Consider the following 576716-nt stretch of genomic DNA (forward strand, 5'->3'; position numbering starts at 1 on the left):
TCAACCCTTGGAATTTAAGCTGAAAGTCTGCACTTCAAATTCATTTGGATTGTTTTGTTTTAATTTTATTCTGGTAGCATAAAAAGCCAAAAGTATGAAAATTGTGCCGGTGTCCAAATATATATAGATATACAGTTGTGCTCATAAGTTTACATACACTGGCAGAATTTTTGATTTCTTGGCCATTTTTCAGAGAATATGAATGATAACATAAAAACTTTTCTTTCACTCGTGGTTGGTGTTTGACTGAAGCCATTTATTATCAATCAACTGTGTTTAATCTTTGTATATCATCATGACAACAGAAACTACCCAAATGACCCTGATCAAAAGTTTACATACCCTGGTGATTTTGGCCTTACAACATGCACACAAGTTGACACAAAGGGGTATGATTGGCTATTAAAGGTAGCCATCCTCACCTGTGATCTGTTTGCTTGTAATTAGTGTGTGTATAAAAGGTAAAATGAGTTTCTGGACTCCTGACAGACCCTTGCATCTTTCATCCAGTGCTGCACTGACGTTTCTGGATTCTAAATCATGTGGAAAGCAAAAGAATTGTCAAAGGATCTGCGGGAAAAGGTAATTGAACTGCATAAAACAGGAAAGGGATATAAAAAGATATCCAAGAAATTGAGAATGCCAATCAGCAGTGTTCAAACTCTAATCAAGAAGTGGAAAATGAGGGGTTCTGTTGAAACCAAACCACGGTCACAAACCACGATCAGGTAGACCAACTAAAATTTCAGCCACAACTGCCAGGAAAATTGTTCGGGATGCAAAGAAAAACTCACAAATAAATAACAGGTGAAATACAGGACTCTCTGAATACATGTGGTGTGGCTATTTCAAGATGCACAATAAGTCGGCACTTGAAGAAGGTTAGGCTGCATGGTCGAGTCGCCAGAAGAAAGCCATTACTACGCAAATGCCAAAGGTATCCCGCTTACAATACGCCAAACAGCACAGAGACAAACCTCAAACCTTCTGGCACAAAGTCATTTGGAGTGATGAGACCAAAATGTATCTTTTTGGCCACAACCATAAATGCTACATTTGGAGAGGAGTCAACAAGGCCTATGATGAAAGGTACACCATTCCTACTGTGAAACACGGAGGTGGATTGCTGATGTTTTGGGGATGTGTGAGTTACAAAGGCACAGGAAATTTGGTCATAATTGATGGCAAGATGAATGCGGTATGTCATCAAAAAATACTGAAGGAAAATTTGCATTCATCAGCCTGGAAGCTGCGCATGGGACGTACTTGGACATTCCAACATGACAATGATCCTAAACACAAGGCCAAGTCGACCTGTCATTGGCTACAGCAGAATAAAGTGAAGGTTTTGGAGTGGCCATCTCAGTCTCCTGACCTCAATATCCATGAGCCACTCTGGGGAGATCTCAAACTTGCAGTTCATGCAAGACAGCCCAAGAATTTACAGGAACTGGAGAGTTTTTGCCAGGAATAATGGGCAAATTTACCATCTGAGAAGATAAAGAGCCTCATCCACAAATACCACCAAAGACTTCAAGCTGTCATTGATGTTAAAGGGGGCAATATACGGTATTAGGAACTGGGGTATGTAAACTTTTGATCAGGGTCATTTGGGTAGTTTCTGTTGTCATGATGATATAAAAAGATTAAACACAGTTGATTGATAATAAATGGCTTCAGCCAAACACTAACCATGAGTAAAAGAAATGTTTTTGTGTTATCACGGTTACGAGATCTACACCCGAGTTGGTAGCTCTATCATTTATGGGGTAGGGAATTCTGACAGTTGTACTCTAACCCCTACCTGGTTTGTTTCCAAAATCATTTTACAGTCTCCAAGTTGCAAACATTCAAATTTTGAACGACTCGTACTTACGAACGGATGGAGAAACAGGAAGTGAGAGGGAATTTACCCCTAGGAAGGGAAACTCACTCCTGTTAAGAGTTAACATGGGAAAAAGGTGTCTCCACTGAAGCTTTATCACCAATCCTTGTTTGACAACCCAAAATATTCAAAATCCAATTGTCACAGGAATAGAAAGCAAAAGGTGTAATCTTCTGAACTGGGGCAGACAGGAAACAAACATTACAGGGGTGTTAACCCTTTTCTATGCTATCCAAAAAAAGGTAAAAATTATTTTTTTCAGCTGGAGTTACACTTACAAAATGTACCTGTTCCAACTTACATACCAATTCAACTCAAGAACAAACTTACAGGACCTATCTAGTTTGTAACTCAGGGACTGCCTGTATTTGTAGTTTGGCTAGTTTAACAAAGCAAAACTTTTCAAGTATGTGACAAATTTTGGACATTTTTTGAAAACGAATGACCAAATAAAGGCCCCATATGTGCTAGCAAAAAAAATGCATTTTCTATCTTTTTCTTTCTTTCAGCTCTATACATCTTTCCTCTTTTTACCCCTTCCCCCTCTTTCACTTGACCTGGGAGTTTGCTAACAGTTTACCAGCTCCTTTCTACAACGTTTAGCTTGTTTCCCAGGCCTGCATCATGCTCTTCCCCCTAGGGGGCATACCTACGCTAGGCCCCTCGGTGACTACCACGTTGACCCAATTCCCAGTAGCCGGCCAAGAGATAGATGCCGGTGGATGGGGGGGGGGGGGATCTCCCTAGCTATGTCCTCTGGGCTTACTGATATTTTTTATGCTATAGTGCCTTCCACCGTTGGGGTCCAAACGATGGTCTATCTCCTCTCCACGATCTCCTACACTGTCATGTTGGTGATGATTGCTTGATTTTAGAATCGCTGTTTGTACTATGGTATTGGACCGTTGTTACTTTTTCATACCTTACTGTTGCCTATTGTTCATACCCTACTGTATGCCTTCCTGTTTTCCTAAATAAAAAAAATGCATTTGGTGTGCAAAGTGTTACAAAAGTTACTGTTGCGCAAACTGATGCAAACTAAAACCTCAAAATTTGGTCTCCCCATTAAGGTTTTGCTCACCCCTCAGGGAGACTTGAAATGGTTAAAGGGGATTTTGTATTTCCCTTGTTCAAGCAGTTTGTACAAAGCTTAAATGGCAGTGCTTTTTCACGCAGCCCTTCTCCCCAGTTGTAATGATTCTTTAGGGCCATCAATACGAAAGAACAAATAAGTCAGATGCAGCGTGAATAGAAAGTGTAGACTCAGAACTCTTTCTGCCCATCAGCATAAGCTTGGCTGGGTAGAGAGATTGCTAATTGACTGGTGTGAACTCGCTCCTTCCCCCTAACTACATCTGGAGCATTGTGTGTAGGTGTTCGCTCAAGATCTAAAATCCATCAATAAAACTACACAGTCATTTCATGAAGTGCCCGCATTCATACAATACAAATAGAAGAAAACCAATATTGCACCACAGAATTCTTTGGATGTTATTTTAAAAAATATAAATGGTAATATTTATTTTAAAAAAACTTTCCTGAAGTCAAACTATAGAAGCATCTCCAGGTGAAAACCTGTACTCTATTATGTATAATTAACCTGTTACTATACGCATAAGGCCCCTTTCAATCGGCCTTTCCGATCAGGTCCGCCTGTCAGTTTTATCAGGTGGACCTGATCGGATGCTTCATGCATCCCTATGGGGCAGCCGATGTCAGCCGCTGCTATCCGATCCGATCCTGTCCGTGAAATCCAGATGGATGGTAACCCTATTTTCCATCTGTCTGGAGGATCGGATGAAAAAGGACAGGCAGTCCTTTTTCATCCAATCTCCCATAGAGGAGAGCGGGACTCTGACGGGTCCATCTCTGCACAGTGAGGTCATCTGCCTGCTCAGCGTGGGGATCGGCGGATCGAACCCCGCTGACAAAACAGTCTCCGCCGGGCAGGAAAGCCCGTGTCAAAGCACCCTTAGGGTAAGGTATAGGTCCATTTTAAAGTGGTATTAACCACTTCCCGCAAACTCACGTAGCTCTACGTCAGCTGCAAGAAGTGCTTGCACCAGGGTGATGCCTGCAGCTAGAGGCATCATCCTGGTACCATTTTTTTTGACCCGGCGGTCGGCTTTCAGGTGGTAACAGCCGATGAGGATCAGGAGCCGCTCGGTAGTTACCCCAGCGAGCAGAAGGGGACACCCCCCCCCCCTCCCGCCGCCTTCTGCGGCTCTGCCCAGGGCTCCCGTCCCACCGGGAAACCCGAGCCACCAGCCGGCACCTCGGCTTCGATCAGGTCTCCGATGACGTAACCCAGAGGCGGCGTCCATGACGTCACATCCGGCTTACTCGGCTGCTAAAGGCGCCGGATTTAAAAAGTGAATGTATTCAAAAATGCAGTTTTTGGCATTTTGAATACATGGAAGTGTAGTGGAGGGGTTTGGGGTCTTTTAGACCCCCCCCCCAATCCCTCCATAAAGAGTACGTGTCACTGCCTATTGCTGTCACAAGGGATGTTTACATTGCTTGTGACAGCAATAAAAGTGATCAGATTTTTTTTTTTTTTTAAAAAACCTGTGCTAATTTAAAAAAAAAAAACAAATAAAATAAATAGGAAAAAAATAAAAAAAATTTTAACTTCCCCTGTCGCCGTGAGCTCGCGTACGAAAGAAAACCTATACAGAAGTTGCGCTGCAAATGAAATCGCTGTTCAAACCACGCATGTGAGGTATCGCCGCGATCGCCAGAGTGAGAGCAATAATTAAAAAAAAAAGCTGCACTCTAAACTGGTAACTGTTAAAAATTTTTAAAGCGTCGCCTATGGAGATTTTTATTGACTGTAATTTGTCACCATTCTGAGGGTGTGCGCAATTTTAAACCATAACATGTTAGGTATCTATTTACTCGGCGTGACATCATCTTTCACAATATACAAAATGGGATAACTTTACTGTTTAGTTTTTTTTTTTAAATGCAGTGAAATTTATCTTTTCCCAAAAAATGGCGTTTAAAAGACCGCTGCGCAAATACCGCATGAAAAAAAATATTGCGACTACCATTTTATTCTCCAGAGTCTTTGCTAAAAAAAAATATATATATATAATGTTTGGGGTTTCTAAGTAATTTTCTAGCAAAAAATACAGATTTTAACTTGTAAACAACAAGTGTCAGAAATGGGCTCGGTCCAGAAGCGGTTAAACTCTCATTTTTAAACGTAAAGTTTTTATGACAGAAGAGACCCCTGCCTGTCAGCTGTCATCTACACTGAGCCGTGCATGTGCAGCCCAGTGCATATTTATGGCATCCGATCTGTGCTGCGGTGATGCGACTCCTGTGTTCATCCACAGGAGTGATGTCATTGTGGCCTTACCATTTAAGTGGCTGAAGAGATGGAACCTGGAAGAAGACAGAGTTAAGATGGAAGCACCCGGGACCAGTGGGAGAGAGACTGCACAGCACTGGAGGGCTTCATCTAACATGTAATTCTGCATATGGTGCATACTAGCACATTATTAATTTATTAATATTAATTAGTTTTAAAAGGGAAAGTTCACCTTTTCAGAAAAATTAAAAGGTGAACTAAGACTGTACACCAGGGGTCTCCAAGCTTTAAAACAAAAAGGGCCAGTTTGCTGTCCTTCAGACTTTGGGGGGGGGGGGGGGGAGCAACTGTGGCCAGTGGCAGTAGAAGGGGTCCAGGCATCAGTGGGAGTAAATGGTGCCCCATCTTTAACATTAGGGGCAGGGATAGTGCCCCATTTTTGGTGTCAGCAGAAGGAATAGTGTCTCATATCAGTGGGAGGAATAGTGCCCCAAGGGCCGAATAAAGGCAAGCAAAGGGCCACAGTTTTGACATTACTGGCCTCCCCCACCCCCAGCCCCCAATGTACTTGCCTCAGTGGGAAAAGCACGGTCACTGCCCATACAGCCAGTGTAGCGGTCGGGGGACTTGAAATCAACGCTCTTCTCCCCCTTTTCTCTGTAGCACTTCTGGAACAGATCACAGCAACTTCTGTGCCAGCATTGACCAATCAGAATACACTCACTGCAGAGGCACTAACAGCTCATAACCCACAGAGGTAAGTACAGCGGGGACCGGGGATGGGGAGGGTGTACAGTGTTAGTTCACCTTTTCAATTTTTCTGAAATTTTGAATTTACACTTTAAAGTGTTACTAAACCCAGGAGCCTGCATTCATATCTCTGGTCTCCCACAGTACACAGAATATGGGAATGCAATTATTTTAGTAAAGATGAACTGCTTAATACCTTTACTCATCAGCAGTATATAGCAGTCATGTGACTATCAGTGTCTGGTTAAAGCTTGTAGGAGGAGTTTTCATTCTACTCTGATTGTCCTATGAGGCTGCTTGGCTCCTGACCCTCTATCTGGACAGTGCCGATTGGCCCTGTGCCGATCACAATGCAACCTCTAGTAACACTCTAAAAAACTCTCTAGCAATACACACCAAACTGAGCATGTGCAGAGTGTCTCTAAGGCTCTGTACTATCAGGAGATGGATTGGGGACAGTGGAAGAAGGGGAGGATCAGAGAAGACAGGATCAAACCACCTTTTTACACAATGCAGAGGATTAACCCCTTAGGTTCCACAGTGACTATAACAAACATGCTTTACTGCAAAAAAAACACAAATTTTACTGTTGTGGGTTTAGTAACACTAAGGATTCATTCCTGGCTGTACTTGGCCATAATCTGCGTATTTCTGTAGTGGGTACGACCAGGTGTTTCTCGTTAGCCACAGCCACTCAGCCTCTACAAATCAATACCAGGTTGAGAGGCTCAACAGCTATCCGCATTTAATTGCATATGGATTACCTCTGATTAGGGACATATGAGCAAACCTGAACACAAACAAACTGCGTAAAGGACCACAAATCTGTCCCTAGCTGCAGAATCGTTCTTTAAGTGGCACACATTGTCAGCCTGTCATTGATACGCTAATCAGAAACACCTGGCTGTACCCAGCACAGAAATGTGCCCTTAGCTAAACCCTGAACAAGATATAAAAGAGATAAACTAAAGCGTAACTCCACTTTTGTTGAGAAAAAAACATTCCCCTCTGGGTGATCTATGTACATTGCAAGGATTATAACAACCTTTGTTGCAGATTCCTACCTTTTGATATTCTGAAGAAATCCCTGTGTGTTTCTCTGTGCCCATGTGGGAAAGTAAGTGGCCATGTGGGAAAGTAAGTGGTTTCATAATAATCAATCAGCTGTGCACCTGCAGGGCACTGATTAGGAAATCTGCTGGGCCTGCATCCCTTTAGACGTGTTCCTATTGGGAGTATTTTACCAAAAATTATATTTTTTTTGCAGGGGATGCCTGAAATCTGACTTGTATCTTAGTGCAGACTTCTGGGAAAATCAGCGAGCCAATCACACAAGCAGGAAATTATGTTTCTGGGGGCGTTCTGTATACATTCTGTGTATCGAACAGCTCCAGGTAGCCATATTCCATTTTAACCACTTGCCGACCGCCCGCCGCAGATCTACTGCGGCAGGACGGCTCGCTTCGCGAACCGACGTATAGGTACTTTGGTTTGCGGCAGCGATCCTATGGGCGCACGTGTGCCTGCCCCCATTAGGCAGCGGTAAAGCCGATCCACGGCCGCGATTGCCGCCAGGCACCCGTGATCGCTCCCCATGCAAAGAGAACGACGGTCTGCTGTTGTAAACACAGCAGACCGTTGTTCTCTCTGGAATGAACATAGAGTGCCAGTGTTCCTCCTATTTAGGATCACAGGTCTCTGTGTTAATTCCACAAGCCCATCCCCCTCACAGTTAGAAAACACCCCCTAAGCTCACACTTAACCCTTTGATCGCCCCTGGGTTAACCCCTTCCCTGCCAGTGTCATTATTACAGTAACAATGCATATTTTTTGCACTGAATACTGTAGTAATGCCACTGCTCCTCTCAAAAATGTAATTTAGGGGTCCAATCTGTCCGCAACAATGTCGCAGTCCCTCTAAAAATCGCAGATCGCCGCCATTACTAGTCTTTCCCCTAGTTTGTAGGCACCATAACTTTTGCGCAAACCAATCAAAATACGCCTATTGGGATTTTTTTTTTTACCAAAAATATGTAGCAGAATACAAATTGGCCTAAAATGATGAAAAAATAAAAATTTTTAATTTTTTTTATTGGGAATGTTATATAGAAGAATGTGAAAAATCTTGTTTTTTTTTTTTAAAAGTGTCGCTCTTTTTTTTGTTTATAGCGCAAAAAATAGAAATCGCGGAGGCGATCAAATACCCCCACCGCAACTGTCAGTTAAAGTAATGCAGTGCCGTATTGCAAAAAATGGTCTGGTCATTAAGGGGAGTAAAACCTTCTAGTCCAGAATTGGTTAAGAAAACTACAGTTACAGATTGAAAAGGAAAGGTAATTTATAACAATCAATTTATAACAATTTATAACAATCAATTTTCAATATAGGATTTGTGTCGCAATTGTATACGCTATCTTATTTTTTTCTTTATTTGCTATTTTTTTCCCCCACAAAATTGGAGTTAGGGCTCTTTCACACGGCCGCTCCGATTTCTTTTTCCGCTGCGGCACTTTTTTTTTTTGACGGACACAGGTGACACTTGTGTCATCCGCTCTGTATGTCCGCATCTCATCCGTTTGCGGATGATATACGGACATAATGTATGTCTATGGGGATTGCGGATGTCAATGGATGACACCACTGACATCTGATTTTGTATCCGTTCCGTTTTTTTAACGGAAGAAAAATAGGGTTCTGTTCCGTTCCAAAAAACGGAACAGAACTGAAAGGACACAAATCGGACAAAATCATCCGCTGACATCCGCAATCCCATTGACAAGCATTGTGTCCGTATATCACCCGCAAACGGATGGGGTGATATACGGACATATGGAGCGGCCGTGTGAAAGAGCCCTTACCCTTTCAAGCAAATCACAAAAACCTCATTTAAGTTTCTTTTTTTTTAGTGAAAGCCTCTTTGATTTGGTCAAGGTTTAAGCCTCTTATAATCCCTTTACAGCAAAGCTCAGACTGGGAAGAGCAGAAGCAGCACAAGCCACTAATCATGCTCCTGCAGTGCTCGAGTATTAACAAGGAACATACAGATAGGAGAAAGAAAGAGTGATAGAAAGATGAGCTTATCGGTCTGCTGCTTCTCCTTTCACTGTCAAGTCACAGGCTGGGGTAGGGACAAGACCTGTAAGGGCAACTTAACCACATCATAGAAAAATCTGGTTTTCTGTCCTGCTAAAAATGGGGTGTGCTGTGTGGCAGAGTTGAGTAAATTGTAAAACTGTAAGTACACCGGTTTCCTATTGGGGAGTAATCCCTTCACTTCCTAGCCCACAGCCAATAAAATCCTTTCAAAAAGGAGGGGGAAAAAAAAATTTCCCCATTGGAAGATTTCCCCTCTATTGCTGTTCCCTATAACATCCCAAAACCTGGGACTCTCTTTTACCTTCACCCTTAGCCCTGGTTCACATTGGAATGCGGCTTTGAAATCGAGCAACTTCAAGCGGAGCTCCACCCATAAGTGGAACTTTCGCTTTAAGGCCTCCTGACCTCCTGACATGCCACATTTGGCATGTCTTTTTTTTTTGGGGGGGGGGGGGGGGTGCAGGTACCTAGATTTGACAGGTACCCGCTCCCACTTCCACTCGGGTCGCCTAGGACGGCTCGTGCGGAAGTTCTCCGCTCCCCCTCCCTCCAATCTTCTGGGACTCGTCACAGGTCCCAGAAGATTGCCTGTCCACTCAGGGCTTGCACATGCTATAAGCCGGCATCACTAGTGTGGGCATGCTGTAAAACCGCAAGCTGTCACAGCCAGGTGCCCACACTAGTGATGTCGGCGCTGCTCCCGCCGGCCGCATCGCTGGATCGTGGGACAGGTGAGTGTGTTTATTAAGAGTCAGCAGCTACACTTTTTGCAGCGGACGACTTTTAATAAACACAAAAATGGGTGGAACTCGCCTTTCTCTTGAAACTGCGCGATTTCTAAGCCACATGTCAATGCGACTTCAGGTGTAACTTGGCAGACATGTGTGCGACTTCATGCCGGGATGTCTATGCAAGTTGCACCTAATATCACCAAAAATAGTGCAGGAACTACTTTTTCAAATCAGTGCGGCACCACAAAGTTGGCTTCGCACCAATTTGAACATTTCCAATGGCGGCAATAGGGTGAGACTTGTCATGCGATTCCGACCTGTCAAATCGCATGACAAGTCGCACCGATGTGAACATGGGCTTTGGTGATAACAGTAAACAGGACAAGTAAGTGTGGGGGGGGGGGCAGATTTCAATAAAAACATGACAAGGGTTCTAATCCCTCACCACTCTGTACAAAAGGAAATAAAGTTTTGCCTTTACTGCTACTTGGGGGTGGGGTACTTTAATAGGCAGGATAAAACATTAGCCAGCTTCTAGCCATAATGTATGATTGCCAGGTCCATGTGCACACATCTGCCATGACCCAGACCCATCCATACTTATGTGCAAAAAAACATAACCAAATTTGCAATAATGTACAAATCAATGGCTGACAACCTTTATACCAACAGTTACATGCAAATCAGGCTTCTGACCAGACAGTTGGCGTTCCGTTCAGAACCAGACTGAAGCCATAGTATAAAAGCACCTCCAGGTAAGGTAAGTAAGTGCCATAATACTTACCTTCTTACCATCCAGTTTAGGAATCCATTTTATATGCGGTCATAGCACAGAGTGCTGCTGCATCCAGTTGAGAGTTTAGCCGCATCTGAATGCTTTGACCAGGTGCCTCTAACAACCCATCTGAATGAAAAGTAGATCTAACATAAGATGCAGAAGATGTATATGTATGTAGATGTAAAGTAGATCTAATATACGATGCAGAAGATGTATATGTTACATCAGTGCATGTTATATAGTTAGTCTAGTTGAAAAAAGATAAAAATCCATCAAGTTCAACCAATAAAAAGGGTGAAAAAAATAATTATACAATCCTATACCCACAGTTGATCCAGAGGAAGGCAAAAAAAACCAGCAAAGCATGATCCAATTTGCTCCAGCAAGGGGGAAAAATTCCCTCCTGATCCTCCAAGAGTCAATTGGATATTCCCTGGATCAACTTTACCTATAAATATTAGTACCCATTCATATTATGTACACCTAGAAAAGAATCCAGGCCTTTTTTAAAGCAATCTAGTGAGCTAGCCAGAACCACCTCTTGAAGGAGTCAACTCCACATTTTCACAGCTCTTAGTCCCGGTTCACACTAGGGCGACCTGTGAAGCGACCTGGTCGCCGCAGGTCGCCTCCCATAGGGAAGCTGTGGACCCGTTCCAATAGGAGCGACACAAGTCGCTCTGACTTAGAAAAAGGGTCCGGAGCTTCTTTGGGGCGACCAGGAGGCGACCGCCATAGACTTCAATGTTATGAAGTCCGTGGTGGCCGCTCTGAGGTCGCGGCGCGCTGCTCGCACCGCGACATCGGAGGTTGCGGTGCGAAGTAGCGTCGCCCGTATGTGAACAGGGCCTTACGGTGAAGAAACCTTTCCGTATTTGGAGATTAAATCTCTTTTCCTCCAGACGTAAAGAGTGCCCCCTTGTCCTCTGTGATGAGCTTACAGTGAATAACTTAAAGCGGAGTTCCGGGCACAGAAGTCATTTTTTACTAAACATACCCCCGGGACAGTCAGGGCTAGCACATTCCACAATGGCTAGCCTCTGATCTGTCCCGGTTCGCACTTACCTTTTAGAAGAAATACTTACTTATAAAATTTCTTCCACAGCGTTTCCATCTCTCTTGTGGGCAGCTGAAGCCGGCGCGGTCCTCTTCTGCGTCTTCTTCCGCGTCTTCTTCTCCCAGAATGCGCCGCACCGGCCCCTCTCGTCACTTCCGGCGCGGCGCCGCATTCCTAAACAGCTTCTGGGCATGCCCAGAAGCTGTTTAGCAGGGGAATGCGGCGTCGCCCGGAAGTGACGAGCGGGGCCGGTGCCGGCGCATTGATTCCTGGGAGCGATGACGTTTAGCTCCCAGGAATCATCGCAGCGCAGGAAGTGACGGGGTGAGCCGCGACTCCGAGGGAGGAAGTACCCTGAGGTGAGTATTTACGATCGTCAATTACAAGGTGAGTTTTGAAAAAAAAAAATCTAACTATCCAATTCCTTTTCAGGTTAGGCTGAACTAGCGGACGGGCACAAAAAAAAAATATCGTTTTTGTGCCCGGAACTCTGCTTTAACACCAAATTCAGTATATGGACCCCTTATGTATTTATACATGTTGATCATATCCCCCCTTAATCTCCTCTTCTCAAGAGAGAATTCAGTTCCTCGAATCTTTCCTCATAGCTGAGCTTCTCCATGCCTCTTATCAGTTTGGTTGCCCTTCTCTGCATTTTCTCCAGCTCCCTGATATCCTTTTTGAGAACTGCTGCCCAAAACTGAACTGCATATTCCAGATGAAGTCTTACTAATGATTTGTACAGGGGCAAAATGAGATCTCTCTCTCTGGAGTCCATGCCTCTCCCAATACAAAAAAAGGACTTTGCTTGCTTTGGCATTGCATGTTATTATTAAGCTTAGGATCTACCATAACCCCCAGATCCTCCTTTACCATTGATTCTCCCCTAGTATGTATGATGCATGCATAGTCTTAGCCCCCAAGTGCATAACTTTACATTTATCAACATTAAACCTCATTTGCCACATATTCGCCCAATTCTTGTAAAGTGGAAACATCCTAAAAGGACGTTATTCCACTGCATAGCTTGGTGTCATCTGCAAACACCAAAATGGTACTTCCAATCCCAGACCCAATATCATTTATCAATAGTAAGGCTCCCAACACTGAACCTTGGGGTACACCACTGATAACCTTAGACCATGGGTGTCCAACCTTTTGGCTTCTCTGGGCCACATTGAGTATAGAGAAATTTTCCCGGGCCGCATATAAAATATATACTATAGTTAAGGTATATAAGTAATAAAACGCCGTTGCGCCTTTCCCGTGCCCCCCCCCCCCCACCCCCACACACTAATTTAACACAACTAGAGGATGATCACATGAAATGGAATCAGTATACAGAGGTTTACTTCTGAGAGATAATAAAGGAACACTCTAACCACCATGACCATGTCAGTGATTTGAAGTGGTCATGGTGGTAGGAGTCAGAAACACTGCATATGCTGGGATACTTACAGTTATGTGCTGGGGGATAGTTGCCCCTCTAGCACCTATGACTTAGGCAGACAGAAAATGGCATGTCCTTATTCATACATGTATGAACAAGGACATGACATATTATGATAAAACACAACTAGTTAATAAAAAACATATTGCAACAATTTACACACGCTAATGCACATATCTTTTCTACTTATTTTGCAGACTGCTGGTGGTTACTGCTGACGGGTCCTTCTGGCGGTTACTGCTGGTGGGTAATGCTGGACCCACAGGCCATGGCCCACCCAGCAGGACCAACAGGCCATGGCCCACCCAGCAGGACCAAAAGGCATTGGCCAGCAGGACCAAAAGGCATTGGCCAGCAGGACCCACAGGCCATGGCCAGCAGGACCCACAGGCCATGGCCAGCAGGACCCACAGGCCATGGCCAGCAGGACCCACAGGCCATGGCCAGCTCCCTGCTGGACCCACAGACCATAGCCAGCTCCCAGCAGGACCCGCAGGCCGTGGCCAGCAGGACCCGCAGGCCGTGGCCATCAGGACCCGCAGGCCGTGGCCATCAGGACCCGCAGGCCGTGGCCATCAGGACCCGCAGGCCGTGGCCATCAGGACCCGCAGGCCGTGGCCATCAGGACCCGCAGGCCGTGGCCATCAGGACCCGCAGGCCGTGGCCATCAGGACCCGCAGGCCGTGGCCATCAGGACCCGCAGGCCGTGGCCATCAGGACCCGCAGGCCATGGCCAGCTCCCAGCAGGCCCACAGGCAATGGCCTGCATAGCAGGACCAACAGACAACGGCCAGCTCCCTCCCAGCAGGACCCACAGGCAGTGGCCAGTAGTACCCGCAGGCAGTGGCCAGCTCCCAGCAGGACCCACAAGCAGTGGCCAGTAGTACCCGCAGGCAGTGGCCAGTAGTACCCGCAGGTAGTGGTCAGCTCCCAGCAGAACCAACAGGCAGTGGCCAGTAGGACCCACAGGCAGTGGCCAGTAGTACCTGCAGGCAGTGGTCAGCAACCAGCAGAACCCACAGGCAGTGGCCAGTAGGACCCGCAGGCAGTGGCCAGCTCCCAGCAGAACCCGCAGGCAGTGGCTGGAGCACTATTCCTCCCACTGACACCAATGATGGAGCACTATTCCTCCCACTGACACCAAAGATGGAGCACTATTCCTCCCCCTGACACCAAAGATGGAGCACTATTCCTCCCCCTGACACCAATGATGGGGCACTATTCCTCCCCCTGACACCAATGATGAAGCACTATTCCTCCCACCGACACCAAAGATGAAGCAATATTCCTCCCCCTGACACCAATGATGGGGGCTATTCCTCCCACTGACACAATGATGGGGCTATTCCTCCCACTGACACCAATGATGGAGAACTATTCCTCCCACTGACACCAATGATGGAGCACTATTCATCCCACTGACATCAATGATGGAGCACTATTCCTCCTACTGACACGAATGATAGAGCACTATTCTTTCCACTGACACCAATTATGGGGCATTTTCTACTCCCTCTGGCCACAGTCCATCCTCCTAAAGCCTGAAGGACGGTAAACTTGCCCATTGTTTGGAAAGTTTGGAGACCCCTGGATCTAACCCAAGCTAAAAGTCACTGCCTAGCACAGGGATTGCTATTTCATGATAAAATGTTCAGCTTTCATTTAAACAAAACTATCATTGCATACTGTATTGTGACAAGTCAGGAATTGATTTAACTAGACTTACAATGTTACTGAAACACCCCCTTTAAGAAATGGTCAGGGTATATTTCTAGAAGTATAGTTCTATCCTTCAGCAGCAATAGGGGATTTAGGGACCCAGCTGGGATCTCATGTACATCTGTCATAATCTGTTCCTGTTTTGCACGGCCTTGCTGTGCTGCAGTTGATAAATCTCCCCCCTATTAAAGCACACAACATGCCCTGCAGTATGCCGACTAGTACATAGAATACTGAAACTGCACTTTAACATAGATTTTTTCTTTTTTCTCTATAAAACCTAGCCATCTTTAAACCCCACTGATCAGTCACAAGAACAGTTGGTGGTAGGAGGAAAGGCGAAATCTCAAATGAACAGAGGCAGATGGAAGTCTTATTCATGACAATCTGACGCTATGTTTAAATTTATTTACATGCAAATCTGTCACCTTTCGTCATACTGTAAGGTTAATAGGATGTAACTCAGCACGGCAGATCTGGGGCTCCCATCCGTACACCTAAACGCCCGTATGTCTCAGCACACCGCATCACACAGATTGAAACTACTGAACGTTGAAAACAAAAACGATGAATTTCTGATTTTTTTTTATGCGTTGTGATGTGCATTGGCTGAAACAAATAGGTTATAATACTGCAACACATATCAATGTGCATTAGGTTAAGCAGGGCTCGACAAATCCCAGGCGCCATGGTGTATCCCAGGCTCTGCTTTCCCATCAAAAAGAAAATAGCGATGCTAGGCACCTTGCTCCTGCGCTCAGAATCAGGTTCTCAGGCTGCCTCTATCCCGGAACTCTCACTTGGCATCCACTATGGCTATGCCTTGCTGCCCTCTACGACCAGGGTGGTCGACAAAACACTGTAGACATAAACAAAAAGAAGGGCGCACCAGCCTAGCGCATTATCCTCAGTAGGCTTTTATTAATAAAATATTTAAAAATGGCTACTCACAAACATGCGATATAAACCAGTATATCAATTCCATTGAGCAACATCCGTGTTGTAAAAGTCCAATATCTTGTACAGACGAAAGGCTAACGCATTTCGAGGTAGTGCCTCTTCCTCAGAGCCTAAGGTCCAGGACTAAACCCTTGGTGTATATATATATATATATATATATATATATATATTAGTGGAAAAAAACTTCCACATGACCTTTGAGATTAGGGGAGGAGATACCACCCTTGTGGGCTTGGCTACACAATCAATTATAACCAAACCATAGTACAGACAAGTGTTTGTACAAAACCATAGATCTCTATATATACATGGGTACTGTGCTCCTACCTCAATACCTGTTTGCCCATATCATATATGAAAAATTGCAACAATAATAATGCTAACAAGTACATACCAGACCATATGACCATCCACACATATGCAATCCACATACTGACCCATAACAGTTGATTCATACCCCCCATAATGCTTGCCCATCTGCGGGACCGGCATAGAGAGTGCCGCTGGGTAGAGGGGAGGGATGTGAATGGACACACGTCAGCGCTCCTCCCCTTCACGTTGTCGACCCAGGAAGTGAGGTGTGATGTAATTTCCGGGTCCCCGTTGGCTGTTTCCCCCGGCATTTAAGGCCGGGAAAGAATGAAATGAAGTGCGATGTGCATTTCATTAGATTCCGTGGAGCATAGGGGAGATATGTTGGGTCTTTTAGACTCTTGAGGTCTCATTAAAGAGAACCTGTAACCAAAAAAAAAACCATAGGGGACTTTTTGATGCCTTTGTGATGGGGGAAAACAATTAAATAAAATAAAAAATGTAATTGTAAAAAAATTAAAGTTACACCAAAGCACATACAATCACCCCCCCCCCCCCAAAAAAAAAAAAAATGAGGCCCCCCACACCAAATACACGCACAAATGTAAACGCACGCAACGGGGCGCCTGCACGTTGAAAACTTAGATTACGATACACGTTACATATTGCTGCGCAGGCCAGAACGAGAGCAATAACTCTAGCACTAGACATCCTTCGTAATACTAAACTGAGGACTTACAAAGGGCTTTTAAACCGTCGCCTATGGAAAATATATGGTACTGACATGTTTAAGGTTTGGCATGTTGGGTATATATTTACTTTTATATTTTACCAAAAAATTTAGTAATTATTTTTTGGAAATAAACTCACCTCTTCCTTGTCAAAAATCAGCATCTAACCTTACTCCCTGTTTAGGCAGCCTTGACCACGTGATCTCTGGCTACCAATGAGCATTCTGGGTATTTCTTAGCACTAGAGACTACGTTTATGCCTAGGGTACCAATAAAAAGGCATTTTATTCACCTAATCCCTCCCCGGCAGCCATTTCACAACTCTTCACCTGACACTCCAGCTTGACATCATCACTGTGCTGTACATAGCCTGTGCAGAGAGCAGAACTGTGGGAGGGGCCCAGCAGGTCCCACCCATCACAGGATGCCTGCAGAAAAGTACAGGAGGGGTGGAGACAAGACCAGTCACCCTGCACTAGAAGAAAGAGCAGCAGTGACCGGTCTTTATTACAGGAAGCTCCTGAACAGGGGCAAAGTTTCAAGCTGGATTACTGCACAGATCTGAAACGAATGCCCCGTACACACGTGCAGTTTATCTGAAGACTTTTGTCTTCAGATTTACCTTTTCTATGTAGTGCAAGGGCCTGCCGGATTGCATACAAGTTGAAAGTGTTTAGGTTTGACTTCATATTATATGGTTTTGGTAAGTCTACAGACAAAAGTCTTCAGATAATCTGCACGTGTGTACGGGGTATAATACACAAACCCCCCCCCCCCCCCCCTCCTGGATTCAAGAAAGAATACACATGCCTATTCAGGCAATGTTTGATTATCCCAGAGTTCAGCTTGAAACATCTGTCCCTGGGCAAACATTTGAGACTTGACTCCTTCATGGGGCTGCCCTTTTTTCCCCACAATAAGGGTACATTTTATGGAACATTTTAAAACAAAAGCCTTTAAAGCAGCTTTTCCCAGCCAAGTTTCTGTGGAATCCTAGGGTTGCTCCAGAGATGGGGCTGTTTGACCCCCCATTTAATGGCGTCTACATAGTTTCGGAGCCAAAAACACTTAGCAGAGCCGGCTGTATGACATCAATGATCTTTTTAGCTGACCATTGGGGGGGGGGGGGGGCATTCTGACCACCACTATAAGGGGGCATTCTTCTCACTGGCCTCCAATGTAAGGGGCATTTTCCCCATTGACATCCAATGAATAGGTTTTAGCAGAGGTAACCCGGAGATCTGAAAATTATTTCAAGGGTTCCTCTAGGATAAATAGGTTGAGGAAGGCTGGTTTTACCACCTCCCACCCGGCGTATTGTTAAATGACGGGCGCAAGGTGGCTCTCTCATTCTGGAACGACAACAAATTACATCATCCCACTCTTGCTGCGCTTGGGACACGGCACATCACCGATTTCGGTAAAGAGCCAATGACGAGGCTCTTTACCCATGTGATCAGCTGTGTCCAATGACATGTAAACAAGGAAATGCCAGGCAGCAGTATTTCCTCACAGGGGAGATCTGCACAGATAATCAGGCACTGATCATCAGTGCCATGGTTATTTGCACAGCCCCAACAGTGCCCAGCAGTGATGCCAATCAGTGCCCAGCAGCGCCGCCTATCAGCTCACAGCAGTGAAGAAAAATTACTTATTTACAACATTTTATAACAGAAACTAAGAAACTTATTTTTTTTTTTTTTCAAAATGTAGTCTTTATTTTTTTTTAACCAAAAAAATCAAAAACCCAGTGCTGATTAAATACCACCAAAAGAAAGCTCTGCGTAAAAAAAAAAAAAGGCAAAAATGTTGTTTGGGTACAGCGTTGCATGACCGCGCAAATGTCATTCAAAATGCGACAGCGCTGAAAGCTAAAAATTTACCCCCTTCCTGCCCAAGTCAAAGTGCCCAGGACCTCCTTTGGAAAAAACCCTCGCCCCCGACCATAGCGCTACGGCAAGTAGAAGAGATAAATAAGGAGGACCTGGTTCTCATGGCCCAATACAAGAGGGAACAATATTCTAGGACATGGGATCTATAAAATCTGTTTATCCTATCAGAAGGCATGGCCATGTTTGGAAGATAACACTCACTTTAGGAGTCCAACCGGATAAGCTATTCCGTGAACTACTTCCTTGCTTCCCTAACCTCCCACCCCCCCCTTTTTTTTTTTTCCTCGCCCCTCTTTGTCTCTTCTCTTTCTTTTCTTTTCCCTCGCCTCCTTGGAGGGTCGGCACCCTGCTGCCCCGCCCTCCTCTTTCCAATAATGACAAAACAGTACGGGGTATGGGTTGCTTACACGAGGTATGGCCTGAGCCGGAACATACGTTAAGCCATGTATGTCTTATGCGGAAATCTGCCTTTTTGTGTGGTTGTACCCTCTTCGTGCTTTAATAAAGTTTATATTTGAAAAAAAAAAAAAAAGTGCCCCAGTAGGCAAGTAGTTAAAGCGGAGTTCCGGCCTATTTTGCAACTTTAGTGATTCCTGGAGTGCTCGCTATGCTGATCAACAATTGGGCATTTTCCTTTTTTTTTGGGGGTCCCTTACCTTACCCTTAGGGTATTTTTGATTGTACTTCCTCCTTCTCCCCCCTCTGTGGCCGCGGCCACCGACATCACTTCCGCCTTTGCATTGCATCCTGGGAGCTGTTTGTCGTCACTCCCAGGAGGCTGGAATCAGGAAGAACTCCCAGAACACTCCCTGGAATCAGGAAGAAGGACACAGCAGATTACACTGCGGCTTCAGATGCCCACATCCAAGATGGCTGCGCTCAGACAGCGATTTTAAAAGTAAGATTTTGACTAAAATCCAATACTGTACACCTTGTAAGTATGAGAATAGCGGTTCTGTAAAGGATGGATTATAGGGGCATTTTTAGTTAAAAAAGGTATTTGAGGCTGGAACTCGGCTTTAAGGTATTACTAAACCATACACACAGTATATGAAACAGGGATACAGAGGTAATAAACAAGGAGGACGGTATGACGGATATTGCCTATAGGCACAGAACTGAGGAAAGGATAGAAGAGTGTGTGCTGTGAATGAGAATCTGGAGTGGCGAAGGTAATATATGACCAGGGAAAATAACAGGCTTCCTCGCGGAGATGTGACTCCAGGAAGTGCATAAACCACCCATGATTAGGGGACAATTTGAGTCTGTCTCCTGGGCAAGAAACAGCATTCCAGGCTGAAGATGCAAGTAAGAATTCCTGAAATTCACCTGCATTCAGGCAATAAAGTGACAGTAATAAAACATGATTGATGGTTCAAGAATGAAAATCCTGTTATCTGCATCTGTCCCTGTGTGTATGATCATGGTTTGACAGGTAACACAAGGTCCTTCTCATTATTTCGAAAGGGCCTACTGAAAGAATGTATCTGTCCAATTTCATTTATCAAGCATGCAGCCCATCCGGCGCAGAGATGCAGCCTCGCATATACTTCATCACAACCCCTACCCACTGCGGGATTAAAAACACAACTCCTGGCAAATATTTCAATAAATGAAAACAAAATAAATTACAAAACATTAAATTTCAAGACTAAAAGTTAATTTAATGGTTTCTTTAATAGACACAAATGCCTAAAATAATTTTTAGATTGATTTTCAGCTTGTGTAGATACTTAAAGGATAAGTTCACATTAAAAAAACAAAAAACAAAATGCAGGTAAAAATATATGAATTACATTTTTTTGCTATGGACATGTAAAGCATGCACCCATGATCAGCAGATTGTGGGTTTAATGCTACGGCCCTGCACACTGTCTGTGTATCTGTCTGCCCGTACCTCTGATACAGGCAGGCAGTTATACTCGGACATGAAGCTCAGTGAACTACCAAGGCAGATCAACATCGCACTGATAAGTTGAGAACTACAAGCCGACAGCCTGGACTTGTAGTTTTTCCAATCACAGAACACTGTCAATGGATGACGCGGCTGGATGGAGCCCCACGTTTTTTTAGTTTGTGACAGCTAGCGGGGGGAGAAGTTTCCCCACTAGCTGTCAAAACAGGCAAGTACAGGGGCCGGTGTATTTGTAACATTTTACACTCTGAATATGGGCAGAACATGTTTACTCTAAGTCAGGGGGTCTCCAAACTCTCAACAAAAGGCCAATTTACTGTCCTTCAAACTTTGAGGGGGCTGCACCTGGTGGAAGTGTGAGTAGAAAATGCCCTGGTGTCAACGATAGTACAGAATGCCCCATAATATGTGTCAATGGAAGGAATAGTGTCCATTGGTGGTATTAGGAGAAGGAATAGTGCCCCATCATTGGTGTCAGTGAGGGGAATAGTGCCCCATTGTTGGGGAGAGTGGTAGTAATACTGACCTAATGTTGGTATCAGTGACAGGAATTATGCTGCATTGATGGTGTTGTAGGAATAGTGTCAAAGGGGCCTGAGAAAGGCAGGTTATGGGCCACATCCAGCCCCTGGGCTGCAGTTTGGAGACCACTGCTCTTACTAAACAGTTATATACCACATGTATCTTGATAAATGTTGACATCTGTCTGTGCTTCGTTTCCCTACCAAATAGCACTGGAAACTGCTGGCCTCTTACCAGTGACATCATACAACATGGTATTGCTCAGCCCCCTCCAGCCATCTACATGGCGTCAAACATAGTGCTTTGCATTTATTAAGGAACATGCATTAAAAGGCTTTTTGTTCATACAGTAATTCTAGCAAGAACTTCCACTTTAAGAAAAATCTTTCTATGTTTGGGGCATTGATTGGGCACAACTCGTAATACGGTATATGAGACACAGAGACATTTAGCTCTATGCAGGCAATAAACTCCGTTCCCAAGACCATTCGGGAGCAGCATTAGAACAAATTGTAAAGAGCGCCGCTGAAAGATAGTACAACCTGCGCCTACGCTCCACTGAATTAAAGTTCACCATAAAGGTGAACAGGGGCTGTTATGCACGCATTAACGAGTCCGATTACTGAGCCTCAAGATGTGTCTGTCAAGTCACATCAATTCACCTGCACACATGAGCCCTATGGGGTCAACACGTGCCCAGATCGGGCAGCAGTCTAGCTGTGTGCTGCCTGGACTTAAAGGCATGACTGTCCTTTGTGGGGGGGGGGGGGGGGGGCAGCTTTACAGACATACAGCCATTTCACAGTTAATTGATAGGGTGCACAACTGTAAAAAGTGACAAATCAATGAGGGAAGGCTTTAAATATATTAAATAAAGCTCTAGGCTAGGGGTCTTCAAACTATGGCCCTCCAGTTGTTCAGGAACTACAATTCCCATCATGCCTAGTCATTTATGTGAATGTCAGAGTTTTACAATGCCTCATGGGATGTGTAGTTCTGCAACACCTGGAGGGTCATAGTTTGAGGATGCCTGCTCTAGGCAGTAATCATATTGGTTAATTAAATGTACACAATGGTCCTTATTAATGAACAATGGGAAGTGGTATGAGGGAAATAACATAGCGATGGTGGGGAGAGTTGTACACACCAGAGTTAGGTTTGACCCAATGTTGAAAAGGCCACAATGGCCACTGAGGATGGGGCTGTAGGGTGGACAAGGGCTGTACCCCACAGTCATCTCAGGGCAACAGAACACAAACATTATATCTGATCAGAAAGTACTTGAAAGCTACCACAGGGGTGGGCCGAGTGGCCCATCTTGATCCATTTAGACATCGGTTTCAATAGGCTGGCCATACACAGGGAGATCTTTACCTAGGATTGAGATCTTACATAGTTACATAGTTAGTGAGGTTGAAAAAATACATCAGTCCATCCAGTTCAACCTATGATGTGAGTGTGTGTTTGCTGTTAACCGTACATTGTATACCCCTGTATGTTGTGGTCTTTAAGGTGCCCATCTAATAGTTTTTTGAAACTATCGATGCTCCCTGCTGATACTACTGCTTGTGGAAGGGAATTCCACATCCTTACCGCTCTTACAGTGAAGAACCCCTTACGCATTTTAAGGTTAAACCGCCTTTCCTCTAGTTTTAGTGAGTGGCCACGTGTCTTATTGTATTCCCTTTCTCTGAATAGTTTGTTCCTTATGCTAGGGTCGCCAGTACAGTATTTGTACATTGATATCATATCCCCCCTCAATCGTCTCTTCTCCAGAGAGAATAGGTTCAGTGCTTGTAGTCTTTCCTCATAGCTGATGTCCTCCATTCCCCCAATTATTTTTGTTGCCCTTCTCTGGACTCTTTCCAATTCCAGCACATCCTTCCTGAGGACCGGTGGCCAGAACTGGACAGCATACTCCAGATGTGGCCGGACCAGAGTCTTGTATTGTGGTAGAATAATCTCTTTATTTCTGGAGTGAATCCCCTTTTTTATACAACCCAGTATTCTGTTGGCTTTGCTTGCAGCGGCTTGGCATTGCATGCCACTGCCAAGCCTGTTGTCTACCAGTACCCCCAGGTCCTTTTCCATCCTAGACTCACCCAGAGGTCCCCCCCCCCCAGTGAGTAGCTTGCTTTCTGGTTTCTGGCCCCCAAGTGCATTACCTTACATTTTTCAACATTAAACCTCATCTGCCATGTAGTTGCCCACCCCGTTATTTTGTTCAGGTCTGCTTGTAAGGTTTCCACATCCTGCATAGAAGATATTGGCATGCCTAGTTTAGTATCATCCGCAAATACTGAGATTGTACTAGATATCCCCTCCTCTAGATCATTTATGAATAAATTAAACAGGATTGGTCCCAGGACAGAACCCTGGGGGACCCCACTTTCCACACCCGCCCAATCCGAGTACTCCCCATTAATCACCACCCTCTGTACTCTCCCCTGGAGCCAGTTCTCTATCCAGGTACTCACCTTATGGTCCATACCTACCTTCCTTAGTTTGTACAGTAAGCGTTTGTGGGGAACGGTGTCAAAGGCCTTTGCAAAGTCCAGATACACCACATCCACAGGCTTACCTTTATCTAGGTGGCAGCTCACTTCATCGTAGAAGGTTAATAGTAGATTGGTTTGGCAAGAACGATTTTTCATGAATCCATGCTGATCACTACTAATAATACCATTTTCATTACTAAAGTCTTGTATGTGGTCCCTTAACAGATCTGACTTTACATTACATACTAAACAAGTTCAATGCTAACTGTAATGGTTAATCATATTGTATAGGAAACCGCATACTATTGCTCATTCTTTATGTGTGTTCACATAAAGCTATGCTAACAGTCACAATCAGATGGTACTTGACTGGTGATAGCAAGGCTGGAGTACTAGCCCTTCCTGGAGAAGCTGCTGCTCAATTTTTCCTTCAGTACTATTTATACAACCAAAGCCTAGGTATTATGATATCCATATTAAAAGAAAAATGAATGTGCCAATTGGCTAATTCTCCCTCTTCGGAAGAGATTATGTGACTAAAAGCCCAGGCTTTGGTCATTTGGGGAGTATGTTCTCTAGGACAGGTAAGTATTCCATTACTGCTATTAGACCTCGTTCACACGGGCGGCAAAACAAGCAGTAGATGAGCCTTTATACTACACTTCTGACCACCCACTGGCAATTTTAACTGGCACTTTTTCCACATTTTGTTATGTTACAGCCTTATTCCAAAATTGATTAAATTTATTATTTTTCTCAAAATTCTACAAACAATACCCCATAATGACAATAAGAAAGAAGTATGTTTGAAATCTTTGCAAATTTAATAAAAATAAAAATATTTACAGCTTTTGCCATGACGCCCAAAATTGAGCTCAGGTGCATTCTGTTTTCACTGATCATCCTAGAGATGTTTCTACAACTTGATTTGATACAAACCTGGAGTAAATTCAGTTGATTGGACAGGATTTGGAAATATAGATATAGACACACCTGTCTATATAAGGCCCCACAGTTAACAGTGCATGTCAAAGCACAAACCAAGCCATGAAGTCCATCTGTGGACCTCCAAGACAGGATTGTATAAAGGCAAAGATCTGGGGAAGGGTACAGAAATATTTCTGCAGCATTGAAGGTCCCAATGAGCACAGTGGTCTCCATTATCCATAAATAATAGAAGTTTTGGAACCACCAGGACTTCCTAGAGAGGGCTACCCAGCCAAACTGAGCGATCAGGGGAGAAGGGCCTTAGTCAGGGAGGTAACCAAGAATCTGACGGAGTCCCAGCGTTTCTCTGTGGAGAGAGGAGATCCTCCCAGAAGAACAACCGTCTCTGCAGCTTTCCATCAATCAGACCTGTATGGTAGAGTGGCCAGACTGAAGCCACTCCTCGGTAAAAGGCACATGACAGCCCATTTGGAATTTGCCAAAAAGCACCTGAAGGACTCTAATGCCTCGTACACACGCAACGATTATCGGCCAACCGATCGTCCGACTTTTGTCCAAGTTGTGTTTTGTTGGTTGGAATGTGCCTAGACTGCACACAAATTTTCTCGGCCAACAAAATTCTACTTCAGAAGTGATGTCATGTGTTGGTTTGTTTTCTTTGTGTTTTTTCTTCACTGAGCATGCCCAGACTTGCTCATCAGATTTTTCCCTGTCGAAATCTGTACTGACTGCACGAAAATCGGCCGTTATGTTGACGGCCAACAAAAATGTTATAGTCTGCACACCAGATTTTTTCGGCCAAAAAGTCGGAGTTGGTTGTCGGAAGCATCATACTAACAAGCCGAAAATCAGCAGATCGGACATTGGCCGAAAATTCCCTGCCAATTTTCGACACGTGTGTACGAGGCTTTAGACCATGAGAAACAAAATTCTCTCGTCTGATGAAACAAAGATTGAACTCTTTGGCCTGAATGACAAGTGTCCTGTCTTGAGGAAACCAGGCACCTTTAATCACCTGGCCAATACCATCCCTACATTGAAGCATGGTGGTGGCAGCATCATGCTGTGGGGATGTTTTTCAGCGGCAGGAACTGGGAGACTAGTCAGTATCGAGGGAAAGATGAATGCAGCAATGATGTACAGAGATATCCTTGATGAAAACCTGCTCCAGAGCGCTCTGGACCTCAGTCTAGGGGGAAGGTTCATCTTCCGAAAGGACAACAACCCTAAGCACACATCCAAGATAACAAAGGAGTGGCTACAGAACAACTCTATGAATGTCCTTGAGTGGCCCAGCCAGAGCCCAGACTTTAACCTGATTGAATATCTCTGGTGAGATCTGAAAATGGCTGTGCAACGACGCTCCCCATACAGCCTGATGGAGCTTGAGAGGTCCTGCCATGAAAAACAGGAGAAACTGCCCAAAAATAGGTGTGCCAAGCTTGTAGCATCATACTGAAAAGTACTTGAGGGTGTAATTGGTGCCAAAGGTGCTTCAACAAAGTATTGAGCAAAGGCTGTGAATACTTATGTACATGAGATTTCTTTTGTTTTCTTTATTCTTAATAAATTTGCAAAGATTTTAAACAAACTTCTTTCTTATCGTCATTATGGGGTATTGTTTGTAGAATTTTGAGGAAAATAATGAATTTAATCAATTTTGGAATAAGGCTGTAACATAACAAAATGTGGAAAAAGTAAAAGTAAAGAGCTGTGAATACTTTCCGGATGCACTGTACACTATATTTCCAAAAGTATTGGGTTGCTTGCCTTTACATGCCTATGAACTTTATTGGAATCTCAGCCTTAGTCTGTAGGGTTCAATATTGAGTTGGCCCACCCTTTGCAGCTATAACTCTTCTGGGTAGGCTGTCCACAAGGTTTAGGAGTGTGTCTATGGGAATGTTTGACCATTCTTCCAGATGCACATTTGTTGGATGAGAGGCCTAGCTTGCCGTCTGCGCTCCAATTCATCCCAAAGGTGTTCTATCGGCTTGAGGCCAGTCAAGTTTCTCCACCCCAAACTTGCTCATCCATGTCTTTATGGGCCTTGCTTTGTGCACTGGTCCAAATAATTTGGTGGAGGGGGGGGGGGGGGGATTATGCTGTGTGGTTTGGCTTGGCCCCTTAGTTCCAGCGAAGGGAACTTTTAGACCCCGTTCACACTGGGGCGATCCGACTTGCCAGGGCGACCTCACAGGTCGCGGCGCGCAGGTCGCGGCGCGCAGCTCGCACCGCGACCTCGGAGCGGCCGGCACGGACTTCATAACATTGAAGTCAATGCAGGTCGCTCCAGGTCACCCCAAAGAAGCTCCGGACCCTTTTTCTAAGTCGGAGCGACTTGTGTCGCTCCTATTAGAACGGGTCCACAGCTTCTCTATGGCAGGCGACCTATGGCGACCTGTCAGGCGACCAGGTCGCCCCAGTGTGAACGGGGTCTAAAGGTGTCAGCATACTAAGACATTTTGGACAATTTCATGCTCCCATCTTTGTGGGAACAGTTTGGGGATGGCCCCTTCCTGTTCCAACATGACTGCGCACCATAATATGACTTGAAATATGAGAGGGTGACAACACAGAAACACAACTGTAACACAGGGGCAGAGCACTGTCACCCCATAACAGGAAGTGCCTGAACAAAATCCTTCATGGCAGGGTCACCAAGCATTATTGCACTGCAATAAACAATTCAGATTAAAAAAACAAAAAAAAATAAAAAATAATAATAAAGCAGACTCTTTGAATTTACATTAACACGGTAATTGGTACAAAAATTGAAATTTTGATCATGGCAGAAGCAAACCAAAAATGGTATGCTGTAGGAGTTCATGTCCAGTTTAATAAATATATGATATTTATCCACAGACACATGAAACAATTGACATAGCTGTGACTGTCCAGCTAACTGCTGTGCATTTCCTGTTTAACGCCTCTTCACATTACAAAATTGTACAATGTTGCAATATAACTGAAGCTTTAACCAGTAAATATTGTTATAGCAGAAGTATGTTCTTTCCTTTTACAGGAGGTGTAAATAAATAATACCATGAAAATTACTATATAAAAAATTGTTTAGAAAAAAAAAAAGATAATATTTTTAAAAGTATAAATAGTACAAAAAAAAGTATATATATTTTTTTCCTTCCTTTAACTTAATTCAAGGCACAAAACTTTCAATTACATATATTCCTCCATATCCACAAAGAATATACTGTAAATCGGCCAAAAGCCTTTACAGATTTAGTTCTTACCTTGAAAAAGTAGCAGTGACATCATCACTGTGCTGAACATAGCTAGGGCAGACAGCCAAGTTGTGGGAGGGGCCCAGCAGGAACCACCCACTTTAGGTTGCCTGCAGAAAACTACAGGAGGGGCGGAGACCAGACCAGTCACTCTGCATATGGAGTGAGAACCGGAGTAAGCAGTCTTTAGTACAGGAAGTTCCTGCACAAAGGTAAAGTTTAACACTGGATTACTGCACAGATGTGGAAGAATTACACAGAGCACACATTGTGCCACATGCCACTTGTATTTGGACAATAGTTGCCTTTAACAGCTTATCTAATCCTTATAAGGACTTCTCGGAAATAAATATGATTCCGAAGCAATGGTTTTCTGCACACAGCAGACTTCCTGTCAATGGAAAGCGCTGATCCTCTCAGCCATAATTGGGTGACAATATAGATCAAAAAGTATGCAGTAAGATCCCCCGTGTATTCAAACAGCGTAAAAATAATCACAAGGTGAGCGGATGGAATGGATGCTTTGAAGGGATATTTCTGTGACTATCAGTATTTGATATAAGGCAACATATTATAGACATATACATATTATATTTATCATTATATATATATATATATATATATATATATATATATATATATAAGGCAACGTATTATAGTTGACCTACCAATGTTGGGTTTATATGCATGCCCTCCTTCCCCGAGAAGCCCTCCTAAAGTAAAAGCTTGCTGAGGTTCTACAGGCAACTGCCACTGGTTTTTTCTCACTTCCAGGGTCACTTTGCTGCCCGTAAGCTATACCATGATTAAACATGATTCTCTCAATACTTGAACTGGTAATAAACAGCAGCCAATCAAATGCAATAGAATGTTCAAAATAATAATAATGTCTTTTTTTTCCCCAGCGCAAACTACAACTGTAGGATTCTGGTTAAAAATTAGAATCACAATTTTTTTGCTTAAAATAAAAATCACGATTCTCGGCGTAACATCATTGTTCACATTATACAAAAAAAATGTAAAGTTTAGTTTTTTTTTTAAATTAATTGAAGTGTATTTTTTCCCAAAAAGTTGTGTTTGAAAGACTGCTGCGCAAATACAGTGTGACATAAAATATTGCAACGATCACCATTTTATTCTCTAGGGTCTCTGCTAAAAAAATATATATACTGTTTGGGGGTTCTAAGCAATTTTCCAGCAAAAAATAACAGATTTTACCTTGTAAGCAACAAATGTCAGAAAAAGGTAAGTGGTTAGAATGCACTCACTTACAGACCAAAGTTCATCCCTTTGATCTAAATGAACCAAATGATACAATGTTTCCCTTTATCTCTCAGCAATGCTGTGATAAACTTTTTTTCTTTGACAACTGTGAGCACGGGACGGTTCTGCACTGTTACATGAATCATGGAAATTTTGGATTGTATCGAGATTTTTAATTAATCATGCAACTCTAGCGCAAACTATGAGCTTATTCACACAGTCCAGTAGATAAAAATAGGCGATTTAGCTGTACTTTTTCCCCACAGCCCCCCCTCCCCCCCAACCAACCACCTAAGCCTGTGTTCACATATGTGTGGACCAGTTTGCAGTGCAATTTTAAGCCTGGTGCACTGCAATTTTATTCATGCGGTGCAGGTGAGATTCCGATGCGAATTGTTATGTGTATGAGCGTATAAAGTATGAGATTAGTAATTGTACTTGCACTGCAATGAAAGTTGCACAAGACTCTTTCTAAAAACCTCACTGAGGCCGGCCGCACTTATGTGAACGGGCTCCAAAGGAAAGCCTTTTGTTTCACACGTCATGCGAATCGGTGTGTTTCAAAAATGCATCCGAATTCGCGTATATATGAACCGAAAACTTCCGGCAAAAATTAGACCCCCTGTTGCGTTTGGCGGGCAGTACCGTGCATGTGGTTGCAACACGGCGGTTCAGCCTTTCCAGAGTTAAAACAGGTTGTGAAGAGATGAGATACCACCATGTGTCACTTTTCAGAGGGTGGCAAGGGCTGTCGCCTGGCTGATCGTGACCCAAATCTGTATTCACACAAGCTTTTTGGGGATTTTATTTGCAACTTTTTTGTGTTTTTTCTGCGTTTTTCAGGTGTTTTTTCTGTCATTTTTGTAATAATCAATGGAAAGCTAGTAACTAAGTGAATGAGACAGCTGTTGGGAACAAAAAAACACGCGTTTTTCAACACATTCCAAAGTCTATTGTGGCCAAAAACGAGCGCTAATGCCCCAAAGAGGCTTCTGTATTTTTTTGGATCATCGAGCGGCAGCACAGAATGGGCACAATAGAATAGCATGGAAATCTGGTGTTAGGTGTTGGAAGGCATCTGGAAACACACTTTAAGGCCTCATTCGCACTGACCTTTGGAGGTGAAGACAGAGCCTGGTTTTAAAAGTTCATCATTTTTTAATGCCCAACCCCAGGTGATGGATACAGCTATCCATAGAGGTGAATAGATATAAGGGTTTGTACTAACGCTTTTTTGCACTGGCGTTTACGACGTATTCCCCAAACTAGAAACTAGGGATTGACCGATTATCGGAGGGCCGATATTCACTTTTACCGATATATCGGTATCGGCCCCGGAACTTGCCGATATTAGTGTATGTAAAGTCCCAGCGTCCACTTTATTAGTGTTTTATATAATGTCCAGTGTGTGCTTTTGTAATCTAATAGTGTGAAATACCTTTTTTATATCGGCGCTCATCTGATTCTCCGCTCTGCTGTCTTTTTCCTCTCATAGCTGTCAGAGGAGGATCTCAGCCCCTCCCCTCTGCAGGGTACACAGAAGCGCCAGGTATTAGATTAAAATAGTGTGAAATACCTTTGTTACATCGCCGCACGGCCCTTCTATGACCCCCAGCTGTCAGTGGGGGAGAAGAGGACAGCAGAGCGGGAGATTAGCTGAGCCCGGAGCATCGATGTAACGAATGGTATTTCACACTATTCTAATCTAATACCCAGCGCTTCTGCGTACATTGCAGAGGGGAGGGGCTGAGATCTCTGAGAGCTATGAGAGAAGAAAACAGCAGAGCGGGGAATCAGCTGAGTCCGGAGCAGCGATGTAATGAAGGTATTTCCCACTATTCTATTACAAAAACACACACTGGACATTATATAAAACACTAATAAAGTGGATTTTAGGATTTTAATTACACTAATTTAGGTTCACACCGGAGTCCTGGCAGGCAGGGAGGGAAGGGAAGACCGCACATTACAGCTAAAAGACCTACCCCGAAAATAAGCCCTACTGTGTCTTTTGGTGCCAAAATTAATACAAGGTCTTATTTTCAGGCAAACACGGTAGTGTTCAGTCCACTGTCTTTTGCACTGCAGACAGTGCACTACTGCAGCAGTTTATGTAAATTTTGTTTTGGGAAGCCTTTAGTTATTATTTTCCCAGCACTTTATTTTTCACAGTTGTCTACAGTTGTCTACTCTTCTAGGACTGGTTCGTTCACATGATGTGAAACTGATGTACCTGCAAGTGAAAGCTGCGCGGTTTTCCTATGAGTTTTGGTGTGAAAAACTGGTAGCTAGCACATTATGACCTTACCTTGCAGGGTATGATAAAAAAAGAAAAAAAAATGTCACGCTATTTACAATGTTTTACAGAGTTGATTACAATACAATTACCGTATTTATCGGCATTTAACACGCACTTTTCACCCTGAGTGAAAATAATGTGTGCATGTTTTACGCCGATATTTTCTATTGGGCTGCCTCAAAGGGGAAAGGAGCGCCGCCGGATTACACAGAGAGGGGATCTCCCGATTACGCGGCTGTCGCTGTTATACAAATTCCCGCCTCCTGGACCTGCTCCTATGATAGACAGTACACTGGTCCCATGCCGGGACATGTGACCTCTATCATAGGAGTCAGTCCTATGAGGTGGGACTTCGTATAACAGCGACAGCCGAGTAAGCGGAAGATCCCCTCTCTGTGTAATCCGGCGGCTCTAATCTCCATGCAATGGTGAGGATGCTGATGGACTCTGATCGGGCTGCATTGATGGGCAATGGTGAGGCTGCAGATGGGCACTGATCAGGCTGCATTGATGGGCAATGGTGAGGCTGCAGATGGGTATTGAGTGGGCTGCAGATGGGCACTGATAAGGCTGCATTGATGGACCATTGTGAGGCTGCAAATGGGCAATGGTGAGGCTGCAGATGGGTATTGAGTGGGCTGTATTGATGGGCATTGGTGAGGCTGCAGATGGGCACTGATAAGGCTGCATTGATGGACAATGGTGAGGATGCAGATGGGCACTGATAAGGCTGCAATGATGGGCAGTGGTGAGGATGCAGATGGGCACTGATAAGGCTGCAATGATGGGCAGTGGTGAGGATGCAGATGGGCACTGATCAGGCTGCAGATGGGTATTGAGTGGGCTGCATTGATGGGCACTGATAAGGCTGCATTGATGGACCATGGTGAGGCTGCAGATGGGCACTGATAAGGCTGCAATGATGGGCAATGGTGAGGCTGCAGATGGGTATTGAGTGGGCTGTATTGATGGGCATTGGTGAGGCTGCAGATGGGCACTGATAAGGCTGCATTGATGGACAATGGTGAGGATGCAGATGGGCAGTGGTGAGGATGCAGATGGGCACTGATCAGGCTGCATTGATGGGCAATGGTGAGGCTGCAAATGGGCACTGATCGGGCTTCATTAATGGCCACTGGTGAGGCTGCATTGATGGGCACTGACCTTTATTTTGCTTCAAAGATCTTTATTTAAAATGTAAGTTTTTTTTTCCTGAAACTTCCCTCTTAAAAAAAAAAAAAATATATATATATATATATATATATATATATATATATATATATATATATATATATATATATACCGTATAATCAGGGTATATTTTTAAAACAGTCCATTTTGGTTTTCGGCCAAGTGCATCCTAAATTTTTGGTTTTAGTCCAGAATTTTCATTTCGGTGCACCACTAACAAGAAGAGCCTGCACTGAGGCATTGCGCTGATTTGCGTCAAAGTAGACATAAGGTGTAGTAATGTGTGTTAGCGCACAACGCATGACAAACAGCAGAGGCCAGCACAAGTTTTGCTCCTTATCCGTGCTGAAGACCCTTTGCATGGTCCAGGAAGTGAGAAGAAAAGTTCATGTTAAAACACAATGGAACGCACCACACACGTGCATTTACCTGCGTTCAATGCACACATTGCAGTGTGATCGAACACTTATCAAACCCAAACTTGTAATATACTGCAGCTTACCAATCATTAAATGTGGTGGCTGCATACGTTTTTTTTTTTTTTTTTAAGGCTCGGTTCACATATACGTTTTTAACTGCATCCGATTCGCATTACACGCGAATCGGACTGGCTTTCAATGGAGCCAGTTTACACATATCCGGGGCGGCCACGGCCCATTTCTAAAAAGGGTTCTGTGCGATTTTGGGTCCAGTTTAGGTGCGAATTCAAGTAAGAATTTAAATCTGAATGGCACCTAAACCTGTGAACAAAACCGCACCAGACTGCAAACCCAGCCTAAGGCCCCTCCCCCTCTCCTCATGATCCGGCCAGTAAAACACCTCCTATATTAGAGCATCCCCCACTGGATGAAGGAGCACGGGTGGCACCTTTGGACAGCGGCATCCTCAGTCTGGGGGAAGTGTTAGATGTACTAGCAGATTTAAATACACCAGCAGACTGAAGCCAAACTCAAGCTTACATTTTATAAGCAGTTACAGCAAACAGTTTTTTTCCTTTTGGGATAAAGGTTTTGCATAAATAAATAAAAGCTGATCATTGTAAGCACCCCAGACAATGGTAGATGTTTTGACTCAACAATCTAACTGCTACATCTGCAGGACAGCTTGTTCTGTTGAAAAGCAACAGACTTAGCCCCCATTCACACTACCGCGACTTGTCAGCCTGACAAGTCGCGCTCGGTCGCGGGCCACAGGACCCGGTCTAATAGGAGCGACACAAGTCGCTCCGACTTAGAAAAAGGGTCCTGTACTACTTTGGGGCGACCTGGGAGCAACTTGCATAGACTTTCATTATGTGAAGTCCCTGCAAGTCGCGCCAAAGTCGTGGTGCACGGGACTTCACAAGTCGCCCCCTAAGTAGTACAGAGTCGTGCTGCGCTAGTGTGAATGGGCTCTTACTGGCAGGATCGCCAGGTTAAAATAAACAAAAAGAAAGTCTTAAAAAAAAAAAAAAAGAAAACAAATGCAGCCGTCACATCTAAGAATATGTAGGCTGCAAATGTTTGCTTTTGAGTTCAATACAGTTTTTAAACAGAATTCTATCCACCTTATACCAAATGCCGATCACCTGCCGGAACAGGTACTTAGCCAGAAATTCTGACCCCTTTAAGCAGCAGCTGCAGATCATCGCTCTAAATGCAATCATTGCTATGGTCCCAGGTGCCCCTTCCCTTACCTCTTCGATGGTGTTCACTGTGTTCCTGCAGCTGCCCATCCTGGTGGTGAAGGAGGAGGTGGTAGGTGAGCTGTGGTCCTCCAGAGTCTCCTTTATAAACTCTTCTACGCTGATGAGCTCAGGCATGGTGCTGGTGTGCGTGGAGTGGGGTATGCACTGTCACTGTATGGGGTGGAGTGTGTGTGGGGGGTGCACTGTATGGGGTGTGAGTGTGGTGGAGTGAGGGGTGCACTGAGTGGAGTGAGGTGTATGGGGTGTGAGTGGGGTGCACTGAGTGGAGTGAGGTGCACTGTATAGGGCGTGAGGGGGGGTGCACTGAGTGGAGTGAGGTAAGTGGGGGTGCACTGAGTGGAGTGTGTGTGGAGTGAGGGGTCTGTGGGGGTGCACTGAGTGAGGTGTCTGTGTGGGGGGTGCACTGTATGGGGTGTGTGGTGCTATGATAGTGCTGGGCTCTCAGTGAGTGTACTTCCAGCCTTCCAGTTTGTGCAGTTTTCTTCTCCTTGGAAGTCTCCAGCAGTTCAGGCTGAGCAGTGCGGTGTCAGTGTGCGCTGTGCTGTGTGAATGGCTATGCGGGTGTGTGGATGTCAGCGCTGGATTGCACACCCTCCCGCTGTGCTGCAGCTCCTCTCCTCTCACTGCCAGACTGAATGAAAGGGGGAAGCGGGGACGCGCATGCGCGGAGCCGCACGAGGGGGCTCCTGATGATGAGAGTGGGTAGGATGTGAGAGCAGGAGAGGGAGAGAGAGGAGGATGGATGGGGGTTGGAGAGGAGACAGCAAGAGGATGGGGAAGAGACCTGGTCCTACAGAAACCAAGGAGGAGGAGGAGTGAGGATTGTACATAGGAAGAAGGAAAGCAGCATTTGCAGAAGTAAAAAAATACAAAAATAAATGTTGCTTCCCCTTTTTCTAACTGTAGAGAGGAGACAGTCCCTCTTTCTTCACCAACTGTCCTATTATCCTGCTAGAAACCCCAAATTAGAAATAAATATTCTAATGAAAGGACTGTTATCACCAAATATACTTTGTGGTGATAGAGTTTTTTTTAGGTGTTTTAATAATATAATAATGTATTATTATTAATATTATTATTATTAATATTACTAGTATTATTTTTACTATATATATATATATATATATATATATATATATATATATATATATATATATATATATATATATAATTTTTTTTGTTTTTTCTTATAATATAAATACCGGTAACAATGAAAGAAAATGCATAATATATAATAAAAATAATTACAGTAATAATACTGGTAATAATGATAATAACATTGACAATAATAGTAATATATTAAAACACATAAACAAAACTGATATATATATATATATATATATATATATATATATATATATATATATATATATATATATATATATGATAGATAGAGGTGTGTGTGTGTATGTATATATATATATATATATATATATATATATATATATGATAGATAGAGGTGTGTGTGTGTGTGTGTGTGTGTGTATGTATATATATATATATATATATATATATATATATATATATATCTTCTAGATTGTAAGCTCTAACGAGCAGGGCCCTCTAGTTCCTCTTGTATTGAATTGTATTGTAACTGTGTATTGTCTTCACTCACATTGTAAAGCACTGCGCAAACTGTTGGCGCTATTTAAATCCTATATAATAATATACACAAAATATTATATTAAATATTATTAAAAATAATATTACAAAAATAAAAAGGTAATAGAATTATAATATATTATATATATAATATATATAACAGCATATCTAATAGTATTAGAATATTACAATATACTCATTACATACCTCATACCTGTAACAAATAAAAAAAAAATGTATGTGTGTGTATATATATATATATATATATATATATATATATATGTACATTTTGTTTAATGTATTTTTTTTGTTATAGGTATGAAGTATGTAATGTGTATATATTGTAATATTCTAATACTAATAATTAGATATGTATATATTCTAATTCTATTACCTTTTTGTTTTCGTAATAATATTTAATTTTATATTTAATAATTTTATATTTAAAATATTTAAAAATATTCATTATGTTTTAGTATTTTTTCATTTAAAAAATAATAAATATATATATATATATATATATATATATATAAAGATTTTATTGATAAATATATATTGAATATATTTATATTCTGTGCTCGAGAAACTCCAAAGCATCAATAGGTGTATATTAAAGAATGTGTAAATAAATATATGGAGTATATAATAAATATAAAGTGATCGAAATTCTACAAATAAAGTGCCAAATGCATACATGAATGAATCATTCATCATACATCAATGAATGTGCAAAAATACAAAAAAGTTTCAAATGACTTCAATATTAGTTCAATATGAATGTCCATATATTATCCAACAACCAGTGCAAATGTGCTCAGACTGTGTTGGTGTTCCTTTAATTTCTTTATGGTGAATAAAGTGCTCATCGGTGCCAAGGTGCCACACTCCCCTCTTGCACCCCTTCTCACCAAAAGTAAAGACCCTCTGTTGGGTCAAATGTGGCGAATTCGAGGTGAGTACAGGGTCCTGGGTATCTGGTCAATATTGTCCAAGCAATATGCTCTCTTCAAATGATGGATACTGGTTCCTTAACGGGCTGAGCCCAATTAAAAAGGATAGATGATAGTGACGTTTTATTAATAAAATGTAGGCAGAAAATGAGTAGGATAAAATACAAATGAGTAGGATTAAATAAGTAGTCAAACAAATGGCAAGCTACTTCCTGGAACGCCGTCTTTGCATTCCACCAAGAACCAGGAATTGACGTAAATGGTTAGAGTACACCGGAAGTTGTCAACGCATTTCACCCACCTCCTTGAGGGTCATCAAAGGACATTGTTGGTGCAACTTCCGGTGTACTCTAACCATCTACGTCACTTCCTGGTATACAGTAAATCCAAATACCAGCTGGCCGGCAGAGCGTAAAGAAATGGTTTGCATGGCCCCACCCACCGTCTTAAAACTGAGAAATAAGGCTACATTTACGCAGCCATTTAGCACCAGATAGTTTGCAGTGTTAAGAGGAAAAAACAACGCCTCTGGATGCAGCAACACTGCTATGGCCACTTACAAACTGACCAATTATTAGCGGCCAAAGCTCTGCTGAAATGCCGACCCTGGGTGCAAATTGGCTGCATCCAGGATGAGTCGGAGGTTCTGTTTGGATGAGCAAGAGCCCAACTTTTAAAGAGCTGCTGGAGGATCCTTTGTTTTTGTATTTAAAGCAGGAATCGCCCTTTAAAGCCCGAATTCAAATTTGCACACATAGTTTTTGCCTAAAAGTATCCCTTTTTTAATTTTATGGTACTTATATAGTGCTGTCAATTTACGCAGCCCTTTACATATACAGTATTTTGTACATTCACATCACTCCCTGCCCTCAAGGAGCTTATAGTCTAAGATCCCTAACCCACATTCATACATATACATTAACCTACCAGCATGTCTTTGGAGTGTGGGAGGAAGTACCTGGAGGAAATCCGCACAGAGAACATACAGACTCCATGCAGGTAGTGTTGTGGTTGGTATTTGAACCAGCAACCCTAGTGCTACTAGGTGGAAGTGCTAACCACTTAGCCACTGTGTTGTTAAAGAATGTTGGAAGGCATGCAGAGGGAGGCATGCAGGTAAAATAAAGTCTGTTTATTATACTGATCCTTTGGCCTTAATACTATTGGAGTCTTTGACCTATAACAAGTAAACTGAGGACATCTGACTTTCCTGACCAGTATACTTGTCATAGGTAAAGAATTGAGACCAAAGGACAGGTAACACAACCAACCTGCATTTTACAAATGTCAGAAATTACAGCCTTTGTTTTTCTTACATTATAGGTTTTCTTAAACTGCAGTGGATATCAGTGAGGGAGGTCATCAACCCGGCTTTGGCAGGGGTGCCTGGATCACAAGGCTGGCTGAACAAAATTATAAATCCTGTAGCAGGTAAGACAACTCCTATATATGTATTCCTGCTATGTATATGGCATACTGTGTTTAAAAAATATAGTATTTGACATACTGTAGTACTGTGCTATAAAAATATATATATATACTGTATATACAATGTGTGTGTATATATATATATACACAGTGTATATATATATACACATACACTATATTACCAAAAGTATTGGGGCGCCTGCCTTTACACACACATGAACTTTAATGGTATCCCAGTCTTAGTCCGTAAGGTTCAATATTGAGTTGGTCCACCCTTTCCAGCTATAACAGCTTCAACTCTTCTGGGAAGGCTGTCCACAAGGTTTAGGAGTGTGTCTGTGGAAATATTTGACCATCCTTACAGAAGCGCATTTGTGAGGTCAGACACTGATGTTGGACAAGAAGACCTGGCTCGCAATCTCAGCTCTAATTCATCCCAAAGGTGTTCTATCAGGTTTAGGTCAGGACTCTGTGAAGGCCAGTCAAGCTCCTGCACCCCAAATTCCCTCATCCATGTTTTTATGGACCTTGCTTTGTGCAGTCATGTTGGAACAGGAAGGGACCATCCGCAAACTGTTCCCACAAAGTTGGGAGCATGAAATTGTCCAACATGAAGTGGCGTACCAACAGCCGCCGGACTGCCTCTGCTGCTCACTGACACAGGAGAGCGGAGCAGGAGGCAGTGAGTCTAAAGCAGAACGGGACAAGGAGAATCACCAGCCCTGAATAAACAGTGGGCGCAGCCGGAGGTAACTTTCTAAGTTAATGAGCAGGTGATTGGTTGCTAGGACCCCCCCCTAGCAACGATTCACCTGCTGCTAACTAGCAAAGTTAATTCAGGTAGGTAGGTAGGAGGAGGAGGGGGGGGGGCTTTTGCTGTGTAATGTAAATAGTTCCTTGGGGAGGGGGGGCTGTATAATCTAAAAAGTTCCATAGGAGGGGGAGGCTGCATAATGTAAATGGTTCCTGGGGGGTGGGGCTGTATAATGTAAATGATTCCCTGGGGGAGGGGCTGTATAAAGTAAAGGGTTCCATAGGGGGGCCTGTAGAATCTAAAGGGTTCCATGGGGGGAAGGCTGTATAATGTAAATGGTTCCATGGCGGGGGGCCTGTATAATCTAAAGGGTTCAATGGGGGGGGGGAGGCTGTATATTGTAAAGGGTTCCCGGGGGGGGGGGCTGTATATTGTAAAGGGTTCCCGGGGGGGCTGTATATTGTAAAGGGTTCCATGGGGGGGCTGTATATTGTAAAGGGTTCCATGGGGCTGTATGAATGTACAGGGTTCCATGGGGGGGGCTGTGTGAATTTAAAGGGTTCCATGGGGGGGGGCTGGATAATGTAAATGGTTCCATGGGGGGCGGGGCTGGATAACGTAAATTGTCCCATGGGGGGGACTGTATAATGTAAAGGGTTCCATGGGGGGGCTGTGTGAATGTAAAGGGGTCCATGGAGGGGCTGGATAAAGTAAAGGGGCGCATTGGGGGGCTGTGAATTGTAAAGGGGTCCAGAGGTATGGGGGTTGTGTAATGTGAAGGGGCCCAGAGGTACGTGGGCTGTGTAATGTAAAGGGGTCCAGAGGTATGGGGGCTGTGTATCGTCAAGGGGTCCAGAGGTACGGGGGGCTGTGTATCATAAAGGGGTCCAGAGGTATGGGGGCTGTGTATTGTAAAGGGGCCCAGAGGTACAGAGGCTGTGTAATGTAAAGGGGGTCTTCCTACATTTTACTCAAAGTTATAGCTGCAGTCCTATAGATTTCTATTAGATTGCGTGTTCTTTTTCGGCATTTTCTGAAAGCGCACCAAAAGTCCTGCATGCTGCATCTTTGGCACACTTTCATAAAACATGAAAGTCTTTTTTTTATGGGGGGGAGTGACACCATGGTTTACTGCACCAGGTGACCCCAACCCTAGTGACGCCACTGCCAGTTACATGTTTTTCTGTCTGGTGCCTCAGGTTAGTCTGCTGCGTTTTTGTAGAGGAGGAGGGGGGGAGGGTGCCTGGCTGCCGGTGGGGAGCAGAGGGAGGAGAATTCTTTCAGGTTTCGGCCCGCAGTGCGCAGAGGCCCTACACGTGACTTTACTTGACAATACATCATGGTACGTCACCTGCCGCCTGGGGGGGGGGGGGGTTCCAGATATAGGATTCGCCCTGGGTGCCAAATGCTCTAGGTACGCCCCTGCCAACATGTCTACACATTTTTTTTTTAAAAGCCTGTGGTGTGTTAAACACACTCAGACTAACACCCGGTGCAAAAAAAAGTGCACACACAAAAAGTAAGAACACAAAAAAGTGCACAAGAAGTGCGACTCCGAAGAGGGCGAACCCTGACCCTGATCCCCTGGAGCACGTGACTCTAGACGGAGACTGAAGTACTCACTGGTCCACCTGGCCGAAACCAGGCAGACCCCGTTCTCTGGGAGGACTGCCAAAAAAGCCCACCCCAAGTACTAGGTAGAGCTCCCCCGAAGGGAGACCCCCATGTCTACACATATGCGTGTAAAGGCAGGCGTCCCAATACTTTTGGCAATATAGTGTGTGTGCGAGAGCCTGGATCGCTGCCTGGAGGCACGAGGAAGGCACTGGTGGAGAGAGCCTGGGGGCTTCCTGGAGGCACAGGGAAGGCTCCGGTGGAGAGAGCCTGGGTGCTGCCTGGAGGCATGAGGAAGGCTCTGGCAGAGAGAGCCTGGGTGCTTCCTGGAGGCACAGGGAAGGCTCTGGCAGGGAGAGAGCCTGGGTGCTGCCTGGAGGCACAGGGAAGGCTCTGGCAGGGAGAGAGCCTGGGTGCTGCCTGGAGGCACGAGGAAGGCTCTGGCGGAGAGAGCCTGGGTGCTTCCTGGAGGCACAGGGAAGGCTCTGACAGGGAGCGCCTGGGTGCTGCCTAAAGGCACGAGGAAAGTTCTGAGTGGAACTCACTAGAGTTCTGAGATAAAGTACCAGAGGCTGATTATCCACAAAGCACAAAGAGGCTGAGAAAGCATCAAGAGACATATCCAAAGAAACCCTGCATGACACTGAGTTTTGGTTGCTATTGGAGACAGTGGTTGCTATGAAGATACAGAACATTGGGTACAGGCCTATGGCCCTTATTCTGTATTGCTGTTTTGGATTTTGGAGTCTGTAATCTGCATACTGTCTTAGGGTATCCTGTGCCCTAACCCTCTCTCTCTGCATTTTTTTTTGTGTTGTGAGCAATAAACTTTCCTTGTTTATTTCAAAAGAGATTGGTGTCCATCTTTTCTGCAACCATACTGACCCACCATGCCTAGGAACCAGTGGAGTATTTAGTTTTTGTGCTGCCCTAGGCCTGACTAAACTTGTGCACCCCCTAATTGAAATATGACCCATCCCTTCCTGTAAATCAGGGCACCATATCAGTGCAGCCCCATCGGTGAAGCTTATCAGTGCCGCCTCGTGCCCATCAGTGCAGCCTCATCAGTGCCTATCAGTGCAGCATATCAGTGCTGCCTTATCAGTGCAGCCTTATTAGTGCCCATCAGTGCAGTTTATCAGTACCCACCATTGGCAACTCATAAGTGGCCATCAGAGCAGCATATTAGTGCCCATCAGTGCAGCATATCAGTGCAGCATATCAGTGCAGCATATCAGTGCAGCATATCAGTGCTGCCTTATCAGTGCAGCCCCATCAGTTCTTTTAAGATATTTGGGCTTGTGTTTGCTGCCACTGATTGTAATTTCTGACATTTGTGATATTATTATTATTAATATAAATATTAATTATGTCACTTATTTGTATGACGACTAGGAAATCCAGAGTCATTCTACAAATAAATGATAAAATCAGTGGCAGCAAAAACAAGTCCAAATATCTTATAAGATTGGAGTAATCAGTGACATGTTGGAATAGCACATATGAGGTGTCCAAGAGGGGTCCAAAATATTCTTGCCATCATATACAGTGGGGATCGAAAGTTTGGGCACCCCAGGTAAAAATTTGTATTAATGTGCATAAAGAAGCCAAGGAAAGATGGAAAAATATCCAAAAGGCATCAAATTACAGATTAGACATTTAATAATAATAATAATAATAATAATCATCATAATAATATGTCAACAAAAGTTAGATTTTATTTCCATCATTTACACTTTCAAAATAACAGAAAACAACAAAATGGCGTCTGCAAAAGTTTGGGCACCATGCAGAGTTAATATATTGTACTGCCCCCTTTGGCAAGTATCACAGCTTGTAAACACTTTTTTTAGCCAGCCAAGAGTCTTTCAATTCTTGTTTGAGGTATCTTTGCCCATTCTTCCTTACAAAAATCTTCCAGTTCTTTGATATTTCTGGGCTGTCTGTCACGCACTGCTATTTTAAGGTCTATCCATAGATTTCCAATTATGTTGAGGTCAGGAGATTGTGAAGGCCATGGCAAAACCTTCGGTTTATGCCTCTTGATGTGGATTTCGAGGTGTGTTTAGGATCATTATCCATTTCTAGAAGCCACCCTCTTTAACTTTAGCTTTTTCACAGATGCCATCAAGTTACCATTCAAAATTTGCTGAAATTATATTGAATCCATTTATCCTTCTACTCGTGAGATGTTCCCTGTGCCACTGGCTGCAATACAACCCCAAAGCATGATTGATCCACCCCCATGCTTAACAGTTGGACAGAGGTTCTTTTCATTACATTCTGTGCCCCTTCTTCTTTAAACGTACCTTTGCTCATTCCGGCCAAAAAGTTCAATTTTAACCTCATCGGTCCACAGAACTTGTTTCCAAAATGCATCAGGCTTGTCTATATGTTCATTTGCAAAGTTCAAACGCTGATTTTTGTGGTGAGGACGTAGAAGAGGTTTTCTTCTGATGACTCTTCCATGAAGACCATATTTGTACAAGTATCTCTTTATAGTGGAATAGTGTACCACAACTGTATAATAATTGTATAGTAAATCTATATGATGCAATTCAATATTCTCTCTCAAGGACAAGGATGTTTAAACAAATTAAATTATATTATTGACATGATGCCTGCCATACCTGGGGGCGGAGGGGGGTAGGCAGAGCATTAGGCTGCAGTGCCACACTTATTAGCATTGGTTGTAGTAAGTGTGGTCGGCGGCCTGCGGTCTGTCCGAATGTCCTCACCGGCCGGTATTATCTTACCTACGGGTAGCAATGTGACCGCTTTATGGGGGTGCCTGACTGACTTGCCCCCTGGACCCTGCCCTCCAGCCCAATTCGCCCCATAGTACTGGCACTATACTAAAAGTGTAGGGTAAGCCAGCAGGGACCCTTTTTCATGTGGGAGTCGGGAGGAAGCTGTTTTTTTTTTTTTGCTGCCCCCCCCCCCCCCCTGCAAAGTGCTTCCCTAGGCCTGGGCCTTGTTGGCATAGGCCAAGATACAGTACTGCTAAGAACCAGCACCCTGAGGTGAAATGTCAGCCCTCCCTGATTCCGGGGGTCAGGGGGGGGGGGGGGCAATACAGGCATAAAGAAGCTGAAGGCTGTTGTTTCTATGAATAAAACACAATATATGATGTGGGATTCATTCAGACTGTACGTTGTGTTTTGTCGTGTTTTTAGATCTTTCGCTTCCATATGTTTTGCTAAATTGTCTCATAAATAATTCCGTCATTCATCAGAATAATCACACCACTTATAAAAATAGTCTTCAGACAATGAGCGCAGTGTCATTTTTCATACAGCAGCTGCCTTTCACTTCAGAACCGAATTCTATTTGCTCAGAATGAGAATGTTCCTTAATTCCTTGCAGTGTCTTTGCATCCCTTCCCAGGTGCCAGTCAAGTATTTAAATTTTCCCGTGGCCCACATTCGCTAAATGGCTTTCTGCCATGAAATCTTCCTGGTCTGGCAGACACCAGAGGCCCGGATCAAATCAACATTTGTAAATTGATTCATAATTATCTTGTTGACGTGTGCTCTGAATTTCAGGGCCCGTTTTTATTAAGAAGCTTTTTTCATGATGCTGTCAAGGTGCCAAGAAGGATATGCTGGAAGTCAATGGCTTGGCTCTAGTCTACAGGAACAATCAATGGAGTCTGGGAGTAGGTACAGAATGTATATGACAACTTAAAGATGAACTCCGAGCACAAAAACTTTAAAGCTGAACTCTGGCCAAAAAGCAATTTTTGGCCATTTTCACTGTAAAAATAAATAAACACTGATGTGCGGCCGCTTTCTATTGTATGAACATGTCTGATAGCAGGAACTATGTGCATGTGTAAATATACAAAATGAATGTCAAAACATAGTAATCCAAAGCAGAACAGGTATTAAATGAATTATATTTAAAAAATGAATGTATTTTTTTTTAAATGCATGTAGTGTAAGCACCTTAAAGCGGTATTAAACCCAAAAGCAAACATTTTATTATATTGCTGACTTTAAATTCTTAGATGTGATGGCTGTACTAGTTTTCTTTTTTTTACTTTCTTTCTTCTATTTTCATCTGGTGATCAAGCTAGTAAGTCTGTTGTTTTTTCACAAGTTTAAGCTCTTCAGCAGAATGTATCAGTTTACATGGATGGCACAAACCACTTAACACTGGCAGGGGTTATTATTTATTCATGTAAAACCTTTTATCCCAAAAGGAAAACACTGTTGGCCGTAAATGATTATAAAGTGTGAGCTGGAGTTTGGCTTCAGTTTGTTAGTGTAATTAAATCTGCTAATATATTTTAAGTGGTAAACACTCAATGTTTTTTACCTTCATGCATTCTATGAAACAAAAACGTGTGTATCGCTGCCCCCCCCCAATACTTACCTGAGCCCCATCGTGATCCAGCGATATGCAAAACAGCCTCGGCTCTAGGCTGGCCACATCATCCCTTTAAACCCGAACACATATTAATTACACAGGTTCTGAGGCTAATTTAATGCACATAAGGCACTAAGTGAGTTTAATTACCAACTTAGTCAGCCACAAAACCTGTGTAATTAATTAATGTGTTCGGGTTTAGGGCTCTTTCACACAGGCGGAACGTTCAGATCCGCCTGTCCGTTTTTATGGCAGATCTGAACAGTCCCCCCATGCATCCCTATGGGGCATCTGATGTCATCGGAGACATGTCCGCTGACATCTGATCCGTCAAATCTGGACGGATGGAAACCCTATTTTCCATCCTTCCAGCGGATGGGATCGGATGAGAACGGACCGACGGTCCGTTCCCATCCGATTTCCCCCATAGAGATGCATGGGGAACTGACAGCTGTGTCTCCGCACACAGCGCGGAGACACAGCTATCATCCTCCTGCTCAGCGGGGGATCGGCGGATCGATCCCCCACTGAGAAAAATGGAGTCCGTCCGGACGGAGTGTGTGAAAGAGGCCTTAAAGGGATGAGGTGGAAACCCTACTTGGCCCTCCGGGGACTCTCCCTCCTCACTGACTGAGCTATTGGCTCCCGTTGCTGTCAACCACAGCCAGTGAGCCATTAAGGAGAGAGAGAGAGGCGTGACTCAAGTTACTCCGACTTAAGCCGATCGGCCGTCTTTTGTCCGGTGCTGTCCTGTCCGCTGAAAAGTGCAAAAGACTGCACACGAATTTTGTCCGTCGACTGCAGAAGTGATGTCATGTGATGGTAAACTTTCCCTGTGTTTTTTCTTTTCTGAGCATGCCCAGTCTTGCAAATCTGCTGTCTGTCGGCCGAAATCTGTACTGACTGGCGAACAATCAGCCGTTCTGGTGTCGGCATACAAAAATTTTAATGCCTGCACGACCGGCTGTCGGCTGTCGAAAGCATCATACTAACAAGCCTACAATTGGTCGATCGGTCGTCGGCCGAATCTTTTTGGCCGACAATCGGTATGTGTGTACGGGGCTTTAGAAAAAGGTTCCTGCACTACTTGGGGGCAACTTCAGAGCGACTTGCAATGACTTCTATTAAAGAAGTTGTTTGTAAGCCGCACCAAATTTGTGTTGTATAGGGGGGGCTTCAGAGTCAGGTGACTTTGAAGCCGCCCCAATGTAAACCAAGCCTACCCCAACACTACCCCTCACCTATCCCCAGACTGACTATGCTGATGTCTGCTGTGCCCATTCATCCAGAGTTGTGTCCCACTAATACAGGAGGTGTTACTGGCTAGATCACCAAAGGAAAACAGAGGGGAAAAAGCCAAAGAAAAGAAAACTGATGCAACCATCATATCTAATGATGGGTAAGCTGCAATATAATACATTTTTGGGTTTAATACCCCTTTAATGTGACTTGGTATATCAGCCACTTGCAGTGTCCTTACAGCAGAGCTCAGAGAGAAGGGTAGAGAAACAGCACAAATAGCCAGTCGAATGTGTTGCAGTGCAAGAAGGAGGAGGAGAGAAAAGATTGGCAGAGAGATGAGCATATCAGCATTCAGCTTCTCCTTTGTCCAACCACAGGCTGGTGATATGGAAGAGATCTGTAAGTGAAAGTGAAACTACAGCAAATAAAGCTCAGGTCCACAGTAAAGCCAGGAATGTCTTGTGTGAATGGGCTGTGTTGATCTCGGGATTGGGTGGACAGAAATATAAATTCTTTTAGTGGGTAAAAACACTCCTTTGTACGTTTTCAAAAGTGTTTAGCTGTTAGCTAGGAGTTCTGCTTCAATTCAGAGATCTCTCCATTGCTTTGAAATTTAATTTAAACCCTTTTTACATTTGGTCTCATTCACAGGAGAATTAGAAATGCCACATATAGATGCGTACAGCATATCGTTTTGTATGCATCTGTATACAGCTGTAGCACTGTCCCCATGGGGCTTGCTGTGTGATGACTTCTTGGGCCTCCTCTGATTACCTGCAAACAGTCACTAAGGGAACAGTTCACTCATCCATCCTTACTCCTTGTTGCTCATTGCTCAATATACAGTCCAGGGGTTTCGGTTTTTTGGTATTTATTGTGGAACTTGGATGGGAGAAGGGAATAGTCGGATACTACAACTTGAACTAATGGGAATAGTAGGATACTCCAACTTGAACTAGTGGGAATAGTGGGATACTCCAACTTGAACTAGTGGGAATAGTGGGATACTCCAACTTGAACTAGTGGGAATAGTGGGATACTCCAACTTGTTAATATTCTATGGAGAGGTGAGCTGTGAACAAGATGGGGGAGACCAGTGGATGCGGTGTACCTGTATTTTGCTAAGGTGTTTGATACAGTTCCCCACAAATGCTTAATTTATAAAATAAGGTCTGCAGGCATCGACCACAAGGTTTGCTCTTGGATACGGAAGTGGTTAAAGGGGCGTGTCCAAAGGGTGGTAATTAATAACGCGTGATTAGAATTTGGTGGATGGCACGTATGAACATTAGCGTTCTGTTCATCGATATACACTAGATAAACATGGGTATCAATATTTTACACTCAGTGTTTTTGAAGACTGGGCTAGGGGCATGCTCCCCCCCTCTCCCCCTTTTTTTTTTTTTCTTCTTTTTCTTTGTGGGGTGATTGGGAGCTGATACCATAATGAACTAATATGTGTTGGTATCTATGTGTCCTAATAAATTTCTTTTGTTTTGTCCCAGTTGTTTGTTTTGTATGTACATAAAAATTAATAAAAATTGTCAAATTTAAAAAAAATAACGCATGCTCAGACTGGTCTGGGGTGATGAGTGGGGTCCCCCAAGGCTCAGTCTTGGGACCAATTTTGTTCAATTTATTCATAAATAGCATTGAGGATGGGATCATTAGCTCAACCTCAGATTTTGCAGATGACACAAAATTGGGCAGGGCAATAACTTCACATTGTGTGGCAGAAACCTTACAGAATGACCTGAACAAAATAACAGAGTGGACAAGTACATGGCAAATGAGGTTTAATGTGGAGAAGTGTAAGGTATTGCACTTGGGGACTAAAACCATTAAAGCACAATACACTCTCAGGGGGGAACCTCTGGGGAATCAAAAATGGAGAAAGATCTGGGAGTCCTAATAGAAGATCGACTTAGCAATAGCATGCAATGTCAAGCTGCAGCAGCCAAAGCTGGCAGAATATTAGCATGCATAAGGAAGGAGATGTATTCCAGAGATAAAACTATAATCCTACCATTTTAGAAAACTCTGGTCCGACCGGATCTGGAATATTCTGTCCAGTTCTGATCCCCAGTCCTCAGAAGTGATGTGTTGAAGCTGGAGAGAGTCCAGAGAAGGGCGACAAAACTAATTAGGGGATTAGAGGACCTTAATTATGAAGAGCGCCTACAAGTGCTTGATTTATTCTCCCTAGAGAAGAGACGCCTGAGAGGGGACATGATAGCGATTTACAAATACCTCAACAGTGATCTCAACATAGAAAAAAACGATTCAGTCGCAAGGAATGTATGAGGACACAAGGCCATACAATGCAATTAGAGGAGAAGCGTTTAATCTCAGGCTATGCAGGGGGTTCTTTACAGTAAGGGCTACAAGACAGTGGAATTCTCTACAACAAATGGTAGTAACTGCGGGGAGTATGGCTACATTTAAAAGACTCTTGGATGTATATCTCAAGGATCAAAACACTCAGGGGTATGGGAAATGATTACGGCCACACACACCTACACAGGTTGAACTGGATGGAGTATTGTCTTTATTCAACTACTATGTAACTATGTAACTATGAACTATTCACAGTAGATAAGGACAACTCTCACTTGGCTTCACCAGGTTTTTTGTGGAAGCAGACACACTACTTTTACTATACTGCCACTTGTATGGAAGAATTAGGTCCTCTTGTGCTCTCTAGCAGCAGGCTTGATGCAGCTACATTATCTTCAGGACACTCTCTAGCATCCCCTTGACTGACACCCGTCCACTGACTCTTCTAGCAGATCATCTAGCAGAAGGGATGGCCCTCTCAGAACAGGCCCCACGACACAAATCTGTACTCCCTGTAGGCAGAATCAGATCCTCTCCAGTGTCTCCCTTCCAGTCAGCTCTGCTGGACATCTAGATTCAGCTCCTTCCAGTTAGCTGACTCTCTGGCCCTCAGGTCAACCACCTGAGGCCGGATGGTGGCTTCTACAGAGGAGTGGCAGCTGCCCCCTCCCTCCTGGACCCCGCTCTCCAGCTGAAAGACCCCGAGCACATGTGCCCTTGGCATTTATACAGTATCCCAACATGCACCGAGGCACTTTTCTCTGGCAATCACAAGGGCTGTTCTAAATGCCTGTGCACTCATTTGTCAGGTTCCCTCCCACTATCCAATATGCCTCCCTATTGGACCAGTGTGAAACACTTCAGACAAACTGAGCTGCACCTGAGCACAATGAGCAGACCTCACTAACAGATCCTGCTCTCTGGTAGGCAGAGAACGATATAGATTTGCCTGGCAATCTCTCTAGTAGCAGAAAAGATCCATAACTATACTCTCTCTTCTAGCACCTACCTGGGAGGGTGCTACACAGCATTATTGAAGTCTATAGCCTGGCAGCGTAATGTTGCACGATGTGGCTTTCATACTTTTGTCTGCTTGTGCTTTCATATTTTCAAATTGTTGCATTAAATATAGAGATTTGTAGATTTCACCAGAGGGAGTTCCATGTTGCATTTGGCCTTACTCCAAACTCCCTTGAGCAACCATTTTTGAAATAGGATATTAGCCACACAAGTAATGCAGCTAGACAGTCAGCTGATAAAGGTGTTTCTATAAAAATAGTGCATAGCAGTTTGCCCAGGGAAAGTGCATGTATATTTATGCCCTGTAAATGGGGCAAAAAAATGTTATAACACTATTTCTTGTGAGCAAATGTTTTTAATTGATTTTGAATGAAAATACCAAATTTGGCCATTGGATGGCCCTAAGTATTAAAGAAAATTAAGTCAATGAAAAACATTTATCCATTATAGGAAATCACCTAATGACATTAATTTTCTGCCCTATTCAAACAGAATGAATCTACGTGCACTTTCACTGGGTGAATTGCAATGTTAATTTTGTATAAACCCCCTTCTTAGGCTTGAATTTTGAGTAAAAGTGGAACGGTTATATAGCACTGAAAAGTAGGAAGCAGGGCCTGCCTATGTAATATGGGTGTCCCCATGTAGATATATAATTGCAAACTTTACATGGAAAAAAATTTTTTAAAAACAAAGAGCATGCATTGATACGAGCAAGTACTTCAAATGTGTAAAATGGTGTTAGTAGGGGGTGACGGATGGGGAAAATAGATGCGGTAGATTCATACAGGAACAAGGCTTGCTCCCTCTTGACAAGCTCCAGGAGCTTTTTGGCCGTTTCCCATTAGATGACTTTCACTATAGTCAACTCGACCATGTTATACACAGCCTCCCTCATATATTTGCATACCATCCACCCTTACACCCTTTTGAGAAGCTCTGTATGTTGGCCTCCCTGATCTCTCATTCCATCTCGGCGTTGTATGGGATGCTACTCTCTGGGGAACCTGGAGGAAAGCCTGTTTATATAAGGGAATGAGAGAGAGACCTGCAGAATGAGTTTACAGAATCCCAACTTTATCATCTATACCGTCTCACCCACACTAGTTCTGTGGACACAAAGAAGCAACAGTGTTGCTTTAAGTTATTTACCCATTGGTTTGGAGTTCCTGATAAACTAGCCAGGATATACCCAGCTCTGTCAGATGTTTGCTGGAGGGATTGCGGGCATCGGGGAACTTTCCTGCACATTTGGTGGGAATGCCCCAAGCTTCAACCCTTCTGGCAAGACATCAGGGCCCAAATCAAAGTGGTTTTGGATACTGAAATACCTGATTCTCCAATGTCTGATTCTCCATTGGCGCTCTTACTTCATGTACCCTCCATTCCTCTCAGCCATTATCACAAGTCGGTCCTGCCTCATCTCTTAAATGCGGTGAGATGCCTGATTATCATGTATTGGAAGAAGGCTCAAATACCGTATTGAAATGAATAGATTTGTCCTGTGAATAACAATATGGCGGCGGAGGAGTGGATGGCGACATGCAATAGTCGTCATGATAAATGCTACAGAGTATGGGCTACCTGGATCAATTACACTACTTATTCCCTACTGGGATGTCAAGCTGCCCTGCCATTTCTGCAAAGAAAATAATGGGGTGTTAGGGAGTGTTCGAGACCAGTGCACCCTGTTTCTCTCAGGTCCTCTGAGTGACACTGCACAGGATTGTGTCCTGATGATCTCTCGGGGCACCGATTACCTAACTGAGTGATCACATATTTGCTGTGATGGTTTGTCCCCAAATACCCCTAACAGGTCAAGATTTCAGGGTTTACATCACCTTGCCCCTGTGCTTTAAACAAACATCAATCTCTTGGAATTTGTGACAGCTATTTTATCTAAGGGAAATTCCCAAAACATGGTCTGTTGAGGACTGAGGGAACCCTGAAGATGACTGACGTGGCCACTGGCTCCCGCTTCTGTCAGTCAATCAAAGTCAGTCAGCCAATGAGGAGAGAAAAGGAGCAGGGCAGGGCCGCGCCTCCATGTTTGAATGGACACAGTGAGCTGTGGCTTGGCTCAGATGCCCCCATAGCAAGCTGCTTTCTGTGGGGGCACTCAACAGGAGGGAGGGGCCAGGAGAGCAGAAGGCGGACCCAAAAATAGGAGGTTTGGAGATGCTCTGTGCAAATCCACTGCACAGAGCAGGTAAGTATAACATTTTTGTTATTTTTAACTAAAAAAAAAAAAAAAAAACGGGACTTTAGTATCCCTTTATTTTGAGACACAGACAGGACAGAGTTTTCACCTTTTTTTTAAAAGACTAACTGAGCACCTGTAAAACTGTAAGCACCTGTGTGCTAGCAATTGTAGAAAGATGTTTGTTCTACTGAAACTCGCATTAAATTAGATGAAAAGCCTAACTAAAACTATTCCTAAAAATGTTCCCTCCCCCCCCCTCCTCCTACCTATCCAGCCTAACTTGTTTAAAAATTCATATTTTAAATTCACTCCTGTCATGTGATCCCATCGCTTTACCTTCCCTGTGTCAGTGGGAGGCTGCTGTAGGGGAGAGGAGAGAGCACTGCCAACAAAAATGTAAAAAGCAAAAATTACATTTCTAAAGGGAAAAAAAAATGTGTCAAATCACATTTGAATTGACTGGAGGTTGCAATTGCCAGCACCCAGCTATTGAAAAAAAAAGAAAGAAAAAGCGATGTGGGGTCCCTTCGGTCATTCGGCTCTGGTTAGGGATGCACCGATCCAACTTTTCTAGTCCCGATACCGATACCAACACCGATACACTGGCTTTGTGTATCTGCCTATACCGATACTGATACCGATTCGGAACTACACACATACACAATATGCATGCGGCTGCAGTACAGAGCAAAGCCACTGCTTCCTGTGTATGGCTCCTCCATTCACAGGCGGCGTGCATCTGATATCACTCCGCCTGTGAGCCGGACCTATACAGGAAGTAGCTGCTCCGTGCAGTAAGGGACAGCTGACCCGGGACTCAGCAAAATTGGATCGGCCCGGGGATCGGTTAGTTTTACCGATCCAGTTATTTTGGCAGCATCGGCGCCGATATCCTATCCTAATATCGGATCATCATCTAGGTGCATCCCTAGTTCTGGTATGTATTTTTAAGTGGAACCCCGCACCAGCAGGTTAGGAAGGGGGGGGAAGTGCACCCCCTCCTGGACCCACCCAAAGCACCTTGTCCCCATGTTGATGGGGACAGGAGCCTCATCCACACAACTGTGGCCAGTGGTTGTGGGGGGTCTGCGGGCAGGGGGCTTATCAGAATCTGGAACCCCGTGTCGCCAGGTCAGGAAAGGGGGGTGAGCAAGCGCACCCCCTCCTGGACCTACCCAAAGCACCTTGTCCTCATGTTGATGGGGACAAGAGCCTCATCCCCACAACCGTGGCCAGTGGGGGGTCTTCAGGCAGGGGGCTTAAGAGAATCTGGAACCCTGGCAGCATCTGCGCCGATATCCTAACCTAATATCGGATCGGTGCATCCATAGTTCTGGTATGGATTTTTAAGTGGAACCCCGCACCAGCAGGTCAGGAAAGGGGGGGGGGTAAAGCAAGCAAAAACACCCCCTCCCCTTGTTAGGGACATGTGACAGCTGATGACTCATCAGTTGTTAAGGACGCCACAGCCAGCTTCCTGGCCCCGCTCCTTAACAACCAGCTTATGCTGTGCCCAATCATGACGCAAAATGCACTGCGCAGCGTTCACCCAACTCTAGATGTACAGGCTCAAGGTTTTATACCTTTTATGCATGAAGGTAAAAAAACTTTCTTGTGCAGCAGCCCCCCCAAGATACTTCCCTAAACCCCATTTCAATCCAGCGATGTGTACGAGAGCAGCAGCTCTCCTGAATCTCCTCCTCATTGGCTGAGACAGCAGTTATTGGCCCCCACTACTGTAAATCACAGCCAGTGAGCCAATGAGGAGAGAGGGGAGATGGAGCAGAGCAAATGGGCACACAGAACAGCAGCTCGGGAGCGAGCCTGCTCAGGTGCCCCCATTGCAAGCTGCTTGCTATGGGGGCACTCAGCAGGAGGGAGGGGCAAGGAGCACAGGCGGGGGATCCAGAAAGAGGAGGATCATGGCTGCTCTGTACAAAACCACTGCACAGAGCAGGTAACGATGACATATAACTGGTGTTATAACTGACTACACATGCAGCAGTATGGCAGATGCAATCAAACAGAGACTAAGATGGCAGCTCCTTTGGCTGTAAAGGATAAGAGGGTTTAGTTCCACTTTAACATCCTGCTGGAATGGGCAGTAACATGTTTGCATATATTCTTAAAAAAAAGGAGTTAATAGATACCAAACAGACTTTGAAGGCACCCGCAGGAAGAAATCTATAAAAGCTAGCGTAGTCGTAACCCAAGCCACTATCAGAAGTTACCTTACAGTAACTGCGTGTGCTACAAATTGATCTTTAGAAGTATATATTTTTAAAAATCATTGGGAAAGCTATTTTATTCTCTATACCTGTGAAGCCAGCTTGATGGCTATGGGGAGATTTCACAAAGAGAAGATATCAATGAAATGGATACAAAAATAAGGGTCATCCAACAAGGGTCATTAGGGAGGAAAAGGGTCTCTCGCTAAAACCATTGAAATGTAAGAAATAACATTATAAACTGACATTTTCCCTGACTTTGTGCCTGAATTGCAGAGATAATGAGAAACAAAATTATCAGGGGCTGATGCCATTAGTGCTCTAAGCATTTTCTCTGAAAGCAGAAAATGTGTATTTTCTAAAAATATATATCTGCTATTATATGGTATTTAGAATCTAATATGTAAGGCAGATTTCCTTTTAAAAGGCAGTAATCCAAAATTTAAAGATGACTGATATAAAGAGGCGATACATGGAATTTACTGATTTGAATGCTTAAAGCTCAATTGTAGCAAACACAAAATAGAATTCCCACACAGCACTTCAATGGATATGGCTATTATACACAGATCAGCCATCACATTGAGTATCTTGTTACAATGGCATCTGAAAGTGATTAGGATATATTAGGCAGCAAGTGAACATGTTGTCCCTGAAGTTGATATGTTGAAAGCAGAAAAAATGGGAACTCGTAAGCATTTGAGCAAATTTGACAAGGGCCAAATTGTAATAGCTTGCTGACTGAGTCAGAGCAACTCCAAAGCTGTAGTTCTTATGGGATATTCCCAGTCTGCAATGGTCAGGACCTCCCAAAAGTGACCCAAGGAAGAAAAACTGAACTGGCAACTGGGTTATGGATGGCCAAGGCTCATTGATGCACATGGGGAGCGAAGGCTGGCCCGTGTAGTTCAATCAAATAGAAAAGCTACTGTAGCTCCAATTGCTAAGAAATTTAATTATGTTTCCGATGGAAAGGTGTCAGAACACACAGTGCATTGCAGTTTGTTTTTTATGGGGCTGTGTAGCCATAGACCAGTGAGGGTGCCCATGATGACCCATGTCCTCAGTCAAAAGCCTATACAATGGGCACATAAGCATCAGAATTGGACCAGAGAACAAGGAACAAAGCTGGCCTGGTCTGATTAATTCAAAAATGGTTTGAGGAGAAACACAAAAACAAGTTTGAGGTGTTGACTTGGCCTCTAAATTATCCACATCTCAATCCACTCGAGTATCTGTGGAATGTGCTGGAAAAACGAGTCTGATCCATGGAGGCCCACTTAGCAACTTTTTTTTTTTTTTTTTTTTTTTTGCGGTGGTGCAAAAACCCGTAAGTGAACAAAAAACATGCACGTGAAACACACACACACAAAAAAGTGCACTTAAGGGTGTGCTTTAGTCCACCCCCTGAAGGGGTAGGACTTCGACCCTGATCCCCCGGGGCGCAAGGCTCCTGACAGGGACAAAGGGTTTACATGGTCTGCCTAGACAGAAGGCCCGGCAGACCCCGTTCTTCAGGCCAGCCGAAGCCGACCCCGAATACTAGGTCGAGGGGCTCTCCCGAAGATAGACCCCCCAGAGGCTGGGGAGGAAGGAACCTGAGGGCCACATATCCTCCCCCACCCCCTTTAGGGTAAGCCCGAGGATCCGTGAAAACACCTCACACCCTACAATCCGTGAAAACACACACAAAAGTGAAAGTGACAAAACGTGAGGAAAAATAAATAGAAAATAAAAAAGTGGCCATGCCAAATGTGCAGTGGCCTAGGCCCTGAGGCCTGGTAAGCAAAAATTGCTCCCGGACTTAGCCAAAAGGCCAGGCCCTAAAAGGCGCAGTGCATAAGGGAAGCGTTTGGGACTGTGACCATGTGCCTTTTCACACAGTGGGGCCCCACACCCAAATGCTACTCAGAGCACCCCTAGGGCGACCACTCCCAGGGGGCACAGACACCACGGACCTTGTGCCCTCTCTGCCCCTGCCCAGACAAGGTAGCCCATTCTAATAAGGAGGTAATGGATCCTTCCAGCTTTCTCTTACAGGAGTTACGCTCAGGCGCTCCGGTTTCAGTCCCCGCCGATACTAACCTTCCAGGCCCCCATCACTCCAGCAGGTTTGCATAGCCGCCACCCAACCTTGGTCAGGTCAGATGACAGCACAGAGCCCCCACTGGATCACTGATAAGAACAGATACTACACTTGATTTTAGCCAAAAGGACGAGAAGCAACTTAGCAACTTGCAGTATTTAACCACCTCGCGCCCGCACTATAGCCGAAAGACGGCTACAGCGCGGGCTCTAATTTCCGGGAGGCCATCTTTAAAAGGCCTCCCAGTAACAGGCTCCCCGCGCGCTCCCGCAAGCGCGCATCGGGGAAAATCTGTGTCGGCCGTGTTTCTTGGACACAGCCAATCACAGATTGTGGTGAATGGCCAATCACAGCGGCCATTTACCACGTGATGGGAACGTCCAATGAGAGATGATCTCAAATGTAAACATATGAGATCATCTCTCATTGACAGCTTCTCCCAGAGACCGTGTGAGAAAGAGGAGAGCCGATCAGTGGCTGCTCCTCATAGGGGACACAGAGAAATGTAATCAGGGCACTGATCACCAGTGCCCTGATTACACAAGAGGGAGATACAGTAAAATGCTATCAGTGCCCACAGTGCCCCCCATCAGTGCCCATAGTGCTGCCAGTCAGTGCCCATCAGTGCCTGCTCATCTAGGCACTGATGGACACTGACTAGCAGCACTATGGTCACTGAGTATGGGCACTGATGGTGCTGCCCATCAGTGCTCATCAGTGCCTCCCATCAGTGCTCATCAGTGCCACCCGTCAGTGTCCATCAGTGCCACCCATCAGTGTCCATCAGTGCCACCCATCAGTGCCCATCAGTTCTGCCTCTCAGTGCCCATCAGTGCCGCCCCTCAGTACCCAGTAGTGCCACCTCTCAGTGCTCATCAGTGCCGCCTATCAGTGCCGCCTATCAGTGCCACCTATCAGTGCTCATCAGTGCGGCATATTAGTACCTTCTCATCAGTGCCACCTCATCAGTGCCCATAAGTGCCACCTCATCAGTGCCCATCAGTGCAGCCTATCAGTGCCCATCAGTGCCGCCTCATCAGCGCACATCAGTGAAGGAGAAACATTTATTTTCAAAATTTACTCACAGAAAATAAGAAAAACTTTTTTTTTTTTTTTAATTTTCTGTCTTTTTTCTTTTTTTTTTTGTAAGAAATAAAAAACCCAGCAGTGATTAAATACCACCAAAAGAAAGCTCTATTTGTGTGAAAAAAATGATAAACATGTCATATGGGTGCAGTGTAGCATGACTGCGCAATTGTCATTCAAAGCTTGAGAGCACTGAAAGCTGAAAATTGGCCTGGGCAGGAAGGGGGTGAAAGTGCCCAGTAGGCAAGTGGTTAAAGGATCTGCTTCTGATGGCCTGGTGCCAGATATCCCAGCATGCCTATAGAGGTCTAGTGGAGTCCATGCCTCAACAGGTTAATGGTGGGTGGCCATAATGTTACGGCTGATCATTGTTTGCATTTCAGTACCACAATCCCAAAAATAATACAATATGATACTAAAGAATAGAAATGGTATAAGAGAACAGTATGATAAATTAATACTTGAATGCAATCCCCAATGTGAAAAATCTCACTATGTATTAACATCTTCCCGCCTGCCCATAGCCTATAAATGGCGGACAGGAAGCAGTGCCGATGCAGGCTAACGTACCTTTATGGCAGCCCGCATCAGCGGATCCTGCGCGGCCCGCAGTGTGCGCACCCGGGAGCCTGGCAAACAGCGGATCACATTACCACTGTGTCCGGTTGATCACATGGTGTTTTAGCATGTGATTGCTGTTTCCAATTGCATAGTAAACAATGTAAAGTGAAAGTATTTTTTAATTTATATAACAAAAAATCAAAAACCTAGCGGAGCTTAAATACCATCAAAAGAAAGCTCTATCTGTCTCAAAAAAATGATTCAAATTTAATATGGGTACAGTTTTGCATGACTGAGTAATTGTTGCTCAAAGTGTGACAGCTCTGAAAGCTGAAAAGTGGCCTGGGCAGAAGGGGGTCAAAGTGTCTGGACCTGAAGTGGTTAAAATATAGTGACAACCTTGTCGCCCCCCCCAAACTTCAGTGTGCTTAAAACACCAGCCTCAAGGAAATTGTAGCAGATGTATTTTGGATATAAAAATAGCCTAAACATATACACAAATCAGCAAAAATAGCAGTAATGACATGCAGCACCCAATTATACACTGAGAAAAAAAAATAAGCTAGAATGACAGGGAGTGCAGGAAAACACAGGCTTTAAAATGTCACAGCAAGCTAAAGATAGGGACCTCAGATTAAGAGCAGCGGCCTCTCTTCAGCAGTCCAGCATGCCCCCTGCTGATCATGCTAATGCCTGTGGCTGAATGATGAGTAGTAGTTGTGATGTTGCAGCGGGAGGAGATAGACCACTGCTGTCAAACAGAGGGCAGTGGTTCTAATGGCTCATTCACAGATGAGGTTGGGGGGGGGGGGGTAAAATTCTGCAGCTGACCCATGCTTGTGCTGCCCCCCAATCGCTACCCCATTTGGTTGCAGAGGCAGCAACCAGGGGTGTACACATGCTGCACAGTGATGCTTCGCTTCTTGGCTGTGGCAGAAATTATACCCACTGTTGCTTAAATGAATGGGGCCACTTTGTAAGTGCCCCGTAACCACAGGGCGGTTTCAATGCCTCCAGTCAAATGCTCTCTAAAGAGCAATCCGAACATGGGTTGCTCTTTAGAGAGCAAAGCACATGTCAACAATCCCTTATTGTCAGTGCTGTGGGTAAAAAAGGCTTTTGGGACCTGCAATGGAGCACAATAACATGAATCATTCCCAGAAGATAGTTTAAAATCGACATACTGTATAGTGCACGTTACCAGTACTTAGATGTGTTAAACAATCAGGCAGCTAGCTTTTTTTTTTTTTGATTATTTTCACTTGTGATCCTGGCAGTTACACATTTCCTGTCCTAGGGGAGTGGTGTTGTCATCCTGGGCTGCTATTTTGATATTTTGATTTGGACCATATACATCGCCCACCAGGGGGGCAGACTTGCAACTTTTGGCTCAGGGGGCAAGTACAAACCAGGGGCCCATGGTGCAACAACTGGGCCCCCCTCCCACTCTCCCTCCTCCCAGCCTCCTCCTGACCCCCATTCCAGGCTGAAGTTCCGCTCCAGATACTCTCTACTTACAGTCCGAATCTGGGTTCCCGACCTGGCCAGCAGGGGGCAGTTGGGGGGAGCTGGGACAGCTCGGTCGGGCTGCCTGGGGGAGGAGAGTCTGCAGTGGGGCATGGACCGGCCTCTGCTCAGACACCGTTTACACCATAAACAAAAAACACAAAGAATGGCACACCGACCTACCGCATTATCCTCAATATTGGCTTTATTAATATAACATAAAAATGTCTACTCACAAACGAAGGTGAAAAATAATCATATCAGACTCAATAGCTTGAGTGTCAGGAGTAGTCCACACAATTGTCCATTGTCCTGTTTGGATGACACTGACGCGTTTTGAGGCTACGCCTCTTCCTCAGAACGACGTGCGTTCCACCTAATGCATTTCGTCATTGGCTAGATGTCTTCAGAGGAACGAAACGCGTTAGTAGGAACGCACGTTGTGACGTCACTTGAGCCCGTGGAACGCAAACCGGAAGTGTCGCTTTCCACACCGTAGCTCACAATAGTGACGCCGTTTATCAAATTTTATCCTGATTTTCTTTGGAATTTTATTGCTTTTACTGTTTTTATTCCAATTGGGACTTTGTAAATGGCTCACCTGGATATTGTGCAATAAAACCATTTGGAAAATGGTACTACACTATCCAGACTCTCCTTTCTTTCATAAACATCCCCGACTGGAAGTTGGCGACAGGAGGAGCGTTGCTATAGGAGAAAGCACCCACTTGGAGGGAACGCACCCAGACCCTGGGGGTCACAAAGCTCTGGTGGTCCTAGTGTCGTAAGGCACATAGGGCCCACGCAATCTGGTGAGTATGAAATCTCTCTAATTCTGTCACAGTGGAGCACAAGGATTGACACCAGGGATAGAGTGGAAGATTTAATACAGCAGCACCAAGCACTTTTCACTGTGCACTTTTTATTTATTCACCTGAATATTCACTATCAAGGAGTCACGTCACTTTAAAATAATGAACGTTTTTATATATGAACTTTGACACAATTTTATGAATTTTTGCACCATATATGAATTCGTAAATTAATCTATACTGTATATTTATTTATATTTAAAGTGTACCTATTTATTTTTTTTATATTAATATTTATAATTGATCACTGGGTTATGTATGCACATTTATAAGTCTGATTTTACAGTGTTAAGACCACTGGTTTAAATATTTTTTGGCAAGCGCTATAGGTAATCACATATCAATTGATTACTTCACCCACTTTTGGTAATATAGTGTATATTTCAAGCATATCACTACCCAAAACCTTTTCTTTTGTTTTGTTTATTATCACTGTCTGGTTTAACTGCTGTCCGAAACTCCATTAGAGAGATTTCCCCTCACTTCCTGTCCTGTGGACAACCATTTACCAGACAGGAAGTGAGAGAAAAACTGCAACAAGGAAACAAACAGCAATAAAAAGCTGACATTTGTTCTAGCTAGCATTCTTCTAATTAAAAAAAAAAACATTTTTACTTATGTCTATTTTGCTGTTAGAGAGTTTTTCCCTCACTACCTGTCCTGCGGACAACCTCTTTACCAGACAATAAGTGAAGGATTCTCTCCAACCGAGCCTCCAACTGCAGTAAAACCTGATAGGAATTTGAATTCTTCCCCACTCTATACAAATTAGTAGTGCGATTTCCTGTTCAAATCACATAAGGGTTCCCAAAACAGCATCAAGTGTGAACTGGGCCTTAAGGGATGAATGGGGTGCGAGTTTAATGCGGCGCAGAAATCACACAGAATTTGCTGCAAATTCCACACCGGGCCTAAATGCTAAGTTCACATTGTACATAAACTGGTCCTTGCAGACAAGGGGCCCCGGTAGTTTAAAATTTCATACCTGTGGGACTTTTCTGTTGCCCATGAAGCCTGACTGAAATACTCCCAAGGTTTACATTCGTATGTCCTGGCTTAATTCCATTACACAGCAGGTTTTAGGCATTCAACTTCAGCATCATAGGAGCAAGCGCACTTCCTGAATCAGAAGCAGCGCATGCGCATTGCACTCTCTCTTCCCCTTTGGCAAAAGCGTTGAGCTCAGTCGCTGCTGGGATGGGGGAGTGAGAGCGCACATGTAAGCAGGGGCAGTCTACTTTCTCCACTGTAGGTGGCACTTGTTTGCAGTGGCATTGCAGTTGAAGAGGAAGCCAAGAGGAACATGGTTCCTCTATTATTTCCTGGGTCACTGGGGAAGCTATCTGATTGGATGCTGCCGCCCATGTGCCTCTAGCAGACATTTTGAATCAAGCAGAGCCTATTTAAGGCCTTGGCTCTCAGGCTTGGTACTCTTTTGCGAGTGGGTAGAGTAGGGACAGGTACCCCGTCTGTCAGGGACAGTACTAGCAGCAGAGAAAGGTTCCAGTGTAAGGTTTGCAGCTCTTCTGGACATCTTCTCGCTTGGGCAGGAGACAGCCAGGCTTCATTCCCCCCCCCAACAGGCCGCGTCAGGTCGGCTGAAACCTGCTCTCTACACGCTGCTGGGATTTGTGAGTGTTCCCGGTTGGGCTGTCTTACCTCTGGGTTTATTGTGAACTGACTTTGCCTGACTTCAATACAAGTTCTTATTATTGCACCTGGACTGTGTGTGTTATTGCCGCCCCCCCTCCATGCTGCACCCACCTACACACACTGTGCAATGCTGGGGGTGAGCTGCTGGAATTCGTGAGTGTTCCCGGTTGGGCTGTCTATCCACGGGGTTTATTGTGAACTGACTTTGCCTGACTTGAATACAAGTTCTTATTATTGCACCTGGACTGTGTGTTTGTTTTGCCGCCTCACCATGCTGCACCCACCTACACACACTGCGCAATTCTGGGGGTGAGCGTCCAACTTCTGCCATGTCCTGGAAAAGCTGGGACATAGGAATGTAAACATTGGAAGTATTTTTATCAGGCTTCATGGATGACCGAAAAGGCCTACAGCTATGACATTTACATTGAACAATACGTTTACAACTAGTTCAGTGCACTTTAACCACTTACCGACTGCTCGCCCGCATAGCACTGCGGTCTGCTGGTGAGGGGGCTCTGCAGGCAAATCGATGTACTGGTATGTCACTGAATACTTTTAGGTTTAGGGCAAGCATGCGTGTGATTGTACACAGTGGGAGCCTGTCAGCAAGTCATTGATTCACGACCAGGACCTTCTGATCAGCTGTTTACATTCACAGCCCAGAGCTCTGTGTTGACAATCAACACAAAGCTCTGTACAGAGGGAGCGATCTGTCAGTTTCTCATCCCTGCAAAGCATCATTAGTAAAAAGCAGCATACTTTACACACAGGCACATATTTAACCCTTTCATCGCCCTAGATGTTAACTCCTTCCCAGCCAGTGTCATTAGTACAGTGACCGTGTATATTTTAGCACTGATCACTGTATCATAGTTGGCAACATTTGAAAAAAATTTCCAGGGACACTTTGCAGCACAGCTTTCAATTACTTACCACACCCACTTCCCGAAGCTCCGCCCACTCTGCATAATTAATCTCCGCCTACTTATCAGATTATAGGGTCTACTTCATAAAGAGAGAATTACAGGAATTTGAAAATGGAATTGAAAACTTGAGGCCAAAGTAGCAGAGTTGGAAATATTCTCCCATTCAGCTGCACTACTTGCCTAAAGTTTAAGACCCCGTTCATACAGGGGCGACGCGACTTGCTGGGGCGACCTGTGAAGTCGCGGTGCACAGCGTGCACCACGACCTCGGCGCGACATGCACGGACTTCATATCATTAAAGTCAATGCAAGTCGCCTCCAGGTCACCCCAAAGTAGTACAGGACACTTTTTCTAAGTCGGAGCGACTTGTGTCGCTCCTATTAGAACGGGTCCTGTACTATTCAATGGCGAGCGACCCACCGCGACTTGTCAGGCGACCAAGTCGTCTGAGAAGTCGCGCTAGTGTGAATGGGGACTTAAATTCTCATCACAATTCCCTGCAATTCTAAAGTGTCAGCTTGTCGGAAGGTGCTCTGCCTCCCCCTGCTGGCGGATTTCGGAAAGTGCACCATGCTGACACCCTGCCTCCGGTGACACGTTAAATTTGCGACAGGCGGGAAGAGTGAGCAGGCACCGAGAGAGAGACAACCTGCTTCCAGAACTACAACACATAGCTGGGGTGAGAGCGACACTGCGTGGAACAAAATAAAAAAAAAAAAAAAACAGGGACAATGTAAATTACCCGGGACAGGCTCCTATTTGCCGGGATTGTCCCGTGAAAAACGGGACAGTTGGCAGGTATGCTGTATTAGTGTCACTGGTGATGTCAGTTTCCCCCCCAGCGTCAGTATAAGATTGCCTGCCGCATTATCACAGTCCTAATATAAGAATACTTTTACACTTTTGTGTAGCAAAATCGTGGTAAACATGCATATGCATGTTTACCACGATTTTGCTCTATTTCATATGTGTTTGCTGTGCATTATGGGGTATGTTTTTGGGTTGCCTGCACCTGTGAAAATGGACATGTGACTCAAAAACACACCAAAAATGCAAAAACACAGTGCGTTTTTACAGCAAATTTGTCTCGATTTCCATTCATTTCAATAGGAAGCTGTGTTTTTTTTTTTTTTGCACCAAAGATGCAGCATGCAGGACTTTTCAAAACGCACTGCTTCTGTAACACAATGGTGTAAAAAGTTACATAGGATTTAAAGGGAAACCTTTTTCTTGTGTTTTTCTTGCAAGGAGAAAACGTAGGAAAAACCTATCAGTGTCAAAGGGCTCTCAGTCGTTGATTAGTAGTATAAAAAAAATAAAATAAATTCCAGTATATATACCATAGTTTGTAGGCGCTCCAACTTTCACACAAACCAATCAGTATACACTTAATGGGATTTTTTTTTTTAACAAAAATGTAGCAAAAAAGAAGAAAATTATTCCTTTATTTTGTTTTTAAAAACTCCGGTCTTTTTTTATTTATATCGCAAAAAAAAACAATGGTGATCAAGTATCACCAAAAGAAAGCTCTTTGTCTGAAAAAAAAATTATATAAATTTTGTTTGGGTGCAGTATTGCATGACCAAGCAATCGTCAGTTAAAGCAGCACAGTGCCAAATAGCAAAAAATAAAATGGCCTGGTCACAAAGGGGGCAATATCTTCCATAGCCCCTTGGGCCAGTTTATGTAAATGGTGAACTTAGCCTTTAAGAGATTTGTATGCATGGATCACAGCCGAGAAGGAAAGAAGTTACAGGTGACTGAAGTGTTTGTACAGGGGCATACAAGTGGGGGCAGAAGCTGGCACCGTAGTGCGACATTGAATGGGGACAGATGTGTGTGAGTGTTGCCAGCTTGCAGGAACAGGCAGCGTGAGGCCAGACAGGAGAGAATGGATTAGAATATTGGCAACAAAATTCTCCACTGAAAACATTTGCTGGCGAGAATGAGAAAGGTGAAGACGGTGCAACACAGCGAGCATAAAATTATGAGCTATGAAGGAAAAGTCCAGCCAGCCGTGACCCGACAAGGGACAAATTGAGTCGAATTGTTTACATGTGATATGATTTACAATTATGGCGTAATGAGAGCGCTGACAGCAGCATTACAATGGGCTAAATGTCACACCGTCAAAAAGACGAGGCTTTGGAATCTAAGAAGCTGCAAGGAAATGCAGTCTGAAATGTTTCTGTTACTATTCCAAAAACAGCGCTGTAATCCATTGGAGCCACATTAACCACTTGCTAACCTTCCTATTTTTAGTTTTACTGCTACAGGGCGGCCGCTGTGCGCAGGATCACGTATTTGAACCTGATCTTGCACTTCCGCGTAGGAAGTGCGAATGCGCGCTCCTGGCAGCTCGCTGCCGATGTGATTATACACAGCGGGAGCCGATCGGCAGGTACAGCAGACTCTATATCCGCCAGAACCTGCCGATCATCCTGCAGAGAGGCATAACGGCAGTCTGCCCATATAAACAAGGCAGATCATTGTTCTGTCAGTAGGGAAAGCATGGATCCTGTGTTCCTGCAAAGCAGGGACAAGGATCCTTGTCTTCCCTATACATGTGCAGGTTTGTTTCGTTCTGAATTGAAATTCGGACAAATTTTTTGTGTTATTCGGAAATTCAGATGTATCTGATTTTCTGAATTACATTGGTAAAACTAATGTAGCACCCTCCTAGGTAGGTGCTAGGAAGAAGCATATGGGTGGCCCTGTCTGCATATCAGGGGGGCCTGATCATTTTTTGTTAGACTGTCATGTGCGTCACAGGGTGTCTGTTGAGTCTGGGGAGTCTCCTCACTATGTCCAAGGAGGATTCTTATTGGACAGTGGAGGAAACCTGACCAATAGCACACCAGGGCTTGTATCTATCTCAGAGGGCAGAATTTGCCGCAAAGCATCCTGGGAGAGGATATAAGTCTGAGGGGAGCACATGACGCGGCGTCTTTGGCAGGAAGAAGATTCCCAGGAGGAGGGTGACGGCTGTCTCTCCTCCTGTCAGCGCAAGTGAGAGTGTCCTGGGCGGTCGGCCTAGAGGACGAAGGTTGAGCTGGGCTGCAGAGAGGGATCCAGAGTGCTGTGGACCGAGTGGAGCTGCTGGGCAGAAGTTTCGGGGGAAAACAGTATCGTGAGTACTTGGGACTGCCAAGGGGTCTGCCTAGGAGAGGGGACCACTCCAGAAGGTCAAGGGGATCCAGGAGCCAGCTAACCTGAGGAGAAGGTTTAGAGAAAGGGGGTGAAAGTGTTGAAGCCCTGAAGATAAGTGAGAGAAAGAGGGTGCCGGTGTGGGCCCTGAAGTGTTTAGCAGTGCAGCAGCAGCATACATAGCTACTTCAGCAAGGAGTGCTTAGGGAGCTAAAAACGTTTTTAAGTGAGAAAGCAGTCCAAGGTCAGTTTGGAATTAATGGGCATCAAGCCAGCGTTAACCAGCGTCAACCGGCGTTGACCGGCATTTAGCCAGCGTCAAGTCAGCGTCAAGAAGCATTTTCAGTTGTCCCTAGCATAGCTGAGCCAAAGGAGTATCCCACTCATCCCTTCTCCCATCCAAGTTCTCAAATAAACCTAAAAAACCCAAAGATACTGGACTGATCATTGTCTCAGCACTCACACTGGGAGAAATATGCACAAGGGTACTTTTGTTGCACCCGATCGCCCAGAGGGACCCATATCCAGAATAACAGCTGGGAATCCTGCTACACTAATTTTAAATGAATACAAAATAACTAAACAAAATTTTGGATGAAATTCAAATTAGTCTAGTTTTTCAAATTGAATTCGAATAGTTTTCGAATTCGAATCACTTTCGAATTTCCAAAGAGAATAAAATAGAATAGAAAAAAAGGAATAGAATAGAAAATATCTGTGTGGCATTTCCTAAATGGCTAAATAGGCACTGCCCCCTGTGACGTCATCGACCAGTGCTGCTCCTTAGCAATCAGCTATGTTTTAAAGAGAGGGAAAAAAATAATGCAAAATGAATGAAAACCGAATGCAAAAGCGCATTCAAAAACGTGGGTTTAAAACGCAAAATGTGCCAGAAAACGCATCAAGGGGAGCCCACATATATGTGAACCATTTCCTACACTATACAAAAAAAAAAGACAAAAAGAAAAAAGAGCTTTTGCTTTAGGTATACATTAACTCTTTCGCTGTCAGAGTAGCTTTTGCTTTTTTATTTTTTGTTTACGTTCTAAAAATTATTTTAGTCCTGAAGATTACATAAAACTCCTAAAACATTATATATTTTCTGAAAGCAGACACACAAAATTACCCAATTTTTTGGTAAAATATAAAAGATGAGTAAAAAGATACCTTCAAAGTCAAACCTTAAAACTGCATGCGTTTATTAACCACTTTACCACCGGAGGATTTTGCTGTCTTCCGTCCAGGCCACTTTTTGCGATTCGGCGCTGTGCGACTTTAACTGATAATTTCGCGGTCATGCGATGCCATACCCAAACGAAATTTACGCCCTTTTTTCCCCACAAACAGAGCTTTCTTTTGGTGGTATTTGATCACCTGTGCGATTTTTACTTTTTGCGCTATAAACAAAAAAAGAGTGTTTATTTTGAAAAAATAACAATATTTTTCACATTTTTTTATAAGAAATTCCCCCCCCCCAAAAAATGTAAAAATCTAAATTGTTTTTAAATTTTTGGCCAATCTGCTTTCTGCTACCTATGTTTGGTAAAAAAAAAATCGCAATAAGCGTATTTTGATTGGTTTGCGCAAAAGTTATTGCGTTTACTAACTAAGGGAAAGATTTCTGTCATTTTTGTTTTTTTTTTTTAACGAGTAATGGCGGCGATCTGCGATTTTTTTTTGCGGGACTGCGACATTGCGGCGGACAGATGGGACCCCTAACTGACATTTTTTACACTTTTGGGGGTACCAGTGACATTACTGCAATAATCAGTGCTATATATATGCACTGTTACTGTAAAAATGAAACTGGCAGGGAAGGGGTTAATTTTATTGGAGAGGGAGGGGTTAATGTATGCCTGGTGCTTACTAACGTGTGGGGGGAGGTGACTGAGTGAGCCAGGGACAGATCGGATGTTCAGCTATGCTGAACACTCCGATCTGTCACTCCCTGTCACTTAGGAGATCCGCCCGCTCTGTTTACACAAGCGGGCGGATCTCCAAACTAGATTCCCCGACGATCAGGGAAGAGCGGCGGCGATCGCCGCCGCTCCTCCCCTGGCCCGACTCCCGCTGTGACTGAACACAGCGGGAGCGAGCCTCCGGCGGCGCGCGTGCGCCGCCCACAAGGGGCGGAGTCCAGCGACGTAGGTCTACGTCGCTGGACGATAACGAGCCACATTGCTGCAGTAGCAGCAATGTGAGCGGAGTTCAAGTGGTTAATTGGCAGCAAACTTTTGTACTCTATATTTTCCACAGGCAATATTTTAAAACACCTTACAGGTCATCTGTTTAGAGTTAAACGTGAATAATGAGCCTGGACTTATTGCGTCACTCCAGTATGTATGCAATATGTAACATGTGTAGCACAATTGATGCTTTCATGCGTAGGTGCCCCTGATGTGCATATTTGTGTGTGGGTTTTTTTTTTTGGGGGGGGGGGGGGGGGTTAGGTTTTTTTTCATCACGTATGGGACAAAAAGTCCCCTATGTGATGCATTTTTGGTGACAGGTTTTTTTTTTTTTTTTTCCATTTCATCTTTATTTTCAGAGAATAAAATACAAAACCGAGCCTATTATGCAAACACTTACTCCCCAGTAACCAATATACATAGAAACATGAGCAACCCAACTATTCTACTTGGTCAACCGATAATTGTTTACCTATATTCTGTATTTACATGGAGACTCTGTATGTGTATATGGGCCCACTGCGGGGGTGGTCTGATCCAGGAGGTCACACCAGCCCCGCAGCATGTCCGCACACTTATCGACCCCATGGGGCCTGGTGTTGGGCATTTATATATTTATTGTCTCGTTTTTCCTTTCCTCTCCTCTATAGAACAGAGCCAAAGTTACCTAGATTTACTTCACCTCTTTACAATACCCACCAGGGGTATTGTATATCGACTATACATAATATATTTCTTTACGATCATTCCTTTCCCTTTGGAGGAAATAGTAGATAGAGGGCAAGGAACACACATGTATGTTATGGGTCTGCTCAATTCTAAACCTTTTACTAAAATGTCCTATTCTACTGCATCTCTGCCTCCTCCTGTCTAACTCAACTAACTGCGAGTGACCGATATTTTGTTGATAGAGTAAAATTATTCCATTGTGATCATGTTTTGCGGAAGCAGGCTTCCTGCCTATTTAACGATGCCGTAAGTTCCTCCATTTTCATAATATTATTTACTGCTCTGATCCATTGGCTCACAGTAGGGATATATGGGGATTTCCAATGTGTTGGCAAACACACCCTAGCCGTGTTTAAGAGATGTCTCACCACAGATTTTTGGTATTTACTTTTGGAGAGAGTTGAAATGCAGTAAACAAGCTGCTGGATTGTGATCTATAGGAAGATAAGTAATTTCTCCAATCAGAGTGCCTATATTTTGCCAATATGGGCGTATTAGAGGGCATGTCCAGAATATATGTAAAAGTGTTCCCCTATTTTCTCCACATCCCCAACAAGTAAGGTTTGAGTTCGGGAATATGCAATGTAATTTCTCAGGTGTTCTATACCACCTGGTCAGTATCTTATATCCAGATTCCTCACATTCTTCAAAGAAGGGTTTCTGCAAAATAGAAAATAAAATCTCTCCGTTCTGCAGAGATTGTTATATTTAGATCTCTTTTCAATGCAGCTATGTATGGTGGAATCTAAGATTTCGAGGGCATAATCAATTCTGCATAGATTATAGACAGGCCCCGTCTAATAATTTGACCCGATGCACATAGTTGCTCAAAGGCAATGGGCATATTCACTGTCACTGAATCGAATGGCAGTGACAAAAGTTAGTGTCGTATTTGAATTGCTTGCCATGGCGGAAGAGGTGGTGAGAGCATTAGTTGGATTTCCATTGTGGATTTCCATCCTCCTGAATCCCTAAAATCTTGAATTCTGAACTTATTCACGGATATAAATTGACAAAATTTAGGGCCATAAAGCCCTGGTGGAAATTCTAGGTTTCCAATCACTGGTGACATATTAGATCATGATGAGGTGTTTATTATTTTGGATTTAATCGAGCAAGCAATTTTGTAGGTGGTACCCACAATAGGGTGTACTTTTACTTGATTTGGACATGTATTCCTCAACCAAGGTAGGGCCATAAGGGGGATAGACGTAATAGATTATTCAATGGGTATCCAACTCTTTACTCTTGTCTGATTACACCAGTCTAGAATTCTAGATAAATGTGCAGGTAGTATCGAACTGGATCTGGGAATTCTATACCACTGTATCTCTTTGGGCATAGTAAGCATATCTGCCTTGATCCTAGGTGGGCAATTCACTCATAATAATTGTAGAAACTCACTTTTAATTTGTTTTAAAAAGTTAGTTGGAACTGTCACCGGTAGAGTTTGAAAAAGATTCAGCAGCCGGGGCAGTAAATTCATTTTTACAATACTATTTTTCCCAAACCACGTATGTGTCAAGCTCCGCCATCGCCTCAAGTCACTTTCAATCTTAGTGAGCAACTGTGGAAAGTTATACTGAAACGTGTTTGTTACAGAGCGTGTGAGAGAGATTCCCAAATACTCTAGTCCCTCCGTTGCCCATTTAAATGAGAAACTAGATTCCACTACATCGCGTCTCGCTTCTGGAATTGTAATATTCATTGCCTCTGATTTAGCATGATTAATCTTATAATTCGATAATTGTGAATAACGGTCTACTTCTGTCAGTAAGTTTGGCATTGATATTTCTGGATTGGTAATAAAAAAGAGTAAATCATCTGCAAATGCACCTACTTTATGGGATATCTCCCTAACCTGTATCCCTGTTATATCTGAATTGCCTCTAATATTTCTTAGCAAAGGGCTCTAACGTTAAAATAAAAAGTAGCGGTGAGAGGGGACAGCCCTGGCGGGTGACGTTTGCAGATGTAAAACTGGTAGATAGCGCTCTATTAGCTTTAACTGCAGCCCCTTTGGGTGGTTGTATAGGGCTTCTATCCATTTCATTGCATTTCTCCTGATCCATATATATTGAAGGGTACTCCTCATGAATCTCCAACTCACCCAATCAAATGCCTTCCCAAGTTCCCGGCTTCTGTGGAAAAAAACATTTTAGTAGACTCAAACAGGTGTATAATGTTCAGAGATCTAATAGTATTATCCCTTGCCTCTCTGCCAGGCACAAAGCCTGATTGGTCTATATCAGGGATCCTCAAACTATGGCCCTCCAGCTGTTGCAGAACTACACATCCCATGAGGCTTTGTAAAACTCTGACATTCACAGTCATGACTAGGCATGATGGGAGTTGTAGTTCCTGAACAACTGGAGGTCTGTAGTTTGAAGACCCCTGGTCTATATGGATAATTCTTTCCAAATAGGGGAGGAGTCTTATTGCTATTATCTTTGTAAACAATTTTAGATCTATACAAACAATTCAGCCAAGTGCTCACTCCGAAGGGAAAGACTGGCATGCTGCTCTCCTCAGGCAGGGAACTCCAACATGGGTGCATGAAAGAAAAGAAAAAGGAGGCGCAAACACCTAGTGCATTACCCGTGATTCCCGTTTAAAAAATATTTTAATAAAATGCCAAATGCATACTCACAGACAAGAAGAGTGTTAAAATCGCATTACAAGAATCCACCACACATGGAATGGAACATGTCCTTGTAGATGGGACTGCTAACGCATTTCGGGAGTCAAGCTCCCTTCATCAGAGCTCTGACGAAGGGAGCTTGACTCCTGAAATGTGTACTCCTGAAACACGTTAGATGTCCCATCTACAAGGACATGTTCCATTCCATGTGTGGTGGATTCTTGCAATTCGATTTTAACACTCTTCTTGTCTGTGAGTACGCATTTGGCATTTTATTAAAATATTTTTTAAACGGTGATCACGGGTAATGCACTAGGTGTTTGCGCCTCCTTTTTCTTTTCAATTTTAGATCTATATTTAGTAGAGAGATTGGCCTGTAGTTGGTACAAAGCAAAGGGTCTTTGTCTGGTTTCAACAAAAAATGTATATGCGCATGAGAAGTATCCTTCGGAATAGGGTTGCCCTGTAATATTGAGTTGAAAACTGATATAAATTTTAGGGGCCAGGGTTTGATTAAATGTTTTATAATAAAACAGTGTGAATCCATTGGGTCCTGGAGCCTTTACAACTAGCATACTCTTTAGGGCCCTGTTAAAGTCTTCGCCTGATTTAGGTTTGCTAACTACTATTTTATTTTTTCTTTGCTGGAGAGTTTTGGGAGAGAGGAATCTATAAGTTTTGTATTTATTAGATCTTGTCTCTGGATATCTGGAAGATTGTAGAGAGCTGAGTAAAAATCTTTAAAATAGTTCGCTATTTCTACCGATTTGGTGATTTTTTGATTCTCTATAGACATAATAGTCTGAATGGGGGCCTGTATGGATGGAACGTGCCAGGAGTCTACCTGCTTTATTACCAAATTCGTAGTTCAGGCGCCTACTATATAGCATCTTTGCTTTGGCTCTGGATAGCAAGAGGGAGTTCACCTGCTCCCGTAATATAGCTAGCTCTGCTGTTAATTGCTTCGCTTGTGTTTTTTTACGTTGGATTTCAATAAAATGTATGCGCGATATTAGTGAATTCAGTTTTTCTTGATATTCCCTTTTGCATCTAGAGCCAAGTTTGATCAAGGATCCCCTAATGTAGCATTAATGGGCCTCCTATATTGATAGTGGGCTAACCTCCTATGTATCATTTAATTCAAAAAAATTTAAGAGCTCAGCTTGGAGTTGTGTCTTTAACACTTCTTCCTGTAAGATGCTTTCATTAAGGCGCCACCGTCTATTCTGGGAAGATTGTGTGATGATAGGTAAAGATAAAGCAATAGGAGCATGATGCGATATGATCATTGGTTCTATGGTACTCTTTACCACATCTTCTATTAGTGCTTGGGAAATAAAAAAAATAGTCAATCCTGGAATAGGATTGATGTACAGAAGAAAAAAAGGTATAATCTCGCGCATTATGATGTTGAAGGTGCCATATATCTATCAACTGGGCCTCATGTAGGCATTGTTTTATTTTCCTTAAATATGGATATGAAAGATGTGACAAGCAACGGGAAGTATCTACTAAGCGATTCATGGCCATGTTAAAACCACCTCCCATAATAATTTTACTCACGGCAAAATGACTAAGGTCAGCCACACAAGACTCCAGAAAAGTAAATTGAGATGTATTGGGAGGGTATACATTGGCAAGTGTTACGGCCTGTTCCGCTATTCTGCCACGTATGAACCGATATCTACCATGAGGGTCAGAAAGCTAATCTTCCAATGTTCACTTCAAGGTTTTTGCCAACACAATCGAAACCCCACAAGATTTAGGATTATCAGAGCAGCTATGATATGAGGTAAGATACCTCACATGCTTCAAAGAAGGGTATCTAGTATTGGTAAAATGTGTCTCTTGCCGAAACACAATATCTGCCCGCATCCGCCAACATTCCCTGAGAACCTGCCTACGCCTCTCTGGGGCTCTCAGGCCCCTAACATTAATGGAGACAAGTTTAACCATGTTCTAAACTTAACAACACTGAGGAGATAATGGAAGAGAGTGAGAGAGGAAGGTAGGGAAAAATATAAATAAATAACCCCCCCCCCCAAAAAAAATAATTAATAAATAAATAAAAAAGATTCCCCGCACCAAACCAACCCTATCCCACCAGGGGTTCTTGGGTATATACTTGTTATAATACTAGTAGGAGTCTGTCGTGTAGAGGAAGGCCTACCGATAGCCAGTGGGCGGAACTTGGATGGGGTCCCCCGAGGTGAGTAGCACAGGCTAACCTGAGGTGCGGAATCTAAGTATCCACCGGTCTTCACCAGGGCCTCTGATGGTGAGGATGGATTTGGCTGCGGGTGAATACCAGGTCGCGGTCCCCAGGGTCGCCCCACCAGGGGAGGACTGGTCAAGGTCCGAAGGCAGATGAGCAGACAAGGAGGATCCAAGAGAATAGTCAAACGAGCCGGGGTCAGGACGGGCAGCAAGCAAACGAAGTCAGGGACGAGTCAAAGGTCAACAGGAATCAGGCAGGGATCAACAGGACGCAGGTTCAGGAACATGGAGAAGCTGAAGACAAGACAGCACAGGCACAGTGCTGCTGGGGTGTTTAAATAAGGCAGCCTGTTGCCAATTGCTGCAATTAGCCTGCACTAGGTTAACCCTTTGGATGACAGACAGCACATCAGTGTGCTCAGGGAGCGTTCCTAACAATATTATCTGGGGGTTAAGTGTCTGGTCACAAAACCACACAGACACAGCCAAACCAAGCAGCTTATTAGCATGTTTAAATCTCTCACTTACTACAATCCAATTACCCTTCATCTCTGTAGCTGTCCTCTCTTAATTGAGCAGGTAACAATCTCCTCCAAGGGGGCCAACCAGTTGGATACTTCAATGGCTCCCGCACCAAGAAATGTGAATAGGGCCGGCAATTGGTCCGGATTCAATCTTTGAAAAAAGTTACCTTCCTTTCTCACTCGGATATCGAATGGATGGCCCCTGCTGTAGGATGCCCCATGTACCTTTTTATATGGTGCAGCTGGGGCTTCACTATTCTTCACATGGCAAGTGTGGTTTTAGGTATGTCGGGTAAAATAGTAACCTGTACTCCTTTCCACTCCACCTGTCTCATTTGCCACGCTCTTCTTAGAATATCTTCTTTTGATGCGGTAGTAGTGTATTCTGCACACCACATCTCTGGGACGGTCAAAAGGGGGAATTCTGGGTCCTGCCACCCTGTGTACTCTGTCCAATTCAGTAGGGCTATTTGTGGGTTTTTCCAGTATCCTATTCAGAATTGCAGTAATTGTTACAAATAATTCAGGGCCTGGGACCGCTTTGGGGATACCACGCACCTTAATGCTGTTCCTTTCATGCAATTCTCTGCGTCCTCCATTTTAAGCCGTGTGGCTATTAAGACTTGGTGGTATTGCTCCTGGGTCTTTTCCACGATCTCCAAGCACAAAGATAATAGTGCTGAAGTAGCAGATAAGTTCTCTATTGTAGTTGATATACCCACTACCTGCTGTTTCATCGCATCTACTTCAAATTTAAAGGTGTCCTATATTTCTGATGCCCAGGAACACATCTGCTTTTGTAGGTAGAGCTTTGAGCATATATTGGAGTTCAGATGCTGTAAGTATCAACTCCAGCTCTGGTTGCTGTATCCCTGCCACAGCTGATTGCAGTGGGTGGCCATGCAGGGGAGGATGCCCCTGGGAGAGACCTCTACTCTGGGTGCTCCGTTACAACTGGACTTTCAATACAGCTGTCGTTTGTTCCTTTTTTTTCTTTTCCTTCTGCCCCCTTTCGGCTGTTTTTGACAGTGCCATGTCTGCTGGCATCATGGTGGACACAGCCGACTCAGTGGCTGCAAAATCGCCCCACAGATCATTCTGTAAAAAGACGCCGGCACCCCATCTCTTCCATATAGGCATATGATTCCTCTCCCCTCTGTACTCCTCTAATGACCAGCAAGTGTGGTAGGTCTGCTTGGCCTGCAAGGAGCTCTGCTCACCTGTGTCCGCTCAGCTCCATGACCAGAGCACGCCCCCCCCCCCCCCCGACTATTTTCCATCAGGTTCATTTTAATGAGACACCTGATGCCTCACCTGTCCATCAATGAATCTGATAAAATGCCTTCTTTTCCAGGCATACAGGCTGAGGAAAGTCACAGAGGAACACAAAAAGTAAAATTAATGATTTCCTTGTTTGCCTTTAAAGTTTAATCTGCTTCTATTTTGCTTTCCCTTTTTCCTACCTTTACGTTTTTAATCCATATCTTCTATGGGGCCTCTGTGCTTCCCTATGCAATGGCGAGTTTAACTTTATGTTTTAATGTAATGTTCGCATTTTATCATGCTTTTATTTTTTTGTGTTGAATCTAGACATTTGCAATATGGCCACAAGAGGGAGCTCTGTATCTGATATGGCCTCACTCACTTTTCCTGCTTAAAGCAAAGCTTCACCCAAAAGAGGAAGTTCCTCTTTAAGTCCCCCCACCTCCTCTACCATATTTGGCATATCATTTTTAGGGGGAAGTTTCCCTAATGCAGTGTTCTGGAACATGTCCTAGAAGATTGCGGCACCATTCACAAAATGCAGCCCGCACATGCGCAGTGGGCAGCCGGCCTTGAAGCCAAAAGCATCATAGCCAACTGCCCCGTTAGGATGTCGCTGTTCTGTCAGATTAGCGAACCCAGCAGCTCAGCAAATGGACGTGACATTTCATTAGCTGACTGACCAAAAATACTTACTGCGCATGCGTTCCACCGTTAGCAGGTTTGCTAATCCGACAGAACACCTGCAGTCAGAAGGCAGCAGCGGACATCTTACTACACCCAGCTACGTCTTGAATTTCAGACTCATTATAGCAATAAAGTGAGCGTATATGCTTATATACAGTGTTTTGAAACCCGTGAGACTGTTTTGATGTTTAATTTTGAAAGTCTATAAGTTAGGTACTGATCATATGGTTATGGTGTACCAAGATGGTCGTCGCCACCTTCTGACTGCAGGCTTCCAAAATTAAACATCAAAACAGTCTCACGGGTTTCAAAGTACTGTATATGAACATATATGCTCACTTTATTGATATAATGAATCTGAAATTCAAGACTTGGCTGGGTGTAACATGATGTCTGGTGCCGCCATCTGACTGTATTTTTGGTAAGTCAGTTGAGGGAATGTCACTTGCGTTCGCTGATCTGATGGGTTTGCTGATCTGACAGAACACCGACACAGGGAACCCAAAGGCTAGGGAAGAACTATCCCAGTTGAAGACGGTGCTGGATCCCTGGACAGGTAAGTGTCCTTTTATTAAAAATAGGCAGCTACAGGATTTGTAGCTGCTGACTTATTTTTTTTCCAGAGTGAACAACCACTTTAACTACTTCAGCCCTGCCCACCGTACATTTACTGTGGCACTCAGCCACTGCTGGGCATCGCTCGCTCAGGAGACTCTAGGAGGCGAGCACGCTTCCGCCCCCGCTCATTAGCTGGGGAGCCAGCGCGTGTGACCGACGGCTCCGATGGCCGCCGGCCACTCGCAATGTCCCGTAGCAGAGAGAGAAGGACAGACGGTTGATGTAAACACAGCTCTCTGTCATTCTCCCTGAAGTGATCACAGAGGCTATGTGATCCTGCTATATAGGATCGCATGTCTCTGTGATTACTTCACAAGCCACGCCCCCTGACAGTTAGAATCACGCCCCTAGGGACACATTTAACCCCTTGATCACCAGTACAGTTAACCCCTTCCCTGCCAGTGTCATTTTTACAGTAACAGTGCATATTTTTAGCACTGATTTCTGTAGTAATGTCACTGGTACCCCCAAAAGTGTATAAAATGTCAGTTAGGGGTACGATCTGTCCGCCGCAATGTCGCAGATTGCCGCCATTACTATTAAAAAAAAAACAATAAAAATTACATAAACCTTTCCCATAGTTAGTAAACGCAATAACTTTTGCGCAAACCAATCAAAATACGCTAATTGAGATTTTTTTTTACCAAAAATATGTAGCAGAAAACAAATTGGTCTAAAATGTTAAAAAATGTTGATTTTTACATTCTGAGAATTTCATATAAAGAAATGTGAAAAATATTGTTATTTTTTCAAAATTTTCGCTCTTTTTATGTTTATAGCGCAAAAAATAAAAATCGCACAGGTGATCAAATACCACCAAAAGAAAGCTCTGTTTGTGGGAAAAAAAGGACGTTAATTTAGTTTGGGTACAGTGTTGCACGACCGCGCAATTGTCCGTTAAAATCACGCAGTGCTGAATCGCAAAATAGGGCCTGGTCATTGAGCAGCCAAATCCTCAGGTGCTAAAGTGGTTAACAACTGTTGTGATAAGATATCTACACACTGGAACACTTATGCTGGTCACACACAACCAGATTTAGCCTAAAGTGTTTCTAAAGGAAAAATTAAGAAAAAAAAATGTAAAAAATGTTTTACTTACCTGTTCCGTGCAATGGTTTCGCACAGGGCAGCCCCGATCCTCTTTTTTTTTTTTGGCCCCCCACAGGCAGTAATGGCCCCTCCCTTTTGCAAAGTGCCCCAACAGCAAGCCTCTTGCTAAGGGGGAAATCAAGCAGGCTCCCTCCTGAGCAGATCTCTGTGTGTCCATTCACACACAGAAATCGGTTTGGCCCCACCCCTGCTCTTTCCTCACTGGTTTACTGGCTGTGATTGACAGCAGCAGAAGCCAATAGCTCCCGCTGCTGTGTAAGCCAATGAGGAGACACAGACCCGGGAGAGCCGCTGCTTTCATGCACATCGCTGGATTGAGATTGGGCTCAGGTAAGTATAAGGGGGGGGGGTGCTGCACCCAGAAGGTTTTTTTACCCTAGTACATCAAATGCATTAAGGTAGAAAAACCTTTAGCCTTTAGAACCACTTTAAAGATACCCACATACATTTCAATCTTGATCAACGAATTGATCATTCAATTCAGCTAAAATGATCTAATTGAATAAGAATCCTAAAGCACAGATCATCTGTCTCTTTGATTCCATGTGCTTTAGATCAATTTAAATGCTGGCAAGTAATTTGGTCAATGTTGAAACTTTATCAATTGTTTCGGATTTATTGAACGAATATCTGTATGTGTGCCAGACAATCATTTTAAATACAAATCAATTAAAGTGAATAATAAACCTTCCTACCTGCATATTGTGTTTTTTACCTGCCTGCATAAGATGTGCATTGATCATGTGGTTTCATGGTTCTGTTTGTGTTCAAACATGGGGTATGCTGCATGGCATTGCACAGGTTAAAGTGGTTGTAAAGGCAGAAGGTTTTTTTTATTTTAATGCATTCTCTGCATGAAGATAAAAATCCTTCTGTGTTCAGCAGCCCCCCTAATACCTACCTGAGCCCACCTCGATCCAGCAATGTTGTACGAGAGACTTGGCTTTCTCCACTCTCCTTCCTGATTGGCTAAGACAGAGCAACGGGAGTTATTGGCTACTGCTGCTGTCAATCAAAGTCAGTAAACCAATCAGGAGAGAGAGGGGACAGGGCCGAGTCACGGCTCCGTGTCTGAATGGACACACAGAGCAGCGGGGGTCGACTCAGGTGCCCCAATAGCAAGCTGCTTGTTGTGGGGGCAATCCGCAGGAAGGAGGGGCCACGAGTGCCTAAGAGGGACCTGAGAAGAGACGGATCGGAGCTGCTCTGTTCAAAACCACTGCACAGAGCAGGTAAGAATACCATGTTTGTTATTTTTCATACACAAAAAAAACAAGACTTTTAGTATCACTTTAATGCATGACCTCTGTCTATAGTCTAAGAACTGACACTTCCTGTGAAGAAACTATGTATCCTACAATCCTTGGGTCATTCAGTCTAGCACTAGTGTGGGTGAGATCTAAATAGTAATTAGATGACAGCCACAAACAAGCAGGGCAATTAACAGAGGGATCACCATGCAATCTTTCATCACATTAGCACTCCCACATTTGTAATGCAGCACAGAGGAAATTGTGACTCATGGATTGTGACCCAAAAAAGGAAGTTTTAGCAAACGAGGATAAGCTAGGTAAATGAGTACAGGGATATGGGGCAGTGGTCTCCAAACTGCGGCCCGGGGGCTGGATGCGGCGATTAGCTTACTTTTATCCGGCCTTTGGGCTAGTATTTCATTCACTGACACTAACTGACTGACCGACCGTGCTCTGCGACTGATAGAGATCTGTGACCGACTGACCGTGCTTGCGACCGTCAGCGACTGACAGACTGCTCTGCGACTGACAGACTGCTCTGCGACTGACAGACAGCTCTGCGACCGACCGACGGTGCTCTGCGACCGACCGACGGTGCTCTGCGACTGACCGACCAGTGAGTATTTTAGCGACTGGTGAGTATCTTAGCGACTGGTTAGTATCTTAGCGACTGGTGAGTGTCCTTGCGACTGGTGAGTGTCCTGCAACTGGTGAGTGTCCTGCGACTGGTGAGCATCTTGCGACTGGTGAGCATCTTGCGACTGGTGAGTATCTTTGCGACTGGTGAGTATCTGGTGAGTATCTGCGTCTGGTGAGTATCTGCGACTGGTGAGTATCTGCGACTGGTGAGTATCTTTGCGACTGGTGAGTATCTTGCGACTGGTGAGTATCTTTGCGACTGGTGAGTATCTTTGCGACTGGGAGTATCTTTGCGACTGGTGAGTATCTTGCGACTGGTGAGTATCTTGCGACTGGGAGTATCTTGCGACTGGTGAGTATCTTTGCGTCTGTTGGTATCTTTGCGACTGGTAAGTATCTTAGTGACTGGTTAGTATATTAGCAACTGGTGAGTACCCCAGGTTTAGTACCAGGGGAGTTAGTGGTAGTGTAGGTAAGGAAGAGCAGGTCGTTAACATTATCCCCATAGAGTAGTGGGTAATAATGTCCGACAGGATTGGGGATGCCACTCAGTGCACTTCTTGTGCCATGTATGAGTTTCTTGATGAACCAATCGAGGGCGAATACTGCTGTGCAAGATGTGAGCGACTTGTTGCTCTGGAAGACCAGATCCTGGATCTAGAGAACACAGTGGCAAGACTGCGTTGCATCAACAAAATGGAAATTAGCTTGGACGTGACCTATCAGGCGTTGGCAGGGCCAGCATAGAGGAGGGAGGAATAGATGAGACGCACGCAGCAGAGGTACGCAGCTGGGTGACTGTTAGGAAGGTTAGTGGGATGAGTGTCAGGGAGGCCAGTCCTGAGTTGGTACACCCTAACATATTTGCCGAGTTGCAGGTTGAGAGGGATATCAACTCAGGGGTGGCAGAGCTGGAGCATGCACCCTCCCCCAGCTGCCAGGGGAGGGGCGGCTCAGGTAAGGTCAGAGGTTGTGGTAGTTGGGGACTCAATCATCAAGAGGACAGAGAGGGCAATCTGTAAAAAAGATCTTGGTAACCGAACAGTATGTTGTTTACCGGGAGCCCGCGTTCGGCACATCGCAGATCTGGCAGACAGATTATTGTGTGGGGCTGGGAATGACTCAGCGGTCATGGTGCATGTGGGCACTAATGACAAAGTAAAAGGTAGGTGGAGGATCCTAAAGAACGATTTCAGGGACTTAGGTAATAGATTGAGGAAAAGGACCTCCAAGGTGGTTTTCTCTGAAATACTGCCTGTACCTCGAGCCATACAAGAGAGGCAGAAGGAGATTAGGAGATTAGGGAACTTAACAAGTGGCTGAGGAACTGGTGTAGGAAGGAGGGGTTTGGGTTCCTGGAGAACTGGGCTGACTTCTCAGTCAGCTACCGGCTCTTTAGTAAGGATGGGCTGCACCTTAATGGGGACGGTACAGCTCTTTTGGGGAGAAAGATGGCCACCAAGTTGGAGGGGCTTTTAAACTAGGAGACGGGGGGGGGGAGGGCTCAGAAGTAGAGTCAGTTAGAAGGGAGCAAAGGACTGAAGGCAGTTGTAGGGTCAGCAGCGACAGTAGGTCCACAACGTCAATTGGTAGGTCTGTGCGGGAGAACCTCAGACCAAACAGAAATAATGTAACGCTCCGGCGTTTGTTTAATGAACTGGATTTGCAGCTGCAGAATTTCCACTCAGTAGTCGTGTAGAGATGTGTTGAATCACCATATCCAACTCTCCAGACTCATCATTGTGGCCCAGCCTGCCTCAGCATGCAATTATACAGACACTCCGATAAGATGATAGGTTGTATACGATAGTATAGAGGTGATGTGCTGAAAGGACAGGCGTGAGTAGTGATAGCAATGATAGGCACTCAATAGTAATGTTCAGGAGTGTTAGCAGATGGTGATAGATAGTATGCAGATAGGTTAGCAATCATGTACAAATAACAGGTGGTAGGGGACAGCAGATGAAGTGTACAGGAATTGCTAACTCAGTGCAAGGATATAGATGGTAGTAGACTCAAGAGCTAGCAATCTATGTAACAGTGCAGATGATAGAAATAGTAATGCATAGATAGCAACAGTCTTTAGTATGCAAGAGTAGATAGTGTAAGTTGATAGGAAGGAATCCCCTGTGGGGTACTTATCACTAGTTGGTTTAGAGAGATGAGGGGTCCGGTAATGAGATAAGGATCAGGTAGCGAGATACAGGATCAGTAGCGAGATACAGGATCAAGTAGCGAGACTCCGGTCTATCCAGATACTGGGGAAATAGCTGGAGGCTTCGGCAGCGTCAGACAAGGCTGTATAACAAGCGGTTTGCACGAACACCTTGTGAGTGAAAGCTGGCGATTGAAATAGCCGCTCAGAGCGGCGCCTAGTGATGACGTCATGCGGCTTAAAGAGATAGGCAGGTATATGCATTCCACCTAGCTGAAAAGGTGGGACGCAATGCGGAAGAAATGGGCTGAAAGAGTACCGAAGGTACCAGAATCTTACAAATAAACATAACCACCAATCACGTTTAACTTCCGTAAAACTAAGAGGGGTATATGCTAATGCCAGGAGCCTAGCTAATAAAATGGATGAGATGGAAATGTTAGTACATGAGGAGGACATAGACCTTGTGGGAATAGCGGAGACTTGGTTCGACCCCTCACATGACTGGCTGGCAAATATCCAAGGGTATTCGGTGTACCGGAAGGACAGGGTAGGAAAAAGAGGGGGAGGGGTATGTCTCTACGTCAAGAACAATGTAAGGGTGATTGAGAGGAGTGACATTACGGAAGGGATGAGTATGGAGTTAGAATCCGTATGGGTAGAACTCCATAGGGAAGGAGAAAAGGGAAAAGTAATTGTGGGGGGTTTGCTATAGGCCACCTAAACAAGGGGAGGAGGTAGAGCTGGAATTTTTAGCACTTTTGGGTAAAGTGGCAAAGCTAGGATCAGTCATCATATTGGGGGACTTCAATTATCCCGACATTGACTGGGGAGAGGGGACTACACACTCACATAAGGCCCATCTATTCACGGAAACCTTACAGGATAATTACATGTCACAGCTGGTGGATTCTCCTACTAGAGAAAACGCAATCCTGGATCTATTGATCACTAATGACCCAGACCTAATCTCGGAGGTAGGAGTCCAGGACTACCTGGGCTCTAGCGATAACAGGATGATCACATTTAGCGTAAATAACAATATAGCAAGGCAAGTGGGGAACATAAGAACCCTTAACTTCAGAAGGGCAAACTTTCCAAAATTGTACTCATTGATGGAAAGGGTTAACTGGGACCAAACCTTGGGATCACTGACCACAGAGGAAAAATGGGAATGCTTTAGGAACATATTAAGCAAATGCATCTTGCAGTGCATTCCTATGGGAAATAAATTTAGAAGAGACAAAGCCAAACCTGGCTGGCTAAACCGTAGCGTTAAAAAACTTATTAGGGGAAAAAAATTGGCCTTCAGGAAATATAAATCAGAAGGCACAGTATTGGCTTTCGACGAATACAAGGAGGCAAATAAGAAGTGTAAACACGAAATCAAGATGGCTAAAATAGACTTTGAGAGACAAATAGCGGAGGATAGTAAAAAAAAACCCAAAGAAATTCTTTAAATATATCAACAGCAAAAAAACTAGGGCAGAGCATATTGCACACATAATTAACGATGATGGGAGGATGGTTACAGAGGACACTGAAAAAGCAACCGTGCTGAATGCCTTTTTCTCGTCAGTATTTACACAGGAAACGGAGGGGTACACTGACCATGACTGTATGGTTAGTAGTAATACACAGGACTTGCCACTATGGCTAACAGAGGGTGAAATCAGGGAAAGGCTGGATAAACTTAACACAAACAAATCACCAGGCCCGAATGGTGTACATCCGAGAGTACTCAAGGAACTCAGTAAGGTTATATCCAGACTACTGTTCCTGATCTTTGCTGACAGTATTAGGACAGGAGATGTACCAGGGGAGTGGAGGAAAGCAAACGTGATTCCGATATTCAAAAAGGGTCAGAGGCATATACCGGGAAATTATAGGCCTGTCAGTCTGACATCAGTAGTATGTAAACTTCTGGAGGGGATGATAAGAGACTATATCGTAGAGTTTGCTAAAGACAACAGCATCATCAGCAGTAACCAGCACAGGTTTACAAATGGGCGTTCTTGTCAAACCAATCTCTTAACATTCTACGAGGAAGTGAGCTGTGAGCTAGATAGGGGCAAACCAGTGAATGTGGTGTACCTAGATTTTGCTAAGGCGTTTGATACAGTTCCCCATAAGCGCTTAATTTATAAAATAAGGTCTGCAGGTATCGACAGCAGGGTTTGCTCTTGGATACGGAACTGGCTAAAAGGGCGTGTCCAAAGGGTGGTAATAAACAGCGCATACTCAGACTGGTCTGAGGTAGTAAGCGGGGTCCCCCAAGGCTCAGTCCTGGGACCAACCTTGTTTAATTTATTCATAAACAGCATTGAGGACGGGATCAGTAGTTCGATATCAGTTTTGGCAGATGACACAAACTTGGGCAGGGCAATAACTGCACAGCATGAAGCAGATATCCTACAGGATGACCTGGACAAAATAACGGAGTGGGCAACGACTTGGCAAATGAGGTTTAACGTGGAGAAGTGTAAGGTTTGCACTTGGGGACTAGAAACATAAAAGCACAATACACATTAGGAAAGGAACCCTTGGGGGAATCAAAAATGGAGAAAGATCTGGGAGTCTTGGTTGATGATAGATTAGGCAACAGCATGCAATGTCAAGCGGCAGCTGCCAAGGCCAGCAGAATATTAGCATGCATAAAGAAAGGGATGTATTCCAGAGATAAGTCTATAATCCTTCCACTTTATAAAACTCTGGTCCGACCACATTTGGAGTATTCTGTCCAGTTCTGGTCGCCAGTCCTCAGGAGGGATGTGTTGGAGCTGGAGAGAGTCCAGAGAAGGGCAACTAAACTGATTAGGGGATTGGAGGACCTTGATTATGAAGAGCGTCTGCAATCGCTTTATTTATTCTCCCTGGAGAAGAGACGCCTGAGGGGGGACATGATAGCAATTTTTAAATATCTCAATGGGGATCTCAGCTTAGAAAAAAAGCTGTTCAGTCAAAGGGATTGCATGAGGACTCGGGGGCATACAATGCGATTAGAGGAGAAGCGTTTTAACCTCAGGCAACGTGGGGGGTTCTTTACTGTTAGGGCTACAAGATTGTGGAATTCTCTACCACAAGAGGTGGTTTCTGCGGGTAGTATGGTGGCTTTCAAAAGACTATTAGACATACATCTCAAGGATCAGAACATTCAGTTGTATGTGAGATGATTACAGCTGCACACACCTACACAGGTTGAACTGGATGGACTGTTGTCTTTATTCAACCTCACCTACTATGTAACTATGTAACCAAGGAGCATAGTTCCTCCCAATGACAACAATGATGAGGGACTGTTCCTAATAATGACACCAAAATGGGGCATATTTCCTTCCAATGACACAAGCGACTGGACAAAGTTCTTCCCAATGACATCAACAATGGAACACACCAAAGATGAGGCATTTTTTACTACGGGGACATTTTCTACTACCAATGGCCTCAGTCTAGCCCACCTAAAGTCTGGTGGATAATAAACTGGTTATTTTTTTATAAAGTGTGGAGATCCCTTATAAAGGGGAATTGATCAGCCATGACACTACAAACTAGAACCATGACATGCAAGCCGTTCCTTACAAGGTGAGGCAAACAAAGGACACAGGGAATAAAATTACACTTACCTAGTTAAAACAACAAGACATTTGAGGTGTACCATGTCTTTAAATTTAAATGATTGCTTTTGATAGATAGATTTATAGATTGAAACTTTTGTTGCAACTCTTTTATTAGCTATAAAAGACTAAATAACAACAGTGATGCCTGCGAAGGGGTTAGAACATCTGAAGGGAGTGCCAATTAAGTAATTGTAATCAAGAATAGACACATGCATTAGTAGACTTTCCGGACCTATATAGAGATAAAGCTAATGGGCTCTAAGGCTTCGTTCACATGTAGGCGTTTTGGGGCGTTTTTGGGGAGTTTTTCTGCTCTAGGATCAGCTCTCAAAACGCCCAACAAGACAAATCCTATTCATTTTAATGGCCCCTGTTCACATCTGAGCGTTTTGACGCTGTGAGCAAAACGTCCAACGCTCAAAAAAGTACATGAGCTTCTTTTTGGGCAGATTACAGGCGTTTTCCATTGGTCTCTATTCAATCTAAAAAAACGCCTGCACAAAAAACGCCTGTAAATCGCGGTAAAAATTGCGGTAAAAAAACGCGCAAAAACGCTACGCTCAGGTGTGAATGTAGCCTTAAAGATCAGATTTTCATTTAAAACCTGTAGGTGTACATCGTTCAAGATTTTATTTGAGGATGAAGCACCTGTTCGGGATTACTTGTTCCTAGATTGATCAAATACTGGTAAGGCCTCATTCACATCCCATGATTTGGGATCGCAGGCAGAATCGTTGCGATTCTGCCAAAGATCCCAAAATCATGAGATGTGAACGAGGTCTTACTGGTATGTTATTTGGTTGCCTTATTCAAGTAGGTTCTCATGGTTGGTGGAAAATGTTGGTCTGAAAGATGTGATTTACCATTAATTTTTCCAGCTGGCCATCCCTTCTGCCAAATGTCCACCCTATGAGATTGCTTGTTAAATACTGTAATTTTTTTGTTGGAAAAGTGAAGGACTGATAATGATCGGTTGCCAGGGGGATACAGACCTTTTTCTTCTCCAGCCTGATAAGAGAAGTATATACACAATATTGTCAAAAGTATTGGGACACTTCCCTTTACACACACATGAACTTTCCAGTTCATGCATTCCAGTCTTAGTCTGAAGGGTTCAATATTGAGTTGGCTCGCCCCTTGTAGCTATTACAGCTTCAACTCTTCTGGGAAGGCTGTCCACAAGGTTTAGGAGTGTGTCTATGGGAATGTTGGACCTTGTTTTGTGCACTGATCCAAATAATTTGGTGGAGGGGGGATTATGGTGTGGGGTTTGTCTTTTCATGGGTTTGGGCTTGGCCCCTTAGTTCCAGTGAAGGGAACTCTTACAGCATCGGCATACCAAGACATTTTGGACCATTGCATGCTCCCAACTTTGTGGCAACAGTTTGGGGATGGCCCAGACCAGTCAAGTTCCTCCACCCCAAACTCGGTCATCCATGTCTTTATGGACCATGCTATGTGCACTGGTGTGCAGTCATGTTGGATGGAAGGAAGGAGCCATCCCCAAACTGTTCCCACAAAGTTGGGAGCATAAAATTGTCCAAAATGTTTTGGTATGCTGATGCCTTAAGAGTTCAACTGACTGGGCTTAAGGGGCCAAGCCCAAACCCTGAAAAACAACCCCACACCATAATCCCCCTCCATTAAATGATTTGGACTGGTGCACAAAGCAAGGTCTATAAAGACATAGATGAGCGAGTTTGGGGGGGAAGAACATGACTGGCCTGCACAGAGTCCTGACCTCAACCTGATAGAACACCTTTGGGATGAATAAGAGCAGAGACTGCGAGTCAGGCCTTCTCTCCAATATCATATGCCTCACATATGTGCTTCTGGAAAAATGGTCCAACATTCCCATAGACACACTCCTAATCCTTGTGGACAGCCTTCCCAGAAGAGTTGAAGCTGGTATAGCTGCAATGGATTGGCCAACTCCATATTGAACCCTACGGACTAAGACTGGGATGCCATTAAAGTTCATGTGCGTGTAAAGGCAGGTGTCCCAATACTTTTGACAATATAGTGTAGGGCTTTGTATACCTATCTTCTTTCAGTCCAAGACCTCCTGTAACCTTCTGCGCACTGGTGCTCAATGACAAAGCCTATCCAGTGCCTATGTATGCTGTTGATTTGCTGTACAGTCAGCAGTCTGTCAGACGGTGGGTCCAGCCTGTGGGAACAATACAAACCAACAGGGATTGCAGCGCTGATTACAGACAGATGCCGCAGTCCGCTCTCATTTTAATTCAGCTGCAAAGTGAAGTTGATGCTTTAATGAAAGCTTGCTTGGCTCAATAAACCATTTCTAAATCAGATATTAAGAAGCGTTTAATGGTTACCTTTCAGGCTTGTTCACACATGTGTTGGATGCTAAGCCATCCGGTTTCAGGCTCCATTCACAATATGCTTCGCAATAATACACCTGCATTACTGTGCACTCAGATGCTTTGTAAGGCAGCCTATTTTTTCAATGTGCTGGTAATGTATCTTAATGCATGTAAATAAAACGGATCTAACACCCCCCCCCCCCCCACTTTTTTTTTTTTTTTTTTTTTTATGGCCGTGCACCAGAATGTATTTTTTGTTAGTTGTAGTGCACTGCAAAGCTGATGCATTGCCTGCTACCGTAAGAGTGCATTGGGGCACAATTAAAATTGAACAGCAGTGCAACAAATAAATGTATGTGAAACGGCGGCTGTGTTGAGAAAAGTACAAATCATTATTTTTTGATTTTATTTATTGCAAGTACCAGCAAATATGAGCCCGTTCCAGAATAGCCAAGAATGGGGCTATAGTAGGTTATGTACAGGAAAGGAATGAGGAGGGTATAATGGTGGGCAGTATGTACAGGAAAGGAATGAGGAGGGTATAATAGTGGGCAGTATGTGCAGGAAAGGAGTGTGGAGGGCATATTGGTGGGCAGTATGTGCAGGAAAGGAGGGTGGAGGGTATATTGGTGGACAGTATGTGCAGGAAAGGAGGGTGGAGGTTATAATGGTGGGCAGTATGTGCAGGAAAGGAGTGTGGAGGGTATAATGGTGGGTAGTGTGTGGAGGGTATAATGGTGGGTAGTATGTGCAGGGAAGGAGTGTGGAGGATATAATGGTGGGCAGTATGTGCAGGAGAGGTGTATGGAGGGTATAATGGTGGGCAGTATGTGCAGGAATGTGGAAGATATGACCGCATGCAGTATGTGCAGGAGAGGAGTGCGGAAGGGTATAATGGCAGGTAGTATGTGCAGGAGAGGAGTGTGAAGGGTATAATGGTGGGTAGTATGAGCAGAAGAGGAGTGTTCAGCATATATTAGTGGGCAGTATGTGCAGGAGAGGAATACAGAAGTATGACAGGGGGCAGTTTATGCAGAAGAAGAGTGTGGATGGTATGACAGCTGGCATGTGTGCATGAGAGGAATGTGAAAGGTATGACAGCTGGAATGTGCAGGAGAGGGGTGTAGGTTGGACAAGGTATGTCATCATGCAGTTTGTGCAGCAGAGGAGTTCAAGGGGTATGACAGTAAGTAGTATCTGCAGGAAAGGAGTACATAGGGTATAATGGTGGGCAGCATGTTAAAGAGAGGTGCGCAAAGGGTATGATGGGGCAGAATGTGCAGGAGAGAAATGTGGAAGCTATGACCATGGACAGCGTGTGGAAGGAGTAACAGTGGGCATTGTGGTGGATATAGGAGTGGGCAGAATGTGTAGGAGAGAAGCGTGGTGTATGTGCAGGAAAGGAGTGTGGAGGGTAAAATGGTGGCCAGTATGTGCAGGAGAGGGGTGTGGAGAGTATGACAGGGAGCAGTATGTGTGGAAGAGGAGTATGGAAGGAGCGTGGAGAGTGTGACAACAGGCATATGTGCAAAAGAAGATTGTGGCAGGACAGCTGGCAGTATGTTCAGAGAAAGAGAACAGAGGATATAATGATGGGCAGTATGTACAGGAGAGAAGTGTGGTGGATATAATAGTGGGCAGTATATACAGGAGAGGAGTGTGGTGGGTATAGTAGTGGGCAGTATGTTCAGGAGAGGAGTGTGGTGGATATAGTAGTGGGCAGTATGTGCAGGAGAGGAGTGTGGTGGGTATAGTAGTGGGCAGTATGTGCAGGAAAGGAGTGTGGTGGGTATAGTAGTGGGCAGTATGTGCAGGAGAGGAGTGTGGTGGGTATAGTAGTGGGCAGTATGTGCAGAAGAGGAGTGTGGTAGGTATAGTATTGGGCAGTATGTGCAGGAGAGGAGTGTGGTGGGTATAGTAGTGGGCAGTATGTGCAGGTGAGGAGTGTGGTGGGTATAGTAGTGGGCAGTATGTGCAAGAGAGGAGTGTGGTGGGATTAGTAGTGGGCAGTATGTGCAGGGAAGAGAGTGGTGGGTATAGTCATGGCTTTTTTTCAGCTGGAACTTGGTGGAACTCAGTTCCACCACCTTTGGCTCAGGCCCTCTGCTCCCTGCTCATCACTATCACTTGTAAACACAGGGTCGTGGTTGAGTTCCTGCACCTTTTTTCTGAGAAAAAAAGCCCTGGGTATAGTAGTGGGCAGTATGTGCAGGAGAGGAGTGTGGTGGGTATAGTAGTGGGCAGTATGTGCAAGAGAGGAGTGTGTTGGGTATAGTAGTGGGCAGTATGTGCAGGAGAGGAGTGTGGTGGGTATAGTAGTGGGCATTATGTGCAGAAGATGAGTGTGGTAGGTATAGTAGTGGGCAGTATGTGCAGGAGAGGAGTGTGGTGGGTATAGTAATGGGCAGTATGTGCAGGAGAGGAGTGTGGTAGGTATAGTAGTGGGCAGTATGTGCAGGAGAGGAGTGTGGTGGGTATAGTAGTGGGCAGTATGTGCAGGAAAGGAGTGTGGTGGGTAAATTAGTGGGCAGTATGTGCAGGAGAGGAGTGTGGTGGGTATAGTAGTGGGCATTATGTGCAGAAGACGAGTGTGGTAGGTTTAGTGGTGGGCAGTATGTGCAGGAGAGGAGTGTGGTGGGTATAGTGGTGGGCAGTATGTGCAGGAGAGGAGTGTGGTGGGTATAGTAGTGGGCATTATGTGCAGAAGACGAGTGTGGTAGGTATAGTGGTGGGCAGTATGTGCAGGAGAGGAGTGTGGTGGGTATAGTGGTGGGCAGTATGTGCAGGAGAGGAGTGTGGTAGGTATAGTAGTGGGCAGTATGTGCAGGAGAGGACTGTGGTGGGTATAGTAGTGGGCAGTATGTGCAGGAAAGGAGTGTGGTGGGTGAATTAGTGGGCAGTATGTGCAGGAGAGGAGTGTGGTGGGTATAGTAGTGGGCATTATGTGCAGAAGACGAGTGTGGTAGGTATAGTGGTGGGCAGTATGTGCAGGAGAGGAGTGTGGTGGGTATAGTGGTGGGCAGTATGTGCAGGAGAGGAGTGTGGTGGGTATAGTAGTAGGTAGTATGTGCAGGAGAGGAGTGTGGTGGGTATAGTAGTGGGCAGTATGTGCAGGAGAGGACTGTGTGGGTATAGTAGTGGGCAGTATGTGCAGGAGAGGAGTGTGGTGGGTATGACAGCAGACATGTGCTGGAGAGGGGTGTGGTAGTGGGTAGTATACGGTATGCAGGAGAGGAGTGTGGTGGGTATAGTAGTGGGCAGTATGTGCAGGAGAGGAATGTGGTGGGTATGACAGCAGACATCTGCCGGAGAGGGTTGTGGTAGTGGGTAGTATACAGTATGCAGGTAAGGAGTGCAGAGTGTTTGACAGCAGGCAGTATTTGCAGGTGAGAAGTGTGAAATGCATAAGAGCAGGTAGTATGTGCAGGAAAGGAGTTTGGAGAATACACTCTTTTGGCCCTAAATCAGGAATCGGGAATGGCCCCCGTGGTATGAAGAATACACGCTTAGCTCCTATATTAGCGCCTGTGTATACTGGGCCTCTGAGCGCAGAATGTGAATAGAAGGAAATTGTGCTGTGCACAGCATTTTATTTCATTCAGACACTGATGCATGTAGCCTCTTAGCCTTTTCTGCTGCTGTAAGTAAAACGAAGCAGTTCTTTAACCCCAGCGTTATCGGTTTATATGCGCACACTGCCCAGCGTACCGTGGAACGGATGTCATACCGGATCGCAGGATGTCTAGAGAATATTACTGTTCTTATCGAAGAGCTGCAGCTGGTGCTGGAGGTCTGACAAGATCACAGATAGGGAAGAGCCGTTACCAGACAGATTACAGAGCTGTAACGTAGGAACACAATAAGAGAGTGTGACAATATAGAAGAATATTGCATGCCCATTGCTACATCATTTTATCATTTACAGTCTCTGTGTGAGCCCAGGCACATATTAGCAGGCTGCTGTGTGCATGTGTTGGTTCTTGGTGGAGTCTGGAGATGAATGATTGCATGTTGATCATTTAGACAACATAGATCAGATTGCAAACTCTATTGCTCAAATAAAAACATACTTTATGCATTTTCATGCTCACAGTGAACAACAGTAAATAAAAAAACAACAACATGTGACTAGATTGTGGTGGATATTGGTCGTAGCCTAAAGGAACATGGCTAAACAAAACCAAAGAAAATTCCCAGCTCAACTCACCAGCCAGTCTGCAACCAACCGAATCATCCTGTCTAACAGTTTGTGTTAAAAAAAGGGGTTTAGTTTACACACATTTGTAAATACATGCGTAAGCTGCAGAGCTGCTCCAAGGCACCTCAATATTATCTGCAGTCCTAACCCTTGTAAATTCATGAAAGCCTCCATAGTAAGAAGCACATGCATTCTAATGCATAGATAGAAGCCAGGTGAGCCTGGAGGTTGCCCACCCCTCCTTAAAGGCACAGGGGCACACTGGACACCTAGCACATAGCACAATGTCTGCAAAGGTGTCCAGTGTGTTCCCTCACCAATATTAGGTGGGAGGCTGCTGCAGGAGAGAAGAAGGAACACCAGCAACGATTAGGCCATGGGGGCCTATGGATGAAGTCCCAGCTTCCAGAATTCTTAGCAGTTGTCAAACGGTCCCTGAGCCGAACCTGCAAACTCACTTGACCGGACCAGAGTGGATTAAAAAATGGGTAGTAAGGTAAATAAAAACATATTTTGTTAGGCAGGATAGGTAGAAGGAGGGGAGAGGGATTTTTAAGAATAGTTAGACTAAAGCCTGGTATACAGTAGTAGTTTTTTTTATTTTTTATTTTTTCAACCCTGCGGGCTGAAGAACAAAAACTAAAGAGCACTGGTGGAGCCACTGTACTAACAATGTTAGTAAAGCGGTCTTCCCTGCTGAGCTGTTGTGTTTTGACAAGGGGGTGCCCCACCGCTAGAACACCCCGATCAGCGTTCTCAGCCATTGGCTGAGAGTGCTGATCGGCAAACCTTTTTTGGGCATGCCCCTTCAACAGAAGCCAGCTGAATAGCCACCTCCTGTCGGATCGGCTGCTGTACACACGGGTCGAATGTCGGTTTCTATTGAACCGGGCGATGCCATCTGATATTTGGGTTTCCTTTCATCTTAAGACTACCTGCAGCATGCACTGCACACCTATGTCCAGGGGCATTTTCTGAACTTTATGCAAGTTGCGTCCCCTTCCATGAGCGCAAAAAAAGTGGCTCATGCAGGGCATTGTTGCAAAATGTAGTCATAGTTTGAGTATATAAAATGCACATTTTTATTTTTCAAAAAGCATTTCTCAATGCTAAACCTTTTATCCAACGTTTAAATTGCAGATTTTATCAATTTTAAAAGCCAGTACAGTATAAATGAATAGTAGTGGTAAAAAAAAGTACTTGTGGGTTTAACAAATGTTTTATTTTTTTTTTTGTATAATTCTCCTTTAAGGGGGCGTGACAGGGGTGTGTGTCCTATGCTGCCTACATACTTTTGCTACAAGGCGTCCCTCATTACAATCTCAAAAAGTTGGGAGGTATGATGAGGCATTTGATCTGATATGATGGGGCAATCTGAATTCCCCCTGAGGAAGACACGTGACCCTGTGTCGACACGCGTAGGGGAGGGGCCTGACGACACCAAGGAACCAGCGTGGAGTTGGAGGCTAGGAAGTGTGTGTAAAGCCCCGTACACACGTACCGATCGTCGTCATACAAACGTCGGCGGACGAAAGATCTGCCGATTGTACGCTTGTTAGTATGGTGCCTCCGACAGCTGTCTGCGCACATTCTGCGGACAAGAGTCTTTCTTGCAAACATGAAAATTTTTGTATGCCGACACCAGAACGGACGATTGTTCGCCAGTCAGTACAGAATTCTGCCGACAGACCGCAGATTTGCAAGACTGGGCATGCTCAGAAAAGAAAAAACACAGGGAAAGTTAACCATTACATGACATCACTTCTGCAGTCAGCTGAAGTCGGTGGACAACATTCTTGTGCTGTCTTTGCACTTTTCAACAGACATCGACATCCCGGGGAGAAAAGACGAACGTTTGTATGACGACGATCGGTACGTGTGTACGGGGCTTAAGGCTGCTGCTTATTCGTCTCACACTGGATCTTCCCAGTAATGATCTGTCAATGCTTGTGTTAGTCTGGTGCGCTGGAAGCACCGTGAAAGAGTGAGTACCCTGTCATTTATTTTAATAAATACGTTTTAAAAAAGGATATAAGCACTGTTGGCTTTCTTATATCTTTTATTCATGATGTCTGGATACCATAATTCACAATGAAAAAAGCGTAAGGGTCCTTTCACACGGAACGGAGTCCATTCTGCTCAGAGAGGGATCCATCCACTGATCCCCACTGAGCAGGCGGATGCCAGCTCAGTCTCCGCTCTGTGTGCGGAGACGTCAGATCCCTGCTGTCCTCTATGGGGAGATTGGATGAGAATGGACCGCTTGTCCATTCTCATCCGATCCCATCCGATCCGCCAGACAGATGGAAAATAGGGTTTCCATCCGTCCGTATTTCACAGACAGGATCGGAATCGGATAGCAGCGTGTGTCAGCGGACATGTCTCCGCTGACATCCGCTGCCCCATAGGGATGCATGGAGCATTCGATCCGGTCCACCAGAAAAACTGACAGGCAGATCGGATCGCTCGTGTGAAAGGGGCCTAAAGGAGGTTGGAGAAGCTGGATGTAGTCAATTGTGGACTAAAAAGCTGTTTTAGATCACGCTTAATTGCGGTGATCACACTACCCCTGGTGAGATTACTCCTGGTGGGGGGTAGCACACCCAGGTGGCACATCAATGTTTTTGTGCACTGAGGAGAAATTGCAAGGCGGATCAAGCACTGTGTGTTTTTGTTATTTTATTATCCATTTGGAAGAATCTATATACACTTGCATGGATATTTTTGTTAATACACAGTGATTGTATTGCACACAGTATAATATATTAGTAACTGGTAAATTGCACAATATTTTGCTAAATCTATGCACTATTTGTATTGTTTTTTGATTAGCACCTCTCAGTGCGGCATTTTAATAGTTCGATTAAGTCAGCACATGAGTGAGATTGTGAACAATGCTAGCAGCTTAGTCCACTTGACTTCATAAATCTTTATAGCTCGCAGGATTTATATATTTATTTTATGATGAGGCATTTATTTTTTACATGTGCATCTGCCCTGAGGTGCATGCAAGCAGCCTATGGAGGAGAATGCAGCTGCATGAACACAGCCGCATGTCTAAATTGTTTGCATACTGTCTGCGTTTGGAACCTGTTTCTGCATACCTGTCAAATTTTGACATGCGGCTGTCATTGCTCTCACCCAGCTTTTGAACAAGACTTGGAGGTGGATTTACCAAAGGCAAAAAAACTGTACATGTTGCAAGTGCAGTTTCTCCAGAGCTTAGTAAATGAGATGAAACTTCACTTTCCAAAGAATACCCAATTACATGGAAGGAAAGTAAAAAAAGCAACAATTTGCTTGCACATGATTGGATGATGGAAGTCAGCAGAGCTTCCTCTCATTTATTAAAGCGGAGTTCCGGCCTCAAAACCGACACAATCGATTTTGGGCCATCCGCTTGCTGAGTGTCACCTGAACAACAAATGGATAGTCACGATTTTTTTTTTTCACTTACCTTGTTTCAGAAGAAAATATACTCACCTTTCTTCCACTTCCTCCCTCTGTGGCCGCGGCCCATGCCATCACTTCCTGTCCTGCAATGCGTCCTGGGAGCTCTTACTCATCACTCCCAGGAGGCAATGGGCAGTGACGTAGGCGGCCGAGCTCCTCTTACAGCTTGCACAATGAGCTAGAACCAGGAAGAATGGAATACATTTACATACTGCATCTTCGGATAACCACAACAAAGATGGCCGCGCTCAGCAAACGATTTTAAAAGTAAGAATTTACGATTTACACTAACTTATAAAACTATTTAATACGGGATTAGCAGATGTATTAAGGGTGATGGATCACAATTTGGGCAGTATTTTTATCAAAAAAACGATTCTGAGGCCGGAACTCCGCTTTAAGCTCTGGAGCAACTTCACTTGCAGAGTGTACAGTCTGCTTGCCTTTAGTAAATCCACCCCTAAAAGTGTCCAATGTCACATACAGGTGTGATTCACTGTTACATGAAAAGTGCCATGCAAACATCCCTGGAGTTCATGTGGACATGAAGATATAAATCAGCAGCACTGAAATGCAGCAAATAATTAAAAAAGAGGTTAAAACAATTATTTTATAAAAAAATAAAAACATAGCAACTGTTTGAAATGCATGGTGCTAAAACTAGCTAAATGTCACCTAGTTAGGTTTGTATCTACTTTGAATAAAAACATAATTTTAGCCAAAAATATCTCTCATTTAATCACTGTCATGCAGTCATAAAGTTGTGGTCACTGCGCTTTAAAGAAATTCATTATCCATCATAACATTCAATATATCTTTTACGATAAAGGCAATTTTAAGACATCGATTTCCCCAGAGGTCGAAAAGATGGATGTCTTTGTTACTGGTCTTCAATAGCCTGTCTTATTTCTCCTGGTTAGGATCTTTAAAGTATAAACACAAGGGACCTCTATAGGCATATAAAAATTCTGTCAAGAATAATCATTGTGAAATGAAATATGCATAAAACCAAAGATACTGAGGCTGTAATTAGCATTTTATATTGGCCTTTATACAGGGCTTTTTTTCTCAGAGCATAGGTGCAGAAACTCACCCTCCCCAGCCAACTACCCCCCCCCCCCCCACCAACCCCATCGTTCCCAGTGAAGAAGTAAAGCAGTGCCAAATCTGCGTATTGTTTAAGGCCTAAAAGGCACAGAGTACTGCTCTTAGGAGCGCATAACACACAGGGCACAGAAAAATAAAAAAACAGCACAAGGGACAGTACATATCTCCCCTTAAGGTAACTATTGCTCACCTCTGTACCCCCCCCCCATTTACACCTAACCTCTGCAACCCTTGTCCACAGCTCATCTATGCCCCCCATCCACAGTTCACCTCTTCTCCCCCCCATCCACAGCTCACCTCTTCTTCCCCCCATCCACAGCTCACCACTTCTCCCCACTGTTCACAGCTCACCTCTTCTTCTCCCGTCCGCAGCTCACTACTTCTCCCCACTGTCCGCAGCTCACCTCTTCTTCTCCCGTCCGCAGCTCACTACTTCTCCCCACTGTTCACAGCTCACCTCTTCTTCTCCCGTCCGCAGCTCACTACTTCTCCCCACTGTCCGCAGCTCACCACTTCTCCCCACTGTTCGCAGCTCACCACTTCTCCCCACTGTCTGCATCTCACCGCTTCTCCCCACTGTCCACATCTCACCACTTCTTCCCCAGTCCGCAGCTCACCACTTCTTCCCCCGTCCGCAGCTTACCACTTCTCCCCACTGTTTTCAGCTCACCACTTCTTTCTCCGTCCGCAGCTCACCACTTCTCCCCACTGTCTGCAGCTCACCACTTCTCCCCACTGTCTGCTTCTGACCACTTCTCCCCACTGTCTGCATCTTACCACTTCTCCCCACTGTCTGCATCTCGCCACTTCCCGTAGTTGATTCAGAGGAAGGCGAAAAAACCCCAGCAAAGCATGGAACAATTTGCTACAGCAGGGGAAAAAAAAATCCTTCCTGATCCCCCAATCGGATATTCCCTGGATCAACTTTACCTATAAATATATTAGTACCCATTCATATTATGTACACCTAGGAAAGAATCCGGGCCTTTTTTAAAGCAATCTAGTGAGCTGGCCAGAACCATCTCTGGAGGGAGTCTATTCCACATTTTCACAGCTCTTACGGCGCAGAAACCTTTCCGTATTTGGAGACTAAACCTGTTTTCCTCTAGACGTAAAGAGTACCCCCGTGTCCTCTGTGTTGACCTTACAGTGAATAACTCAACACCAAGTTCACTATATGGACCCCTTATGTATTTATAGATGTTGATCATATCCCCCCTTAATCTCCACTTCTCAAGAGGGAATAAATTCAGTTCCTTTAATCTTTCCTTATAGCTGAGCTCCTCTATGCCTCTTATCAGTTTGGTTGCCCTTCTCTGCAATTTCTCCATTTCCCCGATCCTTTTTGAAAATTGGTGCCCAAAACTGAACTGCATATTACAGATGAGGTCTTACCAATGCTTTGTACAGGGGCAAATAATATCTCTCTCTCTGGAGTCCACTTCCTGGAGAACTCTGAGACAATTGGAACTGTTGACACATCCGGGTGCTCCGAACACGCGTTAGGCCCACCCCGCCCAGCTGGAAGTGTCTTCGAGTTCTCCAGGAAGTTCTGGGAGCCACCAGCACCCCTGGACCTCTGGCCACATACAGTACTGCATACACCAGCCACTTTACTGTATACAACAGCGGCTTTACATGAATGAGCACCAGACTCCTTAGCATTGCGAGTGTAATTCTTTTTTTTCTTTTACATTAAAACTGCGATCCTTTTTTTTTCACCACAGAAGTACAGTACAGTATTCTGACCATTATTATGAGCTTTTGCGATTCCCTGATTTCATATGAATAAATGGTTGTGGAACAAATCATGTGAGTTTCCATTATTTTTTGAGGGGAAATTCACTTTGATATACAAGTGCTTTGGGTTAAAAGCATGTTTCTGGAACAAATTATGTTCGCAAACCAAGGTATTACTATATGTCTATGCATGCATAGACATTTACAGGCGTTTTAGAAGAGGAGTGTTTACAGGCTGAAAAATAAAACCATCACTGGCGTGTTCAGGAAAGGAGTGTTTGGGCAGAACAAACACACAAATGCATATAAATGCACATAGTATGTGCTAACACTAGATGCTTTAAGGCACATTCACACATTCTAATTCTGGCAAATAGAATGCATTAACACCAAACACGCAAATACTCAGTGTGTATGAGGCCTAAGTTATGCTGACCAGTTTCAGTATTTTAGGGCTTATGCACACAGGGCTCAAAAAAAAAAAATGCAACATTTACAAACTTTTTTTTTTTTTTCTGCCTGTAATTGTAGCTCTATGTTAGCGTTACCAGGCAGAAACAAAAAAAACACTTAGGAGAGGAGCAGAAAAAATGCTTGACGTGTCTAACCTCTTGCCGACCGCCCACCGTAGTATTACTGCAGCAGGGCGGCTCGGCTGCGCAAAATCATGTAGTACTACATGATTTCGTGCACAAGGTTTCGGTGGCACAGCGGGAGGCGGGCCGCGGGAGGAGCGGCGACGATTGCCGCCTTCCTCCTGCGATCGTCAGATGAACTGACGGAAGACCCGCCTGCTTATATAAACAAAGCAGGCGAGTCTTCTGTGCGACAGGCAGGGAGAGATCAGGAGTTTCAGCTAAGCCGAAACTTCGATCTCTCTGTGCCTGTCACAGAACCCTTCCCATATACAGTCAGTAATCACATTTAGGTATACTTTAACCCCTTTGATCACCCCCCAGTGTTAACCCCCTCCCTGCCAGTGTCATTTATACAGTAACAGTGCATATTATTTAGCACTGATTACTGTATTAATGTCACTGGTTCCCAAAAAGTGTCATAAAATGTCAGTTAGGGGCCCGATCTCTCTGCCGCAATGTTGCAGTCCCGCTAAAAAACGCTGATTCCCGCCATTACTAATAAAAACAAAAAAATAAATAAAAATTCCAAAAATCTATCCCGTAGTTTGTAAACGCTATAACTTTTGCGCAAACCAATTAAAATAAGCTTTTTGCGATTTTTTTTTTTTTTACCAAAAATATGTAGCAGAATACAAATTGGCCTAAACTGATAAAAAAATTAGATTTTTTAAAATTTTTTTTATTGGGAATGTTTTATAGCAGAAAGTAAAAAATATGGCGTTTTTTTCAAAATTTTCGCTCTTTTTTTGTTTATAGCGCAAAATCTAAAAACCGCAGAGGTGATCAAATACCACCAAAAGAAAGCTCTGTTTGTGGGGAAAAAAAGGACATCAATTGTATTTGGATACAGCGTCGCACGACTGCGCAATTTTTCATTAAAATAATGCAGTGCTGAATGGCACAAAATGGCCTGGTCATTAAGGGGGAAAAACCTTCCGGAGCTGAAGTGGTTAAACGCATCCAAACATGCTTAAACACTGAATGCATTTGGTGATTGAGTGTTCATTTTTAATGACCAGAATTAATATTCTGGCCATTGGAATCTATTAACATGTAAACATTTGAAGCTCCTAAGGACTATCTGATCTAGGGGTGCATAAAAAAAAAATAAAAAGTTGGAGGTGGCATATTGTCAAAACACTTTTTGATTTTTTTCTTCAGCTGGCGCTCCCTGGTTTCCTGCTTCTCAAGGTCCCCCCCGCTGGACTGCCTTTAGAACAGAGTCCTCCCATCACATTAGTGATGACATCACATCAGTGTCGGCCTCCATCACATCAGAGTCAGCCTCCTTCACACCGGAGTCGGCCTCCATCACATCGGTGGCGGCCCCCATCACCAGTCCTATGTTTAATTCCTCACCATGGCTGCAGCATCATGCACTCACTGTTCCTACTGTCTTCTCAGTTTAATGTGGAAGTAAACCCTCATATCATTTTGAGCCATGGAAGCTGCCATCTTGGCATCTGTTTAATCTTCAACTGCCATGATACTGCACATGTGATCAGTTATGACACCAGCCATTGGATTGGTTTGTTAGCACAACCAATGTGACAGTTGCATTCGAGCGATGTAACTGTTTTTTAACACTGTTAAATCTATGGGTTTACTCTTGCTTTCATGTTGTTGAGTGTCATTTTGTAAGGCTGAAGACATCTAGTGGCAGAATGAAATGACTGCGGAGAAAGGTACCAGAGCAGAGGTGAAAATTGTAGCCTTAGCTGCATTTGTTTTCAACCTTGCAGGATGAGTATTGACAAATGTAGCCTGGTGCTGGGTTTAACCACTTTACCACCGGAGGATTTTGCTGTCTTACGTCTGGGCCACTTTTTGCGATTCGGCACTGTGCGACTTTAACTGACAATTGCGCGGTCGTGCGATGCCGTACCCAAACGAAATTTACGTCCTTTTTTTCCCACAAACAGAGCTTTCTTTTGGTGGTATTTGACCACCTGTGCGATTTTTACTTTTTGCGCTATAAACAAAAATATAGCATAAGTTTGGAAAAAATAACAATATTTTTCACATTTTTCTTATATGAAATTCTCCCCAAAAAATGTAAAAATCAAAATTTTTTTACATTTTTGGCCAATTTGTTTTCTGCTACATATGTTTGGTAAAAAAAATCACAATAAGCGTATTTTGATTGGTTTGCGCAAAAGTTATTGCATTTACTAAGGGAAAGATTTCTGTCATTTTTGGTGGTTTTTTTTTTAACGAGTAATGGCGGCGATCTGCGATTTTTTTTTTTGCGGGACTGCGACATTGCGGCGGACAGATCGGACCCTTGACTGACATTTTTGACACTTTTGGGGGTACCAGTGACATTACTGCAGTAATCAGTGCTATATATATGCACTGTTACTGTAAAAATGACACTGGCAGGGAAGGAGTTAATTTTATAGGAGAGGGAGGGGTTAATGTATGCCTGGTGCTTACTGACATGTGTGGGGGGAGGTGACTGAGTGACACAAGGACAGATTGCATGTTCAGCTATGCTGAACCCTGCAATCTGACCCTGCCTGTCACTTAGGAGATCCGCCCGCTTGTGTTTACACAAGCAGGCAGATCTCCACACTCGATTCCCCGACGATCGGGGAAGAGCAGCGGCGATCACCGCCGCTCCTCCCCTGGCCCGACTCCCACTGTGACTGAATACAGCGGGAGCGAGCCTCCGGCGGCGTGCGCCGCCGAGAAAGGGGAGTGTCTGGCGACGTAGGTCTATGTCGCCAGGCGATAACGAACCACTTTGCCGCAGTAGAGCTCGAGTGAGCAGACGGCAAGTGGTTAAGGAGCCAAAAGTGGACCAACCAAAATGGACCATTAATTAACCACTTAGCGACCGCGGCACGCAGATGCAGGGCAGCCACTCTGTGCCAGATCACATACCCAGGGCCGCTGATAGGGCAATACAACCAGTCCTGTTGTACTGGGCCCAGGCCCCATCAGCTAAAAAGAGGGTCCCAGGGCAGCTTTATTGTTCATTTCTGCCTAAATTAATAAATGAATTTTACTAGTCCACACCCTCACTCCTACTTGCTTACCAGGGCTTAAATTACATTTCCCTGGACCCAGTGTCGGGACAAGGTCATCCTGCGCCCAGGGCAAGGATGCCAAACTGCGCCCCCTTCCCTTAGGTTTAGGGTCAAGGCGTCCACCCATCCCTGTAATAAACCATTGCGCCCAAGGCAACCCCCCTCCTGCCCACCCCTTGTCCCGGCCCTGCCTGGACCCCATCAGGAGGTGGGAGCAGAGAAGGGACTTTCTTTTACATTTTTGAGGTGTAGGCAGATAACATTAGCCTGATTTTCCACTAACCCCCCCGGGGGATGAGGCGGGGTTGTGGGGGCCCCATCAGGAGGGCTGTATGGGGCCCCATGATTTCTAACAGCGGCCCTGCATGTACCTATTAAGTGATCTGACACTCCCAGGTCTGGCGGACACGAGAGTCAATCAGCGTGATGTCCACCGGGACCTGCTGATCATTCAGGAGAAAGGCAGACTGACGTTCTGTGAGAGGGGAATGTGTTGATCCTGTGTTCCTGCTAAGTAGGAGCACAGGTCTTTACATTTCCCCAGTCAAAGCACATCCCCCACAGTTAGTAATCACTCCCAGGGAACACAGTAAACCTTTTCTTTGATCATCCCTGATGTTAACCCCTTCCCTGCCAGTGTGATTAGTACAGTAACAGTACATATATTTAGCACTGGTCTCTGTATTGGTGTCACTGGTCTCCAAAAAGTGTAAAAGCGTCAGGTTTCCGATTTGTCTGCCGCAATATCACAGACAGTCCCACTATAATTTGCTGATCGATTGCTAGAAAAAAAATAAAATAAAATATACCATAGTTTGTAGCCGCAATATCCTTTGTGCAAACCAATCAATATACACGTATTGGGATTTTTTTTTTTACCAAAAATATGTAGAAGAATACATATTGGCTTAAATGGATGAAGAAATTGGATTTTTTTTTTATTGGATATGTTTTATAGCAGAAAGTAAAAAAATTGTCAGTCTTTTTTTGTATATAGCGCAAAATATAAAAACCGCAGAGTTGATCAAATACCACCAAAAGAAAACTCTATTTGTGGGAAAAAAGGATATATATTTTATTTGGGTACAGTGTCACATGATCGTGCAATTGTCAGTAAAAGTAATGCAGTGCCGTATTGCAAAAAAATGGCCTGGTCATTAAGGGGGGTAAACCTTCCGGAGCTGAAGTCGTTAATGTTGGACCAGCAAAATACACCAAGAAACCTCTAACATACAGTCAGGTCCATAAATATTGGGACATCGACACAATTCTAATCTTTTTGGCTCTATATACCACCACAATGGATTTGAAATAAAACAAACAAGATGTGCTTTAACTGCAGTCTTTCAGCTCTAATTTGAGGGTATTTACATCCAAATCAGGTGAACGTTGTAGGAATTACAACAGTTTGTATATGTGCCTCCCACTTTTTAAGGGACCAAAAGTAATGGGACAGATTAACAATCATAAATCAAACTTTCAATTTTGAATATTTGGTTGCAAATCCTTTGCAGTCAATTACAGCCTGAAGTCTGGAACACATAGACATCACCAGACGCTGGGTTTCATCCCTGGTGATGCTCTGCCAGGCCTCTACTGCAACTTTCTTCAGTTCCTGCTTGTTCTTGGGGCATTTTCCCTTCAGTTTTGTCTTCTGCAAGTGAAATGCATGCTCAATCGGATTCAGGTCAGGTGATTGACTTGGCCATTGCATAACATTCCATTTCTTTCCCTTAGAAAACTCTGGTTGCTTTCGCAGTATGCTTCGGGTCATTGTCCTTCTGCACTGTGAAGCGCCGTCCAATAAGTTCTGAAGCATTTGGCTGAATATGAGCAGATAATATTGCCCGAAACTCTTCAGAATTCATCCTGCTTCTTTTGTCAGCAGTCACATCATCAATAATTACAAGAGAACCAGTTCCATTGGCAGCCATACATGCCCACGCCATGACACTACCACCACCATGCTTCACTGATGAGGTGGTATGCTTTGGATCATGAACAGTTCCTTTCCTTCTCCATACTCTTCTCTTCCCATCACTCTGGTACAAGTTGATCTTGGTCTCATCTGTCCCTAGGATGTTGTTCCAGAACTGTGAAGGCTTTTTTAGATGTTGTTTGGCAAACTCTAATCTGGCCTTCCTGTTTTTGAGGCTCACCAATGGTTTACATCTTGTGGCGAACTCTCTGTATTCACTCTGGTGAAGTCTTCTCTTGATTGTTGACTTTGACACACATACACCTACCTCCTGGAGAGTGTTCTTGATCTGGCCAACTATTGCGAAGGGTGTTTTCTTCACCAGGGAAAGAATTCTTCGGTCGTCCACCACAGTTGTTTTCCATGGTCTTCCGGGTCTTTTGGTGTTGCTGAGCTCACCGGGGCGTTCTTTCTTTGTAAGGATGTTCCAAACAGTTGATTTGGCCACACCTAATGTTTTTGCCATCTCTCTGATGGGTTTGTTTTGTTTTTTCAGCCTAATGATGGCTTGCTTCACTGATAGTGACAGCTCTTTGGATCTCGTATTGAGAGTTGACAGCAACAGATTCCAAATGCAAATAGCACACTTGAAATGAACTCTGGACCTTTTATCTGCTCCTTGTAAATGGGATAATGAGGGAATAACACACACCTGGCCATGGAACAGCTGAGCAGCCAATTGTCCCATTACTTTTGGTCCCTTAAAAAGTGGGAGGCACATATACATACTGTTGTAATTCCTACATCGTTCACCTAATTTGGATGTAAATACCCTCAAATTAAAGCTGAAAGTCTGCAGTTAAAGCACATCTTGTTTGTTTCATTTCAAATCCATTGTGGTGGTGTATAGAGCCAAAAATATTAGAATTGTGTCGATGTCCCAATATTTATGGACCTGACTGTAGGTGAATGCCTGAATTATGTGACAAAGAGTATTGTAACTTGCAGTTTACTTATCAGGTTATAAGTGTTAATGCAAAAGAGACTCATACATGCACTGCAGAATAATCTGAAATAGATTTTGAAAGTTGCACAACCATTGACTCTTCACAGCAATGTCTTTGCGGCACAATTAGGGTATCAGGTGGTTGCCTAGCATAATTTCTATAAGTTTAGGTTCACACTAATGAATGGGTATAAGCTTGCCATGTTTTTTCCAGCACTGGAGTCTATTCATTTAAATGAGCTGCTGCCCCTGCAGAAAACGCAGGAAAGAGGTCCCCTATCCTTTTTTTTTTTGCGACTCTGGTGGGACCCGAACCCTATCCTTTTGCAAACATGCACCCGCAGGGCAGCCGCATAGAACTGCATGGTGGTGCATGCACCAAAAACATGCTGCGTTTTCATATGAGTGTGGGGGGGGGGGGGGGGCATTAAAAATGAATGGCAAACCCCACGCATCTGCTAAAGAGTAGCATTTTGGCTGCGTGTGCAGGAACGTGTACTACTTACACATGCTAACGTACCCTAGGCTAAGACTCTAAACCAGCAGAGTCTAGCTGAGAACTGCTTTAGTACAACAGTTCCGAAAACCATCATTGACTTACACTTATTTTTATAAACTGCATCCACATCAATCACGTCCAGGATAGCTCTGGTAACACAGGTGAAAAGCTGGAGGGATTCAGGTCCAAGAGCACAGGGGGACCGCCTTGATAAAACTACAGTAGCAATTAGTAAGTTTCTCCCTACAGAAGTGGAGTCTTCCAAAAAAAAGTTTTTTTGCGCTATTAGACTCTGACCTGGTTGCTCAAACACTGGTTCTGACAGTGGAGGGCCTTTGACCTTGCTGCAGACTTTCCCTTCCCATCAGCTGTTGTCTCCCTGAGCTGCTGAGAAAGGAAAGCAGAGAAAAATATCTTCCTTTGGCATGTAAGGGTACGTTTTCCAAAAGGATGCAGTGATGGGAAACAAGCCCTACTGAAAACCCTAAATTTTGTCCAGCCTTTTTGTCTAGTCAGTGGGGTCAATATTATGTTGATTCTCTTTTCTTAGTATATACGTTTTAAACTTATATTGACAATTATTTTCAGAGTCCAATTTAAATTAGGGTGTCACATGGATAAAACTTAAACCCTTGGGCTCTCTTTTCCACATCTTTTGGTCCTGCAGGCTTCTGGGGACCTTTTGGGCAGATGTTATGAATATTGCCCAAAGATTCACAGATCATGCTCTCACTCTAGACCCTGCTCTTTTTCTCCTGCATCACCACTGGTTCCCGAGTGCGCCATATAGGAAATCCATCTTACCCCTCCTGATAGATGACAGCGAGGAGCTGTATCCCTCTGTTCTGGAAGCAGGCACAGCCTCCCTCGGTGACAGTGTGGCTGCAGAAAATGGCTAGTATTTATGAAATGGAGGATCTTGTGGCTTCGGAGCAGGGCACAAGGGAGCGGTTTCTTGAATGGTGGCATTACTGGCATGAGTTTGTTTACTCAGAAGACTACAAAAAGATCATGTTGTGAAATGGCCTAGCTCTGGGGGTGTGGTTTGGGCAGCCCCTGGACGTATGCAGCTGATGGTGGTCCGGCTGTTGAGCCCCTCCTCTCCCCTTCCTCCCCCAGGAGGTCATGCTCCTTCCCCTTCCATTATTTCCCCCCTTTTTTGTTTCTTCTTTCCTCTCTCTTTGTCTCTCTCTTCCTATCTCTGCTTCTTTTCCTTCTCCTGCTCTTCTTTGTCTTTTTCTTTTCTACAAGGAAAACACTTGAAAATGTCTATGGTGTGCTTCCTCTCTTGGTGGAAATGCCTTGTATATGCTTGTGACATCCTGGATGCACACGGATTCACGGTCTCCGTATACCAGCCAGGAGACAGATACCAGTGGAGGTCGTGGCCCTGCATGGGGACCCATGGGTCAACATCTTCTTTCCACCCTTGAATATTAAATACATTTTAAATTAACTGTTGATATAAGTGCGCCCCTCCATCTATCTCATCAGAATACATGTGCTCCCATTGTGGAGACTCTTTAAAAGTAGAGTTAGGGTCTTCAGATACCAGGGTGCCTTGGCGCGGCCTGCAGCTTATGCATGTATTTGCAAATGTGTGCAACTAAACCCCTGCTTTTAACGCATACTGTTAGACAGGTTAATTTGGTTGGTCGCTGGCTGGTTGGTAAGTAGTGACTGGAAATCCCCTTGCTTTTTTGATCTGTTGATATAAGTGCCTGCTATTTTGCCCTCTATCTCATACTTTGTTTCTGTTTGAAAGAGAGGGGTCCGTGGGGGTCATTACTAGCTGACCAATGTGGAAGTTCCTTCAGGTCCCATACTGATATTTTTGTATTGCGTGTTATGATCCTGTCCTGTGCTATGTTACAATTGTTGTATTTTTTGGCATACCTTTAAATAAAGAATTTATAAAAAAATAAAATAAAACTTTAACTTTAACTTGAATTTAACCAGTATATCTAAAGTGAAAATATTTATTTTAGCTCGGTGTAAATTTGGGAATGGTTTAAACCCTTGTAAGCTGTTTATTGTTGTCTGTGTTCTCACTTGGAAGAGTCAACTTTTCCATTTGTTCTGGTATCATTCTCAGCAGGATAAAAAGGGATTGGAAATCTCAAATTTTACAGCTGTTATGGGTATACAATTGCTACTTTTTATTTTTTCTTAAAAAAAAAACTTTTTACCATCTTTGTTGGCATCTCAGAGCACTCCTCCAGCTTCCTTGCAGGTACTGCCTCCAATGTGTGTATGTAATCCAAGGTATGCATGTGTATGTAATCGTATGTCACATATATATATATATATATATATATATATATATATATATATATATATATATATATATATATATATCATACATATGTGTGTATGTAATCCAAGGTATGTATGTGTATGCAAAGAGGGACCCGAGAAGTAAATATAACATGTTTGTCATTTTTAAAAAAAAAGAGCCTTTACAATCAGAGACAGGGTATCCCTATAACAGGAAGTGCCTAAATATTAATGATATTCTTTCAATGAAAGCTGCAAATGTAATGTTACTAAAAATGACTTTTGAAATGACATGTAGCTTACAAAACATTTTAATGACTGGGCTTATATACACTATATTACCATAAGTATTGGGACACCTGCCTTTACACGCACATGAACTTTAATGGCATCCCAGTCTTAGTTCATAGATATCAATATTGATATTGATATATTGAGTTGGTCCACCCTTTGCAGCTATAACAGCTTCAACTCTTCTGGGAAGGCTGTCCACAAGGTTTAGGAGTGTGTCTGTGGGAATTTTTGACCATTCTTTCTGAAGGACATTTGTGCCTTGTGCACTGGTGCGCAGTCATGTTGGAACAGGAAGAGGCCATCCCCAAACTGTTCACAAAAAGTTGGGAGCCTAAAAAATTGTCCAAAATGTCTTGGTATGCTGACCTCTTAAGAGTTCCCTTCACTGGAACTAAGGGGCCAAGCCCAACCCCTGTAAAACAACCCCACACAATCCCCCCTCCACCAAATGATTTGGACCAGTGCACAAAGCAAGGTCCAAAAAGACATGGATGAGCGAGTTTGGGGTGGAGGAACTTGACTAGTCTGCACAGAGTCCTGACCTCAACCCACTAGAACACCTTTGGGATGAATTGGAGCAGAGGCTACGAGCCAGGCCTTCTGAAAGAATGGTCAAACATTCCCATAGACACACTCCTAAACCTTGTGGACAGTCTTCCCAGAAGAGCTGAAGCTGTTATAGCTGCAAAGGGTGTGCCAACTCGATATTGATTCCTACAGACTAAAGCCTAGTACACACGCAACGAATTTCCGCCGACCGGTCATCCGTCTTTTGTCCAGAGTGGTGTTTTGTTGGTTGTAATGTTCTCTAGACTGCATACGAATTTTCCCGCACAAAAGAATTCTACCTCAGAAGTGATGTCATGTGTTGGTTTGCTTTCTTTGTGTTCTTTCTTCTCTGAGCATGCCTAATCTTGCTCATAAGATTTTTCCCTGTCGAAATCTGTACTGACTGCACAAAAATCGGATGTGTTTTGACGGAGGACAAAAATTTTATAGCCTGCGCACCAGAATTTTTTCGGCCGAAAAGTCGGAGTCGGTTGTCGGAAGCATCATACTAACAAGCAGAAAATCAGCGGATCGGTCGTCGGACGAAAATTCCCGGCCGAATTTCGACGCGTGTGTACGGGGCTTTAGACTGGGATGCCATTAAAGTTCATGTGCGTGTAAAAGCAGGTGTCCCAATACTTTTGACAATATAGTGTGTGTGTATATATAGTGTATGTGTGTGTGTGTGTGTGTGTATGTATATATACAGTATATATATATATATATATATATATATATATATATATATATATATATATATTCATTTATTTTTATTAATAGTTATTTTGTTTTTTGTTTTTTTAAATGCTAAAAGGCCAATCATACTGTATGTGATCCTATTTAAACAATACTATATCCAGATGAAGTTGAAGCGACTAAACAACTAATTTGTAAAATATCCATAGCCCTTTTTTTTTTTTTTTTTTAATTAGGACACTTGTTTAATGTTTTAGGGGGTCTTTGTAGTATGTCTGTATGTATCACATTTTCTCTATTTTTATAAATTGGGTAATGATGTCCCTTGAGTACCAGGTGTAAAGTGCACTCTTCCGTGTTGTGTGTTACCACTCCAGCATTTTAACATACACAAGCAATTAATTGTACTCTCTAGAAAGGAAATAATAAGCAATTAATTCAGTAAGAGAAAAATGCAAACATACTGATGGGAATAGATTATTGAATTAATTAAAAATTTGGCAACGTCTAGGGTAAGAAAGAAGTCGGCATGCACAGGGAAGCACTTTCACTAGTGGCCACTTGGTACTGATGTTTCGAGTCCCATGACGGGCAAGAGGGTCAAAGTCAGGGGGGGGGGGGGGAAATCATGTCACCAGACCATAGCGTTCTGAGAATAGGTAAGTATAAGCATCTTCCTTTTACAGCAGTAGTCTCCAAATTGAGCCCCTGGGGCCAAATGTGGCCCTTTGCTTGCTTTTATCCAACCCTTGGAGCATTATTTCTCCCACTATCAAAAACAGTGGGGCATAGTTCCTGCCACTGACATCAACAAGAGGGCACTATTCCTCCTTTTAACACCAATGATGGGGCACTATTCCTCTCACTCATACCAATAATCAGGTACTATTCATCCCACTGACACCAATGATGGAACACTATTCCTCCCACTGACACCAATGATGGAGCACTATTCCTCCCACTGACACCAATGATGGGGCACTATTCCTCCCACTGACACCAATGATGGGGCACTTGTCCTCCCATTGACACCAACGATGAGGAAAAACTCCTCCCACTGACACCAATGATGGGGCACTATTCCTCCCACTGACACCAATGATGGGGCACTATTCCTTCCCCTGACACCAATGATGAGGCACTATTCCTCCCCCTGACACCAATGATGGGGCACTAGTCCTCCCACTGACACCAACAATGGGGAAATACTCCTCCCACTGACACCAATGATGAGGCACTGTTCTTACCCCTAATACCAAAGATGGGGCATTTTTACTGCAACTGACACCAGTAAAACTGTGAAATAGACTCCCTCCAGAGGTGGTTCTGTCCGGCTCAGTAGATTGCTTTATAAAAGGCCTGGATTCTTTCCTAGGCGTACATATTATAACTGAATACTAATATTTACAGGTAAAGTTGATCCAGGGAATACTTGATTGCCTCTCGGGGGATCAAAGAAGGAATTTTTTCCCCTGCTTGAGCAAATTGGATCATGCTTTGCTGGGGTTTTTCACCTTCCTCTGGATCAACTGCGGGTATAGGATTGTGTATATGGGATTGTATGGTTGTGTTTTCTTTACTGTTTTTTTGTTTTTTAATTGGTGGAGCCAGATGGACTTGTGTGTTTTTTTTTTTCAAACTGACTAACTATGTAACCAAGACATTTTCTACTCCCGCTGCCTAGAGTCTGGCCCCCCTAAAGTTTGAAGGATAATAAACTGGCCATTTGTTTAAAAAGTTTGAAGACCCCTGTTTTACAGAGTAGTTAGAACATAATTTAGAAGGGGAACAAAAAAAAAAAAAAACAGAGGGCGCACCGCCTAGCGCATTACCTTAGATAAAACGGCTTTATTAAAAGTAATTAAGATTTATACTCACAAACAGAGATAATAATAAGGCATATCAACAATGATGTTGTTGCAGCATCTAGATTTTTGCATCACAGTAATGAAGTCCTTTGCAGCGACTGGCTGACACGTTTCGAGGACCTGCCTCTTTCTTAGAGCCTGCTCTGTAATGCGACAACCTAAATTCTGCAACAACGTCATTGTTGATATGCCTTATTATTATCTCCATTTGTGAGTATACATCTTAATTACTTTTAATAAAGCCATTTTATCTAAGGTAACGCGCTAGGCGGTGCGCCCTCTGTTTTTTTCTTGTTCTCAGTCTATCCAGACATCCCCAGTATACACAGTAGACTAGCATCTAAACCCTGAGAGTCTCTGGGACTTATTTACTAAAGATGGAGAGTGCAAAATCAGGCTCACTTCTGCTTAGAAACCAATCAACTTCCAAGTTTTATTGCCAAAGCTTATTTGAACAAGCTGAGGTTCGAAGCCGATTGGCTACCATGCACAGCTGCCCCAGATTCTGAGTGCTCCAGCTTTAGTAAATCTACCTCTCTGTGTGTGAGGCCCACCTTCCAGTGCAGGAGAGTAAAATGTTGGTTTGACGATAATTTAGAAGGGGGTGGGAGCTGGTTTAAATTTAGTTAGTAATAGCCTGGAATTGCAATTTAATTGCAGCAAAGAGAAATCTGGTCTCACGTGGCAGAGCTGTGTAAATTGCAGAACCCTCTTTACATAATCACAAATCCTTTGGCAGGTAGGACAGCTCCTGTATATTCATCTCATCTGTGTAAATCAGCAGTTTGCCTGGAGTTCAGCTTTAAAATAGGTATTTTTAAGGCTCATCACATCCCAAGACCTCAATTGTTTGCCCAATGTTTAGTCTAGGCTTGGACAATATAGGAGAATGCTAATGCCACTATATTCACATAGAACCTATTCAGGCAATACAAATCTAAACCAACATAGCCGTTGTCTTGAGGCGGTCAGGCTAGGAGACAACAACTCCAGAAATGGTCTCATTATTCATAATTAGAATTTCTGCCCAGACACCCTAAACCCACATCAGGCCTATGTCCTACATGAGTGCTCATTGATTTTACCCTTGTATCACTCTAGGTGTAATGAGCCTTACATTCAATTGCATTTTATTTACTTGCACATCAAGAGATCCTTCGATTTTTCTGGGTCTATTTATCAACGGCTCACTCCCTTTTATGACTCTGTATTGCCTCTCTGTCCACACATACTGTAATTACATTTTGTGCCCCCCTTCTTGTCTCTTCTGTGAATTTCTGTCTTGTCTGACAGTAAACCAGAATTTATAACTTAAAGCTGAACCCCAAAAAAATGAAAAAAGAAAAAAAAAATCAGCACAGGGGACAGTACTTTCTTTAAAAGAAAATTGTCCCTTGTGCTGCAGGCTGCTGTTTTAGTTAAAACTCTAAGTCATTAGTGGGGTCAAATCGTAGCTCGTTTTCAGTGATGCGAAAATTCAAAGAAGCAGGATGGAAAATTTTTCTTGAATTAACAAATTTCTAACAGCAAATTTGTTTTACGTTTGGGAAATTTTAAGTAGAATTCCAGGATAACTGTAACTAATCTAAACAATGCTCCCTTCTAACACCTATTCTGACTAACCTGTGTAAGAAAAAAAATGGATTTTTGTAAAATCTTACCGTAAAATCCTTTTCTCTTAGCTCATTGACAGACGTAGTCCTCTGTGATTCAACACCCTCGGGTTATGCTGCCCTCCACAGGAGTAGGACTAGACAGGAAAGAAAATGCTCTGGCCACACCCTAGGGGCAGTCCCCAAGGGTATATCCTCTCTCTCTCTGCTACAGCAAATCAGTTATGTCACAAAGCAGTGTCTAGAGAATTTAACCCAACCCAACTCCAAAACAGAGGGGCGGGTACTACGTCTGTCAATGAGCTAAGAGAAAAGGATTTTACGGTAAGATTTTACAAAAATTCAACACCCTCGGGACGTCCCAAAGCAGTACCACAAATGAGGGGTGGGAAAATGGAAATCAAATCCAATCTAGAAGGCCCAACCGGTGCCAACTAGAAGTTTACAATGCTCATCCTCAGTGATGAGACTCAACAGAAATTTTTCAACAGAAAAAAACCCTTGAGGTAGACCACCGGTCTCCTCAAATTGCGGCCTGCAAAACCTTGCGGCCAAATGAGGCGATGCCATCACATCAATCTTATAAAATTTTGTAAAGGTATGTACCGACGACCAGGTGGCCGCCTTACATACCTGGACCACTGACGCCTGATGGCGGAAGGCCCAGGAAGTACTGAGCGCTCGAGTGGAGTGCGCCTTAACAGGGAACGGAGGACTCCGACCCTTAATAGAATAAGCCTATACCACCGTCTGTCTGATCCATTTGGAGATAGTCGCGGCAGATGCAGGCAACCCCTTTCTGGGGCCATCCGGGATCACAAAGAGTGAATCCGTCTTACGGAACGATTCCGTCACCTTCAGGTATACCCTGATTGCCCGAACCACATCCAAGGAATGCAACGCATGTTCCCGATGATGATTGGGCTGAGGACACAAGGAAGGTAGTACAATATCTTCATTCAGATGAAAATCTGAAACCACCTTTGGAAGAAAGGATGGCTTAGGATGAAGCACTACCTTATCCCTATGAATCACTAAGTATGGGGACTGGCATGATAATGCAGCCAGTTCTGACACCCTGCGTGCAGAAGTGATAGCCACCAAGAAGGCTACCTTCTGGGATAAAGTAAGCAAGGGAATCTCCCTGATGTTTTCAAAGGGAGGTTTCTGTAGAACCGACAAAACCAAATTAAGATCCCAGGGCGGTAAGGGCGCGCGGACTGGTGGAGCCAGGTGCCGCACCCCCTGGATGAAATTCCGCACCAAGGACTTGGTAGCTAAAGGTTTCTGAAAGAAGATAGCTAATGCTGAAACTTGACCTTTGATGGTGCTCAAGGCTAGTTTCTGCTCAACTCCTTTTTTCAGAAAGGCCAATATTCGAGTCACCGAATAGGTATGTGGAGGAATCCCTAAAGATTCGCACCACGCGATATAAGTCTTCCATGTGCGATAATAGACCTTGCTGGAAGTCGCTTTCCTTGCTTTAATAAGGGTAGGAATAACTGAAGCTGACAACCCTCTGTCCTTCAGTACCTGGGTCTCAATGGCCAGGCCATTAAAACCAGCGACTGTAAAGCACGATGGAAGATTGGTCCTTGAGACCGCAGACACTCCCTGAGACGAAGTTCCCAAGGAACGTCCGCGACTAGCATGTCCAAGTCGGCCAGACCGGCTTGAGGAGGCCAGCCTAGAATTTCTAGGACCACTGGCGCTGACTGGATCTGAACCAGGCGGCCCTAGAGCTATCTGGCCCCGACCATCCGACAAAGTCTGCTCGTTCTCTGTTCCCACACATTTATCAGACACCTGATTCCTGTCAGGAACGGTGATCTCTCCTGGTTGAACCTCAGGGACCAAAGTCACCTGGCTAGAGGCTTCTTGGTCTGTCTGTTCAACCGGATCCGATTCTTGTGGGGAACTGAGGCTAATCTTTGGAAAAGGTAAAGAGAAAGATCTGGTTAGGGAACGGTAACTGCCGCTCCCTGTAGTACTTAAATGTTGGAAGGGAAGAATCGCACCGGTAGCAGTGATCGATGCTCGATCTAATGCCCTGAATACCGGTGAAGACGTCCCCCCACCCTCAAACCGGGTGGAGGCGCACCTTCACGCTGTGTAATCCTTTGCTTCAGGTTTGGCTGAGTCGGTCTTTTGTTTGTCCGACCAGCCCTTCTTGAACCCTCCTGGAGGAGCCTTGCCTTTCCCGCTTGTTCCACCTGGGCGTACGAACCCTTTATGGGCGGTAAAGAAAGGTCCTCGCTTGTTACGAGGTCCCTTAGCTTTAGCAGCCTGTAGCAAGAAAGTGCTCTTGCCCCCAGTGGCATCCTTAATGATCTCATCTAGGGTGGCCCCAAATAGGCGATTCCCCTGAAAGGGGAGATTCGTCAAGGTCTTTTTGGAACCTAGGTCCGCTGACCAGCATTTTAACCACAGCACACGTCTGAGGATAACCGCTGACATAGATGCATGCCCTAATAGGGGGGTAGCATCCAAGGCTGCGTCACAGACAAACTGTAGCCCTTGTATAATGTGTTCCATCAATTCAGATGTTCCCTGGGGGATATCTTTCCCCTTCAGGTCATGGCGCACCAATCTCGCCCATTCCGTAAGTGTCTGGTAAACCAGACCAATGACAATTACTGGTCTAAATGCTGACCCTATCAGGGAAAAGATAGTGCGGGACTCCGCTTCCACCTTCCGATCCACCGGATCCTTAAAGGACGAAGTGTCCTCTACTGGAATAACCGTGGCTTTATTCAGTCTGGAAATAGGTGGGTCTACCACTGGTGGTACCGTCCATTTCTTAATGAGGGATTCCTCAAACGGATAGCGTCTAGCAATGCGCTTGGAAATAGTAAAGATACGCTTAGAATGCTCCCATTCTTCTTTAATTTTATTGCCAAAACACTTGGGTACAGGAAAAACCTTCACCATTTTGGTGGGTTTGTTAGTACCAAAGGGAATCTCTGTTTCAGTTGCCTCTGCCGGTGAAACCTCAAGTCTTAAGGTTTCCCGAACCGCCACAACTAGTGCGTCCACCAATGCTTCTTCCCGAATTATGGCCGAAGTATGAACGTCCTCCTCACTGTCTGAAGGAACTTTACCTGAGACACCAGCCCTTGCAGAGGGACCTGCAGCTGCAATGACCATCTCAGACTCTGAGTCTGAAGTATCAGATGATATAGGGGTAGACGGAGGTCGCTTTCTTGACCCCCGTTCCTGACAGGCCGCCTCCACCCGAGCCACCATAGACTCCAAAACTGCTGTAAATGCATCTATACTCTGTGCACCGGCGGGTTCCCGTGGCCCCCTCGAGGGAAACAGGTGGGGGTACTTGTGTGGCAGGGTCCATGATAATTCCAGTTACTACCCGGAAAATGAAATCCAAAATAAAACTTTTTTTTTTTTTTTTCAGACCCCCAGCGCCACAAAGCCCCTCAGTGTTACCTGCTAGGGATCCCTATCGAGCGAGAGAGAGAGAGAGATAGACCCCCAGGCTCACCACCTGATGCTCAGAGTTCACTGCAACTAGTCTCAGCACTGTCTCGAACAAACAGGAAGTCTCTTGGCTGGCTGCCCGGGAAGAAAGAAAGCGTCTCCGCCCCTTTCCGGCGCCTCCCCTAGCTCCACGAGGTGTTTGGGTCACCTCAAACATGGCCGCCCCCATGCTGAAGACACGAGGCTACGCCAAAATGGCGGCCTCGTGCGATCTACGGCGGTCTGTTACAGAATAGCGGCGTGACTGCAGAGTATCTCGGCATCACAAACCCTTTCTCTTCATGGAGATCAACTTGGCCGGCGGTACCGGACCCTGGCGGACCGCGTGGCCGTCGGGAGGCATGCTTAGCTGGAGGAATGACCTGGAAAGCCGCATACATGTCCTGTGGCTTCTGACAGGTAGGATACTTTCTCTTATCACAGTAAGATTCCAGTACTGCCACTGATTACAATCATTTAAACATACTTGCAATTAGATTGTCAGCTCCCAAACCAAGCCTCCTGGCTTTTTGTACACAAAAATCACACTCAAAATAGGGGGATCTGTGCCATGTTAAAGGATAGAGGGGAACCCATCCTTACCATACAGAGAGGGGCCCGCGTTCACCACAGGACCCGTCAGGGGAAATGGGGGAACATACTACTCACCGTACCGGAACCAGGCGGGCGCCAACTCCTGACAGTACCCCTCTCCACCGAAGTTGGAGGGCTGTCGACCAATACGGGCGCCATGACTCATGGTCTTTGGCGTTTCAGCGAGACGTTTAACTCGCAGGGTCAGTCCCCGTCCAGTGGGACTATGTCGCGGCCGACCCAGCGCGGAGCTATGGCCTGCACGCGCTCGTAGGCTGAACTGGGGACACCACTGGATCTTAACATCCCGCCCGTCGCCCAGTTCAGCTTTCTTGCTTGAAGATCTCACAGGAACACTGGAGAAAAAAAGCTGTCTAAAAAATCTTTTTAAGAAAGAAAAAAAAAAAAATCCTGCCAGGACCGAAGATCCCAGCAAGGTATCTAGGTCCTTACTCCTGACTAGACAGAAAAAAACTGATTTGCTGTAGCAGAGAGAGAGAGGATATACCCTCGGGGACTGCCCCTACGGTGTGGCCAGAGCATTTTCTTTCCTGTCTAGTCCTACTCCTGTGGAGGGCAGCATAATCCGAGGGTGTTGAATCACCGAGGACTACGTCTGTCAATGAGCGATAGAGAAAATGTACTTACCATAAGCGCGCGCACAGGGTGTGCTGGGTGTACCTGGGAACATCCTAATCACCCTGTGCGGTGCCAACTTCCCCTGCTTCCTGGCGTCCCCGGTTTCTCCCTGGCAGTGATGGCAGCTTCCCACCTCTCCTCCCCCGGTGGCTGCTGCAGGGGATGTTTCAGGATGGATGAATAAAATGAACACAGTGTGTGTTCTGTACTGATCGCTCCTGTGTTCATTCTTAACAGAAGCATAATAAACTATGTTTACTATGCTTCAGTTTGTGAATGAACAGGAAGCATCTCTGCAAAGAGCACTTCCCAATCATTCAAAGTCCAGTGCAGCTGAGGCTGCAGAGAAAGGGACTGGGTAAGCTTTGTCATCGGTCCCTTTCTGTCTGTTTAGACCCTTGATATTTCACCAAAGCTCCCCAACGGGGTTCCTAAAAGATTGTGAAAAAAAATAATATTGTAAAAAAATTTATAAATATAAAAATTACTGACACCATCCATTGCCCTACTGACACCAATCTCTGCTCTACTGATGCGGTCCCCTGCTCTGCTGATATACACACGTGTGTTTGTGCTCTGGGGTGCATACCTTAATGCAGAAGGCTGCGCACATCAATGATACTTACCTATATTCAGGCCTGCTCCAGTCAGGTCAAATGTTCCCTTCTGTGTCAACCATTCCTGGCTTGCAGGGGAGAGGAGAGAGTGATCAACAATGGCTGGCAATGCTTGGGAGTGATGAAGTCACCCATAGGCTTCCTATGGCCCTTCCACTGTAGGCGCTCCCTCCTTTCCCCTTAGGCCATTGCTGGCTGACACAGGGGAGCCTGATCACATAACTGGACTGGCGCGAACTGAAAGTATACATGTGACAGATACTTAATGGACACTTCAATGTAGGAGATGGACAGACTGTCATTGGCAGTCTTGTCCTATTGTCTGTCTATTGAGATGAGATGTGGATTGTGTTAAGTCTGTCTGTTCCATTGTTAAATGTTAATGACCTCACATTGTTTCTGTCCAGATGGCTACATAAATAGTTCAGGTTAATTCTATTTCTGTATACAATTTCATCTGCATAGGATAATGTAATCAGGCAACCCCTGACCTTTGTTTGGTAATCTGATCAGGAGGGGGATGTCCATGCTGTATATAAATTCTGTGTGACTGTTCAATAAAAAAAGAGATTCCAGTACAAGCTAAGTTGTCGGCTAGCTTTGTATGGGGGCGGCTGGGAAAACCTGATATCTATGTTCAGGACTGTGAGGAAGCCGTATACTGACAAAAGTCCACAAGTACAGTGTGGGTTGAGGTTTCGTTACAATACAGATCAATACAGATCTTTCTTTTGTAAGTTGGTCAGCATAGGTGTTGGAAGGGAGCATTTTTAAGATTAGTTATGCCTATCACAGAATTCTAAATTAATTGCAAAATCAAATGTTCAAAGCAAACCAAATTTTTAATCATTTTAAACAACATTCACCCAGTCATCAAACGTTCAAAACATTTTTGCACAAATATTCATACGAATGTCTTTCAAAAATTTACTAGTGTATAGCCAGGTTTAGTTTCTATGTCACAGTATTACCTTAACCACTTGCCGCCCGCCCACCGTCAAATGACGGTGGGACGGTGCGGCCATTCGACGTCCGCCCATTCAGGCAGGGCAGGCGCGCGATCGTGTGTGAGCCGCCCTGCACTGACACAGCCCGTCACTGGCAGGGGGGAAACAGCCAATGGGCATGGCTGTTTCCCACGTGATCGGCTGTGTTCCAATCACACAGCCGATCACAATAGCAAAGCCCGGAAGAAGACCATGCATGCGCGATCGGGGGCACGCGGTCATGCCGGTGGCTCTGTGTTCCCTAGGAACACAGCTAGTCACCGGCAGTAGCAAACAGTCACTTACAGTGACTGTTTACTATGTGATCGGCTGTGAATCCATCACAAAATGTAAACACAGAGCAGTAACACACTGTTACTAGCTCTTCTCCCCTCACACAGTTTCCAGTGTGAGGAGAGCAGAGCCAGAAACAGTGAGTTACTGCTCTGTACACCTGTAAAAGTAAAATCACAGCAATAAAGGTCCCCACACAGTCACCTCATCAGTGCCCAGAAATTGCCACCCATAAGGCTACGTTCACATGCGAGCGTAGTGATTGCGGGCAGAATCACCGCGATTCTGCCGCGATCCAGAAATCATTGCAAATCGCGGGACGCCTGTGCGTTGCCCGTGATTTGCAATAGCACCCCAAACGCTGTGCGATGTTGCCGCAATTTCCGCCTGCCGAACCGCGCTAACATCGTGCAAACAACGCATGACGCCCATTGGGGCGTCATGCGTTGTTTACGCAATGTTACCGTGATTCGGCAGGCGGAAATCGCGGCAACATCGCACAGCGTTTGGGGTGCTATTGCAAATCACGGGCAACGCACAGGCGTCCCGCGATTTGCAATGATTTCTGGATCGCGGCAGAATCGCGGTGATTCTGCCCGCAATCACTACGGGCAGAATCACTACAAATCACGGGCAACGCACAGGCGTCCCATGAATTGCAATGATTTCCAGATTGCGGGCAGAATCGCGGTGATTCTGCCCATGATCGCTACTCTCACATGTGAACGTAGCCTAAAGTGCACCTGTCACCAGAGACTGCCATCAGTACCGCCGTGCACCATCGCCCGTCACCTGTCACCCATCGGTGACCATCACCTGTCACCCCATCAATCACCGTCACCTGTCACCCCATCAATCACTGTCACCTGTCACCCCATCAGTCATCGTCACCTGTCACCCCATCAGTCATCGTCACTTGTCACCCCATCAGTGATCATCACTTGTCACCCCATCAATCATAGTCACTTGTCACCCCATCAGTGATCGTCATCTGTCACCCCATCAATCATAGTCACGTGTCACCCCATCAGTGATCGTCATCTGTCACCCCATCAATCATCGTCACCTGTCACCCCATCAGTCATCGTCATCTGTCACCCCATCAGTCATCGTCACCTGTCAACCCATCAGTCATCGTTATCTGTCAACCCATCAGTCATCATAATCTGTCACCCCATCAGTGACCGCCACCTGCCCCCTATCAGTCACCTGCCACCCATCAGTGATCATCCGCAGTCAACCGTCACCCGTCGCACAGTCCATCACAGCCAGCATGTCAAAAGGGATGTACAGCAGCGAGGAGGCCCTTCAGGTCCTCTCCATGACTGATGAGAGCACCGGGGAGCTCTCACCAGTATCCGAATCCAATTCCGAATCCGATTCTGAATTTGAAATCGCTAATAGTAGCAGATCGGAGATGGACTTGGACTATTCCTGTACACTTTCCTTTATACAATGTATTTTGGAGTGAAATTTTTGCTATATACATGCACACTTACCGACCGCCTAACGACTATATACGTCGGCCATTTAAAGCTAAATACTGGGGTTATGGCAGCAGATAGCCCCCATAACCCCGGTATTTTTTTAAGCGGCGGGCGATCGGCTTTCAGATAAGGGTGGTCCCAGTGGCGGATTCGCCGCAGAATTACCCTTATGGTGCAGGGGAAAAGGTGCCCCCCCCTCCCACCGAGTCCCAGATGTTTTCCCAGCTTACCGGACCCGCCGGCAGCGGGGAAAACTATCCGGTCCCGGATCCTCAGAGACAGGAAGTCGAGTGAGGGCAAGATGGCCCTCACTCGACTCTATGGTCTTGGAGGACCGGAGCTACATCAAAAGTCGTTGCCTAGCAACCAGTTTAAAGGGCCGCTTTTTTTTTTTTTCAACAATTTTTTTTTTTCTTTTTTAGTGTAGTTGTGAGGTGTGAGGTCTTTTTTACCCCAGATCTCACAATAAAGAGGACCTGTCATGCCTATTTCTATTAGACCCCGTTCACACAGGGGCGACCCGACTTGCTGGGGCGACCTGTAAAGTGCACCACGACCTCGGTGTGACATGCACGGACTTCATATAATTTAAGTCAATGCAGGTCGCCTCCAGGTCGCCCCAAAGTAGTACAGGACCCTTTTTCTAAGTCGGAGCGACTTGTGTCGCTCCTATTAGAATAGGTCCTGTGCTAATCTATGGCAGGCGACCCACCACGACTTGTCAGGCGACCAAGACGCCTGACAAGTCACGCTAGTGTGAATGGGGACTTACAAGGGATGTTTACATTCCTTGTAATAGGAATAAAAATGATCAAACTGTGTAAAAATAAAAAAATAATAAATAAAATAAATAGGAAAAAAATAAAAAAATAAAAATTAAAGTGCCCTGTCCCCGTTAGCTCGCGCGCAGAAGCGAACGCATACGCAAGTCCTGCCCACATATGTAAACGGTGTTCAAACCATACACGTGAGGTATCACCGCGATCGTTAGAGCGAGAGCAATAATTTGAGCCCTAGACCTTCTCTGTAACTTTAAGCTGGTAACCTGTAGAAATTTTTAAAATGTTGCCTATGGGGATTTTTAAGTACCAATGTTTAGCGCCATTCCGTGAGCGTGCGCATTTTTAAAGCATGACATGTTGGGTATCTAATTACTCGGCATAACATTATCTTTCACATTATGGAAAAAATTGGGCTAAATGTACTGTTTTCTTATTTTTTAATTCAAAAAAGTGCATTTTTTTCAAATAAATTGCATTTGGAAGACTGCTGCGCAAACATGGTGTGATAAAAAATATTGCAACGATCTCCATTTTATTCTCTAGGGTCTCTGCTAAAAAAATATATATAATGTTTGGGGGTTCTAAGTAGTTTTCTAGCAAAAAAATGATTTTAGCTTGTAGACACCAAGTGTCAAAAATAGGCCCAGTCTTAAAGTGGATAAATGGACAACTTTGTGTAAAGCGCTACTTGGATGTTGGGCCTCTGTATGTGGCTAGGCTGTGTAAAAGTGTTACACATGTGGTATCGCCATACTCAGTAGGAATAGCAGAATGTATTTTGGGGTGCAATTTTTGCTATGTACATGCTATGTGTTGGAAATATTTCATAAATGGACAACTTTGTGTAAAAAAAAATGCATTTTCATTTTCTTCCCACAGTTTCCAAAAACTTGTGGAAAAAAATGACATGTTCAAAAGACTCATTATGCCTCAAAAATTATACGTTGGGGTGTTTGCTTTCCAAAATGGGGTCATTTTATGGGGGTTTCCATTGTCCTGGTGCTCCAGGGCCTTCAAAAGTGCTATAGGTTGTCAGGAAATTATATGTGTAATTTATGCTCCTAGAATGCCGGACGGTACTACTTTGATGTTAGGCTTCTGTATGTGGCCAGGCTGTGAAAAAGTCTCACACATGTGGTATCGCCATACTCAGGAGGAGTAGTAGAATGTGTTTTGAGGTGTAGTTGCAAGTATACATATGCTGTGTGAGAGAAATAACCTGTTAATACATCAATTTGTAAAAAAAAAAAAAAAATCTTCATTTTGCAAAGAATTGTGGGAAAAAATTACAACTTCAAAAAACACACCATGCCCCTTATTAAATACCTTGGAATGTCTACTTTCCAAAAAGGGGTCATTTGGGGGGTATTTGTACTTTCCTGACTTTTTAGTGTCTCAAGAAATGAGATCGGCCTTCAGTACATCAGGTGTGATCAAGTGTGATATATTTTTAATGATTAGCACCATAACTTGTGGACTCTATAACTTTCACAAAGACCAAATAATATACACTTATTTGGGTTATTTTTACCAAAGATAAGTAGCAGTATAAATTTTGGCAGAAATTTGTGAAGAAAAATTACTAATTTGCAAAATTTTATGACAGAAACAAAGAAAAATGCGTTTTTTCCACAATATTTTCAGTCTTTTTTTATTTATAGCACAAAAAATAAAAAACCCAGTAGTGAATAAATACCATCAAAAGAAAGCTCTATTTGTGTGAAAAAAAGGACACAAATTTTTTATGGGTACAGTGTTGCATGACTGAGTAATTGTCATTCAAAATGTGAGAGCGCTGAAAGCTGAAAATCGGTCTGGGTAGGAAGGGGGTGAAAGTGCATTGTAGGCAAGTGGTTAATCAACATTACAAGTTGTAGTATAAGTTTTTGTAGTAATCTGATAGCTGGACTAGACTTTCAACATCATGTCACATTAAGTGGTAGTCGGCAACCCATTGACTGCAATCTACCCATCGATTGCGGGCAGGTGATGGGTAGATCGCATCCCTTCCTTGCCGACCCATGGAATTTAGACAGGAGGGGCTGCAAGGGTGACATTTACTGGAACCCATCTGTATTTTTCTCCTGCAGCACCGCCACCATTAAGCTGCTGCAGGGGAAAAATTAAGATCGGTTCCAGTAAATGTCGGCCCTGCCCTCCAGGTTCCGGGTATTGGCAAGAAAGGGATGCGATCTACCTGTTGCCCCTCTTGTCCAGGTTCCCCTTCCTTCTGCTGCCCGGCCCCTCTGTGTCTCCCCCCCCCCCTCAAATTGCTGCCAGCTTCTCCTCCTTTCCTGCTGTGGGGGATGATTTCAGGATGTAGAGCCGTTCCTTTACTGAACGAACACAGTGAGTGAGTGAACGATCACTCACTGTGTTTATTCATAGCTGTAGCATTGCAAACATAGTTCATTCTGTGCAGCTGAGGCTGCAGAGATTGAGGAGTGTGCCCTCAATCACTTTCTCTGTCTCAAAAGTAAGATATCAGAGGTCTGTCTAGACCCCTGATATTTAAACAAAGTCCCTTAACAGGGCTGTTAAAAAGAAGATTGTAAAAAATAAATAAAAGGTGGGGGCAGGCAGGCCACACTCTGAACTGCCGAGTGAAAGCAGTGAGCTTGTAAGTAAATTGGGAAGTCGGAGGACCCACTTGTGGTGTGTGATTGTTGGGGGGGGGGGGGCCAGGTCAACTTTTGCATCGGGCCCACAAGTTGTAAGCCACGCCTCAGTTCAACATACTAATGTATATAGAATCCTGTGTGCTTAGAAAGATGGGAATCTGTGCTGCTTCAATCAATGGTATCGCTCAGTGTTGCTAGATTGATGGCTCTTTGTATAAGCACAATAATAAAGTTGCTACTGTTCTTTTAGCCTCACTGATGGATCCATACAAGTGCCATTTGATCATTGATTCAGCAGTGCATGCAATGCCTATGACAGAAGGACTCCCTGATTGGCCAGGACTTGCTGAATTGTTATTTTTATAAACAATGCCATAATTTTCTGCTGTAAAGCCTAACACATTATAAACATATGAATTACTCCTTATGTATTTTTTTGATTTACAAGCAGTATTTCAGAAGGCCTAGGGTGGACCTGAACTCAAAAAGTAAAGATTTGCTATCTTATAGGGAACATCTAGAAATAGTCATTTTTCCTCAGTCGCACCATGAGTATGTACCCTTTTGTCTTGAAGTCTCCTTGAAAAATATGAGTAGACCTAATGGTATGTGAGGGTGCCTAGGTCCTCCTATGCCTATAGCCTCATAGCTGTATGTCTACAGTGGGGGATCTAAGGCACAGCACCTCTGACTGCTAGTCTAAGGAAATATGGAGTGAGATTTGCTGATATCACTACTGTGCTGCGCCTTGTTTTCCTTGATGAAGAAGCAAAACCCTACCTTTACCAAAATGGCCATCTCCACAAAGACACAGTGCAGAACAAGGTATGGTAAGTCATTAATGGTAAACATCATCTGAGATAGTTGCTCTTTACACTAGATAGGCATAAAATTTTGTTGTAGGCTTTTCACCCACTAATTACGCAGGTTTACTTGCTTCATTTTTAGTTCTTGGTGGGCATTGCTGAGTTGAATAACCAACTATATTTTTGGGGAGTTAGGATTTCAATGTGGTAGTTTTGTGTTTCCACTGTCTGCTACACAAAAGAGATGTTACTGTCTTACAGCTGGATTTACTACCCCATGGAGAATCTATAGAGGGAAGGTAACACAATTGTTTGGTTTTGGACTTCTTTAGATAAGAAGCCAGTTTGTGATTAATTTCACCAACGACCATGTAAACCTGGAATAACACTTTTGAGTAAAGCTGGTCTTTACCTACCTCCCACTATGACAGTTTTGAGCAAATTTGGTCTTTACCTATCTTCCTCTATAACAGTTTTGAGTAAAGTTGGTCTTTACCTACCTTCCACTATAATATCTGTGAATAATCTGTGTGTGGTCTTTACCCAAAACTGGCATAGAAGGAGGTAGATAAAGTGAGTCTTTACCAACCTCGTTCTATAACAGGTCTTTACCTACCCTTCTCTATGACCGTTTTGGTCTTTACCTCCCTCCCACTATAATAGTTTTGAGTAAAGTTGGTCTTTACCTACTTCCTCTATGACAATTTTAAGTAAAGTAGGTCTTTACCTACCTGCCACTATAATAATGTTGAGTAAAGTTTGTCTTTAGCTACCTTCCTCTATGACCGTTTTGAGTAAAGTTGGTCTTTACCTACCTCTCGCTATAATAGTCTTGAGTAATGTTAGTCTTTACCTACCTTCTTCTATGACCGTTTTGAGTAACGTTTGTCTTTACCTACCTCCCACTATAATAGTTTTGAGTAAAGTTGGTCTTTACCTACCTTCCTCTATTACAGTTTTGAGTAAAGTTGGTCTTTACTTAAAACTGTCATGAAAGGAGGTAGGTAAAGACCAACTTTACCTACCTTCCGCTATAATCATGTTGAGTAAAGCTGGTCTTTACCTACCTCCTTCTATGAAAGTTTTAAGTAAAGACCAACTTTACTCAAAACTGTCAAAGAGGAAGGTAGGTAAAGACCAACTATACTCAAAACTATTATAGTGGGATGTAGGAAAAGACCAACTTTACCCACCTCCTTCTATGACAGTTTTGAGTAAAGTTGGTCTTACCCTACCTTCCGCTATAATAATTTTGAGTAAAGTTGGTCATTACTTACCTTCCACTATGAAAGTTTTGAGTAAAGTTGGTCATTACCTACCTTCCACTATGATAGTTTTGAGTAAAGTTTGCCTTTACCTACCTTCCGCTATAATAGGTAAAGACCAACTTTTCTCAAAACTGCCTTTCACTATGACAGTTTTGAGGTACGTTCGTCTTTACCTACCTCTTGCTATGACAGTTTTGAGTAAAGTTGGTCTTTACTTACCTTCCTCTATATTCATTTTGAGTAAAGGTGGTCTTTAAAATATGCCAAAAACAGCGGTTGCAATGTGCAAATATCCGAAGTAAATTAAATACGTGTAAACAACATCAATTAATGAGAAATAATCTCTATAAGGTGCAATCATGCTAAAACTGAAAGTTTAGAGATAATAGCATCAATTATTAAAATGGTAATCATAAAGTGCACATGTGCTAGAACCAAATCTTAAAGAATAAGTGCATAAAGTGCAATGGTGCTTATTCCAATTATAATACAATAAATGGTGCTAAAGTGCAAAAGGTGATGAAAAAAATGTCCAAGATATGGCAATTCCAATTATGTAAACAGTCCCACGTCAGGTGCAGCCATACTCGGAAAGCTGCTGAAGCCAAAAAGTGCTATGGTGCTCCACACAGTGGAAGGTGCCTCACAAAACCCTTTTGGGGATCCACTCACCAGAACCAAAGGATTATTGACCTGTAGGAATAGTTGGACCAATAATTCTTCAACGCAGTATGTCCCCTTCTGGGGTTAACCAAGGGACAGATGGACCTCAGATATAGATGAACCAATGGATCTCAAATAATGTAAACCCCTCCGGTGTCACTCAAAGGAAGGAATGGAGTAATATAGAGAAGCCCGTAAAATATCTTTATTAAAAATACAGGGTAAGAATACTCGCAAACTCTTAAAGACACAAGCATGTAGAAAACTTGAAAATCCACATCAAAAGCCAATCACAAACCCCTTCTGGGAACGCAGCCGGCGTGCGTTCCACGGGATACAGGAAGTGACGTAGTGTGGTTGCTGTTAGCCGGAAGTACGTCTACGCATTTCGCCCGCCTACACGGGGCGTTATCAGGGTCTTTGATAACGCCCCTTGCATTTAATTTAATTTGGATATTCACACATTGCAAGCACTGTTTTTGGCATATTTTATTTTCTCTGGTTTTTACCTAGTGAACAGCAGCTGCAAACACATTTACTAACATTTATAGTTTTAGTCCTAAGCGCAGGTTATAATCTTTGTACACTAAAGTTGGTCTTTACCCACCATCCTTTAGAATAGTTTTGTGTAGAAGTATACAGAGCACGAGATCTGAGTGCTTGTTACAGATCAGTAACTTAGAAAGTGTGGAAGTCAGAGACAGACAGGCAACTAGCATTCGCAGAAAAAAAAAAGTCAACATTCGCAGCCTCTGTATTTTTACTAAGAACAGGTTTCCTCTAACAAACTGATAAGGGATTCAGGCAACCAGAATCTAACCAAAATTGAAAGTAAGTTTTAGGTGGACTAATCCTTTAAGCCTGCATTTTCTTCTGTTAGCCAGAAAAAAATTATCTTTACTAAACCAGGAAACTCTATTCTCCGTATCAAGCAATGGGCTGATCCATATTGCCTTGGCTGACTTACCTTTTTGACATACCATATGCTGCTCAGAATATCACCTTCACCTACTTTATCCAAAGTGCACTCCAAGCATATTAGTGATGGACAAGAAAAAAAATGACATGACTAAATTCAGCATTTAAAAGCAATAGCTCTTTTTTTTTTTTAATTGTGAATTTAATTAGTACAGAAACAATTAAATACATACATTTGAATTCATCCTAATATATATTACTCTCAAATAAAATTCATAGATTTTCACATTTATAACACATAATTTACTATATTAAAAATATGTATTAACAAAACAAATTGGGAGAAATTGCACATTCTGTGTGTGTATGTATTAGCATTTCCCTAATTACATTTCAAACAAGATCCTTTGACATAAAGAGTATTCTTAAATAATTTTCTGAAGTCTCCAATATTGTTTAGCTATAATCTATGAACATTTTAATGTCATTTTCGAAGGCCACAACCTTTGGCACCATTAAAAACCCTCCCTGTGTAAACAAGCTTTTAAATGATTACTAAATTTCCATGGATGATGGGAAGACAAAAATCATGTCTATATTTTTACGGGGAAAGTCCCCTCTTTTTCTTTGCAGCCTATAGGCACAAGTCTGATTTGCCCAATGTTACATGTGACACAATGGGGTGGATTTACTAAAACCGCAGAGTGCAAAATCTGGTGCAGCTGAGCATGGCAGCCAATTAGCTTCTAACTTCAGCTTCTTCAATTAAAGTGTCACCAAACCCACATCATAAAAAAACTATCAATAAATGGTGCATTCCAAGCTGTTCATACAGCTGCGGTGGCAACTCCGCACATGCTCAGTTTTCAATGAGTTTCTATGATGAGCATTTCGTCCCTATCACATCTGAGCAGCCCATGTGACTATAGAGTCATGTGGGTGTATACACAGTGGTAAATGACAGCCCACTCCCTCCCTCCTCCTTCATGCCCACTAACCAGCTAAACACAATAGGGGCGGGATATTACATGTAGAATAATGGAGGCTTCACCTTCCTTCTATTCTGAGACAGAGGCTGGAGGGGCGTGACTGGTAGAAATCTGCCCACACCATGCTACTGTCAAAACATAATAAAGATTTGATTTAAAATATACACTATATTGCCAAAAGTATTGGGGTGCCTGCCTTTACACGTACTTAGTCCACAGGGTTCAATATTGAGTTGACCCACCCTTTACAGCTATAACAGCTTCAACTCTTCTGGAAAAGGTATTCTTTCGGGTTGAGGTCAGGACCCTGTGTAGGCCAGTCAAGTTCCTCCACCCCAAACTCACTCATCCATGTCTTTATGGAGGAACTTGACTGGCCTGCACAGAGTTCCTACCTAAACCCGATAGAACACCTTTGGGATGAATTAGAATGGAGACTGCGGGCCAGGCCTTCTCCTCCAACATAAGTGCCTGAACTCACACATGCGCTTCTGGAATAGGTTTCCCAATACTTTAGACAATAATGTGAATATTTGAATGACAATTTAAGACAGTTTTATTAATATATTATAGATATTAATTATTTATTTTTCCGGCTTTTCCAGATACCTAAAAGGGACAGCCCCATTTTCACCAGTGCCGGAAATGTTTGGGGAATCTGCTTCTTATGCCATGGGATTAGAGCAAAATACGCCCGTTCTGGTCTAATGTCACTCACTTTATAGCCACAAAGGTTGATCTTCCTAATGTGTGCAGTCCAAAGTGGTATACTTGGGGTACTGAAGGAAGTTGATCTAAGCTCGCACCAAAAACAATTTTTGCACTTTTTATTGTTTTATGCCAGGAAAACTGTAGTATTACAATGGATCTATCCCACAGTAGTTTCACTCAATCAATAATTAATCAGGTATTACTGATTTATAAGGTTACTTATGAAGCTAGGGGTTGTCCTCGTAAATTTGACAAAATATGGGGGCCCTGGATGGAACTTTTTCAACACTTGCATGTTGCTTGAGGTTTAAGATATGCTGTTTTTTTTTTCTTCCCCTTTTTCAGTTATGGGATATAGGTTTAAGTTCTCTTTATGTTATCAATATGGTGTACGTATCGCATTTAGGTTTTCTACTTTGCAGATCTCACATGTGGGTGTTTTGTTGTACCAAGTTTTGTTTTGGTTTCTGTAATCTGACATGATTGTCCTTTTTACTTTTACATTGTGGAACAATTCTTCAATCACAGTTGATTCATTTACTCTGTACCCTATCTGTAAATTTTCCTGTTATAATTGTCTTGCTAAAAATGACAACAAAAAAAACTGAAAAAAAATAAAAATGTAATTTTACTCTTTATTCCAAAGCCTGTTTTTTTATTTTGAACACGTGACCAGCAACAGAGGACTAGAAGCTCCTCCTGCCTATGTTTCCCTGCAGACAGGCTGGGAAAGAGCTGGGTCATGTGACAGCTGTATATCGATTAGGAAAACAGTACTTTTTTTAAATTAAAATAATTATAGCTGCATCATCCATATACAGAAATAGAAGGGACAATGTAAATTAAGCAGTGTGTTTTTAGTATCACTTTGACAAATTCACCTGGAAGCTGATTGGTTTCTAGCTCTAACGACCAGGGCCCTCTATTTCCTCCTGTATTGAATTGTATTGTAACTGTATTGTCTTCCCTCGTATTGTAAAGCGCTGCGCAAACTGTTGACGCTATATAAATCCTGGATAATAATAATAATATGCAGAGCTGTACCAGATTTTGCACTCTCCAGTTTTAGTAACAATGGCTTATGGGAATGGGAAGGAATGGGAACAGCTAAAACTCCAAGATCAGCGGGTGCACAGACAGGAATGATGAAAAGGAGATCTCATCTCATTATACTGTATGAGATGCCAACGGTTGACTTAGTCCACCATTCTCCACCCAAAACAAAAAATATTACCTTTGGGAGGAGTGTTTCTGTACAGCTTGGGTAATAGTGCAGTCCATACCGGACCTCAGTGATGAGTTTTCCAGAATTTCGCGAAATGTTATGGTTTTCTTATCCATTTGCAATTTCAACAAGTTTGAATATTTTGATAGTAGAAATGGCTGCAAAAAGATTCAAGAAGTGCGCTCTTCTATATGTTTTGGGAGGAAGTAGGTCCGTGCATCCAACTGCCGTGTAATATGTACGACCAGCTTTAAGCTGGATACACACTATCCAACTTTTGTTGGTAGATTTCCTTCAGATTTACCTTTTCTATGTAGTGCAAGGGCCTTCCAGATTGCATACAAAATTGAAAGTGTTTAGGTTTGACCTCATATTATATGGTTTTGGTAAGTCTAAAGGAAAAAGTCTTCAGAAAATCTTATAGTGTGTATGGCCCATAACTGAACTCTCTATAATTGTCTCAGGATCTAAAAAGCACAATCTGGGAATGTGAGATTCCAAACTCAAAACTATACACTATATTAACATTTCTTATTCTTATTAGTATTATAACAACTTCATATATTTCCTATGTACTACTATCATTTATTTTAATTGTATTTATAGTCAGGCAGCATTTTACAAGACAGACGCGGTACAGCTTGGAGTAGTTGAGACGCATCATTGTACTGTGATGTACCAATCACTTTTTTTCATTACCGTATTTAAAGTACTCCGTATGAACCTAAATATGTCTACATTGAGTGCTGTTCCACATATATGCAATGCGAATCCACTGCGGGTTCCCGCATCGCTCTCAACTCTCAGGCAGTTCACACTGCCATAAGCAAATCACTGGGGGTGTCAATACAAAGTTAACGACACCCCCAGATCAGTTTGCATATCGCAGTGCGAACTGTCAGTTTGGACATGAATCAGATCGCATAGGTGTGAACACCCATGTGATCCGATTCTGGTGCGGACCAAAAAAAAGGGTCCTGTGCGACTTTGGTCTGAATGCGATGTGAATTCAGCCATACAATCTGTATGGCTAAATTCGCAATGCACAGACATCACATGTGATTTGCAGAGCAGTGAACTGCGAATGTCTGACATCGCATATGTGTGAACCGCACTTAGAAGGCAAGGAATTAAAATCATTGCTGATGTCCCCGTGTATATATAAATGACCATGTATAAGATAATCGCCAGGGAGAAATGTATTAGATCATACAATGGAAATATTTGTAGATGCTGACATCAGTGGAAAATGGATTTAGTCATATAATGGAACCATATTTGATACTAATGTTAATATCAACTTAAGTAATGGCTATACATATAGAATATGTATGACCCAGGGCCATAATAGAGATGACAAGAATTGCAAAAATATATGGACTTAACAGATAAATATATAAATTGCAGGACAGGGAATGTTTTCTCAATGAAAGTGGTATTATACTGCATTTTCATGCGAGCGGCTTCTCAGACGCATCAGTTGTCATTACAAGACAGCCGACTGTCGGCCATGGACGCCGGTACCAGGGTGATGCCACTAGCTGCAGGCATCACTCCGGTACAAGCACTTTCCGAAATATCGGTAATATCGGCCACCTTGTGGCTGATTCCGATATATATCGGTGAAAGTGCATATCGCCACCCCCCCGATATATCGGCTTTCGGTCGATCCCTAGTCTCACCTGCATAGGATATTTTTTATATTCTCTTCACCGTTGAAAAGCTGCTTGGTTGGTTTATTAAATTGAGTCTGGTGACTGCTGCAAATGTTCATATATTCTTTCTGTAAAGTGCTACTTGCTGCTGAGTGTATAAGAGATAACACAAAGAAGACATAGAGTCCTATCTGACATGAAATGCACTAGGTATTCCTTATCATGTATTGAGGCTCTAGAAAATGTATTCTAAATATTCTGCAGTAGTCCTATGGTACTTTTTAAAGCTGAACTCCAGGCAAACCTCTAAAAACACAAAAAATACATGTAATGAGAGATGTTTTCCTGCCAAAGTATTTTTATTTTTGTCCATCCTGTTCAGAGTTTTACACAGCCCTGTCACACCGCTTAACTAAGTGGATGACTCTACTTCTCTGTTACAGTTAGGATTGCAATGGTACCAACTCCCTGCCCCCAGCCTGCTGATTTACTGACAGTAAAGGAGCAGGAGAAGGATGGTGAGGTCATGGGGTTGATTTATTAAAGGCAAATAGGCTCTTTGCAAGGGAACTTGCCCTAAAGCTTAGAAAATAAGGGGAAGCTTTCCTGACTCCCTTCATCCAATCACGTGCAAGCAAAGATGCTGTTTTTTGATTTTCCTTGCACATATTCTTTGCAAAGTGAAACTTTGACACATATACTAAGTGCTGTGGCAAGCTGCAACTTACCTTGTAAAGTGAACAGCCTATTTGCCTTATGTCTCTGTCCATTGCTATCAGCATATTTGGATGGAGCATATTTGATTGGCTCACAGGACTGCCCTATCCTCTCCCAGCCTGAGCTCTGCTGTAGTGGTAATTTCAAGAACTGATTCTAGTTCAAATTTGTGTTGCAAAAAAAAAAAAAAAAAAAGATTAATGAATACATAGCTACATCATTTATCTGCCTAGAGTTCAGCTATAACTGTGCAAACTAACAGAAACCAATCAGATCTCAACTCTCTGTGTGGTATCATATTTAGAACTGCAATTGATGTTTTCTGATTGGCCATTGTGGGTTACCATGTTTTGTGTTTGCGCTTTGCTTTCTTTAATAAAAAAACATAGATTTTCAGAGGCGCTTGGATAAACATTATCATTGTATGGACACAGTACCTGAGATAATAACCATATAAAAAAGTGAATAAAGTGGAACCACAATAAACCCACATCAGGTGTATAACCAAATACAGGACCATGTCAAGTCCACATGGCAATGCCATTAATCCAACTGGGGCAGCCTATTTATGTAAACACAATGAAGGTAGCTCCCTTTTGAAAAGGAGATATTTAAAACAATATATACAGATTAAAGTCGGATTATTTACACCATCCATTATAAGAAAGGTCCTTATCCATTGATGATCTTCTGACTGATGTATCCAGGCATAGTGTACAGGATGAGGACTAGGAAAACGGTCAGGATAGCAATGATGAGTAGGGCAATGATGTACTTCTTGTATTTCTTCCAAATGAAGAAAACAAACGTTTTTAGGGGGTTCACGAACCAGTTGAACGAGGTTTTGGGGCGGCTGAAAGAAAAACAGAAAACTCCTTATAATAGCCACGCATGTATAAATCACCAGGTGTGTGTAGTGTTCTAGGCAGTAGAAGCAAAGGGGTGAGGTCTATCTCCAATGGTGGCCCTCTGGTCTGATGATTGTACTTGGTGCAGAACAGCTGGTACCACCGGTGACAACTAACATAAGCTTTGATATAGTTGCTTTGTCAAATGGAAAATTAAGGCCCAGGTCACACTGATGCAACAATCGCTCCGGAGCACTTGTCGCATCAGAAGTTGGAGCCCATTCTTTGCAATGGAAACGTAATTGGTGCAACTTACATAGTTACATAGTAGTTGAGGTTGAATAAAGACAACAGTCCATCCAGTTCAACCCGTGTAGGTGTGTGTGGACGTATTCATTTACCATACCCCTGAATGTTTTTATCTTGGAGATGTATGTCCAAGAGTCTTTTAAAAGTAGCCATACTGCCCACAGCTACCCCCATATGTGGAAGAGAGTTCCACAGAGACCTTACTGTAAAAAAAAACCCTTGCGTAGTCTGAGGTTAAATGACTTCTCCTCTAGTCGCATTGTATGGCCTCATGTCCCCTTACATTCCTTGCGACTGAATCTTTATTTTTTTTTATGCTGAGATCACCGTTGAGGTATTTGTAAATTGCTATCATGTCCCCTCTCAGGCGTCTCTTCTCTAGGGAGAATAAATCAAGCGGTTGTAAACACTTCTCATAATTTAGGTCCTCCAATCCCCTAAATAGCTTATTAGTTACCCTTCTTTGGACTCTTTCCAGTTCCAGCACATCCTTTCTGAGGATCGGTGACCAGAACTGGACAGAGTACTCCAGATGTGGCCGGACCAGAGTTTTATAAAGACTTTATAAATAACTTGAGTCGCTCTGACTTAGAAAAAGGTTCCTGCACTACTTTTGGTCCGACTTTGGTACGACTTGCATTGACTTCTGTTAAAAAAGTCACATGTAAGTCGCGCTGGGGTCTGACTTCAAAGTCGCGCAACTTTGCAGTCAGGGGCAGAGTGAACCCAGGCTTATGCAAGCATAAAGAGGTATCAGTGGCTTTCCACCTAGAAGGGAAAACTAGTGATGTTTTAAAAAATGGAAAGAAATTGGGTTACTGTATGTAACATAAATCCGCTTGTCTAATATTTAAAAATAAATAAAATTTAGCATCTCCACTTAAAAAAAAGAAAAGAAAAATCAGCCAACTATGTAAATATGTTTTGGTGAAGGTCCACTTTTAGGTATGGTATAAGCTGGGAAACACAGGGAACGCAGTCCCAGCCCCTCAAGCACGGGTGTATGTAATGAAAAGGCATGGGGGTGTGCTGGAGGGTGCTGCTGGTGTTACAAGTTGTTTAGTGATCTATTGTCATCTATTGTTGCAGCTGCTGGAAGGTTTATAATCTCTCCGGCACGGGATCTATTGTTACTGAAGGGGTCTTATGTTGCCTGGGGGGTCAGTTGTTGCTGGGGGGAATTTGCTGTTGAGGGGAGGGTCTATTGTTGCTGGCTGCTAGAGGGTTTATTGATGTTAGTTGATGGGAAATCTATAGTTGCTGGTGGAGGTCTATAATTGCTGAGGTGGATCTATTGTTGCTGGGGAGGAATATTTTCTACAGGAGGGTCTTTTGTTGCTAGGGGGAATTGTTGCTGGCTGCAAAGTATCTTACGGCTTTCCTATTATCATTAACACATTCTATACAAATTACTTTGCATAACAAAAAGATACTTGGTTCTTTTTCTCTAAAAGGGCAGTAATGGGAGGTGGGTATGGGGTGGAGCCAAGGGACGGTGCTTATAGGTGGGTAGGGGGCAAAGACAAGAGGTGACTCGGAAGAGCGGAGTACCTGCACCTATGCTCTGAGCAAAAAAAAAACCCCTAGGGTATAAATGAGCCTAGTCCAGCAGTGCATTGAACCTGAAATCAAGTCAGTTACAGTTGAAATCATGGACAAGCAAATACTGTCCAAATACAAGAGTCATGTGTGTTCTTCCATGAATCTTGGTGTACTTTGTGTATTTCTTCCAGATCTGTGCAGTAATCCATCATAAGATTTTACCTCTGTGCAGGAGCTTCCTGTAATAAAGACTGGTCACAGCTGCGCTCTCCTCTAGCGCAGGGTGACTGGTCTTGTCTCCGCCCCTTCTGTAGTTTTCTGTACACATCCTGTAGTGGGTGGAGCTGCTGAGCCCCTCCCACAGCTCTGCTCCCGGCACAGGCAATGTGCAGCAGAATGATGATGATGTCCCTGCTGCTTTCAATAGGCATAATCTGCTTTGGGGGGAGATTTACTAAAACTAGAGCACTCAGAATCTGTTGCAGCTGTATATGGTAGCCAATCAGCTTATAACTTCAGCTTGTTTAATTAAGCTTTGGCAATAAAACCTGGAAGTTGATTGGTTTCTATGCAGAGCTGCACGAAAGTTGGCACTCTCCAGTTTTAGCAAATCTCCCCTTCTGTGTTGACAAAATGTATGTTTTTCCTTTGTGGCTAAATATTTGAAAGAGAAGTTTGGGCTTTTTTTTTTTTTACAAGAATCATACTTACCTAGGTGGATGCAACATTGGTCCGATGCTGCATCTGTCTCCTGCAAGCTCTAAGACTGAGACTGAGATCAAAGACCGCTGAAGGTCGGTTCCCAGAGCTCCATGAACAGAGAGCCGGAGACTGTCAGTCACCGGCTCTCTGCTCTTCAACCCCCCCTTCCCCTTCCCCTCACTAGAGCGCTGGGTTGTGGAGGGAGCCGCTGTCAGCTGAAAACAGGTCACAAGATTGCAGTTGGTTCTGCACTCCTGTGCCTCGTTTTCAGCTTTGGCTGTACTTCTCCTTTAATAAAAAAAAAGTTTTTGTGCCCAAAGTTCAGCTTTAACTCTGCACAACAGTCACAGTACGTAACTCAGATTTGTAAAATGCCTTTGGGTAATGAGGAAAACTAAAGCCCTGTTTGAATACAAGATGCACTTTTTTACTGCATCCACTGACTTGTAAATTGACAGATTTTTACAAATGATTATAAGGCACAGCTCATTACACCTGCACAGCTTACACAGCTCATTACACACACATTTATGAATTTAAGTGTTAAAAACAAGAGCAAAAGCAGGAATTTATAAGCAATGGTTTGAAATGCAAAGCACACTGTAGCGATAATGAATTGGATATTGACAAAAAAATGACAAGCATCAATACAGACAAAATCTGCGTAACTACTCCTGAGATGCCGGGATAATTATTTGGCCTAAAGTGAACCTATGCTTTGCCAACATAGGGCAAGCAACAGGTGCTATTAAAGTGGAACTAAAGGTTAATTTAAAGTGAAAAATGGCTAGCAGGTAGAATTGTATGGCAGAAGAGACCCTGTATGTTTCTTCTGCCAACTGCTGCATGCGTAGCTCAATTTAAACTCCCTGAATCTAACATTCGGGTGCCAGAATGAAGTACCACTGGGCAGGGCCGTCTTTAACACAGGGCAAAAGGGGCAGCCGCCCTGGGCCCAGTCATTGTTGTGGGGCCCAAAGCAGCTTCTCCTTGAGCCCACACTGCCCACAAATAGTTGATAAGTGGATTTTTGCCCAGGGTCCAATCAATATTAAAGATGGCCCTGCCACTGGGGCCGGGACAAGGGGTGGCTGTCATGGGCGCAATCGTTTATTGGAGGGATGTGGACACCCTGACCCTAATCCTAAGGGAAGGGGGGGGGGGCACAGTTTGGCATCTTTGCTCTGGGCGCTGAGTACCACTTATACATATCGTAATTCTAGTAGTTTTCTGGCCTGTCACATGACATCCTTGGGTCACCCCCCTGGGGTGGTCATGGGCAGTCTTCAATGCTGCTGAGAACTTCCCTAACATTAGGGCTTTAGCGTTGCTCTTACAGTACTGTACTGAGAGCCAAGGCTAACATGGTATTGCACCATGTTAGACAGCCTGGACTCCCAGGAAAAGGGGTGGGTGACACTGGCCATCATTCAACCCAGAAGAGACAGCATTAGGGAGACCAGATGAGCTTTTCAGCCAGGGCTGCTTTTTTAAAAAACTTTTAAGCATGTCTGGATATTTTATTAAGCTGAATTTCCACTTTAAATGGCCATCATCCTGCTGCCAATCTTCCCTTCGCTCCACTGCAACCCGTTTGCCTGCAAAAGCAATGAAATGCCTGCTACAGCTGGGTATCAGAAAACATGTGACTCTCTCCTCTTCCATTTATGATGCAGAGTGGGTGGCTTAAGGAGACATTTGACTGGCCGGAACACTGTCACATGGGAAGGGAGAGAACTCTTTGCCTTGTTTAAAATCCAATTCGAACAGCATGGAGCTTATACAGGGCTGGCAAAATGATACAATCACCAATACATACTTGGGTTTGTCCAGAGGTTCTGGCTCCTTGCGTCCCAGGCCTACTGGACTCTTCTCTGCCTCTTCCACAGTCAGGAGCTGGAACTCTGCTTCAACTTTTCCCTACGGCAAAAAAAAAGGAGGCTTTGTTATCAAATAATAATTAAGTCTTAAATGAGAAATAAAATGGCTTTTGATTATTTTGCTTAACCTGGTTATTTAAAACTTTTATGTCACTTTTTTCAATATTTGTATAAAATCTTTAGTTTAGAATCAAATGTAAACCTGGGTGTTTTCATGCTCCCAGTGCATTCTGGGTCTTCTAAAATGACTACCCAACAATAGCTACTAACTTGTGGACTGTATGATACATTAACTGACCCCATTCAGAGTCCTATGAGCTAGGTTCAGGCCTCCCTTAGGCCATTCAGCTGTGTATGTGTAGCAACCTCCTAGGTAGGTGCTAGGGAAAAGCATATAATGGCCTTGTCTGCTTATCAGGAGGGCTGGATGTGTTAGCGGTTCTGTCACATGCCTCCAGGTGTGGTCTGTTGAGTCTGGGGAGTCTCCCCACTGTATCCAATGAATGATCTTGTTGGACAGTGGAGGAAACCTAGCCAATAGTACACCAGGGTTTATGACTGTCCCAGTGGGCGGGGTTTGCCGCAATGCACCCTGTGATTGGAAATAAATCTGTGGAGAGCATGTGACAGTGTCTTTTGGTGGGAGCATCAGTCCCAGGAGGAGGTGATGGCTGTCTCTCCTCCTGTAAATGTGAGAAGGTGGTCCAGGCAGTTGGCCCAGGGACCAAAGGTTGAGCTGGGCTGCAGGGGATCCAGAGTTGCTGAGCTTCTGGGCAGAGATCTTCAGGAAAAACAGTGTCGTGAGTACTCAAGATCTGCCCAGGAGTTTGCCTTTGGAGAGGGGATAACTCCAGAGAGGTCAAAGGGGATCCGTGAGCCAGCTAACCAGGAGTGTACAGTAAAGGGGGTGCCAAGTAGTAAAACCCTGAAGTTTGGGGAGTAAAAGGGGGCACCAGGAAGGGCCCTGAAGGGTTCAGCAGCACAGTCTGCACTACAAGTCAGCTACCTCAGGAAAGAGTACCTTAGGGAGCTTAACCACTTGCCTACAGTGCACTTTCACCCCCTTCCTGCCCAGACCGATTTTCAGCTTTCAGCGCTCTCACACTTTGACTGAGAATTACTTAGTCATGCAACACTGTACCCATACAAAAATTGTGTCCTTTTTTTCACACAAATAGAGCTTTCTTTTGATGGTATTTGATCAATACTGGGTTTTTTATTTTTTGTGCTATAAATAAAAAAAGACTGAAAATATCGTGAAAAAACGCATTTTTCTTTGTTTCTGTCATAAAATTTTGCAAATTAGTCATTTTTCTTCACAAATTTTGGCCAAAATTTATACTGCTACTTATCTTTGGTAAAAATAACCCAAGTAAGTGTATATTATTTGGTCTTTGTGAAAGTTATAGAGTCCACAAGCTATGGTGCGAATCAATGAAAATTGATCACACTTGATCACACCTGATGTACTGAAGGCCTATCTCATTTCTTGAGACACTAAAAAGTCAGGAAAGTACAAATACCCCCCAAATGACCCCTTTTTGGAAAGTAGACATTCCAAGGTATTTAATAAGGGGCATGGTGAGTTTTATGAAGTTGTAGTTTTTTCCCACAATGCTTTGCAAAAGATTTATTTTTTTTTTTTTTTTACAAATTGCCGTATTAACAGGTTATTTCTCTCACACAGCACATGTATACTTGCAACTACACCCCAAAACACATTCTACTACTCCTCCTGAGTATGGCCATACCACATGTGTGAGACTTTTTCACAGCCTTGCCACATACAGAGGCCTAACATCCAAGTAGCAGCGTCCGGCATTCTAGGAGCATAAATTACACATATAATTTCCTGACAACCTATCGCACTTTTGAAGGCCCTGGAGCACCAGGACAATGGAAACCCCCATAAAATGACCCCATTTTGGAAAGCAAACAGCCCAACGTATAATTTTTGAGGCATAATGAGTGTTTTGAATGTGTCATTTTTTTCCACAAGTTTTTGGAAAATGTGGAAAGAAAATGAAAACACATTTTTTTTACACAAAGCTGTCCATTTATGCAATATTTCTAACACATAGGATGTACATAGCAAAAATTGCACCCCAAAATACATTCTGCTATTCCTCCTGAGTATGGCGATACCACATGTTAACACTTTTTCACAGCCTGGCCACATACATAGGCCTAACATCCAAGTAGCGCTTTACACAAAGTTGTCCATTTATCCACTTTAAGACTGGGCCTATTTTTGACACTTGGTGTTAACAAGCTAAAATCATTTTTTTTGCTAGAAAACTACTTGGAACCCCCAAACATTATATATTTTTTTTTAGCAGAGACCCTAGAGAATAAAATGGAGATTGTTGCAATATTTTTTATTACGCCATATTTGCGCAGCAGTCTTCCAAATGCGATTTTTTTGAAAAAAATTCACTTTTTTGAACTAAAAAATAAGAAAACAGTAAATTTAGCACAATTGTTTTCCATAATGTGAAAGATAATGTTACGCCGAGTAATTAGATACCCAACATGTCATGCTTCAAAATTGTGCATGCTCACAGAATGGCGCCAAACATTGGTACTTAAAAATCCCCATAGGCAACATTTTAAAAATTTCTGCAGGTTACTAGCTTAGAGTTACAGAGGAGGTCTAGGGCTCAAATTATTTCTCTCGCTCTAACGATCGCGGCGATACCTCACATGTATGGTTTGAACACCGTTTACATATGTGGGCGGGACTTGCGTATGCGTTTGCTTCTGCGCGCGAGCTAACGGGGACAGGGTGCTTTAATTTTTTTTTTTTTCCTATTTATTTTATTTATTATTTTTTTATTTTTACACAGTTTAAAAAAAAAAATGTTTTGATCATTTTTATTCCTATTACAAGGAATGTAAACATCCCTTGTAATAGAAATAGGCATGACAGGTCCTCTTTATTGTGAGATCTGGGGTCAAAAAGACCTCACACCTCACAACTACACTAAAAAAGAAAAAAAAAAAAATTGTTGAAAGAGGAAAAAAAAAAAAAGAAAAAAAAAAAAGCGGCCCTTTAAACCGGTTGCTAGGCAACGTCTTTTGACGTAGCTCCGGTCCTCCAAGACCATAGAGTTGAGTGAGGGCCATCTTGCCCTCACTCGACTTCCTGTCTCTGAGGATCCGGGACCGGATAGTTTTCCCCGCTGCCGGCGGGTCCGGTAAGCTGGGAAAACGTCTGGGACGCGGCAGGAGGGGGGGGGGCACCTCTTCCCCTGCACCGTAAGGGTAATTCCGCGGCGAATCTGCCACTGGCGAATCTGCCCCTTATCTGAAAGCCGACCGCCCACCGTTCCAAAAAATACCGGGGTTATGGGGGCTATCTGCTGCCATAACCCCAGTATTTAGCTTTTAATGGCCGACGCATATAGTCGTTAGGCGGTCAGTAAGTGATTGCATGTATATGGCAAACAGGTGACGATGACTGATGGGGTGACAGGTGATGATGACTGATGGGGTGACAGGTGACGATGACTGATGGGGTGACAGGTGACAATGACTGATGGGGTGACAGGTGACGATGACTGATGGGGTGACAGGTGACGATGACTGATGGGATGACAGGTGACGATGACTGATGGGGTGACAGGTGACGATTGATGAGGTGACAAGTGACGATGATTGATGGGGTGACAGATGACAATCACTGACGGGGTGACATGTGACGATGATTGATGGGGTGACATGTGACGATCACTGATGGGGTGTCAAGTGACGATGATTGATAGGGTGACAGATGACGATGACTGATGGGGTGACAGGTGACGATGACTGATGGGGTGACAGGTGACGGTGATTGATGGGGTGACAGGTGATGGGCGAAGGTCACTGATGGGTGATAGGTGACGGGCGATGGTGCACGGCGGTACTGATGGCAGTCTCTGGTGACCGGTGAACTTTAGGCTATGTTCACATGTGAGCGTAGCGATCGCGGGCAGAATCACTGCGATTCTGCCCGTGATCCAGAAATCATTGCAAATTGCGGGACGCCTGTGCGTTGCCCGTGATTTGCAATAGCACCCCAAACGCTGTGCGATGTTGCTGCGATTTCCACCTGCCGAATCGCAGTAACATAACGCAAACAACGCATGACGCCCCAAAGAAACTCTTGTACCTTTTTTGGGCGTCATGCGATGTTTGCACGATGTTACCGCGGTTCGGCAGGTGGAAATGGCGGCAACATCGGACAGCGTTTGGGGTGCTATTGCAAAAAACGGGCAACGCACAGGCGTCCCGCAATTTGCAATGATTTCCGGATCGCGGGCAGAATCGCAGTGTTCTGCCCGCGATCGCTGCGCTCACATGTGAACGTTATGGGTGTCAATTTCTGGGCACTGATGAGGTGACTGTTGGGTGACAGGTGACATTGGGGGGGGGCTGAGGACTGTGTGGGGGGACCTTTATTGGTGTGATTTTTACTTTTACAGGTACACAGAGCAGTAACTCACTGTTTCTAGCTCTTCTCCCCTCACACTGGAAACTGTATGAGGAGAGAAGAGCTAGTAACAGTGAGTTACTGCTCTTTGTTTACATTTTGTGATCGGCTGTGAATGGATTCACAGCCGATCACTTAGTAAACAGTCACTGTCAGTGACTGTTTACTACCGCCGGTGACAGCTGTGTTCCTTAGGAACACAGTGCCACCGACATGACCGCGCTGCGCGCTCCCGATTGCGCATGCGCGGTCATCTCCCGGGCGCCTCCATTGTGATCGGCTGTGTCATTGGAACACAGCCGATCACGTGGGAAACAGCCATGCCTATTGGCTGTTTCCCCCCTGCCGGTGACCGGCTGTGTCCCGGGGACACGCCGACACCGGCAGTGCACGGCGGCGCACCCGCGATCGCGCGCCTGCCCTGCATTTCCTGCGGACGTCATATGACGTCCGCCCAGGATGATAGCCGCACCGTCCCGCCGTCATATGACGGCGGGCTGGCGGTAAGTGGTTAAAGGACTTTTCCACAGTCAGAGGTGAAGTCCTAGTAACTGGCCTAGCTGGGGCCAGCATCAGTCAGTGTTAATCAGCGTCAGTGAAGCGCTAACCAGCGCCAAGAAGCATTTTTCAGTGTCCCTGCCTAATTGTGCATAGTTCAGTTGTTGGAGTATCCCACTTCTCCCTTCTCCCATCCAAGTTCTCAAATAAATCCTAAAAACCAAAGAAACTGGACTGGTTCTTGTCTGAGGTGCTCACACTTGAAAATATGCGTAAGGTACTGTTGTTGCTAGCGGTAACCCAGGGGACCCACACTCAGCAGCTCCCTTGGGAGTAGTGCTATATGTGTATATTCTGATTCAGGAGTAGGGTATCTGTCATATATACTGTCTGAATATTGCAAATATACTGTATTTGATGTTTACCTGATTTAAAAGAAATTTTGAAAAATGTAAAATGCTTAATATTTGGAATTATCTACAAAACTTTACATGGTACCTTTTTTAAAGCATCATTAAATCCACATTTTTAACCCCTTCTTACCAACCGCCTCCTGGCCCTTTAAGGGTTCTAAAAGCTGGGAGGTGGGCATTTGGGTCATGTTTGATTGGCTGTCACAGCAGTCACATGATCGGAAAGCTCCCGATCGCTAGTATGCATCAGGAGCATTCCGTTACCCGCCAGCTACCGTGCTGGGAGTGCGCTCTGAGCACGGTAAGTGGTTTACACAGGGCTGCATAAATTCAGCTGCTCGGCATTAAGGCCCGCACGCCAAAGGGCTGCATATATGTGTGCGGCCGGAGTGAAGAAGTTAAAAACTATCAAATGGTGTATTACATGCTCTTCAGACTCACTCAGTCACTATGAGATTCATTTTCTGCATTCTGCAAACAAAAACCTGGTTGATCCTGCCATTCTCTACATCTTAAATTGAGGTGGGAAGTTGACCTGGGAATCCCCATAGGGCACACCGAAATGGACTCAAATAAGTGACATGACCAAGTCTTATTTCTGTAATGCTTACCCAGTGGAAACAAATAACAAAGAACTTATTTGATGGTATGTCATGCCCAGTATTAGATCACTCGATTCTCAGTGTTAGAGGTGCCGGGTTCTGATGCTACATCCAACTAAGTACTGTAAGTATGAATCTGCAAAATCTTTAAAATCTTTTAAAACCTGGGGGTATCTCAAAGCATCAACTTACACTTATCCTGATGGCCACAAAATGAACAATTGCCAAGACATGGTTGCCTTGGCATGAGTCACTTCATGTGTCTGAAGTCACAAATAGATTGTATAAACCTCTGATCGATGAAAAATTGACAGGATTGGATCGAGGCACAGATCTGGGAAAGGGTACAGGGAAAGGGTACATAAACATTTCTGCAGCATTGAAGGTCCCAATGAGCACCGTGGCCTCCATCATCTGTGAATGGAAGAGGTTTGGAACCATCAGGACTCTTCCTGGCGGGTCGCAGAGGCCAATCTGAAAGTTGTGGGGAGAACTTAGTCAGGGAGGTGACCAAGAACCTGATGGTCACTCTGACAGAGCTCCAGTGTTTCTCTGTAGAGAGAGGAGAACCTTCCAGAAAAGCAACCATCTCTGCAGCACTCCACTAATCAGGCCTGTATGGTAGAGTGGCCAGATGGAAGCCACTTCTCAGTAAAAGGCAAATGACAGCCCACCTGGGGTTTGTGAAAAGGCATCTGAAGGAATCTCAGACCCTGAAAAATGAAACAAGGTTTGAACTCTTTGGCCTGAATGGCATGCTTCATGTCTGGAGGAAACCAGGCACTGCTCATCACCTGGCCAATACTATCCCTACAGTGAAGCATGGTGTAGAAAGCATCATTCTGTGGAGATATTTTTTAACGTCAGAAACTGGGAGACTAGTCAGGATCGAGAAAAAGATGAATGCAGCAATGTACAGAGACATCCTTGATGAAAACCTGCTCCAGAGCGCTCTGGACCTCACACTGGGACAAAGGTTTATCTTCCAACAGGACAACGATCCTAAGCACACAGCCAAGATAACAATGGAGTGACTATGGAACAACTCTGTGAATGTCCTTGAGTGGCCCTGCCAGAGCCCAGGCTTGAACCTGATTGAACATCTCTAGAGAGATCTGAAAATGGCTGTGCAACGACGCTCCTTATCAAACCTAATGAGCTTGAGAGGTGTTGCAAAGAAGAATGGAAGAAACTGCCCAAAAAAAAAGGGGGCCAAGCTTGTAGCATCATACTCAAAAAGACTTGAGGCTGTAATTGGTACCAAAGGTGCTTCAACAAAGTATTGAGCAAAGGCTGTAAATACCTATGTACAAGGGATTTTTTTTTAAGAAATTTGCAAAGATTTTAAACAAACTTCTTTCATGTTGTCATTATGGGGTATTGTTTGTAGAATTTTGAGTAAAATAATGAATTAATTCATTTTGGAAAAAGGCTGTAACATAACAAAATGTGGAAGAAGTGAAGCGCTGTGAATACTTTCCAGATGCTCTGTACTTGTGACAGGCATTGGTTATTTGTTACATTTGGAAAAGTTCAATAAGGCTTTGGCCTAGCCCTTTCCAAAGAAATCAGTCTTAGTGTAATTTTTGGGGAAGGTATTGGTCTGTTAATTGGTTGTATGAGCATATCAGCGGTCATGACATTTTTGTTGCAGGAGATGCCTAAAATCTGACTTGTATCTTAGTGCAGACTTACTGGAAAATCAGTAAGGAAGCAGGGAATGACATTTCTGGAGTTCTGCGTCCAGAAGGCCTCCAGGTTGCCATATTACATTTAATTTGACAGAAAATTACAGAGATGCACATTTTTAGCTTGTATGCTCTGACGAGCAGGGCCCTCGGATTCCTCCTGTATTGAATTGTATTGTAACTGTACTGTCTGCCCTCATATTGTAAAGCGCTGCGCAAACTGTTGGTGCTATATAAATCCTGTATAATATTAATAATAATTGAAAACTGAAAGCTAATTTTTTTTTAATAACGTTCAATTTACAATATGATTTATAACTCTGGCAACTTCTGTAACTTTGAAAACTTTATTTAATAAAAATGACTGGACAAGAAAAAAACAAACTGAAAAGGATTTACAGTATTTCACAAAAGTGACACATTTTTGTAAGTATTTTATTATATTTTTTCACGTGACAACACTGAAGAAATTACACTTTGCTACAATGTAAAGTAGTGAGTGTACAGCTTGTATAACAGTGTAAATTTGCTGTCCCCTCAAAATAACTGAACACACAGCTATTAATGTCTAAACCGTTGGCAAAAAAGTAAGTACACCCTAAGTGAAAATGTCCAAATTGGGCTCAATTAGCCATTTTCCCTCCCCGATGTTATGTGACTAGTGTGTTAGTGTTACAAGGTCAGGTGTGAATGGGGAGCAGGTGTGTTAAATTTGGTGTTATCGCTCTCACTCTCTCATACTGGTCACTGGAAGTACAAGATGACACCTCATGGCAAAGAACTCTCTGAGGATCTGAAAAAAAGAATTGTTACTCTACATAAAGATGGCCTAGGCTATCTATAAGAAGATTGCCAAGACCCTGAAACTGAGCTGCAGCACGGTGGCCAAGACCATAGAGCGATTTAACAGGACAGGTTCCACTAAGAACAGGCCTCACCATGGTCGATCAAAGAAGTTGAGTGCACGGGCTCAGCGTCATATCCAGAGGTTGTCTTTGGGAAACAAACGTACGAGTGCTTCCAGCATTGCTGCAGAGGTTGAAGGGGTGGGGGGTCAGCCTGTCAGTGCTCAGACCATATGCCGCACACTGCACTAAATTGGTCTGCATGGCTGTCATCCTAAAAGGAAGCCTCTTCTAAAGATGATGCACAAGAAAGTCCGCAAACAGTTTGCTGAAGACAAGCAGACTAAGGACATGGATTACTGGAGCCATGTCCAGTGGTCTGATGAGACCAAGATACACTTAGATGCAACCAGGTGAGGGGTACAAAGACAAGTGTGTCTTGCCTACAGTCAAGCATGGTGGTGGGAGTGTCATGGTCTGGGGCTGCATGAGTGCTGCTGGCACTGGGGAGCTACAGTTCATTGAGGGAACCATGAATGCCAACATGTACTGTGACTGTGACATACTGAAGCAGAGCATGATCCCTTCCCTTCCGAGACTGGGCTGCAGGGCAGTATTCCAACATCACGACCCCAAACCCACCTCCAAGACAACCACTGCCTTGCTAAAGAAGCTGAGGGTAAAGTGATGGACTGGCCAAGCATGTCTCCAGACCTAAACCTTATTGAGCATCTGTGGGGCATCCTCAAACGGAAGGTGGAGGAGCGCAAGATCTCAAACATCCACCAGCTCCGTGATGTCGTCATGGAGGAGTGGAAGAGGACTCCAGTGGCAACCTGTGAAGCTCTGGTGAACTCCATGCTGGCACTGGCAGTGCTGGAAAATAATGGCGGCAACACAAAATATTGACACTTTGTGCCCAATTTGGACATTGTCAATTAGGGGTGTACTCACTTTTGCTGCCAGCGGTTTAGACATTAATGGCTGTGTGTTGAATTATTTTGAGGGGACAGCAAATTTACACTATTATACAAGCTGTACACTCACTACTTTACATTGTAGCAAAGTGTAATTCCTTCAGTGTTGTCACATGAAAAGATATAATAAAATATTTACAAAAATGTGAGGGGTGTTCTCACTTTTGTGAGATACTGTACATCCCCTTTAATGAGCAGGATGTTACATCTTTGTAAGAGAAAGCAGAGTACCGGGTGATTCTGTTTTACATCAAGCTATGTATCACCGCTCAGCACCCTACAATTTGCTGTTTCATTCAATTATGTTGCAGGGAAGTCAAATCCAATTGTAGCTTTGATCTATTATGGGCTAGCTGGGAAAATCTGTGTGACGCTGGGTAAAAATGGGGCAGGGATTGACGTTTTCCTGATCTGAGATTTTAAAATGTTAGAAAGTATGAATAAAAGCTTAAATCTCCTCTGAGCTCTGGCGTCAGTCTCTTTGAGGTGCGATAATCCTCAAACCAAAGGTATTTCTGTCCATGACCTAGCTGCAACGGATGCATGTGAAGCTAGTAATGGTGGAGCACATCACCATTGCGGAAATGTCCTCAGCTGTATGGCTAACAGAGTAACAAGGCATAATTGCTGTTTCCTAAAGCATTTGTAAATCCAATCACCATAGCGGCTTTAACTTGTTCAATAGTTATATTCAATATGTTGACATTGACAGCTTTCATTGACTGAATGTAACATTTTTTAAGTAAATAAAGCTTAAAAAATAATAAGAATAGTGATTCTTCCATAAAGGTCCTTGTCAGGCACTTCCTGGTATGGGGTGACAACGCTCTGTCCCTGCCCCCCCCCCCCAGGTCTGAGCCTGCATTGTCACCCTGGTATGCGTCTGATAGAAAATGCAAGTGGCTGTTTCAACACACATTACGCAAACACGGTCCCAAATGTGGAACTTCCGCTCATTTGCTTCCTCTTCCTCTCCGGTGCAACATTTGGCACCTTTCAGGGGGTAGGGGGGAACGGGTACCTGTTTTTGACAGGTACCCTTCCCCACTTCCGGGAACGACGCCATGGCAAAGTTAGATCCCCTCTTCCTACCCTCCGCTGCCAAGCCAATCCGAATGCGCAGCACGCTTTGGGCATTCGCAGTAGGGACCCGCCCGTGAACCTGCAAGGCTTCACTGCCGGGTTCCCTTACCAGCAAAGGCGGAGAGAGCACCCGACAGCTGATGGAAACATCGGCTGCAGTATCAACATCGCTGGACTCCAGGACAGGTAAGTGTCCGAATATTAAAAGTCAGCAGCTACAGTAGGCTGCAGTGTAGCTGCTGACTTTAAATTTTTGGAGGGGGGGCGGAACTCCGCTTTAACCTGCAGCCCCCCAGCTGTTGCAGAACTACAAGTCCCATCATGCCTCTGCCTTTGGGAGTCATGCTTGTTTTACTGACGGCCTTGCAATGCCTCATAGGACTTGTAATAGTCTGTGTTCAATTTTATATGTTATACTTGTTTTTTTTTGTTTTTTTTATCCATATTATGTATACAATCGTTTTACCAAATAAATATTTGATACATGAAAAAGAATTCCCAGAGCACCATGAGTTATCAAATATTACAGCACAGCAAATAAAGACTTTTTTATGGGCACTTTAGTATATGTGAACCCTTACATTGTAAAACAAGCCATTCTGTTCAAAAGAGAAATGCAAGGCAAAACATTTGTGTAGTTAGAGACAGGGCCATCTTTAGTATTGATTGGACCCTGGGCAAATATTTTCTTGGGCCTTACCAAATGCACTTATCAAATATTTGTGGGCAGTGCGGGCTCAAGGGGCAGCTGCTTTGGGCCCCACAACAATGGCTGGGCCCGCGGCAGCTGCCCCTTTGGCCCTGTGTTAAAGACAGCCCTGGTTAGAGAGGTGGGGTTAGAGACTGCAGGGGATGTGCTTCCATGTCTAGAGTGGTCAGTTTGAAATAGGAAAGCAGGGGGACTTGCAGAATCACCAGGAATGCTATTTTTCAATACAAGTACATGTTAAAACAGACACGTATCATAAATATAAAAAATGTTAGGGTAAAATACACTTTAAGCCACCCAAGAAAGCACCAATCACTCCTGTTGGACATTTGCAGAACAGAAACATTTGTTTTGTTTGGAAAAGATTAGTTATGTTACTAATTTTCTTTAGTTAATTTGTTTTGGAATTAGTTTTGTATGGGGTACTATGTACCCTATACTCATTCACTTAGGATCTGGGGGCCCCTTGTTAAAGGAGGCTTCCTGATTCCAATGTCACCCCCCCCCGGCACCCCTCCACCCACAACCACTGGGCCAGGGTTACGGGGAAGTCCCCCCTGCCCCAAAGCACCCCCCATGTTGAGGGCATGTGGCCTGGTATGGGTCAGGAGGAGGGTGCTCACTCGCACCCCCCCCCTTTCTGGCCTGCTGGGCTGTATGCTCGGATAAGGGTTTGGTATTTATTTTAGGGGGACCCCACGTCGTTTTTTTTTTGGCGTGGGGGTTTACCCTTAAAATCCATCTAGAAGCCCTCTGATAGCTTATGAGTCACTAATTGTTAAGGATGTGGCGGCGGTCGGCTTCCCTTAATAACCAGCTATTCTTCACACAGAATTCAAATTGGTTGTTCATTTTTCGACTGATCCAAATTCAAATTGTTCCGAAAGTTTGGAATTTGTTAGAAAACTAAGATACGAAACTAAAACTAAGATGCGAAACTAAACTATACAAATTTCAGTGAATTTGCTATTTAATTCTGAGATTCGGATACATCTGAATCTCTGAATAACCAAAAATTAGTCTGAATTTATATTCGGACTGAAACGTATTGCACGTGTCTAACTGCCATGATTCTTTGTCTTGTGGCTGTAAATTTCAGCTTGAGGTATTGATCTCTATAAAAAACAGGCTTTCTTCAACACTGTAGTACAGAAAAAAAACTAGAAAGTACAATAAAAGGAGAATAGAGCTCCCCCTGCTAGCTGGACATAAAACTGCACTTCATAATTTAAATATGCTATGTTTTACATTGTTTAACCACTTGCCGACTGCCCGCCACAAAGATACTGCAGCAGGCTGGCTCGGCTTTGTGAATCGCTGCACCTGTACTGCGATCCGCGGGAGCGATGCTGGGGGCGTGCATGCACCGCAAGAGGCACGCGTGCGCTCCCATTTGCTAGCGGGGAAGTTGATTCACGGGGTGCCGCCGGGCACCCACGGTCGCTCCTTGTGGAGAGAGAACGGCGGTCTGCTGTTGTAAACACAGCAGACCGTTATTCTCTCAGGAATCAATATAGAGCGCCTGTGTTCCTCCTATTTAGTAACACAGTTCTTTGTGTTGATTCCACAAGCCCATCCCCCCACAGTTAGAAAACACCCGTTAGGCATACTTTTAACCCTTTGCTCGCCCCTGGGTTAACCCCTTCCCTGTCAGTGTCATTATTACATTAACAGTGCATATTTTTAGCACTGATTACTGTAATAATGTCACTGTTCCCCTCAAGAATGTCAGTTAGGGGTCCACTGCAATATCGCATTCCCACTAAAAATCGCCGATTGCCGCCATTACTAGTAAAAAAAATAAAAATGACAAATCTTTCCCCTAGTTTGTACATGCGGTAGCTTTTGCGCTTCTTGGGATTTTTTTTACCAAAAATATGTAGCAGAATACAAATTGGCCTAAAATGATGAAAAAATTTGATTTTTACATTTTTTTTTATTGGGAATATTATATAGCAGAAAGAGAAAAATATTGGTTTTTTTTTTCCTGAATTGTTGCTCTTTTTTTGTTTATGGCGCAAAAAAAAAAAAAAAAATTGCACAGGTGATCAAATACCACCAAAGCTCTATTTGCGGGAAAAAAAGGACATCAATTTTTTATTTGGGTACAGCGTCGCACAACCGCACAATTGTCTGTGAACATAACACTGTGCTGAATTGCAAAAAATGGCCTGGTCATTAAGGGGGAAAATCTTCCGGTCCAGAAGTGGTTAATATTTTTATTTTTGAGTCTTGATTATAATTAATAAAGAAAATAGCTATGAATCCATTATTCAATCCCTTCGAACTAGATGTAAACCCTAACTGTATGATATTTCGTTTGCTAAATCACTCTGTTTCATAAACGCTACATTTTTTTCCCTTTAACAAAATACTTTATAAATCAATTATCCTTCCTTTGTTGCATCTCAGTGCTGCTGATCTCTGCAACTTCTTTGCAGCCACTTCCTGTCTACATGCAATTGCTCTGGGGATGGGAATGAGGGGCTGCATATCATTACTAGGGTTAGGATTTGTAATGGTGACAATGACGGCAATGCTGTAAATGTAAGCCCCAGTGATTTTGTGAGCCTGTCTGTACAATGGATGTGGCTTTCCCTTGACTTACCGCCAGAATGTAGACGTTTCCACTGCTATCAGTATACTGCACATCCTCTATTCGAACATGTTTCCTTTTCTTCTTTTTTTTCTTGCTTTTTTCCTCCGCCTCCCGTTCTTCCCTCTCGATGTCCTCCTCACTCTTGAGCTTGACAAACGGCCACCAGCCTTTCATACGCTTATTTCTAAAGATGGAGAAACGTGGCGTAGCTTTGTCCTTGGCCATCTTGATGGTGCATTGTTGAGATGTCTTTGCTCCTCGCACCATGTCACTTAATCTCAGTTCAATTGATCCTGAAAAATAAAAATGAGTGTTTGTTGATCCAATAAATATAGTTTGTAATGAACCTAAGGCCCCTTTCACACTTGTGCGACCTAAAAGTCGCATGATTTTGCCACAATTTTGACTGGACTTGAATCAATGCCTGTGTAATCTTGAGGTTGATGGACCTCAAAACGCATCAAAGTTGGACCAGAGTAGTGCAAGGACTTTTTTGAAGTCGCTGCGACTTGAAGTCGCACAGATATGAACGCTACTTATTGGAAATCATGGCGTACGACTTGTCATGCGACTTTGCAATCCCATGTCACAGGACAAGTCACATAAGTGTGAAAGGGGCCTTATCCGATTCAAGCAGAATTAAATTTCAGATGGGAAAAAGAAAGCAGACATCTAGTTTATTTTTGTGGGAAAAGCCACCACTTTCTTTTCTCAGTTTCATACAAAGGCTTGTGATATAATAATAATAATAATAATAATAAAAAAAAAAAAACTACAGGTTTACCAATTTGTACAAGTCTAATAAATTACAAATCATACGTAACAGGCCCATGCCTTGTGTAGCATATGCTTTTTTACTTTTATCCCCAATTATATCTTAAATAAATTGCATTAGTACTCACACTTTTATTTTTTAAAGCTCAACTGAACTTTCAGTTTAAGGGATAGTTTACATATGTGCATAGGCCTGTTTCCTGGCATTTTTTCAATGGAGCGGTTTTGTTCTCCGGTTTAGGTGCAAAATTTTTCTTGTGAGTACACATGAACCTAACTGACAAACACACAGGACTCTTTAAAAATGCACTGTGACTGGCCCGCATGTATGTGAACTGGCTCCATTGAGAAGGCTACCGATTCACATGTCATGCAAATTAGATGTGGTTCAAAATGCATCCCATTCGCATACATCTGAACGGAGCTTAAGCACATGATCTAAAATAGGCCTTTTTTTATGCCTAACTTAAATCTCCCGCTGATTTAACGCAACCATCGAGCTGCGAGTTCCAGGTAGGGTCTGCCATGCAAGTTAATGGCTGTGCACAGCCGTACTCCTGTAAACGCCAAAGCTTCTTTTCATTGGCACTTACCCATGCATGCAGGTCTGACTTATTGTCTGTACGCAAAACTTCTGCATTAAGAAAATATGTCGGTTGCACATGCTTGGGCAAACGCCAATGCAAAGAAGCATCGATGTTTACAAGAGTTATTGCATAACACAGCCATTCGGTTGTATTGCAGGGTGTATGCGACACGTGAGGCTCCTGAGGCACAGGAGACTGTCAGGACATTACGATAGGCATAAAAACTGCTATTATTGTCCATGTGCATGAGCTCTTAATCAACTAAACACATGCCAGTGATATCAACACAAAAGGTGTGCAAACACTTGTCTATTTTCTTTAGAAAGCAGCTGTCAGGTCACCTGTGGCCAGGTGACAACTGCACCCTGTTGGAGGCAGGGGTGCACCGCAAGGTAGTGAACCCAGTAGCTGACTGCTGCAGATGGACAGAAACGTGAGCCCAAGATTCCCCAGGGCGTGGAGTCTAAGACCCAGCAGGTGTTCACCAGAGCCTCTAGTGGCGAGGATGGACTTGGCTGCAGCTGGGCCCAGGTCACGGCCCCTGGGGTCCCCCGGGTCATGCTCCGTAGGGAGAGAGGGGAAGCAGCCACTCAGGACACAAGGGACAGTGACGGGTAAGCCAAGGTCGGGACAACAGGCAGACAAGGGTAACCAAGGGACAGGCCAAAGGTCAGGGTCACAGGCAAACAGGAGTGGTAAGAGATGAGCCAAAGTCGGTACACAGAAAGGTAGATGAAGCACACTGCAGACAGGAACACAAACTAACACACACTGTTGAACAGCAAAGCAGACCTGCAGTGCGCTGGTTAATATAGACTTCCTGGAATGGCCTGGGGTGGAGCCAAACAGGGAGGAGAGATGATAAAAATGCAGCAAGAAGGAGAGTCTTGCCTCTAATGCAGACATAAAGGAGAAGGTAAGCTGCCAGACACTATTGCATGTCCAGGACAGCAGCCACTTCTTGCGTAGAAAAGCCTGTCCCTTGCCAGAATACTGTAGAGCAGGAATCTCCAAACTACGGCCACGAGCTTGTCTGCCCATGGCTAGGGTCACTGGCATATCTCATGTGCACATCTGATGTAAGAGGCAACTCTGATGGGGCCCCTGATGTAAGGGGTAATGTACGGGGTAATGTGATAGGGACCCTAATGTAAGGGGGGGTGATCTGTTTGGAACCCTGAACTAATGAGGACTCAGGTGCTCTGATGTAAATAGGAGACTCTTATGAGGACCATGATATGGGGGGGGGGGGGTCTCTGCTTGGGATCCTCATGTAAGGGGGACTTTGGTGCTCCAATGTAAACGGGGGAACTCTCATGAGGACATATATAAGAACAGAATATAAGGAAAGAACTCTGATTGGCACCATGATGTAAGGCTGGGCTCTGATGGGTTTTTTTTTTTTTTTTTGTTTTGCAAATATTTGTAAAGTATATATGATGTAGCCCTCATACTGATCAGTTTGGAGACCCCTTCTGTTTAGAATGACCCTTTTACTCTGTGTGGAAGTTGTAGTCTCTCTGCAGAGGTCTGACATGCTTCCTACTGGAGCTTTTCACTCAGCAGGAAAAATAAACTTCACTGACTGCAGAGCAATCTAAAACTCCAAGGGAACAGGCTTTTCTACCCAAGCTGTGGTTGCTTTCTAAAGAAAGCAAACTATAAGACTTTGCACACTATTTGATTTACCTGGAATGTACTGTATTTGGTTCATGTAAAGCAGGGGTGGGGAACCTTTTTTCTGCCAAGGGCCATTTGGGTATTTATAAAATCATTCGGGGGCCGTACAAAATTATCAACTTAAAAATGTGCCTGTTATATTTGGTCAAAAATTTAATTAACTCACCCCTAATGTGATAGCTGCAACTGCTTCTCTTTGGTGAGGTGTGTGATGTTAGCTGGTATTGATGATGTTGCTACCAGCTACTGGTTTTCCAGGTTTGCGTCAGTCAGTCTGGAGAGCAGTCGACTTTTTGGTGGTAAGTTTTGAAAATAACTGCTGGCGGGTAATGCTGGTGGGTATAGCTGGTGGGTACTGCTGGCTCAGGCTGGTACTGCTGGCTTGTACTGTGCTGTAGGAACTGCTGGCTGGTACTGCTGGCTCAGGCTGGTACTGCTGGCTTGTACTGTGCTGTGGGTACGGCTGGCTCAGGCTGGTACTGCTGTGGGTATTACTGATTCAGGCTGGTAGGTACTGTGCTGTAGGTACTGCCTTGGGTACTGCTGGCTCAGGCTGGTACTGTGCTGTGGGTACTGCTGGCTGGTACTTCTGGCTCAGGCTGGTACTGCTGTGGGTAGTGCTGGCTTGTATTGCTGTGGGTACTGCTGGCTGGTACTGTTGTGGGTACTGCTGACTCTGGCTGGTACTGCTGTGGGTACTACTGGCTCTGGCTGGTACTGCTGTGGGTACTGCTGGTTCTGCTGTGGGTACTGCTGGCTCTAGCTGGTACTGCTGGCTCTGGCTTATACTGCTGTGAGTACTGCTGGCTCTGGCTGGTACTGCTGTTAGTACTTCTGGCTGGTACTGCTGGCTCTGGCTGGTACTGATGGCTCTGGCTGGTACTGCTGGCTAGAAGCGGCGCCGCGCTTGAGGAAGAGGCGATGTTTCCTGTATTGGTCACAGGCAGAGTGCTTTTGATATCACTCCGCCTGTGACTCACTCAAACTGTCAGAACGGAGCCGGAACTATACAGGAAGCATTGGCTCCATTCTGACAGATCAGCTGAGAGACACAGACTCAGCTGCACGAGGGGCCGGACCAAATGACTTTGAGGGCCGCATACGGCTCCCGGGACATAGGTTCCCCACCCCTGAGTAAAGTAAAAGTTTTATATGGAATGTGAAATAATAAAGGGAACTAGTTTAGGATAACAACTAAGTATTAGTGAATCTTGTAAAAGGTGTGCAGCCAATGAAGTAGGGATTCTTCAGTCACATACTCATTTAAAGTCATTGGCTAAGTTAGATAGATTGTTTTTGCGCTACCAGGCCGCAGTAAGCTTGGGCGCAATGAACATGTATGAGTGCCACATCCCGGTAAGTATCGGAAATTGGAGAAGAAAAATTTGGACTTTAAAGGCACTTTTAGTTAAAATAATATTCTTTATTAAAGGGTGATTAAAAGTTGAACAGAAAATGGAAATAAGGAAAAGGAGGTAAGAGACCTTAATAATCGAGACATTAAGCCTCAAATCTATGTATGTTTATGCATTTGAGGCTTAATGTCTCGATTATTAAGGTCTCTTACCTCCTTTTCCTTATCATTGGCTAAGTTGTTTAGCAGAGATGAGGATGAGAATTCCAAATCTTGCACAATTTAAAGCTGAGACTCAAACAAATAGTTGTAGCACCCTTGTTCTAAACAGGGTTGCTAAAAATATTTAGATGTGCTAGAACGGACTTGTAGTTCTGCAACAGCTGGAGGGCCACAGTTTGACATCCCTGTGCTAGGTGGTAGCTAGCCTGGCTGATTTGTAGCCTTTGTGATCATTGGACTTCCTCCTAATCCTGGTTTAGCTGTGTTTCTCCCTTTTGTCAGTAGGTGGTACTGTTACCTTAATGTGATGAAATACAGTGAGTCAGGTTATAAATATGTATACTTTTCTCAGCCAATCACACTGGTCGCTGAGCATGCTGGGAAAGGGTATTTATTTGGAGGAAGTCAGGTGATCTGTATCCTTTTCCAATCAGACCCATGTCTGGGTAGGCCTGAAGCCTGAGGCCTAACCATGTGCTCAGGGCTCTGTAAGGGAGAGCATGCACATTACCTGGAAGCATGACGGAAGGGATGGAGACCTGAGATAAAGTAGCAGAGGTGACTCTGCCATGAACCGGGGAACCATGGAGAGCCTGAGAAAGCATCACGATGGATTCATCCACAGAGTTCCTGCACCTTTCATGAGTTGAATACTGTTGCTACAGGGGACAGCATATGCTGCAAAGTATAGATTTCTGGTTTCAGCTTAAAGGATCTTTTCCTGTACTGCTGTCTACCTATTCTACATTTTAGTCTAAGGAGTCTGCCAATCTGCTGTTTTTGACTAAGGGTGTCCTGTGCCCTACCCCTCTCTCTCCCACATTGTTCCTGTTGTGAGAAATAAACTTCTCTTTGTTCAAGCATAAAAGTGACTGGCGCCCATCTTTCTATCTTGTTCACCACGCACCATGCCTAGTAACCTGCACCCTGAGGAGGAATGTCGGCCCTCCCTGTCTCTGTGGGGCACCACCAGGCCTCTGAAAGTTAAGGGGGGCGATTTATAGTAATGATTTTTAATTTAATTCTGCATTATGGTATAACAACACTTTTGTTCCATTATCTCTCACCCCTACACTTGCGACCCCTTGAAGCTTTTGGCCAAATTTGCACCCGGGTTTTGGCTCAACAGCACGTACATGCATGAGCCCCAGCAGGAAAAGCAATGGGAGGCCACCAGCTCCTACAACTAATTGAGAGGGATCACATGTATTTCCTATGAGGCGATCATCTGCGAGTGATTAGCCCTGGATGCAGACAGCTGGGATCCCTCTCTGGGGTTCTAGCAGGTACACATTGTCAGGCCAAAATACAGGTGTAAATGTAGCCTTATACTGACCTGTCCATACTCCTGTGAGATCCACACCATCAAGTCTCACAGCTACCCTTGCAAATTTGGAGCATACGAAAATCCTATTCATTCCTATCGAGGAGATGTCTATTTTGTGCCTCAATGAATGGCGGCCTCTCAGTAGGAATGAACTAAATGTACAGTTTGCATCTTCCCATGGGTCGCACAGCATGGATATTATGGGAGTTTTTAAAGGGGACTTAAAAGATAACCATGCAAAATAAAAAAAATAAATAAACTGCATTAGTCTGGATATCGTCCCTCTTTTTCCCTGTACAACAGCACTAGCAGCCAATCAGGCTCTGCTTCAGTGCACATGTGCTGATAGCAAATACACTGATAGGAGGAGAGAGCAGAACAAATTAATGTATGATTCATCAGGATGCTTTCAGCTTTAACGTGAACCTGTGCTTTGCCCTTAACTTACTTTCCATAGACAGTAATGGAAAAGCTGCATCCCGCAGGTTTACTAATACACAGCTTTTCCATGTGGACCACCTATACACAATATTGTATAGACCAGCTGGCTCAGAAGAGGACAGAAATGCTTTTAAGCTCAGCAAAAGCCACTGGGTTGTCCTTAGATCTGAGCTTTATACAAGGGGTATACTCAATTTGAAGAGGGAAAGGGGGGTTTGTTAGACTTAGCTGGCTGAAAAAGTATAGCGATCCCTAAAAAATGGGTACTTTTTTATATAAACATTTGCAAATTTTATTAGCATATCTTCTATACAAAGCAATTTATTATAGGTTGCGATACAATTCATAAAATACCATTTGGCTTTTTGAAATACAGTCATGACATATAGTAAAATCTTAGGAGAATCCAAGTTAGACCATAAATTACATACCTAAAAAGTCATTGGCAGATATCCGGTCATAGTCCCACACTTGGAGCGCTAGCACAGCCGGCTCCCGAAATTCAGACTCTTCCAAGGAAAAGATGGACTCTTTCTTCTTGTATGTGATCTCTTTTTCTGTGGGGAGGTAGTCAAACCGGTACACAAACCTCCAGTTGAAGTTTCCCTCCCCAGTGAGGGAGTTGAAATGTACATCTGTTTCTTGCTTTTCACCATCCAATCCTCTTAGCCATCTAAAAAAAAAAAAAAAAAAAAAAAAGCAATGTCTTTACCAGTAACAACTACAATCTAAGTCTGTAAATCCATTTACTGCAACGTTGGGCACCAGCCATATGAATCTGACGTATTTCACTTTTATCTCAAGAGAAAAAAACGACTTTCATCCCAATAAATACACTGTAAATTTACTCTCTGTCAAGACATGCAAATATCAGATGAAGTACAGGTAATCGGTGTTGACTTTACATCTGAGTTTCAACATTGGCAATAGAGAGTGTGAAAGCCACAGCACGTACCCTTTGACGTAAATGTCGCTAGATGGCTCGCCGGTAAACGGGTTAATATCATCCAGGATGACATCGTCTGTGTTCCAGATGATCACACGCAACTCGTAACTACAGAGAAGACAAGTCAGGGTGGAAAAGACCAGTTACTGTCAAAGAGCTGCTATCAAATAGTGTTAACATTTTATTGACCTTCAAAATAACTACAGAAGCTTAACGAGCAGATGGGGATGGAAGGCAACCGTTCTGTACTTGAGTGCTTTAATGATCTAATTAAATATATTTATTAGAGATGTGAAGTATATGGGTATAGAAGAGATATCTTACAGTGGTAGTAACATACATTTAAAGGGTACCTGTCTTGATAGATCATAAGTAGGCACCTACAGATGTCTGCATGAATCTTTGGATTATTTCCAGAGCTCCCCTAGGAGCTATATAACCTGGGGTGTTCTATTATGCAAGCAAAGCTCAAATTTTTTTGCTGTTCCACCACTCCCCATTATGGTGTTTTTTGCCCCATATTTTGCCCGCTGAGAAGTAGTTTTTTGGCTCCAGGTCTAAGCAGGGTGGAGGATTTTGGAGATATCTTGTTTGCATACCTTATTGGTTCTCGTGGTTTGATGTTAATAGGAGGTGGTGCTGGAACATCCGTTGGAAACAAATCAATCCACATATGAAGCGATCCCTGAAAGACATATTGATCTCCTTTATATCATGACCTAGGTTGAAGATCGGCCTGTAAAAATTCATAGCATTCTGGAAGGTAACGCAAAACTCTTGCAGGAAGGCCAGATTATTTTTAAAATGCAACTAGTTCCAGCTTTATTGCTCACAGGCAGTACCATTTTGTCCTAATGCCATGAACAACTGCTGGATAGATTCCCTGAATCTAAACATTTGGCCCTAACATTCTTGTGACAGCAAGAGCGCCAGTAGACTCTGACTGCAGCAGTCAGTTACTGTACAGCCACACCATGATAGACCTTCTTCACACTTTGCATAGTCGGCAGGATTTAAATATGTGCTGGGAGACCCCAATGGATTTCCAGGCAATTGCATTTATCACTCGCACAATGTGCACCAAATCAGGGAGCCAGGGCCTTAAATAGGCTCTGCTCTCACCCAAGATGGCCACAGAGGTCACAAGGGGCACCACCGTCCAAATCCCCTAGTGACTGCAGAAAATCATAGAGGAACCAAGTTTCTCACAACTTCCTTCCCCTTTTGCATTCCCGCTCCGGTTGAGCGCCACCTACATGGGGGAATACATACTTCACCTGCCTAAAGCCTCTTCACCTGTAAATACTTACTTTGATTTCACTGCCCATTGTGAGTTTCTTACAGTGTGCATTAGAAGCTACAGTACTTTAGATAGAACATGTCTCATTTCCTGGCTGAAGGACATCCAACATCATCTAGCCATTTTTCTTTCCAACCTAACTACCCCTGGCCTGCCCCTTTTATTCACTGGATTTCACTTCTTTTGATCATAGAGACTAACCATCACATGTGGGCGGTACATAGGGCAGTCTGTATGCAAATTAACTCTGCCCACTTCTCCAGATTGACATCCACCCATCCAGGCATTTTGATATTTGTGCAACCCCTGTCAAGAGCCAGCCCGCTTTTTGCATCAGGCCTGAAGGCTCTTGAGTAGTGGTTGTAAATTTATGAGCTAAAGGGGGCCTCAAATTCAGCCCCTGACATCACCAAAGGGCTGCATATAATTTTCAATATATGTAATGCTTAAGAGGACCATCAGAAACTGCAGATCTAATAGAGGAAATAAAAGTCAGAGAGTGTGGACATGCTACATTTTTGGCTGGGGACATGCTGCAGAAGACAATATGAAACTGAGAAGATGCTACATGAGGCCAGTAGAGATCAATGTTATTACCCTAATCAATATTTCCACTACAGACTACTCAGGTCCGAGGGCTGCACATCATATACCAATGGTTGGGCACCAGGGTTTTGAGAGTAGAACTGAGGCAGGGTACTGGCTTTTTCAGGAAGCTATGTACCGTACCTTGCCAGCCCCGTCCACCAGCCATTACCTGACTGATTTTCAAAGAGAATCTCAAAGACCCAGTGATGACATTATGGGGTCTAATTAAAAGGTATGTAATGAAAATAGAAATTTTTTATTTAAAAAAGATAGAAGCCTGATAATGAAGAGGGTAATAAGGTACCAGGAAAGGCAAAATATATGATAAGGGTTGTACAGGCAGATTTGTCCCTGTTTGAAGTTGCCCATCTCATAGAAGATATTCAGTCTATGGTTAGGCAAAGGAAGCTCTCTGCTTGGACGTTTGCCCCTAAGCTCCCCCTCCCACCCAAGAAAAAATGAGTGGATGAAATATGTAATGAGACAATAATTTGCCCAAATAGGTTAAAGTAGTTATCTAAATCACGGGTGATATAGAAGGTGCCACACCCTATTAATAGTTACAATCACAAAAAACAATAAGCATTCGGGCTTTTAAGATCGAGAAATTGTAGGTTAAGGTTGTTTTAGCACTGAACTAGGCAGTTGTGGCAGCCTCCATGAGAAGCTATATAATTCTGGGGTCTATGGTTCAGATTTAAAGAAGAATTTAAGTTTGCATCCTAATTGCATTATACATTTGCATGACCATGCTGTAAATATATGCAAACATATTATCTATTCGCAAGTATTGAGGTCTGTCCTGTCCCTGAGTATGGAAATGCGCATTTCAATGGCAAATCTGACAACCAACATAACTAGTTGCCAGTGCTTGAGTCTTTCAGTAGAGAGAAAGAAAAGATGATATGCGACCTATGGCACTCCCAGCATCTTTGTCATAAGGTATTCTCCAATTAATGCTGCAGACAAGACCATATATTTGCTACACAGGTAACAAGTGTAAACACAGCCCATTCACCTTATAATAGGATGCAGACAAAGCCATGTTTTATATACTTTTGTATGACTCTACCAGCAGTGATGTGCATGGGTATGCCGGATTTTCTGCATCTTTAAATTCTTCTACAGTTCGGTGACATTTAGGGCCATATGGATCCCATAAGCAGTAATTGTTTTTACATCAATCAGCTTTAATCACATTATTCAGCTGTTGTTGTTCTTCTGAAACCATGGTGTAGAGAAATGGTCTCCAAACTTTGGCCTGTGGGCCCTTTGCTCGACTAACTGGCCCTCTGGGCACTGTTCCCCCCAATTACATCAATGATGGGGCACTATTCCTTTCACCGACCCCAATAATGGGGCACTATTCCTATCACTGGCTCCAATAATGGGGCACTATTCCTCCCACTGACACCAATGATGGGGCACTATTTCTATCACTGACCCCAATGATGGGGCAGTATAACCCCCCCCCCCCCCACTGACACCAATGATGGGGCACTATTCCTTTCACCAACCCCAATGATGGGGCACTATTCCTATTACTGACCCCAATGATGGGGCACTAATCCTCCCACTGACACCAATGATGGGGCACTATTTCTATCACTGACCCCAATGATGGGGCAGTATACCCCCCCCACACTGACACCAATGATGGGGCACTATTCTTCCTACTGACACCAATGATGGGGCACTATTCCTATCACTGACCCCAATAATGGGGCACCATTCCTCTCACTGACATCAATGATGGGGTACTATTCCTATCACTGAGCCCAATCATGGGACATTATAGCCCCCCCCCCCACTGACACCAATGATGAGGCATTATTCTTCCTACTGACACCAATGATGGGAGAGTAAACCTCCCACTGACCCCAATGAGGGGGCACTATTGTTTCTACTCATATCATACAAACTGGCCCTTTGTTTAGAATGTTTGATGACCCTTGGTGTGGACGATATCTTCCAGGGGCGTAACTACAGGGATTGCAGGGGTTGCAATTGCAACCGGGCCCCATGCTCCAGGGGGCCTGTGCGGCTCCCCTGTACATCTGGACAGGAGGGGTGGCGGGGGCAGCATGTAGAGAAAGCACTGTCCTCTTTTTTCCTCCTGTACCTGCAGGAGAAAAATGGAGACGATTGGTTCCTCTGTATGCTGCCCCCACCACTTCTCCTATCCAATTCACTTGTGTTCTGCTGTCTCTGGGCCCCTGTGTGCTCCCCTGGTCCCAACACCCCCCCCCCATCCCCCAACTGTGCTACCTTCCCACTCCTTCCGGCTGCTGCAGGGAATGTGTCACAATAAAAAAACAGGAAGGGATATGTAATTTACCAGCTCCTTCTTTTTCTGAATTGACACAGTCATAGTCAGTGGCATTGTAAAAAAATTTAATAGAATGATAAAAAATAATACAATTAAAATACCAAAAAATAAAAACTACTGACACCAGTGGGTGAACTTCCAGGATCGCAAAGGTCACACACCACCGTGGGGAGACCCCAAGATGGCATGAAGGGGGCCCACTATAGAACTTGTGAAAGGATCCCACTGTGGGAACGTAATAAAGGGCCCCGCAATAAGAGTAAAGAGCCCCAGGATCAGTGGGAAGAGCCCCAGGCTTGAAGGGAAGGGCCCCGGCCAGGGGTCCGCGGGGCCCTTCATGGTTTCTTGCACCAGGGCCCTGAAGGTTCTAGTTATGCCTCTGATATCTTCCTACAGTTTTCTGATACAGATGGTACTTCCCTACCTGCCCAATTCCAGGGTTCTCAGTATTGTAGAGGGTCCGCACTTCTACATGTTCTGGTACTAGCCTGGTGCCAAACTCTGGCATTTCATCCCAGTGCTGCAGGACATACAAAGCCTTGTGTTCATCATAACCAGATAGCATCTCATCTTCTTCCTTGTTCCTGTCTTTTATGAAAGCCTCTGGAATACAAGATAGATTCTAGGATTATTGCTTGTTCCCAGTAAATAATTTAAGACTGGAGCTTCTGATAGTGAAGGTTATATGTCACATGAAGGGAAAGAGAAAATCCAAGGTTTTATCCAATTCAAAAAGAGAAAAAGTGCTAAATCAAAGAACCAAGTGGTACCAATGGGTTATAAATGCTAATATATGCACACAGAACTGTTTAAAGAGAACCTGTTTTTTTACCTTTGTTAGCCAGAAATTCCTCTTATAATGCCACATTAAAGTCCAAATGTATTTATTGGTTTACACTTAAAAAAAAAAATCAAACCTGTTTTGGGAGCTAAAGGAACTTTCCCTTCATCAGCGCTTCAGTTAAAATAAGAACTTTGAATATACTTAAAATGGTGTGAATCAATGTAGAGAAGCTGACTACTGGACTAGACTAATGCCTCGTACACACACATCGATTATTGGCCGGGAATTTTCGGCCAACGTCCGATCGGCCGACTTTCGGCTTGTTAGTATGATGCTTTTGACAACCGACTCCGACTTTTCGGCCAAAAAAAATCTGGTGTGCAGGCTATAAAATTTTTGTTGGCCGTCAACACAATGGCCGATTGTTCGTCAGGCAGCACAGATTTCGGCAGACAAAAATCTGATGAGCAAGACTGGGCATGCTCAGAGAAGAAAAAACACACGGAAAGTAAACCAGCACATGACATCACTTCTGAAGTAGATTTTTGTTGGCCGAGAAAATTCGTGTGCAGTCTAGGCACATTCCAACCAACAAAACACAACTTGGACAAAAGTCGGACGATCAGTCGGCCGATAATCGTTGCGTGTGTACGTGGCTTAAGTTACTAGCAAGCAGAATCTACATGAGCAACCAAGATAATTTCTACACTGAAACTAGTTTCACTTTTTTTTAATAGTGACCTGACATCCAGGAATAAGACCTGCCAGTGGTCAGTTTGTGTGTAATACAAATACTCATTGGCCAACGAAGACACCCTCGGTGAACAGGGAATGCAGTTGGTGGGGTTAGCATTGCACTGCCTAAAAAAACAGAAAGCAGAAATCTTTGGATACTCCCTTCTTTCAAGAGTATTGATTGACAGCTGCCTCTTGCTGAGATGGTGATTACTGACTTGCAATATGTTCATTTCTAAACACAAATTAGTCAGCTACACATGGCTCAGTACTGGAAACTGAAAGGCTTAGAAATGTTCAAAATGGGTCTTGTTAATGTACAGTATATGACCATGTTGTTTAATTTGTTATTTAAAACTAAATATAGGATTTTTTACATCATACTATTGTAGGCATTCTATTTTTCTTTTGTCATAAACTATAGATAGCAATGATTTTATAATAGCCAGCACTGATCACTTTAACTGAAAACACCGAATATCACAATACAAATCAGCGCTGAAAGACTACCCAGCAGGTTTCATACTTGACATAGCTTGTCATGTCTGGTTCTGTATCTTCTGTGGCTTTGACCAGACAAATAAAAGCACATTAATTGACCATCATTATTGGGTGCACATCTTCTTACCTTCAGGAAATGCCTCTAGAGGTATCTTAAAGATCTTATTATTCACTTTGACCTCCTCCCTCCTGTACTCTGCGGCGGGCAGGCTGTGTTTTTTACACAAAGCGCTGAGAATCTGGGAAGGTTTGAAGGCATCTCTCCATGCATTGTAGCCTTCACTGAAGGACAAAAAAATAATACATTATAGAACAAAAAAGAAAAAGGGCATTTTATCCACAAGACCAGCCTTTCTCAACTTTTTTACCCTAGATCAGTGATGGCGAACCTTGGCACCCCAGATGTTTTGGAACTACATTTCCAATGATGCTCAACTACACTGCATAGTGCATGAGAATCATGGGAAATGTAGTTCCAAAACATCTGGGGTGCCAAGGTTCACCATCACTGCCCTAGATAAACCCTTAAAAATATTTTTAGGTCTCAGGGAACCCCTGTCTTATTGAATTTATCATGGTTCAGTGGGAACCCTCTTTTTACAGTGGTGATCCGAATGCCACCCTTACTGACAGATTAAAATATTTGGTGTCATGCTTTTGGCCTTACCAATTGGCACCAGACATGGAACTATGCAGGAGCTATCAAATGGGAAGTTAATCAGCCCACAGCTCCAGGAAAACCTAACAACCTCTGGAGGAACCCTGGTTGCGAATTGCTGCATTAGACTAAAAATCTTGTAAATACAGGAATCTGTGTATCATGAAGAAAATGAATGTGGGCTTCTTTGTACCAAATCCTATTTAAAATTCATCTATTTTATGAGGGTTTCATGCACTATGTCGCATTCTTCTGAAGATTTGTATGGCGGAAGTGACGTATCCTTCCTTACTAAATGTTTAAACCAAGCGAATACTAAGGGGTCATCAACCCAACAAATCAATAGGAAAAAGTATATTATACAAAGGGAGATGGTGCTCAAGGATGACCCATCAGTATATTATTGTGCAAACCATATATCTTCTAAAATACATTGTATTGTATTACAAAACACTGTTAAAATGAAACATTCAAAAAGTGGGGGTAAAAAACCCCTATTATATTTCTGTACAATAACATTTAAATGCATCATTGCAGTAGTCGAGAAACAAAGTATTTGTCAACGCGTTTCGTGGCCACTGACGCTTCCTCAGTACTCCATATTACTTAATCTAACACAATGCCAAAAAAGTTTACATTTATAACAGCAAATATACATAAATATGTTAAATACATAAAAATGCATATGGTGCACCTATTTTATGTTTTTGTCCCATTTCTTACAGGACAGAGTATATATTTAATTATGTTGTTCACATAGACCCCATTACTTTTTATGTATTTGGATAGTGTCAGAGCTATCTGCTATTTCCTGCCATACCCCACATTTCCTTTTGTCAACTATTTTTTTAAATCAGAAAAGTTTTTATTGAACATAGAAAAACAAACACACTTTCCATTAATGTACAGATATGACAGTAGCCTACATCAAATATTACATAATACATTAACCCCAGTGTCCCCATCATCTGTCAAAACATCCTGAACCCGATATCACAGGTCTCACCTCCCACACCCACCCACCAACAGTACAGAAAGAAATGAGCGGTGTATTGCCCACACAGCAAAAACATAACATGTCCCACCCATCTCAAAGCTATTGCAGTAGTCTGGACAAGTTCCCCGGGACTCAGCCCAGGCGTGTATAGCCAGGGCGACCATCATTTTTCAAATCTTTTCGGGCTGCCTCTATGTTGATAGATATACCTTTCCATAATCAAAGTGTTTCCCATATGTGAGATCCAAGAGGCCACTGAGGGTGGCGTGGAGGATTTCCAACCCAGGAGGAGGAGTTTACGAGCCTGAAACAGAGCCCTAGAAAATGCTATACGAGTCAGTTTTTCTGGAACAACATCCTCCAGAGCTCCCAATATACAGTAAATTGGATCTAGTGGAACAGTAGTTGGGAACACCTGGTTAAGGGTTCCTAGAACCTTGCTCCAATACCTATGGAGCTTCAGCATCGCCACAATAGGTGAACGAGATCCCCCTGGTGGTGGCTGCACCGAGCACATGAGGGGTCTGACCGCCCTCCCATCCTATGTAATCTAACCGGGGTGTAATGTACTCGAGGGACTATATACAGCTGTTTGTCACATAACTATGCTGGGTAGTCTTTCTGGCCATTGGGATGTATAGGAAGAGGCAGGTAAGCTTCAGCAATAGGTGGAAGTTCCAGAGCGTTTCCATTTGGGCATAATGATGTAATGATGGGAGGGTGCTGGAGGCTGGTGCAGGTACATCTAGTATACTGCACTCTATACCTGCAGCAATTTTCATTTAAATTAACAGATTACCTTTAAACCTATATTTCATGTACATATGTATGCTATAATGTCATTGCTATAGACCCTTCAGACATTAGTACTGTGGAAATCCAAAAAATATGAGCGTAGTGGGACAGGGTTTTGTCCCTGCCAAGTCCTTGATGCACACATACACCCTCCAGTGGATTCTTCATTGGAATATATGGAAACATTTCAGGCTATTGACCAGTATATTTCACCTGAGTTCTCCAGATGTCATCACTCTGCATTAACAATATCTACTTCCTTTTTTTTTTTATAGCATCATAGAGGTGAACACTTTGTGCCCTCTACAATTGGAATATTCCACACTTACACATCATACTGCAGGGCCAGACCACAGTTTGCTCGATGGTTACTGTAGAAACGATTTTCCAGATCCAGCTTTGTCTCACCAATCAAGTCGTCTGATCCGATCATGTCATGGTCAAACACTGAGATTGTCAGTTCTGAGTCCAATGGGAAGGAGACCGTCAATTCGAACACCCTGCAAGTTGAATGAAAGGAGAGAATAAGAAAGAGAAGCAGAACTATAAAAAAAATACCTGCAATTGACTCCAGTAATACAGCACTAATTATACACACAGCTGAGCGCACTGAAAGGTTATTTTTCAGTCTTTAAAATGTTTTTCTTTTCTCAAGTGTATGTGAATATGTCAGCATTAAGGGGGTATTAATTAAAAATTCACAGTCCAGCAAAACTCTATGCACTTTCATTCTATGCTAATGCTGAAAACTTGAATGTTACTAAGTTATTTTCTCTCCAGGTCAGATGTCCTTGTGTGAACCAGGAAAATACTGCATTATGGCCACTACATGGAGCCAACAGTCATAGTAATTATCTTTTTTATTTCCTATGATTATCAGGTCAATTTAGTGGCCATAAAAGTTATTTTCCCGACTCACTCTGTTCTGTATGACTGAAGAACATCTGACGTGGAGAGAAAATAGCCTAAAAACATTGATTTTGCTAGCATTCACACAGAACAAATTTACATGCAGTTTTGCAGGAAAAATAGCTCTGTAAATGTAATATATATATATATGTATCTACACTCCTAAGTGTACGTATATCCCATATATTTTGTTTGCTTGGTTTGGAAAGAATAGGGAAGGGTTGAAGTTCTTATCAGTCTATTTTATCCTGCTGGGGGGAGATATCCCTTTATTTTCTGTCTTGCTGCCACAACAGGAAACAAAAAGAATTCTCCCTAAAGTGAGGAGAATTACCTTCTAAGACAGTGACAATGGCCATTAGGACAAAAAACAAAGGTGAACTTTCCCAGCAGGCCCATCGACCTTCAATAAAGATTGGCAGAGAGTCTAACCTTTCAGCAAACTATTCAAAACTACAAAACAAAAAGGTTTTACCTATATATTTTGAAGCAACAAGTTCACTTAATTGGCAGTTCCACAAGCAGTAATACATGCTCACTTTCTCAACCTTCTTTTTCTAAACCTTGTGGACAGCCTTCCCAGAAGAGTTTAAGCTTTTACAGCTGCAAAGGGAGGGCCAACTCAATAATGAACCCTGCGGACTAAGACTGGGTAGAATTGTGTGTAGGAGAATAAATAACGGGATTTTTAAGAGGACGCCCATTCCCCACTGTCCAACACCATTGATCATGAACTGCAGCGCAATTGGCTGCATAGGAACTTCCAAAATGGACGCGGCTGCTTCTGTGCATTGCGTGCAACGTCAATACTGACGTAGAGTCATGCATGCGTGGCAGCCAATTGCGCTGCAGTTCATGATCAATGGTGTTGGACAGCGGGTAATGGGCATTCGCATTCCGGCAGTGACGTCAGACGCTGCCAGGATGGAGGGAGCATATAAAAGCCTCCCAGGGTGGCGGTCTGTAAGCTATGGCTGTTTACCCTGGTGTAAGCCTGCATTAACAAGATGTGAGATTGGGACAAATAATTTTGTTACCCTCCTTCTTTTCATTGTGGAGATTTACCCCTATATACTCATTGATGTAATAGTATGGTTGCAAGTGGGAAAATATTTCAGTTTTATTTCAATATGCTGTGGTATCTGTCTTATCTAGAGTTTGGGTTTTAACCTGAAAGCATTACAGACATTTGGGACTTGCTATACCTGCTTTGACTGTTACATGCGGATTGATGATTTTTACCTCTGATTATTGAGGCCTATTTTCATTGAGGTAAGGGGGTTATATAAAGTGTCCAGGGGGATTGATGTTGTCTATTCTTGTTGGGTGGGTTAAGGTTCTCATGGTGATTGTTGGCATGTATATTTTCTATACAGGCTACCACTATTAAGGAGAATTACTGTCTAAAATTCTGAAGTATCAAGAAGTAAAAGGCTGATTACAGGAGGATCCCACCATTGGGGTTATCCCCTTTGGATAAGGTGGGTAACTATTGGTTACAGCTTTCAGGTGAGGACTTTGGAATTTTGGAATTCAATATATAAAAAAAGTAAATTTAACTCTATAAAAAAAGTAAATGTAATTATCTTTAACCTTTACTTAGGATTAAGCTCACATCTTGGCAGGCTTCACTGGGGGGGTATGTTACATAGTAGTTGAGGTTGAATAAAGACAATAGTCCATCCAGTTCAACCTGTTCCCTCTATGGCACACTGATATTCCACAGATCTATTCACTTATGATTTTATCATCAAATTTTTGAACACCTTGCAGAAACCCGGAGTGAGAACCATTCATTAGATGTCTTATTGATATATGAATGTTATAACCATTTGTATTTTTGTAAATGTATGTAAAACTATTTTTTAATATGGATCTTTGTGGATCTTTAGGATACGTATTCAATAAATTGATATTGTCTTTTATTTTATCCTTAGTGTTACCATGTACAAGGCTCTAAAAGTCTCCTGAGGAAGCCAAAGTTGTGGTGAAACATGTTTAGCGGAAACCTCTGTATAAAGACCATATAAATCTGTTATGGTTTTTGCAACGTCTTTTTTAAAAACTTTGGATATTTGAAATAAAAAATTGTTTTTAGATATAATGTCTAATTTTTGTTGATGAGCACCTTAAAAATCCCGTTATTTATTCGCTTACAAATTATGTTCACACAATTTGGGATGTGGTGCATTTAAAAAAATAAATCAATCTTTAGCAAAGTTATTCAATAAGACTGGGTAGCCATTAAAATTCATGTGCGTGTAAAGGCAGGCATCCCAATACTTTAGACAATATAGTATACATGCATTTTGCCCACTTGGCTTGTAAGTACATTATGTATATTTTTACCCTTTAATAAAGTGTTAAAAGATAATACACTAGGGATTTGTTCCCTTTTTGTTTTTTACCCTTTTAATGTAAATACCATTGTGTGGTAAGTCTTGTTCACACTCTAGAAAAAAGGGTACTTGTCAGATAGTCCTAACTTCTGCCAAGTGCCCCTTAAAGAATAGGTCCCAAAGTGCTTACTAGCTAAAAGTCTTATGACACACATATACATTCAGGGGTAATGCAGCTCAAACAATTATTTGAGAAATGGCTAACTATAACTTTGTATCACTCACTGTCACTGAGACAAAAAGAAGAGGAAATCCCAAAATTTTGACAGCTATTACTAAAAAAGGAAGTTATTGGGGAAATCCAAAGTTTGGCAGTTGTCACTGGAACAGGAAGTCATTGAGAAAATCCAAAATTTGACTGATAGCAATAAAATTCCAAAAAAAGTACTAAGCACAAAATAAAAATGATTTGGCTACAGTTCCATGTTAAGGTTCTAGCGTAGAGTGTTGCAAAAGGACATGCTAGGGGTGCAGTATTGTTTACAACACTGTGAGTGACAACAGGATAGAATTCATACATACAAGACTCACCCACTTGGCAATAATGTTGGAAATGTTCAACTAATGTACTGCCATGGCTTGTGCTCAACGCCTTCAGAAAATACTGTAGGAAGCTACTGTGTTTGCTAAAAATCCTTTTAAGTATATATAATTAATTTTTTTTTGGTATAGTTCACTTTTATTCTTTGAATCCAAATGTATTTCAATGAGGCTCAAGCTGGGCAGTTCATAAGAGCAGTAATTTTCTAGCGAAGAATTTGTCTCAATGACTTGTAAAAATAGGATCCGGCTGCGGGGAACAACATCGATGCTACATCATTAATTCAGTCAGCTTGCAAATAGGATTCTCCTTTATTTCACCAATAAATATCCTCTCTCTCCCACCTACACTCTGCAGTCCTCGTTAGAGGATGATAAACGGCAGCCCAACAGGATAACCAGACACGGTATCTACTATAGTGCAGCCTAGAAGTAATAAGATACATCAGGCTCTATGTTATTGTCTTATACATGGTTATTCAATAAAACACAGGGGCTTAGTTAAACTCTCGTTGGAAAAGATCCTGCAGGTTGTGAAGCTCCGGGGTCCTGGTCTTATAATCAAACTTTTGGTTCCGGATCCCCCTGCTCCTTTAATCCGTTAGCGCACCCCATGACCCTAATTTTTTAAAACCTTTATACGTGTAGCACTCTAGTTTTCTATTAGTGGCAGTGCAGGCAAATTTATGTTTTTGGCTCATTGTAAAAACAGTTGTCGAATCTGGGTCAAACATTGACTTCAGTTGAGGGCTGGATGACTCATACAGACTCATACAAGCAGGACTCTGGTGCCCACCCCTAGTTCTGGAAGGTTGGAGAACTTTCTGGAAACTGGAAGGTAGAGGCCAGGGGGGTTGATCTACATACTTAGAATAGTTTGGCCAATTCCCAGGCATTGGGCCTGGTATGGTGGCTAAGCCAACACTTACAGTATCTCACAAAAGTGAGTACACCCCTCACATTTTTGTAAATATTTTATTATTATTCTTTTCATGGGACAACACTGAAGAAATGACACTTTGCTACAATGTAAAGTAGTGAGTGTACAGCTTGTATAACAATGTAAATTTGTTGTCCCTTCAAAATAACTCAACACACAGCCATTAATGTGTAAACTGCTGGCAACAAAAGTGAGTACACCCCTAAGTGAAAATGTCCAAATTGGGCCCAATTAGCCATTCCCCCCCCCCCCCCCCCCGTTGCCATGTGACTTGATAGTGTTTCAAGATCTCAGGTGTGAATGGGGAGCAGGTGTGTTAAATTTGGTGTTATCGCTCTCACTCTCTCATACTGGTTACTGGAAGTTCAACATGGCACCTCATGGCAAAGAACTCTCTGAGGATCTGAAAAAAAGAATTGTTGCTCTACATAAAGATGGCATAGCAATAAGATGTTTGCTGAGACCCTGAAACTGAGCTGCAGCACTGTGGCCAAGATTCATACAGCCGTTTAACAGTACAGGTTCCACTCAGAACAGGCCATTCCATGGTAGACCAAAGAAGTTGAGTGCACATGCTCAGTGTCATCCAGAGGTTGTCTTTGGGAAATATGTTGGTGATACAACAACTTTAAGCTTAGTCTATTGCAGTTCATAAATAGGACACTAGATGTCGATAATGCTTAGTGATATACTATGCATTCTCTATGATGTGTTGTCATTTCCTGTACACAGTAATGAACTTGTTGATTATCTCTTCCTGTCTGTGTTCTTCTTCTCAACATGAGAAGGTGATATCTTTTGCTATCTGTGTTATGTTCCAATAAAGAAGCCAGTTCCTGTTTACTCCACAATGTCTGATCTGAATGGACTCCGCTGCACCCAGTGTTCGCACTCTGCAACAGGTTATGGGCCCAGGATCCGGATAAAGATCAACATAAGGAAGGTTTCCAGTGACATCTACTATAGACAAGTAAGACTGTTTATATATAAAGGAGGAAAAAAATGTCTGGAAACTCAGAACTTAAACTCTCAGTGGCCAAGCTGAACAATGACAATTATCAGTTATGGAAGTTTAAAGTGGAAATGCTATTATCTAGAGATGACTTGTGGGAGGTTACCACTACAGAGAGGCCACAGGACAATAATCAGGACTGGGACAAGAAAAACAGACAGGCACGGCCACCATAAGCTTACTAGTGGAGGATAATCAGCTCATACATATACGCCATGAGGACACAGCTAAAGGCATGTGGGATGTGCTAAATAGACTGCATGAAAGATCCAGTTTAAACAGCAAGCTGTTTCTACTGCGGAAACTTTACAAAATGAGTCTTAGCAGAGAACAGGACATGCAGGAGCACATAAACACAATGCTGGAAGTGATTGCGCAACTCAGATCAATTGGGGAGAATATAACAGACAACCACGCTGCAGCTATGTTGTTATGCAGTTTGCCCGATACATATACTGCACTGATCAATGCACTGGAGACACGACCTGAGACAGATCTGACACTATCATTTGTAAAAACCAGGCTCATAGATAAGTATCAGAGAAGAAAGGAATTAGTGCATGACTCCACAGAAACCAACACCAGAACCGCTCTTAAAGCTACAGATGCAAGGTTACACAGGAAAGAGACCAGAGTGTGTTTCAGATGTCACAAACAGGGACACATAAAGAAAGACTGTACTATATGGAAAGCAGAGCAAATAAGACATCGTCCCTCTTCGGCTAAACAAAAGGTCAAAGTCACAATCAATGATCCATGGGAAGGAAACTGGAATGCCACATTTAAAGCGACAGGCAACAATAAATGTCAAGGCTGGTGCATCGATTCGGGGGCAACCAGTCACATGACGAGTGATAGAAGTTTTTTCACAGAACTTGATCTGAACAACAAAGAAACTATTTATCTTGCAGATGGAAGCAAAATACATGCAGAAGGATATGGGCATGGAACCCTTGTATGCCCTGATGATGCGGGACACAACCTAGCCATACCAGTGAAAGATGTGCTTTATGTTCCTAATCTAGAAGGAGGACTCTTATCTGTGAAGCGTCTAACAGCCAGAAGACTCACTGTAACATTCCAAGGTGACAAGTGTTCAAGCGTCCTAAACGGCAAACAGACAGTAGCAAGTGCCAAGCTGGATGATCATCTATATCACCTCGACACAGTGAAGGAAAAGGTGAGACTATGTACACACAAGCACAATGACTGTATACATATATGGCACAGACGTCTAGGTCACAGACACCCAGAATGCATACAGGAACTACAAAGGAGGAATCTGACAAGGGATCTAACAATATCCCCTTGTCCAGTTACTGTTAAGTGTGAATGTTGCATTAAATCCAAAGCTACAAGAGCAACACTTCCCAAAGTCAGTCAGAAGAGAGCTTCAAGACCACTTGACTTAGTTCACAGTGACGTGTGTGGTCCCCTAAAACCACCTACACCAAAAGGTACATAGTGACTTTCATAGACGACTATTCAAGATACACAGTCACCTACCTAATGCAACACAAGAGTGAAGTTTTTGACAAATTACAAGACTATATAATAAAGACCATTAACAAGTTTCAGAGGAAGCCTCTCATACTTCGGAGTGACAATGGAGGTGAATTCACAGGATATAAGATACAAGAGTACTTAAAACAGAATGGAATAGAACATCAAAAGACAGTCCCATATACACCAGAACAAAATGGAGTAGCTGAAAGAAAGAACAGAACTCTGACTGAAATGATCAGATGTATGCTGACAGACTCTGGACTACCACAAAAATACTGGGGTGAAGCAGCTATGACAGCTACATATTTGCAGAACAGACTTCTTTCCAGAACAGTAGAGAAAACTCCATATGAACTATGGCACAAAGAGAAGCCAAATGTAAAACACCTAAGAGTATTTGGATGCAAAGCATTCATCTACATACCTGAAGAAAAACGCACCAAACTCCAAAACAGAGCGTTTGAAGGTATCTTCGTTGGATACAGTGACAATGTCAAAGGTTACAGAATCCTTAATCCCAAAACAGACAAGGTTACCATTAGCAACAGCATAACTTTTGTTGAAGATTTCAGAGACAATGTAATGATAACAGTAGAAGCAAGAATAGAGGATAAAACTGACATTGACCAGCCTATCTCCATAACTTCTGAACAAACAGTTGAAGTGAGTGCAGACTCTACCAGTACTGAAGAGCAGACACAAGAAGGCTCAGACACAAAACCGAGATGTTCAACAAGAGAAAACAAAGGTAAACCACCTGTACGTCTCTCATACAAAGCAAGTACTGCCAGTATCAACGAACCTGCAACCTGGGAAGAAATATCTCAGCTTTCAGAACAAGAAGCAAGTAAATGGATAAAGGCTGCTGATGAAGAGATAAAATCCATGCATGACACTAAAACATGGACACTTACAGAACTACCACCCGGAAGGAAAGCCATAGGCTGTAAATTGACTTTTAAAGTGAAATACAATGCAGATGGCACAATTGAGCGATACAAAGCAAGGCTAGTAGCCAAGGGCTATTCTCAAAAATATGGAGAGGACTATGATGAGACATTTGCACCAGTAGTCAAGCACACTACATTAAGGACTTTACTGACAGTAGCCGTCACAAGGAAAATGCAAGTAAAACATTTTGATGTGAAAACCGCGTTTCTACATGGCGAGCTAACAGAAGAGATTTACATGGAACAGCCGCCAGGGTTCAAAGATGAACAAAGGCCAGACCTAGTTTGCAAACTTCGCAGGAGTATATATGGACTAAAGCAAGCAGCCAGAGCGTGGAATATAAAAATAAATGAAGTGCTTACACATCAGAACTTTCTGAGGAGTAAAGCGGACCCCTGCTTATACACAAAGAAATTGGCAGACAGATGGGTCTATATGCTTATTTATGTGGATGATATCCTGATTTGCTTTGAGCAAGAAGGGGATGAAGCAGAAATACTAGAAAAATTAAATCAGAACTTCAACACCAAAGATCTTGGCAACATAAAGAATTACCTCGGCATCCAGATCAAGAGAGAGGAAGATGGCAGCTTTCTTCTGAACCAAAGACACAAAATACAAGAAATAATTGAAACATTTGGAATGGAAGACGCCAAACCAGTAAAGTCTCCTATGGAAACCAACTATCTAAAGGAGATGAATTGCCAAGATAACCCATTACCTACTAATACTCAATACAGGAAGGCAATAGGGAAATTGCTGTATCTTACCACTGCTACAAGGCCGGACATTGCAGCAAGTGTTGGAATCCTATGCAGAAAGGTTTCAATGCCAAGTCAAAAGGACTGGAATGCTGTAAAGCGAATCATTCGCTATCTTAAAGGGACTTTGCACTACAAGCTAAAGTTACCAGCAAGTGATGAAAGCACCTTAAAAGGATATGTGGATGCTGATTGGGCAGGAGACACCAGCGACAGGAAATCTACCAGTGGATACTTATTTTTTCTGTCCGGAGGTGCCATCAGTTGGACTAGTAAGAAGCAACTCTCTGTTTCACTGTCGTCTACTGAAGCAGAATACGTTGCTGCAGCGCAAGCAAGCCAAGAAGTTATATGGCTGAGACAGCTATTAACAGACTTGGGTCAACCACAGTTGGGACCAACAGAGATCTATGAGGACAATCAAGGATGCCTCGCACTTGCACACATGGAAGGAGTTAATTCAAGAACCAAGCACATTGATGTGAAGTTCCACTTTCTTAGGGATCTTCAAGAGCAAGGTCTTCTTGAGTTACTTTATTGCCCAACCGAGGATATGACAGCAGATATCCTTACAAAGCCTCTGACCGCTGAAAGACACTCAAGGCTTACAAAGAAGATGGGTTTAATAGACTAAGCCTTAGCTGTTGAGAAGGGGTGTTGGTGATACAACAACTTTAAGCTTAGTCTATTGCAGTTCATAAATCGGACACTAGATGTCGCTAATGCTTAGTGATATACTATGCATTCTCTATGATGTGTTGCCATTTCCTGTACACAGTACTGAACTTGTTGATTATCTCTTCCTGTCTGTGTTCTTCTTCTCAACATGAGAAGGTGATATCTTTTGCTATCTGTGTTATGTTCCAATAAAGAAGCCAGTTCCTGTTTACTCCACAATGTCTGATCTGAATGGACTCCGCTGCACCCAGTGATCGCACTCTGCAACAAAATAGACATTTGAGTGCTGCCAGCATCGCTGCAGAGCTTGAAGGGGTGGGGGGGTCAGCCTGTCAGTGCTAAGACCATACGCCGCACACTGCATCAAATTTGTCTCCATGGCTGTCGTCCCAGAAGGAAGCCTCTTCTAAAGATGATGTACAAGAAAGCCCCCAAACAGTTTGCTGAAGACAAGCAGACTAAGGACATGGATTACTGAAACCATGTCCTGTGGTCTGAGACTAAGATAAACTTATTTGGTTAAGATGGTGTCAAGCGTGTGTGGCAGCAACCAGGTGAGGAGTACAAAGACAAGTGTGTCTTGCCTACAGTCCAGCATGGTGGTGGGAGTGTCATGGTTTGGGACTGGGGAGCTACAGTTCATAGAGGGAGCCATGAATGCCAACATGTACTGTGACATACTGAAGCAGAGCATGATCCCCTACCTTCAAGGACTGGACCGCAGGGCAGTATTCCAACATGATAACGACCCCAAACACTCCAAGATGACCACTGCCTTGCTAAAGAAGCTGAAGGTAAAGGTGATGGGCTGGCCAAGTATGTTTCCAGACCTAAACCCTATTGACCATCTGTGGGGCATCCTCAAACGGAAGGTGGACAAGGTCTCTAACATCCACCAGCTCCATGATGTCGTCATGGAGGAGTGGAAGAGGACTCCAGTGGCAACCCTTGAAGCTCTGGTGAACTCCATACCCGAGAGGGTTAAGGCAGTGCTGGAAAATAATGGTGGCCACACAAAATATTGACACTTTGGGCCCAATTTGGACATTTCCACTTAGGGGTGTACTCACGTTTGTTGCCAGCGGTTTAGACATTATTGGCTGTGTGTTGAGTTTTTTGAGGAGACAGCACATTTACACTGTTATACAAGCGTTACACTCACTACTGTACATTGTAGTAAAGTACCATTTCTTCAGAGTTGTCACATAAAAAGATATAATAAAATATTTACAAAAATGTGAGGGGTGTACTCACTTTTGTGAGATACTCTGTGTGTGTGTGTGTGTGTGTGTGTGTATGTATATATATATATATATATATATATACACACACACACACACACACACACACAGGGCAATGTCCCCCTTGACTGCAGATGGTTGGGGACCTTGACCCCCAAAACAAATACCTTGGGGTCTACTGTGGGTGTTCCAGCATATCCCTGTTAATATGAAGATAATAAAATCTTTGATGTGAGAGGGTCCATTCATAAATAGCGGTGTTCTATTTATATCAGGACACGCCTGTGACATTTGTTACCGAGTGTATTTATGACCATGAATACACTCAGTTAGAAGAGTCACAGGAGTGTCCTGATGTAAATTACACATAAATGGTCCTTCTCACTTGGTATTTTATTAACATTAATTTTATGTTTTAACTTTTATTTTGTCATATTTTACTTTTCTTTGCTGAGTATTTAAGCCCCTGATTTCACTTCCACTACACATCTCAGCGACTCACCATGATCACATTTGCAATGCTCTGTAGACTTTAATGCAAACATTTAATACATTCATATTTTTGATTTCATTAATGTGAGTACATTTATTCAATATTTGCAAAAGGGGGACTAGTTATTTTAATGTCATAGCTGTCAGAGCCGGTTCACACTACTCCGACTTGGGACACGACTTGTGTGCCCTCAAGTCGCCCCTAGTCTCTTGTCATCACAAATTCAATGTAAATGAATGAGAGCCGTCTTCCGACTTTAGAAAAGGTTCCTGTACTACTTCAAGGCGATCTCTATCCGACTTGTGCACATAGACTTTAATAGGAGTTGCCTCTAAGTCGGATCCTTATCTTATTTCTTATTTTTCAGGAAGAAGAAAAAGATTAGCCAGGCATTCCCCACAGACAAAGTCGCCTATCATTTAAGTCTCTTCAAAGTAGTGCACAAGTCTCTTACAAGTCGCTTACAAGTCTCTAAACAAGTCTCTTCAAAGTCACACTAGCGCGACTTGTCAGGCGACTTGGTCTCCTGACAAGTCGCAGTAGGTCGCTCGCCATTGAATAGTACAGGACCCGTTCTAATAGGAGCGACACAAGTCGCTCCGACTTAGAAAAAGGGTCCTGTACTACTTTGGGGCGACCTGGAGGCGACTTGCATTGACTTCAATTATATGAATGGGCTGTAATGGCGCGACAGGATTTTGTAGGGCGACCTGTGAAGTCGGCGCGACTTGCACAGACTTCATATTTGAAGTCAATGCAAGTCGCCCCAAAGTAGTACAGGACCCTTTTTCTAAGTCGGAGCGACTTGTGTCGCTCCTATTAGAACGGGTCCTGTACTATTCAATGGCGAGCGACCGACCGCGACTTGTTAGGCGACCAAGTCGCCTGACAAGTCGCGCTAGTGTGAATGGACCCTAAAAAGTCGCTCCTTCATGGGGCGAATTTCTGGTCTTGGTAGTGTGAACCGGCTCTTAGAGCCGGTTCACAGTGAGGCGAATCCGACTTCGAGGGGCGACCTGTGAAGTTGCGGTGCACAGCGTGCACAGCGACTTCGGCACGACTTGCAGGGACTTCACATAATGGAAGTCTATGTAAGTCGCTCCCAGGTCGCCCCAAAGTAGTACAGGACCCTTTTTCTAAGTCGGAGCGACTTGTGTCGCTCCTATTAGAACGGGTCCTGTACTACTCAATGGCGAGCGACCGACCGCGACTTGTCAGGCTCTCTTAGGTATGCTAATAATAAGACATTTTAATAACAACTGTATCAGGGTTGTACAGAGAAAAATACAAAGATAAAAGCAAAACCACAAACTGGAATTTGTTGCCTTCAGAAATGCCTTTTACAAGTTATAGCTGAACGGAGTGTAAATTGTAGTAGAACAATATCCCCTGCTGGTCTTTCTAGTGAACTACAACAATACTATTTTTCACAATTGTTACGACGAATCCAGTGTATGCCAAGTTATAAAGTTGGCATGCCTTTACCAAAATTGAAAAATACATTTTAGATGGAGTGCTTCTTTAAGCTCACCCTACTAGGATACAGATGGTTGTAAAGTATGAATAAACTTGAGGCGACCACAACGTTTTTAAAACTGACAGTGCAGGGAAAATATGGTAGAAATACTCAAAGAAAGGAATACATGTGTGTTCTCAAAGGTTGAAATCTTTCATCTGATTTATTACTGCACTATCCTGATGCAGCAGAGATAAACCAGTACTGTGTATTTTCAGCTTATGTAAAAGTTGCACTGAATAGTGCACATTTATTTGAGAACGAGAAAGAATGGTCTGACCATGTTTTTATACTTTTTTTCTCTAACAAGCAGTTCATTTCATATTTGTAATTGAATAGTGCAAATGGGGGTTTGCAAAAAAGGCCCGTCAGTTGTCTAACTGGCAGAGAAGCCTGCCCTGGATTGAGGTGTCAAAGAATAAAGCAGGCCATAGACGTTTCGAATTTCGTACGATTTATCGTGCGATAAACGCAAGCAGCACTCGTGTACATCATCGAGTGTACCATCAATGTGATCCGAAAATTGTACGACCAAACACTAGTTTCTTCTGCCAGTATAGGAAGTGATGCAATGTTGTCTTGACCTTTTAAGCACACCTCCACTGGGCACTCCCCCTACAGTTAAAAATCGGGTCGTGGCATTTGCGAACAGAACAACCATTCGTCACAGCCTCTCAGCAGAGTTTGCTGTAACCTATAATATTTGATGTATTACGTTTTTTCTGACGAACACTCGTTCGTGTTGTTATTCTTTTTATTTTCCTTCCAGATCGATCTTTTCTGAATCATGCGCAGTTGTGTGCTGTTCTGTGGAATCGCACGACTCAACCACTAATGATACGAAATTTGGACAATTTTCTCAGAAAAACACAACATGTTGGATATGTGAATTTTTGCTGTCGTACGAAAATCGCATGTTGCACATACCACACTAACGATACGAAAATCGTTCGAATTCACTGGCAAATACGATTTTCGGACGAAATTCGAAACGTCTATGGCCTGCTTAAGTGGGAGTCGTCAGTTCTGTATAAACATAACATTTCTTTATTTCACCCAATAATAATAATTATTGGGTGAAAAAAAAGTGTATGTTTATAGAAAACAGACAACTCCCACCTATTCTTTGACAACTCACTCCAGGCGCCCCTGCCAATCAGACAAGTCACAGGTGTTATTTACAAACTTCCATAGAATTTGATTTCTTACACCCGCCAGTGAATCCTTCTGAGGACTGAGGGAAACCCCTGAGGCATTGAGAGCGACCACGTGGAGACAGATTTTTTTCACCCTTTCACTGTGAAGGTTGCGTGTTTACCACCCTGTCGGGTGACCACAGGCTCAGCAGTTGTAAGTCAATTGGGTTGATTTACAAAAACTGCAGATTGCAAAATCAGGTGCAGCTGTGCATGGTAGCCAATCAACTTCTAACTTCAGTTTGTCCAATTAAGCTTTGACAAAAAAAACCTGGAAGCTGATTGGTTTCTATGCAGAGCTGCGCCAGATTTTTCACTCTCCAGCTATCGTAAATCAACCCCATTATATACTGTATCTCTTTACTTCCCACTGTGGAACCACTTTTCTAGTCTTATACTTTCTTTTAGGCATCATTCATAACCATTATCTTTACAATTTACTACACTAAAAGGACTCTCTTGCCTCTCTGTTTTCTTTTCCTTTGGGCACTCCGAGTCATGCCAGGCCAGCTTATTAGGACCATATCCTTCGAACCCCGTTTGACCACCACACCTTACACATGATTACGTATTTGGTAATCTACTTCAATTAAAGTAGAACACATTCTAAAAACTTTTTTTTTTTTGTAACTTTAGGGCCCATTCACACTATCGCAGTGCGTTAACGCTCATCATTAAGACCAGCTAGGTCATGTGTTAACGCTCTATGCGTTAGGGCAGATGATTCAAAATGAACACACCAAAAATGTTGCATGCAATGTTTTTTGCCAGCACACAATAAGTGACTCCTATTTTAGTGACGACAGTCAAAGGTTGGGATTAGCCCTAATTTTAAAGTGTTACTGGACCCAGGTCCCTGCATTCACTATATCTGGTCTCCCACAGTACACAGAACATGGAAATGCAATTATTTTAGTAAATATAAACTGCTAAATACCTTTTCTCATCAGCAGTATATAGCAGTCTTGTGACGTCTATCAGTGTGTACAGTCAAGCACTGGTTAAAGCTTGTAGGAGGAGTTTTCATTCTTCTTGACTGTCCTATGAGGCTGCATGACCCCTGACCCTCTGTCTGGACAGTGCTAATTGACCATGTGCTAATTACATGCACCCTCCCAAAAAAAAAACTCTCTGGCAATACACACCAAACTGAGCATGTGCAGAGTGCCCCTAAGGGGTCTGTACTATCAGCAGATGGATTAGGGGCAGTAAGTGAAGGTGGTGATCAGAGAAGACAGGATCAAACAGGCTTTTTACACAATGCAGAGGATCAACCCCTTAGATTCCCCAGTGAGTATAATATATATGCTTTACTGCACATACAGACTGATTTTACTGTTGTGGGTTTAGTAACACTTTGAGAGTCGGTTCACACTAAGGCGACACGACTCTGCACGACTTCGGGGGCGACTTGTGCATTACCATGCACCACGACTTCGGAGCGACTTGCATGGACTTCACATAATGGAAGTCTATGCAAGTCGCTCCGAGGTCGCCCCGAAGTAGTACAGGACCCTTTTTTGCTCCTATTAGAACGGGTCCTGTAGCGGTCAATGGACCGTGAGGGAGCGCGACTTGTCAGGTTGACAAGTCGCCTGACAAGTCGCGGCAGTGTGGACCGGCTCTAAGATGACTTCCTCTTACTTTCTGTCTCAGGAAACATGACAGGAGTCACTCATGGGTGGAGATCCTCTATATTGCTAAGGGGCAATAATAAAATATTGGATTTAATTTTTGTCCTGATGACAGTAGTGAGGGTGGATCTCCGTGATTGAGGGTCGAACCTTTTCAAGGTCTGTTTAAAACTATAAGTATCAGTACAGCAGTCTTAACATATTGTTTAAAGCAATGTCCTATTGACCTCTCTTGTACTTACTCTCCAAACACTGGGTTCAGCTGTTTGGGTATGTATCTCTCCTTGCTGTCCATCGCCTGTTCACCAACTTTCACTATTATGTAAGGATCTGCTTTTCCATTAGGGTCAGCTGGAGCTAAGTTTGTTGCCTATGATAAAAACAAACAAAGAAAATATTACATTTCTTGCCTATATCTCTTTACAATTATAGCAGCCACCAGAGACATAAAAATGAAAGCAAAACTCCACCCAAAACAGATTTCTATAGCTTGAGTGTATTGGGGTAAGGTTCATTACCTTTGGTCTTTCCTGATTTCTTGGATTCAGTCACAGAGATTTGCCATTAGCTGGTCTCTAGAGCTGTTAGATTTTGCAAGTAGCAGTCTTATTGGTTTTAGTACCTTGTTAAGTGTGAATCACACTTTAACCACCAATGGTCCCCCAGCTATCACCTATCTCTTGCATGTTTACATGTATTATTACCCAGGGCTGGTGCAAGGATTTCGGATTTTTGTCTAAGCAGGCTAAGGTGCATTTCGCTGACCCCCAGTAACGTTTAGAAAAGCAAATAAAATATTTCTTAAAATTAAAAATCTTGAACAAGATTCTACCAGTGTATTGCCAGTTCAAGTCACATGATGCCTCATACTCAGAAGTGCTGGGTGTTTTTTTGTACTGAATGGTCCAAACCCCGTCAATTTTTTGGGGCTTTTCTTATCTGTTATCTATATTCAGTTGCAGAGATTTTCCTTTATTTCCTGTCCCACAAACACAACAGAAAGTAACAATCTTTCTTAAAGTGGTAGTAAAGGCTTTTTTTATTTTTTTAGGGCTTGTCTGTAGGTACCCCCCCCCCCAAAAAAAAAAAAAAATATAAAGGACAACATTTTATAGTTCTGGATAGAATAAAAAGAAAGGGGTGCTGCTATAGCCCCCCTTTCTTTATGGGATGGTGGCAGGGGAATAAAAAATCTAAGAGTTATCAATAGGTTTTCCCTTTAGGTGGCCAGGGTCAGTGAACTTTTGACCTGAGTCAGGCTGAGGTAGATAACAGGAGTATTATTTTTAATGTATAATTTTTCCCGCCTGCTTTTCAGGGCTATCACTGGGCAGATTTAGAGTGTGGAGCTCCGCTCCCGCCCAAATATTCCCGCTCCTGGTCAGTATTTCCAGCTCAAGCTGGTTCCAGAGAGGGGCTATTTAAGAAGCGACCGCGGGACTCCGGGTCACTTCGTTCCTGTCAGGACCTCAGATCTCTTCAGCGTTCCCCTCCCCCCCCTCCCCTTTTTATTGTCGCGGCCTAGTTATTATTATTGGCTAATGCTGTCGCCTTAGTCGGGATACTTTGGTGGACGAATGTTATTTATTGGTGAAGTCTATGTGATGTTGGATAATGTGGAAAAAAAGTTCTAGTGATGTTTTGTCAACCTGAGCCGTCTGGCTAGGTTGTTGTTGATGTAAGTCTACTCTGAAATGTAAACACAGTTTTAAATTATTTATTTATGTAAAGTCAATGGGCTGTGGCTTGATCTTTTTGTCCCTCAGCGGTCCTTTCTCCCCAAGCCTAATGTCAACCCTCAACAGACAGGCCTCCAGTCCTTTAAGAAAGGCTTATGTTTCAATTTCAATGAAACACAATGTAGATGGCCCGGATCATGCAAGTTTAAGCATGAATGCGCATTTTGCGCCGGGCCACATCCCGTGTTCAAATGTTTTAAAAGGATGGCAGCACAACAGTCAGGTGTTCAAAAAAGCCAACTCCCCAGTGAAGCTGCCAGAAATGCTCCCCTGGCTCCTCCGCTATCCAGACCGGGAGAAAGCGGACCTCTTAATTGAGGGATTTACATTCGGTTTTGTGCTGCCTTCCTTTAAGGGCAATGGCTGTGTCATCCATAGAAACCTAAAATCAGTTCTGGGCCTGCAAAGCATTGTGGCCGAAAAGATTGCTGCTGAATTAAAAGAGGGCAGATTTGCAGGTCCTTTTACCGAGCCTCCTTTCTTGGATTTTAGGGTCTCTCCATTAGGCATAGTCCAGAAAAAAGAGCCGAATTCCTACAGATTGATCCACCACCTATCTTATCCCAAAGACGAATCCCTCAACGACGAAATTAGTGGTGAATTAGCTTCGGTTCAATATGCTACTTTCGAAGATGCCCTGGAGAGACTCCGTTTTGCAGGAAGGGGGGCTCTTTTGGCAAAGGCGGATATCAAATCCGCATTTCGTCTGTTACCCATTCATCCCAGCAGTTTCAATTCTTTGGGTTTCCATTTTTTAAACCAGTTTTATTTTGACAAGTGCCTCCCAATGGGTTGCTCATTATCTTGCTTTTATTTTGAAAGTTTCTCCACTTTTCTAGAATGGGTGGTTAGTCAGATTTCAGGGTCTCACCTTTTAGTACACTATTTAGATGATTTTCTTTTTATAGGCCCTCCTTCCTCTGACACTTGTGAAATCTTATTAAACACCTTTGTAAAAGTTTGTGAACAATTTGGGGTCCCTTTAGCCCTCGAGAAAACTTTTCCCCCATGCAACTGCATAGTGTTTTTAGGTATCACTATAGATGCGGCCCGGATGGAGTTTAGGCTACCGGAAGATAAGATTGAAAAGCTTCGCGGATCTCTTTTACAGACGATCAGAAGAAAAAAGGTTTGTCTGAAAGAGCTACAATCCCTATTGGGGTTGTTAGCCTTTGCATCCAGGGTGATACCGGTAGGTAAGATATTTTCCAGACGTATTTATGCAGCGATCTCGGGCCTAAAATCTCCCTCTTCTCACGTGAGGGTTTCAAGTGAGATGAGGGAAGATCTTCTAGTGTGGATACAATTTTTGTTATTTTTCAATGGGGCTACGGTTTGGCAGGAACCTTTTATCGTAGACAGAGATTTTTTGCTCTTTACGGATTCGGCGGGGTCTAAGGGTTTCGCCGCCATTTGGCGTAACCATTGGTGCGCGGCACCTTGGTGCGCCAAATGGAAAAATCTTGGTCTTATACGCAACATTGTCTTGCTAGAATTGTTCCCGATTATAGTGGCCCTGGAATTATGGGGCCATCATTATCGGAACAAAAGGATTATGGTACGGACGGACAACAAGGGCGTTTTATACGCAATAAATTGCTTGTCCTCAAAATCTCCGCCCGTTACCATAATGCTGAGGTATCTGGTTGCAAAGTGTCTAGAATTCAACATCTGGTTAAAAGCATCTTTTGTGCCGGGAAAAGATAATATTTTGGCAGACTGTTTATCCCGTTTTCAGATGGGTCGATTCTTTCAGCTACTGCCAACGGCAGATTTAACTGGACACTCCTGCCCGGGGCACCTGTGGGACCTGATCTAGCCAGTGTCATGGAAAATATTGAACTATCTCTAGCCCCGTCAACACTCGCTGGATATCGATCAGCTTGGTTGCTGTGGCTACAGCATCTTCAGTCAGCTAGTGTACCATCGGACGATTTTTCAGAATCTTTGCTGTTATCCTTTTTGAACTCTCTATTTTTGGACAAATTCTCTTGGTCACATATCCACAAAATTCTTGCAGGGATATCATTTTTTCAAAAACTTCATAACAGGCCAGCGTGCCTTTCCTATTTTTCGGTAAGGCAGGCTATGAAGGGTTACAAAAAACTTCACTTCAAAACTGACGATAGGAAGCCTATTTCTTTAGAATTGCTGGGTGATCTATGCACAACTTTAATTAAGGTTTGCTTTTCTGAATACGAGGCAAAATTATTTAGGGCGGCGTTTGTAGTTATGTTTTTCGCCGCACTCAGGATCTCGGAATTGATTCCTGATCGGATATTGGGTTTTCCGGGCCTGCGCATTCAGGATGTTTCATTTCATTCAGCTAGCGTCGGTATTTTTTTGGCGCATTCCAAGACCGACCAAATGGGTTCGGGAAAGCAAATTATTCTTTATGAGTTCAGGAATTCTGCGATTTGTCCTGTCTCTCTGTTAAAAGAATACGTTTCGATAAGACCGCACATTAGCGACGTTTTATTTATCCATTTTTCAGGAAAACCTCTCTCTCGTTTTCAATTTTCGGCAGTATTGCGTATGTGTTTGCAGCAGCTGAATTTAGGCGGGGAAAAAATAACCTCTCACTCGTTTCGCATCGGGGCTGCTACTGAGGCGGTTAGGCTGGGTTTAGGGGTGGAAACGGTAAAAAGAATTGGTAGGTGGTCTTCAGATTGCTACAAATCTTACGTACGCCCTAATGCTTATATTTGATTTCAGGGACCAAGCTCTCGGTCTGGATCATGGGCCATTCATATGTTCACTGGGCCCAGCAGCGGGCGAAGAATCGGGTCTACACCGAGAACTTAGGTTTGGACAGGAACAAGTTTCAAGTGGTTTGGTTTGGTAAGCGTGGCATGGTATGGGCGGAGCTTGTTACTGAATTTTTAAGGCTTACTAATTCAGCCCCCCCCCCCGATATTTTGGTGATACACCTAGGGGGAAATGACATCGGGAGGTTTAAAACTTTAGATTTACTATTTTCCATTCGTGATGATTTGGTTTTTATTCAATCACTATTCCCCAAGCTTCGTCTAGTTTTCTCTGAAGTGATTCCGCGTTTGATCTCTTTCCGCTTTTACGGTTTTAAGCCGATAGAGAGGATGAGGAAACGTTTCTATTAGGTGGTTTGGGAATCATATCTTTTAGGCACGTCGAGTTGGAGGGGGGTTTGTTGGGTCTTTATCGGAAGGATGGTGTCCATCTTTCCGATATTGGCCTAGATATCCTGAATAATAATTTAGGTACGTGTATTGAAATGGCCGCGCGCTGGGATGGTGGGGACAGGCGGAAATTTTCCCCCTGTCTGGTGGATAATGTGGAAAAAAAGTTCTAGTGATGTTTTGTCAACCTGAGCCGTCTGGCTAGGTTGTTGTTGATGTAAGTCTACTCTGAAATGTAAACACAGTTTTAAATTATTTATTTATGTAAAGTCAATAATAAAACAGCCGCGGCCTTTTTTAAATGCAAGCCAACTGGTGTGGTCTATTTATTTAAAAAAAAAAAAAAAAAATGGTATAGTGTTTTACATGTTTATGTATGTCTATATAGTTAAATTATAAAGTTGGTTTAAAAAATTATTCAGGATAAAACATCCTGCCTACCATTCCCATAGGGGATGCTTAAGACCCCCTGTCAATTTTTGGGTTCCATTGGGAAGATTTCTCCTCCTCTAATACAGACACATCCAAAAGTACAAGAAATTCTTTGCAAAGTGAGGTAAAATCCTCTTGTAATTGTCACCAGAAAAAATGTCCCCATTGAAAAATTCCCCTATATTCCTGTTTCAATGATAACTCAAAATTTTGGACTTTCTCTCATTTTTGGTCCCAGTGCAACTGTCACCAAGACAAATATGTAGGTCAAATCGTCCCCACATGAGACACTGACAGGGGGTCTAACCCTTCCCCACTCTATCCAAATAAAAAAAATTGCTCTACATGCACAACAAGGTAAACCTGTTGATTTGTCCTGTATGGTTCACTTTAAGCAAGAAAATTAGGAGCAGTGTGGTCAATCTTTACCTTATATACTGTATATGTAAAGTCCACCAGCTCTTATGGTTCTAACTGATGATGACTATACTTTTTGTCCTGTTAAGTTGAATATGCACTGAAGGCTTACTCCATTCTAGCCAAATGCTAATTTTTTGAGTGTGTTTTTGCACCCTTATATTACACTCCAACCGTTTTTTGTTTTATAGTATGTTATTAGGTTTTTATTAGTTTTTCCATTTTATTACTACTTGAAATGAGGGTTATTAGCTCTGATGTACAATTTTCATTGTACGACATGTAAATTGCTTGATGAATATTGTAACCCTTTATGCTATCAATAAACCTTTTTCTTGATTAAAAAAAAAAAGTTCACCAGTTAATGCGAGTCACTAACCTTGACAATGTAAATGCGGACAAGTACTTTCACTGGCCGGTTTCTGGGGACGCCTCTCATTATTTGGTACTCATCAGTGGCTTCCTTGGAAGGGTAGATATAGAAAGAGCCCTACAGAGCATAATTATAGGAAGGAAATCAGTGTGGGTTCTCTTATCTGAAGAATGGTACATTGCAGCTCACACATCACTAAACATACCTTGTATTTTCCCATAAAATTATCGTCATCGTTAGCATCCTCATCATCCATTGCCTTGCCCTTGTACAGAGGAAACACATACAGCCAATCTTCAAAGCCGTCAAACTCATTTTCCAGTTCTCCTTTGTATACCTGCAAAGTATTGCTGATAATTTAAAGAGGTTGTATACATTTTATTGTTTAGATACACAAGAGATCTGCTTCATATAAATACTATTATTAATGTGTTAAAGTTCGATTCCAGGAATTAGACAAAATCCTTGCAGTTGGACCCCCCACACGGAAAGGGTTAACTGCTCATTAGTAGTGTTGAGCGAACACGGACTGTACCGGATAATTGGATTTTTGTTACCCGGACACGGACCCGAAAACTTTACTGTATGTTCGGGTTTAAAATCCGTGTTCGGTAATTTTATTTCCTGATTTGTATGTAATGGCGCGCTTTTAATGGCGGGCTTTCAACAGCCAATCAACAAGCGTTTAACTGGTGTGCGCCATCACAGCCATGCCTACTAATGTATTAGGAGCTGTGATTGACCAGCTGAAGCATGTGACCCAGGTCTTTATAAGCTCGAGAGACACAGCGCGGTGCGTCAGTTTGCTGTAGTGTAGGGAGAGAGCACACATCATAACGGTGCTGGCTGCTGCTGATTAGGGACAGACAGGGAAAAACAACATTGTGCTGAAAAGAATGCAGGGACAGGTCGGAGTGTAGGCAGGGAAAGATATTTGAGCATTTTAGGGACAGGCTGGAGAGATTAGGCAGGGAGAGATTAGGAGACACAGGACAGAACAATCGTCCGTTAGTGATCTACATCGATTTTGCTGTGTGGGGGGTGGTGCAGTGAACGATCTTTTTGCCCTCACTTGAGCCCACTGAGGAGGAGGGAGAAACAAATATATTTTTATCAGTCTGTTGTGTGCAGCGTTCAGCTATATTTTACTACAGATTGCTGTTCTAATCTGCTATTTAAAAATTACAAATTTACACTTGCCATGCTCTTAACTACATTTTCCTGCCATTTGCAGCACTCTAGCCCTTCCATTGGTTTTTTAGAGCCATTTTAGTGCCTGAAAGTTCGGGTCCCCATTGACTTCAATGGGGTTCCGTGTCCGGGTAAAGTTCGAACCCGCCGAACACGGACATCCAGGTGTCCGCTCAACTCTACTCATTAGGTCTAGGGGTGCAGAAATAAGGAGCAATACTTCCTGGTTTCTTGCTCGTGTAGGCTCCCTCCATCTTGCGACCACTCCCGCAAAGCTTCCTCTCTAAAGGCTCTCCTGTCCATGGTCACATGCCTGCGTCTCTCATGTATAATGCAGGGTTAACAGCCCTGCATTTTATGTGAAGATGACAAGGGATGGCTCACAGCACTGAGCACCAGAGGAAGAAGATGGCAGTACCAGAGTACCATATTGAATACAATGTAATATGGACCAGCGAGCATGTAAAAAAAGCTCACATACAGAAATATTTAGGAAGAACTGAACTCTGAAAGCTTTGCCCATAAAAAGGCAGGCTGAATGTAGGGATGAGCTAAGGTTTGGACTGACCTCAGTCTGGCCTGAACCTGTGGGAAACTATCACATGATATCAGGCCACTGGCCCAATCAGCGGTGGGCATGGAATACTCTGTCCAGCAGCTGTGCATAACAAGAGGACAGGCGCATCATCAACCTAATCTGGCCACAGTTTGGCCTGAACATACCTGGTTCCGTTGTTGCAGCAGGGTGGGGGCATCACCTTCCCCACCCCATCCCATTCCCCTGGCCTCTTCCACCCTTTTACTTGTAGCTATTGAGTAGTGGTGGGGCACTTCCGGAGGTTATTTGCCAAAACTACTGTTGAGACTGTACATTGTAAGTATGATATGCATGTCAGCCTGTACTTCATGTACCTGTAATCAATGGGATTTGTACCTTGTTTGTAAAATTATATGTATCCATAGACTATTAAACCCTACTCTTACCCTGCAGAAGTAATCTTTAGTTATTCTGAAATGCGTTGGGGTTTCTTCTGCGAACACCTTTCATTGTTTGGCCATATACTCCATAAGGTCAGTCTGATGCTCCAGTGTTATGAGTTTTAGGGTATCTTGTTGCTATAATGTACATGGTCTAAAGAAGTGTTTTTAAACATGGTCTTGCCATTGTGACCATTTGGATCACTTTTTGTTTGTAAATAAAGTTTTGCACATTTTATCTTATTATACACACATATTACTTCATTTTCTGCCTTAAAAATCCCAGTGGGGTTTGATTGATGTTCTGCATATACATGTAGGAATGCGGTAGGCAGCTAAGCTATTGCTATACACAGCACCCAGCCATCATCTTGATCACTTTTGAGTTCAGGTCCACTTCAAAATATGGGCTCTTTTGATGTATTTCTATTATGTACTAAGAATAAGGAGTCCCATCCTTGCACAGCTCCCTGCGTTTGCTTGAACTCTACAGGGCCTTTTTATAAAAAATCTTTTAAAAGAAGTGGATTTGTGGGCTGCCATTGTTGACCATCTTTTCTTAAAAAACGATAGTACTATGACTATCATGCTAATCTAGTGACTTTAGGTCTTTCAATGTGGGACCTGGAGTATTCACATAAGGATCCTAAGTATAAGGTACATGTTGTTAATATGGTCAGGTCGGGAGTGGTGGTGGTTAGGGGCAGAAGTGGCCCTCCGGGTGTCTCATGGGACCAAGGTGTTCGGCTGGGCTGTTGGAGTCCTCACCTAGAAACATGAAAGAATTTAAAGGCCTTACGACGTAAGTTCTCACAATCAGTTATGGGTCCATATTACTATAGACCAGGGGATGGTATAGCAGACAGTTTCCAAACCAGCATCTGTACACTTGTTAACAGACAGCTTAGACCTCATGGGTTGTAGAGCTGATATAGACTGAAATAGGAAGCCTCTGGACAGCCCTGTAATTTTGTAGGTACCTAGCGGGCTGACGTTTTCATTGGACATCTAGAGACCTGCTTACATGCTTATTCCTGGACGGTGATGCAGTAAGTACTGAATCATTAGTATTGAGACAGCCAGAAAACAGAAAAGGCTGCCTTCATTTTTCACTAATGACAGGTGTTATTTAAAGTCGGTTATAACACCAAGGAAAATTTATTTTCCAGTTTTCCTTTCATAAAAATAATAGATGAACTTAGAACCAACATCCTGAAATTATGTGAAATAAACACATAAATTGGAAAAAGTGATAGGTTTATTAGAGTTGAATTAACAGTAAAAAATAAAACTCTGCTGAAAAGCAGAGAAAATAAATGGCTTCAGCTTTTCAGATTTTTTATTTTTTTTATAAAGGGAAAGCATCCCTTTCCTTTGCAACCATTTTCTTTTCCAAAGCTTAAAAAAACCTCTGCCAAATATATACATTTTTCAGCTAAAACCGGAACTATACTTACATCTTTTCCAGTGATGTGACATGTACAAGCTCCCTCACCAACACTTGATCTGCTTCCAGGTTCGGGATCTTCGGTCATCTTGATTGGCCTCACAAGAATAACATAGCTCCCGTACATGCGCAGGACATTTATTATGGCAGATGACAAAATTGTACACTGAGCTCTGCATGTGTGCGGCTCAGTGTACATTGTAAAGAAGATTGCAAACAGGCAGGTAAGAATCCTTTCTTACAGTAGAGACATAGTATGTCTCTGCAATACAAAACCTGTGTGTTTGCACATTTTAAATATTCCATTTAAACTTTTATTTTAAATACAACCAATGAACAAAAACTCTGTTCCAGTCTATCTCCAGAGACCCAGTTATTCTCCTTTTGGGTGCCACCATTTTGCAAACATGGCAAACATGTCAAAAACAAATGTGACAAACATCTTGTTCTGCAGCAAAGGTGACTAAACTTTCCCAAATTCTTGTATACGTGATGTTTGTTGAGGCTCTTCTAGCCTTTAATAGTGTAATAATCCCTGTGAAAGTCTCTGTGACCGTAATCTGGCTGATTCAAGAGTAAAGCCGCTAGTTGCAGCCTCCCTGCATTGGATGGGTCCACTAACCCTGTTTCAATAGGTCTCTCTTCTGGGGCAGAGATATTGGTGGGGTTGCCACAATCTGTAACAACAACAAGAACCGCGGTCTTTGTGGCCAGAAGGGTAGTATGAGGATGACATGGGTTCCTTCCTTCGCAATCTTCAATAACAATTTTAAACGGCGGAAAAATGTATACTAGTGGAAACATCCATGGAACCGAGAATGCATCTTGCGCTATTGCTTTGCTTTCTCTGAACCTTGTCACAAATTTCGGCAGCTGTGCATTCTCTGATATTAGATCCATGGAAGGTGTCCCTCATTCTAAGAATATCAGCTCCAGGTTGCCCCAGTTGACTGCCCAATCGCCGTTGCTGGGGAAATTCGGACTCAGCTGATCCGCAAGATAATTCTGTCTGCCTGGGATGTAGGCCGCTGTCAAGGCTTCCAGATGTGACTCAGCCCAGACGAAAAGTCTGGTCATCAATTGTAGTAAAGGCAGGCACTTGGTTCCCCCGTCGGACTATATAGGAGACCGCTGTCTGGTTGTCTAAATGTAGCTTGACTTGGGCCCCATGAATCAGGTCTTTGAAGGCACACAAGGCCCAGAAAGCCACCTGCAATTCCAAAAGATTGGAATGTCTTGCCTCTGCTACATGCCATCTGCCCTGGACCTTCATGCCGAGGCAGTGAGCCCCTCAGCCCTGTAGACTGGCATCCAAAGTTATCACGATCCAATCTCTGAGGGGCTTGCCCTGAGACAGGGTACCCGGCAAACTTCACCATGACAGGTTTTGGCGGACTCAAGCTGGTACTCGGATCTTCTGATCTAGGGATGCGCCGTCCCACTGGCACAAAAAGGATATCTGGAAAGCCCTTGCGTGAAAACTTCGCCCATGGCACTGCAGGCGTTGCTGGTGTAAACATCCCCAGGAGTGTCATGCAGTCTCTTACTGACAGTACAGTAGATCTTGTCACGCTGTGGAAGCAGGCTATCAGCTTGACCACTTTGCGCTCAGGCAGGAAGATCCGTCCTCCTTGCATGTGGAATATCAGGCCCAGGTACTCCATCCTTTGGGATGGTATTAGATGGCTCTTTTGAGCAATCTTTACAAGGTGGCAGCAAAGAGCAACTGCAGATCAGAAGGGAAGCAGAAGAAAATGCCAGCAGCTAAAAAAAGACACAGAGCCGGCCGGCGCTGCATGGAGGATAATGCAGCCTCACTCCACTAACCTGCACAGTGGGCTGTTCTCCTTGTGGTGTTCAGCGCCGCCATAGCAGCTTCCAGTTTTTATCCAGGGCGGATGCTAGCCAATTGTCCCTCCCCCTTCGTGACGTCAGCGCCAGCCAACAGAAAGGCAGAGGAGAGCCCTAGCACTAAGGGCATCCAGTTTCATTAGAGGATTTACCTCTATCTCCCTGGACCTTCCAAAACCCCAGGAGAGACTGAACCTGGGTGGGGGGCTCTCTTTCCATCTTTATTCTTCCGGTGGCCTGGAGACCAAAAAAGAAGAGCAAAGGGGGATGGGAGGGACTGTCTTTTATAGGCTAGGGTAAAGGTGGTCCTGAGGGTTGCATAGAAGGAGCATACCCCTGGTGTGCTCATGTGGGGCTGGCCAGGAATAAAAGCTTTTCAGATATGTTATATTATATGTTATATACAGTATCTCACAAAAGTGAGTACACCCCTCACAATTTTGTAAATATTTTATTATATCTTTTCATGTGACAACACTAAAGAAATTACACTTTGCTACAATGTAAAGTAGTGAGTGGACAGCTTGTATAACAGTGTAAATTTGCTGTCCCCTCAAAATAACTCAACACACAGCCATTAATGTCTAAACTGCTGTCAACAAAAGTGAGTACACAACTAATTGAAAATGTCCAAATTGGGCCCAATTAGCCATTTTCCCTCCCCGGGGTGATGTGACTCATTGGTGTTACAAGGTCTCAGGTGTGAATGGGGAGAAGGTGTGTTAAATTTGGTGTTATCCCTCTCACTCTCTCATACTGGTCACTTTTAGTTCAACATGGCATCTCATGGCAAAGAACTCTCTGAGGATCTGAAAAAAATAATCATTGCTCTACATAAAGATGGCCTAGGTTATAAGAAGATTGACAAGACCCTGAAACTGAGCTGTAGTGGCCAAGACTATACAGCGGCTTAAAAGGACAGGTTCAACTCAGAACAGGCTTCTTCATTGTCGACCAAAGAAGTTGAGTGCACGTGCTCAGCGTCATATCCAGAGGTTGTCTTTGGGAAATAGACATATGAGTCCTGCCTGCATTGCTGCAGAGGTTGAAGGGGTGGGGGGGTGGGGGGGGTCAGCCTGTCAGTGCTCAGACCATATGCCAAATTGGTCTGCATGGTTGTCATCCCAGAAGGAAGCCTCTTCTAAAGATGATGCACAAGAAAGCCCGCAAACAGTTTGCTGAGGACAAGCAGACTAAGGACATGGATTACTGGAACCATGTTCTGTGGTCTGACGAGACCAAGATAAACGTATTTGGTTCAGATGGTGTCAAACGTGTGTGGCGGCAACCAGGTGAGGAGTACAAAGACAAGTGTGTCTTGCCTACCGTCAAGCATGGTGGTGGGAGTGTCATGGTCTGGGGCTGCATGAGTGCTGCCGGCACTGGGGAGCTACAGTTCATTGAGGGAGCCATGAATGCCAACATGTACTGTGACATACTGAAGCAGAGCATGATCCCCTCTTTTCAGAGACTGGGTCACAGGGCAGTATTCCAACATGATAACGACCCCAAACACATTCCAAGAGGACCACTGCCTGCCTGAGGGTAAAGGTGATGGACTGGCCAAGCATGTCTCCAGACCTAAACCCAATTGAGCATCTGTGGGGCATTCTCAAACGGAAGGTGGAGGAGCGCAAGGTCTCTAACATCCACCAGCTCCTGATGTCATCATGGAGGAGTGGAAGAGGACTCCAGTGGCAATCTGTGAAGCTCTGCTGAACTCCATGCCTAAGAGGGTTAAGGCAGTGCTGGAAAATAATGGTGGCCACACAAAATATTGACACTTTGGGTCCCATTTGTATGTTTTAACTTAGGGGTGTACTCACTTTTGTTGCCAGCGGTTTAAATATTAATGGCTGTGTGTTGACTTATTTTGAGGGGACAGCAAATTTACACTGTTATACAAGCTGTACACTTACTACTTTACATTGTAGCAAAGTGTCATTTCTTCAGTGTTGTCACATGAAAAGGTATAATAAAATATTTACAAAAATGTGAGGGGTGTACTCACTTTTGCGAGGTACTGTGTTTTGCAACACCTACAGAAATAATTATTACAGTAATAAATATTATAGTAAACCATATCAGAAATAAGACACAAACATACCTTCACTGTGGAAATGGGTTTCCTTTTTATTTTCACAACCTCTACCTCAAAATATTCCACCTCCTCTGCAGCATCTAAGGCATTGATATTGACTGCCTCTGTAATACAAACACTGGAAGCTATAATACAGAGATATAGTATGACTTTTGTACATACAGTTGGGCATCCATCCACATTTGTAATGTAAGCCCCACTGGCATCTGCTTGCAGCCTGCAGGGATATGGCCTGATTCAGAGCTGTACGTATCTCATCTTATGTTATATGCTGGGATTAGCCTGGATCTTTAGGACAGTCTGAAATGTACCCTTTAACCCACCGTGTGTCATTCTAACCAATCACAGGATGATAATCAGTCATATAATTGATCACTTGGGAACTGACTGTTCAACAAAGCAAATAAAATCTATATTGGTAATATTCAAAAGAATTTTCCCCAAGAATTGAATGTTGCAATCAAATCGATTTTTTATTGATCATACTGCTTGCTTAGTGTAAACTGTTTCTGGATGATGTGCTTGTATCAAAGCACAGTGTTTTTCAGTTTTCTGCCTATGCAGCATAGATTTCTTAAAAAAATGTAAATTTCTTGAAGAATCCCCTCCCCCAGACCCTTCTGCAGCATGTAACTTGACCTAGGTAGGAGGTTCTAAAGAAAGGGATTTTTTCACCCCCGAAATGTTTCTTTTCCTCTTCCTCTTGTAGGAGGTTCTAAAGAAAGGGAGTTTTTCACCCCCGAAATGTTGCTTTTCCTCTTCCTCTTGTAGGAGGTTCTAAAGAAAGGGAGTTTTTCACCCCCGAAATGTTGCTTTTCCTCCTCCTCTTGTAGGAGGTTCTAAAGAAAGGGAGTTTTTCACCCCCGAAATGTTGCTTTTCCTCCTCTTGTAGGAGTTTCTTGAGAAAGGGGATTTTTACATCCCCAAAATGTTAGTTTTTCCTCCTACTGTCTCTTTTCACCAGGGTCTGGCTCAGTTTTCCTTTTCATTACTCTATTCTGGGTACTGAATTCCTGTATGTATTGCTAAACATAGGCTCTTATACCTTTTAAGTGTAGCTCATTGTACCCATATGCATGTTTTTTGCTGTGATTCAACAGTAGAGTGAATATCTTTGTTATATCACGCTTGATGTTAGATGACATACTTGGTTATCTGTACCTGCTGTAAAATTGTATGTATATGCCTAATATAAACATATTCCTAAAGCAGTTTGGCTATTTGGTGTGCTTACTCTATACATAAAAACTATTTGTTTTTAAATGGGCCCTGAATGCACGTTAAACACGTCAAAAACACGCATTAACGCAATAGGTGCTTTGGTTCACATTACTGTCATGGTTAGTATTTTTAGCCTTACTTTTGTGTCTATGGGCCAGGAAATAAAGGAAATGACACTCGACAGGATACAGACAACTAAAAAATGACTTTAAATTGCTTTAAAAGTCATTTTTTTTATTTTTTTTATTTTGGTGTGAGAATGTGGTTAATAATAAAAGTGGCCACAACATTTGACAAAAAAGACCATGTAAGAAAAACAATGAACAGTTTTGTTAGTATAGTTTGAGAACAAACTAGCAATGCTGGTCTAGGAATGCAGATTAACCACTTGCCGACCAGTCACGTTGACTGTACTGCGGCAAAGTGGCTCGTTCCCGTCCAGCGACGTAGACCTACGTCGCTGGACTCCTCCCCTTGTGGGCGGTGCGCGCGCCGCCGGAGGCTCGCTCCCGCTGTATTCAGTCACAGCGGGAGTCGGGCCAGGGGAGGAGCGGCGGGGAATCGAGTCTGGAGATCCGCCCGCTTGTGTAAACAAAGCAGGCGGATCTCCTAAGTGACAGACAGGGTCAGATTGCAGGGTTCAGCATAGCTGAACCTGCGATCTGTCCCTGTGTCACTCAGTCACCTCCCCCCACACACGTTAGTAAGCACCAGGCATACATTAACCCCTCCCTCTCCAATAAAATTAACCCCTTCCCTGCCAGTGTCATTTTTACAGTAACAGTGCATATGTATAGCACTGATTACTGTAGTAATGTCACTGGTACCCCCAAAAGTGTCAAAAATGTCAGTCAAGGGTCTGATCTGTCCGCCGCAATGTTGCAGTCCCGCAAAAAAAAAAATCGCAGATCGCCGCCATTACTCGTTAAAAAAAAAACACCAAAAATGACAGAAATCTTTCCCTTAGTTAGTAAACGCAATAACTTTTGCGCAAAAACCAATCAAAATACGCTTATTGTGATTTTTTTTACCAAACATAGGTAGCAGAAAACAAATTGGCCAAAAATTAAAAAAAATTTAGATTTTTACATTTTTTTTTGGGGGGGGGGGGGGGGGGGGATTTCATATAACAAAAAATGTGAAAAATATTGTTATTTTTTCAAAATTTACGCTCTTTTTTTGTTTATAGCGCAAAAAGTAAAAAAGTAAAAAAGTAAAAATCAAATACCGCCAAAAGAATGCTCTGTTTGTGGGAAAAAAGGACGTAAATTTTGTTTGGGTACAGTGTCGCACTGTGCAATTGTCAGTTAAAGTTGCACAGTGCCGAATCGCAAAAATTGGCCTGGACGTAAGACAGCAAAATCCTCCGGTGGTAAAATAGTTAATAAACGCTTGAATGGATGGCCTTCGGGCTAATAAGTAACAAGTTAAAGAAAGGGAAGGAGGCCTCAATTATTAGATTAGGAGGTATAATTTAGTTTAAACGGAATGTGGAGTGTCACGGGGGGGGGGGGGTGGGGGGCATTGGTAAGAGTCTGAGTTGATACCATTGAATATACTGAAAACATGACTCTCTAGATTTTTGGGTATCTACGGGTAAGGTATGGATGAAGGATTCCCAAACATCGAAGAACTTTTTAGACCTGCAGTTCCTTATGAAAAAAATGTAGGATAATTTTTCTATAAACAGAGAGATAGTGCAGGGTTCTGGGTAAATCTACTGATGTAGAATGGCTTTCCACACCACAAGGGATACGATGAGGAACTTTTAGAGCAGCAAGAAATGGAGCTTAGACCCATAAGTTAGTAGCGATATGGGGATATAGAAGAATGATGGAAAAGTCGAAGCATAATTTTTTCAGTACATTTTGGCTTTGATTGTGCCCCAGATACATGTAGAAGTTTTAAGAAGTTGTCAACCGAAAGCTGGGGGAAGCTTCTGCTCCATTTTATAAGACCAGTTTCATAAATGTACTTTAAACATTTGCAAGGAGGGCTGGGGCTCTCTCCCTGGTTGCCTGGGCTTTGTAATGACCTTGAACCACTTTATTCTTATATAATGGAGTAGGAAAAGGTCTGGGAGATGTATCAACTTGCAGTTGGTAACCTATGTCCACCCAGTTCTGCAATATTAGTTTTAGTTGGATAAAAATGCATACATTTTCAAAGACCAGCATTTAAGAGGCAAACGTCATATTAGAGATCAAAATGAAGTTGGGGATTTGGGGAATCATTTTTTATGTATTGACACTGCTGTGTTGGGTATTTAGAAGTGCAATTAAATGTGCTATTCCAGCAGAACAAAGCTTATTAGCAAAGGAGCTGGCATAAGTCCACAAATAATCTCACATCACCCTTGTGGGTAATTGCTGGAGCTGCCAGGCTACCAGTAAAGATTTACACTCTTCTGTAAATAAAATGACTAAAATAATACTGAAAATAAGTCTTGCCTGCTTCATTTTCTGCTTCTTCGTCGTCTTCAGCAGTGTCCATCTATAACAAAAATTAATAAAAGAGATAAAGCAGCCATAATGGATTCAACAAACTAGTTAAACTAACTCCTTCATTAGCACATGGCCCAGTGATGATGGTGCTTTGCCAGGAACTATGGCCATCTGTTGCCTACCCAAGGTTCATCTCAGTAGCTTTGTGCAGTATGCAATACTGTTGGAGCACACATTTCAATGCATAATTACTTTGAAAAAAAATTAATATCAATTCAAACAAAATAATCCATAGAAATACATTCTCCCAAATATCAAAGTATGGGGTATGACTTGCTTAGGAGGACTGCATTAGAGGATGTGGCAAGTTGGAGGTGAGTGCAATCATCTTCTTTTTAGTCGCAATTCTTTGTATCACGTTCCAGATGGAATTGTTTCAAATACATAATTTCATTATGTATGGAGAAGAGAAGGATTACAACCACTTTCCGCTTTTTGTTGTCATCTCTGTCTCATAGGGGAGATTTTCCTCCACTTCTTGTTTTGTAGACATATTAAACAGGGACAGGAACTCTCACTAAAGAGAGGAACATCTCTTATTAGCATGGCCGGGACAAGGATGGGCAGGAGGGGCGGCCGCCCTAGGCACTGTGGAGATTGGGGGGAGTGGATTTGGGGAGCAGCAGGAGGTAAAAATTGTTCTAGGAGGGGAAATTTGGGGAGGTGTGCTAGGAGTGGTGATTTGTGGGGGGGGGGGGGGGGGATTTGTGTTGAGAAAAGGGAAGGAGCCTCCGATGGCAAAGGAACTAGATCCTCCTCGCTCACTCCGGCAAGTCTGCTGCGCTTTCTGTCAGTCTCCCTCCTAGACTCGGCTTCCTCCTCCGACCGCTGTTCCAGCAGGAGCTCCGCCTCTTCATACACACTCAGGGAGGAGAGAAAGGGGCAGCAGACTTGCAGGAGTGAGCGAGGAGGATCCAGTTCCTTTGCCATCGGAGAGACTTCCTGTCTGGGTAGAAGTGAGATCACCACCTTGTGGAGCGCAGAGGAACTGCAGCCCTGAGAACCGTCTGGTAGTGTGAACACGGCCTTGTGCTGTGTGTGTATGTACTGTATATCCTTCCCCTTTCTCTCCTCCCTGAGTGTGTATGAAGAGGCGGAGCTCCTGCTGGTACAGCGGTCGGAAGAGGAAGCCGAGTCTAGGAGGGAGACTGACAGAAAGCGCAGCAGACTTGCCGGAGTGAGCGAGGAGGATCCAGTTCCTTTGCCATCGGAGGCTCCTTCCCTTTTCTCCCATATACCCGGTACTGCACTGGACTTCCATATACATATACTGAGCTGACATCTATACACCAATAAGGAGAGGAACCGAGATCTGGGAACATCCTGATTGCCAGTGTGTGGGAACGATCCCCTAATAATCGACCCGCTGTTTACCCCTGTAGGGGTAAGGGAATCTGGTAAGCGCAGGACCCCAGGCTCAGGGGAACACTTCTTCTTTCCGCCCACCCACCATACCTTGGGCATAGATAAAGGAGCACCTTTTATCACCATATACGGATTGCACTTATTTAGGACTCTTTTTGGATTCAAAGTCACCGAGACTGCACATGCGTTTGGACTTATTTATTGGATTAACTATACGAACACCTTTTTGATACTGCTATTTATATATATATTTTTTCCTTTTTTTTTCATTTTTTAATTTTTTAAGAGTAATTTGCACTTTTGCACTTTTGCACTCACTTATTTATTGGTAGTCATATATATATATATTTATTTCCGCACTTATATTTATTTGTACACTCATGATTATATTTACCGATTGTCATTTTTATGGATGTTAATTTATTACTGGTTATTATTTATTGAACTCCATCATTGTAATATTGCTTTTATTACTTCACATTTGCCACTCACCTCTGCACCTTTTTGCACGATTGCACTTATGGTATATTTCTGCTGATATATTTTAAATAAGTTTTTATCTGATGCTTTTTTATACACAAACCTGCCCTGATTTATATAAGTTTGATATTTGCTACACCATATTATCTAAACAAATTACGCATAGATCTTAACAGGGGTTTTTGTATAGATCCCCATATAACATCTTACCATCAGTATAGTAAGACCCTATCCCCTAAGCACTCCACCAGGCAGCGCCAATCACTTCCCTTTTTCTTCCAAATACTTTTATACATATTTGTATAATTTATTAATATGGGTTTTTATATATTGTATTATCACTGAAAATGAATTTCTGTTACCTAACATATGGCTTTGAATAAGTGCATAAGTGAATTTTGCAAGAAATCCAGTAAGCTCTTAACTTGCTGTTACTGTTGTGCTATAATCACAATGTTTCTGTACAGCCAGTGTTATACTACATTCCTGTACAATGTTTTCTGTCTATGCAGTATTGAACCCCTATTAGATGAAGAACCCTCCTCATAGTCTTCTGCAGCATTTGACCTGACACGGGAGTGAGTGTTAGAATTTCCAGGCTTTTCCTGTGACTCTATGCCAAGAAACCACATGACACATCACAGATTGTAGGGTCGCAGGGGAAGCCTAGGCATGCATCCTCCCATTTATGTTGGGTGGACCCTTTGACTTGGTCAGGTGCCTATAAGAAAGTCAGAGAGCTAATAACCATTTTGCCAGTATCCACAGGTCTGCAGTGATCATGTTTAGTAATATGTAATCCACTGCACAATTAATAAGGTAGGCAGGGGCTGGGTGGCAGGCCATAAAGTGGAAGTTCGGTCAAGGTCAAAACCTAACTAAGCTTACACTTACTCCCACCACTATTCTAAACCCTATGCTAATGACCCTGTAAAGGGAAGATGTGTATACTTACCTAATCTAAAGGGTCTCCAGTCTGGTCATGGGATTTCCCAAATTACCAGCTTCAGGGGAGAGCAGCAACTACGACTGCAGAGCCTGGGCAGTGACGTCAGCACTAGACTTACTATGGGATATTCGTTGCCCGCTGTCCCTCCTCTGCACCGAAGCTGCCGCTGGGACCTGATCACACGACTGGATCAGTGCACCCTTAGATTAGAATTACCTTTACAGGGAGGTTAGCATAGGGCTTTGAATTGGGTTGGGAGTAGGTTTAAGCTTAGGTAGATTTTGACCAGACTTCTACTTTTTTTTTTTTAAACTCGATTTATTGAAAAAAATGTGTACACAAAGAGAGCTTAAAGCTTAGTTACAAAAGTATTTTCCAGAATTTTGACCATTAGGCTACACATGAGGCATGGGCAGTGATTCCAAAAGTGGAAAACATAAAAAGACCGAGTATCCGGTAGCCATCACATGAATGCAAATATACACATTTCTTCATTTCATATTTAGGAAAAGGAGCATAGCAAAAAAGGAAAGAGAACAAAAAGAACAATAAACAGTAGTGAGTATGTCAATGTAGTTTCAATTCTAAGCTTTATAGTAGCAGGTTCACATGAAGTACAAATCGAATCATAGCAATGCTAATAATGCTGTAACATTGGTTGGCCTAGCACATTACAGTAGACTTCTACTTACTTTTTTTTTTTTTTTTAAAGCCCGTAGCGTGTGAAACACACTCAAAAAGACTCCACCCGGTGCATAAAAAAGTGCACACACACAAAGTGAGAACACAAAAAGTGCACAGGGTGTGCGAAAACTAATGGTCTTCCCTCCGAAGAGGTAGGACCCGAAACCTCGTTCCCCCGGGGCGCAAGACTCCTGACAGGGATTTAAGGTACTTGTGGTCAGTCGGCCGAAACCAAACTGACCCCGTTCTTCAGGGGGACTGCCGAAACAGTCCACCCCAAGTACTAAGTGGAGCTCCCCCGAAGGGAGACCCCATGAGAGAGGGCGGACTAAGCCAGAAGGCCATATCCACCCCCTCCCAAGACTCAAGGCTGGGCCCGAGGACCCACACCCTACAAGTCGTGCAAAAAAAGAAAACAAAGGTGATAGTGCAGGTGACGGACTTACAAAGAAAAAAGACAAACAAACAAAAAGTGGGGGAAAGGGGAGTGGGGAAAGTGCAATGGTGCCATGTGAGGAACCAAGGCAGGCCTTCCAGCCGGAATAAAAAATTCCTCTGGTGCAAGCCAAAAGGCCTGTCCCAAGAGGCAGGTGTGAAAAAGCAGTGACCAAGGTGCCGAAAAAACTCACAGCGAGCTGCCCCTCACCAGTGAGAAATTAAGGCACCCCTGGGCTGCCACCCCAGGGGCACTTACACTACGGGCTTTTTCTATCTCAGCCCCCGGAAGACTTCTACTTACAGTACATCTAAAGCTATTTTTTTTTTCGTTTTGGGTAGAACGGGGAATTTTTAAAACCTGCTAGGTTTTTCATGCTGTCTGTACCCCCGCTAGGGAGATTTCCCCTCTATGTGCTGGTGACTACTGCCACTGAGACAAAAAGTAATGGAAAATTCAACATTTTACAGTTGCCACCAAACAGGATTTAAGAGAAATTTTTCAAAGAGGATATCTGCTCTGGAGACCACTGTCTAAAAAGGGATTTCCTCTAACTTTGGAGATTTTCGCTCACTTTGGCAACATTTACATGGGCGACTTGGCCTGGTGAGAATTGAAGTTAGCTAGCAGCTAGCAGTGCTGGATTACCAAATAGACAGAGTAGGCACCGGCCTATGGGCTCCACGTTGTTTAAGGGCCCTGTGACAATGGATTAAAATAATATTGATTTGATCTTGAAAGAAAATTACGATATGTAGATAGTTTACAAAAGGCAGAACAAAAATGAATCAACTCAAAAAAATGAAAACTTTATATTAAAAATACTGTATTAATATAATGTACCCAAAAACAACTTAACTGCTTGTGGACCGCATCAATTCGATGTAAGGTGGCAAGGCAGCTCTCCTGTGCTGGATGACATACCTCGTACCTGATCTAGCACTTCCGGGTAGGGGGCGCATTCGCCGCGGCTGTGCTGTGATTAGACACAGCAGAAGCCGATCAGCATGATCGTCCGTTGATCGGCGATGCAAGGAGAGACACAACAGAACTCTGCCTATGTAAACAAGGCAGAGCTCTGTTCTGCCAGCCGGGATCTGATGGATTTTGTTTCCCTGCAAACAGCACACATAGTACACAAACGTGCAGCCCCCCTCAGCCCCCCTTATACTTACCTGAGGTCCCTCTCTGTCCAGCAATGTCAACGAGTGTCTTAGCCGTCCGAGATTCTCCCTCCTGATTGGCTGAGACACAGCCATTGGCTGCCGCTGCTGTCAATCAAAGTCAGCTAGCCAATCAGGAGAGAGAGGGGAGGGGCTGGGTTGGGGCTCCGTGTCTGAATAGACACAGGGAGCTGTGACTCGGCTGGTCTGCCCCCATAGCAAGCTGCTTGCTGTGGGGGGCACTGAACAGAAGGGAGGGCCAGGGTCACAGAAGAGGGGCCCGAGAAGAGGAGGATCCGGGCTGCTCTGTGCAAATCCACTGCAACAGAGCAGGTAAGTATAATATGTTTTGTTATTTTCATAGGAAAAAACAAGACTTTACAATCACTTTAACCCTTTGTTCACCCTAGATATTTAAACCCTTCCCAGCCAGTGTCATTAGTACAGTTACAGTGCATATTTTTAGCACTGATGACTGTATTAGTGTCACTGGCTCCGGCAAAGTGTCAGTTAGTGTCAGACTGTCCACCGTAATATCGCAGTCCCGCTATAAGTGGCTGATCCCTGCTATTACTAGTATAAAAATAAGTAAATAAATAAATAAATAAAAATTCCAGTATATAGCCCATAGTTTGATGACACTATAACTTTTGCACAAACCAATCAATATACGCTTACTGGGATTTTTTTTTAACAAAAATATGTAGCAGAATACATATTGGCCTAAATGTATGAAAACATTGTTTGATTTTTTAAATGTTTTTATTGGATATGTTTTATAGCAGAAAGTAAAAAATATTGTTTTTTCAAAATTTTTGGTCTTTTTTTTGTATATGGTGCAAAAAATAAAAAACCCAGAGGTGATCAAATACCACCAAAATAAAGTTCTATTTGTGGAAAAAAAAGGACATACATTTAATTTGGGTACAGCATTGCATGACCGCGCAATTCTCAGTTAAAGTAATGCAGTACCGTAGCGCAAAAAATGGCCTGGTTATAAAGGGGGTAAATCTTAAGGGGTAAGTGGTTAAAGTACATAAGAGAAAGACATAGTTCCTTAAGCGTTAAGGATTGTGAATGAAGGGATGATGTGAGGCACCAAGGAATTGTAATTAATCCAGAACCAGTGCAGCTGGCCAATAACATGTGGAAAAATGTGGCATGGAAGTAAACTACTGGTGGACAGCACTCAATGGACGGGATAATAAAGCGGTAGAACCACAGGAGTCAATTAAGCCATGTATGAAGGCAATATTTATTTCATCAATAGACAAAGTAATGTCATAAAAAAGTAAAAATGATAAAAGAGCCAACGATACCACTATGGTTCCCAATGGCATTGTGGGGTTAACACAATCCAGTGGACCAGCTGATGGAGCATGGAAGGGCGCCAATGTCCATGCTATGGAAGATGGAGACCTGGTCCAAGGGATCCCTGATGGCTGGAGGCAGGGACACCGGCGTGCCTGGGAGATCTCACTCCCACTCGCTGTGGGGTGGTGTGTGCCAACCAGGAGACCCCGCTGGAGGATCTGGTGTCACTGCCTTGCAGGTGTCACAGCCTGTCGTAATGGAATGGTGAAGCTGACCAGGGAGCCAAGCCAGGGACCAGGGGAGCCAAGCCGAGGAACCGGCACGCCTGGATGATGTGCGGCACAAACAGGAAGTGTGGAGAGATGATGGAAGCCTGTGAACCAGCATGGAATGCAAGCTCGGCTGTTGCTGTGACGATGTGTTTCACGTGAATGCGCTTTATCAAATGATTTGTCGAAAAAAAATGTTTTGTAATTAAATAAACTTTAAGCATGGGACATTTGCACAGAGACCTGGGGCACTCTCCCTAGCTTCTGGGGATTTGTGATACCCAAGAATTATCTGTTATCTTCCCACTCCTGAGAAGGTAAGGTGATTTGTAGTCTAGCAGGAGATTTTAGTGCAGTTGAGGTTTTTGGCACTGGAACAGGAACTGACAGGAAACTTTCCAAGTGGGGACACATCCAGCTACAAATTTAGAGACTGTGGTTATAATCAATGCACTATACCCAACGCACATGCTGCTGTAGAAATGGCTGTGCATATAAGTGGGTGCTGAAGCGACCACTGGTTGGAACCATGACTAACCAGACCAAGAGAATGTCTCCAGCACACTAAGGATCTCCAGAACGAGTCCAAAGCTTCATTCAGCGATTACATCGTTACAGCAGATTGCAATGTTTCAGAGCCACACAGGACCCCTTCACATGCCTGATGAAGGGGTCCTGCGTGGCTCCGAAACATTGCAATATGCTGAAATGATGTGATCGCCGAGAAAAGCTTTGGACTTGTTCTGGAAATCCTTGGTGTGCTGGCGACAATGTCTTGCTGGGGTTCTAACCCTTCTCTCCTACCATTCTCAACTTCCATTCCCTTAGGATCACAACATAAATTTAAATTTACATGAATGTGTTTTTTCCTCTATGGACAGTCATTGCACACTTACTTGGTCTGAAATTTCTCTTAGAGATTCATAGTATTTTGACCACCAGTCAAGCTCCTCTGGTTCTGGCCTTTCTTCTTCCAGCTCCTCTTCCTTAATTATTGCTTTACCCAAACTCTTCAACGGGTCCTACAAAACACAGGTTACACAATGTGAACTGAAAATAATCCCGTCGAACACCCAAAACAGCACATTCTGTCTGTCCTGATCAACCTTATGGCACAATGTCAGACAGCACCAAAAAAGCTTGAATAACCCAGATTTACAAATTTAATAACCCAGATGGTTTCCAAATCTGCACAGTCTAGGTGCAGAGCCAGGTCTTACTTAGGCAGTGAGTGGAAATTCTTCTTTCGGGGTTCACATTCCAGCTGTCCTCCTTCAGCCTTCGGCTCCCACTCTCTCTCACAGGGAGAGAGTAACAGGCAGGGCTGGCCCTACCATGGGTCCCGCTGGATCCATTGGACCCAGGCAGCACTTTGAGAGGGACAGCAAATTGACTCCCATGATTTTTTTCCAGCAGTTTTGTGTGTCCTCAGTTTGCGGGGTGTTACGGGTGGCATTTCCCCATCTCATACTGCTGCTCTTAGTGCAAACTGATGAGTATGAGGAGGCCGAGGGAACATCCCTCGCGTAATCGTGGTGTGCGCAATGACGTCAGACATCAGCGCACTACATCTCATGCAGGCCAGGCTGGATCTTCTAGGGAGTGGTGGGTGCGGCAGACACAGGAGTGACAGGGGTGACAGGAGGACAGACAGTGGGTGTTTGGTGGACTGGTCCGGTGGTGAGTTATGGAAGAAGATAACAGTATATATAATATTTTCAAGATTTTATAATGAATTTGGGGGCCTTTTGGTGGGCCTGATTTTTCTTTTTGGAGAGCGGAAGGGCAGCATTTCATTCTTGGACCCAGGCAGCACAATGTCTTGGGCCAGCACTGGTAACAGGCTGCTACAAATAATGTTCTGCAGGGCTGCTATAAGGGGCCATGAGCCAAGAAACATTTCGAGAGGTCTCCCAGTGGCAGATTATAATAGTTGCTTGAGCTGCAGACTTTGGGGCATAAAACGGGGGGGGGGGGGGGGGGGGTTGGTTTGGCTCTTTATAATAAGTCAATTTCAACTTTTCCAACCTTTAGACATTTTAGCACATAAAGCTACACACATACAGTAACCCTTATTTATTATGTTTATTATGTATTCGGTCTGACCAGACTATCGAGGTTGAGCAGCCCTCCCCACCCCCCACATACACCCGTACTCAATCAGTGTCCACCATCAAATGGATATAGGAGGAGTCCCCTGTAGTGCATTTGCACATTTTTCCCAGCAAGGAGTGTTGTCTCCAAGGGTTAGAAGGGCTGGATTCATCTCTTTTTCATGGATAGTGTAGGACCCACTGATAATGGGGTACTTTGACGCAGTAGTGGGCTTGAGCACGATATGGCCATATGGTGGGACCAAACCCCCATTTTTATTTATGGACTCTCTTCAGATTTGGTAGTAATTTCTTTTGCATTTGCGCGCTATTCTTTTTTAATATACATGTCTTTTGGTTCATAGCTGCAGCAGCTTTGGAAATACATGGGTATGCTCCCCCAAATTTTTCGCCTGTTTATTATGTATTCGGTCTGACCAGACTATCGAGGTTGAGCAGCCCTCCCCACCCCCCACATACACCTGTACTCAATCAGTGTCCACCATCAAATGGATATAGGAGGAGTCCCCTGTAGTGCATTTGCACATTTTTCCCAGCAAGGAGTGTTGTCTCCAAGGGTTAGATGGGCTGGATTCATCTCTTTTTCATGGATAGTGTAGGACCCACTGATAATGGGGTACTTTGACGCAGTAGTGGGCTTGAGCACGATATGGCCATATGGTGGGACCAAACCCCCATTTTTATTTATGGACTCTCTTCAGATTTGGTAGTAATTTCTTTTGCATTTGCGCGCTATTCTTTTTTAATATACATGTCTTTTGGTTCATAGCTGCAGCAGCTTTGGAAATACATGGGTATGCTCCCCCAAATTTTTTGCCTGTTTATTATGTATTCGGTCTGACCAGACTATCGAGGTTGAGCAGCCCTCCCCACCCCCCACATACACCTGTACTCAATCAGTGTCCACCATCAAATGGATATAGGAGGAGTCCCCTGTAGTGCATTTGCACATTTTTCCCAGCAAGGAGTGTTGTCTCCAAGGGTTAGAAGGGCTGGATTCATCTCTTTTTCATGGATAGTGTAGGACCCACTGATAATGGGGTACTTTGACGCAGTAGTGGGCTTGAGCACGATATGGCCATATGGTGGGACCAAACCCCCATTTTTATTTATGGACTCTCTTCAGATTTGGTAGTAATTTCTTTTGCATTTGCGCGCTATTCTTTTTTAATATACATGTCTTTTGGTTCATAGCTGCAGCAGCTTTGGAAATACATGGGTATGCTCCCCCAAATTTTTCGCCTGTTTATTATGTATTCGGTCTGACCAGACTATCGAGGTTGAGCAGCCCTCCCCACCCCCCACATACACCTGTACTCAATCAGTGTCCACCATCAAATGGATATAGGAGGAGTCCCCTGTAGTGCATTTGCACATTTTTCCCAGCAAGGAGTGTTGTCTCCAAGGGTTAGATGGGCTGGATTCATCTCTTTTTCATGGATAGTGTAGGACCCACTGATAATGGGGTACTTTGACGCAGTAGTGGGCTTGAGCACGATATGGCCATATGGTGGGACCAAACCCCCATTTTTATTTATGGACTCTCTTCAGATTTGGTAGTAATTTCTTTTGCATTTGCGCGCTATTCTTTTTTAATATACATGTCTTTTGGTTCATAGCTGCAGCAGCTTTGGAAATACATGGGTATGCTCCCCCAAATTTTTTGCCTGTTTATTATGTATTCGGTCTGACCAGACTATCGAGGTTGAGCAGCCCTCCCCACCCCCCACATACACCTGTACTCAATCAGTGTCCACCATCAAATGGATATAGGAGGAGTCCCCTGTAGTGCATTTGCACATTTTTCCCAGCAAGGAGTGTTGTCTCCAAGGGTTAGAAGGGCTGGATTCATCTCTTTTTCATGGATAGTGTAGGACCCACTGATAATGGGGTACTTTGACGCAGTAGTGGGCTTGAGCACGATATGGCCATATGGTGGGACCAAACCCCCATTTTTATTTATGGACTCTCTTCAGATTTGGTAGTAATTTCTTTTGCATTTGCGCGCTATTCTTTTTTAATATACATGTCTTTTGGTTCATAGCTGCAGCAGCTTTGGAAATACATGGGTATGCTCCCCCAAATTTTTTGCCTGTTTATTATGTATTCGGTCTGACCAGACTATCGAGGTTGAGCAGCCCTCCCCACCCCCCACATACACCTGTACTCAATCAGTGTCCACCATCAAATGGATATAGGAGGAGTCCCCTGTAGCGCATTTGCACATTTTTCCCAGCAAGGAGTGTTGTCTCCAAGGGTTAGAAGGGCTGGATTCATCTCTTTTTCATGGATAGTGTAGGACCCACTGATAATGGGGTACTTTGACGCAGTAGTGGGCTTGAGCACGATATGGCCATATGGTGGGACCAAACCCCCATTTTTATTTATGGACTCTCTTCAGATTTGGTAGTAATTTCTTTTGCATTTGCGCGCTATTCTTTTTTAATATACATGTCTTTTGGTTCATAGCTGCAGCAGCTTTGGAAATACATGGGTATGCTCCCCCAAATTTTTTGCCTGTTTATTATGTATTCGGTCTGACCAGACTATCGAGGTTGAGCAGCCCTCCCCACCCCCCACATACACCTGTACTCAATCAGTGTCCACCATCAAATGGATATAGGAGGAGTCCCCTGTAGTGCATTTGCACATTTTTCCCAGCAAGGAGTGTTGTCTCCAAGGGTTAGAAGGGCTGGATTCATCTCTTTTTCATGGATAGTGTAGGACCCACTGATAATGGGGTACTTTGACGCAGTAGTGGGCTTGAGCACGATATGGCCATATGGTGGGACCAAACCCCCATTTTTATTTATGGACTCTCTTCAGATTTGGTAGTAATTTCTTTTGCATTTGCGCGCTATTCTTTTTTAATATACATGTCTTTTGGTTCATAGCTGCAGCAGCTTTGGAAATACATGGGTATGCTCCCCCAAATTTTTTGCCTGAACATTAACGGAATCCCTGACATTCATTTTAGGTAAACTTTACAATAATGAATCAATATGTGTACTCACTGAAAGTAGAAGTTGGGGTTTAACTGAATAAAATGGTATGATTGAGATACAAACCAGGAGCCCAGGAAGATGAGAGAAAAAAACAGGAGCCCATTTTTAATTGTTATCTAGTCATCTCTGCCTTATTTCTCGAAAGAACCTATGACCGGAATATAGTACCAAAATACAGAGCCTCCCAATTTTACCATCGTTGGGTTTGGTCCTAACGTCTCATTTTGTATACCAGGAATAGCCCTAGGTCTGTTTTAGTACTTTTATTTTTTAGCAGCTTTATAGAGGGTATATTTTGTCCATTAAGGTGGTTATAGAGGCTACGGTTATTTAGGCTATATACGCCTTTTAAGAGTTTGTTTTTTGATTTAATTTTTTGTTTGATGTTTTTCTTGTCTCGCACTTGTGGTGGTACACATATGTATATATGTTTTTTAATATTTTCCAAATAAAATATTTAAAGTTTTATGACTTAACTGTCTGGTTGTCAGTGCCAATAAAGTCCATTCAGTTCCACTCCTCCAGTATATATTATTTCTCGAAAGCATGAGATTTTCCAAAAGAGAATGTTTGGGGGAAAAAGAGTTATCTCCACCTCTTTCTAAGACCAAGAACCAAGCAATCATATACCGCTGATTGCTTACTTCTTGGTTTTCAGTGAGAAGAGAGCCAATGGCTTCAGTCTGCTGGAGTGATAGATTGTAGTAGGGGCTGGAGCAGCTGGCTCCGCCTCTCAGCCTAGTGATTTGAGGCGGAGCCAGCTGCCGGTCAGGCATCTGGGTGGATCTCAACATTAAAGTCAGGATCCCTCCAGAGTCTGGACTGGCTGAGTGACATCAGCCAACAGTGGACTTTAGCCTACTGTCGGTTAAAAACGGGTCACAGGAGTGCAGAACTAAGTGCACTCCTGTTATCCATTAGAGAAGTAGGGCTAAAAGAGCTTTGGCCCTACTTCTCTTTTAAAGCTGTAAAAATCATGTCTTTGATTCTTTACAGGCTGTGCTTTTTCCTTTAAGTGGCTGACCATACACTCCAAGGAACAAGGGGAAGCAGGTCTATGGATGGTCAAGATTCCTTCTGTGTCTCCTGCCATCACTCAATTCCAGTTCTGTAGCCTTGTCAATGTCTTTGACACCTATTGAAGTGCTGTATGCATGTGTTCCCGTGGTTCCCATGGTTCTATCCATTGACTCCCATGTTTCCACAGGACTCAGCATCAATGTAGGTGTCAGAGGATTGAACCACTCCTGGAAACGAGGAGATAAGAGACAGGGACCACCAGAAAGGTGGGCATAATACTCTTTACTTGCAGGGACCTTTTATATATATATATATATTCTTTTTTTTTTACCTGACAGGGCTGCTTTAAAGTGGAAGTAAACCCATCGATTTAATAGTTTAAAAAAACAGTCAACATTTCCGGCATGCCGGAAATGCTAGCTGTCACATTGGTTGTGCTCTCAACCAAACTGTCAAACCATCCAATGGCTGGAGTCATAAATGATCACATGTGCAGCAACATGGCAGTTGCAGATTAAACAGAGGCCAAGATGGCAGCTTCCTTGGCTGAAAACGATAGGAGGGTTTACTTCCACTTTAAGTATCATCATAATCAATCAATAATAATATCAATCAATAATCAACAATAATATCAAAAAATCAAAGGTAGAATAGAAACTACTTTAAACTGGCATTTCAAACCAGTGTTTCTGCTTGCATTGCCATTCCTACGCACCTTCACCAGGTTGAGAGGGTTGAATTTTCCATCTTTATCATCTTGGTCTATATTTATAACAGCTGGCATGGAAGGCATCGGAACAAGTGTTTTTTTCTCTGTAAAACAAAGAACAATTTATTTAATGTTCATGTAAGTACATGTTTTAGTGCAAGCTAAATACTTACACAATCAGCTATGTTCACAAAAGTACAAGCAATGTTTTAAACTATTGCATTGGAATCATTGCTCGACTTTTTTGAGTTCATTGGTATGAGATCCACTTCTCTCAAATGCATGCACATTACCACACATGTTATATCTGTAAAAGTGCTGCAAGTGCACAAAAAAGATACCCACGGATCTGCCGGAAATTTAGTATACTCCTAACTGCTTGGCCAGACTGACAACGTTGCCTCTGCGGCATTGAAATCCCAAGCTGTAGTGTCAGCCCTGTCTGCTGGTTTACAGAATTTTGCCTATTCCCCACCAATCTCTGTGCCTCTCCACATGCATAAGTTGGTTTCTTTCCAAGCAAAACAATGCTTCTGCCTTGACTGTCAGGAGCCTGGTCAAAAGATGTAGTTGCAGGCACATTATTGGAATACTGGTTGAGATGTTACAGGGAGTAATAAAAGCTGTTTCCTGCTACAGGAATAATGTAAAACATTATCCTGGGACATGCTCTAGAGTGGAGCAGGGAGTTCTAAGGGTTACATTTGGGTAGTGCCTGCCAAGTTTGAAGTGTTGACTTGGCCTCCAAATTCTTCAGATCTAATCCAATTAAGCATCTGTGGGATGTGTTGGAAAAAGAGTTAGATCCATGGAGGTCCCACCTCGCAACTTACAGGACCTAAAGTGGTTGTAAACCTCAGTCATAAAATCTGAACAAAGCACATATATACTATATTACCAAAAGTATTGGGACACCTGCCTTTACACTCTGTGCAGGCCAGCCAAGTTCCTCCACCCCAAACTCGCTCATCCATGTCTTGTTGGACCTTTGTGCACTGGTGCACATTCATGTTGAAACAGGAAGGGGCCATCCCCAACCCCTGAAAAACAACCCCTACACCCTAATCCCCCCTCCACCAAATGATTTTGACAAGTGCACAAAGCAAGGGTGGGCCAACTCAATATTGAACCATAGACTAAAACTGGTATGTCATTAAAGTTCATGTGCATGTAAAGGCAGGCCCAATACTTTTGGTAATATAGTGTATCTGTAGTGTTTACTTATCTCTCCCCAAAGCTCTAAGTGTTGTTTCTCTGTGGTGCTTTGTTCGGCCGTTATCACTTCTGAAAAGTTTTCCCGACACATGAGATAAATGTGTGATGGGGGAGGGAGCTCAGCACGGAGCTTGTCTACTCAGAACACAGCTCTGTATCCTTCCTTCACTTCTTTTTGCTCTGTGGAGAGGGATGTGTGCCTTTTCTCCAATCAGCTCTAGCAAAGTGTAACTGCAGCTCTCTGCCCACTCCTCTGTAATACTGACAGATGGAGAAGATATTTAACATGATTCTGCCCTTTTGAAGGGGTGTAGAGAGGAGAACACTGCCGATGAACAGGTTCAACTTATGTAGGATGATTTGTTTTATCTCTTTGTATCACCTGAGGCTAGTCATTTCACTGGGTATATGAGAGGGTTTAAAACCACTTTAAAGCGGTAGTATCCCGCTTTTTGACACTTTTACCTACAGGTAAGCCTATAATAAGGCTTACCTGTAGGTACAAATAATATCTCCTAAACAGGCACGGTTTTGGAGATATTTACAGTGCATGCAGCCGCTCGCGCGAGCGGCGCATGCGCTCTGAAGGTCCGGGGGGACCTTCAATTATGTTTGCCGGAGCTTGCCGGAAAAATCACTCCAGCGCGCATGCGTGGGAGTGACGTCATCGCGGCTCCGGCCAATCATCGCGCCGGAGCCGTCTCTTCCGGCCAATCAGCGCGCCGGAGCCGCCGAACCCGGAAGAGACGGCGAGGGTCATGGCAGCGCCCGCAGCGATGTCCGGGGGTCCGTTTCGGGGCTTCGTTTTAAGGTAAGTTACACATAATGGGCTAGTATGCGATGTATACTAGCTCATTATGCCTTTGTCTTGCAGGTTTTTATTTTTTTTTTTTATAGGGTTTACAACCGCTTTAAGGGATCTGTTACCGATGGCTTGGTGCCAGATACCACAGCATGCCTTCAGAGGTCTAGTGGAGTCCATGCCCTAATGGGTTATAGTGGTCATAATGTAATCGCTGATCAGTGTATAACTCAGGAAGAAATCTGGGCAGATTTGGTACATTTCTGTAAAAAAGCTAAAATTATTATAAAAAAATCCTTTCTACAGGGTGAGAATTTAAGGGAAGCTTGTTCCAACATTTATAACAATAACTGTATTCTCTATATATGGCAAAGTTTACAATAAATAATGCATTATTATGAATTTCACTAACAGGATTTATCTTCCAGGATCTTTGCATGCTTGTAATTAAACATTTTGATATGTACCAATATAAAGCAAAAGTATTATTTTTGTTTTACGTGATATGTTTATAATTAGAGAGCCATCCTGGAGCTCCAGTCCAGTCACTTTGCCTAGACTAGAAGCATTTCTCCTCGATTTTTGGACTGAAAAATGTTAACTTTGCAGCGGGGGGGGGGGGGGGGGGTGGGGGCAGGGGCTGATTCATATCAGACATTGTAGACACAGCCAAGAACTGTACAGACACCAGGATTTACATAATTGTGTCATCTTTGAGCTAGTGTCTTTAATCTTGTACACACTATACATCGGTCTGAACCACTTTACTAACTATGCAAAGTTAGTGCAGCAATCTCCCCTGCTGAGCTATTGTGTTCTGACAGGGGGGTGGCCCCCCGCCAGAACACTCCGATCAGCACTCTCTGCCATTGACTGAGAGCGCTGATCGGGTGTAGGTCGGCTGATGGTTCTCCAGTATGCTCGTCACGCAAAAGCCGGCCAAATGGCCAGCTTCTGTCGGACAGACCGACATACTCCTGGGCCGATGTCCCCCGACATTTGGCCCATGTGTACCAGTCTTTAGTCCTGGAAGTAGATGCTGACCCTGGCTGGTGTCTGAAAAATGATGGTACCACCCTTCTGGACAGAAAATCTGATGAAGGCATTGTCATTTTCAGTAAGGATAAATACTTAATAAAGCTTTTGAAAACGTCACAGGAAGTGACGAAACGCATCAAGGTTGTGGAACACACGTCAGCACGCTACGCACCACGTGGAATGCAAGCCGTAACAATCCGCACGCCACTCTGCTAGGAGGTGTTTGTAAGCTGTTTCTTTGCCTGCAAACTTGGAGTTTGAGTCTTTCTTCGCTCCGATTTTTATGAATATTTGATGAATAAACTATTAAAACGATATTACACTATCTGGAGCCTTTCTTTTAACCCCATATCCTGAGGATCGAGATCGGGTAAGGAGGAACCTAACCTGTATCCCACCAGGATCATCCACAAAGGGGATCCCCAATCCGGCCTGAACGGCCTCCAAGCGCTGTAGGTCCTAGTGCTATAGAGCAGTGGTTCCCAACTCCGGTCCTCGGGACCCACCAACAGGCCAGGTTTGCAAGATAACTAAATTACATCACAGGTGATCTAATTTGCTGCTCAGTGATTGCAGTATTCTAGTCTGCATCCCCCAAGGTAATACTTAAAATCTGGCCTGTTAGTGGGTCCCGAGGACCGGAATTGAGAACCACTGCTATAGAGCACATAGGACACAACAATTCTGGTAAGTCATTTATTTCTACCACAATCCACAGGAAAAAAGGAATCCACTTCACGAAAGTCACCAACTTTTATTTATTGAGCACGAAGCACTTTGCACCTGATCACTACTTAAAAAGACTTTATTTATTGAATTTTACCTTTATTTTATTCACATATATTGATCACCACCCGAAAATACTTATTTATCTATTTATCAATTCCTTGGAACTTTTTATTAATTTTCATGTGTTTAATGGATTTGTATTTTCACTTATACTGTAAAGATAAGTTTTCAACATTGTTCACATACATTAAGTTAATTGTTTTTCTGCGGCAAGCGCTGTATATAGCCTAGGCTATTTTTCTATCAAGGATAAATACTTGATTTTTTTTTTTTTTTTAAGCCAAAATATAGTGTCACTTTAATTGTTCTCTATAAACTGGATTTACTGCTTTAATTCCATTTAGAGATCCATCCACACAGTACATTGTCACTCACGTTTGGGTTTGGTTTCATTCTCCTCAATGCTTTCTTCCAGTTCTTTTGGAGCAAACTTCATGAGATTAGACACAATTGCAGACCCAACCAAGACAGAGTGGCCGAATGAACGTTTCTCAACTACAAAAATACTCAGTGGTGGATGGAGGTATGCTTGCTCCGGAAGCTCCTGCAATAACATGGATATTATCACATCTGCAGCATTTTTTTGCTTGTACAATAAAAGTTAGATGATATATTATAATACCATCAAAAATAAAGCATTAGCTGTAAATAGTATTACATTTAACCTAAAGTGTATGCCCTTTAGGTGTAAACCCTGAGAATAAATTTATCTCAATAGGGTAAGAAGATACAATGCTAGTATTCCCTCATCCCACTAATATGTATAACAGAATGTGTGTTGTAGCAAAGGGACTGTAAAAGGGCATACATGTAGTGCGCAAAACAAAAAAAAACAGAAATATATCAAATAAAATTCCAAATTTACTATACAAAAGTTAAAAAAGGACATTCTAGTAACAACATCCATGTGTTGCACCCAGGAAAAGTTTGTATCTATATGAGGAGGTTCACACTGCCACAACTTGTCGCACGACATGTCGCAAACTATTGATGGCAATGGAACCATTTTAATCGGTGTGACTCAAGTTGCTCAAGCTTAGAAAATGATTCCTGCACTACTTCAGGGCAACTTTAGCACAACTTGTATTGACTTCTGGTAAAGAAGTCGTATAAAAGCTGCGATGAAGTCGCCTAGTGCATGTTGACTTCAAAGTCGCGCAACTTTGAAGTCGCGCTGGTGTGAACTGGCTCTCATATGGAGAATATTCCTGTTTTTACAAACTGGTCCACATAAGAAGATTGATGCGTTTCAAAAACACTCTTTTTTTTTTTCAGGGGTGCATGTGAATACTCAGAACTCAATATATAAAAACAGTGTTAAAAGACCTTGTCTTGTACAACAGAGTTACACTGAGACCAGCAACATGATGAAACACCAGGGAAATTGATGACTCAGTATCCAGGTTTAATAAAATTTTGGAGTTTTGGGATGACTCTACTTACTGCCCTGAAGAAGCCCTCCCGAAACCTTAGGTAGATACCACTTGCGCTTGCTGAATCCAATCTGTTATATGTATTTTCTTCTGTATCCTGAGCTCCATGGTGTTTCCTTTACTTCCTTATTACCTTTCAGATACTTTGTAATACTATTTGCAATGTTGTATTTTGTATGCTTGAGCATTCAGTCGTTGTTATATTCATAGATACTGTATCTATGTTGTACTTTTGGTACTTGTTATTACCTTTTGGATTCTCACATTTGATTTACGCTTGATTTATACTTTTTTACTTTCTGTATAATTAACAAAAACCATTAAAATACAATTTAAAAAAAAGAAAAAATAAAGAACATCAGGGATCATTTAGTGGATCATAGTTGTATGCATGTGGCACCAGCAGTTAGCAACAACTATCACCCCACATCAATAGAATATGTGTATGCAAAAAGTTGTTATATCAACTTGCATCTACAGATACATAATCATCCAAGGATTCCGATTCAGAATACTTTAATAACCCCAAAGGAAATTTATCGATACTTGTCATAGGTGAGAATTACAGCAGTGTTTTTTACATACGAGATGGTATCAAAAAGTTTCAAGACTAGTTTAGTAACACGCCAACAGATGGCAGAACAAAGCTACACACACAGTTACAGGAAACACTGACCTCCATAAGCCAATGTACCCAAAGACATCATCCAGTGTTCATCAGGAGCTGTGCAACTGGTGCTATTCTGAACACATGTGTTTCCACATCTGCTATTTCATTATGGACAGCAAGTTAAAACAAAGAGCAAACGTGAAATTCTGCATGAAACTGGGCAAATATGCCACAGAGATGTTTGACATGACTAGGCAAGTTTACGGCGATGCTGTAATGAGTCGTTCAAGGTGTTTTGAGTGCCACATGCGCTCCAAGAGTCGAAGAACATCACTAGAAGATGATAGATAAGGAAGACCTTCAACTAGCTCAACCCCTGAAAATGTCGAAACCATTCGGCATGATGATTGTCAGAGAGCAATCGCAAGTGCCACTCTTTGAACAGTCAACTCATTACAGCATCGCTGTAAACTTGCCAAATCATGTCAAACATCTCTGTGGCAGATTTGCCCAGTTTCACGCAGAGTTTCATTTTTGCTCTTTGTTCTAACTTGCTGTTCATAATGAAATAGCAAACACTTGGTCAGAATAGCACCAGTTGCACAGCTCCTGATGTACACAGGACAATATCTTTTGGCACACTGACTTATGAAGGTCGGTGCTCCCTGTGGCTGTGCCTGCAGCCTTGTGCTGCCATCTGTTGGCGAGTTATAAAACTAGTCTCAAAACTGTTTGATAACATCTCATATTTTTGAACAAATAACATAGCGCAAAAACCATACTATATGCAACTCCAGTCAGTAGAAAAATAAATAAAATAATAACATTTATAGAAATAAATTCAAATGGCCATAAAAATTTATAAAGAACTCGAGTTACTCTGAAACCGTACTTATGTGAGACCCAGAGGGAGACACAGTATCTGCTTGAAGAGCTGACAGAGAAGAACAAGAGGGCTGTTCAAGCTCTTCAAGCAGATATTGTGGCTCCCGCTGGGTTTCACATAAGCACGGCTTCAGAGTGACGCGGGTGCTTTGGTACTTGCTGTTGCAGTCCTTATATATGGACATTACATGAAATTTTATACCCATTTTGAATAATTTTTATGGCTATTTTGATTATTTTCTATTATTTTTATCCTTTTATTTATGTCCACTTGTTTTTACTACTGGCTGGTATTGCATATAGTGTGTTTTTATATTGTTCTTTGTTCATTGTATTTACACCAGTGGTTTATCATACAGCTGCAGTAGCCCCATTTTATCACTAAATTACAGTGAGCCCAGAACTAAATTTACCTAACCTAGCACCTAGCAAGGAGGGTGTTACATATATCTATGGGGACTCACCACATCCACGCATTTAACCAGTTCTGTAAAATTGGGAAATTCCTTGCAGTTTAAAATGACTTCAGACTCCACTTTTTTTCCGGCACATTCAATGCGCACTTGAGGTTGTGTAACTTCAAACAGGTTGATCCTCTTGAGATCTCGCAGCCCCCAGAACAGCACCTGTAAAGCAAATAAAATCGCAAGCTTTTTAGCTTGAAGACACAGCAGCAATACAGTATATGTTCTCCACCCTTATTGTTAAAGTCTAACTCCAACCAAAATGTTTTGTATAGAGTGGGAAGAGATTAAGGGTTAGACTTTTTCTCCGAGTTTTTTGCACCTGGGGAGATATTCCCTTCTATTTGATCTGGTGACCATTGTCTACATGATAGAAAGTGAGGGAATATCCAACATTTTACACATTTTACCAGAGTAAAAGATGAGTATAAATTATCCAATGGAGACAATGGTTTCAGTGACAACTGTCTAAGAAAAGAATTCCCTTTACTATGATGTGATTTCATCTCATTTCCTGTTATGTCTCCAGCCCAGGAACTGAAACTCATCCTCCCCAGTGGGATACAGATAGCAAAAAATAAACTCATATGGGGTTTAATCCTTCCCCACTCTATTCATAACATTTTTTTTGGCTATATATACATTTTAAATATTACTAAATGAAAACTTAGATAGAGAGGGATTACAACACAGGTTTTGATCAGTGTCTGTGTCCTCCTTAGGTCAATTCACCCTCTCTAATTATCCTAAGAAAATCCCAAATTTTAAGTTGTCACCAGAACAAGGTCCTTAATGAACTCAGCCAGGTGATAGCTAGACAATTTTTCCTAATTTTTAAGGACAGCCTACTGATGGGAATGGTACCAGCTGATTGGAGAAAAGCCAACGTGGCACCAATATTTAAAAAAAGGCCGATATATCCCTGGGAACTACAGGCCGGTTAGCCTAACATCAATAGTCTGAAAGCTATTGGAGGGGATGATAAGGGATTATATACAAGATTTTAGTAATAAAAAACGGTATCATTAGTAGTAATCAGCATGGATTCATGAAGAATTGTTCTTGGCAGACCAATCTATTAACCTTCTATGAAGAAGTGAGCTGCCATCTAGATAAAGGAAGGCCTGTAGATGTAGTGTATCTGAACTTTCAAAGGCATTTGATACAGTTCCTCACAAACGCTTACTGTTCAAACTAAGGTATGTAGGTATGGACCATAGAGTGAGTACCTGGATTAAAAACTCTGATTGGTTGGGCGTGGAAAGTGGGGTCCCCCCAAGGATCTGTCCTGGGACCAATCCTGTTTGATTTATTCATAAACACTCTGGAGGTTGGGATGACCAGCACAATCTCAGTATTTTCGGATGATACTAAGCTATGCAGGGCAATATCTTCTTCACAAGACATGGAAACCTTACAAGAACACCTGAACAAAATAATTGGGTGGGTAACTACATGGCAAATGAGGTTTAATGTTGAAAAATGTAAGGTAATGCACTTGGGTGCCAGAAATATGAATGCAAGTTACTCACTAGGGCCAGAACCTCTGGGGAGTCTAAGATGGAAAAGGACCTGGGGTCCTAGTAGAAAACAAGCTCAGCAATGGCATGCAATGCAAAGCTGATGCAAGAAAAGCCAACAGAATACTGGCATGTATTAAAAAAGGGGATTCACTCCAGAGATAAAACGATTATTCTCCCACTCTACAAGACTCTGGTCAGGCCGCATCTTGAGTATGCTGTCTAGTTTTGTGCACCAGTCCTCAGGAAGGATGTGCTGGAATCCAGAGAAGGGCAACAGATATAATTAGGGGAATGGAGGAAAGACTACAAGCATTGAACTTATTCTCTCTGGAGAAGAGATGCTTGAGAGGGGATATGATATCAATGTACAAATACCGTACTGGCGACCATAGCATAGGGAACAAATTTTTCAGCGAAAGGGAATTTAAAAAGACACGTGGCCATTCACTAAAATTAGAAGAGAAGCGGTTTAACCCTAAGCTGCGTAAAGGGTTCTTTACTGTCAGAGTGGTAAGGATGTGGAATTCTTTTCCACAAGCAGTTGTTTCAGCAGTGAGCATCGATAGTTTAAAAAAACTATTAGATGGGCACCTTAAAGACCACAACATACAGAGGTATACAATGTACTGTTAACTGCAAACACACACACACTGGATGGACTGGTGTCTTTTTTCAACCTCACTAACTATGTAACTATATGTAACAGGACTAGAGGGGAACTCTTCCAGTAAGGACCCTGGTAGGATTTTCTCTCACTTCCTGTTTGGCTATGGGACAGCAGGAGAAGAGAAATCTCCCCAAAAAATCTCCCCAAAAAAATTGACAAAGATTATAACCCTCCCTTACTCAATCCAAATATAAAAAAGAAAGGTTTTGGGTTTAGTTCTACTTTAAAACAGACCTAAACTCAAAATGTTAGTTCTGGTGCTTCCACTTGCTGTTGCAAAAAAGTAAAAGAAATAAATACTATGGCTTAACATTTTTGTGGGTTAAAAGAGATTTTGAGTGCCCCGCACTCTAGTTCTCCCTCTGGAATCTCCCTCACACCTATTTCTTCTTTTGATTTCATTACATACCATAATTCTAACTGTCTTCTTGTTGGTCTGATGATGTCACCTGTCCGTTGCCATTTGTGGGTGGTTCTCACTGCAGAACGGAAGGACCCTCATGTAATGATCTGTGAGTGCTGTTATGTGCTGCAGTACTGTGAAGCAAAGCTGGGGTGATGAAACACCCCCAGGGAAGGTGACCATGACAGAAGGGGTGGACTGACACTGGCCTGCCTCCACTGACCCTGAAGGTGGGAAGCAATGGAGGGCAGAGTAGGGTGCTGAGGTGTGGAGATGGTAGTAAAGGGGAGTGAATTTCTCTGGAACATGAAGAATTGTTTTTTAAATGTCCACGTTCTGTTTTAAATGTATTTTATGCAAATCTATGAACTTTTTCTTTAATGAGATTTTTACCTCTATTCTGAATTCCTTTAGGATAGGCCGGATGCCTTTTGGAATAATGTAACGGTCAGAAGTTTCGTCCATATATTCAGGTTCCTGGTTTGTTATGTATTCTGGTAGGGCTGGCTAAGGCAAAGAATGTAACAATTTAGAAAAATTACTTGATAGATAGAAAGAAATGATCAAAAAAGTACAAATAAAGGACGATCTATGTAAATTCCTGATGGGAATTGCAAACCTTTATCGCATTATTTCCATAGAAGCTATTAGTCAATTGCTTAAAGCAGACCTACATTCCTACTAGATGAATAATCAAAGCATTGTGTATCATTAAACAGGTTTTTCCCTTTACCTATTGTCATAACCTTTTTTTCTATCCTTGTTGCATCTCAGAGCTGCTTTCTATAACATATGTCTGTGGAACTATTTGTATGTGCGCTGTCAAAAAAGCATTTGTGAGGTTACATACTGATGCTGTATGAGAAGCCCTGGATTAAGGTTGGGGCCCATTGCATGCCATTTTTCAGTTCTTCCACTAAACTTAAAATAAGAGATTGCGGGCTGAAAGTATTCAAGCACCACCTATATAGATCAGACTTTATAGGCTCAATATGGGAGACCACAAAAATAGACTATATAAAATATAGATTTATTTAAAAAAATATTAAAATACATTTATTAAAATATAGGCATGAACTGCCTCCACAAGATCCAGATGTTGACAAAAAACTAAATCGTATGTCCCACTATAGCTACCGGAAATTATAAACAGTGTTGGGGGTAACGAGTTACAAAGTAACGGATTACAGTAACTACATTACTTTTTTTGGTAACGAAGTAACGTAACTAGTTACAATACTAATATTGGTAACTACACTACTTTACTAGGCTAAAGGAAGTAAATACACTACTTTACTAGGCACTACTTACTAGGCTATAGGAACGCGCTTTCCTGCGTTACCCAAGCCGTGGGATACAATCGTTATTTCGAAGAATGGAGAGGGATGAAGTTTATGACTTTTTGTTGCACTTTATGTTTTATTCAGTTTTTTCAGGTTTTGTTCTCATGTTTCCCAAAGCCTGTATTTATACAATAAACTCAGAAAGAGTGTCATGTATCTTCTTCTACACGGTCAATTAAGAAAGAGGAAAGTAAAGTAATAAGTAGTGAAGTTACTTTTCAAATGCAGTAACTAGTAAAGTAATCTCGTTACAATTTACAGAAGTAACTAGTAACTAGTTACATTTTTTGAGGAACTACCCCAACACTGATTATAAATAAATACAGCAGTTGTACAGGGGGGCGCTCATCAGCATCATCATCACAGTGCCCCTGTGCCCGCCTCCAGGCTTTGCTGATGAGAACCCAGTGATCCACCACAGTGATGTGAGCATTGTACACATTAAGCAACATTATTGTTTCATATCTATTATGTTGTGTTATTGACTTTCTGATTTTTTTTGCATAGCTAGTGCTGCCATACTACTACGGTAGCATTTTGGGTCCTGAGGAAGCCTTGAGCCGGGAAACGTTGACCTGACTAACGAATTTATACAGACTCCTATATGTACAACTGTATCTCACTGTATATTCAATTTATTTATCATTTCCGGTAGCTATAGTGGGGCATACGATTTCGGTTTTTGTCAACATCTGGATCTTGTGGAGGCAGTTCCTACCTATATTTTAATCAGTTTATTTGAATATTTTTGAATTGTTTTTGAATAAATATATACTTTATTTAATCTATTTGTGTGGTCTCCCATATTGAGCCTATAAAGTCCGATTTATATAGGCGGTGCTTGAATACTTTCAGCCCGCAATCTTCTTTTTTTTTTGTATACATGCGGATGTGGCTGAGTGAAGTCAAATCTGTTTTTCATCCCCCATTGATGTTTTATGGACCTGTCTTTGTGCACTTAAACTCTGTAATTTGGAGGGGGTCTACATATGTTTGTCTGTATAAAGTACAAGAGAGCCCATCAGGACAGTGTTACAGAAGCTGAGATTTTGATAGAGGAAAGTATAGATCGATCAAGCAAGGTGACAGCACATGAATAGATCTGTTAGAATGTTATGTGGTGACCCTGATGCTGGTATTGTTACATGGCCAAAAGTGGAAGCAATGTGAGGGTTGCTCAACACAGCCCCTCAAGAACAGGTGATACCTTGCCAGAACAGAATGTACACAGCGTAATAGTGGTGGGAAGTACATGATGGCCCAATCTGTACGTCTAGGCAAAGTCCCTCTATCCCAATTCAATTCCGTTCATGTAGAAAAAACAATAAAACACACAAAAAAGCCCTGCAATTTAACTTCATGGAGAGGAAAAACCCCTGGAGAGGGATCTGCAGGGTAATAGCTTCATTTGTGCAGGTAAATCTGTAGGGGAACAGTAACAATCCAAAAAGGTACACTGCCCACATGATTAATCGGCTAGGCTGTTTGAAGATACCACAAGGATAAGATGGTCACTTAAACCAGAATTTTTCAACCAGGGTACCTTCTGGTTTCTTTAGGGGTGCCTTGGGAAAATGCCTAAAAATGTTCCAAAAATTGTATACAAGCCAGTGGACAGATGAAGCCTGCCGAGTTACACAAAGCCAAAGGTTTTCATTGTGAACCATCATAATCTTCTAGCCGCCAAAGTCCTCACAACCAATGACATCATCAGTTGATAAGTGTTATGTCGGGTGCATGCATCCTTGTTTGCCCCTCCCCTGCCCCTCTCTGTTGGCATTAGGGTCACATTAGCTGAGTGAGGGAGAGAAACTGAGAAAAAAGAGAAACAATGGAATACTAGTCAGTATCAGTGCGCAAAAGTGTGTTTTCTTTGAAAGAATAAATCACTTCGAATGTTGGGTGTCCCCAAAGGTTGAGAAACACTGACTTAGACTGTCTATTTTTATTAGTAGACTCTTTTCTTTATTCATAGACATATGGCAGATCACCAAACTCACCTCTTTCATATAGGTTCTGTTCTCAAGTTCAATGAGTTCAAATGTAGCAATAAGCTCCCCAGCAGGAATGTTACCCTTGAAGATGTCGAAGAACTGCAGGGCGGGTTGGACATATTTAGGTCCTGTATCTTCGGTTTCTTCTTCATCCAGTAATGTCACAATTGGGGTTGCAAAGGCACGACCAAGAAAATCAGGGGCTCCCTACAAGTTATCACAATGCAAGAAACAGCCTTAAAATTTAATTGAAAATCTGCCGGCATAAAGGTCATGTTTTCCTCATCCTAGAGATAAACCCCATACAAAAAAATGTAGCCCCTTTATTTAATTGTAGTGCCTTTAGTGGTTGCTGAAATGTGAGAGAGGTCCAAAAGTTCAAGTGATTGACTCCCTCATTCTCTGTCTACCCACTTTGACCATGTTTTAGGCAGACATAAAGGGTGGGGGAGATATTTAGGGGTTATACAGAATTAAGGAAAGAATGTGCGAGGCCACAACAAGAAATAGCTGTAGCCTTGGAAAATGTAGTCTCACTCTTCATATTAAATGCATATATAAGTACAAGGGGTTGATGATAGAACCAGAAATTGGCTGTATAAGAGAAGAATGATAGCATCCATTATAAATGCACAAAATTATTTTCTGCCTAAACTGGAGTACAGTAAACCCCCGCTCCATAGCGGTTCAGTTTTTGCGGTCCCGGTATATTGCGTTTTTTTTTGTAATGTTATTTTACTAAATAAATCATTAAAAATGAAATATTTTTGTGTTTTCCATAGCTCTTGCTATGTCTCTCAGTATCTTTTATGTGTTTAAATGAGTTTCTATTGTTTTAAAAGTGTGTTTAAAGACCTTAAAATGCTTTTACACGTACAGTGACAGTAAAAAAAAATGCCTACAATGCATTTTAATAGGGTTTTTCTATTTCGCGGATTTTCACTTTTCGCGGCTGGGTCCGGAACGTAACCCCCGCAATGGAGGGGGGTTTACTGTACCCCTTAAAATAGACACATGTTGTGTCAGGCAGGACCAAAGCATGGAAGTCAGAGCTAATAGAGGGTATGAAAGCATTATCAAAGCAGATGAGGGAGACCAACAGGGTATACTTACAAACTTGTCTTGATCATAAACATTAATAATAATAAGAGGTGGATCGTTCCCTAGGGTTTCCTTATTCCCATCGATCAGGAGGTTGTCATAGATGAGCATTTCATTCCACATGGGTGCCAGAGTCTCATTAATAACCTGCAGAAACCAGAAGACAGAACCATGATGATGTAGACAGAAGGAGCCCTGTTGCCCCCACAACTAGAGCAAGCATTCCTTATAGATAGAAGGAGGTACATGTTAAAGAGGGGTTTTTTTAATACTTGTCATTTTGCCAAACCTGCAAGCACCAAAATATACAGATCAGGGTGGGCAAGGACAAAAATCCTCTTAGGAAAGAAAGGTTTAATATTTAAATGTCAAACAAACTGAAATGAGTGAGGGTATTTAACAATCTTTTCAAAAAAAAAAATATCACTGCTTTGAGTTGGTTCATACATAGGGATAACAGTAGGATAAAGTCCCCTTTTTTCCTTTATTCTTCCCTTCCTTCCCTCCCTTATTTTCTGTCTATCCTTCCTTCCCTCCTTTCTCTTCATTAATTTCCTCCTTCATTAAATTCTTCCCTCTGTAGCACCCTCATAGTTTTTGGCTCTGTCTGCCTATCAGAGGAGCAGCAGGCAAATCTGTATTGTTCTCTGCCTATTAGAGAGCAGGATCTGTTAGTGAAGTCTGCACATTGTGCTCAGTATGTGATTCATTATGTCTAGAGAGTGCTTCACACTGGTCCAATAGGGAAGCATTTTGGACAGTTGGAGGAAACCTGACAAATGGATGCATAGGCTTTGGTAGTATCACCAAACTAAAATCATGAGTATTTTCAGTTAATTAAAATGTGATTTTCCAGAATATTTGCATGCAGATCCGGAATTAAAAAATGTAGGCAGTTGTGATTCATGAACTGTATGATCTGTATGATCCTCTACAGATTGGTTGAGCTTTCTTTACATATTCTGGTGGATCAAAACATATGTATATATATTGTCTTACTTGCAAATTTATTAAAGCAGGCCATAGACAGTGTGAATTTCTTTCCTGGAACCAGTTTGAAGAAAATAAATTCGCATGATTCCCCCCATCAACACAGACAGTGCTGGCAGGGGAGTCGCTCCTACCGAGACAATGTATTCTCCCGGCGGAGGAAGCTGTTCCTGCTGTGAGAAGTGAGTGATTTTTATATAGCAGCTGCTAGCGATAATCACAAGTAAAATCCAGAAGGCTGGTTGTACCCAAGTTGATCAATCGATCAGCTTGGTAAAATCAGCTTGACCACACACGAATCTCGGCTGGTTCAGCAGGAACCGGCCGAGATTCGAACCATCTTAGGCTGGCCTTACTCATCAGTGCATAACATTTCCTTAAATGCAACAATTCCTTAAATACTGTATACACAGATGTTTGAATTCTTCTTTTCCTTCTGCAAACCTCATGTCGTTCAGGTAATAAAAGGTGAATTATGGCTGTTTTGCTCTTTGTATCTTTTTTAGGCAGTGATAACTTAACCTTTATTCTTACCTGTGTATTTTGACATAGGTTTCCAAACACAACCCTAAGGAATGGATCAGACAAGCCATTGTCATCCGCAGGTAGTATTCCCCGAGCCTGGTAAAGGTGAGCCCTCAGCTGGAAATAGCGGTAATCTACAGAGATCAAGAGGACATGTTCACTATATGCTGTTAGTTATACCTCTAACACCTGGCAAGATTCTAGGACACATGTGTCAAACATAAGGCCCGTGGTCCAAATCTGGCCCTCCAGGCCATTTCATGTGGCCCTCACACCTCTCCTGCATCTGCAGTACCCCCCTTATGCAGCCGTGGGGAGGCTCATCTCTGCCCTTCCGCTTCAGCAGTCAGCAGCAGGGAGGAGGACAGAACTTCTCCTACAGATCCTGTGCCTCTCTGTGCAGCCACAGCTCCCTTTGTCTCTGCCTCCCCTGGTCTCAGCATTCAGCAGACTCCAGTCCTCCTTCAGACCCTACACTTTCTGCTTCCCAGATCTTCATCCAGGTAAGGGCGGTGCATTGTGATGTAAGGGAGGGTTGGGACTCTTGAATTCTGATGGTGAGGGGGGCTCTTGATATCTCTGATGTAAGGGGGGATGCTCTCAACATCTAGCCTTACAAATACAACTGATCCTTTGAGGGCAACCATGCTGATGCGGCCTACATGGAAATTGAGTTTGACACCCTTGTTCTAGAAGATAATATTAGGATACCTTCACCCAAGACTTATATTATTTTTATTTACTGAATTATTGAAATGTTGATTCATGGAAGCACATAGAACCATTTGCATCAGTTCCTTCCCTTGCAGGAATGTACAATCTTTATGCCGGTCAACAGTCATATGTTTTAAGGCCAATTTTGCCATAAGAAAATACAGTAAACCTACCGGTATGTGTTTGAGCTGCAAAAAGAAATACCTTAACCTTTTGCCGACCGCCCACCGTAGTATTACTGCGGCAGGACGGCTCGGCTGCGCAAAATCACGTAGTACTACGTGACTTTGTGCACGAGGTCTCGGCGGCGGGAGGCAGGCTGCGGGAGGAGCGACAGTGATTGCCGCTGGCCTCCCGCGATTGTCAGAGAAACTGAGAGAAGACCTGCCTGCTTATGTAAACAAAGCAGGTGAGTCTTCGGTCAGACAGGCAGGGAGAGATCAGGAGTTTCAGCTAAGCTGAAACTTCGATCTCTCTGTGCCTGTCAAAGAACCCCCCCACACACACACACACAGTGAGCAAGCATATATAGACATACATTAACCCCTTTGATCACCCCCAGTGTTAACCCCTTCCCAGCTAGTGTCATTTATACAGTAACAGTACATAATATTTAGCACTGATTACTGTATTAATGTCACCTGTCCCCAAAAAGTGTAAAAAATGTCAGATAGGGGCCCGATCTGTCCGCCGCAATGTCGCAGTCCCGCTAAAAAATGCTGATCGCCGCCATTACTAATAAAAACAAGAAAATAAATAAAAATTCCAAACATCTACTCCGTAGTTTGTAAACGCTATAACCTTTGCGCAAACCAATTAAAATACGCTTTTTGGGATTTTTTTTTTACCAAAAATATGTAGCAGAATACAAATTGGCCTAAACTGATAAAAAAATTAGATTTTTTACATTTTTTTATTGAGAATGTTTTATAGCAGAAAGTAAAAAATATGGCGTTTTTTTCAAAATTGTCGCTCTTTTATTGTTTATAGCGCAAAATCTAAAAAACGCACAGGTGATCAAATACCACCAAAAGAAAGCTCTATTTGTGAGAAAAAAAAGGACATCAGTTGTATTTGGGTACAGCGTCGCACGACCGTGCAATTTTTCAGTAAAGTAACGCAGTGCCGAATCGCAAAAAATGGCCTGGTCATTAAGGGGGTAAAAACTTCCGGAGTATATATATTGATGTGAGTCTCGCGCTATCTGGAAAATCTACGCGTGTCAGATCCCTTAATGCTGCATGTACCAGTGCTGTAAACCATACAGGGTAAGATATATAGTGGAGGGGGAGGGGTACCGCGCTTCATGAGTATTTAATACCTACTAATTTAAACCACCCCCCTGAAGCTCGGTACCCCTTCCCCTCCACTAAAAAACTTCCGGAGCTGAAGTGGTTAAGGAAACTCCTGTAATTACTTAGGTTATACTTTATATCGATCCCTGTACCCCTATGGAGCCGTTTGGATCCTAGTCCAGTGCTGTTCAAAGGAGTTTGAATTTTGTTTAAAATATATGTAAACCCTCACCTTGTAAAACAACTCATTTATTTTGAGGGGACAGCAAATTACACTGTTATACAAGCTGTACTCTCACTACTTTACATTTCAGTGTTGTCACATGAAAAGTTATAATAAAATATTTACAAAAATGTGAGGGGTGTACTCACTTTTGTGAGATACTGTATGCGAGGGGGTTTGAATCAGAGAAAGAGCTCACTCCTGTGATGGTGGAGGTGAGCAGTGACGATTAGGCCTCACTTAGCAATGTCCTGGGAGTATTCCAGTCAGGCTTCATAATGTAAATGGCCTACACCTATAGCAAAGGGTTGTTGTCATCTTTAGTCAGAGTTGCACAGTTTGTTTTAATCTACAATCAACCCTTACCTGTATAGGCAGGTTTTTTGTAAAGGTGAACTATCCTTTTAAGTCCATTTTAAGCTTTGCCTTTCCTGACACTAAACTTCCCTCTCTAGACTTTAACTGGGGAAGTTGAGGCTATGGTCTTTGACAGTTAAATGAGAGTGGGCAAGGATTCGTGCTAGAAAGGGGCAGGGCTTATTCTTGACCTGGAGAGAAGTCATGGTTCCATTTTCAGTGTGGACCATGGGGCTCCGCAGAGACCATTTTGTAAACTAAGATAAGTATCTGTAGGCATCACAAGGAGATACACTTCAAGAGGAAATGCAGTCTGCTCACATAATTTGTTTATAAAAACGTATTTGCCATTCTGAAACTTCCCTCCAACCACTTTGCATATTATTTTATATATACTTCTGTACTTGCCAAATATGCTGCAGAAATCTCCCTCCACCAAGTCTGGCTGCAGCCATTTTAACTGTGGGCAGCTGAAGCTGCTGCTTTTTTACTTCCTGGATTTACACAGACACACACACATACACACACACACATACACACATATATATATATACACACACACACACACACACACACACACAAACATACACATATATACAGACAGACAGACACACTCGCATCACTGCTTGCCTTCACATTTCTCCTCTCCTGTTGAATACTCATGGATCTCTGCAGTCTCCTGTTATCTCCACCCTCATCCAGCCCCCTCCAGCTCTGCAGCTCTCCTTGGCTCTCCTATGACTTATCCCTCCTCCCTTGCTGGCAAACTCTCACGAGAGTGAGAGAGAGAGAGCTGTGCAGGATTTCATTAACCTAGGCTAATTATCAGACAAGTAGGAGGAAGTGGGCTGTATAAGGTATTTACTGGAAGAAAAAAAATGTTTTACTATCCAAAGTTAAAACAAAAAGGGCAGAGGATTTAATAGATGGAAAGATGAAAAAAATGACTGAAGGTCCGCTTTTAGTAGTGCTGTTACCTTAGACATTTTAGGCCAGGCCATGTACTGTAACTGAAAAGCTTGCATTTTAAATCTATTAAATTAGCTCCTTTATGGTTACACTTGAATACGTCATATTTATTACTTGGAGCTAGCAGTTGATCAGCTCTATGGAAAACCAATCGCTTTCAGGAGGTTCCTTTAATAGCTGTCATGTTATAGGTACATTTGAATAGAAGGTGAGATCAGTTAGCACAGGTTGCTGAATGACTCAGAGGAGAGTTACACACTCTCTCCTTCCAGGAAGACACATTTATTTTAGTAATTTAATGACTAGAGATGAGCTTGGGCATTCCTCCAAATTCATCTCTAGTCAAAACTCCAAACTCACGCTCTTTTTTTACTCCAGTGAGCTCCAGGGCCCCACAGCCTGCCTCTTAACTGAACTGCAAGGGCAGGAATGCCCAGGCCCGGAACGAAAGAACGTGAGTTCAGAGTTCAGCTAGAGATAAGTTTCAAAACGCCTGAACTAAACCCTAAACTTATTGTTAAAGAACAAGTAAGCAATGCTTTTGAATAAGCAGTCTGGGTGTCTTTGATGTACTATATTATGTACTTTGATGTACTATTTTATTACATTTATTTCTAAAATTATATACATTAGAAAACCCCTTAAACTTAAAAAAATAAAAAAAATTACCAAAAACCATTGCAGCTTCCCTATAACTTGAAACTTTCTGCTGATTTACAATGAAAATAACAAAATGGAGCATCTCACCATCCCTCCGAATCAGGATTGGTGGGTCGGGAGTTGGAGATTCCACCAGTTCTCCATCTCTGTCATAAAGGAACTTGTAATCCTCAGGCAGATCCGCCGTGCTGTTCTTGACATACTTCTTGACTCCTAGCCACATGTAGATCTCAGCTTTAGCAAAGATTTCACCGCTGTACGATCCTGGAATCTGGGATCAGAAAGAAATTCACTTTACAAATGACCTCCAATATCTTACAGCCTAATGCTTAAAGACATTTTTATTTTTTTTACAAGCATTAATGTTGTTTGGCATGCTTCAATACTAACCCATTTGCATCATTCCCCTTGGTTGTAACATGTTGTTATTTAATTGGCCAATTGTTCTTGACTGAGCAGTATTGGCCAACTGGACAAATTTTTTACTGCTATAGTTAGAACGTGCTATTGTAGAACCACTTTGACTTTTAGTCTTAAGCTGCCCACTGTCACTTATCTCCCGGTAGCACCCTCTAGTTTGGCTGTTAGGTCAATTTAGTTTTTGGCTTGTACTGTAATCAGATGAGCAGTGGTTATTTGATCTGGTCTGTTCTGGGCTTCATCAGGCTGGAAGTTTGATTGCTTCCCCCTACCTCCAGAAGAAGTTTCTGGAGCTTAGGGAGGGAAAAATGTAAATCGCCAGTCTGAATATTGAACAGGTCCTTGCCAATCCCTGGGGAGGAGTGCCAATATGGTGGTTGGGATACTGTTAAATAGTCTGGAGCCCTGAGGAGATTGTCTTTTTCCCTGCTGAGGAAAAAGATCTGTGATCTGATAGGAAGAGGGGTTCTTTCCCCTGGAGCCCTTTAGACTGAATGCTGGCTTATTTTACAAGAGACTGCACCATGAACTGATCTTGTTTGAGGATCCTGTAACTACAGCCTTTTTTTTTGTGCTGCACCTCAAAGCTACTTCATGGTTCCCAGCCGTAGACCTATAGACTAATCCAGTCTAGCTATACTTGTGCTAAAGCTATTTCATGGTACCCAGCCGTGAACCTCTAGACTGCTCCAGTCTAATTTTACCAGTACTAAAGGTACTTTATGTTCCCCAGCCATGAACCTGTGGACTGTTTCAGTCTGCCTGTTCTCAAAGCTACTTCACGGTCCCCACCTGTGTCCCCTACAAACTGTTCCAGTCTATCTATACCTGTGCTAAAGCTACTGTAATTCATGGTCCTCAGCCATGAACCCATAGATAGTTCCATGCTACCTGTACTTATGCTACTGTTACTAAAGGAGACCTCTGTTAATAGTACCTGATGTTTTGGAGTGTCCCACATACCTCCAAATTCCCCACAAGTTTCTACTAGCAAATAAACCTTTAAAGCATGGGTGTCCAACCTTTTGGCTTCTCTGGGCCACATTGAGTGTAGAGAAATTTTCTCGGGGCCGCATATAAAATATATACTATAGTTAAGGTATATAATTAATAAAATGCTGCCGCGCCCTTCCTGCGCTGTATCAGGAATACTGGAATCAGTATACAGAGGATTACTTCTTCTGAGAGATATTAAAGGAACACTCTAACCACCATGACCACTTCAGTGATTTGAAGTGGTCATGGTGGTAGGAGTCAGAAACACTGCACATGCTGGGATATTTACAGTTATGTGTTGGGGGCTAGTTGCACCTCTAGCACATATGACTTAGGCAGCTAGAAAATGGCATGTCCTTACTCATACATGTATGAACAAGGACATGACATGTTATGACAAAACACAACTAGTTATTAAAAAACATATTGCAACAATTTACACACGATAATGAACAAACCTTTCTACTTACCGGTATTTTGCAGACTGCTGGTGCATTTACTGCTGGCGGTTACTGCTGGTGGGTAATGCTGGTCATGCGGGTACTGCTGGAGGAAGCAGTGGCTGCAGTAGAGAGCAGAGCCGCCGCTTCCTGTATGGCTCCTGTCACAGGCGGAGTGCATTTCATATCATACAGGAAGCAGCGGCTCTGTCACTGACTGCAGACATCCTAAGTCTCCTGTGGCAGCTAGGAGATCGCACGGCACTTGCAACCTAGTGTGTGCCCATCCAATGCAGCCTAAACAGTGCCCATCCAATGCAGCTTCACCAGTGCCCCTCTAATGCAGCCTCACCAGTACGTGTCTATCCAATGAAGCCTCACTAGTGCATGCCCATCCAATACAGCTTCACCAGTGTGTGCCCATCCAATGCAGCCTGATCAGTGCCCATCCAATGCAGCCTCACCTGTGCATGCCCATCCAATGCAGCCTGATCAGTGCCCATCCAATGCAGTCTGCAATGAAGAGAAAGGAGAGCTGCTGGATTACACAGAGCCGCTGGATTACACAGAGCGGGGATCAGTCCTGCCTCCTGGACCGGCTCCTATAATAGACGTCACCAATGTGCTGTCTATCGTAGGAGCCAGTCCAGGAGGCGGGGCATGGTATGACTCGCCCCCTCCTCTCCGAGGAAGCCTCTGTCTACAGTTAGTTGGAAGTCAGGGGGCAGTGGGCCGCATTGCCTGTAGTTCTGGGCCGCATGCGGCCCTCGGGCCGCAGGTTGGACATGCCTGCTTTAAAGACAATCCCTAGATCAGTGATGGCGAACCTTGGCACCCCAGATGTTTTGGAACTACATTTCCCATGATGCTCATGCACTCTGCAGTGAAGGTGAGCATCATGGCAAATGTAGTTCCCAAACATCTGGGGTGCCAAGGTTTGCCATCACTGCCCTAGACTGTTTAATGAGCTGGAGTGACTGTTGGAATGTGCCTGGCTGTATATGCACTGTTTTTGGGAAAGTACCTGCTAAACTATAGCGGCTCTTTTGGTAGTAGTGCTACATCTCCATCATTAAAAAGTGAGAAGATATCTGCCTGTCCTCGGCCAACTTATTGTAGTCTCCATATCAGGAGGCAGTTTCACGTTGCCCTGAATGGGCAGTATCTCTTGAAGGCAAAGTGTACTCAGAGAAGCAGGTAGCCATTGTTGACATTCTTCTAAAAATGCCAATTGCCTGGCTGTTCCTGGCTTCAGTACTTTAGCATACTGAGCTGGAACAAAAAATGCAGAACAGGAAGGTCAATGAAGTCATAACTTCTAGGGCCCATTTACTTTATTGCATTACACTAAAACGTGGCAACACACGCTACATGCATTTTTGCAATGTGGTGTCTTACATTCTTAATGGCACCCGCAATGCACCTTGGCAACAAACGTCCCTTGCATTGCAACACATGGCATTGCAATAACCCATGCACTGTGCTGCCTGAAATGGTGCACCTTTTTTAGTGCATTAGGAAAGCCCATTCGCATGAGAGGGTAATTTCTACGCAACACGCATTAACAAACGTGCAGTAATGCACTACAGTAATGTGAATGGGCTCCTAATCTTTCAAGTCGATTCCCTGTAGTTTCTCCTTCGCTATGGAAATGTTCTGTATTGACTGAAATAAGAGACCACTTATATTTCCTGAGTAGATATTTTCACCTTGAAGTAGACAGTGGAGATTTTGCCGCAGTCTTTTCCCTTTTCCTCCTCCACCACGGCGTAGAGGATGTGTTGTGCTGGGATGCGTGCATAGGCCAGTCGCTTATTGTTGCTGAACATCCATATCACAATGTCAGGCAGCGTGCACTGAGGCTGGAACAAAATTAAACCACACAATCAATTCATAGGGAATTCCAATAATAATTAGCACCATCTAGTGGCCAAAGCAGTATTTATTTTAAACTAATGAAAAATATTCAACGAGCACAGGAAATAACCTAATAACATTTGTTTTTTTCCCCAATTTGCACAGAACGAATGTACATATACTTTCACTAGGCAAACTGATACACAATTTTTTAATAAAAACGCCAAATGGTGTAATGCCAGTTATGCATCCCCTTTGCCAAATGACTTTTCATTGTCTTTACCCTGCTTATAATATAATGAAGAATATAATATCATGCGGAATTAAGAGTATACTTCCCATCTTTGGCATGTCTAACTCTGACCTAATCAAGCTATTAACAAATTCCTGTCTGCTTTCCTGGCTACACAAAACAGTGTACAAATTTGTAAGAAGAACTAACCTCTTTAGCCAAGAGTCGAACTCTGGCTAAAATCTTCTTCCCATCGTTTATCTTCTCTTTCACATTGTGCCTGTTCAGCCGGCGTCTGGCTCTCAGTGCTTGTTTGGCAGAGAGAATCTAGAGGGATAAAATCCATTTAAAGTGTTACTAAACCCAGGACCCTGCATCCACTATATCTAGTCTCCCACAGTACACAGAAATTGGAAATGCAATTACCTGTATTTTAGTAAATATAAACTGCTAAATACCATTTCCCATCAACAGTATATAGTAGTCGTATGACTTTTATCAGTGTCTAGTTAAAGCTTGTAGGAGGAGTTTTCATTCTCCTCCGACTGTCCTATGAGGCTGCAGGACCTCTGAAACTCTGTCTGGACAGTGCTGATTGGCTCTGTGCTGATCACCCTCCCAAGAAAATAAAAACTGCCTAGCAATACACACCAAACTGAGCATGTGCAGAGTGCCCCCAAGGCTCTGTTCTATCAGCAGATGGATTGGGGACTGTAGAAGAAAGGGAGGATCAGAGAAGGCAGGATCAAATAGCCTTTTTTACACAATGTGCAGAAATAACCCCTTAGGTTCCACAGTAAGTATAACACAGATGTTTTACTGCATATACAGACTGGTGAGCGGTTCTGCAGTGATACTACAACTACAAAGAGTGACAAACGTAATTAGAAAAAAGTATTATAACTGGTGTGATAGACCAGTGGCCCTCCAAAATGACAGATTGAAGCGGAGGTGTTATATAACAATATACTTTCATAATAGTGTATTTGGGTACTGCGGTAATTTTGCCTCTGCACCATTGACATCACCTTCCCCACCACTAACATTACATATCTCGGAATAGGCAGCAACAGCGGGGACCAACCTCCTTGGTCTGATCTGTCGTCAGACTGCTGAGTGGCGGCTGTTGTGGCGGCCTCTTCCTGATCCGATGCCAAAAATGGCTGCGCATCGTAAATGTATTGTGATGGATCGGAAAATAATTCCTGTGACTCAAGCGGAGGGTATATGGTGGTGTTGGAGGTGGTGTCTTTGGGGGTGCACACAGCAGAGAGTGAAGAGGGTGCAGATAGAGAGGATGAGGAGCAGTGGCGGCTGGTGCTCAAAATTTTTTGGGGGGGGGGGTAGCAAACAGAAAAATGTAATAGGCATTGCTTTGCGGCAAAAAACGGGGTAAAACTTTGACTTTGAGGTCACAAAAGTGTGAAAGGGGCCTTCAGTAATTACGGCATAGCGTGCCCCCTTTCAATGCACAGAGATCAGCGTGCCCCCTTGCAATGCACAGAGATCAGCGTGCCCCCTTTCAATGCACAGAGATCAGCATGCCCCCTTTCAATGCACAGAGATCAGCGTGCCCCCTTTCAATGCACAGAGATCAGCGTGCCCCCTTTCAATGCGCAGAGACCAGTGTGCCCCCTTTCAATGCACAGAGACCAGCGTGCCCCCTTTCAATACACAGATGCCAGCGTGCCCCCTGTCAATGCACAGATGCCAGCGTGCCCCCTTTCAATGCAGAGATGCCAGCGTGCCCCCTTTCAATGCAGAGATACCAGCGTGCCCCCTTTCAATGCACAGAGATCAGCATGCCCCCTTTCAATGCACAGAGATCAGCGTGCTCCCTTTCAATGCACAGAGATCAGCGTGCCCCCTTTCAATGCGCAGAGACCAGCGTGCCCCCTTTCAATGCACTGAGACCAGCATGCCCCCTTTCAATGCACAGATGCCAGCGTTCCCCCTGTCAATGCACAGATGCCAGCGTGCCCCCTTTAAATGCAGAGATGCCAGTGTGCCCCCTTTCAATGCAGAGATACCAGCGTGCCCCCTTTCAATGCAGAGATGCCAGTGTGCCCCCTTTCAATGCACAGAGACTAGCGTGCCCCCTTTCAATGCACAGAGAGCAGCGGGCCCCCTGTCAATGCACAGATGCCAGCGTGCCCCCTTTCAATGCACAGAGACCAGCGTGCCCCCTAATGCAATCAAAGAGATTGCATGTAATTTGGAGCGCACTGCTCCTAAAATTACATGCGATGTCTGTGCGGTGCAAATTCAGCCATACAGTTTGTATGGCTGAATTTGCACCGCAATCGCAGTGAACATGCACATGACCCTTTTTTTGGTCCAGAGCAGAATCGGATCGCATGGTGGTTCACACCAGTGCAATCCAATTCTGTGCGAACTGTCAGATTGCACTGCGATATGCGATCTGAGCTGGGGGTGTCGTTAACTTTGAATCGACACCACCAGCGTATCGTATATGGCAGTGTGAACTGCCTGTGCTGCGGATGCGATGCGGGAACATGCAGATATATTCAGTGTGAACCAGCACTGACAGTCTGTCCCTGCTCCACACAGCAAACCTCTCCCTACACTGATAAAAGAAAGAATATAGATAGTACACCTATACCAAATACCAGTCCTTAAAAGGACTTTTGTGGACCTATAACAGAGTGATTTGTGTCACTGACAATCTGTCCCTGGTGCACACAGCAAACCTCTCCCTACACTGACAAAAAGCAGAATGTGAAATGGCCGCCAGCTCAGGTCTATTTATAAGGTAGGGGGTACGTCCATGTGCTGAAATGTCTCAATTGACTGTCCCGTTCCACCTGATGGATGTGTCATGGGTCAAAGTTCTTCACAATGTAAACTAATATGGCCACCGCGAACATCGCCATATGTTCACATGATCGGCGGACAGAGAACGAGCAAAGTTCGTCGCGAACTGCAAGGCCATCTCTATGAATAAATGCCCAAATGACTGATGTACCTAAATACATTTGCAAAACACAGCTTTAGGCATGTTTTTCTTTACCAGGAGAAAAGGCCTTCAGAAGAGCTGGGAAACTCACCCAGTGTGTAGGACTCTTTATAGAGACAGGTGAAGTTAAATTGTCATAGAAAAAAGAAGGTAGATTATGGGAGTGAAATGTTGGTTCTGGTATATTTCAGCCCAGAGGGGCAGGAAAGGTTAATGAGCAAAAAGGGAGATTTAGTGTTAGGGGGAGGGTCAGTGTCATCCTGGTTGAATTCGGGGACCTACACCTGCACCCCCATGGAATTCATATTGGGCCACAGCGTCCCCGTACATTTATCTAAAATAACTATTAATACAACACTGAATGAATCCAATTGTAAAACTTTACTTAAATGGTACATGGTTGCCAAAATGTGCCCACAAGTGTCATCTTACGGTTCTCGACAATGTCGCCAGGTGGGCACTATGTTTCATGTTTGGGGGCAATTCCCTAAATTTATTTGATTTTGGATTAGACTTTTTAACCTCATCTGTTCAGTAACAAGAAAGAACATTCCTAGAGCTCCAGAAATAGAGCTTTTTCAAAAATTAGACCTCAAGCTCCCTAAACACAGGAGGAGGCTAGTGTCTTACTTTATTATAGCGGGTAGAATTGCAATAGCATGGAGCTGGAATTAGTTGGTTGTGTCCTTTAATTTTGTAAAATTTGATAAAATGGGGGACCTGTGGATACAATACTTGGCGGGGGACTAATAAGTCCTCGGAGATAACCTTTTCTACCTTTTCTCCTTTCATTCCTACAGGTTGTATGTATGTTTAATTTTTTCTTTTTTTTTTCTTCTCTACTCCCCTTCACCCTTTCATGTTATAAGTATAGAATTAGCTCCTTGTTATTATTTGTTGCAACACTTACGAACAAGCTTTTTCTACTTAACTGTTGGCAGTGGCGGTCCTTCCATTAGGGGCGCAGGGGCGCCGCCACCCCTATCTATGCATCCGGCCCCCTAATCTACATGCAGGGCGCCGGATGCATGGATTCCAATGGGGATTTTTTTTTTTTAAGCATATGATTAGAGCCAGAGCTCTAATAGGCTTCATAAAAGGGTGGGCTCGTGGCGCAGAGCACTGCGCCCCGAGCCCACCCAGTTCTGTGACAATAGCGAATTAATTTTCGCCCTGAGACCCGTTTCCCGATTAGCCGAAAGGAGAAGCCATCCTATTGGTGAAGGAGGAGGAGGTAGGAGACACAGGGGAAGCCCGACCAACGAAGGGGGACACGGAGGAGACTGAGGGGGAAGCCTCTGCCGCCGCCTCCACATGTCAGTCCAGGGGCAGCACAGGGTGAGTGATCAGTGATCCGGCGACCGGGGGGGGTATGGTGTGCAGTGCGGTGCCTCCCCCCCCCCCCGACCCATGGAGCACCAGCCCCCACTGACTGCTGGTATGCCGCATAACATCCATGTTGACATACAATATATTTCATTTCTAGACACAGGTCTTCATTTTAACCAGTTAAGGACCACCCTATAGCAGATTTACTGCTACAGGACGGCCCTCTTGTGTAGAATCACATATATATATATATGAGATTCTGCACTTCTACCTACAGGGGGCGTGTTCGATTCTTGCGCAGGGGGTCGCTTCTGCTGAGATTACTCAAAGCAGAAGTCAATCTGTGGGTGTCAGGCACTAAATGTCTGCCAGCACCCGTTGATCGTCGGGCAGAGACACAGAACAGAGCTCTGCCTATGTAAACAAGGCAGAACTCCATTCTGACGGGGGGGGGGGGGGGGTCATTAGTACAGTGACAGTGTATATTATTAGAACTGATCACTGTATTAGTGTCACTGGTTCTCGCAATGTGTCAAAAGTGTCAGTTAGTGTCCGACTGTCTGCCAAAATATTGCAGTTGCTGATTGCCGCCATTACTAGTATAAGCAAATAAATAAATAAATAAAAATTCCAGTATATTCCACGTGGTTTATGTCTGCTGAGCCTACCCTGTCGTCCGAGGCTGGAATTTATCCAGGGTTCTATCCTAACCTTTGGTTCTACTGAGGATCCTGGGAGTATACATCTTTGAATCAGGCACTTGCTATACCTCAATCTGGTAAGCAGTCTGTGTATCTAGTGGCTGTTTCTTGCATTAAGAGCGATCTAACATTTTGGAAATTCGCACAGACTACTGGATTGACTTTCAGCAGTTTTTGTGGTCAAGTTATTTTGACCTATATACACACAAATTTCTTCATTATTCATTTTTTGAATAGGACTTCATATGGAATATTGAAATTTTTATTGTACTTTATCGCACTTATTTCACTTTGAAGCACAGCTTGTTTTATACTTTTTTATATACTTCTCATTGGGTGTATGTCACAATTTAAGTTGCTGCTTTAACTTTAATTAAATCATCTCAATGTGGTTATTTCCTATACAGTAAACCCCCCTCCATTGCGGGGGTTACGTTCCGGACCCAGCCGCGAAAAGTGAAATTCCGCGAAATAGAAAAACCCTATTAAAATGCATTGTAGGCATGTTTATTTTACTGTCACTGTACGTGTAGAAGCATTTTAAGGTCTTTAAACACACTTTTAAAACAATAGAAACTCATTTAAACACATAAAAGATACTAAGAGACATAGCAAGAGCTATGGAAAACACAAAAATATTTCATTTTTAATGATTTATATAGTAAAATAACATTACAAAAAAAAACGCGAATTACCGGGAACGCAAAAACTGAACCGCGATGTAGCGGGGGATTACTGTATACCAGGCATCACTAAATGGCGGCCCGCGGGCCAAGTCCGGACCCAATCAGTGTTCCGTCCGGCCCCGCAGCGGTCACGCCATTTAGGATCTGTTTTTTCCCTCTGCCGCCGCCGCTGCAGCTCTGTCTTTACAGAGCTGACATCGGACGAGCAGCGCAGTGATTCACGGAGGACGGGGGCTGGTACAGTTAACTGATTGGTAGCTAGATCTGCCCTGTATTGTAGCAACCAATCAGTTACCTGGGGCAGGTCCCGCCCTCCGTGCATCCCTTTGAGCACTTCCGATGTAAGCTGCTGTGCCTCCGATGTCAGCCACGCTGCCCTGTTTAAGGTAGGACAGGGAAGAGGCACTAATAATGTAAAGGGGGAAAGAGGGGTGATATCAAAGAGGCAGAAAAGTAAAGGAGTGATACGGAATGAAGGGGGATGGGGTTCTACAAAGGGGGTGAGGATTAGAATGTGAAGGGGGGCTGGAGACTGCAGTGTGAAGGGGGGTTTTAAAAAAAAGGAGATGAGCACAGGAATGTCTGAGGGTGCTATAAAGGGGGTGAGGACAGGAATGTTAATGGGGGGCTGGGGACTGCAGTGTGAAGGAGGGGCACAATAAAATGGGGGAGGACAGTTATGTGAAGGGGGTGCTATGAAGGGGATGAGGACAGTTATATGAAGGGGGTGCTATAAAGGGGGAGGACAGTTATGTGAAGGGGGTGCTATGGAGGGGGTGAGGACAGTTATGTGAAGAGGGGTGCTATGAAGGGGGTGAGGGCAGTTATGTGAAGGGGGTGCTATAAAGGGGGGGGACAGTTATGTGAAGGGGGTGCTATGAAGGGGGTGAGGACAGTTATGTGAAGGGGGGTGCTATAAAGGGGGGGAGGAAAGTTATGTGAAGGGGGTGCTATGAAGGGGGTGAGGACAGTTATGCGAAGGGGGGTGCTATAAAGGGGGGGGAGGATGATTATGTGAAGGGGATGCTATAAAGGGGGGAGGAATGTTATGTGAAGGGGGGTGCTATAAAGAGGATGAGGACAGGAATGTGAAGGGGGGCTGGGGACTGCAATGTGAAGGAGGGGTACTATAAAGGGGGCGAGAACAGGAATGTGAAGGGTGGGTGATATGAAAGGGGCTTAGAATTGCAATTTAAAGTAGGGGGTGATATAAAGGGGGGGCCACTGACAAAAATGTGAAGGGCTGAGGACTGTAATGTGAAGGGGGGATGATGTACAGGGGGACTGAGAACACTGATGTAATAAAAAGGATTGTGATGTGAAGGATTGTGGACTAGGTTCACATTGTTGCGTAACGCGTGTAGGCGGCCCATTTATTTCAGTGGGCTGCCTTGTAAGCAGAAACGCAGAAAAATAAGTCCCTGACCTTTTTTTTCTTTTTAATTGCGCCGTACCAAGCTACATGGTACTGTGGCATCATGTGATGTGGCACTCGTAAAGACGCGCCATGTTTGCGCATTGTGCAGAGGTTCTTGAGAGCCAAACATATGATTCGGACCTCGGTTGGAAGAAAATTTTACCTACTGGACTTTCATGAATTTTAATTCATTACCCCTGCTGTATACTGACTATTTATAGATACTCAAGGACTTTTTCATAATATTTGATATTCTATGTGTTATAGCACTGATTCACTGTTTAGCGCGGCTTATTTTGATATAATTTTGTTTGAGTGTTTGTCACACTTTAAGCTGCTGCTCATTGGTAATTAGCTTAGCACGGTTATTTTTCACATTTCACATATATCCCAAAGTCTGTAGAAGCTATAACTTTTGCGCAAATCAATCAATATACACTTATTAGGATTTTTTTTTACCTAAAATATGTAGCAGAATACATTTTGGCCTAAATATATGCAGATATTAGATTTTTTCTATTTTTTTAAATGGATATGTTTCAACGCAGAAAGAAAAAAAATGTTTTTTTTTAAATTGTGGGGTTTTTTTTTGTTTATAGCGCAAAAAAAAAAAAACAGATCAAATACCAGCAAAAGAAAGCTCTATTTGTAGGAAAAAAATGTATCAATTATATTTGGGTACAGTATTGCATGAGCGCACAATTGTCAGTTAAAGTAACGCAGTGCCATAACACAAAAAATGACCTGACCATGAACGGGGGTAAATCTTCTGGAGATCAAGTAATTAATATTGTTTTGATCCTTAAGATTTTGTGTTTACTCTTGTATATGGAATTATAAACTTGGTTGCGATATTCAAATTCGTGAAAGTTCCGAACTGCTATTTGTCCCTTTTGCAAAGGGTGCTGTTTTGTACTGGGTTTTCATGAACATATACTGTATATATGTAATACTAATCCACTGTAAATTTTCCCTAAAGACCTAGGTCTCTGCTCACTAAACCTGTGCGGTTTGTTTCGTTCTGCAAAAATATTCAGATTAATTTTTCGTTATTCGGAGTTTCGGATATATCCGAATATCCCTTTGCAGTATAAACAAAGTTTTACCAAATGCTACGAATAACGAAACAAATTAGTCCGAATTACGGAAATTCAAATCAAATTTTACATCAATTCCATTCGAATTTGAACCGTAAAAAGATTTCTGAAATCAAAGACTGTGTGTGTCATTAGAGTACCATTTCAAAATAATGCTGTTTTTGTTAAGCCAAAGATGATTTAAAGAGTCATTGTAATCATTTGATGGAGATTTCTCTATTGTTTGTTCACTTTGCCACATTCAAATCGAAAAAAATTTAAGTTTTCGATTCGACCGATTCAACATTTATCGATACGAACGTTTCAAATTTGAAAAATTGGTAAATTCGAAGAAAATTCGAAAAAAATACATGAAACTAATTCCGAATACAAATTCGGAATGCAAATCCCGAATACGAATGGAACGAATCAACCGAATTTAACAAAATAATTAGATTAATGAATCTAAACAAAACACATTTTTTCATCATGCACATGTCTACTGCTCACTGTATTCATCTTCAATTGTGCGTTTATTCGACTGCCTTTGGTTTAAGGATTTTGGTTTTGACAACATGTCCATCACAGACTTACAATATTGTGAGAAAGAGATTTCATCCTGCACTTGTCCAAGTTGTTGGGGCGAGCCATGGTCCTCTTTCCAGCACTAAGTGAGTACTGCCTGCAAGAGAGCAAATCAACATTATCAATATGATACAAAGAATGGAACTATTAATTTAGTTTCAGTCTGTTTTAGTAGAGTACCAGAGAATCCTTAATCTTGTATCCTGTATAATAAATTGAACAAAAGAACATCTTCTAACTGCCTGGAGGACCTTGCATATTCTGCCTCTGACATATTGTACTGCTACTAATAGCAGATTCTGATTTTTAAATTAAAATTTTGCATAACCATGTGACATTCTGTAGGTAGTACGGTAATTAAACTGTGTGTTTTAGTTTTGGCAAAATCATTAACCTGCAGCCAGCAACAAATTCTTCTAGGACTTGCTTTAGACGGTCTTCTGGGTTGGATTTTGGTCTTCTTGTGAGTTTCTCCACTTCGTTGAGTCCATGTTCCTGCAGAAGAAAAATTTACAGTTACTTGACAACCTCTTGTCATTAACATTTAAAGCTTCTGGTGATGAAGGTGGGAGCAAAAGCAACCAGGAAAGCTTGACCCAGGACAAATTTTACAAACAAAATTGTAATAGTAAGCCTTTTTTATTGCTTTTAACTATTCATGCTATACATCACACAGCCTCGACAACATTGAATTCTGAAAGGGGGGTTGCATTGCATAAGATCATATGAGATTAAATAGTCCTACCTAGACTTTATTGTCAATAGTATTGACACACCTGCCTTTACACGCACATGAACTATAATGGCATCTCAGTCTTAAGCCTCGTACACACGCAACGATTATCAGCCGACCGATCGTCCGACTTTTGTCCAAGTTGTGTTTTGTTGGTTGGAATGTGCCTAGACTGCACACAAATTTTCTTGGCCAACAAAAATCTACTTCAGAAGTGATGTCATGTGTTGGTTTGTTTTCTTTGTGTTTTTTTCTTCACTGAGCATGCCCAGACTTGCTCATCAGATTTTTCCCTGTCGAAATCTGTACTGCCTGCACGAAAATTGGCCGTTGTGTTGACGGCCAACAAAAATTTTATAGCCTGCACACCAGATTTTTTTCGGCCGAAAAGTCGGAGTTGGTTGTCGGAAGCATCATACTAACAAGCCGAAAATCGGCAGATTGGACGTTGGCCGAAAATTCCCTGCCAATTTTCGACGCGTGTGTACGGGGTAGTCCTGCAGTCAACCCTCGCTGTATTTATGAGCTCCATCGGAACAACAAATTCCAGAAAGCTGATCCAGCAAAGGATTATGGGGGAGCCCGCTTGGCCCAAGAACATCAAAGTGGACGGTTGGAGGCTGTCGTTCTGCATCCAGCTGCATTGGGACTCAGCAGCCCTGCCAGTAGTAGTGACACACAGCCTGATCCCCTATAGCTGTCAGTGCACTAGCAGCCTGCTGTATAACTGATGCGCCTTCGGCGGAGGTATAAAGAACTGCTCAGTTCATCTTGTATGTCCAGAGGCTGTTTGTACTGGGATTGGTGAGAGGGCAGCTGCCCACCTTTCTGTTTACCTAGTTGTATAAAGACACTGCTATCAGACACCGGTTTAACTAAATCAATCAAGGAATCCTTGCTTTGCTACCTCCTCCGTAGTTCTGTCTACAGACCTGACCCTGTCTTTCTTCATTACTCTTTATCTTTAAAATGCCCTAAAATGCCCCAACATGCTAGAAGAAGATAATTGACTCTATTCCATATCCACAACTACTAAAACAAATATCCATAAGAAGGCTTTATCATGGTTCCATTGTGTTGCACTAGTGCTCACAAGGGAGCTGGCGGTTTTCTTAAGCCTTTCCCCCCACAACCAGTGTTGCGCTCTCAACATGCACCATAGAGGCACAGTGGTTATTAACAGTCTTTTGACATTATTTAGGCATTTATATTCACCTTGTGTTGCTATTGCTTAAACCTTCAAATGTAATACATTGCTGTAAATAGTAATTGTAACCTCCTAAGTGTTAATATGAGCCATTCTTGGAGTATTCAATACAACTCTGGTTATTGAAATATTGTGTCCATTGGCTTTTCTTACTCTGTGCTGGGTAATATTGGTAACTGGTTTGATGAACATTGTTGGTCTAACCAGGGCTTTTTTTCAGCAGGAACGCGGGGGAACGTAGTTCCTGCACCTCTAACACTGAATGTATGTAATGGCAAAGAGTACTAAGCTGTTCTGGAGGTTCTATTGATGCTGGCTGCTGGGGAATCAACTGTTGCTGGAGGGATCTATTTTTGCAGGGGTGTCTGTTGTTGCTGGGGAGGTCTATTGTTGCTGGTGGAGGATCTGTTGCTGCTGGTGGTGGGTATTATTTTGCTTGGGACGTTGATCATTGCTGGGAGAGATCTACTGTTGAGGGAGGAGTCTATTGTTGCTGGCTGCTGGAGGGTCTTTTGATGCTGGCTGTTGGAGGACTAATGTTGCTAGGGTGGATCCATTTTTGCTGGGGGTCCATTGTTGCTAGCTGCAGGGAATCTATTTTACTGTCTTTCTTGTTATCATTAACTAATTCCATACAAATCACTTAGCACCACAAATTATAATTGGTTCTCTATTCCCTAAAAGGGGTGATGCTGGGAGGTGGGGTGGGGATGAAACCAAGGAACTATGCTCAGAGGTGAGTACGGAGCAGACACAGGGGTTGACTCGGAAGGGGGGGGGGGGGGGTCCTGCACCTATTCTCTGAGAAAAAAAGCCCTGGGTCTAACCATGTCTAAACCTAGAGTCTCAGAAGGGTTGAGGACTTTGCAAGGTCAGGGCAGCACCAGAGGACAAGCTACATCCAGTGGCTCCTACGGAGGTAGCACTACACAAGTAAAGGAAGTGATGGGATATCCCTCACATAGGGACAGAAACAGTAACAAAACTACATCTATTTTGTAGAGTGGGGGAAGGATTAGAACATTTATTGGGCTTATAGCACTTCCTGTGTTGTCCTGTTCTGATTACACTCAAACCCTCTAATTTCTAGTTCAGATGTCACAGGGTACCTCTGCTATCACCAGCAACTAAAACTTGAGAGATGTTGTTGTCTACCAAGTCTATGAGAAACTGAGATAAACGTTTTGGGCTTTTAGCAGTGTTTACTGTGCTAGCTCTTTTTGTGCTATTTTATTTATAACTTTTCAAAAAATCGGGTACCATAGAGAAGTGAGTGCTATACAAGGTTCTGACTCTTACCAGGCGCTCTGCTATCTTGACTATCCAGTTGGAGTTGTACAATCTCCAGCTGTGATCCTCCCAGTAACTCCGCACGTAGACACATGGCCTGTCTTTACCCAGAGGTATGTAACTGTATGAACTATGTAAACAAAAAATAGGTAAAGCAAGAGATTTACAATTTCATCTGGCTGCACAAGCATTTTCAAAGCAGCATATCAATTGCAGAATAACCAGTCATCTTAAGGTAGCCAGACTCGTATTGATATGATCATACAATCCATAATTCAATGCAACTAAAATATAGATCAATAAACCAGCCCTATCAAAATTAACTAATCAAATATCAGTATATAACAAAATCTCTACCAAATAAAACATACAGTATGTGTTATATACATAATAAATCCCTGCAGTGAAAAAAAAAGTACAAACTAAAATAAAAAATAGAAACACAATAATATGACAAATTGTCACAGTTCCACATAACAATCTATAAATATTGAAATGAAAAACATGCATGGCAGCTCATTAAAGTCGTCTAATCAGTATGTCCACAACGCTGGTACTGTACACCTTCCCTTAATCCTTCACCCACTTCAATCCAAAGCGCTTACCAAAACCCTTATTTCTAAGATGATCATAAATTTCTTGATATTAAGGTTAAGCACCACCGGCACCCCTCTGCTTCCAGCTCTCCCACCAGCTAAAGTCCTAAGCCTTCCGCTCAGCATCATAGATTAAAACAGACAATTGCTTTAATGTAGCATGTAAAACACTTTTATTTAAATAATAAAATTGTACTCAAAAATAGCAGAACGAGATCCCATATAGTAAAAAGCCTTGACACTTCCGGGTTCCACACAGCGTCGGACTTTATGCCCACCCTCAACACGTTTTGTCACAAGGACTTTCTCAGGAGGCAGTGAACATTGCTCCCTGAGGAAGTTCTTGTGATGAAATCCTGTGAGACAAAATGTGTTGTTTACTGTTTTCTCACTAAAGGGATGTATTGCAGTATGTAACACATATAGTAAAAAGCCCTGACACTTCCGGGTTCCGCACAGCATCGGACTTTATGTCCACCCTCAACACGTTTTGTCACAAAGACTTTCTCAGGAGGCAGTGAACATTGCTCCCTGAGGAAGTTCTTGTGATGAAATCCTGTGAGACAAAATGTGTTGTTTACTGTTTTCTCACTATAGGGATGTATTGCAGTATGTAACACATATGAATTTATTTGGTGGTGATTTAGCATTGCACTGACATTTGATCAGCTGATTTGTTATAGCGCTGGTTTATTGATCTATATAACAATATATATCCTGGGGGATAACGTTTTTCCAGCTGCTATTACAGCTTGCGCGAGAATTGAAGCGCAGGTTGTGTGTGTTATTTAATGCAACTAAAATGATCTAATTGAATAAAAATCACATGGAAATGAATGAAAAGTTGCAAAATCTTCTAATTAATCGATTTAGATGGCTCCAAATGCTTTTCACTCTGCCAAGATGATCAGATGTGGCAAATATCTGCATGCTTCTGGAGAACCGATCAGATTGATTAAGCAATTGTGAGTGAGCATCCAATGGTTTTCATGTCCTAGCAAAAAGTCAGGATTTAGGGGTTGCTAACAAGGAGTTTTTTGTTAGCCTGGTTTCTGTGAAAAATGGCAAAATGGGTAAAACATTTTTTAAAATGATGATCATTTTACAGGGTTGTGCAGGTTTTTTTTATATCTACTGGGTCCACTTGGCTGCAAAGGATATTTTCTGGAAAAAAAGGTGAACTTAGCTTTAAAGCTATAAAAGGTCTATAAGCACTCCAAATCTCTCCAATGAGATGCTTTTAACTCTCTGATTCAGCACTCCGCTTCCAAACTTCAGGTGCAGTTTTGAATTTGATGGTGTTTTGAACAGCATACCAAGAGAGCACTTGGAGAGATTTGGAGAGCTTACAGAACATTCAGAACTTAAATTGTTACTAAACCCACAACAGTTATATCAGTGTGTATATGCAGTAAAGCATGCTGGTCATACTCACTGTGGAACCTAAGTATTGTGTAAAAAGGCTGTTTGATCCTGTCTTCTCTGATCTTCCCCTTCTTCCAGTGTCCCCTGATAATATCCTGATAATGCAGAGTCTATGGACTCAGGCTGCTCATGCTCAGTTTGGTGTGTATTGCTAGAGAGCAGGGGTGGACTGACAACTCATGGGGCCCCTGGGCAATCAGAGATCATGGGGCCCCCTGTGTCCACACTCAAGCCACACAAAGCCCCACCTAAAAATTGCAGCTCAGCAACATAGAGTGGGCATTTAAATATGACTGCTCTAACTGCTGATGAGAAAAGGTATTTAGCAGTTTATATTTACTAAAATAATTGCATTTCCATGTTCTGTGTACTATAGGAGACCAGATATAGTGAATGCAGGCTCCTGGGTTTAGTAACACTATAAAGTTTAAGTTGATCTGGTTAATGTTGTGTCTGTTGTGAACATGGTATATACAGTATAGCTATATGTACTGTATATATTTTGGGTGCCATTTCACTACATAATTTGCGCTTCGGTAAAGCTCAGAAATGCTTGTATTATTAATTATAATGTAAGCATCAATGTGTATACACACAAACGCCTACTAAGAAGCCAGCATCGCTTATGTTTGCTGCAGTGCCCATATGAATGAGCCCAAAGAGGGCATTTTACTCTCCTAAGCTCTGACCTTTGCTGCAAAACTGCAGCAGTTAATAACCATAGACTTGGGACTTATTGCAATCTTTGTGATATATTACTCGTCTGGTTCTGTGCGCTGAGGTCTCCTTCCAGGTGTCACTGATTTGCCATGTTGGTCCATTTTTAAAGTCACTTCCTCCTCAAGATCTATACTGAGTTCATCCTCTGAGCCGGTGTCCAGTAGACCCTGACGTTCCTCTGGTACTGTATCCAATTTTTCCTTCTTTTTAGAAGATTTAGCAGTGACTATTTCAGCCATTTTACCATAGTTACCTGTGCAATAGAGAATCTTTAATTTATAAACAGATAGTTTACACCACATTCTTCATTATTTGCATAGAATTCTAGGAGAACAAATAAGCATTTACCACAGGGTGCTTCCATGATAATGGATATGCAAAGTCAGTGCTGGGTGGTGTGTAATCTAATATTCTGCTATTCAGATCTGTTCAATATACAGATCATTCTCGCTATTCATAGCATAGTAGATAGTTCTTCTTAGAACTTGGAGTACTAGCCTTGTATTGTACGCACTTTCTTTTTTTTACCTGACTAAACATGTTAACATAAAGAATAAAAATAATATTTGTTAAATACGTATATACATGCAGACTATACATACCCTTTAAATACCGAATCTCAGAACTTTTTTTTAGAGATATCAGAAAACTAATAATACTCACCTATAGAAATTTCAAATTTGACAGGTTTGGTTCCAATACTGGGGTCCATCATTGTGACCTCAAATAGCGTTCCAAACAAAAGGAACTCCTCCTTTACTCCTAAAGCAGCCTGTGTGAAAAGAAGGAAAAATATCAAATACAGGTGGCTTAGGAGACTTTGTTAATACTGTGTCGGTGGCACTTCTGGTAGGCTTTTGGTATGCATATGCTGCTATCAGAACATGCTTCTTATTACAACTTGATATTGTCAGGGCCATCTTAACGAATGGGCACGCTGGGCAGTTGCCCGGGGGCCCCACTTGCACGGGGGGGCCCCACCTGCCCAGCGACCCAGCCCCAGCCAAGCATTAGTCCTGATTCCCGTGTGCATCCTGCCGCTGAACTTAGCAGGTGGCAAGCGCCTGTTGGCCCTGCGCTGCTGTTAGGCCACTTGGACCATGGAGGGGGAGCCCACAACTGCAGGAATGCCTGTCTGCCTCCACAGGAACAGGCACACACATGACAGTCAGGTCTGACTCCCGTCTATGAGTGTGTTCACCGGACCCAGCCGCCAAACTTGGAAGCTGGCACTGCTGTACCAATAAATATTGCCTTATCGATAATTTGCATTTTTATTCTCATGGGTGTTTGTGTAGGCAGGGCCCCAGTGCACTGCATTGCCTGGGGCCCTTTAATGCTCTTAAGATGGCACTGGATATTGTAAGACACCATCCCTAGGTCAGTACCCCACCCACTTGCATTCTTCATGGCATATACAGTACGTAGCAGAAAGGGTCGGACCATTTTCATAATGGGTGTGGACCTGTGAACCCAAGCAAAGGGATCTCACTACCAGAGTTCTGGAAGCTCTCAAGCTAACCCTTCAACACTCACCCAAAAGCTGAAATATAAGGTTTGTTTGGACCGACCCTTTGATAGCAGATAGTATAAAAAAAAACTGCATGTTCATAGCATTTATAAATGCATTCAACCTACAGAACCTTTTCCAATTCGTTATGAATTACAATAGTCGTTATGTCCATAGACCTAAACATTGCACAGTCCTGGTGTTCAGATTAGAACAATGAGTTTGCTAAGGAGACAAGCAATACAACATAAATCCTCCTTTGTCTTCTGAGTACCTCTGGCAGGGGCAGGATATCATCCACCTCCACAGTGACGGCAGTTGGTTGTTCCTTGCTCTCTGAATCCTCATCTCCTTCAGCACCCTCCGCTGCTGCAGCAGATGCTGCAGCAATTGCTTTCTCCTTCTCCTGTGCCTTTTTGCTTTTCTTCTTCAGCTTGAGCTTACTGAAGGCATTTTTGAGGGCTTGCAAGGGCTTCTTTTCCTGAACATTATTATTAGAGAATAATTCTAGCGTTACAGCGACCAAGATCCGACCTCGGTAGAAGATTCCCTCGCCAAGACCTTCATTCAGATCCCGATGGACATCTCTCAGTGTGTAGTTTTGAGGAGACCCATACAGATTGATCCAGGCTGGGCCAAAAGTTGGGTTAAAGCCAGCTAAGGACAAAGAGATGAAAAATTAGAAGGCTTGTAGTCTAGGAGGAATACCTCTATATACTATAAAAACAAGGCTTCTGTATTACTAGTGTGAGACATTTTCCTTGGCTGTTTTAAGGTGACTGGACCAGTCTTTTTCCAGTATTCCTTGGAACACTGAGGTTTCTCCAGGGGTTGCTAGCTGCAAATTGATTTCTGATCTGAATGTGCCTGCATAGTTCAAGCTCTGACATCACTCTGTAGAGCAGGGTGATATGAGATCAGGGGTGTGTTTCTCCTCTTTCAGGTAAGCAACCACTGACACTGATCATCAATTCTTTGTAAGGGGCATTGGTTCCCATTGACCATCAATGTAACTAGCATTCTTTCTAGTAAACCTCTTTGTAAGGGGTTCCTTCTCCTACTGACCTCCAATATAGGTGGATGATTCCCTAGAATCTGAAAACTATTTCAAAAGGGTCCTTTGGGATATGGCTGAGAAAAGTTTAGCGAGACTATGGATGCCCAAACTGAAGGTGCTCAAGGCTGATTCATTCCTATGTGGTAATAGGTCTGCTGCCTATGCCAGAAATACAAAGTAAAGTCCATGTGATTAAATGCAGTTGCTTAGCTACAGCATAATCTGAAAATCACCTTTTGGTGAGTTGTGGATCACAATCTCAGCAAACATTGGTTGTTATTTCGATGTTTTGTAATGTTAGTGATTTATATACACAGTTATGTGAAAAAAAAAGACATGCCCTATCTATTTTAATTAGCTTGCCAGTCTAGATCCAAAGAAATTGAAGTTCATATTTATACATTATATAATTCTCCCACTCTGCAAGACTCTGGTCCAGCTGCATCTTGAGTATGCCGTCCAGTTCTGGGCACCGGTCCTCAGGAAGGATATCCTGAAACTAGAGAGAGTCCAGAGAAGGGAAACAAAGCTAATAAAGGGACTGGAGGACCTCAGCTATGGGGAAAGACTACAAGCATGTTATTAGCTTATTCTCTCTGGAGAGGTGATGCTTGAGAGAAGATATGATATCAATGTGCAAATACCATACTGGTGACCCTAGCATAGGGAAAAAAACTTTTTAGTGAAAGGGAATTTAAAAAGACATGCCCTCATTCACTGAAATTGGAAGAGAAGCAGTTTAACCGTAACTGGGACAGCAGTGGTATCAGCAGGGAGCGTCGATAGTTTAAAAAAACTAACAGATGGGCACTTTAATGACCACAACACACAGGGGTATACGATGTACTATTGACATAAGCACATACACACACATCATAGGCTGAACTGGATGGACTGGTGTCTTTTTTCAACCTCACCAACTTTGTAGCCATGTATACATTTAGCACCGTAGCCTAACAGTGCCATTATTGTGATTGTGAAGTATTTGTCTCACCATTTTTGTTTGGGTCAGATATCTGCTGCAGATCAATAAAATGAGTGGCCAGAGCCACATCCCCAATGTGAGCATCATCCAGGACCTGAATTTTTATCTTCCGAGCAAGAGGAGGGAAAAGTTCAATGAAACTGATCTGCTCATTCCATTCTGGGATGTTGGTGTCACTTTCCACGGAGGTTTCTCCCTAAATAACAAAGAGGTTAGCAGGATTGTTCGGCAGCTGGCTGCAAAAACTATTTTAAAATACCACCTAAACTGAAAAATGATTTAGACAAGATTATCAATCTGTACAACATACAACTAAAGGCTCCTATATAACAGTCCAAACAAGCATTAAATCCAGTTACTATGAGATGCACAAGTCTCAAAATGTAATAAAAAACGTTTCCTTCCCTTACTGAGACAAATCCTTCTCCAATTTTGTCTCACACTCTCACTGCAGCTCAACATTTTCTGCAATATTTTCTCATTCCAAGGTAGCACAAGCAGGGGCAGTCTACATGAGTGGTAACTCTGCTCTGAATTTAGGAGCAGGACAGCATTGTTGCCACGACATCAGATGAACTGCATTAGGTGGACTTCAATGGCAGGATTAACAGGTATTTGTCGTACCTTGCAGGGTGACTAAGAAAAAATTGTAAGTACACTTAAAGTGTTACTAAACCCAGGACCCTGCATTCACAGTGTAGCACCCTCCTAGGAAGGTGCTAGTGAGAAAGTACAGTTTTGAGCTCTGTCTGCTTACTAGAGTGGCTGCAGATACATTTATATTGTTCTCTGCCTACCAGAGAGCAGGATCCGTTAGTAAGGTCTGCTCATTGTGCTCAGTATGTAATTCATTCAGTCTAGGGAGTGTTTCACGCTGGTCCAATAGGGAGGCATGTTGGATAGTGGGAGGAAACCGGACGAATGGGTGCATAGGCTTTTGATACAGTCCTGATAATTGGCAGAAGGCAGGCTGCCTCGGTGATTGAATGAAAAACCCCAAACTAAATGGGATAATATAGCGCTTGCTGGTAGGAACAGGAGCAAGTAGGGATAAAATTACAATTTAAAAAGCTAATATCATAAATATCTAAAATCTATACCCTTAAAAAATATGCACAGTGAGAAAATATATAAATATATAGCAATATAAGTAATGTGCCAAGTTAAGTCCAAAATAGTTCATAGGTGACTCAGTGATAAATAGTCCAAAAGAGTGCCAGAAAAAGGTGCAAGTGCTTGGTGCTGGATCCTCCGACGGTCCAGGAAATCCAATCATAAAGGTGACTTCAAGAAAAGATAAGGTGTAAACTCACCAGATATGGTGGGTCTCAACTGCCTAACGACAAAGAGACCAATAGTGCTTTATGACCCTCCAGGTCAGAGAAATGACCAAGGAGGCAGACGACTGACTCAGCAGCTGACAGGGAGCAGCAGGAGGACAGCGTGGCTGCATTGGACAAAGTTGGTGGGGCCGCTGGTGTTGGGGAGCTGGGGACCATTTCTCTGACCTGGAGGGTCATAAAGCACTATTGGTCTCTTTGTCTTAAGGCAGTTGAGACCCACCATATCTGGTGAGTTTACACCTTATCTTTTCTTGAAGTCACCTTTATGATTGGATTTCCTGGACCATTGGAGGATCCAGCACCAAGCACTTGCACCTTTTTCTGGCACTCTTTTGGACTATTTATCACTGAGTCACCTATGAACTATTTTGGACTTCACTTGGCACATTACTTATATTGCTATATATTTATATATTTTCTCACTGTGCATATTTTTTAAGGGTATAGATTTTAGATATTTATGATATTAGCTTTTTTAATTGTAATTTTATCCCTACTTGCTCCTGTTCCTACCAGCAAGCGCTATATTATCCCATTTAGTTTGGGGTTTTTCATTCAATCACTTCGCACTTTATAGCAGCTGCTTTTATACTCATTATAATTTTATTAATATTTCATATTTATTAGTGTATCCACTCGTTTAACTAGGCACTCCTAGGCGCGAGGAATATATTCGTTTGAATATATATATTTATAATAGGCTGCCTCGGTGCATGTTGGGACACTGTATAAAAGCCAGGAGCACATGTGTTAGGGGTCTTTCGTTGCAGAGCGGAGTCCCGGAGGGAGGGGGCAGCTGCCATGCGGTCTCAGGAGGTCATTCTGAGGACCGGAGCATGGTTGGCAGGAGCTGAACCCAGAGGTCCAGGGAAGCTGGCTGAGAGGGGAGACACTGGAGATCCTGTTTCTGCAGTATCGTGAGTACAGGAACTCGTGTCAAGAGGCCTAACCTGAGAGGGGCCACCCCTCCTCATAGGATAGTCAGTGAATGGATGTCAGCAGAAAGAGGATGCTAGGGAGAATATCCTGAAGATGAGATATTGTTCATCTAGTCGTCTTGTAAGAGAGAGAGTGTAAAGAAAACAAGAGACTTATCCCCATTCATCTAAAGTGGCAGGATGACTTAACAGCCTGGCTGTTCCATATCTACCAGCAAAGTTGTGAAGATAGAAGTCCTCAGATATTGTGAATAGTTAAATTGGAGTATCCCACTATTCCCTTCTCCTACCCCAATTACAAAATAAACAAAAAAAAAACCCAATACCCCTAGATTGTTTATTGCTGTGAAGAGCCAACAGGAGCAAGGAGGGATTTAGGAACTGTATCTACTTATAACCACGTGTTGTTAACCAGGGGAGCCTGCAGAGTCAGTAACCAGCAGTCCCTACGGGAGCAGTGCTACAACTATATCTGCTCTCCCACAGTACACAGAACATGGAAATGCAAAAGTTTTAGTAAATATAAACTGCTAAATAATTTTTCTCATCAGCAGTTAGAGCATTCTTGGGACTTCTATCAGCGTCCAGCCAAGCACTGGTTAAAGCTTGTAGGAGGAGTTTTCTGACTGTCCTATGAGACTGCAGTACCCCTGACTCTCTGTCTGGACAGTGCTGATTGGCCCTGTGCTGATCAAAAAAAAAAACCTCTCTAGCAATACACAGCAAACTGAGTATGTGCAGCCTGACTCCATAGACTCTATTATCAGGAAATTATCAGGGGACAGTAGAAGGAGGGAAGGATCAGAGGAGACAGGACCATACAGCCTTTTAATGCAGAGGATTAACCCCTTAGGTTTAACAGTGCATATAACAAGCATGCTTTACTGCATAAACACACTGATTTTACTGTTGTGGGTTTAGTAACACAGTAATTTTTTACTAATGGGAAGCCATAATTCTACTATATAGTACAACTAAAGGCAATTTTTGGAAAGAGTGGAGATGGATTCCCTTAAATTTGCAGTGATTGCCTCTCACTTCCTGTTGGCACAGGAAGTGAAGGTAAATGTGGGATATAGATGGCAAGAAAAATCCAAAATGAAAAAACAAAAAATTGCCTCTAGTCTTATAGTGCCTATTGGCTTTTAAATCCTGTACCACCCATTTTGATGCCATCAAGAGTTAAAACACACCAAAATATGCACTTACCGATCTGCAAAAACCATCTCTTCATGGAAGAGATACTTACTGTAGTTTTTTTTTAACAGGAGTGTGCAAAAAAATTGAAACAGAAGTATAGAAATTACTGTCACAACATGGGGCTGTGGGAAGTGTGGCTAAGTAGCACTATTGCATTGCAATGTCACCATTCTGGTTTCAATGGTGAGTAGGGACCTTGTCCCTATGCAGTTTATACTGCATGTTTGGCCTGTGTTAAAGGGAGTTTCCTTTCACAATCCAAAATCTTGATAAAGCAAATGGCCAGCTTCTGACTAAACTGGCTCTACAGAATAAGTCTGTATAAAAGTGGAGCTCCATCCCACAAGGGGAAGCTCAGCTGTAAGCCTCCATACCCTTTCCTCTTCTACAAATGACACCTGGTTTTGACCAGAAATTCTCCTCTTCCCCGTCTCTTCCTGCAGTCTTCTGGGAAACATCACAGGTCCCAAAAGGCTGCAGGACGATTCACAACGCGCAGGATAACTCATGCATGCGCAGTGGGCACCCGGCTGTGAAGCTGCAATCTGTTACAGCTGGGTGCCCATAGTTTTAATGCCAGCGCCAGGGAGAGAAGCCTGTGGAAAGGGGCAGCCCGGGTGATCATATCCCTGGATCGTGGGACAGGAGAGTGTGTGTTTACTAAAAGTCAGCAGCTACAGTTTTTGTAGCTGCTGACTTTTAACCACTTAAGCCCCAGAGGATTTGGCTGCTTAAAGACCAGGGTTTTTTTTGCGATTTTTTTACTGCGTGACTTTAACGGACAATTGCGTGGTCGTGTGACGCTGTACCTAAACAAATTTGACGTCCTTTTTTTCCCACAAACAGAGCTTTCTTTTGGTGGTATTTGATCACCTGTGCGATTTTCACTTATTGCGCTATAAACAAAAAAAGAGCGTAAATTTTGCAAAAATAACAATATTTTTCACATTATTTTATATGAAATTCCCCCCAAAAAAAATGTAAAAATCAAAATTTTTTTAACATTTTTGGCCAATTTGTTTTCTGCTACCTAAGTTTGGTAAAAAAAATCGCAAAAAGCGTATTTTGATTGGTTTGCGCAAAAGTTATTGCGTTTACTAACTAAGGAAAAGATTTCTGTCATTTTTTTTTTTTTTTTTTAACGCGTAATGGCGGCGATCTGCGATTTTTTTGCGGTACTGCGACATTGCGGCGGACAGATCGGACCCTTGACTGACATTTTTGACACTTTTGGGGTTACCAGTGACATTACTGCAGTAATCAGTGCTATACATATGCACTGTTACTGCAAAATGATACTGGCAGGGAAGGGGTTAACTTTGTTGGGGAGGGAGGGGTTAAGTGTGTCCCTAGGGGCGTGCTTTCTACTGTGATTGGCTGTGGCTACTAGTGTAGGAACAGTGATCAACGGTCCTACATAGTAGAACTGTCTGAACACTGTTTCTACACAGGGGAGAATGACAGGCGGCTTGTTTACATCAGCCGCCTGACTTTCTCCCTCTGTACCGACGATCGGCGAGTGACCGGCGGACATCGGGTCCATCGGTCACACGCACTAACTTCCCTGTGAACGAGCCATGGCGGGCGCGCGCCTCCGTGGGCGCGTGCCGCCCGTTATTGGCTCACAAGGAAGTGACAGGCAAGTGACGTACCGATACATCACTCTGCCTGGCCGGGGCTGACCGCCGCAGTATATAGTCGTGCGGCGGTCGGCAACCGGTTAATAAACCAAAAAGCAGCTGGAGCTCCACTTTAAGCTGGCCACACATAACACAATTTGATTGTGCAACCTCCTTTAGATCTACCAATAAACTATGTAGTACAGGGGCTGACCTAAATGAACACAGATTGAATGGGTTGTATAGGTAGGGCCTTGCATAACATGGTTTTGGTAGATCTAATGGAGATTGCACAGAGATTGGGCAATCAGTTAGTAATGTTTATGCCCAGCTTCACCATGTATGGGAGCTCATCTATGCGCTAGAATATTCTTTGCTATAGAGTGGTGCTACAAAAATAAATACAATAAATAAGAGTTGCTAAGAGGTATACATCTAGACTGATCTTTAGTAAAGATATTGGACCATACCTGCTGACCAGCAAATATAACCTGTACATATGGATCAATGAAAACCTTCTTGTCCCCCATGATCTTAGAGAAGCTTCCCATGATGCCTTCACTCATGCTGGGTAACCCTTCAGCTTTATAGATTTTAACACTGATTCTTGACCATGGCCTCTCGGCTGGAATCTTTTTGGGGAGCAATAAGTTCCTACAACAAACAAAATGATGACGTTATAGAATCCTGAAGACTGGACCTGTGGAGGGCATGGTTGCACACATAACTGTAAAAAAATAACCATTTTTCAATTGTAAGGGGGAAGGCATAGTGCTTTGTAATTAACTTTACTTTTTTTTATTCAGATTAATAGCAAATACTTTATTATCCAATTTGTTCAGCCAGCAGCTTACCAGACTAACTCTTAAAGCGGGGTTCCACTCATTTTTGTGTTTATTAAAAGTCAAGCAGCTACAAAAAGTGTAGCTGTTGACTTTTTACCACTTTAAGACCGGAAGATTTTGCTGCTTAATGACCAGGCCACTTTTTTCAACTTGGCACTGCGTGACTTTAACTGACAATTGCGCCGTCATACAATGATGTACCCAAACGAAATGTACGTCCTTTTTTTCACCACAAGCAGAGCTTTCTTTTGGTGGTATTTGATCAGACCTTTGCACTTTTTATTTTTTACTACTTTTCTACTTTGACTGTTAAAACATATTCAATATAGTAAATTTTTGTCATATATTTAGGCCAAAATGTATTTAGCCACATGTTTATGGCAAAAAATTCTCAATGAGCGTATTTTTATTGGTTTGCGCAAAAGTTATAGCGTCTACAAGCCATTCTTTTCTCCAATCAGCATTATAGTCAGATAATGGAACCACCAGCTGCACTCTCGGGTTAACCGGTGGGACAGGAGAGCCCAAGAAAAAATGCGGAAGGCGGCGGGAGGGGTGAGTCCCCTCGCACTGCTTGTAAATGCAGTCTAGCCAAAATGTATTTAGCCACATGTTTATGGCAAAAAAATTCTCAATGAGCGTATTTTTATTGGTTTGCGCAAAAGTTATAGCGTCTACAAGCCATTCTTGTCTCCAATCAGCATTATAGTCAGATAATGGAACCACCAGCTGCACTCTTGGGTTAACCGGTGGGACAGGAGAGCCCAAGAAAAAATGCCCTCGCACTGCTTGTAAATGCAGTCTAGCGGCTAATTGTCCGCTAGGATCACTTTTACATGTAAGCCGACCACTGGCTGTAAAAAACAATACCAAGATGATGCCTAAATCTACAGGCATCATCCTGGTATAACCACTCAAAGTCCAGCAACGTACCAGTACATTGCTGGTCCTTGTTTGGCATATATTGTAGGTTTTTTTTTTTCATGCAGCCTGTGAGCTGAACGAAAAAAAGAGAAAGAGAAAGAGAAAACAGATTCCTTCATCCACATCGATTGATGTGGATTGATGTGGATGAAGAAATATCTGCCAGAAAAGGTGTAGCCCATCATTAGCCGCCCAAAACATCCAACCCACTTTCTAATGATGGGTATACGTGACCAACGCCATGTATACCTATTTTTTTTTTAACTGTGGTGGTAAAATCAGCGCCTACAGCGCTGACATCAGAGATTTCCATATATATTGAGCATAAACGCTGTTTGTGTCAGAATATATATAAATCAGTGTGGCAGCTGATGAGTGTACCTGCAAGGCAAACTGAACAGTAAACATAAAACATTACATTGGTACCTGAAAAGTAAAAAATGGTTACCAATGAAAAACAGTAAAAGTAGGAAGAGTAGAAGTAGAAGAGCAGAGAAAGAACAGAAAAATAACTCAAACGAAAAATATTTCTGGCTTTTTTATTTTATGTTTTTTTTTGTAATTTTTTTTTGTAACTTTTTTTTGTAATTTATTTTGTAATGAATTTTTTTTTTTACACTTTTTTTTTTCATCAACGTTAACGTTCCAGCTTAGGGTCTCTCAAAATGACGATAGCCATTGAACATCTTTTGAGACTCTGTATAAGTGTGCCCTAGACGGTGCCGTGCTGTACCCTATACAGTACTAATAATCCACTAGTGTGTGGTAACGACGGAAATAGTCACCGTGGCAAAGACCAGGTCGGTCAGGACAGTCGGGACAATAATTACGGGTGTCACGCCTAAATCTGTGCTTAAATTCAGAAACCGTTATAGGTTTCCAGCCGAATGGTCTGGCAAGGGACGAATTTGGATTGGCGGTGATAAATTGGTTTGCATACAAATTACAGTCAGGTCCATAAATATTGGGACATTGACACAATTCTAATCTTTTTGGCTCAATAATGGATTTGAAATGAAACAAACAATATGTGCTTTAACTGCAGACGTTCAGCTTTAATTTGAGGGTATTTACATCCAAAACAGGTGAAAGGTGTAGGAATTACAACAGTTTGTATATGTGCCTACCACTTTTTAAGGGACCAAAAGTAATGGGACAATTGGCTGCTCAGCTGTTCCATGGCCAAGTGTGTGTTATTCCCTCATTATCCCATTTACAAGGAGCAGATAAAAGGTCCAGAGTTCATTTCAAGTGTGCTATTTGCATTTGGAATCTGTTGATGTCAACTCTCAATATGAGACCTAAAGAGCTGTCACTATCAGTGAAGCAAGCCATCATTAGGCTGAAAAAAAAAAAAAAACAAACCCATCAGAGAGATAGCAAAAACATTAGGTGTAGCCAAATCAACTGTTTGGAACATCCTTAAAAAAAAAAACAAACTCCCTGGTGAGCTCAGCAACACCAAAAGACCCAGAAGACCACAGAAAATAACTGTGGTGGATGACCGAAGAATTCTTTCCCTGGTGAAGAAAACACCCTTCACAACAGTTGGCCAGATCAAGAACACTCTCCAGGAGGTAGGTGTATGTGTGTCTAAGTCAACAATCAACAGAAGACTTCACCAGAGTGAATACAGAATATTCCCCACAAGATTTAAACCATTGGTGAGCCTCAAAAACAGGAAGGCCAGATTAGAGTTTGCCAAACAACATCTAAAAAAAGCCTTCACAGTTCTGGATCTGGAACAACATCCTATGGATGGGCAGCCATCAAACATTTTTGGGCCCCTTACACGGCTTTAGGCCTGGGCCCCTGACCACCAACATTCCACAGGGCCTCCTCATGGGCTGGCTATCCAAATCAGCCCTCCTCACACCTGTATGCACTCAGCCCCCCCTCCAATCTGTACGCAGTCAGCCCCCTCATACCTGAACACACTCACCCCCCTTTACACCAGTATGCACTCAGCCCCCCCTCCCACATGTATGCACTCAGCCCCCTCATACCTGTATGCATCAGCCCTCTCACACCTATATGCACTCAGCCCTCCCTCCCACCTGTATGCACTCAGCCCCCTCCCACCTGTATGCACTCAGCCCCCTCATACCTGTACACACTTAGCCCCCTCATACCTGTACAGGCTCAGCATGCCTCACACTTGTACGCACTCAGCCTCCCTCACACTTGTACGCATCAGGCCCCCTCACACCCGTACAAACTCAGCCCCCTCACACTCATATGCACTCAGCCCCCATTCACACCTGTACGCACTCAGCACCACTCACACCATACAGACTCAGCACGCCTCACTTATACGCACTCAGCTCCTCCCCTACACTTGTATGTTTTGGAGATACAACAACTTTAAAGCTTAGCCGATTAACTGCAGTTCACAAATAGGACACTAGATGTCGCTAATGCTCAGTGATATGCTATGCATTTTCTATGATGTGTTGTAATTTCCTGTACACTGTACTGAACTTGTTGGTCATCTTTTCCAGTCGGTGTTTTCCTCACCATGAGAAAGTGACATCTTTGCTATCTGTGGCTATGTTCCAATAAAGAAGCCAGTTCCTGTTACTCCACAATGTCTGATCTGAATAGACTCTGCTGCACCCAGTGATCGCACTCTGCAACAGTATGCACTCAGCCCCCCTCACACCTGTACACACTCAGTCTTCCCTTTAACCTGTACACACTCAACCCCCCCCTCACACCTGTAGGCACTCAGCCCCCCTCACACCTGTATGCACTCAGCCCCCCCTCACACCTGTACACACTCAGCCCCCCTCAAACCCATACAGACTCAGCCCCCCTCACACCGTACCCAATCAGCCCCCCTCACACCTGTTCACAATCAGCCCCCCTCTCACACCTGTTCACAATCAGCCCCCCTCACACCTGTACACACTCACTGATCCCCCTCACACTTGTACGCACTCAGCCCCCCTCACACTTGTATATATGTCAGCCCCTGTCAAGGTCTTATCTTGCCCTCCTGTTGGCAGACATCTTGGACATGTGCAGACTGCTGCCTCTTATAGACTCTAATTGCATAATCACTTCCTGCTGCCTGGGCATCTCACATTGATGATGTCATACACCTGACTATATCAATCACCTGCCGGGTTGTATTCATTGCCCTTGTGTTTGTGCTCCAAAGTGCATCTCTGCTAGCAGTCTTTTGGTCTCTTCTGGATACGACCCCCGTCTTGGAGTACTACCCACTCCTGGACTTGACCCCAGCTTGTTCCTACTCTCATTTCCTCACTGTTGCTGTGCGATTTTTATTATTGTTGTTCCTCCAATAAACTGCTTCATTTTACCTGCATTCCCGTGTGGTCTGGTTTCCTGGCACCTTGACAGCCTCACTCACACTGGTATATATGTCAGCTCCCCCACAATCACACATCTGTAAATACAGTCACATATCTCTGTCCCCCCTTGTACACAAACAGACCCCTATCTTTGCTTCTAAACTCTGATTGCATCATCACTCCCTGCTGCCTGGGCATCGCACATTGATGATGCTGCACACCTGACTATATCTACCACCTGTTGGGTTGCAATTCTTGCCCTTATGTTTGTGCCCCAAGGTGCATCTCTGCCAGCAGTCTTCTGTTCTCTGTGTTCCTCCGTGTATGACCTGGCTTGGCTGACGATTCTTCTGGCTCTCGACCCGACATCGGCTGATGACCCAGCATTGGCAGACGACCCAGTGTCGTGGCTTCCTAAACCAAGTGGGCCTTTATTTTGAGATGGTTCCTCAGGTGTTTCTCTCTGACAGGTCCAAGGTGGGTTTCCTAATCTCATTGCTCTCGGACAAGGCCTTGGCGTGGGCAAATCCCTTATGGGAGAACGATAATGCTGTGATACTCCATTACCCAAGTTTTGTTGCCTCCTTTCCTAGGGTATTGAATGTGCCTGCTCGCTCTGTCTCTGCTGCTAAGCTGTTTCTGTCCATTTATCAGGGTATACAAACTGTTGCCGAGTGTGCCATCGAATTTTGTACCCTGGCAGCAGCGGTGGGCTGGAATAATGAGGCTCTGGTGGCTGTCTTCTCTCATGGTCTCTCCAATGCATTGAAAGACGAGATTGTGGCCAAGGATCTCCCTGACGAGCTTGAGATTCTCATTTCTTTCCTGATTTTGATTGATACCAGGCTCAGGTAGGAACCATCGTTTAAGGAGCGCCTATGTTTTCTTTCCCACCCATTCCTCCCTCACCTCCCATGCCTTCTGGGGATGGTGCATCTGGCTGTGAATCCATGCAGCAGGGGTTCACTCGCCTTTCTGAGGCTGAGCGGGCCTTTAGGAGGAAGGAGGGCCAGTGCCTGTATTGCAGCCTTGGTGGGCATTTCCTGAAATCTTGTCCTACCCGTCCGGGAAATGCTCGAACCTAAAGTCCTGTTGGGGGCAGGTCTTAGGTGGAATTTCCTCGTCCCCAGTTTCCCATAAAGATAAACTGCTAATCACAGTTGTCCTCTCCTGGGCAGTGTGTTCGGTGGGTACTTAGGCGTTGGTAGACCCTGGTACTGGCGGTTACTTTATTGACAGTAGGTTTGCTGCTGCGAATTCCATACCCTTGCAGCCTTGTGTTTCTCCGCTAGTTATCGAGGCAATTGATTACAGACCCCAGCAACCAGCACAGGTTAACCCACAAGACTTTTCCGGTTGATATGGCGATAGGGGCTGTTCACAGGGAGTCGACCTGTTTCCAGGTTATATTGTCCCCACCCAACTCCTTTGTTTTGGGTTACCCTTGGCTTCTGAAACACAATCCAACCTTTGATTGGCAGTAGGTTGAGATCCTCTCTTGGTGTCCACAGCGTGGCGCTGTTTGTATCCATGGGCCTGTTAATTTACATTGTACCTCCTCGGATTCAGTGTTGCCTACTGAATATCATGAGTATCAAGATGTATTTGACAAGGTGCATGCTGGTACTCTTCCTCCTCGTCTGTACAATTATGCCATAGACTTGCAACCTGGTGCCATTCCCCCTTGTGGCAGGGTTTATCCTCTTTCAGTTGCGGAGAATAAGGCCATGGAGGAGTAAGTTGCGGATGCTCTTGCTCTGGGGCACATTCGAGAGTCCTTTTCTCCAGCGGGTGCCGGTTTTTTCTTCGTAAAGAAAAAGTCAAGAATGCATACCCGGTTCTGTTGATTACTGAATTGTTTGACCGCCTCAAGGGAGCAACGGTCTTTACCAAGCTTGACCTAAGGGCCACATATAATCTCAAAAGGATCAAGGAGGCCGATGAGTGGAAGACCGCGTGTGATTCCAGAACCGGTCATTATGAATCTCTGGTGATGCTCTTTGGCTTGTGCAATGCACCTGCTGTCTACTATCGGAAATTTATCAGGAACTTTTCTTCTTTGGCCAGACCTATCTCCGATCTGACCAAGAAGGGAGCGATTCCCACAATTTGACGCCTGCTGCCATCCAAGCTTTCGAGGCCCTCGAGTCTGCTTTCGCTTCGGCTCCCATTCTGTCTCATCCCAATCCTGGTTTGCCCTTTGTCCTAGAGGTGGAATGCGTCTGAGATGGGAGTAGGCGCCCTGCTGTCTCAGCGTCAGACACCTGATGGACCCTTACTTCCTTGTGGGTTCTACTCCAAGAAGCTGTCTCCAGCTGAATGCATCTATAAGATTGAAGACAGAGAGCTCTTGGCCATTATCCTGGCTCTCAAAGAACGGAGACACTTGCTCGAAGGTTCTCTGGTTCCAGTTCTCATTTTCACCGATCATAAGAATCTGACTTATCTCTCGGAGGCCAAGAGGCTCACACCCCATCTGGCCAGATGGGCCTTATTCTTTCTCGTTTTAACTATGTGGTCTCCTATTTGCCTGGCTTCAAGAATGTTAAAGATGATGTCTTATCTCGCCTGTTTTCTGAGTTGTTCAGGGAGGACTCCCTGCCGACACCGGTCATACTTTAGGATTATATCCTGGCTGCCATCCACAGCAATCTAACCTCTCCTCTTGGGGAACAGATATTGGCTGCCCAACCTGATGCTTCCACAGAGAGACCTGCTGGCAAATGTTTTGTACCTGAGGGGTTGCGCATCAGACTATTGCGCACATACCACAATTCCAAGACTGACGATCATCCTGGTAAGAACCAGAAGTTCTGAGCTATTTCCCGTCAGTTCTGGTGGCCATCTCTCCGCACTGATGTTGCGGCATATGCGGCTGCTTGTTCAGTCTGCGCAATATCAAATCTCCTCTTCACCTTCCCTTGGGCCTACTGCATCCAATTCCCCTGGTCTCACCTGGCCATGGATTTTATTATGGAACTTCCAAAGTCTCGAGGTTACATGGATATCCTCATGGTGGTCCTCCAAAATGTGCCTCTGTGTTCCATTTAAGCGGCTGCCTACCGCTCGGGAGCTTTCCTGGGGGTGTTTGCCAGGGAGGTCTTCCGTTTACATGGGTTGCCTAAGGAGATTGTCTTGGACCGTGGGAGCCAGTTTGTCTCCAGGTTCTGGCGCGCTTTTTGCTCCCAGTTAAGTATTCAACTCTCATTCTCCTCGGCCTACCATCCACAGTCCAATGGTGCCGCTGAGTGTTTCAACCAAGCTCTGGAGCAATTTCACTGCTGCTTTATATCTGACCATCAGGACAATTGGGTTGAACTGCTGCCCTAGGCAGAGTTTGTCAGGAACTCTGTCATCAACTCGTCTTCCAGAATGTTTCCATTCATGGCCAATTATGGGTTCCAACCCGCTGTGTTGCCCAAGTCATTCCACAGGACATCCCTGTTGTGGGGGATCATCTTCGTGCCCTCCGTTCCTCTTGGGTGCAGATTCAAGAGTCTTTATGGGTCTCTACACAGCGTCAGAAGCTCCAGGCAGACCGGAGACATGTATCTACTCCTTCATACCAGGTCGGGGAGAGGGTGTGGTTGTCGACCCGTAATCTCAACCTCAGGGTGCCCACTCCAAAACTGGCCCACCGTTTTGCTGGGCCTTTTCGCATCCTCCGTAAGGTGAACCCGGGGTCTATGCCCTTGATCTTCCTCCTGGCATGCGTATCTCCAATGTCTTTCACGTGTCACTTTTAAAGCCACTGGTTTGCAATAGCTATACTTCTTCGTTTAACTGCCGTTGTCCCATTCCTGTGGGCAATTATAAGCAGTATGAGGTTAGCATCATCTTGGATTCTCATCTGTTCTGAGGTCAGGTTCAATACCTGGTGCCCTGGAAGGGTTATGGTTCTCAGGAGCGCTCCTGGGTTCCCTCCGCTGATGTTCATCCTCCTGCCCTTCTCCGTGCTTTTCATGCTCGCTTTCCCCCGAAACCAATTTTTGCTCCGCAGAGGAGGGGCTATTGAGAGGAGGGTACTGTCAAGGTCTTACCTTGCCTTACTGTTGGCAGCAATCATGGACATGTGCAGACTTCTGCCTCTTATAGACTCTGATTTCATCATCACTTCCTGCTGCCTGGGCATCGCACATTGATGATGCTGCAAACCTGACTATATCTATCATCTGTTGGGTTGCAAGCCTTGCCCTTGTGTTTGTGCCCCAAGGTGCATCTCTGCTAGTAGTCTTCTGTTCTCTGTGTTCCTCCATGTATGACCTGCCTTGGCTGATGACTCTCCTGGCTCGCGACCCGTCATCAGCTGATGACCCAGCATTGGCAGATGACCCGGCATCGGTATACTACCCTCTTCTGGACCCGACCCCGGCTTAGATGACTACCCGCTCCTGGACTTGACCTTGGCTTGTTCCTGCTCTCTCTTCCTTACTCTTGCAGTGTGATTATCGCTGTTTTCTCCAAAAAACTGCTTTATTTTACCTGCATTGCCTTGTGGTCTGGTTCCCGGGCACCCTGACACACAGAACATCTGAACACTTCCCAGTTTCCACCGCACATCTCTGTCTCAGGAAAATTGCGCTACATACTTCCAGCTTCCACCGGACACTTCAGTAAAGGAGAGGTAATACAATGCCACTGGGAAGCTATACACTTTCTGTCTTCCACCAGGCACTCCTCTGTAAACTCTCCAGACCAGATCCTTAGGTGAAGTACCTTAGCTGGCTCCAAAGATACTTAGGAATAGGCCCCCAGCTCTGCCACAGCTGGGACCTCTATTAACATCAGCAAAACTCTAGTCAAACCACCTCAAGAGGGGCCACAGCCCCTAAAGCTGTGGAACGTCTCGAGCAGGAGAGGAACCTGGCTGCACCAGGTGTCAGACTATTTATATTCTCACCAGCCACCTGCTTCCAGGAATTGGCTGAAGCACAAGAAATTTTCAAGCTGCCCGTTTGATTCTCCAACCTCTTTTGTCTGGAAACTTACAAAAAGCAACAGTCAAGAGAAACAGTCAAACCTGCAACCTGTGAGATCTAGAACAGCCCAAATAATTCAATAGCTGCTCCAGTGATTACAGAGGAGCCAAAAATAACTAAATTTGCCTGACATTCTAGCAGCCTATCTAGGGGGCTGCTACATCAGAATGTTAATTGTCATAGGCAAAGGTCTTATTAATGAGAGCTCAGTCCACCCAAATCTGACATTTTAGTTGTGGGTAGATTCCTGTGGAATTAATTAACTATTATGTTGTGTATTAAGAGCCTCTGCAATGCTTTCTCTTGTTCTTTAGTCTCAATTTCTTATGTCATATTTCATTCAACAGAGAACGCACAAGGAGTCTTGATACTCCTCGGGTAAAGCATGAGGAGACCTTATTCCTCCTGTAATTGACATTAAGGCGGTATCAAACCCCTGCCCTTCTCACCAACTCGTGACAAAAAAACTGGCCAATCTCACACTGCGCTGTCACTTACGTAACAATGCTGCTCTTAGCTGCCCCCTGCACAAAGACTTTCCAACTCGCGGTCGACAATCTAGGTGCCAGCAGCCTGAAAGCGATTGTCACTGCGTTTAGTTAATTCAGCAATTAACCCTCTAAACTCCAAACTGCCACCAGATAGCTTTTGGGCCTATCCACCCTTCACAACATTAGCAAGAATAATTATGAAAAACAAACTTCTGTCACCACAGACAGGTATGTTCAGAGATTTATCATACACAATAATGCTCTTCAAGAGACAGGGATTCTTTTCATTTTAAAAGCCTTAGAGACCATTTTAACACTTTTCAAAATAGGGTTTAATAATGAAAAGGTCAGAATGAAAAAAAAAAAATGAGTTGAAAAAAAGAATACTTGCAAATCCTGGTTTTAGCGGAGTCCAGCGAATAAGCAAAAACAGTACTGTGGCTCTCACAAGTCCTGTTAGGTGTTCCAGGCTTTGATGTTCCCTTTCTCTCTGGTATGAAAGGGGTGTTGACAGACGTCATCTGACTAATTAAGCATCTGAGGAGTGGTTTCTGTGATGTCACAATGTTTATGACTATGCCCTAAATACAGTTTTCTTTAGGTATTCATATCTCTGAATACCCACCGGGCACATTCTGCTAACATGCAGATTGTTGTCCAGCCTGAATTTAACTTTGAAATGAAGATAAACTTGACAGGTTTCAGATGCCCAGTTCATCTAGGAGATGAATTGACCGGGCCAGTACTTCTATGGTAGCTGTGTTTGGACCCAAGACGCTAAAAATTAACTGAAGGAGGTAAATATATCTATTTTCTGGCTGTGCTATTATGGTTTCATGAGTGAAGAAATATGCCGGGATGATGGATTCTACCAAGAGATGGATATGTTAATTCTAGGTATTTCAACTAAGGTATTTATGACCGAATGTCTGTTAACCTTCTAGTCACTGAATCAGCTAAGTCACACACTTTTATTAGGGTTTTCAGACAGAAATGTGGATTTGGGTAATAGGCACGAAAGGGTCTGGATTTTTTCCTCTGAAGGATCTAATAAGAAAGTTCTGGTATGGCTAACAGCTGTGTATTGCATGAACTGGAGAAGGGAGGGGGAGAAAGGAAAAGGTCACTGTACCTATGCAATTCACATGACAACATGGCTGAGATGAGCTGAGACATGAACAAAATGGATGTCACATACAGCTTTTCATGGGCCCAATGTGCACAACCATTACAGACATTAAATATAATTGGCAGGTTTCCTGAATGCCAACAAATCTCAGAATAATTTCTTTTAAATTAATGACTATGGTATGTATTTGCACTACTGAGTGTTTCATGGACCTGTGGTTTGAGGGGCCTAGGTTGTAAGATCTTCTAGTGTCTTCAGATAAAAGATAATGGTTGACTCAAGCCACCAGTGTTCACTTGGAATCAAAACATTGTTTTTTTGTGGACTGATTATTTAGACATGAGAGTTAAAAAGGGAATTATATCATCGAACACTCTACTAATGGAATTCTAAAGCATGGTGTGTGCAAAGAACATTTACCTACCAGTGGGTGAGTACAGTTTATTGCGATTTATGATGGTGGAAGGGATGTGGTGAATTAGGACTACAGTTAGAAATTTCAAACTTACTTTTCAATGTCATCATTTTGGCTGCTTGTGGTTGACGGAGGAGCAGTCATTGGGTCTCCCTTCGTTACTACAGACATATTGCATTTCACAAACCCTTTTATACCCGCCCGGGTATCTTTAGGATCAGTAATCACTGCCCATTTCTGCAGAAATCTGTGATCTGGAAGAAAAAAAACAGATTGAGTATGGGCCATATTATTATAGTTGGGAAATGTTTAAAAAACTATTTTTTCAAAAAGGACTTTGTGTTTCTTAAAATACATTATTTTAGTTACTGTTATTGTACCTTGTTGGTTATAGACAGTTCCAACATCTATTTTAAATGATCCAATGTGTGTTCCAAAAATAGGTATTGCCTTGGTATGAACAACCTGGGAAAAGACAAACACCGTAATGTAGAGGATTCAGATTCTGCTATTTCTTGCAGTATAAAGAAATATATCACTAGACACATGTCATGTATTAGGTCTGGTTCACATCTGCATGTTATGTACGCAGGTACTTTTATAGGCGCTTTACATGGGTTTTTGACAAATTAATGTAGGTATTTAAGTATTTTTTAAAGATCCAACAATCAGAGTTTTTTTTTTTTTTTTTTTTTTGCAATGTACAGATTTTCACTGACCTAAATCACAGATAAAAAGCTTGTCCATGGAAATGGTTTTATGGCTGTTTGAGTGCTTTCTTTATCTTCTAAAACACAGCATATCCCCAAAACTGCCCTATTATACAAACAATGATCTTCTTCAATTTATGTTTTTTCTGCCTCCTCCTAATCCTCCTATCGTCCTGTTGCCCAAGGAGGACAACCATCCTACACCTTGTATCTTGCAGTTGCCCAGAAAGGACAACCATTCTACACCTTGCATCTTCCAGTTGCCCAGGGAGGACAACCATCCTACACCTTGTATTTTCCACTTTTCCAGAGGAGACAATCATCCTACACCTTGTATCTTTCAGTTGCCTAGGGAGGACAACCATCCTACACCTTGTATCTTTCAGTTGCCCAGGGAGGACAACAATCCTACACCTTGTATCTTCCAGTTGCCCTGGGAGGAAAACCATCCTACGCCTTGTATTTCCAGTTTCCCAAGGAGGACAATCATCCTACATATTGTAGTTTCCAGTTTCCCAAGGAGGAAAACTATCCTACGCCTTGTATTTCCAGTTTCCCAAAGTGGACAACCATCCTACACCTTGTATCTTCCAGTTTCCCAGGGAGGACAACCATCCTACATATTGTAGTTTCCAGTTTCCCAAGGAGGAAAACTATCCTACGCCTTGTATTTCCAGTTACCCAAAGCGGACAACCATCCTACACCTTGTATCTTCCAGTTTCCCAGGGAGGACAACCATCCTACACCTTGTATCTTGCAGTTGCCCAGGGAGGACAACCATCCTACACCTTGTATCTTCCAGGTGCCCTGGGAGGAAAACCATCCTACGCCTTGTATTTCCAGTTTCCCAAGGAGGACAATCATCCTACATATTGTAGTTTCCAGTTTCCCAAGGAGGAAAACTATCCTACGCCTTGTATTTCCAGTTTCCCAAAGCGGACAACCATCCTACACCTTGTATCTTCCAGTTTCCCAGTGAGGACAACCATCCTACACCTTGTATTTCCAGTTTTCCAAGGAGGACAACCATTCTTCACCTTGTATCCTTTAGTTGCCCAGGGAGGACAACCATTCTACACCTTGTATCTTGCAGTTGCCCAGGGAAGACAACCATCCTACACCTTGTATCTTGCAGTTGCCCAGGGAGGACAACCATCCTACACCTTGTATCTTCCAGTTGCCCAGGGAGGAAAACCATCCAACGCCTTGTATTTCCAGTTTCCCAAGGAGGACAATCATCCTACACCCTGTAGTTTCCAGTTTTCCAAGGAGGACAATCATCCTACACCTTGTATCTTCCAGTTTCCCAGGAGGACAACCATCCTACACCTTGTATTTTCCAGTTGCCCCGGGAGGACAACCATCCTGCACCTTGTATCTTTCAGTTGCCCACGACGGACAACCGTCACTTTTAGTGGCAAATAGGAAGCCAGTACAGGGCCAGAGGAAGTGGCCCACATATCAATCACAGAAGCATTTTCAATGCAGGCTGCATGATATGCAATTTTGTTGCAAAATTACCCAGCTTTCAAACAAATTCCATCAAGAAAACCCACAACAAACTGCTATGATGGTTTTAGCATTTTGAGAGAATCTGTTAGTGGAAGATTGAAGGATGACCCAACACTACCATACAGAAGATACTGAAACTTTATTGTGAAAAACCACAGATAACCTTACAACTAAGCGATCTATAGAGTGAAACACGGCAGTGTTTACCCCTGTCTTTGTGGAGCTGTGATCATGTTTTTATCTGCTCTCTTTCACAATAAAATTTAGGGATTTTCTGTATGGTAGTGTGTGGTCATCCATCTCTACCTTCTACTTGCTTCAGCTGTGAACCGGACCAGCACCTCCTGTTGGTGAAGATCGGGTGGCAAGTTTAGAGTGGACCAGCCTGGAGCGGTGGAATACCTATTTTGGATTGTTAATGGCAGGTTGCATTGTTTTTCAATCAAAAGATGGTAGAACTTATTTAGAAAATCAAAGCTGAACTGAAGCCTTACCTTCTGTCTCTCTCCTATATTAAAATTGCTTACTCTGATTTTAGGACATACTGCGGGCTTCACACAATGTGCATTAGAAGTCAGAGCCCAACATCCAGCATCATCTAGCTCGTTCCTCACCAGCCTCACTGTCCATGGCCCACCCCTTTCATTCATCGGAATTAAATTCTTTCAGTCATAGAGGCTCTAAATCCCATGTAGGCATTACCATAGCTTCATACTTTTAGGAACCTATGTACAGCACCCTGCCAGCCCATTCACCATCCATGGTCTGCCTGCATTGCCTAGAGCCCTAGTGATGATATCACTGGGTCTAATCTAAGGCATTAAATGAAAACACAAAACTTTTTTTTTTTTTTTTTTTTATAATTTCATTAACATAAGCATGTTGATGAGGGGGGAAAGGAGAAACCAAGGAAGGCGTAAAATAGGAATAAACGTCAGCTTTAAAATGTTTCTGACCAGCATAAGAGGTGCTGAAATTGACATGCTAAGCTATGATAAGGGAATCTACCTGGTTTCAGTTATCAAAGGGTTCAGCAAAATTCACAAAACCCAAATATAGCGGCAAACGCCATTGAAATCTACAGGAGGGGGAGAACCTTGTTAGTAAGTTGTTCTGGCTGTTTTTAGGACCAATAAACAAACTCCTGTCAAAACAAGTTGTGTGAAGTTGGGCAATGCCATGGGGGTCAAGCACCAATGCAAAAAAAGCTTTAAAAAATGCCAAAGGGTATGCATCTTTAAAGGCAACACTGAAAAACAGGAACATTTTAATTAAAGTGCCCAGGGGATGCTTTAAAACTGGATTGTTGTAGAACAGTACAGTTTTCTTGGACAGACCATAAAGCAAACATGATAGTACCAAACCTGTACCTTCATCCCTAATGATTCTGTATGGCACTGGTATGTAATATACAGGATGTGTTTATTGATTCATTTAGTTTGTGCAGTATGAGACAACAGGCAGTAGAAAACAATTACTGTACATAGTCTACATCTACTGTACATAGTTTTTCACAAATAGTCACAAGCATCACCCTTCCTGGCACCAGTTCAGTGCCTAGGTGACGTTCAGATTCGCTGTATGAATGAACACCCCCCCCCAAGTCCCCAGCCCCCAAGCCCCCTGAGTTCCCTCCCATTTTGCACTTCTGCTGTGCCAATTATGAGTGGTGTCTGCCCTTCCTGCTGAAATGGTATTTATTTAACATTAAGAATTATGCAATAGGAGGTTATAAAACACACAAAGGTGGATGGGAACATCCTTCAAGTTGTTGTTGTGAACCTAAGCCAATCTGTGATCAGGGCTGGCCCAAGACATTGTGCTGCCTGGGTCCAAGAATGAAATGCTGCCCCCCCCCCCACAAAAAAAATCACGCCCAACAAAAGGCCCCCACATCCATTATTTTATTATTTTATATAAATATAACCTTTAGAAAATGTCCTTTCTAAAGACCTCAGAAGAAGACGCTCCACCTCCTCATACTCATCAGTTTTCTCTACGGGTGGCAGTATGAAATGGGGAAATGCCACCCGTAACGTGCCCCAAACTGAGGACACACAAAACTAATATAAAAAAAAATCTTGGGAGTCAATTTGCTGCCCCTCTCCAAGTTCTGTCTGGGTCCAATGGACCCAGTGGGACCCATGGTAGGGCCGGCCCTGCTGTGATAACCATTTAGTGGATATTGCATAATTGAAAACAAGCATCTGAACTTGACCATGGCAACTTTGCATTGGATGCCACGTAACACCAGCATTTCAAACGATACACAAAGCTCAGAACCTCTGATGTGCATTGGAATACTAAAAATTATTATGGCTGGGTGGAGCTGATCTATGGCTTCAAAATACTCATCTGCTCAGTGCATAAACATTTAATAACACACTTACCGATAACTCAATAAGTTTGTCGAATACAACCTCACGAGGCTCAAGGAAATCAAACACAAAATACTATGGGAAAAGAAAATTTAAATTTGAATTTTAAATGTCACAGAATATAAAGATCTTATCGCAAACTATCCTCCAGAGATTTCAGGAGGATTGTACGACACATTGGGGTTGATTTACTAAAGGCAAATAGATTGTGTACTTTGAAAGTGCAGTTGCACTCATTTTCCCCAGTGCATGGTGAATGTGTTGAAGCTTCACTTTGTAAAGAATAACCAGTAAGGTACAAGGAAAATTTAAAAAACAGCATGTTTGCTTGCACATGATCGGATGATGGAAATCAGCAGAGCTTCATCACATTTACTAAGCTCTGGGGAAAATGAGTGCAACTGCACTTGCAAAGAGTGCAGTCTATTTGACTTTAGTAAATCAGCCCCATTGAGATAATTGCAATATAATACTTTAGCATAAGTGTAGGTAAACTAAAAAAATGCAATGTAACTAACAGCAAAAACCAACAGACACTATTCTGTACTCTTACTTATGGACCTTTCGGCTGCCTTTGATACAGTTAATCACCCCCTCCTCCTCAAAAAAACTTTACTCCTTTGGTCTTTGCGACTGTGCTCTTCACTGGCTCTCATCCTACCTATCCTATCACACCTTTAGTGTCACTTACAATTCTACTTCCTCCTCTCCTCTTTCTTTCTTTCTCCTTCGGGGTCCCCCAAGGTTCTGTTCACCCAAGTCTATCTCTCCACCCCTCAGCTCCCTCCATCAGTCTTCTCACGCATCACTAATTTACTAACAGACATATCTATCTGGATGTCATACCCAGTGGTGTAGCGTGGGGGGTGCAGGGGAGGCGACCGCACCAGCGGCAACATCTGGGGGGGCGCATCCTCAGTGTCACTCTGTCTGTCTGACTCTGACATACACAGTTCACACACTGTCTGTGGCTGCCTCCATCTTTAGGCTGGGTGATGTCCAGCGCGGCCGCCCTATGGCTGAAACTGGCGGGGCAGGGCTGGACTGTGACTCACCTGTCCATTGGTGTATCCCCACGGTGGCGTTGCAAGCCAAGCCCCGCCCATGCCGCCTCTCCTCAATGCTCAGTCAGTTTAGCAGCGAGTGAGTCAGCAGCCTAGCGCTGTCACAGAGTGGGGTTTTTTTTAATCACCTGATTAGAGGCAGAGGCTCCAATAGGCCTCAAAAAAGGGTGGACCCGGGGTGCAGAGCACTGCGCCCCGAGCCCACCCATTGTGTGACAATAGCGAATGAAAATTGGCTATTGTCACACGGATCCTCCTCCTGGCTAATCAGGAAGAGGGTCCGAGACGCGCTTCCTGATTGGCCAAAAGGCGAACGCATGCCATTGGCCGAGGAGGAGGCGAGAGGACTTGCGAAGACGCGGGGAACTGAGGAGAAGCCGCCGCTGCAGGTAAGTCTCTCTGCACTGAAGGGGGCATGCTGGTCTGTCTGCATTGAAAGGGGGCATGATGATCTCTCTGCATTGAAGGGGGGCACGCTGGTCATTCTGCTTTGAAAGGGGGCACGCTGGTCATTCTGCATTGAATGGGGGCACGCTGGTCTCTCTGCATTGAAAGGGGGCACGCTGGTCATTCTGCATTGAAAGGGGGGCACGCTGGTCACTCTGCTTTGAAAGGGGGCACGCTGGTCTCTCTGCATTGAATGGGGGCACGCTGGTCTGTCTGCATTGAAAGGGGGCACGCTGCTCACTCTGCATTGAAAGGGGGCACGCTGGTCATTCTGCATTGAAAGGGGGCACGCTGGTCTCTCTGCATTGAAAGGGGGCACGCTGGTCATTCTGCATTGAAAGGGGGCACGCTGGTCATTCTGCATTGAAAGGGGGCACGCTGGTCTCTCTGCATTGAAAGGGGGCACGCTGGTCATTCAAACTTGTATTTAGATGCATTTTACTTTAATTACATCAGTATTTTCATAACAAACAATACATGTCCTTAGGGGGTAAGGGTTTCTTTAACTAATCTAGTGGAAGAGACTCGAGTGCTAAAATCCCGCGGGTTAGGGGGCGCAAATGACCCACGCTACGCCACTGGTCACACCACTTCCTCAAATTCAACCTGTCCAAAACCAAGCTCTTATTATTTCCTCCCCCACGTTCCTCTTTCCCTGACTTCAACCCTCCACCCATCCCCACATGTCAGGGTGCTAAGTGTAATCCTGGACTCTGTAAATCCAGAGTCCAGGATTACTCTGGACTTACAAACCCAATCACTTTCCAAAGCTTGCCACCTCATCCTCTTTAACCCCTCTAAAATACGTCCCTTTCTAACCAATGAAACCACAAAGCTCCTAATCCACTCCCTGGTTATTTCTCGCCTCAACTACTACAACTCCCTCCTCATTGGCTTACCTTTACATAGGCTATCCCCCCTTCATTTCATCATGAATGCTGCTGCCAGACTCATCCACCTTACCAGCTGCTCACCATCTTCTACCTCTCTCTGCCAATCCTTCTATCGACTGCCACTCACCCAACAAATTAAATTCAAAATACTAACAACAACTTAGAAAGCCATCCACAACTCAGCCCCCAGCTACATCACTAACCTGGTCTCAAAATACCAACCAAATCGTTCTCCTCATTACTCCCAAGACCTCCTTCTCTCTAGCTTCCTCGACACCTCCTCCCAAACCCACCTCCAGGACTTCTATCAAGCCTCTCCCATCCTTTGAAATTCCCTACCCCAACCTGCCTGACTATCTCCAACTCTATCCACCTTTAGGTGATCACTGAAAACATTTCTCTTCAGAGAAGCCTATCCTGCCTCCACCTAACAACTGTATTTTCATTTTCCTCCTTAGCTCATCCCCCACAGTTAGTACCTTTTGTATCACTTGACCCTCCCTTCTAGATCGTAAGCTCTAATGAGCAGGGCCCTCTGATTTCACCTGTATTGATTGTTTGCCCTAATGTTGTAAAGCGTTGGCGCTATATAAATCCTGTAAAATAATAAAAAAAACCTCAGCACTGAGAACAGTACTTAAATTATTATTACTATACAGGATTTATATAGCGCCAACGGTTTGCGCAACGCTTTACAATGTGAGGGAAGACAATACAGTTACAATACAACTCAAAACAGGAGGAACTAGAGGGCCCTGCTCGTTAGAGCTTACAATCTAGAAGGGAGGGTCAAGTGAAACAAAAGGCAATAACCGTGGGGGATGGGCTGATGGAGAAAATGGAGGTACATTTGTTAAGTGTGGGTAGGATAGGCTTCTCTGAAAAGGAGGGTTTTCAGAGATTGCCTAAAAGCTAATAGACTAGGAGATAATCGGACAGATAAGGGTAAGGAGTTCCATAGGATTGGAGAGGCTCTGGAAAAGTCCTGGAGGCGAGCATGGGAGGAGGTGACAAGGGAGCTAGAGAGCAGGAGGTTTTGAGAGGAACGAAGAGAGCGATTAGGTTGGTATTTTGAGACTAGGCTAGTGATGTAGCTGGGGGGGCTAAGCTGTGGATGGCTTTGTAAGATGTTGTTAGTATTTTGAATTTAATTAGTTGGGTGAGCGGAAGCCAGTGGAGGGCTTGACAGAGAGGAGCAGCGGACACTGAGCGATTGGTAAGATGGATGAGTCTGGCGGCAGCATTCATGATGGATTGAAGGGGGGATAGCCTGTGTAGAGGTAAGCCAATGAGAAGGGAATTGCAGTAGTCAAGGCGTGAGATGACCAGGGAGTGAACTAAGAGCTTTGTTGTGTCTTTGGTTAGAAAGGGGCGTATTTTGGAGATGTTGCGGAGGCTGAGGCGACAAGATTTGGACAGCGATTGGATGTGGGAAATGAGAAGTTTCCCTGGTGGTGGTGAGGGCTGTCCTTTTTTAAATTTGGTGTCCTCTGTTCGCATCCCCTCACCCCATGCACCCAAAGCAGTAATCTTCTGATGCTGCGGGGGTAATACTAGTGCTGGACCTGTCATATGCACTCGAAAAGAGTGCCAACTATGCCCATCCTTTCAGCACCCCACCTCCATTCATATAAGCCTCACTATAGCTTGCATCAATGAAAACTGCTCTGTGATTGAAGGAGTCAGGCCTCTTACTAATCCATCCGTCCTTCATTCATAGAGTGCTTTCTACTTTCGGAAGCTATGTTGTTACAGCTTCTATAAATGGAAGAGGGGCAGAAAGGGCGAACATAGTCGGCTCTCTTGATGAGCGCATATGACAGATTCAGCAGTTGTATTATCCCTCGCAGTACCCGAAGATTGAGGCTGTGGGAGCACCTCCCATTGAAGGTAAGTACTGCCATGTTTTCTGATTTTTATTTTTATAATTGTACCTAAATTGGACCATCATTATATAAACAGAGGTCAGGAGTGCTTTTTTTCACATAACTGTATACACAGAGTTCTGCCACTTTGCACATGGCTTTATCAGCCATCAGGAAATCTGTAGTGACAGAAACTGCAGGAATACCTGTAGAGCAACAGGAAGTAAAAATATCAAAGGCTATATTTGGAAAATAGCTTGAAGGTATGATGTGTGGGTGGCTATAGGCAGCCTCTTTCAAGCATGTCGCCCTTGGCTACTCCCCGTATTGGTTTCGCAATAATCTTGCCAAAATAAATCACCCCTTGATAGATCTTCACTACAAATAATAAGATATAATATATAATACCTTTAATGATAAGATAATAAAGAAGACAAAAGTAATTCAAAAGGAATTGTTACCCCTTACTCACCTGATTGTAAAAGGGGCAGTTTGTTGATTTTTGGGTTATTGTGTGTCTTTTTTCGTCCCCAATTTTCACATGTACCATTGGATTAATATTGACCCCTATGAGTTTCTGAGCTTGTATGACTGTAATTGCAACCTGCAAAGTGATGTTACATTGTTAGTACCAATGCATGCAATTCATAAAATTGTTGTAAGCTACTTACTTGAAAGCCAATCACCAGTAAGTTTTGAATGACAAGAATAGTGTAATGAAGGGCCTATTAATAGCATAGAGCAAATAACAATATGCATTTTTTACTGGACACTGCAGTGGAGAGAGCTCTGTGATTGGAGGAGAGGCTTGTCATGTGACCAAGCCCTACTCCTCCCAACTATTTTATCCATGGTATAAAGGTTGCCTTAAAACAAACAGAGCATAATGCAATTTTTTATAGCATGCTGCTGTGTTTTATAAGGCCTCTTTTGCATGGGCATTCTACAGCGTACACCCATGCGAGGGCCATGTTTGCCTATACAGGGATGCACAGGTGTTTCTGATGCATCCATTTTACTAATAGACCCTGTCGTGTTCTAGACATGCGCAGAACAGAAAAATATGTTTTGTTTCGTATATATTCCTTACGTTACTAATTTTGTTTTGTTTCGGAAATTCGTTTAGTGTCGTTTCAGAGTTTGTTACATTTCGTTTCAATAAATTTAGTTTACTTTATTAATTTTCTAATGAATTCCAAATTTTTAAAACTATACGAATTTGGATCGGTCAAAAAATGATCTACTAATTGGAATTCTGTGTGAAGAATAGCTGGGTGTTAAGCAGCAGGCCAGGAAGCCGGTAGCTACATCCTCAACAACCAATGGGTCATCGGCTGTCAGCTGGCTTCCCCGCTGACAGCTGATAGGTAAAGAAAACAATGTCAGCAAAAGAAAATTCTGAAAAAAACGGCATGGGGTCCCCCCCAAAATCCATACCAGACCCTTATCCAAACATGCAGCCCGGCAGGTCAGGATGGGGGGGACGAGTAAGCACCCCTCCCTCCTGTTGAACAATACTAGGCCACATGCCCTCAACATGGGGGAATAGGTGCTTTCAGGTGGGGGGGGGGGCTCTGCCCTCTTACCCCAAAACATCTTGTCTCCATGTTGATGGGGACAAGGATCTCATCCCCGCAACTGTGACCGGTGGTTGTGGGGGTCTGCGGGCAGAGGACTTATCAGAATCTGGAAGCCCCTTTAACAAGAGGGCCCCAAGGTCCCAGCCCCCCTCTATGTGAATGTGCATTGGGTACATAGTACCCCTACCCATTCACCAAAAATGTGTAAATTGTTAATGAAAACAGCAGGGCCCCTTTCACATTTGTGCGACCTGAAAGTTGCGTGACTTTCACACGACTTCGATGCGACTTGAAGAAATGCCTGTGCAATCTTGAGGTCTATGGACCTCAAGTTGCATCAAAGTCGGACCAAAGTAGTGCAGGGACTAATTTGAAGTTACTGTGACTTGAAGGCGCACAGATATGAACGGTATTCTTTGGAAATCATAGGGTATGACTTGTCATGCCATTTTGTAATCCAAAGTTTCAGGACAAGTCGCACAAGTGTGAAAGTAGCCTAAACGAGTTTTTGACAATTTCTTTATTAAAAAATAAAAAACAATGTCCCCCGATGCAGATCCATCTCATGCCACCCGACACACCGCCGAACCTGAAAAAAAGGAAAAAAGCACCTCTGGCCTCGTCCAACGCTTACCGCGGACTGCCTGCTCCTCTGTCTGACATTTCTTATATACTGTAGCTAAGGGGCAGAGTCACCGATGATGTAAGCGGGTGACCCCACCCCCTTGCAATGTCACCAACTCAGGCATGCTGGGTCAATTACATCACAAGGGGGCGGGGTCACCAGGTGGCCTGCCCCCTACCCTATATAAGAAATGTCAGATGGAGGAGCAGGCAGTCTGTGGGAAGCGTTCAACAAGGCCTGAGATTTATTTATTTTTTGGGTTTGGCGGTGTGGCGGGCGGCGTGAGATGAATCTACATCAGGGGACATTTTATTTTAAATAAAGGAATTGTCAAAATCTTGTTTACTGTCTTTATTCACTTTTTACACTTTTCTGGTGAAAGGGGACCCCCACAGCTTTTTTTCCTGAATATTCTATTGTTGGCATTGTTTAGTTTACATTTCAGCTGTCAATGGGAAAGCTAGCTGACAGCTGATGACTCATCAGTTGTTAAGGAGACGGTGACCGGCTTTCCAACCCGCTGCTTAACCACCAGCTATTCTTAACACAGATTTGGAATCAGTTGATCATTTTTTGACCGATTCGAATTCAAATAGTTCTCAAATTTTGGAATTCATTAGAAAACAAATAAACAAACCAAATTTTATCGAATTACAACTAAATTCATTACTATTCCTTACTATTTCACTCAGAGATTCGAATACATCCGAATCCCTGAATAACCAAAAATTTGCCTGAATATGTATTCGGACCGAAACAAATTGCACATGTCCATGCAGCTGCTGTATCTCAATTGACATGAATGGGATTTCCTGCACAGGGATGCATGGAACACCTGTGCATCCCTGTGCGAGCAAACACGGCACTCACATGGGTGTATGGTGTAGAGTGCTTGTGCAAACAAGGCCTTAATGTGCCAGAATTTTTTATTTAAGCGTGGCATGGCCATACTGCTTCATTTTAAAGACAGGATTTGTGCTCAATCAGTTTGGAGGACAAAATTTAGGTGGCTGCCGTACTGATAAAGAAATACCTTCTTTCTAATACTGGTGTCACAAGTACTTCTACAAATGCGCAGAAGAAGCAGAGCCCGGTTGGGAGACTTCTGGCAATGGGCCGCACATAGAGGATCTTGGAGGAAGTAAGTACATGTACGTGTGAGACTCGAAAGGTTGCTTGTGGTAGCAAGAACATATAAAGTATATCTGCATTTTTTTTCATCCCAGGATTAAGTTCCAAAGTTATGGATATGGTGTGCAAATGGGGGTGCAGAGAAGCACATCTGACAATTTGGAACTGAGCACCGGGCTAGAGAGTTAAGTGGATCAGCCATGGATGAGATATGGGGAGGTAAGGAGCAAAAGGTATTCAATGGCTAGGCATAAGGAACTCATTTTATCAGATAGCGGATCCTGTCAGTGCATAGTAAGCTTGTGCTGCTACAGCAGCCTGTTTAATTCTGAGGTTTTGTGACTTTTGGTATGTTTCCTTGTTCCCCCCACTAAAAACATTCTCTGTAATCTGACAGCCTGCAACACTCTATATTGGATTTCACTCTGAGCCTTCCTAATGAGTTGACATTGCCTAGGATCTTGTTGAGCTTGTTGCCATAATGTCCACCTCAGGTATGTCTTTTGCAAAGAGCTACATTTGAAACATAGGTCTTCTAACTGTAATGCCCCATACACACGTGCAGATTATCTGCAGACTTTTGTCTGCAGACTTACCTTTTCTATGTAGTGCAAGGGCCTGCCGGATTGCATACAAATTGAAAGTGTTTAGGTTTGACCTCATATTATATGGTTTTGGTAAGTCTGCAGACAAAAGTCTGCAGATAATCTGCACGTGTGTATGGGGCATAAACAGCAGGTCTTAGTCCCAGTTCACACTACCGCGACTTGTCCGGCGACTTGGCCGCCTGACAAGTCGCGGTCCATTCTGTGCTACGGGAACCGTTCTAATAGGAGCGACTCAAGTTGCTCCGACTTAGAAAAAGGTTCCTGTACTACTTTTGACAGAAGTCAAAGCGACTTGCATTGACTTCCATTATGTGAAGTCCGTGCAAGTCGAGCCGAAGTCGCGGTGCACGGCGACTTCACTAGTCGCCCCCGAAGTCGGATCGCCATAGTGTGAACCAACACTTATACAAACTATCCGTGCTCCCCGAAGAAACTTTAAATACGTTTTGAAGAAATATATTGTCCTATATGTTTTCTTAAATTTTTAAAAAAGTTAAATTATTAAAAAAAAGTTTCTTTAACAGGTAAAACAATGTATTGTTATATTTAATTTTGCATGGCAGGGTACTAAGTGAATTTGATGTCCAATGTTCTGTTTTTTTTTTTACTAAAGAAAAACATTGAACCATAGATAATACTGTTTGGTGTAGTGGAATACCAGCCCCTTGCACAGTATGGTAAAAAAATAAATATATATATATATATATATATATATATATATATATATATATATATATATATATATATCTCTTTATATATATATATATATATATATATATATATATATATATATATATATATATATATATATCTTTTTTATATATATATTTTATATATATACACTGCTCAAAACTATTAAAGAAACACTTTTTAATCAGAGTATAGCTTCAAGTGAATTAAATGCCTGGGATATTGATCTGGTCAGTTCAATAGCAGAGGGGGTTGTTAATCAGTTTCAGCTGCTTTGGTGTTAATGAAATCAACAACAGGTGCACTAGATGGGTAAAAATGAGTCAACCTCCAAAACAGGAATGATTTTACAGGTGGGGGCCAATGACAATTTTTTTTCCCTACTCATCTTTTCTGACTGTTTTTCACTCGTTTTGCATTTGAGTCAGTGTCACTACTGGTAGCATGAGGCGATACCTGGACCCTATAGAGGTTGCACAGGCAGTCCAACTCCTCCAGGATGGCACATCAATACGTGCCATTGCCAGATGGTTTGCCTCCCAGCACAGTCTCAAGAGCATAGAGGAGATTCCAGGAGACAGGCAGTTACTCTAGGAAAGCTGAACAGTGCCGTAGAAGAGCCTTAATCCATTAGCAGGACCGGCATCTGCTCCTTTGTGCAAGGAGGAACAGGATGAGCACTGTCAGAGCCCTACAAAATGACCTCCAGCAGGCCACTGATATGAATATCTCTGACCAAACAAGCAGACACAGACTTTAAGAGGGTGGACTGAGGGCCCAACATCCTCTAGTGGGCCCTGTGCTCACTGCTCGGCACCGTGGAGCTCGATTGGCATTTGCCAATGAATACCAGAATTGTCAGGTCTGCCACGGGCACCTTGTGCTTTCCACAGATGACAGCAGGTTCACCCTGAGCACATGAGACAGACGTAAAAGGGTCTGGAGAAGCCGTGGAGAACATTATGCTGCCTTTAACATCATTCAGCAAGACCGGTTTGGTGGTGGGTCAGTGATGGTCTGGAGAGGCATATCCATTGAGGGACGCACAGACCTCTACCGGCTAGACAATGGCACCCTGACTGCCATTAGATATCGGGATGAAATCCTTGGACCCATTGTCAGACCCTACGCTGGTGCAGTGGGTCCTGGGTTCCTCCTGGTGCATGACAATGAATGGCCTCAGAGTATGCAGCCAGTTCCTGGAGGGTGAAGGAATTGATACCATTGAATGGCCCCCACGCTCGCCTGACCTAAATCCAATAGAACACCTCTGGGTCATTATGTTTCGGTCCATCCGACACTGCCAGGTTGCACCTCAGTCTGTTAAGGAGCTCAGTGATGCCCTGGTTCAGATCTGGGAGAAAATACAACAGGACACTATCCGTGGTCTCATTAGGAGCATGCCCCGACATTAACAGGCATGCATACAAGCATATGGGGGCCATACAAACTAATGAGTACCATTTTGAGTTGCTGCAATGAAATTTCAGCTTAATGGACTAGCCTGCTGCATCATTTTTTCACTTTGATTTTCAGGGTGTCCTTGATAACTTTAATTTCTATCAAACGATGTGACATCCTTTCGACACGTGACATCCTAACACATTACCCAGTCCATATCAGTATAGATATCCAGCAAGAGATTTTTCCCCATTGAGATCTGATGTGTACTATACCTGAAAATTTCTTGGTTTTGGGTTGGCTGCAAAATCTCTCACAGGAACACTGCAACGACTAGAAAAAGAAATAAATATAAACTTGTATGGTGGCCATTTAAGCAGTTATGATAATATCTCAGTTACAGTTATCATTTTTATTATAGGTACTGCATATACTTTTAAAGATAAAGGCAAGTAAAGGGCCGCATCTGCCCCTGGGCTGCAGTTTGGAGACATCTGCTTTAGGTTAAACATTTGGCAGTAATATATGTATTTAATTACCAAATAATTCACGCTACTGTTACCTCAGAACAGAACTAAAACTGATTCCAGAAATCTCCATTTCTGATTCATCGTAGGAATCATCATCATCTTCATCATCATCGGATCTTTTCACCAGCTTCTTTCCGATATTAACGGCATCAATATCTTTCTTGCGAGCGGCTTCAGCTTCTGCACTGAAGACAAAAGAATGAAATACGTAATCTTCTTCACTGTGTGTCAGAATTATTTGCCACTAATTACAAGGACAGCCATGGTGCTTGGTTAATGGTAATCGAGTTGCCCATAGAGATATAAATTATGGTGTATGTTGTTAACCATTTCTTTTGCCACTCAGATGTGGAGTGAATGATGAATGTGATTAACTGGTACTAGTTATTTTGACATGTAGCACTGCCCTCTTGAGGACTGCTGGATTGTTCACCTTGGGATCACCCTGGGTTGCCAATAGCAACTGCAGCATGCAAAATTTAACTCTTTACTCTTTTACTCTCCGGTTCAGTCAATGAACAGTCTAGGGGATGTAGTTGCTTTTGTGGTTTTATTTAAGTTAGGGATGGGAGAATGGAAGTGTGGGATACTCCAACTTGAACTATTCATAATAGGTGGTGGACTCCTGTCTGAAGATGCAGCCAGGCTGCTGATTCACCTTGCCAGATGATTTTGGGTTTAAGTCTCTATGTAGATGAATTATCTTCGGGATATACTTCTAGTACCCCCTTTCACTCCACCTGCTGACACCCGTCCTCTGACTATCCCACACCGGGGTGGCCCCCCTCAAGTCAGGCCCCTAGACACGACCCCCTGTACTCACAATACTGTTTTTCAAGGGTCTCCAGTGCCTCTACCCCTCCAGTCAGCTCTCATGGACCTCTGGGCTCAGCTCCTTTCTTCCTGGTCCCCAGGCCGACTGCCTTTGACCGCGTGCCACTGCTACAGAGGAGGAGACAGCCGCCACCCTCCCTCTGGGACTCTGCTCACCAGCCAAAGACCCCGCAGCACATGTGCTCTTGGCTTTTTTACCACACCCCAGAATGCACCGAGACAATCAGTCTGTGCCAATCACTGGGGCTGTATCAAAGCCTGTGTACCCATTGGTCAGATGTCCTCCACTGTCCAACATGCCTCCCTATTGGACAAGTGTGAAACACTCCCTAGACCAGATGAATCACACACTGAGCACCATGAGCAGACCTAACTCACAGATCCTGCTCTCTGGTAGAAAGAAAGCAATATAGATTTGCCTGCTGCTCCTCTGATAGGCAGACAGAGTAAAAAACTATACTGTCTCAATAGCACCTACCTAGGAGGGTGCTACAGATATGTCGTTTTTGCTGATGGTAAACTGTGCTTAGGTATGTTTTTCATCATTTGCTTATTTCAAATAGCAGAACACAGAACTGTGCTCATTGTGCTCATTTGTTAAAGAAAGCTGAATGATAAGGGCCATTTGTGATGATGGCATTGGATTTTATTTAGTAGTTAATGTAGGGGAGTTATATATATATATATAAGAATTTTAAAAAATTATTGATTTTATTGTGTATATTTTGTACTCTTTTCATATATTTAATGGAGACATTTTAATCTTATGCCATTGTAATGCTTTTGACGGTACTGTACCAGGAAAATCCTTCTTGCCCCTTTCCCACTTTTTTACTTTATAGTTTAAAATATAGGGGAGTTCTTGTAACTTTTGTCATCTTGTTAGGCTCATAAAGTACTTCTTTGTTGTTCATCTCTTACAATTCTCCTTTTTAAGCATATACTGTAAAAGTGAAAAAGTATAATAAACAAGGTTCATTGCCTATTACCTTCAGTTTTAACTATATAGGCATCACATGTTTTTTACTTCTTGCCATAGTGCTCTGTCAATAGTGAGCTAAAGTTTACTATATTATCATTGTTCCACTGAGTCTACAGATCTACAATTCTCCCAAAGCGATCAGCAAAAATTCTTGATGGATGGATCAGATACTTCCAATGCTTATATTAGTATGGGTTGTCAGTGCTAAATGCCAAGTATCAAATTCGTCAGAAGTGTGCAAAATGAATCAGAATGATATAAACTCACTGAAGAGGGTAAGATTTGTCCTCTAAGTTAAAAACTGTACAGTCGCCATACTTACAGATCCTCTTCTTGAAAGTTCACATTCCGAATAATGTAGTCTGAGCTGTAAAACAAAGATAAAAATATACGTTCTTGATCTTTGAATAAAAACATAGGGATTTTTGTTCAAACCACTTTAACAGGAAAATTATAATTTTTCAGGGTAAACTTTATTTTGTAAGTTATTTTTTCTGCTTATGAAAACATATTACAAACAGGTACAGTATTTACTATTGGGTGTACCCATGATACTGCTGTTACAAAGAATTATAAATGTGTCCTGAAGAGAGACAACAGCAGAGGCTGTTTGCTCTCAGACTCTCTCTCTAAAGACGGCCATAGATGATGCTAATTGCTTTCCTGCAACCCTCCCGCAGGGGGTGTGGGGCGCCCTCCCTGTCAGGAGAACACAGTGATTATTGCTAGCGGCTAGAGATGGTGTCAGTTATCGCATCCTAGAAAACTGACATGCAGGTTGTACCCAAGTCAATAGTTGGATCGACTTGGGTACAATCATCCTGCCCATACTTGGCCGGCCAGGATTTGACCCATCTATGACAATCTTAACCACTTGCAGACTGTTGCAAGTACATATACTGCGGCGGTCAGCCCCTCACAGGCAAAGTGACATATGGGTACGTCACTAGCCTGTGAGGCTCTGGGGAGCGGGGGCGCTCCCGCTCCCGCGCGGTCACGGACTCCCCCGCGTGTGTGACCGGCGGACCCGATGTCCGTCGGTCACTCGTGATCGTCGGGTGGAGAGGGAGAAAGGCAGGCGGCTGATGTAAACAAGCCGCCTGTCATTCTCCCCTGTGTAGAAACAGTGATCATACGTTTCTACTATGTAGGACCGATGATCACTGTTCCTACAGCTCAAGCCACAGCCAATCACAGTTAGAATCACGCCCCTAGGGACACACATAGCCCCTCCCTCTCAAAAAAAGTTAACCTTCACTACCAGTGTAATTTTACAGTAACAGTGCATATGTATAGCACTGATTACTGTAGAAATGTCACTGGTAACCCCAAAAGTGTCAAAAATGTCAGTCAAGGGTCCGATCTGTCCGCCCCAATGTCGCAGTCCCGCAAAAAAAATCGCAGATCGCCGCCATTACGCGTTAAAAAAAACAACAAAAATGACAAAAATCTTTCCCTTTGTTAGTAAACGCAATAACTTTTGCGCAAACCAATCAAAATACGCTTTTTGCAATTCTATTTACCAAACATATGTAGCATAAAACAAATTGGCCGAAAATGTTAAAAAATTTTGATTTTTACATTTTTTTGGGGAATTTCATATAAAAAATGTGAAAAATATTGTTATTTTTGCAAAATTGTCTCTCTTTTTTTGTTTATAGCGCATGATCAAAAAATCGCACAGGTGATCAAATACCACCAAAAGAAAGCTCTGTTTGTGGGAAAATAAAGACGTCAACTTTGTTTAGGTACAGCGTCGCACGACCGCGCAATTGTGCGTTAAAGTCACGCAGTGCCGAATCGCAAAATACCCCCTGGTCAGGAAGGGGGTAAAATCTTCCGGGGCTTAAATGGTTAACACAGCAGGGGGAGGCAGATACAGTATATCTTGTAGAAGACATCTTTTACATTTTGTACAATAAATATGAAATGTATATATAAAAGTTTGAAACATTAAGCATGCCAATTCGTGTTTTAGAAAATATTAAAAAACCTTTTGCGACGAATATTGCACAACGATTAAAAACCAAAAATGTGCTAACATTACATAATACGTTTCTTTGAACTTACTGGTCTTCTACTCTAAAAAAGTCCTCTCCCATCCAGGATCCTGCTGCTCCATCTGGTGGCTGATAACGAATATCCAACTCAACATTAATCTGTAGAGGGAGGGAGAAAAGACAGCATAAAAGGCTATTAATGTAAGAATTATGTGTTTCTATGCTTTAATAAGTTGCCAATTTAGGATTTAACTCTAGGCAGATTGGAAATAAAAAACTCAATTCAGCCAGTAGATGTTCTTGGTATTCGGGGATGAATGATGTCCAACATCAGTCAACCCAGAAGGCTGAAAACATACATTGAGTAGAAGTCCATAATGTATAAAACCGGCTACTCAGTTTACTCTTGGTAAAAGTTCCTTTATTGGTTAACAAAAAAAAAATTAAACGGCATCAAAAAAACAACGCGTTTCGGCTTACACAGCCTTCCTCATAGGGGTGTTATGGGGAAGGCTGTGCAAGTCGAAACACGCTGCATTTTTAATGCTGTGACATTTTATATGTAGCCAATACAAGAATTGTTGCCATAAGTACACCGAATAGCTGGCTTCATACATTATGGACTTATGCTTCGGGCGTTAAACACCCCAGCCAGAGCACTGGTCTCCAGCTAAACAACAAGTACAGGGTGTTGTGGACCTCATTTCACCATGGTATCCTACATTCACAGTTTAATGATGAAGATGGCGGCACTGATGTCATCCCATCCGTCCTACCTTCTGAACCATTGAGGACTGTCCACCACTGGGAGAAGAGGACTATGTGCATGACCTGACTAGTCTGCCAACTTCAAAATTAGGAAAAAATACAGCAGGGGGGGAAACTGGAAAGGTGGAACCGTAGATGGACTTTTAAGAATGAAAGAATTTTATATGCCCCCTTTTCCTCATGGGAGAAGTGGCAGGGCAAAGAACTGGAAAGTTAGTCAGAATTTAGGCGTGATAGGCTATTAGGAATTCTCCTCAGGTAAAAAGAGCGGGAACCTTCCCGGAGATAGCTTAAGGAGGTGGGATTTACATATCCTGGCAGGTGATTGGTCAGCTGGAGATTGTTTAGGGAAAGTTCTACAAGGGTTTAGGAGCCTCTATATAAGGAGGGTACGGTTTCTGAGGGGCTCATTCACCTCAGAGAATCCAAGCTGTGTGTTCCCCATCCCCCCCTCCCCTTATGTCGCGGCTGTTGTTATGTGGTAAGTCACCTTTGTAACTATGCAAAGGGGGACTAGTGGTATATTTAAGTTGATGGGAGTTGTTTTTTAAAAATGAAGAAAATGTGTCTATTTATTGATGCAGCCTGAGCTGTAAAGGCTAGGTTGTCTGAGGAGGTTTTAAATAAATTATTTGAGTTTATTATTTATTTATGTTTAAACCAATAATAAACGGCCACGGCCAATTTTAATCCAAGCTATATTGGGTCAGTGTTTTTTATTATAGCATAGGTTTATGTAGAGTTTTAGAGCCCATTCAGACTAGCGCGACTTGTCAGACGACTTGTCAACCTGACAAGTCGCGGTAGGTTGCGGTCTATTGAGTAGTACAGGACCCGTTCTAATAGGAGCGACACAAGTCGCTCCGACTTAGAAAAATGGTCCTGTACTACTTTGGGGCGACCTGGGAGCGACTTGCATAGACTTCCATTATGTGAAGTCTCTGCAAGTCGCGCCGAAGTCGGGTTCACGCGACTTCACAGGTCGCCCCCCCAAAGTCAGATCGCCTCAGTGTGAACCGGCTCTAAAGGTTAAGATCCTGCATACTATCCCATATTTATTCTAATGTGAAGTCTTCAAAAAATAATCTTCAGATGACACGTCAAAGTGCTTCCCATCACAAATGCTATGATATGAGCAGTCATAAACATTCTTAACAGGCAGTGTAGCAAATGATATCAGAAGTGGCTGAATTCTGCAAGCAAAGAACAACTAAACCTTGACTAACCCAAGAACTCTTCATTAGAAAGGCCCTTTACAGTACACATTGAAAGAAAAATACCTAAGAGACAATGGGCCTGTGTAAATAAACTATTGAATCTGCAGAAGGCAAACATACAACACACGGAGAGCAAACTCCAGCATACTCCTACAGAAATATACCATGTGCAGACCATGTGCCTGAAACTTAAAGTAGCAGCTCAGTATCTGCTACATAACACTCTTCAAAGCGTATCTAACCCCCAAAAAATGTTACATATTGCAGCTTACCAATCCTTAGATGTGACAGTTGAACTTGTTTTCCTATGCTAGGGTGACAACACTCACTTATTATACTGTATCTTTGGAGAATTATGCCCCTTTCCCACTTGTGTGATTTCTCCTGCGATTTGGGACTGCAAAGTCGCAAGTCGCATTGTACTCCATGATTTTCAATGAGTACCGTTCATATCTGTACGACTTCAAGTCGCAACGACATCAAAGTAGTCCCTGCACTTCTTTGAACGATTTTAATGGTTTTGGAGGTCCAAAGACATAGGTGTTGCTTCAAGTTCAGTCAAAATCGCTGTAAAATTACAGCGACAAAATTGCTGAATAATCGCACGACTTATAGGTAGCATAAGTGTGAAAGGGGCCTTAGTGTTGTCATCCAAGGAAAGGGCTTTAAACACCTCCCCCTTGCCTCCACTCCCTAATATAGAGGACTGGTGTTCTGTAGTTCTCAGATAAAGCTTGGAAACATTACAACTGATAACGGACTACTGGGGCGGAGGGCACAGGAAGTTAGGAGCTCACTCCATTCCTCTACATTCCTCCATTCCTCTACATTCCTCCATTCCTCTACTTGTCCTCCACATACACTATATTGTCAAAAGTATTGGGACGCCTGCCTTTGCGTGCACATTTACTTTAATGGCATCCCAGTCTTAGTCCGTAGGGTTCATTATTGAGTTGGCCCACCCTTTGCAGCTATACCAGCTTCAACTGTTCTGGGAAGGCTTAGACACAGTAGCGGCACTATTGGCTCCTGCTACTGTCAATAAAACTCAGTTAGCCAATTAGGAGAGAGAGTGGTGGGGCTGAAGGACAGCTCTGTGTCTGAATGGATCCACGGAGCTGCAGCTCAGCTTAGGTGCCCCCATAGCAAGCTGCTTGCTGTGGGGGCACTCAACAGGAGGGAGGGGCCAGGAGCTCCAGCCAAGGAATCGAGAAGAGGAGGATCTGGGCTGGTCTGTGCAAAACCAACTGCACAGAGCAGGTAAGTATAACATGTTTGACATTTTAATATTTTAATAGAAAAAAAACAAGACTTTACATTTACAATTTCTTTAATATCACTTTAATAGATCAAAAGGAAGCAAAGAAGAGACGTTATTGTTATAGAGTTTATACACACTTAAAGCAGAACTCCACCTGTAGCAGCAAACAGCTTCTTAGAAACCAAAGATGGAATTTGGGCGCAGGCTTCAGGAAAACAAACCTTTTTTTTTTATTTGCTAGCGAAGTGAACTTAGCCCAGCTCACATTCGCTTCCTAAGTTACTGAAATAGTACATTGCTTATATATCAACAGTTGTGTCACAAGTGCAGATACAACAAAATATAGATACAAAATTTCCCTTTAACCAGTTCTGGACCGGAAGAATTAGCTCCCTTAATGACCAGGCCATTTTTTCTGATTTGGCACTGCATTATTTTAACGGAAAATTGCGCGTTTATGCGACACTGTACTGAAATAAAATTGATGTCCTTTTCCCCCCACAAATAGAGCTTTTTTTGGTGGTATTTGCTCACCTCTGCGATTTTTATTTTTTGCGCTATAAACAAAAAAAGAGCGACAATTCTGGAAAAAAAAAAAAAAACAATATTTTTCACTTTCTACTATATAACATTCCCCAAAAAATAAATTTAAAAATCAAAATGTTTTCATCATTTTAGGCCAATTTGTATTCTGCTACATATTTTTGGTAATAAAAAAATTGCAATAAGCGTATTTTGAGAGTGGAAAAAATTCCGCGCTTATGGACAAAGAGAAATAGGCTGCAGCCAACCTCAAAATATAATCCAAAGACTATATCAGTAAATGTGGGGTGGGTGAGGTGAGATGGCGCTGCCTAATTGTGTACGAATGGCGTGAGAGAGTATAACTTGATTGACAAAAATATAAAGTGCTAGAGTGCTAGTTTGTATGATAACGTGCAATCCACGATATAGGGCATAAAAGTGTGAAAAATATATAAAGAGGGTGCAAAGCAATATTTCAAAACACTAGGGAGAGTGCTTTGGAATATTGCTTTGCACCCTCTTTATATATTTTTCACACTTTTATGCCCTATATCGTGGATTGCACATTATCATACAAACTAGCACTCTAGCACTCTATATTTTTGTCAATCAAGTTATACTCTCTCACACCATTCGTACACAATTAGGCAGCGCCATCTCACCTCACCCACCCCACAATAAGCGTATTTTGATTGGTTTGCACAAAAGTTATCGCGCCTACAAACTAGGGGAAAGATTTATGTCATTTTTATTTATTTATTTTACTATCAATGGTGGCGATCTGTGATTTTTAGCGGGACTGCGGACAGACTGGACACTTAATTGACATTTTTGACACTTTTGGGGGGGACCAGTGACATTACTACAGTTATAAGTGCTATAAATATGCACTGTTACTGTACTAATGACACTGGCAGGGAAGGGGTTAACACCAGGGGCGATCAAAGGGTTTACTCTCAGTTTACTCTCATCAATTCACTGTGTCAAGGGGCAGCGAAGCTTTTTTCTTTTTCAAAGAAGGGATTGGACTTTTTTTCTTCCTGAACTGTTTCTTAACAGCAATTTCTTTTACACTTTGACACATTGTATAGGACTATTTAATCACGTATCAGTTTCATGTATGTGTATTTATACTTCTTTTCATGGATTCATTACCCATTCTTAGTGCCGGTTCACACTAGGGCGACCTGTGAGGCGACCTGGTCGCCTCACAGGTCGCCTCCCATAGGGAAGCTGCGGACCCGTTCTAATAGGAGCGACACAAGTCACTCCGACCTAGAAAAAGGGTCCGGAGCTTCTTTGGGGCGACCCGGAGGCGACCGCCATAGACTTCAATGTTATGAAGTCCGTGGCGGCCGCTCCGAGGTCGCAGCACGCTGCTCGCACCGCGACCTCGGAGGTCGCGGTACGAAGTAGCGTCGCTGCAATGTGAACTGGCGCTTATTGCCTTTTAATGTATTATTTTTATACATCGCAGTTTTATTATTGAAGGTATGCTATATCATATATGCATTTTCTAGGATAGCGCACTTTATTATCAGGAGAGAGTGAGGGGGTTGAAAGTCTCAGTTTTTATTCTTTCTTTTGTAGTTCTACAAACAAATTAGTCTGAATCAACCATTTTGTTGTACTAACCTTCCGCCATGTTAGAAGACTTTTCAGCTGATGCCACACACCCAAAAGTGGAACTTCCACTTTAAGTGCTCCTGACCCCCTCACATGCCACATCTGGCATGTAATTTTTTTGGGGTGGAAGTGAGTACAGGCATACCCCGCTTTCAAGCGGAGTTCCACCCTGGATTTTTTTTTTTTCTTTTTAATACCCCCGGGACAGTCAGGGCTAGTGCATTCCACAATGGCTAGCCTCTGATCTGTCCCGGGTTGCACTTACCTGTTAGGACAAATACTTACCTTGCAAACGTCTTGTCCAGCGCTGCTATTTCAGATGTGGGCAGCTTGAAGCCAGCGAGATCCTCTTCGGCGTCTTCTTCCGCCTTCTTTGGTCCCACGATGCTCTGCGCCGGCCCCGACGTCACTTCCGGGTCGCGCGCGTCATCCCTCTACAGCTTCTGGGCATGCCCAGAAGCTGTTTAGAAGGGGATGACGCGCGCGACCCGGAACTGACGTCGGGGCCGGTGCAGGCGCAATGATTCCTGGGAGCTATGACGTCCAGCTCCCAGGAATCATTGCAGAGCCAGGAAGTGACGACGGGCCGCGGCCGAGGAAGGAGGAAGAAGGAAGTAAGGTAAGTATTTTTTCTTCGCTACGAGGTAAGTAAAAAAAAAAAAAAATATGCGATTATCCATTTCTTTTTCAGGTGCCCCGGAGCGAGAAGATGGAGGTAAGTATAAAAATAGGGTGGAACTCCACTTTAAGTACACTCACTTTAAGTACACTCGTGAGTAAGGACACAGCTTGTTCAGCTTGGCATGACACTACTCCCGGTTTTTAACATTGGCGTCTATAGGAAATCTTGGTCAGCTTGACATGGCACTGCTCCCAAACCATAAGTGACAGGGATACCAAACTTAGGGAGCACCGAGAGGGGACCCAGGACTACAACATATCCTGTTTGTGGCTGGCAAGCTTGCCTAGGTAATCTACTATGTCATAGTCCTGGATCCCCTTAACATGCTCCCCAAGCTTGGTGTCCTTGTCACATTGTTTGGGAGCAATGCCAGGTCAAGCTGACCAAGATTTCCTATGGAGCTAGTGTATTTACATGCATTGAGAAATGAAAAAAGGTATTGCTTCACTTTAAGTACATTTTCGTTTTACATACATGCTCTGGTCCCATTGTGTACTTAAAAGTGGGGTATGCCTGTACCTAGTTTTGACATGTAACCGCTCCCACCTCTGCTCGGGCCGCCTAGGCGGCTTGGACGGAAGTTCTTCTCTCCCCTTCCCTCCCCGCAGTCTTCTGGGACACGTCACAGGCCCCAGAAGATTGCCCGGCCACTAAAGAAGCGCGGCGCGACTCGCGCATGTAAAGCGATGCCGGCGCCACGGGGAGGAAGAGAGAGAGAGCGGAGGCTCGCGCCGGCCACATCGCTGGACCGTGGGACAGGTGAGTGTGTTTATTTAAAGTCAGCAGCTACACTTTTTGTAGCTGCTGACTTTTAATAAACACAAAACGGCTGGAACTCCGCTTTCAAGTTGACTGAGCTGCCTATAGGGATGGGTTCTTGCCACACATTGAAACTTAGAAAAGCCATTTGCACCATATTCAATTTATAATACATGTCTAGGTAATTGTGACTGGTTACTATTAGCTGTACTTAAAGCGTGAAAAAAAACATTCCCCTCTGGGTGATCTATGTACATTGCAAGAATTTTAACAAGCTTTGTTGCAGATTCTTACCTTTTGTTATTCTGAAGAAATCATTGTTTGTTCCTCTGTGCTGAGTGGGTCTAATGGGAGTGGTTTCATATTTATCTATCAGCTGTGGCACCTGCAGGGCACTAATGAGGAAACCTGCTTGGCCTGCATCCCTTTAGACGTGTTCCTATTATGAGTATCTTACCAAAAATTACATTTTTATTGCAGGGGATGCCAAAAATCTGACTTGTATCTTAGGCACACTTCTGGGAAAATTGGTGAGCCAATCACACAAGCAGGAAATTATGTTTCTGGGGTGTGGTCAGTACACATTCTGTACAGCTGAACAACTCTAGGTAGCCATATTGCATTGTATTTTCAGAAAATTACAGTGGCTGCAGATTGAAAAGGAAAGGTAATTTTTATTAACATTCAATTACAATATGATTTGTGTTGCAATTGTATACACCGTATTGTTTTTTCTTTAGTTGCTATTTTTTATCCCCCACGAAAGTGGAGTTATCTTTTAAAATCTGTGCTTGAAATTGGTAGCAAATTCTGTCCATAATACCGCTACAAAAAAAGCAGAAAGAGTTCCTGACATTTCTGGACACTTTTGCCCATCAGGCATCTATCCCTATGAAATTTCTATTCACAACACTTTACCGTTGTATTGTTTTATGTCTGGGGTTTGTTAAAAAAACATGAAATTTGATCAGAAAAGCGATAACAATGGATTGCTGCAATAAGCACTCTAGCGGCAAAGTGTTAACAAGCAGAACCAGCAAGTCAGGTGAATTCCTATGCTGTGAGGCAGTAGGAGGTGAGAACAGGTGTGCCGCTATGTGGGAGAGAAGACACATCTACTGCTCTGTCATGGGACTTTGTTATCAGTCATCGCAGAAAGAGACAGTCACTAGGAGCTTGTCTGTTACACAAGGTTGTAGGTGGATGATAATAAATGTCTGCTGCTTTCACTTTATTAGCTTCAGTAAACTATGTTTTATGGAAACAAGGTCCATAAAGACTTGGATGAGCAAGTTTGGGGTGGAGGAACTGGACTGGCTTGCACCTCAACCCGATAGGGATGAATTAGAGCAGAGAGTGCAAGCCAGGCCTTCCCATCCAACATCAGTGCCTGACCTCACAAATGCACTTCTGGAAGCATAGTCAAACATTCCCATAGACACACTCCTAAACCTTGTGGACAGCCTTCCCAGAAGAGTTGAAGCTGTTATAGCTGCAAAGGATTGGCCAACTCAATATTGAACCCTACAGACTAAGACTGGGATACCATTAAAGTTCATGTTGGTTTTATGTTAATGTTATTTACATTTTTGCATGCTTATTTAACTGATGTTTTATATCATGTTTTACTATGTACTGTATATAAAATCTTTGCTTTACAAATAAACATTATAAGCCCAGCTCTGGGATAACTTTTCTAATGGTTCCCCAAGCAAAAAAAAAAAAAAAAACACAGCTCTGACTGTAATACTTAAAGGATAAATTTACCTCATTTTGGGAAAAATAATAAATGCACTTATTTTTACATAAATAAAAAACATGCATTTACTATTTTTTCCCTAAGGAGCCTGGGAGGCTTTGCACCCGTAATCAGTGGATTAGGAGTGCAATGCCAGACTCCTGCAGACAAGCCCTGCAGCTTTCAGCCCATACCTGCATACAGGCTGACTGTTTACAAGCTGTAGGGTTTGTGAATTTCCTTTGAGGCTGCTCATCAGCGATCCCGCAAGCCATTTAGAACTACAAGCCATCACCTGCAAAGGCCGACGTTTCGTGCATTCACAGGAAACAGTAAATAAATGACGTGGCCACGTGTGCGGAACCCCACACAGCTGAATCATTTTCAAATAGTGACAGCGGGCGCAGGGAGAGGATCCCCCGCTCGCTGTCACAGAGGGGGAAGGGAGAGAAGGAGAGGCTGCAGCTGCTGGAACATGTTACATATTCCACCACAAATACGGGTGGAATATGTAACGTGTTCCAAAAGGTGAATTTATCCTTTAACCTCAATCCAGAGCTATCCCAAACAGTACCTCTTTTTAGCTACAAAATGTCCTCAGTCTTTTCTTGCTCATTGCAACTCTCTTATCTAGCAGAATGCTCTAATCATACGCTTAGCGAGATGCCTTCATATGTCTGTAAATATGCAATTTCATAAGCTTCCACACTTGTTATGTCCTGTTATTATGTGGGTTCATTGACTTTCAATGTACTTGACTGTATTCATTTCATGTTATATCTTGCTTTCAATCAATAAAATAAAAACTTGTTTATGGAAAAAAAAAAAAAAAAATAAAAAATGTCCTCAGTCTTCTGGGTTAAATGACGCCCAGTGTCACTCAACCTGGAAAAGTCAGCCACGTGACCAACTAGATGGACTTTAGAAAAAGTTTTTTGAAAGCATAAAATATTTTCATCAGGGGCCTCAGGGAGGGGGGGTCACTAGGGCGGAACCCAACGCTTTGGGCTTTAATGCAGGATGCACTCATAATACTTATGGCAGGGCTAACAATTTTAACCACTTGTCGTCTGCTCACGTTGAGCCTACTGCGGCAAAGTGGTTCGTTATCGTCTGGCGACGTAGACCTACGTCGCCAGACACTCCCCTTTCTCGGCGGCGCGGGCCGCCGGAGGCTCGCTCCCGCTGTATTCAGTCACAGCGGGAGTCGGGCCAGGGGAGGAGCGGCGGCGATCGCCGCTGCTCTTCCCCGATCGTCGGGGAATCGAGTGTGGAGATCCGCCTGCTTGTGTAAACACAAGCGGGCGGATCTCCTAAGTGACAGGCAGGGTCAGATTGCAGGGTTCAGCATAGTTGAACCCTCGATCAGTCCTTGTGTCACTCAGTCACCTTCCCCCACACACGTTAGTAAGCACCAGGCATACATTAACCCCTCCCTCTCCAATAAAATTAACCCCTTCCCTGCCAGTGTCATTTTTACAGTAACAGTGCATATACAGTATATAGCACTGATTACTGCAGTAATGTCACTGGTACCCCCAAAAGTGTCAAAAATGTCAGTCAAGGGACCGATCTGTCCGCCACAATGTCGCAGTCGCAGATCGCCGCCATTACGCGTTAAAAAAAAACACCAAAAATGACAGAAATCTTTCCCTTTGTTAGTAAACGCAATAACTTTTGCGCAAACCAATCAAAATACGCTTATTGTGATTTTTTTTTACCAAACATAGGTAGCATAAAACAAATTGGCCAAAAATGTAAAAAAAAATTGATTTTTAAATTTTTTGGGGGGAAAATTTCATATAAAAAAATGTTAAAAATATTGTTATTTTTTCAAAATAAACGCTCTTTTTTTGTTTATAGCGCAAAAAGTAAAAATCGCACAGGTGATCAAATACCACCAAAAGAAAGCTCTATTTGTGGGAAAAAAAGGACGTAAATTTTGTTTGGGTACGGCATGGCACGTCCGCACAATTGTCCATTAAAATCGCACAGTGCCGAATCGCAAAAAGTGGCTCAGACGTAAGACAGCAAAATCCTCTAGTGGTAAAGTGGTTAAGCCCTGACCTACTAGCCAGGCCTTAAGAGTTACTCGCCACCAGTTGCTCCACCCAACTCCTACCCTGCCACACCCCTAATCCCACCCCTAAGCACATCCTTGTAAATTATCTCATGAAATGAAACTGTTAAATGTTTTATGCCGAATGAAGTTACAAAAATAAATATTACCAACTTTAACAATATTAACATAAAACTTATTTAATTGATCTGTCTGTGAAAAATAAAATAAGGATAAAATATGATTGGCTACTATAGGCACTGTACACATCATAGCTGCCTTGTTACATAAATATTTTAATGAGTTTATTAAATATAGCAAAAAAAATTAAACCAATGAATGACACTTTCACTGATGCAGAGAGACTTACAGTGGAGCACAGCACTGGACAGGGGAGTGGGAGCTGTAAAGTTAACTTTTCCTATTAACAAGCTCCTGATTGGTTGCTAGGTGGTCACATCACGCCGCATATAAGATTTGCCATTGAGGCAGTGTCTGGAGCATCTCTGAGGTTTTTAATGAAACAGGGGTTACCACTTTTTACGGTCTCCCTTCTGGCCCTATCGTGTGGATTTGGACTCTATGGTTACGCTGTTTTGACCTATTTGGATGACTTTTTCCAAGCTCTTCACACAATTTCCTCACTTAATTGAGTTCTAGGATTTCTAAATCAGTGATGATGCATATATGTGGATGACCTCTTTCTCTCACTTTTACTACTAATATGACCTTGGATATGCACTTCTTTATTGGATATCCCTATACCAGAAGTATTTAATGGCTGATATATGTTTTGTGATCCTCCTATAAGTTATTAGACCTGCTAATATTGCAAACTGCATCCTGAAGAAGCCCTCCCCTTTATGTTGGGCAAAACGCGTTGATCCATGATCCATAAACTCTCCTTCACGCATTGATTGCACAGAAAGGTCATATATTGTCAATGTTGCTGTAATTTGTATTTATGATATCATTTATGTTTTTTAAAAACTGTTTTGTAAAAATAAAATCTAGAGAAATCTTTTTTAAATCTATATTGTAGTGGTTGATATTGTTCTTGGCACTTAAAAATCCCCCTTCTTTTTCCTACACTCTCCCTTGGGGGGGGGGGGATGTGGGGATTCCTTTTCAATACATTGTAATAGTAAAGGTAAACTTTGGCAGCTCCCGGCCAAGCCTCCTCCCCGCCCCGCCACCTTATCTAGTTCTTTGCCAACTTCGCTGTATGCCAGGCCCTGCTAAGAGAATGAGAAGGGGCAGAGGCTGGGAGGAGAATTGGCTCCGATGCGGCTCCACACTCCCCTTCAGCTTATTTCTACTCGCTTAACCACTTGCCGACCGGTCACGTTGACCGTACTGCGGCAAAGTGGCTCGTTCCCATCCATCGACGTAGACCTACATTGCTGGACTCCTCCCCTTGTGGGCAGCGCACGCACGCCGCCGGAGGCTCGCTCCCGCTGTATTCAGTCACAGCGGGAGTCGGGCCAGGGGAGGAGCGGCGGTGATCACCGCCGCTCTTCCCCGATCGTCGGGGAATCGAGTCTGGAGATCTGCTCACTTGTGTAAACAAAGCGGGCGGATCTCCTAAGTGACAGACAGGGTCAGATTGCAGGGTTCAGCATAGCTGAACCTGCGATCTGTCCCTGTGTCACTCAGTCACCTCCCCCCCACACATGTCAGTAAGCACCAGGCATACATTAACCCCTCCCTCTCCAATAAAATTAACCCCTTCCCTGCCAGTGTCATTTTTACAGTAACAGTGCATATGTACTGTATAGCACTGATTACTGTAGTAATGTCACTGGTACCCCCAAAAGTGTCAAAAATGTCAGTCAAGGGTCCGATCTGTCCGCCGCAATGTCGCAGTCCCGCAAAAAAAAAAATCGCAGATAGCCGCCATTACTCGTTAAAAAAAAAAAAATTACAGAAATCTTTCCCTTAGTTAGTAAACGCAATAACTTTTGCGCAAACCAATCAAAATACGCTTATTGTGATTTTTTTTTTTTACCAAACATAGGTAGCAGAAAACAAATTGGCCAAAAATGTAAAAAAATTTAGATTTTTAAATTTTTTTGGGGGGGAATTTCATATAAAAAAATTTGAAAAATATTGTTATTTTTTTCAAAATTTACGCTCTCTTTTTGTTTATAGCACAAAAAAGTAAAAATCACACATGTGATCAAATACCACCAAAAGAAAGCTCTGTTTGTGGGAAAAAAAGGATGTAAATTTCGTTTAGGTATGGCATCGCACGACCGCGCAATTGTCAGTAAAAGTCGCACAGTGCCGAATCGCAAAAAGTGGCCTGGACGTAAGACAGCAAAATCCTCCGGTGGTAAAGTGGTTAATGCAAGCAGGCAAGTGGAAATTTGGAGGGCTGCTTATTGTATGGGTTTTCTAGAGATAACACAAAAGGGGATGCTTGCCCTCAGGCCCTCTCTCTCTCATTGAAACATCACACATCCCTGTCTGGCAGGTTAGAGTGTAAGGTAGGTCTTACTGCTCTGACTCATTCACTTGTGTCTGTACATTTCAGCTTGAGATATCCACATTTTGGAGGAAAATGAGAATACAAAATATTCATAGGCAATATGAATCATAATAAATAAAGATAATATATTCAAAGCCACTATACACTCCCTTTAATGTTAGGGACAATCCAAAAAAGCTCTTACCCTGGTGACGCTGTAGTTTTTATCCACCAGAGCCTCTGTAAGAATCAACCGGCCACTCTTTGGAAGATGCTGAAGGCTGATAATCAATTTTCCCAGCATTCTGGTAATAAAAACAGGTACAGTATGCAGTATCTTCTATTACAATAGTGATAGTACATACAAAAGTCATATTTTAGTTATAGGCAGAGCCTGGTGGGTCTTTCCTTGGCCTTTGTATACTATGGATTCTTCAACAGGGACCTCTTCCTGCTACAATTCCTGCTATCTTCCACCTAGAAGTTTTGGGTTTTCTCACCTACTTTTGTGTACTCCAGCTAGGCCTAATACATTCATCATAACATAAAATATATCTAGCAGAGAGAGTGGGAACCCCACATAATGGGCACATCAGGTGTGCAGACAGGGGAAATCAGCACCGCAATTTCAGCAATAGAGCCCTCAAGAGATAGAAGAAACAATCAAGGGGTTTAACCTTCCAGTGTCTGCCATGCCAAACACTGACAGTGGATTGACCCTTTAACTACAACACAGTACCTCCGTTGCAGAGATACTCCAAGCAGAATGATCAGCCAATTCTTCAATTATGAATTAACACAGTGAGTGATCAGTACCAATCACACATTGTGTTCATTCAGGAAGGGAAGGGGCTGGTAAATATTACATATTTGCCTAACCCTTTCCCCACTCTCAATCTTGAAGGATCCTATAGTGTGCTTGCAGCTGTCGGTGGGAAGAAGAGGAGGGAAAACAACAGCACTGCAGGGGTATGGGGGGGCACACAGGGGGGCATGGGAAGCAGGGGGAGAACGTATGGCGCACAGGGAGGGTGATTGGGGGGGGGGGTTACTGGAACTGATCCTTTGTATGGATCTCTGCAGCAGCTGAAAGCCAATGGGAGGGAGAGAAGAGGAAGCCAGCTTTTAGATGGTGCAGAGAGAGCCATACAGGGGATTGGTTCCAGTAATTACCCCCCTGCCACACAGATCGCCCTCATTGCCCAAATATGATTCAGTCTGTTGCCTGGGCCCCCCTGCTTGCCTGAGCCCTGAACAGGAGGATTGGTGGTACCCTCTTATGGTATCTTCGGCCCAGGCCCCAGTCTCCTTTTGGCACTACAGACCACCTCCTCCTTTCTTTATGGAGATAAAGATGGTGGAAGTGTTCTGTAGTCCAGATGGGAGAAATACTGTAAGCAGCACTGGCAACATAGCTGCAGCATTTTACAGTATAAACAATGGGTGAAATATACATGTACTGAATACAGTATGTTTTTTATAATGCTGTCTGTCCCATTTTATGTCATCCTTCCCACAAAACGTCCATGAGATGGACATTTTTTATAGCATCCATCTCAACACATTCAGTACATCTACAAATATTTTATTTTAATGGCGTCCATCTCGTGACATCAGGAAAAAAGTAGTGTCAACGTACCTGTTCGTGAAGACTTTGCTGCAGTTGTAAACTTTAACAGTTAGGACCTCATCTGATACTATTCTTCCATAATGCGGCCACCTAAAATGCTGTATAGAAAATCAAACAGGATATGTTAGAGCAGATAACCATTTATCCACTGAAATTTTAACAAATACCACTATGGGTAAGGAAATTGCTGGTGAACTCCACCTCTGCGTACAGCTACATCAGATACCCATGCAACCAAAGCAATAGGGTAAAGCCTTGCAGCTGCCAATTACCAGGGCCTGACTGCTGTAAGGTACTTACATTTTCTAGAGCTATTGATTCAGTAGAGAATACAGAGTAGAGTATATTTAGTGAATATATTTTACTGCAATTGTTTGAGTAGCTCATAGGCTTTCATGTAGCAAACACCAGACATGCCAGAGAAGTAGCCAGGCTTATCAACCACAGCTCAATGGGGTAACACTTTGGGTCCTATACAGGCCCAAAATTTGTTCCATCCAAAGTGATGAAATATTCGCATCAATGCCACAATACAATGCATATCTAAACTATCTATTTAACATAATCTTCCAGACTTGAACTTTTGGATAGAATGTGGAAGGGTTAGATACCCTGTCTGATTTTTATTGCTGTCTGTGTCTCCCTTTGGAAGATTCACCCTTTGTAATTGTCCTGGTGACCAGGGGAGTAACTACAATTGTCAGAAAACAATAGTCCAACCTAGGAGATTCATTCATCCATGCTAAGGCTCGGTTCACACCTTTTTGCATTTTTTATGCTTTTTTTCAGCCAATTTGCTTTTGGGTGGATGAAAAAAAAAACGCAAATTGCTGCAAAATCGCGGCAAAAAGGCACTATATGCTTATCTTCAGCTTCTCCATTGAAGTATATGGAACCAAAAATGCACCGTTTTTCTTTTAAAAAAGTACCTGACCCTTTCAAAAAACGCAGCGGCTGAAAAAACTTAGATATGAATGTGTCCTATAGGAAACCATGTTAAATGGACTATAGTGCATTTCTGCAAAAAGCATTAAAAACCGCATAGCTGTGAAAAAAGCCTAATAGCAGGTATGGGGGAATGTGTTAGATTTATTTCATTCAGACTGCAGAAATCTATACATGTATGCCATCTTTAGGCATACAGGGTGAATCTTAAATTGCTGCCCATTGGCCACTTTCTACTCCTAAGGGGAAGTTTATGGATGTGCAGGTCACCTTTGCCAACTTATATTTCCCCAACGTAGATCATAACCAGTTCTTGTGAGACCTCCACCCTACGCTCTTAGAGTATTCGGAGGGGCTCCTGATCTTTGGAGGTGACCTAAACTTTGCAACTGGACCTTTCGCGTGGTGTCTCACGTCTCTCTTATTCATGCTTAAAATGCACAAAGGCAGACTTACAGCTCTTACTCTTAAATTACCCCTGGAGGTTGTTACACCCACAGGAACGAGACTATTCTTACTTCTCGCAGGTCCATCATACTTATTCTTGCCTTGACTATGTCCTACTACCACACAGGGAGCTCCATAAGATTGCATCTACAAATATTGACGTTATCTCACTGTCTGACCATGCACCGATTCATTTGACACTCCAAATTGGCACAGTCTCTAGGAACCCATCGTCCTGGAGGCTCAACTAATCTTTACTCTAAACACCAGATTCGATTGCAAAATTGCGAACGGCCCTGATGGAATACTTTTCCACTAACCGAGACTCAGTGACAAACCCCATGATACTCTGGGAGGCTCATAAGCCAGGAGTTAGGAGGGTATTAATGCAGATTAGCTCCTGCCACACCAACGAGCTGTTATCAAAGCTGTGCACCTTGGAAGGCTCCCACAAGGCGAGCTTGGCTCATGCTACTTATCAGGAATTCCTCAAGGTTTGTGAGGAGCTTCCGTCTCTTCTCTTTCAAAAAACAAGCAGAGGCTAGCATGGGCCCGTCGGACGATGTACGAGTTCTCGAACAAACCAGGCGCTATGCTGGCCCGAGCTTTGAGGGGACCCCGCTCCAGAACTTTTATTCCCATAATCCACACACCGGATGGGAGAAAACTGGCCACCTCCTCTGCAATGGCGGTCGAGTTTCACACCTTCTACCAGGGCCTTTATAATCTTAGTATCCCCTCCTTGACTGACCCCCCCCCCCCCCCCAAAAAAAATTTATAGGCGAAGATAAAAATCTTATTTAGATGCATCTGTCGATGTTAGGGAAGATTTGGAGGGACCCATCATGGAAGAGGAACTAGGGTTGGTCTTGGCTGGCTCAAAACCTAAAAAAGCCCCCCCTTGACCCGATGGCTCACCCCAGCATACTACAGGGCCTTCTTTGAGATTCTATATCCCCATCTGGTCTCTGCCTTAATTCTCTCACTGGGATTCGATGCCTGTAGATGCCCTAAGGGCTTATATCTCTTTGGTCCCAAAGGAGGGGAAAGACCCCACGCAATGCGGTAACTACCGCCCAATTGCCCTCCTAAGCGCAGATTTAAAATGGTTTACCAAAATTCTGGGGAACAGGGTGTTACCCTACATTACATGCCTCATTCATTGTGATCAGGTGGGTTTTATCGCTTTTCGGGAATCACGGGATAACACAATCCGAGTCGTCAATTTAATACATGCGGCCAAAACTGCCCGTCATCCCCTTCTCTTGCTATCCACGGATGCAGAGAAGGCTTTTGACAGGGTCAACTCACAGTTTATCCAGGCCATTATGAGACATCTTGGTCTGGGGCCATCTATGTTGCAATGAATAGCATCCCTTTACTCCTGTCCCTCAGCGACGGTCAAAGTGAATGAACATGCACGGACTTCTTCATGATTTCAAATGGAACTCGTCAGGGATGCTCCCTATCACCATTAATTTTCATCCTAACTTTAGAGCCCTTTCTTTGTTCAGTCAGAGCTGGTCCAGAGATCTGAGGTTTTCAGAAGTTTTCGGGTGTACATAAGGTCACCGCCTTTGCAGCTGACCTGATTTTCTTTCTGACAGACCCACTGACATCTCTACCAAAGCTGTTACAATCAACTTTGCCAAATCCTCTGCCCTCCCAATAACCTTAGACCAGGCCACTATTGACAGCCTCCGTCCCATTACACCCCTCTGTTGAGCGACTGACTCTATCCGTTATCTAGGTACCAACATAACGCCGGATCCTGCATCCCTCTATATAGCTAACACTCCTGCTCACGCAGTTACAGACTGATTTACTCCACTGGCACACGCTTACCCTAACGTGGTTTTGCCGCTGTAGTGCCCTTAGGATGACAGTGTTGCCCAGGATTCTTTATCTGATGCAAATTCTCCCAATCCGTCTCCCATCTGTTTTTTTCAAACGCATAAACTCTATGTTTCGTAATTTTGTTTGGTCACACCGGAAACCACATCTTCAGCTCCAACTTCTCCACCTCCCCAGATCTTGGGGTGGGGTGGGACTGCCTGATGTTCGGGCCTATTACAGAGCAGCTCATCTATCCAGGCTGGTGGACTGGCATTGTCATGCAGAGGTGAAGCAACGGGTGGCCATGGAAATAGAGGACTCCGGTGGCAAAGCGAAAAACTGGCAATGGATTGCCTCCCCACTACCGAGGGAACACATTAATCCCCCCACACTGGGTGCTACATTCCAAGTGTCTAGAGAGGCTTTTTCGGGACACGCGGATTTCACCCTTACCATCTCCGATGATTCCTATCTTCAATAACCCTGAGTTCGTGCCTGGCTTCAGGGTCCCTAGTTCCTACACTTGGTACCAGATGCCCATTGGGACTTTCTGGGGCCTGACGGATCTCTCTCCCCGACCGTTATCACCTCAGCCTTGGATTTCTGGAGCGGTCTTCAACTCCGACATTATTTCCACAGCTGCCTACGCTCCTTGGGCATCTCACGCCAGTTGACGGAATTTGAGAGTATTTGCCACAGGGGGGAACGGATACGCCATATTCTGTCTATTATTTTCTTGACCTGCCCAGCCTCTGATTTCTGTCCCCCCTTCCTTGCGAGGTGGGAAACTGACCTCAACACAACATTTACAGAATCTCAAAAAGAGAAGGTCCTTCACTTTGCACAAAAATCCTCCCTCGTCACTAAAGTCCAAGAAACAAGCTATAAGATCCTGACAAGGTGGTACATGGTTCCCACGACCCTACACCACTTTTTTCCACAGGATCTGGATTTGTGTTGGCGTTGTAACACAGACCGAAGCATCATGGTGCATATTTTTTGGAATTGCCCGAAACCTAAACCTTTCTGGCAGGTGGTGACCAGCACCATCAAACATCTGAACAATGCTGATCAGGGGGACGATCCGGCGGCATGCCTGTTGCACCTCACACAACGGTCCAACAAAAAATACAAGTCCTCTCGCACCATCCAGCAATTTAATGCTGCTAAGGCCTGTATCCCCTTGTGCTGGAGGTCCCTGAATCCGCCATCGAGGTCTCTATGGTTCTCTAAAATTTTACGAACTCCGGGACATGGAAGACCTTACGGACACTCATTACACTCGAGAGGTGTCCTTTCAAGACACCGGAGGCCATGGCAACATTTTGTCTTCACTGATGCCTATCTCCAAGAGATCTCATAACATAGTGCCCTCTAAGAGGGTTACTTGGTGTCCCTTGGTGGGGGAACCCTTACTTACTCTTTTTTTTTGTTCCTACCTCTTCCTTGCTACTCCTTCCCCCCCCCCCCCTTTCCCTAGCTCCTTTCCCATATCCACTAATATTCTGCTTTACTCCTAGTGTTTTTCCCATACATCTTCGCTCTTATTCCTCTCTACCACAGTCCCTACATTGCTCTCCTGTACAGGACCACTTCCACGTAGAATAAATCCTACATACTTAGCACTTTGTAGAGCACCTACCCACCGGGAGTTTCCTTTAAACCCCGGCTCGTTTGACGACATCCCTCTATGGCTTGCACTATTAAACCAAAACAGTTTACTTTTGTCAAAGGGATTTGAACTAATTACAAAATGTAACCCTGTCCAAAACAGGATTAACTTGTCCTAGAGCAGTTTCAATTATTAACATAGGATGTGTTTTTTCAGCAATTCTTGCGTTATTTCTCATATGTCTACAACAGATGGTTTAGCGTCATCCTACACTTGCTTGTTACTTGATTTTGACCTTTTTCTGTTGCTTTACTGTTATTTTGTATTGTGTAAATGCTATCTATATTTCTATAAATAAAGAAATTACAAAAAAATAGCTGGCCATGATTACCTGAAGCTTTGAAGGTAGAGATGAGCTTGGGTGTCCTCTGAAATCATCTCTATCTAAACACCTAACTGTATAATCAGCTGCGGGTGGGTCATGCCTTGCAGCACATGTAAACAAAGGGGTGGGATGCTGGTGATGTCTCTTATTTAGACACATGCTTATATTTAGTCAATGTCATTGGCTAAATATGGGCATGTGTCCATATAAGGGCAGTGACATCACCAGCCTTTGTTTTTAGACATGCTGCAGGGCAGGGAATGACCCAGCCCACAACTGACTGGAGTAAACAAAAGCAGAATTTAGAAGTTTTATTTATTTTTTACAGGTACTTATATAGCGCTGGCAATTTACACAGCGCTTTATACATACAGTGCCTTGCGAAAGTATTCGTCCCCCTTGAACTTTTTGACCTTTTGCCACATTTCAGGCTTCAAACATAAAGATATAAAACTGAAATTTTTGTGAAGAATCAACAACAAGTGAGACACAATCATGAAGTGGAACAAAATTTATTGGATATTTCAAAATTTTTTAACAAATAAAAAACTGAAAAATTGGCCGTGCAAAATTATTCAGCCCCCTTAAGTTAATACTTTGTAGCACCACCTTTTGCTGCGGTTACAGCTGTAAGTCGCTTGGGGTATGTCTCTATCAGTTTTGCACATCGAGAGACTGAAATTTTTGCCCATTCCTCCTTGCAAAACAGCTCAAGCTCAGTGAGGTTGGATGGAGAGCAGTTGTGAACAGCAGTTTTCAGTTCTTTCCACAGATTCTCGATTGGATTCAGGTCTGGACTTTGACTTTGCCATTCTAACACCTGGATATGTTTATTTGTGAACCATTCCATTGTAGATTTTGCATTATGTTTTGGATCATTGTCTTGTTGGAAGACAAATCTCCGTCCCAGTCTCAGGTCTTTTGCAGACTCAATCAGGTTTTGTTCCAGAATGGTCCTGTATTTGGCTCCATCCATCTTCCCATCAATTTTAACCATCTTTCCTGTCCCTGCTGAAGAAAAGCAGGCCCAAACCATGATGCTGCCACCACCATGTTTGACAGTGGGGATGGTGTGTTCAGGGTGATGAGCTGTGTTGCTTTTACGTCAAACATAATGTTTTGCATTGTTGCCAAAAAGTTTGATTTTGGTTTCATCTGACCAGAGCACCTTCTTCCACATGTTTGGTGTGTCTCCCTTGTGGCTTGTGGCAAACTTTAAAAGACACTTTTTATGGATATCTTTAAGAAATGGCTTTCTTCTTGCCACTCTTCCATAAAGGCCAGATTTGTGCAGTATACGACTGATTGTTGTCCTATGGACAGAGTCTCCCACCTCAGCTGTAGATCTCTGCAGTTCATCCAGAGTGATCATGGGCCTCTTGGCTGCATCTCTGATCAGTCTTCTCCTTGTATGAGCTGAAAGTTTAGAGGGACGGCCAGGTCTTCGTAGATTTGCAGTGGTCTGATACTCCTTCCATTTCAATATCGCTTGCACAGTGCTCCTTGGGATGTTTAAAGCTTGGGAAATCTTTTTGTATCCAAATCCGGCTTTAAACGTCTCCACAACAGTATCTCGGACCTGCCTGGTGTGTTCCTTGTTCTTCATAATGCTCTCTGCGCTTTAAACGGACCTCTGAGACTATCACAGTGCAGGTGCATTTATACGGAGACTTGATTACACACAGGTGGATTCTATTTATCATCATTAGTCATTTAGGTCAACATTGGATCATTCAGAGATCCTCACTAAACTTCTGGAGAAATTTTGCTGCACTGAAAGTAAAGGGGCTGAATAATTTTGCACACCCAATCTTTCAGTTTTTTATTTGTTAAAAAAGTTTGAAATATCCAATAAAATAAATTTCGTTCCACTTCATGATTGTGGCCCACTTGTTGTTGATTCTTCAAAAAAAATTACAGTTTTATATCTTTATGTTTGAAGCCTGAAATGTGGCAAAAGGTCGAAAAGTTCAAGGGGGCCGAATACCTTTGCAAGACACTGTATATATTGTACATTCACATCAGTCCCTGCCCTCAAGGAGCTTACAATCTAAGGTCCCTTACTCATATTCCTACATCCACATACTGGGGCCAATTAAGATAGGAGCCAAGTAACCTGTCAGCATGTCTTTGGAGTGTGGGAGGAAACCAGAGTACCCAGAGGAAATCCATGAAAAGCTCAGATGGAGATGGGTTTGGAGGATGCTTCAGCTCCTCATCATTTGAAAGCAATAAATCTACTTACAGATAGGGTCGATACACAGGAGGTCTGCTGCTAGCAATGGGATGATCCCAATTCCCAAAGCATTGTCCTTTGCATCTGATATTAGGTCTTTTGGAATGAAGACATCAGACATCCCTAGTGGGGTCCCCTTCCTGGCTTGGGTCCCATAGCATTAGGGTGGACTGCTATGGTTGTAGTTATGCCACTGCTGGTGACTCTTGTCTCCAGTACAGAAAGTTTTGGGAAATCCAAAAATGTACACTTGTCACAGGAACAAGAAAAGAGGGAAAAATCTTCCAATAGGTACAACCAGGGGCGTCGGGAGGGGGCTGCTGACTGGGGCTATAGCCCCATGTGAGCCCCCAAAAAGCCTCAGGTCTCCTATTGCTTATTTAAAATGATTAGCCCCTAGTCCCAAGGCCTGGGGTTGGCCGGGAACTCGGGGCTACATACCTCAGCAATATAACATTTGTACAGCACAGTCAGTGATTGGTGGGCAATCCAGGGCAGCCACAATGAGAGTGATTGGAGTTGTCAAATTGAAGCAGTGATGTCGGGGTGGGCGGGGCCGATATACGGGGCTCTGCCCCTTTGTTCTGTGCATAGACAAACAGCCGCTGGCCTGGGAGGAAGGTGGCAGGGGGCAGGACCAATTGTAACTGTTGTATGTGCATCCACAGCGGTGTATAATAAACCTGAATTATACACTGCTGTGGATGCACATACAGTAGTTACAGTTACAGGTACACCTCCTCTGCCAGCTGCTGTTTGTCTATGCACGGAACAAAGGGGCGGAGCCCTGCATATCAACCCTGCCCACCCAGACATCAATGCTTCAATTTGACAGCTCCAATCACTCTCCTTGTGGCTGCCCCGGATTGCCCACCAATCACTGGCCGTGCTGTATAAATGTTACACTGCTGCATGTCCTGCTGTAGGCTGCACTCATTTATGTTCCATCTGATGCCACCATTGTTCCCTCAGCTCCCGTGTGCTGCTGATCAGGATTTTAAGATAAGTGTGCTATATTTAACTAATTGGTGTCTTTGCAGTTTAACTAATTCCTGAACCTTGCACTCTGTACAACGTACTCCTGAACCTTGCACCCTGTACAAAACACATTCCAGAACCTTGGACCCTGTACGAAACGCACTCCAGAACCTTGCACCCTGTACGGAAAGCATTCCTAAACCTTGCACTCTGTACAATGCACTCCTGAACCTTGCACCCTGTATAAAACGCACTCCAGAACCTTGCACCCTGTACGAAATGCACTCCAGAACCTTGCACCCTGTACAAAATGCACTCCTGAGCCTTGCACTCTGTACAATGCACTCCTGAACCTTAATCCAGCATCGGCAAAGCTACCGGCGCTGATCTTCACGCCCCCTTCTGATAATGATAAAATTAACCTTCAGGCTGAAGCCCCTGGTCTTTTTCCTACCTAGCAACACCCCTGGGTACAATTGTTCCAGTGACAACTGTCTTAGGCCGAACACATTTTCTTTCGAAAATCAGAAATTTTGTGATCAGATGGTGCCACTATTAATTTTGAAATTTGACCAACCAAGCCTTCAATTTCACCTCATGTTGCTACAGAAAATAATTCTTGTGGCCTGGGAATCTTTTCTTTTCTTGTGCTCATGCGCATTTTTTTTACGATTATACTTTTTGCATGATTCTCCCATCATTGATTAGATAATTATTTGTTTTTCCAAAGATTTCCAACATGTCTGCTCACCCAAATTTGATAGCCGCACAAAAGTCAGATGTTGCTACGGCCCCCACTGCCGTGCGTACTAGTGCGTAATTCAAACAAAAATTCTAACATAAGATTTTCTAAATTATTTCGGAATTATTTGATTTTCTAAAATTATTTCGGAATTCGAGCAATGCCTTAGAGGGAGTTTCCCCTCCCTTATAGGGGGTTTACCATCACTATGTTTTTTTTTTTTTTTTTTTAGCACAAAAGTAAAGAGAAACTCCCTAAGAGAACATAGGAGGTAGCAAAAAAAAACAATTGCACTTTATCAAAACCATAAAAAAGGTTTTGGCTTTAGATACAGTGTTTTCTGATACTAGAAAGCACATAATGCTGCAATGCATTGAGTGAGCCAAGCTCTGGTGTGGTAAAGTTGGCATTGGCTGAGTGCACCCCTCAGAAATGCAAATTTTTATTATTTTAAGATACTATAAACATATACTGTAATTGTGTGTGCCAGTTCCCTGTCACTAACACAATTCTCAGGCAGCTTGGTCTGCATGTGAAACATTTTTTTTTATATATACTAAAGCCAAACTTCAGTCAGATATAAAAAACACAACTGAATGCTTTCCCATGATAGCTGTTCTTTAACTACTTCTGGACTGTTTTACCCCCTTATTAACCAGGCCAGTTTAGTTTTTGATCTACTTTAACTGACAATTGCGCGGTCATGCGACGCTGTACCTAAATAAAATTGATGTCCTTTTTTCCCCCACAAATAGAGCTTTCTTTTGGTGGTATTTGATCACCTCTGCAGGTTTTTTTTATTGCACTATAAACGAAAAAAAGAGCGACAATTCTGAAAAATATATATATATATATATATATATATATATATATATATATTTTAATGTCTGCAAAAAAACACAGGCAAAAAAGAAATTAAAAAATCTAAATTTTTCATCATTTTAGGCCAATAGGTATTCTGCCACATATTTTTGGTAAAAAAAAAAATCCCAATAAGTGTATATGGATTGGTTTGCGCAAAAGTTATCGTGTTTACAAACTAGAGGATAGATTTGTGGCAATTTTATTTATTTTTTTACTAGTAATGGCGGCGATCAGCAATTTTTAGCGGGACTGCGACATTGCTGCGGACAGATCGCATCCCCTAACTGACATTTTTGACACTTTTGAGGGGACCAGTGTCATTACTGCAGTAATCAGTGCTAAAAATATGCACTGTTACTGTACTAATGACAATGGCAGGGAAGGGGATAACACCAGGGGTGATCAAAGGGTGAAGTGTGTCCCTAGGGGGTGCTTTTTAACTGTATGGGGAATGGACTTACTAGATGAACATAGAGATCTGTGTTCCTGAATACACTAAACCCCCGTTCTATCGCGGTTCAGTTTTCGCGGTCCCGGTATATCGCGCAGCAGATAACACTTTATTCACACACGATAAGCAGACTTACACTGGAGAGGACATGTGTCCTCACAGTCCTCACAGCTCGGGGGACTCTTCCTGGTCCAGCGGCTCGTCCCGTCTTCTGACTGTCCAGCAGCAGGGACATGACGCCAATGGGGGGAGCCCAATCGGGAGCGGTGAATCAGTGCGAGGCTGCGGTGGAACGCATGCCTCACTCGTGGACTGCACCGAGCGTAGCGATGTAAGGGCGGCAGTAACGCGATTCAGAGCATGCGCAGCTGTGCTCCTTAGTCAGACCAACGGGAGGAAGAAATGACATGGGGATTTAAGACCATCAGAAGTCCATCTACTGTACAGTACCTGTTTTTTAAATAGGGTATTTCTATTTTGCGGATTTTCAGTTATCGCAGGTGGGTCTGGAACGTAACCCCCGCCATGGAGGGGGGTTTACTGTAGCGGGAACACATGATCCCTGTGTTCATCTGTGACAGAACGGTAGTCTGCCTTGCTTGAATAGGCAGACCGCCATTCTGTCCCTATGGGGAGCGATCGCGGGTGGCCAGCAGATATCGCGTCCGCCAGACCTGCTGATTGGCTCCCCCTCTGGCCAATCAGCGCCCCCACTGACTATAACAGGAAACTATGTACAGGTACGATGTTTCACGTAATAGAGCCGACCTGCCGCAGTATATGTGTGGTGGCTGATCGGCAAGTGGTTAAATAAGCCCATTTGTTGTAAAACAAAGCAGGTATCATAAGCCTGCAGCTTAACCACTTGCCGACCGCCGCACGACTATCTACGTCGACGGTCAGCCCCTCACAGGCAAACTAACGTAGGGCTACGTTGCTTGCTTGTGAGGGTCTAGGGAGCGAGCGCGCGCCCCCGGAGGCGCGCTCCCGCTCCCGCGTGGTCATGGACCCCCCCGCGCGTGTGACCAGCGGACCCGATGTCCGCCGGCCACTCGGCGATCGGCGGGGGAGAGGGAGAATGTCAGGCAGCTTGTGTAAACAAGCTGCCTGTCATTCTCCTCGCTGCAAAGACACTGATCACATGGATCTACTATGTAGATCCGTTGATCAGTGTCCTTACAGCTGAAGCCACAGCCAATCACAGTAGAAAGCACGCCCCTAGGGACACACACAGCCCCTCCCTCCCAAATAAAGTTAACCCCTTCACTACCAGTGTATTTTTACAGTAACAGTGCATATATATAGCACTGATTACTGTAGAAATGTCACTGGTAACCCCAAAAGTTTCAAAAATGTCAGTCAAGGGTCCGATCTGTCCGCCGCAATGTCGCAGTACCGCAAAAAAAATCGCAGATCGCCGCCATTACGCGTTAAAAAAAAAACAACAAAAATGACAAAAATCTTTCCCTTTGTTAGTAAACGCGATAACTTTTGCGCAAACCAATCAAAATACGCTTTTTGCGATTTTTTTTTACCAAACATATGTAGCATAAAACAAATTGGCCGAAAATGTTAAAAAATTTTGATTTTTACATTTTTTTGGGGGGGAATTTCATATAAAAAAATGTGAAAAATATTGTTATTTTTGCAAAATTGACGCTCTTTTTTTGTTTATAGCGCGTGATCAAAAAATCGCACAGGTGATCAAATACCACCAAAAGAAAGCTCTGTTTGTGGGAAAAAAAGGACGCCAAATTCTTTTAGGTGCAGCGTCGCACGACCGCGCAATTGTCCGTTAAAGTCACGCAGTGCCGAATCGCAAAATACCCCCTGGTCGGAATGGGGGTAAAATCTTCCGGGGCTTAAGTGGTTAAAAAGGTGATAGCAGACTGTGAGACATAGACAGTGCAACCGGGTCAGTCATCCAGATAGCCGAGAACTGTGTAATTACACTACTTCCTTGACAGTGGAAGGAATGTTACTGGAAGCTATTTTAGTTTTAACAAGTTGTCACTACTGACCTACCCACTAGACAAATAAACCAAGAAATCACAGTGTGCAGTCTGAAAAACAAACCTGTTCAAAGCATAATATATAGTATGAAAGTGATGTCGTACTTTGCAGGTGAGTAAGACCTTGGCCTAACAAGAGGAAGTGTCACAGAAAAAAAAGAGCATTGCATTCAAATAAATTCACCTGTATGCTTTTTGAAAATATAATAGAATATGCAGTACAGTAGATAGATTGATTTATTTTGGTTTAATCAATTAGGATCATTTACAGATACACATAAAGTACTGTGGTTGATTTACTAAAACTGGGGAATGCAAAATCGTGTGCAGCTCTGCATGGTAGCCAATCAGCTTCCATGTTTTATTGTCAAAGCCTAAAGGAGTTGTAAAGTCAGGAAGGTTTTTTATCTTAATACAAACTATTGTGAAGGGTGTTTTCTTCTCCAGGGAAATCATTTTTCGGTCATCCACCACAGTTGTTTTCCGTGGTCTTCCGGGTCTTTTGGTGTTGCTGAGCTCACCGGTGCGTTCTTTCTTTTTAAGGATGTTCCAAACAGTTGATTTGGCCACACCTAATGTTTTTGCTATCTCTGATGGGTTTGTTTTGTTTTTTTTTCAGCCTAATGATGGCTTCATTGGCTCGCTTCCCTGATAGTGACAGCTCTTTGGATCTCATATTGAGAGTTGACAGCAACAGATTCCAAATGCAAATAGCACACTTGAAATGAACTCTGGACCTTTTATCTGCGCCTTGTAAATGGGATGATGAGGGAATAACATGCACCTGGCCATGGAACAGCTCAGCAGCCAATTGTCCCATTACTTTTGGTCCCTTAAAAAGTGGGAGGCACATGTAGTATGATACAAACTGTTGTAATTCCTACACCTTTCACCTGATTTGGATGTAAATACCCTCAAATTAAAGCCGAAAGTCTGCAGTTAAAGCACATCTTGTTTGTTTCATTTCAAATCCATTGTGGTGGTGTATAGAGCCAAAAAGATTAGAATTGTGTCGCTGTCCCAATATTTATGGACCGGACTGTACTTGTATGAAAATATCTCCTGTTCTGTTTGTGTGTGCTTCCTTTGTATGAAATCACTGGTGTTCCTGCCGGTCTCTCTGCTTTCCTATCAAAAACTGACCACACTTGGCAGGAGAGCAGACCATTGTCAGTTCTCTAGCTGTGCTTGGAACTCAGCCTGCTCTCCTCCAATGATGAGACTTGTCTTGACACGCCCCCCCCCCCCCCCCACACACACGCACAGCCTTTGACTGGGAAGCTCAGAATACTGCTGCTTTCTCTCCCCCCCCAGCTCTATTGCAGCAGAGAACAGAGGGAATGTGATCACTTATACTAAACTGGAAAAAAGGTGTTTATAATGTTTTCTATACACAAATACTTTGCAAGGTTACAAGGCTATTTTTACAAGTTGACCATTTATAATTACTTTAATTGAACAAGCTAAAGTTAGAAGCTGATTGACTACCATGCACAGCTGCACCATATTTTGCACTCTCCAGTTTTCTAAATTAACCCCTATTATATAAAATATGTATTAGAAAGTAAAGGAAACCTTGCATGTTGAAACACTTTCTTTTCTGAAACAGCACAATCTCTATAGCAGGGTTCTCCAATGTTTCCAAACAAAGGGGTGGTTTACTGTCCTTCAGATTTTAGGGGGCCAGACTGTGGCCAGTTGGTGTAAACAATGTCTCAGGCTTGATGACAGAGAATGCATTAAAAGAGAAGTATGGACTTTCTTTTTTAGAATCATACTTACCTAGGTGGACGCCCCATCGTTTTGATGCAGCATCTGTCCCCGGCCGGCTCTAACACTGAGAACCGAGCAATCTAAAAGCACCGATCACTCGGTTCTCACAGCTCCCTGAGCAGAGGGCTGATGACTGTTAGTTCACTGGAGCGCTGGGCTATGGAGGGGCAGGGGGCGGCCACCTCTCAGCAGCTCGCTGAGAGGCTGAGCCATGTGCCGGTCCAGGCATGTGGACGGAACCCTGAGCATATGCTCGGTACAATGGCAAATTGAAGTTTACCAAGTTTTTCCAGAATGAGACAGAAGCTCCACTGAATTTTTACATTTTTTTTTTTTTGTGTCTATGATCCACCCGCTCTGTTTATCCTACTGGCTATTGTCATGGGATTGAAAGGGGCAGAATATCTGCTAATTTGACTTGTCACCAGACCGGGTATAGAGAGGAAGTCATCCAATAGGGACAGTTATTGCACTGAAGGGATTTTTCTTCTTACTTCCGGATGTGTTGACTGGACAGGAAATGAAAGGAAATCTGCCTGATGGGACACAGTTGCAAAACAAACCTCATAGGAGTTCTATCCCTTCCCATTTCAATTCAATGTTTTCCAATAGGAAAGTTTAACAGTTCTGTTCATGGAGTGCGACTTTGATGCATCTTAACATTCTCTGGCAATCAAGTAGCATCAAAGTAGCATCAAAGTCACATCGAAGTCGCATCAAAATAGTGCAGGAACCTTTGTGTCCAAAGTCGCATGTTAGGGCTAGGGTCAGGGGTGTTGCTAGGTAGGAAAACGACCAGGGGCTTCAGCCCGAAGGTAAATTTGATCACACAACGCCCCTTTCCGACATCAGAAGTGGGCGTAAAGATCAGCACCAGGGAGCTTTGCTCGGCGCTGGATTAAAGGTGAGTGTAACACCAATTAAAATGTTTTGATGGGGCAACACCTCTGGACCCCTTTACATTACACAGCCCCCTCCCCACACCTCTGGACCCCTTTACATTACACAGGGCCCCTCCACACCTCTGGACCCCTTTACATTACTCAGCGCCCCCCCCACACCTCTGGACCCCTTTTGCATTACATAGCCTCCCCACACCTCTAGACCCCTTTACATTACATAGTCCCCCCACACACACCTCTGGACCCCTTTTGCATTACAAAGGCCCCCCCCCCAGAGTTGTACAGAGTTCAGGAATGCATTACATACAGAGTGTAAGGTTCAGGAGTGCGTTGTAGAGAGTGCAAGGTTCAGGAATGCACTGTACAGAGTGCAAGATTCAGGAGTGCATTGTACAGAGTGCAAGATTCAGGAGTGCGTGTTACAGAGTGCAAGTTTCAGCAGAGCATTGTACAGAGTGCAGGGTTCAGGAGTGCATAGTACAGGGTGTAAGGTTCAGGAGTGCCATGTACAGGGTGCAAAGTTCAGAACTGCGTTGTACAGGGTGCAAGGTTCAGGAGTGCGTTGTACAGAGTAAAAGGTTCAGGAGTGTGTTGTACAGGGTGCAAGGTTCAGGAATGCGTTGTACAGAGTGCAAGGTTCAGGAATGCGTTGTACAGAGTGCAAGGTTCAGGAATTAATTAAACTGCAAAGACACCAGTTTGGTAAATATAGCACACGTATCTTAAAAATGTAATTAGCATACAGGAGCCGAGGGAACAATGGCGGCATTAGATGGAACATAAATGAGTGCAGCCTATAGCAGGACATGCAGCAGTGTAACATCTATCCAGCACAGCCAGGGATTATTGGGCAAGCTGGCGCGGCCGCAATGAGAGTGATTGGAGCTGTCAAATTGAATAACTGATGTCAGGGATGGGCGGGACCGATATGTGGGGCTCTGCCCCTTTGTCCATTGCATAGACAAACAGCTGGTGTCGGCGGCGTGTATACATTGCTGGCCGGGAAGGAAGGTGGCAAGGTCGGGACCAATTCTAACTAGTGTCTGTGCACCCACAGGGGTGTATAATTCAGGTTTAATATAGTGTACAAAGCTGTGGGTGCACATACAGTAGTTACAATTGGTCCCGTCCCCTGCCACCTTCCTTCCCAGCCAGCTGTTTGTCTATGAATGGGACAAAGGGCAGAGCTCTGCATATCAGCCCCACCCACCCCCCTGACATCAGTGCTTCAATTAGACAGCTCCACTCACTCTGATTGCGGTCACCCCCGACTTGCCCACAAATCACTGGATGCTGGATAGATATTACACTGCTTAAGTATGTAGCCCCGAGTTCTTGGCCAACCTCAGGCCTTGGGACTCGGGGCTAAAAATGTTTAACCTGGTGCTTTTTGGGGGCCCACTCGGGGCTATAGCCCCAGTCAGCTCCCCTCCCGACGCTACTGGTTAGGGTTAAGGGTTAGGTTAAGGGTTAAATGTTAGGGTTAAAGGCTAGGGTTAAATGTTAGGGTAAGATGTTAAGGTTAAGAGCTAGGGTTAGGGTTAAATGTTAGGGTTAGGGTTAACAGTAATCATGGGGGGTTAGGGTTAGCGGTAATTGTTAGGGTTAGCTGTAATTGTTAGGATAAGCGTTCTAACCCTAACAATTACCACTAACCCTAACAATTACCACTAACCCTAACTCTAACTGAAGCCTATTACACACAAAATGCAATCTTGTCCCTGACCCTTTCCAAAAATCGCACCAACTCAAAACACACAGATGTGAACTAGATCCGTAGGAAGCCATGTTAAATGGAGTGCATTTCTGCAAAACACCCAAAAAAAAAGCACATATGTGTGATCCAAGTGTAAGTGAAGAACTGGCCATTTATAAAAATCACATTCTTATTTTTTTATTGGCCAGATATCCCGAAGTTACATTTCAGAACTGCATTTCTGCTGCACTGTAAACTTCTGCAACCATAACAAACATTGATTAAGACCAGCACCAATAACAAAGGACTCACCTCACCAACATCAAATACAGGGCCGGTGTTGACTTTCTTGGTCTTGTGAGTAAAACCTTGAAAAAAAAAAAAAAAGAGAGAGAGAATGATAAGCAAATATCAATGCACGTTTTTTGATTAAACCTGAAAAAAAAAGAAAAATGAATGCAGCTACCTCATCTAAGGGCTGGTAAACTGAAAGGTATTACATTTTTGTCCTTGGGTAAGATATACTTGAAAACCAAAGGACTTCCCTGGACATCCGATACATTTTTTTTTTTCGCATTCTTTATTTACATTTTTCCTTCCAAAATTTCTAATAATGAAGATACCCTCCAAATATAACAGATCATAAGGTGGTATACAAATTGTAACACAAACATCAAGGTCTTACTATGACAAAGTTACATGCTATATTTATGTTCATTGGTAAACCTAGAGGAAAACCACCCATAGAAGTTAGCAGTATGGAGGAACCATTATGTATTCTTCTTATTATTTTATCATTATACAGGATTTATGCAACGCCGACAGTTTACATAGCACTTTACAACGTAAAACGGCAGACAGTACAGTTACAATACAATTCAATACAGGAGGAATCAGAGGGCCCTGCTCATTAGAACTTACAATCTAGAAGGGAGGTTCAAGAGATACAAAAGGTAATAGCTGTGGTGGGTGAGCTGATGGAGAAAATAAATGTACAGTTGTTAGGTGGGGGCTGGATAGGCTTCTCTAAAGCCTCGTACACACGCACCGATTGTTGGCCGACCGATCGGCCGTCTTTTGTCCAGTGTTGTTGTGTTGGTTGAAATGTGCTCTAGACTGCACACGAATTTTGTCGGCCAACAGCAACCAACTTCAGAAGTGATGTCATGTTCTGGTTTACTTTTCGTGTGTTTTTTCTTCTCTGAGCATGCCCAGTCTTGCTCATCACATTTTTGTCTGCCGAAATCTGTACTGACTGAAGAACAATCGGCCGTTCTGGTGACGGCCAACAAAAATTTTATAGCATGCACAACAGATTTTGTTCGGCCGAAAAGTAGCAGTCGGTTGTCGGAAGCATCATACTAACAAGCAGACAATCGGCTGATCGGACGTTGGCCGAAATTTCACGGCCAACAATCGGTGCGTGTGTACGAGGCATTAAGAGATGAATTTTCAGGGATCATCTGAAAGTTGACAGAGTAGGAGATAGTCAGAAAGATGGTAGTAGAGAGTTCCAGAGGATGGGAGAGGCTCTGGAGAAGTCCTGGAAGTGAGCATGGGATGAGGTGACAAGGGAGCTAGAGAGCAGGAGGCCTTGGGAGGCACAAAGTGAATGATTTGGTTAGTATTTTGAGACTAGGTTAGTAATGTAGCTGGGGGCAGAGTTGTGGATGGCTTTGTAAGTTGTTGTTAATATCTAGAATTTAATTTGTTGGGTGAGTGGAAGCCAGTGAAAGGATTGGCAGAGAGTAGTAGCAGAGACTAAGCGGTTTGTAAGGTGGATGAGTCTGGCAGCAGCATACATAGGGGGATAACCTATGTAAAGGTAAGCCAATGAGGAGGGAGTTGCAGTAGTCGAGGGAGTGAATTATAAACTTTGTGGTGTCCCTCTGCATTGCAGTTTGATGCTCTGGGATGGCGGATCAGCAAGCCAGACCGCGATCTATCAGTCACCTGTCCGTGATCTACTGGTAGCTGACCCCCCGGTTTAGGGCATTAGTATCACAATAGGAACTGTGTTAGTTTCCCTGTATTTTCAATTGGTGATTCTACCAGTACCACACGTTCTTTCCTAGGGTGACAACGTTTACTTAGCCTGAAACAATAAATGTGCCCCTCTGTGTATGCTAATCCTCATGTGTATATAAACGCCCAATATGTGCTCATCAACAAATGATAGCCACTTAAAAAACAGTAAGGCCCCGTTCACACTGGGGCGACGCTACTTCCCGGGGCCACCACACAGGTCTCGGCACGCTGCTCGCACCGCGACCTCGGAGCAGCCGGCACGGACTTCATAACATTGAAGTCAATGCAGGTCGCTCCAGGTCGCCCCAAAGAAGCTCCGGACCCTTTTTCTAAGTCGGAGCGACTTGTGTCGCTCCTATTAGAACGGGTCCACAGCTTCTCTATGCCAGGCGACCTACGGCGACCTGTCAGGCGACCAGGTCGCCTGACAGGTTGCCCCCGTGTGAACGGGGGCTAAATACAATTATGTACAAATAATAAAACATCCAGTATAATAATATGCAGGGAATGATGCTACATAAGGTCCTTCAAAGTGAAGCTCAAGTGTTCCACATGTGACATGATTATTTTAGTAAATCACATTCTATGGGGAACTATACGATCCAATATGAAGTGCTACCTCACACATGCCCCCCCCCCCCAATAGGTGTGTCCTCACCTCAAGACGTGTGACCCCTCACTTAATTTTGGGTCAAAAAGCGCTTGTGAGACTCTCCAGGATTACACCTAGAACCTTGGCGTGAGGGGACGAGTTGATAGTTGTGCCATTGATTTTGACAGAGAAATCAGGGGAAGTGGCAACTGGGGGAGGAAATATTTTAAACTCGGTTTTGGATAGATTAAAGCGATAGTATCCCGCTTTTTGACACTTTTACCTACAGGTAAGCCTATAATGAGGCTTACCTGTAGGTACAATTAATATCTCTTAAACCGGCACGGTTTAGGAGATATTTGCAGTGCATGCAGCCGCTCACGCGAGCAGCGCATGCGCTCTGAAGGTCTGTGGGGACCTTCAGCTTTCCTTGCCGGGAGCTTGCCGGAAAATCACTCCCGCGCGCATCACAGCGCCGGAGCCGCCGGAGACGCCGAACCCGGAAGAGACGCCGAAGGATCATGGCAGCGCCTGCAGCGATGTCCGGGGGTCCGTGTCGGGGCTTCGTTCTAAGGTAAGTAATACATAATGAGCTAGTATGCGATGCATACTAGCTCATTATGCTTTTGTCTTGCAGGGTTTTTTTGGGGGGTTTTCGGGTTTACAACCGATTTAAGTTTGAGGAAGGGGTGTGACAACCAGGCTGATATGTCTGTTAGTAAATTAGTGATACGTGAGGAGACTGATGGAGTGAGCTGAGGGCTAGAGAGATAGATTCAGGTGTCATCGGCATAGACCCACTGACCCAGGGAGGAGGTGTAGATTGAGAATAGGAGACGTCCAAGAACAGAACCTTGGGGAATGTCGAGAGGGAAAGGAAGAGGAGGTAGAAAGGAGAAGAATTGTAAGTGACAGTGAAGGTGTGGTGGGATGGGTAGGATGAGAACCAGTGAAGAGCATAGTCATGGTGACCAATGGAGTGGAGGTTTTTTTTTTTTTTTTTTTTTTGAGGAGGGGGTGGTCCGCTGTATCAAAGGCAGCAGAGAAATCCAGGAGTGTAAAGTACAGAATAGTGTCCATTGGTTTTGATCGATAGATGGTTTGTGAGTTTAAGGAGAGCAGTTTCTGTGGAGTGTCGAGGGCAAAATCTGGACTGAAGGGGATCAAGAAGTTCCTTAGTCAGATGGTCACTCAATCGGTTGTAGACCAGATGTTTTTGGAGTTTGGAGGAAAAGGGGAGTATGGAGATGGTTGTTTAGATTGATGGGGTTCAGTGAGGGCTTTTTAAGGATGGGGATAACTAGTGCATGTTTTAGAGAGTTGGGGAAGAAGCCAGTAGAGAGGGAGAGATTGAAGATGTGAGTTAGAGAGTGCAGAATGGATCTCATTAGGTGTCTTATTTATCTGTATAGTGTTAAATGAGAGTTATCCACTCACTAAAACTAGAGGAAAAACGGTTTAACCTTAAAATACGTAAGGTGTTCTTTACTGTCAGAGCAGTAAGGATGTGGAATTTGCTTTCTCAAGCAGTAGTATCAGCAGGGGGCCAGGGCCGTCTTTAACACAGGGCAAAAGGGGCAGCTGCCCCGGGCCCAGTCATTGTTGTGGGGCCCAAAGCAGCTGCCTCTTGAGCCCACACTGCCAGCAAATAGTTGATAACTGCATTTGGGAGGGCCCAAGAAAATGTTTGCCCAGGGTCCAATCAATATTAAAGACGGCCCTGCAGGGGGCATTGATAGTTTCAAAAAACTATTAGATGGGCACCTTAAAGACCACAACATACAGGGGTATACAATGTACAGTTATCAGCAAACACACACACACATCATAGGTTGAACTGGATGGACTGATGTCTTTTTTCAACCTCACAAACTATGTTACAAACTATGTAACTATCCTGAGTGCATTGTAAAAATTTAATTATCGCTTATAATCAACTTCCAGTTGTATTGATTTGACCTAAGGGGGGGGATGCCTCATCATGAAATCTTAGACTTTTATAGTAGGTCAAAAGGGTAAGTCTTAGCAGAAATAAAACAAGCAGGGGGTAAAGGTAAACCAGAGGCAAGGGGGAGGACATACGTTCCTCTCTCATATATGGTTTCCTGGCCCAGGAGGCGAATCGGTCATCAGTAAATAAAGTATTAGTCCAGTCTAATCTGGTATATTAATTGGCCAAGATGCCTTTTATTTCTTCCGTACAGAAGTAAGCAAACCAATAAAACCATCTCTTATGGCATTTGTCCTATGTGCCTTCCAAGTAGCTTGTCAGATTTTCCATTGTCTTGATGTCTTCCATTACTATTACACAATTCTCATGTCAGATACATTTGACATCTACTGTACGTTGCAAGCCTGTAGATTCTTATTTGGGGCTATGCATTACCAATAGAAATAGTATTATGCTTGACAATGCTACTCTTTGATAAGAATTCTTGTTAGTGACATTATATTACAGGTTTTGGGGTTTTGGAGATCTCTGTAATCTATGTAATAAATGACAGCCCTATATACAGAATGTAATGGGAAATGGTATGATGTGTTAGGGGGTACAAACAGAATATGGCTCTCGACCCCTTCAAAGAAGAATTAGCATTTTTCTAACAATGTCATTCTCTTGGCGAGAACTTCATATCCACATTGTTGTCATTATACTCTATGGAATGTGGATTACAATGGACAACACAAAAGGCTGCAGTCTGCCAGAACAAGGCGTTTTTAATCCCATTAAACAAAACACATACCTTTCATTCTGAGAAATGGATTTTATTAGCTGCAAGATGAACTCCAGACAAATATAACACACATTTTAATCCAGTTCCTTATTTTAAAAAAATTATTAAAGTGTGTCTAAATCAAACATGTTTTTTTCATTTCCGAATGGTTTGACCCCCTTTCAGTTTTTCACTTTAAGATCTGTCATGTAGACAAAACAGGAAATGGGAAGACAAATATCTAAAATTAGGTAAATTGATAGTGTAAGGCCCCGTTCACATACAAGCGACGCTACTTCGCACCGCGACCTCCGAGGACGCGGTGCGAGCAGCGCGCCGCGACCTCGGAGCGGCCGCCATGGACTTCATAACATTGAAGTCTATGGCGGTCGCCTCCAGGTCGCCCCAAAGAAGCTCCGGACCCTTTTTCTAAGTCGGAGCGACTTGTGTCGCTCCTATTAGAACGGGTCCGCAGCTTCCCTATGGGAGGCGACCTACGGCGACCTGTGAGGCGACCAGGTCACCTCACAGGTCACCTTAGTGTGAACGGGGACTTACAGGTATCCCCCATTGGAAGATTCGGGTTTTCTTATCACTTCAAATTTACCTGGGAACTTTTGTGAATCAGTGGGCCTGAGAATGAGGGTGGAGCAGAGGCGAGGTTAATAGCAGCCCGCTGTGCCAAAACACATGATTAAAGCGGAGTTCCGGCCTCAAATAACTTTTTAACTAAAAATACCCCTATAATACTAATCCATCGCCCTTTACAGAACCGCTATTCTCTTACTTACAAGGTGTACAGTATTGGATTTTAGTCAAAATCTTACTTTTAAAAACGCTGTCTGAGTGCGGCCATCTTGGATGTGGGTATCTGAAGCTACAGTGTAATCTGCTTTGTCCTTCTTCCTGATTCCAGGGAGTGTTCTGGGAGTTCTTCCTGATTCCAGCCTCCTGGGAGTGATGACAAACAGCTCCCAGGATGCAATGCAAAGGCGGAAGTGATGTCGGTGGCCGCGGCCAAAGAGGGGGGAGAAGGAGGAAGTACAATCAAAAATGCCCTGAAAATAAGGTAAGGGACCCCCGAAAAAAATTGGAAATGCCCAATTGTTGATCAGCATAGCGAGCACTCCAGGAATCACTAAAGTTACAAAATAGGCCGGGAACTCCACTTTAAATACTGCCAATAATGTTGCTAGTGCATCAGCTTCAGTAATAAACACGGGTCGGTTATGTCGGTCCAAGGAGAAATGCTTTGGCATCTGTTTCAGTAGGATGAAGAAGGCAAGGGGCTGGGGTGAAGAGGTTGTATGGGGTGCATTGAATTATGAGGCTCCAGGTGAAGGAGGGGGGATAACTACCTCCAAGGTAGGTAGGATGGCTATTGGGCTCTAGGAGACTTTGTGTGGGGGAGGGGAGCTATGTGAGTTGAGTTGTACTCGCAGTTCAGACCTCCTGAAGGCACCTACTTCTTCTTATCTTTGGTCATGTGAGATTAAACATGACATGGGGAGACAGGAAAAAGGGCAATCCATCCTAACCCCCTACCCAGTGGGTTGAGAAGAAAGACTCTTCTTGGTGGTCAGTCCCTCTCGCGGCTCTCCCAGCCACAGCACACTGCCATTGAAGAGAAGAGTAGCTATTGCATTCCCTGCTTTCCCTGATAGGAGTGATGCTGCTGTCACTCCTGTAAGTCCGCAGGAAGCTACAGAATTGAACCCAGCAGCTGGAGAACTGGTAGCCTAAAAAATACAACATCCCCATGCAAAACCAAGCAAGTTTCTAGGCAGGCAAAATTAGAGAGTGAATCTCTCCTTCAGGGACACAGACAGCAATTAAAACTTACAGAGTTTCAAACCCAACACCAGTTTTGGTTTTAGATAAACTTTAAATCTATTTTTACATATGACTAGCAGAATCACCTAAATCTGTCTTCGCATCAGCCTCTTACTGCACACAGCAAAATCAAATTTTGATTTGTCTAACCACAGAACAGTTTTCCATTTCAAATGAGCCTTGGCCCAGAGAAAACGCCTGCGCTTCTGGATCATGTTTAGATTTGGCTTCTTTTTTGGCCTAGAGAGTTTTAGCCGGCAACGGCGAATGGCACGGTGGATTGTGTTCACTAACAATGTTTTCTTGAAGTATTCCTGAGCCCATGTTGTGATTTCCATTACAGTAGCATTCCTGTATGTGATGCAGTGCCGTCTAAGGGCCCGAAGATCACGGGCATCCAGTATGGTTTTCCGGCCTTGACTCTTAGGCACAGAGATTGTTCCAGATTCTCTGAATCTTTGGATGATATTATGCACTGTAGATGATGATAACTTCAAACTCTTGGCAATTTTTCTCTGAGAAACTCCTTTCTGATATTGCTTCTCTATTTTTCGCCGCAGCATTGGGGGAATTGGTGATCCTCTGCACATCTTGGCTTCTGAGAGACACTGCCACTCTGAGAGGCTCTTTTTATACCCAATCATGTTGCCAATTGACCTAATAAGTTGCAAATTGGTCCTCCAGCTGTTCCTTATATGTACACTTAACTTTTCTGGCCTCTTATTGCTACCTGTCCCAACTTTTTTGGAATGTGTAGCTCTCATGAAATCCAAAATGAGCCAATATTTGGCATGACATTTCATAATGTCTCACTTTCAACATTTGATATGTTATCTATATTATATTGTGAATAAAATATAAGTTTATGAGATTTGTAAATTAGTCCATTACTTTTTTACTCACAATTTGTACAGTGTCTCAACTTTTTTGCAATTGGGTTATAGATCAGAAGCAGGTCAGCTGAAGGTCAATGTTAAGGAATTCTGAAAGATTTCAGAAGTGAAGCAAATTGGTGTCAAACTGATGCCAACAACACAAACCCAAAGTCTGCCAATATAGGTCCTTTGCAGACTTTGCTTCAATTCAATATTCTATACCGCAGTGACCCAAAACTGAAACTGTGGCTGCCACTTAGACTGTAGGAATCCAAATCAATGAAGCCAACCACTGCTTTTTCTATTAGTTACAGATAATAATGTTTTATTAGGGGTATTTTTTAATAAATACATTGAAATGTGTAGGAACTGCAATCGGTATAGCAATGTAAAACAAAGCCAGAGTGTTTTTTTTTTAGGCAAGCATATATCTCATACAATGTATAGTAACCTTCATGTTTTTCTGGGTTACCAGGGTAAATAATCTGCTATAATACAGTAAAGCCACTAGAGATCATGTCAGTTTTTTTCTGTACTTTTATTTAAAACAGCAGAATAAGAAGGCCGCTATCTCAATGTCCATATAACTTTCATTGTTAATAAAATATCACTTCACTAATGCCAGACATGGCACAACACATGGTAGAAAAGCAAACCTATACCTAGCCTTATCTATGGCTGGAGTTTAATCACATCCTGCCTGGATTGCCGCAATGAGAACATCACCTAGGATAATCTTATACAATCATATCTGATAGAATTGTCCCATGCAGAGCTCTGTATTTTGCTGCCAATTACACAGCTGTGAATAACAGCAGCTCCTGAGTCAGCACTGCTTCGACTTGGTGTCCCTCTTGCTCTGCCTGTGCGTGCGGCACCAGGAATGGCTGCATGTAAGGCTGTAGTTCTAAATGGGAGCGCACAGGAACCAGAGAATAGAAAAGACTTGCTGTCTTTTCTATTCAATTTGAATTTATTCTATTTGAAATTTGAAAAACGGTCATGTTGTTATATTCTTTCTATGCTATTCTATTGTTTATTCTATTCTATTTTATTTTCTATTCTATTCAAATTCAAGTCTATTCTATTTTTTTTTATTTTCTATTCTATTATTTTCTGTTCTATTTGAATTTATTCGAATTGAAATAATTTGAAATTCGAATTTCGGAAGAAGATTATATTCTATTGTATTTTATTCTAGTTTTTTTTTTTCTATTCTATTATTTTTTTCTATTCTATTCTTTTCTATTCAAATCTAAATGTATTCTTTTTGAAATTCAAATTTCAAAAGATGGTTGTATTCCTTCTATTCTATTTTTTATTCGATTCTATTCCTTTATTTTCTATTCTGTTTTCTTCTGTTTTACTCTATCCTTTTGTTTTCTTTTCTATCCCTTTATTTTCTATTCTATTCTTTTTTTAATATTCTTTTTTATTCTATTTCTTTATTTTCCATTCTATATTCACTTCGGAATTCGAATTTGATTCAAAAACTATTCAAATGAGTTGCCCTTAGTTGCATTCGGCAGCAGAACCCTTGGGACTTGTGGACACATAACGTTGGGAGGGTGGTTTTACCGTCCTCAATCCGTACCCCCATTAGCTGCTATGGCAGCAGCCAAAGGTGTACACATGCCACAGCAGGAATTCAGAGCCCAGTTGCTTTTGGTGGGCGCTACCACCTGTGAATCGCGACCAATTCAAGTAAATAGGGCCACTCTGCAAGTGCCCCGCAACTGCATGCTTCTGTGGGGTCCAAGGAGTTAAAGCAGGTGTCGAGAAAGCAACACAACCCTGCCTGCTTTAACCCCCTAATTGCTGTACTGCACAAGGGGGTGCGGTTGGGGCAGGGGTGATAAAAACATGTCTGAACTATAGGGTTTTACCACCCCCCCCCCCCAAACTGCAAATGTAATTAGTCCCTTACTGTTTTGAGCCCCCTATAAGGCTGCTTTCACACTGATGTGCTGCAGTTTACCTGCATCGCGGGTGCAGCACAGTGCATATGTGACTTTACTTGGTTAGCTGCACTTTGCCATAGGCTTCTATTATATACTGTAGGTGTGATGCACTTTCTGAAAGCCCACCAAAACACCCGCCTTCAGAAAGTGCACCAAACCCGCAGGATATAATGGAAGTCTTTGGCTAAGTGCAGGTAAGCTGCAGGTACACTGTACTGCACCCACGGTGTGGGTAAACCACAGCCCATCAGTGTGAAAGCAGCCCTATACTACTATGCCCAGTGTATTGCTTCACACTGACCTGAAAATTATAATTAGGGGCTCATTCACCAGGTACTCTGGCGGTGTGAAGGAGGGGTTTGGGCTGAAGCCACCTGTCCTTCTATGGGGATGCAGCGCTTGTATGAACACAGCCGCTGGCCCTACTTGGACAGGTGTGCAGGTGATTGGTCCCCAAATGCACACTGTCTGTGTTCGGGCGGTACACCTGCATCCCCACGCCTGTCAAATTTGGACCTGCGGCTGTGTTCCTACAGCTCCAGATGGCTCAAGCTACAGAAATGTACCACTGTACACACCACAGCACCCATGTGCATGAGCCCCAACACCTCATTCACTCACAGAGATTTATTTATCAACTCAGTTTCATCTTTTAGATTTAGCAGAAATTCTGTTATGTTGTATTTGTGTTGGCTAATAATGATTTTATTGTATTTTTATCAAAATAAAGCTTTAATAATTTCTTGGGGGGCTGTCAGGTAGTCTGTACGGGACCCTGCAATTTCTATCAGCAGCCCTAGCTCTGGCTGTATGTTTAGGGTCATTGTCCTGCTGAAAGGTGGACCTCTGTCCCAGTCTCAAGTCTTTTGCAAACTCTAACAGGTTTTCTTCTAAGATTGCCCTGTATTTGGTTCCATCCATCTTCCCATCAACTCTGACCAGCTTCCCTGTCCTTGCTGAAGAAAAGCTTTCCCACAATATTTGACGGTGGGAATGGTGTGTTCAGGGTGATGTGCAGTGTTGGTTTTCCACAACCCATAGCATTTTGCTTTTAGGCAAAAATGTTTAGTTTTGGTCTCATCTGACCAGAGCACCTTCTCTTGCATGTTTGCTGTTTCCCCCACATGGCTTCTTGCAAACTGCAAATAGGACTTCTTATGGCTTTCTTTCAACAATGGCTTTCTTCTTGCCACTCTTCCATAAAGGCCAGATTTGTAGAATGCACGACTAATAGTGGACAGATTCTCCCACCTGAGCTGTGGATCTCTGCAGCTCTTCCAGAATTACCATGGGCCTCTTGGCTGCTTCTCTGATTAAAGAGGAAGGTCTGCAAATGTTTTTTTACCTGCAAAGTAAATGCATAATGTGCTAGTATGCATCGCATACTAGCACACTATGTGACATTTACCTGCAAATTAAGCCTGCGTCGTCCCCGCTGGAGGCTGCATCCATCTTCACCCGTCTTCCTCCCAACTTCAGCTGTGCTACTGGCCGGAGCCTCATGACGTCACTCCCGCGCATGCGTGTGGGAGCCATCGGTCACGGCACAGGGTTCTGAAGAAATGGCAGGGGCACAGTACACAGTAAATATCCCCTAAACGGTGCAAGTTTAGGAGATTTTTACAGTACCTAAAGGTAAACCTTATTATAGGCTTACCTATAGGTGCAAACACTAACGGTAGGATTACAACCACTTTAAAACTCTCCTTGCCCGGCCTGTCAGTTTTGGTGGACGGCCATGTCTAGGTAGGTTTGCAGTTGTGCCATACTCTTTCCATTTTCGGATGATGGATTGAATAGTGCACCGTGAGATGTTCAAAGCTTGGGATATTTTTTTATAACCTAACCCTACTTCAGACTACTGCTCATCTTTATCCCTGATCTCTCTGTGTTCCGTGGCCTTCATGATGCTGTTTGTTCACTAAGGTTTTCTAACAAACCTCTGAGGGCTTCACAGAACAGCTGTATTTATACTGAGATTAAATTACATTTAAATTAAATTACACACACAGGTGGACTAATTAGGTGAATTCTGTAGGCAATTGGCTCCACTAGATTTTAGTTCTTTAGGGGTATCATAGTTAAGAGGGGCTAAAAACAAATGCACCCCACACTTTTCAGATATTTATTTGTAAACAATTTGGAAAACCATTTATCATTTTCCTTCCACATCACAATTATGTGCCACTTTGTGTTGGTTGATCACATAAAATCCCAATAAAATACATTTACGTTTTTGGTTGTAACATGACAAAATGTGGAAAATTTTAAGGGGTATGAATACTTTTTCAAGGCACTGTATGTTGTAAGCCTGTAGTTTCCTTTTTGGGGTCATTTGTACTAAATTACAATAGTATTATACCTGGGTTTACATATACATTTAGGCTTGAGTGGACAACAAACATTAGGTGCCCTTTGTCCTGATGGCATGGTGTCCACTGTAGCATTTGCAGTGGCAAGGCAGTGTAGGAATGGCCATAGGAGGTATTACTTTGCCAGCTTAAAGCGGAGTTCCGGTCACAGAATCGTTTTTTTTTTTTATCAATACTTCCCAGACTGTCACCCCCCCCCCCCTTCATACATCAACTATTCCGTTTTTTTACAGTATAGTAATCGATTGGCTATTATAAAATCTTACTTCATAAAATGTGTCCTGAGTGCCGCCATCTTTGTCCGGGGTCCCCTGGAGCCTCTCTGTGTAAATGGATGCCCTGCTTCCTGGTTCGAGATGGAGGGGGGCCGGTGAATGCAGCGCGAAATCTCGCGCATGCCCAGTACTATGCGATCGGCATAGTATAGGGATGCCTATCATCGCGTTATTTCCTGTTTGCAACTAACGCGATGAGAGGAGCGGCCGGCCGCCTACGTCACTGCCCATTGCATCCTGGGAGTGTGAGTAAGTGCTCCCAGGACGCATTGCGGGACAGGAAGTGACGGCGCGGGGCGCGGCCGCAGAGGGAGGAAGTGGAAGGAAAGGTGAGTATATTTTCTTCAATAATAAGGTAAGTAAAAAAAATAAAAAATCGTAACTACCTATTTGTTTTTCAGGTAACAAATAGCAAGCGGATGGCCCCAAAATCGATTAGGTTGATTTTGTGGCCGGAACTCCGCTTTAAGCATGTATTGCAAATGAAAAATCCCTGTATTTCATTGCATAGTTTGCTGGAAAGGGTGTAGCAATGTGCGGAGGGTCCATCTAGAATATGTAGTGTTAATATGTGGTCACACCCCTTTAGCACCTGATAGTTTAAATACATGTACAAGCTATTGGGATTCGAGTACAGGTATATCTTTTCTCTATTATAACGCAGGTCAGTGACCAGATCTGAACCTAGTAGCTCTCACCCATCTTGTGTCTTTATGCCCCTTGTTAGCATGCTGTCCACCGTAGCATTTGCAGTCAGCAAGCAAAGTAGGACTGGCCTTAGGAGGGATTACTTGGATGCGGTTGGCCAGCTTAAATATGTATTGCAATATGTGTGAACTAAAAATCCCTGTTTTTCATTGCATAGTTTGCTGGAAAGGGTGTATAGCAGTATGCAGAGAGTCCATCCAGAACTGGCTTTGTCCTGATTAGGGACCCAAACTTCGGTAATCAAAAAACACCATTTTGAAGCCCTAAAACCCAATAAATGCCCCTAAAAAGTGCCTAGGGTTCTGGGTCATGCCCCAGGAACTATTAATCACACAAAAAAAGTTCTCAAAAATTGTCATTTTTGATAGAGAGACAATTATTGAAAAAATTATTGAAAAAAAAAAATTAGATTTCTTTGGATTTAGTGTCTGGGGGGGTCTAAAATGTGTACCTGTGAAGTTTCAGCTCTGTAGCATGTTCAGAACCAGAAAAAAAAAGATAATTTTTCTTAGAATTTCAATAGCGCAGGGATGGGGCTACGCTCCTTTCACATATGGGCATTTTTGTTTCAGGCGTTTATTGGGCATTTTTTGGGCGTCTTTGGAGGCAGGCATGACATCTGAACTTCTGTATAGGGGTATATATACACACACACACACATATATATATATATACACATACACACATATAGGTGTGAAAGGAGCGGAACCCTATCCCTGCGCTAAGAAAAATGATTTTTTTTCTGGCGGTCACCCTGACATGGATGAGTTCGGTCACCCTGGCATAGCAGTCAGAGTCAGTTCACCCTAAACTACACTACGGTCACCCTGACACTTAACACTTTCCCTACAGAAACTAGATTATTGAATCTAACTATAGTGGCATATAGTACCCTAACTACACTGCATATCCCTTTCCTCACACTAATAATTGCTAAATGACACTGGAGCAGCAGGAGTAACAGAAATGCTTCCACTCTCTTCCACAGCCTCTCTATTACAGTGCTAGAGATTTGGCGGGGCTATGTTATATACTGGGTGGCGTATTCACTACTGATTGGCCTCTGGACCCCCTAGTCACTCCAATCACATTCCTAGCAGACTCCTGCCTCCTCAATTGGCTTTTACTGACGTTTATGGTCCAATCACGGGCTTTTAAAGCCCAGTTCCTGTCCCATTGCATTTTGGGCGGTTCTGGTGCCGAATTCCGAACTTTTACCGCAAAAAGTTCGGAATTCGGCCGAATGTCGAACAGCCAATGTTCGGGTCGAACCGATGGTCAACCCGAACCGTTCGATCATCCCTAGTCCTGATATACACATATTAGCACCCTGGTAAGATTGCCTGTTAGCAGCAGCTGAGAAATGCATGGCACAAACCCTTTCTATGCTCCAAGACCTTCTACAGTCTGTGGCCTCCTTTACACAAGATTCAATCTGTAGTCTTTAGTGACCAGCATGGGAGTTTTTTGGTGTGAGATAACAATTCCAGGTGACACAGGGGTTTGCCCTACACCACAGATCTCCCTTCTATGTACACTGTGATGAAGAACAAACATTTCAGGAAACCGCACTGATCTGTATCTGAGCTGCAAAGCCGCCTTGCTGTGCACATACACATGTGTAATCTCCAGCACTCACGCAGGTATGTAATTCCATAATTATCCTGCCCTGCGGGTAGAACTGTATGTATATGCTTTCAGTACATATACGGGTGTTTACTGCACAGTAAGAACTTACAGGTGTATTGTAGTGATTTAGCAAATGTTTAAACAAATTCAGCATTGTAAAGGGTACAGGTATAATACTTTGACAATACATTGATGCTTCAATGACTCCAATCTTCCCTAGAGCCATTACTATCTTGAGTATTTCATAAAGTTCTTCACAGAGATAACACCACAGTGTTTCAACAATTTCCAACTCGTGCTTCTTTCAACAGGTGAAGTGCAAGCTCACCTTGTGTTGGTAGCGTAACGTGTAGAGGTTGAGCCTGGCAGCGGGTTTCTACACCGGATAACGTGAGATGCTGGATTTTATTATTTGGCTGTTTTTTATCAAAAACATTTTTGAACTTCCGTTTAGGGCGCCGCGGTGCTCCGAGCGGAAGTGGGAGCGGGTACCTGTCAAAACTAGGTACCCGCTCCCCCCCCCCCCCCCAAAAATGACATGCCAATTGTGGCATGTCAGGGGGTTAGGACTATTTAAAGTGGAAGTTACACTTTTGGGTGGAACTCCGCTTCAAGTCCCTTTATATCAGCTATACTTTCATAATGCATTTCACAATTGTAGTAAATTTTTTCTATTTTCGTCTGCCGCTGTAATGGCGGACGCTTCGGCGATGACGTCAATCGGCGATTTGCAAGGGCCCCTGGGATAGCACCGTCATGTATCCCATGAATCCTTGCGAATCGCCTAGGGACGATATATCGCGTTATTTGCCTGCCGGAAATGACGCGAATAGGCGGAGTTAAGCAACAACTTACCTACAGCCGAGATCAGTGCCTGACTGCGCATGCGCACTGGGACGGAGCATGCGCACTGGGACACGGTGGGGATGCAGCAACAGCTGATGCAGTACGTAATTGCACGGGAGGGAGAGCCGCACTGTGATATTACTGCGCAGGCATGAAATCCGGCTGCATGCTGGGTAGCCAGCTGCACAGAAATCCCGGAAATGAATGCGGGAGGGCTTCAGATGACCACAGCTAGAATGGAACCTGCCTGCTTCTGACATCAGGTAAGTAAAAGCTTATTTTTTAATAAAATAAAACGAAATGCATTATGACTGTTTGATAATCATCATGCACTTGATTTGTCAAAGCTACAGGCGTGTTCAACTAAAAATTGTTTAGGGGACTGGAACTCCGCTTTGATAACCCGGCTACTGCACTATTGGACGCTGTCTTTTCTGTTTATTGCCTATGATCTACTTGAGAGCTGTGTGGAGCCATTTTGGAGAAGGAATCCCATCGGTCTTAACCACTTAATCTCCGGAAGATTTTACCCCCTTCCTGACCAGGGCCTATTTTGCGATTCGGCACTGTGTGACTTTAACGGACAATTGCGCGGTCGTGCGACGCTGTACCTAAACAAATTTAACGTTCTTTTTTTCCCACAAACAGAGCTTTCTTTTGGTGGTATTTGATCACCTGTGCGATTTTTTGATCATGCGCTATAAACAAAAAAAGAGCGTCAATTTTGCAAAAATAACAATATTTTTCACATTTTTTTATATGAAATTCCCCCCAAAAAAAATGTAAAAATCAAAATTTTTTAACATTTTCGGCCAATTTGTTTTATGCTACATATGTTTGGTAAAAAAAAAAATCGCAAAACGCGTATTTTGATTTGGTTTGCGCAAAAGTTATCGCGTTTACTAACAAAGGGAAAGATTTTTGTCATTTTTGTTGTTTTTTGTCTTAACGCGTAATGGCGGCGATCTGTGATTTTTTTTGCGGTACTGCGACATTGCGGCATTTTTGACACTTTTGGGGTTACCAGTGACATTTCTACAGTAATCAGTGCTATACATATGCACTGTTACTGTAAAATTACACTGGTAGTGAAGGGGTTAACTTTTTTTGAGAGGGAGGGGCTATGTGTGTCCCTAGGGGCGTGAATCTAACTGTGATTGGCTGTGGCTTAAGATGTATGTCCTGTGTTATACCTGTTCTTTCTAATGCACTCTTTGATTACTATTTCTTATAACGTGACCGTGTCTCTTCAAAGATTCAGACTCTCTCTATCATTGATGTTGGTCATACTGTATATGCTATTGCCAGGGCAAAACCAAATAAAAAATGAAGCCAGCATCCCACCATTCCTTATAAACTGAAGATAAGAGGTTGCCTTGATTTGTTCAATTGTGTTTGTGCTTGAAAGCTGGTTACTGTTCCCTTTTGGGGTGGTCTGGGGTGGCCCGGCCCTCCTGCTCGACGTGGGGGCTTGTGACTTGGGATCGGGCTCCGGGGGTCCTGCAGTTATGGAATGAGGGGGGCGCTGGGTTCGTTTTCATGAAGTATTGTACGGCATAACCTTTTATGTATGCTGCTGTTTTGACATTACATACAAGTATAATGTGTTTACTGTTTATTGTATTGAAAAACTTAATAAAAACTATTGAAAAGAAAGCCGGTTACTATCAGTAGAAGATTCTGAAATGTATGGCCAGCATTATATTTATCAAATAGCAAAACAATAAAAGATGTACAAATGCACAGCCAAATTTATTTCCAAGTGTAAGTATTCAGAAAGGATGCTCTTCCATGTTTGGTTGCATTGGCCAAAAATACAGACATTACCGGATAGGTGTCTATCAAATGATATATACCATTTGGGGGGGAAAAAAGCATCTGAAAGGATCCATGGATGCCCTAGCTCCCAATTCAAAATAGTATTTTTTTGTCTTTACAGCTGCTAAGGAAACCATAGCAAAAGCATGGAAATTGGCTATTCCAACAAGTTAAGCGGAAGATATCTTGATACCCAATAAATGATTTGAAGCCTTTAGCAAGTTTGTACCACCCATGTCTCCCTACCTCACCATGAACCCCTTTGTTCCCCTTCACATTATTTCCATCTTTTCTCATTTCCTCATTCTTTTACCCATTTTTCACTTCTGCATTCTGCTTTTTTCTATTCCTTTAACATTGGAACTTGTGTCCTTTCTTGATTAGACCAACAAAGCATCTACCAACATTAGGTGTGTATTTTTTCTTGGTACAGTATGATATTTCTGCATGTGATATGTATTCTATATATCTCTCTGTTAAGGTCATTTGGAAATAAGTATCCTGGACCATCAATTCAGGGAATGCCTACAGAAGTTGCAGGATGTCCATATACATGGTTGTTTCCTGCTTCAGCTATTATACTGTCTGCATTGGGTGTCGATCATCTTATGACTATAGGTAATTTAAGGATTAGGGCAGCTTTCCTCAACCTTTTTACTCCAGAGGAACCCTTGTAATATTTTTCAGGTCTCAGGGAACCCCTGGTAAGATTAGTCTATTTAGGGTCACTGGGGAAAAAGCCCCTTTACATTGGTGATGGTCAGTGGGAAGAATGTCCCCCTTACAAGGGTGGCCAAAATGACATCCTTGCAGTCACAATGCTTGCTCTGCCAAGTGGCGTTGGACCTGGAGCTTTGCAGGCACCATCAGATAGGTCAGTTAGCCTCAGCCTAATGCCCCGTACACACGCAACGATTATCGGCCGACCGATCGGCCGACTTTTGTCCAGTGTTGTTGTGTTGGTTGAAATGTGCTCTAGACTGCACACAAATTTTCTCGGCCAACAAAAATCTACTTCAGAAGTGATGTCATGTGCTGGTTTACTTTCCGTGTGTTTTTTCTTCTCTGAGCATGCCCAGTCTTGCTCATCAGATTTTTGTCTGCCGAAATCTGTACTGACTGACGGAAAATCGGCCGTTGTGGTGACGGCCAACAAAAATTTTATAGCCTGCACACCAGATTTTTTTCGCCCGAAAAGTCGGAGTCGGTTGTCGGAAGTATCATACTAACAAGCCAAAAAACGGCCGATCGGACGTTGGCCGAAAATTCACGGCCAACTATCGACGCGTGTGTACGGGGCATTGGAAACTCCTAGCTATCCCTGGAGGAGCCCTAGGGCTCCAATGAACCCTAGTTGAGAATGACTGGATTAAAGGACAAGTTCACCTTTTGGAACATGTTAGCATGCTCCAGTAGCTGCAGCCTCTCAGCTTCTAGCCCCCTTCCTCCACCCCCCCCCCCTTTAATGACAGCGAGCTGGCAGCTTCTCCCCATGCCTACTGTCACTATATGAAAATAATGTGGCCCTGCGGGGCTCGGCCCCCACAGCCGTTTGTCACTCATTCACAGTTTCCTTGACTTGAACTACAAATACCATCAGCCTTTGCTTGTAGTTCCGAATAGACTGCTAATGAGCGGCCTCAGTTTATTCACATGCCGAAAGCAGCAGGGCTTGTTTGCAGGAGCCTGACATTGCAACCCTGATCCATTGATCACGGGTGCAATGCTTTCCAGGCTCCTTAGGGAAAAAATAGTAAATGCACATTTTTTTTTCCCTGCAAAAATATGTGCATTTATTTTTTTTTATCTTTAAAAGGTGATCTTATCCTTTAAATTATAACTGAAGGCAAAACTTTTTTGTTGGGTTTAGATAGAGTGGAAAGGTATTAGGTCACATGCAGTGTTGGGGTAGTTACTCAAAAAATTTAACTAGTTACTAGTTACTAGTTACTTCTGTAAATTGTAATGAGATTACTTTACTAGTTACTGCATTTGAAAAGTAACTTCACTACTTATTACTTTACTCTCCTCTTTCTTAATTGACCGTGTAGAAGAAGATACATGACACTCTTTCTGCATAGAGTTTATTGTATAAACACAGGCTTTGGGAAACATGAGAAAAAAAACCTGAAAAAACAGAATAAAACATAAAGTGCAACAAAAAGTCATAAACTTCATCCCTCTCTATTCTTCGAAATAACGATTGTAACGCACGGCTTGAGTAACGCAGGAAAGCGCGTTCCTATAGCCTAGTAAAGTAGTGTAGTTACCTCCTATAGCCTAGTAAAGTAGTGTAGTTACCTCCTATAGCCTAGTAAAGTAGTGTAGTTACCAATATTAGTATTGTGTAAGATTCTGGTACCTTCGGTACCCTTCCAGCCCATTTCTTCCGCATATAGCTGCTGTCCCTTTAACTCTCATGACGTCATCACTAGGCGCCGCTCTGAGCGGCTATTTCAATCGCCGGCTTTCACTCACAAGGTGTTCGTGCAAACCGCTTGTTACACAGCCTTGTCTGACGCTGCCGAAGCCTCCAGCTATTTCCTGTATCTCGCTACTGATCCTGTATCTCGCTACCTGATCCTTATCTCATTACCGGACCCCTCATCTCTCTAAAACAACTAGTGATAAGTACCCCACAGGGGATTCCTTCCTATCAACTTACACTATCTACTCTTGCATACTAAAGACTGTTGCTATCTATGCATTACTATTTCTATCATCTGCACTGTTACATAGATTGCTGGCTCTTGAGTCTACTACCATCTATATCCTTGCACTGAGTTAGCAATTCCTGTACACTTCATCTGCTGTCCCCTACCACCTGTTATTGTACATGATTGCTAACCTATCTGCATACTATCTATCACCATCTGCTAACACTCCTGAACATTACTATTGAGTGCCTATCATTGCTATCACTACTCACGCCTGTCCTTTCAGCACATCACCTCTATACTATCGTATACAACCTATCACTCCAGGAACATCTTATCTGAGTGTCTGTATATTTGCATGGTGAGGCAGGCTGGGCCACAATGATGAGTCTGGAGAGTTGGATATGGTAATTCAACACATCTCTACACGACTACTGAGTGGAAATTCTGCAGCTGCAAATCCAGTTCACTAAACAAACGCCGGAGCGTTACATATTGTAACTAGTTACGTTACTTCGTTACCAAAAAAAGTAATGTAGTTACTGTAATCAGTTACTTTGTAACTAGTTACCCCCAACATTGGTCACATGTCAGATTTTTATTGCCTTTTGTGACCAATCCACCCTCTCTAAATGTCTTGGTGACCATTAGAGTGAAAGTAAAGAAAATCCCAAAGTGGTCACCAGAGCGGCAATAGAGGGTAAATCTTCTAATGAGAACATTAGTTCTGGTGACCCTGGTGACTACCAGGGATTTCCCCCTTTTTGGAGAGATAACCTCTCGCTTTCTAATCTTCTTATGTTCACAAGTAAAACAAAATATGTATAAAAGATGATTTCCCCCTTTAAAAGGAAACCTTTAATTAGTGCGACGGTAGCTAGTTGACATGCTTTCATAGGGATCCAGTGGTTTTACAACTTATTAGATCCCTGACCTGGCATAAGTATGCAGATGAGAAGCTTTGGCCTCTCTCCAACTTCACTTGCTGCAAACTTGATCCAGGTCATTCACTTGGCAAGCATTAAAGCAAAAGAATCAGCATTATAGGTCTCTGGCTTCAATGCTTTCTCTTCCACTAATACAAAATCGGTTGTAGCACAGCCCCCTTTCGAGCTGCTGTGAATAGATTCCCCTGGGTTACCCATAGCAACAGTCTGTAATATCTTAGCACTTTAACACGTGGCTCAGTCAATGAACAGTCCAGCGGATTTGTTTTTTTGTGTTTTTATTTAGAACTGGGATGGGAGAAGGGATGAGTGGGATACTCCAACTTGAACTATGCACAAAGTAGAGGACATCTAACTTTACAGTATGCAGCAAGGCCGCTGCTTCACTCTGCCACTGAAGTGAAGTTGGTGAAAATGATCCTGTAATATTGAACCTTCGGGGTCCTAGACTTGGCACCCCCTTTCTCACTTGCTGTCTGTGCTAACTTCTGTCCACTGACCTTCACTGGAGTGGTCCACTTTCCTGGGCAGACCCCTGGCAAGCTCCCTTGTACTCAGGGACACTGTTTTTCCTCCACTGTCTGTATCCTGGACCATCCAGCTCAGCACCGCACTTGCTGGCCCACTAGGCCGACTGCCCGTGACCACCTTCTACTCTGACAGGAGGAGAGACAGTCGTCACCCTCCTCCTGGGACCTGGCTTCCCGCCCAAAGACGTCCTGCCAGATGTGCCCTTGACTTTTTTGACCAATCCCAAGATGCACCGCGGTTGTGCCCTCCCACTGGGACAGCCACAAAAGCCTGTGTGTCACTGGCTGGGTTTCCTCCACTGTCCAACAGGCTCCCCCATTGGATACAGTGGGGACACTCCCTCAGACCAAGTGAATCACACATGTAACAGGCAAAACTCAGCTATACTCACTATATCTCTCAGCACAGGTCTCCTTTAAAGGCTTCTTTTCCCACTGCAGCTATGCTCCCCGTGTTTGCATGTAAACGATGCAGAACATCAAGGACAACATTCTAATTAATTACCAGACTTTACAGACTTACTGAGAAATCCTTTGATCCTCAAATCAGAGCAATTTTCATTAAGCCCAATTCAAATCCTTCCTAATTGAGATGTAGCAGCAGTCCATTTATTAATCAACCATTAGCATCCGAGCAAAGGTTACACATCTAGAGGAAGCTTAATGAGTAGAAACCCCGCTCTTTAATGTCTAAGCGATATGCTGTTCCCCATTAAATAAGGATTTCATATTAAAAATTGTAAATGGGATACCTGTGATTATTTTTTTTCAAGATAACATTCTAAACAAAAACTCAGATTTTATCCTGTATAAGTTTAAAATGATTATTCTTTTTTTTAACAAGATAACATTCTAAACAAAAACTCAGATTTTATCCTGTATATGTTTAAAATTATTATTATTTATTTTATTTTATTTTATTTTTTAACAAGATAACATTCTAAACAAAAACTCTGATTTCATCCTGCATAAATAAAAAAAAAAAAAAAAGTATAAGTAAAAAAAACAAAAAAAAATAAAAATAGCTAAATGCATAGGGGTTGGGAGGGGGGAGTACTTTAATTGAAAGATCAGATAACACCTGCACAGAAAAAAATCATGACATTGGGGGGACTTTACTCTACAGACTACTGAACTGTGTTAGCTGCTGTTCACAACCTATTCACACCACAACTAAGCATTTTTGCACGTCGGTGCTCATTAGGCTCCATTCACACCTGGGCGTTTTTGAGTGTTTTTCAGCTCCAAAAACGCTCAAAAAAAACGTTCCAAAACGCCCAACAAGTAAAACCCCATTCATTTAACCACTTAAGCCCCGGAAGATTTTACCCCCTTCCTGACCAGGGTTTTTTTTGCGATTTTTTACTGCGTGATTTTAACGGACAATTGTGCGGTCGTGCGATGCTGTAACTAAACGAATTTGATGTCCTTTTTTTTCCACAAACAGAGCTTTCTTTTGGTGGTATTTGATCACCTGTGCGAATTTTACTTTTTGCGCTATAAACAAAAAAAGAGAGTAAATTTTGCAAAAATAACAATATTTTTCACATTTTTTTATATGAAATTCCCCCCCCCCCCAAAAAATGTAAAAATCAAAATTTTTTAACATTTTTGGTCAATTTGTTTTCTGCTACATATGTTTGGTAAAAAAAATTACAAAAAGCGTATTTTGATTGGTTTGCGCAAAAGTTATTGCGTTTACTAACTAAGGGAAAGATTTTTGTCATTTTTGTTGTTTTTTTTTTTTTAACGAGTAATGGCAGCGATCTGCGATATTTTTTTTTGCGGGACTGCGACATTGCGGCGGACAGATCGGACCCTTGACTGACATTTTTGACACTTTTGGGGGAGCGCACCTCCGGCGGCGCGCGCTCGCCCCCTATTGGCTCACAGGCTAGTGACGTACCGGTACGTCACTTTGCCTGCACGGGGCTGACCGCCGCAGTATATGTACTTGCGGCGGTTGGCAAGCGGTTAAAATGAGTAGGCAACAAAAAGTAGTTTCTTTGTACATTTTATTGCAGCACCGTGTTATGCACAAGACTTCAAACGCAAAGTGATGACCGCACACCGATGTAAGTGAACATGTGAACATCGAAACATCATAACAGGGGGTTATGAGTAAGCGAGTGTAAACTCGGGAAACACGTCAACCTTTTGTCCTTGTCCGTGATGTTTTGATGTCCAGTTTTGAATCTAGAGTGGTGAATAAACTTCACATGTTCCTTTACATCGGTGTGCGGTCATCACTTTGCGTTTGAAGATACTGTTGGAGACTACGAATCTGACCTGCACCTGATTATAGATCCTCACCTGAGCGGCTCATCTGCATTTGTCTCAGATATGCACAAGACCCTGTGCATCATGTTGCTCTGCAAATCCCCTAAGAAGGACTAGAATTAACAGTTGAGCTTTAAAGTCATTATATAAGGCTTCCTACCTGCACCTTGTGTTTTTCACCTGCATAAGATGTGCATTGATCATGTAGTTTCATGGTGTCTGCTATTGCCCTATGCGCACAGCCTACAGTGGAGTAAATCTTCACATTCTGATTTCAGACATTTCTGTTTATTTTTGACCACTTAAGGACCAAGACTATTTCTGACACATGATGTTTACAAGTTAAAATCAGTATTCTCTTCTAGAAAATTACTTAGAACCCCCAAACATTTTAAATATTTTTTTGGCAAAGACTCTGGAGAAAAAATGGCGGTCGTTGCAATATTTTTTTGGCACGCGGAATTTGCGCAGCGGTCTTTCAAACACAATTTTTTTTAAAAATGTATTTCCATTTTAAAAAAGTTAAACAGTAAAGTTAGCCCAATTTTATTTGTATATTTTTGAAAGATGATGTCACGCCTAGTAAATAGATACCTGTTACAGTTTAATACTGAGCACACTTGTGGAATGGCGACAAAGTATGGTAGCTAAAAATCTCCAGAGGCAACGCTTAAAATTTTTTTCAACGGTTACCAGCTTAGAGTTACAGAGGAGGTCTTTTTCTAGAATTATTGCTCTTGCTCTGGTGATTACAGCGATGCCTCACATGTGTGGTTGGAACACCGTTTTCATTTGTGGGCGCGACTTATGTATGAGTTTTCTTTCGGGCGCGAGCTCACAGCAATGGGGGCACTTTAACATTTTTTTTCCCCTATTTATTTAAATATTTTATTTTTAGCATTGTTTTTAAAAAAAATAATAATACATTTTAATGCTGTCACAAGGAATGTTAACATCCCTTGTGACAGTAATAGGCAGTGACATGTACTCTTTATGGAGGGATTGGGGGTCTAAAAGACCCCAGACCCCTCCACTGTACTTCAAAGTATTCAAAATGCCAAAATTAGCATTTTTGAATAGTTTATTTAAATCGGCGCCGTTAGCAGCCGAGTAACCTAGAAGTGACGTCACTTCTGGGCTACTACATTAGAGCCCGAATCTGGCTTTGTTCGGGACTCCAATCAGTCGGCGGACGTGCCGGCTGTTTGCTCGGGTCTCCTAGTGGGGAGGGAGAGCCATGGGGGGGGGGGGTAGACGTCACCTCCCTCTCGCTGGGATAACAGCCGAGCGGCTGTTATCTCCTGAAAGCCGACCACTGGCTGGCAGCTGCAGGCATCATCCCGGTACAACCACTTCTGCAAGCTGACGTACAGGTTAAACATGAGGCATGCGGGATGGCACTGCACAGGTTAATGCAGGACCTCTGTCTGTAGTCTAAGAACTGACACTTCCTGTGTAGAAGCTACATATCCCAGAATACCTGGGTCCCTCAGTCTAGTGCTGGTGCAGGTGAGAGCTAAACAATAATTAGATCTGACACGGGCCAAGCAGGCAGAGAAGTAAGGCCTGGTTCACACCTATGCGTATTTTTGGTGATTTTTGCAGAAACGCACTACAGTTCATTTAAAATGGTTTCCTAAGGGACATGTTCACAGCTGTGCTTTTTTCAGCTGCTGCGTTTTTGGAAAGGGCCAGGGACTTTTTTAGATGCAAAACAGTGCTTTTTTTTGCTTTTTTGGTTCAATAGACTTCAATGGAGAAGCTGCAGAAAAGCATGTAGTGCATTTTCCCCCAATTTTGCAGCGATTTGCAAAACGCAAATCACTGTAAAATCATGTGTGCAAAAACGCACAGCAAAAAGCACTGCATAAGCACACTAAAAGCAAACTGCATAGGTGTAAACCAAGCATAACACAGAGGTCAACATCCAATCTTTCATCACACTGGCACCTTGTTTTTGATGCAACACAGAGGAAATGGCGATACATGTATGTGACCCAAGCTTCCTGTCCCTTTAGCAAACAGGGGCAAGCTAGGTAAATGAATACATGGACACGGGGGAATTGATCAGCCATGACACTACAAACTGCAGTCACAACACTTGGGCCCATCATTATCAGGCAATAAGGAATATAACTACTCTAATACCTAGTTACCACTTGCTGCCCGCTAACAGTACATTTACTGCTAGCAGGTGGCACGGCAATGTACTGGTACGCCACAATCATGCGTGCTGGTCGCCGGTAGTGAGCGTATGCACCCCACAGACCAGGAAGAGTAAAATCACACAGGTACGTGGTTTCAAGTAGAGAGGCCGATCTGCTGCAGTAAATGTACATGGGGCAATCCAGAAGAGGTTAAAAATGAATAAAATCCCCCATGGTAGCTCCAACGTCAATCACGATGGCTGCGTCGCCACTGCCGACTTGATAAGTCTGTGACGTCACAAGGGGCAGGGTCTCCGGGTGACGTCACTGCATGGCCATGCCCCATATTTATATAACTATGACACCGGAGCTGCCAGAGCCTTCATCGGGGGAAGAGTGTTTTTTTTATAGGGTCGGGCGAAGGCCGTTGTGATTAACGTTGAAGCTACCACAGGGGACATTATTAATTTTTAATAAGAACTTGTCAAAAACTGCCTGTGTTGTTGTGGGGAAAAGGTCCTTGTTCCCAAGACAAGGTGCTTTGGGGTCAGAAGGGCAGAGTCCCCCCTGCCCTAAAGCACCTCTCCCATGTTGAGGGCTTGTGGCCTGGTATGGTTCAGTAAGGGGGAAGGCGCTTGCTTGCCCCCCGCCCCCCCCCCACCTTTCTGGCCTGCCGGGCTGCATGCTCCGATAAGGTTCAGGTATGGACTTGAGGGGAGACCGCACACTGTTTTTTTTTTTTTGTTTGGAGTGGGGCTTCACCTAAAGATCCATACCAAACCCAAGTCACACTCATCTCAAAGTAGGATCAAAATCAGATCCCGTTCATTAAAGTTGCATGGAAGTTGGATCGATATCAGACCAAAGTCGGAGAGTAAAGTCGAATCGACAGTTACACGACTTTCGTGTCACATTAGTGTGAACCGGGCCTGAGGGAGATTTTTTCCCCCCATTTTCTGTCTTGCTGGCAATGGTATTACCAGGCAGGAATTGAAGGAAAACATGTAACCGAGATGCAGACAGAACAATAAATCTGCCTTTACTGCCTACACTGAGAATTCCCTTCACTTCCTGTCCAGTAAATGTCCAGCAGGAAAGGAAATGAGGGGGATTAATCTCTTTTAATAGGAACCCGGTGTTCTGCCGAAAACTCCATCTCACTAAAACCTTCAACCACGTCAACAGCAGGAATAATTGCAGATTTTGACGAGTTGCTGTTTTCACAGACCACCGGCAGCCAATACACTCCGGTACATGCTATAATACGTGGACATTGTTAGTAACGGCCGCTACTAACCAACAACATGGCCGCCTCCGAGGGTTCTGTGAAAAGAGGAAACTGGTCGTGTATCGGAGTGTATTGGCTGCAGGTGGTCTGTAAAAACAGCGGCTTGTCAAAATCTCCAATTATTCCTGCTGTAGAGTCACCGGGAGTGATGTGGTTGAAGATTTTGGCGAGTTGGAGTTTTCGGCAGAACACCGGATAGCAGTAAAAACCCATAACTGTATTCAAACTAAGAAAAAAGTTTTGGCTGGATGTAGACTTTAACCACTTCCCGCCCGCCCTATTACAAATTGACGGCGGGAATGTGGTTGTGTTATCCTGACCGGACGTCATATGACGGCGGCAGGATAACACAGCTCTGGGCGCCCCCCGGGGGCGCGCAGAGCGGCGATCGGTGATGCGGGGTGTCAGTCTGACACCCTGCATCACCGATCTCGGTAAAGAGCCTCTGACGGAGGCTCTTTACCATGTGATCAGCCGTGTCCAATCACGGCTGGTCACATAGTAAAACAGGAACAGCCGTTGATCGGCTTTCCTTAGTTCGTGCCTGACAGGCACGAGTAAAGGAGCGCCGATCGGCGGCTCCCCTGACAGGGGGGGGGTCGGCACTGGTAATCAGATCATTGATTACCAGTGCAGACCCTCGGGGGGGGGGGATGCCACTAGATCCACCAGGGATGCCCACTATGACCCCAGGGATGCCCACTATGACCCCAGGGATGCCCGCTATGGCCACCAGGGATGGCAATCAGGGCTCAGGGAGCCCCCCATTGCCCTCCCCATCAGTGATGCCCACCAGTGTCCTCCCTATCAGTGCTGCCCACAAGTGCCCATCATTGCCATCCTTTAGTGTCGCCCACCAGTGCCCATTATTGCCCACCAGTGCCGCCTATCAGTGCCCATTAGTGCCCATCAGTGCCGCCCATCAGTGCCCATCAGTGCCGCCCATCAGTGCCCATCAGTGCCCACCAGTGCTGCCTATCAGTGCCCGTCAGTGCCACCTATCAGTGCCCGTCAGTGCCGCCTATCAGTGCCCATCAATGCCGCCTATCAGTGCCCAGCAGTGTCGCCTATCAGTGCCCACCAATGCTGCATATCAGTGCTACCTATCAGTGCCACATATCAGTGCCTATCAGTGTCGCCTATCAGTGCCGCCTATCAGTGCCGCCTATCAGTGCGACCCCATCAGTGCCACCCCATCAGTGCCACCCCATCATTGCCTCCTCATCAGTGCCTGTCAGTGCAGTCTCATCAGTGCTCATCAGTGCAGGAAAAAAATTATTTATTTACAAAATTGTATAACATAAACAAAAAAACTTTTTTTTTTTTTCAAACTTTTCTGTCTTTTTTTATTTGTTTAGCAAAAAGTAAAAATCGCACAGGTGATCAAATACCACCAAAAGAAAGCTCTATTTGTGGGGGGAAAATGATATAAATTTGGTGTAAGTACAGTGTTGCATGACCGCGCAATTGTCATTCAAAATGCAACAGCGCTAAAAGGGGAAAATTGGCCTGGGCGGGAAGGGAGGGAAGTGCCCTGTATTAAAGTGGTTAACAGACTAACAGACTATGTTCAGCTGGTATGCATAGGGAGTATTTATAAGGCCATTATAAACTAAATACATTGCACAATCTCCTTACAGAAGTATCTGACTAATCCCATTTTGACATATAAAAAAAACACCTACAAGTCGGGAATTGCAAAAAGGTAGTTTTTAAAAGTCAAAAACAGAACTGTAAAACTTTGGGAAAATGTTTGTGAAAAACTGAAATATTCAGCCCATCCATCCTATCCACCTGTCTGCAATGAAAATGGAAAAGGTTTATTTAAAAAATCTCAACAACATGGGAATGCAAAAAAGACAAACATACATTCTCACCTCCTGCCAGTGTTCTGCCAAAAACTCCAACTTGCCAAGAACTCTAACCACTTCACTTCCGTTGACTCTACATAAGGAATAATTGGAGATTTTGACCACTTGGTGTTTTTTACAGAACAGCGGCAGCCTATACACTCCGGTACATGCTATAATGAGTGGACATAGTTAGTCCGCCTGCTAGTTGTCGCCGCCTAAGAGGCGGCCATGTTGTTGGTTACTAGTGGGTGGACTAACAATGTCTACTCACTATAGCATGTACCGGAGTTTATACGCTGCCGCCTGTTCTGTGAAAACACCAAGTGGTCGGAATCTCCAATTATTCCTGGTGTAGAGTCACCGGAAGTGACGTGGGTTGAGTTCTCAGCAAGTTGGAGTTTTCGGCAGAACACCGGCTCGAAGCCTGAGAAGCCTGGAAAGAGAAGAGTGAGAAGAGTGATGACATGACCGCTGATAGCTCAGTTCTCTGTCTTCTTGGAACAGAGGCAGATGCCAATCAGGCTTCTGGGTAGATCCCATCATTATTGTCAGGATCTTTTCAGATCCGAGATCATCTCTGTGATGTCAGCCAACTGATTCAGGATCATAGGAGAGCTTGAGTAAGTGCACTCCTGTGACGCACAAGAGCAGTATGGCCAAAAAAGCTTTGGTCTTATTTCTCTTTTAAGCTTCAGCTTTAAGCCCTGGTTCCCAATGGTGCGGCTCTGAAATTGCGCTACTCCAGTGCGATTTCAAAGCCGCAGATCAGTGTGGTTTGCACCTCCAATTTTATTGCAGCTTGCGACTTCATTTAACAGAAAACGATGCCAGTGTCAATGAAATCCGAAAAAAAAATTTTATGAGTCGCAGTAATTTGAATGGTTCCATTGCTGACAATTGGGCACAACCTGTTATGCGATTTGGAACTGTCAAATCATGAGAAATTGCTATGCTATGAACAAGGGCTAAGACAATCTATTCCTGTGAAAAAATGAAAACATACAGTAAAAACAAAAGTGTATACAATTTTTTTTTTTTTTTTGCAAAGTAACGCACAGTAGTGCTCATACAGAATGTCCTAAAAGGCTGGGTTTCATACAATGATATTAACATCAAAATGCCCTATAAGACTCAACACATCGATCAGCTTACTATTCAAATAAAATGGCAGTGAGAACGATTGACAGTTTGCTCATTTGATCAGAATAAAACGATTGCTTCAATAAACAGACTGATACAAGTGTGGCCGTTTCAAAACTCATTCAGGTGTTAAATGTAAAAACAAATCCATCCAGCATACTACCCTTGTTGCCACAAATTGGAGTGCGTGGCTAACGGTGATTTTTTTTTAGCTGCAAATAAGAAAAAGCCAGCACTCAGCTATTAAAGTAGTAATAGTAAAGTCACCAGTCTGATTTTTACCAATAGGTAAGCCTTTAACTTTCTCGCTGCCAGAGTCACTTTTGTGTTTTTTGCACACATGTTTAAAAAAACATTTTAGGTCTGAAACTTACAAATTACATAAAGCCCCCAAACATTATATATTTTCTGAAATCAGACACCCTAGAGAATAAAATAGCGGTAGTTCCAATTTTTTATGTCACACGTTATTACCGCAAAGGTCTAGGAAACCAGAAATTTCAGAAAAAAACACACTAAAGTGAATTTTATGGCATACAAACACAATAAACTACCCATGTTTTTGGTAAAATATAAAAGATGAGGTTACACCGAGTAAATAGGTACCCAACATGTCAAACCATCAATTTGTGTGCGCCCATGAAATAGAGACAAACTTCAGTACCTTATATTTTCAATAGGTGACGCTTTAAAAGTTACCTATAGATATCAGTTTAGTGTTATGGAGGAGGTCTTGTGTTAGAATTATTGCTCTCACTTGGGCATGTGCAGTGATATGTAACATTTGTATTGCAATTAACATTTTCACGCGTAGGCGCCCCCGATGCATGCATTTACATTTCTATGTGTGAATATGTGGGGGTGGGGAGCCTGAACATTTTTTTTTGGGGGGGGGGGGTGGTGTGCTTGGGCGTAACTTGATTTTTTTCCTCACAAATGTGGAGTTACCCTTTAAGTAAATAAATAAATATATATATATATTTTTTTTTTTTTTTACTTAAAGGGTAACTCCACTTTTGTGAGGAAAAAAATAGCAAATAAAGAAAAAATATTATAGTGTATACAATTGCGACACAAGTCATATTGTAATTGAATGTTATTAAAATGACCTTTCCTTTTCAATCTGCAGCCGCTGTAATTTTCCAAAAATGCAATGCATAATGGCTACCTGGAGCTGTTCTGTACACAGAATGTGTACAGAACGCCCCCCACAAAACGGAAAATTGTATCAAACAATTACCGTAATTTTCCTTTCCTGACGCCAAACCATGGCAGCATACTAGTGATAGAGCTCTTGGCCACTCCCTCAGGACCAGTGAATAGCATAGAAAAAGGCGTAGTTAGCTGCCCCCCCCCCCCAATTCTTTGAAACGAGCGACATACCGAAACATACAAGGTTGGGCCCGTATGCTGCCATGGTTTGGCGTCAGGAAAGAGAAATTACGGTAAGTATTTGATACAATTTTCCTTTTTCCTCATGGAAACTTTGCAGCATACTAGTGGGAAAATAACTAGCTGCCAGGGTGGGTTCGGCTTGTCAAAATAATTTTTTTAAATAGGATGGAACAGAAAACTGCATAGCTCCTTTTCCAAAGTCTACTGTTGACAAGGCACCCGAGTCTACTACGTAATGCTTGAAAAATTATGCTGGGATGACCATGTTACCTCTCCACAAATGGATTCCATAGATGCTCCTGAACAGGCTGCCCAGGAGGCTGCAACTGCTCTGGCAGAGTGCGCTGCCAACGCTGACAGAGCTCTCGCCCTATATGCACAGCCAAGCCTGCTAGAGTCCAGGCAGTTGCCTCTTATTCTTGATGACTTCCAGCTGGAACAATGAAAGACTTACTAGATAATCTAAAGCAATTGTGGACGGATACCTCTTTAAGGTTCTGAAAACGTCCCATTTGTGTTACTTTCCTGTGTGATCATCTGGAAAGTTAGGTAACGCTCAGATGTCTGTTAAATGGAGGGCCGTCGCTACCTTTGGTACAAGATAACCTACAAGACGCAACTCTACTCTTTTTAGGAAGAAAACAATATTTTTTTCTGGCGCTCCAAGAGCTTACATTTCAGACATCCTTCTGCCTGATGATACTGGAATAGATATTACCAAACTGGACACTGCTTTATTTGAGCAAACGGTTGAACTGACAGTAAATCCAGCAACACTGATAGGTCTCACTTGGGAAAGACTCTCCTTCTTGGTGGTTCAATCCTCATGACTGCCTTCGAAATTTGTGCAACTAAGGGATTTTTGGCCCCTTTAAATGCTGCTATTGTCGATACACTTGACACTTGCAACCTAAATGAGTATGGGTTAAGGCCCATGTCTAATCCAGCCTAGAGGCAGTCCTGAACAGCTGTCGCCGGAGGCACAGTAGGATCAAAGTCCCTCTTGCCAAGAAAAATGCAAATTTGTTCCTGATTTTGGCATAGATGTTGTAAGTAGAGTGTCTTCTAGCACGCAACAAAGTAGAGACCACTGGAACAACCTAGATTCTCCAGCCTCCCCTTTCAGCCACCATGCTTGCAGCCCCAGTCTGCGTATGTGCGAGGGGGGGGGGAATTGGCTTTGGTATCCTGAAGTAAATGTCCAGGTAAAACCAATGCTTCCATGGCCAAAATGTAGGAATGGCTATGACTACCATATTCTCTCTCGACAGCCTCAAGAGGAATTTCATTACAAGAGATGTTGGGGGAAATATATAGGCTAGATTTCAGATCCAGGAGAGATCAGAGCATCTGTCCCCTCTGCCTGGGGGGGTGAAAATCGGGTCAGACATTTTCCAAGTTTGTGATTGCTGTGGGAAGAGAAGAGGTCTGTCTGTGATAGGTTCAAACTGTGGACCAGCTCGGAGAAGATAGAGCCCACTGGTGATTTGGGAAACTTCCATGACAGTTGGTCTGCCTGCATGCTCAGATTCCCTAGGAGGTAAACTGCTCTCAGAATTTGTAGGGGACTTTATGCCCCAGACATTATGGGTATTACTTCTCTCAATAGCATATTGCTGCAAGTCTCTCCCTATTGTTGACTATAGGCAACCACTGCCCTGCTGACCAACTGCACAGGGACTGGTCTTCCTTTGATTCTGTGTAGCAAGGTTGAAAAGTGCTAAAAAGGCTGCCTAAAATCCCAGCGCATTTGAGACCATCCCCCTTGGTTGGGAATCTCCACTTGCCTTGACCAACAGTCCCTCACGGTGCACCTTCCAGGCTGTCTTGCTGACATGATTTGTAACAGTAATCCAGTCTAACGGCTCTAATGGGATGTGATTTCCTTAAGGTCTCTCTCTGCCACCACCGCAGATTCCTACTCATACTGAGTGACACTGTTATTAACTATGGTAGATTCTTTTTCCTCCATCGAGCAAAGAATTTCAGCTAAAACTGGCGCAGGTGCCAGTGCGCCCAAGGGATGACGACATTGTGCCCAAAAAAAATTGAGGCATTGAGAAGCCGTCAAAAAACCAGGGGCTACTGTCCTCAGAATTCTCTTCCTGACTGTCACCGTTTTCTTTGGAGGAGGCAAAACAGAGCAATTGGCAAAACACCCCCAGGAACACCAACTGTTGAGTCGGAGATAGTTGGCTTTTTTTTTTTTCTTGCGTTATTGATATCTCCGCAGGGTATGGGGATCTCTTGATGCGTCAGCAATTTTTCCTGAACTTTGGTTAGAAGAAAAATGTTGTCTGGGTAATGGCGAAGCCGGAGACCCTGTTCTCCAAGTGGAGCTAATACGGCACTGAGAACTTTGCGAATATTCTCGGAGACATGCACAAGCCAAAAGGTAGGCTGTTAAACTGAAAATGCATCTCACCGATCGCAACACTTACATATTTTGGAAAGAAGGTGAAAAAACTTGAGATGTGAAGATAGGACCCTTAAGGTTCAGTAATAGCATCTAGCCATCTGGCTGCACTGTTTGAATGGACTTTGTCTTGAAGTTTCCTACGAGGACAAAGCAGTTTAACCTCTTCAGATCTGTAATTGGACATCAGCCAACATCCTTTGCGAACCACAAACAGTTTTGACTAGAAATCTGAATATTTTTCGGTGAATGGAACCGGGACAATACCCTCCTGGGTCTGAAGTGTCTGTATGTATCGTAGCTACCCACCTGATTTTGTGGTGAATCTGGCCGCCTGGTGGGAGAGAACTGGTCTGGAAAAGGAGCAGTGAGGAATCTCCCAAAATGACCGAAAGTGGCTGATGCCTTCACCCAAGAATCTGGGCAACTTGCTGTCCAGGTACCCGTGCAATGCACCAATCTGGCTCCTACTGCAAGAGTTGGGGCGTGTGCTTATCAAAGGGCATAGTGGGTTCCTGCAGCATATTCAGGGTTTTGACATATGGGCCTTGAGAACGTTTGTCCATTTTCTTTCATCCTCTACCTGGGACCTGGCCTGACAACAAGGTCTAGGCTCCCTGGACCTAGAGAAGCGGAACCTGCTGGGAGAAAAAAATGTTGATCCCTTTTGCTTCCCGCCTTGTGGGAGCAGATCGGACTTGCCACCTGTCACTCCTGATATGGCTGTCTCAAATTTACTACCGAACAGAGATTTCCTGTCATATGGTACCTTACACTAATGTGGCTGTCAAGAAGCAAACAAAGTCTCAACCATAGGGCCCTCTTAGCCATGACTGAGTATAGCATTGCCCTGGCTGAGCACCTGATTAAGTCTATTGCCGCCTCTCCAATAGAGTTCGTCAACACATTAATTTTGGCTAGGGCCCAAATAAAATCAGCTTTAGGGGTTCCCTCTTCAAATGCTGCCTCCATGCCCTGTGTCCAGAAACCTTCACCACTAGCCGCTGAGGTAGGGGCCCCTGGCCACCTCTTTACTAGACTACTGCTGCATCTACTGTAGGCAGAAATTCAAGGGATGCTATATCCAATTTCTGACAAGGGTAAGATTGAATAGACTGTTTGCAACTCCTGCTTTATTACCTGCTGTAATTTTTTTTTTTTATGAACGAAAAAATAATTGTCAACTTGAAGAAAGGGGAAATACGACCTTGCCTTTTAACCCCTGTAAGCTTGCCTGACTGCTTGGGTATATGGGAACTGGGAAGGGAACAACTGAAAGCCAGCAACTCCGAGCCTTCCTCTGATGAAGAGGAGCTACTATTGTCTGCAGGCTGCCCACTCGGCAAGGTAGCAGAACGAAGTGGATAAGGGCTGCCTGCCTAGGTGCCAGGTTGCTCTCCTAGTGGCCTGACTGGCAACTCGAGGGACTGCTTTGATTGATTGATTTGTTCAACATTCACTTTGCTAAGTGATTATCAGTATCAGGAACTGAATGCCCAAGTCTTGAACATGGGTTCCCCACAGGCTGGATCATGACCTACCAGGTCTGCCACTGCAGCGTTTCCACCCTCTTTAATAATGAAGAAACAAACAGTGATTTCTTCAGAATAACAAAAAGGTAGTAATCTGCAACAAAGGTTGTTATAAACCCTGCAATGTACATAGATCACTCAGAGGGAAATGCTTTTTTCTCAATAAAAGTGGAGTTACTCTTTAACTTTTTTTTTTTTTATCACACAGGAGACAAAAAGTCCCCTATGTGATGTTTTTTAGGTGACAGGTTCTCTTTATGAGACACGCAGGGTCTTAAAGACTCTGCGTGTCTCCTTTGGGCTCCAATTAATGTTTTGCAATCAGATCGAATTGCAAACATTGCTTCCCGGGTATGCTAGGCAAGGACACGGAGAGGCTGAACCTGGAAGTGACATTATAGACGTCGCTTTCCGGGTCACAGCAAAAAGGGAAGGAGAGCGGACCTGTGTCCACTCTTTTCCTTCCCCTCCACCCGCCAGCACCCGCCATGTAGCTCCCAGGCTCGCAGATGGGCAAGTGAAACCCCAAAAAAACATAGTAGGGTATGGCGGGGGGGCGGTACCGGGGGTGTGTGTAAGCAATCCGGAGGCAGCGCAGCCACTCAAATGGTTTCACCTGACGGGCAGGAGTCTTCCTGTTAGTTTCACACACAATCCCATAGGCTGCAGCCACCGGATTTTGTACTTCTGTACTTCAAAGTATTCAAAATGCCAAAATTAGCATTTTTGAATACTAACAGTTTATTTAAATTGGCGCCGTTAGCAGCCGAGTAACCTAGAAGTGACGTCACTTCTGGGCTACTACATTAGAGACCCGATCAAAGCCGAATCTGGCTTTGTTCGGGACTCCAATCAGTCGGCGGACGTGCCGGCTGTTTGCTCGGGTCTCCTAGTGGGGAGGGAGAGCCATGGGAGGGGGGGGTAGACGTCCCCTCCCTCTCGCTGGGATAACAGCCGAGCGGCTGTTATCTCCTGAAAGCCGACCACTGGCTGGCAGCTGCAGGCATCATCCCGGTACAACCACTTCTGCAAGCTGACGTACAGGTTAAACATGAGGCATGCGGGATGGCACTGCACAGGTTAATGCAGGACCTCTGTCTGTAGTCTAAGAACTGACACTTCCTGTGTAGAAGCTACATATCCCAGAATACCTGGGTCCCTCAGTCTAGTGCTGGTGCAGGTGAGAGCTAAACAATAATTAGATCTGACACGGGCCAAGCAGGCAGAGAAGTAAGGCCTGGTTCACACCTATGCGTATTTTTGGTGATTTTTGCAGAAACGCACTACAGTTCATTTAAAATGGTTTCCTAAGGGACATGTTCACAGCTGTGCTTTTTTCAGCTGCTGCGTTTTTTTAGATGCAAAACAGTGCTTTTTTTTGCTTTTTTGGTTCAATAGACTTCAATGGAGAAGCTGCAGAAAAGCATGTAGTGCATTTTCCCCCAATTTTGCAGCGATTTGCAAAACGCAAATCACTGTAAAATCATGTGTGCAAAAACGCACAGCAAAAAGCACTGCATAAGCACACTAAAAGCAAACTGCATAGGTGTAAACCAAGCATAACACAGAGGTCAACATCCAATCTTTCATCACACTGGCACCTTGTTTTTGATGCAACACAGAGGAAATGGCGATACATGTATGTGACCCAAGCTTCCTGTCCCTTTAGCAAACAGGGGCAAGCTAGGTAAATGAATACATGGACACGGGGGAATTGATCAGCCATGACACTACAAACTGCAGTCACAACACTTGGGCCCATCATTATCAGGCAATAAGGAATATAACTACTCTAATACCTAGTTACCACTTGCTGCCCGCTAACAGTACATTTACTGCTAGCAGGTGGCACGGCAATGTACTGGTACGCCACAATCATGCGTGCTGGTCGCCGGTGGCGCGCGTATGCACCCCACAGACCAGGAAGAGTAAAATCACACAGGTACGTGGTTTCAAGTAGAGAGGCCGATGCTGCAGTAAATGTACATGGGGCAATCCAGAAGAGGTTAAAAATGAATAAAATCCCCCATGGTAGCTCCAACGTCAATCACGATGGCTGCGTCGCCACTGCCGACTTGATAAGTCTGTGACGTCACAAGGGGCAGGGTCTCCGGGTGACGTCACTGCATGGCCATGCCCCATATTTATATAACTATGACACCGGAGCTGCCAGAGCCTTCATCGGGGGAAGAGTGTTTTTTTTTATCGGGTCGGGCGAAGGCCGTTGTGATTAACGTTGAAGCTACCACAGGGGACATTATTAATTTTTAATAAGAACTTGTCAAAAACTGCCTGTGTTGTTGTGGGGAAAAGGTCCTTGTTCCCAAGACAAGGTGCTTTGGGGTCAGAAGGGCAGAGTCCCCCCTGCCCTAAAGCACCTCCCCATGTTGAGGGTTTGTGGCCTGGTATGGTTCAGTAAGGGGGAAGGCGCTTGCTCGCCCCCCGCCCCCCCCCCCCCACCTTTCTGGCCTGCCGGGCTGCATGCTCCGATAAGGTTCAGGTATGGACTTGAGGGGAGACCGCACACTGTTTTTTTTTTTTTGTTTGGAGTGGGGCTTCACCTAAAGATCCATACCAAACCCAAGTCACACTCATCTCAAAGTAGGATCAAAATCAGATCCCGTTCATTAAAGTTGCATGGAAGTTGGATCGATATCAGACGAAAGTCGGAGAGTAAAGTCGAATCGACAGTTACACGACTTTCGTGTCGCATTAGTGTGAACCGGGCCTGAGGGAGATTTTTCCCCCCATTTTCTGTCTTGCTGGCAATGGTATTACCAGGCAGGAATTGAAGGAAAACATGTAACCGAGATGCAGACAGAACAATAAATCTGCCTTTACTGCCTACACTGAGAATTCCCTTCACTTCCTGTCCAGTAAATGTCCAGCAGGAAAGGAAATGAGGGGGATTAATCTCTTTTAATAGGAACCCGGTGTTCTGCCGAAAACTCCATCTCACTAAAACCTTCAACCACGTCAACAGCAGGAATAATTGCAGATTTTGACGAGTTGCTGTTTTCACAGACCACCGGCAGCCAATACACTCCGGTACATGCTATAATACGTGGACATTGTTAGTAACGGCCGCTACTAACCAACAACATGGCCGCCTCCGAGGGTTCTGTGAAAAGAGGAAACTGGTCGTGTATCGGAGTGTATTGGCTGCAGGTGGTCTGTAAAAACAGCGGCTTGTCAAAATCTCCAATTATTCCTGCTGTAGAGTCACCGGGAGTGATGTGGTTGAAGATTTTGGCGAGTTGGAGTTTTCGGCAGAACACCGGATAGCAGTAAAAACCCATAACTGTATTCAAACTAAGAAAAAAGTTTTGGCTGGATATAGACTTTAACAGACTAACAGACTATGTTCAGCTGGTATGCATAGGGAGTATTTATAAGGCCATTATAAACGAAATACATTGCACAATCTCCTTACAGAAGTATCTGACTAATCCCATTTTGACATATAAAAAAAACACCTACAAGTCGGGAATTGCAAAAAGGTAGTTTTTAAAAGTCAAAAACAGAACTGTAAAACTTTGGGAAAATGTTTGTGAAAAACGGAAATATTCAGCCCATCCATCCTATCCACCTGTCTGCAATGAAAATGGAAAAGGTTTATTTAAAAAATCTCAACAACATGGGAATGCAAAAAAGACAAACATACATTCTCACCTCCTGCCGGTGTTCTGCCAAAAACTCCAACTTGCCAAGAACTCTAACCACTTCACTTCCGTTGACTCTACAGCCGGAATAATTGGAGATTTTGACCACTTGGTGTTGTCACAGAACAGCGGCAGCCTATACACTCCGTTACATGCTATAATGAGTGGACATAGTTAGTCTGCCTGCTAGTTGTCGCCACCTAAGAGGCGGCCATGTTGTTGGTTACTAGTGGGTGGACTAACAATGTCTACTCACTATAGCATGTACCGGAGTTTATACGCTGCCGCCTGTTCTGTGAAAACACCAAGTGGTCGGAATCTCCAATTATTCCTGGTGTAGAGTCACCGGAAGTGACGTGGGTTGAGTTCTCAGCAAGTTGGAGTTTTCGGCAGAACACCGGCTCGAAGCCTGAGAAGCCTGGAAAGAGAAGAGTGAGAAGAGTGATGACATGACCGCTGATAGCTCAGTTCTCTGTCTTCTTGGAACAGAGGCAGATGCCAATCAGGCTTCTGGGTAGATCCCATCATTATTGTCAGGATCTTTTCAGATCCGAGATCATCTCTGTGATGTCAGCCAACTGATTCAGGATAATAGGAGAGCTTGAGTAAGTGCACTCCTGTGACGCACAAGAGCAGTATGGCCAAAAAAGCTTTGGTCTTATTTCTCTTTTAAGCTTCAGCTTTAAGCCCTGGTTCCCAATGGTGCGGCTCTGAAATTGCGCTACTCCAGTGCGATTTCAAAGCCGCAGATCAGTGTGGTTTGCACCTCCAATTTTATTGCAGCTTGCGACTTCATTTAACAGAAAACGATGCCAGTGTCAATGAAATCCGAAAAAAAAATTTTATGAGTCGCAGTAATTTGAATGGTTCCATTGCTGACAATTGGGCACAACCTGTTATGCGATTTGGAACTGTCAAATCATGAGAAATTGCTATGCTATGAACAAGGGCTAAGACAATCTATTCCTGTGAAAAAATGAAAACATACAGTACAAACAAAAGTGTATACAATTTTTTTTTTTTTTTTTGCAAAGTAACGCACAGTAGTGCTCATACAGAATGTCCTAAAAGGCTGGGTTTCATACAATGATATTAACATCAAAATGCCCTATAAGACTCAACACATCGATCAGCTTACTATTTAAATAAAATGGCAGTGAGAACGATTGACAGTTTGCTCATTTGATCAGAATAAAACGATTGCTTCAATAAACAGACTGATACAAGTGTGGCCGTTTTAAAACTCATTCAGGTGTCAAATGTAAAAACAAATCCATCCAGCATACTACCCTTGTTGCCACAAATTGGAGTGCGTGGCTAACGGTGATTTTTTTTTAGCTGCAAATAAGAAAAAGCCAGCACTCAGTCTCAGCTATTAAAGTAGTAATAGTAGTCACCAGTCTGATTTTTACCAATAGGTAAGCCTTTAACTTTCTCGCTGCCAGAGTCACTTTTGTGTTTTTTGCACACATGTTTAAAAAAACATTTTAGGTCTGAAACTTACGAATTACATAAAGCCCCCAAACATTATATATTTTCTGAAATCAGACACCCTAGAGAATAAAATAGCGGTAGTTCCAATTTTTTATGTCACACGTTATTACCGCAAAGGTCTAGGAAACCAAAAATTTCAGAAATAAACACACTAAAGTGAATTTTATGGCATACAAACACAATAAACTACCCATGTTTTTGGTAAAATATAAAAGATGAGGTTACACCGAGTAAATAGGTACCCAACATGTCAAACCATCAATTTGTGTGCGCCCATGAAATAGAGACAAACTTCAGTACCTTATATTTTCAATAGGTGACGCTTTAAAAGTTACCTATAGATATCAGTTTAGTGTTATGGAGGAGGTCTTGTGTTAGAATTATTGCTCTCACTTGGGCATGTGCAGTGATATGTAACATTTGTATTGCAATTAACATTTTCACGCGTAGGCGCCCCCGATGCATGCATTTACATTTCTATGTGTGAATATGTGGGGGTGGGGAGCCTGAACATTTTTTTTTGGGGGGGGGGGTGGTGTGCTTGGGCGTAACTTGATTTTTTTCCTCACAAATGTGGAGTTACCCTTTAAGTAAATAAATAAATATATATATATATTTTTTTTTTTTTTTACTTAAAGGGTAACTCCACTTTTGTGAGGAAAAAAATAGCAAATAAAGAAAAAATATTATAGTGTATACAATTGCGACACAAGTCATATTGTAATTGAATGTTATTAAAATGACCTTTCCTTTTCAATCTGCAGCCGCTGTAATTTTCCAAAAATGCAATGCATAATGGCTACCTGGAGCTGTTCTGTACACAGAATGTGTACAGAACGCCCCCCACAAAACGGAAAATTGTATCAAACAATTACCGTAATTTTCCTTTCCTGACGCCAAACCATGGCAGCATACTAGTGATAGAGCTCTTGGCCACTCCCTCAGGACCAGTGAATAGCATAGAAAAAGGCGTAGTTAGCTGCCCCCCCCCCCCCCCCAATTCTTTGAAACGAGCGACATACCGAAACATACAAGGTTGGGCCCGTATGCTGCCATGGTTTGGCGTCAGGAAAGAGAAATTACGGTAAGTATTTGATACAATTTTCCTTTTTCCTCATGGAAACTTTGCAGCATACTAGTGGGAAAATAACTAGCTGCCAGGGTGGGTTCGGCTTGTCAAAATAATTTTTTTAAATAGGATGGAACAGAAAACTGCATAGCTCCTTTTCCAAAGTCTACTGTTGACAAGGCACCCGAGTCTACTACGTAATGCTTGAAAAATTATGCTGGGATGACCATGTTACCTCTCCACAAATGGATTCCATAGATGCTCCTGAACAGGCTGCCCAGGAGGCTGCAACTGCTCTGGCAGAGTGCGCTGCCAACGCTGACAGAGCTCTCGCCCTATATGCACAGCCAAGCCTGCTAGAGTCCAGGCAGTTGCCTCTTATTCTTGATGACTTCCAGCTGGAACAATGAAAGACTTACTAGATAATCTAAAGCAATTGTGGACGGATACCTCTTTAAGGTTCTGAAAACGTCCCATTTGTGTTACTTTCCAGTGTGATCATCTGGAAAGTTAGGTAACGCTCAGATGTCTGTTAAATGGAGGGCCGTCGCTACCTTTGGTACAAGATAACCTACAAGACGCAACTCTACTCTTTTTAGGAAGAAAACAATATTTTTTTCTGGCGCTCCAAGAGCTTACATTTCAGACATCCTTCTGCCTGATGATACTGGAATAGATATTACCAAACTGGACACTGCTTTATTTGAGCAAACGGTTGAACTGACAGTAAATCCAGCAACACTGATAGGTCTCACTTGGGAAAGACTCTCCTTCTTGGTGGTTCAATCCTCATGACTGCCTTCGAAATTTGTGCAACTAAGGGATTTTTGGCCCCTTTAAATGCTGCTATTGTCGATACACTTGACACTTGCAACCTAAATGAGTATGGGTTAAGGCCCATGTCTAATCCAGCCTAGAGGCAGTCCTGAACAGCTGTCGCCGGAGGCACAGTAGGATCAAAGTCCCTCTTGCCAAGAAAAATGCAAATTTGTTCCTGATTTTGGCATAGATGTTGTAAGTAGAGTGTCTTCTAGCACGCAACAAAGTAGAGACCACTGGAACAACCTAGATTCTCCAGCCTCCCCTTTCAGCCACCATGCTTGCAGCCCCAGTCTGCGTATGTGCGAGGGGGGGGGGAATTGGCTTTGGTATCCTGAAGTAAATGTCCAGGTAAAACCAATGCTTCCATGGCCAAAATGTAGGAATGGCTATGACTACCATATTCTCTCTCGACAGCCTCAAGAGGAATTTCATTACAAGAGATGTTGGGGGAAATATATAGGCTAGATTTCAGATCCAGGAGAGATCAGAGCATCTGTCCCCTCTGCCTGGGGGTGTGAAAATCGGGTCAGACATTTTCCAAGTTTGTGATTGCTGTGGGAAGAGAAGAGGTCTGTCTGTGATAGGTTCAAACTGTGGACCAGCTCGGAGAAGATAGAGCCCACTCGTGATTTGGGAAACTTCCATGACAGTTGGTCTGCCTGCATGCTCAGATTCCCTAGGAGGTAAACTGCTCTCAGAATTTGTAGGGGACTTTATGCCCCAGACATTATGGGTATTACTTCTCTCAATAGCATATTGCTGCAAGTCTCTCCCTATTGTTGACTATAGGCAACCACTGCCCTGCTGACCAACTGCACAGGGACTGGTCTTCCTTTGATTCTGTGTAGCAAGGTTGAAAAGTGCTAAAAAGGCTGCCTAAAATCCCAGCGCATTTGAGACCATCCCCCTTGGTTGGGAATCTCCACTTGCCTTGACCAACAGTCCCTCACGGTGCACCTTCCAGGCTGTCTTGCTGACATGATTTGTAACAGTAATCCAGTCTAACGGCTCTAATGGGATGTGATTTCCTTAAGGTCTCTCTCTTTGGCCACCACCGCAGATTCCTACTCATACTGAGTGACACTGTTATTAACTATGGTAGATTCTTTTTCCTCCATCGAGCAAAGAATTCCAGCTAAAACTGGCGCAGGTGCCAGTGCGCCCAAGGGATGACGACATTGTGCCCAAAAAAAATTGAGGCATTGAGAAGCCGTCAAAAAACCAGGGGCTACTGTCCTCAGAATTCTCTTCCTGACTGTCACCGTTTTCTTTGGAGGAGGCAAAACAGAGCAATTGGCAAAACACCCCCAGGAACACCAACTGTTGAGTCGGAGATAGTTGGCTTTTTTTTTTTTCTTGCGTTATTGATATCTCCGCAGGGTATGGGGATCTCTTGATGCGTCAGCAATTTTTCCTGAACTTTGGTTAGAAGAAAAATGTTGTCTGGGTAATGGCGAAGCCGGAGACCCTGTTCTCCAAGTGGAGCTAATACGGCACTGAGAACTTTGCGAATATTCTCGGAGACATGCACAAGCCAAAAGGTAGGCTGTTAAACTGAAAATGCATCTCACCGATCGCAACACTTACATATTTTGGAAAGAAGGTGAAAAAACTTGAGATGTGAAGATAGGACCCTTAAGGTTCAGTAATAGCATCTAGCCATCTGGCTGCACTGTTTGAATGGACTTTGTCTTGAAGTTTCCTACGAGGACAAAGCAGTTTAACCTCTTCAGATCTGTAATTGGACATCAGCCAACATCCTTTGCGAACCACAAACAGTTTTGACTAGAAATCTGAATATTTTTCGGTGAATGGAACCGGGACAATACCCTCCTGGGTCTGAAGTGTCTGTATGTATCGTAGCTACCCACCTGATTTTGTGGTGAATCTGGCCGCCTGGTGGGAGAGAACTGGTCTGGAAAAGGAGCAGTGAGGAATCTCCCAAAATGACCGAAAGTGGCTGATGCCTTCACCCAAGAATCTGGGCAACTTGCTGTCCAGGTACCCGTGCAATGCACCAATCTGGCTCCTACTGCAAGAGTTGGGGCGTGTGCTTATCAAAGGGCATAGTGGGTTCCTGCAGCATATTCAGGGTTTTGACATATGGGCCTTGAGAACGTTTGTCCATTTTCTTTCATCCTCTACCTGGGACCTGGCCTGACAACAAGGTCTAGGCTCCCTGGACCTAGAGAAGCGGAACCTGCTGGGAGAAAAAAATGTTGATCCCTTTTGCTTCCCGCCTTGTGGGAGCAGATCGGACTTGCCACCTGTCACTCCTGATATGGCTGTCTCAAATTTACTACCGAACAGAGATTTCCTGTCATATGGTACCTTACACTAATGTGGCTGTCAAGAAGCAAACAAAGTCTCAACCATAGGGCCCTCTTAGCCATGACTGAGTATAGCATTGCCCTGGCTGAGCACCTGATTAAGTCTATTGCCGCCTCTCCAATAGAGTTCGTCAACACATTAATTTTGACTAGGGCCCAAATAAAATCAGCTTTAGGGGTTCCCTCTTCAAATGCTGCCTCCATGCCCTGTGTCCAGAAACCTTCACCACTAGCCGCTGAGGTAGGGGCCCCTGGCCACCTCTTTACTAGACTACTGCTGCATCTACTGTAGGCAGAAATTCAAGGGATGCTATATCCAATTTCTGACAAGGGTAAGATTGAATAGACTGTTTGCAACTCCTGCTTTATTACCTGCTGTAATTTTTTTTTTTTATGAACGAAAAAATAATTGTCAACTTGAAGAAAGGGGAAATACGACCTTGCCTTTTAACCCCTGTAAGCTTGCCTGACTGCTTGGGTATATGGGAACTGGGAAGGGAACAACTGAAAGCCAGCAACTCCGAGCCTTCCTCTGATGAAGAGGAGCTACTATTGTCTGCAGGCTGCCCACTCGGCAAGGTAGCAGAACGAAGTGGATAAGGGCTGCCTGCCTAGGTGCCAGGTTGCTCTCCTAGTGGCCTGACTGGCAACTCGAGGGACTGCTTTGATTGATTGATTTGTTCAACATTCACTTTGCTAAGTGATTAGCAGTATCAGGAACTGAATGCCCAAGTCTTGAACATGGGTTCCCCACAGGCTGGATCATGACCTACCAGGTCTGCCACTGCAGCGTTTCCACCCTCTTTAATAATGAAGAAACAAACAGTGATTTCTTCAGAATAACAAAAAGGTAGTAATCTGCAACAAAGGTTGTTATAAACCCTGCAATGTACATAGATCACTCAGAGGGAAATGCTTTTTTCTCAATAAAAGTGGAGTTACTCTTTAACTTTTTTTTTTTTTATCACACAGGAGACAAAAAGTCCCCTATGTGATGTTTTTTAGGTGACAGGTTCTCTTTATGAGACACGCAGGGTCTTAAAGACTCTGCGTGTCTCCTTTGGGCTCCAATTAATGTTTTGCAATCAGATCGAATTGCAAACATTGCTTCCCGGGTATGCTAGGCAAGGACACGGAGAGGCTGAACCTGGAAGTGACATTATAGACGTCGCTTTCCGGGTCACAGCAAAAAGGGAAGGAGAGCGGACCTGTGTCCACTCTTTTCCTTCCCCTCCACCCGCCAGCACCCGCCATGTAGCTCCCAGGCTCGCAGATGGGCAAGTGAAACCCCAAAAAAACATAGTAGGGTATGGCGGGGGGGCGGTACCGGGGGTGTGTGTAAGCAATCCGGAGGCAGCGCAGCCACTCAAATGGTTTCACCTGACGGGCAGGAGTCTTCCTGTTAGTTTCACACACAATCCCATAGGCTGCAGCCACCGGATTTTGTGTGAAACACCCCCTCCCCCGCCCCCCCCCCCCCCCCCAATGTCAGGTCTGTATGCCCTTTTTTTTGTGGGTGTGGGAGCGCCCTTTACTACCGCTTTAACCTTTTACAGTTTTGATCTCAATAAAGCTGTGAGATTTATTGGTGGAGCTCTGGCTTTTTCTTGTTCTGAGTTGTTAATTGCTGTCTGTTCACCCACTTTATATAGCAGTGACATCACAACAAGAAAATAAGATAACCGGTGTCACCAGGATGGGGAGAGACAGAGCGCATAAAAAAAAAACCAACAGAGATTTGAGATTTGGACCTTTCCCTACTGTTTCCTAAAAAAAAAAAAAAAAAAAAAAAAAAAAAGGACTTTAGCATGGCAACATTTCCACAGTAGGAATACAAAAGTGTAGAAATTTCTGGAAAGGTATGCCTTCAATAAATAAGTAATAATAAATAATTTAACACATTTCTGAATAATGTATTAATAATAATTGAATAAAGGCTAATTAACCAGTCAATTTGCAAAGTGAAAAATCAGGGGGAAAAACATCAGTGAATTACCCACTGCAAACCCTGACTAGACAAACAAGGATGGTATACTGTATCAGGGATATGCACACTGTGGCCCTCCAGGTGTTGCAGAACTAGAAGTCCCATGAGGCATAGCAAGACTCTGACAGCCACAAGCAAGACTCTGACAGAGGCAGAAGCATGATGGGACTTGTAGTTTTGCAACAGCTGGAGGCAAAGGCGTAACTAGAACCTTCAGGGCCCGGTGCAAGAAACCATGAAGGGCCCCCGGACTTCCCTTTAAGCCTGGGACTCTTGCCATTTATCTTGGGGCCCTTTACTCTCGTTGTGGGGCCCTTTATTACGGTTCCGCAGCGGGACCCTTTCACAAGTTCTGCAGTGAGCCCCCTTCCCGCCATCTTGGGCCTTCCCCATGGTGGTGGAATGCCAGGGCCCAGTTGCAAGTGTGACCTTTGCGATCCTGGAAGTTCACCCACTGGTGTCAGTAGTTTTTAATTTTTGGTATTTTAATTGTATTATTTTTTATTATTTTATTATATTTTCTTTTCACTGACTATGACTCTGTCTATTCAGAAAAGCAAAAATATGGAAGATTTTCCATATTTACCGACCCCTTCCTGGTTCTCTATTGTGACACATCCCCTGCAGGAGCCGGCAGGAGAGGGGAGGGAGCACAGTGGGGGGGGGACCAGGGGAGCACACAGGGGCCCAGAGACAGCAGAACACAAGTGAACTAGATAGGAGGAGTGGCGGGGGCAGCATACAGAGGAACCAATCTCCTCCATTTTCCTCCTGCAGCTACAAAAAGAAAAAGGAGGACAGTGATTTCTCTACATGTTGCCCCCGCTGGAGCATGGGGCCCGGTTGCAATTGCAACCCCTGCAACCCCTGTAGTTACGTCCCTGGCTGGAGGGCCACAGTTTGCATATCCCTGCGTATATTATTTACTCTGTCTTGCACTAGGATAAACACATTTGCTGTTAATATCACTTAAAAATATATATAAAGACAAAACATTTCTTTCACCATGGACAAAGTAGGGGACCAGTAAAACCCCCATAAGGCTTCTTTTTGTCATCTATAATATTTTACCAAAAGTATTGGGACGCCTGCCTTTACACACACATGAACTTTAATTTCATCCCAGTCTTAGTCCGTAGGGTTCTATATTGAGTTGGCCCACCCTTTGCAGCTATAACAGCTTCAACTCTTCTGGGAAGGCTGTCCACAAGGTTTAGGAGTGTGTCTATAGGAATGTTTGACCTCTCTTCCATAAGTGCATTTGTGGGGTCAGGCACTGATGTTGTTAGAGGAGATGGTCTGGCTCGCAGTCTCTGCTCTAATTCATCCCAAAAGTGTTTTGTTGGTTTGAGGTCAGGACTTTGTGCAAGCCAGTCCAGTTCCTCCACCCCAAACTCATCCATGTCTTTATGGACCTTGCTTTGTGCATTGGTCCAAATCATTTGGTGGAGGGGGGGGGGGTTATGGTGTGGGGTTGTTCTTCAGGGGTTGGGCTTGGCCCTTAGTTCCAGTAAAGGGAACTCTTAAGGCATCAGCATACCAAGAAATTTTGGGCAATTTCATGCTCCCAACTTTGTAGGAACAGTTTGGGGATGGCCCATTCCTGTTCCAACAAGACTGCGTACCAGTGCACAAAGCAAGGTCCATAAAGACATGGATGAGCGAGTTTGGGGCAGAGGAACTTGACTGACCTGACCTCAAACCGATACAACACCTTTGGAATGAATTAGAGCTGAGACTGCGAGCCAGGCCTTCTCATCCAAAATCAGTGGCTGACCTCACAAATGCGCTTCTGGAAGAATGGACAAACATTCCCATAGACACACTCCTAAACCTTGTGGACAGCCTTCCCAGAAGAGTTGAAGCTGTTCTAGATGTAAAGGGTGGGCCAACTCAATATTGAACCCTACAGACTAAGACTGGGTTGTCATTAAAATTAATGTGCGTGTGAAGGTAGGCATCCCAATACTTTTGGTAATGACCCTGACTTCCTATAGACACAACAGGAAGTGAAGTCAAATCTCTCCCTCTCACACAGTAGTCACCAGAACAAGTGTCCCCATTTTAAGATTTCCTCTCTGTTCCTCTCCTGGTGACAACTCAAAATTTCGGATATTCCTCCACTTTCACACCTGTGACAATGACCACCAGGACAAATATGAGGATAAAAACAGAAGTAACAGGAGTGTTACTTTTCATAACTCTATCCGAATGGAAAAAGAGTTTTGACCTTTAGATACACCTTTAAGAGCCCCTCTGCATGCATTGATGTGCGTTTTTTCATGCATTGACGCACATTTCATTAAGGCAGCCACTTCACTTTGCAACAAACTTCATTGCAAAAAAAAAAACAGACCTGTGCATCTTTTCGACAACACAGTGCCACGCAACACACGTACTGTACATTCACAAATATGCTTTGTGGTGCACTAGAGTACACCTGCGATGGAAAATACTTGGCAGGTACAATGGAGGGCCAATCAGAATAAACAGCAATGCACTGCAATGTACATATACAGAGTGTTGTAATGTGTTGCCGCACACATGGTAAAACCCAAGTTTGTAATACAGCGCACGGAAAGATATGAATCTAGACTAAAGATTTAGACAGAGGAACTTCATTCCCACCCTGTTTTTTTTTTTTAAATCCCCTCTTACCTTCTAAGCTGGTTTATCCTCAGAAATGTACTCACACACCCGGCAAATCCAGCGTTGGTCTGCTGTGATCCGTGGCTCTGTGCCGCACACCAGGTCCCACAACGTCATCTTCATTTCTGACCTCATCGGGAGCCGGCTGTCTTATCCTGGTTCAGGCAGCCGGCCCTCTGATGGTAAACCACTAGTTCTGCCCTCTACCGGATAAACTACGTGCATATCCCAGATTCAGTTCTCCTAAATTCTAAGGCTGGTCATAGACTGTTTATTTTTTCTTTTTGTTCGGCCAGAAGGCTGAACACATAAATGGGGCTGATAGAGGAATTCCGCCTCCTCGCATGGACATTGTAGGCCCCTGTCACACTGATGCGGTTTGCCACATAGCGGGTGCAGCGCAGAGTACCCCCAGGTTTGGTGTGGATTAGCCGCGCTTTCCCATACAGTTCTATAATGTTCCATGGTTTTTATGTGCTTTCTGAAAGTGCACCAAAACCGCGGGATATAATAGAAGTCGATGGGAAAGGGAAGCTAACCTGCATTAAACCCGCGGGTATGCTGCGCTGCACCTGCTGTGTGGCAAACTGCACCAGTGTAAAGGGGCCCCTAATTCTGACAGTGGGAGCCTATTAGCTGCATCAAGAAAAGTTTCCAACATTCCCTTTAGACAAACGATATTCAAATGACTGCGCGTTTGTTGTTGCTGAGCAATGGCACTGAGCAAGATGCTTTTTTGGGGTGGTTCGGACCCCCCCTGCCCCCCCCCATTATCTACCCCCCTGCAAGACGACAATAGAGGCAGGGGGCACTCTGCAACACAAAAAAATCTGCTGATCAAGAAAAGTTTCCAACATTCCCTTTAGAAAAATGATAATCAAACGAGTGTACAATCGCTGTTACTGGGTAATGCCACTGGGCAAGATGCTCTTCTGGGGTGGTTCGGACCCCCCTGTCCCCCCTTTATCTACCCCCCTGCAAGATGACAATAGAGGCAGGGGGCACTCTGGAACACAAAAAAATCTGCTGATCAAGAAAAGTTTCGAACATTCCCTTTAGACAAATGATAATCAAACGACTGCACAGTCGCTGTTGCTGGGCAATGGCACTGGGCAAGATGCTCATGTGGGGGGGGGGTTCGGACCCCCCTTTTACCCCCCTCCCTTATCCTCCACCTGCAAGACGACAATAGAGGCAGGGGGCACACTGGAACACAAAAAAATCTGCTGATCAAGAAACGTTTCGAACATTCCCTTTAGACAAATGATAATCAAACGACTGCGCAGTCGCTGTTGCTGGGCAATGGCACTGGGCAAGATGCTCTTGTGGGGTGGATCGGACCCCCTGCCCCCCCCCTTTATCTACCCCCCCTGCAAGATGACAATAGAGGCAGGAGGCACTCTGCAACACCAAAAAATCTGCTGATTAAGAAAAGTTTCCAACATTCCCTTTAGACAAATGATAATCAAACTACTGCACAGTCGCTGTTGCTGGGCAATGGCACTGGGCAAGACGCTCTTGTAGGGGGGTTCAGACCCCCCTTTTACCCCCCTCCCTTATTCTCCCCCTGCAAGACGACAATAGAGGCAATGGAAACCCAGGAACACAAAAAAATCTGCATTTCAGATTGGGGACGGGGTAGATTCCTCTAAACTAAAGTGTAATATTAGCCAGAATATTGATGTTTAAAAATAAATAAACTATAAATTCAGCGACCAACCATGCCCAGGTAATCTTTCTGCGATTGTGTCAAGAATTCATCAATCTAGATTCAGCTTGAAAGGTTAGTTTCGATCAATGATCAAGTGATCCTAATGACCAAAAATAAATCTCACACCACAAATGAGATTCTTCCAGCGTATTTTAGCCTATCTTTTAACAAAACAAATGTGACGCTAAACTTGACATTAAAATTCGATGACGTTAGAATTTGATGGTAATGTTGACATTAGAAATCGATGTTAAAGTCAACATCAGAATTTGATGTTAAAGTTGACAGTTATTGGCTGACAAACAAACTTTGAACAGTCGATCTACATAGATCGGCAACCCATTCTTTGATCACATTTCTTGTATGGATTGCCATATATTAGACAGGTAAGTCCCCAGGCAAGAGCCCTTCCTTGATCTCTGTTTTGCTCAACAGCAATGAAAGTTGGTGTATGGACAAAGGAGATACATAGAGTAAGTTCTTACCTCTAAAGGTCAGGGCTACTTGTCGTTCATGTTTTCCTGGGAGATTGGTCACCCTTTTCAGAGTGATGCTGAGAGACATGGCGTCCTAGTTGATGAATGACTATACAGGGGTCCTCCTAGGTAGGTATCATTCCAGTGCAGAGGGTGTACATAGACTGGCAGCTACAAGAACGATCTCCCACCCCAGTGTGCTATGTCCTGGCCGCATACTAGCTCTACAGGTTCTTCCTTACGCTGCATACTTGCTGAGCAGGTTCCACACACCTCAGTCCCAGGCCACCCGCCTCAAATTGTTTCCTTAAACACACAGATGTATGAGGAACCTTATCACATCACTGACGGCTACACAAGTCTGTGTGCAAGCTGCCATCTACTGTACTTCTAGAAAAATCCTACATTACTTTTTTCTTTGAGGAAACGAAAAAAAAAAAAAAACGACTCATCAGCTTCACTGAAGATTTAACCACTTTACCACCGGAGGATTTTGCTGCTTTACGTCCAGGCCACTTTTTGCGATTTGGCACTGTGCGACTTTAACTGACAATTGCGCGGTCACGCAACGCCGTACCCAAACGAAATTTACGTCCTTTTTTTCCCACAAACAGAGCTTTCTTTTGGTGGTATTTGATCACCTGTGCGATTTTTACTTTTTGCGCTATAAACAAAGAAATAAGCGAAAATTTTGAAAAAAGAACAATATTTTTCACATTTTTTTTATATGAAATTCCCCCCAAAAAATGTAAAAATCAAAATTTTTTATCATTTTTGGCCAATTTGTTTTCTGCTACTTTTTTTTTGGTAAAAAAAATCGCAATAAGCGTATTTTGATTGGTTTGCGCAAAAGTTATTGCGTTTACTAAGGGAAAGATTTCTGTCATTTTTGGTGTTTTTTTTTAACGAGTAATGGCGGCGATCTGCGATTTTTTTTTTTGCGGGACTGCGACATTGCGGCGGACAGATCGGACCCTTGACTGACATTTTTGACACTTTTGGGGGTACCAGTGACATTACTACAGTAATCAGTGCTATAAATATGCACTGTTACTGTAAAAATGACACTGGCAGGGAAGGGGTTAATTTTATTGGAGAGGGAGGGGTTAATGTATGCCTGGTGCTTACTAACGTGTGTGGGGGGAGGTGACTGTGTGACATAGGGACAGATCGCAGGTGCAGCTATGCTGAACCCTGCAATCTGACCCTGCCTGTCACTTAGGAGATCCGCCCGCTTTATTTACACAAGTGGGCGGATCTCCACACTCGATTCCCCGACGATCGGGGAAGAGCAGCGGTGATCACCGCCGCTCCTCCCCTGGCCCGACTCCTGCTGTGACTGAAAACAGCGGGAGCGAGCCTCCGGTGGCGCGCGCGCACCGCCCACAAGGGGAGGAGTCCAGAGACATAGGTCTACGTCGCTGGACGATAACGAGCCACATTGCCGCAGTAGCAGCAATGTGAGCGGGGGTAAAGTGGTTAAAGTAGATAAGTAGAACCCATAATTTCGAATAGATTAAGGGAGGGTTATAATCCCATACATTTTTTCTTTTTTTGTTTTTTTTTTTGCTACTCCATTTGGGACAATGATGTCCCATGGTTTGGGTACGGATTTAGAAAGTGCACCAAAGATGCAGCATGTAGGAGTTTTGGTGCGCTTTCCAAAACCGCACCAAAACCTCATAGATGTCAATGGGAGAGGCAGAACGGCAGTCTCCTATGTAAACAAGGCAGACCGCTGTTCTGTCAGAGAGGAAGATGGAGATCTTGAAAAACACGGATCTCTGTCTTATAAATAAATAAAATTGCTGCGCAAAAATATCATGTAACCGTCATGTGACCAATATCCCATCAGTTTGCACTCAAATATAGGTAAAAACTAATAAGTGATAAATATATATATATATATATATATATACAGTATATATATAAATGGTGCCCAATGTGTAGAAATCACATATATAAAAATGAAGTATTATCCAATTGGTGCCAAAATAAATCTAAACAAGTGCCAATATATAGTGACTCACTATATATTGGCACATATTTCGATTTATTTTGGCACCAATTGGATAATACTTCATGTTTATATATGTGATTTCTACACATTGGGCACAATTTATATATTTATTTATCGCTTATTAGTTTTTACCTACAGTATATCTGAGTACAAACTGATGGGATATTGATCACATAACGGTTACATGCTATTTTTGCGCAGCAATTTTATTTATTTATATTATTTACGCTGTATGAGATCGTGGATTGTTTGCAGCAATTATATCGTTAATTGGTTGCTCGTAGGATTTATCGTTTTGATTACGAATCTCTGTCTTCTTCCAGTTAAGCCACCCTCACACAGTTAGCAAGCACTCCCTAGGAGCACAGTTAACCCTTTGATCGCCCCTGATATTAACCCCCCTTTCCCTTCACCTTCACTGTACAGTGACAGTGCATTTTTTTTTTAGCCCTGATCACTGCATTAGTGTCACTGGTCCCCAAAAAAAAGTGTCAGATGTCCAATTCGTCCAACGCAATGCCCTGCTAAAAAATTGCTGATCGCCGCCATTACTAGTAAAAAAATAAATAAATAAAAAGCCCATAAAAATAGTTTGTAGACATGATAACTTTTGCATAAACCAATCAATATACGCTTATTGGGATTGTTTTACCAAAAAAATTTAGCAAAATACATATTGGCCTAAACTGATGAAAAAATTTGATTTTTTACATTTTTTTTATTTGGTATATTTTATAGCAGAAAGTTAAAAATATTGTTTTTTGGGTTTTTTTTTTCAAAATTGTTGGTCTTCTTTTTGTTTATAGTGCAAAAAATAAAAATGGCAGATGATATTCAATACAACCAAAAAAAAGCTCTATTTGTGGGGGAGAAAAAAAAGGGTATAAATGTTATTTGTGCACAGCGTCGCACGTCCGCGAAATTGTCAATGTATTGCAGTGCCGTATCACAAAAAATGGCCTGGTCATTAAGGGGGGTAAACCTTCCAGAGCTGCGGTTAATATCGAAATTTGCATGGGGTTCTCACGTTTAGTATGATGGTTGTGAGTAGTAGCTCGATGCTCGAAATAACTCATATTTCAGGAAGTAGGAGCAATTTCTTTTCTATCTTTTCTATCTTTTGAGTACAAGGAAATAATCACGTATGGTGGCTTCCACTTGTAATCATAAGAGATGGTCACTATGATCATCCTACTGAAACTTGCCCAAGGGCTCCTCGCTATTACAAACAATGTGTTCTAAAGCAGGTGATTGATCTTTACTGACTTTAGCTGCATGATCAAAAGTCGTCTGTTTAGCTTTAGCCGAAAGAGGAGGGGACTGAATTAGGAATAATAATAATAATAGTTATTGCCACTTTTTTCATATTTTTTTATTTATTTTATTTTTTTTATATTTCAGTGCTGCTAATCTCCTGCAACCTCTTTGCTACCTCTTCCTGTCTTTATGCACTCCTGTGATGGTTGCATGGCTTTGGTTACGGCAGGCCTCCTGATGATGATTACTGCAGAACATGCTAACACATTCAGCATGGTCATGGCAGCCTATGGTCTCCAATGAAAGCACTTGACAGGGTGACAACACAGAAGCACAGTTGGGAGGAAGGGACATTCGTTGTCACCCGATAACAGGACATTAACCACTTGCCGACCAGCCACCGCAGATATACGGCAGCAGGTCGGCAGGTTCCCGTGAAACGACGTATCCGTATGTCGCTTCGTGGAAGCGATCGTGGGGGCACGTGCGCATGCCCATTTGCCAGCGGGGAAGCTGATCTGCGAGGCCAGCGGCCACGATTGCCACCGTGCACCTGCGATCGCTCCCCGCGGAGACAGAATGGCAGTCTGCTGTTGTAGACACAACACAGAGCTCCAGTGATCCTCCTATTTAGGAACACAGGTCCCTGTGTTGATTCCATAAGCCCATCCCCCCCCACAGTTAGAAAACACCCCCTAGGCATACATTTAACCTTTTAATCGCCCCTGGTGTTAAGCCCTTCCCTGTCAGTGTGATTATTATAGTAACAGTGCATATTTTTAGCACTGATTACTGTAGTAATGTCACTGGTCCCCCCAAAAGTGTCAAAAATGTCAGTTAGGTTTCCGATCTGTCCGCCGCAATGTCGCAGTCCCGTAAAAAATCGCTGATCTCCGCCATTACTAGTAATAAATGAATAAATAAATAAAAATTACATAAACCTTTCCCCTAGCTTGTAGACGCTGTAACTTTTGCGCAAACCAATTAACATACGCTGATTGGGATTTTTTTTTTTACCAAAAATATGTAGCATAATACATATTGGCTTAATATGAAGAAAAAATTAGATTTTTAATTTTTTTTTTATTGGGAATGTTATACAGCAGAAGTTAAAAAATGTTGTTTGTTTTTTCAGAATTGTCGCTCTTTTTTTGTTTATAGCGCAAAAAAAAAAAAATAAAATCGCAGAGGTGAAATACCACCAAAAGAAAGCTCTATTTGTGGGGAAAAAAGGACATCAAATTTATTTGGGTACAGTGTCGCACGACCGTGCAATTGTCCGTTAAAATCACACATTGCCAAATTGCAAAAAATGGCCTGTTCATTTAGGGGGGAAACCTTCCGGTCCAGAGGTGGTTAATGGCAGGATCACTTGTATTATTTTATTGAAATTTGCAGATTTAAATAAAATTGTAAGCTCTAAAGCACAGGGCCCTCGAAATCCTCCTGTATTGAATTGTATTGTAACTGTATTGTCTTCCCTCATATTGTAAAGCGCTGCGCAAACTGTCGGCGCTATATAAATCCTGTATAATAATAATAATAATAAATAATATGATTAGTGCCGATCTGGCCCTATGTTATTTGGCAAGGTGTAAAAGATATAGTGACACCAAATCACTTTGTCTTATCACTCTGAAGAACACTCCAATATTTTATTTAAAAGGTAGATAGAAGATATGACTTCCTTCTATTTCTTTCTTGCTTTTATAGTTTTCCATATCAGATGTCGTTGGTAATATGATTCTGCAGAAGGAAAATGTGAAATCTAGATCTCCAAAATGTGTAATTCCTTTACTGTTTCTGCACAACTTTTTTTTCTGTTAAAATTTCAAAAATAATAAATAAAGTATTAAAAAAATGACTTTTGAAATAACATTAACATGTAACCACCTATATGCAAATTTTAGTAAATGGGTTTACAAAACTGCCCCACGTACATTTACTGCGGCAGGAAGACCACTCTGTGCCAGATCACATGATCTGACACTTCCGGGTCTGGGTTGCGCATGCGCGCCGCCGGCAACTTGCTCCCCCTGTGATTGGACATAGTGTGAGCCAATCAGCGGGTCTTCCGGACTCGATGTCCGCCGGGACCCAGGGATCGTTCGGGACACAAGCAGAACATCGGCCTATGTAAACAAGGCAGATTGTCTTTCTGTCAGCGGGAAAAGCTTTGATCCTGTGTTTTTGCAAAGCAGGAACACGGACCTTTGTCTTGCCCTAGTCAAAGCATCGCCCTCACAGTGAGTAAGCACAACCTAGGTAAACATTTCATGTGAACAAAAGACAGGCGCCACTCTAAGTGCAGTAAGACACGTTTAATGTAGTAAAACAATATACACCAAGTACTCACTATAGAGTAGGTGAAAGACAACAGTAGACATATGTAGTATGTAGTGACATATGAACTGGTCTGTCCAAGTGGTAGGTCCGTCCGGGTGCCTCAAACTGTCTCAAGCGGTCCGCTGCAGTTGTCCGCTGTAGCCGATGGAAGTCGGCGCTTCCTGAACACTGGGGACACAGAGATAGAGAGGCCTGAGGAAGGAGAGCATGCTCCGACAACGCGTCGCCTATGTCATCACGTCCCTATGTCATCACGTCCCTATGTCATCACGTCCCTATGTCACCACCGGGGAGTGCCGCCGGAAGTTTCATCTCTGTGTCCCCAGTGTTCAGGAAGCGCCATCGGCTACAGCGGACAACTGCAGCGGACCGCTTGAGACAGTTTGAGGCATCCGGACGGACCTACCACTTGGACAGACCAGTTCATATGTCACATACTGCTGTCTTTCACCTACTCTATAGTGAGTATTTGGTGTATATTGTTTTACTACATTAATTGTGTGTCTTACTGCACTTAGAGTGGCGCCTGTCTTTTCTTCACAGTACCCTGCAAGTTCTCTTCTCACTTGTGACAGAGCAGCCTTCAGTGCTTAAGGACTTTATTTCATATACCTATGGACTTTTATGGACCTTGTATGAGTATATGCATCATAGTCCCTGTATTTATCCCATATGGTAGTAACTATTGGTATCCCTTATTTTTCCTTGCGCCAGTATACCCATTAGGTAAACATTTAACCCTTTAATCGCCCCTTATGTTAACTTACCTGCCAGTGTCATTAGTGCAGTGACAGTGCATATTTTTAGCAGTGATCACTGTAATAATGTCACTGGTCCCCAAAAAGTGTTAGTTAGGTGTCCCATTTGTCTGCTGCAATATCGCAGTCCCATTATAAGTTGCTGATCGCTGCCATTACTAGTAAAAAAAAAAACAAAAAAAAATCCCATAGTATGTGGACGCTCTAACTTTTGTGTAAACCAATAAATAAATGCTTATTGGGATTTTTTTTTTACCAAAAATATGTAGCAGAATACATAATGGTCTAAATTGATAAAGAAATTAGATTTTTTTTTTTGTTATGCTTTATAGCAGAAAGTAAAAAATGTTTTTTTTTTTTTTTTTTCAAAATTGTCGCTCTTTTTTTTGTTTATAGCGCAAAATATAAAAACCCCAGAGGTGATCAAATACCACCAAAAGAAAGCTCTATTTGTGGGAAAAAAAGGATACAGCATACAGTGTTGCACGACCGCACAATTGTCCGTATCGCAAAAAATGGCCTGGGGGGGGGGGGGGGAATCTTCCGGAGGTCAAGTGGTTAATGAACCTAAAAATGTACAAAGTGCAATGACGTATAGCAGGCAATTACTATTAAACTTTTGACCCCTATTGATCAGTCAGACAATGGAAACTGATCAGCTTTAAGGATTACACTGCTTTTCCCTGTTTAATTGGACATGTCTGGCTCAACAGACACAAATGTATTCATTCATAAAACAGAAATAGAGGGGGAAACCAACCAATGAGGACTCCAGGTCCGGTGACAACTCTCTAAGAGGGAATTGCCTCACATTGGAAAGATAACCTCTCACTTCCTGCTGAGTATACAGGACAGGAAGTGAAGTCTCCTTAATGTATATATGTGACCCCTCACCTTATAAAACAACCCAGTTTAACCACTTCAGCCCCGAAAGGTTTACCCCCCTTCATGACCAGGCCATTTTTTGCGATACAGGACTACGTTGCTATAACTGACAATTGCGCAGTCATGCGACACTGTACCCAAATAGAATGGATTTTCTTTTTTTCTTTTTTTTACCCAAAATAGAGCTTTCTTGTGGTGGGATTTGATCACCTTTGCGGTTTTTAGTTTTTGCGCTAGAAACAAAAAAAGGCTGACAGTTTCGAAAAAAAAAAAATTAAACATTTTTACTTTATGCTTTAAAGCATACCCAATAAAAAAATTTTAAAAATCTAATTTCTTTATCAATTCAGGGCAATATTTTATACATATTTTTGGTAAAAAAAATAAATCCCAATGAGCGCATATTTATTGGTTTGTGCAAAAGTTATTGTGTGTCACTCTATAGACTATGGGATATATTTATTGAATTTTTATTTACTTCTTTCTTTCTTTTTTACTAGTAATGGCGGCGATCAGCGAATTTTAGTGGGACTGCAACATTGCGGTGGACAAATATGACACTAAAGCCCCGTACACACGTACCGATCGTCGGCATACAAACGTTCGTCTTTTCTCCCCGGGATGTCGGTGTCTGTTGAAAAGTGCAAAGACTGCCCAAGAATTTTGTCCGCCGACTACAGCCGACTGCAGAAGTGATGTCATGTAATGGTTAACTTTCCCTGTGTTTTTTCTTTTCTGAGCATGCCCAGTCTTGCAAATCTGCAGTCTGTCGGCAGAATTCTGTACTGACTGGCGAACAATCGTCCGTTCTGGTGTTGGCATACAAAAATTTAAATGCTTGCAAGAAAGACTCTTGTCCGTAGAATGTGCGCAGACAGCTGTCGGAGGCACCATACTAACAAGCGTACAATCGGCAGATCTTTCGTCCGCCGACGTTTGTATGCCGACGATTGGTACGTGTGTACGGGCCTTAAGTGACACTTTTTGGGGGCCAGTGACGCCAATACAGTGATCAGTGCTAAAAAGTATGCAGTGTCACTGTACTAATGACACTCGCAGGGAAGGGGGTTAACATCAGGGGCAATAAAAGGGTTACATGTGCTCCTAGGGAGTGCTTTCTAACTGTGTGGAGTGGGGGATGTGCTTTGACTGGGGGAAGACAGAGATCCATGTTCTTGCCTAGTGGAATTGGACACAGTGGGAGCCAATCGGCGGGTCTGGTAGACCCGATCTTTGCCGGCACTCGGCGATCGTATTTAGGGGAGGCAGAACGACGGTCTGCCTATTTAAACAAGGTTCTGTGAGAGGGGAAGATAGAGATCTTGTGTTTCTGCTAAGCAGGAACACAGATCTCTATCTTCCCCCAGTCAAAGCACTTCCCCCCACAGTTAAAAAGCACTCCCTGGTGGCCGGGATGTGAGACTGCACGGACGCTCTGGGCTCTAGCTCCGCTCCTGCCTTCATCCTTTCTACACCATCGACATCCATCCCTTGCATTTAAACCCCCACAAAACTCACCCTGGGGACCAGGAGGAAGGGTGGCACGCCGCCGATTCCTCCGTTTTCACCGGGGAAGCTGCGGTCCGCCAAGTCATCCCGGAGCTCCTCTCGGCCTTCGGGTCCCGCGGCGGCCATCTTGGACACGAGGTCTCCTCCGGCGAAGATGTCTGCTAGTGCTCAGCCCGCTCGGGACCCCGGCGGCCCCCCGGATCCTTCCCCGGCTGACATCCTGGAGGCGATAAAGGCGTGCAAAGACACCCTTACCGCAAAAATGGACTACCTTGCTACGGACATTAGCTTGATCCGTCATGACCTGGATAAGTTCCGCTCCCGCGTGACGAAGGGGGAGGAGAGGATCTCTCACCTGGAGGACTCCACTCGGGCCGACTCTACGGAACTCCGTGCCCTTCAGATCCAGGTTAGGGCACTGCAGGACAAAGCGGTGGATACGGAGAACCGCCTCCGTCGCAACAATGTCCGCATCTTGGGCCTTCCAGAGCGGGCGGAGGGTGCTAAACCGGCGGAATTTGCTGAATCGTTCCTGCCTTCACTGCTGGGCCTTCCCGCCATGCCGCCGACGTTCGTGGTGGAGCGGGCGCACAGGGTCCCCCCGACTCCCCCAGTGCCGGGCGCCCCTCCGAGGCCTTTCCTCCTCCGCCTCCTCAATTACAGACACCGGGACCAGATCCTTGCTGCAGCCAGGGCCAAGCAGGAGGTCTGCTACGAGAATGCCAAGCTGATGTTCTTCCCTGACTACTCGCCCGAGGTCCAGAGCAAACGGCGCCAGTTCACCGACATCAGGAAGAGACTCCGAGACAAGGGCCTGAAGTACAGCCTCCTCTACCCCAGTCGCCTGCGAGTCATTGATGGAGACCGCGCTCGGTTTTTTGATTCCCCTGAGGCGGCTTCTGCCTGGCTGGATGTTCGTTGATCTGGATGATCGCTCGGCTGCCCGTGGACCTCCTGAACTGTCGCAAGTATTGTACTTCCCTGTCCCCCCTGCAGCCGGGCGCCTCTCCTGTGCTCCCCCCCCCCTTGTTGTCTTCCTTTTTCTTTGCATGGACCGCTCTATTGCTGACTTTGCCTCCTCGGACTGGCCTGTTTGTTTGGTCCCCATCTTACCACCGTGTTGCCCTTCCCCCCCTGCTCTCTCCACACCTGGATGGATGTCCCTATTTACTGGAGTTATCCCTCTCCTAGTGCTGCTGATTTCCTTTTACCTGCTAAGTTTTTCTCTGTGCTGGTTGGACTGAGATTTCCTGGCCCAGAAGGGAGTCTGGGTCTCCTCATTTTTGTTCTCTCCCCGCATTGCTAAGACTGCTCGGCAGGCTGCACCGTTAGCGGCCTGCGAAAATGTTTTTTCTGTTTGGTTCTTGGGTCAAGATCGTCCCCCTGCCTCCCCTGCGTTTTATGGGGTGTCCGGGGTACGATAGGGTGAGCCGTTCCGGCTCTGGAAAACAGGCTGTATGCTTCACTGTGTATTTCTGTTTTTTCTTTTTTTTCTTTTTGTTACATGTGTGTTTTGTTGTTTGGTGCATTACTCTCTGTTACGCTGCTACTCACCAGCTGTGTCTGCTAGCCTGCGGGCTGGCTGGCCCTCTCATGCCTATTGTACCTAATTATGGCGTCACTTAAGCCCTCTACCTTCTCAATCCTCTCATGGAACGTCCGCGGCCTGAATAACAAATTTAAGCGGGCGCAGTTATTTCAATATGTTAAGTCCCACAATCCCTCTATCCTGGTGCTACAAGAGACACATCTGGTGGGTGGCAGATTGCAGGCCCTCAAGAAACCCTGGGTCCAGCGGGCCTTCCATGCATCTTATTCCTCTTATGCCAGGGGAGTGTCGGTGCTGGTGCGTAAGACCCTGCCCCACGAGGTTGAGGCCGTCCATACGGACCCCTTGGGCAGGTTTGTCGTGCTGGTACTCATCCTATGGAGGCAGCGCTACGTTGTGGTGGGGGTCTATGTGCCCCCACCTTTTAAGACCGAAGTCCTTTACACTGTGCTTGAAAAGGTGTCTCTTTACGCCCCAGCCAAACTGTTAATTGTTGGAGATTTCAATGCCATCCTCTCCCCCGATCTGGACAGGCCGGTTCCGCCCAAGGTGTTCTCCAGCGACCTCCTTGATTGGGCGGAGGCGGCGGGGGTCCGGGAGACCTGGCGATGGAAACATCCTGAGCGGAGGGAATACTCCTGTTTCTCCGCTACGCACAAGACCTCCTCCAGGATCGACCTTGCCTTTGCTGGCCCGTCTGTCCTGTTGGATGTGGAGGGGGTGGCATATCTCCCGAGTGGTCTGTCCGATCATAGTCCCTTGCTGGTCACGCTGCGCTCTGGGTTGACCCGCGATGGATCTATGTGGCGCTTAGGCGCACACTGGATAGACCAGCCGGATGTCTCGCGACAGGCCCCTCCGGTGCTGCGGGAGTATTGGGACATTAATGCTGGCACGACCTCCCCTGCTGTGGTGTGGGATGCGTTCAAGGCATTTACTAGGGGTCATTATATTTCTTCAATCAAGGCGGTACGCACACAGTTGGCCGCTGACACGGTGGTGCTGGAGACGGCGGCGGAGGAAGCTTCTGTCCGCTATGGGCAGGACCCCTCGGCAGTGAACTTTGAGGGGCTTCAGGCGTCCCGTCGGGACCTCCAGCTTCACCTCTCGGAGCTCACCAGGCTATCCCTGTACCACTCACGGCAATGTTGTTTTGAACAGGGGGACCGGAATGGTCGCATGTTAGCTCAACTCTCTCAGCAAGACAATCCACTGACACTGGTGCCCGAGCTCATCTCCTCGACAGGGGAGGTCCTCACCTCTCCCGAGGCGATTCTGTCGGAATTCAGGGATTTTTATTCCCATTTGTACACTACCACCCTCCCGCCGGGCCTTCTCCCGGAGGACCTGTACCCCCTTCTAGATCCGATTGCTTTGGGTTGGTTGTCTAATCATGAACGATCCGGTCTGGTCCGGCCGATCACGGAGGAGGAGGTGAGAGTGGTGATCCGCTCTATTCCCAGGGGGAAGGCTCCGGGCCCGGATGGGCTTCCGATCGAATTTTATCGGGCTCATCTGGACCTGCTGGCCCCACTGCTGGCCGCCCTGTTTAATGACTGTCTGGCGGAGGGGGCTCTCCCCCCCTCCATGGCGCAGGCCCATATAATTCTAATTCACAAATTTCCTAAAGATCCAAAATTGTGCGCCTCCTATCGGCCGATTGCTCTACTTAACAACGACCTAAAAATTCTCACGAAGATACTGGCGGCTAGGCTACAACCCCTGCTCCCCTCCGTTGTCGACCAGGACCAGACGGGCTTCATGGCTCACAGGTCCACGGACATTAACCTCCGCAGGCTCTTTACAAATTTACAGGCCAATCACACCAACTCTGGCTCCAGAGTCGTCGCCTCTCTCGACATTGAGAAGGCGTTTGACTCAGTGGAGTGGCTCTTCCTATGGGAAGTACTTCGGAGAATGGGTTTCCCGCTTTTATTTATACGCTGGCTACAAACCATCTATGCCTCCCCCGGAGCCGCCATTCGTCTCGGGGGAAGGCTGTCCTCAGTGTTTCAGTTGTCCCGGGGCACGCGGCAGGGCTGCCCTCTCTCCCCGGCCCTTTTTGCCATAGCCATGGAGCCCGTGGCGGAGGCCCTTCAGATCTCCCCACGTGTTAAGGGCCTGAAGGTGGCGTGGTTGGAGGAGAGGGTAGCTCTGTACGCTGACGACCTACTCTTATTTCTTAACGATGCTGGACCGTCTCTCGGGGGTGCCCTCAGGATCCTGAATGCCTTCTCCGAGGTGACGGGACTCAAGGTTAACTGGTCCAAATCCCTACTGCTGGCAATCGATCCCGGGGCCAGGAGTGGGTGTGTGTCAGATGTCTCTCTCCAGTGGGTTGACGGCTTCACTTATCTTGGGGTGCGGGTCTCGCGGGACCCTGCTGATTTTATCACCCTGAACCTGGATCCGGCTGTAGCTGCAATTAGGGCCAAGCTGAAGGCGTGGGAGAACCTCCCTCTTTCCCTGTTAGGCAAGATCAATTTGATAAAAATGAAAATCCTACCTAAACTGACATATTTGTTTCGCCACTCTCCGCAGTGGATCCCGAAGTCCTTTTTCACTGCCTTGAACAAGATGTTCTCCAGTTTCTTGTGGGGCCCCCGCCCCCCCAGATATAAATTTGCCACCCTTATGCGCCCTCTCTCCCAGGGGGGACTGGCTTTCCCCGATTGTCACAAATATTTCTTGGCCTCTCAGCTGGTCACGGCTGTCTGGTGGCTGGCTCCGGAGGCTTCTAATTCCGCAGTGGTGGTGGAGGCCGCGGTGCTGGGTTCCACGGAGGCATTGTCCCTTCTCTTGTTTCGTGGGCCTCAGGCCCCCTACGGGTTGACTACCTCCATGCGCACGACGCTTCGGGCGTGGCGCCAGGGGCTCCTGTTGGAGTCTTACCCGAGCACCGCGTCCTCCCCGAGCGCCCCTCTGTGGAGGAACCCCTCCCTGCCCCACTTGTACAATCTCCCTGACCCGGTGCGATGGACTAAGTATAACATAAAGAGGGTCTCAGACCTCACGCCTGACTTGACTCTTCCGTCCTTCACATGTCTTGTTACAGACCGCAATATCCCCCCCTCGCACTTCTTCCATTATCTGCAGTTGTCCCACGCCTTCAGGGCCCAGTTTCCCCCTGAGAGTTCCCAGCTGGTGCAGCCGGATCTAGAGCGGGTCCTACGTTACGACTGCTCCTCTCGAGCGGTCTCGGTGCTACATCGCCATCTCCTCCGGGTCTCCTCTCCGGAACTCTTGGGCCTCCACTCTCGCTGGGCCCGGGATGTCCCGGACTTGGACTCGGAGGACTGGTTGCATATTTGGGATTCCCCGTTCAGGATTCTGGTCTCCATGCGTGACCGTCTGGTCCAGTTTAAAATTGTGCACAGGGCCTACCTCACCCCGCATCGCATGCACCGGATCTATCCTACACAGTCCCCGGAGTGTTGGCGCTGTGGGGGTGTTCCGGGAGATTTTTTCCACGTTTTTTGGACCTGTCCGAGACTTTCAGCCTATTGGTCTCGTATTTTTTCCGTGTCTTCTGCACTTCTGCAGATGGACCTGGAGCCCTCCCCCCGGCTTGGCCTCCTGGGGCTGTTGGATGACCTGGTGCCCAGGGTAGCGGATCGCACCCTCTTGGGCCTCCTACTTTTCTATGCCCGGAAAAACATTGCTTTGCATTGGCGTAGGCAGACTCCCCCCACGCTCCAGCACTGGAGAGATCTTGTGGATGGGGTTATCCCTCTATACCGGGACACCTATGCTCATAGGGGCTGCCCCAAAAAACATGACCGCGTCTGGCTGCGGTGGCTGGAGGGCTCCTCGGCCGCCCTGCTGGCATGCCCGGAGTGAGCTTGAACTCTCGGGCCTGCCACCCCGCTCTTCAATGGTTTGCTGCCTCCGCATGGGGGTGTGTTTTTTCCCTCTTTTTCTTTGGATATGCTGGTTGTGAACGCTGTATACCTACGCAATAGTATTGTGAATGGCAGTGTTGTGTTTACCTTTTCTGTGCCATGTAATTGACTGAATGCACCTATGTTGATTTTGTTTTATTGTATTGTGTTGTTGGTTTTCTCTGTTTTATACCAATAAAAAGATTTTCAAAAAAAAAAAAAGCACTCCCTAGGAACACTCTTAACCCTTTGATTGCCCCTGATGTTAACCCCTTCCCTGCCAGTGACAGTACAGTGACAGTGCATTTTTCAGCACTGATCACTGTATTGGTGTAAACTGGTCCCCAAAAAGTGTCACTGGGTGTCAGATTTGTCCGCCGCAATGTCTCAGTCCTGCTAAAAATCGCTGATTGCCGCCATTACTAGTAAAAACATCAAAAAAAAAAAAATTCCATAAATATATCCAATTGTTTGTAGATGCTATAACTTTTGCGCAATCCATCAATATACGCTCATTAGGATATTTATTTTTACTAAAAATTTAGCAGAATAAATATTTGCCTAAATTGATGAAGAAATTAGATTTTTTACATGTTTTTCATTGGGTATGTTTAGGTGTAAGCATAAAGTAAAAAATATATTTTTTTTTCAAAATTTTTGTTCTTTTTTTGTTTCTAGCGCAAAAAATAAAAACTGCAGAGGTGATTAAATACCACCAAGAGAAAGCTCTATTTGTGGGGGAAAAAAAGGACATATTGTATTTGGATATAGCATCTCACGATCGCACAATTTTCAGTTACAGTAACGCAGTGCCGTAGTGCCATATTTAAAAAAGTGGCCTGGTCATGAAGGGGGGTAAACCTTCCAGGGCTGAAGCGGTTAAACCAGAGTTTAGTGTCAATCCTCCTCCCAGGAGAGTCTATGACGTCAGCTAAATTCCTGTGCACTTCATAAACACCGTCTACCTGTATGATCTTCTGAAATTGCACATATTTCACTGATAGGTGACTCATTGTGTACAGGCTTGTCTTTTATAGGGAAGAAGGTAGACTTCATTTGTCCTCATCGGTGAGCTGGTTGAAAAGTAACTCGGGAGTCAGGCCATGCCTAGAAGGTAAACTAAGGTAGTTATAATGAGAGATTGCAGTAATGTTGGGCGTCCAGAATAAAGGCTGTTAAAGGGACACTGTCATTGCAATAAAAAATAGTTAATGAAAAACTTATCACACTTATGCATTATCACCTCTGTTGATTCCAATCTTCGCTCTCCAGCATGTGCTGCTAAAATCTTCTACATCCAACACTTCTAGGTGTGTCAGGGTCTGTTGCATTTGTTGCTGCAGCTCTCCTCTCCGGGCTTCTACATCAACAATGTAACCAGTGCTGTATCCTGGCCTAGGCCAACAAGGCCCAGGCCTAGGGCGGCACTTTGCAGGGGGGCAGCAAAAAAATATTTCATTATTTGTATAATGACTATGGACTTCCTATTTATTATACAAATAAGTGAAATTATCCTATAATTACAATTAGTGGCAGCAAACACAAGTCCAAATATCTTAAAAGTGTAATCTTACTAAACCCGTGACATAAGGCTTTACTAATGGGCACTTATAAGGCTGCACTGGTGGCCACTGATGAGGCCACACTGATATGCTGCACTGACGGGCAGTAAAGAGGCAGCACTGATGAGGCTGAACGTATGGGAACTGATGAAGCTATGCTGATGGGCACTGATAGACTGTGGTTGTGGTCTGTGGTTTACAGATGACAAGGTGGGTCCTAAACAGGAAGGGGTGTGGCCTTTACAGGAAGGGGTGGATCATATTTAAATTAGGGGGTGCACACGTTTAGTTAGGCCTAGGGCAGCACAAAACCTAAATACACCACTGGATGTAACAACCAGCGGAGGGGTCACAGCTTGCAGTGGGGAGACACATCTGACAGAGGATTTTAGAAGGCCTGGTTCACACCTATGCAGGCTGCAGTTGATTATAATAGCAAAAAGGTGCATCAATCAAAGTGTAGCGGTAAAACCAAGATATAGAAATCTTACAGAATAAAAAGAAAAGGGGTTAATTAACCCCTTTTATTTATGGGGTAGTGACAGGTACAGTTAGCTTAGCATAAGTATTATAGGACCAGGGATATTACTAGGGAGTTTAGGCGGTTAGCTCCTCCTTGAGCTGATTGGCTGTTCCTTTTACTAGCTGCCCCAGTATCCAGGTAGATTAGGCTTCTTACCTGCTGCATCCCGTTTTTCCCGCATATTTTTCCTCATCCAGGATTGGTCCAGAGGCCTCCTTCAGCCTCACTTAAGGGATCTCTCACTGACTGGACTTCAGTTCGCCTCAGGAAGCCGAAGCCGAGCGGTTCATTTTGCTGGTGGCAACCTGGGTCGTGGTGACTGGGTTGTTTTATGATGTTTTGTATTGATATCTAAAAGTTATTGGTTAATTTTAATAAATAATAAACGGCCGCGGCCTCTTCAATTTCCAACCTTAAATTATTGTGGTGTCATTTATTTATCTTAGTTTAAGTTATTTAGTTATCCGAGAAATCCTGTCTACTACCCCATGACCTGAACAAAATAACAGATTGGGCAACTACGTGGCAAATGAGATTTAATGTAGAGAAATGTAAGAAATTGCACTTGGGGGCACAAAAACCAAAACGCAAACTATGCTCTAGGGGGATCCAGAATGGAGAAGGATTTGGGGGTTCTAGTAGAAGATAGACTAAGCAATAGCATGCAACGTCAAGCTGCAGCTGTCAAAGTCGGCAGAATAATAGCATGCATAAGGAAGGGGACATATTCCAGAGATAAAATTATAATCCTACCACTTTATAAAACTCTGGTCCGGCCACACCTGGAGTATTCTGTCCAGTTCTGGTAGCCAATCCTCAGAAGGGATGTGCTGGAACTGGAGAGAGTCCAAAGAAGGGCAACTAAACTAATTAGGGGATTGGAGGACCTTAATTAAGAGAAGCGCTTAATTTATTCTCCTTGGAGAGGAGACGCCTGAGAGGGGACATGATAGCGATTTAAAAATACCTCAATGGTGATCCCAGCATTGGAAAAAAACTAATTAGTCTCAAGGAGTGCAAGAGGACAGGTGGCCATACAATGAGATTAGAGGAGATGCGGTTTAACCTTAAGCTGCGTAAGGGGTTCTTCACTGTAAGGGCAGTGAGAATGTGGAACTCTCGTCCACAATTGGTGGTAGCTACGGGGAGTATGGCTACTTTTAAAAGACTCCTGGACGTGCATTTCACAGATCACAACATTCAGGGTTATGGGAAATGTTCAAGCCAATGACACACACACACCAGTACAGGTTGAACTGGATTGACTGTAGTCTTTATTCAACCTCAACTACTATGTAACTATGTAAACATTACCAACCAACTATTACAAACAGCCAAAGGGCTATTCAATAACAGACAAGATCAATAGGCATGTGTGGAGAAATTCAAAGTCACTGTCAGGGTCCCGCAATGTGCAGCAGCAAGTATACCGTTCTCTTAGCCTGGAAGATGTCAGCCAGCGTGCCAGAACTCTGTCGGATGGTATCGTAACCAGCATGGAATGCACTCTGAGCCTGGCTTGGAAGAAAAAAACACAACCCAATAATACATTATCATGCCCAAATTTTACCATCATAGGGTTCAATCCCTACAATGGGCCAACACAACACCCTAAACGCATTCATACACTACCTACTATGCCAAAAGGGAACCCTCGTAATTCTACCTGTGCACCAGCAAAACACCAACATATGACATAACATATGACACAACACATATGATAGATTAAAGAACGACCCATTACCCGAATTCATTGACAAATCCAATAAACTAGTGGCTGAAGCACAGGCTGAGGGAATCCATAGTAAAACAAAGGCAGCTTTTTTTTTGTAAAGAATTTTTAAAAGTGCCTTATTTTTACTATTTACTAAAAGTCCACAAGGATCAACAGAATCTACCAGGACACCCCATTGTGGCCTCTAGGGAGAGCATTACCACCAGCTACTCCCTTTGTGTTCCTCCAACCCTTGGCACAGGCTCTCCCTTCAAACATTCAGAATGGCACCCATCTTTTCGAGTTATTACGTCCCTATACTTGAGAACCATCTTACTTATGGGTCTCGTTGGACGTTTGTTCTTTGTATACTTCAATACTGCATGAGGTGGGTCTCCAGGCTGTGGCCTTTTTTTGTTGCTGAAGATTCCTCCCTCAATACCAAGCAGGCTGAGTTTATCCCTAGAGCTACTCAGTTCTGCTTGGAACACAACTACTTTCTCTTTGAAGAAGACTATTCCCTCCAAAAGCAGGGCACAGCTATGGGGGCAATTTTGGCCCTCAGTTATGCCAATTTGACCAAGGGGCTATGGGAGAACAGGTGTGTCTGGGACCATAATCCCTTTGTGGCATATCTGGTCTTCTATGGCCGATATATTGATGATATAATCATCATCTGGGATGGCACCCAAAGCTCTGTACAAAAATGTGTGTCTCAATGTAATTCCAACCAATTTGGCCTGTTCTTCACTTCAATAATTGATCCCTTATCTCTGTTTTTTTAGACTTGGAACTCACTCACAACAATTTCACCATAATTGCCAAAAATTACACAAAGTCCATGGCAGGGAATTAATTCCTCCATTTCCCTATCTACCATCACTCCAGATGGGTTTGTAATGTTCTTAAGAGTCAGTTCCCCGCCTGAGGCATAATTGTACTAGGTTGGAGGATTATCAACAACAAAATACGATACTAAAAAATAAATTTTTGGACACGGGTTATCCTCTGGACCTTGTTGAGGAAGCCTATTATTTTTATCTGACAGATAATACATTATCCTCCTCTAAAAAGGCCCAGGAACCGACCATTAGATTTGTCACTCAATATTACGCAGTACATCGTAAGACGGAAAATATTTTCAAAAAGCACTGGTCCATTCTCACTCAGGACCCCCATTTAACATCATCTATTTCTCCACTACCCAAATTTGCCTACAAGAAGGCACCAGTGTCAAGAGCAAAATTGCACCCAGTAAGATTAAACCTTTGAAAAAAATCTACAATGGTCAGACAGCTCACACTTATCCCATTGGTAGGTATGTTCCACTGTAAAAAAAAAAAAAAACATTTGTCTTACCTGTGTACATGTTGCCCATGGTAAGAAGTCCTTGTCAGCCAATGGCAGAACTTTTACCATTGATTCCTTTTTCAACTGTTACACAACACATGTAGTATATTGCCTATCCTGTGTGGGATGCTCTATGTTGGCCGAACCATTAGGAGCTTACGGGCCAGGTTTAGGGAGCAATGGCAATTTGTTTAGGTCAGCAATCCGAATCACAGTGTCCAAAGACATTTTTCTGAACACCACCAAAAACCTGCGACTGATCTTCAGGTATGGATCATTGAGTCCATGCAAGAAAAATACTCACCAGCTGAACACTTCCAACGATTGTGTTAACAGGAAACTCTCTGGATTTATACTTTAGACACTTTGACTCCTCATGGTTTGTACAAGGAGATCGACGTGCATACAGTTATCTGAAAAACCTCTATGGTATCCGAAGCATATATAGTTAACTGAATGATCCCTATACTATCTATCATTATCACCCTACTCTCATGTTAACCAATCCTAATGATATATTAAAATTTTTTCAGGTATTTGATGTTCTCCATTCTACTTTTCTATTTTTGTGCAACATCACCACCTGCTCTGTGTTAGGTGGTAGGTAATTAATGATATAGTCACCACTATATAAGGCATTCTAGCCAGCACATTAATATAATGTGGAATTTCGTTATTAAAGTACTGTATATAATTCCTTTCTAGGGAGTCCCCTAGATCTTATCTTCTTTTTTTTTGTTGCTTTTTTTCTGTTTGTTTTTCATAAATGGCGAGACTCCAGTAATTTTATAAAATGAGACTCTTTAAATTCTTTCCACGTTTCAATCTAGACTATTGGCATACTTTGTATATTTTAAATACATTTCCTCAGTCTATTCTACCTTTTCTCCTATAACCCCTTATTTCCATTTATAAATTGATTATGTTTTTGAAGATAGATATATTATGTTTAACTAGTAAGTGAGTGCTAATGTGATTAATTTTTAGTTCTATAGATTGTAATAGCTTCTCTCAATTAGGCGTGTTTTTGTGTATCTACATGATTATTTGGCCTAGCTTCAGGACAGCCTATATTAGACTGACATTCACGCCGGCCATTAAGGTCTGAAGAAAAAGCAGGAGATTTGAAACGCGTCTCCTGACGTCACGCCGGGTTCAGGCTCTGAGTGCCTTCCAAGTTGGTTACGATACAATCAGGCTCACATCTTTCGAGCTATGAGCACGGTATACTCGCTGCTGCGGGGCCCTGATGGTGACCTCGGATTTCTCCACACGTGCCTATTGATCTTGTTCCCTTCAGAGTCCCCCCTTACATCAAGGTCCCCATCAGAGCTCTCCACCCTTACATTAGGGCCATCGTCACAGTCCCTTCTTACTTTAGGGCCCCCATCAGGGCCCACTCCTTACATCATGGTCTCCATCAGAGACCCCTACTTACATTAGGGCCACTGTCACAGTCCCCTCTTACCTTAGGGCCCCCATCAGTATCCCCTCTTACATCAAGGTCTCCATCAGAATCCTCCCTTACATCAGGGTCCCCATCAGAGATCTCCCCCCCCCCTTACATTAGGGCCACTGTCCCCCCTTTTGTCCCCTATTTTAGGGCCCACATTAGTGTCCACCCTTGCATTAAGGTCCCCATCCCTTACATCAGGGTCCCCATCAGAACCTCCTTATATAAGGGCCCTCGTCAGAGTCCCCTCTTACACCAGAATCCCCATCAGAGTCCTCCCTTACATCAGGGTGCTCATCAGAGCCCCTCCACCTTACATCAGGGTCCCTCCTTACATAAGGGTCCCCCATCAGAGATCTCCCACCTTACGTTAGGGCCACCATTACAGTCACTTCCTACTTTAGGGCCCCCATCAGTGTCCTCCCTTACATCAAGGTCCCCATCAGAGTCCTCCCTTACATCAGGGTCTCCATCAGAATCCTCCCTTACATTAGGGTCCCCATCAGAGCCCCCCCTTACATTAGGGTCCCCATCAGAGCCCCCCTTACATTAGGATCCCCATTAGAGTCCTCACTTACATTATAGACCCCATCAGAGCCCCCACTTACATCAGGGTCCCCATCAGAGGCCCCCCCCCATTAGGGCTACTGTCACAGTCCTTCCCATTTTAGGGCCCCCATTAATTTCCGCCCTTACATCAAGGTCCCCATCAGGGTCCTCCATTACATCAGGGTCCCCATCAGAGTCCCTCCCCTTTTACATCAGGGTCCCCATCAGAACCCTCTTACATTAGGGGCCCTAGTCAGAGTCCCCTTTTACATCGGAAATCCCCATCAGAGTCCCCTCTTACAATCAAGGTCTCCACCAGTGTCCTCCCTTACATCAGGGTCCCAATCAGAGCCCCCCCCCCCCCGTATATAAGGGTCCTTCCTTACATCAGGGTCCCCATCACAGATCTCCCACCTTACATTAGGGCCACTGTCACAGTCCCTTCCTAATTAAGGGCCCCCATCAGTGTCCTCCCTTACATCAAGGTCCCCCATCAGAGTCCTCCCTTACATCAAGGTCCCCATCAGAGTCTTCCCTTACATCAGGGTACCCATCAGAGTCCTCCCTTACATCAGGGTTCCCATCAGAGCCCCCCTACATTAGGGCACTCTTCAGAGTCCCCTCTTACATCAGAGTCCCCATCAGTGTCCTCTCTTACAACAGGGTCGCCATCAGAGCCCCTCTCTCCTTACATCAGGGTCCTCCCTTACATTAGAGCCCCCACCAGAGCTTCCACTTACATCAGGGTCCCCCTTACATTAGGGCCCTTGTCAGATTCCCCACCAGAAGTGAAGACCAACTGATCTGAATCTTCATTCTGTGCTCTGGATCTGAGGCTATGCCACTGAGTCTAGCTGCGGGACAGATAAAATCTTATAGTGGGTCGGATGTCCCCTAATTTTGAGATCCCTACTTTAACGTGTAACCCCAGACAAAAAACTTTTTTTTTCTTTGCAGTTGGGAAAGACAAGAAAAGATATAATTACATAGCTGAATAAAGACCCAGGCCCATCCAGTTCAGCCCGTATGGATAAAAACTTATAGTGGGTCGGATGTGCCCTAGTTTGGAGATCCCTACTTTAACGTGTAACCCCAGACAAAACTTTTTTTTTCTCTTTGCAGTTGGGAAAGACAAGAACATAGTTCCATATATAATTACATAGCTGAATAAAGACCCAGGCCCATCCAGTTCAGCCCGTATGAGGTTCTTATCGTGGCACCTGTTTTAGATTTTCCCACACTTTTTCCTTGGGTGACAATGTTGTCACCAGAACAAGAAGTGAGGGAAAATCCCCCAAACGAAAGCTCAGCTATCATCAATAAGAACCGTGGCGAGGGTTTGGCCGGAGTTACACTTTCCAGCTGTACTTAATAAATGTTACGGAAACAAATGAACCCTCGGAGCTCCGGCCGGTTCCAGCTTTTGCCTCTGTACACAGATTTGCTTTTTAACTTTTAAATCTATTCTAACATCACACCCACAGGGCTGAGTGTTGGCAAACACCATTAACACTTTCCCACAAGTAGATGACTGGTAAAGGACACGCCAAGGTTTGCACACGATACGAGCCTCTGTGTGCAAGTCATTGGATTCTCTCTGAAAGTCATTTTATTTACATATGATTTTACATTATTCACTTTTGTGTCATAGTTAGGATCCTCCTTCAGATTTCTAATTTTAGTAATGAAAGGCAATCAGCTTAATACACAGATGAAATACAAACACTATATTACCAAAAGTATTGGGACGCCTGCCTTTAAAAACGCATGAACTTTAATGGCATCCCAGTCTTAGTTCAGTATTGAGTTGGCCCACCCTTTGCAGCTATAACAGCTTCAACTCTTCTGGGAAGGCTGTCCACAAGGTTTAGGAGTGTGTCTATGGGAATGTTTGACCATTCTTCCAGAAGTGCATTTGTGAGGTCAGGCACTGATGTTGGCTGAGAAGGCCTGGCTCGCAGTCTCCACTCTAATTCATCCCAAAGGTGTTCTATCGGGTTGAGGTCAGGACTCTGTGCAGGCCAGTCAAGTTCCTCCACCCCAAACACACTCATCCATGTCTTTATGGACCTTGCTTTGTGCACTGGTCCAAATCATTTGGTGGAGGGGGGATTATGCTGTGGGATTGTTTTTCAGAGGCTGGGCTTGACCCTTTAGTTCCAGTAAAGGAACTCTTAAGGCATCAGCATACCAAGACATTTTGGACAATTGCATGCTCCCAACTTTGTGGGAACAGTTTAGGGATGTCCCCTTTCTGTTGCAACATGACTGCACACCAGTGCACAAAGCAAGGTCCATAGAGACATGGATGAGCGAGTTTAAGGTGGAGGAACTTGACTGACCTTCACAGAGTCATGGCCTCCTGATTGGCTGGGACACAGCAGCGGGTGCCATTAAATCCCACTTCTGTCAATCAAAGTCGACGAGCCGATAAGGAGAGAGAGAGAAGACGAGGTCGAGCTACGGCTCCGTGTCTGAATAGACACACAGATCAGCTGCTCGGCTCAGGTGCCCCCATAGCAAGCTGCTTGCTGTGGGGGCACACGGCAGGAGGGAGGAGCCAGGAGCGCCGGCAAGGGACCCAAGAAGAGGAGAATCTGGGCTGCTCTTTGCAAACCCAACTGCACAGAGCAAGTAAGTATAACATGTCTGTTATTTTTAAACAAAAAATACAAAACGTTAGTATAATTTCAAGTTTTTCTATGCATTAGGTGGAAAAACCTGTGCTGCAGCTGCCCCCAGACCCCCCTTTTCCTTACCTAAACCCCATCTGATCCCCCAATGTGCCCGAGTTCAGCGGCTCCCGCTCCTGTCTCTCTCCTCATTGGACAAACTGATAGCAGCTGGAGCGGTTGGCTCCCGCTGCAGTCAATCAAATCCGGTGACATGGGAGCAGGGGGCGGGGCCGAGTCCTGCTGTCCGTGTCAATGAACACAGCAGCAGGACACGGGAGTAAGCATGCATGGGTGCCTCAAAGGAAAGCAGCTTCCCTGGGGGCACCCGATAAAGAGGAGGGGCCTTGATTGCCGGCGGGGAAACCCCAGAAGAAGAGGATCGGGGCTGCTCTGTGCAAGAACATTGCACAGAGCAGGTAAGTATGGGCATGTTTGTTAATTTTATTTAAAAGAAAACAAAGCTTTACAACCACCTTAAAGTAAATATAAACTTATGAATACCTTTTCTCATTAGCTGTATATAGCAATTAAAGCAATCTTGTGACTTGTATCAGTGAGTGCTGATAGATTGTAGGAGGAGTTTTAGTTTCTCCCACGATTGTCCTATCAGGCTTCAAGACCCTTGATTCACTGTCTGTCTGAACATGTCTGGACAGTGCTGATTGGCCCTGTACTGATCACATGTTCCCTCCCAAAACAAAACTCTCTAGCAATACGCACCAAACTGAGCAGCCTGACTCTATAGACTGTAAATAGTAGGTTATTTTTTGGAGTCTGTGGAAGAAGAAAATGATCAGAGAAGACAGACTCAAACAGCTATTTTAAACAATGCAGATGATTAACCCCTTAGGATCCACACTAAGGGGTATAACAAGCATGCTTTACTGCATATACAGACTGATTTTACTGTTGTGGGTTTAGTAACACATTTAGTAACACATAATCATTCACCTAGGGTGGCATCTTTATTGTTAACATAGTGTTCCAAATTGTATTATTCCGCCGCCCACAGACCACGTTATCCACCACCACACATTTGTGAGGAAGAGACCCCTGTCCTCTCAACATTGGAATAAGCTGCTTTCTCAATGCAGGTGTGTGGAACCAGGCAGTGGGTTATGGGAGGATGAGGATGACAAGGGGTAGTGTATTAGGAAGGTTGCAGTGTGGTGCCATGTGTAATAAGGATGAGGATGGCAGGGGGTGGGGTGTTAATAAGGTTGCAGTGGGGTGCCAGGTGTGATGAACATGAGGATGACAGGGGGTAGGTTGTTAGAAAAGTTGCAGTGGGGTGCCAGGTGTGATGAACATGAGGATGAAAGTGGTTGGGGTTTTAGCAAGGTTGCAGTGGGGTGTGATAAGGATGACAGGGGGTAGGTTGTTAGCAAGGTTGCAGTGGGGTGCCAGGTGTGATGAGGATGACAGGGGGTGGGGTGTTAGTGAGGTATCAGGCAGATCATCCATCAGCAGGAAAAAAAAACCTAGAGGTGATCAAATATCACAGAAAGAAAGCTATTTTTGTGTGAAAAAATGATATGAGTTTTGTTTGGGTACAGCGTTGCATGACCACGCAATTGTCAGCTAAAGTAGCACAATGGTGAATAGCAAAAATTGGCCTGGTCATGAAGGGGGGTAAAACCTTCCAGAGCTGAAGTGTCAGAGAGGCAATGTGGCAACCAAGCAGCTTTGTTTAAACACTTGCCAGGGGACTTACTTTTGTTTTTTATTTGCTTGGACTTTTTAATACCAAACATGTTATACTACACTAGACCTTTTATTTAGCCCCTAAATATTGTAATTGCTATTTTGAAAAGCTAGTATAGAGGAAAAGTAGTGATATAAAACACACTTGTGGGTTTAACTAATCTTTTTGCATAGAATTGTATAACTGTCCACATAAATAGAGTGTGGCAGGGGTTGTCCTTTGTCTTCATACTGTGTGCAGATTGGTGTCCCTCTTTCCCATCCTTGAAAGTTGGGAGAGGCTGGCTGCACCCTTAGGCCTCATGATGTTTTTGGAGCTGCTGTTAGCAGCGTCAGACGTTTTTTTTTACAGCTGCAGAACGCCCATCCATGTTATTCTATGGCCTCATGCACACATAGAGCTTTTAGGAGCTCCAAGTTGCATAGGCGTTTTACAGCTCCAAAAAAACCCAGGAACTGTGCGTTCTGGAGCTGCAGCGTCAAGCTGTAAAAACGTCTGACGATGCTAAAGGCTGTATAACGTTGCTTAACGTGCGTTAAGCCACGTTATACGTTTTTTTTCTTCCATTAAAAATCAATGGTTCCCTATGGGAGCCTATTGATTTGAATGGAAGGCGCACCGCAAGTCGGATCAGGATGATCCGACTTGCGGTGCGACTTGCGCTGTGAGAATCTTGAGGGGGAAATCCACGCCAAAATGGGGAAAAAAAACGGCGTGGGGTTCCCCCCAGGTTCCAAACCAAGCCCTTCGGGTCTGGTATGGAATTTGAGGGTAGCCCCACACCGAAAAAACAGCGTGGGGTCCCCTCCAATATCCATACCAGACCCTTATCCGAGCATGCAGTCCGGCAGCCAGGAAAGGGGAGGGGAAGAGCGAGCGGCCCCACCCCCCCTGGACCATACCAGGCCCAACGCCCTCAACATGGGGGGGTGTGGGTGCTTTGGGGCAGGGGGGGCTCTGCACCCCCCACCTCAAAGCACCTTGCCTCCATGTTGATGAGGACAAGGGCCTCATCCCCACAACCCTGGCCAGTGGTTGTGGGGGTCTGCGGGCAGGGGGCTCATCGGAATCTGGAAGCCCCATTTAACAAGGGTGGCCCCCCCAGATCCCGGACCCCCTCCCTATGTGAATGGGTATGGGGTACATTGTACCCCTACCCATTCACCCCATAAAGGGCAGTGTATGTAAATAATGACAGGAGACGTTTTGAAAATTTTATTAAAAATCTTCATCCGGTCTTATCCTCTCCGCTCTTCTGCCCTCCGCTCTTCTGCTCTTTTGCCTCCTCTGGTCTTCTTCTTCCTCCGGTCCTCCTCCGATGCTGTCCCCGGTGATTATGCCGGGAACCCCACGCCGTTTTTTTCCCCATTTTGGCGTGGAGTTCCCCCTCAAGATTCTCACAGCGCAAGTCGCACCGCAAGTCGCACCGTTAGTCGGATCAGGATGATCCGACTTTTGGTGCGCCTTCTATTCAAATCAATAGGCTCCCATAGGGAACCATTGATTTTAAAAGGAGGCAGAAAAAACGCTGCTAAAAGCTACGTGGCCAAACGTGCAATAACACAAATGGAAAAAGCTACTAAAAGCATGTTTTTACAGCTGCTTTTTCCTGGCGTCAAGAAACAGCTTTGGAGCTCGTTTTTATGACGCCCTGTGTGCATGGAGCCTTACCCTCCTCCTTGGGCTGAGGTATAGCAGCACCATCTAGTGGCCAAACTGGTGAGTCCCATGAATGTGTACAATGATACACTAGGTAAATTTAGTAACATGTATATTAAAAAAGAATAGCGCGCAAATGCAAAAGAAATTACTACCAAATCTGAAGACAATCCATAAATAAAAATGGGGATTTGGTCCCACCATATGGCCATATCGTGCTCAAGCTCACTACTGCGTCAAAGTACCCCATTATCAGTGGGTCCTACACTATCCATGAAAAAGAGATGAATCCAGCCTTTCTAACCCTTGGAGATAATACTCCTTGCTGGGAAAGATGTGCAAATGCACTACAGGGGACTCCTCCTATATCCACTTGATGGTGGACACTGATTGAGTACAGGTGTGTGTGGGGGGTGGGGAGGGCTGCTCAACCTCGGTGGTCTGGTCAGACCGAATACATAATAAACAGGCAAAAAATTTGGGGGAGCATACCCATGCATTATACACATCCCATGAATGTGTATAATGATACACTAGGTAAATTTAGTAACACAATTAATAAAAGAGTAACTCCGATAGTGGGAAGGTGCCACATCCAAGTGCAAAAGAAAATGGAAAAACAGATTTTTAAAGCACCATAAAAAACAAACCCAGAAATTGATAAAAATAACCATTTTTTATGACTATCCCATGAGAAGACCAATGTTAAAATGCTCATCTATAGAACATAACCACAGCTACCACAATTATTTTGATTCAGTGTTATAGTATAGATTTCCATTTTCACAGCATATGACCCCAATGGTATCCATACTATCTACACTGTTCAACGTTGGAATAAGCTGCTTTCTCAATGCAGGTGTTTGGAAGCTGGCAGTGGGCTATAGGGGGGATAAAGGTGACAGGGAGTAGTGTATTAGGAAGGTTTCAGTGGGGTTCCAGGTGTGATAAGGATGACAGGGGGTAGGTTGTTAGCAAGGTTGCAGTAGGGTGCCAGGTGTGATAAGGATGCGGATGACAGGGGGTGGGGTGTTAACAAGGTTGCAGTGGGGTGCCAAGGTGTGATGAACATGAGGTTGACAGGGGATAGGTGGTTAACAAGGTTGCAGTGGGATGCCAGGTGTGATGAACATGAGGATGACAGTGATTGGAGTTTTAGCAAGGTTGCAGTGGGGTGCCAGGTGTGATAAGGATAAGGATGGCAGGGGGTGGGGATTTTGCAAGGTTGCAGTGGGGAGCCAGGTGTGAGGAGGATGACAGGGGATGGGGTTTTAGCAAGGTTGCATTGGGATGCCAGGTGTGATGAGGAGGAGGATGACAGGGAGTGGGGTGTTATCAAGGTTGCAGTGCTTGCCATGTGTGATGAGGATGAGGATGACAGGGGTGGGGTGTTAGTAAGGTATCAGTGGGTTGCCAGGTGTGATGAGGATGGCAGGGGGTGGGGTGTTAGCAAGGTTGCAGCCAGTTGCCAGGTGTGATAAAGAGGGTGAGGATGGTAGGGGGTGGGGTGTTATCAAGGTGTCAGTGGGTTGCCAGGTGTGATGAGGATGACAGGGGGTGGGGTGTTAGCAAGGTTGCAGTGGTGTTGCCAGGTGTGATGAAGATGAGGATGGCAGGGGGTGGGGTGTTAGCAACGTATCAGTGGGTTGCCAGGTGTGATGAGATTGACAGGGGGTGGGGTGTTAGTTGCCAGGTGGGATGAGGATGACAGGGGGGAGAGAGAAAGAGGAAAGGCACATAAAGAGAGATGGAAGGATCACAAATATGAAAAAAGAAAACAGAACACATTTTGGCATGATCTGTATTATTTATGAATTTAGAAATTGGGAAATAAATGTATTTTTAAAAGTTTAGAAATACCTATGACCTCAATATGCACGTCTGCAGGCTGTAACTGATGATGTTGAGAAGTCAAAAAAGAACACTGCAAAAACATAAACAGTACAGAGGTGTTATCTCATTAATGGAATCACTGCCTATTGAAATCCACTATAGCCTGTGTCCTCATGCTTTTATGGGAGGCGGAGCATCCATCAATCAAGATGTGACATCCCAACCACTGTGTTCTTTTTTAGTTACTTTTAGGCGGGGAGGGACTGGGCTGTCATTTAGGATCTGTATACACGCCCAAATGTGTGATGTTAATACCATGTGACCTGAATAGCTCAGCTAAAACCAGGAAGTGTTCTCTCCAGCAATAGAGACCAAACTGAGCATGTGCAGCTGAACTACACTTACTGTGTCTTATCTGGATTGTCCAGAGTGAACGTGAAGGAGGGGGAGGATGTGTGCATACAGGATCACACAGCCTTTTTACACAATGCAGAGTATTAATCACTTAAGTTACACAGTGAGTATAGCAAGCATGCTATTCTGCATCTACAGACAGATTTTACTGTTGTGGGTTTAGTAACACTTTAGTAGAGCCAAAGGATCTATCACAGACACGCTTCAAGAGTGCCAACTACGTCTGCCCTTTCCACCCCTCCTCCATTCATAGAGGCTGTACTATAGCTTTCATCACAGAAAAGTGTTCTATGAATGGAGGCAGACCTCTCATTCCCCCATCCATCCTTTTTCTATGCTAAGCAGGGAATGAAAACAACTAGGTCGCCAGTAAAAGCAGCACACAGTACACACACAAACACTTATTAGCAGGGCCGGTGCTACCACTAGGCAAACTAGGCAGCCGCCTAGGGTGCACTGCCACCTAGGCGCAGCTATGGCCAGTGCTATATTCCTCTCCTGTCACCTCCTCCTCCCCAGTGGATGTCACTTCTAGAGAGGGGGGCAGTGTGTATAGGAAGGGTTGTGTAGGGTTAAAGGGGGGCAGTGTGTATAGGAAGGGGGTGTAGGGTTAAAGGGGGTGAAGCATTAAAGGAGGGCAGTGTGTGCAGGAAGAGGGTGTAGCGTTAAAGGGGGGCACTGTGTGGAGGAAGGGGTGGCAGTGTGTTCAGGAAGGGAGGTGTAGGGTTAAAGGAGGGCAATGGGTAGAGGAAGAGGGGTATAGGATTAAAGAGGGCAGTGTATACAGGAAAGGGAGTGTAGGGTTAAAGGGGGTGCAAGTAGCTGGTCTTGCCTAGGGCGCAAAATAGTCTAGCACCGGCCCTGCTTATTAGCCATACATTTAACCCTTTGATCGCCCTAGATGTTTACCCCTTCCCAGCCAGTGTCATTAGTACAGTGACAGTGCATATTATTAGCACTGATCTCTGTATTAATGGCACTGGTGATGTCAGTGGCAGTTAGTTCCCCCCAGTGTCACTGTCAGATTGCCTGCCGCTCTATTGTAGTCCCATTATAAGTCACGGATCGCTGTCATTACTACTATAAAAAAAAATCCTGTATATATATCCCATAGTTTGTAGACGCTATAACTTTCACGCAAACCAATCGATATACACTTATTGATATTTTTTTTTTCTTTTACCAAGGACATGCAGCAGAACACATTTTGGCCAAATTTTATTTATTAGGGATTTGTTTTTTTTGTTTTTTTTTAGTAAAAAAACATTTTTTTCAAAATTGTCAGACTTTTTCTGTTTATAGCACAGAAAATTAAAATCCCAGAAGTGACCAAATACCCCCCAAAAAAAGCTCTATTTGTGTGAAAAAAATAATACATGTTTTGTTTGGGTACAGCGTTGCATGACCGCACAATTGTCAGATAAATTAGCGCAGTGCTGAATAGCAAAAAATGGCCTTATAATGAAGGGGGGTAAACCAACAAAGCAGCTTTTTTTAAACACATGCCAGAGGACATCTTTTTTTAATTTGACTGGACTTTAAATACCAAACATGTTATACTACACTATACCTTTTATTTAGCCCCTAAATATTGTATTTGATATTTTGAAAAGCTAGTATAGAGGAAAAGTAGTGATATAATACAAACTTGTGGGTTTAACTCATCTTTTTTGCATAGTCATTTATAACTGTCCACATAACTAGGATGTGGCAGGGGTTCTCATTTGTCTTTATACTTTGTGCAGATTGGTGTCCCTCTTTCACATCCTTGAAAGTTGGGAGAGGCTGGCTGCACCCTTACACTCCTCCTTGTGTTGAGGTATAGCAGCGCCATCTTGTGGTTAAACTGGTGCATCCCATGAATGTGTATAATGATACAGTGACTAGGCAAATTTATTAACACAATTAAAAAAGAGTAACTCTGATAGTGGGAAGGTGCCACATCCAAGTGCAAAAGAAAATGAAAAAAAATATATATTTTTACAGCACCATAAAACAAATCCATACATTTATTAAAATAACCATTTATTATGAATCTTCATTAAAAAAAAAAAAAAAACAATGTTAAAATACTCATCTATAGAACTTAACCACAGCTACCACAGTTAGGTTGATACAGTATTATAGTATATGTAGCACTACTCCCATATGTAGCACTACTCCCATGGGAGCTGCTGGTTATGGATTCCTCTGGGTTACCCATAGCAACAACTTGACAATATAGCATATTCAAAGTGCGTGGCTCAGTCAGAAAACAGTCCAGGGGTTTTGGTATTTTATTTGAGAACTGGGATGGGAGAAGGGATGAGTGGGATACTCCAACTGAATAAACTATGCACAATTGCTGGGACTTCTGAATAAAGCTGAGTGCGGCAAGGCCGCTGCTTCACCTTGCCACTAAGTGAAGTCTTCGATGAACTGTACTGTACTGTGAATAACTCTTCAGGGTCCTACACGGCACCCCCTTTGTCCCTACTCTTCAGGGTTCTATACAGCACCCCCTTTAATCTGACACTCTGTGTGAGCTGGCCCCTTGATCCTCTGACTTCACTGGAGTGGTCCCCCTTCCTGGGCAGACCCTTTGGCAAGTTCCCTGGTACTCACGGACACTGTTTTTCCCAGAAGACTCTGCCAGCAGCTCCACTGTCAGCTTTACAGGATCCTCTGCAGCTCAGCTCCACACCTGGTTCACTAGGCCGACTGCCTAAGACCACTTTCCTGCAACAGAAGGAGAGACAGCCGTCAGCCTCCTCCTGGGACTCTGCTTCCCACCAAAGATGCCCTGTCACATGTCCACCCAGCTTTTATGAGAAATCCCAGGATGCACTGCAAGAGTGCCCTCCCACTGGGACTCTCACAAAAGCCAATGTGTCACTGGCTGGGTTTCCTCCACTGTCCAACAAGCTCCCTTATTGGATACAGTGTGGACACTTCCTCAGACCCAGTAAATCACACCTGGAAACATGCAACAGGCAACCTAATAGATCAGGCTCCCCTAAGCAGAAGGAGCATAAGATGCTTTTACCTAGCACCTACCTAGGAGGGTGCTACATATAGATTTTCATTTTAACAGCATATGACCCGAATGTTATCCACACTATCTATACTGCTCAAAAAAAATGGGTCTGCTCAGTCTGCTCAGTATGTGATTCATTGGGTCTAGAGAATGTTTCACACTGGTCCGATAGGGAGGCATGTTGGACAGTGGGAGGAAACCTGACTAATGAATACATAGGCTTTGATACAGTCCTGGTGATTGGGAGAGACAGGCTGTCTTGGTGCATTCTGGGATACTGTATAAAAGCCAGGAGCACAGGTGCTGCGGGGTCTTTGGCTGGTGAGCAGAGTCCCGGAGGGAGGGTGGCGGCTGCCTCCTCCTCTGTAGTGATGGCACGTGGTCGCAGGCGGTCGGCCTGGGGATCAAAGGAACGGAACTGGAGAACTGACTAAAGGAGGAGAGACACTGCAGACCCTAGAAAAACAGTATCGTGAGTACAGGGGATCATGTCTAGGGGCCTGACCTGAGGGGGGCCATCCCATTGTAGGACAGTCAGAGGACGGGTGTCAGTGTGTCAAGAGAAAGGGGATACTAGGAGAGTATCCTAAAGATAAATCAAATGGGGAAACCAGCGCCTAGGAAGCTTATGTGTAAAAACAATCACCAGAAATGCAGCCGCTGAACCATAGCAAAAGCTATGTGCAAGTAAGGAAAATAAATTAGGCGCAATATCTGTGAAATAAATTGTATGACGAGAATTTTTTTTTTTTTATATATATAAATGGTGGTGGTGAATAAATATGGGATGGTAGTGAAATTAATGTAAAACAAAAATGCTAAAGCAAATGTATGCTAATTATAAGTGCTAGTGCTTAAGTGCAAACATATATGCTAATAAGCACCTAAAACCAATTGCTTGGTATGTATGGGTGCAAACTTAAGATGCTGGTGCTTCAGTGCAATGGTGTATACTTATAAACAATAATATTCATAAAACCAAAAAATTACCAATCAGCAAAAAATAATTATATCACAAAAATATATTTTGTGTGCAAAAGGTGCAAGTGCAAAAAAGAAAAAATGCAAAAAATGCGAGCATTAGTAAAATACTAAAAAATATTTCCTAAACTTAATAATCTCATTTCAAACAATTAAAAATAAAGTCCATTGAATAAAGTTCATTATTATAATCGTCCCGTGCATAAAAGTGCCAATAGTGCTGAAAAATAAATAAATTCCAAGGTGTTTGTGATGTGTCAGTGAGGATCCTTCCACCACAGTAATTAACCACTTCCCGCCCGCCCTATTACAAAATGACGGCGGGAATGTGGTTGAGTTATCCTGACCGGACGCCATATGACGGCGGCAGGATAACACCGCTCTGGGCGCGATCGGTGATGCGAGGTGTCAGTCTGACACCCTGCACCTCCGATCTCGGTAAAGAGCCTCTGACGGAGGCTCTTTACCATGTGATCAGCCGTGTCCAATCACGGCTGGTGGTCACATAGTAAAACAGGAACAGTCGTTGATCGGCTTTCCTTAGTTCGTGCCTGACAGGCACGAGTAAAGGAGCGCCGATCGGCGGCTCCCCTGACAGGGGGGGGGTCGGCACTGGTAATCAGATCATTGATTACCAGTGCAGACCCTCGGGGGGGGGGATGCCACTAGAACCACCAGGGATGCCCACTATGACCCCAGGGATGCCCACTATGACCCCAGGGATGCCCACTATGGCCACCAGGGATGGCAATCAGGGCTCAGGGAGCCCCCCATTGCCCTCCCCATCAGTGATGCCCACCAGTGTCCTCCCTATCAGTGCTGCCCACAAGTGCCCATCATTGCCATCCTTTAGTGTCGCCCACCAGTGCCCATTATTGCCCACCAGTGCTGCCTATCAGTGCCCATTAGTGCCCATCAGTGCCGCCCGTCAGTGGCGATCAGTGCCGCCCATCAGTGCCCACCAGTGCTGCCTATCAGTGCCCATTAGTGCCCGTCAGTGCCACCTATCAGTGCCCGTCAGTGCCGCCTATCAGTGCCCATCAATGCCGCCTATCAGTGCCCACCAATGCTGCATATCAGTGCTACCTATCAGTGCCTATCAGTGCCGCCTATCAGTGCCGCCCCATCAGTGCCACCCCATCATTGCCTCCTCATCAGTGCCTGTCAGTGCAGTCTCATCAGTGCTCATCAGTGCAGGAAAAAACTTATTTATTTACAAAATTGTATAACAAACAAAAAAACTTTTTTTTTTTTTCAAACTTTTCTGTCTTTTTTTATTTGTTTAGCAAAAAGTAAAAATCGCACAGGTGATCAAATACCACCAAAAGAAAGCTCTATTTGTGGGGGGAAAATGATATAAATTTGGTGTAAGTACAGTGTTGCATGAACCGCTCAATTGTCATTCAAAATGCAACAGCGCTAAAAGGGGAAAATTGGCCTGGGCGGGAAGGGAGGGAAGTGCCCTGTATTAAAGTGGTTAATGCCTGGGTAAACTCACCAGATATATTGCTAGTAAAATTATAAACCAGCAATCAAGCTTTGTTCACACTTTAATTAATCCTTGACCTCTTCTCTCCTTGGTCACCACAGCTCAGGTTTAAATTAGTGGAATCACATAGAGGGATGCCACACATAGCGTTATACTGCATAATAAGACTATTTTATTTGTAAAAGATAAATTCCATAACACTCACAAGGATGGTGTCTGCCAGACACTAGGGATCTGTGCTGAGTAACATTAATCCTCTGCTCAAGCCGTCCGTGAGCAGGGATATATGAAGCAGTTCCTTTCCAATGCTTGAGCAGTCAGGTGACGCCCTACCGGTTTCGTCACCTGACTTCTTCCGCCCCGAGAAGAAGTCAGGTGACGAAACCGGTAGGGCGTGGCTTACAGGACACTGAGACAGCACTGCTCAAGCATAATTTTTTATCCTAAAGATAATCTAGTCCATCAAGTCATCTGGATAGAGACTTAATCCAAATTCACCTAGTGGCAGGGTGAAACAGCAGCTGTGAATAGTTCATTTGGAGTATCCCGCTATTCCTTTCTCCCATCCCTAATTTAAATAAAACACCAAAAACAACTACATACCCCTGGACTGATCATTGACTGAGCCAAGAAGTAAAGTGTTGATCTGTGCATGCTGAAATTGCTAATGGTAACCCAGGGGGACCCGAAGGTGTGGAATCCAGCAGTCCTCAAGGGGGCAGTGCTACACAAGGTTTTTGAAAATACGGTATCTCACAAAAAAGTGAGTACACCCCTCACATTTTGGTAAATATTTTATTATATCTTTTCATGTGACAACACTGAAGAAATGACACTTTGCTACAATGTAAAGTAGTGAGTGTACAGCTTGTATAACAGTGTAAATTTGCTGTCCCCTCAAAAAACTCAACACACAGCCATTAATGTCTAAATGGCTGGCAGCAAAAGTGAACACACCCCTAAGTGAAAATGTACAAATTGGGCCAAATTAGCCATTTTTCCTCTCCAGTGTCATATGACTCATTAATGTTACAAGGTTTCAGGTGTAAATGGGGAGCAGGTGTATTATATTTGGTGTTATCGCTCTCACCTTCTCATACTGGTCAATGGAAGTTTGCATGGCACCTCATGGCCAAGAACTCTCTGAGGATCTGAAAAAAAAAGAATTGTTGTTCTACATAAAGATGGCCTAGGGCCTAGGCTATAAGAAGATTGCCAAGACCCTGAAACTGAGCTGCAGCACATTGGCCAAGACCATACAGTGGTTTAACAGGACAGGTTCCACTCAGAACAGGCCTCGCCATGGTCGACCAAAGGAGTTGAGTGCACATGCTCAGCGTCATATCCAGAGGTTGTCTTTGGGAAATAGACATATGAGAGCTGCCAGCATTGCTGCAGAGGTTGAAGGAGTGGGGGGTCAGCCTGTCAGTGCTCAGACCATACGCCGCACACTGCATTAAACTGGTCTGCATGGCTGTCATCCAGGAAGGAAGCCTAAAGCTGATGCACAAAAAAGCCCGCAAACAGTATGCTGAAGACAAGCAGACTAAGGACATGGATTACTGGAACCATCTCCTGTGGTCTGATGAGACCAAGATAAACTTATTTGGTTCAGAAACGTGTGTGGCGGCAACCAGGTGAGGAGTACAAAGACAAGTGTGTCTTGCCTACAGTCAAGCATGGTGGTGGGAGTGTCATGGTCTGGGGCTGCCGCCACTGGGGAGCTACAGTTCATCGAGGGAACCATGAATGCCAACATGTACTGTGACATACTGAAGCAGAGCATGATCCCCTCCCTTCAGAGACTGGGATACAGGGCAGTATTCCAACATGATAACGACCCCAAACACACCTCCAAGACGACCACTGCCTTGCTAAAGAAGCTGAGGGTAAAGGTAATGGACTGGCCAAGCATGTCTCCAGACCTAAACCCTATTGAGCATCTGTGGGGCATCCTCAAACGGAAGGTGGAGGAGCGTAAGGTCTCTAACATCCACCAGCTCGGTGATGTCATCATGGAGGAGTAGAAGAGGACTCCAGTGGCAACCTGTGAAGCTCTGGTGAACTCCATGCTCAAAAGGGTTAAGGCAGTGCTGGAAAATGATGGTGGCCACACAAAATATTGACACTTTGGTCCAAATTTGGACATTTTCACTTAGGGGTGTATTCACTTTTGTTGCCAGCAGTTTAGACATTAATGGCTGTGTGTTGAGTTATTTTGGGGGACAGCAAATTTACACTGTTATACAAGCTGCACACTCACTACTTTACATTGCAGCAAAGTGTAATTTCTTCAGTGTTGTCACATGAAAAGATATAATAAAATATTTACAAAAAAGTGAGGGGTGTACTCACTTTTGTGAGATATTGAGGAAGCAAATATAATGATATGTACACAGGCTGTTCCTTGAACACACACATATAGAGGGCGCAGCCAATCCAATCCTCTCCCCGGCAGATGCGCAGGTGTGAGGTACACTAAAAAGCAAATCAACATGGCACATTTTCTTCTTTTGAATATATGCAGTTAAACTTATGCTGGCCATACACTAGCCGAAAAATAGTTTGAAAATCTGTCATTTTCGTCCAGTTAATAGGCACAAATCGAAAATCGGTTTAAACTTTTCAGAGCGGAAAAATCGAAGGAACAGTTTGGAAAAATCTGCCAAACGGCTGATAAATTGAAAGGTAATATGTTTCTCGCCCGAACTGTTTACACTAGGCATATGTGACAAACTGGATGAAAAACTGATTCATTTATGTCCATTGAACGATTTATCGTTCAAAATTCGGTCATTACATGATGGCACGATCGTCTGCTCTCACGGCCGATTTTTTATTTTTATTTTTCAAAAATGAGTTTGAACGATTTTTACAGACTGACTCTCTCAACAGCCCACCCGGCTGACTCTTTCACAGGGGCAGATTGGCAACTTTTGGCCCAGGGGGTAAGTACAAACAAGATTGTGCAGCGACTTGGCCCCCTCTTACTCTCCCTCTTCCAGACATCCTCCTGACCCCTATTCCAAGCTGAAGCCCTGCTCCAGATACTCTCTACTTACCGGCTGAATCTGGATTCCCGACCTAGCCAGCAGGGGGCGGTTGGGGGGAGCTGGGACCGCTCAGTTGGGGCTGGACAGGGGAGGAGAGTCTCCAGTGGGGCATGAAACCGGCCTCTGCTCAGATATATTTTATACCATCCATGCTGGGAGGAGGAGGCCTGCACTCTGTCCTTGTCACTTCACTTCACCAGGAAACCTTTAGGCATGTCTGTGGCAGAAGCAGTGCAGCCTTATTCACGGGGCATCAGAGCGGCCCAGGGTGCAATTGCACCCCTGCCCAGTCCTCCCCTGCTCTCTCATCAGTCCACCTGGCTGACTCTCTGGAGATCTCCTGGGAAAGGCTGAAGACTTAAGCACACCTCTGTTATCAGGGAGAACTGGCTAGCAGTCTTCCCCCTTGTAAGTCCCCAGCAATGCTTATCTACTCACGCTGTCCTCTCACTTGCTCTCGTGCCCCCAGGAAGAGCTTTCTCTGTGTGTTATAGCAAGATTCTTCCAGCACCCAATGTCACCCCCCCCCCCCCCCCCCAGACTAGGGGACACTCCTGAGGGCACCAACAGCCTCCTCAGCGCTGTATCTCTATCTTCCACCGACTGCCCCTGCTGGCATGGCTCATGGCTATTTATAAGGTAAGTTCTGCCCCCTACCAACCCACTCCTGGGGATTGGCCGAGGCCCCATATATATTCCATGCAACTCCTCCTAACCTAATGCCTACTAGCTCTAGAACATTCTTCAATGTCCCAGAAACAGGGGGAGGCACCAGAAGAGCTGTCAGTAAGAGTCATCCAGTCCTGAAACACTGAATCCTGACCCAGATTTACAGCCCAGGCTTAGCCCTGATCTAACTAAATTTACCTACAGTACACTAACAAAACCTATACTACATCTAGCATACACTAGAGGGTGCTACAAGTAAATAAAATAAACTGAAGTTTGATATCTTTTGCGTCAAAGAGAATTATCATTCGCACTGTAAAGGTTTTCCTCTCCAGAGTATTTCCTTTGAAGGCCCCTTTCGCATGGGCTTTCCAATCATGTCCGCCTGTCAGCTTTCCAGGTGGACCTGATGGGACCCTCCATGCACCCCTATGGAGCTATGGATGTCAGCTGTGACATGCCCGCTGACGCTTGCTGCTATCCGATCCGATCCTGTATGTTAAATCCAGATGGATGGTAACCCTATTTTCTATCCGTTTGGAGGACCAGATCGGAAAGAATCAGAAGAAAATGGACAGGCGGTCCGTTTTCATTCGATCTCCCATAGAGGAGAGCGGGGCTCTGACAGGTCCATCTCTGCACAGTGAGCGGAGACGCACCTGTCATCCGCTTGCTCAGCAGGGATCAACAGAGCGATCCCCACTGAGCAAAACGGAGTCTGCCGGGCAACATTTTTCACTTTCTGCTATAAAACACATCATATAAAAAAAAACATGTAAAAAATCTAATTTATTCATCAGTTTAGAGCAATATGTATTCTGCTACATATATTTGGTGAAAAAAATCCCAATAAGCGTATATTGATTAGTTTGCGCAAAAGTTATCGCGTCTATAAACTATGAGATGTTTTTAAGGAATTTTTATTTATTTGATTATTTTTTACTAGTAATGGCAGCGATCAGTGATTTTTAGCAGGACTGCCACATTGGGGCGGACAAATTGAACACCTGACACTTTTGACACTCTTTTGGGGACCAGTGACATTATTATCCATTCACACTGGCACGACAAGTCGTGCACCGTCGCTCCCATAGTGTAGTACAGGACCGGTTCTAATAGGAGCGACACAAGTCGCTCCGACTTAGAAAAAGGGTCCTGTGCTACTTCAGGGCGACCTGGAGGCGACTTCCATAGACATTCATGTTATGAAGTCCGTGCAATTCGCGCCGAAGTCGCGCTGCACGCGACTTCACAGATCGCCCCCTAAGTCGGAGCGACCTAATGTGAACGGGGGCTTACAGTGATCAGGGCTAACAAATATGCACTGTCACTGTTCTAATGACACTAGCAGGGAAGGGGTTAACATCAGGGGAGATCAAAGGGTTAAGTGCGCTCCTGGGGGGGGGGGGGGGTAGCCTAACTGGAGGAAGACAGAAAACAGAAACACAAGATCTCCATCTTCCTTTCTGACAAAACAGCGGTCTGCCTTGTTTACATAGACAGACCACCATTCTGCCTCTACTGTAAACGATCGGCGGGTCCCGGCGGACATCGCGTCCTCCAGACCCTCTGATTGGCTCATGCTGTGTCCAGTCACAGTAGGAGCAGGTCGCCAGCAGCACGGGCCCCAGACCCACAGCACAAAATCACATACATGTACATGATTTCCTGCAGGAGGGCCACCCTGACGCAGTATATTTGTGTGGGGCGGTCTTCAAGTAGTTAATGAATTCAAAGCGTTCTCTGAATGGACGAGATGGAGAAGTAGGGCAGGGACATCACATTCTCCACCTTGTCCAATCAGAGGTCACTTGCATTCATTGAGAAAATGGAAAGTGTTCTCTAAATGGCGCCTGTGCCGAGCAGATGATCTCCTGTGTTCAGTAAGCAGCAGGGCAGCCACTTGGCACAGGACCCGGCAGCTAGTGGAGATCGGTGGAGTATCTGTGCCTAGCACCATGATTTCCAGCTTCCAGGGGGATGATGCAACCATGCAAATATTGTTTTACCTGGAATTCAGCTTAAACTTTATTGCGATATAAGGACCATAGGGTGTTTCTGTGGGAGCGATCAGTCTTTGAAACACATTATATTGGCCTCCTGTGTAGGTGAATGGTTTCTTGGCTGTCCCTAGGGCCTACCTTCCAGAGCAGAAGCTCACTCCAATAGGTAAACATAAAAGGAAAAAGGAAGGCGCCTCTAAGAGCAGTGTTAAATCCATTTTAATGACACACAAATATGGAGAACAGTTACACGATCATTCGTCAAGAGCAGGCATGTAAAGACGTCACGGGGGTTCATTCCATGGACTTCCTAATGGCTCTATTTCCCTGGAGCCGCCGAGCAGTGTAGGGCGATGAAGAGGAGAGGTGTGGAGCATTATGGAGGAAGGTCCCAAGCCAAGGTCGTGGTAGAACACACGCCTCGCTCGTGGACTGCTCCCGTGACGTCACCACGATCCACGCGCGAGGCATGTGTTCCACCGCGACCTCAACCCAATGGAACCCCTTTGGGATGAATTAGAGTGGAGATTGAAAGCCAGGCCTTCTCTCCAACATCAGTGCCTGACCACACATGCATTTCTGGAAGAATGACCAAACATTCCCATAGACACACTCCTAAACCTTGTGGACAGCCTTCCCAGAAGAGTTGAAGCTGTTATAGCTGCAAAGGGTGGGTCAACTCAATATTGAACCCTACGGACTAAAGCTGGGATGCCATTAATGTTCATGTGCGTGTAAAGGCAGGTGTCCCAATACTTTTGACAATATAGTGTATATTGTACATTCACATCAGTCCCTGCCCTCAAAGAGCTTACAATCTAAGATCCCAAACTTACATTCATACATACTAGGGCCAATTTCGAAAGGAGCCAATTAACCTACCAGCATGTCTTTGGAGTGTGTGAGAAAACTAGAGTACGTGGAGGAAACTCACACAGGCATAGGGAGAACCTACAAGCTCCAGGCAGGTAGTTCCATGGTTGGGATTCAAACCAATGACTCCAGTCCTGCTAGGCTGAAGTGTTAACCACTTAGCCACTATGCTGCCTTGTTCTAAAAACGTAACTTTTAGGGCTATTTCGCATGGGAGTGATCAAAATCGGCGACTGAGTTGAAGTTTTACTGCTCCTTGGCCTCCAACCCAAATGCTAACCTTACAACCTGACAGGGCTGTACACATGCTGTGGCCATAATGCTTTGCGACCAAGGCATTTTTAACTCAGGCTGCAGAGTCTGACAGGCTGCACCACCTGTCAAACGTATTAATTGAGATCAATGGCCTGTCAAACTCACTCAATGAGATCAATAGGGCCAGACCGCAAGCATCAGGCAAATGCTTGGCTTGTAGTTGCAGCGACTTTACACAATATGAAATTGTCGTTTGGCAATTTAAAAAACAAAAGGGGAAGTAGTGCCTCCTGAAGCTGCTGGTACACTGTCCTCTGCAAAGTGATCTACCACGGATCGCTTTTCAGAGGGCAGTATGCATAGCGCCAGGGTGAAGGAAGCCTTAGTACTACAACAACAACAAAAAAGTATTGCGCACAGATTACTATGCACAATTTCATGTGTTGAGGGCACTGCATTAGCTCATTTGAAATAAATGTACGTTGTAATACTGCGCATTATAGAAAAACAGGTAGCGTAAACTCAAGCTTCCAGAAAACCATTCCAATAATTACATTATTATTATTCACATAAACAGATGAAAGGGAAATCTATAACTGACATCACTGGTGATCGCTCTCGCTGTACCGGTATTTCCTGTAATGGATGTTTTATTGCGCACAATGTTACAGCCTTAGGAAATGTGTTTAGGTAACAAGGGAGTTTCCACAGTCATTATCGCATCAATACACCGGAGATCCAGGGAGTATTTTCACCTACTAAGCATAGACACACGCCAAGTCTGATTAGGAGTGGAGCAGGATTACATTGTAAGGAAACTTCACATAAAGAGGAAGTAAACCTCCATCTTTAAGATTTACCTATAGGTAAGCCTATATCAAGGTTTACCTATAGGTAGTTTGAATATCTCCTAAACTTGCACCGTTTAGGAGATATATACTGAGCCGCAGTTGCGTCACTGGTTGCATGCGCTCTGAAGGAATGGCCACCTGTGCCGTTTCTTTAGAGCAGTGTGCTGTGACTGGCGGCTCCCGCACGCATGCGTGGGAATGACATCATCACAGCTCCGGCCAGTCACAGAGCCGGAGCCACGAACCGGAAGGAAGACCAGGTAGAGATGGACGCTGCCTCCAGCGATGGCATCGCTGGAACGCTTCGCTTTCAGGTAAGTTTAAAGCGTAACTCCACTTTTGTTGATAAAAAAACATTCCTCTCTGGATCTCTGTACATTGCAGGGATTTTACCAAATTTTGTTGCAGATTCCTACCTTTTGTTATTCAGAAGAAATCACTGTTTGTTCCTCTGTGCTGAGTGGGTCAAATGGGAGTGGTTTCAGAATTATCAGTCAGCTGTGCAGCTGCAAAGCTCTAATAAGGAAATCTGCTGGGCCTGCATCCCCATCCATCTCTTTCTGGCACATAGCTTGTGGAATTTGGGAAGTATATCAAATGATTCTTCAGAATTTCCAACGGAGCGATGTGCCAGAAAGAGACATCAGAATCGTCGCTCTCGTCACTTTCCATACCCGATGACGAGTTTTCCCACAAATCGCTATTGCTCAGTTCTTCAAGTAACTCCGTTTCGCTGTCGCTATTTTCCAGTTTGTCTAAAAGCGATTTTGCGCAAAATGAACGCTTTTTGGACGCCATGGTCATTTTCAATTTTCCAGGCACAAAGAACTGGAAAAGCACAGGCAGGGCACTGGAAAAGCCACCAGGTGAAATGGCATGATACAGTGTAATCCGTTAGGATCACAGCTTTGTATCATGTCATTTGGTGTATTAACATTTTTTAAATTGCTGACGGTTCCACCCCCCTGCGTCACAACGCTCGCAGGGAAAGGAACTGGAAGACAGGTGCCGGCATCGGTAGAGCACACAGCAGGAGGACAGCGGAAGGATGGCGGGGGATCGCAGGGGAAGGTGAGTTTTAAAATATAAAACAACAGATTTCCATGCAAAACAATGTACCGCTTTTAGCACAGAAATCTGGACATAATCAGACTGCCAGGGAGCTTAAGATAATGTGCTTGTATGCGATGCATACTAGCACATTATACCTTTGCCTTGCTTGCAGGTAAGAAAAAAAAAAAAGTGCAGCAGTTTACAATTTCTGTATTGCCGGTTCACACTTCCGCGTGTGCAGCGATCGCATGTAATATCGGAGCGCACTGCTCCTTCATTACATGCGATCGGATGTGCAGTGCGAATTCAGCCATACACTTTGTATGGCTAAATTCGCACTGCACCCGCACAAAAGTCACACGAGGCATTTTTTCAGCCGCATCAGGATCGGATCGCACAGTGGTTCACACTTGTGTGATCCGATCCTGTGCGAACTGTAAGATCGCACTGCAATATGCAATCAAACTGGGGGTGTCGTTAACATTTCATTGACACCCCCGCGTATCGCATATGGCAGTGTGAACTGCCAATGTGCGTTTGCGATTCGCAGCCTTCCCGCATCGCACAAGTGTGACCCAGCACTTAATGAGTGCTGTTTAGTTGTGCTGGCTTCAAATCATTTATTTAGGTGTAAATAATAAAAAAAAAAATTAAAAAAAAAAAAATTCTCCTTACAAGTTATTGGGCAATCTTTGCAAAGTAAATTTTTACCACATTCAGGCTGGGTTCACACATATGCGAATTTCTTCTGGAGGTGTGTATCTATAGAGGAGATATTGGTCCAGGTGATATTAGACTTTTTAGGGAAGGGTGTTCCTCCTTCAGTTCCTTCTTTCTGCATTTACCATTTCCCAGTTGTGTTGGCTGCCCACATTTGCACAGGCATAGCAGCCCATTGATTTGAATGAGCTGATATGCCGTCGTTTTCCGCAGAAAAAAGGTGCATGCAGCATTTAAAAAAATGCAGTGGACTTGAAATCCATCCTGCTTTTGCACCATGCGACTTACCTGCAGTTCCTGCACTGGCAAGCTTTCTGGGTTTTTATATACCTGGGCCAAGCATTTAAAAACACAGTTTGCGTTTGCAGGAACTGCAGGTAAGTCGCATGGTGCAAAAGCAGGATGGATTTCACAGCCACTGCATTTTTTAAAATTCTGCATGCACCTTTTTTTCAGCGGAAAACGCAGGCATAGTAGCCCATTCAAATCAATGGGCTGCTATGTCTGTGCAAATGTGGGTCGCCAACCCGCATACATGTCAACCAGGCCTAAAATAAGCCATCAAGCAGTGTCTGGACTCTGGCCTACCTGGTGACTGGTCCTGGCGCTGAGCTCCGATGCAATGCACTGCACTCTGATAAAGGCTCCACTCAGTCAGACTCCTACCCCGAGGTGCCCCCTCCCGTACAGAACAGGGCGCATTGCAAGGGGCGGGGTCGGAGCGTCAGTGGAGCTCAAGGCCCCGCCTGCCTGCTCGTAACACCTGCCAACAAATGCCTGGGCAGCTCTGGCTCAAAATCTGCCGGCGACCCACTGAAATGCAGCTCAACAGTTTGGAAACTCCTGGCTATTCCTCCTTGCTACTCCCTCACCAGGTGCCTACAAGGTTATGTAGGGAAGTGAAGAGAGGATGGAGGAGCTGGGCCAGCACAGACAGTAATTAAGACAATCCCAGAAGAGGAAAGGCTTTGACTTACAAGAAGGGAAGAAGCTGCAAGAAATGATTTATGGAAAGGAAAAAACATTGCAAATAAGCACGTAAATCACTTTATTTCTGTGCTTTCACCTCCATTTTTTAAAGTTGCTGACAGGGTCTCTAAATGTTCCCTTACCATTTTCTAGACAAAAATCAACAGAAGACCACTGTAAATAATTTGCATACATTTTATTTCAGAACTATAAAAAAAAATGAACAAAAGTCTAAAAAAGACACAGAGAAATTGTTGAATTGAACAATAACATGTAGGTAATAATGGTCAGAGTAATAGTCACACAGCAGTCACAGAATATTGAATTATGTCAACCTTCTTTTATCACAATATCAAACTACAACTAGATGAACACGTGACCCCACTGGAATAATATGACCTGACACCAGATCCATAGGATTATATAGTCCAGCAATGAATGGCATTATTAAAAGGACTGTTCACCAAAACCAACATGGGTGGATGCAGGCTACCCGCTAGCATCTATGGTCTCCGGAACTCCAGAAAAATCTTTTAATTTATATTATAAATCAAACAGACACCTTTCTCCTGCAATGCCTAGGGATGATCAGAAGACATTACTGGGGCCATTCAATAAAAAAAGCAGTGAGCAAAGCGCAGACCCCCTAACAGCCAATCAAAATCCATCTTGTACTGGCCTGGCCTCAGCAAAGTGAGCTCTGATTGGCTACCATGAGTCCCTGCACTTAGCATTCAGTGCTTTGCTTCTTGCGCAATTTATTAAATACATCTGTGGCAGTAAGATTCAGGATTTCAAGTGCAGAAATATCACAAACAACGTCTTGGAAAGATCTATTAGACTGGTGGGTGGTTTAACCTGCCAGCACCCTCCCAAAAAAACAAACTTAAATATTCGTTTTGGGTGGATTGACCTTTTAAGTTACAAAAGAATAAGGATACTGGCCCATGAAAGTAGAAGCTGTAATGTTTGCAATATATTTTCAAGATATATATAACGAAAAATTAGAAAATAGATATTTTTGGCAAAAGGGAAACATAAAAAATAGGCTTCAACAATTTACATTGCACATCATGGAACGATTGGCACGCTTTGCCAGTTTTTATTTTTTTTTTTGGGATATCAACCTGTCCCGGGTGAGGAGATTTGTTGTGAGCCTATTGGCTCTCTTCGTATTGCATCTGGGTGGATTCTCTATGGATATGTATTGAAAATTCACCAAGGATCACGTGTCATTGTCACCACTTCCAATGGATCCAAACAATAGATAAAGCGAGGAACAGAAAGTTTAGCTCACAGCAATGTCCTAGGAGGCACCAGGACAGGAAGTCATGGAAAATCTCTAAAACTTGACAATCTAAACTTTTTAACTTGTTATATAGGGGACAAGGCCAATAGGACACTGGTCTTTAGAAAGAAGGTTCTGCCAATATCCCGGTAAATACTAGAAAAAAGAGAGATGATACCCCCAAATGGGACATTAAAGGCAGACTAGAAAGAGGTAAAAATACTACTTTTATTACCTTTCTAGTCCTTTAAAGTCCCATTTGGGGTATCCTCTCTCTTTTTGTCTAAACTTAACTAACTAAAAAAAAAATTTTTTAGCTGGAAGTCCATCATTACAGCACTGTAGGCCACAACTGTGAGCAGAGGGCAAAGCAGCATTTGCGTCATAGGGAAAGGCACTGAGCACTGAAGCGTGGCACTGGTTAACCCTGTAAAGTATAGAGACAGGGAAAGGCACTTCTAAAGGCAAGCAAACGCATAACAATGTGAGCAATCTATAAACTAAGGCTTAATTTCATCCAGTTCTAAAACAAATGCTTTGCAAAAGGCAAAGAAAAAAGTGTAACAAAGCCCTGGTTCACACCAGTGCAGCTTTGAAATTGGACTACTTCAGTGCAATTTTAAAGCTACCTGATCATTGTAATTTTGATGTTCCATTTCATTGAGGCTTGCGACTTCATTTAACAAAGTCAATGCAAGTCGCAATGAAATCACACTATAGTGGTGCAGGAAACTTTTTCAAAGACGCTGCGACTTGAACGGTTTCATTGCCGTCAATGGATCCAAACACAATGTTCCCCACGCATGCGTTCCTGAAGATGGCATTTCTTTAATCATGGGTGCTGCAATGACCACAGGCTGGGAACCATAAATGATCCAAGGAAGGTTGCCACCTCAAGGAGGGTCCAAAGGTTTAATATTGTGGTCACATAGAAGGCAACGATTCAGAGCCACACAGAGCCTCTTCGACAGGCAAGGGATGTCCCTTGTACCAACAAATGACGTCACTTGCCCAACAAAGGGGCCCTGCGTGGCTCCAAAACGTTGCTGGCAGTGTACTATGTGACCAGGATAATAAAGCTTTGGACCCTCCTTGAGGAATCCTTAATGTGCTGATGACAGTTCTTCTCTTAGATCTAGGGTTGCCCCCTCATCCCTTTAAACCCGAACACAATTACAAAGGTTCTGATGCTAATTTAATGCACATAAGGCACTAAGTGAGATCAATTACCACCTTGATCAGCCACAGAACCTGTGTAATTATTGTGTTCGGGTTTAAAGGGATGAGGTGGCAACCCTAGATCCAAGAGAAGAACTGTCAACACACCAAAGCTTCCTCAAGAAGGGTTCAAAGCTTTATTATCCTGGTCATAGTATACTGAAAGCAACGTTACAGGGCCCCTCGGTCAGGCAAGTGACGTCATTTGTTTGTATAAGTGAGGTCATTTGGAAGACAAGGGGCCCTGCGTGGCCCTGAAACGTTGCCTGCTGTGACCACAATAATGAAGCCCTCCTTGAGTAAACCTTCATGTGCTGATGACCGTTCTTCCCTTGGATTGTTTACAATTGCCAGCATGCAAATTGCATGACAAATCGCACTGGTGTGAACCAGGGCTGAAAGGCAAAACTTTTTTAGTTTTGGATAGAATGAAGAGGATTAGAACCCACTATCAGGTTTTTATTGCGGTCTGTGTCCTCCGCTAGGGAGATTCACCCAGGGATTGTCCCAGGGGTCACCTAAAAGTGAAAGAAATTTTGGGGTTGCCACTAGAACAGGAATACAGAAGAAATCTTCCAATGAGGACACCAGTTCTGGCAACTCACTTTGGAGGGATTTCCTCTAACTTCCATTTGTTTTGGCTATGGGAGAGGAAGTAAAGGCAAATCTCCCCAGAGATGGCAAAACTAAAAAATTGACAGGGGTTATAATCCTTGTGCTATCCAAATTTTTTTAAAAAAAGCTCTCTCTCTATTTTCAATGTAAGATTTTGTTGTTGTTAAAGTGGCAATAAAGGAGAATTGTCACTACAGAACACTGGGACAACCATTACTGACCTATTTTTCTGAAAATGCTGGTTGCCTTGGTTGTTATTCTCTATTCACAAAGCTTTCATTCTCTAACCTGCAACACATATGCAGATAAGGGCTAGGATGGAGGAATCTCTGCTGCTGGATATTGTATTTAGACAGCCACAGTGCCCATGGATGTCTGAATACCTGACCAGTCAGATGCAGTCACTGTTCAGCCAGCAATCCAGTGTCACGTGTCAGCCCTGGAACTAACACTGCATCTGGAAGTCAGCCCTATCAGGGTCTAACACTGGATGGGAGCCTTGGCTGTGCAAAGCATCATCAAGAGAGCTTCACAATAACCAGTAGCGAGGAAGTGGAGAACTAAAGACAAAATCTAAAGTGCTAAAATAAATGGAGGCACGTAAATGGGCTCAATTTTCAGGGACAAAATAGATCAATGGTTTTAGGTTTTCGTGATCCGCTTTCTCATTTTTGCATTTAAGCGCTGTTAACAAGAAGCCGATATTGCTATAATTCCCAGGTATATGGTCAATATAAAGGTTACCTCCTTAGCCCAAATGTATTACACATGAGGGCAGCAGTATTGGAGTGCAACACATGGAAGCCCCCGTTCATATTGGCACGATTTGACATGTCAAATCGCAGCCTATTGCCAGCAACAGCACTGTCCCAATCGGTGCGACGCTGACTTTGCAGCACCGCACCGATTCCCCAAAGTAGTTCCTGCGCAACTTTGGGGGGCGATTTCAATAGACATCTGCATGAACCCCCAAAGATGTCATTCAAATCTCCCCCGAACTCACACTGAAATGCGGGTTTAAAAGTTTAGCCGAACTCGAACGATTTCTAACCCGCGTTCAATGTGAAGGTACCCGAATGGACAGTTTTAAAAATTGCAAATTGCATAGAAAAGAGGATGTGGCTAATGAAAAGCAATGTAAAGGGTAGTTGTATAAAATGGAAAGGCAACCAGATTTTGGTTACGATAGTTAAAATCACACTGATTATTACCAATGAACTGCTGTGGGCAACTGCAATTCACTTTCTGTCTTAACGGACTGTGTGATCAGACACATCAATAAACCTAGAAGGACTATATTTATGTGAATTATTGTGCTCCTATTGAAATTATGTAATTTGCATGCAGCTTGTGCATTCTGTGCTACTAACCTATTACTAGTAACTTAAATCCAATCCCCAGCTTAACTATAAACTCTATATATGCAGCATGCAGGATTTTAATACAAATTTAAAATTACAGTGAGCTTAATGTATTTTATTTTGCTGGAGTTAGATGTGCAAGACCATTTAGCCCCCGGTCACAAGTCGCACACTATTGTCGGCAATTGAACTGTTCAAACCGGTGCGTTGCCGCACCAATTTGAAAAATAAGTACTACACTATTTTTCACAAATTTTAGATGCGACTTGCAAAGACATCTATGAATGAAATCACACAGATGTCAGCCAAGTCATACCTGAAGTCGCATTGACATGCGGCTTTAAAATGGTGTGATTTAAAGTGAAGTCGCACAATTTTAAAGTTGGATTTGGTGTGGATGGGGCTAAATCGCACTGCTATGAGTTTAAGCAATTTCACTGCACCTTCAAAATCCATATTAAAAACCCCAATGCTGTTTAGTATTGGATAAATTCACAAATTGGCATAGAACATCTACTTCTACATACAAAAAAGAAAATACAGATTATATTATATAAAGGTCAAAGTCCAAAACAGAGTGAGTGGGGAGTTAAGTGATCCTGTCGCGCCCACATGCCCAAAGCACATGTTCATCTTAAAGTAAGACTGTAACCAGGCTATAGACATTTATATATTTTGATAAGCAGTGAAGCTTTAAAACTACCCTGCACTGACCTCTGTAGTTGCAGGAACTGTGGAGTAAAATCTACAGCCGGGAGTACTTTTCGCTCAGTAGGTAACTCTTCTTCCCCCTACCAGCAGTGACTTGGTAGACTGCCAGCATTTAAGGACACATTTGCATGGACGTTTTGTCACGATGTGAATCCCAGCGGCAGAACTCTTTGGATTTCTGCTGCTGGGGTTTACAGTTGTGAGCGGCTAGTTGTGGCCGCTGAACCCGTGACAGGTTGTTGGCAGCTGAAGCTATTCATGCTTGTTCACGCAGCAAGCGGTTTTCTGCGGTGATTGCACTTTGTGCGTTTCCAGTCACAATTACCGTAGGTGATCACTGGCTTTGACCAGATTTAACAAGCCTCTCGTTTTGTGAACTTTGCAAGTTGATTGCTCCACAGCACCTGCAGCAGAAGTCAATAATGGACTGTTTTACAGCCCAACTACAGCTTGTTATGAATATGTATTATGTATATTAGAATGTCTATAGTCTGACCACATTTCCAATTTAAGGCTAACTTCACATTTCAGCGTTTTCCAAAGGTTACAGTTGATTCCTATGGAACACGTGTTTTGCTTAAAACTGCACCTTAGATATGGCAAGCAGGATTTTAATGCTCCACACTTCAACACATATACATGAACAATGCCTTAGCAGTATGGACCTCTGATTTCAGTCAGGGTGGTGGTCACTAGGAACAGCCACTGAAAAAAGGGTCTGGTTGTTGCACTGGAATGAAAAACTGTGTCAAGTCTATTAGAATGGGATAATGAGAAGATATGTTCATTCTTCAGGTTCCTCTGGTTGTAGCAGCACCACATATGGGGGAGTTGCTCTTTTTTCTAAGCAGTCTTCGGCTTTGGGGGGTTGACTGGTGGTTGTCCCAGCAGCTTGAAATAGGAAACCAGTTGTTTAGGGACCTCTGCAAGAACAGCTTGAGTAAGAGCTTCTTTGGGTGCCTGGAAGATAAAGCAAGCAGTTTTGTGTGAATAGGAAATTTAGAATGGACTGAGACAGCTAGGCACTCTATGCCCATCTACAAACCCATGTTGTAGCATTAGGAGGTAGACTTCCTATGCCCATCTACAAACCCATGTTGTAGCATTAGGAGGTAGACTTCCTATGCCTATCTACAAACCCATGTTGTAGCATTAGGAGGTAGACTTCCTATGCCCATCTACAAACCCATGTTGTAGCATTAGGAGGTAGACTTCCTATGCCTATCTACAAACCCATGTTGTAGCATTAGGAGGTAGACTTCCTATGCCCATCTACAAACATGTTGCAGTAGGAGGTAGACTTCCTTTGCCCTTCTATGCCCATGTTTCAGAAGCAGGAGGAGGTAGACTTCCTATGCCCATTTACAAACCTATGATGTAGCAAGAGGAGGTAGACTTCCTATGCCCATCTACAAACCCATGTAGCGGCAGGAGGAGGAGGAGGTAGACTTCCTATGCCCATCCACAAACATACGTTGCAGCAGGGGTAGGTAGACTTCCCTTGCCTATCTACAAACCCTTGTTGCAGCAGGAGGGTGAGGTAGACCTCCTATGCCCATCTAAAAACACATTTTGCAGCAGGAGGTGGTAGACATCCTGTGCCCATCTAACCCATGTTGCAGCTGGAGGTAAACCTCCTATGTCCATCTAAAAACCCATGTTGCAGCAGAAGGAGATGGTAGACTTCCTATGCCAATCTACAAAGCCATGTTACAGTAGCAAGAGGAGGTAGACTTCCTATGCCCATCAACAAACCTATGTTGCAGCAGAAGGGGATAGCCTTCCTGTGCCCATCTACAAACCCATTTTGCAGCAGGAGGAGGTAGACTTCCTATGCCCATCTACAAACCCATGTTGCATCAGGAGGAGGTGGTAGACTTCCTATGCCCATCTACAAACCCATGTTGCAACAGGAGGAGGAGGTAGACTTCCTATGTCCATCTAAAAACCCATGCTCCAGCATGAGGAGGTAGACTTCATGGGAAGCAAGAATAAGTGTACCCAACAAAGTACCATCTACACTTTAGTTTTGGATAAGTTAGGGAAGGGTTCGATTCTCTGTCAGTCTTTTATTTCTCTTTGGGTTCTCATTGGTGACAGTTCCCCTTCACTTTCTCTTAGACACCCAACAGCAATAACTGACATTGATTTTAACTTTTCTACACCCCATCTAAAACTAGCCATCCCTGCACTTTGCTATTGGCTGATGAAACCACCATATAGGCCAATAGGAAGATATACTGGGTAGGAAGTCAGAACTCCACCATAAAAGCTTTGGTGTATATTTGCATAGCGCAATCCCCTTCATTTTGTGGATCCCGGGAAAAAGGGGTGGGGTGGAGCCTCTGAAGACAATCCAAGCATGTGAACACTTGCTCTATGGACCCGAACACCTATTAGGATATAGTACATAATGTATCAATGCACTGTACTGATGATGACCAACAAGCCTGAAAAAGCTGTATGCAGTTTGGAATAAATGGCTCTAGAATGATCGACTAGATCTGTAAAATATACCCGTGCTTCTGGATGTGCAGTTGGCTATAAGGGTGTAAAGGTATCAAGGTTTACTGGGAGTAACATGAAGGAACGTTTAAGTCACTGGGTATGACATGGAGGAACCATCAGATCAGGGTTACGGGCATAACATGGAGTTTTTAACCCTTTCCCACCCACAGTGGCTAAATCTTAAAGCAGCTCATTCCAAAAAATGAATAATCTGCACCTTTTTAATAAATTAATAATCCCCTCATTCTAATAAAGGAATATTCCCTTTATTTTGGGAGTTATGTGATGAATGAAACATGTGAAAAGCTTCTGTTCTGAAAGAAAAGTCTACTACTGTACCAATATATAAGGTAGTTTGTTTGGAGTATTGTTAGTGTGGTCTATATACGTGCCCGTGTTGTCTGTGTGTATTTGGCTGGCTTAACCTAAAACAGCATATAAACAAAGCGTTTAGGTCACAGAAAAAAGGAAGGTTATTTTGTCAGCAATAACATAGTGGGCTCTAAGTGAGGTGAACATAGACATTTATTTTGAAAAAATAGGAGATGTGGTAATAACATCCGTGCAATAAAGATGTCAGTGGGTACAATCAGTGTTGGGACAAGAAACAAGACATACATAACATGTGACAAACAGTGAAAAAAGCCGGCCGGCAAATTAATGTTGCATCAAGAATCTAAATAATCATATAACCAATCAAATGTTGGTTGCAAAAATGGTGATTCTTGAAGGGGCTCCTTGGGGGGGCTGTGGGTCGCCAGTGGGGCTGATGGCCGTACTGCACAATTATATTGAGTGTTGGATCCAGTGAGGTCACTCTTTTTTGTGCTATTAGTCTTTTCTATGACTTTATGGGGAGAGGGCTGGGGGTATCTCAGTCAGAGAGGCAGCTTTGGGGGAGACAGTATATGTTTAATGTTGCTGCCATGTGGTAAAGCATCAATCGTTTGGCATATAGGGTTCTTTGACGGGGACTAGGCAGAGATCTGACAATTGTCTTGATCACTGACGGTAAAATTACCGTTTCTTCACCCCTATCTTGTGACAGAGTGTCGCTCTACGTATTAGCCTTGTAGCTAGTATTGTTGTGGGGGGGTAAGAGGTGTTCAAGGGGACTTGTGCAGAGCAAAAACCGATCGGGTATGTGCCTCCGATTCCCGCTGACCGCGTGTAAGAAATGGCGGTTCAGTGCGGTAAGTGGTATCTCACTTGCTCTGACGGCCCTTCGGCCGTTTCTTCACCCCTGCTTTTAGGAGCACACAGTACCTCATAGACGAAGCTACGCAACAGGAAGCGAAACGCATCGACGTCACAGCCCGGCGGCACATCCCCTCACCACTCCTAACAGGCGACGGATCGCTCGGGAGAGCAGAAGCCGAAGGCAGCACGCACGGAGACCGGCAGCGGCAGGACACGAGTAATCGCTCTACGGACCATCTATGAGGTACTGTGTGCTAATACGTAGAGCGACACTCTGTCACAAGATAGGGGTGAAGATACGGTAATTTTACCGTCAGTGATCAAGACAATTGTCAGATCTCTGCCTAGTCCCCGTCAAAGAACGCTATATGCCAAACGATTGATGCTTTACCACATGGCAGCAACATTAAACATACACTGTCTCCCCCAAAGCTGCCTCTCTGACTGAGATACCCCCAGCCCTCTCCCCATAAAGTCATAGAAAAGACTAATAGCACAAAAAAGAGTGACCTCACTGGATCCAACACTCAATATAATTGTGCAGTACGGCCATCAGCCCCACTGGCGACCCACAGCCCCCCAAGGAGCCCCTTCAAGAATCACCATTATTGCAACCAACATTTGATTGATTATATGATTATTTAGATTCTTAATGCAACATTAATTTGCCGGCCGGCTTTTTTCACTGTTTGTCACATGTTATGTATGTCTTGTTTCTTGTCCCAACACTGATTGTACCCACTGACATCTTTATTGCACGGATGTTATTACCACATCTCCTATTTTTTCAAAATAAATGTCTATGTTCACCTCACTTAGAGCCCACTATGTTATTGCTGACAAAATAACCTTCCTTTTTTCTGTGACCTATACAGAATGCTTTGTTTTTATACTACTGTACCAAGCACAGATTCTGTTTTGACCTCTTTAAACTCTTCTCATGGTAACCTTCATGGTCAGTGGTGGAACTACCAGAGTCGCAAAAGTCGCACTTGCCAACAGGCCCTGGCGTTCTGCCACCGGGGGGACCCAGGAGGCAGGAAGGGGGCCTAAAGGAGCACTGCTTGTTCGATGATCCTCTTCGACTGGAGGCGAGCGGGCTGATCCCTGGGCAGAATGCAACTCTGCACTGAGCTGGCGGGCAGCCGTTCACTTTCCTGAGCCGGTAATGAGCTGGGAGCGGAGGGGAGCTGAATCTGAGCTGAAGCTCGGTGCTGGAGGGCAGCACCTTCACTGGAGAAGAAGCTGAGGGGCCCTGTGGGCTCAGGAGACCCAGAAAGGTCTGAGGAGGATAATGAAGAAAGACGTGCAGAGCCCCCCCTGATGCCACTTTTTCCTCCACCAGAGCTGTTCTAAGTACTGCGGTCCAGGAGAGGAGCTTCATGGGGGAGGAAGGAGTCAGCAGGTCACTCTTGGGGAGTGTCTCCAGGATAGGAGCTTGGGGTCACTGGGTGTGACAGGGAATCGGGGTCACCGGGTGCGACATGGGGATCAGAGTTACTGGGTGTAACGAAGCTACATTTGGGTCAATGGGTAGGACATGGAGGAACCATCATGTCAGGGTATGACATGGAGGAGCTTTTAACCCCTTCCTACCCACCGTGGGTCTTAAAGTCTTAAAGCAGAATTAAAACCCTACTATCCTTTACTGCACTGTTGGTCAGGGATGAGCACAGGTGTGTTCTGACACAAGTCCAAACTGTCCTGAGCTATCCTGCCAAAAAGCAGTCACTGTGGAAGAAAATCATAAGCAGCAGAAGCATGCCCCGCCCTGCAGCCACACGTGTTTATGGGGCGTAAATATATGTGGCTGCAGGGCAATGTCTCCGTTGCTCATCCCTAGTGGTGGTCAACTTGAAAATTACAAGGAGGTCCTCAAGTGCAGCCCCAACACTTTCAGAGGGGCGCACAATAGCAGTGCATTTCACACCTCAGTGCCCCTGTATTTTTTGGAGCAGATCACAACACTTGTAGTACAATAGTACCCAACATTAGAGTCAGTGAGTTCAATAAAAACCCCCAGCATGGCCAGGGCCAGAGGAAAAGGCCAGAGGGGCCCTTCATGGTCTCTTGCACTGGGGCCCTGAAGGTTCTAGTTACGCCTCTGTCCATGGTTGTATCTTTTTATATTTTTGATTGAGATGCACTGGTGTTAGGTTTTAAGTCCTCACTATGAGGACCAAATTCTGAGTACTTTATGAATCTGTGTAGAAGCAATGAAATGTAAATAGTTAATAGTATGTAAAACAATGACATTTGTGATCAAACTAAAGATCCCCTCATGCCTCTGTCTCTGGCAGTCATGCCTGTGGCTGTCAGTCTTGCAAAGCCTTACGGGATTTGTATTTTCACCACAGCTGGAGTGCCAAGGTTGCCTAACCCTGGACTATGCTGTCCCCTCTAAACACAAAACAGAAACAATAGGTCAGCTTACATTCTGAAACTGTCGGAAAGGCACAAACTGCACAATATCTCTGGCGGCTGCTTCCCCACTGGAGGCCTTCAGAACTCCATTGTCACCATCGAGAAATTCCATAGCTTTGAAATCGGCATTTCCTACCCCGATAATGATAATGGACAAGGGAAGCTTGGAGGCTTGGACAATGGCGTTCCTGGTATCATTCAGGTCTGTGATCTCTCCATCGGTGATGATGAGAAGGACAAAGTATTGCTGAAAAGTTAAAAGACAACAGGGTGAAAGAACATTAAAGTGAATCTAAAGCCAAAACTTTTTAAATGCCTTGTTTAAAAGTATGGTATGGTTAAAACTTTTGTAAGTTTTCTTGGCATCAAGAATAGATTCTCTTTATTTTTATGTCCTGTAGACACAAGATGAAGGAGAATCTCTTAAAAATAGGGTAATTTTTCCCTTATAACTGTGGTCTCCAGAACATTCAAAGATTTTTCCCTGTAAAAGATGGCAGGACATACCTCTCCTGCTGCTTGTGACATTGGACTCCACCATAATGTGGAAAGATCTGCTGAAAGCCACACTAACTTGACACTTCCTGGAGTGTCGATCTGCGTCCCCTTCTGACCTCCACCCATTACAGCATAAAGCAGTGATGTGGATGTCAACAGAAGGATCTTCTGCAGCTCTCTCTGGTTCCAATAGATCAACACTTACAGAAGTGTGTGTTTCCTTTGAGATTTCTCAGCTTATGGGCAGAGTTTGGCAGTCCAGGTAGCAGTAAAGGAAAGTCCTGTCTTAATTTACAGGTATTCCTTAATTTAAAAAAAATTCTACGGCAAAAAGGGTTCTATAGCAAAAGCATGCTGCTAAAACCTGCAATGATATCTGTACAGCCCAATGATAGGTATGCCTAATTAGCTTGACTATACTAAGCGGTCGTAAGAAGACCGACTGAGTGCGGTCATCTTATGTAATGTTACAAGGAATACTTACAGATGCCGTCTTCTGTTGTGCTGCAGATGCTGCAAACCTGGTAACATGATTGATAATGGGGGAGAAGTTTGTTGGCCCATACAGGCGGACCTGCGGCAGAGCCTGGCGGTATGCATCCACAACGCCTTGTACACCTGTGAAGGAAAGAAATAAGGTAGAACATTAACTTCCCTTAAACCCAGCTTATTTAAGTTTACCAAAAACTCTAACCTTTTCCAATTTTACTAACAACTATATGGATGCAGGGAAAAGTTAGAGCCTCTTCAATATTTTTTACCGTGGCACAGTCAATATGAAAAAGGGCCTATGGGAAACTCAATAGATTAATGGGCCTTCTGTGACATCTTACCTGGACAGTATGGATTAGTTGGATTGAAGTTTAAGGCAAATTCATGAGAGACCTGCAAGTACAATATACATTAAATTAGGCACGGCGGCAGGAGTAAAGGCCTTTGTCGACAGGCTTTACAGTGCATCCGGAAAGTATTCACAGCGCTTCACTTTTTCCACATTTTGTTATGTTACAGCCTTATTCAAAAATGTATTAAATTCATTTTTTTTCTTGAAATTCAAACCAATACCCCATAATGGCAACGTGAAAGAAGTTTAAACATTTTGCAATGCACTAAAAAAAAAAATAAATTATATATATATATATATATATATATATATATATATATATATATATATATATATATATATATATATATATATATATATATACACACACACATACATACATACATACATAAGTATTCACGGCCTTTGCCATGACACTCAAAATTGAGCTCAGGTGCATCCGGTTTCCACTGATCATCCTTAAAGAGGAAGTAAACCCTCCTCTGCAACCTTTACCTATTGGTAAGCCTTATCATAGGCTTACCTATAGGTACTGTAAATATCTCCTAAACATGCACCGTTTAGGAAATATTTACCTTACATGCAGCCAGTGACATCACTGGCGCATGCACTCTGAAGGAACGGCCGCTGGTGCTGTTCCTTCAGAGTCCCGTGCCGTGACCGTCGGCTCCTGTGCGCGGGAGTGACGTCACCACGGCTCCGGCCAATCAGATGGCCAAATGCCGCGATCCCGGAAGACGGGCGACTGAACATGTCGTCCGTCATAAAGGTAAGCGGGCGGCACGGCAGGGGCTCGTTCTAAGGCAAGTATTTCATAATGAGCTAGTATGCAATGCATACTAGCTCATTATGTGTTTCTCTTTCAGGTTGAAAAAAAATTGGAATGGGTTTACAACCTCTTTAAGAGGTTTCTACAACTTGGAGTCCACCTGTGGTAAATCAGTTGATTGGACAGGATTTGGAAAGGCACACACCTGTCTATATAAGGTCCCACAAATAACAGTGCATGTCAGAGCACAAATCAAGCCATGAAGTTCAAGGATTTGACTGTACACCTCCGAGACAGGATTGTATCGAGGCACAGATCTGGGGAAGAGTACAGAAACATTTCTAAAGCATTAAAGGTCCCAATGAGCGCAGTGGCCTCCATCATCATGGATGAAGTTTGGAACCACCAGGACTCTACCTAGAGCAGGCCACCAGGCCAAACTGAGCAATCAGGAGAGAGGGCCTTGATCAGGGAGGTGACTAAAAACCCAATGGTCACTCTGACACCGCTCCAGCGTTTCTCTGTGGAGAGAGCAGAACCTTCCAGAAGAACCACCATCTCTGCCGCCCTCCACTAATCAGGTCTGTATGGTAGAGTGGCCAGGTGGAAGCCACTCTCAAGTAAAAAAGGCACATGATAACTCGCCTAGAGTTGTCCAGACCATGAGAAACAAAATTCTTTGGTCGGATGAAACAAAAATCGAACTCTTTGGCCTGAATAGCAAGCGTCAGGTCTGGAGGAAACCAGGCACCGCTCATCACCTGGCCAATACCATCCCTACAGTGAAGCATGGTGGTGGCAGCATCATTCCATGGGGATGTTTTTCAGCGGTAGGAACTGGGAGACTAGTCAGGATCGAGGGAAAGATGAATGCAGCAAAATAATAAAATTAATGCATTTTGGAATAAGGCTGTAACATAATAAAATGTGAAAAAAATGAAGCGCGGTGAATACTTTCTGGATGCACTGTATGTAGTTTGTTCAGAACTGCTTCTCTTCCCATGTAAGTCAAAAGGAATAGAAAAGCATCTTGAAGAAAGTTTAGGTGGCTTAAAAGCAAGCCAGCTGCAAGTCAAATGCACCCTAAAAATTCAGAATGATTTCAGAAGCGTAAATTGATGAAAAAAAACAAAACAAACTGCATATGCCTATTGAAACAAACACAAAGCTCATTGAGACAAATCATATCTTTTTACAACAGATATCTCAGAGCTGTAGTAGTAAAACAGCAATCATTTTAGCTCACCATACACACTAGAAGTAGACTGTACATCTACTGTATACTCACTACCTGCTGCAGTTTTAGCCCAATGCTGTGGCTGTCAACTGCCAGCTCTAAGCCCAAGAACAGAGCGATCTCCTGGAGCAGAGAGCAGCTACTATCAGTCAACACTCTCCGCTCTGCCCCTCCAGCGCTTACTTCAGTGCCGGGCTGGGGTGGGCTCTCAAGAGAGGCTGCTATTCCAGTATCTGTGTAGATCCTGACATTACAGGGAAACAAAGAAAAAAGGGGGGAGCACTGGACTTTTTAGGAACTCAATTTTGCACAATTTATAATAAAAAAATATCACATCAAATTAAAAAAGCCTCAGAGGGATGAGGCTTATAAACACTATATTGTCAAAAGTATTAGGACGCCTGCCTTTACACACACATGAACTTTAATGGCATCCCAGTCTTAGTCTGTGGGGTTCAATATTAAGTTGGCCCACCCTTTGCAGCTATAACAGCTTCAACTCTTCTGGGAAGGCTGTCCACAAGGTTTAGGAGTGTGTCTTTGGGAATGTTTTACCATTTGTGAGGTCAGGCACTGATGTGGATGAGAAGATCTGGCTCGTAATCTCCGCTCTTATCCATCCCAAAGGTGTTCTATCGGGTTAAGGTCAGGACTCTGTGTAGGCCAGTCAAGTTCCTCAACCCCAAACTTGCTCATCCATGTCTTTATAGATCACTGACGTCAGAGGAAACGTGTAGGGAGGAGTTGAGACCTGTGACAACATTGTGCACTGGGCCACAGCGGCCATCTTGTTGGTTAGAAACGTTGGCTTTTATTCACATTGCCGATTACTGAATACATATGAGTGCAATATTTTTTTTATTAAATAAATCTTTTATTGGAAAATACTACACTATGCTGTGCTCCTTCCATCTTTCCTCATATGCTTTTGAGTGATCAAGAAAACTGTGGGTAGTGAAGGGGCACCCTGAGAGGAGGAGTGATATATCTTGGTGACATCAGTCAAGGATTACTTTGGATGAGGCTTTTCTGACCTTCCTTAGGAGGCCCACATCAAGGGGTGAGAGGCAGTGATAATGGGTGTTGGTGATGGCTATCCTTGGTTACACCCAGTCTCTCTTGGTGTGGAGTAGGGTTTGAACCACTTCTGATTCAGAGTCAAGAATTTTTTTTAAAGGACCGTCCCACCTGATTGGAATCTCTTTTAGCGCTGCACCCAAGTTTTAAAAAAGTCTGTTATGTTGTAATTCCAGCAATAACGTGTCAGCAGCTTTTTATGTGCGATTTATACCTAGTGCAGCCTTTTTTTTTTTTTCGATCAATTACAAGATCGATTTTTAAATCTCTTTTTTTTTTAATTGACCCCACAACTAATGTTTAAAAAAAAAAATCGTTTAGAACTAAAAACAACCTGACATGGTTTGTTTTTTTGCATAACATATGGAATGTCGATAATTGAAAGCCCACTAACGTTTCAGAAGTTGAACAATCGAGCAGATCAAATGCCTTTTCAAATATTTTTTTTACAGTGTATGGTCAGCATTAGTTTAATGGGAGTGGTTTCATAATTATCAACCAGCTGCTGCACTTGCAGAGCTCTAAGAAAAATTTCAGGATCTGCCTCTCTTTAGATGTGATTGCCTATTGGGAGTATCTCACCAAAAATGACATTTTTGTTGCAGGGGATACCAAAAAAAAACTGACTTGCATCTTAGGCGGACTTCTGGGAAAATCAGTGAGCCAATCACACAAGCAGAAAAAGATGTTTCTGGGGGGGTATAGGGTACACATTCTGTGTGCGGAACACCTCCAGGTAGCCATATTGCATTGCATTTTACAGAAAATTACAGCACTGCAGATTAAAAGAAAAAGATAATTTTTAATAACATTCATGTACATGTTGCAATTGTATAGGCTATATTATTTTCTTTTATTTTTTCCCCCACGAAAGTGGAATTACCCTTTAAGCAAGACAGATGTGGCTATATCATATCTTGGACACTCAACAGCCCAAAACTGAGCCAAAGCCTGCCTCTTTACCCAAACTGCAGTCCCAATATATGTGGTATATTATATCCAAAGATATAAAAATTAAAAAAGGAAGCTAAAAGTGTGTAAATCCATGATGCAAAGAGACAACTGCATTACTAATCTGTGTGATAAGAAAACTAAGGGGCAGTGTACATTGTGCTTCTATTGTGATTTTAGGACATTCTGGTTGCATCAGAAACCCATTAGCAGTATTACTCCTCAGGAGCGCAACTAAAAAATCATGGGTCTCCATAGCAAAATTTTGATGGGACTCTACGACTAACATTCTGTAGCAGCTGGCAGTATCCACTTTAACAATATGGGTCACTTATCTTAATAAAGCATGCCTAAATCAGGAGCAACATAGTCAGTACAACACAAGGGGCTAATGTGGTGGCTGTAGTAGCAATAACAACAACCATAAAAAATTTTATATTTTGGCAAAATTGTTGATGTTCTTGCTCACATTTACTCTATAACCCTAAGGCTACGTTCACATGTAGGCGTTTTTCAGCTCTAAGGATCAGCTCAAAAAATGCCCAACAAGACAAATCCTATTAATTTCAATGGCCCCTGTTCACATCTGAGCGTTCCGACACCTTGAGCAAAACACCCGACGCTCCAAAAAGTACATGAGCTTCTTTTTGGGCAGATTACAGGCGTTTTTGTTAGATGTCAATGCCTTCCTCCAAACGCCTATAAAAAACGCCTGGAAAACGCCTATAAAATAGCAACGCCTAGATGTGAACGTAGCCTCAATCAAACTTTTTTAAACTGGTTTGTAACTGCACTACAAACCTCAGCTGTATTAAAAAGTGTTGGCAGAGAAGACACTGCATTAGTCTTACCGGGTTAATTTCAGTCTGCATCAGAAGTTCAGAGGCCATTAAATCTACACTGCCAAGACAGCTAAGCAAATGCTTCTAAAGCTGGCCATACGCTCATTCAATTTTCTCAGTGGGTAGCCGTGTCTGCCATCTTCCTCCTGCCATCCCTTGGTTGAAAAATCGAATGAGCCGGGGAGAATAAATGTTGACTAAACAGCAGCTGCATCCAATCAAATGCAGCGGCTGTTTGGGTATTTTGACAGCTGTCTGGACCATCTCTCAAAATACAATAGCTGCAGTGGGAGATTGTTTCATCCAAGCTACTGATGGACACAGATGGCCCAATCTGTAGGCTGAACAAAAAAGAAAAAATCGAGTAGTGTGTGGCCAGGGTTTACTACACAGATAGATCCTAAGTTCTATCTTCAGCCCTTCTATACAGGAAACTTCAGATTAACAGCCACCCTAATGGTGCCCTGTTCTATGCCAGGCCCCACAGCAGTCATGTGGACTGCTATGGCTAGGGTTAAACCGTTGCTGCTCACTGGTTTTGGCAATGACAAGAAATGAGATATCCAATATGTGTTATGCTTTTTTTGGGGGGGGGGGGGGTTCTAGTTCCATCTTACCTGCCAATTTGGAGGAACCTGAGCACCAAATCCAAATGCTGGAAACAGTTTGTCCCTGAAAAAATACATCAAAACTTAGAGGAATAAATGTAAAAGTTTTACAGTTTTAAATATACAGACATTTGAACGGTTGGCCTCGATTGTTCTCATTTACAAAATATGGAAAATTTGAAGCAGTTAGTCAGGCTATCCATTTAGAGTTGAATGATGCAGGAGAAGAGGAGACCAAGGGGGCAAATGTCTCCTAAGGTCTCCTGTATACAACGTGTGCAGTAACCTAAAAACTCCATCTAAAAGCGATATTTTAGCTACTTATGGAAACAGATAGTCAGCACCTGACTTTTTTCATGGCTCTTCCAATAGCGAGATCTCTCTGTCATACAGTAAAATGTCAGTTTCCTTCCACCTGAAAGTTTTGGCTGCTCCCACCAACTTTTGTGTTGTAGCTCCTTCAGTTACATTATCCGTAATAGTAAAAATAAAAATCCAGTAGGGATTCTGGGAACCCTTCATAATGGGCACAGCTGGTATTTATACACTGAGATCTCACCAACAGAGTCTCAGGCTGCATTCACACCTGAGCATATCGTTTTCAGGCGTTTTTGTAGGTGTTTTTGCAAGCGCTTCTCTGGGGTTTGTTGGGCGTTTTATGAGCATTTTTTGGGGCGTTTGGATTTATGTAAAAAAAAAATGGGTGAGTTAAAAAGGGGTGGGGACCACCTGTGTGTTTGAAAAACACCAGTGAAACGCAGATAACGGCAATTTAATGCACTCCTATGGGACCAGAACAGCTCTTGATCAGCCCAAAAAGAAGCTCCTGTACTTTTTTGAGCTACAGGCGTTTTGCTTCAGCGGACAAAACACTCAGATGTGAAAAGGGGCCATTGAAATTAATGGGATTTTAATTGTTGGGCGTTTTGAATTTTCACAGATGAGCGTTTTATGGGCTGAAAAACGCTCAGGTGTGAACAGGGCCTCAGAGATAGAAGAAATAGTCAAGGTGTTGGAACTCCCAGCATCTACCAAACAAATTAAATATGTTTTTGGTGGACTGATTCTTTAACAACTGGAGTTTTGTTACAGCTGTACATGTTACCTTGTCCAGCGATGGGTCTCTTTTGTTATATCAGCCATCCTTGCTTCTTATAGGATATGTTCATCTTTGGGAACATGTTAAATTTCACCCATTTTTAGGGTGGAACAGGTAACATTCCCAGTGCTGAGGCCGCTGCCCGATCCCTTTCCCATCCGTATAACCGCAGTACAGGAGAAGTTCACCATACTAGCTATCACTTTTTAAAAATCAGTGAGGCCGTGCGAGGCTCCGCCCACAAAGCCGCGTCAGTGATTCACACAGCTAAGTGTGTGAATGAACTACAAGCCCCGACATCCTTTGCGGTTGTCGGCTTGTAGTTCTCAATGAACTACCACGCCACTGTGGAGCTCTGTGGTGGTTCATTGATTCTTCCCATCAGGGAACATCTGCTTGCCCGTACGAAATGTACAGGCACACTGATACACTGACAGATCTGCATGAGATCTGCATGGCAATAGTGATTTGCCGTTTGTGCAATGCTTTACAGGCGACGAAAATAAAAATAAAAAAAGGAATAAATAATAAATGCACATGTTTTTTACCTGCAAAAAATGTGGATTATTTTTTTTCTAAAAAGTGAACTTATACTTTAAGTAAATCATCACAACAGACTTACGTGTCGTAATCCTGGACCACATTCCCCACACACCAGATCGCGGTCAAGTACTCATTCACTCCATTTGGGCTAATAAAATGCAGCGAGTCAGGTGATTTAGGATCCCCATTGGAACCAGTGAAATCTATACCAACCTGAAATTATCAAATAGAATGCATTACACATTACTGTTCTTTGCATAATTATACAATGCCTGCATAGAAGCAGTTTTATCATGTATACCACAGTTTAGTTCTAGATAAAGAAATTGGTTATATTTATCAAGACAAATTTTGACGTATTTACAATTGCCTCTCCGTTTCTTAAAGCAAAGTTCTATCTGTTTTTGTGTTTATTAAAAGTCAGCAGCTAATACTCTCTCAAACCTCTCTAGTGGTTCTCTACCCCTCTCTCCACTCCCTCTTAACCCTCCCCTCCCCCCACCCCACCTACACCCCATCCCCCCCCCCTTTTGTAGATGCATTTTGATAATCTGAGAGTTCCCCCCAGATCTTAGGATTCCTGTTCATTACCTTTGTATGCCAAAAAAAAAAACTCAAAATAGGTTTAAAAAATAAAATTAGTGCGGCCACGGGGCCGGCGGGAGCCTCAGTTCACTCCCTCCTCTCCCCGGCATCTCTAGTGTGGGCACCCGGTTGTGACAGCTTGCATCTTCACAGTCGGGTGCACACTGCGCAGGCGCAAGTCACGCTCTGCGTCCCGAGTGGACCGGCAATCTTCTGGGACCTGTGACGTGCCCCAGAAGATTGCAAGGAGGGTGGGGGGGGAGAGAAGAACTTCCGCTCAAGACGCCTAGGCGGCCCAAACAGAAGAGGGAGCGGGTACATGTCAAATCTAGGTACCCTCCCCCCCCCCCCAACATAAAAAAAAAAAAAAGACATGCCAAATGTGGCAGGCACGTTAGGGGGGTCAGGAGGCCTTAAAGAGGAAGTTACATTTTTGGGTGGAGCTACGCTTTAGGCCAGCAAGGTTGCGTTATAGCAAGTTATCTTATCTCTTAAACCAGGCACCTGGAATTATTTGTTGTCAGAGCGAATCTTGCCAAGATCATTGAAAATTATAAGAAGCCATGCTGAGTGTGTCAACTCAATCAATGCATCATCGTGACTGGCAAATTAAGCAGAAGAGGAAAGATTTTTTTTTCGTTCCTAATCTTGACAAGCACAACTATGACATGACAAATTGATGACAGTTCCTACTTTGTGTAATGTTTCCACATGTATGACAGAGACATATGCACCCCTATAATATTTAATTATTCTGAAACTGCACTGGGGGTTTCGTTAGGTCTAGCTGCAAATAGCACTTTGCTGTGCGCTAATAAATTTAAAGCCCATTTTTTAGGCAAAAATCTCTATCCTCTCCTTTCACCCATTCAACGTTTTAAAAAAAAAAAAACTACCTTCCTTCTATGGGATTTTTTTACTTCCCTAATTCCAATGCCTGTGTCACTCCTTCGGGGATTGATGACCGGTGGATCCAGTAACTATCTGTGACTGAGCCGACCAGTCAACTTTTTGTGGCGCCATTCCTCTGAACCCTGAGAGGACCCCACTGCTAGACAGGCAAAAGTAGATGGTCATAACACCAAGGCATGCACACGGACACCAAAACAAGGATCCTTCTCCTCTGAAGTGAAGATGACAGAAGTCACGGGACCCAACATGTCATGTGTTCATGTATTAAACATGTACACTTTGTGTTTTTAGAGTTTTAATTTGATCTATTTCAGTCTTTATGCCCAGAGATCAGCTTGAAGTAAAAAAGAAATATCGTTGTCCCATCAACTGCATTGCAAGAAAAAAAGTCAACTTTTTATATAGAGTGCATATGTAGTCTTTGCTCTGGATGTCAGTTATGACGAAACACAATGGGCAGAGCTAACGCACGTGACATTGCCACGCCTGTTTAAAATGTTTGGGACACTTGCAATGTTGCTCGGAAACGTTACATATGCACAGAACTGTTTTATGGCTTTACATAAGAGTTGTTTTATATACTTTGGTTTTAATAAAGTATTTTATGGATTTACACTATTTGGGCATTTCCATTCTGATTTCATGGTGGAGTCTCGTAAAAAATAATGGTTGCCATGCATATGTATTATACATCTGGGAATAGTCGATTCCCTAAAGTAGTGACGATTCACGCGGTGACCATGGAATACGTCTCAATAAGATTTTTTCCATAACACAGTAGTGTTAGATTATTGGATTGCTCCAGATGTGTTCTCCTCCTTTATAACCCACTATAATGCCAATTCCTTGAGTTTTTCCTTGACACACGTCCTTGACTCTAATGAGCTGGTCTTTTTGGATTTAGTTCTATCCCATGACCATCAAACTTATTTCCAGGAACCATAAGCCTACCAGCGGAAATTCTTACCTCCACTTTCCCATCAGCCACCAACCGGCATGGAAAAACAATATCCCTAGTATTATTGGATTGGGACTGTGACTTTCATTGTACATACACAACGTGGACTTTAATTCTTTTACTTTCATGTTTTTTTGGTTTTCACTATTGCATTGAGTTTATATATTCTTTGCATATTTTTATTATCAGCGCTGCTAATTATTTTTACAAATATACACACAGTATATAGTAATCACAAATATAAGGAAATATATACACAAACCCCTTTAGGAATCGTAAATTAGCTTAACTGTTATGCAATTACTTACAGTAAAGTTGATTTGGCAGCCACCCATCACATAGTCCAGGAATGAATACTCCACATCTATCTACATAGAGAACAACCATCTTTAGACATCAATATATGGCCAACACAATTATGCAGTAAAAAAAAAATTTGAAAGATCTTTCTGTGGGTCAATTTACTGATTGTCACAGATGGACAGATTAGCTTCAATGCAATATCACACCCACAGACCAGCTTGTCCCTCAAAGATATTTCTGGTCCCTAGTAGCAACCACAGACTAGCCAATACCTTAGCAATAGTACTGGTCTTTAATAGCACCCAGAGACTAGCTTGTCCCTCAGGGATGCTTCTGGTCCCTAGTAGCACCCAGAGTCCAGCTTGTCCCTCTGTGTAATTTTGCTGGTCCATAGTAACCCGACAATGGACAGAGATTAGAATTTCTGAATCCTAACTATTGCACTTAAACATAGCCCAAATGTGCCGATACACTCGGGTCAGTAGCAATATGCCAGGATCAGGTGATTTCTTAAAAGAAGCACCACCACACAGTATTGTTAAAATTGTCACAGAAAGGCCAACACATCCACCCTGGTCACCCCTGTTCTGCTTATTTCTGGTCCTGGTGTCACTGAGACACACAGCGAAAGGAAATCTCTGCAGTGGAGTCATCAAGCAGCAGTAAGAATCTGACAGTGGTTGTAACCCTTCCTTCTTCCATTCAAAAACTGAAATAAAATTCTGGTTTGAGTTTAAATTAAAATACAATTTGTGGAGAAAAACATTGTTAAAGAAGGAAGGAAAAATAAAAAATAAAAAAAAGTTAATAAAAAACTTACTTTACAAGACTTGACTCGAATAGTCCCAGAGTTTTTGTAGCTCTTCTTCTTCTGCTTTTTTTGGGGATTAATACATTCAAATTCCACCTATACAAAAATCACATTTCACAAACATTTGACATCAAATATGAACCAAATATTGCTGTCTGGTTTAGGCATCTCAGTAGGTTCGCAACCATAGCCAACCCCATCCATAGTGATTAACAGCAGAAAGAGTTTTGAGAGCTACAGACTTTTCCAAACAAGCATGCAACAAGAGCAGCGATTAGCCATTGTGATACACCCAAGGCTGGATTTATATTCTGTGCCCCCCAGACCAGTTATCTTGTGCTGCCTTTCTCCTAGCCTGATTGGCAAGGCTAGGGATGGACAGGATGAAAGAGATAGTCTTGTCCACTCTATGAAATCCAGCTTCTCTCAACTATTTTAATTATCAAGAAACACTTAATGTCTCAAGTAACCCTTGCTAAAAATATACTGTACCTACAGCTTACTGCACATTAGCATGATCAGTAAGTTGCAGATATAATAAAGAATGTGAAATACTTAGCATATTAGACAATCAATCAAAGAATATGAGTTCTTATCTTAATACCCGACACCTACTTGACAAATCATGAAATGAAAGCAATATTAGTGGCTGGAAAAGAAATGCATACACTAAAAATTGTAGCATCCCTTTATTATGGTGGTCAATAGGGGAAGGGGCTCACTTTACATTGGTGATCAGTGGGAGAAAGGGCCAGTTTACATTGGTGATCAGTGGGAGAAAGGGCCAGTTTACATTGGTGATCAGTGGGCGAAAGGGCCAGTTTACATTGGTGATCAGTGAGGGAACACCCCCCTTTACATTGGTTGTCAGTAAAAGACTGGTTCACTTTACACTAGACGTCAGTGGGAGAAGAGGCCCACTGTACCTTGTTAGTGGAAGAAGGCCTCAATTTACATTGTTGGTCAGTGGAAAGAGGGCTCACTTAACATTGGTAGTCAGTGGTAGAAAGGCCCCTTACTTTGTTGGCCAGTAATGGTGGCCAGTGGAACAAGGGCCCTCTTTATATTGGTGGTCATTGGAAGGAGGATTCCCATTACAGTAGTGGGCAGTGGCAGAATAGCCCTTCTTACATTAGCGAACAATGGGACAGTTTGTTGATGGTCCATCGCAGAAGGGTCCACTTTACATTGGTGGTCATTGGGAGAAGGTTTCATTGTATATTGGTCAACTTCGGGAAGAGGGTCAACTTTACATTGGTCTTTGGTAAAAAGTGTCCTGTTACATAGGTGGCCAGTGGAAAAAAACTGCTGATTCATATTGGTGTTCAGTGTGCAGACTGTCCCCATACAGACAGCTAAGATTATTGGCGTTCGTGGTTACTTACCTAGGAGACAGGAGGAGAGGCTTTACTAGCCCTGCTCGCTCTGCCAACTGACACTGATGCCAAATCTATGCAGGCACCCTTAGAGGGAGATTAATCTAGGACAACATTTACTGCTTAAGAAACCCCAAGCAACTTTAGAAGAGACCCTGGTTTAATAAGGCTGACCCAGTCAGCAACAAGATGTTCAGGTGGCTGTGGGCCTTTTCTGGCAACCTTGACTCCCTAGGCCAGTGATGGCGAACCCTGGCACCCCAGATGTTTTGGAACTACATTTCCCATGATGCTCTTGCACTCTGCAGAGTACATGAGCATCATGGGAAATGTACTTCCAAAACATCTGGGGTGCCAAGGTTCGCCATCGCTGCCCTAGGCCAAGACCCATGTTGGTTATGCAATAATCCAGCCCTGGATGCATCTATAGCAGAGTAGGAGATAAGTAGCAAAGTTATTTGATTGTGAATAAAAACATTAAAGAGAGCTCACCGGAGAACCTCCTCCTGCTTTCTGCAGCTGAGACAAGTTAGTCTCAAATATCCCTATCAAGTCATGTGAGCCATCGCTATCATAATCTGTACAGTGAACCTAGAGAAAGAGAGGCACGCAGTGAGAAGAGGTTATAGGGCTCACCGGCTGCTCCTGAGCTCCCAGCAGCTTGGAAGTGACGCACTCGAATTCTCCTATGAGATCGGAGCTGGAGCTGTCATCGTGATCGCTAACTGAGACCTGACATTGAAACAGATACAGAAGTCCAGACACAAAGTTTTTAATTATTGGTACATTCTAGAGTTTTCAAAAAACGAACCACCAGCATGGCCATTCACGGTCACAGCTAAAGCTCAACCCAGTGCTAGAGGCTGCGACTGCCTGACTACCAGATGAAGTGCTGGTTCCAAGGCAGGCGTCACTCTTGTGTATGAGGTTGTACACTGCTCTGCCCTGGAATCAGCCCTGCTTCAACAAGTCAGGCCAGGGAAGCCTCTGGAATTGGATGGAGGTAGAGGCTGTGATAATTTTCCCAAAAGATTCTCACATTTAAAGTCGTTCATTTATCAATCAGTCTGATGCAGTTTGATTTTTTGTTTGGTTTCTTTAACTATCTTCATCCCTCCTAGCAAAGCTGCTTACTCATTAATTGCTTGACGTCTAACAATTTAGGAGTGAAGATCTCCTCTGGGCAGTCCTTGATAATGGATCACATGACCAAAGCCAATGCGTTGGCCATGTGGTCTCTAGTGAAGGGCTGACCGCATTGTTCCAGCAGAGTTAATAGACTGCTCTAGTCCTAATGACGCAACCCCAAGCCCTTTCAACAGAGAATCAGCAATGGTCACATGATTTACCACCTGAAGATGCTATTCCCATTGCTATAAAATGGGTATAGGTCAGCAGAAGTGGAAGTGAAGGCAACAATTTTACAATTGTTATCCCCTTTAAAGTGGAATTTCACTTTCCCAATCAGCGTTGATTATTTTTAATCCTTACGCTGCCAGCATTAGTAAATAGATAGGAAAGTAGATCATATTTACTTATTTTACAGTTTTTTTTTTCTTTTTACCTTTCTTTTGTTACTTTTTGACTTCTTGCCTAGACAAATTATGTCATACATCCCAGTAGTCTTCGGGGGGGTTTTTCTGCCAAGCACACTCTTTTGCAGGCATACTTGAGATAAGGGCAGATGGTTTGCAGGAAGTAAATGCTACGAATCAGTTGCCCTTCCTCAAGATGGCAACGTCCAAAAACGATTTCTATGGGGTTGTTTTTCAAAGTGATTTCTCGAGAAAATATAAAGCATGGAGACATGGATGGATGGGGGAGTTTGCTTAGAATATTAAAAATGAATTTAATAGTGTTTTTTGGTTTGTGGTCCTCAGATGCAGTGAAAATCCATTTTAAAAGGCGATGTATAGTGTTTCTGAGAAGATGTTTATCTACCTTGTTTGGACCCATAAATGGCAGAGAGGAGGTTGACTATCAGCTAGGACTGCTCAAAGGCAGTTTCTTTTTTTCTGCCTAGTGTCCTACTCCTGTAGGTGGCAATATAACCCAATGGTCCAGAATAAGAAGGAGCTGTGTCCGTCAATGAACGTAAGAGAAATTTAATTTTTTTAGTCAGCTAAGGCCTATTTTACACAAGTGTGATTTCAGATGCGACTTGAGTTGCACAAGTCACATGAAAATACAAATCACATTGTTTTCAATGGTGCCTGTTTGCACCAATGTAGCACAGGACTGCACGATTTTTAAAAAGTGCTACTTCTATGCTATTCCAGAGCAGATTTGGCCTCAGAATATGCAAAACAAATTCAAAATGCAACCAAGTCGCACTACATAACCGTATTGAAAATTTAATCAAATCTCCGCCGCAGTTATGTGAACCAAAGCTAAAAATAAAATCCTACTTATGAATATTTTGTTTTTACAATAGGTAGACCTCACCACCGACCAGACTCTGTTTAGTTGGACTGTTTCAGTCCTGAACGTACTAATTATGGATTGAAAAAATGCTAAAATTTATCAAGACATGCATCAAACTGACTGATAAAAAATTATTAAAAAGCTATATTTCTATAGTACACCATATCTACAATCCATTGGGCAAGTTGATTGTGCATACCCATAAACACTAATGTTTTTTAAAGCAATAGAAAAAGTAGAAAAACATTTTTCTCTAAAGATATATCATTCTTATCTGTCTCATGAGCTGCTGATCTTCGTTCTCTTCAGGAGCTATGGAGCGTGCAGAACCCTTTTATCCAACACACTTCTGGGAGTGTCAGATTCCTAGCCCCCCGTTGAACCCTGTGGTTCGTTTCCATGGGCAACAATCCCCACAGGACCTAAAAGTGGCTGGAGGAAGGAACCACAGCGCTCGGGAGGAAAGGAGAAATCCATCACTCCCAGAAGTGTGTAGAAAGAGGATCCTCTAAGCCCTGTAGCTCCTAAAAGGAGTTAGGATCAGCCGGAAAGGCATGTATACAATATACATTACCAAAAGTATTAGGACACCTGCCTTTACACACACAAACTTTAATGGTATCCCAGTCTTAGTCCATAGGGTTCAATATTGAGTGGGCCCACCCTTTGCAGCTTCAACTCTTCTGGGAAGGCTGTCCACAAGGTTTAGGAGTGTTTATGGGAATGTTTGACCATTCTTCCAGAAGCGCATTTGTGAGGTCAGGCACTGATGTGGACGAGAAGGTGTTCTATCAGGTTGAGGTCAGGACTCTATGCTGGCCAGTCAGGTCCATAAAGACATGGATGAGCGAGTGTGGTGGAGGAACTTGACTGGCCTGCACAGAGTCCTGAACTCAACCCAATAGAACACCTTTAGGATGAATTAGAGCAGAGACTTCAAGACAGACCTTCTCTCCAACATCACAAATGTGCTTCTGGAAGAATGTTCAAACATTCCCATAGACACACTCTTAAACCTTGTTGACATCATTTCCAGAAGAGTTGAAGCTGTTATAGCTGCAAAGGGTGGGCCAACTCAATATTAAACCCTACGGACTAAGACTGGGATGTCATTAAAAAGGTCATGTGTGTGTGTAAAGGCAGGCGTCCCAATACTTTTGGTAATATAGTGCATCTTCTTTATTAGGAAATTCTTTACACATTTAAAATTTAGCAGCAGGTTCACTTTATTCACACATCCCACATGGAGCTGGAGACATGCAAGTTTCTGGGGAGACCCGTTTTAGTGGAATATCTGGATACAGATATATTGGTTCCCAATAAGGCTTTAAACTCCACCAAGGTCTCTTCTACCAGCCGCCCGATTTCTTTTTTTGTGGACTTTGGTCAGCATTGGCAGCCTATGTGTACCCCTCATAAACAGGACACCAGTTGCCGATTCCTTTAGACATCATGTATACCAAAACTACATTTTTTTCCAACTGCAAATTTTATATACATACATGACCAGATTGTTCAAGGGGTGTCCAATTTGCAGCCCATGACTGCGATCCAACAGAAAATCACAAACTTACTTACAAAAATGTTGATTTTTGGGGGGAATTTGTAAAATTGTGATTACACTTAGTGAAAAATATGAAAGATGTTACGCTGAGTAAATGGATACTAAACATGTCATGCTTTAAAATTGCTGACACCTAAACATTTTTTTACTTTAATGCAAGGAATGCATTAAGGTAAAAAATCTTTAAGCTTTACAACTACTTTAAGTGAGCCTGTTCATGTTAAGTCCTGAGTCATTAGGGGACTTGTAAATCACTGCAAAAAGCACTGCAGAAATGGATCAAAAGCAAACTGCATTAGGTATGAACCAAGCCTTAGGGCTCTTTCACACTGTGTGTCCATCGGACGGACTCCGTTTATCTCAGCAGGGGGAACGATCCGCCGATCCCCCACTGAGCAGGAGAATGACAGCTGTTCTCCGCACTGTGTACGGAGACACAGCTGTCAGAGCCCCATACATCTCGGTCCGTTCTCATCCAATCCCATCCGATCCGCTGGACGGATGGAAAATATGGTTTCATCCGTCCAGATTTGACTGATTGGATGTCAGCAGACATGTCTCCGCTGACATCCGATGCCCCATAGGGATGCATGGGGGGGGGGGGGGGGGGGGACTGTTCAGATCCACCAAAAAAACTGACAGGCGGATCTGAATGGTCCGCCTCTGTGAAAGGGGCCTTATAGGACTCTTTGGGATTGATTTAATTCAATACAAAAGTGCACGACAGCCCCAGATTAGTTTGCATATCGCAATGAGAACTGTCAATTCGGACAGGAAATTGTATCGCACAGGTGTAACACCCATGTGATCCGATTCTGGTGCGGACAAAAAAAAGGGTCCTGCACCACTTTAGTCCGAATACGATGTGAATTCAGGAGTGCGAACTGACATTCTGACATGAATCGGATCGCATAAGTGTGAACCACCATGCGATCCTATTCTGCTGCAAACCCAAAAAAGGGTCCTGTGCGTGTTTGTGCCGAATCCGATGTAAAATTCAGCCATACTATCTGTATGGCTGAATTTGAATCGCACAGACATCGCATGTGACTTGCAGAGCAATGCAAATCACATGCGATGTCTGACATCGCTATAGTGTGAACTGGCACTTATACCTATGCAGTTTGCTTTTGAACCATTTCTGCTGTGCATTTTTAATGCTTTTTTTTGTCAATTTGTTGTTGGGCATAGTCTAAAAACCTAAAAACACACTACATGCTTTTCTGCAGCTTCTCCACTGAAGTTAAATGAACCAAAAATGAACAGTTTTGGAGTTTAAAAAAGTCCCTGACCCTTTCCAAAAACATTAAAAAAAGCATAGATGTGAAAATGTCTCTTAATTAACTGAAATGCGTTTCTGCAAAAAGCGCTAAAAAAAAAAATGCATAGGTGTGAACCAGGCCCAAGTCTCAAAACTTCACTATAGTCAGTGACTCAGAATTCAATGAAGCCAAAAAGTCAGCATGACAGCCAGACAACTAGCATTTTAAAAACAGAGAAGTTAGCAATGACAGCCTACATAATGAAAACTGGATATGCCTTTTTCCTAAACAGCCTCATTATGAGAAGTCATCCTGTGACACCATCTCGCTCCTCACCTTGATCGGTTTATTTAAGTCCCCACTGCATAAACCCTGCAAGCTAACACTGAACTTCTTCCAGCAAGGGTTTAGATTGTTCTTCACCACCTGCAGAAACATAGAATGCACAATTATACAGCGATCGAAGCCATAGAAAAAAAAACATTCCCCGTGTCCCAACAAGAGCCATTTATGCTACATGAGCTCAAAGATGTCCAATACAATGCAAATAATTTAGAACCCATGCTAATCCCTGGATTGATCATTTGTAAATGGAAAGCAGTTTGAACACAAGCAGCCTGTGGGGAGGGGATTTACTAAAGCTGGTGCACTCAGAATCTGGTGCAGTTGTGTATAGTAACCAATCACCTTCCAACTTCAGCTTGTTCAATTAAGCTTTGAAAAGAAGCCCACGTTGGCTGTTTTCACAGAACACCGGCAGCGTATAACACTGTGGTACATCATATGAGTGGACATTGTTAGTCCGCCCGCTAGTAACCAACAACATGGCTGCCTCCAAGGCGGCGACAACTACCGGGTGGACTAACTATGTCTATTAAAAACTTAGATAAGGATAAGTAAATGTAGATATGTGGGTCCTCCGGCGTCCGGGATCCGCATGAGGCCACTGCTTATGGTCAATTGTCCTCTGTGTTGTTCCAGTTCCTGTCCAGCAGGAAATTAGATGGTATGCGTGGAGTTAGATCGAGGCTTGGACCGCAGGTTGAACCGCACTGTTGCTGTCTGTGGATGTTCCAGCATGCTGACGACAGGTTTCGGAGCATGCGCACTGCGATGGGATGGGATACCAGCGCGCGCTCCTTTTTCAGAGCTAGCTCTACATTTACTTACCCATATATAAGTTTTTAGTCCCCGTTCACACTAAGGCGACCTGTGAGGCGACCTGGTCACCTCACAGGTCGCCGTAGGTCGCCTCCCATAGGGAAGCTGCGGACCCGTTCTAATAGGAGCGACACAAGTCGCTCAGACTTCGAAAAAGGGTCCGGAGCTTCTTTGGGGCGACCAGGAGGCGATGTTATGAAGTGCGTGGCGGCCGCTCCGAGGTCGCGGCGCGCTGCTCGCACCGCGACCTCCGAGTAGCATCGCTTGTATGTGAACGGGGCCTTAATGTACCGCGCTAAATAAATGTTGCAGTCTTTATTAGGAGGCGCCTGTCTTTTCTCTTTGTTTCCTGCATGTCTGGAGGTTGCTTCCGCTCCCCACTAAGCTGGCCTTGAGTTTATGGACTGTTTCCCTTCTCATACTACAAGGACTATTAGGGCAGCCTATATGGCTACCCTATGGACTATTAATTAGGGTCTTATGCTATCTGCTTGCGCCACCGTGTGTAAACTTTTCATTTGCTGTTCTGTGAAGGCAGCGACAACTTTTTTCTCCTTACCGGGTGTTCTGTCAAAACAGCCAACTCCTCGTGTACTGTAGTGTATACGCTGCCGGTGTTCTGTCGAAACAGCCAATTTGTCCAAATCTCCATTTAATGCTGCTGGAGAGTCACCGGAAGTGACATGGTGGAGATTTTGGGGAGTTGGAGTTTTTTGCCGTGTTCAGGGTGATCGAGGGCTAAAACCTGGAAGCTGATTGGTTACTATGCACAGCTGCACCAGCCTTAGTAAATCTCCCCCTGCGCTACTGGGATGTCATGTCAATGTATTAGCACATGCAGCAAATCACAAAGGCAGTGCATTTTGAACACTATGCAGGAAACATGCTCACAGCATGGCTTTTCTGCATTGCGCTCTGGTGTGAGCCGGCCCTAAAGCCAGACATGCTTGGACAGACACACTTGCGTACCTTTCTACACAAATCCTCTTCTCCTGCAGCAATCTGTCTCCTAGGGAAGGAGACCCAACTTGCTAGACGGGTTCACTTTTGTGAGGCAACACCCACCTTTCTATAATGAGTCTACACCTACCCAGGTACCATTTTACAGCTGAAACATACTATCTGCATCTTTAGACATTGACAGACTGTCTTTGTTACACACAGCTGTATACCTTTAATGTGTTACTTACTAATCCCCTCATACCCCATATAATGAAGTACTGTATAGCAAAGAAAGATAATTATATAGTCCTGCGAGCAACCAAGATGTATAAAAATGATGCTGCAGGCACTCCACTATCTCACAAGTGTAAGTACAATTATCCCAAATAATGGCTCACAATTAATATAAATGGTGTAGTGCAATTTTAAGTATTCAATAATTTGCAATTAAAATGCTCAAGAAAATACTAAATCGCATGCATAAACTTCAAGTGTATCTCAAGCGGTTGCGAGAGGGAGGAGGAACAGCGCTTGAACGGGGAGAAGCGAGAGTGAGAGAGTGTGAGCCTCCTACAACCCAGACATACAGGCTGACCAGCTTTCCCCCCTATACACTTACCCAGTACAAGAGGAGCCTCGCAAGAGGAGACTACAGAGGAACCATTGAGCCAGGTTTCAGCACTATTGAGTTTCTTTTCCCCTATGTACGATACCACCAATGTTTGCTACAAAGAGTGATCCCCCTAGAGAAGATCCTCAACTGGGGGGGATTGAAAAACTGTTCATTGCCATGGAAGGCATTAAGTGTTTATGGCCAAGCTTAACCGCAAGGTCACACGAATTGAGGTGAGGACCCAACCATAAGGGGGTGCACAGTTCAAAGTGTATTATTACTGGGACACCTGTTAAAGCACATTGTCACTTTGAATCTGTTTTCGGGCTTTACATTTGCACGTTTACAGCACTATTGACACTTTTTTGAGAGTGGATTGTTTGTGACTGCACTTTATATATTTTTATATGGACCTTTTTTCCCTGCACAATATAGATATATAAGCATGATTATATGCATAATAGAATTAATGAACATATTTTGTAATATCTGAGATACACTTGAAGTTTATGCATGCGATTTAGTATTTTCCCAAGCATTTTAAATTACAAATAATTAAATATTTAAAATTGAACTACACCATTTCTATTTATTGTGCGGCATTATTTGGGATAATAGCAAAGAAAGAGGTTTGAAGTTCAGCCTGAGTGACAAACATAACATTTTCCATAGATTCAGCAGGGGAGTGAGAGTAGCCACCCAGAGACATGAAGTGTGGTATTTGCAGGTTAAGGCTACATGCACACTAACATTTTTTAAGCTCCTAGAAGCTGTTATTAGCATTTTTCTTTCTGCTCCTTTTTATTGAAAGCAATAAAGGTTTTTGTATAAAAAAGGTACAAGAGGGGAAGAGGTACATATGTATAGAGAGTACAATGTAACAGGAGCAAAAGAAAAGACCATGTTGGGTCATAAGAGGGTAAACAGCAAACATCAAGGGGGAGGGTAATCATCAATAATGCTAATACAAAGGTAGGCTGAAATTCTAGGAATAAACACATGAACATTTAGTGAGAAAGGGAAAAAATAAAAAAAAAGGGGGGGGGATACAAGGGGAGCATAAGCATTACGCAGGACTCCCAGTTGTGCCCTAGTCATTAACAGCGGTAGCGGTTTAGCATCCCAAAGGGGGACAATACCAAAGAGTTCAAGAGTACCGGGAGACTGCATGTAAATCGTGTTCTCCTATGTGTCCCCACACACTACTTCAGGCTATCCGCATTTTTTTGAGCTTCTGGGAGCAGTAAAAAAAATAGTTTTTGTAGAGTTTCTTGGAGCGTTTTCCCAGCAGAAAAAAAAAATGCTGAATGCTCCTAACCGCTTTTTTTAGCTTTTTTTTTTCTTCTTCTTGTACTGCAAAATTGCTAATAAAATGCTAATGCTCATAAAAGCTTAACAAAAAGCTATTAAAATGCTACTAGAAGCTGTCAAAAAAAGTGCTATTTTCAGTATTTTTCATCCAGCATTTTTTCTAGATTTTTTTTAGGAAAAAAAAAATGGATTTTTGTAAAATCTTACCATAAAATCCTTTTCTCTTAAGCTCATTGACAGACGCAGTCCTCTTGATTAATATCAAATTGGGTTATGCTGCCCTCTACAGGAGTAGGACTAGGCAGAAGGAAAAACGTTCTGGCCACACCTTAGGGGCAGTCCCAGAGGGTATATCCTCTCTCTCCCTGCTACAGGATGTCAGTTATGTCACAAAGCAGTGTCAGAGAATTTAACCCAACCCAACTCAAAAGTAGAGGGGCGGGTACTGCGTCTGTCAATGAGCTTAAGAGAAAAGGATTTTACGGTAAGATTTTACGATAAGATTTTACAAAAATCCATTTTTCTCTGACGCTCATTGACAGACGCAGTCCTCTTGATTAATATCAAATTGGGACGTCCCAAAGCAGTGCCACAAATGAGGGGTGGGAATAACAGAAATCAAAATATAAATCCAGAAGGCCCAACCGGTGCCGACTAGAAGTCTTAAAGGCTCATCAAACCAAAGGATGAGACTCAACTGAAAACCCAACAGAAAAAAAAAAAAAACCCTCGAGGTAGACCAACGGTCTCCTCAAATTGCGGCCTGCAAAACCTTGCGGCCAAAAGAGACATCCGCCGATGCCAACACATCAACTTTAGCCGCCTTGCAAACCTGGACCACTGACGCCTGATGGCGGAAGGCCCAGGAAGCACTAAGCGCCCGAGTGGAGTGCGCCTTAACAGGGAACGGAGGATTCCGACCCTTAATAGAATAAGCCTGTACCACCGTCTGTCTGATCCATTTGGAGATAGTCGCGGCAGATGCAGGCAACCCCTTTTTGGGGCCATCCGTGATCACAAAAAGTGAATCCGTCTCACGAAACGAGTCCGTAGTTTTCAAGTATACCCTGATTGCCCGAACCACATCCAAGGAATGCAACGCAAACTCCCGATGATGACTGGGCTTAGGACACAGGGAAGGTAACACAATATATCTTCATTCAGATGAAACTCTGAAACCACTTTAGGAAGGAAGGATGGATTCGGACGAAGAACCACCTTAACCCTATGAACCACCAGATATGGGGAACGACAAGATAATGCGGCCAGTTCTGACACCCTGCGTGCAGAAGTGATGGCCACCAAGAAGGCCACCTTCTGGGATAACGTAAGCAAGGGAATCTCCCTAATATTTTTAAAGGGAGGTTTCTGAAGAACCGACAACACCAAATTAAGATCCCAGGGCGGTAAAGGCGCGCGCACTGGCAGAGCCAAGTGCCGCACCACCTGGATGAAATTCCGCACCAAGGAATGAGTAGCCAAAGGCTTCTGAAAGAAGATTGCTAATGCTGAAACCTGACCCTTGATAGTACTCAAGGCCAGCTTCTGCTCAACCCCCTGTTGCAGAAAAGCCAAGATTCGGGTCACCGAATAGGCACGTGGAGGAAATCCAAGGGATTCACACCACGCGATATAAAGGCCCGTACACACGTACCGATCGTCGGCATACAAACGTCGGTGGACGAAGGATCTGCCGATTGTACGCGTGTTAGTATGGTGCCTCCGACAGATGTCTGCGCACAATCCGCGGACAAAAGTCTTTCTTGCAAACATGAAAATTTTTGTATGCCGACACCAGAACGGACGATTGTTCGCCTGTCAGTACACAATTCGGCCGACAGACCGCAGATTTGCAAGACTGGGCATGCTCAGAAAATAGAAAACACAGGGAAAGTTAACCATTACATGACATCACTTCTGCAGTCGGCGGACAAAATTCTTGTGCTGTCCTTGTGCTGTCTTTGCACTTTTCAGCAGACACCGACATCCCGGGGAGAAAAGAGGAACATTTGTATGCCGACCATCGGTACGTGTGTACGGGGCTTAAGACTTCCATGCGCGATGATAGGTTTTTCTGAAAGTCGCTTTCCTTGCTTTAATTAGAGTAGGAATAACTGAAGTTGACAATCCCTTGTCCTTCAGCACCTGGGTCTCAATAGCCAGGCCGTTAAAACCAGCGATCGTAAAGCAGGATGGAAGATCGGTCCCTGAGCCAGCAGATCCTCCCTGAGAGGAAGTCGTCAAGGAGCGTCCGCGACCAGCCTGACCAGGTCGGGGTACCAGGCCCGACGAGGCCAGTCCGGAGCTACCAGGATAACTGGAATTCCCTCCACCTCTATCCTGCGAAGAAGTTTCGGCAGCAACTTGAGAAGAGGGAAGGCATACAGTAGCTGATACTGTCCCCCCAGGGGGCGACCAGCGCGTCTGCTGCGTCCGCTCGAGGATCTCGGGAGCGGGCTACAAACCTCCACACCTTCCTGTTGAGCCGAACTGCCAACAGATCCACCTCCGGGGTGCCCCAATGAAGGCACAGCTGGTGAAATACCTCTGGATGAAGAGGCCATACCCCTTGATCCAGAATCTGACGGCTGAGATAATCTGCCTGCCGATTTTCCACCCCCGGAGTGAATACCGCGGAGAGAGCCGGAACAAACCGTTCCGCCCAACGAAGAATGCTGGCCACTTAAAGGCCGCCAGGACACTCTAGGTGCCCCCTTGGTGATTGACATAAGCCACGGCCGTTGCATTGTCCGGCTGGATCCGAACCGGGCTGCCCTGGAGCTGCTCGGTCCAGTAAATCAGACAAAGTCTGATCGCTCTCAGTTCCAATACATCAGTAACCTGGATTCTATCGGAAGAAATGACTTCCCCTGGCTGAGCATCGGAGACCGAAGCCACCAGACCAGAGACTCCCTGGTCCGCTCGCTCAACCGGATCCGATTGTCCAGAGAATAGGGATTCCGATTCCATTTGAAAAGAATCTCCTTTTGGAGAATTCGGGTAGGAGACTGGGCATACGGTACTGCCTCTAAGAAGGCTACCATCAGTCCCAGGATCCTCATGCAAGTCCGAAGGGAAGGCCAGTTGACCGACAGCAACATCCGAATCGTTCACTGAATCTTCCGGAGCTTCTCCGTAAGGAGACATACCCTTGCCAAGGATGTCTCCAAAGTTAGGCCCAGATAGTTCAATCTCCTGGTGGGAACTAGGAATGATCTTTGGGAAAAGTGAAGAAAACGCTGATGTCCTGTGAAGCTGTCTCTGGACGCCAGGAAATCCCCCTGATGCAGGGAGGCCACCCCTGTTCAGATGGACTCCATCTTGAATTCTTGTACCCGGACAAAATGATTGAGTGCTCTTAAGTCCAGAATTGGACACACCTTGCCCTCCTTTCTGGGTATTGTGAATAGGTTCGAATAGAACCCCTGAAAATGTTCTGCTCAAGGAACGGGAACTACCACTCCTTGTTGCATCAAGTCCATTACTGCCCCCCGCAAAGCTTTTAAGCAAACCGGGGATAGTGGAATGTTGGAAGGGAAGAATCGCACCTCGATCTTGTATCCCGACCGTATGACCCCGCGAACCCCTTTGTCCGGGATTCTGGAAAGCCATGGATCCGGAAACCGGTGAAGACGTCCCCCCACCCGATATGGGTGGGGGCGCACCTTCAGGCTGTATTGGTCTTATCTTCAGGTTTGGCTGAGCCGGACTTTTGTTCACCCGAAGGGGCTTTGGAGGGCTTCCCCTTATCGCCCGCCCCAGCGGAACGAACAAACTTTTTATGAGCGGAAAAGGAAGGTCCTCGCCTGTTACGAGGTCCTTTACCCTTAGCAGTCTGTGGCAAAAAAGTGCTCTTGTCCCCAGTGAGATCCTTTATAATCTCATGCAAGGTGGCCCCAAACAGGCGATCCCCTTGAAAAGGGAGATTAGCCAAAGCTTTTTTGGAACCTTGATCCGCCGACCAGCACTTTAACCACAACACGCGTCTGAGGACCACTGCTGAAACCGATGCACGCCATAACAAGGGAGTGGCATCCAGGGCGGCATCACAGATGAACTGTAGCCCTTGTATAATCTGCTCCAGCAAATCTGATACTGCCGGGGGGATACTTCTCCCCTTTAGGTCACGGCGTAACAATTTGGTCCATTCTGTCAATGTTTGTGAAACTAAACCAATGGCAACCACTGGCCTAAAGGTTGACCCTATCAGGGAAAAAATGGAGCGGGATTCTGCTTCCACTTTTCGATCCACCGGATCCCTAATGGACGGAGCGTCCTCCAATGGGATAACAGTGGCTTTATTTAGTCTGGAAATCAGTGAGTCCACCAATGGTGGTACCGTCCATTTTTTAAGGAGGGATTCCTCAAACGGATAGCGCCTAGCAATGCGTTTGGAAATAGCAGGGGTTCGTTTCGGACGACCCCATTCTTCTTTAATTAGATTACCAAAACATTTGGGCAAGGGAAAAACCTTCGCCATTTTGGTAGGCTTGCTAGTACCAAAAGGAATTTCAGTGTCAGCTACCTCAAGACTTAAGGTTTCCCGGACAGACATAAGTGCGTCCACCAACGCTTCTTCTTGCGCTATGGCGGAGGCAGAAACGTCCTCCTCACTGTCTGAGGAGACCGTACCCGAAACAGCAGCCCCAGAAGAGGGACCTGCAGCTGCAGTGGCAAGCTCAGAATCCGTATCTGAAGTGTCAGATGAAATCGGGGTAGGCGGGGGTCGCTTTCTTGCCCCCCCGTCCCCGACAGGCCACCTCCACCCGGGATACCAAAGACTCCAAAACTGCTGATAATGCATCAATCATAAGTGGGGCACTGGAGGGTCCTGCGGCCACCTCGAGGGGATCAGGTGGGGATACATGTGTGGCAGGGTCCATGATTAATCCAAGACACTTGCCAGCAAACAAAAAAAAAAATTGCAAAGAAAAAAATGTTGTAATCCCCCAGCGCAACAGCGCCCCTCAGTGTTACCTGCTTCGGACCCCACAGAGAGAGAGAGAGAGACCCCAAGGGCTCACCACCTGATGCACAGAAGCTTCTACCAAACTGCTCTCAGTACTGTCCCTTACAGACAGGAAGTCTTTTGGATCGTTTTCCCGGGTAAAGGAGGCGGCTCCGCCCCTTTACACGCCTTCCGGCGCCTCCCCTGCTAAACCTCGAGGTAGCTGGTCATCTCCAAAATGGCCACCCCCATGCCGGAGACACGAGGCTACGCCAAGATGGCGGTCCCGCGGGAGGATGGCGGCGGCCCCTGTGGAAAGATGGCAGCGGCCTGCTACATTGTGCGGCCTGCGGAAGGCAGGCATCGGCCTGTGCGGCCTGCGGGAGGTGTGCGGCCTGCAGGAGGATGGCGGCCTGCAGGAGGATGGTGGCGGCGGATAGCGGTAGTCCAGGCAACTGCAACCTTATGTATAAGGTAGGATCATATCACCCTCTTACATGGCCATCCTAACAGTAATGCCAGTCACTGACTTCAGTCATCTTTACAGTGCTCACTTATACAGTGACTTCCGATAGTCAGCTCCCAAACCAAGCCTCCTGGTTCCTATTCACCAAATCACACTCAAGAGGGAGATCTGTGACACATGCTATAGGATAGAGGAGGGACCCAGGATCAAAAGGGTCCGACCATCCATAGGGGGGCCCGTGTCTATTCCCAAAACCCGACAGGGGAGAGGGGGAACATACTACTTACCCTTCCTGGAACCGGCGGGCATCCCCTCCTGACAGAACCCCTCTCCACCGAGGTGAGGGGGCTGTCGACCAATACGGACGCCGCGACTCAGTTTCCAACTGGTCGTCGGCGTCCCGGCGAGACGTTTAACTCGCAGGGTCAGTCCCTGTCCAGTCGGACTATGTCGAGGCCGACCCAGCGCGGAGCTAGGGCCTGCACGCGCTCGTAGGCTGACTGGGGTGACCACTGGATCTCAACATCCAGCCCGTCGCCCAGCTCCAGCATAATTGGTTGAAGATCTCACAGGAACAACTGGAGAAAAAAGCTGCCTAAAAAAAATTTTTTCTAAAAAAATCTTGCCAGAACCAAAGATCCCAGCAAGGAACTTAGGTCCTTACTCCTGACTAGACAGAAAAAAACTAACATCCTGTAGCAGAGAGAGAGAGGATATACCCTCTGGGACTGCCCCTAAGGTGTGGCCAGAACGTTTTTCCTTCTGCCTAGTCCTACTCCTGTAGAGGGCAGCATAACCCAATTTGATATTAATCAAGAGGACTGCGTCTGTCAATGAGCGACAGAGAAATGCTAGTTTGCATGGAGCCTAACAGATGCAAATGGAGTTTAAAAAAAAAATAAATCCTGAAAAATGAGAACTAATGCAGCCACCACATACAAGGCTGGTAATATGCAATAGAATACAATTTCATTTTTGGGTTTAGATGTGTTTTAAGCTGCCAGTTTTTTTTGTTTTTTTTTTTACTATAGTGAACTTTAGGGTGAACCTCTTGCTTTGCGTTGTATGGACAAAACACAGGTCCATAATAAAGAGGTCATATAAGGCAAAAAGTCATAATGTGTAGGAGATAATCTACCTCTGTCCTGTGTGCTAGCTGCCAGGATCCGTCATCTCCTTGCCTGTACAACTCTAGGAATGGATCGGATTTGCCAAGGAAATCCTACAAATAAGAATTGAAGAAAAAAAATACATATAGAAATAGCTGCACATAACAGGATATTAAACAGTTAGTACAAAATAAAAGGTCTGATACACTGACAGTGGTTTCAGTAGGTACAGTTTCCTCAGTTTTGTAGAGGTTACAATTTAGACAGAAGTATTCTTCAATTATATAGCCAGTAACTTTACCCACTTTGGATAACTAGATACTAGAAAATGTATTCTGCCCAGATGCACTGTATCCTGTGATATTACCCATCTGTCCATTCTTACATTAAAGTAAATTTGAAATATTGCATTAAGGTTTCATATTTGCTATTTTCAGGTGGAGCTATAGGATCTCTTTTCACGTTGCCTATTTACAAATTGAAATCAAATAGACCCAATATTGTTACTGTGTATCAAATCATATCATTTTTATTGGAAATTATATTTTCCCCATACCAGAACTTGTATCCCCATTGGGAGATTTTCCCCCATTACTGTTCTGATGTCAACCCAAAATGTAGGCTTTTCTTTTACTTTCAATTCGATCAGAACATTGGAGGACAAATAGATAGGGTGAATCTCTCCAATGGGGGCACAGACAGCAATAAAAATTGACAGGTGTTCAAATCTAACAAACATACTCATCTATATGGCTGCAGCATCGTCCCCCCGCCAGTTCTAAGTCCAAGAACTGAGATTTCACATGGCAGCTGATCGCTCAGTTCTCAGTCTTAACTGAGCATAGAGTGGCAACTGTCAGTCACCACTCTCTGCTCTGCCCCTCCAACGCTCATTTGAACCCTGGGCTTGGGAGGCGGCAGGAGCAGTTGGCTCACTGCAAGGCTGAGCCAGCTGCCAGTCAGGCATCTGGGTGGATTCTGACATTATTGTCAAGATACATCCAGGGACTGGAGAACAGTGGGTCTGCATACCTCCCAACCATCCCAGATTCCGTGGGACTGTCCCGGGCTGTCAAGTAAGTCCCACGGATCTTACCTGAAGTCCCAGAGTCCACTGCCGAAGCATGTTCCAGCAGTGGGCTCCTCCCAGTGGGATATCCTCAATGAAGCATAGCATGAATGCAATGCGTACTCTCACACATTGCACCCAGTGAGGATTCCTACATGCTTGCTCTCTCTGATTCTCCCCCTCTACTTCAATCTTTCTCTCAGTCCCTGATTGCTAGGACCGCCGGAATTCTAGCAATTGATGAGGTGCTTTGTAGGCACCCACTCTGCCGTCCGACTCTAGGTCTTGCTTACTGCCTCCCAGCCTCTCCCGACACTGCACACATGGATAGGTGTCATGCGCTACAGAACGGGGTTAAGTGTCCCCGCGTACACTGTCCCCTCTACTGGCCCCAGAACTCCCCCTTAGCTCAGTGGGTGACTCTTTCCGGGGACATGCTTCCCCCTCCTTGGGACCCTCTGTGGGTGGCTGCTCTCGCCGGTGAGTGGTGTGTCCTGTCGTGAGCCAGGCCTCCCCTCCCCCCACCTCTGATAGCTTTCCCTGGGTGTCTTAGCTGCTGCAGAACTTCATGGAGAGGGGAGGGTGTGGCTGCTGAGTGTTGTGGTGCGGAGCAGTGATTGGCAGCTACGGGGTACCCAAACACAAAATCCCTTCCCCCCTCCCTGCCTGCATTTCCCCTCCCTGCCTCTCCCCCCAGCTTTCCCTCCACCCTAAAACCCCCCCTCCGTGCTTCTCCCCCCTAAACCCCCCCCCCCTCTTCACCCTGAACAAATCCCCCTCCCTGGCTCTCCACCACAAAAAAAAATAATCCCCCTCCCTGCCTCTCCGCTCTAAAAAATACCCTCTGTGTTTAATGATGGGGTTAGTATGGGAGAGGGGGTCCTGTGTAATGATGGGGGTGATATGGGGTGGGAGGGTTGGTGGTAGGGAATAAGATCATTTATAATTTATGCTACAATGAGCGGTGTGGAAGGAGGATTTTTGCTTAACCATGCCAGTTAAGCCCCTTTCGTTGTTACCAGTCTGACCACACCCACTTTTTGACGTGACATGCTTACATCAGCCTCAAATGTCCCTCATTCTGAAGTTCTAAAGTTGGGATGTATGGGTCTGTGAGGTCAGTCGCAGCAAGACTGATGATCATCAGCATTATTGCAATACCTTTTTGTCAAGGTTCCTAGCTTCCACCTCTAGATTTACAACTCGAGTGTCTTTAAGCTCCTCTGCAACAATCTGTTTTGAAATAAAAATAAAAAAAGTCAAACATTTTAGCACAAACTTAAGAAAAAAAAAAAAAAAAAGCAAAAACACACACACACACACACAAGTATGAAGGTTCTCAATATTTTTAAGTCACACTTTACCATATAGCTTGGATGATTCTGTTAGTAATATGTTTTCTACCTCTTTCTGATTTCTGCTCCTTCTAAACCTATTACTGTAAGTGAAACTACAGTAAACCCCCGCTCCATCGCGGTTCAGTTTTTGCGGTCCCGGTATATTGCGTTTTTTTTTGTAATGTTATTTTGCTATATAAATCATTAAAAATGAAATATTTTTGTGTTTTCCATAGCTCTTGTGATGTCTCTCAGTATCTTTTATGTGTTTAAATTAGTTTCTATTGTTTTAAAAGTGTGTTTAAAGCCCTTAAAATGCTTTTACACGTACAGTGACAGTAAAAAAAAACATGCCTACAATGCATTTTAATAGGGTTTTTCTATTTCGTGGATTTTCACTTTTCGCGGCTGGGTCCGGAACGTAACCCCCGCAATGGAGGGGGGGTTTACTGTAATGTATCATTTTTAAACTCCTTAGAATATACAGCAGGACCCTCCAGCCTGTTCATTTTATTGCATGTCAGGTTACAAGCTGCAATGACAGTTTTCACCAGCAGTGGCATTGCAGGCAACAACCAAAATTACAGCTCCTGGACCCAGAGACAAGCTACCTGCTAACTACTCCATCTTGCAACAAAGGAGAAAAAATGAACTAATAACACATAAGTGGGCAGGTTAAGCTAAGATGAAACAATGCAATCAAAATCCCTATGGGATAAACTACACAGGACTTTAAAGCTATGAGACCATAAATAATCATATCAAATGTATTTTATTACATTAAAGAAAAATTAAAACCCCCAATTGCTGCACAAATTGTGAGAGCACATACGAATATAACATTGTACAAATTCATACATAAGAATGCAGATGTCTTTATGGACCTTGCTTTGTGCACTGGTGCGCAGTCATGTTGGAACAGGAAGGTTTGGGAGCATGAAATTGTCCAAAATGTCTTGGTATGCTGACGGCTAAAGAGTTCCCTTCATTGGATTTAAGGAGCCAAGCCCAACCCCTGAAAATCAACCACACACCATAATCCCCCCTTCACCAAATTATTTGAACCAATGCACAAAGCAAGGTCCATTAAGACATGGGCGAGCAAGTTTGGGGTGGAGGAACTTGATTGGCCTGCACAGAGTCCTGACCTCAACCCAATAGAACACCTTTGGGATACATTGGAGTGGAGACTGGCGAGCCAGGCCTTCTCATCCAATATCAGTGCCTGACCTCACAAATGCGCTTCTGGAAGAATGGTCAAACATTCCAATAGACACCCTCCTAAACCTTGTGGACAGATTTCCCAGAAGAGTCGAAGCTGTTTTTGCTGTGGGCCAACTCAATATTGAACCCTACGGATTAAGAGTGGGATGCCATTAAAGTTCATGTGCGTGTAAAGGTAGATGTCCCAATACTTTTGACAATATAGTGTATACACATAGATCAGTGATGGCAAACCTTGGCACCCCAGATGTTTTGGAACTACATTTCCCAGGATGCTCATGCACTCTGTAGTGTAGTTGAGCATGATGGGAAATGTAGTTTCAAAACCTCTGGGGTGCCAAGGTTCGCCATCACTGACAGAGTATTAAAGACCCCCATAAGATTTATCCAAGTTGGGTCATATTGCTTGCTCGCTGCATTTCACAGATCAATGCCTGCTTCCTGTGGAACATTAATACATTAAAAAAAAACTGCATAAATCTCTTGGCGCCAATGCCTCCCTGTGACGAACGCAATTTCCTGGGACGTTCACCACGGGCTACTGGAGGAGTGTGGAGGCCAGCCTCCTGCCCACGGACTATGGGCCCTGGCTTGTAGGGGAGTGCACCTCTGTGTGGGGGTATATGCTGGGGGACAATGGGAGTAGTGTTGCTTTGGACTCAAATCCATGTCACCCCAAGATACAGATTCAGAATGGGATCAATGTTACAGGCCTAAAGCTGCCTGTTGCAGCAGAGGACTTCTCCACACAGACTTCTCCACACATTGAGAGACTAAAGAGATGCTAATGACGTCTACTGTGGGGATGTGTATTGGCAGTTATAATAAGGTGTGTTGAAAATGGAGACGGGAAGTCTGAGAGCCTATGTCTTCTGCTTTCATCTTTACACTTCTAGGAATGTGTATTTGGCTATGTTTTGGGCTTGTTGTTTGTTGAATTATGATAATGTTGCAGTCTCATTCACCTATTGTCTCTTTCCAGAAGGCCAAGGTATGTTAACGATGTTCTGTATATAATTACATTTGCATATGATAATGAAATCAAACTCATGAGACTGTATATACTGGAAGTGAGTTGGTGAATAAAGTGTCTTTTGTTTTACCCTTCATTGAGCTCAGGCTAATGTTTGGGGGGAATTGAGGGGCCAGGTCACTGCATCACTTGAGATTCTGGGGACTTAAGTCAGAAATACTTGGTCCAAGTATTGGGGGATCTGTTACACTCCCATACCTTTAAGAGGTTTAGGATGCTGGGAGGTGGGCGTATACAGCAAAAAAATATAATAAAAAGTAATAATTTATATATAAAATTCTTATTTAGGCAACATTTTAAGTTATCAATGGTGGTCAATAGATCACCACTGACATATGTTGCTCTCTAATCATTGTTGTAAGGCATGACCGCTGTTTTTCTTCTATCAAAATCTCATGACTTTAAGACCTAAAATTTGCTGAAGGTTTGCCATGCCAGATCCTTTTTGCTTTAACCATGCTGCCCACACAGCCCTGCATTGAGTGTACCATGCTGCTCACACAGCCCTGCATCGAGTGTACCATGCTGCTCACACAGCCCTGCATCGAGTGTACCATGCCCGCAGCAACCATCCAGATTTAAAAAAAAAAAAAAAAAAACCTGAGAAAAAGTGTGCTTAATTCAGAGGAACATGAGTAGGAAACTGTAAAAAATTAAAACGTGTAATTACTATAAAACCGATGATCACAAGATATTTCAAAGTGTGCTTAACCACTTACCGCATATCAATGTACCGGTACGTCGGGTAACTTTGCGGGGGTATACCGGGATGATGTCTCTAGCTAGAGGCATCATCCCGGTACCGTGGTTTGAAGCCGACGGTCGGCTTTCCATCGGTAACGACCGATGCGGCCGCTCGATCGTTACCCGGTTGAGCGGGAGGGGACGTCCCCCCCCCTCCTGCCGCCTTCCGTGGCTTTGCTCGGGGCTCCCGTCCCACCGGGAGCCCCGGGCACCCAGCCGGAACGTCCGCCGGCTGGATGGAGTCCCGATGAATGCCGGAAACAGCATTGATCGAGTCTCCGATGACGTAACCCGGAGGCGGCGTCCATGACGTCACTTCCGGGTAACTGTGCTGCAAAAGGCGGCAGATTAGAAAAACGGCTGTATGCAAAAATGCAGTTTTCGTCGTTTTGCATACAGGGAAGTGTAGTGGAGGGGTCTAGGGTCTTTTAGGGATGTTTATATTGCTTGTGACAGCAATAAAAGTGATCAGATTTTTTTTTTTTTTTTTAAAAACCTGTAATAAAGTAAAAAAAAAAAAAAAAAGAAAAAATAAATAGGAAAAAAAAATAAAAAAATTTAGCCGCCCCCGTCACCATTCGCTCGCGCACAAAAAAAAAAACATATACGCAAGTCGAGCCGAGAATGAAATCCCTGTTCAAACCACACATGTGAGGTATCGCCGCGATCGCCAGAGCGTGGGCAATAATTTAAAAAAAAGAGCTACACTCTAACTCTAAACTGGTAACCATTAAATAAATTTTAAGCGTCGCAGATTGAGATCTCAATTGACCGTAGTTTGTCGCCATCCCACGGGGGGGCGCAATTTTAAACTGTAACATGTTGGGTATCTATTTACTCGGCGTGACATCATCTTTCACAATATATAAAAAAAAAATGGGCTAACTTTACTGTTTAGTATTTTTTAAATGCAGTGAAATGTGATTTTTCTAATTTTTTCCAAAAAAATGGCGTTTTAAAGACCGCTGCGCAAATACCGCGTGACAAAAAATTTTGCAATGACCGACATTTTATTCTCCAGAGTCTTTGCTAAAAAAAATATATATGTTTGGGAGTTCTAAGTAGTTTTCTAGGAAAAAATACTGGTTTTAACTTGTAAACAAAAAATAGGGCTGGGGCTTAAAGCGGAGTTCCGGCCTATTTTGCAACTTTAGTGATTCCTGGAGTGCTCGCTATGCTGATCAACAATTGGGCATTTTAAATTTTTTTTCGGGGTCCCTTGCCTTATTTTCAGGGCATTTTTGATTGTACTTCCTCCTTCTCCCCCCTTCTGTGGCCACGGCCACCGACATCACTTCTGCCTTTGCATTGCATCCTGGGAGCTGTTTGTCATCATTCCCAGGAGGCTGGAATCAGGAAGAACTCCCAGACCACTCCCTGGAATCAGGAAGAAGGACGCAGCAGATTACACTGCGGCTTCAGATGCCCACATCCAAGATGGCCACGCCCAGACAGCGTTTTTAAAAGTAAGATTTTGACTAAAATCCAATACTGTACACCTTGTAAATATGAGAATAGCGGTTCTGTAAAGGGCGATGGATTAGTATTATAGGGGTATTTTTATTTAAAAAAGGTATTTGGAGGCTGGAACTCCGCTTTAAGTGGTAAATAAGCAGTTAAAGTTTTTACACCATTTAATACGTTTTGTTTTCTCTTTTTTGCATCTTACAACCTAATAACTCACAGTAATTGTTCCTTTTCCTGCAGGTTTTCCCGCCTTCAGTTGCAAGGTCCCTTTCAGCTTACGATTTGACACAATCTACAGACAAAAAAAGGCAATATTATAAAGAGAAAATTGCTACAAAAGTCATTTTTATAAAGTTATTTGCATTTCCATTTAAACCTGCAGATGTTGTAATTTTCTCAAATTGTCACAAAATTCAAAATGTTGTTTCCCTATCTATAACAAGGCACTATGAAGGCTTTCCTTACACTGTGTACAGAGCCGAGGGTTAGATTTCAGGTATGCCTTGCTATAGTGGTATAATTTGCTACAATAATGTTTAGGACCAATGCCCACCTAAAGGGATGGAAACACTGGTTTTCTATTTGGAACACTGTAAGGGTACCGTTGAGGGGTTGTGATAAAGGTCAACCCTCCTATTTGGAAATTAATTTGAAAAAGCTCTTGGAAAGCTTGTTTGACTAGAAAAGGGTGCTGCAGATTCCCAAGAAACTATTGGAACTATTTTCCACTGCAAGTCCTGGCTAGGCTCTACTCGGCCCTGCTTGGCCCGGTTTGCTTTTCCACTGCTGGTACCGCATGGTACGGTGTTGGAACGGTTCGGTACAGTTTGCTTTTCCACTAAAGTAGTACTAAAGTTAAGTGGGTGGGATAACAACGGGGTGGATGGGATTCTCTGACCAATCAGTGGCTAGTAGTGACTGCATGCAAAGGATTGTGGGATATGGTACCTGTTGGAACCACAATCGAGTAGGTACTGTTTTTTCAGAGCTGTACCGTGCCGTTCGGTTCCATGCAGTGGAAAAGCGCCGCCGTACCGAACCGTTCCGACACTATACCATGCGGTACCAGCAGTGGAAAAGCACAAAAGCGTGCCGCACCGTTCGGTTCCATGTAGTGGAAAAGCGCCATAGAATAACCAAGTAATCACATTCTATCAATTTTCCCAAAATCTTTCAAACCTTGAGGAAGCCTCAGCTACACAGACACTACGTGGTGGCACCATTGGCAAATAAGAAATAAAGTATTTATTGGCAAATAAGAAATAAACTGTATTTGTTTTATTAGAGTCAGACAGGCTGGGATTTATTTTTTCGTGTTATACTCTTGCTGTAGAGAAGCTAAAAGGTTATTTAATGCCGATTGTGTTTTCCTGGTGCTGGAATGCAGCAAAACTGGTAGCAGTCAGGTTGAAATTTGAGTCTTACCTGGTCAAAGCCAATACTTGAGACTCTCTACCCCCAAGAGATTAAATCAAAGCTGCTGTCATCATTATACGTATATTATTCCCAGAGCAGGGGTCATACCTGGCCTAGGGTACACTCGTAGCCCCCAAGATAATCGTCATCATTTAGATCCACAGATTTGTTGTCAATGTCGTAGACTCCAAACTTGATACTCTGAACCTTTTCAAAGTAGTAATCAATGACTGGCTTTGTGGAGAACTCCGGGCTCTGGCAGTTCTTCACCCTCTCCGTTCTTGCCAGCTACAGTAAAAGATTAAAGATGCAGGTCATTTAGTTAACATGCACCAAGGGAATCAAATTCAAGAAGTAACATTGGAAATGTATAATATGCAGTATAACATTAAGTAAATTGAATTACCTCTGACCATTTTCCATCACCAATGCTCTGTAGTACAACACACAAGGGGTCAGATTTCGAACCAATGTCCTTATCCAAGAGATCTGCGCATGAGATGGACAACTGAACTTTGGTCACACACTGAGCCATCTGTAGAAGGCAGAAAACATCACATAGGGATTTCGAGAATTATCAAGTTTAATCTATTGGTTGATTATTATTTACACAAGAGGCTAGATGGGTTCAGAAATAGGAGTTGCAGTAATTGCAGAACCAACATCCTTTACTACCTCTTACAAAATAATATAAGATATTCTAGAACGGACAGGTACAGTTACAAGAAAAAAATCCCCATGGCAGAGATGCTGATGACCAGTGCACAGTACTTGGATACTTGCCCACCTTTACCCCTACGCTTTCTTCTATGATCTCCTATAATCTTGTTTGCGATGCTGCATGGGCCACCAGCAGCTTCATTGCAAAATTTTGTCAAAGTGGCAAGTATTAAGGGCCATACACACTATAAGATTTTCTGAAGACGTTTTCCTTTAGACTTACCAAAACCATATTATAGGAGGTCAAACAAATTTGTATGCAATCAGGCAGGCCCCTGAACTACATAGAAAAGGTAAATCTGAAGGAAATCTAACCACAAAAGTTGGATAGTGTGTATCCAGCTTTAGTCATGTTTAGAGCCACTTACTTACTGGATAGATAATGGATTGCCCTCCAGGAGTTGGCCATTTTTTAGTTTATTAGTGGGGGAGGAGAGAGGAGAGAGGAGGGAGGAGGAGAAGAGAGGAGAAGAGAGGAGAAGAGAGGAGAAGAGGAGGAGAAGAGAGGAGGGAGGAGGAGAAGAGAGGAGGGAGGAGGAGAAGAGAGGAGGGAGGAGGAGAAGAGAGGAGGGAGGAGGAGAAGAGAGGAGGGAGGAGGAGAAGAGAGGAGGGAGAAGAGGAGAAGAGAGGAGGGAGAAGAGGAGAAGAGAGGAGGAGAAGAGGAGAAGAGAGGAGGAGAAGAGGAGAAGAGAGGAGGAGAAGAGAGGAGGAGAAGAGAGGAGGAGAAGAGAGGAGGAGAAGAGAGGAGGAGAAGAGAGGAGGAGAAGAGAGGAGGAGAAGAGAGGAGGAGAAGAGAGGAGGAGAAGAGAGGAGGAGAAGAGAGGAGGAGAAGAGAGGAGGAGAAGAGAGGAGGAGAAGAGAGGAGGAGAAGAGAGGAGGAGAAGAGAGGAGGAGAAGAGAGGAGGAGAAGAGAGGAGGAGAAGAGAGGAGGAGAAGAGAGGAGGAGAAGAGAGGAGGAGAAGAGAGGAGGAGAGAGGAAGAAGAAAGAAGAAAGAAGAAAGAAGAAAGAAGAAAGAAGAAAGAAGAAAGAAGAAAGAAGAAGAGAAGGGAAGGGAAGCTCCTCGCCCCCACACAGGAATAGAGCTACTGTTAATGAGCTGTCGCGGTGTCCCCTTATTTCCCTTGGTGTCAGGAAAAAAAACTTGTAAGAAGAGATTTATGCAGATTGCAGAGGAGCGAAGCAGCCCATAAAAATGACATTTAGTACTCTTAATGGAGTACACACTTGAGAGATATGCTCATGTCCAAAGTTTAAAATCACTTTAAATGATTTTAAGGCTTAGGACAGTTTCCGAGTCTTCTCACTAATTATTTATGGATTTAATTTATTTTTGTATCCAATAAAATGAATTTTGAGTTGTGTGGCTTGGTAGTCATTGCGGGAGATGGGATATTCAAATTATTTGATAATCCTTTGAGCAGTGGATCTTATACAAGAGAGAGTAAAGCCCCGTACACACGTACCGATTGTCGGCCGAACGATTGGCCGTCTTTTGTCCAGTGCTGTCGTGTTGGTTGAAAAGTGCTCAAGACTGCACACGAATTTTGTCGGCCAACAACAACCAACTTCAGAAGTGATGTCATGTGATGGTTAACTTTCCGTGTGTTTTTTCTTCTCTGAGCATGCCTAGTCTTGCTCATCTTTCTTTTGTCAGCCGAAATCTGTACTGACTGACGAACAATCGGCCGTTCTGGTGTTGGCATACAAAAATTTTATAGTATGCAGACCAGATTTTGTTCAGCCGAAAAGTCGCAGTCGGTTGTCGGAAGCATCATACTAACAAGCCGACAATCGGCCGATCGGACGTTGGCCGAATATTTACGGCCGACAATCGGTACGTGTGTACGGGCCTTTAGTAACAAGCTAAGCCCCTGCAAAGTAAAAAAAAAAATAAAAAAGGGGGAGATTACCTACAGCAACAAGTCTGTTATTATGAATTTGGAATGAACGGCAATGAAAACAGGTTACTTTGTAAGTGGGTAAGTTCCAAAATGCTCTATGCTGTAGTTATGAATGCTAAATCATGGTTTTCCTTATTTTGGAATGGTAAACCTTCACCTTGTAAATCAGAATCTTGAAAGAAAAAAAAAAAAAAAATGATGCCACAGGTGACAAATGAGGTCAAGCAGTCGTCAGTCAATGAAATAAAGTTATCATCTGAAAAGAAGAAGTTCCGTGTTGGCTGAACTGTGCGTCCATTATTTTAATATCCAATATAGGAAGCAGCTGATGCATTAGCAGGAGGTGAAATCAGGCAACAAAAAAAGGAAAGGATTACACCACACTTCTTCATTTGTGTTCCCATGGATTAATCCATTTACCAGCATCACACACCCCACGGGAATATTAAAGAGCCTGTATTCTTATGAATAACATGACTCACTGCTACAGTTGCCACAAATACAGCTAAATTTGAAGCCAATGAGCCATTGCCCAGCTACATGCAATGCTTTTTACATTTTTTGGTTTTGGGTAGAGTTATGCCTAGTACACACGATGAGAAAAATGTACGAAAAATATCACAAGAGATCCTACAATAATCTGATCGTTCGTACACAGCTTTCAAGAGCAGATCACGACAGTTCATGCGCAATTATCCCAAGGGACAAACCCGAACATTTTTCTCGTACAATAACAGAACGAACGCTTTCCGAGTAATTAGTACAGGCATACCCCACTTTTAAGTACACAATGGGACCAGAGCGTGTATGTAAAAACGAAAATGTACTTAAAAGTAAAGCAATACCTTTTTCACTTCTCAATGCATGTTAATACACTAGCTCTATAGGAAACCTTGGTCAGCTTGACATGGCACTGCTCCCAAACTAGAAGCGACAAGGACACCAAACTTGGGGAGCACATTAAGGGGACCCAGGACTATGACATGGTAGATTACCTAGGCAAGCTGGCCGGCCACAAAATAGGATCTGTTGTAGTCCTGGGTCCCCTCACAGTGCTCCCTAAGTTTGGTGTCCCTGTCACTGTCATTTATGGTTCAGGAGCAGTGCCATGTCAAGCTGACCAAGATTTCCAATAGACGCCAATGTTAAACTAGGAGTAGTGCCATGTCAAGCTGTATTCGCGAGTGTATGTAAAAACGGGGTATGCCTGTATGGCATTTGTACGAAAAATTTTTTAAAAAAAATTGTGCAACCAAGACCACGCATGCTCAGAAAGAATAGATTACAATACATCACTTCCAAAGCTATATTCTTGCTAACGAAAATTTTCAGAACTTTGGTAACCAATTGGCTTTTTCGATAAGAGACTAGTATGCAAAAAAACAGGCGATCATTCATTAGTATGCAAAAAAACAGGCGATATATATAAGGTTTTGGGCCCCTTTCACACAGGCTGTCCGATCAGGTCCACCTGTCCGTTTTTCAGCCCTATGGAGCAGCGGATGTTATCAGACACATGTCCGCTGACACCCGCTGCTATTGGATCCGATCGTGTCCGCCAAATCCAGACAGATGGCGGTCTGAATTTCCATCCATCTGGCGGATTGGATGGGATGCGTGGCCCCATGTGAAGATGGGCACAGACATGTGAGTGACAACTGATCACTCAACAAAACGAAAATATTCAAACTGAACAGAAAAAAACCATAGCCCCTCCATTTGATTTTTTTTTTAGTGAGACAATTGTTTGTGGCAGAATTTTGTTGATCACTTCTTATCGATGGTGAAAATTATCTGTGTGTGTTGGGAAAACCATTTGTAATTCAGATCGATTTAGTAAGCATTTTTAATAAACCATATTCAATTATTACTGATCATATTTTCGATCTTCACCCACCAGCCACTTTATTAGGTATACCTGTTCAATTGCTTGGTAACAAACTGCATTTAGGCATCTAGACATGGTGAAGACAACTTGCTGATATTCAAACAGAGCATTAGTATGGGGAAGAAAGGGGATTTAAGTGACTTTGAATGTGGCTTGATTGTTGGTGCCAGACGGGTTGGTCTGAGTTAGGCTTGTGACGGTATCAGATTTTCATGCTGCGATTAATTGATTATGGTTTTGCCACGGTATACGGTATTATCACGGTATTCTATTATTAAATTTAAATTATTAAATTTCCACCTCACTTCAATTTCATTGCTGAATTTAGGGGCTTTGGTTCACTTATGCACATTATTATATAGTCAGTCAGTACAGACTCTGTGAACCAGGCCTAAAATAGGTCATCAAGCAGTGTCTGGCCTAACTGGTGATAACTGGTCCTGGCGCTCGGCTCCGATCCGATGGCCTGGTCATTAAGAGGGCAAATCCTTGTGGTCAAGAAGTGGTTAAACATGAAGGAGGTGTTGTTTATAAATTACTTCACTATCGCTTTAGGCCTGGTGCACATGTATGCGGGTTGGTGGTTCACATGTATGTGGGTTGGCGGTTCACATGTATGCGGGTTGGCGGCCCACATTTGCACAGGCATAGCAGCCCATTGATGTGAATGGGCTTGAGCTGCTATGCCTGCGTTTTCAGCTGAAAAAAGGTGCATGCAGAATTTAAAAAAATGCAGTGGCCATGAAATCCATCCTTCTTTTGCACCATGCGACTTACCTGCCTTTGCTGCACACGCAAACTGTTTTTAAATGCCGTGCCCACGTATACAAAAAATGCAGAAAGCTTGCCAGAGCAGGAACTGCAGGTAAGTCGCATGGTGCAAAAGCAGGATGGATTTCAAGGCCACTGAATTTTAAAAAAATGCTGCATGCACCTTTTTTCTGCGGAAAATCAGGGCATAGCAGCCCGTTCAAATCAATGGGCTGCTATGCCTGTGCAAATGTGGGCCGCCAACCCGCATACATGTGAACCGCCAACCCGCATACATGTGAACTGCCAACCCGCATACATGTGAACTGCCAACCCGCATACATGTGAACCACCAACCCGCATACATGTGAACCAGGCCTAAAGCAATAGTAAAGTCATTAATAGATAAAAACACCGGTCCTCCTGCAGGTTTAACCACTTCTGGATCGCAAGGATTTGCCCCTTTAAAGACCAGGCCATCGGATCAGAGCGCCAGGACCAGTCATCACCAGGTAGGCCAGACCAGGGCCAGATTAACATAGGGGCTATTGGAGCTGCAGCTCCAGGCCCCTACCTTTTCTATAGGCCCCGGGTTGGCCATATTCACTGTTACCGCTCTTCTGTCACTTGTAAACACAGAAGTCTGGCTTCTATGCTCGCTTTCCCAGGCAGCTCCCTCAGAACCTCCCCACAAAGCACGAAGGCCGGACAAGGAGGGACAGTTGCCGATGGGATGTGTTTATGGGCTTCAGAGACAGCATCCCATGTTGAATTAGGCATGCATGGCTGCACCCTTCCTCCTCTGGGTGCATGCCAAGGCACGGCCCTTAAGGCCCTTCAAAATCCTCAGCACCAAGCCCATGATGCTCTTAATCCGGCCCTGGGCCAGACACTGCTTGATGGCTATATAATAATGTAATGTGGGCTGCTATGCGTGTGTGTGTGTATGTATGTATATATATATTAGAGCTGCACGATTCTGGCCAAAATGAGAATCACAAATTTTTAGCTTGGAATAAAGATCACGATTCTCTCACGATTCTCTGTGTAACAAAAAAAAAATTGGGATAAATTTACTGTTACGTTTTTTTTTTTTTTTATTCATTAAAGTCTATTAATTGCGTTTGAAAGACTGCTGCGCAAATACAGTGTGACATAAAATATTACAACAATCGCCATTTTTTTCTGTAGGGTCTCTGCTAAAAAAATATATAAAATGTTTGGGGGTTCTAAGTACTTTTCTAGCAAAAAAAAAACTGATTTTAACTTGCAAGCAACAAGTGTCAGAGAAAGGTCCAGTGTTTAAGAGGTTAAACTTCCTTTCTCCCTGGCAGAGGGAAGGAAAAGATACAATGTAAACATTTTTGTTTATAGTTACTGGGAGATGCTGAAAGGTGTTAGCTGTGTGAGTGAATGAGTCATCCAGCTCACTGAAATGTATCAATTCACATGTCAGACCCTGGAGCAGAGAAACTCGGTATTTTAAAAATGCCACAATAACAATACCGTGGCTATGCAATACCGCGATATATCGAATTACCGAAAACCGGCATATGTCTAGTCTGAGTATTTAAAAAAGTGCTGATCTACTGGGATTTTCACACACAACCATCTCTCGGGTTTACAGAGAACGGTACGAAAAAGAGAAAATATCCAATGAGCGGCAGTGGTGTGGGGGAAAATGCCTTGGTGATGTCAAAGGAGAATGGGCAGACTGGTTTGAGATGATAGAAAGGCAACAGTAACTCAAATAACCACTCATTACAACCAAGGTATGCAAAATACTATCCCTGAACCCACAACACTTCAAACTTTGAAGCAGGTGGGCAACAGCAGCAGAGGACCACACCAGGTGCCACTCCTGTCAGCTAAGAACAGTAAACAATTTACACAGTCTCGCCAAAATTGGACAACAGAAGACTTGAAAAACGTTGCCTGGTCTGATGAGTGTTGAATTCAGCTTCGATATTCGGATGGTAGGGTCAGAATTTGGCGTAAACAACATGAAAGTATGGATCCATCCTGCCTTCTATCAACGGTTCAGGCTGGTGGTGGCGTAATGGTGTGGGGGATATTTTCTTGGCACAGTTTGGGCCCCTTAGAACCAACTGAGCTTTGTTTTAAAACACCATTGCCTACCTGAGTATTGTTGCTGACCATGTCCATCCCTTTATGACTACAGTGTACCCATCTTCTGATGGCTCCTTCCAGCAGGATAATGCACCATGTCACAAAGCTCAAATCATCTCATCACTGGTTTCTTCAACATGACAATGAGGTCACTGTACTCCAATGGCCTCCACAGTCTCCAGATCTCAATCAAATAGAGAACCTTTGGAATATGGTGGAACGGTGCAGCCGACAAATCTGCAGCAACTGCGTGATGCGATCATGTCACTATGGACCCAAATCTCTGAGAAATGTTTCCAATTGTTGAATCAATGCCACAAAGAATGAAGGCAGTTCTGAAGGCAAAAGGGGGTCCAACCCGGGACTAGCAAGGTGTACTTAATAAAGTGGCCGGTGAGTATATTTTCAAAGTGCAGAACAATACTGTGTGTGCTGCACTTGCATTGTCTGGATCGTCTTGCATCGTCTGTCCATTTTATTGGATGATGAAAAGTTTGTCTGTGATCGAATTGTACCCGAATAGTTCACAAATAGCTACGTGCACAGAAGTTGCCTGGGATCAGAATGGCCTCAGACGGGCCCCCTTTTCTGCTGCACACTAATAGGAACTCATATAGACTTCTCAGAAATTCCTTCCCTGAACTCGTGTTATTACTGATAAGAGCATGGAAGCAAACCCCAGTGCCATAAATACAGCAAATAAACTACTGATATAGGAAAACTTTTTAAAGCAAATTGGTGCTTACTGATAAGTTTATTTTTATGGCTACCTTACTTCTCTGTGATTAATGGACACTGGGTGGTTTCAAAATATCAGAACTTTCCAAAACATGGAACCAATAAAAAGTTTCTTTAAAATGAGGAAGGTTCCTAGTGAAGAGTACGTGCGATAGCCTTTAATGCCTGTTACAGATCTCTCCAGTGGGGACACAAGCAGTAACGCATGTATTAGCCATAGGTAGCAAAATTAAATGAAAATACAGGCAATATTTGTTTGTGCAAAGAAAGGAGTGAAGAATACTGCTATGTACTTATATAGCTCTACCACACTCACCCAGCGCTAAAGACACCACTTCAGATATATGGGGATGTATAATAGATGCAGCTGCTATAAATTAAAATCAAACATCTATATCATATGTAAATATATATATATATATATATATATATAAAAAATAACTTAAGGACCGCCCGCCGCAGTTATACTGCGGCAGGCAGCCCCTCCTGCGCAAACCGACGTTGCACGCCTGCAGCTAGGTGGCGAGTGCTCGCCACTGGCGGCGCGCTCCCACCCCCACTCGGCAACGGGGACTCCGATGCATGGGGCAGGCAGGTCCGATAGCCGTCTGACACCCGCGATCGTTCCCCGCTGAGAGAGAAGAACGGTCAGCGGTTGTAAACACAGCTGACCGTTGTTCTCTCTGGAATGATCACAGAGCGCTTATTGCGATTTTTTTTAATGTAGCAGAAAAATTAGCCTAAAATGTTTTATAGCAGAATGTGAAAAATATTGTTTTTTTTTTTTTAAGAATTGGCGCCCTTTTTTTGTTTATAGTGCAAAAAATAAAAATCGCAGAGGTGATCAAATACCACAAAAAGAAAGCTCTATTTGTGGGAAAAAAGGACATCGATTATATTTAAGTACAGCGCCGCACGACCGCGCAATTGTTAGTTAAAGTAACGCAGTGCCAAATCGCAAAAAATGGCCTGGTCATTAAGAGGGCTAGAAGTCTAGAAGTGGTTAATTGACCCTCAAACAGGAAGCCCTCCTGGGAAAAAGAACACATTAGCAGTGCTACAAGAAAGCTCTAGAAGAGATTTTAGGAAACAAATGGTCTAAAATGTTCACAGAAAACCACAGTCCTTCAATTGCCAATCTGTGTCCTTCACCGGTTTATCGGTTACTGAAACATGTGCCTTCACCACATTTCTAGTGCTGGCCCCTAGGTATTGGGCACTCACCGACAGGACGTTGGGTACTGCGGCTTTAACACTCAAGTGGTTGGTTGCACTACACCTCCCACCGCCAGAGATAAGATAGCGCACACTTCTTAAGTCCACACAATGTTCAGCACTAAGTAACCAGACTCCAATGCTCCAAACTCTCGTAGAACACATGCAATAATAATAGGAAGGACTCATAGGGTAATATTGCTAAAAAAGGTGATTTATTGCAGACCTTTCCCCATCCCCTCACATATTGCACTTCCAAAAGATAAAAGAAAACACGAGCAATATAACGATAAAATGTTTTGGTAACCTGTCCACTCTGGCAACGTTCCACTGCTTTCTCCCTCCGCCGCTCAGTACCAGCTGATCGGAGATTCCGGGTTGCCTTTTTTTTTTTTTTTTTTTTTTTTTTTTTTTATGTAGCACCCTTCTACAGCCGTGGCCACAAATTTTGGAGAATAACACAGATATTAATTTTCACAAGGTCTACTGCCTCAGTTTTAGATTTTTTTGTCAGGTGTTACTATGGTATACTGAAGTATAATTACAAGCATTTCATAAGTGTCAAAGGCTTTTATGGACAATTACATTAAGTTTATGCAAAGAGTCAATATTCGTAGTGTTGACCCTTCTTTTTCAAGACCTCTGCAATTCGCCCAGGCATGCTGTCAGTCAACTTCTGGGCCACATCCTGACTGATGGCAGCCCAATCTTGCATAAATCAGTGCTTGGCGTTTGTCAGAATTTGTGTGGATTTTTGGTCACCTGCCTCTTGAGCAGGGCCGGTACAAGGGGTGGGCAGGAGGGGAAGCTGCCCTGGGCACTGTGATATCATGTGAGGTTTGGGGGCATCCATGGCCATGACAAGGAGTAAGCAGGAGGGGCAGCTGTCCTGGGCACTGTGGTATCATGTGAGGTTTGGGGGCATCTAGGGCCAGTACAAGGGGTGGGCAGGAGGGACAGCTGCCCTGGGCACTGCGATATCATGTGAGGTTTGGGGGCATCCATGGCCATGACAAGGAGTAAGCAGGAGGGGCAGCTGTCCTGGGCACTGTGGTATCATGTAAGGTTTGGGGGCATCCATGGTCATGACAAGGAGTGGGCAGGAGGGGTGGCTGCCTTGAGCGTAATCGTTTATTGAAGGGAGGGGGGCACCTTGAACCTAACGCTAAGGGAAGGGAGGGGCGCTGTTTGGCCTCTTTGCCCTGGGCGCTGGATGGCCTTGTCCCGGCCCTGCTCTTGAGGATTGAACACAAATTCTCAATGGGAATACAGTCTGGGGAATTTCCTGGCCCTGGGCCAAAATTTCGAAGTTTCGTTCCCCAAGCCAATTATTTATCACTTTTGCCTTATGGCAAATGTGCTCCATTGTGGTGGAAAAGGCGTTGTTCCTCACCAAACTGTTCTTGGATGGCTGGGAGAAATTGCTCGGAGGATGTTTTTTGTACCATTCTTTATTCATGGCTGTGTTCTTAGGCAAAATTGTGAGTGAGCCCACTCCCTTGGATGAGGAGCAACCCCACACATGAATGGTCTCAGGATGCTTTACTGTTGGCATGACACAGGACTGATGGTAGTGCTCACCTTTTCATCTCCAGGCAAGGTAAACAATCAGAAAGGGGATTCCTCAGAGAAAAAAGGTTTTACCCCAATATTTTGCAGAATGTTATGCCTCGTACACACGTGCAGATCGTCGGCCGAACGATCGGCCGTCTTTTGTCCCCGGGCTGTCGTGTCTGTTGAAAAGTGCAAAAGACTGCACAAGAATTTTGTCCGCCGACTACAGCCGACTGCAGAAGTGATGTCATGTGATGGTTAACTTTCCCTGTGTTTTTTCTTTTCTGAGCATGCCCAGTCTTGCAAATCTGCTGTCTGTCGGCCGAATTCTGTATTGACTGGCGAACAATCGGCCGCTCTGGTGTCGGCATACAAAAATTTTAATGCTTGCACGACAGATTCTTTTCGGCCGAAAGTGCGCTGTCGGCTGTCGGAAGCATCATACTAACAAGCCGAAAATCGGCCGATCGTTCGGCGGCCGAACATTTTCGGCCGACAATCTGCACGTGTGTACGGGGCATTAGTCAGTCTCTGTTTTTCCTGGAGAGAAGTGCCTTTTTTTGCTGCCCTTCTTGACCCCAGGCTATCTCCAAAGTCTTGCAGATGAACTCACACCTGCCTGCTGTCATTCCTGAGCAAGCTCTGCAGTGGTGGTGCCCCGATCCCGCAGAGGAATCAACTGTAGGAGGCAGTCCTGGCACTTGCTAGATTTTCGTGAGCACTCTGAAGCCTTCTTCACAATTGCAGTGGAAATGTTTTTTATGGGATTAACCTAATTTTCATGGCAAAGATGGACTTTGCAATTAATTGCTATTCATCTGATCACTCTTCATAACATTCTGGAGTATATGCGAATTTGCAATCATAAAAACTGAGGCAGCAGACTTTGTGAAAATTAATATTTGTGTCATTCTCAAAACTTTTGGTCACAGCTGTAGAATAGGTTATTAGAGAGGTTCAGGTAAATTTAGGTCTCTAGCTCCTCTGTAATCATTGGAGGGGTGTGTGATTATTTTTGGCTGTTCTGTGTCTCACTGGCTGCAGGCTCAACTGCTTCTACCTGCCTTTTAGTGGATTTAAGAATGTAGTGGGTTGGAAGATGCAGACTGTGGGCTTTAAATATTCATGTGGTCTCAGCCAATCCATGTGAAAGAGAAGATACCAAGTAGGTGGCTGAGGAGTGCATAAATAGCATGGGGCCTGGAGCAGCAGGGTTCTTGTCCAGGAGGAGAAGACCCTAGCCTGAAGGGCTGCTGCCCTTCTGGGCAGAGTAGCTGAAGCCTGCAGAAGTTAATCAAGGTCCAGGCTCAGGGGTGGCTACTTTCTGAAAGGAGCTGGAGTCAAATTTAAAAGGCCTGAGGGTTCACAGAGAAGTGTCCAGCCAGTATTGGATGGAGGCATCCAAGTACACAGGGACACTGAGTATAGGCTGGGAGTGTGAGATCCTAGTGACTGTTGCTGCTTTAACCCTGGTTGTAAAGCCTTAAGGTTTTTTACCCTAATGCATTCTATGCATTAAGGTAAATACCTTCTGTGCCTGAGATCCCCTACAACCCTCCTCCTTATACTTACCTGAGCCCCATCACAATCCAGCGCTGTGCATGAGAACAGCAGCTCTCCTGGATCTGTCCCTCCTCACAGGGCACATTGATTGACAGCCAATGGCTCCAGCTGCCTTTCAACTTTGACGAAGTGGGGGGCAGGGCCGTGCCCCGCTGTCTGCATCTATAGACACTGGCAGCGGGTCTCGGAGGAGAGCCCGCACAAGTGCCCCCATAGGAAGTGGTTTCCAATGGGGGCACTGGATGAAGAAGGAGCCAGGAGGACTGACGGGACCTGGGAAGAGGAGGATCGGGGCTGCTCTATGCAAAACCATTGTACAGAGCAGGTGAGTATAACAGTAAGTTTTTTTTTTTTTTTAACCAAAATAAGAGCATTAAAAACACTTTAAGCATCTGCTCCAGCAAGGAGCGTTCTGCTTACTTAGTGCACTAATTCTGGAGTATCCCAAAGCTCACCATGTACCCTATCCAAGTTTAACAAAACCTTAAAAAGACATTCCAGTCCTGGTGCTTTAATTGTGAGATTGTTTGTGCCTGGCTGCCTTTATACCCACATGGAAAGAAAACCTGGGAGAAATCTGCAGGGTCTATGGAGGGGTCTGTGCTACATTTGGCTAACTGAATACTCTGCTTTGTGCATGAGGATAGTACAACACTGACAACACTGACAACACTGGTACTCACCGTCACTGGGAGTGAAAGACAGATACCTAATGGTTTGGATTGCTTCAAATGAGTTCGGTGTTAACTTAGGATAACGTGTATTGAACTTCAATGTCAGAGACAGGCTCTCCCTATTGTTTGTGTATTGAAGTGAGACGTGTATTCTGTTAAAAGTTCATAAGCAGCGCTTGATAGAAGGGAAAATCCCCCACCTTAAGTGCGTCTGATAGCACACACCACCACCATGTGATCTCTCAATCTCCTTACCAGAATGAAAATGAAAAAAGCATGTAGCAAGTGTCGGCAGAGGATCAACCCAATGATACGTCAGTCCCCAATTCCAGCTTTAAACCAATCAACAGGGATGGTGTAATCCGATAAAACTCTCCAGCCAGCAACTCAGATGTAAACCAAGAGGGATAAAGGAGATCTCATAGTGCAGTATGTTCAATAACTTTTACAATTTATTTGCAAACATACTTACAAAAGCAGATAAAACCAAGCATTAATAACATTTCAGAAATCCCGGGTCATTCAGCATGTGCGTGTCAGCGTGCCCACCTGATGCATTTCGGCCAATCAACTGTCGCCTGAGGTGAATTCTGTTAAGCCTGTCTGTTCTAATTGTTAAATGTTAATTAACTCACACATTGTTCTGTCCAGATGGCTATATAATTAGTTCAGGTTAATTCTATTTCCGTATACAATTTCATCTGCATATGATAATGTAATCAGGCAACCCCTGACCTGTGTGTGGTAATCTGATCAGGAGGGGAATGTGCTCATGTGTGTATAAATTGAGTGTGAAACTGTTCAATAAAAAGGAGAAGATTCCAGTACAAGCTAAGTTGTCGGCTAGCTTTGCATGGGGGCGGCTGGAAAATCTGATATCTATGTTCACGTCTGGGAGGAAGCCGTATACTGACAGAAGTCCACAAGTACAGTGTGGGTTGCGTGGTCCGTTACGAACACCATACTCGAAAGACACCACCACGCCTGACAAAAAGAGCACAAACTATTATAAAGAGGTTGAAGAAAAATATATCCAGCTATCCAACAAAAGTCGTTCCATAAGCCAAGGAAAGATAAACAAATGCATCCGGTTAGCCAACTAAAGAGAGCAGAACAAAATATATCCAAGTTAGCCAACAAAAAAAATGCACCATAATATAAATCCAGTTAGCCAACTAAAGGCTAAAAAATATATTCAGTTAACCAATGAAAGGTTGACACAGCAACATACACCTAACAGCCATAACATTATGACCACTGACAGGTAAAGCTGGTTAACAGAATACTGTATGCATTGTGGTTTTAACCTTCATTTGGGCTAACGAAAGCTTGAGAATATTTTCAATGAAGACACCGTAATTAAAACTAGGTTTTACTAGAAAGTGGAAGGGTTAAAGCAAACATTATGGAGGAGATTTCCCCACATTTCCAATTCCAAAGGCTGTGGTTACTGAGATGGGAAGTTGAAAGAAATTGAACAGCAATAAACCAGAACGATGGTGTAACCTTCCCCATTCCTTCGGAAAAACAAAAGAAAATTTGCCTGAAGTTCCAATTTAACCCTTTAGAAGTAGAACAGGGATTTTGACTAATCTTTGAGTTAAAGAAGTAAAGACATTTTTAGGCCTTGGCTTAAGCTAAATTAAAATGGATGAAGACCTGACAAAGCTGGAGGAAGGGGATTTCTCACAAAGCTGTACACTGTTGTGCCAGGCCTTTCAGATGCTTTTCTGTCCGGAATACGTGAATGGCGGCTTGGCTTTTTAACAGTCAACTGCCTTTCAACAATCCTCTACCCCACTGCACATTTTCTCAGAATGACTCATAGTCACTGTCAGGCTGAACAGGGAGATGGACGCAAACAAAAGCACTATGGAAAAAGGTCTGTCAGTACAAGGCGTGGTATTGTACAAAAGGAGGATTTAGCTGAAGTCACTCCTGTACATTTACCAACATAACTATTATGCTCACATGTCATTACAGGAGCATAAAAGGTGACAAACTACTGCAAACTAAAATATTAGGCTGTTTTATTTAAAAAAAATTGTTCTTAACCTGGGTCCCATGTAAACCTAGGGTTCCCCTAGAGATTTCCAGTGGTTCCTTGAGCCCCAGTCAGCTTTATGTTGCAGTCAAGTGTCCACATTGTGGAATTTCAGTGACACTTTGCATGTTATGCCCTGTACACACTATCAGATTATCTGAAGACTTTTGTCTTCAGATTTACCTTTTCTATGTAGTGCAAGGGCCTGCCGGATTGCATACAAATTGAAAGTGTTTAGGTTTGACCTCATATTATATGGTTTTGGTAAGTCTGTAGACAAAAGTCTTCAGATAATCTGATAGTGTGTACAGGGCATTAGAGTGTCATAGGATAGTAACGGAGAGGACACTAAACTGACTGGGGAAGGGTTAGAACCCTCTGTCGGGTTTTAAGGCCAGTATTTGTGCCAATTGAGTTTTACATTCCCATACAAGCCTATGGAAACGCAAAACCAGCTTGAAACAGGTCAACTTCAAGTCAATGCTCCGGTCTGTGTCCCTATTGTGGAATTTCATTGGCACCCTCTTTCTCAGGCTTTTACAGGGCATCACTAGGAGAGGAAGTGAGGGGACAACAAGAGCAGTAAAATCTTTTTTGGAGGTTCTAAGTATTCTCAACTCCCAATCTTAAACCAAAAATCATGTTCAGTTTGTCAGGCTGTCTTAAGAATTCCTGACCACTGCCTAATGTCCATGACTACTTTAGGCCTCGTTCACACGGGCTGTAAAAACGGGCGGTTCAGTCATGTTTTTAACCACACCTTGACCACCTACCACCACGGATCGCTTTAAGAAAGACTGCCACTGTAGATTACATTCAAATTCTGAATCATTTTCAGAATACCCAAACATTTCCCAATATGCTGGTTGATTTAGAACAGAGGCCTCCAAACTTTCTCAACAAAAGACCAGTTTTCTGTCCTTCAGGCTTTAGTGAGGCTAGACTATGGCCTGTTGGAATAAACAAGGCCCCACCACTGGTGGCAGTGGGAGGGAATAGTGCCCCACCACTGGTGGCAGTGGGAGGGAATAGTGCCCCACCACTGGTGGCAGTGGGAGGGAATAGTGCCCCACCACTGGTGGCAGTGGGAGGGAATAGTGCCCCGCCACTGGTGGCAGTGGGAGGGAATAGTGCCCCACCACTGGTGGCAGTGGGAGGGAATAGTGCCCCACCACTGGTGGCAGTGGGAGGGAATAGTGCCCCGCCACTGGTGGCAGTGGGAGGGAATAGTGCCCCGCCACTGGTGGCAGTGGGAGGGAATAGTGCCCCGCCACTGGTGGCAGTGGGAGGGAATAGTGCCCCGCCACTGGTGGCAGTGGGAGGGAATAGTGCCCCGCCACTGGTGGCAGTGGGAGGGAATAGTGCCCCGCCACTGGTGGCAGTGGGAGGGAATAGTGCCCCACCACTGGTGGCAGTGGGAGGGAATAGTGCCCCACCACTGGTGGCAGTGGGAGGGAATAGTGCCCCACCACTGGTGGCAGTGGGAGGGAATAGTGCCCCGCCACTGGTGGCAGTGGGAGGGAATAGTGCCCCGCCACTGGTGGCAGTGGGAGGGAATAGTGCCCCGCCACTGGTGGCAGTGGGAGGGAATAGTGCCCCGCCACTGGTGGCAGTGGGAGGGAATAGTGCCCCGCCACTGGTGGCAGTGGGAGGGAATAGTGCCCCGCCACTGGTGGCAGTGGGAGGGAATAGTGCCCCGCCACTGGTGGCAGTGGGAGGGAATAGTGCCCCACCACTGGTGGCAGTGGGAGGGAATAGTGCCCCACCACTGGTGGCAGTGGGAGGGAATAGTGCCCCACCACTGGTGGCAGTGGGAGGGAATAGTGCCCCACCACTGGTGGCAGTGGGAGGGAATAGTGCCCCACCACTGGTGGCAGTGGGAGGGAATAGTGCCCCACCACTGGTGGCAGTGGGAGGGAATAGTGCCCCACCACTGGTGGCAGTGGGAGGGAATAGTGCCCCACCACTGGTGGCAGTGGGAGGAATAGTGCCCCACCACTGGTGGCAGTGGGAGGAATAGTGCCACCACTGGAATAGTGCCCTAAGGCATGGATAAAGGCAAGCAATGGGCCACATCCGGCCCCCTGCTTGTGTAGCCCTATAGACGCTGGCAGGATTGAGGACATCTTCTCTACGGTGAGCATAGCCAGCAACCACTGTTATTGTCACATGCAGCCATGGAGAACTAGGACAAGTTTAGTAACAAAGTGAAGGGAGACACGTGACATAGGCAACCAATGATAAGACTTGAAGCATCTATCTGAACCGAAGATATACCAGTTTAACATCCTCTTTCAACATCCCTGACATCAGTGAAAGTGAACTACTACTATTCGTTATCACTGCCCTCCGGCAGTATATTTGAGTAATTTTACAACCATATGTCATTTTTATAAGACCGCGATTTTATCTGGAACAGAGAAATCCATATTACATCAGATTTCAGTCGAGAACTAGATCAACAGGTTTTGTAAAACCGTGACCATTTTTGTATGCATTCCTAAACTTTCGTCATTCCAGAGCTAAAGAAACTCCACCACCTCCCACAAAATTCTTCGGTATGCAGGAGCTTACCAATCCCATCAGTACTCAAACGGATGTTGCAAAATTCAGCGTTAAGTGGTGCCATTGTGAATGGTTATTTTAAGTGTCAGCCTGTCTCAGCCTTTTTACATAGAGGGAACCCTGAAATTATTTTTAAGTCTCAGGAAAATTTCTGTCAATTACTATCTCTTCTGCTCCTGTTACACTGGCGTGAAGTGAGTGAAATAAGTGGAGATATAAGCATATATAAAAGAATAAAAAAAGGGATGTGGCATACTTCGCATATTTGTCACCAGGGTCTTTTCAGTAATAATGAAACAACAAATAAAATAATGACCAGAAAATAAATGAGGCAGTGAAAACTGTGGTGCCCAGTGCAGTGCGTGATTACAATGGTGGTCAGCGGGAGAAGGGTCTGCTAAAGCTGGCCATACACAGGATCAGCCACATTTTAATCAGTGTGGGAGCTCCCCCACTCACAGAAGTTGCTTGCTTAATCAATTTCTGCCAAAAGGCATGTGTTGAAAAATTGTCACTCGGCAGGTGCCACTGTCAGAATACAATGTCATGGCAGGTGGACCCCCTGGCTTAACAAAAAAAAGATTAAAAAACAATAAAAGTGTGTATAGTCAGGTTTACACAGGCATAGTACCCGCTTCGATTGGTGGTCCAGCAGGAGGATGACTCCCATATGCTAATGCCCAGTGGGAGGACGACTTCCTTATAATGATGGTCAAGGGGAGAAGGGATCGCTTAGGCAGGCCATACACGGTCCAAATTTCTTTCCTGCAACCAGGGTCAGGACAGTAGAATTCCTCCTGCCCAACAACTGTCTGCAACAGTGATAATGATAATAATAATAATAATAATAATAATAATAATAATAATGATGATGATGATGATGATGATGATGTAGCACCCTCCTATGTAGGTGCTAAGCAGAGAAAGTATAGTTGCTCTGTCTGCTTATCAGGGGAGCCTGATTAATAGTTAAGCCAGTAGCATATGTCCAGGGTGTGATTCATCTATGCTGAGGGAGTGTTCCCACTGTATCCAATAGGGGAGCCTGTTGGACAGTGAAGGAAACCCAGCCAGTGAAACACAGGCTTTTGTAACTATCTCAGTGGTTTGGCACAAACAATGGTGCATTCTGGGATAAGTTATAAAAGCCAAGGGCACATGTGACAGGGGGTATTTGGGCGGGAAGCCAAGTCCCAGAAGGAGGGCGTCGGCTGTCTCCTCTTCTGCAGCTGTGAGAGTGGTCATAGGCAGTCGGCCTAGTGAGCCAGTGGTGTGGCTGAACCCAGAGGTCCAGTGAAGCTGACTGTGGAGGTGAAGGCAGAGCAACTCTAGAAAAACAGTGTCCGTGGAGTACAGGGGAGCTTGCCAAAGGGTCTACCCAGAAAGGAGATCACTCCAGTGGCTAGAGTCAGCAGACGGGTGTCAGCACAAGTAAAAGGGGTGCCAAGTTGTTAGCACACAAGCAGGGAGTAAAAGGGGTGCCAAGTTGTTAACCCATATCTTCACTTCAGTGGTAAGGTGAAGCAGCGGTCTCGCCGCATTCTACAGTCAGTTGTCCTCAGGATTGTGCATAGTTACTAGTTGGAGTATGCCACTCACCCCTTCTCCCAACCCAGTTCTTAATAAAACACAAAAAACCAAATCCCCTGGACTGATCATTGTCTGAGCCAAGAACTTTTAATGCCATTTATCTACTGTCAGTTGCTAATGGTAACCCAGGGGACCCATGAAGTGTAATTCTCAGCAGCCCTCTAGGGGGCAGTGCTACAATAATATTATTATTAACAACAACAAGAGAATCCAGCAGGCTGGTTGCACCAAAGTTGATTGATAACTTGGTACATTCAGCCTGCCCATTAACTGTTCGAATCTCAGCTGATTCTTGATGAACCAGCAGAGATTTGAACCATGTATGGCCGGCCAAACACTGCTAGCCATTGGAAGCATGTCCCTTGTATTGGTGTTCTGTAGGAAGATAACTATTTGTATTGTTACACAGTGGGAAGAATGCCCCTCTTAGAGATACAATGGATAAAAAAAAAATAAAAAAAAAAGACAAATAGGTGTTAGTGGTTACTTAAAGCGGAGTTCCGGGCACAAAATCGATATTTTTTTTTTGTGCCCGTCCGCTTCTTCCCCTTAACCTAAAACAGAATTGGATAGTTAGATTTTTTTTTTTTTATTCACTCACCTTGTAATTGAAGATCGAAGATACTCACCTAGTCTTCACTTCCTCCCTCAGCGCCGCGGCTCACCCGTCACTTCCTGGCTTGCACTGATTCCTGGGAGCTGAACGTCATCGCTCCCAGGAATCAATGCGACGGCACCGGCCCCGCTCGTCACTTCCGGGCGGCGCCGCATTCCTCCACAGCTTCTGGGCATGCCCAGAAGCTGTTTAGCAGGGGAATGCGGCGCCGCACCGGAAGTGACGAGAGGGGCCAGTGCAGACGCATTCTGGGACAAGAAGACGCGGAAGAAGACAAAGAGGACCGCGCCGGCTTCAGCTGCCCACAAGAGAGATGGAAACGCTGTGGAAGAAATTTTATAAGTAAGTATTTCTTCTAAAAGGTAAGTGCGAACCGGGACAGATCAGAGGCTAGCCATTGTGGAATGTGCTAGCCTTGACTGTCCCGGGGGTATGTTCAGTGAAAAATGACTTCTGTGCCCGGAACTCCGCTTTATCAAAGAGTCAGAAATTGCTCAAGGAACCACTAGCAACCTCTTGAGGAACCCTTGTTGAGAAAGGCTGGTGGGGCATGAAGCAGGATTGAGACTTCCTGACTTCATATATTCATCTCTTATCCAGTTCCAAATGTAAAATCATATTCCAGGTAACAATGAAAGTTAAAAAGACCCAAGGGTTATTGCCTAGCTTCATTATCACCTGTGCACCAGGCCACATGTGCACCACCACATGCACTGACCCAAACCTCACCTAGAGCATGCTGCTCTATTATTATAGTGGAACGTTCTCAAAAGTGCTTGAAGGATTCCAGGACTTAAAAGGGGCGCGCACATGGGAGTGTCCGTGCTCCCGGAGTCCCAGGGACCCGGCGCATCACGGATCGTGGTAAAGGACCAATGACAGAGGCCCTTTACCATGTGATCGCTCCATCCAATGACAGAGCGATCACTCGTCAACAAACCTGCGCATGTCCAATTTGTTTCTTTCCTCTCCTCGCATGCTGTACACAGTGATCGGTGCAGCGTGCGAGGAGAGTTGAGAAACCGCCACTGCACCCATCCCCTGCCTCCTCCATACCTGATCTATGTGTCACCCATTCCATGTCAGTGGTCATCCGTGCCTCACCCATGCCACGTCAGTGGTCACTTGTGCCTCACCCATTCCACGTCAGTGGTCATCCGTGCCTCACCCATGCCACTACAGTTGCTTATCAGTGCCTCACAAAATTGTAAAGGGAAGTCAGGAAATGACCGTGCTCCCTGCATGTTGGGCCTCTGTATGTGGCTAGGCTGTGTAAAAGTCTCACATGTGGTATCGCCATACTCCGGAGGAGTAGCAGAATGTATTTTGGGGTGTTATTTTTGCTATGTGTTCGAAATATCTTATAAATGGACAACTTTGTTTAAAAAAAAAAAAAGTGTGTTTTAATTTTCTTTCCACATTTCCCAAAAACTTGTGGAAAAAAATGACATGTTCAAAAGACACATTATGCCTCCTAGATTATGTGTTGGGGTGTTTGCTATCCAAAATGGGGTCATTTCCATTGTCCTGGTGCCCTGGGGCCTTCAAAAGTGTGATGGGTTGTCAGGAAATGATATGTGTAATTTTTGCTCCTAGCTCCTAGAACGCCTGACTGTGCTCCTTGCAAGTTGGGCCTCTGTATGTGGTCAGGCTGTGGAAAAGTCCCAGACATGTGGTATCGCCATACTCAGGAGGAGTAGCAGAATGTATTTTGGGGTGTAGTTGCAAGTATGCCTATACAGTGTGTGAGAAATAACTTGGTAATATGACCATTTTGTGAAATAAAAAAAAAAAAAAAAAAAATCTTCATTTTGCAAAGATTACAACTTCAAAAAACTCACCATGCCTCTTACTAAATACACTGGAATGTCTACTTTAGAAAAAGGGGTCATTTTGGGGGGTATTTGTACTTTACTGGCTTGTTAGGGTCTCAAGAAATGAGATAGGCCATCAGTACATCGGGTTTGATCAATTTTCAATGATTGGCTCCATAGCTTTTAGACTCTATAGCCTTCACAAAGACCAAATAATATATACCTATTTGGGTTATTTGTACCAAAGATATGTAGCAGTATAAATTTGGCCAAAATTTATGACGAAAAATTACTAAAATTTGCAAAATGTAAAACCGAAACTAAGAAAAATGCATTTTTTACAAAATTTTTTCATTTATAGCGCAAAAAATAAAAAACCTAATGATGAATAAATACCACCAAAAGAAAGCTCTGTGAAAAAAAGGGCGAAAATTTCATATGGGTACAGTGTTGCATGACTGAGTAATTGTGCAAAGTATAGAAGAATCAGCGCAAAACGATGATAGAAATAAGCGGCTATACCAAAACTTTCACAAAAAAGTGGATAAAATGCAAACAATGGGGGTACCGCGCTAAAACGTGCTGAAAAAGGTGCTATAAAATTATAGTGACTGAGTAATTGTCATTCAAAATGTGAGAGCACTGAAAGCTGAAAACTGGTCTGGTTAGGAAGGGGGGTTTAAAGAAGAAGTAAACCCTCCTCTGTAACTTGTACCTATAGGTAAGCCTATGATAAGGCTTACCTATAGGTACTGTAAATATCTCCTAAACATGTACCGTTTAGGAGATATTTACCTTTCATGCAGCCAGTGACGTCACTGGCGCATGCGCTCTGAAGGAACGGCCGCTGGTGCCGTTCCTTCAGAGTCCCGCGCGCGGGAGTGACGTCACCGCGGCTCCGGCCAATCAGATGGCCGGATGCCACGATCCCGGAAGACAGGCGACTGGACATGTCGCCCGTCATACAGGTAAGCGGGCGGCACAGCGGGGGCTCGTTCTAAGGTATTTCATAATGAGCTAGTATGCGATGCATACTAGCTCATTATGCGTTTCCCTTTCAGGTAGCAAAAAAAATAAATAAATAATGTTACGGGTTTACAACCTCTTTAAGTGCTCAGTGGGTAAGTTGTTAAATTTAAATATCTGCATTTCCATGTTCTGTGTACGACCAGATATTGAATGCAGGTTCTGGGTTTAGTAACACTTTAAGGCTTTTATTGAATCTTCTGCAAGCTACAAAGTTTATTACTTGGAGATGGTTAGTCACAGCACTTCCTGTTCCAGGCTGACAACGCTAAGCCACTGCCTTGTAATTAGCAGCAACGTTGCCAGTCTATCTTACAAGCTTTTAGTTGGCCTTTAGGCTGCTTTCTGGATTAGAGGCCCAATAACCAAATAAGAAGCTTGCAGGGAATACTGCTGCTAATGGAGAGGCGGTGGCTTAGTGTAGGAAAAAGACTGGGCTGTTAAAACACCGAACTATAGATCGACTGATGTTTTTTTCATGGCCGATACTGATTTTCCGACCACCCCTTAGGACGATAGTCGATATTTTGTGCATTTAAAAGTTTTTCCTTTTACACTGTCCTTTTAAGTTTTGTTTTTTTATCACTTTTATTTCTGTCACAAGGAATGTAAACATCCCTTGTGACAGTAATAGGCAGGGACAGGTAATCTTTATGGAGGGATCTGGGGGTCTATAAGACCCCAAACCCCTCCTCTGCACTTAAAAGCATTCAATTGAATACGGCCATTTTTTTTTTTTTTTTTTTTTTTATCTGGCGCCTTTAATGTTTTAGTAACCGGAAGTGATGTCATGATGTTGCTTCCAAGTTACTACATCGGAAACCCGATTAAAGCTGATCCTGGCTTTGTTCGAGTCTTCGGCCATCCGGTGGACATGTCGGCTGGTCGCTCGGCCTCGTGGTGGGACGGGAGACCCGGGCAGAGCAACGGAAGGCAGTGGCCACTCCTGCTGCTTGTAACAACAGCTGAGCGGCTAATCAGTTATTACAAGAAAGCGGACTGTTGGCTTTTAAAAACGGTGCCGGAGTGATGCCTGTAGCTGCAGGCATTACTCCGGTACAGCCACTTGAAGCAATATCGGCAAGTTTGTGACAAATACCGATACTTCAAAAATCGCTGATAATCGCCCCCATCGATAATCGGTCGATCCCTACTCAAAACCCTGCCAAAAACGCATGCACTTTTCATGCGTTTCCATTGAAGTTCATGGCATCAAAAAACCACAGTATGCTGCACCTTTTCAAAGCATGCACTGCACCCTGTTGCATCGATGTGAACAGGCACAATACAGAATGCGATTTCTATGGTTGTTCAGCGATGGCAGAGCAGGAGAAAACTGCATTAGTTTGAATGGGGTCAGTTGTCAGCAGAAAAGCTTTCCCCAATAGAAGATTTTTTTGCTATTCTTGTTCTGGTGGCAACTCAAAAAAAAATCGTACATTTTCCCTTCACTTTAGTCTCAGTGCCAATGGTCACAAGGACAAATCTGTCCTTCGAATGGAGACAAGGACAGCAATAAAAACCTGACAGAGGTTCTAATTATTCCACACTTTATCCCCCCCAAAAAAGTATATATATATATATATATATATATATATATATATATATATATATATATATATATATATATATATAATAAAACAATGCAGTGCATTACATATGTGCACTAGTGTGCTGATTTTTGAATGGCACCCCAATGCACTAAAAGTAGTGGTTTCAAAACTGTGGCTCGGGGAACGAACGTGGCCCTTTGCTTGCCTTTATCTGGCCCTTGGGTGAGGAGAGCCAATCAATGGCATTTTCTTACAGGGGACACCTGCACAGATAGTCATCATCCGATTATCAGTGCAGCCCCAACAGTGCCCATCAGTAATGCCAATCAGTGCAGTATTTCAGTGCCTGCTCATCAGTGCCGTGCATCCATGCCCATCAGTGCTGCATATTATTAGGGATGCACCGAAATGAAAATTCTGGGCCGAAACCGAAAATGCAGGATGCCCTTGGCCGAAAACGACTTTTTTCCCCCATTGATTTTAAAATGGATAGAACAGGGGCATACACCAAAAACAGGCAGCGATGTACACCTGTAGCTGTCACCCTGTCACAGTATATGTACTGTGACGGGTTGGCAAGTGGTTAATTTAATTACCAATGGTGTTTGTATTATGCAGCATGAGGGGGTTAATGGATTGCCACTGCTGGTCACTGATGCATTAGTGACCGACCAGTGGCAGTTAATTAACCCCTTTGTGCTGCATTAGTGCAACCAGTATCAGTAACACTGGTTGCAATGATACTGGTTGCACTAATGCAGCACAAAGGGGTTAATTAACTGCCACTGGTCGGTCACTAATGCATCAGTGACCAGCAGTGGCAATACATTAACCCCCTCATGCTGCATAATACTAATACCATTGGTAACCTCGCCTCAGCATCACCCCCCCCCCCCCTCCTGCCTCAGCGTCCCTCCCCATCCCAATGATGCAATCTCCTTACTCTCAGCTCCTCCTGTGTCCTTCCTTTCAAAAGACGCGCCTCTGGCCGTCGGCCCGCCTCCCGGTGATGTCACTACGATGTGCATGAATGAACTAACACACCAGGCGGGCGGGCGAGCGGCCGCTCATAGCTATAATTAAGTGAGCCCTTCACTTCCCTGTCAGCGGAGATACCCGCCTGATAGGGAAGTGAAGTGCTCACTTAGTTACAGCTATTAGCGGCCGCTCCCCCGCCCGGTGTGTTAGTTCATTCATGCACATCGTAGTAGTGGTGACATCACCGGGAGGCGCTGCGCTCGTGGCGGCCATCATTAATAAATCGCCATTTTTAACCCATTTTCGGCCAAAATGGAATAAGCCCATTTTCAGCCGCCGAAATTTCGGTGCACCACTACATATTACTGCCTCCTCATTAGTGCCCATCGGTGAAGGTGAAAAATTACTTATTTACAAAGTTTTCTTACACGCTAAGAAATGCTATGCTATGGTCGCACAACTGTCATTAAAAGTCTGACAGCACTATAAGATGAAAAAAGGCCTGGACAGGAAGGGGATAAAAGTGCCCAGTAAGCAAGTAGTTAAAACAAGTGATTTCACAAATGTTTCTGCAAGTGAAGGTAAAAACCTTAGCAGTTGGGTAAGCTCTCACATCTCTTATGTGGTAAAGCAGCCAAATCAAACAGCCACGTCTGTACACAGACCTTTGTATGTAGTCACCGAATTGATTACAATCTAAGAAACCTCAAACTGTTCAAAAAGTGCAGCCAAAATAAAAATCAAACACCACATTATTACTGCAGCCGTTTCCCTAGAGCTCTCAACAACACAGACGTAGTCTATAGCAACTAATCAGCAACGGTGATGTTTTTGAGGCTCACTTGTGTACAAATTTCTCATTGCCCCTAGCAACAAATCTGCATACAACTGTAAGGCCTCATGCATATTAGGCAAAAACAATGCCAATGTTAAGAATACCGGCTTTTTTTTTTTTTGTATGCCCCACAAATACAAGCATGTTGCTTATTGCAAACACTAAAAATGAAGCTGCGCTATATAAAAAGGATAAAAATCCATAAACCAATGAAAGATTGTGCAATGAAAGCAATAAATAAAAAACTGTATATAATTAAAAGAAAGTCCTTCCACAACAGTGATATGATACCATCAGTGGTGTATTTAGGTTTTGTGCTGCTCTAGACCTAAATAAATTCATGCATCCCTAATTTAAATATGACCCACCCCTTCCTGGCAAGACCACACCCCTTCCTGTTTAAGACCCCCTCTGTCACCTGCAAACCACACCCCTTCCTCTTTAGGCTTCACCAACGCAGCAGCTGGTGTTAATGGACCCTAAGTCTGTTATGATTAAGCAAATCTGACTTCATGAAACGCGTCAACTATGCTCTGTCTCCGGTCTTTGATTATTTTGTCTATCATGGATTTTTGAATTCTTCAATAAACTTTTGCAATTTTCAAGTTGGAGTGCAGTCCTCTACTCCCAAAGATTATGAATGGACACTAAGCCGTGTTGAGAGGGTTTTGCTTGCTTCAAGTAGGTTTTCCATATCTATGCAAGTCTATTGGAATGCCAAATCTGCATTACGCACAGGTAAATGCAGGTCATAAGGAGGACAAGTGCACCTGTCAATGAATTCTGAATGATCACTGAAACATCTCAAACTGATGTCAGAACAAATGCCAGTGCCAAGTGAGAACAAAAGCACTTCCAGTGGTGGAAGTGCTCATATTCACCTGCTAAAATACCCTAAATGACATGACATTGGGCCAGCAGATAGGGTTGGGCTAAATCCATATTTGTAGATTGGACATACAATGCTGATCTGACCATCTGACCACACAAGTACCACTCTTGGCTGTCATTGCCAATTATCCCAGGAGGAACACTGGGGATGGGGGACCTACCCAACTACAGTGCCAGTTGAAGGTGGTCATGTGACAGTCACAACCCCGTTTAATAGTCAAAGCATTAGGACTTAATCAATCCAAAAATAACCCCAAAATGTGTCAACACACAGACTGAAAGATCTTTTACCTGTGTATGTTTAATTACAATACATTTTGCAAAAACCACGAGCAAACAAAAAAAATATGTTTTCCAGCTTTACTTCTCATCCAGAAGACTACAAAAGCCGCAGAGGAGGGAAGGCCACACTTACTAGTATTGGCGGCTGCCAGTTGCATTAAGTGCGGCCGCCGGTCTGTCCAAACGTCAGGACAGTCAATAGCCTCTGGCCAGTATTATCATACTGGCATCAGTGCATTCGCTTTATGGGGGTGCCAGACCAATTAGCCTGTTAGGCCCTGCCACCCGGCCCATAAGAATGTCGCTACATTAAAAGTGTAGTGCAAGTGGTGGGGACTCTTCATGCAGGAGCTGGAAGGAGGCTGTCTTTTTCATGCGGGGGCGGCTTTTTCGGTGCGCAACTTAAAGAGGAAGTAAACCCTCCTCTGTAACTTGTACCTATAGGTAAGCCTTACCTATAGGTACTGTAAATATCTCCTAAACATGTACTGTTTAGGAGATATTTACCTTACGTGCAGCCAGTGACGTCACTGGCGCATGCGCTCTGAAGGAACGGCCGCTCGTGCCATTCCTTCAGAGCTCCGTGCCGTGACCGTCGGCTCACGCGCGGTAGTGACGTCACCGCGGCTCCGGCCAATCAGATGGCCGGATGCCGCGATCCCAGAAGACGGGCGACTGGACATGTCGCCCGTCATACAGGTAAGCGGACGGCGCGGCGGGGGCTCGTTCTAAGGTAAGTATTTCATAATGAGCTAGTATGGGATGCATACTAGCTCATTATGTGTTTCTCTTGCAGGTTGCAAAAAGAAAAAAAAAATTTGGGGGGGGGGGGGGTTTACAACCTCTTTAAGCGAGATCCTCTCCATTTTGCCCGTCTGTTTATGCATTTAGGGCTCTCTTGTTTCTAGTTGCCTTTTCTTGGGCATTCTTTGGCACCTTTAGGATTAGTGAACTTATCGCCGAGGATAAACGCTCAGTTGGTGGTAACTCAAGAGACTGTGCTGATCACGGAATTCTTTGCTTTGATCTCACGCTGATTACTCCAACCTCAGCAAATTCCAATATTTTCGGCTTTTCCGCCTTTTCCTTTCCCAGCTGGCCTTGCCTCCTACTGATTTTTCCTACATACTCCTTCCTCATTGGTGCAGCCATTGCTGCCCATAGGATGTTTTTTTTTGGATAAGAGAGATGGCTTTTAGGTAGATGGGATTTATTTAAATTTTTGTTATATGCTCATCCTCACCTTTTGTTCTGATTTAATGTTTCTACCCAGCATTACTTTAGATTATCGCTGACTTCTTTGTTTATTGGACCTCTTGCCATACCAAATTTTGACACTGTGGGTAGAATTTTCCTTTGCAGTTGGCAGAATTAGTTGTCGCAGTTTTCATGGCCTACGCTGGTTGCTGGTATTACCTGAGACAATTGGTTTCAGGTCTCTTCATTCTTATCATTTATGCATAGGGGAACAATGTAGGGCATTACCAGTCTGTAGGTTTAGTCTACCCTATTAAGCATGTTTTTTGCTCAATGTTGTGCCACTTTTACCATGTATTATTTGGTCCAACATTGTCCCCTTCTCTGGTTTTGACCCATCACGTACTTTGTTCTTGTTTGGAGCTGTTTCGCCTCAAGGTGAATGCCTAGGTTTTCAAATTTGTCCACAGGATTGGTGGCATTTTTGTCCGCCACAGGGGTCTTGGGGTAGATAACAGTATGAGACCTTATGGTGTTCATTTAAAGGATTGTCCTAAATATGGTAATCTTGGCCTACAATCTGGTGTTGAGCAGGTGCTGGTTGCGATGGGGGGGGGGGGGGTTCGTCAGTGTGTCACTGACTTAAGTGTGGCCGTTTTAAACCTTGGCAGCAATTGATGTTGCTTTATGGGCTTTGCCCTCAAGTTCAATTCTGGGGCCAGTCTAATGTCTGTCTGGCACTGATGGTAAGGACAGGCCTCTTAGACTAGGAGTTTATGTTTTATGGGTGTTCACATAATAGCCGCGACTGGTATTGTGGTTTGGTACATTTGGAAAGTTGTTACTTTTGCAAAGTTCACTATAGATGTGGCCTTGCCCTATTTTAAACTTAATCAGCTTCTGTGTCTGTTTGGGGGCAAGGTATTGGTTTATTAGTTGGTCATACATGAGCCTATGCTTCTCAGCAGTCATGATCACCGATATGGATAATGTACCCGAGTAATAAAACATTTTTTTGTAATATTTTTAATTATAAAAGTAAGTAGGGCAACATAAAACTAGTGTGATATTTGGCACTGTTTTTGATGAACTAACATCAATATCTGGTTGGACGGAAGGAGTAGCAAATATTTTTGCTCTAATTTTGCCCTTCGTGTTCTTCATAGTTGATCACAAATATAGTTACTGGTAAAAACTGATCACATGATGGTGTGATTGTGAAGAGTGAGATATTTTTCTTTGGGAAGATAAAACTTCTAAAAGTCCATTAAAGAGACACTCTCACATTTTTGTTCGACCGCATGTGTTCACTAAGTGTAAGCGCATTTTTTTGAAACCCCCCCCCCCCCACAAAAAAATAAATAGATTTTTGACTGACTGTAAAATCCTTTTCTCTGAAGTGCATTGACAGACGCAGGTCTATATTCCTTTTAACCATTGGGTTATGCTGCCCCCTACAGGAGTAGGACACTAGGCAGGAAATAAAAAAAACAACTTTACCACGCCTATGGGGCAGTCCCTGAAGGCATACACCCATTTAGGATTCAGTTTTGTTGCAAAAAGTGTCAGAAGTTAAAAAAAAAAAACCGAACCCACTCAGAAATAGAGGGGCGGGTGCTGCGTCTGTCAATGAACTTTAGAGAAAAGGATTTTACAAGTCAAAAATCCAGTTCTCTCTATCGTTCATTGACAGACGCAGCTCCATATGCTTCTTAACCATTGGGACGTCCCAAAGTAGTATTTGCATGAGGGATGGGAAAACAATTCAAAGGAAGAACGTAATTCCCCAAAGGCTAAAAAAAAAAACTTACCCAACCAGGTAACAGAGCTCACTCAGAAACCACTGGAGCTCACCTAGAAACAACATACACCCTCAGAGAAAAAAAATTGCGCTTTTAAACAGCAGCCTGCAAAACCTTGCGGCCAAAAGAAGCATCCAAAGATGCCAACACATCTACTTTGTAGAATTTAGTGAACGTGTGCACAGATGACCAAGTTGCCGCCTTGCAAACTTGTATTACCGACGCCTGATGGCGAAAGGCCCAGGAGCACCCTAGCAGAATGCACCATCACAGGGAAAGGTGGAACCTGACACTTAAGTGAATACGCCTGTACCACCGTCTGTCTAACCCATCTGAATATGGTCACAGCAGACGCAGGCAATCCCTTCCGAGGTCTTTCCATGAGGACAAAAAGGAGAGTCTGATTTCCTGAAAAACTCTGTAACCGCAAAGGCAAACCCTAATTGCCCGAACCACAGCCAAAGAATGCAAGGCAATTTCATTGGGATGCTTGGGCTTAGGACAGAGTGAAGTCAGCACAATGTCTTCATTCAATGGAAATCAGAAACCACCTTAGGAAGAAACGACTGATAAAGGTCAAAGTACCACTTAATCTCTGTGGACCACTAGAGAAGGAGAACAGCAGGACAGCACCGCCAATTCAGACACTCTGCAGCAGAGGTAATAGCCACCAAAAAGGCTACTTTCTGTGAGTGTAAGCAGAGGAATCTCCCTAAGTTGTCAAAGGGAGATTTTTATAGAACATACAGTACCAAGTTAAGATCCCATGGAGGTAATGGGGACCGTATCGGAGGAGCCATATGAGGAACTCCCTGGATAAAAGTGCGAATCAAAGAATGCGTAGCTAAAAGGCATTGAAAAAACACTGCCAAAGCCGACACCTGGCCTTTAACCACTTAAGCCCCGGAGGATTTGGCTGCTAAAGGACCAGGGGTTTTTTTGCGATTTTTTACTGCGTGACTTTAACGGACAATTGCGCGGTCGTGCGACGCTGTACCTAAACGAATTTGACGTCCTTTTTTTCCCACAAACAGAGCTTTCTTTTGGTGGTATTTGATCACCTGTGCAATTTTTTGATCACGCGCTATAAACAAAAAAAGAGCGTAAATTTTGCAAAAATAACAATATTTTTCACATTTTTTTATATGAAATTCCCCAAAAAAAAAGTAAAAATCAAAATTTTTTAACATTTTTCGGCCAATTTGTTTTATGCTACCTATGTTTGGTAAAAAAAAAAAAAAAATCGCAAAAAGCGTATTTTGATTGGTTTGCGCAAAAGTTATCGCGTTTACTAACAAAGAGAAAGATTTTTGTCATTTTTGGTGTTTTTTTTTTTAACGCGTAATGGCGGCGATCTGCGATTTTTTTTTCGGTACTGCGACATTGCGGCGGACAGATCGGACCCTTGACTGACATTTTTGACACTTTTGGGGTTACCAGTGACATTACTGCAGTAATCAGTGCTATACATATGCACTGTTACTGCAAAAATGACACTGGCAGGGAAGGGGTTAACTTTATTGGACAGGGAGGGGTTAAGTGTGTCCTAGGGGCGTGCTTTCTACTGTGTAGGGACATTGCTATTGGTGTAAAAGCAAAGATCAACCGTTCTACATAGTAGAACGGTCAGATCTTTACTTTTACACAGGGAGAACTGACAGGCAGCTTGTTTACACAAGCTGCTCTGTCTTTCTCCCTTCACAGGAGCGATCGCAGTGTGACTGGCGGACATCGAGTCCGCCGGTCACACGCACTGACTTGCCTGTGAACGAGCCGCGGCGGGCGCGCGCCTCGGCGGGCGCGCGCCCGCTCGCTATAGGCTCGCAAGTCAGTGACAGGCGAGTGACGTACCGATACGTCACTCTGCCTGGCCGGGGCTGACCGCCGCAGTATATAGTCGTGCGGCGGTCGGCAACCGGTTAATAGTACCCAAGGCCAACCTCTGCTCAACCCCTCTTTGGGGGGAAGCCAATATCCTAGCCCCTGAAAAGGAGCGTGGATGCACCTTAATCGGTTCACACCATTAAACGTACGATTTCCACGTACGATGATAAATCTTCCTGGGAGGTAGATTTTCTAGCCTTCAAAAGTGTAGGAATCACTGAGCCAGAAAGACCTCTAGCCTTCAATACCTGGCTTTCAACAGCCACGCTGTTAAAGCCAGCGACTTTAAAGCAGGATGAAGATCGGCCCTTGAGACAAAAGATCTTCTGGAAATGCATAGATCAGCCTATACTGACCGCAAGGAGCCACCAGCGCATCTGTGGCGTCGGCCAGGAGGATCCTAAGACCTGGCTACAAACCTCTGTACCTTCTCGTTGACCGAGAAACTAACAGGTCTACATCGGGTGTCCCCCCACCAGACACACAACAGGTGAAATACCTCTGGGTGCAGGCACCATTCCCCCTGATCCAACACCTAAAGACTCAAGTAATCCACCTGCCAGTTCTCCACTCCAGGTATATGCACGGCGGAGAGGGCTGGAACAAAATTTTCTGCCTATATTAAGAGCTAGGCCACCTCCTGGGCCGCCAGGACACTCTTGGCGCCCCCTTGATTGAGGTAAACCACGGCCATGGCATTGTCTGATTGAGTTCCAGAATATTGATTGGAAGTCAACTCTTTCAGAGTCCAGATTCCCCTGGACACAATGCTTTACAAGTACACCCCATCCAGCCAGACAGGCTAGCGTCTGTGGAAACCACAGTCCAATACAATGGAAGGAAGGGCTTGCCCTGATGCAGGGCCAAGGAATGGAGCCATCACAGAAGAGCACTTCTTGCGTTTTGACTCAACCGAATCAGATTGTCCAAGATTTTGGATCCTTGTTCCACTTGACAAGAATAGCCCTTTGCAGAGGTGGAACTGAGCAAACGGAACTACCCCGAAGGTAGACACATCAGGCCTAGAGCTCGCTGAATCGCCCTCTGCAACTTTTCCGGGGGAAGAAACACCCTCGCAGAGGCTGAGTCCAAAGTCAGTCCCAGATAAACCATTTTGGAGGCTGGGACCAGAGTAGATTTTCTGAAATTGATGGTCCAACGGAACTCTTGAAGAGTCCGTACAGTGATTGACAGATCGCCCACCAGTGGGAGTCTGCTCTTAAGAGGAGATCGTCCAGGTAACCTAGTACCGCAATCCCCCGTTGTCACAGTAATGCCAATACCGGAGCCAACACGTTGGTGAAGACCCTGGGGTCGGAGACGAGACCAAAAGGGTAACGTCACAAATTGATAACGTTCCTCTGTTAAAGTGACGTTTAAAAAACGCTGGTGTCCAGCATAAATAGGGATGTGCAGATATGCGTCCTCAATATCGATAGAGGCCAAAAAGTCTCCTTGGTGTAGGAACGTCACTACCGTGTGAATGGACTCCATTCGAAACCCCTTTACCCGTACAATGTGATTTAGAGCCTTGAGGTCCAGAATTGGACGCACTTTCCCTTCTTTTTGGTGAACAGTAAACAGGTTTGAATAAAACCCTTGAAAGCGTTCCCGAGAGGGAACTGGCACAATCGCCCTTTGCGACAGTAGATCTGGTACCGCCTCTCATAGATCCCTTAACCAATCTGAAGACAGGCGTAGATTTGACGGGAAGAATCTGTCCGACGGTCGGGACCTGAATTAGATCTTGTAACACGATCAGAGCTGCTTGTGGGCCCATTTGTCCTGAATCAAGGAGGTCCCAGGTGTTCAACAGAAAACTAAGACGTCCCCCCCACCCCTGATACGGGTGAGGGCGTCCTTTCATGCAGATGGAAATTGGTCCTCAGATCTGGAAGGGCCTGTTCTCGGCTTACCCGACCACGTCTTCTTGGAACCCCCAGATGACCTAAATTGCTTAGGTCCTTTCTCCTCCGTGCCAAAGGCACGAAAAGGGCAACCTGTGTGCTGAAAAATAAGGGCCCCGTCTATTACACGGTGACTTGCCCTTAGCGGATAGAGGAAGAAGAAGAATACTCTTCCCATCTGTGAGTCCTTTGATCAGTTCATCCAACAAAGACCCAAATAGGTGGTCCCCTGGAAAAGGGGAGATCTGATAGAGCCTTTTTAGAAGCCTGGTCCGCTGACCAGCTTTTTAGCCACACCATGCGTGTTACCATTATTGCGTTTAGAACAACTCCACTGACTCGCGACAATTTTGTCACAGTAGACAGGAAAAAGGAGTACCTTTGCTTCTTTTTGGGGTCTACAGGCCCCCAGAGGAATGGCGCCCCCCATGTTAAACATTTTTTGCACCGATACAATCAGTGCATCCACCAGCACCCTTGCATGCGCATGTGCTGTAAAAAAAAAAAAAAAAAAAAAAAAAAAAAAAAAAAGAAGAATCATCCTCACAGCAGAGCACCCGAAGTGCGTGGACACGGACCCAGTAAAGTCGCTATATGCTAAGCTCACTCTGAGAACATAAGCAGGGGAGGTCGCAGACCACAGTTCCGCAAGGAGAGGGCGGCTAAAGTTCCACAAAGAGACCCATATTAGACCTAGGGGTCGCCCACCATAAAAAAGACATAGCCCCCTATAAAGGGGAAGAGGGGGCCAGCCGTGACGAAGACAGAATACCCCCACACAACAATGCCCCTATGGCGCAAGGCAGTCCATATGTCCACCCACCTGAGGGGGGGTGGAAGGGTGGACGCCCATCCGCTGCTGTATCACCCTGTTCAGCAGCTCAAACAGCCTGGTCAACAGCAGTGAGTAGGCCGCATAGGCGCGGCCTAAATTTGGGGCCGGATCTGGTCGTGAGTCCGCCGTCAGCTTGATCAGCAACTCTGACAGCTCGGTTAGGAGTTCAGACCGCCTGGTCAATCACTCAAGACAGCCAGCTCCATTAGCCGCAAGCCAGGGCCTCAGTTTTTGGACCAACGCAGCCGCGTGAGGCATCCGCCGGTCAGCTTGGTCAGGCACCTCAGCTCGGTCAGGTACTTCATCTCGGTCAGGTACCCCGAGCGCCGCGAGTAGGCCGTGGACAAAATTTTCGGCCAGACACGTGAGGCGCAAAGCCGCGGATGAAGAAAAATCTGCCCCCCCCCCCCAAACCTATAACCACTGCAGGGAGCCCAAAGGACATCCCTGCCCCAGTCACTAACCCCAGGGGGCCGGGAACTTGCTCAAAAACCCCCGTGTGCGATCCGGACAGCCCGGTCAGCAACAATCACATCCACCCCCCTTACTGAAGCAAGTGGCAAAGCCAGCTCCTACCTAACCCCGGGGGGGGGTCATATCATATCGACTATCGTTCAGCTCTAATGTTGACCGCTGGTGCAATGCTTTAGAGGCTCCAGAAACAAAAAAAATAAAATGTATATTTTTTACTTGCAACAGCAATCACAGCTGACAGGCAGGGCTTCTATAGCAGAAAGGATCCCATCAGTTTCTTCTGCCATAAATGCTTCCCCCTGTCTGTCAGCAGTTACGTACACTGAGTTGAGTATGCGCAGTTCACTGTACATCACTATGTGTTGTGGCGATGTGACTGCTGTGTCTGTGCTTGGAATGGTTGTCATCACGGCTCGGTCATTCAAGCAGCTGAATAGAGTGAACCTGGAAAGAAGACCGGGTGAAGATGGAAGCGCTCCTGCACTGACAGCACAGTACTGGGAGAGCTTCCTTTGACATGTAAATCTGTCACAAGGTGCTGGTATGTGGTGCATACTAGCACATTATGGCATAAAGATGCAGGGGGGGGGGGGGGGCTATGTAAAAAGAAAAAATAAATTATACCACTTTAAAGCAGAGGTCAACTTAAAAGCACTTGCTTATTGGCCTAGGCCGGGCCCCACTGCCACCTGGGATCGCCACATCATACCTATCCCAGAAGGCAGCATGTTACCAAGGATGCACAAGCACCGCAAGAAGCAACTGTGCATGAATCTGCACCCGCATGGAATTTCTGTGCGTGTCACAGGTATTTGTGCACACAAATCCCTTGCATGTATGCAGATGCACCGCAGGGCTCTGCCAGGTCCTAAATACCTGGCAGAGACCGCTGGCACATCTGTGAACATGCTGGATTTGCATGGGGATTTGAACATGAACAGCTGATTTATCATACCTGGAGCATTATAGGTACCAAAGAATGGTTGTTGCCCATAGTATAGAGTTGTTTAAATTTCCCAATAAAAGATGAAGCCTATTGGCAACAGCTAAAGTTTTGTGCATTTTTTTTTTTTTTTGACATTCGGGGCCAGTTTACACCACATGCAGTCAGGTGCGTTTTTTTTTTTTTTTTCTCTGCATCACAAATGCATGGATAGTAGGTTATACGGTTTTCAATGGCATAGTTCATACCAGTGGTCAGTTCCAGTAAAAAAAAAAAAGTAGAACATGCTGCATTTTTTCTGCACTGGACTGTACTGGGACGCGGTAAAATGCACCGGAAAGCACCAAAAAAAAAAAAACCCACTGGAACACACGTCCTTGTTGAGGGGTAAGAAAAAAAAGAGGGAGAGAAAAATGCAATGGACTGCATCAATAACGCACTGGAACGCATTAAAAACGTGTCAATGACGCGTATGCAGAAAACAATCTGGACTGCGTTTCTATGGTGAGAACCGGCCTTCATGGCAAAATCCCACCAGCAGCAGACTCACTCAAATAAAATTACCTGAACATAAATGGAGGCAGCTCTGTTGATTCCCAAAATATTGCTGAAACTCAGTTGTAAAGGATGCAGCCAGGTCGCATCAATGCTGGTTTAGCAAGAGTGCACAGAACATTGCAACCTACATTTCAGCAATTCTGAAATAGCTGTGGAGTCGCAGGTGACCGTATCATCTGTAAGGGGCCAGTTCCATTGTTGCAGTGCATTGTGTTAAGGTAGCCCATTCATTAGAATTATTACTATAATGCAGGATCTACAGCAATAGTTTGCACAGCACTTTACAAAACAAATAGGTGGATCGCTTTTCAGAAGATGGTAGAGCAGCAATTGGAAGGCAGGCAATCCTGAATGTCTGCTTTTTTTTCCTTCTTCAATCCCAAGGTGGGTTTTGTAGTTAAAAAAAAAAAAAAAAAAAAATAATAATGAAATCGCACCGCAACTGCGAGCTAACCATTTGGCTTATGGTTGCGGGGCGCTCCTCCTGAACTTGGTGATGCCTGGTAAACTTTGCAGCCCGAGTTTAAAATGCTATGGCCTGTGCACAGCCCTGTCAGGCATTAATCCTAGTATTTGAGTGGGTGACCTGGGGGGTGGTAAAACTGGGGCTCAGCCATCTGTTTTTACCACCCCAAGCCATAGATTATACAATGTTCTTTCTTTCCACCCCTGGTGTAAGGAAAGAAAAAAAAAAAAAAAAAAAGACCCTTATTCATCCTTTAACACGGTCAGTGTTGATGGGGGAATCCCTCCCGCAGCACTATTGTGTTCTGCCAAAGGGGAGCCTTTCCTGCCAGTGGCTATAACCAACAGCAGTGATCTCATACAAATACAACAGGCTGGTTGTACTGAAGTCGATCGATGGATCAACTTCAGTACAACCAGCCTGCCCATAGATGGATTGAATCTCAGCCAGTCCCTGCTGAAGATTTGATCCCTCTATGGCCAGCTTTAGGCTCTATTCATACTTGTACGACTCCAAAGTAGCGCCAACTTTAGATGGGTGCAACTTGGATACGACTGACCAGTGATAAGGGACAACTGTTGCATTATATAAGATTCAGGCACGACTTTCATGCAACTTATGAAGTTTAATATTGAAGTCCATGGACCTCAAGTTGCATGAAAGTCGGACCAAAGTAGTGCATAAACTTCTCTGAAGTTGCTGCAACTTTAAGTTGCACATATATGAATTATAATCATTGGAAAACATGGAGAACAACTTGCCATGCAACTTTGATGTCCAAAGTTGCAAGTGTGAACGTGCCTTAGACATGGAGCCCATAGTGCTTAAAGCGAAGTTCCACCCAAAAGTGGAACTTCTGCTGATCTCCAGTGACACATTTGGGACCTTTGGGGGGGGGGGGTACCTGTTTTTGACAGATATCCTTCCCCACTTCCGGGAGACAGCGCTGCGGCGACGTCCTTTGGAAGCTCAACCCCCCTCCTTCTTCCACCGCCACTGGGCCAATTAGAAAGCGCGCTTCATGCATGCGCAGTAGGGAATCATCTGTAAAACTGAAAGGCTTCACTGCCGGTCTCCCTTATTATGAATGGCGGCGGCAGCACCTGACAGCCGATCTGAAAATCGGCTTGGGTGCCGACATCACAGGCTCCCTGGACAGGTAAGGGTCTATATATTAAAAGTCAACAGCTACAGTATTTGTAGCTGCTGACTTCATTTTTTATTTTTTTTTCCCCCCCACGCGGAACTCCTCTTTTAGGCTGCATTCACATGTCAGCTTATAATCGCGGGCAGAACCGCCGCGGTTCCGCCCGTGATTCGGAGATTTATTGCAAATCGCGGGACGCCTAGCGTTGCCCGTTGATTTGCAATAGCCCCCCAAACGCCGAGCGATGTTGCCGCGATTTACGCCCGCCGAATCGCGGCAACATCGCGCAAACAAAATCGCGGGACGCAATACGCTCCAAAAAAGTACAAGAGCTTCTTTGGAGCGTATTGCGTCCCGCGATTTTGTTTGCGCGATGTTGCCGCGATTCGGCGGGCGTAAATCGCGGCAACATCGCTCGGCGTTTGGGGGGCTATTGCAAATCAACGGGCAACGCTAGGCGTCCCGCGATTTGCAATAAATCTCTGAATCGCGGGCGGAACCGCGGCGGTTCTGCCCGCGATTATAAGCTGACATGTGAATGCAGCCTAAGGCTTTCACACGGGGCTGACTGTGGCTGCAATCCGCTTGCTCGGCAAGGGATCTGTCCACTGATCCTCGCTAAGCAGGCGGATGACAGGTCCGTGTCAGCTCTGCATAATAAGGACACAACCACTCTCCTCTATGGGCGACCGGTTGTCAAGGGACCACCTGTCATGCGATCCAATCCGCTGGATGGAAGGGAAACAGATCCCCATCCGTCTCTTTTTGGCAGATCGGATTGGCTGTAGGCAGGCGTAAACTGACACATTGTGAAAAGAAACCTTCCAATTTTGCGGCAGCACTAAAATTGAAAATAGTGAAAATGGTGTTTTCATGTTACTATGCTTGTACTGTGTATTGCTGTTTCACTGTGGTAATGTGAATTTCTCTCAATAAAGATGTTTTCTGATTTAAAAAAGAAAATAGTGAAAATAGAAAATAGTGTAGTGCGCTCAACAAGAATAAGAAATACAAATAAATTCACATCTAAATAATGCAAATTGCTGGCGATTCCCACACAATATGAAAAACCTTTAAATAAAGGTGTAAAGAAAAAATAGTGTACAAATAAACAACATATTTACATATTATGTTCCCGATTAGTCCCCGTTCACACTAAAGGCGACCTGGTCGCCTCACAGGTCGCTGTAGGTCGCCTTCCATAGGGAAGCTGCAGACCCGTTCTAATAGGAGTGACACAAGTCGCTCCGACTTAGAAAAAGGGTCCGGAGCTTCTTTGGGGCGACCCGGAGGCGACCGCCATAGACTTCAATGTTATGAAGTCCATGGCAGCCGCTCCGAGGTCGCGGCGCGCTGCTCGCACCTCGACCTCGGAGGTCGCCCCCCGAAGTCGGATCGCCCCTGTGTGAACGGGGCCTTAAGGCTCACATTGCAACGTTATCTGGTAAGGGGCTATTCCCTCTACTTCACATATAAGGATATATTGGATTCATTGATGACTGGATTGAAGACCTCCTGATTTATTGAAGTTCATTCTTTGGTTGTTTTGGGATCAGTGTGAATGATCCGCGGACTTTATTCATCCTATATGTGTTATGGATAACATGCCTTTTAATATGTTTATTTGTACACTATTTTTTCTTTACAACTTTATTTAAAGGTTTTTCATATTGTGTGGGAATCACCAACAATTTGAATTATTTAGATGTGAATTTATTTTTCTTATTCTTGTGGAGCGCACTACACTATTTTCTATGTAAACGGACACATGTCCGTTTACGTCCGCTGCTCCACAGAGAAGAAAGGAGGTTCAGATCGGTCCGCCTAAAAAACAGGCAGGAGGACTCCATCGGAACATCCGTGTGAAAGGGGCTTTAATTATCAACGGTCTCAGACACACTGCATTTTCCCATAGCAACCAATCACATTCAAACTCTCCCAGTTCCCAGTGCAGTTTTAGCCTGGGATCACACTTGTGCGTTGCAAACACCGCATGTGATTCGCACAGGAATCACATCGCATTCCTATGCACATCATATGCTCAAATCGCATCCACACCAAAATAGCGCAGGACCCTTTTTTTCTGAACCTTAATCGCACACCCATGCAATGTGATTCTGGCAATCGCACTGCGTTTAGCAATCTGTTTAAGTGCCGGTTCACACTTGTGCGATGCGGGAAGGCTGCGAATTCGCAGCCTGTTCCCGCATCGCAAACGCACCCCTGGCAGTTCACACTGCCATATGCGATACACAGGGGGTGTCAATTAAATGTTAATGACACCCCCAGTTTGATCGCATATCGCAGTGCGATCTGACAGTTCGCACAGGATCGGATCGCACAAGTGTGAACCACTGTGCGATCCGATCCTGATGTGGCTGAAAAAAAAAAAGTCATGTGCGAGTTTGGTGCGGATACAGTGCGAATTCAGCCATACAAAGTGTATGGCTGAATTCGCATCCGCACATCAGATCGCATGTAATGAAGGAGCAGTGCGCTCCGAATTACATGCAATCGCCGCACTCGCAATAATGTGAACCGGCCCTCAGGGTGTCGGTAGTATAACATTGACACTCGCAGCTGGGGGTCACCACCTCATCCCTTTAAACCAGGGCACACATTAATTACACAGGTTCTGTGGCTGATTAAAGTGGTAATCAAAATCACTTTGTGCCTTATTTGCATTATATTAGCCTCAGAACCTGTGCAATTAATGTGTGTCCTGGTTTAAAGGGATGAGGTGGCAACCCTACCCGCAGCAGACGCTGTGTGATTGCAATGTGGTCGCTGCGTTTCCTGCATCGCATCAGTGTGAACCTAGGCTTAAACATGCATTCCAGGAGATAGGTGTAGTACTTTCTATAGTAGCAAAAAAGTTTAAGAACTAATAAAACCGGAAATATTACAGCGCAAGCTTTGCAAAACCCGAATTTCACTTTGTGAAACGTGGGAACACAGACAGTTTTTACTCCAGGCACACAATAAGGCCTTGCTGTAGAACATGCACTACTGGGAGCAGGACAGCAACACAAAAACACAACTGCAGTTTAAACACATCGCAACAGAAGCGATTTTTGACTAAACAGAAATACACAGAATCCTAAAAAACATCTGTATAGTAAAAACCTAACAAGATCTCAGGCTTTAGGGTGTGTTTAGGCACAGGATGGGGGGGGGGGGGAGTAAATTAGAAACACAAGAAGGGGGAAGCTGTACCCTCCTGGGAGCAGACATTGCAGATTATTCGGAGAAGGCGGAAAGTTCCAAAGACCTCACATTCTATATTTAGTCCCCCATGCTTACCTTAGAAAGAGACAAGCTGGTGTAAGAGATTGCAGAGTTTGTAGTGCAGCTGTCTGTCTGGAGGGGTGAGGCACCTTCCTTTCTGTAGGAGGAGGTTTCTTGTGTTCAGGCAGAAATGGCAGATAGGGCTGTCTGATCACACCCAGGTTACACCCTCCTCCATGTGCAGCCCACAATGCAGCAAGGACAGGACACTCAACTACAGGCAATACATGTAACAGCAAATCTTTACTGACATGAGCAGCACAACTAGATCTCCCAGCTAGAAACACACCAGGAATCTTTACTGACATGAGCAGCAGAACTAGATCTCCCAGCTAGAAACACACAAGGAATATACGGATCACAGATCCAGAATTGTAATTTAACCACTTCAGCTCCGGAAAGTTTTACCCCCTTAACCACTTTACCACCGGAGGATTTTGCTGTCTTACGTCTGGGCCACTTTTTGCGATTCGGCGCTGTGCGACTTTAACTGACAATTGCGCGTCGTGCGACGCCGTACCCAAACGAAATTGACGTCCTTTTTTTCCCACAAACAGAGCTTTCTTTTGGTGGTATTTGATCACCTGTGCGATTTTTACTTTTTGCGCTATAAACAAAAAAAGAGCGTAAATTTTGAAAAAATAACAATATTTTTCACATTTTTTTATATGAAATTCCCCCCCCAAAAAAATGTAAAAATCTAATTTTTAAAAAATTTTTGGCCAATTTGTTTTCTGCTACCTATGTTTGGTAAAAAAAAATCACAATAAGCGTATTTTGATTGGTTTGCGCAAAAGTTATTGCGTTTACTAACTAAGGGAAAGATTTCTGTCATTTTTGGAGGGTTTTTTTTTGAACGAGTAATGGCGGCGATCTGCGATTTTTTTTTGCGGGACTGCGACATTGCGGCGGACAGATCGGACCCTTGACTGACATTTTTGACACTTTTGGGGGTACCAGTGACATTACTGCAGTAATCAGTGCTATATATATGCACTGTTACTGTAAAAATGACACTGGCAGGGAAGGGGTTAATTGTATTGGAGAGGGAGGGGTTAATGTATGCCTGGTGCTTACTAACGTGTGTGGGGGGAGGGGACTATGTGACACAAGGACAGATCGAGGGTTCAGCTATGCTGAACCCTGCAATCTGACCCTGCCTGTCACTTAGGAGATCCGCCGCTTGTGTTTACACAAGCGGGCGGATCTCCACACTCGATTCCCCGACGATCGGGGAAGAGCGGCGGCGATCGCCCTGCTCCTCCCCTGGCCCGACTCCCGCTGTGACTGAATACAGCGGGAGCGAGCCTCCGGTGGCGCGTGCGCGCCGCCGAGAAAGTGGAATGTCGGTCTACGTCGTCAGACGTTATCGAGCCACTTTGCCGCAGTAGTGCTCTAGTGAGCAGACGGCAAGTGGTTAATGACCAGGCTATTTTTTGCGATACGGCACTGCGTTGCTTTAACTGAAAATTGCGCGGTCGTGCGGCTCTGTACCTAAATAAAATTGAAGTCATTTTTTCCCCACATTGAGAGCTTTCTTTTGATGGTATTCAATCACCTCTGCGGTTTTTATTTTTTCCGCTATAACCAAAAAAAGAACCAGAATTCTGGAAAAAAAGAAAAAACAATATTTTTTACTTTCTGCTAGAAAACATATCCAATAAATTAAAAAATCTAATATTTTCATCAATTTAGGCCAATATGTATCCTGCTACATATTTTTGGTAAAAAAAAAATCCAAATAAGCGTATATTGATTGGTTTGTGCAAAAGTTATATCGTCTACAAACTATGGGATACATTTATGGACTTTTTATTTATTTTTACTAGTAATGGCGGAGATCAGTGATTTTTAACGAGACTGCGACAAATCTGACACTAATGGCTAGTTTTCACTGAGCGGTAGAGTACGGTACGCAATTTTTGCCGTTTTCATTGTGAATGGTACCCTAATTCCGAACCGTACCGTACCACTTTTTTGGGACCCTTTCGTTGGGGCACATTAGTACCGTACCAACAGGGTGGAGCTACACTCTGCAGAACTTTGATTGGTTGACAGAGAATCGTTGATCACAGCTTTCCTGCTACACCACGCCTATCATGAAAGGGTACTATAGGTAGTGATAACGCAAGGTGTACCGTTCCGAACCGTACCACTCAGTGGAAACGAGGCATTAGTGACACTTTTTGGGGACCAGTGACACCAATACAGTGATCAGTGCTGCACTGTTAGGGTCCTTTCACACAGCCCGCATCCGCCGACAGGGCCGTTCTACTCAGCGGGGGGTCGATCCGCCGATCCCCGCTGAGCAGGCGGATGACAGCTCTGTCGCCGCTCTGTGTGCATAGACGGAGCTGTCAGATCCCCGCTGCTCTCTATGGGGAAATCAGATGAGAACAGACCGCCTGTCCGTTCTCGTCCAATCCCATCCCATCCGATCTGCTGGACAGATGCTGACATCCACTGCCCCATAGGGATGCATGGAGCATCCGATAAGGTCCGCCTGAAAAACTGACAGGTGGATCTGATCGGATCATTCATGTAAAAGGACCCTTATTGTATAAATGGCACTGGCAGGGAAGGGGTGAGGGGCGATGAAGGGGTTAAGTGTGCTCCTAGGGAGTGCTTTCTAACTGTGGGGGGGAGTGGATGCACTAGAGGAAAAGTGAGATCTGTATCAGCTTAGCTAAAAAACAAGATCCCTCTTTGAAAGAACTGCGGTCTGCCTTGTTTACTGTTGTTTTACTTTGTCTGTCATTCTGCCGAACGATCTGCGGCCTTCAAAATATTCGCCACCCTTCACAGCACACTTTTGACAACGTTCATAAAGCTTCTGGAAACTGTCAGCAAAGGCCTCTTTAGGAATCGTTCGCAGAACCGCTGTCACACATTCTCGGATAACGTCCACAAAACGTGCGCCTTTCATGACGCTCTTTAGGTGTGGAAATAGAAAGAAGTTCACAGGTGCCAGATCAGGGGAGTACGGTGGAGGATGAAGAACAGGTATGCCGTGCTAAGCGAAGAATTGGCGCACAAGGATCACACAATGCAAAGGCCTCTTTAGGAATTGATTGAAGAACCGCTGTCACACATTCTCGGATTACGTCCGCAAAATGTGCGCCTTTCATGACACTCTTTAGGCGGGGAAACAAAAAGACGTTCGTAGGCACCAGATCAGGGGAGTATGGTGGAGTATGGAGAACAGGTATGCCATGCTAAACCAAGAATTGGTGCACATGGATCACACAATGCGCAGGCGCAGAATGGATCCTGGTCACACATGGTAAAAAAAATCTCCATCCGTTTTACTTTCTGTTCGTCTCTCAGCTTGTGCGGCACAAACCGGGAACAGATCTTCCGCTTACTCAAATCTTCGCGGATGATGGTGCACACCGTGTCCTTGCTAATACTCAATTCCCCTGCCACCAGTGTCAGTCAGTGATCTCGTGCCAGCATTTGCTGCACTTGCTCAATCATGTTTGAAGTTCTGCTTGTTGATGGCCAACCCGAACGTAACTCATCCTCCGTCGCTTCCTTTCCGTCGCAAAAGCGTTTGAACACATTTTCTGCTCACGACTTCCGTCCCGTACACTTGCACCAACATTTTATGCGTCTTTGTCGCCCTTTTCCCCAATTTGTAGAACTTGATGTTCTCTCGTTGCTCCATTGCACTGTGGCCCTACCTCTCACACTGACTATTAGGGGATGGGCTCAGGCGTGTTCAGGTCCTAGTCTCAACCCACCTTAGCAACAGCGCCACTTCTGGACAGGAAGATTTTCCCCCTTAATGACCAGGCCATATTTTGCCATTCGCCACTGCGTTACTTTAACAGACAATTGCACAGTCGCTCGACGCTGTACCCAAATAAAATTGATGTACTTTTTTCCCCACAAATAGAGCTTTCTTTTGGTGGTATTTGATCACCTGTGCAATTTTTAGTTTTTTGCGCTATAAACAAAAAAAGAGCGACAATTCTGAAAAAAAAAATATATATTTTTAAATTTCTGCTATATAACATTCCAAAAAAAAAAATTTAAAATCAAAATTTTTTAACATATTAAGCCAATTTGTTCTCTGCTACATATTTTTGGTGAAAAAAATCGCAATAAGTGTGTTTTGATTGATTTGCGCAAAAGTTATCGTGTCTACTAACTAAGGGAAAGATTTATGTCATTTTTTTTTTTTTTTTTTACTAGTAATGGCGGCAATCTGCAATTTCTTGTGGGACTGTGACATTGTGGCGGACAGATCGGACCCCTAACTGACATTTTTGACACTTTTGGGGGGACCAGTGACACTACTACAGTAATCAGTGCTAAAAATATGCCCTGTTACTGTAATAATGACACTGGCAGGGAAGGGATTAACTCTGTGGGTGATCAAAGGGTTAAATGTGTACCTAGGGGCGTGTTTCTAACTGTATGGGGGTTGGGCTTGTGAAATGATCACAGAGACTTGTGTTCCTATATAGAAGGATCACAGGCACTCTGTGATCATTTCAGAGAGAAGAACAGTCAGCTGTGTTTACAACAGCTGACCGTTCTTCTCTCTCAGTGGGGAACAAACGCGGGTGTCAGGCGGCAATCGGAGACGCCTGCCCCGTGCATCAGAGTCCCCGCTGCTGAGTGGGGGCGGGAGCCCCATAGCTGCAGGCTCGCGACCGATGGACAGTTACGTCAGTTCGCGCAGGAGGGCCGCCCTGCCGTAGTAAAACTGCGGCGGGCGGTCTGGAAGCGTTTAACTAAGTTTTGTTAAAATTTTATCCAAATATAAAACAGAATGTACATCAAAGTCAATGCCATTTTAAAGTGAAAAAGAAAAGGCCTCATTCACATGGGTGTAGGGATCTGTACACCTGTGCAAAGGGCCATCTTCACCCGCATGGGTTGTACAGGTGACGCATGCACGGGCGGCCAGCTGCACAAACCTGCATGCATCTCTAAACACATTCTGGAGTGTACCTCTGTGCAGGTTCAATGCATAGATTCACCCATGTGAATAAGACGATATATGTGGTGTGTCTAAAAAGTTTGGTGAATGGTCCGATATCTCAACAGCAACACGGGCCAGGTGCGAGCACATAAACATGGCTATCCAGAGACACCTCAAGAAGTGCCGCCTAGCGGGAAGTACACGTGACTGTCAGGGTAAACCCACTGTGGGCAGTCGAATGTAGTCAGTGTGAGAGACAGGGTCACAGTGCAGTGGAGCAACGAGTAAACATCAAAATCTGCTACCAATTTGGAAAAACTGAGACGGAGATGCATGAAATGTTGATGCAAGTGTACGAGACGGAAGCCATAAGCAGAAAATTTTTTACGACTGGTTCAAACGCTTTCACGATGGGAAGAAAATGTGGATGAGCCACGTTCAAGTCGGCCATCAGAAAAGCAGAACCCCAGATATGATCAAGCGAGTGTGACAAATGCTTGCATGAGATTGGCGACTGACTCCACAATTCATGGCGGAGGAATTGGGCATTATTAAGGACACGGTGCGCACCATTGTCCTTGAAGATTTGGGTAAGGGGAAGATCTGTTTCTGCTTACAGATGAACAGAAAGCAAAACGGATGGAGATTTTAATACCATGTGTAACCAGGATCCATCCTGCGCTTGCGCGTTGTGAAATCCATGTGCCAATTCTTGGCTCAACGTGGCGTACCTATTCTCGATCATCCACCATACTCCCCTGTAAACTTCTTTTTGTTTCCCTGCCTGAAGAGCATCAAGAAAGGCGCACATTTTGCGGACGTGGCGGTTATGCGAATGATTCATAAAGAGGCTTTTGCTGACAGTTTCCAGAAGCTTTATGAACACTGCCAAAAGTGTGCTGTGAAGGATGGCGATTATTTTGAAGACAAATAGAGGTAATTTGTTTGTATCTTTTGGTTTGTTTGTTTTCTGATACCATTCACCAAACTTTTTAGGCCCCTTTTTTCACGGGCGCCTCTGTTGGACGGACTCCGCTTGCTCAGTGGGAATCGCTCCACTGATCCCCGCTGAGCAGGCGGTTGACAAGTCCGTCTCTGCTCACTGTGAAGAGCAGAGATGGACAAAATCCCACTCTCCTCTATGGGGAGACCAGGCGTTTTCTTCTGATCCTATCCTATCTGACAGACGGATGGAAAATAGAACCACCATTCCTCTGGATTTGGTGGACAGGATCGGATAGCGACGGATGTCAGCAGACATGTCACCGCTGACATCCGCTGCTCCATAGGAGTGAATGGAGGGTCCGATCAGGTCCGCCTGTCAGTTTTTCAGGCCAGCACCTGAGAAAGGTGCCGGAACAGAGGACTCCTGCGCGAATGCGTGGGAGTGACGTCATTGCGGCTCTGGCCACTCACAGCGCTGGAGCCCGCAAACCCAGAAGAAAGGCTGGGGAAGATGTCAGCCCTCTCTGTGGTGCCCGGGTGCCACTGGAAGGGCTTTGTTCTAAGGTAAGTATTTCATAATGTCATCTGCCTGCTCAGTTGGGATCAGCAGAGCGATCCCCTGCTTAGCAAGCGGAGTCCGTGCAACAAGACATTATGCCAATGTATTACAGGTTTTTTAATTTTATTCTGCATCGGTTTATTACCCCTTTAAGCAATTAAATCAGCATCGCACAGATCGTACTGCTACTGTATGTGCTATGGTAAGCTTGTTGCAGAAAAGTGTTTACTGTGCATTATCACAATGCTCAAATGTAGGACAATAAATAAATTAAACTAAAATACCCTAAATGCACCATCACCCCCATAAAAAAAAAAAGGCATTCAATGAGCAAAACTGAGTTTTCGTTTTGACAAATGGATAATTATGCATTAAAATCAATTTTCCTGAAATCACTCCACTCATTACCAATCACACTTCACATTTGCAAAATTACCAGGCAAAAAAAAAAAAGTATTTTCGACTTAACTGCACATTCCTTTTGATGAAATACAGTACAGACACAGGATTTGCAATCACAGGCCATATATTTTAAGTGATTGTAAAGGTTCAAGTATTTTTTTTTTATAACAAACATATTATACTCACCTGGCCTGTGCAGTGGTAAGGAAGCAAGCAGTATAATACTGGGTTCACATCGCATGTGATTCGCACAGGAATCATACCAAATCTGTGTGGTGCAATTTGAGCTCATTATTTTGTATAGCTCAAATCGTACCGCATCTGTACGAAAAAGGAGCAGAATCCGTTTTTTTTTTTTTTGCTGCACTGAAATCGGATGGCATGGGTGTTCATACCCATGCGATCAGATTATAGCAAAAGCACTGCATTTGGCGACCTGTTTTTGGAGTGTCATTAACTTTTAATTGACACCCGACGCAGATCGCATGAAAGCGCGATTGCAGTGCGTTGCGGGAAACGCAGCGATTCTTGTGCGTTTCCCGCATCGCATCAGTGTGAACTGAGCCTAAGTACCTGAATTTGACCATCGGACAGTTGCAGTCCCTGTACTGAAGAGATCAGAATAGGAGAGAAAAAGCAGCACAAGGAGACAATCAGTTGTGCCAATGTGCTCATGATTTAACCAAGAGCGACCTGTCCGGGATTCAACGAATAATTTTTTATTTTTTTTGCAAATATGAACTTTATTGAGGTTAGAGTGGGGTAGTCCGCCAACATGCGGCACCGCAGTACAGGAAGAGAGAAATCACCACATCACAGATTACAAAACCAGAGGTGCATAAAAATTTACAGTAAGAAACAAAACAATCTCAGCCGAGTAAAGATATCATCGACCCCTCTCTCCCCTCATGTAAGCATGGTAGGCCTTGCGTAGCTTGACTATGAAAGCGGGACGATCCTCCACTCCACATTTTTTCAGAGAAAAGAGAGGAATACCAACTACAGCTAGAAAAAACCAGAGAGAGAAGGTGAAGATTAGAAGAAGGAAGAAAAGAAAAAAAAAAAAAAGGGGCGGGGTTAGGAGGGAAGGGAAGGGATGGGAAGGGATGGGATGGGGGGGGGGGGTACTCGGGCAGCTATCCCCCATCCCAAAGGAAACAGATCCTTCAGTCAATCCATCCAAAATTCACAGAATAATTTTTAATCATTTGTCTGGATTTCAGTCTGCCTGGAACACAGACACATTTTTCAAACCGGACTGTGGCAACTGGGGGCTGAGGAAGAAACAGAACTAGTTAATTCTTATCACTTAAAGTACCGGCCCCTTGTTTATATCAATCCACCGGGGCATGTAATCCAACGGTGCCCCAAGTCTTTTAAAATCCTATAATGTATAATACAAAAAAAAAATTAAAAATTGTCGTGCAATACTAAAGTGTTCAGGTTTGGCTTGAAGAAAAGTTGGCAACCCTAGAAGAGTTCATCAGTCTGCTTGTAGGAAGAAGTTACTTCCCAATAACTGTAAAACCTGCCTGATGGTAGAAAGTCCCGGATTGCAGGGCTCTGCGTGAAGTGTGTTCCAGGCGTTTGTGTGTTTTTATGGACTTGGATCGGGAGATGGAGCATAAAGGTAACAAACTGCCTCCCATGCACATCTGGCAAGAAGACAGGCAGGCCTGCAAAAGCTTAGGTGGATACAGAGTACAGAAGATGGCCTGGATAGGCATGTTCATTGGTAATGACCCAGCTATAGGGTTCACCGACCAGGGGTACCTTGAGGCCTCCCTACATGTTGCTTCTTCTTTCACTGTCCAGTCACAGCTTGGGTTGGAGTGGGGGGACAAGACCTGTAAATGTAATTGCAGCAAGAAAAGTTCATGTCGTCTGCCCTACCATAGAAGGTTTTGCTGTGTAAATCCCAGAACTGGATGGACAGAAATACAAATAGTTTGGCAGGTAGAACAGCTCATATACAGTCAGGTCCATAAATATTGGGACATTGACACAATTCTAATCTTTTTGGCTCTATACACCACCACAATGGATTTGAAATGAAACAAACAGGATATGCTTTAACTGCAGACTTTCAGCTATAATTTGAGGGTCTTTACATCCAAATTAGGTGAAAGGTGTAGGAATTACAACAGTTTGTATATGTGCCTCCCACTTTTCAAGGGACCAAAAGTAAAGGGACAATTGGCTGCTCAGCTGTTCCATGGCCAGGTGTGTGTTATTCCCTCATTATCCCATTTACAAGGAGCAGATAAAGGGTCCAGAGTTCATTTCAAGTGTGCTATTTGCATTTGGAATCTGTTGCTGTCAACTCTCAATATGAGATCCAAAGAGCTGTCACTATCAGGGAAGCAAGCGACCATTAGGCTGAAAAAAACAAAACAAACCCATCAGACAGATAGAAAACATTAGGTGTGGTCAAATCAACTGTTTGGAACACCCTTAAAAAGAAATGACGCATCGGTGAGCTCAGCAACACCAAAAGACCCGGAAGACCATGGAAAACAACTGTGGTGGATGACCGAATAATTCTTTCCCTGGTGAAGAAAACACCCTTCACAACAGTTGGCCAGATCAAGAACACTCTCCAGGAGGTAGGTTTATGTGTATCAAAGTCAAAAATCAAGAGAAGACTTAACCAGAGTGAATACAGAGGGTTCACCACAAGATGTAAACCATTGGTGAGCCTCAAAAACAGGAAGGCCAGATTAGAGTTTGCCAAACAACATCTAAAAAAGCCTTCACAGCTCTGGAATAACATCCAATGGACAGATGAGACCAAGATCAACTTGTACCAGAGTGATGGGAAGAGAAGAGTATGGAGAAGAAAAGGAACTGCTCATGATCCAAAGCATACCACCTCATCAGTGAAGCATGGTGGTGGTAGTGTCATGGCGTGGGCATGTATGGCTGTCAATGGAACTGGTTCTCTTGTATTTATTGATGATGTGACTGCTGACAAAAGCAGCAGGATGAATTCTGAAGTGTTTCGGGCAATATTATCTGCTCATATTCAGCCAAATGCTTTAGAAATCATTGGACGGCGCTTCACAGTGCAGATGGACAATGACCCAAAGCATACTGCGAAAACAATCAAAGAGTTTTTTAAGGGAAAGAAGTGGAATGTTATGCAATGGCCAAGTCAATCACCTGACCTGAATCCGATTGAGCATACATTTCACTTGATGAAGACAAAACTGAAGGGAAAATGCCCCAAGAACAAGCAGAAACTGAAGACAGTTGCAGTAGAGGCCTGGCAGAGCATCACCAGGGATGAAACCCAGCGTCTTTTGATGTCTATGCCTTCCAGACTTCAGGCTGTAATTGACTGCAAAGGATTTGCAACCAAGTATTAAAAGTGAAAGTTTAATTTATGATTGTTAATTTGTCCCATTACTTTTGGTCCCTTAAAAAGTAGGAGGCACATATACAAACTGTTGTAATTCCTACAGCGTTCACCTGATTTGGATGTAAATACCCTCAAATTAAAGCTGAAAGTCTGCATTTAAAGCACACCTTGTTTGTTGTATTTCAAATCCATTGTGGTGGTGTATAGAGCCAAAAGGATTAGAATTGTGCCGATGTCCCAATATTTATGGACCTGACTGTATGTATGTTTTCCTGGAGTTCACCTTTAAGGAACCCAGAAACAAGAGATGACAATCAAATGACAGTCTCCTGTGTCTAGGAACAGATAGACTCCCTCGTCAGGTGTACAGTGTTCACCCTGGTTAGAAAAGCTGTGTAGATCAGAGTTGTTCTTACACAGATTAGTAGTTTGCCTGCACTGATCTCCTCCTCTCCCCTCCCTTCCACGTTGACATCAGCTTGCTGGGCTTGCAGGTTTTTTGAGCACTCTGCAGTGCTGGAAAGATGTTCTGCTAATAGGATTGCTGAAGGTAATTGGATTGTACCTGCATGTCCTCCAATGTCTATGGGCATCTCAATGGACCCCAGCAGTGAGACTGCTGCACTGGATCTCCCAGCTCAGCTTAACTGTTACAATTATTACAAGGATCTCCTTGTTCCCTTCTTGAATGTTTTACATATTTTATAGAGAATAAGACATACTGCTTGGCTGAGCTGAGGGCCAGTGCTGAATGAAACCTTAGGCAAGCATGCATATAGGTTCCCTATGACAGGGGTGTCAAACTCAATTTCGTTGTGGGCCAAATCAGCAATATGGTTGCCCTCAAAGGGGCCAGTTGTATCCAGGGCCGGTGCAAGGATTTTTGACACCCTAGGTGAAACCTCATTTTGCCACCCCATTGGCGCCGGCCCTTGTGTGTCTGTCTGTCACTGATCATAGAGGCGCGAACCGCCTCTGTTCTGTCACTATCCTAAAACTGTCAGGACTCGGGAGACCAGTGACATCAGGTCTGTTCCTCAGTGCTGCCGCGGAGCCTACACTTAGTGATGGTCCAGGGTGGCTGCACAGCACTGGCGGTGCCGGGACTCGGGAGAGCGGGACTGAGTAGGGAAACCAGCGGCAGGGCGCCCCTACACCACCGGCTAGCTAGCGCTGGATCCCTCTGACCTTCTCTGGAGTGGTCCCTTCTGCTAGGCAGACCTCCAGGGGCAGTTTGCAGTACTCACGACTCAGAATGCTTTCCTGAAACTCGACCCCCAACGCTCCGCTGATCCTCAGCACACCTGGATCCTTCTCTGCAGCTTAGCTCAGTCCTGTGTCCACTCAGGCAAGCCGCCTGAGATACCCTATTCTTCCTGACAGGAGGAGAGACAGCCGTCAACTCCCTCCTGGGACTCTGCTTCCCGCCAAAGACAATCTGACATGCGCACCCCACGAACTTATACCCCCTCCCAGAATGTTCATACTTGCCAACTACTGTCCCTTTTTTCCTTGGACAGTCCCTGCAAATAGGAGCCTGTCCCAGGTAATTTATATTGTCCCTGGAAGCGCCCGTTAATTGGGCTGCCCATAAATGTTACGCAGAAGTAGTGCAGCTGAATGGGAGAATTGTTCCAACTCTGCTACTAGGGCCTTAAGTTTGAAATTCCCTTTTTAATTTCCTGTAATTCTCTCTATATTGAGTAGACTCTATAATCGGATAAGTAGGCGAGATTAATTATGCAGAGTGGGCGGAGCTTAAGGGAAGTGGGTGTGGTAATTGGTAGCTGTGCTGCAAAGTGTCCCTGGGCATTTTTTTTAAATGTTGGCAACTATGAATGCTGTGCGGCAGAATATTCCCTTCTAGGATGGATATAGGCCCTGGTGTGCTATTGGTCAGGTTTCCTCCACTGCCCAATGAGAGCCCTCATTAGGACACAGTGGGGAGACTCCCCAACACAACAAGCACACCTGGGAAAACATGCCAGCCTAGCTGAAAACATGGCCCTGCTGATAAGCAGACAAGGCCCACTATACTTTACCTAGCATCTACATTGGAGGGTGCTACACTTACATCACAGTGCACCCCCCTTACATTGTGCTGCTTCTGGGAAGAAGCTGGGGGAAGATCAGGGAAGCAGAGAGTGCAGGGTCTGGAGGAGGACCAGGGGAGGGCTGGAGTCAGCTAAATGCTGAGACCAGGGGAGACAGAGGCAAAGGGGTGCTGTGGCTGCACAGAAAGGGACAAGATCTGTAGGAGGAGTTCTGTCCTTCTCTGCTGCTGATTGTTGAGATGGGAGGGCAGAGATCAGCCTCTTCACAGCTGCATAAGGGGGGGTACCGCAGCTGCAGGAGAGGTGCAAGGGCCACATGAAATGGTCTGGAGGGCCGGATTCCGCCCGCGGGCCTTGTGTTTGACACATGTGCTCTATGAGATAAAACATGTTATTGGATGACCATGTCCATTTCATACTAAAAGTAATATGAGAGAGCATTGTTAAGAGGATCAAAAAGGTTTTTACACTCTAGTGTTAGACCAGTAAAGCTTATATCTGGACATATTCTATATCTACCTTCAGCGGACACTAAAAACTCCCTGGAATGTCTGCCTTATCTTTTACAGTATCCTACCCTAGAACAGCTGATAGAGACACTCGGAAAAATAGCAAATTCACGCTTCGTCTTCATTCACACTTGTGCGAATTGTCATGTGACTTTGGACCCCAAAGTTGCATGACAAGTCGCACCCTATGTTTCCCAATGAGTACCATTCAAATCTGTGCGACTTAAAGTGGTAGTAAAGCCCCCTTTGTTATTTTTACCTACAGGTAAACCTATAATAAGGCTTATCTGTAGGTAAAATAAATATCTCCTAAACGTGCACCATTTAGGAGAAAATCGCTCTTCATGTAGCCACTGACGCCAGCAGCGCATGCACTCTGAAGGTCTGGTATTCCACGCCGGACCTTCAGAGCTTCTTGCCGGAGAGTGACGACATGCAAAGGAGTGACGTCATTGTGGCTCCGGCCATTCACAGCTCCGGAGCCTGCAAACCTGGAAGAAAATCCGGGGGAACATGTCAGCCCTCTAAGGGGTGACCGGCGCCACTGGGAGGGCTTCGTTCTAAAGTGTGCTAGTATGCATTGCCACTGAGGTGAATCCCTTCTGCCTCGATCCTGCGTAGGAGTCTGGGCAGAAGCTTGAGAGGAGGGAAGGCGTAGATTAGATGATACTGACCCCACGGGGCCACCAGCGCGTCTGTGGCATCTGCCAGAGTATCCCTTGACCGAGCCACAAACCTCTGCACCTTTCTGTTGAGCCGAGACACCAACAGATCCACCTTGGGTGGGCCCCACTGGAGACACAGCTGATGAAACACCCTTTCGGATGAAGGGACCACTCCCCTTGGTCCAACGCCTGCTAACTGCACCCCGGGGATGTGTACGGCCGAGAGGGCTGGAATGAACTGTTCTGCCCACCTTAGAATGCTGGCTACCTCCAGAGCTGCCAGGGCACTTCTTGGTAATTGACAAAAGCCACGGCCATGGCATTGCCCGATTGAATGCGCACTGGGCATCCCTGAAGATGATCCGTCCAATAATCCAGACACGGTCTGATCTCATGGAGTTCCAGGACATTGATCGGTAGTCTGGACTCTTCCAGTGTCCAGATCCCGTAAGCAGAAAATTTTTGCAGAGAAGGCCTCCCCAGCCGGACAGGCTGGCATCCGTGGTGATCACTGTCAAATACAAGGGGAGAAAGGATATTCCCAGCCAAAGCGTCGGAGAGCAAAGCCACCATATCAGGGTCTCCTTTTTTCCCCGGCTCAGCCGGATCTGATTTTCCAGAGACTGCGGAGTCTTATCCCATTTGGTCAGAATCTCCCTTTGCATTTTTCGTATGGAACTGTGCAAACAGAACCGCCTCGAAGGCCCAGCTCCCGCATGCAAGTCCGGAGGGATGACCATTTGTTGGACAGCAGGAGGCAAATTGCAGCCTGCAATTTCTGGAGTTTGTCCAGAGGAAGGAGCACTCTGGCTATGGCCGAGTCCTGAGTCAGGCCGAAATAGTCCAGCTTCGTGGACGGAACCAGGGCAGACTTCTGAAAATTCAGAATCCTGCTGAAGTCCCGCAGAGTTCGTATTGTGATCTCCAGCTTCTCCACCAAAACAGAGGGAGACTTCACTCGCAGAAGGAGATCGTCCAAGTAGCCCAGTACCCCTACCCCCCGTTGGCGTAGCAAGGCTAGTACCGGAGCCAACACTTTTGTGAAGACCCGAGGAGTGGTGGCGAAACCAAAGGGTAATGCCACAAACCAATAATGCTCCTCTCCCACAGCAAAGCGGAGAAAACAGCCAGTGAGGCTAAGTCGCGGCTGACCTAACGTGGAACTGAGGCCTGCACTCGCTCGCTGGCCAGAGTGGGGTGACCACTGGATCTAGATTATCCAGCCTGTCGCCCAGTCTGGCAGTTGATAGTAGATCTTACGGGAAAAATCCAGGAGGAAAAAATGTCCTGAAAAATTTTGACTATAGCAGGAAGAGGAAGTATACCCCCTGGATCTATATATCAAGCCCGTCGCCCATATCCAGCTTAGTTGCTTGTAGATCTGACAGGCAAAATATCTGGAGAAAAAGCTAACTAGAAAAAACTATCTAGAAAAAAACGTTTGCCAGGACCAGAGATCCCAGCAAGGAACTCCTGACTAGGCAGATTAAAACTGACATCCTATAGCAGGGAGAGAGGGTATACCCCCTAGGGCAGTGGTTCTTAACCTGGGTTCGATCGAACCCCAGGGGTTCGGTCAGTCAGTCTCACGGGTTCGGCGGAGGTAATTTCTGAACTGGTCTCTGAAAGACAACAGCAGAAGTCACACTGATTTGCAGTAAATATTCATTATTATGTTTTTGTGTGAAAATCATGTTTTAATGGTTTTGTTATTTTTGTGCGCCTATGTATAAATCTATACCTAAATATATACCTATGTTTTGAATTTGAAAAAATCATATTTTATTTTTCCAATTAAGAACGGTTCGATGAATGTGCATATGAAACTGGTGGGGTTCAGTACCTCCAACAAGGTTAAGAACCACTGCCCTAGGGTACTGCCAGAAGTCCAGCCCATGGGTGTAGCCAGAAGTTTTTTCTGCCTAGTGTCCTACTCCTGTAGGGGGGAGCATAACCCAATGGTAAAGAATGACAGGAGCTGTGTCCGTTAATGAACAAAAGAGAAATAAAGTTTTGTTTGGTTTATTTTCCAAATTTTCAGAACAATTCAAATTCTGTGTGAAGAATAGCTGGTTGTTAAAGTGGAGCTTCACCCACGAGGGGAAGCTCTGCTTGTCTGCCTCCCCCCCACCCCCTCTGCTGCCACATTTGGCACCTTTTGAGAGGGAGGGGGGAGCAGGTGCCTGTTTTTCACAGTTATGACCTCCCTCCTTCTCCCACTGCTGACCCATTCACACAGCGTAGCACGCTTAAAGCATGTGGAGTAGAAAACCAGCTGTGAAGCCATAAGGCCTGGTATGCATTGGTGAAGGGGGACCCCCGCGCGGGAGCCGACATTCATGGCATGGAGCTCAGAAGGAACAGCAGGGGTGGCCGTTCCTTTAGAGCACATGCGCAGATGACGTCATCGGCTGCATTAAAAGGTAAATAACGGTGCAAGTTTAGGAGATATTTACAGTACCTATAGGTAAGCCTTATTAAATGCTTACCTATAGGTACAAGTTCAAAGAGAGGGTTTACAACCTGTTTAAGGACCGAGCCCATTTCTGACACATGTTGTTTACGAGTTAAAATCAGTATTTTTTGCTCGAAAATTACTTAGAACCCCCAAACATTATATATATATTTTTAGCAAAGACTCTGGAGAATGAAATGGCCATTGTTGCAATATTTTCCGTATACTACCCTAGCCTGTTGGTATACTATCCTAGCCTGTCCGTATACTATCCTAGCCTGTCCATATACTACCCAAGCCTGTCCGTATACTATCCTAGCCTGTCCATATACCTGCGGACCACAGCTGGCGTGAGGAAGCGAGCCGGTGCCGTCATTATTTGTCTTGGGTCCAGAGGCACAGGTGCAGGCCTGGGAATCACGGCTGAAAGAATAGGTGGAGAGGCACCGCAAAAAATCTTCACCCTTGCCACCGTATACATGGGCAGGGAAAAGGGGGTGGAGTCAGGGGCAAAGCCAATGGGGGGCGGCAAAATGTGTTTTCGCCCAGGGTGTCAAGTATACTTGCACCAGCCCTGCTTGCAATTACCTGTACAGCAGTGCTCAGACTGGGAGAGAGAGAAGCAGCAGGATGAGCAAATCAGTTGTGCTACAGTGCTCAGGTGCCAACAAATAACATGATGGGAAAAGACAGCAGAGTCCCCTTCAGTTTGTTGCCTCTCCTTTCACTGTCCTGTTCCAGGTTGGAGAATAGATAAGCCCAATGAGTGTTACTCAGAGCCTAACTCCAGCTTTGCTATCTCTTTAAGCTGTCCCAATCTGTTTCCTTTATTAACAATAGAAATGCTACACAAAAAGGCTGTGCCAAGTGGAAAACATGTCCGAATAGAACTTGTTTCTGGTGGCTACTTTAATAAAGGAAGAATATTTTTACATCTTGGTGTGCAGTATTCCTGTTGCTGGTACAATTGATTGCTTCAGTAGAGCTGAGCCAGCACCTGAGATGTGATTATGGCATATGGAGCCTGATCTCCTCTGGAGCTGCATGTGAAATATTTTATATTATCTTTACTATCCGCTGCGGCTACTGTGTTCTGATGGCTGTACGGGGACTTTTGGTCTCCTGCTGGAACAAAATAGAGCCAGGATGAGTGTTTCACAGGAAGCCTTGTATTTTTATCAATGATTACAAGGTTTCCTGTAAATGGCTGAGGTGGAGATTGTGATACATCCACTTGCTCACCACCTCAACCATTCAGATGAAGCATTCTAATCATTGATATACAAAAAAACAAAGTTTTCCTGTGAATGGCTGAGGTGGTGAGTGGGCAAATACGTCACATAATCCACCTCAGCCATTCAGAAGAAACCTTGTAGTCCTTGATAAAATACAAGGCTTCCTGTGAATGGTTGATCAACGCTCAATTTTGTTCCGGCAGCAGACAGTCCTCTTACTGCTGCTGGAAGACAGCGTTGTATACTGTAGCAAATGTCACATACATTTTATACAGAACTGACTGTGGCCACAGCAGTTAGTAAATAATTTGTCTGGGCCAGCTTGACCCAAACAAACTTTTTTTTTTTTTTTTTCTTTTTCTTCAAAACTTTTTAAATTGATAGCAAAACTGGGGTCAAGCTTTAACTGCAGTAGAGAATGAGGTCTCCTGTGCATATACAGGTCCTTCTAAAAAAATTAGCATATTGTGATAAAGTTCATTATTTTCTGTAATGTACTGATAAACATTAGACTTTCATATATTTTAGATTCATTACACACTACTGAAGTAGTGCAAGCCTTTTATTGTTTTAATATTGATGATTTTGGCATACAGCTCATAAAAAACAAAATTCCTATCTAAAAAAATTAGCATCATCCGACCAATAAAAAAAAAGTGTTTTTAATACAAAAAAGTCAACCTTCAAATAATTATGTTCAGTTATGCACTCAATACTTGGTCGGGAATCCTTTTGCAGAAATGACTGCTTCAATGCGGCGTGGCATGGAGGCAATCAGCCTGTGGCACTGCTAAGGTGTTATGGAGGCCCAGGATGCTTCGATAGCGGCCTTGAGCTCATCCAGAGTGTTGTGTCTTGCGTCTCTCAACTTTCTCTTCACAACATCCCACAGATTCTCTATGGGGTTCAGGTCAGGAGAGTTGGCAGGCCAATTGAGCACAGTAATACCATGGTCAGTAAACCATTTACCAGTGGTTTTGGCACTGTGAGCAGGTGCCAGGTCGTGCTGAAAAATTAAATCTTCATCTCCATAAAGCTTTTCAGCAGATGGAAGCATGAAGTACTCCAAAATCTCCTGATAGCTAGCTGCATTGACCCTGCCCTTGATAAAACACAGTGGACCAACACCAGCAGCTGACATGGCACCCCAGACCATCACTGACTGTGGGTACTTGACACTGGACTTCAGGCATTTTGGCATTTCTCTCTCCCCAGTCTTCCTCCAGACTCTGGCACCTTGATTTCCGAATGACATGCAAAATTCGCTTTCATCTCGAAAAAAGTACTTTGGACCACTGAGCAACAGTCCAGTGCTGCTTCTCTGTAGCCCAGGTCAGGCGCTTCTGCCGCTGTTTCTGGTTCAAAAGTGGCTTGACCTGGGGAATGCGGCACCTGTAGCCCATTTCCTGCACATGCCTGTACACGGTGGCTCTAGATGTTTCTACTCCAGACTCAGTCCACTGCTTCCGCAGGTCCCCCAAGGTCTGGAATCGGTCCTTCTCCACAATCTTCCTCAGGGTCCGGTCGCCTCTTCTCGTTGTGCAGCGTTTTCTGCCACACTTTTTCCTTCCCACAGACTTCCCACTGAGGTGCCTTGATACAGCACTCTGGGAACAGCCTATTCGTTCAGAAATTTCTTTCTGTGTCTTACCCTCTTGCTTGAGGGTGTCAATGATGGCCTTCTGGACAGCAGTCCGGTCGGCAGTCTTACCCATGATTGCGGTTTTGAGTAATGAACCAGGCTGGGAGTTTTTAAAAGCCTCAGGAATCTTTTGCAGGTGTTTAGAGTTAATTAGTTGATTCAGATGATTAGGTTAATAGCTCGTTTAGAGAACCTTTTCATTATATGCTAATTTTTTGAGATAGGAATTTTGGTTTTTCATGAGCTGTATGCCAAAATCATCAATATTAAAACAATGAAAAGGCTTGCACTACTTCAGTTGTGTGTAATGAATCTAAAATATATGAAAGTCTAATGTTTATCAGTACATTACAGAAAATAATGAACTTTATCACAATATGCTAATTTTTTGAGAAGGACCTGTATTTATCTATTTTCTCATTTGTCTGCAATTGCAATGCCAGGCTCCTGCGGACTCTTCCTCCATCTCTCTGCCTGTACCAGGGTACTGCCTTCCAGTTGGAAAGCTGGAGGAAGTGTCAGTGGACTTTGAGTGCAGCGATCACCACACTTGAGTACCATTGAGAGCTACAAGTCCATCTGCTAGAGTGGTAGATGGGATGTGTAGTTCATTCATGCACAGATCTCTGTGAATTATGTGGCTCTGCCCACACAACTGTGCCAATCTCAAAAGCAACAGCAGAGGTGGGGGAGAAGAACCCCTAACGTGCTGTCATGGTGGGATTATATTGCGAATATGGTGTAAAAGTCCATCCAAAAAGTCACTTCTTTTTAGTTTTGGATGAAGTGGGGAGGATTTAGAACCACTCACGCTTTTATTGCTGGTCGAGGCCTTGTGTAAGAGATTTCCCCTCACTTTGTTGCCCCATTGATAAAGTTGGCACCTTTATCAGAAGCAGAAGTCCTGAAGGTGAGCATGGTAGGAGGTGACGAGGGAGCTGGAGAGCAGGAGGTCTTAGGAGGACTGAAGAGAACGGTTTGGTGGGTATTTTGAGGCTAGGTTAGTGATGTAGCTGGGGGCAGAGTTGCGGATGGCTTTGTAAGTTATTGCCAGTATTTTTAACTTAATTAGTTGGGTGAGTGGCAGCCAATCGAAGGATTGGCAGAGAGGGGTAGTAGATACTGAGTGGTTTGTAAGGTGGATGAGTCTGGCAGCAACATTCTTGATGAACTGAATAGGGGATAGCCTATGATGTAAAGGTAAGCCAATGAGGAGGGAGTTGCAGTAGTCGAGGTGAGAGATAACCAGGGAGAGGATTAGGAGCTTTGTGGTGTCATTGGTTAGGAGGGGGCATAGATGGACTGAAATTTGTCCAGTCCTTACTGAACTATTCAAATTTCGATCCATCTATGGCCAGCTTTACTCTACTGAAAAAGGTGTCTATCAGTGGGTGTGCCTGTTGGTCATTTACCCATACTTTTTGTGACACCCATACATGAAACGCATTGGGGGGGGGGGGGGTTGGAATGTGAATACAGGCATCATCATTGGAATAATAAATGTAAGAGGTTTGAATCACCTTAGGGAGCATTCTGATTCAGATTTCTAGGTCCTCTCTTCAGCTCTGTGCTCTGTATATTGTCCTTCCCCACCTTTTTTTTTCTCCTTTCTCCCCTCCCGTTTTTTCCTTTGTTCTTCCTCTTTTCCTCTCTTACGAATACTCAAACATGACTCCAAGAGGTGATACACCTTCTTTTGATTTGTTGAGGTAACCAATTCCAATGGGGTTTTCTACGTTACACTTCCTTCCGTTACTGGACTACTGGTGACTGCTTTATTATTTTAATGACATTCTTTTGAAAACTGCTGTGCTCATTATACCTCACAATGTAATTTCATCATACTCGTCTTTGCCTTGTATCCTGATTTTTCTCAACAAAAGTTTCATGGAATATATAAAAAAAAAAAAGTCATACGTTCTAACACCAAACCTGCTAAAAATGTTTGTGTGTGTCGCCGGTGTGGGTCCCTAAATCCTACTTCAAGAAACTAGAGGGGTTGTTTAGTTCTTTCCTGTGGCCCTCGGCACATCCCAGATTGGGAATCCGGGTCCTTCAGGAACCCTTGGGTCAGGGAGAACTGGCGCTCCCGGACCTCCATAAATACTTTTTGGCCAGCTAGATGGTCTATGCCCCTAGGTGGCTCCTTCAGGAGGATGGAGAAGCGGCCAATGTGCTGGAAGCGCCATTGGTGGGCTCTTATGAGGGACTGCATAACCTCTTTTTTTAGGGGACCTCAGGGATGTACTCAGCTCACGAGCACTATGAAAGTCACCATGAAGGCATGGGATCAGGTCCAACTCCTTATGCAACCAGAGAGCTGCACCGCTCTGGTTCAATTTCCGTCTCCCTCACTTTGCCACCATGCCGGACCCCGGAGTGTGGGCGGGGAAGGGTGTCAAACAATTAAAGGATATTGTGGGGGGAGGGCGGCTGCTCACGTTTGATTAATTGAAATCTAAATTTCAACTTCATAACAGGTACTTTTTCCGTTACCTGCAGTTGCGGCATGCCTTCCACTCTTAATTTGTCGGCACTTCGGTGACTCTGCAGACCTCTGACCTGAGGGGTTGCTGGCCTCGGAAACAGTTGCCTAAGGCACTTTCTAATGTCTACAAAGAATTGTTTACCAACCGCCCCAAGGCACTATCCAAATGTAGAGAGGGGGGCTTCTCTGGTACCGCACCTACAGGGAGAGGACGATATGTGGGATCAGCCCTTTAAATGTCTAGTATCATCCAGGGACCGACTGATACAATATAAGATTCTACATCAGGTGTACTATACCCCTGCCAGGGTTGCTGGAATGTATGCTTCAGGATCCGCGGAGTGCTGGTGGTGCAGGCATGCTCCGACAGATTTTGAACATGTTTTCTGGACCTGTGTGTCGGTACAGCAATTCTGGCAAGGGGTGGTTGCAACTCTGGAGGAGGTTAATACTTTGAGAGTCCCGCTAACTCTATCGGTGTGTATGTTAGGGTTGGTGGAGGAGCTGGCGCCCTTGAGAGCACAACGCACCTTGTTGTCTGTTACTCTCTTCTATGCACGCAAGGCTACTCTCCTGCATTGGAGGAAGGCGGAGGCGCCATCAATAGAATACTGGAAATCTCTGGTGAACAAGATGCTACCCTTCAATAAAGCTACTTATCTAAATAGAGGATGTGTTAAGAAGTTTCAGAAAATCTGGCAGAGTTGGACTGGGAGCTCCTCCACCCTTCTCTGAGGTGGCGGCCCTCCTGGGGGGAACTTGTGGTCGTGCACTGTGGGGATATGGTCTCTTGTTTCTGTCTGCTGTAAATGACCTGACAGGGTAAAGGGGAGGGGGGACTATTGAATGTTCCTGGTTCTGCACACTGTGGGGAGAGACACCGCTAGGTTCCATGTTGTCTGGAAAACCCTCCTACGCACTTACTTCTTCTCTTAATGGACTTGGCTATACTTGGACACTTTTTTTTCTTCTTTCTTTTCTTTTGTTTGTATTTTTGTATGCGTTTGTTATAAAACCAATAAAAATAATTTTCTAAAAAAAAAAAGGTTTGTGTGTGTGTCACCATTAAGGTTTTTTACCCTCATTTACTGTCCTGATCAGAAAGTGAGGGGAAATTTAAATGGCGCTACAGCTAGCTGTAAAGATTTGTCAAAGGTTCTAAACCCTCCCTTCGCTGCTCAAAACAAAAGGATTTGGCTGAACATACAATTTAGTAGACAAAACGCAAAATTTCCTATCAAATACTTACCGTAATTTTCCTTTCCTGATGGACACCATGGCAGCATACGTATGGGTTAACCCTGCCTCCACTCCTCCCCTATAGGACCCCACTCCCATAAATATTTGCTCTGAGCCAGAGGCAGCGTTCCATAACTAGCCTATTCATAACTCTGGGAGGGAACTCCTGCTGCCATGAAGTCCAACAGGAAAGGAAAATTACGGTAAATGATAGTAAATTTTATGTTTTCCTGACAGACTCCATGACAGCATACGTATGGGAAATAACTAGTCATACACACACAGGTGGGCAATTGCAGAACCAAAGAAAAGGGTTTAATTGACACTGTCAACTGACAGGATTTGTAAACCAAAATTTAACAGGAGATAAAGAGGTCGGCTCTACACACAATGAGCCATAAATGTATTGATCGGGGACCACAAGGCCGACCTACTTATTACATTGGGAACCACATGCGGCAAAGCGGCCCAGGATGTGGGCACACTCCTGGTTGAGTGATGTGGGCACCAACCTCAAAGGAGCCAAGCCCTCGGCTCTTTGAGCCTGTCGGATGGCCCAAACAATCCATGCCACACTAGAGCCAAGGAAGAAAAATGTGATTTTTGACTTACCGTAAAATCTATGTTCAGTGACGAACACAGCTCCTGATCTTCCTAACCATTGGGTTATACTGCCCCTTACAGGAGTAGGACACTAGGCAGGAAAAAAGTCTGGCTACGCCTATGGGCAGTCCCAGGGGGTATACTCCCTCTCTCTGCTATAGGTACTTAGTTTTGTTACAAGCAGTGTCAGAAGAATTACAACTCCACGGAGGGGTGGGTGCTATATACATCAATGAACATCAGAGAAATGAATTTTACGGTAAGTCAAAAATCCCATTTTCTCTTTCGTTCATTGACGGACACAGCTCCTGATTTTCTTAACTATTGGGACGTCCCAAAGCAGTGTCAAACATGAGGGGTGGGAAACAGCAAAAAATTCCCAAGGCTAAACAGTAGCCAACCAGGCAACAGGGGCTCAACCAAAACAACTGGAGCCCACCTGAAAAAAACAATACCCCCTCAAAGAGGATCAGGTCCTGTTAACAGCAACCTGCAAAACCTTGCTGCCAAAGGAAGCATCCGCAGATGCAAACACATCCACTTTCTAAAACTTTGCACAACCATGCGCCGACGACCAGGCAGCCGCCTTGCAAACCTGCGTCACTGACGCCTGATGACGGAAGGCCCAGGAGGCACTAAGCCTTGACAGGGAAATGGAATAGGCCTAAACCACCGTTTGTCTGATCCATCTGCAAATGGTCACAGAGGAAACGAACAACCCTTTCCGAGGCACATCCGTGAGCACAAATAGTGAGTCTGACATCCTACAAGACTCCGAAGCTGCCAGGTACGCCCTAATTACCCAGTCCACATCCAAGGCATGCAAAGCAATTTCCCTCAGATGTGTTGGTCTGGGACACAGGGAAGGCAAAACAATGTCTTCCTTCAAATAAAAATCAGAGACAACCTGAGGAAGGAATGACGGACAGGGGCAAAGAACCACCTAACCACTGTGAACCACAGCATAAGCTGCCAATTCTGACACCCTGCATGCAGAGGTGAAAGCCAACAAAAAGGCCACCTTCTGGGACAGTGTAAGCAGGGGAATCTCCAGAATTTTCTCAAAAAGAGGCTTCTGGAGGACTGAGACCACCATATCGAGGTCTCAAGGCAGCAACAGAGACCGCACTGGAGATGTCAAGTGCCTAACTCCCTGAAGAAAAGTACGCAACAAGGAGTATGTGGCCAAGGGCCGTGGAAATTAGACTGCTATGGCCAACACCTGACCCTTGATAGTACTCAAGGCCTGTTGAAAAAAGAGCAAGGATGAATCCCAAGAGACTCACACCATGCAATGTATGTCTTCCACGTACGATAGTAGATCTTCCTAGAAGTACATTTCCTAGCTTTTAACAGCGTTGGAAACAGACTCACGACTGTAAAGTAGGATGGAAGATTGGTCCTTGGGACAGCAGATCCTCCCTGAGAGGAAGCTTCCAAGGAACGTTGGTGACCAGCCGCCCCAGATCGGTGTACCAAGCCCAGCGAGGCCAGTCCAGGCCACTAAGATGACTGGAATCCCTTCTGCCTCCATCCTGCGTAGAAGTCTTGGCAGAAGCTTGAGAGGAGGGAAGACGTAAATCAAACGGTACTGACCCCACGAGGCAACTAGCACATCTGTGTCGTCCGCCAGAGGATCCTGTGATCGAGCCACAAACCTCTGCATCTTTCTTTTGATCCAGGAAGCCAACAGATTCACCTTGGGGTTGCCCCACCGGAGACACAACTAATGAAACACCTCCGGATGAAGAAACCACTCCCCTTGGTCCAACACCAGCCGACTGAGGTAATCTGCCTGCCAGTTTTCCACCCCGGGAATGCGTACGGTGGAGAGAGCTTGAACGAACCGTTCTGCCCCCCTTAGAATGCTAGCTACCTCCAGAGCCGCCAGGACACTTCTTGTGCCCCCTGGTGACTGACATAAGCCACGGCCGTGGCATTGTCCGACTGAATGCGCACTGGACATCCCCTTAAATTCCAAGACATTGATCAGTAGTCTGGACTCTTCCAGTGTCCAGATCCCCTGAGCAGAATACTTGCCAAGGACGCCTCCCCAACTAGACAGGCTGGCATCCGTGGTGACCAATGTCAAATACAAGGAGAGGAAGGATTTGCCCAGCCGAAGCGCCAAAGAACAAAGCCACCATATCAGGGACTCTTTCAATCCCCGGCCCAGCCAGGTCTGATTGTCCAGAGACTGAAGATTCTTGTCCCTTTTGGCCAGAATCTCCATGCAGGAACTGTGCAAATGGAACCGCCTCAAAGGTAGACCCCATCAGGCCCAGCACCCGCATGCAAGTCCGGAGGGATGGCCATCTGCTGGACAGCAGGAGACGAATTGCAGCCTGTAGTTTGTAGAGTTTGTCCAGAGGAAGGAGCACTCTGGCTAAGGCCGAGTCCAGAATCAGACTCTGATAGTCCAGCTTGTGGACTGACCCAGAGCAGACTTCTGAAAATTCAGTCAAACTCCCTCAAGCTTGTATGGTGATTTCCAGGTTTTCAACCACAGCAGGGTTAATGCTATTAAGCTCCTTAAGCACTAGTAAGTGCACCAGTCCGAAGCAGTCTGTTATATGTATAAGGCTTGCGGCATTAGGAGGGTTAATTGAACAGTTGGAAACACGGGCAGCTTAGTGCGGACAGGCTCGTGGGGTCAGATGTTAATGAGCTCAGGCGAGGGTAGCGTCTGATTGGATGCGGTGAATAGTGATAAGCCCAGCAGAGAGAGCGTGTGACCACCCCCTTTGACAGAGTCAGGAAGTGACGAAACACATCAGGGGCGTGGTCACACGACGTACCGGATGATTGATCAGGTGAGCGGAGGTGTCTTGCCGCAGTGTCCTGGACTCCAGCGTTATACCACACTACGCCGCAGTGTCCGTATCAAGTGAGCACCCCAATCCCCACTTATATTCCATCTTTGATTGATTGATATGCTTTGCAAGTGTATTCTATGTACGTGCATTTAGTGGATGATTAATTGAATAAAAGTGTTTTTACAGTATTGCACTAGTGGGGCTTTCCTCTTTTTTTACATGATATGAGCGGAATGGTGGCTTGATAGTTACCAGGGACCCAGTATTTCCTGCATCCTTTGCTGTGGTAGAAAACCTGAGCGTGATTAGCCCGATCCATGAGAGTGGAGGGCAATAAGTGGGGGTGAGTGGCCTGGTGAGGGGAGTGGAGCACAGAGGTGGTGGATCTTCTGGGTGATTCTCTATTCAGTTGGCACTGGAATCTCACTGGATCGTCATATTATCACTATTCTTTTTTGTTAGACTGTTCCTCTATTGTCTGTTATAAGACACTCACAGTGGAAGTTTATTACAGCACTATTCAGTTCATAGTTTTGATTATGTATATACATAAGGTCACATTGGTTTATGTTGGGTGATTATGTATGCACATATAATCACATTTGAGCGCTACTAGTGGGTCATTATTCACTATTATTTTCAAGTTATATTTATTTAAGCGGCAGCACAGTTATTAATTTATTTATATATATATATTTTTTTTTCAGGGTTCTGACGCAGGATCAGTATATAAGCGCGAGAGCCTGCCATATATATATAAAATAAAAGTATACATCACCGCACACGGCAGCCCCCACAACCATGCCTGGATCAAGAAAATGCTCCTGCATGGGCCCAGTGCGTTTATGGCCACCTAATAGCAAGGCTTTTAGGTCGTACTGCCGCTTTACCATGCCAATGGCCAAGCTTAAGCTCTTCATGGCACCGCATCCATTGCCCTTCTCCACCCCGCCAATAGCTGGGCAATTGCTGGAGACTCCACATGGCACCAAATCCATCGCCCCTCTCCACCCCGCTGTCGGGACTATTGGGGGTGATTCAAATAATAATAGGTAAAATAAAAATGATTTTAAAAGCCATGTATTTCATATTATGCATATAAGATTCTGAATGGCATGGCTTCCATCTTGTTTTCAGGGTGAAACAAAGTTCACATACGTACTTGTTAAACAAAATGTCTCTTACAAGCTTACAAAACAGAATAGAATTTAAACAGAGGTCTTGGTATCTATGTAATCGTAAATAAGATCCCTTTTGACATCTCTATCAGATAAGACTCAGTCAGTCTGGTGCTATGTTAAGGGGTGATATCTCAGTCTGTCTATAAGTATATAACAATGGACAATACCCCAGTATATTCTAGTTGTATTTTAAAATGAGCTATATATATAAGTTTTAAGGTACATTATTATATGTGAGAAGATATTAGCCATAATTATGTCATTATATTATGTAAGGCATATACATATATATTTAGGAATGTTATATCACATTTTGGGTTTATATTCTTACAGTAGTAATCTTACTTAGAATTCTTTTTCTAATAAGTGTAAAGACATGTGTATCTTGTCACTAATTACTTCATTTTAAGGTATGTGGTAGGAGTGTTTATATAAGAATTGCTTGGGACTAGTTTAAGTGCTCAAAGTGTCGTAAATATTACAAACTAGACGCTCTGTCTGAGAACATTTGGCATGGTCAAATAAGTAATGGCTTTTCACCAGCCAGAGGTCAAAGATCACCAGATAACAAATTGTTCTAATTATTATTTAACATACAAAATCTAATGAACGGTACGATACTGCCCTCTATAGACGAAATACCAGGTGCAGTCTTGAGATAATTTTAGATATTCCCATATAAAAATATTATATTGTGTTAAAAAATATAATTATTGAAATGGCATTACTTGCCAAGGTGAATGATGGAGATACAGATGGACATTTATGTATGTACTGGGAGTCTGGACAAAGTTTTATATGTGTTTTATGATTACTCTTACACATAGAGAAATCATCCTTTAATTTTATTATACCAAGTATTGGGTTTATTATCAAAAGAGGTGTGTCTCTGACCTCACCAGTTTAGGTATAGAATATCCCGACCTATTGGGATAATGTTTCATCCCTCTGGGTTTTACTTATGGTAATTTTTATAGCTCTTTGTTCTTACTGTATAAAAGACCAACTCAGATGAGAGACACAGACATCACTTTACACTACTGACAACACACCTCACACTTACACCACACACGCTATTACATTCCTCGATAGACTCATCCAGACATACTCTATTTGTCCATCATTCATCTGAAACTTCAAGGGAAGCCACCATCTTAAGACTGGCATCCCTCTTAGGACTCTGGTAACGCCCATTAGAAGCTAGCGACCATCTTAAGTGTGGTAAATATGCCTTGCTATGTTATTTGATTTTATTCAACAATTGTTTATTCCTTCCTTATATGTTTTATATTGCATATTTAAGGGTAATGAGATTACAATCCCAGCCATATAAACCATGGTAGATTTTTCTCTAAATAGCTGATTTTTGTTTTTATACATTTTTATTAATATCAGATTTAGTGCATTATTTGAAATTTTAAGTCTTCCGTTTTGCATGGCTTATTCTCACTCATCTGCAGTGAAGTGACTTTCGGCTATGCATTGCGCAGATCATTGTAGTCTGTTTATATAGAACATTTATTTATGGTTCATGCTTTACCTGGGAAGAAATGGTAATCTTGCTTTCACTTTGCATTCAGTTTCACTTTCATTATTGAGCTAAACATCACATTGCATTGATTATTTGAAGTTAGTATTATTTATGTAGAGTTATCTTTTTATGTCATTTCTTGTTTGATCATATATTGTGATTTACATGTCTTGAGAATAAATATTTTATATATATTCCATACTGTAGACTGTACTCACTAAGATTGGTATATGCTTTTAAAAAGAAATTAATCAATGAAAAAGAATTCTCGACATTGATTTGTGGCAATAGGTGAAGACTCTCCTTTCTTATAGATCTTTGCTTATTAACCATAAATAGAAACTGCTATATTCAGAGCAGTATAAATATTCTGACATAATGAAGTACGAGCGCATGATATTTATTATTAAATATTCTTACACCGCCAATAGCTGTGAACTCCACGTGGCATGGAATCTATCACTCTTCTCCACCCCAATAATAGCTAGGGGTTCCTGGAGACTCAAAACATCTTCCGGGACACAACTTGCCGAACAACCAGGTCTCGATCGTGCAGACTTCAACCATTCTGGTCCTTAGGAGGACAAAAAAAAAAGGAACGTGGCCTTTGGCTCTGAGCAAAGATTTATGGGAGTGGGGTGCTATAAGGGGAGGAATGGAGGCAGGGTTAACCCATACATATGCTGCCATGGAGTCTGTCAGGAAAAACCATTATAGTTGGTTGGCACTGAATTTTTTATGGATGTAAAAAAAAAATTCAACCTCAAGATCTCAGAATGTTTCAAAGATGATGAAAAATTAAACATATTAACCGCAATTATGACATCCTTTTAAAATCAACTATATTATTCATAATTTTTAATAAAAAGTGATTGTTTGGAGAGACAGCGGATTACATCTTCCCTTAATGGCCTTTCACTAGCTGTGCAGATTTCAAAAAGAGGAAACCAACCAGTTTATAATTAAAGCCCAACTCTGTGAAAATAAAAATGGTCCTTTGTAGTGGGGCTGTGCCCACAATGCAAAGTTAATTGCTCATTTATGTCCAAAGCAGGATTCATAGCCTGCCACTGGACTTGGACGCTGAGGGAGTCCACCACTGGAGAGGAGGATCAGGTAAGTAAAATGGGTTCTCCTCTCTCTTTGACAAAACTAGCTATTAACCCTTGCAGTGCAGGCACAATACCACTCCAATGGATTTTTTTTCTTTGCTTGAAGTTGGGTTTTAAGCAAAACCTGTTGTGATAAATAAGGAAACTGGCATTCGCAACCTACAGAAAATGGTTTTGATGTCAGTTTTGGGTTTTTACTGCTTCCTGATGCACTGACCTGAAAGAGGTGCTCAGTCTTCCATAGGCCTGTGTGGGCAAGCTTTGGGCTTGTGTCAATGAGAAAATGCAGTATGCTCCCAGTTACAATCTGCTTGCAGTTGAGAGTTTTGAGACACATTGGGGATGATTTACAAAAAATGGAGCACTCAGAATCTGATACAATAGTGCACTGTAGCCAATCAGCTTCTAGCTTCAGCTTGTTCAAGCTTAGAAAAAAAAAAAAATGGAGCGGATTGGTTTCTATGCAGAGCCACACCAAGTTTTGCACTCTCCAGTGTTAGTAAATCAACCCCTTTGTTTGGACATTCCCATTGACCTATATGGGAAAGATAAGCAGTTCTAATGTAAATATACAGTAAGCCCATCAACACAGACTGTTTGGCTGCATTCCTGTATTGCACATACTTGTGTTTATTTGCCCTCTGCTGGAGTTCTGCAGAAATGTCATCGTATTGCCTAATTCTGTCTAAATGTGTCTTAGCTGTAGGGTTATAGAACAAGAAATATGCAGAACTCAGTAACTCAACGCCACTAATCTGTATAACACCAGTACTCAGAAAACTAAAATGTGATTGGCACATAAGCTCCTATTTCACTTGAAGGTCAGTGATTTATCCAACTCCTGTTGCTGCCTCTCTAATGATGAAGAAATATGAGGTCAGCTATGACCAAGTCATTTTTAGTGTATTACAAGATCAGATTATACTGGGTTTCTTTCAAATACAAACCATAACCCTTTTGTAATGCAAATCCTAAGTCACTGACATTTTACCATTATGTAAGATTTACACACAAAGGATCTAATGTTCTAGGATAGATATATACACTATATTGTTAAAAGTATTGGGATGCCTGCCTTTACACGCACATGAACTTTAATTGCATCCCTGTCCTAGTCCGTAGAGTTCAAAATTGAGTTGGCCCACCTTTTGCAGCTATAACAGCTTCAACTCTTCTGGGAAGGCTGTCCACAAGGTTTAGGAGTGTGTCTATGGGAATGTTTGACCATTCTTCCAGAAGCGCATTTGTGAGGTCAGCCACTGATATTGAACGAGAAGGCCTGGCTCACAGTCTCCACTCTAAATCATACCAAACATGATCCATCGGGTTGAGGTCAGGACTCTGTGCGGGTCAATCAGGTTCCTCCACCCAAACTCGCTCATCCATGTCTTTATGGACCTTGCTTTTAACACTGGTGCGCAGTCATGTTGGAATAGGAAAGGGCCATCCCCAAACTGTTCCCATAAAGTTGGGAGCATGAAATTGTCCAAAATGTCTTGGTATGCTGACGCCTTAGGAGTTCCCTTCACTGGAACTAAGGGGTCAAGCCCAATCCCTGAAAAACAACCCCACACCATAATCCCCCCTCCACCAAATGATTTGGACAAGTGAACAAAGCAAGGTCCATAAAGACATGGATGAGCGAGTTTGGGGTGGAGGAACTTGACTGGCCTGCACAGAGTCCTGACCTTAACCAGATAGAACACCTTTGGGATAAATTTGAGTGGAGACTGCGAGCCAAGCCTTTTTGTCCACATCAGTGGCTGACCTCACATATCCGCTTCTGGAAGAATGGTCAACCATTCCCATAGACACACATCTTAACCTTGTGGACAGCTTTCCCAGAAGAGAAGTGGTTATAGCTGCAAAAGGTGGGCCAACTTAATATTGAACCCTACGGAGTCCATGTACGTGTAAAGGCAGGTGTCCCAATACTTTTGACAATATAGTGTGTGTGTATTTTTTTTTCTATATCCAGATCAGGTTGAGAGTTAAGCAAAAATAACATTTCCATCTTAAATTAAACCCAATTCCATTTTTTTTTTCTTAGGACTTACTTGGTAGGAGTAAATACTTTTGTAGGGTTTATATTGCTGTCCATGACCCCATATAACAGTAGGGTATCAAATAGGAGGAGCAGTTGTTGCTGGAGCATCAAGAAGCAGTCATCAATAAGTTACCTGAACAGCGTTGTTGATTGAAGCAATGTGTGCAGTGTCAGATAGCTTGAAATCCAGGCTGTTGCTGGAGTGTGAGAGCAGAGGTCCAACTCTCCAGTGTGCTGCCAGCATAGGGGAATTTTAAAGAAGTTCATCTTTTGGAAAATAAGTAAATGCACTTTTCTTGCAGGTAAAAAAAAAAAAAAAAAAATTGCATTTATTTATTTTTTCTAAGGAGCCTGCAGAGGATTGCACACGTGATCAGCAGATCATGGGTGCAAGGTCAGGCTCCTGCAGACTCTCAGGAAAGCTGTCTGCCCGTATCTCCAAAAATGGTGCACAGCAGCGCCCTCATAGATAATTAAGAACTACAAGCTGTTAGCAGCAATAGATAGTACTTGTAGTCCATTCATAGGAAACTGAATGATGCAGTCGTGTGGGCGGAGCACCGCACAGACATTGGTTTCAAATTGTGACAGCAGGTGTGGGAAGAGGATCCCTTGCCCGCTGTCACAGGAAGGGTAATCATGTAACATTTTCTGAAAGGTGAACTTAGCCTTTAACGCTTGCTGCAGCACTTAATATATACGTATTGAAAAAAGAAAAAGGCATCTTTATTAATGTACTGTATATGCAGCCTGTCCGAATTTACAGTAATAAAGATGCTTGAATTGGGTTTTAAACATGTTGGCAATTTGGAAAAAAACATTCAACCACAAAACCAGAGAATATACAGTAATCCGAGATTAAAAGGGAGACAGATACAGTACAAAATATCTTTATTTCAATAGTTTAAAATAATTAGCATCTTTAAAAAACATTTCATTTATTTGCATTGCAATACATTAGAAAAACATTAAGCAAAAAAAATGCAGTTAAAAAAAATGAAACAGCGTTTATTACAAGTACAATAAACTATTGAAACTAAATGTTTACTATAAGAACACTTTTTGTCTAAAAAATTGTTGGGAGACCCATGGTTAATATCCAGCTCTAATGACCCATTTGCTGTATAGTATTTTGGGTCCACAACCTCTGGCGAGTGCATTCACTTTTATCCCGATGGTGTGGGGACCTATCTGCATCTTTGATCACCTATATTAGTTTGGGTGGTTCACCTTTATGGCTTAACCTTTCCATTTGGGACTCACTATTTCATAAATTTTTACAATATTGTTTAGTTCTTTATAGGACTGTTTTTTAGCGCTGCACTTTATTTGTATACAGTGCAATAAATGGAAAATATAGCAAATTCTACATCAAAGAACTATAGGAGTTGTATTCCTCATCCACCCCTCTAGATGGCAGAGATGTCACCAGAAATGTAGGCTGCAGGAATGGGATTTATGTGCACAACTGTTGAAGCAGTAATGAGATTTAGGGATGCCAACACAGGCTCTATAGTTCAGGCAAGTGGGCACTCTGATTCAATCAAAGCATCACTACAGTGAAAAATACTGTATTCTGGTAAATGTACACGGTTAATACCGATAATGATTTTATTCTGTTAACAAAATTACTCCGATTTCACATGCCTTTATATTTTCCTCCACATTTAGAAGCACACTTACCTGTCCATCATCTGTAATAAGGCTTACCTGCAGGTACTGTAAATATCTCCTAAACTTGCACTATTTAGGAAATATTCAGAGTGCATGCAGCTGGTAACGTCACCAGCGCAAGAGCTCTGAAGGTCCTGCATACCGTGCCGGATCTTCAGAGCCTGTTCCGAAAATGGTCTTAGTTGGATTTACGTGTTTGTTTAAAGTGCATTTAAAAAAATGTCACGTTTAAAGCTTTCCGGTTGCATTGAATGCAGAAAAAAAAAAAATGCCTGTATCCACACAAGCGATGTGGATGCAGGGATCCCCAGTTGGGACAAAAAGCTTAAAGTCGAACTATAGGCAAATCTTTCCCCCCCCCCCCCCATTTTAGATAGTGTAAGGAATGATTATAACCCCTTGGTTTATTTTTTGCCATCTGTGCTCCATTGCGGAGATTTGCCTCCATTTCCTGTCTTCTAGTCAAAACAGGGAAATGCCTGCACATTAACCACTTACTGACCACACTATAGCTGAATAACTGCTACCGCACGAACGTCCAGTTCTGGGAAAGAGTCTATTGAAATCCTCCCAGAACTAGCCCCCCCCCCCCCGCTCTATATCAAGCATCCAATAATAGCCGATCACAATGTAAGCACTCTTGCCGGTTTTTGCAATTTCTTTCCCCATGCTGTCAGAGCATGGGGAGAGGAGAGAGCTGGTACAAAAAAATTTCTTGTATTTTTTGTAACAGTAAAAACTTTTTTCTATATTTTCTTTGTATTAGTGTGATCTTTTTTGCTGCCTTGAAGCCCTTGGGAGCAATCTTTTTGTCAAAAGTTTCAGGGCGAGCAGCATTTTCTTCACCCATGTGGGTGGGTTTCGTTCATGATGTTGGGAGAGAGCCGGTAACCAGCAAGTGTGAAAGGAGACATCTATACCAGTGTTTCTTAACTCCGGTCCTCAGGGCACTCTAACAGGCCAGATTTAAAAGTATTAGGGTCCTTTCACACGGGCGCTCCGTATGTCCGTTTTTCCTCCCATCCGTTTGCTGATGAAAAACGGACATAATACATGTCAATGGGATTGCGGATGTCAGCGGATGACCATCCGCTGACATCCGATTTGCGTCCTTTCTGATCAGTTTCATTTTTTGGAACGGAAGGGAACCCTATTTTTCTTCCGATTAAAAAACAGAACGGACGCAAAAACGGATGTCAGCGGTGTCATCCGCAATCCCATTGACATACATTATCTCCGTTTATCATCCGCAAACGGATGGGATGATAAACGGACATATGGAACGGACACTCCAAAGGGTCATCCGTGTCCGTTTAAAAAAAAAAGTGCCTGAGCGGATGAAAAAAACTGATGTGCCGTGTGAAAGGACCCTTACCTTGGGGGGATGCAGACTAGAATACTTCAATCACTAAGCAGCAAATGATTTCACCTGGGATGTATTTCAGTTTTCTTGCAAACCTGGCCTACTAGTGTGCCCTGAGGACTGGAGATGAGAAACACTGATCTACACTGATTATCAGGGCACCAATTATCAGTGCAGCCCCAACAGTTCCCACCAGTGCAGCCTATCCATGCCATCTCATCAGAGCACATCAGTGAAGGAGACAAAATTACTTGTTTGCAAAATTTTATAACAAACTAAGAAACTTATTTTTAAACTTTTTGGCGATCTGCCTTGTTTACATAGGCAGATCCCGGTTCTGTGTGGTTTACAGACGACCGGCCAATGACACCCACAGATCGGCTTCTGCTGTGAAGAATCCCAGCAGAAGCAGCGTGCCCCCTGCTGGCGGAAATGCAGAATCACCTATGTATACGTGATCTTGTGCAGTAAGTGGTTAATGTGAATAAAGGCAAGTTTTGCTTGCACTTAGAATGTACTTAGAAATTGTTCTGGAGTCCTTAATTCATATTATTCATTGTGTCAACATGAAGGTTGAGCATTCTCCTTTTTTATGCTTTGCAGACCAGCATTGACAGACATTTCATTTCTAACAGTAGAGGCAGCACATTTTCCTCTATGGAAGACAAAGCTCTGGATGTTTGGTCCCCTTGCCTGTGGCGGGCTGGTTTGGGTAGTAAATATAATGCATACTGTTATCTTGCCGACTTTTCTCCCAGTTTCCTAGTGTCTTGCTGACTTTTCACACAGGGTAATGTTACTATCCAAGCGATCTCTTTTGGAAGCCTGTAATAAAACTTACCAACTTCTCTCTATGCTGGTGGAAGCTTTCCATCCCTTCTCTTGCCTATTAAAAAAAAAAAAAAAAAAAGAAGAAAGAAAAATCATAAAAATGTAATTTTCTATAGTAAAAGTTTACTATTGTTTATCTAAAGCCAACATATTTCAGTCGTTTTGGACACAGTGATGAGGGGTTCTAGAACATCTGCTCATTTTATTGGTATTGTTGTCTGTGTTCCCACTTAGATTTACTGCCTCCATTTGTCCTCCTGCTGACTATTAAAGATTTACTAAACCCGCAACAGTAAAAACTAGTCTATATATGCAGTAAAGCATGCTGGTTATACTCACTGTGGAACCTAAAGGGTTAATCATCTGCATTGTATAAAAAGGCTGTTTGATCCTGCCTACTCTGATCCTCCCCTTCTTCCACTGTCCCCAATCCATGTCCTGATAGTACAGAGTCTTGGAGAAAAGCTGCACATGTTCAGTTTGGTGCGTATTGCTAGATGGGATTTTTTTTTTCTTGGGAGAGTGCATGTGATCAGCACAGGGCAATCAGCACTGTCCAGAGGGTCAGGGGTCCTGCAGCTTCATAGGACAATCAGGGGATAAAAACTCCCCCTACAAGCTTTAACTAGACACTAACAGAAGTCACAAGACTGCTCTAACTGCTTATGAGTAAAGGTATTTAGCAGTTTTACTAAAACTATTGCATTTCCATGTTCTGTGGGAGACCAGATATGGTGAATGCAGTGTTTAGTAACACTTTAGGAAAAATTAGGAGTCCAGAACAGGGGGATGCATGTTCTAGTGACCCCCCCCCCCCCTCCCCACCACACACACAATTTTAGTTGTTTATTGTCTTAAGAGTTTTCCCCTTTCCTGGTGTGTGTCTACAGGACATCTGAATCTCTTAAACGAGAAAAAGAAAAAGGGAGCATTTCTCACTCTAAAATGGAAAATGTTTTGGCTTCAGATATACACTGCTCAAAAAAATTAAAGGAACAGTTTTTATCAGAGTATGGCATCAAGTAATTTAAACTTCTAGGATACTGATCTGGTCAGTTAAGTAGCAGAGGGGGTTGTTAATCAGTTTCAGCTGCTTTGGTGTTAATGAAATTAACAGGTGCACTAGATGGGTAACAACGAGACGACCTCCAAACCTGTAATGGTTTTACAGGTGGAAGCCACTGAAAATGTTTTTCCCTAATCATCTTTTCTGACTTTCTCACTAGTTTTTAATTTGGCTAGGGTCAGTGTCACTACTGGTAGCATTAAGCGATACCTGGACCCTATAGGAGTTTCACAGGCAGTCCAACACCTCCAGGATGGCATGTATTGCCATTGCCAGGTGGTTTGCTGTCTCCCCCAGCAAAGTCAAGAGCATGGAGGAGATTCCAGGAGACAGGCAGTTACTATAGGAGAGCTGGATAGGACCGCAGAAGGTCCTTAACCCATCAGCAGGACCGGTATCTGCTCCTTTGTGCAAGAAGGAACAGGATGAGCACTGCCAGAGCCCTACAAAATGACCTCCAGCAGGCCACTGGTGTGAAGGTTTCTGATCAATCAGAAACAGACTTCATGAGGGTGGCCTGAGGTCCTCTAGTGGGCCCTGTGCTCACTGCCTGGCACTGTGAAGCTCGTTTGGCATTTGCCATTGAACACCAAAATTGGCAGGTCTGCCACTAACGCCCTGTGCTTTTTAGAGATGAGAGAAGATTCACCCTGAGCACATGTGACAGATGTGAAAGGGTCTGGAGATGCAGTGGAGAAGGTTATGCTGCCTGTAACATTGTTCAATATGACCAGTTTGATGGTGGGTCAGTGATGGTCTGAGGAGGCATATCCATGGAGGGACACACTGACCTCTATAGGCTAGACCATGGCACCCTGACTGCCAGTAGGTATGGTAATGAACTCCTTGGACCCATTGTGCAGTGGGTCCTGGGTTCCTTCTGGTGCATGGCGATTCCCGGCCTCATGTGGTGAGAATAAGCAGCCAGTTTTTGGGAGGATGAAGGAATTGATACCATTGAATGGCCCCCACGCTCGCCTGACATAAATCCAATGGAACACCTCTGGGACATTATGTTTCGGTCCAACTGACACCACCAGGTTGCACCCCAGTCTGTTCATGAGCTCAGTGATGCCCTGGTTCAGATCTGGGAGGAAATACCCCAGGACCCCCTCAGTTATCTCAATAGGAGCAAGCCCTGACATTGTCAGGCATGTTTACAAGCATGTGGGGGCCATACAAACTACTAAGTACAATTCTGAGTTGCTGCAATGAAATTTCAGCAAAATGGACTAGCCTGCTGCATCATTTTTTCACTTTGATTTTCAGAGTGTCTTTGAATTCAGCCCTCTGTAAGTTGACAACTCATTTCCATCAAACGATGTGGTATCGTTTCGTTCCTAACACATTACCCAGTCCATATCAGTATAGATATCCAGCATGAGATTTTTCCCCATTGAGATCTGATGTGTTTTCAAAGTGTTCATTTATATTTTCTTGAGCAGTGTACATTAAAAAAAAAAAAAAAAAAATGTCAATAGTTTTACTTTTTTGGTTACATTTTGGATAGAGCAAGAGAGGGTTATGACACCGGTCAGATTCTTATTTCGCCATCTGTGTCCCATTGTGGAGATTTACCTTCACTTGTCCATAGCCAAAACAGAAAGGGAGGGGAAATCCCTGCAAATTAGGGGAATTCCTTGGGGACCCCCCAGGACTAGTGACCCCATTGGAAGATCTCCCCTTTATGACTTTTCTGGGGTCTACTCAAAATTTGGGATTTTCTTTTGCTTTCACTTTCAATGATAATGGTAAATAGGACACATAGAGAGGGTGAATCTCCCTAACAGGGACACAGACAGCAATAAAAACCGACAAGCGTTCTAATCCCTCTCCGCTCTATCCAAACCTTAAAAGTTTTGCCTTTAGTTATACTTTAAGCTTTTTATTCTTACATTCTATATCATTGATATATCACAACTAAAATAAAATAGATGAACAATGTGTTTTATTTGGCAAAATGGATATTCCTGGTGTCAGAATCTCAAAAAGTTGTTACTACTAAACAGAATCATCTCTGGTCACCAAGAGGGAATTACTGCACAAAAAAAAAAAAAAAAAAAAATATATATATTTTTTTTTTTTTTTTTTTTTTAAATATAGGAAACATTCATATAAGCTCAAAATACACTTCTTAAAATCTATTGTGCTGTTATTTAGAGCCCTTTCAAACTTGGAGTTTTCAAGCGCCTTTGTGCTAAAAAAAAAAAGGCGCCTGAATAGATCAAGAAAAATGCTTCCCATTAAAATCAATGAATGCTTTTACACTAGATGGGAAGACCCTCAAAAACGCCCCACGGCGTTTTCGGTGCAGTTTGAGTCACGCGTAAACGCCACAAAAGCACTTAGCATTTTACTGGCAGTTTTGAAGCAAACCAGTGTTAAAGGGGCCCTACATTCATAAATGTAGGCTGCATTTACACTTGTGCAGTATGAGATTGAGAGGTGTGTTTTCGCACTCTTTGGCGCGTTTCCTCTAGGGAGCCTATTGATTTCAATGGGCTACCCACACATGACAAACCCCCAAAAAAAGCTCATGGCTGTTTAGCTTCCAGCATATTTTAGCCACGCCTTTAGGGTGCCACTAACAATGAATGGTTCTGTAAGTGTGGCACATTTACCATACCTCCCAACTTTCGAAAATGAGAGACACCTATTAGCAAAAGTATGCAGGCATAGCACACACACCCTGCTACAACCCCTTAAAGAAGAATTGTACAAAAAAATATAATAATGTTTGGTTAAATACACAAATGCTTTTTTTTACCACTACTATTCCTTTATACTGGCTTTTGAAATTAAAAAAATGCAGCAATTAAAATTTGGATGAAAGGTTTAGCACTGGAAAACACTTTGTGATAGACATGTAGTACATTTTATATACAACTATATAGATCAGACCAAAATGAGGGTCAAATGAGTAGAGAGACAGAGGGACTTTGTTCTGAATGAGGGACAGTCCCTTAAAATTAGAGACAGTTGGGAGGTATAAGGTTCACACCTGAATGTATGTGACTTGTAAACGCTCCTGTAGCTCAGCAAGTGTAAATGGGGACTTCAGCATAAAAATGATGTGTATATACACACACAGTATACAGATGAAAAAACTAAAGCAAACAAGAAAAATCAATAGGCTGCAAAAATTGCAGCTTTACAATTATTTATTTTTTCTTTTTAAACAACAAAAAGATTGGCATGGCAGCCTGACGAGGCAATGTGTTCTAAATAATGCAGCAACTTCCAGCAAAGTGCAATATAGGAAAGGCAACTTGCAGCCCTGTATCATCATAAGCAGACATCACACCTATGGGCTGCTCTGACCTCAATCACAAAACCTTTGGGACACCTGCAGCTTTTCTGAAAGACCAAGGCTGAACAAGCCTGATCAATACAAACCAAGAGCAGCGAGACGGATCATAAGATTGCAGTTTGACTCTTATACCCCCTTCCCCTATCTGCTACTCAAAGTCATACAAAATGTTGTTGAATACTGGCTGCATAAAACGTTCGGGAATAATAAATAATCCTAGGTAGCTTATTTCGTCAAGTGACAGCACAACAATGGAGGACCCAAGTATTGGCAATGACAACTGAGGGCTACAATGTTCAGTGAGGGCAAAATAAAGAACTTTACAAAGACACTATATTAGCGCAAAGTCCAAAAACAGAAGAAAAAGTGATTGGTGGCATATACACAGCATTCTGAACAATTTTCAAAAAACAAGTTAAACAGTCATAAAAATACATACTGCCTACCTACATCACAAACAGACTTTTGAAGTCCAAGAAACAAACAGACTAACCTTGCCAACTTTTCCACAGTAAAGTCCATACAAAATGTATTTTCTTTGGTCAGTAATGAACACTATAAATTACTAAATACCTCAATTGTGAACCTTATTGTATCCAAGCATGTTAACCCTTCTTCATCAGCTGTTTTACCACTTTTGTAGCAGAGACCCTAGGGAAAAAAATGGCGACCGTTGCAATTGTTTATGCCACGCATATTTGCGTATCGGTTTTGCAAACACAATTTTTTTGGAAAGAAATACACTATAGAAAAAAAAAAAAAAAAAAGTACACAATCGTTACCCCAATGTTTTTTGTATAATGTAAAATATGATGTTATGCCAAGTAAAATAGATACCCAACATGTCACGCTTTAAAATTATGCACGCTCATGGAATGACGACAAACTACTTAAAATTCTCCATAGGTAACATTTTAAACACCTTTACAGGTTACCTATTAAGAGTTACAGAGGAAATCTAGTGCTAGAATCATTGCTCTGGCTCCAACGTTCATGGTGATACCTCAGTTGTGGTTTGAATACAGTTAACATATGCGTGCGTGACTTGTGTATGCATTCGTTTCTGCGTGCAAGCACAGAGGAATAGGGGAGCTTTACTTTATTATTTACTTTTATGTTTTATTTTTACACGGTCCCTTTAAAAAAAAAAAAAAAAAAATGTAATCACTTTTATTCTCATAAATTTTAACATCCAACATTTAACAATTTAAACATCCCTTGTAATAGAAATAAGGATGACCGGTCCTGTTTATGAGATCTGGGGTCAAAAAGACCTTTAAAAGCAAAAGATGAAAATATATATATATATATATATATATATATATATATATATATAAATAAATAAAAACACACATACATACCTATAATTGTTTCTCTTTCAGCCTCCCGCCGCTTCGGAAACCATTCCAGCGGCTCATGAGCAGAAAACAAAAAAAGGGTACCGGGGTTGTGGCCGCTAGTCATAATCCTGGTAAACCGCAACACACACATACATATATATATATATATATATATATATATATATTATACATACACACATGCACACCCTTGCATGCATTAGGACTTTTGAAGGATCCAGAGGAAAAACGTTCAAACTTTCTTTTGCAGCGCAGAGGAGCAATTTGTATGAGTGCTGAGCCCAGCATTCCATAGACACAGCTCTGATCAGCTGACTTGCATTAAAGTATGTTTCCCAGCTTCAAAAACCTTTTTTTTTAAATATATATTATATATATATATATATATATATATATATATATATATATAGCGGGTTGGCAAGTGGTTAAACAAGTTCCTTTCACCAAACATGCAGTCTAATAAGGTTAAGTAGCACTGTTACAGATATGCAAATGTTGAACTTTGTTAAAAGTCAGAAGCAAGCTCCTCATATCTCACGCTCATTCTGGCTACTAGCTCATGCAGAGCAGCAACAAAGGATGAGGCCAGAAGCACACAGGCTGTAATAGCGTGGCTTCTTCTCTACGCCTTGCACAATAAAAGTTGGTGCATCAGATGTTGAATATCAGCGGCTTTGTAGTTTTTGTCCCCTGAGTAGTTTTCAGCTGATAAATATGAACTACTTTTAAATACAGGAGTGGCCCAAAAGATGTATTCACACTTCAGCAGGTATCTATGCCATTTTTTTAAAACCTAAATTGAATTATGGGAGCAATGTGTAGTATTAGGTTCTTCTTAAAGAGGTCAGTCGCACCAAATTTTAATTCCACCAAGATAGGGCACCACTTCACTATCACCAAAATGTGAGAGCCTCTCTCGATGACCTTCTGCCAAGATGTTGGATAGGACGTGGAGGTGATGTTGAACTCCCTCCACGTTGGATTTTCATCTGTAAGGAACGTTCAGGCCAGGTTCACATATATGTGATTGGATGCAGTTTTATCCGCATGCAATTCGCATAACTGGTGAATGCGACCGACTTTCAATGGAGCCGGGGTTCACACGTTTTAGACGGCCACAGTGCAGTTTTGATAAAAGTCCTGCGTTTTTGTGTCTGGTTCAGGCGAAAATTCCGGGAAAAATTTGGCCCTGAATCGCACCTGAACTGGTGAACAGAAACGCACCGGACTCCGCACTGCAAGCCCCAGCTGGACATGTGTGAACCCAGCCTAAAGGATGTGGTGTACCATAGAAAGCCACCTACACTGACTGCACTATGGGAAGAAATTACAACCCCATGCAGAGCAATTCCTGTGGACATGGGAGTCAGTGTTGGTCATGCTGAAAATTGCTGAAATCAAGCGTCTGTAGATGACGATGACCACTTTGAGCCCCGAATGTGACTGCATAATTCAAACAGGACTGACAGCTACCCTTGGATGTTTAAATAAATCTAATAACCTTTATATGCATATATTTTTCATGTTAAAGTGTGTGTTCTTTTTTTGGGCCCCTCTGTATAGTCACATGAAAGGGTGGTTAAGCGCTGGTTCACACTGGTGTGGCTTTGAAATTGTGCTACTTCTGCACAATATCAAAGCCAAAAATCAGTGCAATTTGCACTTCTGATTTCCTTGTGGTTTGCGACTTACAAATCGCAATGAAAAAAATCGGAAAAAGGTAGTGCAGGGAGCTTTTTAAAAGTTGCTGCTACATAAGTAATGGCAACTTGATCAGTTCTATTGCTAACAATAGGGTGCGACTTGTCATGCAATTTGGAACTGTCAAATCGCACTGGTGTGAACGAGGGCCTAAAGTGATTCTAAAGGTTTTTTTTTTTTTTTTAAACAAACGTTATACTTACTTGCTCTGTCCAATGGTTTTGCACAGAGCAGCTCCAATCCTTTTTTTTGGTCCCCCACCATCGGTCCTGGCTCCTCCCGCCTGCCCCCAATAGCAAGCCTCTTGCTATGGGGGCAATGGATCAGACTCGTTTCCAAGCTGTGCTCTGTGTCCATACACACACAGATCATGGCTTGGCCCCGCCCCTGCTCTCAAATTGGCTCACTGGCTGTAAATCGACAGCCTCTGGAGCCAATGGCTCCCACTACTGTGTGAGGAGCCAATGAGAAGAGACCCGGGAGAGCCGCTGCTCTCGTGAACATTGCTGGAACAAGATGGGGCATAGGTAAGTATAAAGGGGACTGAAGGGGGAGCTGTACCTTCAAGATTGTTTAGAATAAATTAAGTGATTAAGTTAAACTGTGAGCCTTTAGAACCACTTGCCGACTGCCCCACGCAGATTTACAGGGTGGCTCGGCTGCGCATAATCACGTAGATCTACGTGATTATATGCGCGCGCCACCGGAGTCACGCTCCCGATGTGATTGGACACAGAGGAAGGCAGACCATGGGAGGAGCGGGCTCAATCGCCGCTGGCCTTCCGCAATCTTCGGCAAAACGGACAGAAGAGCCGTCTGGTATGTAAACAATGTAAGACGGCTCTCCTGTCAGAGAGGAAGGGAAAGATCATGTGATTCAGCTAAGCTGAATCAGATTTCTCTCTGCCTCTGTTCAATCCATCCCCCACACAGTAAGCACATCTAGGGAACACATTTAACCCCTTAATCACCACCAATGTCATTTATACAGTAAGGGCTCTTTCACACGGGCGGTCCGATCAGATCCGCCTATCAGGCGGATCTGATCGGATCCTCCATGCAGCTCTATGGGGCAGCGGGTGTCAGCGGAGGTCACCTCCGCTGACACCCGCTGCCATCCACATCCGATCCTGTGCTGAAATCTGGACGGATGGAAACCCTATTTTTCTATCCGTTCAGTAATCGGAGCGGAGCGGATCTGATGAGAGCGGACAAGCGGTCCGCTCTCCTCCGATCCCCCATAGAGGGCAGCGGGTGCTGAGACACCTCCCTCTCCGCTCTGCAAGCAGAGACGGAGCTGTCATCCGCCCGGCTCAGCGGGGATCGCGGATCGATCCCCGCTGAGCAACACGGATCCGCCTGCGGAGGCGGACCGTGTGAAAGAAGCCTAACAGTGCATATTTTTTAGCACTGATCACTGTATTAATGTCACTGGTCCCCAAAAAGTGTCACTTAGTGTCAAATTTGTCCGCTGCAATGTCGCAGTCTTGATGAAAATCACTGATAACTGCCATAACTAATAAAAAAAATAAAAAAAGTCCATAAATCTATCCCGTAGTTTGTAAACGCTATAACTTTTGCACAAACCCATTATTATACGCTTTTGGGATTTTTTTTTTACCAAAAATATGTAGCAGAAAACAAATTGGCCTAAACTGAGAAGATTTTTTTAAATTTTTTTTTTCATTGGGAATGTTTTATAGGAGACAGTAGAAAAGATTGGTGTTTTTTCAAAATTGACGCATTTTTTGTTTATAGCGCAAAAACAAAAAACGCAGGAGGTGATCAAATACCACCAAAAGAAAGCTATATTTGTGAGGAAAAAAGGACATCAATTGTATTTGGGTACGACATCACACGACCGCGCAATTGTCAGTAAAAAAGCAGTGCCGAATCGCAAAAAATGGCCTAGTCATTAAGGGGGGTAAATCCTTCTGGGGCTGAAGTGGTTAAAGTTGTCCTACACTGGTGTCTAGCGTTTTTAGACTGACTAATGCATATATGCTACTGTGGAAAAGGGTGAGCTTAAGCACCCAGCTTCTATACATATGCGTCCATGGAGGTTGTGTGCTGTGAGCACACTCACTGCGTATTCCCAACACTAACTGCATTCATCACTGTCAGCACTTAGTTGCGGCTTCTGATTGGGAGCCAGTAGGATGCGCTCCCACTCATGTGACCACTGTAAGATCCCACAGTGACAACATACAGTAGCTGTGTTAAGGTGTTAAAGTAGCATCATACCGCCCTGGGGCATTCAGTGGGCACTATTACTTCAATAAATGGGGATGTGTTGCATGCGTTGATGGGGCACTCCTCCAACTTAAACCAAACATGAGGTACTATTCCTTTCACTGACACCAACAATAGGATAATATTACTTCAACTAATACCAACCATGGGGCACTTCCTCTGACACCAAAAATAGGGAGCTATGCCTTCTCCCACTTACCACAAATGCTAGAATTGTATTTTTTTAATTCCACGGACCACCAAAGCCTCAACCATTGTTTAATTCCACTGACAATTGACCCTCTTTCTACATCCCACAGGTTAGGTTCAAGACCATGATCCTGTATGAAATTTCTCCTGTACATCACCAATTGTCTTTTACAGGCTCTCTCTAACCAGATTCTCCAGCTCACTGCCAGATTTTTATAGGCAAACATTGAGACACGAGAGTTAGGACAGATCAGAATTAAAACTACTAAAAAAAGATTACAATTCTGATTGTATCCATTGCACAGTATTTGAAGAAGAGCTCCAGGCTCTCCCCCAAAAAATTATAAGTCAACAGCTACAAATACTGTAGCTGCTGACTTTTAATATTGGAATCCAGCAGTATCCTCACCCAAGCCTATTTTTCAAATCGGGCACTAGCGTCGCCATCCCGACTAAGGGTAACTGGCAGTGAAGCCTTGGGGCTTCACAGTTGGTTTCCTACTGCACATGCACAAAGCACGCTGCATTTTGTAAATGGGCCGGCTACGGAGGAAGGAGTGGAGGAGAGGGGGGGGGGCAATTTGAGCCGAAGTGGGAGCAAGTACCTGTCAAAATCAGGAACCCCCTCCATAAGATGCCAAATGTGGCAGCGGAGGGGGGCAGACAAGCGGAGCTCCCCCTTTTTGGTAGAGCTCTGTTTCAAGGATGAATTCCAGGTATGGTACAAAAGGCCAATATCTCCAGAAGCTGGAGATCACAGAGATAGACACCCGCTACTCCAGTGATCTTCATTTGCTTCCAGGTCCTGTGACCAACAGCTGGCCTGCTGCATCCTGCACAGGCCAGGCTGCTCAGCATGGGTGCCATTTAGAGTACTCAGACTGGATGAGGTAGATAGCGTGACAAACTTTGGTAATCTATATTTTCCAAAACCAACAGCCACTATTCCATATTCTTAATACTAGTGTATATGTACCTTAATACTAGACCAGGGGTCTTCAAACTATGGCCCTTCAGTTGTTTCAAGAACTACAAATTCCCATCATGCCTAGTCATGTCTGTGAATGTCAGAGTTTTACAATTCCTCATGGGATGTGCAGTTCCACAACAGCTGGAGGGCCGTAGTTTGGGGATCCCTGTACTAGACAAAATTTTGTGACCCTTGATACTGTTGACCACCTGCTCCTCAAACTCCACTACCTTGGGCTCCAAAATTGTGCACTTTCCTGGTTCTCCTACCAATCACAACACTCCTTCAGTGTTTCCTAGAACTCCATCTCCTCCTCACTTCCTCTTTCGGTAGCGGTCCCCCAAGGCTATGTTCTTGGGCCCCTTCTCTTCCCTATCTAGACCTCCTCTTTTGGCTGCCTAAAAACCTCCCTCAGCTATGATACGGCTGTCATGTCTCGCACTTGTATATCACGGTTATTACCGATATCTCAGTACCTACAACACTGATGTTACTGGATTGTTCGAGTTGTGCCCTGACTGCAATTGTATTTGGTACCTATCATTTTATACTGGTTTGTACTATTTTGTTGCATTGGAAAGTTTTTCAAAAAAAATTTGATGGAAAAAAAAAAAAAAAAAAAACCTCCCTCAGTTTCCAATACCATCTCTATGCCGATGAAACCTAAAATCACTCCACTCCTCCAGTCTCCTTTCGCATTACTGACATACAGTATCAAGATGAATGTAACACCACTTCCCTAAATTAAACCTTGCTAAACAGCGCCTACAATACCCCTCATGCCCTCCCCCCTGACCTTTCCATAAAGATCAATAATTCAACTATTAGTCCCTCCCCTCATGCCAGGGTACTAGGTGTAATCCTAGACTGACCTGTCATTTCAGCCCCAAATCACTGTCAAAAGCTTGTAGACTTCACCTCCCTGACGTCTCTTCCTTCACTCCCTTGTCATCTCTCCCCTACTATTGCAACTCACTGCTCTATGCAGGCTATCCTCTCTTCAGTCTATCATGAATGCTGCCACCAGACTCCTCTACCTAACCAACCCCTCAGTGTCTGCCAATCCCTCTACTGGCTTCCGACTGCCCAGCAAATAAAATTCTAAATACAAAGCCATTCACAGCTCTGCACTGAGCTACCATCACCAATCTTGTCTCAAAATATCACCTAAACCGTCCTCTCCCCTCCTCCCATGCTTGTTCCCAGAACTTCTTCAGAGCCTCTCGCATCCTCTGGATCTCTTTACCTCAATCTGTCCAGCTATCTCCCAGTCTGGCCTTTAAGCGATGCCTGAAAACTCATCTATTCCAGGAAGCTTATCCAGCATCCACCTAAACTACTGAACTTTTCATTCTTCCATCAGCTCATCCCCCAGTCAGCTTTTATACCACTTGCCTTACCCTATTAGATTGTAAGCACTCTTAACGCGCTTGTATTTTACTGTATTGTACATGTACTTTCTTCCTTTTTATTGTAAATCCAGTGCAAGTCGTTTCCATAAGTGATGCTTTAAAGTAATATTAGTCTTTTTTTTGTAAAAAAAAAAAAAAAAAAAAAAAAAAAAAAAACAACTTACCTGCTTTGTTGTAATGGTTTTGCACAGAGCAGCACAAATTCTCTTCTCGGGTCCCTCACCAGTGCTACTGGCCCCTCGCTCCTGAGTGCCCCCGACAACCAGCAACTTGCTATGGGGAACCCGAGCCAAGCCCCTGCTCTTTGTGTACATTAAGACATGGAGCCGCGGCTCAGCACAGCCCCCTCACTGACTTTGATTGACAGCAGCAAGAGCCAATGGCACCCACCGTTGTCTCTCAGCCAATCAGGAGGCCGAGTCTCCCGTGCAACAATCGCTGGATTGAGATGGGCCTCAGGTAACCATTAGGGAGTTGCTGCACACTGAAGGCACTTTAAAAGCCCCTACAGGTCATCAGTTTGGAGTTACCCAGGAGCGCTGGTACTAGAATTATTGATCGCACTCCAGCATGCAGGATGTCAGTGTTACACACAATTCCAGTGGCTGCAATGTATAAAAGCCCCCAGCTGTTAGAGCCGTATGACGTATGGACCCGGCCATAAAAGGGGTTACAGTCTAAAGTTCACCTTAAGGCTTGTTTCACATTGGAGCGGCTTCAAAGTCACTTGACTCGCAACTTTAGCGCAGCTTGAAAACGAAGTCGCCCCCAAGTAGTGCAGGAACCTTTTTCTAAGTCAGAGCGAATTGAGTTGCTCAAATTAGAACGGTTCCATTGCACCGAATAGAGAGCAACTTGTCAGGCGACAGTGTAAACCAAGGCGCAGCAGCAGATGGGACTTGTAGTGCATTCACAGATTGCCAAGATTGGAGAGGAACCTCCACCCACTGTCACAGGGAGGAGGGGGGGGGGCGCTGCTGGAGTGCCTTATACCCTAAAAACAGGTGTAACTTGTAACATGTTCAAAAAGGTCACCTTACGCTTTAATAAAGACCTTGAAGTGAGCCTGCTCTCTGTGCATTGCCATATTTCAAATCAGCCATAACATTATGACCACCCACCACAACCCGTCGAGGGATGGACTCCATTAGACCTCTGAAGGCATTCTGTGGTATTCAGCTCCAAGCCGTGAATGGAAGATCCTTCAAGTCCTGTAAATTGTGAGGTGGGGCCTCCATAAATCTGACTTCTCTTTCCAGCACATGCCACGGATGCTCAACTGGATTGAAATCTGGAGAATTTGGAAGCCAAGTCAACACTTCAAAAGGTGTGGATTCTCAAACCATTCTTGAATTATCAAACCAGGCCACCTTCTGCCATTGCTTCTTGGTCCAGTTCTGATGCTCAAGTGCGCATTGTAGGCGCTTTTGGCTGTGAACATGGGTCAGCATGGACACTCTGACCAGTCTTTGACAGCCCAAACTGACATGCACTGTGTGTTCTGACACCCATCAGAACCGGCATTATTGGTTTTAGCAATTTGAGCTACAGTAGCTCTTCCAATACCTCCAGCTACACAGGGCAGCCTTCACACTCCACATGTATCAATGAGAGCCTTGGCCGCCCATTACCCCGTCATAGGTTTTCTTTCCTTCACCCACTTTTGGTGGGTCCTGACCACTGCAAACTGGGAATATCCCACAGGGGCTGCAGTCATAACAATTTGGCCCTTATCCAAAGTCGTTCAATTCCTTACACTCGCCCATTTGTTCTGCTATCAACACTCCGATGTCAGAGACAACATGTTCACTTGCTGTTTATTATTCACTTCATCTGTCAGTGGTCAAGATGGTATTGCTGATCAATGTATATTGCCCCTAGTGGGGAACTGAGATAGTTTAAAGTTAAGCCTGATATACACCCAAGTTTTTTTTTTGTTCAATCCAGCGGTTATCCGTTGTTAGTACAGCGATCTCCCTGCTGAGCTATAGTGTACTGACAGGGGGGGCATCCCCCACTTCAGAACATGCCAGTCAGCGCACTGATTAATTGGCTGAGAGCACTGATCGGATGCCAAAATTGGCAGACCTTTTTCAGTCATGCCCCTTCAACAGAAGCTGGACTTTCAACCGGCTTCTGTCGGATCAGCTGCCCTTCACACAGGCCCAATGTCGGCAGGCTTCTATTGAACTCACCGATACCACCTGATATTCGGCCTGTGTGTATGGGGCTTAAGGGACTACACTTATCAGTCCCTCCCTTATCATGAGATATAACACAGCAGTGCATCTTCCACACCTGAGTAGTGGAATCGGCTATTTTTTGCTAGTTAGCTTGAAAGCATGCTGGGAATCCCCTTTGTGCTGATAAGCATGCGGTTTAGAATGGCAACCCAGCACACAACCACAGCACAACCCAGGGGGCTAAACAAAAAATATTACAGTAGAAACCGGCTGACTTTTGGCCTGTGTGTTTAGCCGTTTGTCCGACAGAAGCCGATCTCGCAACCATTTGTCAAACAAGCATGCTGGAAAACCAGCAGCTGATCGACATCCGATCAAAGCTTGCTTGGCAAAGCACAATAGCACAGCGGGTCGCTGTACCAACTGAAAGTACAGTGACCTCAGTTTTTTTTTTTTTTCCCCTGCTGTGCTATTCTGCTCTGCCAAGCAAGCATTGATCGGATGTCTATCAGCTACTGGTTTTCCAGCATGCTCATTTGACAGAAAATGGTTGGCTTCTGTTGGACAAGCAGCTGTACACACAGGCCAAAAGTCAGCTGGTTTCTACTGTAATGGCCGATTTTTGCAGATATTTGTCCCATGCGTGGGTGTTTAGCAACAAGGCAGGAGGGAAGAATTTGATCCCTGGGAGTTTTTCAGCCAGGCTTCAGAAGGTATGGAAATGGCCTGCACCTATAGCAAGGTCATTATTCAACTTTTGTGAAAGCTGCAGGTTCCCCATCTGCAGCCGCTTCTTACATGCATTGGAAGTTTTTGTGGTAAAAGTGTACTAGGTCTCTCTCATCCAAAGAGACTGTATATTTTTCTCATTGTGAAGAGCTCCTGTAGTTTGAACAGTGTGGCATCCACAGAATTAGTTGAAAAACAGGAAATTGTCATGTATTTCTCCATGTATTTCACTCCCTATGAGACAGATTGGCTAAAAATCATAGGGCCTGTACTGCATTGTACTTTCCTGTCAAGAGTTTATATTGAAGACCTCAGATATTAACCACTTAAGCCCCGGAGGATTTTCCTGCTAAACGACCAGAGGGTATTTTGCGATTCGGCACTGCGTGACTTTAACAGACAATTGCGCGGTCATGCGACGCTGTATCTAAACAAATTTGGCGTCCTTTTTTTCCCACAAACAGAGCTTTCTTTTGGTGGTATTTGATCACCCGTGCGATTTTTACTTTTTGCGCTATAAACAAAAAAAGAGCGTACATTTTGCAAAAATAACAATATTTTTCACATTTTTTTTTATATGAAATTCCCCCAAAAAAAAATGTAAAAATCAAAATTTTTTTAAATTTTCGGCCAATTTGTTTTATGCTACCTATGTTTGGTAAAAAAAAAAAAAAAACGCAAAAAGCGTATTTTGATTGGTTTGCGCAAAAGTTATCGCGTTTACTAACAAAGGGAAAGATTTGTCATTTTTGGTGTTTTTTTTTTTAACGTGTAATGGCGGCGATATGCGATTTTTTTTGCGGTACTGCGACATTGGGGCGGACAGATCGGACCTTGACTGGCAGAGTAGACCTACGTCACTCTGCCTGTGAGGGGCCGACTGCCGCAGTAAATATACTGTGAGCAGTCGGCAAGCGGTTAAGATAAGGTTCCACAGCTGTGCTTTTAATGGGCTGGGCATATTTTTCCATCCTTTCCCAGGGGATTAGGGTAGAGATTAGGGATTGACCGATTATCGGCAAAGCCGATATATCAGAATCAGCCACCAAGGTGACTGATATTGGCGATATTTTGGGAAAGTGCTTGTACCGGAGTGATGCCTGCAGCTAGAGGCATCACCCCGGTACCGGCGTCCATAGCCGACGGTCGGCTGTCTTGTAATGACAACCAATGCAGCTGAGAAGCCGCTTGGCTGTCATTACAAGGAGCGGGAGGGGACATTCCCCTCCCGTGGCTCGCCTGGGTCTCCTGCTCCACCGGGAGACCTGGGCAACCAGCCTGCACGGCCGTCGAAGTCCCGATCGAAGCCGCATTCGGCTCTGATCGGGTCTCCATGTAAAAACCTGGAAGCAATGTCATGACATCACTTCTGGGTACTCAGCCCCAGATTTAAAAAAAGGACAGCATGCAAAACAGCCAAACGTGGCATTTTGAATGCTTTTAAGTGCAGAGGAGGGGTTTGAGGTCTTTTAGACTCCCAGATCCATCCACAAGAGTACCGGTCAAGTGATAAAAATAAAAAAAAAATAAAAATTGTAAATGCTACGAAAATATCGGGCGATATGCAATGGCCAAAATATCAGCATCGGCAACGAAAAACCGATATCGGTCGATCACTAGTAGAGATGAATAGGTAAATGGTTCAGGATGCTGCCCCTCAAGTAAAACATGAACTATAAAGCTTGCCATAAGACAAAGTGGAGCCATTACATACTGCAAAATAATTGAGCACTTTGCAATCAGGCATCCAAGGCTCCAATGTCTCCAAAATATAAAACAAAACATGGCAATGGTTTTGCACAGAGCAGCCCCAAAATCCTTTTTTCCTTTGGTTTCCCATTGGCACTCCTGGCTCCTCCTCCTTGCCGAGTGTGCCCCAAAGCAAGCCTGCTCCTGAGCCGGCTGTGTCTCCCCCCTAAGGCAGACAGAGCATGGTCTATCCCTGCCCCCTCCTTCGCTTGCTTTGATTGACTGCAGCAGGAGCCAATGATTCCCGCTCCTACAGCTGGAGGTCTAGTTCATCGCCGAGCTGGAGAACAGCCACCATGGTCTGCATAGTGTTATGGCTGCTGTTCTGCTACAGCCAGGCAGCGAAAAGAGACCTCCAGCTGTGGGGAAGTTAATTCACCCTTGATGGAGACCTAAATCCTAGTAGGAATAGAGATTACGGGGATCGAGTGTTCTTAAAAGGAGCAGAGCTACATGAAAGGGTATCCTTTTTTGCCATTCAGTAAATTGAGGCAATTATTTCTGGTGACTGTGGTGACATTGTTAATTGTTGTTGAAGTTTGTGAAGATGTCAAAGATTGGTGTGTGCATGCATTTATGAACATTATATTGACTTCACTGTTATTGACACTTTTGCAATTTTATATTTATATTATAGAGAGTGCATTTTAATTCTTCATTCTGATCAATGAACCTGAAAGCACTCAGCTCTGAGCACTTTCACGTATAGAGTCGCCAAACCCTGACTGTTTTGGCATAAGGAGCAGCTGAACAAGCGCAGAGGTTTTTGGGGGGGGGGGGGTTCCGCTGATCTCTTAAGTGGGAGTGGGTACCTGTCAAAACTAGGTACACCCCACCTGAAAGAAAAAAATAAGAAATTAAAAATAACCACCAAAATGTGGCAGAGAATTGGAGGGGGGGGGGGGGGGGGAAGCGCAGAACATCCCCTTTTGGGTGAAGAAACAAGAACAAAAATGCATGTCAGGTTGCCCACATAAAAGGATGGTTGTGCTGCACATTTAGGCCCCACACATGTAGAGGCGTTGTCTATGGACAATTTTGGATGCCGTAGTTTTGCAGGTTTATGGCACACACTATTTTGGAGGTCTGACATGTGTGCACCCCCCCCCCCCGAATACCATCTGGAGGTAATCGTCAAGTCTATAGGGATTTTTTTTGTTCCCTTTTTACAATTATGGTATTAAGTTATTTGGTATTATTCATTTTAGCTTTGTCGGGTTGGGATATTTCATAAGCACTATTCCTGCGAGGTCCCCCTCCTCCCACGAGCAACCTACTCCGTAAAACATGGCACTTTCCCACTCTTTGTGGGAATTTTAGTAGCGTTTGAGGTAATATTACATGCATTTTGTTTTTTGTAAGCACTTTTTTTGGTAAATCCCTTACTCTTCATTTCTATACAGAACAGATACCCTTTATCATTGTATATGATCATTGTCAATATTTAGGATATTGAGTGCTTTGCTTATTCTTAGTTTGAACTATACACTTTGTGATATGTGAATACAAGAGAGGTCAACGAGGGCCTGAGGAAGACAGTGTCCCATGAATCACATAAACCTTTTTTCAGCCAACCTGCGACATTCCATGTGGGATACCTCTGGTAGGTCATGTTGGCATTACTCATTGACCTTGTACACATGACATGTAATGCTTTTTTATGATCATAAGTAACAAATACGATTTTATATTCTTTTGTATACAATAAAATGTGATGCATTTTAAGTAAGCTTACTTTTGGAGGTATAAAGTCCCCGAGAAAAAAAAAAAAAAAACTTAAAAGCTTATGAATTTGTAGTGATGATAACTCCTATAGTAGCCGACACCACCATTATTTTGACTTTACTGTAATGATTTTTCAATTGAGCCATTTCACATTGAGCATTTACCTGTGTATAGAAATAGAATTCTGTAAGCTCAAGATCCCAAACTTTAAAAGCTGCTAAATGCAAGTAAATACACCAAAACCTGTTTTAAAAACAGCAGCATCCAATTGCAGGAAAAAGAAAAAAGGATCTCAGAAGCAAAGAGCTGGTTTATTCTAACTTTGTGTTTGAAAAGGCTAACTTTTGGAGAGCCAACAAAGAAATCCCTATCCTGCATGCCAAAAGTCAGAGATGTGGGAACACAGCTAAGGAGAGAATGCAAAATGTGGTCAACCAGTATATACAGGAGTCTTCTCTATCAAAAACAAAAGAACAATCATGTAAATTGTAATGTGTAGAAGAAAAGCCATGCTGCAGCCACTCCACATATATTACATTATGTGTGATTAAGAGAGATAATTTTAATCATAATCCTCTTTAAACCAGGCTTGCCTACTCTCTTTCCTGTTGTGAACATAGAACAAAAAAAAAAAAAAAAAAAAAAAAAAGACTGCTTTGCCCTCCCTCAGCTTCCATATGGTTTCCAGATACTTCTAGGCATCAGGCTCACACTTTAGGGAAAAAACTTTTTTTTTTTTATTATTTGTATCAAACATCGATGTTGAATCAAAAAGACACCCTTGCAACCTTCTGTGTTTGGTCTGACGGCAGACTAGTAAACCAATCACCACACACCTTCCTTGATAGCCATTAAGAACCATCCAACCTCCAAATGCTTTTTTTAAATCAAACTTCTCAACCCCAACAAACTATGTGCATATTAAAGCTGAACTCGAAGCGAGAAACCAAACTGGATGCAGTTAGGAATTAAAAGCAATTTTTTTTTTTTTTTTTTTAACACAAGTTTACCCTCCCTAGCTTCCTAAGGCTGGCCATACAGGATACAATTTTCCTACAATTTTCTGTCCAATTTTCTTGAAATTTACCTTCAAGTATGTAGTACGAAGGCCTGCCTAATTAGATACAAGTGAATGTGTTTAGCTTTGACCTCACATTATGTGATTTGTGGTAGATCTAAGAAAATTGTACAACAAAAGTTGAACATGTATGGCCAGCCGAACAAGCTAGAACACCCTACCTAGATGCTCACTTACCTCTCAATACAAGCAAAAACCTTCTGTATTAACATGCACAGGCCTCGCATCTTCCCCAGTGCTGGCTGTGCACAGAGTAACCCCCCCATAGACATGAAAAGGGCTGTACTCAAGCACTGAAGACAGGTAAACATCACAGGATGACATCACTTGTATTGATGTCAGCCTCCTGCAAGCCACTGTGCATAAGAACCCTGAATGACTGGAAGAGGGAGAGCCAGTAACACCAAAGACTAGGTGTGCTGTAGTAAATACAGTGCCTTGCAAAAGTATTCGGCCCCCTTGAACTTTGCGACATTTTGCCACATTTCAGGCTTCAAACAAAGATATAAAACTGTCATTTTTTGTGAAGAATCAACAAGTGGGACACAATCATGAAGTGGAATGAAATTGGATATTTCAAAACTTTGTTAAATAAAAAACTGAAAAATTGGGCGTGCAAAATTCAGCCCTACTTTCAGTGCAGCAAACTCTCTCCAGAAGTTCAGTGAGGATCTCTGAATGATCCAATGTTGACCTAAATGACTATTGCTGATAAATAGAATCCACCTGTGTGTAATCAAGTCTCCGTATAAATGCACCTGTACTGTGATAGTCTCAGAGGTCCGTTTAAAGCGCAGAGAGCATCATGAAGAACAAGGAACACACCAGGCAGGTCCGAGATACTGTTGTGGAGAAGTTTAAAGCCGGATTTGGATACAAAAAGATTTCCCAAGCTTTAAACATCCCAAGGAGCACTGTGCAAGCGATAATATTGAAATGGAAGGCGTATCAGACCACTGCAAATCTACGAAGACCTGGCCGTCCCTCTAAACATTCAGGTCATACAAGGAGAAGACTGATCAGAGATGCAGCCAAGAGGCCCATGATCACTCTGGATGAACTGCAGAGATCTTCAGCTGAGGTGAGAGACTCTGTCCATAGGACAACAATCAGTCGTATACTGCACAAATCTGGCCTTTATGGAAGAGTGGCAAGAAGAAAGCCATTTCTTAAAGATATCCATAAAAAGTGTCGTTTAAAGTTTGCCACAAGCCACCTGGGAGACACACCAAACATGTGGAAGAAGGTGCTCTGGTCAGATGAAACCAAAATCAAACTTTTTGGCAACAATGCAAAACGTTGTTTGACGTAAAAGCAACACCGCTCATCACCCTGAACACACCATCCCCACTGTCAAACATGGTGGTGGCAGCATCATGGTTTGGGCCTGCTTTTCTTCAGCAGGGACAGGGAAGATGGTTAAAATTGATGGAAAGATGGATGGAGCCAAATACAGGACCATTCTGGAAGAAAATCTGATGGAGTCTGCAAAAGACCTGAGACTGGGACAGAGATTTGTCTTCCAACAAGACAATGATCCAAAACATAAAGCAAAATCTACAATGGAATGGCTCACAAATAAACATATCCAGGTGTTAGAATGGCCAAGTCAAAGTCCAGACCTGAATCCAATTGAGAATCTTTGGAAAGAACTGAAAACTGCTGTTCACAAACGCTTTCCATCCAAGCTCACTGAGCTCGAGCTGTTTTGCAAGGAGGAATGGGCAAAAATTTCAGTCTCTCGATGTGCAAAACTGATAGAGACATACCCCAAGCGACTTACAGCTGTAATCGCAGCAAAAGGTGGGGCTACAAAGTATTAACTTAAAAAGTAATTTTGCACGCCCAATTTTTCAGTTTTTTATTTGTTAAAAAAGTTTGAAATGTCCAATAAATTACGTTCCACTTCATGATTGTGTCCCACTTGTTCAGTCTTCACAAAAAATTACAGTTTTATATCTTTATGTTTGAAGCCTGAAATGTGGCAGAAGGTCGCAAAGTTCAAGGGGGCCGAATACTTTCACAAGGCACTGTATGTGCTGATAGGAAAAGAATACATTCTGCCGATGCTCAACTGTCCAATCACTGCCTGGGGGCAGGGAGGTGACCAAACTTTGTAAAAATGTTGGTCGTGCTAAACCCCGACTTCACAAATCTTAGCACTCAGAGGAAAATCAAACAAATACCTTGGCAGGTAAGCCACTCCAAAACATGTACAAGTATAAATCTGTTTACCTGGAGCTCAGTTATGAAAGGCAACTCCATTTTGGTGGGAAAAAAATATATATAGCATATACAATTGTAGCGCAAGTCATACTGTAATTGAATGGTAATAAAACTACTTTTCCTTTTCAGTTTGCAGAGCTCTAATTTACTGTAAAATGCAATATGGCAACCTAGAATGTTCTGTATACAGATTGTGTATAGAACTCCCCCCCCGGATAGGTCACTTCCAGCTTGTGGGGTTGGCTTATAGATTTTTCCTAGAAGTCTGCACTAAGAATACAAGTTAGATTTTTGGGCACCCTGGCAATAAAAAGGTCATGTACACCCAAAAGAGAAATCAAGTCTATAGGGATGAAGACCCTGTCACTTTTCAGATTAGAACCCTGCAAGAGCAGCAGCTAATTACAAAAAATCACTTGTATACAGATTCACTCTGCAAATGGAGACAAACCACTATTTCTTCAGAACAAAAAAGGTAGGAATCTGCAACAAAGTCTGGTAAAAATCCTTGCAATGTACATAGGTCACCCACAAGGGAATGTTCCCCCCCTCAACAAAAGGAAGTTACACTTGTGCATGGCCAAATATTTTACTATTGATATTCAAGAAACATTTACCATATCTAAACTGTCCACGAGTTCTCTGAAGAAAATCAACCTTATGCATTCTCGTTACTGCCAAATTAAATTCTCGGTTCAAAAATAAAACCTAGTGTCCTGTAGCAAAAATTAAATATGCCAAAAGGCAGCAGCGGTTGTTTCACTCCTCAAGCAGTTCAGAAGCTGATCAGTGCAGCAAACAGCTCCCCAAAACAGCCATGTGCTCAGCTGCAAATCCATGGATTCTGAGTAGGCATCATCCTTTCCAATGTTCACCAGCTTCTTAAAACCTTCTAGAAGTTCCAGTGAGAATTCTATAGAATTTTATATTAAACTCCACAGCCATACAATGGCCCCAGGGAGATCTGTGCATGTATACTTACATTCCCGTTAAGTCCAGTAATTACAAAATGATGAGGATGCACTGTTTAAATAGATGCGACAAACAACTCCACAGCCTGTGCTTACTGAGAGTTGATTGTATTTATTCTTAAATAGGTGAACCATTTTCACAAACTAAAATGTGCCACAAGAAGTGTAATGGCGTGCTTTCATGGAAACATTCTACTGCTCTCCCCAATCAAAATGGCTCCAGTTGCAGAGCAGTACTACTGGCCATCTTGTTGAGCATTTCATATTTGTCTGTTAAATTTCTGGTACTGCCTTTAGTAGTTCGATGCTTAGCTCCAGAACTGGATGGTAGATTTGGCAGTGCCTGATATAAAAATAAATCTCTTAAATTCTGCGCTAGGTCAGAAATGATGTATAACAAGCAGCCGCTTAGCCAACTGTGATACCAGATCTCAAACGATGTGTAAATAAGCAGTGCTTTAAAATAACAAGTGAACCCAATATGAATACATAAAGTACAGAATGGTGAACAAATTAATATAAATGCAAAATAAATCAATTAACCACATCCAAGGTACAAAAAGAAAAAAAAAAAAAAGAAAGTGTAGCCAAAACAAAATTAAAAATACATTGAATATAAAAATAAATAGTCCTTTAACCACTTGCAGACTGCCTGCCGCAGTTTTACGTCTGTATTTTGACGTTAAATACTGGTGTTATGGCAGCAGATAGCTGCCATAACCCTGGTATTTTCTTACAGGGAGCTCCTCTTGACATAAAAGTGGCCCCAGCGGTAGACTCGCCACGGGACCACTTTTATGGGCAGTGGGAGAGGTGCTCCCTCCTCCCCAGTCATTTTCCCAGCTTACCAGAGCCGTCAGTAGTGGGGAAAATGATCCGGTCCTTTCCGGTCCTAGGCAGGGAGTGAGGGCAAGATGGCCCCCACTTGACTATGGCCTTGGAGGACCGGAGCAACGTTATACGTTGCTTCCTCCCAACGACCTTAAAGGGCCCATTTTTTTCATGCTGAATTTTTTTTTTTTTTTTGCGCGCTTATAAAAGTGTAGATAAATGTGAGATCTGAGGTCTTTGACCCCAGATCTCACATTAAAGAGGACCTGTACAAGGGATGTTTATATTCCTTTGTAATATAAAAGTGATTAAAAAAAAAAAGGGACAGTGTAGAAAAAAAAAAAAAAAAAAAATGGGATATTTGACTTACTGTAAAACCCATTTCTCCAATGTGCATTGAGGGACATAGCTCCTGATTCTTCTTAACCATTGGGTTATACTGTCCCCTACAGTAGTAGGTCAATAGGCAGGAAAAAGCTTGACTATGCCTATGGGCAGTGCCAGGGGGTATACACCCACTCAGATATAGGCACTCAGTTTTGTTACAAGCAGTGTCAGAAGAAAGCCAACACCACAGAGGGGTGAGTGCTATGTCCGCCAATGAACATCAGAAATGGATTAAACGGTAAATCCTTCACTGACAGACACCGCTGATTTATTCTTAACCATTGGGATGTCCCAAAGCAGTGTTAAACATGAGGAGTGGGGAAAAAAGCTAAACAAAATTCCCTAGGCTAACCATAGCCAACCAAATAACATGGAGCTCACCTGAGAAAAAAAAAAAAAACTATATTACACCCTCAAAGATGACCAGGTCCTCTAAACAGCAGCTAGCAAAACCTTGCGGCCAAAAGAAGCATCCGCAGATGCCAACACATCCACTTTATAAAATAAGTAGATTTCCTAGCTTTCAACAGCATAGAAATCACCAGCTCAGACAAACCGCCATTCTTCAGCACTTGGCGTTCAATAGCCAAGCTGTCAAAGCCAAGCAACTGTAAGGCAGGATGGAAGAGCGGTCCTTGGGACAGCAGATTCTCCCTGAGAGGAAGTCCTCAAGGAGCATCGGTGACCAGCCGTACCCGATCAGCATACCAAGACCGGTGAGATCAGTCTGGACGGAATCCCTTCTACTTTGATCCTGCACAGGAGTGGTGGCAGAAATTTGAGAGGGCTGGAACGAATCAGTCAGCCCACCTTAGAATGGCAGCTACTTACTGAGCCGCCAGGACACTACTTGTGCCCCCTTGGTGATTGACAGACCACGGCCGTGGCATTGTCCAAATTAATTCCTACCAGACACCCCTGAAGACGAATTGCCCAATGAGCCAGACAAAGGCTGATTGTGCAGATTTCCAGAGCATTAATCAGCAGTCTGGACTCTGCCAGGGTCCAGACCCCCTGAGAACTTCTGTGCTAAGGACGCCCCACCCCACCCGGACAGGCTGACATCCGTGGGGACAGGCTTGCATCCATGGGGACAAATGTCCAGTACAGGGGGAGAAAGGATTTTCCCTGTCAAAATGCCAGAGAACGAAGCCACCTCTAGAGACCATGGATACTTGTCCCATTTCACCAGAATCTCTTTAGCAGAGATCTTGTGTGGAACTGTACAAACAGACCACCTCGAGGGTGGACACCATCAGGCCCAGCACCCGCATGCAAGCCTGGAGGGATGACCATCTGCTGAACAACATAAGCTGAATTGCCTCCCGAGATTTTATTTTTTCCAGAGGAAGAAACACGCTGGCTGAGGCCAAATCCAGAGTCAGACCCAGATAGTCCAGTTTTGGTGGACAGAACCAAAAACAGACTCCTGAAAGTTAAGAATCCAACCAAACTCCCTCAGAGTTTGCAGCGCAATCTCCAGTTGTCTATAAGAGCAGTCGGAGACTCCGCTCACAGAAGATGATCATCCAGGTACCCCAGTACCGTGATTCCCCGCTGACTCAAACAATGCCAGCACCAGGACCAAAACTTTTGTGAAGACCCAAGGCCCTGACCAAAAGGTCCACACCACAAGCTGATAATGTTCCTCACCCATGGCAAAACAGAGAAAGCGTTGGTAACTGGCACATATAAGAATGTGCAGGTAGGCGTCCTTGATGTCGATAAAAGCAATAAAAAAAAAAAAATCTCCAACATAGGGATGCCACTACCATGTGAATGGACTTCACGCGGAAGTTCTGTACTCGCACAAGCAGTTTTCGCACCTTAAGGTCCAGAATTGGACGTACCTTGCCTTCCTTCCTGGGAACTGTAAAGAGGATTGAGTTAAAACCCCCTTAAGACATTCCGAAGCGGAACAATCACCCCTTGAAGGAACAAGTCTTGCACTACCCCAAAGAGAACTAAGTGATCTGGGGACAAGTGCAGGTTAGAAGGGAAGAACCTTTACGGAGGATAACGAACAAACTCCCATCTCGTAGCCTGCCCGAATAACTTTGTGAACCCACATGTCCTATACCAGGGAGATCAATGGATCTGGAAAATAGCGAAGACGTCCCCCCACCCCAGACACGGGTGAGGGCACCCCTTCATGCAGAGGCAGCCTTGTCCGCAGGTCTGGAAGAGCCTGCTCGTGGCTTGCCAGGCCAGGTCCTCTTGGAACCCCCGGTGGAGGCCATGACTTTTGATCCCTTGTCTTGAGACCCTGAGGAACAAAAAAACCTTTTATGAGCTGAGAATGCCCCCCCATCTACGATGGGGCTCCTTGCCCTTGGTAGCCTGCGGAAGAAGAGGAGTACTCTGCCCCGTGAGACCCTTAACAATGTCATCCAAGGAAGCTTCAAATAGGCAATGCCCTACTAGGGGGAGATCAGATCAGGCCTTCTTAGAAATCTGCTCCGCAGACCAGTATTTCAGCCAGATAAAAAGCCAAAGTACAACTGCTGATACAGACAGCCTAATAATCAAAGGAGGCATCACAGATAAACTGTAGCCCCTGGACCAAATGATCCGCCAGCTACGCAGGACAGGGGGAAGCAGTTTCCCCTCCAGCTCCGGGCGTTAAAATTTAGCCCACTCAGTCAGAGCCTGCGACGACAGGGCAATAGTAAATACCGGCCTAAGTGCCGAACCAGCCCCTGCGAACATATGGCAGGCCAGAGCCTCTGCCCTCCTATCAGCTGGATATTTAAAGGCTGGGGAATCTTCAAATGGAACAAAGGTAGCTTTATTTAACCTGGAAACCGATGAGTCCACTACAGGTTGGACCATCCACACAGACAGTGCATCAACCAGCGCCTTTTTATGCGTGGCTATAGGAGCAGAGGAATAATCCTCACTACGAGCACTCAAGGTACGTGGACGTAGACCCAGTAGGGTCACTATATACCAAGTTCACCCAGAAAATATCAGGGGAGGCTCCCAACTACGATCCCGCAAAGGGGACGCCGACTAAGGACCCACATATGGACCACGCAAAAAAACAAGGGGGTCGCCCTCCATGGAGGGCATAATAGGAAAAAATTCAAATGTAAAAAGAAAAAATCCATAGGACCAGAGATCCCAGCAAAGAACTAGTGCCTATAGCTGAGAGCAGATGTATACCCCCTGGGAACGCCCATAGGCATAGTAAAGCTTTTTCCTGCCTAGTGTCCTACACCTGTAGGGGGCAGTATAGCCCAATGGTTAAAAAGAATCAGGAGCTGGGTCCGTCAATGAGCAAAAGAGAAGAGAGCATTTTTCCCAAAAAATTCCATCTGTAAGACAGCTGCGCAAATATGGTGTGA

The 576716-nt window shown here is 43.8% G+C and overlaps 3 protein-coding genes across 5 annotated transcripts in view; all 3 read right to left on the reverse strand.

The window, feature by feature from the left end:
• Positions 1-34367, reverse strand: part of LOC309566657 (arf-GAP with SH3 domain, ANK repeat and PH domain-containing protein 1-like) — a 348714-nt gene extending 314347 nt beyond the window's left edge. For both annotated transcript variants that reach the window (XM_082271898.1, XM_082271897.1), the window contains exon 1: positions 34231-34367. In XM_082271898.1, coding sequence (XP_082128024.1) covers positions 34231-34356 — 126 coding nt within the window. In that variant the 5' untranslated portion in view covers positions 34357-34367. The remainder of the gene's footprint in view (positions 1-34230) is intronic.
• A 99404-nt stretch (positions 34368-133771) lies between these two features.
• LOC309567011 (fer-1-like protein 4) lies at positions 133772-377583 on the reverse strand. The gene is made up of 45 exons (XM_082272328.1): positions 377365-377583; positions 325632-325687; positions 308450-308538; positions 307016-307115; positions 293776-293864; positions 292028-292072; positions 289922-290074; positions 289635-289692; positions 283797-283928; positions 279068-279130; positions 274835-274919; positions 274549-274708; positions 262825-263008; positions 257264-257450; positions 255487-255869; positions 254366-254474; positions 253742-253955; positions 250971-251091; positions 248126-248226; positions 247741-247828; positions 239171-239287; positions 238581-238733; positions 235103-235286; positions 230807-230931; positions 229295-229429; positions 228188-228388; positions 225238-225351; positions 222252-222413; positions 219235-219403; positions 215022-215119; positions 209064-209189; positions 201454-201496; positions 197789-197886; positions 190420-190551; positions 190221-190331; positions 184338-184465; positions 168649-168819; positions 165997-166151; positions 164274-164452; positions 160232-160317; positions 159642-159740; positions 159118-159359; positions 152311-152594; positions 138356-138456; positions 133772-133988 (listed from the first exon to the last, which is right to left on the reverse strand). Exons 1-45 carry the CDS (start codon positions 377441-377443, stop codon positions 133808-133810), a joined length of 6090 nt encoding a protein of 2029 aa, XP_082128454.1. The 5' UTR covers positions 377444-377583; the 3' UTR covers positions 133772-133807.
• A 51017-nt stretch (positions 377584-428600) lies between these two features.
• Positions 428601-513723, reverse strand: CPNE1 (copine 1). Of its 2 annotated transcripts, none has more exons than XM_082271322.1 (16): positions 513602-513723; positions 472164-472292; positions 471866-472045; positions 470559-470633; positions 465698-465769; positions 463497-463580; positions 453254-453343; positions 448160-448258; positions 446301-446387; positions 445486-445545; positions 442802-442935; positions 441090-441144; positions 435586-435637; positions 435237-435370; positions 434265-434501; positions 428601-429082 (listed from the first exon to the last, which is right to left on the reverse strand). In XM_082271322.1, exons 2-16 carry the CDS (start codon positions 472290-472292, stop codon positions 428966-428968), a joined length of 1605 nt encoding a protein of 534 aa, XP_082127448.1. In that variant the 5' UTR covers positions 513602-513723; the 3' UTR covers positions 428601-428965. The 2 variants fall into 2 exon arrangements, with proteins under 2 accessions (XP_082127448.1, XP_082127449.1); XM_082271323.1 differs by lacking the exon at positions 448160-448258 and adding an exon at positions 448304-448399.
• Positions 513724-576716: the final 62993 nt, after the last annotated feature.

The sequence above is a fragment of the Pelophylax lessonae genome (genome assembly GCF_965119305.1).
Source record: "Pelophylax lessonae genome assembly, chromosome: 11".
Taxonomy (NCBI): Eukaryota; Metazoa; Chordata; class Amphibia; order Anura; family Ranidae; genus Pelophylax; species Pelophylax lessonae.

What these genes read in the sequence shown, in the direction of transcription:
- CPNE1 (XM_082271322.1), bottom strand. Translation starts at nt 472,292, where the DNA reads ATGGCTCAGTGTGTGACCAAAGTTCAGTTGTCCATCTCATGCGCAGAT. An exon ending in ACTTAAATAAACCGATCAAG is followed by an intron (nt 448,259 to 453,253) that starts GTGAGGAGCGAG and finishes CTCTTTCTCTAG; the next exon opens with GTTCACTGTACAGATTATGA. An exon ending in TTCGAGTCAAGTCTTGTAAA is followed by an intron (nt 445,546 to 446,300) that starts GTAAGTTTTTTA and finishes TTCTCTATGTAG; the next exon opens with ATAGATGTGGAGTATTCATT.
- LOC309567011 (XM_082272328.1), bottom strand. Translation starts at nt 377,443, where the DNA reads ATGTCTCTCAGCATCACTCTGAAAAGGGTGACCAATCTCCCAGGAAAA. An exon ending in ATTTTATGGGAAAATACAAG is followed by an intron (nt 190,332 to 190,419) that starts GTATGTTTAGTG and finishes TATGCTCTGTAG; the next exon opens with GGCTCTTTCTATATCTACCC. An exon ending in AGAACCCTGGAATTGGGCAG is followed by an intron (nt 160,318 to 164,273) that starts GTAGGGAAGTAC and finishes TATGTCTTTCAG; the next exon opens with GGATCGCTTCATATGTGGAT.